General features: G+C 47.5%; 7 protein-coding genes across 11 annotated transcripts; 3 read left to right on the top strand and 4 right to left on the bottom strand.

Moving 5' to 3' along the window:
• Nucleotides 1-39822: 39822 nt before the first annotated feature.
• On the bottom strand, nt 39823-257603 carry LOC133349518 (sarcolemmal membrane-associated protein-like). The gene is given in 23 exon segments (XM_061563044.1): nt 39823-50538; nt 78855-78983; nt 81997-82303; nt 82877-82994; nt 90275-90386; nt 92037-92206; nt 105007-105081; nt 112305-112538; nt 149676-149735; nt 152588-152647; nt 194511-194600; nt 196692-196851; nt 197273-197410; nt 197673-197795; nt 197797-197817; nt 199496-199567; nt 201134-201229; nt 201411-201473; nt 202847-202868; nt 204141-204213; nt 213897-214044; nt 249287-251342; nt 257500-257603. Coding segments are annotated over 22 exon segments (2547 nt in total). The 5' UTR covers nt 249479-251342; nt 257500-257603; the 3' UTR covers nt 39823-50454.
• Nucleotides 257604-261765: 4162 nt separating this feature from the next.
• Nucleotides 261766-306429, top strand: LOC133349510 (protein DENND6B-like). 2 transcript variants are annotated; one of them, XM_061563034.1, is made up of 20 exons: nt 261766-263463; nt 265115-265153; nt 265269-265311; nt 267340-267455; nt 270949-271029; nt 272575-272680; nt 275566-275645; nt 277065-277127; nt 280161-280216; nt 281295-281417; nt 284244-284339; nt 285991-286085; nt 287055-287120; nt 291200-291264; nt 292735-292824; nt 295004-295057; nt 298350-298459; nt 299282-299384; nt 300874-300948; nt 302489-306429. In XM_061563034.1, the coding sequence occupies exons 1-20, from the start codon at nt 263230-263232 to the stop codon at nt 302609-302611; spliced, it is 1818 nt and encodes a 605-aa protein (XP_061419018.1). In that variant the 5' UTR covers nt 261766-263229; the 3' UTR covers nt 302612-306429. The 2 variants fall into 2 exon arrangements, with proteins under 2 accessions (XP_061419018.1, XP_061419017.1); XM_061563033.1 differs by having other exon boundaries at nt 287052-287120.
• A 264-nt stretch (nt 306430-306693) lies between these two features.
• Nucleotides 306694-328554, bottom strand: GCC1 (GRIP and coiled-coil domain containing 1). Its single transcript, XM_061563032.1, is given in 14 exon segments — nt 306694-313190; nt 313548-313650; nt 314914-315036; nt 315961-316223; nt 318107-318519; nt 319076-319418; nt 320915-320941; nt 320943-321116; nt 321999-322109; nt 322996-323124; nt 323769-323887; nt 325082-325312; nt 326435-326756; nt 328097-328554. Coding segments are annotated over 13 exon segments (2505 nt in total). The 5' UTR covers nt 326697-326756; nt 328097-328554; the 3' UTR covers nt 306694-312983.
• Nucleotides 328555-330426: 1872 nt separating this feature from the next.
• Nucleotides 330427-345203, top strand: LOC133349508 (ADP-ribosylation factor 4-like). The gene is made up of 6 exons (XM_061563031.1): nt 330427-330737; nt 334383-334463; nt 335239-335348; nt 339620-339691; nt 341931-342056; nt 342777-345203. The coding sequence occupies exons 1-6, from the start codon at nt 330671-330673 to the stop codon at nt 342858-342860; spliced, it is 540 nt and encodes a 179-aa protein (XP_061419015.1). The 5' UTR covers nt 330427-330670; the 3' UTR covers nt 342861-345203.
• A 5826-nt stretch (nt 345204-351029) lies between these two features.
• GTF3C6 (general transcription factor IIIC subunit 6) lies at nt 351030-363213 on the top strand. 2 transcript variants are annotated; one of them, XM_061563037.1, is made up of 6 exons: nt 351030-351118; nt 354513-354593; nt 357355-357418; nt 357730-357774; nt 359919-360032; nt 362115-363213. In XM_061563037.1, the coding sequence occupies exons 1-6, from the start codon at nt 351041-351043 to the stop codon at nt 362414-362416; spliced, it is 684 nt and encodes a 227-aa protein (XP_061419021.1). In that variant the 5' UTR covers nt 351030-351040; the 3' UTR covers nt 362417-363213. The 2 variants fall into 2 exon arrangements, with proteins under 2 accessions (XP_061419021.1, XP_061419022.1); XM_061563038.1 differs by lacking the exon at nt 351030-351118 and adding an exon at nt 352494-352514.
• Nucleotides 363214-366790: 3577 nt separating this feature from the next.
• On the bottom strand, nt 366791-420612 carry LOC133349594 (mucin-19-like). The gene is made up of 6 exons (XM_061563161.1): nt 420478-420612; nt 419188-419351; nt 418903-418982; nt 390729-393028; nt 367042-368877; nt 366791-366807 (listed from the first exon to the last, which is right to left on the bottom strand). The coding sequence occupies exons 4-6, from the start codon at nt 392920-392922 to the stop codon at nt 366791-366793; spliced, it is 4047 nt and encodes a 1348-aa protein (XP_061419145.1). The 5' UTR covers nt 392923-393028; nt 418903-418982; nt 419188-419351; nt 420478-420612.
• Nucleotides 420613-432641: 12029 nt separating this feature from the next.
• Nucleotides 432642-471614, bottom strand: LOC133349506 (monoglyceride lipase-like). Of its 3 annotated transcripts, none has more exons than XM_061563029.1 (8): nt 471482-471614; nt 455048-455252; nt 451712-451818; nt 442385-442521; nt 440729-440839; nt 437807-437896; nt 436667-436882; nt 432642-434879 (listed from the first exon to the last, which is right to left on the bottom strand). In XM_061563029.1, exons 2-8 carry the CDS (start codon nt 455182-455184, stop codon nt 434775-434777), a joined length of 903 nt encoding a protein of 300 aa, XP_061419013.1. In that variant the 5' UTR covers nt 455185-455252; nt 471482-471614; the 3' UTR covers nt 432642-434774. The 3 variants fall into 3 exon arrangements, with proteins under 3 accessions (XP_061419013.1, XP_061419012.1, XP_061419014.1); XM_061563028.1 differs by lacking the exon at nt 471482-471614 and adding an exon at nt 457847-458039; XM_061563030.1 differs by lacking the exon at nt 471482-471614 and adding an exon at nt 457534-457767.
• Nucleotides 471615-473894: the final 2280 nt, after the last annotated feature.

Genomic DNA, 473894 nt, shown 5'->3' with positions numbered 1-473894 from the left:
GACATTTAATTATAGGCTTGTACATGTATTTATTCCATAAATGTTATCGTAGGTAAAGAACATAGGTAAAGGTGCAGCACTGCAATTGCTTGCTCACACCACTGCATGTGGAAGGGCCTCCACTAAATTAATCATAGCCAGCCCCTCTGAGGTGTTTGGCCTACTCTTCCACGCTGGCCGGATGTCTAGGAAGAGATGGGAGTACTCACACTTTACCCTACCACATCCCATCATGCTGATTTACTAACTGTGGTGGACACATTTATACTACCAGGTGCACAGAGGCGGGAGGGATTCTAGTAAATTTTCCACTGTTTCAAATATTAGAATCGGAATATTTATTCATCCTGAAAGAATCCGATGAGCTTCAAAGCTCTTTTTCACAGATGTCCAGTGATGATTGGAGCTTTTAAAACGCCCCAGTGTGCACCTGCGGTTGTGCGCACGTGTTAACCGTGGGGATAGACTGGCTCCGCCATACGACTGTGGACTTTCCAGCCGTGCCTTAGGGGCCGTCGACAGGCACGAGAGCTCATCCAGGGCGACAGACTTTCTCACGTCGGCTGCGATTGACGACCAGGCCGTCCGGCGCTACGTTGCACCCGTCGTTTTAACAACAAAAAAACCAAAGACTCCGAGAAGAAAATAATTGCGGAGCAATGCAACCTTATCCGCAACTAACCCCACGTCGTCACCACTTATCAAATCCGTCACCACATAAACGCATGACGACTGTCGGGCGAGACTCGGTGTGGGGGGAGGAGGAGGAGGTGGTGGTGGGGGTCACACGGCGTCTTTTGCAAAGAGAAATTCTTTCGGAGCCGAGCTCGTGTTGTTTTGAGGCTCACAGCGGTGAGTCGCGCACGTTACGCACGAGTCCACAGACATAGTCACAGACTTCGCAGCCCGCTTTACATCAAATGTTGCCCTTAACAGCCTGTTAACACTTGACCAAGCAATCGGACTTGCTGCTTGGTCGAGGATAGTGCCGGATGAAGCTAGTGCGGGGCCTGTAGCATATTTTATAAAGGGGCCCTAAATAAAATAAAAACACGTAAATATTAAAACACTTAATTTTTGTTACTTGAATATTAAAGTAATTGTATTTTTTCATTTGCTACTACAGCCAGATGATACGATAAATCGCTAACCTTAAACACCCAGTCGTTCTTAAAAGTTGAAAGCAGTCCAGTACTATAGTAATAGAGCAAGTGCAGAATCACTGAACCGGAATTGATAGCCTGAAAGCATTTAGCGCGGGGCCCTTGAAAGTGCGGCGCCCGTAGCTACTACATATTTAGCTACTTGTGCTACTGGGATAATCCGGCACTGGTCGAGGAACATCCCGATCAGAGCCCCAGGCTTGTCCAATTGCGTTCAGAACACGCTGCAAAGCGGCCTAGAGAACCACGTACACCGCAGTGGAATCGTCCCGAGGCGCAGCGAATAGAATATTGAGCAACAACAAAAAAATATTTTTTACAAACCCATTTTTAACAGTTTTTTTGTATATATATAACGCCACAACAACGCGCATGCCGCGCAACACATCAGTCTCGTGGCACCGAATTCCATAAATTCGTCTCGCTCCAGGGCTGCATTTTTAGCAGCGACAGCAGCAGCAGACTCGAGCTGATCATTCGGTGTCAGGGCCGGCAGAGTCGGAGCGGCGGTGATGTGGCAGCAGAGCGGCGTGCACGCGAAACGCAACACACTGGACGGTTTCCAAGCCTCATGCCTCCCCAAATCCCCTGATGAGCACTGCCCTGCCTGCTCCTCCCTCATCGCCGTTCCAGATGATGGACGCGTCGCAATACATACGCACATAGACAATCAATACAAAAACAATCGATCTGTATCTTTTTGGTTCTTTCGCTAAAGTCACGTAGAATGGAAATAATAAACTAATACAAATAAAACATAATTAAATAATTCTCACGACGTTTCGGCCACAACACAAGCAGCCGTCCTCAGGTGAAGAACAGGTCTGTCGAGAAGACAAAGTCTGTTCTCCACCTGAGGACGGCTGTTTGCGTTGTGGCCGAAAAGTCGTGAGAATTATTTAATTATGTTTTATTTGTATTATTTTATTATTTCCCTTCTACGTGACTTTACCGAAAGAACCAAGAAGATGAATCCCTGCAGTCACGAAAGCTTTAAATCGAAATCGATCTTTATTTTACGTGCCACCAATCGCCCTGGATCGAGTAGGCACCGGTGCACGTGACAGCAGAACGGGAACGGCACCAGGAGCATGCAAAGACAAAGATCCCCCGAGAAACCTGCTGTGTGGTCAGCACCACCCCCGGCCGCCTTTGTCTCCCCACTGCTCATGTTTACACACTGCACCGAGTGCTCATTTAAGGCTACGTCGACCTAGGAGGGACCCAGGACCGGTTCGGACATTCGCCACTGATATTGATCGTGAGCTGGAGCGAAATTTCGGCCGCTGGGTTCGCAGCGAAGTTGCGTTAACCACTAGACCCCTGCTCCCCACGTGAGAATGCGCACACACACACACGCGTTGTATAAACACGTGAAGTGTTTTTTTAAGTTGGGAAGCTCCTCCATGCTCGCGTGTCTAAACATACATGCCCGCGTGAGCACATTGAAAGCCCTACTTATGTTCACACACACACACATTCATAATTACATGAGTATATGATGAAACGATAATCGGTTAATAATGAATTGTATTACGTGTGTGACTAAGCATACGTGAATGTGTTCAGAGTATGTTCTAATACGATTTGACAATATATCATATGCATACATGTACATACTGTTTAAAAGTAGTCTAAGTATATATGCACGCGTGCGATACAACACTTACACATATCCCTGCCAAAATATAATTGTTTCTAGATATATAAATGGTTAAACGTGGAATTGAATACCCATACGTGCTAATATAGAACGCATGTGTGTGTCTATGCGCATGTGCACATACGCTTAACCCATTCTGTAGCCATACCTGTGAAGTGGATGTGACCACGATACTTTACATTGTAATGAATAAGCACAGATAAGGCACACATTCATGCATCCAACTCCATTCATCAACCTACACGGATGACCGGCGTGGTGTCAAGAATGGTCAAACAAACTCCTTATGACTGACATTATCATGGAGATCAATGCGTTCATCCAGCAGTGAATTGACAGAAGGCTGCACACTATATTTTGTTACAACACACACAAGTTAATCACACACACACACACTTACTCTGTTGTATGTATGCATGTACCACACTACTGTTTACATACTCAAAATCAGTGGAGCACACACACACGTGCATAGTTAGCAAGAAGTTGATCTGTTACAGAGCCAGTGGCTTACGAAGCCGATGACAGCAGACGCAAGCACGCAAACTTACAGGGCGCGTTTCTCCCGCTGGAAGGGTGGGATGGCTCTTGGGTTAGGACCGCTATCTCACACGCGTGCAATGTAGTGAACGCCAGCGTGCGTCTGCAAGTGCCGGCAAGGAGAGAGAGAGAGTGGAAGGCGTGGGGATAGGATGGGAAGGGGAGGGTGGGTGGGTGGGTGGAGAGGCAGAGGGATGGGGTGGGTGGGTGCTTCGGGGCTGGAGGGACTGTGGGACCCGCCCGATAGAAACTTGGCTCTTGTTTAATGAGAAGAATAGGGAGCCCTGGGGCTGATGCTCACCCGTTTAGCCCCTCCCCACGCGCAGCCAGACATCGGGCCAGGAATTTTCATTCCCAAACATTTGTGTTCTTGTGTGTGTGAGTGAGTGCGCGCGCGCGTGCACGTGTCTCTGTGTGTGTGTGTGCGTCAAAGCGTTGCAGAGTGGCTTTTTGCGCACTGCGCTACGAAGTTTAATTCCTTGCCAAGTCCTCCTCTAGGTAGACTCAGCCCTAAAAGTATTCGCTGGTGCGGTGTGGAAACGCCGGCGCTTACTGGGCAGACAAAGGCGGCCGGGTGTGACTTCTTTTTGTTGTTGTTCTGGCCACGCTAGCGCCTCGTCAGCTGTCAGTCTGATCGGGTGCTCGCCAACAGCACTTTCCCCATTAGTCTGCGGAAAAGGCCTTACGGGGGATCTTTGTCGTAGCTGCGCGCGCTCTGTTACGATCCCTACACGGCCACGGTTACCCGGCCAGCGATGACCATCGGCCACATCTTGTACCTGAATTTATTCTGCCCCATGCCCGAGGGTAACGTGGACATCACTTGGGAGAGATCACCGCGTCTGAGCACAACCACCCTTTGTGTGTTGCGCCAAACTGAATCGGCGCTCGTGAACTCATCTTGGCCCAACTGACTGTGAAGTCTTTTTAAGGAGCCTGTCTTAGGGTTTAACTGCTAAGCACGTTGGCATGGCCGAGTGAGAAGATCAAGCGTGTATTTTCTCTATCTTTGAGGGGGTTAAAACTGAAATAAATAATCCCATCTTCTTGGTTCTTTCGGTAAAGTCACGTATGACGCTGTCGCCTCGACAGACCTGGTTTTCACCTGAGGACGGCTGCTTGCGTTGTGGCCGAAACGTCGTGAGAATTATTTTATTATGTTTTATTTTTATAATTGTATTACTTCCCTTCTACGTTACTTTACCGAAAGAATCAAGAAGATTAATCCCTGCAGTCACGAAAGCTTTAAATCGAAAAATAAAAAATCCCATTTAAGCAATTCTGTATTAATAATGCGTTTTTATTATCCAAGTCTCAAGCCTCTTCGTCAGTGGGACCCTTAATTGGGATGTTTCGCCAATTCCGTTATTAAATGCTTTGCGTGTGGAAGGAAACTGGAATTACCCAGGGAGAAAACTTTCCTTGCGTATGAGTAGTCAATGCTCAGAGTTGTGCAGATATTAGATGGATTGATGAATGAATTCCCCTCCTGCTGTCTTTTCGCCACTGTGCAACCCTTTAAAGCGCATTCGTATCATTCTGAAGGAATATCTCTATGTTACTGTAAACATTATTTTCTCTTTTGATTTAAAGCTTTCGTGACTGCAGGGATTCATATTCTTGGTTCTTTCGGTAAAGTCACGTAGAAGGGAAATAAAAAAAAACAATAAAAATTATCACGACGTTTCGACTGCAACACAGGCAATCATCATCAGGCGTGAAATCCACAGCAATAATTTTTTGTATTTTCTTGCTGTGGATTTCACACCTGATGATGATTGCTTGTGCTGCAGTCGAAACGTCGTGAGAATTTGTATTGTTTTATATTTATATTATTTTATTATTTCCCTTCTACGTGACTTTACCGAAAGAACCAAGACTATTATTCTCTCTGTCACTGCAACGATCACGTTGAAGCCAGGTCACAGACAAAAATACCCCGAATGTGCCACCTCACAACGGTGGCCAGGAAACGAACATTGTTAAGTACAATGATGTCCTTTATTTGTTCAGGTGAAATTCCACCGATTTGATCTCCTTTGCAAGGGTGGCTGCGTGTGATCGTAGATATGCGGTGACTGGGAAATGAGTTGTGTTTATTTAATTCTCTCAGGCATCGTGTCCACCGTGGTGGACCGCAATTATTTGCATTGTCACAGTACTCGGACATTATATTTAACTTTCAACCAACTCATTGGAGGGGGTTCCTCTTGAATCCTAAAGTCAGGTGAAAGCAAGATTTCAAACGTTAATTTCTGTTTGTTTATTTTAACAATTCAGCACGAGAGAGTTACAGACCGGACATAGAGTGTACACACATCACTCTACACGTGATGAGTGTACACACACACATCACGTGATGAGTATCACTCGACACGTGATGAGTCTACACGTCACTCTACACGTGATGAGTCTATACGTCACTCTACACGTGATGAGTGTCACTCTACACGTGATGAGTGTATACGTCACTCTACACGTGATGAGTGTACACGTCACTCTACACGTGATGAGTCTATACGTCACTCTACACGTGATGAGTGTATACGTCACTCTACACGTGATGAGTGTACACGTCACTCTACACGTGATATCACTCTACACGTGATATCACTCTACACGTGATGAGTGTACACGTCACTCTATACGTGATGAGTCTACACGTCACTCTACACGTGATGAGTGTACACGTCACTCTACACGTGATGAGTCTACACGTCCCTCTACACGTGATGAGTGTACACGTCACTCTACACGTGATGAGTCTACACGTCACTCTACACGTGATATCACTCTACACGTGATGAGTGTACACGTCACTCTACACGTGATGAGTCTACACGTCACTCTACACGTGATATCACTCTACACGTGATATCACTCGACACGTGATGAGTGTACACGTCACTCTACACGTGATGAGTCTACACGTCACTCTACACGTGATGAGTCTACACGTCACTCTACACGTGATATCACTCGACACGTGATATCACTCGACACGTGATGAGTGTACACACATCACTCTACACGTGATGAGTGTTACTCTACACGTGATGAGTCTATATGTCACTCTACACGTGATGAGTCTACACGTCACTCTACACGTGATATCACTCGACACGTGATATCACTCGACACGTGATATCACTCGACACGTGATATCATTCGACACGTGAGATGACTCACGGTCGAAAGTGTTTGCATTGAGGCTCAGAGACCAAGCAGCATGCCACGAATTCCTCTTGCGAGTGATGTCACCGCAGCGTTTGCTCACCGGCGTTAATGACGAACCTTGAACAGAACGACTCCAGTATACGCTAACATTATTACACGCAATTAGCATAATGGCACGGGTTACTCGCCTAATTATGGGCACGCGTGACCTACGCACCAGCGACTCTGTTGCGAGGTTGTTTAAAAATAGCGCTGAGTCCACATAGCCCAATTTGCTGTCATCTTCCACGCTCTGTCCACCGCTGGATGATTGTCTCCCAATGGCGTTCCTCCTGCTGCCCTTTTCTGACCATCACGTCACCCTCGTTCGTACCTTCATCCCGTTCAAGCGGTTCTTACGCGCAAACCACAATCCAGCGGCGCCTAACCCGCGGTTTGGCGAATCACGCAGAGGGGCAACGATTTTAGTACCGCGCAATAAGAATAAACGGAGCACTTTTTAAAAAAAATATATGACATCAATATAATTGCGGCACGTGTGAGTCCGCTGCTAGATGAAGGCCTCCCCGTGCCGTGTTGGTCCTGGGGCCGGTCAGGGGTCGTCGGCGGGGCGAGGTGTTGACCATACCTCGCCGTGCTGGGCACTTGGAGTTGGTGAAACAAGTGGACCAGGAACGGTTGGGACATCACGCGCAAATTGATGTTCGCCGCGGTGGCCAGGAGTTGAACTCGGGACGCCTGTGTTCGTATGGCAAGTGCATAAAACCAACAAAAACACTTCGCTACTTGCCACCTGACTTCCCCCAAAGTGAATAAAGTATAAACTGAAGTGCTGGACTGATTGATTCATTGACAATTTTACGTAAAAACATATTTTTTTCAGTTGCTAAAGATAATTCCCCAACATTTCATGCTATTTCTACCGCATATTACCAGTGCCGGGTTATCATAGTAGCAAAAGTAGCTACATATGCATACTCTTTGGTTCTTTCGGTAAAGTCACGTAGGTAAAGAAATGTTTTTAAATAAAATAAATAAATAAAATCACGACGTTTCTATTGCAACACAAGCAATCATCATCAGGTGTGACAACCACAGCAATATTTTTTAAAATTTATTTCCTTGCAGTCACGAAAACTTCAAATCTAGAATAGCTACATATGCTACGGGTCCCACACTTTAAAGGGCCCCGCGCTAAATGCTTTCAATCTATGAATTCCGGTTCAGTGATTCTGCACTTGCTCTATTACTATAGTACTGTACTGCCTTCAACTTTTATGAACGACTGGGTCTTTAACGTTTGCGATTTGTCGTATTATCTGGCTGTATAGCAAATGAAACAATACAATTACTTTAATATGCAAGTAAAAAAATAGTGTTTTAATATTTACATTTATTTTTATTTAGGGCCCCTTTATATCATATGCTACAGGCCCCGCACTAGCTTAATCCGGCACTGCATTCTGATCAAACAAACCCCCTTGACGTTGCTAAATTTTTGAGAGCAGGGCACAGAATATGGCCTCACGCGGGCACAAACCCGCTTAAAGAACACAGCCATTAGCATCCTAATTAGGAATTAAATTGAGCCTTCTCCAAAAAAGAGTTTAACGAAACGAAGTTGAAACCCACAGGCAGCTAAATTAATCTTCTTGATCAAAGGCGAAACAGGGCTCTTATTTTAATTATTGGGGGAATTTTTTGTTTGCATAAACGTTCCTAATTATGAGCTGTATAAAGCGAACCGCGGGTTAACAAGTCTGCGAAATGTTTTAATCGGCGCTAATGCGGTGCATCATTGCAATTCCGTCATCCGTTGATTGCGTCGACACTTACATTGCAATCACATTGACGCTTGCTTGCTTGCTTGCCATGATGAGCCTTGTGTGTCCGTTTGTGTCATGCACACAGTTGCTTGGTACGAGGGAGTGGTCGTGTGTTAATGTGGTGAAAAAAGCGCAAACGTGCATGCTTTCAGGATTCGATCTGAAAAGCTGGGAATCCCTAGCACAGGACCGACCTGCCTGGAGAAGAAAAGTACAGGACGGTGCAGTCCTCTGTGAGAGTAGGAGACGCTCCTGTGCTATCTTGAAGAGGCAGCGGCGCAAATCTACCAAGGAAGGACGTGTGGCTGCACCTCAGAGCTCTACATCCTCCCTGACCTGTCCAGTGTGCCACAGGGAATTCCGGGCTCGGATTGGCCTCTTCAGCCATCTGCGCACTCAGTCAAAACCCAACAAAATGACAACGCGTGCCATGGTCATCATCAACTTTGATGGACGAACAAGAAGAAGAAGCAGAGGAAGATGCGTTCCTCTGCGGCATGCGATTATTGTTGTACTTCATTTCCCATTGTTGACCAAGTGCGTAAACTAATCATTGGCATCATACAAACCCACAGTACGCCATGGAGGGTAATCCATTTGCAGATACGCCATTGATTTAAAATGACGCTAGCTGATTGAATATTGTGAACGCGATGGCTTTATATCTTACAGAGGAGCGAGTCAAATACGTGATGAACTATGTATATTGGAGGCAAACATGCCGAGGAGGCACTGTCGAGGAGCGTGTTGGCGGATCACACGAAAAAATGTTGTAAAACTCCCCGACTGTGACAGTCGAGAAAAAGCCGTGGTACCCTGCCTCGCCATGAGAAAGCGGTGCAGCAAATTGAAGGACTCCATCTGCTCCTTCTGTATGGGATAGAGCGTTGCCCCTCGCACTGCGTAGGGTTTTATCCGCACACTCCGGTTTTCTCCCGCATGTAAACACTCATTAATTGCTCGATACCACCCCCTACTATAGAGAACCGCAGAGCTTGGGCAATTTACTGGCTACGGATTAGCGTGTGGGTGCTGTCTTCCCGCTTGTCTGTGGGCCGTTCTCTGGCGTCTGGCTCGTTCTCTCTCTCTCTTACCGAGAGTGAGCGGAAGCCGTGCGCGCTAGCGAGTTACAAAGTTGAAATATTATTACTTCGCCGAGGTATACAGTGTCTGTAAATGGATAACCCTGTTATTGTTGTTACAAAATGGCAAACAAAAGGAGTGAAAAGCGAGTGCTACCACATTTGCAACAGCAGGCACACGTTGAGTCATGCAAAAACGAAAGTGGTCAAATCATTAAGCGCATATAATCACCGAGTTATAAAATATGCAGCGGCTCTTTAAATATTAAGCAATGCTTCCCTACTCTGAAAACAAACTACCCGGCCAGTAATATTCCGGCGTACGGACATGCACACCGTGCGATGTTTCTTGTAAATGAGATGCATGTAAAATGTACTGTCACAGGAAGTGTAATGCGGGTCGATCAATCACTCGGAATGGGTAGATCCCTGCCTTTTCTCGGAAGCGTCGCGTGATCGATCCAGCGTATTACATAAATAGACTGACACCATGCTACCATGTCTTCACCAACCCACACTATCCAGTGCAATGAAGTGCCTGTACATATCGTCAAAGCGACCACCGCCACGACCCGCACAGCATGGGGGAAAGGACATTCATCCAGCAGTGGATTGACAAACAAGGGCTGCACGTGGAAATCACGGAAGGCCAGCGCCGTCAAGGGGCGGGGCGGGTGGGTCCGGCTGACGAACTGTTGCTGGACACGAAGCGAGCTGCGGTGGCTGACGGTGACTCTCAATCAGATCGGTGGCTTCTGGTGGCTCTCGCTCAGATCGGTGGCTTCTGGTGGCTCTCGCTCAGATCGGTGGCTTCTGGTGGCTCTCGCTCAGATCGGTGGCTTCTGGTGGCTCTCGCTCAGATCGGTGGCTGCCGGTGGCTCTCGCTCAGATCGGTGGCTGCCGGTGGCTCTCGCTCAGATCGGTGGCTGCCGGTGGCTCTCGCTCAGATCGGTGGCTTCTGGTGACTCTCGCTCAGATCGGTGGCTTCTGGTGACTCTCGCTCAGATCGGTGGCTGCCGGTGGCTCTCGCTCAGATCGGTGGCTTCTGGTGGCTCTCGCTCAGATCGGTGGCTGCCGGTGACTCTCGCTCAGATCATTGGCTTCTGGTGGCTCTCGCCCAGATCGGTGGCTTCTGGTGGCTCTCGCTCAGATCGGTGGCTTCTGGTGGCTCTCGCTCAGATCGGTGGCTGCCGGTGGCTCTCGCTCAGATCGGTGGCTGCCGGTGGCTCTCGCTCAGATCGGTGGCTTCTGGTGGCTCTCGCTCAGATCGGTGGCTTCTGGTGGCTCTCGCTCAGATCGGTGGCTGCCGGTGGCTCTCGCTCAGATCGGTGGCTGCCGGTGGCTCTCGCTCAGATCGGTGGCTGCCGGTGGCTCTCGCTCAGATCGGTGGCTTCTGGTGACTCTCGCTCAGATCGGTGGCTTCTGGTGACTCTCGCTCAGATCGGTGGCTGCCGGTGGCTCTCGCTCAGATCGGTGGCTTCTGGTGGCTCTCGCTCAGATCGGTGGCTGCCGGTGACTCTCGCTCAGATCATTGGCTTCTGGTGGCTCTCGCCCAGATCGGTGGCTTCTGGTGGCTCTCGCTCAGATCGGTGGCTTCTGGTGGCTCTCGCTCAGATCGGTGGCTGCCGGTGGCTCTCGCTCAGATCGGTGGCTGCCGGTGGCTCTCGCTCAGATCGGTGGCTTCTGGTGGCTCTCGCTCAGATCGGTGGCTTCTGGTGGCTCTCGCTCAGATCGGTGGCTGCCGGTGGCTCTCGCTCAGAATGTTTTGTTGTGGCGGTGACGGCGCCGCAGTCGCGGTGGTGGGGGTGGAGGGGCGGGGGCCTGGGGTGGGGCAGGAGGGGGGCACCCTGCCCAAGGGGGGGGGGTAGAGGGGGGCACCGAGTCCCACGCCGTGCCGGCCTTCAAGGAGCGGTGGGCGATGGAGGAGGCCGTGTGCTCGGTGGCAGATGACGGGGAGCTCTGCATGCAGATATGAGCTACCTGTCGGAGGCCGTCGGACTGCGAGAAGGGCTGCGTGCAGAACGAGAGAGAGCGAGAGAGTGAGCGAGAGGTGGGGGTTTTACATAAAGCTAAGTTTTAAAAAAAATTAACGAAATGATGAACGAAGCAAAGTGCCGAATACACCGAGCATCTTCTCGTTTCCACTGATCGTAAAAAAAACGGGGGGCACCCTGCCCCAGGGAGAAGGAGACCTGGGGTGGGGCAGGAGGATACCCATCCTACCCCGGGAGCCAAATATTCTCGCTACGTCTCCCCACAACAACACAGCTTGTTTTTCTTGGTTCTTTCGGTAAAGTCACGTAGAAGGGAAATAATAAAATAATAAAAATAAAACATTATAAAAAATTCTTATTATTTTATTAGTGCCCTTCTACGTGACTTTACCGAAAGAACCAAGTCAAGAAAGCTTTAAATCGAAACACAACTTGTGCTGCAGCACCACCATCGCTGAGTTGATTCGGCTCAGCGCATGCACTCATTTGGATCAGATCCATGTTTAAATGAAGGACGTTTTTTTTGTCCCCCCCCCCTCCCACCGTTACCTTCTGGAGGGAGGATCAACGTCGAAGAGGCTGCAATCTCGTCTCGCGAGGTGTAATCCCACGCAGAAACAAAGAGCTACACGTCCCCCACCCTTCGCACGGCTGCCAAGCTTTGCCCGTCTTCCCCACGTCACCGCCTCCCTCCAAAGCCAACGCGGCAAGTGATGTGTGAGCGGCCGTACAGACCGGGCCTGTGACTTTCCATTGCGATCGGTGAACGTTCAAAAAACATTTCACAGCCCGTAACGCAGTGCCGTATGCAGCTAGCGCGGGGCCTGTAGCATATGTTATAAAGGGGCCCTAAATAAAATAAAAACACTTAAATATTAAAACGCTTACATTTTTTACTTGCATAGTAAAGTAATTGTATTTTTTCATTTGCTATACAGCCAGATAATACGACAAATCGCTAACCTTAAACACCCAGTCGTTCGTAAAAGTTGAAGGCAGTATAGTACTATAGTAATAGAGCAAGTGCAGAATCACTGAACTGGAATTGATAGCTTGAAAGCTTTTAGCGCGGGGCCCTTGAAAGTGCGGGACCCGTAGCTACTACATATGTAATAGTAGTAGCTGCTACTTATGTAGTTGTCCGATCTCGTCGGGCCTTGGAAGCTAAGCAGAGTTGAGCCTGGATAAGTGCTTGGATGCGTGCAGGCCGGATGTTATCGGCTGCGGGGTGAGATGGTGGGTAGCAAGAGGACAGTGGAGCAAAGTGCATTGCTCCACTGTAAATCTACGCACCCATATCTACGCTTCCTGCCTTTACCATCCCATGGTGACCAGCGTGGTGAAGTATTGTCAAATAACCACCGTGATCTACATGGGATGGGGGCAGTCGTTCATCCAGCAGTGGTTTGACAAAGGGCTGCAAATGTATAATCGCACATGTACATATATATTGCAGCACATCAAAATCCAAGCTCATAATTATAGGATTCCTGAGTGTTTGCAGAAAAGAGCCCAGGATTATTAACAAATCAATCTCAAAAGTCCCCTTATGCCCACGAAACTGGCAAAAAGCACCGCACTGGCTTTCGTCCGTTTTTATTCGATGTGAACCTTACAATGTTGCTCATTCCTCGCCGTGGATGGAATACATTAGCACGAAACAGTAGTGTGGTGTGTGTGTGTGCGCGTGTGTACTGTATGTACAAACATTCTTGAGATGAATATTTAAAATCTCACAATACCAGCTTTTAATACAAACAACATGGCTTATGAAGCCTGATGAAATCCACATTTTCCGTGTTGAAGTGAACTTTTGAACTCGTGCCATGACATACAAAATCCCATGTGTATTCTGTAAGATGTGCTGTAAATACTGAACATGCATCCATAGAGATTAGGCCAGCACATGCGCATGCACATGGGCACATTTACTGCTTTTGCCATTAAGTAGCAGCAGAAATAATGTTACTTACTTGATCCTAAATATCCCCCTATTTATGATAATAATTATTATTATTTCAACTTGTAACGCACCGCGCAGCATTTGCTCACTTATCAAAGAGAGAGAACGACTCTGAGGGACGAGGAGGAATCAAAGACAAGTGGGGAAGGCATCCAAATCCAATGCCAAATTTCCCCAAAGGTCTGCAGTCCTCGATATATTAAGATGTTAGCGGACAATTCATTACTGGTGCTTACATGTGGGAGCAAACCGGAGTACTCGAACAAAGCGCACGCGTGAGAAGGGGAAACACTCTATCCCATACGGACGGAACAGATGGATTCCACATTTTGCCGGACCTACCGCCTTCTCCTGGCGAGCCAGGGTACAGCTCCTCCTCGACGCCCACGGGAGAGGATTTCACAACATCTCTGTGTGATCCACCAGCCCTGGCCGCCACCACAGTGCCGGATGAAGAGGCGTGCGTAGCCACCGCCGCTATCAGTCGCTTTCAGTTGATCCGATTAGCATTTTCCTTAACGAAACGCGTGAAATATCCTTCAATTCATGCATCGTTTTACAGCAGAATTGTGATTGGATACAATGCGTTAAGTGGCGTATTTTGACGTTCAGCATATTTTCTGCACTCTGCATTTCTTTATTCATGTAATTTATTCAGGTAGAATGCTGCTTTTTGGCAGCAGAAACATTTTTTGCATCCTGTTGATTTTTCACCTTTTGTTAAAATAAATGGCGCCTACTTTAATAAAAGTCAAAACGTATCATCAAAATAGTTAATTACCTGCATGCGTCACACATACATGCGACCGAGGAGCTGAGTTCTTGGAGCACATTGCCTGTAATTGGGAGCTCGTGAGTTCAAATCTCAGCCATGTGTCAACTCAGCCCTTCAAACCCTCTGGAGTCAATAATTCGAACGCCACTTTGTAAAACAAACCCACCAGTCGTTGTCCTTTGGGTATCCTCATCTCTACGACAGGAATGTGGAATTGCCACCGCTGCACTGGCTTAGGGCTGTAACGAGCAAACGAACATTAACCAACATGTGCAGAGTTATCACTTAAAAAAAAAGTCTACAACAGTAGTCGTTCAAAGTTGCTCTTCATTCGCCACGTGTGTAAGCATTGTATCAGTGTCGAGCGAACATCCACTGTCGATATTGGTAGCCAAGAAATACAGGGCTATCCAGTGGCGATTCCTCACACCATTATCTCCCATAACCCGGCCTCTCACAGAAACCCAGTGTGAGCAGCGTGGCAGAGTGTGACGTTGTACGAGGGGAATGTTAAGCTGGTGCTCTTGGTAAAGACCCCATGGCACAATTTGCGAGGAAAAGCACAAGTGTTCCCAACCAAGGCCAGATTTACACTCAAGCGCGGCGAGAAGTAATCACCTCCTCGTTTGCTTACACTGGATAATATAAGTCTCACTGAGAACCTCTACACAAAGAGCTGTATTTGCATGGCTTTATTCAATTCATAGTTGATAAACAAAATCCTCTTCTATGGGACCTTTTTGCTAGTATCCAAAATGATGAAAATAAGAACACCAAATAGATACATTTTTGTGCAGACTTTATGCTTTGCAAAATGTGTCTATTTGGTGGTTGAACATCTGAACACCTGTTTCATTGCCAGAAAGGGTAAAACCCTCTTCTTAAAAGCCTCGTCGTTACGTAATGTTTCACTCACGCCATCGTTTGAACTGTCATATTTTGACAGCCTTCGTGTTAGCAGGGCGAGTATATTCAATAGCACTCTTGACGCTTCAAACTCTGATTCTAAGCGAAACTAAGAATACACGAATAATCACACTCCTCTATATTTATAGTCAACTCTTGCTTTATGAGGAAATAACCCCGAGTGAGAATCGGTTGAAGTGCTTTTGGAATACTGCAATTTTATCATGAAAAGCAGAAGTTTTCAATCATTACGCATCATCTGCTATGACATATGGATCGGTGACATGGATAATGAAAAATACCTTGGAACAAAAGCTAGAAGGCGATCAAAGAAGCATAGGGAGATGCATGCTGGGAATTACATTGAAAGATGTAAAGGTTAACATGGATCAGAAATTAAATGTAAATTGAAGGGATCGTATTGACTGATCCATCATTGGGTTTTTGGGTTAGGTTGTGTAAAAGTTGAGTCGTAAAGCCTCCTCCACCCGACACAGCCAATTAATAAAAGTGTCACGTGAATAATCAAAAGTGCCGAATGGGTAGGACGTTTTGCTAGAAATTACATCCGGCATCATCAGGTTAACAGCTCATATTATAACACATTCCTTACGCGACCTCACCCAAAACCCCAATTATTCATCATAATATTGGTCATGAAAGCCTACATGCAAAATCATATTGACAATTACTGAAAGTGTGTGACGCAGATATGTTGAACTTCTTTCGCACCGTACGTAATCGGAGGTGCGGGATTATAATCGCACTGTGATTATATTGGCATCACAGTATAAGTCAAGTAGTCTTTGGGTATCACGACATCCGTATCAGGGAAGTAGATGTCCCATTGGTCGAGGCTCGAGTAGGAGCCAAAGGAAAGGAGGGAACAGGCCCGAGAGAATTACCATCGCAGAGGGAGAGTGATGACACCATTTCATGTGCAGGAGCGAGATGACTCATGGCATAGCACGACCTCGAGGACGATTTAAGGAAGCCTTGAAACCAGTCGCGGGTGTATTAACGACAATGTTTGTATGTATGTTGAACTTCTTTTGCACTATACGTAGCCAACCGTGCTGATCGGAGGTGCAGGGAAATAGTAATGAAAACGATGGTGATGATGAAAATGCCTTTTATAACTATGTAGATGCATTGAAAGAGGGACAACACAGAATGTATGAAAGAGTAACAATGTTTCCAAGTTTAAATGGTTGTGAGGCAGCGGAAATGTTCTTTTATATCTCCTGAGCCAGTAATGTAAATTCCACATTGCCATGGCTGGGACGAGTTACTTGACTGATGGGATAATGGGCCAATAAATGGCACGGCTCATGGGTATTATGGGTCATTAATTTCAGGGAACGATGCCAATAGGAATTTGCCACCATACGGCCAAAACCCAAGGGCTCACGTTGCACAGGAGTGTGTGGTTAAAGTTATACGACAAGAGATACGGTTTCCAGAGGTTCGCGTGCAAAAATGCAGATGTTGGTTTAGCGCGTTCCCAGTACACTCGTCATATATTTCAAACGACAATCGAGCGTTTAATTCATGATTAGTGGAATATATATATTTTAAAGATGTTTACGATTCAGTAGTGGCCAAACTGTAAATGCACCCTGCTGGTTCGGTACAACGAGCATGAACGTGTAGTACATTTGATACCATTACAGAGGTTTTCAAGAATTCCCGAGAAAATAGGAATCTAGCCTTCACATAAATATAAAGTTCCAAATGGAGAATAAAAACATAATGTGGTATTAACATTTCTAATAAAGTCGCGTCCCCTATAACTTCAAGTGCTGTTTAAAGCCAGCACACACGAACGTGTAATAGAGTCCGTATGCTAACCGTTCTCTCAAGCAATGTTTATGGAAGCAAAGGAGCTGCGTCGGTGAGGTAGGGGGCTCATAATGGTCATGTTGAAGAACCGATGCAATGCTTGCGGAGAGCAGCCCAAGTTCCAATCCAGGCAGCACTTCGAGTTGCTCAAGTCGAGCGAGTTCATGGGGGTCAGCTCTGCCACAAATGACTGCACGCAAAAATGTACATTTTGAGTATTTATACGATTGAGATTAGGTCAATTCTAAGGACTAAAATACAATAATGATTATAATACTCTTTGGTTCTTTCGGTAAAGTCACGTAGGTGAACTAATAAAAATAAGAATAAAAAAAATAGAAATAACGAAAAAAATATGTTTTCACCTACGTGACTTTACCGAAAGAATCAAAGAGTATGGATCGTTGGAGTCACGAAAACTTAAAATCTAGAATAATTATAATGGCTAAAAGTGCATGCCTGCAACAGGTGGCTTATGCCACTGCTGGTGCAAGGGCCTCCACTAGAAGATATAGAGATGTAGTATGGGGCCTACACTTCAACACTGGCCAGACATCTTCGAAGAGTTGAGAATACTTACACTTCACCCTATCACACAGACGCTGCCGATCAACTAACTGTGGTGTACCCATTTATATCATTGAGTGGACAGAGGCGGAAGAGTGGGGTGGGGGGGGGGAGAATTGAGAAACTTGCTAAATATTTCAACTATTGTGCTGGGAGTTGGAACCCCACGACCTCTAGATTGCAAGTCCAGTGTGCTAGCCATTACGATGTTGGATAAATGACGTCGTGGACTGCTCGTTACACAGTGACAGAACGTGTCTGAGAGGATGACCAAATGAGATACGCTCATGAGATCAAAGTCTATCTAGTGAAGGCCTGCTGATGTGACTTCAAAAGTGGTTCTGTGGTATCATCTTCCAAGGGCCATCCCCCGATGGCACGTGAAGCTCTGTTGGTAGCAGAAGTCTTTGCCTTTAGTTTACTCAACTAATACCCTGACTCCTGCAGCAACACATTTGGACAAATTTGGTGATAAAAGATGACACCCCCCCCCCCCCCCCCACAGAGGAAATACAATTCCTCACACGGGGGCACTGCGGATGTATCAAACGAGAGTGTGGCTGTACATCAAGGCACCTCTCACAAAGTCTGAAGGCTCCGTCTGGCAAGGAGCGTTTGGAATGAGCCGGCGTTAAGCTAAGGCAGGCTGCCATCCAGAGCCAGAAAAAAAAACATCTTGGAAATAACGCGACTCGTGCAACGCAAGCACCAGCAGCGTCGTTTCGTGATCCATCATGCGGTTTTTTTTCCCTTCAAATTCCTCCAAGCAGGTCTGATGCTTGGTGCATAAAACACAAGGGCTCGGCCATTAACGCTATCAGCTGCACTTGGCATCTGATATGTGGAAAAACACGTGGCCCACGCTTAAAGTCTCATTAAAACAAAACTAAAAACTGGCAGGATTCTTTTGAATTTAATTTAAAACACCTTTTTAACCTCGCTCGCCCCCCCCCCTAACCCCTGCACCCTGCAAGTTCCACCACAATGGTCACGATTGAATGTTTCACAACTTGCAGCATATTTAGTTTTAGCCACTGTATTCCACATGCTGGCCTGGCAAAATCATCGCAACCGAACACAGCCACAAAGACATCAAGTCGTCAAACGTGTGTACACAGTTTGAATATTCAATTTCAATTACTGACACGAGGGTACATTGCGATAGACAGACGGATAAGGAACAATGTGGCAGAAGACATTCAGGCATACTGACATGAAGGGCCATGGCAGATGACTGCTTGACACAACGCGGAGACATATCCAGTGTAGATAACTGTGCCGATTGATAAATGGCCGAGAGATGAAGCGCCTTCGCTTTGAAGCTGCCCCTGGTTTCACCATGGATGCCAGATGGTGGCATCAGCCACGGTGACCCCCCCATCTCTCAGTCCAGTTTCGCAGAGACGAAGACGAGTGAAAGGAGGCTTGGCTCTGCGGTCCAGCCAGACCGAAGCATCTCAAGCCAAAGCAATGGAGTTGTTTTTAAATTTATTGTTATCGAAGTGAACTTTGGGAAACCTCCTGGTCTTTACTTAACACCAATTACTCGTAAAATAAACGCAATCGGTCACACGCATCTCGGGCAAGAGGGCTCGGTACCCGCCTGCGGGCAACATCTCTCCCCTCTCTCTCTCCCACCTGCTCCTCGTGGGCTCGCTGGAAGCTGCGGCTCGCGAACGCCAAACGCGCTCAGCACGGGGCTGGATGGGGAGGATATTGACCGGCACGAGCGTTAGGCGACTCGCGCGGGGGTGGAGGGGTGGGGAGGGTGTGTCCTTCACTCTCGCGGGGCCCTCCCCGGGTTGTTACCCGGGGCCACTCCGTGTCCCGTGCCGACGACGTTTCACCTCGCCAGCGCGAGGCTGAGCCAGGCGCGAGGCTGAGCCAGGCGGTGCCTCTCGCCGTGGTGTCAAGTGACGGCTCCGTGTGTCGGCGCCAGACGCACAGGCCTCCTCGTGAATCACAACTCCCGCTGCGCGCGTGCGTGTGTATGGGGGTGTACGCGCGTGTGTGTGTGTACGTGTGTGTGTGTGTGAGTGTGTACGTGTGTATGGGGGTGTGTGTGTGCATGGGGGTGTACGTGCGTGTGTGTGCATGGGTGTGGTACACGTGTGTGTGTGTGCATGGGTGTGTACGCGTGTGTGTGTATGGGTGTGTACACGTGTGTGTGTGTAGGGGTGTGTACGCGTGTGTGTGTATGAGTGTGTGGGGAGCGGTGGTCTACCGGTTAGCGCGCTGCGCTACGAACCCAGCGAGTCGAGTCCGATTCCCGCTCACGGCCAACACCGGGGACGATCATCTGAACCGGTCCTGGGCCTCACCTAGGTCGACTCGGCCTCAAATGAGTACCTGGTGCGGTGTGTAAACATCCCCAATGGGGAGACAAAGGCGGTCGGGCGTGGTGCCTGCCACTCACCTTCTCGTCTGCTGTGCCCGCCTTCATCAGTGCTCGCTTACAGCACTTGCCCTAGCAGCCTGTTAAGGCTATATGGGGAATCTGTGTCTTTGTAGGTGCACGCGTGGGAGAGGTGGCGTAGTGGTTAGCGCACTGCGCTGCGAACCCGGTGACATCAGTGGCGAATATCTTAACGGATCGTGGGCAGACCCTAGGTCGACTCAGCCTTAAGTGCTGTGATGTGAGTACCCGGTGCGGAGTTCAAAGTCAAATTTTAAAAAGAACCCCGCAGGACTGGTCACGCGGTTTTAGACGATTTTTGACCCCCCCCCCCACCTCGTCACACGGCGTCACAAAAAGTCAGACCCCCCCCCCTTAAATATGACGTCACAAAGCTCTGCCCCCCCCCCCAAAAAAAAAACATACTTCAAATCGCTTTAAACTATTGTCATTTAATGTGGCGCTGCACTCTGATGTTGTAGGAGAAAACATTTAGCAAAAAGTATATTTAATGAAGTAGAACGTGTTGTCTATATTAAGTTAAAATTGCGCATTTTGATGTGACGTCACATTTCTCAATACCCCCCCCCCTCGTCACACATCGTCACAAACGTCTGACTCCCCCCCCCCCATAGGTGCGTGACGTCATTTATGGACGGCCCCGATGTACACGTCGCTAGGCTGGCTGCGAACGAGCCGAGCGCTAACGTCGCCGCAATGTATTTTTGGTTTGGGTGCTGAATCTATCAAACGCGATGCAATTGTGGAGTTATTATTTTTTTTCTCGGACGCGGAAAGCGGTATATTTTTCACGCGCTCATCCCACTCCGACCGCTTAAGTGTGAAGGGAGGATCAGAGGCGCTGGCTCCCTGCTCCGACACGGTTCATTAGACCTCTGAGATGCCCTGCCTTTTCCAGGGACACACATTTGTCGGGTTGAATAGAAAACGAAGGGTGTGTTTTTTTTCATGTTTCCAAAGCCGCCAGCAGTTGCGTTTAGACATCGGCTACAAGTTTATATCGGCGCTGGGAGACGCGTCCTTATTGGGAGCACGAAGTCAGGAATGGAAACGTATACACTCGCGTACTCAAACACGTAGTACAGTCTTTGATCGCCACTCACCCTCCGTCCCGACACGTTTCCATTCATTGTGTTGAGCACTGCGTGCAGTCTTTGATCGCCGCTCCTCCTCCCTCCCGATACGTTTCCATTCATTGTGTTGAGCACTGCGTTGCAGTCTTTGATCACCGCTCCTCCTCCCTCCCGATACGTTTCCATTCATTGGCTACCACAGTCTGATAAGCTCTCCCCCCCTCTCCACCTCCCTTCAACTTGCTTATAAGGGATTACATCTTGAATCATTGCTTCACTTGATGCAGCTAATTCGGCTGTGACGGTCCCACCTGATGACGGAGACTTGTGTTGCCTCCGAAACGTCGTGATTTTTATTTTTATTTTATTTTTATTTTGATGTTTTACTTACGTGACTTAACCGAAAAAAAAAACCTAAGAATACGTAGTACACACACACACCGATGTCAATTACAATAAAAAATATTGTTGTCAAATTACTCAATTGGAATATACACAGCAATTATCTCTCACTCAACCAAAATAAAACCTTGGCAGGACAAAAAGAGTCAAGAGACTCAGTGAAACGTCCCTAGGTAAACAAGCATATAGTATACCTAACACAAATTAGAAAAAAAAATATGCGCATACCTAAGAAACAAAAAAGATAATAAACAATAAGACTAATAGCAGTGCAATTTATTTACCCAGAAGAGCCTCGATAAGCTCCAAGACTCCTCTTCTTGGTTCTTTCGGTAAAGTCACGTAGAAGGGAAGTAATAAAATAATAAAAATAAAACATAATAGAATAATTCTCACGACGTTTCGGCCACAACGCAAGCAGCCGTTCTCAGGTGAAAACAGGTCTGTCGGGGAGACAGCACCTGAGGACGGCTGCTTGCGTTGTGGCCTAAACGTCGTGAGAATTATTTTATTATGTTTTATTTTTATTATTTTATTACTTCCCTTCTACGTGACTTTACCGAAAGAACGTAGAAGATGAATCCCTGCAGTCACGAAAGCTTTAAATCGAAAAATTCCAAGACTCCTTTTAAAGAGGGCCCCCTCCGTTGGAATGTTTGGCCAATCCCATGGATTAAACGTGTGGCCACGTCCGAAGAAGTCATCCGAGTGCGTGGAGTGAAACCAGCAGGAGCAACGGGTCCACATGCAATTCTCCACACAGATAGACTCAAGAATCCGCGACTGCCATCTCCTGCTCAACTCCCAGGTTAGCAATGTACCTATTTGGGGCTGGAATGGCAAACAATGGATGTCTTGATAATTGTTTTTTTACCCTTCCATCTGGCAACAAAACTAGCACCTTTTTTACAAGGAGTCATGTTTGCATAGACCACAATACCTGCAGTCATAATGCAAACAAAAAACATAACTCTGATAATGTGCACTGTCCTTGAAGTTGATTGGTCCACACCCGAGACAGCTTTCCTTAGAGCCTAGTCTCACATGGGTTGGACCAGATGACGCCAAAAGGCATGCATTATGACTGCAGGTATTGCGGTCTATGCAAACATGACTCCTTGTTAAAAAAAAAAGGTGTCAGTTTTGTTGCCAGATGGAAGGGTAAAAAACCAATTATATTTTTTACTGGCAAATGAGGTTCCAATGGTGTAAATGTGGATCTTGTTGCCAGCGTCGTAACCACGCTGCCTTTGTATCCCTCGTGTTTATTCACAGCGTGTTGGCGAGCACCTACTGTGTTCATAGGCCATCACACACACAAATAACACAACCTAAGCGATTCAGGGTGCTTTAATATAATATTTAATATTACAAATAATGTATGCATATTACAAAACTCACTTCGCACCAATCTAACAATGTGCCAAATATATACTTTGATTTAAATTATTTCTGGGGGCGTGGTGTGGGTAACACATTTTATTGGAGTGTGGTTCAGATGAGTCTCACGTTCTCTATTAGTCTGCAGCTAAATGAATAAGGAGTAATACGCCACGGTCAAATGGGCGATTTAAATTAAAACCGTGTGCTTAAATTGTGAGCACATTGTGCGGGTGTTAGTCTACGCCAGCGAGTTTCCACTGCGTTCGCTTCAGCGATGGGGGGGAGAACAATGCAGCGAGCCTGCAAGACATTGCCATACACGATCACAGATCCCCAGTCGAGCTTCTTAGACTGTTGGGGCTAGTGCGAGTGAGCGCTTCTTAAGGCTGGCATGGCACATCGGGGGGTGGTGGGGCCTAAACCACACCTGCCTCTCTGCCCACTGAAGATGTTTTCACACCGCACTAGGTACTCACTTGAAGGATGATTTCACCTCGGGGAGCCCCAGAACTGGTCCAAATATCACTCGCCACTGATGTTAGTCTTGGCCAGGAATCAAACTCAAATCATTCTTGCCCGATGAAGCTGATTGTAATTATCAGCGAAACGTCGTACTCAAATTTAAAATGCTGTTGATTCTCTCTTCTGGGCTAAAGAAGTGAATAATTTTGTCGTTTTGAAAAACGTGACACATTTTTTACTGTTTGGCCGTGTCGGGTGGTGGAGGGTTACGACACATTTATAAATAACGCGATCTGACCCAAAAACCTATGATCAAATCACTGGGTTGATAGCAGCACGATAACCACTGCACCACGCCTCTCCACATACGCGCAAAAATATACCGAGTAAATGTAAAATCAGATCCTGGTGTCATCAGCAATGTGCAGCTGTCTCCACAAAAGTTACATTGACACGTGCGCATTGCGAGTTGTATTCACCCATGCGGTGGGCGCCCCAGGTTTTGCATGGGAAATAAAACACCAGATGCAGTCCGTATGACACGACACGATTGCTCACGCGCGCAAACACACGCATATCCCACGTTTGGTTGAATAGGCTCACAGGAAGAGAACTGAGGAGTTGGTGAGCACCTATTTAGGCCCGAAAGGCACACGGTGGGGTGGGTGTCGCCAGGGCCATACCCAGCCACCTTTGTCTTCCAAGTGCCGATGTTTACACACCACACCAGCTACTCATTTAAGGCTGCGTCGACCTAGGGGGGGCTGACAATAGGTTCAGATACCACTTTCCATCAATGTTATCCATTGCCAGGAATCGAACCTGGGTTAGTAGGCGTGAGCTTTCCACTGCACCACCACTCACCACAGTGATCCCCCCCCCCCCCCCCCACCGAGCTTTAACGCACTGTTAGGGCAAGTGCTGTTAGCAAGCTCATATTAAACCTGGCATTGTGCACGAAGAGCAGGGTGTGGCCAGCACAACTCCCAGCTGCCTTTGTCTCCCCAATGGCGATGTTCACACACAACAGCAGATACCGATGTAACGCAGAGACAACCTAGAGAAGATCCAGCATTGGCTCAGATAACATTCGCCGCTGATGTTCGTGATGGCTCATAGCCGAGTGAGCAAACCACTGTGCCACTGTTCTCCAAACAGAAGACAAAACTCACCCCCCCCCCCCCCCATACAGCCTTTAACAGATTGTTGGGGCGAAGGCTGTTAGCAAGCACCTATGAAGGCCAATACAACATACGAGGAGGGGTGTGGACAGTACCATGCCCGGTCGCCTTTGTTGCCCCAAAGCTGATCTTTACACACAGCACCTGCTATTAATTTAAGGCTGTGTCGACCTAGGGGACGCCCAGAACCGGTTTAAATATTATCCACTGTTGGCCATGAGCGGTAATTGAACTCGGATCGACAGGTTTGTAGTGCAGTGCGATGACCACTACATTACCGCTCACAAAGACAAAGATCCCCCATGTAGCCTTTAACAGACCGTTAGGGCAAGTACTGCTAGCCAGCACCTATATGAGGCCAGCATGGTACATGAGTGGGTTGCCAGCACCACTTTCAACCACCTTTGTCTCCCCAGTGGCGATGCTGACACACCACGCCAGGTACTCATTTGAGGCTGAGTTGACCTCCGCACACACAGACACGCATACAGAATCCATGCATACATGCACACGATCATTTGAGCACACTTGGCACATGCACCCATGCACACAATGAGCGTTTTGGCTTGCACGTAATTGTGAACATAACGCAATTAGCACAAAGGACCCTTAGGTATTCCTCGTGGCAGAGGAACACTGCTAATGAATGACAATTAAACATTTTAAACAAAAACATTCCATAAAACAGCAAACGCAATTAATCATTTTCGTCGACAACTACCATTATTATGCCACTGCTGGTTGATAGGCTCAGATTGGTGTTTGCCAAAACCCCTGGTCCTAATAATTAGTTATAGTTGAGTCTGACTGATCCTTGGCGATCGGACGGGGTCTTCGAGTGAACCAACTTAAACATTGAAGGATGCTCAAGATCTCAATGTGACCTCCTGGCCAGAAATCTAAGAGAAATCAACATGGACGCGTCACCTTAAAGAAGACACATGCTGAGGACAGCACGCGGATGGCAAGTTAGAGAACAATGTTCTTATTGCTGCCATCTACCACCCTAAACACGGCCACCTCGCCACCTTTAGGCAAGGCCTAAATGAGAACTCGACTCTCAAGTCCACAACAAGTGATGGCACATCGACAATAACCGTCACAGTTGGTCACGTGACGGTCATCAATGTACACAAGCCCTCGAATAAGAATCGGCCATCACCACCTCTGCCAGCAGTCACTCGCCCGGCTATAGACGTGGGGTGACTTCAATCGCCCCACACCACACAATGGGACCATCTTCTTGTTTCTTTCGGTAAAGTCACGTAGAAGGGAAGTAATAAAATAATAAAAATAAAACATAATAAAACAATTCTCACGACGTTTCGGCTACAACGCAAGCAGCCGTCTTCAGGTGAAGAATGAGACACTACCAAACTAGGAGCTTATATATAAGCTGCATTGGGGGTTGAAGAGCGCCTTAACAAAAAGAATGTGCATGTGAAGAGGAATTTAGCATATTCATGGAAAATGCGTAGGCGTTGGGCGGGGGGGTGTCAAAGTCATATTATGCCCATGCATTATGCAGGATCAGCAGCAACCAAGGGGGGTGCAGGGATTAGCAGTAACAAAGGAAAGGAATGTTAATGATATGTAGCTGCAGTTACTCAACAACCACGTAGAAAACTAAAGTATAAACTACAGACAATGACGATGGCTGGAGAGAAACTCGGGGAATGGTCGTTGGCACAAGACACCTTGCTTATGTACTAGGACCCTGAACAGTCGGGCGACATTTCACTCTGCCTGATGGAAAAAACAACTATAACCCAGACTTATGCTTCGTCTCAAAGGACAATAATGGGAAGCCACTAATTGATTTGAGCACAAAGAGCCAACACAGACCAGCAATCACGCACATTGGTAAACTGATACCCGTTGTAATGTCAAAACCACGGCCACGTTGCAACATTTAGAGGCCAACTGGCCCGGCCATGGAAAATAAACCACAGCTGAATCGAAGGACCTGGAGCCAAAGCCCTGATAACAATAACAAATTCATAAAAATGTTGACATCTGCCACAAGTTATACGCCATGGTGTCACCATGCTGGATTCTCACCAATATCGGGAAGTGCACTGGCAAATGGAGTGGGACAACGAGGGCGTTCAGGAAAGACACCTCATTCGAGCACCCAAACATCGCACCTTCTGGCTTTGACATTCATCCTCAAAGACACTGGTGGAAAATTAGAATAGGTTTTACCATTTCTGGCAAAATAAAATAGGCGCTGCGATGTTCAAATACCAAATCGATACCTTTTGGAAGGAATCAAGTGATGGTTCCACCGGTGGAACCCCCTCTATTATGGATAGCAGTGCCTGTTGTTGTCTGCGTACAGGTAATCCCCATTGATGCATGGTGACCTGTATAGGCATGCATTTAAACATTGTATCATTTGATGATTCGCTTCCACGCAGCACTAAGCCTATAGCTATCCGAACGGTTAAAATAATAATTATTCATCTCAATTTCGATAGATTATCATATTGGTATTGGCCAGTAGTAACTATCTTCTTGGTTCTTTCGGTAAAGTCACGTAGAAGGGAAATAATAAAATAATTAAAATAAAACATGATAAAATAATTCTCACGACGTTTCGGCCACAACGCAAGCAGCCGTCCTCAGGTGAAGAACAGGGCTGTCTGAAAGACAGCATCCGAATGAACACCACCAAGCTTGGCAGCGTATATTTAAGTAGTAACTAGTTTTGCACAGAACTTCAACATTATTTAAAAAAATTGAGTGTCCCTGTTTACAATTGTATTTTGAAGTATTTAATATTTCTTTGCTGTTATTTTAGTCTCGTGCTGATCATTCGTCCTGTCTGCCCATAGTATAATTATCCAGATATGCAATTAATCCGGTACACACCTTCTATTAATAGCTTCGGTAATACATCTTTAGTACCAGATAACACATTCCTGCGGAGGGAGCTGGTAGGAACGTTGGGTTGCTCGATCAATGGCCAGGGTCAACGGCGGTGTGGTTTATTCCGCAAATATGGCCGACTGTGAGGGCGGGCACAAGCCGGCGTGAGTAGGTTAAACGTTGAGTTTTATAAGGGCACCACGGGGTGACCAGCCCCTCCCCACCCAGCCAAACCCCTCCCACCCCCCACCCAGCCCCACCCTCCCCACCCAGCCCCTCCCCAGCCCCACCCAGCCCCTCCCCACCCTCCCCTCCCCACCCAGCCCCTCTATCCTCACCCAGCCCCTCCCTGCATGACGGACACAATAATCCCCTGTGGGCTGGTGTAATCAGGAGGTTCCTACCAGTATTAGTTTATGTATTTTATTTACTGTGCCAAATCTGACTCGGATATTTAGTTTTTTTCTAAAAGTAACTGATAAACATGCCAGATTTAGCCAGTGTTAAGTCCGTGGTGGAAATTCCAGTTCATGAATATCTGAGATGATTAATAGCAATGGGAAGGGGAGTATAATCATGGAAACAATTTCCTGTATCATATATAAAAGGGAAGATAGAAGATAATTGAATGGAAAATAGGAGGAACATGATGGAAATGGAATGGAGAAACGGGAGCACGGCGTCAGAGGAGAATCAGAATCTCTATTTATCTTGGAGAAATCCGATCAGCTGTGAAGCTCTTTGTTTTCACAGGTGCCCAGTAGGGGCGGGTCAGAAAGCCACAACAACAAACGGTACAAAACAAAGAAGGATCGCAGTGAGAAGTATAGGGGAGAGCGTGCAAGCTTTGGGAGAGACTGCATGAGAGTCTCTACGCTGCTGCACGGAGCGGAGTTTTTGATTTCACGGTGGACGGAGGGGAGGGATTCAAAGCGACGTGATTTATGGGAGGCTGGAGTTGGTGTAGAAATAAAAAATATCGCGATTTCCCGTACCCAGTTTAACAAAAAAATGTTTATAATGTTACCGTCGATAACGTTGGTTAGAGTCTGCCTCCTCTCAACTCCCCCCTTCTCGTGCGTGCTTCTGTTAGGATCCATATTTTTAGGGGTTTTCGGTAAAGTTACGTAGGTAATAAAAATAATAAAAGTAAAATAAAAATAAAATAAAATAATTATATTTTTTATAATTAATAAAAGTAAAATAAAATAAAGTTTATATATTATTTTATTATATTTTATTTTTATTTTACTTTTATTGATTATCATTTTTTGCCTACGTGACTTTACCGAAAAAAACCTAAGAATATGAATCCTTGCAGTCACGAAAGCTTCAAATCTGTTAGGATCGTTCCCATGCTCATTACGCTGCTCCTACTCGCACGCGGCACTCTGCTGTACACAGTCAAGATTGGTCCGCTTCACCTGCCCAACAAATACTTAATTGTACAATTTATTTAAATGCTTTATACTCAACAACACGAACGTAAAATGTAATTGATGCATCGGGAAAGAAATTCGTTATTTCGTAAGAAGAAGAAGAAGCAAAAATGCCTCCAATAACAACATCTAGCAACGTTTCTCTAACGTCCACTGATAACAGAACGAATGCCAGCCTGTGTATCCATGCGCGGAAATAATCTGTGCCCTCTCTGCTCCGGGCGTGCCATATTTGCGGCCTGGCGTTCACAACTGCTGGCCCACATGCTTTGGAATGGGATGTTTAAAAAAAATAATCATCATCAATTTGAATGCCTCTTTGATATGGGGAGCGGTCGTCATGGCAAAATCGTACACATTGAAAGTAGACTTTGGCATTATGAAATGTGATGGAAACTCAAGGAAGAATGTAGTTTCCTGACATTGAATGTAACATGGATTTGTCTGCACGGTGCTTCATTACACGCCAGGATTGCGAGAGGTGGATGTCGCTTTGGGGAGGCCTTCATCCAGCAGTGGATTGACCACTGAACCGTTGGCCGATGACGACGATGTTACATTTACCATCGATGCGACTGCTTTGCAGAAGAAAAATACATCGTCCAAATTGAGACCAGGCCACTGTGGTTCGCACGAACGCGGCTCTCATCCAGCAAATCCACTTGTCGGTGGGCAATGTTGCGCCTGAGACGCTCACCCTCACGGTGTTGAGCCACCACAGCAAGTAACTATCCATGCACAGCTTGACTTTTATCCCCCACACATACAATGGGTGTTCTCCTAGCCACTCCAGAGTCCTCTGAAACAAAACTTCATACTCAGCAATGCTTTTTATATTTTAATATGGCTTCAGGAATAATATAGTTGACCAATCAACTATAATCAACTATATGGTTATTATTATTGCTTTGGAGCAGTTTGGCCCACATACGCATTTTTAACTCTGTATAAAAAGCAGATAGATATTGGACGTCTGTGAAAAGGAACTGTGAAAAATGGTGTGCGAAAAATCGCTCGTCAGATTCCTCCTGTATAAATACATATTCTGATTGTGACAATTCCCCCTCGTAAGTGTACCACTGTGCTGAAGGTACAAGCACAGCAAATTAATTTCCTCACAGTGCTGCATTGACACATTTTCTTGCATTTCATTTTCACATTTCGGTTCACTCCGGTTTTTGATGCACTCAGAATAGTGCATTACGATGCAGTCAACACCTTCAAACAAGAACGCCAGAATTTTCAATATCAATCCTTCAATAAGATATCGATTGCAGAGGAATCAATGCAGAGTTTCCAGCTCGAAATATGGATCTGGAAGTTAAGCAATTCGTGAATAATAAATGCCGTTTACAAACATCTTCCCGTTCTTAAGCAGAGAACGAGTACACGGTGTATGTGCATGCATTACCGCATCCGAAGCCTATTAAAGGCTTCAATGTGGATTTTGAAAGACTTACAAACCACACTCTGCACCTCTCCTATCTCCACTCAGGCCCCAGTGGTGATACAGAGACGAGATCGGTTTAACCAGCGAGACACCTTGCCCGCACCATCACATTTAACGTCGGGTGTTTTTCTTTCCTCAATACCGTTGTTACAGGGAGGGAGCTGGTAGGAACGTTGGGTTGCTCGGTCAATGGCCAGGGTCAACGGCGGCGTGGTGTATTCCGCAAATATGGCCGACTGTGAGGGCGGGCACAAGCCGGCATGAGTAGGTTAAACGTTGAGTTTTATAAGGGCACCACGGGGTGACCAGCCCCACCCTCCCCACCCAGCCCCTCCCCACCCTCCCCTCCCCACCCAGCCCCTCCCTCCCCACCCAGCCCCTCTCACCCTCCCCACCCAGCCCCTCCCCACCCAGCCCCTCCCTGCACGACGGACACAATAATCCCCTGTGGGCTGGTGTAACCAGGGGGTTCCTACCAGTATAACGTTTTTGCTACATAAGCAACAACACACTTGTTAAACGTTTCAACAGCAACAACGAATAAAACTGATTCTCAGCGAACATGGCCAAAGGAGAGAACACGCGCAAAGGGCCCATCCACCGTGGAGATGGAATGATGAGATCCGGTCATGCGAAGCACGAGATACGGTGTCGTCATGGGGAAGTCTTCATCTCGTCAAGGAGCACAACCCATCATGCAATCTACCAGTCATTCTCGCATCGAACAATGACGGTCACCGCACCGCGCGCTTTCAGATGCGCTTCTGCGGCCGTCTGGAACGCTCTTCCTTCCGATATTAGGAAGCCACTGGAGCGATGCACTTTGAAATCTAGACTAAAAATGTATTTCTTTCGAACTGCTTTCGCTGTTTAGTTTTCTGTTATTCCTCGCACCTCTGACCAGCACGGTCGGCTACGTATGGAGCGAAAGAAGTTCGACATACATACATAAACCATGGGTGGTGATGCTGTTGTTGAAAAATGTATTTAACTGCTCCACTAATGTTATTCCAGCATCTGCTCATTCTTCATTATCATGTTCAGCTGCTCTATCCGGTGCAGTTGTTTTCCATTTTTCCACACTGCTGCTGCTGATGAACTGATCCATAAATAAGCACTCTATTAATATTCATTGTTCGTGTGACAGGATGAAATTAGATCATTGGAGATGTATTTTTGCAAAAAAAAAAATTTGATAATGGGACTTATTTTCCACAAATCATGAATATGGTTATGGAAATATACATTGCCATTCATTTAACGAAACATGTACTTATATAATAAGGAGGACGCTCTTGTAGCAGTGCTCGTAACGAATGCGATAATCACATTTTACTTATGAGGATACAAAGTGTGGCCTGTAACCGTGCATGTTTGGCGTCTTTAACTCCCCACTACTGACGGCTCTGGCCGCGCTGAACCACGTTTTTATTTTAGGCCGAATGAACGTGGGGGGAGCCCGGCCTGGATTCATGCACCACTTGTCCCTGGTGGTGCACGCGGCCTGGAAGTGAAACCGGCTTGCCACGAGGCCTATCGCTGCCCACGTTTGAGTGCAGGAGAACTCCCTCGTAATGCGCCAGCCTATTCAGTTTCCATCTATTTGGTGACGCGGGTGATTAACATTCAGCCCGTATGCTTCTGTGGAAAAGAGACCCACGGAGTACCTGATAGGAGATATGACATCGTCAGCAAACAGAACGACAAATAATGTAAAATACAGGACAACAATAAATTTCGATTTAAAGCTTTCGTGACTGCAGGGATTCATCTTCTTGGTTCTTTAAATAGACACTCCAAGCCTGGGGCGTGTCATTCAGACGCTGTCTTCTCGACAGACCTGTTTCTTCACCTGAGGACGGCTGCTTGCGTTGTGGCCGAAACGTCGTGAGAATTATTTTATTATGTTTTATTTTTATCATTTTATTACTTTCCTTCTACGTGACTTTACCGAAAGAACCAAGAAGAGGACAACAATGATTCGAACAAAAGAATCAGCACGAGGTAGACGCTTCGACATGCGAAGGTAGACAATCAAGGGCAACACTTTACAGGACACGAGGAACAACAACACAAATAAATCATACAAAAAAATGCCGAGCTAGGCAGAGCATGCTTCAACACACGTGCGAGTCAATGGGTATTTAAAATCAAGAAAGGTTGGTGAGGGGAGCGAATTTATCTAAAAATACGAAGCGAGCTCGTTCGGCACATTGATTCCTTTCATTCACAAGAGCCATTGGGTGCAAGGAAACTCCTGTTATAAGCGGCAAATTTAACATATTATCCTGGATTATCCTTCTTTTTTTTTAAAGGAGATACGCGGAGTAATTCCCACGTCACGGATAAGAGGAGTTGCCATGTCATGGTGGCGAGATGTTAACTCCCTCGCCTGGTATGCAGGATGTCGTGGATTCGATCCCAACTCTGGCCCTGACGGCTGTATATTTGGAGCTGGCATGTCCTCTCTCCCTGCGGTCGCGTGGACTTTTCTCCACGTCCTCCGGGTTTTCCCACCACACTTATAAACATTCGTTTAGGAGTATTTGGCTGCTATAAATGTCCACATGATATAAGCCACTTTCGTTGAGCTCTAATTTGTGATAGCCCGGTCGTTTCTAAAAGAGCAATGGAGCTTAGTGGGGCTTTAGCTGGTAAAATATAAAGCTGTTTCGTTTTTTTCTGGTTTAATTACCAATAAACACACTGGTAAACATTTCAGTGGCATTCTAGATTTGAAGCTTTCGTGACTGCAAGGATTCATAATCTTAGTTTTTTCGGTAAAGCCACGTAGGTAAAAAATGAAATTAAAATTAATAAAAACAATAAAATCACGACGTTTCGGAGGCAACACAAGCTTCCGTCTTCAGGTGAAACTGTCACAGCAAAAAATCTGTATCAAGTGGAGAGAAGTCCTAAGAGGTACGACCTTATATACTGGTTATGTGGGAGGAGCCAGGAAGGCTTGATCCTAGCTGGAGTATGTACATATGCCATCTACATTAAAAAGGCTCAGTTCCAGCAGCAGTACTGACCATCTCACAACTCCTCCTCTCCCGCGGCCCTTCCTGGCTCCTCCCCCCTTAACCAGTATATAAGGTCGTACCTCTTAGGACTTCTCTCCACTTGATACAGATTTTTTGCTGTGACAGTTTCACCTGAAGACGGAAGCTTGTTTTGCCTCCGAAACGTCGTGATTTTATTGTTTTTATTTTTTATTAATTTTAATTTCATTTTTTACCTACGTAACTTTACCGAAAGAACTAAGAGTATATTTCAGTGGCGTCTCAGATCGCAACCTCCAATCGCTGACACGGACAGCAACTTCTGATCGCTGCGTTCATGGGCACACTCGAGCCTCAGAGGCCTTGCGTGATGCAGCGAGATGAATGAGACTCGTCACATGTTTAGAATCCCTGCTGGCCCCGGGCGCACGGACACAGATGCACGGTCCTCTTCGACGCGTGGAGGTGAACCTTAACGCCTCTTCCGTGCTGCGCCCGCAGGCAAGTGAATTCTCCACCAGCAACATCATCATCATCATCAGCGTGTCCAGGGGCTTGCTGAGAATAATAATAATAATCATTATTACATTTATAGGATGATTAAATGCGTTGGCGACATGACATCTCACCTCAAACATTCAAAGGGACCCCCCCCCCCAGTGGCAGCTGTCCCGGTGCGGCACAAATTGACTCAACACCGGGCCTGCAATCATCTGCCAGTAGGGGCCAATGTTTAATAATAATAATAGTTCAATTTGTAACGCGCGCAAATTTGCAGACGTAGTGGCCGCAACTCAGAGGCGCGGAGCCAAGCTCAGAGTCGCTCAAAAGCACGTGGTTGTAGAGGTGAGTTTTTAAGTGTCTCTTGAAGGAGGCGATTGAGGTGATGCTGCGAATGTGCAGAGGGATAGCGTTCCAAACTGTTGGGGCTGCCACCGAGAAGCGGCGCATAGACACGGTGACCATCCTGGATCTTGGTATCAAGAGGAGGTCGTGAGTCGCGCTGCGCAGGCATCTGCCGTGTGCTGAGCTGCAAGTTGTCAATAATGAAGAAAGATACGGCGGGCAGGCGGATATGAAGGCATTGTGATTTGTGTTTCCCCAAATGAGTAGTTTGCGGTGTAATATTTAAGGCTGGACTGGAGTAGGTGCAACTTGACTATTAGACACAGCTATAGGAATATGTATACTGGATGTGGTGGTGTGCCAGGTGCAGAAATATGTTGTGGTTCGCGTAACCGGACAGACGCAGCTGAAATTGGGCCATGAGTGCATCAATAAAACATCCGTGGATGATAACGCAGAATAGAGCAGCGGTAATCACAACACTCCACTGTAAGAATACATGCACTTGGTATGCAATACACATGTATTAATTTCACACATACACACATTGTAAAGTCGTGTAATTTAAACGGATGGAATGAGCATGAGATGGCCTTTAATTTTATTTACGAGTGTTTTGAGAAAGCTGATTATTCATAATGTTGTATGGTGGTGGTGGTCTTCACCTACCTTGTTTAACATTACGAGACTTCGAACAAGAGGACAATGATTCCATTTCATACGAGTGAAACCAATCAACATCTGGACCGTCACTGTTTAACATTTTGGTTTTGAGGGTTTTGGTTATTTCCAAACATCAAAATGAATATAATTTGTGCCAAATTCCATCTTTCTCTCCCTTCTCGAACATCACGAGAATGCACATCAGTCATTCTGTCAAGTTTGTCCACATGTATTAAATTAGAAACACATTTAAGCCTCCGGACAGAATAAATCCAGAAAATACACATTTTTGCCATTTAAAATTGGGCAACAAAGCAGTAAATAAAATACTAAATGTGCTCTACAGATGGGATATGGTTTGATGTGCAGTGTCTGCATTCTATATGGTCAAAGCTACCATCTCAATGGTGAATTCATCATTGCACAGAATAAGACGCAACGTGTTAGCGATCGCCTATTAAGGTAAGCGTCGCTCACAAGGGGTGGGTGTGGCAAGCACCATGCTTGGTTGCCTTTGTATCCCAAGTGTGAATATTGACGCACTCTTGCGAATACTCATTTGAGGCCGAGTTAACCTTTCGCAAGGCCCATGTTTCACGAAACAATTGCCACAAACACACGTGCCAAATTACACGCGTAATTTCCTGTAACGTGTACAATGACACGTTTCATTCCAGTGGACTAAACGTTCAATGCTTTATTGTTAAAGCGGAACTCTGGTGTCATAAAATTTCCATGAAACGAGAGAAACTCCAACCAAATGGGAAGCCCATTCTCTTTGTATAATAGTGTTGCTCTGATAATTCTAGATTTTAAGTTTTCGTGACTGCAAGGATTGATACTTTGTTTTTTTCGGTAAAGTCGCGTAGGTAAAAATTTTTAATAAATAAAATCACGACGTTTCGGGCGCAACACAAGCGTCCTTCTTCAGGACGCGGTGTGCTTTCGCTAAGTTGTCCCCACCTGAAGAAGGACGCTTGTGTTGCGCCCCAAAACGTCGTGATTTAATTTATTTGAATTTTTTACCGACGTGACTTTACCGAAAAAAACCAAAGAAGTAGCGTTGCTCTGCTTCTACCAGAGCAGCTGCAGCGCACCCTGAAGATCCATGAGATTGGCCGACTTATTGCTCCGACGAAATTGGTTATTACAAAAGTTGGACCGCATGTGTGCCTGCTTGCAAACTACGCATTAATGTTTTCCTTGCGCTGACATTTCAAAACTTCAGGGCCACCCACCGAACGGAGAGGCGGTCATTTTGAGATGAAAGTCGCTGTGAATTATTGAGCTCATCAGATATCACGTGTTTGGAGGACACATTAAATTCTGTTCACTTTTCCAAGTTTTCCCTCCCCCCTCTCTCCGTCATTCCACTCTTCTCTCGTCCTCTTTTCTGCAAGCTCAGCTCTCCTTGTGCTTGCTCGCCGCATCACTTATTCATTCTCCCTATTGTATACTCGAGGCACCTATTAGGCCACAAAGCACCTCTGTCTGTGCTGTGTTCTCCCGAAGATCGGCGCTTGTTTTAATCCACGTGTCCTCAAAGCGCACCTACCCTGCCAGGGGACGCGGCTGCGACATCACCGACGTTTCGTGCCCAACGGCCGCAGCTGTATCAAGTAGCAAATGACTACCGGATAAATAATGAACGGGTCACCCTGGACAGAGGTGAGTATACTGGACAGTGTAATTGTATTCGCAAATCGGCAGATTGTGTGCGATGGGCTTAAAGTGCGGGCACTACCACAACTTCCAAGGACGTGGGAAGAATTGGCCAAGTGCCATCTCGAAAGGGCTGCGGTGTGGAGCTCCCTCAAGTCGAGGCCCTGTCGCCAACATCGGAGTGCGCCAGCAATCGGCGGGGTCGCGCCTTTGCCATACAGCTCACGACGTGCGAGGAGCGAGCAGCCGAAATCTTTAGCGACGTCACGACGATGAATGAATTCCTCGCTTCGATGACGACGCGTTGAGCTGTCGCCTCAATCCACTTGTTTTTTTTTAAACAAATGACCCAAAAAAAAAAGAATTTAAAAAGTCGGAAAAGCGCACACACGCACGTGCCGATGGCAAATGTTGCCTTAAGCAAAGTCGTTCGCCTGAACTGTTTCACCCCTGTGCGTCTTCCTCCCGGTTTTGTTTCCATCACTTGAAAAATCCCGCTTGTATTTGTGTCAACCACAAGAGAACGAACGGGGGGGGGGGGGGGGGGGGGGCTGTTGGCATGTGTCCCGTGAACCTCCGCAGCGCCACAAGGCATCCATCACCCAAGGAGCCGGACGCGACTTGTAAACCCAATTGACTAAAATCGCCACGAAATTACAGCCCTTGACGCGCCCACTTTTAACTCTGCACAGAGACGGCGGGCACGGTTGCTTGCAAAAAAGTGAACCCGCAATTTTTCGATTTAAAGCTTTCGTGACTGCAGGGATACATCTTCTTGGTTCTTTCGGTAAAGTCACGTAGAAGGGAAGTAATAAAATAATAAAAATAAAACATTATAAAATAATTCTCACGACGTTTCGGCCACAACGAAAGCAGCCGTCCTCAGGTGAAGACCAGGTCTGTCGGGGAAACAGCGTTTGAATGAAACACCACCACGCTTGGAGCGTATATTTTATTACTTCCCTTCTACGTGACTTTACCGAAAGAACCAAGAAGATGAACCCACAATCTTTAGCCCCCTTCTGCCATAAGCGAAATCACGCAATCTCGTCCCGACGAGCATTTGAGAGCTATTCATGCCGCAGCCAATTGGCCAAATAGTTTGTGTGAAGTCGAACATTGTTTGAAACCCAAGCAACCTGTATATATTCATAAGGCTTCACAGTTGTTTGGCTTTAAACATTACCCTGGATACATCCCTCCTTAATTCGGATTTATTTCATTTGTTTTTATGAGCACATACCATATATACAGCGAAGGCGAGCAGCCGAGACCCGCAGCCATGAAGCGGATTGTGTATTTATTGCGATATTTCGACCTGGTGCCTTTATATATACACACATAGAAAAAAAAAACTAACTTGGAATGAAGGGCCCGGAATGGCATCGATTAAGCGAAGGTTTGCGAATTCTCGTGAATTTTTTTTTAACGCAACCCCTTGCACATTGGAGCCTCCGTAACCGCGTGGCTTCATCTCGGAGTCTTCGTGCGCGTCTGACACCGTTCCCACCGCCTCTTGATGTGGAGGAGTGGGGGAAACAGCAACCGACAACCGGACATTGACGCCCAGACTTGGTAATCAGGCATGATCGATCCACTGCTCGATGAGTCACCAGACATGATCGATCCGCTGCTCGATGGGTCACCAGACGTGATCGATCCACTGCTGGATGAGTCACCAGACATGATCGATTCCTCATCCTGGTCCTGCAATGCCACTCTACCCAGCGTCAGCACAGAGCTGATCTCATCGCTCCATCTCCGCGGCGGAGGTTCTCTTGTGCGGTTTCCTCCTCTGGATGTTTGGTTCAATTGTAACCGCGTCCTGCTCAAAGCCCACACACAGAACAATACAAACCCTGAACTAATCCTCTACATTGTTTCTGTGCCCTTAAAAAGAGAAACATCGTCTGCGTGCCACGCATTGTTTGGTGACTATGTTACCCCCTCGTCTTCCTTAGCAGTTTAATGTATCCATTGGGAGCATTTGAAAGTGAAAACTATTCTTTATCTTCTTGGTTCTTTCGGTAAAGTCACGTAGAAGGGAAATACAGCGTCTGACGCTGTCCTTCCGACAGACCTGTTCTTCACCTGAGGACGGCTGTTTGCGTTGTGGCCGAAACGTCGTGAGAATTGTATTTTATTATGTTTTATTATTTTATTATTTCCATTCTACGTGACTTTACCGAAAGAACCAAGAAGATGAATCCCTGCAGTCACGAAAGCTTTAAATCGAAATTTAACTATTCTTTAACCTCCAATTGGCGTGTAAAACCACCATGCTCTGACACCTGTCAATCGCGGCTGTGAAATACGCGACGTCTGCACTCGGCTGACAGCAATTGCAGAAGTCCGTGGCAAGTTAAGCGCTGCAGGTGCCATTAGGCAAAGAGATTGCGCGCTGGGTTGGACTTTTACGCACGATGGAGAAAGTCCAGCTACTGAGACACACACGGTCTGGTGCGGTCTCCACGAGTCCAGTCGACCCAAGCGGAAGACCTCAGAGCAGAAGCCTGGGACACTGCTCGGGCCGATCGTGGAGTTCATGGGTTCTTACTCCAACGGCATCAATCGCAGGATCTGGCACACGGGCAGAAAGCGTTGGCGAGGTGTGGTGCCACCGACAGACAGTTCCGGCCACGATGACCTCCTTCTCCTCGACTCTGCTGCATGTGGCTGGCGGCTGCCACAGCGAAGCCATCTGCCCTTGCTGCCGCCTTTCCGAACGTCGAGAAAGAAGCTCGCAAGGGGGAAGCCGAGTTATTTTCGCAGTCACCGTAGCCAATTTTTGTGTTGTTGTCTTTGTATATGTGCATGGAAGCACGTTGAATTATACGCCGCGTAACTGATCAGCACTGTGAAGTTGGGCCAAATAACCTCCATTAGTGAAATGGTATGGGGGAGGGGGGCTTCATCCAGCTGTGAATTGACAAAAGGGGACATACATTGACACGAGCATTCTATTGCATTAATTGTAGACACACCACACACGATATAGTTACACACAGGTGCCAAGCTCTTGAAGGTAGAGATTTACATGTTCTACACCCTGCTAGCATGAGCGAATTCTTTAGAACTGCACGTGATGCCCAAAATAGGTGGGCTCAGTATAGTGATAAGTCATTACACGGATAAGCCTTGACAAGTCTCAAGACCCACATTCGGGTGGGTGCGACATCGTCAGGGACGCCACGGTGGTGTAACGTCATCTTCCTCGCCTGGTGTGCAGGAGGTCGAGGTTTCGATCCCGACCCTGACGCCTGCTGCTGCTGTATATTCGGAGTGTGCGTGTCTCTCTCCCCGTGGTTGCGTGGATATTTCTCCAGGTCCTCCGGTGTCTTCCCTCCTCCACATTTCGAAACACGCGACGCTTCCCTGAGTAAGCAAGCGGAGTAGTAGTAGTAATAATACCACAGGAATGAACTCTGACGTACACGATCTGCCATAGGGACTGACACTGAAAAGACGAAGTGGTTTATGCCGTTGTCACGAATGATAACAATAACCAATGGGTTTATTTTGACATTGATTCGCACGATACATACATGGGCATCAACGACAGGCCAAACGGACAATAATCAAGGATTGGCAAATTATGCCGGAGTTTTGATGCATCTCAACGAAGCCCCGAGGGTGATTGCGCTTACAATCCCAGGATTATCGCCGCGGACATTCAAACGCCGTCAAACAAGAAGCGTTGCACACAGACCGACCCATAAGGCAACACGCGTTTTCAGCCTGCCAGACTGCAAAAGCCATATTCTTAGGTTTTTTCGGTAAAGTCACGTAGGTAAAAAAATTACAATTAATAAAAGTAAAATAAAATAAAATCACGACGTTTCGGAGGCAACACAAGCTTCCGTCTTCAGGTGGAACAGGCACAGCACGATAGCTGTATCAAGTGAGAGAAATTCAAAGAAAACCGTATTTGTTTATATACTGGTTGAGGGTGGGAGGAGCCAAAGTAGGCCCTGGATATTATTTTTGTGAGGTTCGGTGCGGCTGATGTAAAGGTGCATGTAAAAGCCACTTTGATAATATGTCCGTTCCCTACACGTCAGCAACCGCACACCACCACTCATTTCATGCATCGGCCGTTTTCCAATGCACGCCCGTGCTCAGATCTGTAAATCATTTCACACGCCGAAATGTCTAGCGGTGCACACGTATAGAGATATCCTGACATCTGTGTAGAGTGCTCAGCATTGATCACAAGCAGCGAGAGACTACTCTTTGAAATCAAAGAGATGGGGTTATGTCCACACTTTAACCCACCACCAGTGATCCACCACAACCAGTTACCAACCACGTGACTTCGCTGTGGGCAGATATTTATTCCAAAATAACACTGCCTACTTGTTTGGTGTCCCTCGAAAAAATATATTTTCAAATTCGGCACACAGTCTGGTATTATCAAACTTCAGTCCCCACTCTTCGTGGCTCAATGTTTCCACGTCCTCTGGTATCATTCAATATGAATAGGGAGTAATGATGCGTATAGTCCAAAGAAAGTTTGATTTTTGAGATTGGAAAAAATGGGCTGCAATGGGTGGTGTAGCCTGAAATTTGAGAACCTTTGCAATATGCTGCTATTCTACAGAGGAAGAGCCAGCTTGTGTTTTTTTTTATTGTACCAATATGATAATAAGAGACAGACTTCAGAACTACATGCTTAACAATGCGATCTTTCATAAAATATAAAAGACAGTGAAAATGTCAGAGTCAAAGGGTTATTAGTGTCTCACAAAACTCCAGAGCTTCCCCAGTTCAAAAGTAGAAACCTTTATGGAAATGAACAACACATGCAACGGCATGAGTTTCGCATATCTTCCATGCTTGGTTTGATTTCAAAACAAAACAATGCTGTTGGACCTTGAGACACAATATGATACGAATAATGATCAAACATCGGGCAGTCCCACCCTGTCTGCTGATGAGACACTGAATATCAAAACCAGTCCAGAGTTTTCTTGTTTTAAACAAATGGTGCAGAAAGTGTAAATTCACTCCCAGAAGACTGTGGCCGATGGTATGTGTAAAAGTACTTGTGTATGTTTTTTTGTGTGGCGGGGCAGATATGGAAGGTGATTACTCGAAGAATCTGAAGTTTATTATGCGAGCAAATAACCAATTGAGCGACACAGCTCTGTTACAAGTGTGACTCAAAGGTGTATTCTCTGCTTATTTATTGACTTATATTCTCCACAAATGTGTAATTAATGTATGCACGTTGTAATATATATGTAGTATATGTTCATTGATACATGTTGCAAAGTACAATTCAGTCACGGCTCCAAACTGTATTGATAAGACTGATGATTGATGTGTCGTCACTGGATTCACAACGTCACGGACTGGATGGGCTATATCCAGCTGATCTCCGAGGGCGAGGAGGGAGAGAGAGCAAACGCGTAACCGTGGGGGATGGATGGATACAGCTGTCACTGTATTTCCATGATGATGAGGATGTCGGACAAATGACATGGTATTGTAAACAATAGGCAAAAGTAAAGCAAACACTTTGCAAACGCCCCCCCAAAGTTCCTTATGTAACGTTTCCATTTTCATAACAAACTAAAGAACTCCCCGTAGAATTGGTCAAAATAATGGCCCGGTCTGACATTTACAACAGTCATTACACACACACACATTGAACAAAGCTATTAAAAAAAATATGTATCCTCATTATGTTTCTATGGGAATATTCTGACATGCCTCAGGGGAACCTATGAAGCTGTGTTAAATATAATTAGTACGTTTATAGCAGTTGGGAAATGTTTGTGTGTGGGCACAAAATCCCTGCGAGCTGCCTCCCAGAACTGGAATAATTTGGCATCACCGTAAGCCACCTACAAAATGAGATTTAATGATAAATTTCAAATGTGCCCTTGCGGTTATTACACTTGTGGCACCGTGATGAATGATAAAGAACACAGGCTGCACACTTCAAAACACGTTAATGACATGATTACTTATTTATTTTCGGTGTCTTTGAAGTGTGACATCCTAGGGTTTTTGTTGTTGCCTTTTGCCGAAATGTATTATTGATGTTCAGATGCTGGTCAGGGCCAACGCACCTATGGAAGTGCTTTGTGGCAGTCATTTCTATGCTCGTGGCAGTGAGTTATGTTATGTTATGGTTAAAGTTACATTCACATTATTATGTATTCATTACTTTTTCAACAAACACATCTTTGGAAATGCCCGTCGTACATTCTGGTTTCCAAATAGATTATTTATATCTTGATCTGGTCAGCAGTTCCACTGCTAGATTATATATTATTTTCCACCTGACGACGACCGCTTGTGTTGCGATCGAAACGTCGTGATTTCTTTTATTTTATACCTACGTGACTTTACCGAAATAACCAAAGAGTATAGATTTATAATCTATTTAAAATACTCAGCACGACCACGTCCTAAAAAAACGTACGTGGTACATTTTGACACTAATGCACAGCATGACTTAATTGTGGAGTTCAGGTCTCTATATATTACAATATAAATGAGAGGCTAATAAATGTTGATTCTTTTACAAAATGCTGAAAGTACCCTCCGGCTCAAATTGCATTCAAAATATATATTTCATGTAGTAATTTCTATGTAAAGCGCGGCAAGTTCTGCAGATATAATTACCGTGACAGAAGATGCCACTCGTACTTTTTGAGACGCCCACAGAGGAATTGAGCACGTATTTTGTTTCTACCTTAATATAGCAGTAATTGTGAGCTCCGTGGATCTCTATCTTGTTATTATAAAGGCCCGATGCACATCTGTCAAAATGATCACTCCATCAACTTAGCGCTGCGAATCCTCAGCCATTCGGTTACCTCCATCACCGTTCCTGAGCAGCCACTGATTCCCATTGTTTATGTCGAGTACTTGTGTACCTATGATTGAATCACCCAGAATGCACCCGATCTTGTTGGACCTTAGAAGCAAAGCAGAGATTTAGCCTGGACATTGCATGCATGGGTGACCACCACGCACGACGGGTTGTTATAGGCCGCTGTGCGCAGCATAGGGCAGTGCTGCAACATTCATTGTTGTACTGTGCTCCCACCGTCTATGCTCCCCGCCTTGAGACCAGCATGGTGAAGTATGGTCAAATCCGGGGCAGGGTGCGATATTGATGGATGGGCTGTACGTGTGCCATTAAGAGTTACGTCACCAACTCATAAGGCGTCTCTTCTGGAAATCCAACAAAACACCAAACCTCGTCACATGAATATCAGAGGGCTCCTTCAGAAGACGCCCCTATGGGTTTCTCGACACCATGGCCCGTAGATTTATTTGCCGAATGCCATTCATTTGATATTGTTTAACCGCCTCTCTTATATACATTACACATATACAATTACAATACTGAAGCTGTGTGCCAGTCTGCATTTTATACAGTATATACATGCTGTATTTATAGTATGCACAAGCGATGTATATGCTAATATGTACCGCACACAAATGCACACGCACGCGCGCACACACACACACACACAGAAATACATTACGTTGTATATTTCAGAAAACAGTACAACATTGTCCGGTACGTTAATCCCAGTACCATGCACGACCAGATCTGTGGCATACCTGCAAAGCGATGCTCCGTCGCTCTTAAATGCGACGCGAACGCCAATTCCGTTCTCCCGCACCGCGGGGAACAGGGCGAATTCCTGCACATCACCAACTTCTTTCGCAGCAACCCACCCGCCAATTACGCCCCACCGCTAAGCCCTGCAAACACAGTGATCGCGACGCGGCACCTGCGCGTGGGTGCCTTCTGCGGAGTTCGCGGAATGCGAGATGCTGGCGCGTTGTCCCCGAAGCGGAGAACGGCGCCGTCGTGCCGAAATTTTGCCACTGCACGACCAAGGGCAGAGCGGTCGAGGTGCCTCGTATTACGGATCACCCCCATTTCCTGCCATCATCTGAAATCATGTGTGTTCATATAAAGTGTGGGGCTCGGTTATATCCAAAACTATTTGTTCGCAATGAGGTCCTGTTAAATATAACGTTAAATATTACCCTCCATTGATTGCCCGGATCTGAAATCTATTGCAGACTCCGAATAAATTTGTTTGTTAATGAACACGTTTGTTCTTGACTTGAACCTCAGTTTTGAGACTGTGTGTAACTTCTTCTTGGTTCTTTCGGTAAAGTCACGTCATTCAGACTCTGTCTTCTCGACAGACCTGTTCTCCACCTGAGGACGGCTGCTTGCGTTTGTGGCCGAAACGTTGTGAGAATTATTTTATTATGTTTTATTTTTATTATTTTATTATTTCCATTCTACGTGACTTTACCAAAAGAACCAAGAAGATGAATACCTGCAGTCACGAAAGCTTTAAATCGAAATTGTGCGTAACTTGCTGTGGTAAGGCACCAGAGCGAGCCGCCCCTACAGATCACGCGACACACACACACCAATGTCCACCACCAAACCCGGCTCAATGCCAGTGGTGACAACCACAAGGTCACCACCCTCCCCTACATTACTCTTTGTTGAAGTACAGATGAAGTATGGCTCTCAGCGCAAAGACAAAGATCCCCCGTATAGCCTGAACAGACCATTGAAGGAAGTGCTGTTACCGAGCCGGCACGGCACACGAGGGGGTGGGTGGCCAACACCACGCCCGGCCGCATTTTGTCTCCAGAGTAGCTATGTTTACACATCGCAACAGGAACTCATTTAAGGCTGAGTGGACCTAGGGAAGGCCCGGGACTGGTTCAGATGATCACCGGTGGTGGCCACGAGCGGGAATCGAACTCGGGTCGTCGGGTTCGTAGCGCAGCGCGCTAACCGTGCCAACACTACCGCTCTCAACACAGAACAGTGTTTGACAAACAGTGCTTGAAGATTATATTTTTCTGTTTCACAGGACTGGGTGAACAAAGTGAGATTTAATGCATTTCAGTCCATCTCTTAGAATGGCACAGCTTGTCCTCGTGACGTGCATCAGAGTGAAAAGTAGGCTCCAAGGTCATATTGTATTTCCAGAAACCATTGACACTCGCTCCCCGGCAGCTTCATAACCACTTTCAGCGCGTCAAATGTACGACTTTCCCTGCCAGTGGGGGTGTGAGTACAAACGCCAGGCTAGAAATGACTTTGAAACACGTTAACCTGTACTGAAGCACCTTGCGGTGGATTTATGAGAACACTATGGCCCAGTTAAGAGTGTGGGTCCAGAGGAAATATGGGTCAGAAACAAAAGGGGTTAGCCAGAAAGAGGATAAAAAAAAAACTCACAAGTGTCACAGTAACTCTACAGGCACCTCCGATTAGCATGGTTGGCTACGTACGGTGCGAAAGGTCAACATACAGGGCTATGCCTTTCAACATCCTTCTTTGTAATTCTTACATTCCCCCCCCCCCACCTTACCAGCTCCAACGACATTGTTCATTAATTCAATATCAGTTGCACGTGAATGCCATCTTGAGGTCAAGGGTGAACGCAATCTGGGAGTTGAAGTTAAAAGACCGGCTGGCAATGAGGTTTATGGGAAGGTAAATTGACGAAAAGCACATTTCTTTTCTCCTTCAATGTTTCTGCATACGAAAGGCCGATGCACAAATGTAGAAGGACAGGGCAACTGCCGTTTGAATTTTCACACACTTGATTTTGTGACCGATTTTCAACGTCACGTGTCTTTGATGACTCCACTTTTGGAACACGTCTATGATCAAATGCGTGTAAAAGGTAAAAGTGCAGCCCTGGAAATATCTTGCTCATGCCACCGCTAAGCGGAAGGGCCTCTACTAGAGGGAGTTCTTGAGGAGCCCCTCTGGAGGATATATTAGCTTACTATTCTCTGCTGGCCAGTACCTACACTTTACCCCACCAAACGCGACATTGTCGAGCAACTCACTGTGGTGTACCCATTAATGCTGACGGATGAATAGAGATGCGGGCATGCAGGGGAATGAAGAAACCTGCCCATTGTTTCAACTGCCACGCTCGGAGATTGAATCGGTGACCTCTGGATTGCAAAATCCAGTGTGCAAACCACTGCATTACGACAGCGTCCCCGACAATTGTGTAACCTTGAGAAACGTCTGCATTCGAACAGCCGCAGTGTAACACCTGCGACACCCACAGGAAAATCACGATGAAGGTACAAATGGAGGAACCATTGAGCCGTTTCTCACAGGTTTCCTCAACCACACGCAACCAGAACGGATCTCAAGTGCAGCCCAATGAATGGCTTAGAAAGCCCGTGTAATCAAGCACGTTCTCATGTCAAACTTTACATGCCTCGTTCATTGAGTCATAGGGGCTTGATTCCCAGGACTTTTTTCACCTGATTTTGGGACAAAAAGTGCCACTTTTCCCTTAGAAAAGGGGCCGCTTTTTTGCCCACTATTTGACAAAAAAAAAAGGCGGTCTTTCACCAACATGGAAATCGAGCCCCACATACTGTAGCCTGCATTTAAGTTCAACAGAATGTGGTCACTGAAAGGCGGTCGTTTTAATTAAAAAAGAGGCTTAGATCCACCCGCTTTAGCAAAACACTCGAGGCCCTTTCTATTGAATCACAAATAGCCGTCCCTTACAAAGGCTGACAATACCCAGAATGCTCCTCTTTTAAGTGATGACCTATGGTAAATTCAGTTGCTCCCGCATATCGATTCCACATTTTAGATGCAATATCAAAGCGGCTATTCCATTTGGCGTCCTTAAAAAAATATTGACCAAATTATGCACACCTACCCCCCCCCCCCCCCCGCCGCCAAGCAAGACTATCAAATCCATGAGCACATCCAAGAGAGAAGGCAGCGGGGCTTTGTAGAATTCGTACAATCGCTTAGTATATGTAATGATATGCAGCAAAAATACCCTCCAATGGCCACATTGGATGGATAAAAACATGCTAACCACAACGCTTTGTGCAGTCTATATTTGATGCAAATGAAAGCAACCTTAGAAAATTCATCAAGAGAAACATTAACAGAATATAGGCCACATTTAAATATGCTAGTTTATTTTTCCAATGCCCCTTATCTGTATATGATTTTATATGCACAAATAAATGTTTTCGTGAATCTTGTGTAACATACATAGATATAATAAGTGTATGGTTTATTGTGTTTTTAAATAACTAATTCACAGTAGTTTTTACCAGTGGATTGAATTTAAATGATCATTCGTATCACTGTATTCATATCAAATAATATATCCTTTGCAACATGGTTGGTCAGTTGCTCGGCAAAAAAATAAAATGGCAACCAGTATGTGAATGCACTTCCCTGACCTCAATAAGAATTCACTTCAAACTGCGCCTTAAGGGTGCTAGAGAACAAATCATGACTGCTTTTTCATCACAGGGCAATAACTTTATTTCCTTGGGCTGCAAAATTTACCTCTATTGTTCAATAATTCCTCCCACCCTCTGATTAAGACATCACATCACAAACTCGGTAAGCGTTCTTAAGGCCGGAGGAAAAACTTTGCTACTATACCCCATCAAAAGCAATTGCTATGTAACACATCAACGGTAGTTTGAGGAGCTAAGCATGAAAATCAGGCCTGGTAAAGGGGGCAGAACGTTGAGAACAACTCTTCGTTGTGTTTTCGGGTTGTGCACCGCGCGTTGTTCGGCATGGTGCCCGACGTTTTTCTCTGGGTGGTACGACCCAAAAACACAGCGGAGAGTTCTAGCGCACAAACCGTGAAAACCTCCGCCGTGGAAGCGAGCACGACAGGCTTTGCGCCACGCTCCTCTCCCTTACGGACTGCGCCTCAGCACTGTGCGTGGGGTATTTTTTTTATTTTGTGAACCACGAGTGAAACTTTGCGACAAGGTCAACAAAACCAAATGTACGGATAAACCAGTAAATAAATCCTTCGCTGAGAACGGGGTTTCATGAATCCCTGCAGTCACGAAAGCTTTAAATCGAAATTTAACCGCCTCTACGGGGAGGGATTCCACATAACTTTGAGATCCTTCAACAATAACCAACGTCTTGAGAATTATTTTATCATGTTTTATTTTTATTATTTTATTACTTCCCTTCTACGTGACTTTACCGAAAGAACCAAGAAGAGGGGTTTCATGAACTCGATTTCTCTAAATCCACCATGGGGCGTCTTTCCAACTTTACCAACCCAGTAATCATTGCGCCTTTTGGCGTCATCTGGTCCAACCCATGTGAGACTAGGCTCTAAGGAACGCTGTCTCGGGTGTGGACCAATCAACTTCAAGGACAGTGCATACATTATCAAATTTGTGTTTTGTGTTTGCATTATGACTGCAGGTATTGTGGTCTATGCAAACATGACTCCTTGTAAAAAAGGTGTCAGTTTTGTTGCCAGATAGAAGGGTAAAAAACCAATTATCATTGGGCCTTTGTTGGCCCAACGATTCCAACCGCATGCCAACATTTGCCCAAATTTCATGTTTACTGGGAATCTACCTCCATTCAGAGAGACAGCTATCGTTTCAACGTGCACATGTCTGATGCTTGCTATACATGTCCTGCTGCGTGCTGTACAGCATTGATCCAAACTAAGTTGAAGATATTGTTTACATGTGTGTGTGTGTGTGTGACCCATATGATGTACGCAGCACCGATTGAAATTAATCAGTGCTCTCCATAACCATGAGCGACAAGTTCAGCAATCATCTGGTGCAGGCACCATGCAATGACTTCATTTGTATTCGATGGAGGTAAAGTGGTAAATTTGCAGACATATTTTGTGGCGAGTCGGGAGAAATGGTATATGGGAAATCCTACAATGGGGATTTAAATAATTACTCTCGCAGGAGACTAATCAACAGTGGGCCAAAGCCATTTAAAACATTCGATATGCATGCGCCATACGACACCATCTCAGCTTCTCTCCAACCCCCGGCAAACTTGCAATCCGAATACAATTCAATGCATTTCAGCTTCAACAACGTGTGGCGTATCTGACAGAGGAGCTAGGGTCACCGGGTAACGGTGAGAGACATTTGCAGAGAAGGGCTCTGCTGTACAAAGCTGCCCTCACAATGCCATTATTTGAACTGTCTTTCCAGCAATTTACCATTCACCACTGCTGCCTTGAGCACGAGATTTCCCAATGCAAAGCCATTGCTTATATATAATATTCATGCGTACAAATGCCCATTAGCCTTAAATGTTATAAAAGTGTATATTTTTATTCATTTTACTTAAATAGCATTCAGAAAATGTGAATAATTCCACCGACGTATTGTACGATGCAACGAAACTCGGTGAATGATGAATAACAAATCGGTAAAGTTTGTACAAAATAGTTTGTGCTTTTGCCGTACAAGTTGACCTTCGATGCCAGCAAGCTGGAGGGTTTCAGAACGTCAGAGCCCTCGATGCCAATGTCGATGCTTCCCCCCCCCTCCCCGTTACCGTCTGTAGTGCTCCATTAGAACCCTCATGTGATCAGTTGTAACATTAAGTGCAGCAGGGCTAACCAAAGCTCACCTGGGACATCATCCCGGTGCCCGAAATCTGCAGCGACACTGCAGCACACGGGTAACTTGAATGAGTTCGACATACACACATACACGTACACCTGCACCACGTATTGGCACTGCGGGGCAAGCAACGCAATTTGTGTTGCCCTCTGCGACTCGCAACACATCCCATCGTCCTTAGCATATGTACATCTGTTCACCAATGGCACTAGGTCAGTCCAATAAACACACGTACACACACACACTCACGCACAAGTGTAACAATGCAGCCATCAAAGCCACACATATAATGGCATAAATATGACGGGGCTGTGAAGGAAGCACATCTTCTGATATGACCGTCAGTGATGCTCTTCCAGAGGCCCAGTGTTCAGGATGATTGCCCAGAGCTTTTCTATTGACATCCACAGGTTGTCCCCTCCATCACTATCGTACACTCATCCCTATCTCCGATCCCACGAACCTCAATCCACAAAGGCTACAAAAGGCGACTCGCCGCCACCTCCTGCTCGACCACCACCAGCTCCCACATGATCCTCCAGGTATCGGCGTGCGATCCGTAGAAAGATCCTCGCGAGGGAAGTGGCGACAATGGGGCAAACCGTGCAGATCAGCCCAAGCGCCTGGGAGGCTCTTTGTGCGAGCGAGGGGAGGAAGCCCCGAACACCGTCACTCCATGGTTGGGTAGAGGACGGACACCGCAATGCCAACCACCATGGCCATCAGAGGCAACCAACCGGCCCAAGCCTTCTGCTGCAAAACAGAGAGAGAGGGGGGGAGGGGTCGAGGTTGACAAAGAGACACCGCTAAGCATAGGCATGGCACTGACGTTTAACATTGATTTCAAGTGCTTGCATTTTTACAGCAAAAAAAAAGTGCCTTTAAAAAAGGGCAAAATTTACGAGGGAGTCGAGGTCTTTTTAATTGTAAACGGGTCCTATTTCATGTGTAAACTTTTTCCAAAATATAAGATGAATTTAAGTTTAAATGAGACTTGGGCAAATGTTGGCTGCTCCGGGGCTTAAGTCTCCGGAGTAGTTTCACTACTTACCATCATCTCAAAGTTGCGTGGGTCAGTTAAAACTTTGACCTTGTATAATATAAATACTAAATGTGATAAGACATCCAATAAACAAAAAACTATTCTGAAACAAAAAGCAAAGTAATTACGCGTGCGATGTTTAAATCGCGCGAACAAAAACTAAATCCGATTTGTATATGCGTTCATATTTATTTTGAATGAGAGCTCACGACTGAACGGAAAGGCAACTTAAAATCAAGAAACAAAACGCCGAAACAATGAATTCACGTGGGTGTCGACCACCTTCGGATATCGGTTCAATCCATTTTAGTTAAGTCCTGAGATTGCAGGTCACCGTCGAAAGGACGGCAATGTTGACTTGAAATGACACGTGCAAGTCAGCGGACACCACATTTGATTTTCGTGATGTAAAAACAAGAAGAACTTGCAAGAAAACATGTAACAAAAAAAAAATAGTACATTATAACGACGCGGTAAAAAGTAATTTACAGCCGTTTCTCAACCCATTGTTGGATGCGCGTGCCCCCGTACTGTGCCGCTGATGGGAGTTGTTTGACCATACTTCACCACGCCGGTCAGTGTGGGTTTGTGCAGTGAGGGCCAAAGGCAGATTCGGACACCAGTCACCACCAATGTGAGGCACGGCCAGGGATCGTACTCAGGTAGCCGGGTTTCGTAGCGTAGTGCGCTAACCACCGTGCACTCTTTTGGCGTGGAGCAGTGGCGTAGCATATGTAAGTTCAACTTATTTCCCACCGCGCGCAGCCAACCGTGATAATCGGAGGTGCAAAATCGCACCTCGCGCAGTGGTTAGCGGAGGGTGTTTCTATAGAGTGCACCACTTTATATAACAAACAGAATTACACACAGTCATCTATAACACTGCGGCCGTGTAAGAATACATTAATAAGAGATGACGTTTTGGGCAATGGCTCTACTTCATTGAACATAAACATTGTTTAAAATGTGTGGATATACAGGACTAGCCCCGGGATATCTTTACAAAAGATCACGCCATTTAGTTCACATTGTAAAAGAAGATAACTTTATACAGGTGATCTTTAGAAGCCATTGTTAGAGGCAGCCATGAAATAACCAGTAACCGCTCGGCCAGGCGCTGCTTTTTATAGTTTGCACGACATTCGCTTTGAATTAAAATCTCATTCCCACGTTTCATTCCACTCGTCCGTCCGTCGCTCGGCGGGTCTGGGTTCCTGAGTACGGCTCCTCCCTGCTGTTGACTCAGCTTTGGAAAAGCAAGGCCCCCCGTGACCTCCTCCTCCTCCTCGTGGGAGGAGGAGCAGCCAAGACGTTGCTTTCAGCAGCCCTCGCCACAAGTGGCGAGACTTTGAAGAAGGTTCAGGACATTTATTTATTTTGTTGCACTCTCTTCCGTGCCACATGCAAGGCCGGTAAAGTTCGCGATCTATAACACGATGGAGAGTTGAGCGAGCGTTGCGAACGCCCACATGGCACCGTTCATTGTACGAGCATGCACTTTGTGATCCAGGGACAAGGAGGTGAGGTTGGCGGATCATGAGAACGTCATTGATGGCAGTACAGCAAGTAGGTCGTCAATCTGTGCGAATCTGAGAGTGGTCTTCCCTTGTAAGCGTGGCACTTTGGTTTCCTCTGGCATTCAAAAATACTCGATGAGGAATGACACACACATCACTAGCCGGACAGGTTTTAAAAAACAAAAATTATTTAAGCCTTAGTGAGTCGAGTCTGTGTTAAAATATTTACATTTAATTAACTTTTCTACTATTTACTCAGCGCCACATGTAGATTACCAAAAAAATAATGGAAAAACGTGCACGCACACACGTTTACACACACGAAGAATATATATATAATCCCACAGGGGCTTTTGAGGCAAGTGCTGTTAGCAAGCAGCTATTAAGGCCAGCACGACATACGAGGGGGGTGGCCAGCACACTGCACTAGGTACTCATTTGACACAGAGGCGACCTAGGGGAGGCCCAGGGCTGGTCCAGATATTCGTCACTGGTGTTGGCCGTGAGCGGGAACCCAGGTACATAGTGCATCGCACTAAACTCCCATTCCACACACGCACGTTCACACGCACACAGACGAGTAAGGCACAGATACACACACACACGTTCACACGCACACAGACGCGTGCGCACATATACACACACACACACGTTCACACGCACACAGACGAGTACGCACAGATACACACACACACGCTCACACGCACACAGACGCATGCGCACAGATACACACACGCCGTTCACACGCACACAGACGCGTGCGCACAGATACACACACGCCGTTCACACGCACACAGACGCATGCGCACAGATACACACACGCCGTTCACACGCACACAGACGCGTGCGCACAGATACACACACACACGTTCACACACACATAGACGAGTACGCACAGACACACACGCCGTTCACACGCACACAGACGCGTGCGCACAGATACACACACACACACGTTCACACGCACATAGACGAGTACGCACAGACACACACGCCGTTCACACGCACACAGACGCGTACGCACAGATACACACACGCCGTTCACACGCACACAGACGCATGCGCACAGATACACACACGCCGTTCACACGCACACAGACGCGTGCGCACAGATACACACACACACACGCTCACACGCACACAGACGCATGCGCACAGATACACACACACACACGTTCACACGCACACAGACGCGTACGCACAGATACACACACGCGCGCATAAGCAGCCCCCCCCCATTCTGGCCGTTTTTTATGATGAACATGAACAGCGTGGCATCGATTCCAAGCGCTCCGATAAAGGCAGCATGGCATAGCGACTGGTTCACCCGATAACTTACAGCGACTGTGGCCCGAGAGGCAGCGTGCCGCTTCAGGAATTGATACGCAGCGTACGGTGTTTGTCTAACCTTCGCGCGGCGGTTAACGGCGCTGTTTCGGCCGTGCCACAGATAACATCCGAGACCCAACCACAGTGTCCTGGTGCACGTGGCTCCGAATGTTCGCTGTTCATCATTAGGTTGGCACCAACACAGTTCTGAAAATAAATAATTAGCGGTGCCAAGCTCCGTGCGGTGAAAATCCCCTCGTTCATAATCTAGGCTGTAAAAGTGCATCATCGCCTAACGCGACAATCGTCCTGTACATTTCAATGCCCCTTCCGGACAGTGTTCATAAAGCATCTCATTTGGTGTTTCACCACATGCAGCATTTCATTTTAACTGCGCCGCCACGAACAAAACTAAAAATTAACGGTTGCGTCACGTAGAAATTAACTTTTATTGCGCACGAGCAGTCGAACCCGTTCTTCGCACGGAAATTCATAGTTTAGTCCGAGCTTTAAGTTTATTCAATGCACGAATATAGATGATGACGTTGCATGGTCCTTTGCGTTACCCGAAAAACAACGCGTGGAGGTGACCACGGAGCTAAGCGCCACCTAAAATCTCCCGGCACGCTGTTAACCAGCTGTCGGACTACGGCGCGCGAAGAGCCGCTTAACTGAGGTGTGCTGCATGGTCATCCCCTCCCAAAATACCAAAAGTATTCCCCGATATTTCACTGAAAACCCTAGAAAAAAACGTGATGCTTGCGAGAAAGAAAAAAGCCGAAACAAATCAATTTAACTAAATGGGATGTTTTTCACTCAAGGAAATGCAACCTTTAACCCCACTTATACGTAAGGTCGATTGTGGCAACTCGGGAAGGGAATGACGTGGCGAGCTGATAAATAGTTGCAAAGAGCAGAAGCTGTGCAAATGTCATGACGTCAGAGCTCAGCGTTGGAGAGTTTTTGCTTCGGGTTGACGCCACACACTTCATGGTCATTCCCTCCCCCCCCCAAGAATACAAAAGTCTATTTTTATACTTTTTACATTGTGGACAATATGGGAGCTACCCACACGCCAAATTTCAAGTTTGTGGCATGTTGGCAAGTATGCTAAATCTTTCGGTAAAGTCACGTAGAAGGGAAATAAAACACAATAAAATAATTCTCACGACGCTTCGGCAACAACGCAAGCAGCCGTCCTCAAGTGAAGACCAGGTCTGTCGGGGAGACAGCGTCCCTTCTACGTCACTTTACCGAAAGAACCAAGAAGATGAATCCCTGCAGTCACGAAAGCTTTACATCGAAATTTAAGTACGCTAAACATCTCGTATAGACACGCATATCCCCAAATTTCCCTTTAATTATTGCGCGTATAAGCCGAGCATAACGTGTTGTACGCACATGCATGTTGAACTTCTATCGCACCGCACATGCATGTTTACGGCAGTGAGAGAATGATTCCATAAATAATCGCTGGCTATTGTAACATCGTCCCTGTTGTGCGTTTTACCCGAGCGATGATTCAAGAACCCCAAATCGCCAGCCGGACTATTCTGCCAGCGATGCCAAACGGACGTCTTCTTCCTGCTGCGTCTGCTTGTGCACAGCTGCGAGCGGCAAACCTCGCTTGCGCGTGCGACCTCATTTCATCACTCAACGTCTCCCATGGTGGTCATCCCCCCCCCCCGCCGCCTCCAGAGACAGCAGAGAGGAGCTCATTAATACAAGCGTTGGAATGGGCATCTTTTAAGAAAATGTGTTTTTATCGGTACAGTAAATGCACCGTTGGTATTTTGCACATCGTGGTTGCTCATAAAGTAAAGGCATTTCAAAGCCGGTAGGGAAACGAGTAAATTAATTCTAGATTTGAAGCTTTAGTGACTGCAAGGATTCATATTCTAAGGTTTTCGGTAAAGTCACGTAGGTAAAAAATTTAAATTTAAATTAATAAAAATAAAATAAAATAGTTTTTCTCTTACTTGATACAGCTATCGTGCTGTGACGGTTCCACCTGAAGACGGAAGCTTGTGTTGCCTCCGAAACGTCGTGATTTTTATTTTATTTTACTTTTAGTAATTTTTATTTTTATTTTTTACCTACGTGACTTTACCGAAAACCTTAGAATATGAGTAAATGAATGCTCACAGGCAATGAAAAAACAATAATAAACGAAGTTTTTTCGTAGCCGATACAATGATATACATTTTAGCTGTGCCATCCGAGTTCATTACCCGACGACGCTCAAAGCAAATTAAGCGAACCATCGGACGTTTTATGTTAAACTCAGTCGTGAAAAGTCTTAAGCCACCGGTGAGGAACCTTTATTGGTTAGACTGTTATCAATATAAGGTGACGCGGATGAATACCACCTTTGGTTAAAGGGGACCATTTTGGTATAAAACTCACGTGGCCTAACCCAAAAAAAATATACATGATGGGAATAACTAATGTAAGTTGTTATCTTATCTTTAACATGAAAGCCAAGCCCCATGCACCCTTTTCAGAATGAAGGCCCTTCCACGACCAACAGTGACTCTTCCCTGCAGCAGCTGCGATGCAATCAATCAATGTTCTTTGTTTAAGTAGGTGATAGCCCACTCACCCTCATTATCAATCAATCCACCAATGAATCAATCAAGCCGGCGCCTTGTGCAAGCAAATCACTTATTTCAAGGGGTACTATGCAAGCCAAATGGTGAGCATAAGAGAGTGTGTGGAGGCTTCGAGCAAACATTCTCTGCTTAGTTTATAGACTTTGTTGAGCTCGAGTTCGACTTCAGGACAATGGGGGTGAAGCTTTTGAACAACACTGGGGTATAGTGTACACTCCATTCTCGCAGGGAAGTCCGAGCGAGTCTCAAGACTAACATCCACGAGGGTATTGCTTGCCATGTTTGAACACTTCCTTTTGTTGAGAATTTTGAGATGTCGGCATATACCACTGTACCATATATATATATGAAATCCACTATCCGTGTCCACACGGATAGGATTACAACCTACTTTATGTACTGCATACTCAGGCACATTGCTGTCACGCATCAACATCATTGCGCACAATCCACGAACTCTGCCTCTACGTCGCTGGATTAGAGGCGCCCATGTCCCCATAGTTAGTTGCTAAACCCTCTTCATCCACGATGTGACACAAGGCCCGCAACGAGTTCTCTCCACCTCTTCCTGTCTTTGGCAACGTGTTGAGCCTCGCCCCAAGAGAGGTTTGATCGCTGCTGCCGGGTCGACCGTCACGGTCTTGTTCCACGTGGTCTTCCATCTCCCAGGTTTCCTTTTTGCCCTGGTGGTGTCCACCTTGGGACAATTTTTGGTCGACGGTCCCTGGTCCATCCTGAGTACATGTCGGAGCCATCCGAGTAGTCGTCTCTTGACGTCTTGTTTGATATCAGGACAACCGGTCTTCTTGCACAGTTCGGTGTTGTGGATTTTGGTTGGCCATGAGATGCAGCAGATGCAGCAGATTATCCCGTGGCATCTCTCATGTCCCCATACCCAGTGACTAACAACAACACCAACAATGAAAATAATAATAAAGTATAGAGAAGGGAAAACCAACTAATATTCATCTTCCTCATATAAGCAAACACATCTCTGGCAAATACACAAGGCAAACCCAATTAGTAAATGCACTGAAAAAAGTGCTCTGCGTAGGATTGGATATCGATCAGGAGGGGAGACCTCTAGCTGAGAAACCAGAGCGGAATGTAAAATATACGAGCCCAAGGAAATGGATCGAAACAGCAGCACCTCTACCACCCGGCGACCGAGGAACTCGCGATTGGACAGGAGGCTGTTTAAACCCTCAACGCCGCCTCTGCGAACAATCATCACTCCCAATCCAATATCGTCACACGGGCGCCCACCGTACCGATTCCTCATCGGAAAGGCGACTGCCCCTCCCTGTTGCGGCCGTTGTCACGTTCGCAAAATTCCCGCTGCCAGCTTCGAGAGCCGGTTGCGAGAAGGCCCTGCGTGGTCGGTGAAAGCCAAGTGGCGGGTTACTAACCCACTGGGGACCCGGCGCAGGAATCATTTTTGGTGGGTCGCCCTTTCGGTTTGCTAAGTGGTGAGATGACAAAAGAGATAGAGGCAAGCGATGGAGATCTCGCGAATTGGGAGAAATACAAAGATAGAGCGGCAGGGGAGATCAGAGAATTGTATTCTGCTCTTGCGTATGATGGCAATATGTTTAGGAGCTAAATGCCAACGTTGGCATCTGCTCGCCACGAGGGGACTTCAGGAGAGATTGTGTAGTTTTGATACTCCTCTGTTGAAGGGGCACAAACTCCAGTGGTTTATGACGTAGTCCCATAGCTTGGGTTGTATGGCCAATCACACTGTGGCTTGTCTTTCATGTTTCATTCATGAACGAGATGTGCACGTGAGTCTGTTGGTGTATCTTAAGGTATGTGAAAAACTGGAGATGCGATGTCAAAGCCAGGAGATGGGATGTTTGGGTCTCGAATGGGGTGTTTATTCTGGCCTTCCGCAGTGTTTCACTCTGTTTGCCAGCGTTCTTCCGGATCTGGGCGAGATTCTACGATTGTGGCAGCAGCGTGATCCCAGAAGGGGAAGCGGAACTTGAGTCGGCAGCGAGGAACATTGCTGAGGTCCTGGTTGATGATGGGTAGGTGGCTGTCGTTGGCACGAAAACATGTAAACTCCCTTGCAGTTTGCACGTCTCTGCGCATATTTGGTGGCAGAATGTTCAGCAGAACAGGGCGCCAGGGGATTGGTATCGGTTTTAGTGTTCTGGGTTATGATGCACGTTGCGTTATAAATCTACCAGTTTTGTGTACGAGATCCCGGGTGAGGCTGGAGCACAATGACTCTCTCTGCCACTGAGTAGATCAGTGAGAGGGCGGAAGTTCGCAGCACATCAGCTGAGGTGCACCGGGGCATTCCTGCAAGTTACTGTAGCAGGGCCATTATTATGTATTTGGTCTTTTCACAAATGTTTTACGCGAGGCTTGAAAGTCAGGCTTCTATCCATGATAACCCCGAGACATCTTGCAGTGGGGTCATAGTGCACTGTGCTACCACAGAAGGACACATCTAGGGTGGCATCTGCTGCATGATTATTCAATCTTGATTTGAAGCTTTCGTGACTGCAGGAATCCATTCTCTTTGGTTTTTTCGGTAAAGTCACGTGGGTATAAAATAAAATAAATCACGACGTTTAGGGCGCAACACAAGCGTCCGTCATGGTTTCCCACCTGATGATGGATGCTTGTGTTGCATCCGAAACGTCGTGATTTATTTTATTTTATACCTACGTGACTTTACCGAAAGAACCAAACAAGTGGGAAGCACTTGTGGTGATTTTGGAAAGATTTGGTCGGAGTCTCCGTTGACAGAAATATGCTTCCAATAAAGCTAGATCCGCAGAGTATTTACAATGTTACAGTTAGATCAGCAGAGTATTGGCAATGTTCTCAAGGTTTGTGCCCTGGGCTAAATGGACATTAATACGAAAGCCAGATGAGAAAAGAGGGACACAGACGAGAGTGGAGTAGTGAAATGTGAGAGATGTAGACGGGAGAAAATGATGAGAGAAGAGTGATACGGACAAGATACGGATAAGAGAGAGAGATTAATTCGCGTTTTAATGTTGATTATAATTTCAATTTACGTTGATATTTGGTGCACCCCACCCCCCCCCCCCTTTTTTGATATAAATCGAGGGCCCCTTGATTTGTCTGGAGTCCGAAGAGCTTGCGTCGTTTGTTGATGCCCAGTGCCACCACTGGCAAGGGCATCCAACAATGGGGCCCATGTGGAAGCAGGCACGAAGAATAACTCGACATCAGCGGACGCTGAGGAGCATCACTGAGGAATGCAGAGCTGGTGGGGGAAGAGAGCGAGAGAGCGAGCGAGAGAGAGAGAGCTCAGAGCACGAAGAGTCAGTAGAGTCAGACGGAGCCGAGCAGAGCAAGCCTCCAGTGCCAGGAACACAAGCGGAAAGGCTGTGTAATTAATGGGTGGAAAAACGATGAGGGCACCCGCATGATGAATGGAAACTTGTCTAAGTGAGTGAGAGAGGAAAAAAAGAGAAGCTTGTCGGGGAGAAGCTGCACGACAACGTGTCCGGGACGCCAAGCAGAGAAAGTGCAGGGATGCACACGCTGACCTCCCGCGCTCTTTACGGGCAGCTCGCGAATCAGGCTCCTCGTAAATCACCGCGATGGCCATTCCCTGTTCGCGGCCGGGCAAAGGTCCGCCCGTCTTAGCATGGTGGCATAATAAGGAATGCATTGCACTATTGTGGTGGTGGTGCTGGTGATGACAACATCTTCTTCGTTCTTTCGGTAAAGTCACGTAGAAAGGAAATAATAATAATAAATATAAATAAAACATAATAATTTATTATAATAAATTATTATAATAAATTATTAAAGGTAAAGTCACGTAGAATGGAAATAATAAAATAATAATAAAAATAACACATCGTGAATTATTATGTTTTATTTTTATTATTTTATTATTTCCATTCTACGTGACTTTACCGAAAGAACCAAAGAAGATGAATCCTTGCAGTCACGAAAGCTTTAAATGATGACAACAATTTAATTGAAGGCCGAAGGTTTCAAGATGACTCCCTAAATCGTAACGTGTTTATTTAAGTACAGCGACAAAGGCTTCGCAGAGTGGCCCACTGGAGGGGCTCTCTTTCCACCAGCAGTGGCAAAGAACAAGTAATTGCAGGGGCTGCACCTTTATCAGCCACACAGTGATCGCTGCAAACAATATCCACACTCAAGAGCAGCCCAAGCGTAATTAAGACATTAGACAAGCTATTGACACTGGAAACCCCGTGACCCATGAACTATTAGTAAGACACAACTTAAAACAAACCGTTTCTAAAAAACACGTTTCTTTTTCTTCAAACGTATGTTGATTTAGACAATGACTTAGGCTCGGCGGTGCAATGGCTTAATAAATATAATCACAACAGTCCACAAGTTAACTTGTTTTAAGTATATTTACGTTATCGTCTTGATTACAACATAAACGTTCCTAGTGTTCAATTATATTGTAATAGGGTTCATTTCTTTATTTATGTTTGAAACTAAACGTTTTGCATTTTTGTAGATCCTAAGTGTTATCCATTCATGTAAATGCATTTTCACGTTTATTGATTCCAAAAGTTGCAAGATAAAGATGCAAAATCAATAAGCAGACAGTGTCTCCTTCCCATATACGTTTGCCAACGTAAAAAACACAATAATAATATCAGTATGTATTACACAACAACCCATCAGACCGCACCAGTGCAGCAGCATTGTTGCGAGGCAAGAAAACTCCGAGCCAGTTTCTATATCGACAGTCTCATCAGCAACCAGGCTTGCTTGAATCATTCACTACTGGTAAAGTGCCCATCTTATAGGCAAGGACCACACTTTACGATATGGGATCTTAATTCAACGTTAAATTGCATAATGATGCAAAAATTATATTGAGTTGTGTGCTACATAAAGGTCAAGTCACGTATTATTTTTCTATCTCCGTGACTTTACCGAAAGACCCAAAGAGTATGAATTCCTGCAGTCACGAAAGCTTTACGTCAAGATTATATGATGGTGTTTGGTGACGGTGACCAATATTATTGTAGTGGATTCAACTGAGTCGCAGACGTACTCTTTGGAGGCAACACATTTACTGATACCAACACAAAGCAGTAACTGCCCCTTAACCAGATAACAACCTGTGGTGGTGGACCAGCAGAGTAACTACACTAGTTACACCATAACTAGCTACGTAACCACCAGGCTAACTGCACTAGTTACAACATAACTAGCTACGTAACCACCAGGCTAACTACACTAGTTACAACATAACTAGCTACGTAACCACCAGGCTAGCTACACTAGTTACAACATAACTAGCTACGTAACCACCAGGCTAGCTACACTAGTTACAACATAACTAGCTACGTAACCACCAGGCTAGCTATACTAGTTACAACATAACTAGCTACGTAACCACCAGGCTAACTACACTAGTTACAACATAACTAGCTAGGTGACCACCAGACTAACTACACTAGTTGCACTGGGAGTAGCTACAACGGACCGGACCCCGGCTTGGATCCAGGTCCACGTGTTGGCAACTCTGTAGGACCTAGAACGTAGATCTTCAGGATAACAACAGCAACGCTGAACCCCGGTCCCTCTGGGGGACCCGGCTTATATCCTCACTGGTCGTGGCTGGCTCCACCCTTGGCCACGACCACCTTCTCGAATCTTCTAGCAGGATCTCGCCCCGACACGTGACCACCCATAGCCCCCGTGTAGACTTTACCCGTCACGTGCCTTCTAGGGTCAACCAGAGTGCCATGGCCTACATTAGCCCCCATTCATGGCCGACACTCTCACACCCCATCCTGTAGGGGTCGGCACTGCACGCCAAGCGTGGTGCCGCTCAGCGCTCACCGAGCCTCTCTAGGGCCGGCATTACACAGCGACACCCCCGATGCCACTACATCATTAACAATAAACTACCCCGAACATAAATAGAGTTACTTATTGGTTGCAATGTGTTTATTGAAAAACATTTGTTCTGGGCTGTTTCTGTGCCAAACGCAGACATCTCCCTCACATAAGCGAAACAATCACTTCAGTTCTGCGGTTACTCGTCCAGTTCACTGCAGGCATTTTTACAAGCAGCTGAGAAAGATCGAAGACTTGGAGCAATAAATGAGCTGATTCTACGGATTTTTTTTTGCCTGCTTCTCAAAACCTCCTTTTTCATATCCTCAACGATGCTCAACATGCCCGTGTGACCCCCCTCCCACACACAGCACACAGCCCCCCCCAGCTCCCCGCCCCCCCCCCCCCTATCGACGATACACGGGCCCCCACCGTGCAAGCCAGGCAAGCCTGGACGTGAAGCTTCGTGCACAAGCCCACCGCTCCGTGTGGAATGAGGTTTCACATTGCACCGAGGTGGCACTGGGGGCAGGGGGAGGCTGAGTCCTGTGTCGGAAGACCACTCGGTCGGCACCGCTGAGATCCTCAGCCCCCCTTGATTAAACGGAACTTCCGAGCGTAGCGCCAGGTATGTTTGTACGACAAACTTCTTGCTCACCGTACGTAGCCAACCGCGCCAAACGAGGTGCGGTGATGCTTTCAACGTTACCACCAATTAGGGGGGACAAGGTAAAGGTGCAGCCCTGCAAGTGCTTGCTCAAACCATGGCTGGCAAATGGCCTCCACCGGGGTATTTTGGTCTACTCCTTCACGCCGGCTGGACGTCTTCAAAGGGTTGCGAGCATCCACACGCGACCCTGCCGCACACGACCTGCTTGATGAACCGACTGAAGCGCACCCATTAAACGGAGCTTCATAAATATCTCCCACCGTTGTGTCTGCCGTGCCAGGAGATTGCACCAGTGACAGCTGTATTGCAAGTCCAGAAAGCTAACCGTCACACTTAAGCATTGTCCGTGATCACGCGGAATCAGTCGGTAATTCAGCCGATCCACGAATGTCCGCCAGCAAGTCAATTTGAACCGAAGTCAGCAAACTGCATTGCACCGCCACGCATCGACATAAAGTTTTTCAGAAAACAAGGATTGAGAGGGAAATACTCGGTCAGTTGGTCAATGTCCTGAATGACCCACGACCTCACGAAAAGAAAATGTTCAACAGCCTTATACTTTACGCTCTCATGTGCACAATTACACGAGACCGTCGACAAGTAATGGGAAACACCACTGATAAATCGAAATAAAAATGAAGGCCATAGAACCAGAAACAGATTAGCGCTTTGCAGCGTAATGCTTGTAAATTACACTGAGATTATGATGGAGATGAAGCTAATTTGACCCAAGATGAGATTTAAACTCACAATCAAAACGATTGTGAGCATCACTGTTCTATTGAATTTTATCTCAGACAGACAGAACATAAACAAGGCTAAACCAGAGGATACCATTGGCTGAATGTTATAATGACCCGAAACATGACCTATGTCTTCTTAAACGGGCGTTTATAGGAATATACAACAGAAACCAAAATAAATAGCTACTTTTTTGTATACCTGGGTCGTGTGCAATGCAATGTCTGCTATGAATGTGAAACTTCGTTTTGGGACTCGAATAAATTGCCGTGCCATAATGTTATTTGAGCGAGGTATGGTGGCACATCCATACTCTTTTCTCATGAACGAAGCTTCAAACGTACATGTCAGATGGCCCAGGACACACAAGCATTGGTACTTGTCTACAAGAGAGGAGCTATTTTATTTTTGTTGGATTGTACCTCCCTTAAATCTACTGGTCATGAACAATCGGCCTGGCCATTCCCAGCAGTTATTTTTAATGAACCTCTGTTGTGACCAAGATAGAGACCCCTATGAACTAAACCGAGCAATGGATGATGCCGTCAGAGGAAGCTGCTCTGCTAAGGCTATAACATTTTCTAGTTTACCCTGGGATTCACCAAGCCCCACAGTGCGAAATGTGAGCAGATGCGAGAAGGTTGTGTTGAGAGAATTTACTGTGTGGCAAAGAAATTAGCCCGATGTCTCGGTGTAACCTAAACCAGACGCACAGTGGCGACGTCTTCGTAGTAAAAAATCCGTGTTATGACTTTGTACTTGTCAGCGGCCACGGTAAATGCTGCGCTTTGCAAAAGGTTCCTGGTTTCTGTGGAATTAAATTGCTTCTGAAGAACGAAATCTTCATGCATGATATTCTATATGCTGATCATATTTCCATCTGGCTGCTCCCCCGTTTCTTCTTGTACCTAAAGCAAACTACCTGTACACGCCGTGATTGAGCTTTCCAGGAAACTTCACATCGATTGCAAAACTGAAAAAAAATAGAACCCAAAAATAAATATCTTACTGTATAGACATAGAGCCAAGCTGTGTGTCATGAGCTGCCTGACATCAGTTTGACACTTTGCTAATGAGCTATAAAGACTTTTTAATCGGAGTCAAGCGTGCCCTAGCAAAGTGACTGTAACATCATTCCCATTAACGTTTAAATGACATAAGTGCAGCTATGTCACTAAAGCTAGCCTGGTTCTTTAAAAAAAAAATCCTATTCATAAAGGTCCATAGCCACGTCAGACAACCCACAACATTTAGCTGAGGTTTCTGCAAGCTAAGGGATGTTTCCTTTAGTTGGGCTGCATCTTCCTTTAAACATGTCCACCAGTTGCGGCTTTCCCAGTCTAACAATCTCCTCCATGCGCGTGCGGCTATTGGCGTATGCAGCCGAGCGGCGTAGCGATCTGCACATTCACCGCGGGGCCAGGTGGCATGAACGCCACGGTTTAATTCCCGTGAGCGGCCGGGGTAATTCCCGTCGCGATTGAATCAAGCCCACTGTTTGATGCAACGTCATCGTTACAAACCCCGGCGATGCAAATTTGCAAGAGCAGGCAAAAGTGTGAGCCAATGCCATAACAAACTAAATAAAAGAGTCAGCGCTCCTGTTAAATTAATGTGGCAAATCACTCATTGTTGTATTCCCTCTTTGTTACCATGTAAGAGCCGCAGCTGTTCTCGTTTGCAATGTACCGTACATGTTTTGAGGTAATTGTTTTTTTACCCTTCTATCTGGCAACAAAACTGACATCTTTTTACAAGGAGTCATGTTTGCATAGACCGCAATACCTGCAGTCATAATACAAACTAAAGACATAACTCTGATAATGTGCACTGTCCTTGAAGTTGATTGGTCCACACCCGAGACAGCTTTCCTTAGAGCCTAGTCTCACATGGCGTCATCTGGTCCAACCCATGTGAGACTAGGCTCTAAGGAAAGCTGTCTCAGGTGTGGACCAATCAACTTCAAGGACAGTGCACATTATCAGAGTTATGTTTTTTTGTTTGTATTATGACTGCAGGTATTGTGGTCTATGCAAACATGACTCCTTGTAAAAATGTGTCAGTTTTGTTGCCAGATAGAAGGCTAAAAAACCAATTATCATATTTTTACTGGCAAATGAGGTTCCCATAATGTTGAGGTAGCTGTGGCACTGTGGCCTTATGGCCACGAGTTTCCCCGTGCAACAGAGAGAATGACTCTCAATGGGCTCCCAGCCGATTCAAGCAGAAGGTTCATGACAATAAACCACAGTATTAGCCTCCAGATTTTATTCAACATTCTCTTTGGTTCTTTTGGTAAAGTCACGAAGGTGACCAATAGTATGGAGATTCCTGCAGTCACGAAAGCTTAAAATCAGGATTTATTAACCATTTATTGGCACGGTTGACTACATAATGGAGCGAAAGAAGTTCAACATATAAACAACATATTACCCACCGCACCTGCAATTAATAATACATCTGATCGATAGCAATCTACAGCCTTATAACATGAAATACCGATACAACAAAGCATTGCACTGCTGTCTCAGACCCATGATTAAGCATAGATTCTGTTGCATTTGGCTCCGGTGTGCTTTATCTCTGTCTACGGTAATACAATCCTGCCATATTTGTCCTTCTCCAATCCCACCAGGGTGAGGACCTACCACACACCATCGCTACGACACTACAACACAGCAGGACATAACACCACCTGTACAAGACGCAGCACACCACCACCTACCTAAACTAAACTATTCACAGGTAAGGCTCACTGAGCTGTACAGCTCTTTTTCAAAAGCGACCAGGCCACAAATTATAGCTCAACAAAGTGGCGTATCACGTGGACATTTATAGCAAGAGTCAAATACTCGAAATGCGTGTGTCTAAATGTGGAGGGAAAAACCGGAGGACCCAGAGAAAAATGTACGCGACCACGGGGAGAACATGCAAACTCCAAATATACAGGCATCAGGGTCTGGATCCGACCCACGACCTCCTGTATACCAGAACCCCTACTATACACTACACACTGCCGGACAATATAAACACACATTACCACCACTGCAACACACCGACATACACTGCCAACACACAAAGACTACAACCTAATACACCACCATGAACAACACTACTGCCACCACACCCCCTCGTAAATACCAAGGACTCTCATGACCACAACACCAGATTCTAAGGCACACCAGCAGTATCGATGACTAAATCACAGTGAATGTGTCCAACCTTGTCAGCCTTGAGAAGTTGGGCGTGGGGCAGCGAGGTGTCACCCCCTTGGGGGCACTGGTTTTCTCCGGGTTCTCCAGTTTCCCTCCACATACCACAACACTCACTCATGGCAATGGCCGAACATCCCAATAATAATAATAATCACTCTGCCAGATTACACCGAACACCACCACCACCACCAAATGCCACGGGAGATGCGAGCTCCAGCAATCGGCACGTGGCACCACGTAGCAGCTCCGCACTACGGCCACATCGACACCTCCGACCAGACAAGAACCCTTGAATTATCGCCGGGCCTGCTCGCCACCCCCTGCCACACGTTACCCTGACAACCGGAAAACAAGACAGCGGCCACCATGTCTTCCAGCACGCTCAAGGAAACAAATGTGCTCACGGCCCTTTGCTCGTTGTCCCATCGGTACGGACACAATTCTCAGAACTGTCATAAAAAATACAAATCGTCCGGTGAAGTTAATCTGGTTTGTTCTCTCCCCTTCGGCATGTGTTAAATTTATACAAACTTAAATCAAAAGAATAAATACAACTGCACGGCTGAAATTCAGCAAGTACACAATTAGAGCGATTCTGTCCGAATTGATTGGAGATTATGGTTGGGAAAGTCACATGTTTGCTGTAATTTACACGTCAGTTTCATCGGAGAATTTCAAGCTTTTGTGGTGTTCAGAATTTATTAATAATTCTTTAGCAGAAAAAAAATGTTCCTGAAAATTCACGCAGTCAGCCCAGTGTGGTTATATTTAGCTTAAAGTGTCACCGTTAAAATGATTGGGGGCAAGGAAGGCAAGAACACATTCACTTCAGGTGACATTCCTGCAGCAACAAGAAAGCTTTGACGTTCTCAATAATTTAGACTCAACGCCACGCAATCTAATTTAACTGACACTGTCAAAATGCTTCAATTATTAACCGTAACATGATATATACAAAGCCATGAAATGCATACATGTCCACTGCTAGCCCTGTTAAAGTGTCGGCATAAAATAATGTTTTGCAAGGCTGATATGATATTGATTGGTGCGGCTACCACCAGAAGTTTCAAACAACGCGCAGAAACCTGCACAAAGAGTACTCGGCGCAATGCATTACACAAAAATCATCAACAGTTCCTGAAAGACTGCACTCCGGTCAACAGAAAATAAATTTTCGCAAATGTGACGGAATGACAGGCAGCAGCGAGGCAGTGAGAACTGTAGACATTCAAATTAAAAGTTTTTGGGTTAGATCGCGTTATTTATAAATGTGTCGTAACCCTCCACCACCTGACACGGCCAATCAGCAAAAAAGTGTCAAGTTGACAAAAGACAAATAGTTTACTACTTTAGCCCACCGGTGTGTTGAAGAGTGAAACCACAACATTTACAATTTTTGAGTACATGTAAATCTTGTCGGGTGGTGGAGGGTTACGACACATTTATAAATAACGCGATCTAACCCAAAAAACTTTATTATGAATAATATTGGTCGCGAAAGCCTACGTGTTAAACAGAACTGTAGACATGTTTTTACTTTTATTGCGACTCATCAAGTCCAGTGGAGCCACCTGGGTGTGTGTGGCTGGCTTTCACCAGTGCTGATATCTCCCTTACCGCAGAGCCACTGCGTGCAGTGCTATGGCAGCTATGAATGTTAATTGCCATCTGTGAAGCGAGGGATCAAATTGTGGTGGCTGGGAGCACATCGCAGTGGGATTACTCGCAAACCGCAGCTGTGAAAAATAAACTACAAATCCAACACACACTCACGAAAGAACACATCCCCACTCTCAATTCAAGTCAAACAAACTGACATTGATTGATACAATGATAAATGGGTTTTGTTTTTGCACGCCGAAGACAAGTGACATTGTATTATCTTTTGCAAGCGTACTTGTACGTTCAAGACGACAGTTAATATTAAATTATAGCGACTGTTAAGAAACGCCAGGTGGTTCAGCGGCAGAGTGAGCAGCTCACAACCGGAAGATTGCGAGTTTAAATCCCGGTTGGGGGTTGACTCAGCCCATAACCCCTCTGGGTTGAATAAAATTAGTACCACTCTGTGGGGAAGTCAACAGCAGTTGTCCTATAGATAGACACCTCTCGCAATAGGATGTGAACTTTCCACCACTGACTGCCTGGGGGAGGGGGGGGTGGCTGCGAACAGGAAATGACCACTGCCTCCAATGCTCAGTTGAGCAGGAAATCACTTTGTGTGACTTGTTAAGAAATGTGAGCTTGGGGCAGGGCACACGGCAAGAAAGGACGATTCTCGGCGGACGAGCCTCGTGACGGAAATGGAGTTAGTGGAGAGACACTACGCCCGCAGGGACACCCACCCCGGAGATGGAGCGACGGGAACAGTTTAAGCGCAGAATGGAGGTGGATTTTCGCATCACGGGGGCTTTGAGGCGTGGCGATGATACAGGGATGCCTTAATCCGACAATGGATGGAAAACGGATGAGAACAATAATGACAAATATTTTTGCAAATATCGCCCGAGGCGATTGGGATGTTTCTCCGCTCTGAATGGCCATACAGCTCTGTGCGGCAAGACGGCGCTCGGTTGTGAGCTCATTTAAAAGTCTTACATCAAACGGATGGGTGTTTCTTCTTCCAGAGCACACTGCAGTGCATTCACCCCGACATTTATCACAGCGCACAAAACTCACGGCCCACCCATGTTCGGGCGGCCTTTTCATTGTGAGACGATGACATCATTGGAAGGTCCAAAGCGGATAGGACGTGGAAGGGGGGGGGGGAGACGGAGCTGTGAAATCAGATTCGCAAGGAATCCAGCGCCTTAGCGATTAACACGGGGGAGGACATGGGGGTGTTCACGTTGGTTGCCGAGATGAGATACATGCCGCAAATAATTTCCTCCTTCGGCCTTCGCCTGCCCAACAGTGTCTGTGATTAACATCACCCATGGTCCTGCCGCGCGCCTGCCCGAGCTGACGCGTGATGCGATACTACCCTGGGATTGCCGGCCTGTTCCGCGCCACACGAAACGCGTCCCGATTGATTGCCCGTCGTTAGAACCGTCTGGGACTATTAATCCCCAACTGCGCCGTCGGTAATCACGCTCGCAGCGACACATTCTACATTTCCGCCGTCAACACTGACGATGGCACGGCCGCACACGTCAACGCTGCGAAATGGCCCACATGCATCCTCCGAAAGGCCCATCTTACGCAACGAGAACACTATGGTGGCCCGAGCCGTGCGGGTTAGACCGCAGCGACAATGCAACCCGCATCAAAGCTGGAAGTGTCCTGGCAAATGTACGTGCAGCCATTGGTGACTGGCACAATTGCGAGATGCGAGAAGCCAGTTGAATAGGGTGCAGCAGCGGCCACGGGATTCGAATCCAGGTTTCCAGTGAAGCTGGGCTCTGTGCCCCAACAGGCATGGGCCACTTGGGTGGCTTAGAACACAACTGAATGCAGGGAACAAGTGCACTTTTATCAGCGGGCATCAACAGGTGAGCGAATGATGACTCACAGTAGATAGCGGAAGATAAAATAAATATCACCGCACAATAGGCACCACCACCCTCACCTTTGCAGAGTGGCTCAGCGCGCAGACAGCTTTGGGAGCGAGTGGTGGTGCCATGGTTGGCTCACTGCACTTCGAACCTTGGCCACCTGAGTTTCAGTCCCAGCAATGGTCAACACTGGTGGTGGCAAGCGATGCCTTAACCGATCCAGCGCCCCTCCTGATACTGAGCCAGTGTGGTGAAGTATGGTGAAATAGCATCCAATGACCAAACATGGTGTGAGGGAGGCCTTTATTCAGCTGCACCTTGTTATTAACGATTAAAGATGACACTCAATTGAATTACTCTGTGCACACTCAACATTGCAGTGCACAGGTATGCAAAGTCATTCCAAGGGCATGAGCTGTGGAGTTTGCGAACGTTATCTGCGCTGCGGATAGAGCCCTCCGTAGTATGCACCCCCTATCTCTGCTGGCTGTAGTTCTCCTTTAAAAGTACATGATTAATGAAAGATGATACTTTCGGTATTTTCTGTTGCAGTTTCAATAGACTGGGTTCGGGGCGGTATAAATCATCTCCTGGGAGTTTGTAACCTGGGGAGAGTCTGCATAGCCAGACAATCATTTACAAACCCCAGCGCTCCACCCCCCCAGCGCTCCATCCCCCACCACTCCACCCTCCACCACTCCACTCCACCCCCCACCACTCCACCCCCCACCACTCCATCCCCCACCAGCCCTTCCCTGCTACCTCTCCCCACCGCCGCCACCCCCACGCACCCTGTGGCTGTACAGGGGAGCAACGTGGTCTATCTCGTCGTAATAACAAAGATCCCCCATATAGCCTTAACAGACTGTAGGGGCAAGTGCTGTTAGCGGGCAGGTGCTGTTAGCGAGCACCTATGAAGGCCAGAACGGCACACGAGGGGGTGGGTGGCCAGCACCACTACCGACCGCCTTTGCCTCCCCAGTGGCGATGTTTACACACTGCACCAGGTACTCATTTTGAGGCCGAGTCGACCTAGGGGAGGCCCGGGACCGGTTCAGATAATCGTCACTGGTGTTGGCCGTGAGCGGGAATCGAACCCGTGTCGCCGGGTTCATAGCTCAGCGTAGCGCTAACCGCTACACCACCGCTCCCCACCTCGTAGCGCACACACACACACACTGTGACACACACACAGTGACCCGCTACACTACCGCTCCCCACCTAGTCGTAATGACGACAATAACACGCAGGCTCCCATTAAGTGGCGCGGTAGTCAGAAACCACCAGAGCGCGGTGCTTCAACTTCCCGCGGAGATCCGAGGCTCGCAGTAAATTCGAAATGATCACAGGCAGCGCCGCATTCCTGGGCTCGTTCTCAATCGAGACGTGACTCTTCGTCAAAGGTATGTTCTGATTGTAATCACTCGCAGGTATGAAGCGGAATAATTTAATTTTGCGTTCGAAGGAAATGTGTGAAAGAAGAACGAGGACTCGGGACTTACACCAATTCCTTGCCTCTGTTCACCGCCAGTTTCAATTAGACACGACGGTTCTTGAAATTAGAATCCTCGTGCAAGTTCAAATTGCTTCGCTTCAACCCACGCAAATTCCAATGCTAGACCATGTTCAAAAGTTTAGATGCAGACTAATGTTTTCAGATTTAAATCTTCCCAGCATCGGGATAGGGAAGAACAGCATCATGCCAATATCATCACGGGGCTCATATTTGTTGCAGGGACGGTGGTCATTTGCTGACAGCATCGTCTGTTAAAATGAACTTTCCACTACGTGTTGTATTCCCTCCATCAGTATGAAGTACAATTGCACGCGCATAAAATGCCATCACAGTACCTATTTAAATTAAAGTTAAATCTAATAACCTAGTTTTGTAAAAAAACAGTACTAAGGACATAGAGCCGTGTTTTTTTTGTTTGCTGGGCATTTGGTTCACAAACCATTTATGGCCACGTCAGAATAAAGAATAAACTCGCTCTGAGCCGCCCATTCCCCTCGGACAAAAAAAATTGAAACAAATGAACCGAACGTGGCCTGGCAATCCACCAGAAAACAGGCGATCGCCCCGCTCGAGACTACCGGCAAAACACCGTCAAAGAAAAACAACCAAAAGCACAAGAACTCAATTTGTAACATTTTCCAGGGCAAAGTGCTTCGGCAACAGCAACGCCGACGACAAAAAGAAGCAAATCAAATGAAGCGGTGCCAGAGATCGATAGCGTGCCCAGCGAGCGAGGACGGTGGCCGAGGAAACCCTCCCACCCACCAACCCCCCCACCCACCAACCCACCAACCCCCCCACCCACCAACCCACCAACCCCCCCACCCACCAACCCACCAACCCCCCCACCCACAAACCCCCCCCACCCATCAACTCCTCACACCCCCCCACCCACCAACCCACCCACCAACCCACCCATCAACCCCTCCCACCCACCAACCCCCCCCCCACCCACCCATCAACCCACCAATCCACCCCACCCACCAACCCCCCCACCCACCCACCCACCAACCCCCCCCACCCACCAACCCCCCCCACCCACCAACCCTCCCCCCACCCACCCACCAACCTCCCCAACCCCCCCCACCCCCCCAACCACCAACCCCCCCACCCACCAACCCCCCCACCCACCAACCCCCCCCCCCCACCAACCCCCCCACCCACCCACCAAACCACCCACCCACCAACCCCATCCCACCCACCAACCCCATCCCACCCACCACCCCCCCCCCCCACCAATCCACCCACCCACCAATCCCCCACCCACCAATCCACCCACCAATCCCCACCCACCAATCCACACACCCACAAACCCCCCCAGCACGGCCTTTTTGTTCGGGGGGCTTCCTATGACTCCGGGTGGCCCAGACATGGGCCGCAACAAACGCGTGACGACACCACGGTTGTGCCGGCAACCGTGGGGACGGACGGTGAGCTTGTTTGGCGAACCGACGGGGTCGCGGTGGTGTTGGTGGTCTGGTGTGGTGGTGGTCTGGCGTGGTGCTAGTGGTCTGGTGTGGTGGTGGTGGGGGGCGATTCCAGCGCGCGTTTATGAAGCGACGGTGGCGCGCGCTTTTGTGTCAAAAAGATCCGTGGTGGCGGTGGCGGTGCAGGCCCCCTTCAGGGCTCTGCTCCGGCTTCTCCGCAAACCCAGAGGGGGCCCACAGCAGCGTTCAATGATCAAGTGTCAATGGGTACTCGAATGATCCTTGACACCGCGTGTCCCTCAGGAAGCAAGTCAAATTGTTCCTGACGTGAGTGTTTTTTTTTACTTAGGTAAATGTATAAAAATTAAAAAAAGGCAGTCAATCTTGAGTCTCGCTGCCACCAGTTTATATTTTTTGGGTGAAATAACCGCAGCATCCTCTTCTGCTGTATAGTGCAATGTATAGAACGTCATGTGCACGAGCAGACTATGGGATCCCAGTGTTATGAAATATTTTAAAATAAACAAAGTTACTCGCGCCCATATTGCACTGTTTATATAAAGCGTGTGAACATTATCTTGGCTAGGACAGTATCAGATAATGCATTTCAATGAATTCACCTTAAAAAAAACAGGAAGGCTGACCGAGAGAATGCAGGATTTTTCCAGAGCTAGCTGACGAATATTTTCACCCTCCCATTCTGTCTGCTCCAACTACTGCACCTGTATTTACGTCGTATGTATGTAGAACTTCTTTCGTAGCGTACATAGCCAACCGTGCTAATTGAAGGTGCTGGTGAAGGACAACAAACTAATCACAAAAAGCAGTTCGAAAAGAACTGAGTTTTCAATCTAGATGATTTAAAAGTGCGTAGCTCCAGTGTCTTCCTATTAAAGGAAGGGAGAGCGCGTTCCAGATGGCCGCAGAAGCGAATCTGAAAACGTGCCACGTGGTGATCGTCTCTGTTCGATGGCTAGCCGAAAACTACTGCGAGGATGCCCGGAGTTTGCATGATGGTGTATGCTCCCTGACGAGATCAGCATGGTTCATTTGTGGCAAGTCCTTTGTGTGTAACGAGTGCGACCTCGTCGTTCGGCAACTGGAAGCCAATGCAGCTCAACGACCACTGAACATCGACTCAATCCCAAGGCAGCGGCCCACCTCCCCTGGCGCGCTTACCATGCCCATGATCCAAAGAGCACACGGGCAGGAATACCGCAATCATTAGCTAATCCCCAGGTGCCTCGCGACACACACGCGCGCCCTCTCGCCAAAGCGCACGTCACCATCCGCCTCAATCGACCACACGTCTCTCAAGCCCCGACAACTGCGTTGTCATTCTCAATTTAAGGCTTAAAAATGAACACCCGCTCAGCCACCAAATCGCCGGGCAGCTGAAAGTGTTTCGCAAGCCTCCCGCGAGTGGTGTTAAGTGACCCGTCAAGGTCACCCGACGCTCACCTTTCGCGCGCTTTGTGTCGGATAAGTGTGCGTTCGCCGGGGGTGTGGTGGCGGCGGCGATGGATGGCTGGCTGTAACGCAGCCACCGAGGCAGGAGCTGGTGATTAGCGTGGCGATGGAGCTATTGACGGTGTGAGACACTCATCTTGGGGAAACAAACGAGGTGCCTGGAGAGGAACTGGGATTGTGACCTGATCTGTCATCGGAGTGTTCTCCCCATCACTGTGTGTGGGCCTTCTCCGGGAACTCTGTCGACACTCTCAAATATTTGTCAAGAAAGGAACGCGTTCAACTGCACACGCAGGTCCCTTTTTCTGGATACCGCAATCATTCATCAGCACCACGACTCAATGAACTGTAACGATTCGGGGGGGGGGGGCGGTCACGATTCAATTCAAGAATCGCTCACTTCTTGTGTCTAATTTTTACAATGTCATTTGCGTGTACGATTCTGTTCACTTCATTATCTTTCGTGTAACATGGCCATCTCATTCTAGATTTGAAGCTTTCGTGACTGCAAGGATTCATACTCTTAGGTTTTTTCGGTAAAGTCACGTGACTTTACCGAAAAAACCTAAGAATATGGCCATCTCATTTAGATATAAATCGCGTGAATGGTAAACGATTCTCGTACACACGGCGCGATTTGTGTGGCACAGGTGTTTGTGAAACTAATTTAAACAATGCATTGGTACGGGTTTAGAGTATTTGGCTGCAATACATTTGCACGTGATGAGCCACTTCGTTGAGCTATCATTCGTGATAGCCAGGACGCTTCTGAATAAGAGCTACATAGCTCAGTGGAGGCCATACCTGGTCAAATAAAAAATACAAAAATGTTGTTTTTATGTCTAATGTATGTATAACATACATTAATACCTTCAAGATTTTAATTAAATTGAACGTAATTTGAAAAGCCAAAAAAACCCATCTTCATTCGGAGACCAATAATGAGCCTGCAACTTCTGCGTGAAACGAGGCCTCCCTGTTTGACCAACTATTGCTTCACACCTGCACGAGGGCAAACGCAATCAGGCACAATGGCGTAAACACACCGCACATTAAAGCCTCATTACGCCCAACGCGGCCACCCACCAGTCGCCTGTTGTGCAGACGTGCGTTCTCGTGAAATTCAAAGGAATAATCTCTCCCCACCCCATCACGTGTGAGATCCAATGTCAGCAATTTTTTTTTTTTTATAAAAAAAAATTCAAAATTCATCACCGGAATTTATACCCGCAGACAAGACAATGTGTTCCCCTGTACATCGGCCGAGATTGGCGGTCGCTCCCTTCACAAACTTTGCCACGTACGTACGATCGTTTGGAAACTCGAAAGACCTGAAAATCCCTCTGTTTCTAAAGGCAGCGCTTATAGTCGCTGCTTCTCTGTCCTTGCGTTCTTAACCGCCACACGCCCTCCTCCAGAAAGCCGGTTCGAGTAGACAATAAATAATCGCCCAGTCTCCCACCACATCCCCTCCCCCCCCCCCCCCCGTTGATCAAATTCTGCCTGCACACATTATGTACAAGATATGAGCACTTACATGCAGCGATGCTGAATACTATTGCATCTGTAATAATATAATTACCATCCGTTTAGCAGTCATTACATTTGTCTAAATTATATATATATACTTACCCAGGAAAGGCTCAGTGTCTATCAAGGTGAATTTGGATAGTTTTACGGGAAGTTATCTTAACACGCGGGAGGAAAAACCCACGCCCAAAGTGGAATGCTACACAAGCGCCAGAGAGAAAAGTCAGCGGCCACCCTTGCTGTATCTTCTTGGTTCTTTCGGTAAAGTCACGTAGAAGGGAAATAATAAAATAATAAAAATAAAACATAATAAAATAATTCTCACGACGTTTCGGCCACAACGCAATTAGCCGTCCTCAGGTGAAGAACAGGGCTGTCGGAAAGACAGCGTCTGAATGAACACCACCAGGCTTGGCAGCATATATTTAAGCTGGGTTGGAGGGGGAAGAGCGCCTTGACAAAGGAGTTTGCATATCAATAGGAATTTAGAATATTTATGGGAAATGCAGATATGGGATTAGTCACTACTTGTGGAATGCGTAGGAGGTGGGCGGGGGGTTTCAAAGTCATATTATGCCCGTGCATTATGCAGGATTAGCAGCATCAAAGGGAGGGAGTAGGGCTAGCATTAATAAAGGGAAGGAATGTTAATAGTATGGAGCTGCAGCTGTACTCAAAGACACACTCTCCCATCTCTTTGCATGCCACCATCCTCCCCACAGGTGGAACTCGCCCCCACACACACACACACACGGCCGCGAAGACCGCAGGACGCATAGACGATTACTTTATAGCATCACGGGGCAGCTCTGTCGGGAATCGAACCTGTGGCACCGTGCACACCGTCTCGGTGGCGAGCAGTTGACTGCAAGACTGCTTGGCCTCAGCAGCGCAATCTTTCAGCAAGGCGTTCACTTGCGGGGGACGAGTGCTTCTTTCAGCCCCGCCATCGACACCGCCGTCGGGCGCCGTCAACGTCGCACGATACTTTCCATCGAGTGTTGCCGCTGCCAGTGATAACAGACCTCCTTTACGTGGCGTTCCTCAGCGCCATAATTTGACATGCGAGATGACAACAGGCCGCCCAAAAAAATAAAACACTATCGGGGACCGCGCTATTTATTTATTTCGTCTCGAGCTGGCTTCGCGACGGTGATGTCATGTTATATGTACCATTCCGGCGTCTTGTTTACGTTGACAGAGCCTTTGATGAAACCGATATGTACACAGTTGCCCGCTTTTGCCAACAACACCTGAGCTGAAATTTTATCTCTCAGACACCTCCGCTGTTATCGCCTGCACGGCTTCGGATGAGCAAACGAGCGAGCGCAGGGTCCGTGTCGCATTTTTCACGCAACTGCCAAATCCACGACATCGGAATTGACGGAGCGTGAGACAATCCAGTCCAGATTGCTTCGTGCGCTTTCGCATTTTGTGGCGCACGAATGAATTCGAACGGTCGTGCGATTGTCGGCCACGTTTTGTCAAACGCGCAATATATCTGTGTGTGATTGTTACACGGACTTATGTTTCCAACAGTGGCATTGGAAACTTGGAGTCGGCACACGTGGGTTAGTTTTCTCATTGCATCCACTGACCCAATTTCAAGGTTGCCATATTAAAGGCTTGCGTTCGTGCAACCATGCCTCAAGAGGTCCTGAGATATACGGCACAGGCTTTGATGGAGAACAAGCGACGCTGTGCACGGTATGGGAACTTGCTCATCGTATGGCGGAATAAAATAATAATAGTCTGGGAGGATGGAATAAAATAAATTCAATATGGGCCCGGTACAGAAGCACAAACCGTGACATGGGGAGGTCACACAGAAACTCCACAAGTCCCGAACTCTGTGCTACTGGGTTTAGAGGGCGGGGAGAAATTGGGCTCACCGCCCCACGTAGATAGGGACAGCGAGTGGGAGCACGCACTTTTATGTGGGATGGGGAAGGCAGGGGAGAAACAACTTAAAATCGGGAGTAGAGGGGATGGGGAAAAGGAGGCGGGGGGGGGGAGGGTGAAAGGATGTATTTATATTAATGTTTTCATTTGGATAGAGGTAAGACATGGAAGTCGATTGCTTGGAAGTTTTTTTTGTTGCGGCGGAAAGAAGACTGAAATAAAAAACTTGTGAAAATGAAAACATTGGATAGAGATAAAAGGGTAAAAAAACAATTATCATATTTTTTACTGGCAAATGAGGTTCCAATGGTGTAAATGCTTACCCCGAGCTCTCATACTCTGATGGTGCATTGTATTTGACTTTTGGCGTCATCTGGTCCAACCCATGTGAGACTAGGCTCTAAAGAAAGCTGTCTCGGGTGTGGACCAATCAACTTCAAGGACAGTGCACATTATCAGAGTTATGTTTTTTGTTTGCATTATGACTGCAGGTATTGTGGTCTATGCAAACATGACTCCTTGTAAAAAAAAAAAGGGTCAGTTTTGTTATCAGATAGAAGGGTAAAAAACCAATTATCATATTTTTTACTGGCAAATGAAGTTCCAATGGTAGAGAGAGACACTCAGGTTTGGACTTGGGACAGGATAAACAACTAAACATGAAGAGTGAGGACGGTGAAGGGAGAGAGCTTTCCAGACAAGGGGGGGGGGGGGGCACGAGCTGATTACGAAGCGACCGCCCACCGAGTGCGGGGCGGCTGATGGGCCTCACCTTGACCTTGCGGTATCTCTCGAGCTTCTCGCGACAGAGCTCCAGCTCCTCGTGCAGGCTGCGCGTCTCCTGCTCGGTGGCCTGGTGTCGCTCCTGCAGTGCCTCCAGCTCCAGCTGCGCCTCCGTGCACTGGGGGACAAGCACAGCGGACAAGGAGCCGTGTAAGCCTCAACACACTGTTGGGGTCGAGTGCTGTTAAGCGAGCACCTATGCAGGTCGGCACGACGACGTGGTACGGCAAGAACCGCACCCGGCCATCTTTGTCTTCCCAGCGCTGATGTTTACATACCGAATAAGGTAATCATCAGGTATTTACCACTGATGTTAGCCGTGAGCAGGAATTGAATGCAGGCCGCCAGGTTTGTGGCGCAGTGCGGTAACCACTACACTACCGCTCCCCGCACACGCACGGACACGCACACACAAAGTGTCATCGGTGACCCTCCATAGCGATCAGGCTCCCAACGAGTTCCACTGGATGAGTACGACACAGAAGAGGGGCTTCGTCATTTTACACGACGGAGGTCTGTAACGTGAGTGCTTTTGGCACCAGCAAAGACAAAGGGCCACCGTTTGAGTCGTTTCGACCAACGTGCTAAGTGCTATTAGCGAGCACCTCTTAAAGTTTAATTATGAGCAGCAGCTGCCTGGATTCCAACCCATGATCCCAGATATGCTGGTTAAGAGCTTTGACTCGCAGCTACCATTTGAATCCAGTTAACATTTGTAAACATGCTCTGCACATTCATCAACTCGGACGTTTAAGCGTTAAGTCAAGAACAATATTCCTACCAATCTATCTGTGTATTCATAATTACAAAGACAATAAACTTAATTGATTTACTGAAAAAAGCTTCACTAAGCCTCAACACTTCTTTTTCACGATGAGCCGCATTGGGATGTGTGGTCAATTTGATGAACGAGTGCCTGGCTTCACATGGGAGGAAACCGGAGGGCCCAGAGAATACCCTCACACGAAGGAGTAGCACTCAAAACTGTGCACAGACAAATTCAAGAATCCACCGCTGTTCTGCCATCTGCTGACCACCGCACGGCACAGGCCTATAACACCTGGGACAGCCTTCCATCCACGCACTAACCAGGCTGAACCCCCTGCTTGTGCTTCGGAGATTGAATGCATCTTGGGTGATTTGGTCATTGGCAAAGCATTCATTTGTATGCCAATGCTCAATATGACCTTGGCACAAGATTCCAAAATCCTTACGGGAAGACGTGTTTGACATTCTGGACACTGTTTATCGCCCTGATGCGACACATCCACCATGACCATCAGGTGCAGGATTAGGAACAGACGCAAACACGGGAAAATAAAAAAAAAACCTCAAGGATGTTTGCAACAAACAGCCTCGGTGTGGCCATGTGGGAATTGGCACGCAGGTTCGGAGAGCCTTTTGAAGGCGGCAGGACATCTGTGCAGAGAAAAGTGCTCAGACTTTTATTTGATGCCACAGTGGGTAGGAAACATCTGTGGTTTATTTGACAGGTACAAATACCATGGTGGTTGTTCTTCTCTGGGTTTTATTTTTTCTAAACATCCCTCTTCCCTACTTTGTGGTTGGGTCAACTTGAGCTCGATCTTCAATCCCGGACAAATGTTGTGAATTCCAGAATATAAACAACATCTTGCATTGCGAATCATCAAGAGTTTGCATACCTGTTCAATTAATTGTCAAGTCAGGTGGGCAGGCAAGGGATTCATCTAACAGGAACTCGTTTCACTGCAAATGTTATTCGGGTAATCGTTTTAGGAACCCTTAAGCCACAAAGGCCCCTTGCAAAACCAGATAGACTGCTCTTAGCGAGCACCTATTAAGGCTGGCAAGGTGCACAAAAAGCTGGTGTGGTCAAGAACCACGCCTGGCCGCATTTACCTCTACGGTGCTGATGTTTACACACTGCGCCAGGTACTCATTTCAGGCGAAGGACGACCTAGTGAAAGCCCAGGACCGGTTCAGATAAAATTGTCACCGGTGTTGGCCCTGAGCGGGAATGGAACCCTCGTCGCCAAGTATGCAGTGCAGTGCGCTGACCACGACACTGTCGCTCCCATCAATTACCGCTAACCACACACACACACCAACCTTCTACAAAGTGCATACAAAACGTAAATGAGCAAAACAGTCCCGCTGTGCATGTGGCAAATGAAACAATAACGATCGTGCATGACGCTTCACTGCTGAAATATACACATGGCGCAACAGTGAGCGTCATCAGCGCGCCCGTTTCACAGTTTAATTGACGACACCAATTCTCCAATTCATCTGCAGCTCACGCGCAGGTTTCCTGCAATTGCTGACCGACCTTTCCCCTCGTCCTTCCCCCGCTGTGCTCGCTTTGCCCTTCTCATTTTCTGTACGTGGCAACGATCCGCATCCTTGTCTCCGTGGGTGCGGAACGGCGTGGGTACATTTGCTGACCTCTTCAGCAATAACAAGGGTGGGGTGGGGGGGGGGGGCAACGGCTCTAACCTCGCGTTGCGGGGGCCAAGTGATCCATCACGGAGATAAATAATATTTATCGCAGCCACAGACACCTGCATTGCAAACACTGCACCTTTGTGCGCTTGTGTCGTGTGGCTGCACCTCACCGAACTCGAGGTGTTCATATGCAGGACGTAAGTTTTGCATTTCCCTTTGAGGTTCTATATATATATGCCTGTATAAAAACAGAGGCATAAAATTGCATTTGAATTCGATTGAAAAGCTACCGCGTATAACAAGATTAACAAAAATAAAAAGGCGCATTTCAATCTTCAGATTTTCAAATGTAATTTCTTCTCCCACACTCTCCAGAGCTGGGCTGAATATCCACGCGACATACTCCAGTGTCACTGTGCTGAGAGAGTGCACGTTTCACGAGGAGAAGGGTACAAACGTTAAAATCCCAGTTTGGGCTCAACCCAGCCCATCATCCTTCCACGGTTAAGAACGTGGGCATCAATTGCGGCCCATCAACACTGGTCGCTCCGTGGACAGAATGATCCCCCGACCACTAGAACATGCAATTTCCACCGCTGGCTCAAGGCTGGTAAAACTAACGTAAGCGCCGCTCCGTCGCTGACTTTGCAGGACAACACCGCGCTGGGGCATGTACACCGGTCCGTCCGCACGCGCCGCTCTACCTTTTTCTGCAGAGACTCGGCCACGCTCTCCGCCTGCCGCAGCTGCAGCTCGATTTCCCCGCCACCGGCCTCCGAGCCGTCCGCGGGCGCCGCTTCCGTACGTGCGGCCTCCCCCGGGGCTCGCCGCGGCCCCTCGGCACCGTCGCCGAGCGAACTCCCCTTCTCGTCGCGTGCGCCGTCAGGGGTGGCGTCCCTGACGGCGGCGGCGGCGGCGGCCGGGCCTGCGCTCCGTCGCGACGCCAGAGAGTCTCGCGAGGCTTGCAGGCCGCTCACCACCTCCTGCAGCTCCTGCTCCTCCACGCGGGCACTGCACAGGGGTTGCGGGAGGCGTCGTCGTCATCATCAGCATCGATGTCATCGTCATCGACATTAATGGGTGGGTAGATGGGAAACTGAGTGAGCGAGTTAGCAAGTGAGTGTATAATTGAGTGAGCTAATAGGTGAGTGTTTGGATAATTGAATGAGTGATTTAACAAGCGAATTAACATGTGGCTGGATACTTGGAGCAATGTGTGAATGACTTAACGAATGGTGAGGAATAGAGTAGCGGTTAGCGCGCTGCACTACGAACCCCACAACCTGAATTCAATTCTCGCTCATGGCCAACACCGGTGATGATTATCTGAACCGGTCCTGGGCCTCCCCGAGGTCAACTCATCCTCCAATGAGTACCTGGTGCAGTGTATAAACGTCACCACTGGGAAGACAAAGGTGGTCGGGCGTGGTGCTGACTGGCCACCTACCCCCTCGCGTAACGTACCGGCTTTCGTAGGTGCTCAGTGACAACACTTGCTCAGGCTCTAATGGGGCAACTTTGTCCTGAATGAGCGAGTGGCCGAGTGGTGAGTTCATAGGCGGGCATACAAGTGAGCGACGCCACCTCTGTATCTCCTTGTGCAGGCCGTGTAGCTGCTCCCTCAGGGAATCGCGCTCTCGCTGCAGCTCCTCGCACTCTGCCCTCAGTCCGTGGCACTCTCCCTCCAGCCTCTCCACGTGGCCTACGGAGATCCATGGACCACACACAGCACCTATTAAGGCTGGCACAAGGAAGTAGAATTGCCAGCGACACGTTCAGCTGCAGCTGTCTCCCCGGTGCCGGTATTGACATACCACGCCGGGTACTCGTTTGAGGCCGACTCACCAGAGCAATCGCCCATCCTGAAAGTTCAAACATGTCAGCTGTGGCCACGAGCCACACACGCGCACACACAATCTAAGTGCTGTGGTTTATTCTTCACGCACGTTAGAGCAGACAGGCACCCTGATTCAACATCAAGATGTCATGCTGGGCCGAATCCTCCGTCCATATTCATTGTACTTTTGTGTCAAGGCCTGAGGAACTTGACATTTTTCAAGTTGTTTTTCTTTTGCCATTTTGGTGACCCAATTCGCTCTTCCAATTGAGACTCTAATCCTGGCCTCTTGAGTTCTGATCTGGTTAAACAAAATAAAGAGAACGAAATATGCACGGCTTGAGACTTAGTGAGGCTTTACTGGGTAAGCAAGCATAACTATAATGATGATGATGATGATAATAATGGTCCACTCTCGGCTAAACGGGTCAGTGTCCAGCATGCTCCCCCTCCCGCTTTCTGAAAGACGAACGGGACACGCGCATTTCGCTATGCACCTAACGCCCCCTCGAAACTCATCCTGGGCAACGCGCAAACGGAGATGAAAGAGCGCACTCACGCTCCCCTGGAAAAACGCTCGCACTTTCAACTTGCCGGTGTGAAAGCACGTATACAGGTCCCCAAAGTGAGCAAATAAGGAGCCTTGTGAAAACACGCAAGCACGTGGAAGAACCCGACATCAAACGGCAAGGAATAACAGCACCCACGTGCGTGCGTGTACGTGTGTGTGCGCGCGTGCGCACGTACACGCGAGGTGATTTGAAACCACACACAAGGAGGATTATGAGACCACTAACTCACAGTCGGACAGGGCTGAGGCCAGGTTAAAAAAAAAAATATAATAACGTTCGTGTATTTCTGTAGGGCTTTGTTTCACGTGACGCACGCGCACACACACGTACGCACACGGCAATGCTCAATCAAATGCAGTGTATTATATACACAACTTCATAATAATAATGATGATTTACATGCACAATGATAATAACAGTAATGTATATTCCTCTATCAACCTACATGATATCGTCAGCCATGATGAGGGTTTCTAACCATACTTCACCACGTTGGTAAGTGCAGGCTGGTGTATCAACGACTCCCAGACTCTATCAGATATCAGAGAGCGATGTTATCGATGGCCGGGGTTTGAACTCGGGTGTCTGGATGCATAGCACAATGTGCTGACCACTGTACCACTGATCCATGCCACAGATCTCAAGACAGCCACAGGCACATTGATTAACTTGCGCTTATTTGCACACACACACACACACACATGGTGCTGCTCATTCGACCTTGGAGAATGTTGGGACAAATGCTGTTTGTGAGCACCTATTAAAGTCAACGCAAAACATGTGAGTAGGTTACGTGGCCAATATGCACGTACTCAACAATCTTTGTCACCCCACTGCTGATGAATATCTGTAAGAGGAACTCATTAAATTCAGGTTGAGTTGACCTCGAGAAGGTCACCCCATGTTCTGATACTAATTGCAACCAGCATTGCGCATGGCAAGGAACGGAGCCAAGGTCACTCGCATTATTGCAGTGCATTGCCGACCAACACTCGCCACAACACGCACATTGCATACCCATACAAAGACCCCCCAAGTAGCCTTTAACAGATTGTTGGGGCGAGTGCTCTGAGCGAGTACCTATGAAGGCCTATACAGACATGCGAGTGGCCAACACCACGTCCGACCGCCTTTGTCTCCCCAATGCCGACGTTGACACACCGCACCAGGTACTTATTTAAGGCTGAGTCGATCTAGGCGAGGCCCAGGACCTATTCAGATACATCGTCACCGATGCTGGCTGTAAGCAGAGCTCGAACTCAGGTGGCTGGATTCGTAGCGCAGTGAAGCTCGCTAACCACCACGCTACGTTTCCACCCACACACACCTATGCGCGCGCACACAAACAAACACGCACGCTTCACGTACGGTACATACATGCGTTCTGCCATATGCGTTGCATATGGGTGCGATAGGGATCCGTCTATTATTCTTTCCCTGCCGAAATATGATCTGTTTTTCCTCGCCCCAGACGGTGCACGCTGGAAAGGCCGTGGCGGCGCATCTGTGTTGGGAGTCTGTGCTCGAGACCCCAGGGTTTGGAATTTTCGCTCCGCGCAAGCGAAGACGGTCAAACTAACGGGGAAGAAGGCAGGGCTCCCGAGGGCTGAATGAAGAGGTGGTGGTTGTGGGGGCGGGGAGCGTTGGCGCGGCAGTTAGCGCGCTGCTCTACGAATCCAAACCCCGTGACCTGAGTTTGATTTTTTCCCGCTCACGGCTTACATCGGTAACGATTAATGATCTATCTGAACCGATCCTGGCCCGAGGTTGACTCAGCCTCAAATGAGTACGTAGTGTGGCAAGTAAAAATCACCACTGGGGAGACAAAGGCGGGCGGGCGGGCGTGTACAGTACTGGCCAGCCATAGGTGCTCGCTATCGCCACTAACAATCTGTTAACGGCTACATGGGGAATCTTTGTCTTTGGTGGGGCCGGAGGGGGGCGAGCTCAAGGAAAGGGTTGAGGGTAATGGCCTCCCTCCTCGTGCGTGCGAGCCAGAGGCCCATCGCTGCCGAGGCGGAAGGAGGCACGAGCGTTTGGTTTTGTGGACGACGCACAGAAGCCGACGGTCGCTTGAGCGTTGAGCACGGACCGCCTGCGGGGTTTGGCTGCGGTCCACACATCGAGGAGCTCTGCTGCCAGGCCCGGCACGGTTTCTGGCGTGCACTGGGCACAATGCGAGAGCTGGACTGGGATGTCGCCAGCGCTCGGGGGGGTGGGGGGGGGGGTCACCGAGCGACGAGGTGTAAAAACCCAGCAATTTGCTCATTTATAACTCGCGTTTCGCGTTTTCTCCATCATCGGTCACGCTGCTCTTTGTGTGCTAATTGTATTGGGGCGCCGCGGTGGCGAGGTGTTAACCACCTCACCCTGGTGTACTGGAGGTCGTGGGTTCAATCCTGACCGTGACGCCTGCATGTCTCTCCCCGTAGCCGCGCAGATTTTTCTCCGGGTCCTCCAGTTTTTCCCTCTGCATTTAGAAACTTGAGTTTACAGTATTTGTCTGCTATACATTCCACGTGATAAGCCACTTTGTTGAGCCATCATTTGTGGCAAGGTCGCTTCTGAAAAAGAGCTAGAGACCTGAGTGGGCCTTACCTGGTAAAACATTTTTTTTTTAATAATGCTGTTACTGGCGATAAATGAAATTGCCGATGATGGTGCTAAAAATCACCAACATGTTCGCTGAGATTCATGTCATGTTTTGCTTTTTCTGCGTGAAAGTGTTTTTGTGTGAAGTACGCCATCGCTTGTTTCTGGACCCGCACGCATTGTTTGGCTGCTGAATCGCTTCTTCAGAGTGTGAGCAGGAAGAAGTAGGTGGCTTGATGCCATTGAGCCTGCGGAGAACGTCTCCACAGCGCAGGGAGAGAGCAGCTCAACGCAAGCTTCGCGGCCACAAGTGGCACTGGTGTGCAACGACGGCTAGTCTGTACCGATGAGTCCTAATCGGAGGCGATACATTTCGCAAACCCCGGCTCTCTCGAGTTGCTGGCCATCACCAGGCTGCGGCAGAGACAAAGCGCAAGAATGCAACCTCGCGGGTCCGCCAACCGTGCCAACCGCACCTCTGATTAGCACGGTTGGCTGCGTATGGTGCAAAAGAAGTTCAACACGTGCTACGTCCGAGTGGTCCCCCCTAGCCAAGCCCCGTGTCGTCTCTGGAACCAGACGAAGCGAACATCGCTTCTCCGCTCGTCTGGAAATCACTCCCTCCTCCTCCTCCTTAGTCACTCACTCACTGTGACACGCAGCAGCGGCGGGCGGCCTTCTGTGGGAATCCTCAAGACCTCTTTCTCTCTCTCTCCAAGTGAATCTCCCACGCCTTTGAGCGTCCCATTTCTATTCACTTTGTGCGCGTTATCAGTTCGCGTGTTCTCCCCTTGGCCACGTGGTATCGTTGTTTTCTCCGGGTCCTCCGGTTTCTATCTCCACATTCAGAATCAACATGCGTTTAAGATTACTCGGCTGATATAAATGTCACGTGACAAGCCACTTTGTTGAGCTATCATTTGTGATAGTCAGGTCGCTTCTGAAAAATACCTGATAGCTCAGTGGGACTTTCCTGGTAAAGTAAAAAAAAAATTGTAGTTTATGTATTTATATTTAGTAATTTGCTTGGCTTTCCCATCCTTTGCACTCATGTGTTTTTTATTTGTTGTTGAAACATTTATGACCTGCCCCTACTGGACATCTGTTAAAAAGAGCTTCATAGCTCATCAGATTTCTCCAGGATAAATAACGATTCTGATTCCTGTAATAATGAAGGAATTCATCTTAACGTGCAAAACATGCTGGGATTTCTCCTGATACTTTCTGCCATAATGTTCTGCCTGCATGTTATCATTGACGAAGACAGTTCAAGGCAAAGTTACTCCCTCAATCACCTCTGTACCCGACACGTTTTGCCACTGTAGATTTAACAACACACAGACATGTGCAATCCATGTACACCAGCTACTTCCTGCCAATCACCATACAATCCTAATATCCTTGCAATCTTCACTGCGTTATCCCTCCCCTAGTCTACTCCGGGGTACGGGAGCAGACAACGACAGTGAGTCACGAGCAGCAAATTACAGCAAAAACCAAAGCTCGCATTTCAGCAGCATGAGCAAGCTAACCACCCACATGTACACACACACACACGAGCACGCGTGTGCATGTACACAGCGCTCTGGAAAAAAATCCGTATGGTGCGCATCTGGAGCGGGGCGGGCGGCCGAGAGATGGGCGCGACGTGGATGATTTTCAAGGCATGAGCCCAAATTAGAAACGGGCTCCTTGTCACACGAGGGCTGGATCCCCCTCCGGGCGGATTGATGAAATAAGAGCCACATTAAAATTCCCCCGACGAAAACCCGAGGCTGAAGTGGGCTCCTGGTTGAGGGCGTGGGGGTGGGGGGGGTGTGGAGGGGGGGACTAGAGGGGGCTACAGCGAGGAAGGAAAAGGCCCCCCCTCACCCCCTCCCGTGTTGTGGAATTTCGCGAACACACCCCAAATTAACAAACAGCCTCATTGTGCGTGGAGGCTGCCTGTTGCTCGCGGGTTGCCCCGGAGACCACGCAAACAACCTCTCCCAGGGTCAAGGAAAGTGCAGGAGCTACCAAAGAGGCGCTGGGGCAGGAAGCTGTGCGTGTGTGTGCGCGCGAGTACTCATGTGTGCCTGACTGCGCGTATACATGTGTCTCTGTCTGTGTGTATATGTGTACGTGTGCATCTGACGGTCATCTCAGGTAGTCAACCCAGGGTCGACGTACCTGAGATGACCGGCAGATGTTCCGTGACCTCCTGCCAGCGAGCGTTCGACACTTCACGTGGCCTTAGAGCGCACATACCTTGGCACAAGCGCCGTGGTGACGTCACCGCCACTGAGTTGGCTAATGGCGGTTGTTGTATTTGTACGTGTATGTCGGTGGATATCTGTCGGTCATGTCAGGCAGTTAACCTGCAACGCGTGGGCCTGTCCGATGACCTCCTGTCACAGAGCCTTCGACACTTCGAGTGGCCTCAAAGTGCGCCTAGCCTAGCACAAGTGCTGTGGTGGCGTCACCGCCACTTAGTGGCAAACGGCGGCTGTTGTCGCTGTTATTGTGTCTGTGCGTGGTGTTGACCGCACCTCCTCATGCGGTGTGCCGGCTGTCATAGGTAATATGGCTACGTGAACACCAACAGCACTTGAACATCAACACATGTATAAATGTACATGTGTGTGTTTGTATACACGTGGTGTTTGTCTGTTTATCCATGCTCTGTGTATACCCTGCTCTCCCACACAAATATCAATGCCCTCTATGACCTCCTGACCTCTGCTGCCAGGTGCTCGCTAAAGTGGCCCCTCGGGATAGAGTCATCTTAATGGGTGACTTTAATTCCTGAGTGGGTCATCATGCTGATGCTTGGTTAGATTAGAATGCATTGGCCAGATAGGTTCACGAATAATGATAGGAGGCTGCTTCATATATGCAACCACCACCATGCTGTTCCATCAACGGCAAATCCACACAACATATTGAGTGCAGGGCGGGTCCAAGCAGGGACATCTGTCGGACCACGGAATGGCGGAACTGTGAATGCAACAACCTTGACACCAGGGCCTACCGTGGAGTTGATCTACCCACTCACAATCAACTTGTCATCTGTAACATGTGCCTGCCGGTCTTCCTCTGTGGGAGTAGACACTATCTAGGGACGGCAAATTAAATCACAATAACCTGGTCTCAGTTGGCTGTTGAAAGATGTAAGCAAGAATGTGATCATTGCTTGCAGCTGGAGTTGGCAGCCCCCCCCCCCCCCTCCAATTTTTGTTCAGGGGAATGAATGCCGATCATGCAGCTGCTAAGGATGCACTAGGTATCCAGTCCAGACCTCCCTGGAAACCCTGGCTGATGGCGGTGTTCTGGCCAGCTGAAAGAACGCAACGGATCATCTGTGCTGGCTTGAAATTTCAGGCTGGCCTACCTATAATCCAGACTGTGTCAGAAATTCACGGATCCCTGAGAGATCTGGACACATTAATGAGCTCATTTGGCAGGCGAGGTTGCAGTAGCTGGGTAATGTAACCTGTAGCTCCAGCCACCGCGTGCCAAAGCAGCTTTTAATTGGCTAGAAGGGGCTAAATGAGTTAAGCTCGGTCTAAATAATGGATGAGCTGATGTGAAACAGAATTCGGAGCCGATGAAACTCACCAATTACTGGTATCAGTGGCATCAAAAGCAGCCTCTATGGAGGAAGTTCAGGTCGGATGTTTTTGGGCAGTTGGAGGCAGTCGCCCTTCAGCAACAGCGGAGGGTGGAACAATGATGCTCACAGCAACGAGCAGAGCGCCAGGCGGCTAAAACGCAGCAAGTTGGCACAGTATGGAGTGCAGTGATTGCATCTGCCAGTCATCACACTCAGTCAACCGAGAACACCCGGGTCCGTCCTGTGACCTCCCGCCAGTGAGCATAGGAGTACACCAAGCCTGGAAAAAATAGCTGTGGGGACATCATCACTGTCACACAGTAACGAGTGTTGGTTGTTGCTGTTATTGTTGCTGATGTTGTTGTTGATGTTGTTGCGTGCCCCCTCACCCCGGAGGCGCGTGGAGTCCGTGAAGCCGTGCTCAGCGCTGCGCGGCCGCTCTGAATCCGACTTCTCCTGCTGCTGGCGGAACAGCTCCGCACGCAGGCGGCCCAGCTCCTCCTGCCAGGCGACACACAAAGGCAAAGATCCCCCCCCCCCCGGATAGCTTTCACAGACTGTCGGGGCAAGTGCTGTTAGCGAGCACTTGTGAAGGCCGGCGCGGCGCACGACGGCGTGGCGTTGCCACTGCCACGTCCGGCCGCCTTCGTCTCCCCAGTGCCGATAAGTTTGCACATCGCGCACCACCAGGTATTGATTTTAGGCCAAGTTGACTTCGGGGAGGCTCAAGCCCTATTCAGATATCCGCCACCGATGTTGGCTGTGAACGGAATGAGAACGGAGGTTATCGGGTTTCGCAGCGCAGCAAGCTAACCACTCTGCCACCACTCCCGCACGTACACACCAAAGACACAAACTGCCACAGAGACGACATGACATCGCACCCTGCAGGAGAGCAGGCCCCTGCAGTTGGGAGTTTCACACATGCTTACTCTGGGATTGATCCACCAACCCTACCTCCAGGTAGGCCACTGGATAACAGGTGTGCGTGTCGTGACGTGCGAAACTGCCAATGAATTCCCTCGATGCCTTGTGGCCTAAGCATCGGCAAAATCTTATCAATGCATCAATTGAAATTTTTGTGCAAGGCTGCAAGGCATTGTTTCATCAGCACATGGGGATTACGACTGAAAGTAAAACAGATGGAGCGGAGTTGTGGTGGTTAGCGCACTGCGACCATGAGCTGAGCAAGCCGAGCTCCATTACCGGCCAAGGCCAACAGCGGTGGCAAATGATATCCGAATAATTCCTAGGCTACAACCCTGACTGACCAGCATGATGAAGTATGGTCAAACAGCACTCATGACCGACACCTCTTGGGAAATCCTTCACCCAGGAGCAGACTGATAACACGCTGGAAGATTGTTTTTATACTTTACACAAGAGGTTAACAAGCACAATAGAAACAGGTGAACAATGTTTATAAACATTTTAAAAATACACCAAATCTGAGCGTGTTGTGTAAACTGCGATGTGCATGAACACTAATTCAAGGGCATTAATTATCTTAATCCAGACACGTTACATAAACAAATATTACTGCACATACACAGCGCAATTGTGTAACTTGTTGAATTTTATACGTGAATAATAACAGCCAATTTTTAAAATATATATAAATAGAAGCAGCCTGAAAACTTGCTTACCACTAACAAGTAGGATAACTGATGCGGCTCATTAAAATCAAAACGCATTCGCCTAAGCTGATTCATTTCAATTCCAGGGAGATGGAGCGATGAAATCAGCGGAGACGGAGCGAGGAAATCAGCTCAAGAGCTTGGCGCAAAGTCGAACCGTGGCCAACGGCGACGGCTTGGCGAGGCCTTCCCCCGGCATTGTATCGATAATGGCCGTCAAAGCTAATGCCGACAGCGTTTCAACGACAGCGTTTCAACGGAACTAACGGCACCTGTCTTCTTGGTTCTTTCGGTAAAGTCACGTAGACTTTACCGAAAGAACCAAGAAGACAGGTGCCGTTAGTTCCGTTGAAATCCCTGCAGTCACGAAAGCTTTAAATCGAAATTTAACGGCACCTGCTCGAACGCAAACGAGCGAACTGGAGAGCGAGCGAGCGAGTGCTCGGCGAGTGGGCAAGCGGGAGCCCCGCGTGCGCGCGGGGGGTGGGCGGGGGCTGGTGGCGGGGCGCCGCACCTGCAGCATGGCGATGTCGTTCTCGCGCTCGGTGGCCGTGTCTTCGAGCACGCGGCGCAGCGTGCGCGCCTGCTCCAGCACCTGCGTGAGCTCACGCCGCGCCTCCTGCAGCTCGCTCTCCTTCTCGCGCCGCAGCGACTCCAGCTCCTCGCGCAGGGACACCAGCTGGGCTGCACAAAGGCAAAAGATCCCCACCCCCCCCCCAGTGTGGCCTTAACAGACTGTTTGGGCAAGTGGTGCGAGTGAGCAGCACCTATGAAGGCCCGGCACGGCACACGAAGGGGGGTAAAAGGTGGCCAGCACCACGCCCGGCCGCCTTTGTCTGCCTAGTGACAATGTTTGCACACCGACCCCAGGTGCTCATTTGAAGCTGAGTCGACCTAGGGGAGGCCAAGGACCGGTTAAAACAATCGTCACTGGTGGCGGCCGTGAGTGGGAATCGAACCCGGTTCGCCGGGTTCACAGTGCAGCGCGCGAACCACTACACTACCACTCCCTTGGGCTGCACGCACGCACGCACACACAGGAAAAGATCCAACACCGCGCCGTATAGCTTTAACAGACCGTTGGGGCAAGTGCTATCGGGCGAGCACCTTACACGGTGGAGCGGCGGTGTGGTGATCGCTCTGCCAGGCGGCCATTGTTTCCCCAGTTCTGATGTTACACACACCGCACGAGGAATAAAAGACCGACTAAGGGAAGACTCACAACTAGTTCCGATATTTATTTGTCACGAGTGATGTTAGCTGAGGCGGAGATCAAACTCAGATTGTTGTGTCGGTAGTGAAGTGGTGAAGTACGCTAACCACTGCGCCATAATAAACGAGGTTATTGGTTTGAACAATTAGAATTTGTTGCGAGAAAGTCTTGTTTATTACAATAGATGGTTTGGAATATCAATCGTATTGGACATTTTTTTGATTCCTTAAAAAATATACCAACTCAAAATGAGGCCATTAATTTACACGTAATTATTTTCTGTTCTAAATGAATTATAAGGCAGCGAATGAGAAATATTGTATTCATGCAGGTGGGGGTCATTTCTCCAACCCTCTAAAAAGAAACCCAGTTTCTGACAGACCTTTTAATTTACGTGTCTTTATGTAATACCTTGACCCAGGAGTAGAATACATTTTAAACGCATCACCTTATGCATGCACGTGATAGCTGAACAGGGGGATGTAATTGGGAACAACTTGTTTTTGGGGAAAAAATTATTCAAAATTACAACTGGTTTCTCCCATTACCATCACCTACGATAAATCATCATCAAAACCAAGCCCGGCTCACCCACCCACCAGACCTGAGAGCGGCTCGGCGTGCCCACTCCGTAGTGGCGCAGGTCTGGGGCAGCTGCCAAGCGCCAATTACGCACGGCACCTGCGCAAACACCGCGGGGGGCTCCCGGCCCTTCGCCCCAGCTCTTGGTGCGCGCAGGAGAAACGGGCAGCCGCCGCCAAGCCCAGCCAGACAACATTTCCTCCCGTCATCATTCGAGGCCAAAGTAACTCTGGGTCTGAGCGGCACACGCCTTTAATCAGGCCACATAGAAAAAGTGTCCCCCCCCCCCCACTGTCAATGCTCGTCTGCGTTGGCAGCACCGAGCCAGTGGTGGAAGTTACGCATTCCTGTGGTTGGCTTCTGCAATAGAACAACCGCTGCAGCCTTCAACGAAAAGGTGGCGCTTATTGCATCGACCCCAGAGGTACGGTGGGGCTGAGCCGACTCCGAATCGGGATTTGAGTTTGTAACATTCAGATTGAGGAGGCGGCCACATGGTTGAGTGATGGCACCGTGGGAATGCTGCGTTTGAATTCAGGCAGTCGCCTGTGATTAAGACGGGTTCTCAAGTGTAGAGAGTTGATGGCCTCAGCCAGGTTGACAAGAGACCGCAAAAAAACCCGTCACCTTGAATTTGGTTCTGCGCCTAAGTTGGTTAAATTCAATCGATGATAATAAAATATAGTGGCTTGATCCAGCGACAAACATGACTCTCTGTGGCATGGTGGGTGGGAAAGTCACTTCAAGGGGCCTTATAAGTAGTCTGATGGGATCCACTTTTGTCCACTATTCTATAACATTCAGGGTTGCACTGCTCTGTTGGAGACCCGAATGGACATTTCACGTGATTACACCGAAAGCGCAATCACGATAAAATTGCAGGAAAATAAAAAAAAAACGTAAAAGTGTTAATTTTCAGATGTCGAGTTGAACTTCCGAAGCGCACCCCTGCCTGGCGACACGATGAAGCATCAATGGAAATAAATACGTTCTCATCTTGTTCCCATTTACCTAGACATCAGCAAGAATCAGCTGTGGGAAGAACACAACGCTCCAAAATGAAATGAATTTGCTTATCGCAGCAGCAGCAGCAGCATGCAAGTGGCTCACCGACATTCACGCCCTGATTGTCAATGAGACCACGCATGACCCATTTACAGGGGCTATGATTACTTACCTAAGATCCATTGGCAAACTCTCTGAGATGCACACACGTGTGCAATACATCTAAGCCTGCTCACGATTTACATTGCATTGCGAATCAAAATGTATGCACCGTAACGTTCGCTCGACGATGCATGCACAAAATTCGCGATGCCACACTTAAACTAGCATTGGCCAGTGCTCATCACCAATGGCGAGTCCCAGGAAAAGCGGTACAAATTTCACATTCCTATCACAGGGATTATTTCTTCATTAACTTAGTCACCGCTGACTTCCCACCAAGGCAATAAGCCTCGCCAGTTGGTACGCATTTGACCGACCCAGAGAGGTAATGATAATGATTGGCTAGCAGGACTGAACCGACATTTTTTAAGTTGAGACTTAGAATGAGAACAGAGCTCCAATAAGCACTCTGCCCACCTGCATATAAAATGTGCATCACTGGCTCAGGACCAGTTGTAAATGGATAATGATTCTACATTAATCACCTGACTTTTTGAATCATGACGCCCCTGTTTCATTTTTAATGCTAAAGGAATATTCCCAATAGTAGACCAGTCTGCCTATAAAAACCCAAAAAAACCTTTTAAGAAAAAATCTGACTTTTGTAAAAGTGACATGTCATTTCCATTAATGTTTTTTTATGACTGCTGAGAGCGTGCAGAAATGCAATACATTCAATAAAAAGCTTATAAAGTTAAAGAGAAAAAGAAATGAGAAATCAATGAATAAATTCACTACCTATTAGAACGAACCAGAGAAGAGGCCAAGAAACACAAGCGTTAACCATGGGCCACAATTAAAATGTCTCAACTCCAACATGTTGGCTGGTGGCCTGACTGGCACTTCGTAGCACTCGGCACAAAAAAACACATGGCCTCACTACGCTGGCATGCATTGCCTTGACTTTAGAGGCTTCTCTGTAGAGTTCGGCACGAGTACTTTGTATATACTGTGCATCAATGGGTCAGTGTTAATGTGTCATTTTATTCAGGAACTATGTGTTATCTTGGTGTGGTCTGGGACTGCTTTGTTGTTGTTGTTGCCGATGCCTTGCCCGAACTTGATCAATAGGAATGATATAATTAACGCATTGATTATTTATTTGTATTTAGTGACTTGCTTACCATTTTATGTATTTTGTACTCCCTATCGTTTTTATGTATCGTTTGCTGCTGTGACTTGCTGACCGGCCCATAGTGGACATCCGTGGAAAAAAGCTTCATAGCTCATCGGATTCCTACAGTCTAAATAAAAATTCTGATCCTAATTCTTTGGGCCACACGTTGGACACCGCAACTGAAGATAGAATAATATCACCAACATTATCTAGCAATCACCCTTCATCGGTAATGTAGATCAGTCGCTCTGTGGATGAAGGCGCTTGACTTGCAATTGGAAAGTGCTGGGCATTTTGCTGCTATAAATGTCTAAACGATAAGCCACTGAGCAATCATTTGTGGCCAGGTCGCTTTTTAAAAAAATAAGTTAATATCTCAGTGGGCTTTGTCTGGTAGGATAGGGATGGTTTCATTTTATTTGTATGTTTTAGATTGTTTATTTACCTTTATTGTACTTTGCACTCCTATCGTGTTTTTGTAGCGTTTGTTGTTGTAACGTTTTTACCCCGTGCTCTTACTGGACATCAGATTTTTTTCTCCAGGACAAATAAAGATTCTGATTGTGAAAGTACGAGCATAAATCGTGGTTTTGGATCAGTTCGACGTGAGAATCACTTTGTGCGAAAGTGAACAGTGGTCATCCCATGGTAGAACTGGCCTCAATCAAGTCAATGTGGAATTGATGTCACCGGCTCATGGTCACTCGTGTTTTGCACACTTAAAAGGCCCCACACAACGCCCCGTCCATTCCCGAATCATCCCACAAAACGCCATCTCCGAAAAAACGTTCCCAGAAAACTTTGCAATCGCGAAGCTCATTCCTGACTACTTCCTTTCCGCCTCTAACCTCACCGCCTCCGTGCCTCAGCTGACCATGACCCACAGATGTGGAATTCAAGTAATGGAGACGGTGTGGACGGTTGTGGGGGGTTGGGGGGCGTCACGTGACCCCTAGCGTTCTCAGCATCTCTGCCCTGCTTACAGATCAACGGAGACAGCGCGGACCCTCATTCGACGCACGGCACGCCCCGGCCCTCAAGTGCACCCCAGCCCAGCTGCCTGCGAGGACCGGCCGAGGCGGCCCACGGTTTCCAAGAAGTGTCAGAGCGGTTTTCGGTGATTTTTTAATTAAAATCAGCGCAGTTTGCGAACAATTTGAAATTCCTGAAAACTTGAAGAAAAAAATTGACTCCCCTGATGAAACCTGAAAACCTTTGGGGATGAAATCCAAGAAGCGTGCAAATGAAACATAGAGAGAGAGGGCGAAAAAAAAACCCTGCGTTTTCATGTTACGAGACGTTAGGACCAGTAAAATGTTTTCGGTATGTTCTTTTAAAATGCCAGTAAATCACAGAGGCTGGAGTGACCAACACAGCGACACTAGAGAAATGTATACATTTGCCAGACTGCTACGGCTTGTCTAAGTTGAGGCCAAGTTTGGCTCTAATGAAAAGCATGAGCATACGCGAAAACAACACCAAGGTGAACTGTAATGGTGGGTTGTTTTTTTATTCAGCACTGCTAAAGAAACACGGCACTAATGCAAGAGCGCATGCAGGTCTGACGGTCACGACTCGCATCGCGGCAAACTGGGTCGAACTAGGAATGCGATTTGTGGCATCGCAGACCAAAAAAATTAAAATCGCTTTCGTAAATTTGGGTGAAATTGAGAAAGCGATATTCATCATTATAAATCCCCCGTAGTTTTCCCTAACATCGAGCTGTGAGTCCACAATTATTGTCAAGCCAACCTTTTTAGGAAGAAACCAAACACCAACATCCGACGAGACATCACAGCACCAAGTGACTGCATTATTGGCTTCTAGAGGCTAAATATTAGCATTGTGGGAGAGGTTAAGGCACAGAACTCCATGTATGACGTATCTCTCATTGATAACATGCATTCCCAACAAAGCTTACCAAACAGTAACCCTGCCACATGCAATTCCCCTTTCACTGAAAATCTGGCAGGTCAACTGGAAGGTTGAAATTTTGCCGATCATAGACCAATACCGACGCCAATTATTTACCCAAGAAAGTCTAAAAACTATTTTTCACCAATGTCCTACATTGGGGTGGTTGGCCAATTACCATTGGCAAGTGTTTGACTTCAAACGGGAGGAAACCAAAGTGCCAGGAGAAAACACGCATACACAGGGCGTGACGCTCACCTCTCCCATTCCCTGGCCACCTCACAATGCCATGCCTACAGTACCCACAGCCTCCTGGCGTTCACCCATCCAAGCACATACCAGGCTCACACCCGCTGAGCCTCTGAGATATGACACGATCAGACACATTAAGGGGGGTTTGGTTGCACGCAATCAGCAGGTGAGGTTTGCTAATTCTGAATCCTAACTTCTACCCCAGGGAGAGTGGAAGAGTCAGCTGATACAACATTAGGGAGTCACAGCATCTGAGATGTAGCTCTGCAATATCCGCTTCGGTTTTGTGGGCCTTTCTCAAACGGGAACGGTTGTGACCACTTGGCAAACGTTCCGAACTGATCATTCGTCTCATGACATGTTGCCAGGAGCACAAATCGGCACAAGATTAGTGGAAAATGACCAATCAAATGCAAAAAGGAAATGGCGCATTTGTTCGAGGTGGCACTCGTTATAAATATAGAGCTGCACTGTTGGTGGGCGACCAGGATGACAGCTGCATTTGTTACGCGCAACGTTGCAGCAAGTGTCAAGCGTTGCGAAGCGAACGGTTGATTAAGAGCAGCAGAGATCTACTGCAAGGAAAAGGTTGCTCGCCTTTATACAAAAGTAAAACGCCACCTCTGTTTAAAAACTGCCCCTGTGTTTTGCTCACAACGAATAGTGCTGACGGAGCAAAGAACAGTGCCCCACAAAGGACTATCCCTGGACCCGCCGCTTCCACCGTCCAGAGGAGAGGAGCTCATTATTCACACTGTGACGGACCGGTGGCATCCCGAGAGGCAAAGTTTTTTTAATAAACAACCAAACAAGAAAAGGGTCAGCATCGTCACAGGGAGTCGAGAGTGAGAGAGAGAGACGGGCGAGGTGGGAGTGGGCGAGGGAGAGCAGAGGCTGAAGGGGTTCGGGGAGTAAGCGAAGTGGTGCCTTCGGAACATGCGGCTTTAATTAGCAAGAAAAATTATTCTGGCTTCCAAAAAAACTCACCCATCATCACTTATTCTGTGCTGTAATATAAACAATGGATGTCACATATATGCTCAACTACATAACAACAAAAGCATCCTTAAATTTTCTTAAGAAAACAGCAGACACGTTTCTATTTGGATGCCAAACAAAGATGATTATCAAAATGATGCTACCAACTGTGTAAATATGTTTATATACGTATGTTGTTGAACTTCTTTCGCACCGTACGCGGCCGACTGTGCTAATCAGAGATGCGGATGTGCGAGTATTCTGTGGACGTGTGTACACAGTGGCGGCGGAGTGTTTAGCAAACTGTCCTGCAATCCCAGAAGCTTGGGCTTGACTCCACGTCACGCATTATAAAACCAGTGGCAATTGGTGTCTAACCTGTCCCTGGGTTTACACTGCTATACTTGGCCTAGAATATAAAAAATAACCATCAGGAGTAACAAAATAAAGGTGGCTGGGAATTGTGCTGGCCACATCATCCATCCACTCATCCATATGCTTCATAGAGGCAACGAAGATAAAAATAGAATTGATCAAGCTTTCAGCCACATTCATCAGGAATCAAACTAAGTGCCCATACTCTTAGGTTTTGTCGGTAAAGTCACGTAGGTAAAAAAATATAATTAAAAGTTAATAAAAGTAATCATGGAAATAAAATATTATTAATAAATGTAATAATGGAAATAAAATAAAATAATTATTTTATTTTATTTCCATTATTACTTTTATTAACTTTCTATTTTATTTTTTTACCTACGTGACTTTACCGAAAAAACCTAAGAGTATGATGTATTCAACCATTGACCTTGATTACAATCAATACCGAATTAAAAACACCAAGTGAAACCGTTATCCTCTAACTAGGTGCCTTCTGAGCAAATTCATCTCCAAACTAAACTCCACCCCATCCTGTCCATCATATTTAACACTCCGCCAGCATGACCTGCGATGCATCCAAGCGAATGATAATCGACTGCAATGTCAAACGCTTGCTTTTTGTTCTCAGTGACAGTAAAAACTAAAAGCTGCTTTGTAATTCTGATCGTAGTGTTTTATGCAGCATTCAAAATGTACAAAACGGGAGACAAGCCAAGCAAACACAAGTAAGACGTGCCGTCTTCAATCGAGCACGCTGCGTGCTACTGCCAGGGTTAAATTCACCGGGTTCTGTACACGAGACTAATAAAAATTCGCACAAGTGACTTAGCACCCTCAAGCATGTACTTAAATCACAGGACACTCTGACCTATGAGACCGCGATGACACATACACAATAGTCTCCCAGCCACCCTGGCACAGTCAGCGATCATGCAGAGGCAACGCCAATTTAACAACTTTACAACTTTACAACTTAGCCCGGAGGTCAACGTGACAATTCTGTCTGATCAAGATTTAGCAAACGATACTCAGCATCCCTGCACTTCTTCGACGGTTTGGCTAATCATTGTGCATTAATTATGTGCCTCTTAAATACATTACGATACAAATAAATAGCATAGAAAGTATTGTGTATATAAAACATAAACATAACTATTATATTCTTGGTTCTTTCGGTAAAGACACGTAGAAGGGAAATAATAAAATAATACAAATATAAAACAAAAATTTTGTTATATATTTATATTCTTTTATTATTTCCCTTAAAATAATATTAATATACAACACATTTTGCTGTTGTTTTATATTTATATTATTTTATTATTTCCCTTAAAATAATATTAATATAAAACAATAATTTTTGTTGTTTTATATTTAGATTATTTTATTATTTCCCTTCTACGTGACTTTACCGAAAGAACCAAGAATATGAATCCCTGCAGTCACGAAAGCTTTAGATCAAAATATAAACGAAACTGTGCAGTGCCAAGCCTTGAAGGCACCACTAGGATAGCAGCCAGGGCCTTCTCCATTCCTTTTGCCTCCCTTGGGGCCCGCCCTCTAACCCCGAGCTTGACGTTTGACCTGCTGCTGTTATTAATCCGGATTACTGCCAGTGGCACGGATCAAGCCCTAACTAAAATCTCTCATCTAGTGTGGATTTGAATCGATTCCCATCGATGGTGACATTTTAATTAAGTGGAGATATATTTTCTAGGGTGAGATACGCCATCAATTCCGGATAGGTTCAAACTCCGAATCCGTTCCACATAAACCTCAACTAAACTATTTGTATTCTTAGGGGTTTTTTTTCGGTAAAGTCACGTAGGTAAAAAATTAAAATTAATAAAAGTAAAATAAAGATAAAATAAAAAATCACGACGTTTCGGAGGCAACACAAGCCTCCGTCTTCAGGTGGAACCGTCACAGCACGATAGCTGTATCAAGTGAGAGAAATTCCAAGAAAACCGTATTTGTATATATACTGGTTGAGGGTGGGAGGAGCCAAGGTAGGCCCTGGATATTAATATTTTGAGGTTCGGTGCGGCTGAAGCACGCTGTTAGGAATGAGCCTTTGTTGTGTAGACTGGTTGAAAAGAGTTAAGGTGAGGCTGAAGTAAAGGGACGTGTATTGTAGCAAGTAAGGCCCACCGAGCTATATAGCTCTTTTTTCAGAATCCACCTGGCCACAAATGATAGCCCAACGAAGTGGCTTATCCCGTTGAAACGAAGAGCAGCCAAATAATCTAAACGCATGCTCATGTTTCTAAATTGTAGAGGGGAAAATCGGAGGACCCCGAGAAAAATCCACGCGACCACAGGGAGAACATTCAAACTCAAAATATACCGGCGTCAGGGTTGGGGTCGAACCCACGACCTCCTGTATACCAGGCGAGGTAGTCAACATCTTACCACCACGGTGTCCATATTGATACCAGAAATCACGACTAGAGTTGTGATTCCGATTTCGAGGGCAATCGCGGCGTGGGAAGCCCCCCCCCCCCCGCGCCCTGTCCCGTGCACCCTTCCCCTCCACACAACACAGTAGCTACGAGGCCACAACGGGAGCGCACGCGCGAGCTGATCCGCCAGGGCCCTACACCCCACTCCGCCTTGCCCCTGCCTGACTGGCAACACACAGGGGCGTCACGGGTCAGACGGCAAAAGGCTTCATTACGGTAATTTAAAACCACCTACGCGCAACACAACTAGCAATGCCCAGCACTAAGTAGCCAACGCCAACAGACGGAAGCTCACGGCAACATTGCCTCTCGCTCACCAACCAAACCGCTCGACACGACCAAAAGTAATCCGACGGGGTTCCTCACCGGTCACACGAACCGACAATCACTAATTCTAGATTTGAAGCTTTCGTGACTGCAAGGATTCATATTCTCAGGTTTTTTCGGTAAAGTCACGTAGATAGAAAATTAAATTAATAAAAGTAAAATAAAAATAAAATAAAAATCACGACGTTTCAGAGGCAACACAAGCTTCCGAAGACGGAAGACGAAAACTTGTGTTGCCTCCGAAACGTCGTGATTTTTATTTTATTTTAATTTTACTTTTATTAATTTAAATTTTTTACCTACGTGACTTTACCGAAAAAACCTAAGAATACGACAATCACTAACCCAACGCTGACTATCTTCTTGGTTCATTCGGTAAAGCCACGTAGAATGGAAATAATAAAATAATAAAAATTAAACATAATAAAATAATTCTCACGACGTTCCGGCCACAACGCAAGCAGCCGTCCTCAGGTGGAGAACAGGTCTGTCTTCGGCCGAAACGTCGTGAAAATTATTTTATAATGTTTTATTTTTATTATTTTATTATTTCCATTCTACGTCACTTTACCGAAAGAACCAAGAAGATGAATCCCTGCAGTCACGAAAGCTTTAAATCGAAATCCAACGCTGACTAGTTCACCTCGCCCAAACCGACCTCGCAGGCGGTTAGCACGACTCCTCCACCCGACAACCCCTCCCCCCCCTTGATGCCCGTCCACCCCCAACCCATCCGTGTCCCTTGCCAGGCCCTGCCCCCCTCCTACACCCCCCCCTGCCCCTGTGGGGTCTTGGTGTGGGGGGCCGTTTGGGTCGTGGCATCACAAACGTGAATATAATTCCCCTACTTCAGCAAAGAGTCGTTACGAAAAAATAAATAGGCAACGAGGTGCTTGTTAATCAGCGAGGGGCAGTCGTGTTTTTTTCTAGAATTGTGCTGTGCGCTGCTCAAACTACATTAATAAGCTCCAGGTTTGTTTGTTTGTTTGGTGGCTGCTGCTGCTGTCTGGGACTTCATGTCGCTCTGTGACATCGCTTTAACAGGCCACACACCGTGCTGATCACAATCATCATGATCATAATTAACAGCCATGAACAAACCACCGCTGGATGAATGCCTCCCCGGTGCCATTGCCATCCCTCAAAGTCGTGCGATTACATGAACCCCTCTTGCTGCTCACAAACACACGAGCCGATCTCTCATCGTCGCATCTTGACCGCGATTTGTTACTGACGTTCGGAGTGAGGCCCAGGTGCGTGATTCCGGCGAGTTGCCCTGTAAGGTGAGTACCTTCGCCAACCCACACTGACCGGCGTTGAGAAGTATGGTCAAAACAACACCGCTCCATAATAAACTAAGCCAAAGGCACGGCCCTCAATTCCCCAGCAACCTGGTTCCACGAGCCTTGGCATTGGCGAGATAGGTGGCGGAGCAACTCTTAAGGACAACCGATATGCAAGCACCGCGTATAAACAGGATAGGCCTTCTGGAAGAGATTCAGCGAGGTTGAAACGATTCCAAAGATGCTTTGTTTGGAAAACATTCATCTCTACAGAAGCCTATAGGACAACACAGGAAGCGTTATTTCATTCAGTGACGAACCAAACAACTACCCTGCCCTTTAATTCTAACAGCATATGCCACAAGTATGAACGCCACTGTGCTGCGTGTCAGAACGGCTTGACAGCGGCGGCCTGTGGACACTCATCTCACAGCTTGGCTGTCACGTCCATGAAAACTTGGACGCTTTTTTTTACATTTCAAGGAAAACACATGCCACGTGCGAGCTCGCGCCCTCGGGGACCCGGTGGTTTGCCTAAGACGCAGACGGCGACGTTAAAGCGGGTGCCAGGTTTGGTGAAAATGTTGGGCTGTTCTGCAATCCCCTAACAGGATTTACATTGGTGGTCGTTCCTCTCATGTGAGAACATTGCTGCTAATGTTGTTACAGGCTTGCCTCTGGGTGGTCGCAGCACGAGGCACTGAGCTAGTGTACGACGATTCCCAATTCAGCTTCATCTTTGTTGAGGAACTGAAAACAAGACAATGTGTCAGTGCAGGGTGACTGTCTGTGTGTCAGTGACTGTGTCCGTGTCGTGGTGACGTCACCGCCACTTAGTGGCGAATGGCGGTTGTTGTTGTTGTTGTGTCCGTGTGTTATAGTGCCTATATGTGTACTATATTCTTAGGTTTTTTTTCGGTAAAGTCACGTAGGTAACTTTACCGAAAAAACCTAAGAATATGAATCCTTGCAGTCACGAAAGCTTCAAATCTAGAATATATATGTACTCTTTGGTTCTCTCGGTAAAGTCACGTAGGTATAAAATAAAATAAATCACGACGTTTCGATCGCAACACAAGCGGTCGTCCTCAGGCGGGAAAAATATAATCCAGCAGTGGAACTGCTGAACCAGCGAGAGAGCAGTTACAACAAGAGGTTATATATGTGGCGATGGGCAAGCAAGCAAGCAGGGTCTGAGCTGGAAAGGAATTCCACCCCCGGACGCAAGCACCTCAGTTGTGTTAATGGGGGAGATTAGGGAGAGAGGGATTGGGGAGGGAGATTAGCATGAATGAGCTTCCGTCGCCGCATAAGCGTATCATGCCCGCATATGCGCACAACAGCAGCGGGAATGAGAGAATAGCACCATGAAAGTGCAATCCAAAGAGTATGGATTCCTGCAGTCACGAAAGCTTCAAATCAAGCCTATATGTGTGTTAGGAGGACAATGTATGTGTGTGTGTTAGGGTGACTGTCTGTGTATTACGGTGATCATATGTCTGTGTGTGTCACGGTGACTGTGTCTGTGTATTATGGCAATTGTGTGTCTGTGTGCCAGGGTATTAGTGTTTGTGCGTGCCAGGGTGACAGTGTGTCTGTGTCTCGCTCACTGTGTCCGTGTATCAGGGTGACTGTGTGTCTGCAATTGCTGGGTGTCTATATGCCAGTGCAGGTATGCGACTGTGTAAGGGGCGATTGTCTGCGTGGCAGGGTGACGAGAGGTCTGTGTGTTTAGGCGACTGTCCATGTATGTGTGGGTAATTACTGTACGTGTCTGTGTGTCCGTGCAGCAGTGCATCTGTGCGTCTCACCCTGCAGGTTCTGGATGGACTTTGACGAGACATCTGCTTGCCGCGTGCTCGCCTCCCGCTCCTCCTCCAGCATTGCTGCATACGCGGTTATAGCACAAAAAGACAAAGATCCCCCTGTAAGCCTCAACATAATTTCGGGGCAAGTGCTGTTAGCGAATGACACCTATGAAGGCCAGCATTACGCACGGCCGTCTTTTGTCTCCCTAGTGCCGATGTTTACATATCACACCAGAGACATTTTTAGGCCGAGTCGACCTAGTGGGAGGCGCAGGACCAGGTCAGATCATCGCCACCGGTGCTGGCCGTGGGCAGGAATCATACTCGGGTCACTGGGTTCGTAGTGCAGCGTGCTAACCGAGATACTAACGCTCCCCACACACACACGAATGCAGTCCAGCACACATGCAGAAAGATAAAAAATACATGTCCCCTATTTATGCGGGTCCCAAATTGCCAGTTTTTTTTCCATTTAATGTGATGTAATTTCAATTGAACACCTTTTTTATTGTCACGATACAAAAGAGTTTGAAGAAAAATCTCAATCCTTTTGTCCAAAAGCATGGGGAGGACAAAATAATTGTAAATTAAGGTTTTGGATACGTATACATGTTTTTTTTTGTAATAAGCAGAAATAATCATAACTACAGTTGTTTACATCCCTCTGCCAATCCACTGCTGCATGAAGGCCCCCTGGTGTCATGTCAGTCACGAGGGATGTTTGATCAAGTTTTGCCACGCTGGTCAGTGGGGGTGGACGGTCGTGGTTGAGACATCGCACTCCACCGGTGCTAGCCACGGCCGGAAAACAAAACACAGGTTACTGGGGTTCACAACGCAGCGCATTAACCACTATATCACTACTACACCCATATTTATTTATTTATAAATATGCAGTGACATAGAATGGGTCTCTCGGGTGCGTAGCGCTGGTTACTGGTAAACAGCGGGATTGTGGGTGTAGTAGCCCGGTCTACCAGCAGGGCACGTGATAAGCCGGGGTAAGGGATGTAGGGTAAAGGTGACAGAGGGGACACGTGGGGCGAAGGCCCAGAACCTTCTGGTAGGTTCCAGAAGGGGGCGTGGCCGAGGGCGGAGCCAGGCCACGCTGGGGAGGATAAAAGGGAGGCCCCGACGCTGGGTCGGGGCTGTCGTTTGGAATGGAACCAGTCGTCTACGCAAGTCTTCGTCGCCGTCTTCACCTCCTCGGCGTTGTGGGTCAGGCCGTGTGCCGGCTGTCCTGACCCGTGTGTAGTTCTCCCCTGTACTGTGGAAGTGTAGAATAAACGTGTGTGCCTCCTACTATTAGTGTCTCCGAAGTGACTCACTACACATATGTACACAACTATTTCAGTCCTCTATCCCCTTCTGGAAGATGATTAGAGTTTACATCAATTACTCAGTCATTATGAGCTAAAATACACATGTATATCCGCTGTGGACAAGCAAGTGCACATTCTTGCAGAATGTCATGATGCACATATAAATGCAGACTTCTAGATAATCATAATGGAAAAGATCCTCCATTCATGACCAGACTGTCAAAGCAGGTGGTTTAAGCAAGCACCTATTAAGGTTAGCACAGGAATATGCATGCCCAACCGCATTTGCCTCCACAGCACCAATGCTGACCACAGCACCATGTCATCTTTGTGGAAAGCATTTGTATTGTGGTTAGTGCATTGAACCACATTCCAGTGGCCTGGGATAGATTCCTGACCAGGAACCTCATTGGTACTAAGCATGCAAACCTTGTCCCGGCATTGGCTGGCTTCATTCGGTCATATCAATATGCACCTTTGGTATACGGTTGACCCCACATTGCAGCTATTAGCCTAAAAAAAACCCCTGGAAAAATGAAGTTGTAAACTGACATTAATACAGAATGTGTAACACGCACATGTGGAAACACTGTAGCGTCCGGTGCAATGTGTTCAAGGTGACTCATTTGAAGAGCATATCGGATCCAAGTCTTCCCCGCCGTCCTTTGAAAAAGCTAAGTATGCTGCCCGAGCATTTATTCTGCTTCCCCGGCTCCCTCAATCTCCTCCTAAATCTTTTATCAAAGTGATCTGGCACAGGGCATTGCTTATTTTTCCCTGTCCTCCCCCCCCCCCCACTAAAAGAGAAGGTTTCGGGCGTCCAGGAGCCAAAAAACATCAGTGTTTGTGGACAATCACTCATCCACTCATGGGTTGGGAGTGCACATAGCGAAACGAGCAAAAAGTATACAGACGTGGGGCTGGCTGTTAAAAGGCCTTCCGCCCAACGAAATGTTTGACAGCACAGAAAGCAAGTGTAAAGTAATAAATACGGGAACATTTCAGAGGTTTTTTTCTTTACACGATTTACATTTCGCTGTACCTTTAAAAAAACAAAAAACACAAAGAGAACTTGAGACCCATTCGAAACTCGAGTAACCCGATTTGGCACGAATGTGCAAAGGCCAGATGTTGATTTCTCATAAAGCTGTATTATTTAGCTGTTTCCTTAGACTCTAATTTTGCGGTTTATTTTCTTCATATTTTGGCAAAGCTGGAGATTAAAATAACCCTACGAAATTGTGCTGGTGTTATAATTAAAGGCCAACCCAATAAATAATCAGGTATCAGCTGGAATATCCACAAAATCTCTTTAAACACGTTTGCTGCTACTATTTTAAGTAAATTACTCAAGAGCTCCTTTAATGATCGCAAGTAAATTAAGTGAACACATAAATCATTCTAAACAGCCCCTGAAAGCATACATTTCTTAAAAGCCGGTGAGGTCATTGATCGTCTGCAATGATCACTCGACTTCTACTTTTAATCTTGCTTGAAAAGAAAAAGGCTAAGGTGCAGCCCTTCAATTTTTTTCTCACGTCACTGCTAACAGAACAACCTCCAACATGTGACCTTTCTTGCCAGTCTCAAAGTATAGACGAGGTTTTAACCTTTTCTGGCAATAATACAGGACGCGTTAAGATGTTCAAACACCGAACAGAAACCTTTTGCAAGGAATCATGTCTGCATTAACCACACGTAATTGTGGTGAACGTGCAAACAAAAAAACATGCTCCGGTAATACATTTGCATTGTCTTTGAAACGGATTGGTCTACACCAGAGACAGCCTTCTTTAGAGACAGAACGGACTCCACTAAAAATTAATAATTGTAAAGACCTTCTGGAGGGTATTCGGCGTCCTCTTACACGCTGGCAAGACGTCTTGGAAGAGGTGGGACTGCCAACCGTTTACTCCACCACACGCGACCATAACTCCTGGGTAGACAGGAGGCGGGGGATTTTAAGAAACTTCATTATTTAATATAGCATGCAACACCTCATATCACAATATATAGGTCATTTATAAAATATATATATACCACTGAGGTTAAATTTCGCCTTGAAATGCCCTGGTGTAAAGGGCACTGCATATTTGAGAAAATGAAATCTAAATTATTATTAGAAACGTTATATTTTCAAAAGTTTATGGTATAATTGAAATCCTGAACATATAAATGTATGGTATGCCACTCCATATATTTTCCTTGGGAAGATTGAAAGCATACTTGAATCCACTAACGGCAGTGCTAGTTTTGTTTGCTTTGGATAACCCCCAAAAATTAGTAATTTTATTTTGCTTTCTTTCTATTTGCAATGGCATTTAAGAATTCCAACGAATGCCAAAGTTGGAAGCGGTTCGTGTTCAGCAACAAGTAACTAACAGCCAAATATGAAGGCCACACACTTAATTTTTATTTGTAAAAAAAAAAAATGTTTTCCGGCCAACACGGTGATTTATAGTATTTCTGCCACCACTCAGGTGGAAACGTCACCACCACAAAATACCCCACAAAGCATCCTCACAAACCACCTCCACCTCACAAATTGTCCAGCCCCTGGGCTGTGAATGAGCCTCTGTGCAATGTGTTTCCTTTGGAGTTATTCGTTTAATTGAGGTTACCGGAGAGAGATTGAAACCAAAGCACCCCAATGCCACTTTACCCCGAGATTGTGTTCCCAACGCCTGGGTACGCCGACACGGCCAATGACGCTATCGACTTTGAGCGTTCGCACATCTGTGACAAATATTAACTTGAATTCCTGCCGAGTAAAATGCCACAATTAGATAAATAAATATCGTACACTCGGTGAAAAGTAGTCGAGGGGCAGCTCTTGAAATGTTCTTGCTCAAGGCCACTGCTAGCTGCAGAAAGCTCCCCCCCCCCTCTCCCACCCCATAGTGGTTGCTTGGCCTACTTCTTACATGCCGGCCAGATGTTTGAGAAGAGCTGGGAGGACCCACACCTTATCCCCACTGCAAGCGACTTGCCGATCAACTAACTTTTGTGTATCCATTTATACTGCTGGCTGGACAGAGGCGGGAGGGGGTTTTTTAAGGAACACATCAAATCGGTGACCTCTGGATTGCAAGTGCAGCATGTTGGGTAAGCAATCCAGGTCAAGGCTACATCCAACCTAAAGTAACTACAAAAACAAAGAATCACATGTAATTTGTTTACATTAATTCTATAACAAACAAAACGTGTGTTTCTGAAGCTAAACTCAACAAGCGGACAAAAAAAATTGGACGTGTATTTTTAGAAGATCCAGAAATTTGGCTTCTGCAGCTTTGCACCCAGCGAGAATGCTCGGAATGCATTGTTACTGTGCTTGCTTGCAGTCCCACCAAAGGTGATTAACTTGTGGGAAATTATATCTTGAACAGGTGTTAGTCAAAATCCCTCAAGTGTTGGATAAGGTTACTCCTTTCCTTCGGGTTTGTCTACAGAATGAAAATCCCCTTGAAATCACTTTTAATAGAGCCACTTTTAATAGAGTAATTCGTGTGTGTTTTGGCACAACGTGGGGAGGGGTGGCATCGTAGTTCGCTCACTGCGCTACGGCCCGATGACTCGAGTTATATCCCAGACCACGGCTAACATCAGTGGTGACTGATATTCGTATTGGGCTTCTCCTAGGTAGACTCAGACGTAAACTAGTACCTTACGCAGTGTGTAAAAATCAGCACTGGTGAGACAAAGGTGGCTGGGTGTGGTAACGGTCACACCAGGCCCTCGTGTGCCATTCAATGGCTGAATTGGTTCTTGCGAACAGCACATGCCCCCCGCAGCCCATGCAGATGATACAAGAGATGTGTACGTGTTTATTGGTGCGACATAGCACGCAGGTGGTGTATTTGCCAATCACTGAAGTCTTTTGACCCATAACGCCTGCATATTTCTTATGGCACACCATCAAATATGTCTGCACCACCCACATGTCCCTACAGTACACCTAGTCTTCCACAAGTGTTGTGCTAAATTACAGCTGCTGACTATTGCTGCGTGTTTGGGGGGGGGGGGTTAAATTTGGCTTAATTTTGGCCAACCCCATATGTATCCAAATTAACTTGGGTCTCTCTTGTGACCTATGGTCAGACACATCATTTTCAAATCCACCAGGCCGTGCTCTGCACCTAGCCTGGTACAGGCACTGCAGTGATAGTAAAAGGTACCTGCGCATGACGGCTGCATTGTACGTTGACTGTGAATGCTGTGTAACAGTAATCGGCGTAGAGTTTGGTCAGCGCCTAATTAAACACAACTGCGACGACTAGGGCGCCAATGTCAGGAGCGCCTGGTATCTGGTTCCTCACCCACATCAACCTGGCTCAAAATGTAAAGCATGAAAATTACATGATTACTTTAAACTTTAATAGAACACGAAACGTCAGCGCGCACTTGTTCTATTAATATCCGAGCGGCAATTAGAATGGGGCTTCGACAAAAGCACAACGCTGGCATGTCCTCTGGTCTAACACCGTTTGAGACTAGGCTCCAAAGAAAGCTGTATCTGGTGTGGACCAATTAGTTTTAAGGACAATGCATATATTATCAGTGTTTTTTGTTTGCATTCTGACCACAAGCATTGTGGTTAATGCAGACACGATTCCTTGCAAAAGGTTTCAGTTTGGTGTTTGAACATCTTAACACCTGTTTTGTTGCCAGAAAAAAGTGGAAAAACCTATTATCAGGTTTACAGTCCCTTTCTAAAAAAGATGTTATGAGTCACTACAGCCCTCTGCTCGTGCACATCATGAGCCATTAGTTGGTGCGTTGAACAGTGTGAATGTGAGGTTTTGGTGAGACAAAAAATTTACCCCACCAATGTCATCTTTCGTATGAAACTTTGATCGGTGATCAAATATATTTTGGTCACTGAATTTGAAATTCCGAATGAAACCACTTAACTATTTAAGACAGCCCGTGAAAAATTGTGCCTCCAATTAGTGACTTGGCACTAATTGGTCACATGCACAAATTGGTCACATGCACAAATTGGGCACTAAACCCGGCACTTAATTTGCACAAGCACTTTCCAAACGCAAGCACCGAACGTGGACATGTAATCCTAATAGCGCTTTACTGCTCTAATTAACACTATTTTAAAAAAAAACACGTAAAACGGACGCATTTGAGCAATATTTACGCGCAAACATTACCATAAAACTAGCCGGGAGCGAGCTGCGCCAGGCCGGGGAGGAGAGGCGGAGGCCGGGAGCCTCGGCAGGTTTGTAATGTCTGCGTCAGAGCCACTGGGCCAGAGCTGCCAACACCCTGGGGTTGAATCTATGCAGGCACTTGTGATTAAAAACTAGATTATCGGCCCAATAACTTAATTAAAAAACTTTCAGATTAAATTGGTGTAGGCTGCATGTGGCCTTTTCCAGTGGTAAAGGTAAAGCTATCGAGCGACATTGCTGAAGAAGCCGACTCCTTAAACGATGTGGTGGAGACAATCATGAAAATGCTGATGTGTGTATGTAGGAACTTGTTTCGCACTGTACATAGCCAACAGTGCTAATTGGAGGTGTGGGGGAAGGAAAAAACAAACTAAACACATAAAGCAGTTCTAAAGAAATGAGTTTTCAATCTAAATTATTTAAAAGTGCATAGCTCCAGTGACTGATAACGACAAAAGTGAGAATGATGATAACGATGATTGTGCTGGTCATCACAATGGATGTCGATGACGAAAGCAATTCCTCTGCTCGTGCCGATTTACGTTCATAACGACGACGAGTGGCAACGACGATGGCAGCGAGGGTGCCGATAAGGACGCCGACCGCTCGACGAGAGAGAGACATGGTCACTGGTGACAATGACAATAAACGATCTATCTATCTATCTAAGACGGCGTCGCACCGACGACGAACAAGAGCCGGTGCTCGGTCCCCGAGCGGGGCCAAGCACCGGGCGACTATCCCCCCCCCGCCCTCCCACCCAGAGCGAGCCGCGTTGCTCGGCGCCTCGTCTCACCCTCCAGCTCGCCGCATCTCGCCGTGAAGATTCGTCCGATCTCTTGCGTGTCCGCCAGGCGGGCCCGCATCACCGCGGGTTCCCCGGGGCCCTCGCCCTCCTCGCCCGGCCCCGGCCGCAGCCACGGGGGGCCCAAGGTCGCGCCATCGCCGCCGCCCGCATCCGCGTCGCCGTCATCGCACTGCTGGGCGGACAGCAGCTCCAGGAGGACCTCACGCGCCGAGAAGGAGACCACTGCATGGACACGGAGACAACGCGAGGACACGCGCGCGTGAGAGTTTGATTGTAATTTGCGTGGTGGTTCAGGGTTAACCCGCACTTATTGCTTTGGACGATGGTAAGAGATCGACAAAAGGGTGGAAGCTTGTGAAGTGGTCGTGGCAACACCACTGCATGGACGCGGAAACGAGGCGAGGACACACGCGCGCATGTCCGCGCGCGTGTGTACGTGTTTGTTTATAATCTGCTTGGTGGTTCAACGTTAACCCGCACTTATTGCTTTGAATGGTGGTAGTAGATCAACAAAAGGTTGGAAGCCTGTGAAGTGGTAGTGGCAACACTACCACAAGTGCTGTTCATGATGGCCAGCAGCAAAACATTGCAAAATGTGCCATAATTTCCAACAGCAGGCAACCATGAGCAATAACACAAACAAAACATTTTCTGAAACAGTGCATGCCTCCATTCAAGATGTATACCATTAGAATGCATTCAAAGGGTCCCATTTGGAAACGTTGTCCACCAAATAAATGTAGTTGTAATGCACTTTTTTGCAGTAAATAGATTATTCGACCAGCACAATATTTTGAAAAACTGTCTAAGAATGACCGACGATGGAAAGTTTATTGACTGCTAATGGCAACATCAAACATCTCTGTGTGCGGGGTGACAGCACAGCTGAGCACAGCTGTATTTCAGTTCATAGTGCACCACGGGAGAGCCCTCTACGCCATGACATTTCTTGCGATGGTAAATATCAAACCAGCCGAGATATACAGGAAGTGTTATCTACACAGTTCAGTGAAAGGCGTCACTCATGCACAAGTCTGGGGGGAGGGGGGGGGGGGTGCAAAGGGTGAGATGAGAGTCAGCAAAAGGTTATGAGAACGAGAGAGCAGATGATGTGCTGACCATGGCTTCACACCCGTTCACGAGGAACGTTTTGGCGTGACAACACCGATGTGACCGAGGTCCACACGTGGCAGGGGACCTCCTTGAAAAACCGGGATTCATTTGTTTCCGCTTTACTCTCAAATCGTCTCGTGGCATGTGCCCAGCGGCGGGGAGCGCATATCAGAGGTCGCAACCGGGTACCCGATACCCGTACCCTAGCCGATTCCCAGCTACCTGTACCCGGCCGGGTACGGGTACGGATAGCCGTTTGCGACCCTGGTGCGGCCGGGTACGGGTAGGCCGTGAGTCACTGGTGAGTAACCGTTTGTCACTCATTTCGGGTAGGGTACGGGTACAGGTAGGGAACGAGTACCCATTTGCGACCCTGGTGCGGCCGGGTACGGGTAAGGAATCAAAACCCGTTTGCGACCTCTGGAGCATATGCCACCTGTTGCAGGGATTCGCAGTTAGAAACCCCGGAGAGGTCACCTTTGGTTGCTGCTACTGCTGGTGAATCAACCATGCCGATAAGCGTCGTCCGCCGCGCAGTGGACGGTACGGATTCGGTCAGGACTCGTGAAAAAAAAAGGAGCCATCGTGTGCCAGGGTCATGGTCTAAAATTGCTAAAGATTTTAATTACCTGCAAATTACTCAATTGGAATTACGCATCGTAACGCAGAGCACAATCACTCCTTACTAATAAACTACTACAGACTGTTTACGAAAACATAGCCATATGCCTCGTGCTATACGGATGGCGCTAATACGAAATAAACTAAATTATTTACTCTGCCTATGGATAATGCAGATTAACGCCGAATCACAATCAAACGCGAGTAAGTTACATGTCAGCAGAAAGACAAGGGCACGCAGTACTTTACGACGTCAAAACGCACGAATGCCGATGCCTAAAGGCTCAAAGCCAAACTGAAGTATTTTTAGGATTCTTATGGTTCATTTCAATGCCTGAGGCCTAGACAGACTAAAGCTCTAGATTTGAAGCTTTCGTGACTGCAAGAATTATTAGGTTTCAATGTAAATGCATGGAGCTCAGACAGCCAAGGTAAGATGTCTTTCAATATTCCCAGGGCTCGGTGCTGGGTACGAAGCTCACTGAGGAGTATTGAAGCCACAATTCCCATGAGGACCCACCGAATCGTGCAGGGATTTATTTGAGTATATTTTTTCTCGCAAAAAAGTCATCCCGAGACTCAACACTGAGAAGGATCCTGTCCAGGACACAGTATCTGATGGTCTCCTTTTAAATTCTGACTTAAAACTTTCGTGACTGCAGGAATTCATATTCTTTGGTTCTTTCGGTAAAGTCACGTAGATAGAAAAAATAATAATAAAAGTAAATAAAATAAAAACTACGACGTTTTGATCACAACGATCGAAACGCCGTAGTTTTTGTTGTGATCAAAACGTCGTAATTTAGATTTTATTTACATTTATCATCATTATTTTTTCTATCTACGTGACTTTACCGAAAGAACCAAATGTCTCCTTTTAAATTAGATTTATTTCTGTGGAAGAAAACGGGAGTGTCAAAAAGAAAATTAAAAACCCATGCCCCTTGGAAACCTACTGCATCCTACAGGCACCTCAATGCCCTCCTGCAGGCGAGCGTCTCGGATACATGAACGTTCCATCGTTTGCGTCTTCCACCAACCCTACGTCCAAATCGTTTCACCACAGGCAAGCGATTCCACGCCCGGCTAAAGTCTTTCAGAGTCGTACACAGATTAAGACGTAACCATTTCCCATAACCGCTCTCACACATACACTGCCATTTTAAATGAATGCCATCAAAACACATTGCGAGGGACCCACTATTCTGCTCTTTTGCCGGTAAGATTATTAAAACCTCCTGTGTGACATACATAGGAAAGGAGACTCAAATAATCCCCAGTCTGTTGTGAAAGTATTCCTCCTTGTATATTCCCTCTGTAGCCTTCCCTTTACATTTTACAGCCACATCCTCAAGCAGGGCCGGATATGATAAACGAGAATAATTCCCAATCAGCAACGCCATTAAATCACTTCACAACTATAATGGGCCCTACAACATCCCCCCGTTAGTCGTACTTGCGGTCAAGAAAACAATTTCTGTTGCATTAATCTTTCCTTGGGGCTCTTTAACCTCAATTCAGGAATTGTTTCCATCATTCTCCTCCACTCGCTACACACGCACGCACAAAAAACCCATGTCATCTTTATATTATTTTTTTTACTCTGATTTATACTACCCATGAACCATGTTGCTTTGTATTTTCTCCATATAATAAAACCCCAGGTCTCCGTTGGGCTCACCACCTGCCTAAATAGAGGATATGCCTGGCGAACAAAAGATTCCAATTAATGTGTGGCGAGCAAGACTTAGAACTGAAATTAAAAAAATAAACATTAACGTTGAAAAAAACATTTTATTTACCTTGCTGAAACCAAATAGCCAGACTCACTAGCAGTTGGCCTCAGCTGGCCTCACACTAAAACGCTCGGGGGATCTTGAATGTTAAAAACTCTTATTTTAAACTCCTATTAACATGCACATGAGCCTTGGTGATGCTTCATTAACGACAGTTAGTTGGTATAAAAACAGTTCACTTGTTCCTTAAAAATTGGACAGATGCTAATTGCCCATGACCGAGCACTTTTTTTCCTTTACCAAGAAGGCACGTGAGATGTATGTGAGAAGGTTAAAGTAAAAAGTAAATATATTTTATAACAACGGTTGTTTTATTTCACTGTTCCTCTGTTGAGTGTATTTTGGACACATTTCATAACTGTGGACAAATGCCCAAATTTACCGCACTCAGTGTTCTTGATCCTTAATGTAATGACTTCATGGTACGGTTTTGTGGCATTGCAATTTAAGCAAGGCCGACTTGAACTTGAGTCAAGTGACAGGTTCGTTTTTTTCCATTGCTGTCACTTGTTAAATCCATCCAGCGAAGCCTTCACACAAAACATATTTCGTACTTAAATTGCTGCCGTCGGAAAAAATTAAGAGTTAAGTGACTGATTGACCTCGGTGACTGCTTGGATTTTCTCTCCTTCATGCCACCAAAAAATAAAGTCTCACATGATACAGCTCCTCATTGCAATGCAAAGTGCAATGGATTTCACAAACCACCATTTGCGAAAATTTGCCATGCACGCAGTGGCAGAGGTTGACAATCAAAGTCAAAGTGATTTCAATTTAAAAGTGAAGTGAATTTCTACTCAAATGAGCACTGGTGCAGTGCCCTGTGCCAGTGGTGGAATTTCCATATTCCTATGGCGGGGGTGAGTCTATCCATAGGACAACCACTGTTGACTGGCTCCACAAAGTGGTAAACATTTCATCAACCCTGAACGGATGGGCTGAGTCAACCCCCCAACCTGGATTTTTAAATCCTTTATATTAAGTTCACTTGCTTGCTTGCTTGCGCGCTTACGACCGTGCAAATCTTTCGGTCGTTTTTTAACCCACTTCCCGTGATCCAATCGAGCTGACATTTTGCACACAGACTCGTTGAGCGTGACAATTTATTTTCGTGAAAAAAATCCAAAATTTTACACTTTTTAGGAAAAAATAAATTACATTTAATTACCAATTGCTTAATGGTGGCAGACAATCATCTGACCCATAGGTGGCAGCAATCTCAAGCCAGAGGACGAGAGGACTCTAGCCGCCACGCATATAAAGGATTTATAGTGAAAAACTTTGTTTTTACGTGTTAATTTTTTTTTCGTAACCTTGTGCTTTGTGAGCCACCTGCTCTACCGCTGAGCCACCTGGTTGCTGAGATCCCAGTAGTTGCAATCGGTTCATCGCAATGAAGAGTAAGCAGTCGAATTCACTGTCATTGGTGAGTAGAATATTCTGATGGCTGGCAAAAGCATTTAGTTTCATTCCTTAATAAGAAATCACCTCCGATTTGCACGGTTGGCTGTGTATGGTGCGAAAGAAGTTCAACATACATACATTAATTCCAATGTAATTGAGTGCCTTATGCCTCGTCAAGAAGCAACTTAATCAAACAATCAAGCACCTTTACCCACTGAACTTAACTTAGCCACATCCGAGTCATCTTCTGCAAAACCAGCTTTTTATTCCGTGAAATCAAATCGACAATGCCCCATATTAAACTGAATATACCGTACACGGCCAGCCATAAATCTCCATCAATTCTCCATGCACCGCATTCATTATTACCCTCCAAAGCACGGAGGCAATATATAACTCTTCATGTGTGGACCTCGATGCTTGAAAGGGAAGGCAGGAAGAGACGTGAGCAAGGCCTTGTCCGTGAATACGACCTGGGCTGCAGGGGGAAACTTCCATTACACGGCTGGGTGCCACTGCGAGGAAGTGGTCGTGGCCACCCGTGTATGCAGCTGCTGCGCCGGACACCAAGATGCGCCGAGACCCTGGGGCGCCCTAAGCTGTGTCAGCATCTGAGATTTAAGACCTATTTAATTGTCATTTGGCAGGATCGGCTAAAGAGGGAAGAAGAGGACACGGTAAAACAAAGCACTGCCACCGGTCGTAACGGAAGCAAGGAATATGACAAGGCGATACGTTGAATCAATACGTGATCACTTACTGCCCTTTGTTAATCCACTGCTCGATGAAGGCCTCCCCACTTTGTTTTTTTTTTTATCAGAGGGGTCGATAGACCATGCCGGCTAGTACAGGTTAATGAATGGAGAGGGCTTGGTGATTAGCCAAGGCCATGACTCGAAGTCGGATGGCCAAGGTTCAGAACTCAGTGTGCACCACCACTACTCCCCAGAGATGTAAACAGTGATGTTAAGCTTCCATATAGTCAATATCACCATAAAAAAAAAAAAGAGTCATTGGCCAGTGCTCATCTTCTTTACAGATCATGCATGCCTGCAGTGGTGGAAATTCCACAATCCTGGACAAGCGCTGTTTGTTGACAGTCTTAGCAGGTGGTGCTCATTGTGCCGACGCTGGAGGAATGATTATATTATTGGCTGAGAGCCGAGTCGTCCCTGGACGGGAAGTCAACAGGGGATTCAACTCGCAGTCACATGACCGGGGAGCACCGCTGTTCCACCAACTGGGCCATGGCTTCACTACCCACATGCAAACATTCTTATTGAAGGACGCTCAATACCCATGACTTGTGACATTCCGCCCTCCCATAATACGATGGGCCCCTTACAATACAGCGGTACGCAATATATCGCTTTGCGCCGTGAGCTTTGTTGGAATAAAGACGCCCGGGTCGTGGCCGAGCAATCATGGCTTCTGGATTTATAAATCACGCGTGAGAAGAAGTCCCGTGTCTCTTTCACAGCAGAGGCCAAGGCTGCTCAGTTCGAGATGTTTTAGAACGCAACGGTAACCTTGATCCATGCAAACGTGATTATCTGCACACATCCCTTTGCCCTGCAGCTCACTAGACCCAAAGTCACCTGCCAGTATAACCGGCACTATGCCAGAACATGCATGCACTCTGGGCCCCAATGCTGATGCTTAATATAATAGCACCCTCATAGAATTCCCTTGACATGCAATCTTAGGTCCACAGACCATGCAAGCATTTATTTTCATCAGGTCTTGGCAGACAGGGCTCACGAACACAAACACCTGGTGGCTCTGGGCTTGTTGGGGCAGGCGGTGGAATCACCGGGATGGTGGTCTGGCTCCGGGATTCTTATTACAGGCAGTAAACTCACTGGGATCTTAGCTGGTCTCTGGGCTTCTTGCAACAGGCAGTTAAACATTATGCCCTGGTGAGCACTGTATGGTGAATGTTCCCTTGCCACAGTATGAATGACATAAGGGATAATCCAGGCTTCTCAGTAAGCGACACTTCCCGTAGAAATTCCGTAAAAAAAAAAAACCCCAAAAAATCCCCCGGAATGCCAATGGGGCCGAGAGGGCCATTCTCAATCGTGATCGGGCGTCACCGCAAAGCGCTGCGGGCGCGGCCTGTCCCGCTCCCGGGGACGATGAGTCGCGCCTCCGAGCGAGAGGCACCGGGAGCCAGGCGAGCTCGCAGCTTCGTCTCAGCCGAACCCGGCCAGACGTGCGGCGCGCTAAACCGCTGCCGCACGACAGTGCCACACCTCAAGTCGCTTACATAGAGAGACTTTTTTTTACTAAGGACGTTGTGTTTAAAAAGAAGTCTAATTGTAAATAATACAGCACAAGAGTTCATAGGTCAATAGCTTAGCCACCTTAGGCATGGCACTCTAGGTACTTATGTTGCTTGTCTTAGAGGGCATTTGGTAACAGGGTAACAACAATTCACCACCGCCGTGGGTGATTCAATGATTCGTCGTGCTTAAGGGTCCAGATTCAAACCCTTTGTTTCACATTACGTTGAATGTAGCGGCCCCCAGTGGCTGCAGGGTTCACGCGAACCCATGGCGGATAACACACGCGCACCTAAACATGCCGCACTTGGAATGGGAAGCTTAAGAATCAATATCAACATAAGCGAATTGAAGCGTCGTTGCGTCAAGCAGAGCCAGGGATGACTGCACACGCTCGTAATCTCGAACTAGACGCGGCCATGGTCAGCCGTAACGACACTAAAATTCACGGCACGCACCGCCCAGCAATACAACCACTTGCTGCTTGCGATGGCCACGCGGGGAAAGGGGGGGGGTCTATTGATTGCGTGACCAGGGGAAGACCCTCGCTGAGTCTCTGGAGGTGATCTCTTTGCTACTCGTTACGGTTCGAATTACGTGAAGCAAGACAGCGTCTGGCCATACGCAAAGTTCAATGCATTGACTGAAGTTAGAGCAACCAATGTGAGAATTGGTCCCGAACAGACGGGGCAGACTTGCACGTGTCCACTCATTTATTCACACGGCGAGCTGCCTCGCAAAACGATCGGCGAGCTCCGACTCACGCCTCCACCATTTAAAGGATGCCGCAGTCGTGCATCAGCATCGATAAAAACGGGGCTGTGAAACATCAATTCCAGTCAGGCCGGTGGTGGGTTTTTTGGGGGGGCAGCCATCACTTGCAAACTTCAAAATGTTTTGACCGTGTGTGTCATTCCAAGAGGAGAAAAGTACCGTAACAGGAATTTTTATTTTATTTCTCCATTCACGGGGGGGGGGAGGCGGGGGGGGGGGGGTTAATGTATTTTTCTAAGAGTTTATAATTTTTGTTAGAAAAATTATTTACTTATTTTCTTTTACGTTTTCTCTCATTATTCATTTCATGGGCTGGTGGCCGACTGCGCACCACCCCCTCGCACCCCCCCCCCCAAGGCAAACACGCGCTCTCATCGAGGGCACGTCGTGCATGCTCGCAACCCGCCCTAGGGTAATTCATCGCACGCTATATTACTACGGGAGTCTTGGGAAGTGTGGAAATTCGAGCACCTGGCAGGAAGTCCCTCGGGGAAGCTCTGGGGGAACTGACAAATGTGGCAAGCGAGGGGGACGGGGAATTTCGGTTTGGTGGGAAAGCCTGGAAAGGCCGCTAGCAGAGCTACTCTGAGTCACCTGCAGTTGTGCGAACGCGCGTGTGTGGAATATTCATTAGCGTCTCAAGAAAACAAACACTTGTACGTATGAGGGATGTGTTCTGGACTTTCAGATTAATCCACAGAATCTGAAAATTAGACGTAAGAAACTTTGGATGATTTAGAAACAAAAAAACGTGTTTTCGTATTATCTGAAAATTTCGCGTCGCAGGTTTCTCCTATATAAAAGTGGTGTCGCGTGACATCCCTTTTGTTAGCGAAGACACATGAGATTATCACAAAATGTGGACAATTCAAAATTCTGAAGGCGAAAAAAAAGATGCAAAATTTACCGTCAAAATCCGGAAATAATTTATTTGCTTAATCCAAAACTAATCTCTCGTGCGCACGTATGTATTGTAGGTGGGCAGCGGTGACTTGCTGGTTGAGCACACTGTGCTATTATCTCAAAGGCGTCGGTTTAGGACGACATCAGTGGAGATGTTGTCTGACCATGATTGGGGTCCCTCTCATTCGGTTTGCGAAGCCCCAAATGAGTCATTGGTGCGATGCGATGTGCCGATGTGAGCAAGAGCGACAAAGGAGACAGGAGCTGACCCTCCCATCCTTATAGACCACACTATCCTTATATAGGTGCTTGCTAACATCACTTGCAACAAGAGAAAAAAATTATATTTCAAAATGATATATTTGTTGCTATTATCCTGCTATGGCTACATGGAAACGTTGCCACTGGCTTACATTTGCCAATAGAAATGATGTAGCCAGTAGATGGCTTCAGAATAAATGAACACCTACAAGTGGAATTTCCCAAAACATTCCAATTCAGGACTGTCCTGAAAGAGTCGCGCGAGTCAGCGAGGCTTCTCTGGATAAATAAATGGCGATATTATTACGTGAAGTGAATGAAAACACTTTGACTTCTGAGTACAAACAATGTCACTTTGCATCAGCAAGAGTTACCGTCAGGAGGCAGTCATGGTCTATTTATTGACTGATTTGGTTATACCAATCACTTCTAAGGGTCACAAGGACAAAGGTCAACGTTCAGGCAGTGCAATAAGAAAGCTCGCCCAAGATTCCGGAACCCAACAGCAGACTTCTTGCCTTAATTTCGAAAAGAAAACAGCACATTTATGATCCCTCTTCGCTTAACAATGTCGCACTTTCTCTTCTGTCTCTCTATCCCTCGTAATAAAAATAAACGTAACCGAGGCTGTTCTTATCAACATTTTTACACATTCGCTTGTTTTTCAAAGGAAAAAGGTGGGGGGGGGGGGGAGTTCTCAGAACAACGGCACTGTAGAATTTCGTGGAAACAAGAGTGTAAGGTTTAAACGAGAGAAAGAAAAAAAGATCTCCCTACGCAGAATTCAACAAAGAAAGCTGGTGCCGTGTGCTCCCTATGCGGGCAGCAAGGCATGCTGGGATACGTCAGTGCAGAGGCGTACAGCTGCTGCAGACACTGAACAGGAAGGCTCGCGGTGGAGGGCGAGGGAGCGATCGACTGCACTGCTGCACCCACACACAGGGATTCACCTTTTACATCGAGGTTACTGTTTTTTTTTTACACGAGCGCATGGCGGAGGCCGCCACGTGAAGTCTTTCGCGTGGAACGCGGAGAAATGGAAAACACGAGGTGTCAAGATGTTCATACACCAAGTGGACACCCATTATCACATGGCATTAAAAGTCTGTCTTACCCACAACATGTTTGTGGTAAAACATGCAAACAAAGGTGCTTTGGCAATGTATGCATTAAATTTCGATTTAAAGCTTTCGTGACCGCAGGGATTCATCTTCTTGGTTCTTTCGGTAAAGTCACGTAGAAGGATAAGAATTTTTTATTATTTTATTATTTTCCTTCTACGTGACTTTACCGAAAGAACCAAGAAAATGTATGCATTGTTCTTGAAACCGATTGGCCTACACCAGAGACAGCCACCTTAATGGCCTTGTCTCAACACTGTTAAGGGGCAAAGAATGCCAAAAGGCGACAAGCACAAAGAAAATGTGAATAACAAAACATGAATCGCTCGGGTCAAGCAGATATTAGCGGACAGCGTTCGTGCGAAATTTGCGGCGTCGGGGAACAACACAAAGTGCACACCTCTCTGTGGGCAAGTTATCGTTAGCCCATAGACCATTTGCAAAGAAAATAGAAGAACTTCAGGAGGCCGATTGACACAAACTACGTGTAGTTACTAATAGGGGTTTCCCCCTTTTTTCTGGCAACAAAACTGACACCTTTTGCAAGGAATCATATTTACATTAACCACAAAACCTCTTTTTTTTGCATTTGCATTTGACTGCAAGTATTGTGGTTAATGTAAACATGATTCCTTGCAAAAGGTTTCAGTTTTGTTGCCAGAAAAAAAGGGGAAAACCCCTATTAGTATATTTGGGTACTGGCAAAAGAGGTCCCATGATGTAGCTGCTCACCCCGAGCTCTCATTACTCTGGTAGTGCGTTGTCTTGGAACTGTGCGCCTTTTAGCGTCATCTGGTCGAACACCATATGAGACGAGGCTCCAAAGAAAGCTGTCTCTGGTGTGGACCAGTTTCAAAGACAATGCATACATTACCAGAGTATTGTTTTTTGTTTGCATTTGACTGCAAGTATTGTGGTTAATGTAAACATGATTCCTTGCAAAAGGTGTCAAGTTTTAGGTGCCAGAAAAAGGGGAAAAACCCTATTAGTATATTTTGGCACTGGCAAAAGAGGTCCCATGATCTGCGTGTAGTGGTGTACACGCAGACATAGGAGGGGCCCGGATGACTCAGGAGTCAGAGCGCTGCTCCAGCAATGCCGAGACCCGGAGTTTGAACCCAGAAGGCCACCACCTTGGGTTCTTCTCAAGCGTGGCAAGTTGATTGCCTCGGCCCAGTCACCAATGAGTACACACAAAGAAACCGCTATGCGTTACATTTAGTTTTTAACTTAATTTGGCTTGCTCCAGCTCTAAAACAGAAACGTTTCAGTTTGACTGACGCGAAAAGAAAACCCTATTTGCGGGGCATTAAACGGCGTGCCGCTCCTCGTGTACAGAGAGAGGGGTCTACTTGAAGCGACGCAAGCAGTCTGGCGTGACGTCACCTTACGGCACCGTTCTTCAACGCAGGGCGATGCGCTGTTCGCTGCGGAGTGCAAAACTGAGATTTCTTCACCTCGCGAAATCACGCTGATGGCGCGAGTGTACGATCCAGTGGAACCTCTCTTAATGACGACCCCTGTTAACGATTGAACGCTTAACGACGGGTCTCCAATGTGTAGTGTATAGTGTAGTGTATCGTGTAGTGTATCGTGTAGTGTATAGTGTAGTGTATAGTAATGTACATTAGTTTATAGTGTAATGTATAGTAGTGGTGTAGTGTATAGTAGTGTAGTATATAGTAGTGTAGCATATAGTAGTGTAGCGTATAGTAGTGTAGCGTATAGTAGTGTAGTGCCTCCATAGAGCCCAATGTGTTCACTTACTGACCATTCCCCTGTTGTAGGTACAGTAAATTTTAATTAATGCATTGATTAACCATGCTATCTTTACTATAAAGTACGTTTTCTGGGTGAAAAAGGGTAACTTTCGATGCTAAGAGGGATTCTACTGTAATTGCACTATATTTTTGAGAGGAATACATACGTTGAAAACAATAACACAAACAAAATCTTACCTTTTTTTACCTAAAAATCAATAATACACACGTGCACAGAAGTCAACTGCGCAAAATATAGTTTTAAATATTCAAGTTGATTCACAAGCGTGCCCACACACACGCATAAAATATATAGTTTCATTAATAACGTTAATGACAGCAACTTATGCCGAGATTATTTTTGGAATGAACATTGAATAGAGCCATAAGGTGAATCAGTGTTAAAAGGTCATGCAATAGCATGCGTCACTATGGCACGTGGTGACACGGCCCAGATTAATTAACTTAGCAAGCGTAACATTATTTAAACGGCTTACATGGAACCAGATTTAAATTAGTACCTCCACGGTTTACCCAGATTGTAAATTCTTTGCATTAACACACTTAACTGCACGAACCCAGCCAGGCAGTGGCCGACCATCACCCATTCACCTCAGTCTGGCCAAACGTCTAAATAGGAAGTCGCCACTTGAGCCAGAGCCAACGCAGAAATTAAAAGGAACTACAATTAAAATAAAATCTCCTCAAAGGAAACCACATCCGCATATGGCTAAACGTTCAACAGCTGGAGTTGGCTGGCCGCGTTTTTTTCCCCTCTACTACCAATTTCCTCGAGGGCTCGGAAGACAATTCTGGAATTTTGCACAGCCGAGGGACTCTCAATCTCCGCGTAACGCAGCCAAATGGAGGCCCTCAGGCGAGCGTGGCCGCTCGTTGTGCACGGTTGGCTCTGCGCGGTGCAAAAGGAGTTCAACAACGCATGCCGCACGTGCAAGGTGAGCTGCGCTGCACCCAGCAGCTTCCCTTCACCGAGATCACCGAAACAATCTCATCCAGGCACCACAGGCTTCAACCAGACCACCCACAGAAGCGATGGTGAACGGTGCACTCTGCACAATTGGCAGATCGAGGTATTCAGCAGTGTCAAATAAACCAATCCGTTTGTGTGCAGGTACTAGGTAGATAAATACCACTGCAGGAACATTGAAAATTGGCAAAGGACAGGAAAGGTCTTCGTTTAGCAGTGGACTGAGCATAGCCGATGGTCAAATAAACCACGCAGAGTTTCCGCAGTTTCTCCGACGTGTTTTCGGGTTGTACCGCGTTATGCCGAACAGGCGGAACAACCCGAAAACCCATCGGAGAGGATGGAACCAGTCTGGATAATGCAATGGCTTAAGAAGAGTGACAGCTTCTCGAGGTGTGACCGCTTGCATCATGAGTGTAGTGAATGAAGTCACCACACCTGGCAAGACTCTTGCAACACGGAGTACGATGTGCTTTTTTCTTTTAAAACAAAAAAAAACGCTTCCTTCTCTTGCCCTCTCGTGACATCATTAACAGATGCTCGTTTTCACTTTGAAGCAAACTTTCACGCGTTTGCTACGCATGGCGAATTCATCCAGGGGTGAGAGACGCATGGCGTCATTGCTGGGCTCCGGCCAGATAAAACTGCAGTCTGAAGCAACCACCGGCATCATGTGTCCATCAATTATAATCACTTTCGACCGCAATTCACATTGTTTATAATCCGCTTCCGCGGGTATCCTGTAGGCAATTAAAGCTATTTCAATGACCAAAGGAACACATTTGCACGGTAACCTGGCCGCGGGATACGTGCGTAAAAGGCAGTGGCGGCGGTTGCCTGCAAAGCAGCGAGACAAGCCTCAAGCTTTGGTGTCTGCAAGGCAGGGCCGGCAGGCAGACGCGAGCTATGTTTGGACGCGGTCCAAGAGGCCCGTGACAGCAGACATGCATCTATACGATTTTAATTCAAGGCCGGACGTGAACTCCAGGATCCCCAGATATTAGGGGAGGGACCCGGCTCTCGGAGGTCACGCGGCCGAACACGCCAGGGTACCCCCCCCCCCCAACTCTCAAGTCAAAATTGTCATGCGTAACGCAAACAAGTGCACAGCTGTTTGTCTAAGCGTGCTCTTGCACGGCTTCTCGTAAGAACGCGACTTTCTTACTGCAGTGATTCCCTGTGGAAAAGGGGGCCATTATCGGCGACTGTGAGGCAAGACTTTTACGAAAGTTTTGCTCGCTGTCACGGTGAGAAAATACGCCCTCAAAAGGAGTTTGATAAAAAAAAATTGTCCGCGCATTTTGACAGCACAGCAGGACCATCGCCACAGATTAGAAAGTGGCGTAAGAACGATGGAAGATTTGCGTATTTATATACATGTTTTCTCAAAACGAGCTGGTGAAAATAAATCAGTGACAGCTGGTGCATCAACGTGCTTTGACTATTTTTAGCAGTGGTTAGCATTTCTGTTGAGTGTTCCTTCAAAACAATTTTGAAAAGTTACGGGAAATAATACGCTGACAATATTAAACCACAATCATAATTTTAAACTTTCATCCACGAAACTTCAGTTTCTAAACGAAAATCATAGAGGATTCTTTATGGAGATGTTTGGGCAGGTAATGTTTTAAGTATTTTTGCATGCGAGAAAAAAATTGCAGCACTCAGAAAACAACACATATAAAAGAACGCTAAAATTATCCCCAGACAGAACATCCAACGCCGATTTGCTGTTACTCCCACCTATTCTAGCCTAATTTCCCAGTGCTTGGGTGTCTCAAACATTCCTAAGCCTTGCTAAAACCAGAAATTCAGAATTTACACCGTTGCATAAGCCATTAGAGTTTCTAGACGACATACAAACCATGATAAATCGGAGTGGTTGAACAGTGGTTTGGGCATTGCGCAATGAACCTGGCTACCCGAGTTCGTTTCCCGGTGCCGAGTGATATCTGGACCGGTCCCTCGGCTGCTATTTCGCCAACCTGGTGAAGTATGGTCAATCAACCTCTGTGGCCGACGCAACGCGAGGAGGCCTTCATCCGGCGGTGGATTGACAGAGCTGTAAATTGTTATCACACCTTCAGCAAGATTGTGTCCTTATTTTGATGTGACTTTCTCACAAGTAATGCAAGCAGGTCTCAAGCCAGGCCTGACACTGGACAGGGTCTTTGAGCAATTGCGACATTAAAGTTGTGGAGCTGACAAGTCCCTGTAATCCACGGCAAAAAACTGCATAACCAGCCCAAAAGCTAATTTATCACCGCCTATTCCATATTTCACACACCGTTTACACGTGTGAAATGTCCATGGATTGAGTAGATATAGATGCGCGATTCGTTTTCTTTATAACACTCGATCAAAATTTCAATCTCACCCAAATTGAAAAAGGGTTCTGTTTTTTTATTTTACAAAACTGTAAACCTTGGCCTTGTCAGCCAAACGTGCTTCCCGCTCAGGGCTCACTGTGAAGGCTTGAACCTTGATGTCACATTTACACTGGGAACCTTTCAAGGATGTTAAGACTTTGGGCTCCTGATTCTTTGGAACAATTAGTTGCAAGGAAGGCTGAGCATGATCAATTTAAATTTTAACTTTTTCATTGCAAATTATAATAATTATGAATTCACTTTCATCATCTGTTTGCACTCTCGCAGATGGAATTCTTAACAATTATTTTTATTACAGTCTCTGCAAAATATCGTTAGTACAATATGTACATTTATTTTACGATGTTTCTCCCAGTATTGCCACATTTCTGTCAAATGTGACGTGTTTCAGCAAACAGCGAATGTCTATAATGACAAATCAGCACTTATTATTTTCCGCCTACCAAAAGAAAAACCACACGGGCAATACAATTATAAGCCATCACACAGTCAGATTGCAGGCATCACTTTTCTTATTGTATTTAGCTTTTGTATTTTTTTTCTTCATATAAAAGCATGGAGAAGAATTGGCAAGGACAGCTTCATAGCTACTCTTAGGTTTGTCACGTAGGTGAAAATAAATAATAAAATAATATAAATAATAATATAAATAAAATAATAAATCACGACGTTTCGGAGGCAACACAAGTCTCCGTCATCAGGTGGGACCGTCACAGATAAATGTACTGTATCAAGCTTCATAGCTCATCGAGTTCTTCCAGCTTCTGTCAAATGTCTACGCCTATAATATGACGATGTCAGCCATACACTTGCTTCTATAATCTCAAATAAATGAAGCGAGTAAAAATACTACAACACTGGTTCAGGTGGCATGATACCACAACTATATAGTCCTTCAGCACCTGTGATCTCGATTATAAGATGAATTAAAGCACACCCACACGACATGTGGTAGACATCACCGGACACAGACTGAGAAGAAAGGAATGATTAGGTTTCCAAACAAAATGGAACCAATGTGGGTCTATACGTGACCTCTGCCGTACAAACCTCCCCCTGCCTCCTCGTGCCCTCGTTACTCCTAACCAGATGATCCCTGAACCTTACGGCTGGTCCGTCACCCATGTAATTGCCCTGCAGCCACCGTTACGACACGAGAGGTAGAGTGCATTTAAATAAAAGGTTAAAACAACATTTTGCTGTCTCACTTGAAAAAGACAAAGTTATTCTCAATGGGCTCCGAGTTAAACTGCCCTCTATCAACCCACTGCTGCATGAATCCCTACCCATGATTCTTTGTGCTTGGTGAGTGAAGAAGGGGAGTTTGGGGGGGGTCCCCAGACCATTTTGGATATCACTTGTCACTGATGTTAGCCGTGGCGGGGTATCGAACACAGGTCACCGGATTCATACTGCAGTGAGCTCACCATTGTGTCACCGTTCCACTCACAATAACCAAGCAATCACCTGGTGCTAAAATAAATACAAAAAGGATTGATGGAATTTGATCTTCTTAATAGAACAATTCCATTAATTCTAGATTTGAAGTTTTCGTGGCTGCAAGGGTCCATACTCTTTGGTTTTTTCGGTAAAGTCACGTAGGTAAAAAAGAAAATAAAAATAAATTAAATCACGACATTTCGGAGGCAACAAAGGCTTCCGTCTTCAGGTGGCACCGTCACAGCAAAATTACTGTATCAAGTGGCAAATCACGTCCTGGATCTAGTGCTACCAATCCTGTTTTCAAATTCCCCAGCAAGCGCCAAGCTCTACTGATTCAACGTGTGCCAGCTCTCAGCATGCACTGCGCAGTGTCACGTGGTCTTGTTAAATATTACAGAGGCTCACACACCTCAGTGGCATCACGATGGAGGTGGGTCAGACTGTGATTTTGAATTCCTTTTGCTCATGCATGAAGCTTCAAAGATCATGCCTGACAGCTTGGGACTCACAGCCTCTGTGTATAAAATAAGAGCGAGTGTTTTTGTTTACTTTTGTCTTGTCCCACTAAATATTCAACTGTTATTTAATTTTCATACAACGATTGGTTTGCACACTTCACAAACTCACAACCTTTGGAACTGCATTAAATTACGCATTTTTTAAAATCGTTTTTGCCGCGCTAAAACCGTACCATTTCGTCAATCTCGCTTTGTTTTTGCTTGGCCAATTTTGTTTCCGCACTCAAATGTGCATCCTGGAAATGACAATCGACCCCAATATTCGCTTACCTGCAAATAAAGGCCATTGAAACACACCCAGACTGTGCACATTTTTTTACACAGGGCTCTCACAAGGTTGAGTAAAACAAACGGTTGAAAGGTTTATAGTTTAGCTTACATGAAAAGTTCTCACACTTGAGAAGTGAAATGTAAAATAACACATTTAAAGGACGACCCGATATCTCTATCCGATTGTGTGTAAAGGGATTCACACATGATCTCCTGGCTGCAATAAAATTGTTCATCCTCTGAGCCACTTCCTAGACAATAATCCTGTCGTCTCTGACAAATCTCCTCTGATGGCATAGCCTGCACGCACGCCCGCACATTCTATACTGCTGGGGCAAGATTCATTTATTTCCCCACGAATTAAACAAAGAGCTCTTTGTGCAAAATTAGACTAATTGTGGGAGCTGCTCTCTTTTTTTACGACGGACATATTTCTCCATTTTCAAAGAACACTTGGAGACTTTTGCTTTTCTTGCATTCTCACACTGTTACTGTGCTAGGCTACTGTATAATTGTTTACCCATTCATCTGCTGCAAACCTACTGAAGCCCATACCTATGAGCAAGGGGAAACGAGGCTTAGAGGGAACATTGCTGTAATGAAATGTTGTTTTTCGCCACATGTAGCCCGAGTAGCCGACTTACTTAGGGCCTAGCATTGGCCTAAAACACAATGCCCTGGCTACCATCCCCACACCAAAAACAACGTCCAGCACTTGATACACTTTGCAGATTTAGACTTCTGGATTGTCATCATCAACTATAGCCCAAAGGCGCCATCCGTGAAATGACGAGACGTCCTTCTGGCAGTCTCTCAGTCAGAAACATATGTTGTCAGGAGAAAAAAAAATGCACGGCAGAACCCTTGCTGGTACCACATCAAAAAGAGCCTCTCTTCACCGACACTCAACACCGCTCATTCACGCAATGTAAAGAACGTCTGGCGCACATCGATAATCCAATATAGAAAGATGCAACATTTTGCTCCCAGAGCTGACAGCGGTCAACATTTAAAGTGTGGTCGCCGGCGAGCGGGCGGACATCGTCAACTCGATACACATTAAGCGACCAATTTTGTGCGACCAAACGGCCCCGTGCATGTCATCACAGGCTCGCAGGGGGTCACCTATGAAGGCCGGAACGGTACACGAGGGGGTGGGTGGCCAGCACCACACCCGACCGCCTTTGTCTCCCCAGTGGCGATGTTTATACACCGCACCAGGTACTCATTTGAGACCGAGTCGACCGATGGGAGGCCCAGGACCGGTTCAGATAATCGTCACCGGTGTTGGCCATGAGCAGGAATCGAACCCGGGTCGCCGGGTTCATAGCGAAGCGCGCTAACCGCTACACTACCGCTTCCCACACACGTACACACGCGCAAGAAACCTTTCTTCCGTTTAGGCCGAACAGTCTCACTCCTCTGCCAGGGAAATAAAGCAGTTGAATGCTTTCCAAAGTTTGTGTCCATTAAAATAACTCGGCTAAACGGTAATGCAATTCAAACAACGCTGCTGGCCGACGTCCACGCTGCGTCGTACAGGCCGCCAACTTTTTTCGACGAGAAATGTCCTCCCCCTTGGCAACGGCATGGGCTAAGTGGGATGGAAGCAGGGTCTATGGTTGGAGGGAGAGAGGGAACTCTGGAGAGGAAAGGTAAGGAAACCCTCGAGGTGCCCGGTTAAGGGCTGCAGAGGGACGTAGGTCGAACTCATGTACGTATGTTGAACGTCTTCCCCACCCCTTTGGTTCTTTCGGTAAAGTGACGTATAAAGATAAAATAATAAATTAAATACTAGCATACGACGTTTCGATTGCAACACAAGCAATCATCATCAGGTATAAAGGAAGTAGAAACACAAATCTAGTATACTTAGAAATGTAATGTAATACAACAGAGAGAGTCGGATAACATAACAGTCAACACCCTACCTGGTTGATTACGTTCTTCCTGAGAATGCTAAATTTGAGAGAGAGATAAAACACAGAACCAGAGACATATAGACAGACATATGTCTCTACGAATATGTATGCTAGTATTTAATTTATTATTTTCTCTTCATACGTGACTTTACCGAAAGAACCGAAGAGTAATTCCTGCAGTCACGAAAGCTCCAAATTAAGTTTGTCTTCCCCAGCGAACGTAGCCAACCGTACTAATCAGAGGTAAAGGCTAAACACGAGATCATTTGCGATGAAACTGGGCAGGTTTCAAATGTTCTTACGAACCCACCTACTGCCCAGCTCCCCATGGCTAAAGTCAAGATACATGTGAAACCCGGGCATTGTATCATCGTCCTAGAGCAGTCCTCTCTCCACAGGAACGGCGGCATGAGTTCCTCTGCCAGCCTTGCCGCTGAATGGCCGTCCATTCGCTTCAATTCATGCATCTGTCCAGAATATTGATGAATACCATCTTATTCATTCATTATAATAATTGCAAATTATGTATAACCCATTTTAAAACCACCAATGGAGGAAGGCATCAAACCATGACGTGTCAGCCAAGGGAGTTGTTCGACCATACTTCATCACGCTGGTCAGTTTGGGTTGGTGAAGGGGAGGGGGTGCCTAGGACCAGTGGGGAGCGGTGGTGCAGCGGTTAGCACGCTGCGCTATGAACCTGGCGACCCGGGTTCAATTCCCGCTCACGGCCAACACCAGCGACGATTATCTGAACCGGTCCTGGGGGGCCTCACCTAGTTCGACTCAGCCTCAAATGAGTACCTGGTGTGGTGTGTAAACATCGCCACTGGGGAGACAAAGGTGGTCGGGCGTGGTGCTGGCCACTCACCCCCTCGTGTGCTGTGCTGGCCTTCATAGCTGCTCGCTAACAGCACTTGCCCCAACACTCTGTTGAGGCTATGTGGGGGATCTTAGTATTTGTCTTTTTGCCTAGGACCAGTTGAGATAATATCACTCGCTACTGACAGTGTTGGTTGGTGAAATGCGGAGGGGAGGGAGGGTATAAACGGCAGAATTGCTTCAGGTATCGTTCATCGCTGATGGTAGCCGTGGCTGGGAATGGAACTCGGACTGCTCAAGTTAACGGGTTTACAGAGCAGAGTGCGGACCACTGCACACACACACACAACGCACCCCTACCCTCACATTAAAACAATCATACCACAATCATACAATCGAAACACGATCACGTTCTGATTATCACAATCATGTTGTCGCGAGTGATATTCCAATTGTCCTCACATTATCCAGGTAGAGCGGAAAGCAATTCCTTCAAAAAACTTAAGACACATAAGAAGTGGTTGATGACCCAGCCACATAAAAGGCATGAAATACTGGAAGTGCTATATATCTATATACACACAAGCAGTGGCGAAAAGACATTCACGACAAAACAATGGATTTTGGGTTGTGTTGAATACTGTACCAACACTCTGGGCTCGGATGACACAGCGGCGATTGTTCCCGTGTTTCGATTTTTCACAGAAACCCACGGACTCCTCCATCAACCACGACGCAGCGACTTGCCAAGGCAACGAGTTTCAGCCGCTTCGTGAACGCGCGAGATGGTGGCAGAGGTAAAGGTGCAAGCCCGGCAATGCCTTGCTCACTTCACCTGCTGCTGCCGAAATGACCCCCCACTGGAGCAAGGCCATACACAGCCATATTCTTAGGTTTTTTCGGTAAAGTCACGTAGGTAAAAAAATTTAATTAATAAAAGTAAAATAAAACAAATTACAAAAATCACGACGTTTTTGTGTTGCTTCCGAAACGTCGTAAATTTTTTAATTTGTTTTATTTTACATTTATTAATTTAATTTTTTTACCTACGTGACTTTACCGAAAAAACCTAAGAATATGAATCCTTGCAGTCACGAAGGGGTTTTTTTTAAATCCTTTATATTAAGTTTGCTTGCTTGCTTGCGTGCTTGCGTGCTTGCTTGCTTACGACCGTGCAAATCTTTCGGTCGTTTTTTAACCCACTTCCCGTGATCCAATCGAGCTGACATTTTCCACACAGACTCGTTGTGCGTGACAATTAATTTTCGTGAAAAATGTTTTCCTAAATTTTACACTGTTTAGGGAATTTTTTTTTTAAATTACCAATTGCTTAATGCTGGCAGACAATCATCTGACCCATAGGTGGCAGCCATCTCAAGCCAGAGGACGAGAGGACTCTAGCCGCCACGCATATTAAGGATTTAGAGTGAAAAACTTTGTTTTTAGGGGTTCATTTTTTTTTTGGCCTACTCTTCCAGGCAGGCCAGACGACACCACGGAAGAGGTTACCCACACTTTTAACCCCCCCTCTCCGACATGCGACCTGCCGATTGACTAGCCGTGGTGTGCCCATTCATACGGCTCGGTGAAAAAATGGGGCCGGGGGGGGGGTGGTTTATGATACGTCCCCATTGCTTCAACTGTCACTCGGGGAGATCGAAAACGACCACACCTGCACTACAAAACAAAGCAGTGTGCCAACCATTACAGCACATCAGCACCGCCACCACCCCCCGCAACTTGCTAACGTGGCCCACAACGCATCTGTTATTGCCGCCATTGTTGCGCAGTGCTCAAGTTGATATTAACCAAGAAGTGGTCGTGTGCAGTGTGCCAGGTTTTTAACCCTGGCCAAAAAGCACGGGATTAATTTCGGTCACATTTGGTTGACACGGACTTATCAGATGGGGCTTTCAGATCCGATAAGGGGAAGGAACATCCGTGCTGAAACACGACTATGAAATGGAATGCGGCACGTTTAAAAGCACCGTCTTGTAGATAAAAGCACCGCAATTCTGTCGCGTCTGATTGGATCGGCTGATGCAGAAAGCGTTGTAATCCATCAAAACTTGCTCCGAAGGATCGTCGGAGATCCTAGTCCACAAGCGTGGAATTAATTCAATGGTCTCCTTGAGCTGCAATAAAATCAGATTAAAATGCACCGCAGACATGACAAAGACCCCCCGGATAGCCTTAGCAGACTTTTCGGGCAAGTGCTGTTATAGCGAGCGCCTATGAAGGCCGGCACGGCACACGAGCGGGTGGGTGGCCAGCACCATTCCTGACCGCTTTTGTCTCCCTCGTGGTGATGATTACCGACCGCACCAAGTACTCATTTTTAAACACACGACTAGAATGTTACACATTTCCTTCTGGGTTAAAGTAGCAAGCCATTGCACCATTATTCACACTACAAACTGCCGTTCTGCGTTAAACATAAAACAAATAAACAACCGGGCTTCATTTAATATCTGTACATATTTTCAATAATTCAAAACGATGAGTCAAATTTTACACGGCACGGTCTCAGTGTTTAGTCTGAGCTGTCACTGCCATTCGGATTTGAGTGATGATTGATTATTTTCCGAACGAGGTCTTCTCAATCTCATTGTGGATGGAGAACAAATGTTGACATTACACTGGTACAGAAACAGGGTCAAGCAAACAAACACAAATTGGAGACACCATGTGACTGCCAAATAATCGGAGGCAAATTTGCCAGAAGGAACGTTGGCCGATGAACATAGACCGGTGACTGCCTGGCAGCGTGTGATATGGCAGCCACGGGGACACCCACTTTGGAGATTGAGCGATTGACATGGACTGTGGCATCGCAGGGCCGTGAGGGATGAAAGCTTGTGAAGGCCTTCTCATACCTCAGTGGATACTGGACATCTGTGAAAAAGAGCTTTAACAACTCATTGGATTCCGCCAGCTGAGAAATTATTCTCTCATTTGCCCAGCAAAGCTGCGATATGTCTCAATACTCCTTTTCAAGTGGCTCATTGTGGCGATGTCTGGCCAGTTTTGTTTTGAGCATTTGTACGTGCAGTATGAAACCAGAGTGCGCGGAGAAAACTCAAAACTCCACACAGCTGGCATGCCCGAATCCTCCTTGCTATTCTGCAACTAAAAACATTGTTCCGCAGATCTTATGCAATGAATAGCTCCCATCTTCGCATGACCCACCAACCTTGCCTCCAAGTCAGTGGATGACAAACTTGTGCCACCATGCTTGGTGGTTGACAATGGCGAGGAGTAGGAATCTAACCATCCACCCCTCTGGCCATTTGGTACATTTTAAAGATTTGGGGTCAGATTTCTGTAACAATAATATTTCGCATTGCACCGTTTCCTTTGCACTGCACGTCTTGCTTGTTCCATCTCATTTTTTCCATCCTATTTGTTCCGTTAGCCTAAACATACACGAGGATAACATTTGAAAAAGCCAAAACGTATCATTTCGCATCGTGTGTAAAGCTTAAAAATCACTTTTAACCGACGAATCAATGAATCGTTACACATGCCTCATCGCGCTCGTATCCCCCCCACCTCCCTTGTGTCAGAGCAAGAGAGCTTAGACCGTGCCGAATCGGATGGCATTTCATACTCTTACTGAAACTAAAGATCTACACATGCACAAACAATCCCTCTTAATAAATGCAATGAAACCAAGTGTTGCATGGGATGAGCTATCGATCGGGAAGGAGGAGGAGAGCGGAGGCGAGGGCCTCGAATCGAGAAACAAGTACAGACTCTAACAAGTAAACCCGTAAAAGTTTAATAGTAGGTTTTTACCCTTTTAACTGGTACAAAACTGACACCTTTATTCAAGGCATCATGTTTGCAATGACCACAACACAAGTAGTCAAAAAAGCAAACAAAAAGAAGCAACTCTGATAAGGATGATAATATGCACTGTCCTTGAAGTTGATTGGCCCACACCCGAGACGGCTTTCTTTAGAGCCTAGTCCCCATTGGTGTAGGGCCAGATGACACCAGAAGGCGTACAACTCAAACACAGTGCAATATCAGAGTATTGAGAGCTCGGGGTAAGCATTTACACTATGAGATCTCTTTTACCAGTGGCAAAATATAATAGTAGGTTTTTACCCTTTTAACTGGTACAAAACTGACACCTTTATTCAAGGCATCATGTTTGCAATGACCACAACACAAGTAGTCAAAAAAGCAAACAAAAAGAAGCAACTCTGATAAGGATGATAATATGCACTGTCCTTGAAGTTGATTGGCCCACACCCGAGACGGCTTTCTTTAGAGCCTAGTCCCCATTGGTGTAGGGCCAGATGACACCAGAAGGCGTACAACTCAAACACAGTGCAATATCAGAGTATTGAGAGCTCGGGGTAAGCATTTACACTATGAGATCTCTTTTACCAGTGGCAAAATATAATAGTAGGTTTTTACCCTTTTAACTGGTACAAAACTGACACCTTTATTCAAGGCATCATGTTTGCAATGACCACAACACAAGTAGTCAAAAAAGCAAACAAAAAGAAGCAACTCTGATAAGGATGATAATATGCACTGTCCTTGAAGTTGATTGGCCCACACCCGAGACGGCTTTCTTTAGAGCCTAGTCCCCATTGGTGTAGGGCCAGATGACACCAGAAGGCGTACAACTCAAACACAGTGCAATATCAGAGTATTGAGAGCTCGGGGTAAGCATTTACACTATGAGATCTCTTTTACCAGTGGCAAAATATAATAGTAGGTTTTTACCCTTTTAACTGGTACAAAACTGACACCTTTATTCAAGGCATCATGTTTGCAATGACCACAACACAAGTAGTCAAAAAAGCAAACAAAAAGAAGCAACTCTGATAAGGATGATAATATGCACTGTCCTTGAAGTTGATTGGCCCACACCCGAGACGGCTTTCTTTAGAGCCTAGTCCCCATTGGTGTAGGGCCAGATGACACCAGAAGGCGTACAACTCAAACACAGTGCAATATCAGAGTATTGAGAGCTCGGGGTAAGCATTTACACTATGAGATCTCTTTTACCAGTGGCAAAATATAATAGTAGGTTTTTACCCTTTTAACTGGTACAAAACTGACACCTTTATTCAAGGCATCATGTTTGCAATGACCACAACACAAGTAGTCAAAAAAGCAAACAAAAAGAAGCAACTCTGATAAGGATGATAATATGCACTGTCCTTGAAGTTGATTGGCCCACACCCGAGACGGCTTTCTTTAGAGCCTAGTCCCCATTGGTGTAGGGCCAGATGACACCAGAAGGCGTACAACTCAAACACAGTGCAATATCAGAGTATTGAGAGCTCGGGGTAAGCATTTACACTATGAGATCTCTTTTACCAGTGGCAAAATATAATAGTAGGTTTTTACCCTTTTAACTGGTACAAAACTGACACCTTTATTCAAGGCATCATGTTTGCAATGACCACAACACAAGTAGTCAAAAAAGCAAACAAAAAGAAGCAACTCTGATAAGGATGATAATATGCACTGTCCTTGAAGTTGATTGGCCCACACCCGAGACGGCTTTCTTTAGAGCCTAGTCCCCATTGGTGTAGGGCCAGATGACACCAGAAGGCGTACAACTCAAACACAGTGCAATATCAGAGTATTGAGAGCTCGGGGTAAGCATTTACACTATGAGATCTCTTTTACCAGTGGCAAAATATAATAGTAGGTTTTTACCCTTTTAACTGGTACAAAACTGACACCTTTATTCAAGGCATCATGTTTGCAATGACCACAACACAAGTAGTCAAAAAAGCAAACAAAAAGAAGCAACTCTGATAAGGATGATAATATGCACTGTCCTTGAAGTTGATTGGCCCACACCCGAGACGGCTTTCTTTAGAGCCTAGTCCCCATTGGTGTAGGGCCAGATGACACCAGAAGGCGTACAACTCAAACACAGTGCAATATCAGAGTATTGAGAGCTCGGGGTAAGCATTTACACTATGAGATCTCTTTTACCAGTGGCAAAATATAATAGTAGGTTTTTACCCTTTTAACTGGTACAAAACTGACACCTTTATTCAAGGCATCATGTTTGCAATGACCACAACACAAGTAGTCAAAAAAGCAAACAAAAAGAAGCAACTCTGATAAGGATGATAATATGCACTGTCCTTGAAGTTGATTGGCCCACACCCGAGACAGCTTTCTTTAGAGCCTAGTCCCCATTGGTGTAGGGCCAGATGACACCAGAAGGCGTACAACTCAAACACAGTGCAATATCAGAGTATTGAGAGCTCGGGGTAAGCATTTACACTATGAGATCTCTTTTACCAGTGGCAAAATATAATAGTAGGTTTTTACCCTTTTAACTGGTACAAAACTGACACCTTTATTCAAGGCATCATGTTTGCAATGACCACAACACAAGTAGTCAAAAAAGCAAACAAAAAGAAGCAACTCTGATAAGGATGATAATATGCACTGTCCTTGAAGTTGATTGGCCCACACCCGAGACGGCTTTCTTTAGAGCCTAGTCCCCATTGGTGTAGGGCCAGATGACACCAGAAGGCGTACAACTCAAACACAGTGCAATATCAGAGTATTGAGAGCTCGGGGTAAGCATTTACACTATGAGATCTCTTTTACCAGTGGCAAAATATAATAGTAGGTTTTTACCCTTTTAACTGGTACAAAACTGACACCTTTATTCAAGGCATCATGTTTGCAATGACCACAACACAAGTAGTCAAAAAAGCAAACAAAAAGAAGCAACTCTGATAAGGATGATAATATGCACTGTCCTTGAAGTTGATTGGCCCACACCCGAGACGGCTTTCTTTAGAGCCTAGTCCCCATTGGTGTAGGGCCAGATGACACCAGAAGGCGTACAACTCAAACACAGTGCAATATCAGAGTATTGAGAGCTCGGGGTAAGCATTTACACTATGAGATCTCTTTTACCAGTGGCAAAATATAATAGTAGGTTTTTACCCTTTTAACTGGTACAAAACTGACACCTTTATTCAAGGCATCATGTTTGCAATGACCACAACACAAGTAGTCAAAAAAGCAAACAAAAAGAAGCAACTCTGATAAGGATGATAATATGCACTGTCCTTGAAGTTGATTGGCCCACACCCGAGACGGCTTTCTTTAGAGCCTAGTCCCCATTGGTGTAGGGCCAGATGACACCAGAAGGCGTACAACTCAAACACAGTGCAATATCAGAGTATTGAGAGCTCGGGGTAAGCATTTACACTATGAGATCTCTTTTACCAGTGGCAAAATATAATAGTAGGTTTTTACCCTTTTAACTGGTACAAAACTGACACCTTTATTCAAGGCATCATGTTTGCAATGACCACAACACAAGTAGTCAAAAAAGCAAACAAAAAGAAGCAACTCTGATAAGGATGATAATATGCACTGTCCTTGAAGTTGATTGGCCCACACCCGAGACGGCTTTCTTTAGAGCCTAGTCCCCATTGGTGTAGGGCCAGATGACACCAGAAGGCGTACAACTCAAACACAGTGCAATATCAGAGTATTGAGAGCTCGGGGTAAGCATTTACACTATGAGATCTCTTTTACCAGTGGCAAAATATAATAGTAGGTTTTTACCCTTTTAACTGGTACAAAACTGACACCTTTATTCAAGGCATCATGTTTGCAATGACCACAACACAAGTAGTCAAAAAAGCAAACAAAAAGAAGCAACTCTGATAAGGATGATAATATGCACTGTCCTTGAAGTTGATTGGCCCACACCCGAGACGGCTTTCTTTAGAGCCTAGTCCCCATTGGTGTAGGGCCAGATGACACCAGAAGGCGTACAACTCAAACACAGTGCATGATGCCTTGAATAAAGGTGTCAGTTTTGTACCAGTTAAAAGGGTAAAAACCTACTATTATATTTTGCCACTGGTAAAAGAGATCTCATAGTGTAAATGCTTACCCCGAGCTCTCAATACTCTGATATTGCACTGTGTTTGAGTTGTACGCCTTCTGGTGTCATCTGGCCCTACACCAATGGGGACTAGGCTCTAAAGAAAGCCGTCTCGGGTGTGGGCCAATCAACTTCAAGGACAGTGCATATTATCATCCTTATCAGAGTTGCTTCTTTTTGTTTGCTTTTTTGACTACTTGTGTTGTGGTCATTGCAAACATGATGCCTTGAATAAAGGTGTCAGTTTTGTACCAGTTAAAAGGGTAAAAACCTACTATTATATTTTGCCACTGGTAAAAGAGATCTCATAGTGTAAATGCTTACCCCGAGCTCTCAATACTCTGATATTGCACTGTGTTTGAGTTGTACGCCTTCTGGTGTCATCTGGCCCTACACCAATGGGGACTAGGCTCTAAAGAAAGCCGTCTCGGGTGTGGGCCAATCAACTTCAAGGACAGTGCATATTATCATCCTTATCAGAGTTGCTTCTTTTTGTTTGCTTTTTTGACTACTTGTGTTGTGGTCATTGCAAACATGATGCCTTGAATAAAGGTGTCAGTTTTGTACCAGTTAAAAGGGTAAAAACCTACTATTATATTTTGCCACTGGTAAAAGAGATCTCATAGTGTAAATGCTTACCCCGAGCTCTCAATACTCTGATATTGCACTGTGTTTGAGTTGTACGCCTTCTGGTGTCATCTGGCCCTACACCAATGGGGACTAGGCTCTAAAGAAAGCCGTCTCGGGTGTGGGCCAATCAACTTCAAGGACAGTGCATATTATCATCCTTATCAGAGTTGCTTCTTTTTGTTTGCTTTTTTGACTACTTGTGTTGTGGTCATTGCAAACATGATGCCTTGAATAAAGGTGTCAGTTTTGTACCAGTTAAAAGGGTAAAAACCTACTATTATATTTTGCCACTGGTAAAAGAGATCTCATAGTGTAAATGCTTACCCCGAGCTCTCAATACTCTGATATTGCACTGTGTTTGAGTTGTACGCCTTCTGGTGTCATCTGGCCCTACACCAATGGGGACTAGGCTCTAAAGAAAGCCGTCTCGGGTGTGGGCCAATCAACTTCAAGGACAGTGCATATTATCATCCTTATCAGAGTTGCTTCTTTTTGTTTGCTTTTTTGACTACTTGTGTTGTGGTCATTGCAAACATGATGCCTTGAATAAAGGTGTCAGTTTTGTACCAGTTAAAAGGGTAAAAACCTACTATTATATTTTGCCACTGGTAAAAGAGATCTCATAGTGTAAATGCTTACCCCGAGCTCTCAATACTCTGATATTGCACTGTGTTTGAGTTGTACGCCTTCTGGTGTCATCTGGCCCTACACCAATGGGGACTAGGCTCTAAAGAAAGCCGTCTCGGGTGTGGGCCAATCAACTTCAAGGACAGTGCATATTATCATCCTTATCAGAGTTGCTTCTTTTTGTTTGCTTTTTTGACTACTTGTGTTGTGGTCATTGCAAACATGATGCCTTGAATAAAGGTGTCAGTTTTGTACCAGTTAAAAGGGTAAAAACCTACTATTATATTTTGCCACTGGTAAAAGAGATCTCATAGTGTAAATGCTTACCCCGAGCTCTCAATACTCTGATATTGCACTGTGTTTGAGTTGTACGCCTTCTGGTGTCATCTGGCCCTACACCAATGGGGACTAGGCTCTAAAGAAAGCCGTCTCGGGTGTGGGCCAATCAACTTCAAGGACAGTGCATATTATCATCCTTATCAGAGTTGCTTCTTTTTGTTTGCTTTTTTGACTACTTGTGTTGTGGTCATTGCAAACATGATGCCTTGAATAAAGGTGTCAGTTTTGTACCAGTTAAAAGGGTAAAAACCTACTATTATATTTTGCCACTGGTAAAAGACATCTCATAGTGTAAATGCTTACCCCGAGCTCTCAATACTCTGATATTGCACTGTGTTTGAGTTGTACGCCTTCTGGTGTCATCTGGCCCTACACCAATGGGGACTAGGCTCTAAAGAAAGCCGTCTCGGGTGTGGGCCAATCAACTTCAAGGACAGTGCATATTATCATCCTTATCAGAGTTGCTTCTTTTTGTTTGCTTTTTTGACTACTTGTGTTGTGGTCATTGCAAACATGATGCCTTGAATAAAGGTGTCAGTTTTGTACCAGTTAAAAGGGTAAAAACCTACTATTATATTTTGCCACTGGTAAAAGAGATCTCATACCGTAAAAGTTTTTCACTATAAATCCTTTATATGCGTGGCGGCTCGAGTCCTCTCGTCCTCTGGCTTGAGGTGGCTGCCACCTATGGGTCAGATGATTGCTTGCCACCATTAAGCAATTGGTAATTACACATAATAATTTTTTCCCTAAAAAGTGTAAAATTTTGGAAAAAAATTTTTCACGAACATTAATTGTCACACACAACGAGTCTGTGTGCAAAATGTCAGCTCGATTGGATAACGGGAAGTGGGTTAAAAAACGACCGAAAGATTTGCACGGTCGTAAGCAAGCAAGCGAACTTAATATAAAGGATTTAAAAATACGAGCCAACGGCAAGAGGCAAAACGAGCGGCAGGGAACTCAGCTGCAGGGCCCCGAGTGGCGCTCGGCACTGGGCTGCAGGCGGCTTTATCCTCACGGCCCCCCACCACAGCTGCTGCCACTGCGGCAATCATTGCGGTCTAAAAACTGCGACTGCAGCAGCGAGCGCCCGCACCACTTGCCGCCGTCTACCGAAGCAAGTGCCGGCGACGCTGTGGCTTGCTCGTTTATTTTCAACCGAAATTTAGGACAAACCCGGTAACCGCGAACGAACGGTTTGCAGAACGTCCACAGGTTTCGCGTGGATTGTAAAAGTTATTACCAAGGCAAAAAGCGAGCATTTTCTTTTTTTACTTAGCGACCACTAAAACTATAAAAATACGATTTCATGCACTTTCAGTTACATTTGCATTTAAAACGTAGACTTACACGGTGCCTTAAAAGGGGAACCAAAATAATATCTTCACTCACAAATTGGCTAAAAACTGCACTGAAACATTCAAAATGACATTAAGTTAGGCAGTGTTCTCGTTATAAAAAAAACACATAAACCTACAATACATTCATGTTAACGCTGGCACAAAAACATTTTTTTATTCTTTTAGTTAATATTGCATCTATGGTTATAATTAATATATTTTTCTTCTTCTTCTTGAATGAATTGAGACAAAAGAAAATTGATTTATGCTCAAAGATTACACACCTGTAATCTTAAAAAATAAATCCTACACTCATTTCAAAGATAATTCATGCAGGCGTTAATTTTAATGGAAATCAATTTGAACACTTGTTAAAATAAATGAAACACAGGCAATCCCCCGCTTCTGTGACACCAAGCATTCCTGGAAACCCACAGATAACTGTAGTAACATCACGAGCTGGTGTGTTTCTCCTTTTACCAGCCATATTTAAGAGGTCAAAATCCACACAAAAAAAATCGAGAATAACAAAAGCTCCACGCCAAGTCACATCAGAAACCAAGACCGGATTCGTTCAAATGTGTTCGGAGCCGTGTCGGAAGATGCATCGTAAATCAAGTTTACGCGGCGTAATTCAATCCGTGGTGGCATTATATAAACGTCGTAAATGTGGATCTCCGTACAATCGGACCGTCGTAAACCGGAAAGACCGCCTGTAACCCTGTGTGTCCGGACTTTTGGACCACCATGAATATGCCCACATCCCTCGCCGTCACACGAACAGACGGGCCAGCACTGCACATGTCGTCAAGTCAGAATGGGATTTGCGCTGTGCAAACGACGTACAGACACGCGTGACCCATTTGATTAAGAAGAAAGCCCTTTGCTCCGCTTTTTTTCCCCCCGCAGATTACAAAAATCTGTCACAATTACATACAGACGTGGGACCACAGAACCGGCGTAAATCAGAAACAGAAGGGGAAAACTGCCACGTGCCTGGCGATTCGAGTCGGGTTCGATGAGGAAGACCTGGACAGAAATTACAGGCTGAAGTCATTGGTCTTCTCTCGCGTTTTTTTCCCCATGCAGAGAATGTGCTCGTTGACTTGCTGCAGCATGACAGCTATGCAAGGCAGCATTCCCTGTTGGGTAATTGCCCGGAAATGTGTATTGTGCATGTGCTCGGGCTTAGGGCATTAGACAAGTCGGATTTTATGGCCCATCCCAGGACAATGAGGACCCCCAATCCCTATTAATCAAAAATACGGACCAAATAAACGAATGCGGTGAGCGAACGCAAAAGTGCACAACGAAATTGCCGACCAACAATGCCAGAAACTCAAGCAACAAAACAATGTGATTGGGGAAGAGTGTATGTGTGTGTTGCGTGATGAGACCTTAGAAAGGGTCATACATGACTGGAGGACCAAGCATCTGGCAGGGCCTCAAAATACCCAGTCGTGCGCAACTTGGCCCCACCAGACTCGCGTCCATAGCAACATCAAACGTCGACAGGGCACCCACGCATCCAAACGCTTGGCCAGGAATCTCAAGGTTAATCTTAAGGGTGTGGTTCTGTGTGTCCAGCAAGGGCAGGCATCCTGGGGGCAAGCCGAACTTCCACTGGGGAGAATGTTCTCCACTTCCCAAGGAGCGCATGCTGGAATACTCATGCGCAATTTACTTTACGCTCATGCTACAACCATAACAGCTGTGGTGAAAGAGTTAGCATGCGACTACGCGGAGGTGCATCGCTCATAGCAGAATACAATGTTCATGTTTCATGGCTTTCGTAAGTTGCACGTAGTCGCTTCTGTAAAAGCCTCGAGTTACCAGAGATGCTGCATATGTGCCATTGTGCCAAATTGGAATCGACTGCTGAATGAAACCGCGACCCCCCCCCCCCCCCCCCCCGAATCGTGACAATCAAATGGTAAGATGGGATAATCACTGGGCGCCTATTGAGCAGTAAACTATAATCCTACACTCCCTGCGTGGTCTTACAAGTGACACTGTATAATAATTGATTCATGTATGTCTGTTGAACGCCTTTTGCACCGCATGTAGCCAACCACACTAATCGGAGGTGCTTTTATTCACCCAGGCCAGTCTCACTAAGGATGAAGACTGTTTTTTAAAAAGAGATTATTGCTTTGCTTGAGAACAAAATGAACAAAATAGTGAAGAGGGACAACATTGAAACGCACAGCAGCAGTATGTGTACGCCTGTAGAGGCGGCAAGTGACGGCAGGATGGAGTCATTTGACAACGAAAAGCAAAGTAACAATGTGGGTGAATGGAAATGCGTTTCAATTAGTGCACGTTGCTTGCGAATGGTATGTGCTTCAGGAAAAGCACTGAAAACGGCAAACAGAAAAAGCATGGAGTGGTGCACGCTTGGAACCGCACTGCGAGACAGACACAGAAACACGTGGATCAGGCAACAAACACACGCCGGAGACATCATCTTGTCTGCTACGGAGAGTGGGCTTTGGCGAAACACCTCACAAGGAGGGATAATCGCTCACGGATGGAGACTGGTGATGCTATGGCAAGACAAATACCAGCCATATAGTACCATTGAAATACTTTCTGGGGCAAGTGCTGTTAAGCGAACGGTGCCTATGAAGGTCGGCACAGCATACGAAGGGGTTAGGTGATCGGCATCACGCCCGGCCGCCTTTGTCTACCCAGTGGCAATGTTTACACATCGCACTTGAGGCTGAGTCGACCTAGGGAAGGCTAAGAACCAGTTTAGATAATCATCACCGGTGTTGGTGGCCATGAGCGGGGATCGAACTCGGGGCGCTAGATTCGTAGCGCAGCGTAGCGCTGACCACTGTGCCACCGCTCCCACACTACAAAGCAGGGAGCGCACACTCGCGCAAGAGTTCCACCGCCGTGGAGATGGAGCGGTGAGACAAACTCGTGCACGAGCGAGATGGATCACCGCATCACGATTCGACGTGGGGAGGACTTCATCCAGCAATGGATCGAATGTGGCTGATGACGACGATTTCTTTGGGATGCTAGGCCAGAACCCTTCTTTGATTCATTATACTCGGTGTGGGTATTCCTGCAATGCAGCCACCATGAAGACGGAATAGTGAATCACAATCACATAATGTACGAGAGATGACCACTTACAGGGCAACAAAGTGCCTGTAGGAAGCAGTAGAGCAGGTGCATTGCCTCTACATCTGTGCAGAGCCTTGCCGGTTATCGTCTCATATGCACGGGTTTCCTCTGGGTACTCCAATATCATCACGTCACATTACGAGCAGGAACTGCTCAAAGAGGCCTTGAGATCCAGCAAGGCTTTTCTAGGTCAACGAAGCATGATGATTATTGACTTTTTTCTAATCATTCTCATGAAAAGTAGACCCTGCTAATGGAATGTATAATGTAGAATGCCCATCAATGGGCTAGAAGCTGCCAAAAAAAATTAGTGGTACCATCCCATGGGGTTTTCCGTTCGATCAGACTGGCTGGCAAACTCACGGGGCGCTGAACATAGAGCTTACCTTAACCCTTTCCCAATCCGATGACGTACTTGTACGCCATCAGATGTTCTTCCAATTCTGTTCCGATGACGTGCTTGTATGTGATCGGAATGGAATTGTGGGGAAAAAACTCAAATAACTAAAATAACTTTATCAGTTCCGAGGCTCCCACAAGGCCATGTGGGAGGGCGTGTGGCACAGTTTGGCACCAGCGATCATAGAATGTGGTCGTGTCGCTACAGTTCTCTGTGGTGAGCACAATGTCTTTAAAAACACGGCGCTACGCTAACCGCTTGTGTGTCCCGAGATTCAGCGGTGAACGGGACCCACCCTGCAACTTGCAGACATCTCACAACGGGAAAGGGTTCATGTCACATATGGCGCTTACAGCTTCTGCAGATTTCTAGCCAGCCCGCTTCATCGGGGGCTCAAGCGAGACTGGTTATTAAGCTCAAAGGCTGTGACCAGCGCGAGCCCTAAATCCGCCCTCCCCGACATCCCGCTCACCTCCGCTCTGCAGGTCACCACATCGGCAAGACATCAGAATTCCACGGAGCCGAACGCATAAAGCCCCAAGGCAATCCCACTGAGCCCATGCGAGCGAGCAGGTCGGCATAGCCACACCACAGTGGCCACAGCACGCAGCCTTCTCACATGACAACAACAATAACAACCTCGGACGGGCAAAAAAAAATCTAAATTTGGCGACGTCGTTCAGCCACATACCATCCCTCTCTTGCCTTGCCCTCCGCCACCAAAAACAGGTGACACAGGGACGGACACTCGGTGCCCGTCGCAAATGCCGCCTGTGCACAGGGCTCCCGTGGACCCAGAGGGAATTGCGAATGTTTAAGAGGACGAAGAGTCCTGCGGGTGGCGACACCGATCTATGACCGACACTCAAGTGGCAGGAACGCACGACGACAAAAGCGTGAGAGTAGGTAGGCATCCGATGCTTCTCAAGGCTGAACAGTAATCCCAGTCCACTTGGGAAGTGGTCAAATAAGCGACAGGTCAGTTCGGTGCTCGGGAGGAGATCTGAAGAAAGATGTTCGAATGTGTAATCAGAGAAGATCGTTTATTCGGGCGTGGTGGCACACGCCTGTAAATCCAGTGATCAGGAGGTGCAGTTGGTGGTTCAGAGATCACGGAGAGCTTGAGGGGTTCCTCATCTCCAAGGCTATGAAGTGGCCACCATGTGGCAGTGTAGTGACGAGGTTCATGACCGGTATGTGTGGATTTACGAGCGTTATCGGTGGACACTCCAGTGTCCTCCCACGAGAAAAAACACTCAAAGAAGAAACGGACCAAACATTCCAAGCAAGACCCTCCATAAAAATTACTTTACACTCGTGGACATTGCTAACAATATAACTCACCTGAGCAATACAGTGTAGCATTATGGGAAATAAAATAAATATGCCATGCTCAGTGGCAACACTAAGCAGGTCGATTAATGTATCTACTCGTTGACTTATCCATGGCACGAATCGAAATAACGAACGGATATCCTGAGTTCGGTAGGGAATTTTTAAAAAATGTATTCAGTTTTATCTCGCACAGGCAGTAATTACACATTTCTCACCTGTGGTGTACCGTGCCATTAGTGCCACGAATGCGGGTGTTAAGTGGTCTAAAAATAAGCTTGTTAACTGGAATAGATAACAAGAGCTAAATCAGGCAGTGAATGCACAAGGAACAGAAAAAACTAAACCCCACTATGTATGAATGCAATCACCTAATTATAGCGTGTTGACCCAAGCATTAATCTGCAAGTGGGAACAACTGAAAATAAGTGTTTAACAGCAGGAACGAGATGTGCTTCCATTGTAAATTATTTGCACTCATTATATGCGACTTACTTGTTTTCTCAGACCTCCTGCAAGGCATTACAACATGTGCTGCTCAATTAGCCACTTCTTATCTGGGCTGGAGTCACTGCTTGGTTTTGAGAAGCGTTGTAAGCTCATGCAAAAAGACAAAAACCCCCCGTATAGCCCGAACAGACTGTTGGGGAAAATGCTGTTAGCGAGTAGCACCTATGAAGGCTGGCACGTCACACGTGGGGGTAGGTGGCCAGCACCACGCCAGGTCGCCTTTGTCTTCCCAGTGGCGATGTTTTACGCAGAATATCTTAATGTAAGCTGTCAATTTGTAATATTTGTAAAGGCCGTATCAGCGACACGTAAACTAATCTAGACTCAAAGCCCCCCCCCCCCTTGCCATGGCACTTTCCACTCACCGACGCCCCGCCACCCTGGACGCAAAGCAGGCAAGTTGTGGGAGCGGCACATCCGCAGAGGTTTGCAGGTTCGAGCTCAGCGGCCGCCCCGATTAATACTGCGGCTCATTAACCCAACAATGCGTGCCGTCTGCATTACAGTGAACGTCAAAAGATCACGTGATGCTATGAGAAAAAAGAGTAGGCCCACCACGTGTGCCGACGTCATGGTCCAGAAAATAAAATGTACCCGCAAAGTAAAACCACGTGGTGACATCGCCCCCAACTGGCAGACTATATTCGTCTGTGAAACACAGCGCCTTCATGCTCACCTTGCGATGTAAGCACGGTGTGGATGTCACGTGTCGTTTATTATTAGTCTTCGGTGTAAAATGCCTTTACCTGAGCTGTCTTCCTGAGCTTGGCTGCGAGCAGTCCCAGCCTCTCCATCCTGCGAGTAGCCTGCCCGGGGTCATCCCGCGGAGGAGCGGTGGCATTTGCGAGCAGCAGCAAACAGCAGTGGCAGCGGCAGCGGCAGGGACGGTGGGGGGAGGGTGAAAGGAGAGCCATGTGCCGTGGTCAGAACGGGTCAAGCGATGTATGTACCGTGTGTATGTTGAACTTCTTTCGCGCCGTACATAGCCAACCGTGCTAATCGAAGGTGCGTTGGGGGCGGGGGGGGGGGGTTAACAAACTAAACACATGAAGCAGTTCTAAAGAAAAGAGTTGTCAATCTAGATGATTTAGTAGTGCATAGCTCCAGCGGCTTCCGAATATCGGAAGAAAGAGCGTTCCAGACGGCCGCAAGGGGCGATGGCGTCCCGGCCCGTGGTGCTGGGCGGTTTGGCGACCTCCCTTCACTGCGATGCCCGTCACGCTCTCGCCGCTCTACCGGTGACCCAAGCCGAGCCGGACTTGACGTATCCCAGATGTAATCCGTTCAATAAAACCAATTGTACTCCATTAAGGGAGATAGCCCCTCGCTCTCATCCTCTCCTGTGAGCAACCCCTTGACGAGCCTTGAAAAAAATCACGAGGCTATTAAAACAGACGATATTGAGCCCACGGTCCTATATATAACTCTGAAGGCAGGAAATTGCTCAAAACATTGGTACACTTTCCTAAAGAATACTGGCAGCTAAACTAACGTGGGGCATTGGGTTATAATTGTTATTCTGTAAAAACGTATAAATAAATTTGTAACTTTAATTATGTTTTTTTTTATATTGTTATTTCAGCACTACAAAGGATAACATAGAGAGGGACAGGGTGATCATTTTCTGTGAATTTTCTTGTGGATTCATACTGTAATCGTCGCTCTCGTTGTCGGGATTTCTTGTACCATGGACTGGATTCTCACATTAAAGATGGACGTGTGACCCGGGCCAGATGAGCACACGGAGAGCACATTCATGAATAGATACAATTCTCAGCAGACAGCTTTGCCGAGCCGTCTAAGTTTTAGGAGGACAGATGAGGTCCCGCATGCCCAGAATCAAATCTAAACGCTCATTGATCTTCACAGCTGATAAGTAATTTATTCAGGTCTGGCAGGTCATTAAAAAATGCTTTCATCCATACTGCATAGCTCCTCACACATGCAGAGTTACTCATCACAAATATCACTTTAGTTCTCAGAATTCCAAATTAAACTTGCCAATATGCTGCTATTTTAAAAAAGAAAACGTTTTGTCAACCAGCTGGAGTCCCCTTGATTTTCTCTCCACTGCTATAAGAACATTATTACTCAGAGGCATTTATGAAGACAACGGACTGATAGGCCAGTCCTCTCCTTGGCAACATCACCTTCCAATATCAAAGCATGACCACTTTAGCATTTATCGCCAGGGCACTGGAGTACATAAAGGATCCCATGCCGCCTTTTGGCAAGGGAGAAGCATTAAGGTGGCATGGGCTCACAAACTTGCCGGTAATTCTTTACGTTTCCCCCAGGCCATGTAGAAAATGGGCTTGGCTACGGCAAGCCACGGCTCAGCATGAACGTTTAAAATAAAAATTGAAATAACAATGAAGTAGAATGTGCATAAATGTAGTCGTAGTCCTCCAGAAATCCTAAAAAAATTGGGTGTGCGCCCGCTTGCATGTCTACAACAGGGTTCTCATGACCCGTCACATGAAATGTGCTGAGTCTACTCTCAACATCAGGTCACCGGGAGACATTGCTAGTTCTATCGATTAACGTGCCATAGGGTGGGGCAGGGGAAGAGTGGTTAACACTTCGCAATAGCCCATGTTTGAAAATGATTTGCAATATTATTATTCGTGATAATGTATGATTGTCCACTAAGACATCCATCGTGAAGGAAGCAGCAATTCCCAAATGGGGATTTGGCCGTGTTGATTTCCAATGGAGGCAAAGTGCTGTAAACTCCACATTGAGATGGTATGACCCAATCCATCTGCACTGGTGACTTACAACAAAGTGGTATCCATTTTATCAATCCTGTACAAATGGCAGGCCAAGTAAAACTTCAGTGCGAGAGTTGGCGATGATATCAATTATAGAACATCATATTCCGATGTTCAAATGGATTGGACAGGAACTGCCAAGCTCATTTCCATGCGGACAAAACATTGATTAGAACCACTTTGTTCAAAACCATGTAAACCATCAAAAAGGCAATTAAGCAATTAATTGAGTTCATGACATCACCCCGCTGTGATGCCACGAATTTAAAGTGGGAAAGGTTCACGGCAACAAGGCAACAGAGGCATTGCGCAAGGCTTTGGGTGCGCGGCTATCTAATAGGGGTAGAGTGCTGATGTATGGCACGCCTCATGACAACACATTACAATCGCCTTTCCCTAATAAAGGAAAGCCCTTGGCTCGAGCTGCGGGTCGGTGGCTAGAAGGGGAGAAGCGGCGGATGCACTGAACAAGCCGATTAGTGGGAACAATGTGGGGCGTTTTCTTACATCACACAGTTTGAGCCGAGGCCCAAAAAGGTCCAAAGCAATCGAGAGGCCGGAAACAAACAGTGCCGATACATCACGTTGTGACGCACGTAAACACACCGTGGTATTTTTATTAACTTTATTTTGATTATTAGTTTTTCTCGCTACGTGACTTTACCGAAAGAACCATGGAATATGAATTCCTGCAGTCACGAAAGTTTTAAGCCAAAATGTAAACACACCGTCAACATAAGCAAAAAGGGTTATGAAAAGCAGGGGATAGAAAGATGGGGAATGGGCTCGCTTGCCCCATTTGAGCAAGGTTTTCAGAGCTTGGGCAAACAGCGGATCGGGAGGTAACTCTAAAGTCGGGCATTGCGAGCGTGTTCTGTGCTCACCTCGTAGGTCTTCTGGCTCTTCCAGGATGGTAGAAAGGCATTCCTCTTTATCTCTTCTGTCTGCAGGCACACAGACAGACATCCCCCGCCGTTTAGTCTTCACGGACTGCCTGCTGTTAGAGAAATGACCATTAATGCTGCTGTGATACGCCAGGACGTGGCGAGGCCCGCTAGCATAAGTGCAGTCTTCATTTTTTTTCTGTTGAACCAATTTCATTCCGATTGTGTTATCGGTGAGCAGGCTGTGAGACTTGAGAACGCAATTTTAATCACAGGTGGCCAAGACCTCAATTTAAATCCAGGACTTTAGTGGTGCCATGCTCAGCCCCCTGACCTCTGAGCCACCTGGCAATCGCAGCAGTCACTTTGTCAATGTACTATTTGTTAAAATTATTTCAGCAAAAAAAACCCGGAAACATTTGTAATAAAAAACAATTCAGAAAAAAAAACTCTTTGAAAAACGACTAAGTACAATTAAGAATCGATATTAAACAATGAACCTTATTATTAAATATATGTATTGCAGTAAATCTGAAACTTGCAAGCGAAGAACAGACCGCGACGTGATATTCATTGCATTAATTCGTGTGCAGTTTGTAAGGGTGCGGTGACACACACCCATTTCATTTTAAAGTGATAATCCCTTGTCCATCACGACGTCCTTTTTACTTTGATGTCTCAACAGCGTTACGGAGATCGCGTGACGTGAGGGTTCTGCCTTTGTAGTGAGGGTTGTGAGATTGACACCGAGGAGGGGGGAGGAGGCACCTCGGCCCCCCCATGTGGAGTGACGTCACCCACTAATTATTATTAATGGGGGGGGTGTCCATTTTGAGGACGTCACCTTATAATGATTATTAATGAGGGGGGCTGGTCGACGTGGAGTGACGTCACGAGCATTGCACACAGACATTCTTGGCTCATTATAGTAGGTAGTAGTAATGGGGGGGGGGTGTCCATTTGGGGGATGTCACCTGCTCATGATTATTAAAAAGGGGGGCTGTTCGATGTGGAGTGACGTCACTTGCGCATGATTATTACTCTATATTGAGTGACGTCACCCACCACTCATGATTATTAATAGGGAGGGGTGGGGGGGGGTGTCCATTTGGAGGACGTCATCTGGTCATGAATATTAATGAGGGGGGCCGGTCGATGTGGAGTGACGTCACGAGCGTTAAGGACAGACATTCCTGGTTGATTATAGTCGGTATATAGCGCTACACACACACACAAATATAATTGTCTGTCCAGTGTAGATGTTGACCACTTGGTACTAACCGAAGAGGATGCACTGGCCAAAGGTTACGTTAAAATAATAGTTATCACCGTTACATAAGCAAGCTACAGAGCCACAACATTTTAAACCGGTAAGTAAAATGTAGAACAAGTGTTTTTTTTTTATTTTCATTCTCGTGAGCCCTTGACTGCTCGCGAAGTGACTTTCTGAAGACAACGACGGAACACAGGGCAGCAGTCTTAAACACATTCCTGCGGAGGGAGCTGGTAGGCACGTTGGGTTGCTCGGTCAATGGCCAGGGTCAACGGCGGCGTGGTGTATTCCGCAAATATGCCCGACTGTGAGGGTGGGCACAAGCCGGCGTGAGTAGGTTAAACGTTGAGTTTTATAAGGACACCACGGGGTGACCAGCCCCTCCCCACCCAGCCCCACCCCCCCAGCCCCACCCAGCCCCTCCCCAACCCTCCCCACCCAGCCTCTCCCCACCCTCGCCTCCCCACCCAGCCACACCCACCCTCCCCACCCAGCCCCTACCCACCCTCCTCACCCAGCCCCTACCCACCCAGCCCCTCCCCAACCCTCCCCACCCAGCCCCTCCCCACCCTCGCCTCCCCACCCAGCCCCACCCACCCTCCCCACCCAGCCCCTACCCACCCAGCCCCTCCCTCCCCACCCAGCCCCTCCCTGCACGACGGACGGACACAATAATCCTCTGTTGGCTGGTGTAACCAGGAGGTTCCTATCAGTATGAGACAGATGTCCAAAAAAAAAACCCATTCACAGGACGAAGACCAGCGGATTAATTATCACACAGGCTGGAAGACCTCGTTATTATCATTTTAGAGAAACTGCCTTCGACAACCTGGGAAAATTAAGCAAAATGATTGAGTTCATGACACGTCCGGCAGCGAGCATGCACGATAGAGCTGGGAGAGAAAATAAAATGTCAAGAAACAGTTGGACGATTTCAAAATGTCTTTCAATATCACCCTCAACATGACCGATGCCTTCATGTCAATTTATTACAGCTCAAAAAGAATGCAGCACAATTGCACCTGCATTCCTACGCAGAATTTGATTGTCGCATGGGCATGTGACACACATAAAACGAAGTACTTCATATGCACTTGTGCTGAATTTAAAAGTAACCGGCCAGGTCAATTAGCGGCAGAGTGAGTGGCTTGCAAGCAGAAGGCTGCGAGTTCAAATCCTTGGGTGGTGGGTTAACTGAGCCCATCAGTCTTCTGGGGGCCAATAAAATGAGTAGCACTGTCTGGGGACGTTATGAATGTGGAATTCATACCACTGGCTCAGGGCTGTAATCAGCAGGAGATGAGTATCACCCAAATGCTGATTTGAACATATAATTACTTAAAATGTGAAGTTTTCGTGACTGCAGGGATCAATACTCTTTGGTTCTTTCGGTAAAGTCACGTAGGTAGAAAATATAAAATAAAATAAATCAGGACGTATCGATTGCAACACAAGCAATCATCATCAGGTGTGAAAACTACAGCAAGAAATGTTATACCTATGTGAATTTACCGAAAGAACCAAGGAGTATGTGACTTTGTTGTTAATGTCACATTACTTTGTAACGCCGATGGGAACTATGCATACTCTGTGGGCTCTTTTGTGAAAGTCAGCGGGTTAACGGAGCAGACATAACTAACCGGTGCTGTGTCCTTTCTCTCAAAGCACACGGTACCCCCCGCGCGATCCTTCATCGAGAGTGACGTTGCCCAGCCACGTTAAATATTTGATCACTTTCCCCTTTCATTCCACATGCTATGCAGCTCTGTGGCAATTTCCTTCGAGGACAGCTTCCAGTTCTTCAATTATATGGGCTCATATAAAACATTTAGGACCCGACACACGATGTATTGTGCATATTCTACTAATGCATACGTTTTTAAACAAATACACATTTGAGCATGTGTTGTATGTGTGCGTGTGTGTAACCCTTATTTAATCAGAAGATGAAATAAACCCATTGAGACACTTGGGAACAGCATTGCCTCTTGTAAAAAAGGAACCTGGGTTACATCAATAACAAATAATTGCATTTAATCATCTTGGATAATTAAGCTCCGTTTATATTCACATTGTGAACATAAATTGGATTGTCATTTCGATTTAAAGCTTTCGTGACTGCTGGGATTCATCTTCTTGGTTCTTTCGGTAAAGTCACGCAGAAGGGTAATAATAAAATAATATAATGAAACATAATAAAATAATTCTCACGACGTTGCGGCCACAACGCAAGCAGCCGTCCTCAGGTGAAGAACAGGTCTGTCGGAAAGACAGCGTCAGACCTGTTCTTCACCTGAGGACGGCTGCTTGCGTTGTGGCCGAAACGTCGTGAGAATTATTTTATTATGTTTTATTTGTATTATTTTATTATTTCCCTTCTACGTGACTTTACCGAAAGAACCAAGAAGATGGATTGTCATTGACTAGAGAAAATGTGAGTTGCAATGGTGGACATAGATGTATAGCTTTAGGGACATTTGGTTTATGTTAAAGGGGAGAAGCGGAACGCAGTGGTTGGCACACCACACTATGAACCTGGTGACCCGTGTTCTACTTCCAGTCACAGCTCACATCAGTGGCGTCCTAAGCCATCATGGGCGAACCCTTCACCAATCCGCACTGACCGGCGTGGTGAAGTATGGCCCGCACCTCCGATTATTACGGTTGGCTACGTACGGTGCGAAAGAAGTTCAACATACATACAAAACCCCCATGACTGAAAGTGTGGATAGATAAAGGACTCCACAACTCTGTTCTATTGGTCTTTTGCGTGCTCTCAAATCGAAGTCAATTGAGTTCATTGGCTTTTGTTTTGTACAATGCCAGCTTAAAACTGCGTGTGAAAGTTTGATTCAACTCTGTAAAACTTGCCCAATAAGGCAGCACCCCTATTGGCACAACTGTTGAGTGTGTGTGAATCAGTGGCCTCTCACATGTATGGTATTCATACAGTGGGCCTATCCAACATAATACTTGTTTAAAGGTCTTAAAACGAAGCCAGTTGGGCCGCAACAAACAACACAGACAGCGTAAAACAGTTGTAGTCACCGTTCAAGTAATTAATCTCGACCAACTAACACATTCTAACTAATATTGCACCACGGTGGTGAGATGTTAACTCCCTCGCCTAGTATACAGGTCGTCGTGGGTTTGATCCCGACCCTGACGCCTGCTGTATATTTTGAGTTTGCATGTTCTCCTCTTTGCAGATGCCTTGTCACCTGCTAGGCAACAAGGCATCTGCAAATAGTACAGAAAGTAGGTTAACAAAGGCCACCAGTAGAGTCTGCGTGTTCTTTAAATGGTGTGTGTGTGGAATTTCTGTAGATGCTGCACTTAAATGAACTCCCAGTTGCAATAAAAACTGAGAAGAGGCCCTACCAAGAAATAATCTTGAAGCTCACAGACACTTAACTGGATAGATGATTAATGAAATACACATTATGCTCATTAAAGCCAAGATTATTAAACTAAAAAGTTTTAGATAAAAACGATGACACATTAAATGTTGTATTGATAATAATTAAATTCATCTGTTTTAAGATTAAACTTTACACATTAACAACATTTTAATTGATTTAAGTTCAAAATCATCGTGGTCAATGAGGCCAAAATTTGAAGGATAAAGATAAAAAACTTTAAATGGCGATATATTTAATAACTAAAAATCCAACAGAAGTGAAATTTCCATCGACGCATCCAAAGATCCTGAGACCAAATTTGATAAATGTTTTAAATAAAAATTTCACTCATCCCACGGACTCATTAATGACAACCAGTCATCACTGTATCGTATTCATGTAGTCACAGATAATATTGTTGCATGGGATTTCTTTCTTTAAATAAAAGACAGACAGACAGACAGACAGACGGACGGAGAGAGCCAGTCGATCCAGGGAAGCAGAATAAGCGATGCTGGGCAGGGCGGTGCGAGACATCACGATGCCTTTCACACGGTCGCCACGCCTCATCGGGACGGGGCGCATAAAGGGTCAACTTCATTCTGCGTCCATCACTCCAAATTCGGCACCGCCGTGACACTGCACATCCCGTGCATCTGGAGCTGTCCGCATCCTCCCCCTCTCGTATCGCCGTCGCTTTCTCCCTCCCAGGTGCTGCCGCCCGCATGAATGCCGCCGTTCATGGTCATTTATTCACGACTCGGTGAGACGATTGCAATATCAATTCAATAATTTTGTTCTTCATACCAAGTGAGAGAAGGCCATATAGGCTGATCTTTTGAAGGGTGAGAACAAGGCTAATTAAACGTTGTATGTCGGTTTGTTGAACGTGTGTGTGCACAGGTATTAACTTGTTCGGTAAAGTTAATGTATTACCGGGCAAGGAGCTAGTGGCGAGACATGGTCCTATTGCAAATAAGATGTGAAAAAAATGCAGTATACTGGATTTCTTTGTGCTAAACACTTAGTGATAATTTACAGCCCTTTGTTAATCCACTGCTGGACGAAGGCCTCCTGACACGGTGCCTGGCAGGCGCGTGCATCTGTGTGAACATAATTGACCACGCTGGGTCAGTGTGGTTGGTGAAAGGGCGCCCAGAATCGCTTGAAATATCACCGGGTTCATAGTTCAGTATGCTCACCATGGCGACACCACTTCCCACGTATTTTCTACGACGACGACTAAATGTGCACCAAATGTCATAGACACCGAATTGATGACGTAAATACGTTGAGTTTTCCCGTTGCCGGGAATTATCAACATCATTCTGCGGTGCCTAATTTCACGGGTAACGATGATGCTCCATCACGACCATCGCCATCCCTCATTTCACACTGGATGATGACAATGAAATAATGATGATCACGATGATGCCGATGCAGACAGTGAAGACGGGCGCGTTGCCAAGGCTTCTGCAATGTTGTGTTGGGGTATTTACAGCTCGTCAACAAACAATGCGGCTCAAGACAAAGTGCGAGGCGCACAAGACCGACCGATGGATGGATGAACAACCCAGGCCCTGCTGCTACTGCCACTGTGCACACAAGGCGAGGGCTCTGGTGGGACAAACAAAGCACTCGGCCAGTGGAAAATCCCCACCCTGCGGGCATGCGCCTCGAGATTGAACGCGTGCTTCAAACGAAATCGATGCAATTTCACGACGCATTTCCAGCGCCCGTTTTCTCCACTCCACATTCCGTGCTCGCGTCCATTCGCGGCCGATCAAAGCCACCGGCGGCGAGGACGCCTCCCCGACTCGTGAAAGTCTCCGCCTGTTATTGGCACGGACTCGGACGCACCCCGGGCTCGCTAGCGCTGAAAAAGCGCGCCACGGGGGGGGGGGGGGGGGGGGGGGGGGCGTGGGGGGGGGGGGGGGGGGCGTGGGGGGGCGGTAGATGGTGGAGGAATCGACGGCTCCAGGGCTGTGCGTCGGACCACGACGGGACGAAGAGCGAGCCGGCGCTTTCATTAAAAGGCAACAAAACGTTAAGACGACGACTCGCCCCACAGGGAGTCGCTCATGGAGACAGAGCACAGAGCGCCGGGCAAACAGTGTGAGTTGTATAGAACGGCGAAATAACCGATTGAAAGAAGATGCGCCTCTGCGTGCAACGGAGACCCGGGAGAATACGGCGATATAATTTGCCGTACTTTTCCATAACGTGCATCGGATTCTACGTGGATGGATGGGCGGCGCACTGCTTAGCGAGCTGCGCGAAGAACCCGGTGAACAAAGATTGATTCCCGGACACGGATCAAACATCAGTGGCAAGCTATATCACAACCGATTCTGCACTGACCATCGTGGTGAAGTAAAAAAATACCCATGGTGACCGACATGGTGTGAAGAGGCCTTCATCCATTGGCGGATTAAGATTGTATTTATTTATTTAAATCAGCTGTGATATATATTCTTGGTTCTTTCGGTAAAGTCACGTAGAAGGGACTTTACCGAAAGAACCAAGAATATGAATCCCTGCAGTCACGAAAGCTTTAAATCAAAAAGCTGTGATATACTTTATTTGTTATTCATATTCCTATCCAGAAAATTCCGCAGGAGGGTCACGCTTGGGATGGTCGTCCAATTTCTTCTTTTAAGACAGGTTGAAATCACCACCACCATCAGTAGCAAACACTACTTAGTTTGTGAAATACACATCCTGCATTTCGTGTGTATGCATGCTACCGTCACTTAATGGCGAATGACGGGTGGTATTGGGTATTGGTATATGAACCTTATGGCGGGACCCCGGGGTCCCGAATAAACGGAAGTCAAAAAGCTTTATTTATTTATTTATTGCTACTCCGTCCCACCGCGCACAAACGCCGCGACCTGCCTGGTGCGGATCATTCTGTTGTCGTGTCCAAGCGCAGCAGCGAGGACGAATGCGCAGAAGAAACAAAACTTTGAAACTTTGATTAGCGCATTGTGTACAGCTCGTCGAGAGGAACTAATTGCCGTATCGTTCGCCTTCAACAGCAATAAAATGACGTTGCAATGCAGTTTATGCGAGAGTCGGGGGCTTATGGGACCGAGGTCCTCCCATAAGGTTCAAGTAACGAGCAGCTTTGGGCAGTGACCTTATATCAGACCAGAGAAAGATGAAAGGCAGTTCACAATCCATAAGTAAAATCTTCAGTCTTGCTTTGATTAGCGCTGAATTATGGCAATTAGCTTGAAACCCTATGTTTTTTGTCATAGGACAGTCTTTTTTAAAATGTGGAAGTTAAGCATGGACAACCTTGTCCTCTGAGCATCTGGATAAATTGTGCTTCCTTCCCACATTTGTCTCGTCGCATAAACCCATCAGGTGCATGGCCTTCTGGGAGGTCACCCGAGCAGCAGCATTGGTTGAATAAAAGCACACCCTGGACTGGTGTCCACATTCAGCGTCTCATCAGCAGCGTCGGGTTTGCTTGAACCAATGCTGGCAAACTGCCCGATGTTTGCCGGGCAAGGACCCTTTCTGTGAAAAATGGGTCAGCGTTTGACGCGACACTATAATATGCAACACAAAATAATTATTTAAGCATCATTTGGTGAGAAAGCCAACGACAAAATGATTAACGCCCACTTGTCATATTTGTTGCTCCGCATTAACAAAAAATTCAAGTATTTTTTTACAATACTCATCAGCCGCACGGCCTTTTGGAAGTCCATCTCATCAACATCTCGTGGTCAGCAACCAAGGGGAAGACCTTCATTCAGGTGGTTACTACGCTAGGGTGATAAAGAACGTCGTTCTTCGGCTGTCAAGAACAACATTTCAAGCCGTAGTCAGGTTACTGGGTTGTATAATGGCATCGCTGTAATTGGCGTTATAACCACGCGATCTAACGAAACACTCATTCAGGAAGCTAATGATGACGAGACTAACAGCTGACCTTGGAGGTCAGGTGTCTCCTGTACTGCAGGTTGAGGGGCCAAGCGGTGGCTCTGTGCGGTGGCAAAGACAACGGCTCTCCAATGACCTCTTGTTTTTGACAAATACAGCATCCATGTATGTTTATACATTGGTGTTAAAGTCAAGCTATATCTATGTAATTTGTTCGTGTTTCTGTAGCTTAGTTTCGTCATGTGTGCTTTGATCAACCTGGAGATAATCTTCCGGAGCCGATTTGCGCTGCAGGGAATTGTTGGTCAGATATTTCCGATTCCTCGTGTGATACAGTATATTTGTTTTTGTTCCGATTGCTTTCTTTTGTAGAGGTGATACGCGCTGGGATTAGGGATCGTATGCCAGCGCGTAATGATTGGCTGTGTAGGTGGTGACGCGCGCTGACGGTGGAGGATCAGGGGTCAGCGCGGGGTCGTGGTTTACGGGGTACTGATTGGCTGTGGGCCCGTGACGCGCTGAGAGGGAGTGATCGGGTGGCAGCGCGGTGTGATTGGTAGAGGAGTGTTAACACGCGCTGGGAAAACGGATCGTAGAGAGAGTGCGTCGTGATTGGTTCACTAGGGAACGATGGCTCACGTCGACGTCCGAATCAGCTCCGTCTCTCGTGAGCAGGGGCTATAAAAGGGGATGCACACAGGCGTAAGGGCAGTAGGTAACCAGCGAAGAATGAAGACGGGGATGAAGACCTAGGGCCCTGCGGTACCTAGTCCCGCTGTCCTAACGGGACCGGGACTCTGTGTAACCCAGAGGCGAGTGTAGTGTGTGTAGCCATAGGCATAGAGTCTACACGAGCCGAATGTATTGTGTGTAGCCAGAGGCATAGGGTCTACACGAGTCAAGTGTATTGTGTGTAGCCAGAGGCATAGGGTCTACACGAGTCAAGTGTATTGTGTGTAGCCAGAGGCATAGGGTCTACACGAGTCAAGTGTATTGGGTGTAGTCAGAACCAGAGTCTACACGAGTTAAGTGGAGTGTGTAGTCGGAAGAAAGGAGACCACACGTTGTATTGTGAACGTAAAGATTTAATAAAAGTGTGTTACCCGTCAAGAAGTTCCTGCCGTCAATTCCAATACTTCACTTTCATCGCTCTATTTTGTTAAGTTTGCCCTGCTTTTGTCATTCTGGTGCGCGACGTGACGCTTGGAAATGAGAGTCCTGCCCTTTTGCGTTCTATTAAAATGTATATTATGTTATCTTGCCAGGTATGGCTCACTGAGCTATGTAGCTCTTTTTCAGAAGCGACCTGGCCACAAATGATAACTCAACCAAGCAGTTCATTGTGCGAAAATTTCTAGCAGTCAAACACTCTAAACGGATGTTTCTAAATGTGGAGGGAAAGACCGGAGGACCCGGAGAAAAACCCACACGACCACGGGGAGAACACGCAAACTCCAAAAATACAGGCGTCAGGGTCAGCATCAAACCCACGACCTCCTGTGTACCAGGTGAAGTAGTTAACACCTGAACCTCGTGTAGAGGAGTAGAGGAGAGTGGTGGCGTTGTGTGCGCTGTCCGGTGCGATGACATCACGGGACGTGGGGTCGCACGTGCTGGGCAGTGCACGTGACGTCACGCCTCCTAGGGTATTTAAGGGATACCCTGTGACGTAAGCGGGGTCACTGTAGGAACGGGGATAGTAAACAGGGTGAAGAGGGAACCAGGGATAGTGAGAGGGATCGAATAGGGAGTCTGGGGAGAAGCCGGTGGTAGCCGTAGAGGTGCTTCTCTCTCCGCTCGGTGGAGTCGGCAGAGTCCACGATCCGACACGAGAGAGAGAGAGACCGGAGCTAGCCGGCAGGGACCCGCACTCAGAGTAGGACCCCTAGCCCCTGGGAGTTGTGCACCCTGCTGTGTAGTATTGATAAGTGTTAATAAACCCTGGCGGAAGCCCCTAACTTACCTCCGTCTACGAGTACGTCCGTCGGAACTACTCAACACTTGTACACTGCTGCCCACGTCGGCAGCAGTCCACTCCAAACGCTCGTCGGGCCAATGAAACGGCTGCGTTAAACCAGCGTGCGCGCAGTACGCATTCATGGGCTGGAGTGTGCCACTCTGCGTGCCCCATCCGCTATCGCTCCGCGTGCAGCTTAACGGCCACGTGAACTAAATGCAGGCGATTTCGAACGCTACCAATTGAAGACGCTATCACTCACACGCCCGTTACATGTTCACCAGCCTGGTGTTGCGTGGAGATTCGTGGCAGACTTTGATTTTTAAAATGCCTCTAAATGACTGTGTTGTTGTGGGTAATTGCCTTTGAAGCCTTGCCGTGTGGAATTATTTCCTAATGAGCTAAGACAGCTGGGCACTTAGACAATTGCAGGATGTGAGTTTTGCAATGATTGTGCACACTTTGAATGCAATGTGTTTACTATTATTCAGTTCAATGACCCTTTATTTAAGCATGCGAGAGCTCATTGCCGATTCATTATCCATTATAAGGAAAGCCAGGGAAATGTTAATGAAATAGTAAATGTCTATTCAAGTAGCTAACAGGTTGCTTGAAAACTAACATATACTAAGCCTATACTCAGTCATTGCAAAGGTGATGAAAAAAATGACAATGATATCCAGCATATGCTGATCTGTGCAATCAATATAATGATAATGAATACAAGCGATGATGATGATGATGAATAAAAGCAACGAGTGATGATGATAAGAACCACACCGGGACACTCACATTAGAATGCTCGACAGTATTTCACAAGATCAGCCATGAGGCACTGTGATATCAACCACCCCAGCATTAAATGCCCTCACAGTCTGACTCTCCTCATTGTCAAACAATTCCGCAAATATTAGCACTCACCTTTTATTCAAAGCAGTGAAACGGCTGCAATTTTGACACTCGGGACCCGCACCTTTGCACAGCCTCACCCCAGCGTGGAGCCGAGCGAGCCCACACGGGGTTAAAGCAGACAGCCGGTGGCAGGTCAGCCGTACCGGCTCTGTGGTGAATTTTAATGAGAACCTATTATTCAGTGAAGCGCATAGGACACGGCAGACGCGAGCGCTCCCAATGACCCGGGACGGCTCATCGCTCGCCCGCATTGTGGGAGCTTCCATCGAGAAGTCCACGAGCGTTTGACTACCGTGATCAGGACCCATGGGTGGAACGGCAGCAGGAGACCCCAGGATTCAAACCCAGGACCGCAGCTCGGTGCAATGGCGTGGGCATTGCCATGCTTAAACACACACAAAGCTCCAAAGGCTTGACGGATCTCAGTGACGCTGGCTCAGAGCTCCCGCGTGAGCTTAACATGAGGGCCCCGAGAGATTCCCAGCCATCAGGGGCTTAAACCCAACATCTCAGCGATGTTGGGTTTGTGCTCTGGCATGGGCATCAAGTGCGACCTGGCAAAGCCTGGGAAACCCACGCGAACACACACACACACACAGCCCCAGGGCATGAACCCCACAATCTACACAGTGCTGTGCAAACCGCCACTACGACGACGTATTGTAAACCTTTCTTCTGATCAATGCGCGATCACTACTTGAGCTAATTAAACCATGCATTACCTGCACCGTGTGTAAATGGCCAGATAGCACTGGAGAATGGGAACAGGTGGCACCCACTCGTTTGGATAAGTGATCGCACCTCATTGTAATTATTCAAGTGGGTAATATGCCCACCGTTTGGGCAGACGTGCTCAAAGGAATATGCAACCGTAAACAACAATTAATTTCATCTTGGAGATACTTAAAGAGGCTGGCCCAAGTATAAAACTGTGTTATTGAATCAGGCACGTCATACCATTATCGTGATGGCACCGCATTGAAATGGCGTCAAGATCACGAGAGTGTCATAATGACACACATGAAAAAAGATCTAAATCGTGTAGGACAGCCAATGTCAGCCACACAGCTTGCGGACATTATTGAGATGATAATGAGATATTTCACTTTTGATATGAGCAATTCCTTCCACTCGGGTTGTAGGCTGCCACAATTGGGACACAACACACAACACAACCAAACAGAACTCGGCGATAATTACACACGAAACTGGGGCGAGGGTCAGAGATACAAAATCGCATTTTCAAAAAATCCGGAGGAGGATTTGGTTTTGCCATGAGCTGCTATCGAAATTAATGTTCAGGTCCCGTAGAAATCTCGCAAGCAGTCAGCCCGCGCTAATCCCCAGGTGTCAGGATCCAAATTAAGCCCCTGGATTAGCGTGTGTCGTGCATTTGGGACATGTCAGTGATCACAATGAGAGCACTAGGCGGTATTGGAGTGCAGGAGCAGTGGAGCAGTTCGAACATTTCTTAAACTATTTGTAATTATTTTTTACTAGCCTTTTTGCCCGTCCAAGGACATGTGTATATTTCAGTAAATCTGAAATATTCAATAGAAAATTTATTCATATTCTTGGTTGTCGGTAAAGTAACGTAGATAGAAAAAAGAAAAAATAGTAAATTGAAAAAAGATTAATTTTATTTATTATATTTATTATTTTCAATTAATGTTTAATTTTATTTCATTTAACCAATTTATTTATTTAATATCTACGTGGCTTTACCGAAAGAACCAAAAATATGAATTCCTGCAGTCACGAAAGTTAAGTCAAAAATTGCTCAGCTTATGATTATTAATGAGGGGGGTGTTTCCCCATGTGGAGTGACGTCACCCGCTAATGGTTATTGGAGAGGGGTGCGGCATGTGGAGTGACGTCACCCGCTAATGGTTATTGGGGAGGGGTGCGGCATGTTGAGTGTGCGACCTTCTTGTGCGTTAAGTGTAAATTTCCACGCGGGCTTGAATATTAATAAAGGGGGGGGGGGGCTCTTTGCAGTGACGTCACGCACGGATGTAGCACTGTGCTGCATATATTTCTTTTTTACCGTCACTTTCTGTAAAGAAACGTCACATTTGAAGCGACTTTGCGTAATAAATTATTTAATTCAGCTCGACCTTCCTCTGCGTTCGTGTAAAAATCCACCCACTCATGAATATTAACGAGGGGGGTGGGCCTCATGTGGAGTGACGTCACGCAGGGGGGTAGGCCTCATGTGGGGTGACGTCACGCGCGAGACACACATACATTCTTGGCTTATTATCGTAGTACTGTAATATTTTTCGATTTAAAGCTTTCGTGACTGCAGGGATTCCTATTATTGGTTCTTTCGGAAAAGTCACGTAGAAGGGACTTTAGCGAAAGAACCAAGAATATAGTAATATTGTGTTCTCACGTATAGAACAAAGGTAATGGCGTAGCCCTGCAAATTGCTTGCTCGTGCCACTGCTGGCAGACAGGACCCCCACAGGGACCATCTAGAGGCAATGTTGCCCTCCTCTTCCAACAATGGCCAGTTGTCTTGGAAGAGGTTTGAGTCCCCACACTGTTCCTCACCGCACACGACCTGCCAATATACAAACCGCGGTGCACCCATTCATACTGCAGAGTGAACAGAGGTGCGGGGAGAAAGGTGGATACTGAAAATTGCTCCATTACTTCAACTTCCGCGCCAGGAGATGGAGTCGAACCAGCGGCATCTGGACTGCAAGTCCAGTGCGCTAACCACTACACCGTGGCAGCATCTTACGTACATAGAAACAGTGGATAATTAATCATGGACACAGCCATTTGTCATCCACTAATGGCTGAATGCCTCCCTATACCATAAAGGTCATGGGGGTTATTTGACCATACTTCACCACGCTGCTCAGTGTGGGTTGGTGAAGGGGCGGGTACGTAGGACCAGTTGAGATAGTATCATTGGCCACTGATGGATAGCCGTGGATGGGACTCAAAACTCAGGTCACCAGGTTCATAATGCGGTGCACTAACCACCGCATCACCGTTTCAACTCATGCACGTATTTATATTTTTTTCATGAAATCTTAATTTGTAAAAAATATATACTTTTGTTAAACAATTTAGTAAATTTGGCAAATTATTTTTAATATTCCCAAATTAAATGTTATCCTGCACGTAATAATATACAAGTATCGATATTCCCTTTAGCCGTTATAGAACAATTCATTCAATAATATTCATTCTCATAAATTCATTTTCTACCCGAGGCCGGAGCTTATGAAGTTATGAGCTGTCCTCGGAACCGACGTCAGAAGTTACTTTTCAAAAAAATGCGCCGCAAGTCGAAACGACGCATGTCGAGACGGATTTTCCCAGAGAAACAATGATATAATAGGGGTCACGTTCCTGACCGAGCATCTGATAAGCAACTTCTTTATAGATGTCAATACAATAAGTGTTTAGAAGCTTCTTAACTCGATTATTCGTAATACCTAGCTTATTTGGACGGAATACGGTAAATGGCCTTTCTGCTACGTTTCTTTTGAACACCATCACTGGAGCACTCGCCTTTCATCTTCTTGGTTCTTTCGGTAAAGTCATGTAGAAGGGAAATAATAAAATAATAAAAATAAAACATAATAAAATACAATTCTCACGACGTTTCGGCCACAACGCAAGCAGCCGTCCTCAGGTGAAGAACAGGTCTGTCGGAAAGACAGCGTCTGAATGAACACCACCAAGCTTGGCAGCGTATATTTAAGCTGGGTTAGGGGAGGAAGGGCGACTTGACAAAGGAATTTACATATCAACAGAGGAATTTTGCATATTTATGGGAAATGCAGATATGGGATTAGTCACTACTTGTGGAATGCATAGGAGGTGGGGGGGGGTCTCAAAGTCATATTATGCCCGTGCATTATGTAGGATTAGCAGCAACAAAGGGAGGAGGTAGGGTTAGCATTAATAAAGGGAAGGAATTTTAATAGTAAGGAGCTGCAGCAGTCAAACCACCACGTAAAAAAAAACTAAAATATAAACTACATCAATATCATCAATATACTAAATATACTCTCCAATAAGCCGAGCTACTAACAGTAAGTCATACATTACAATTCTACGTCGCAAAAAATATAATATGCCTCCAGCTAAACTTTTTCCTTACATGGCCTTTCCTTTAAATCAGACATTTGTAAGGATTAAACGAGCTTATAAAATGCTTTTAAAAAATCACGAAGGATGCACCACAGGCTTAGCACCAGCGCGCGATGTCCAGGAGGCAGACTGAGTGGGCACCGCATCGTACGTTTATTTTGTTTGTGCGCAGAACTGGCACCCGAGTCGACGTCGTGCCGTTCAGTGCGGGTCCGATCGCTGTGAGTAACAACTCGGGGGTTGGGGGGGGGCGATTGGCGATGTGCCGTGAGTGCGGATCGACGTAAGGCGGCGGTCCCCCCTAGAGTCAAGTTCAAGTTCATTTATTTGGTATAACCCTGTGAGCCATTCGGCTCTTGAATCGGGTGCAACAGCAACAAACAAAAAACATGAACAAAAAGCATCTTAAAGTGAATATGTGACTAAGTGCAAACAGAAATCCAAGAAAAGACAGCAAAACATTGCAGAAAAAAATCACCGTACACCAACGCCTTGCATGAAGAACCATTCTCGTGAATGACTTGGAAGCATTTAACACCCCACGCCGGAGAACTCTGCACACTTAGTTATAAACGTTCGTCATAAGTGATTCCTATGATTAATTCCTTGCAGAAGTTACTCAACAATTGCAGGGACTGCACCGTTGCCTCCGTGCAAACCGGCTGAGCGGACAGTGCCGATTAGCATGGTCGGCTACGTACGGTGCGAAATAAGTTCAACAAGCACACGTACACGGTTTATGCACGACACACAGCCGATGGGCCAAACTCGCATCTGGATGAAACGTGCGGCACACAACAAATTGGCAAAGAACCCCATTGTTGGCAGTAACAAGGACACTTTTTAATTGGAATAAAAAAAATCTATATGAATAAATAAAACACAAATTTCTCTCCAAACTCGTTTCCAAATTGAGCCGCGGGCATGGCGAGGTGCGGGATGTTCGTTCCACATGCCGGGAGGATCTTGAGTTCGCGAAGTAACTTCAGAGCCTGAAGATGCTCCCGGACGGAACGCCGAGCAAGATGTCGGGCAACGTGCCGAACAACGCGCTGTACAACCCGGCAAACACATCAGACAGGTGCCCAGAACAACCACCAACAATCTACGCAGTGATAAAAAAAACGCACACATGTTGACTGATGTGTGCAGAATAGCACGTTCTTTGCATAATAAAATAAAGTTGCCCTCATTTATTTGTCCTTTTGCCTGTACCTCTCTGACGCATTCTATTCCGTTGTTGCCTGTTCCTCTGTGTGCAGCACCTTCACGTCGGTACTCTTAGTTCTGTGCCGATGCACCACAGACCCTTGCAAAGTCGCTGGGTAACCAGCCAAATGGGACTTTTCGTGTAAAAAAAAACATTGATTGATCGACATTGCTCCTGGGACAACTCCGGCACCAACTCTAAACGTCAGCGGCATCCAGCAATACCTCCACTGCCTCCCCCCCTACTGCCCCTAGCCACCAGACCCTTGACGAACACAACTCCACATCCGCAGGGCCACGCGGTTAAGCGTCAAATAAAGGTGCGCGCTCGTGCACAAGCACCATCAGCGGCGGCGGCGGCCGTAAAACATTCATTGCGCACGCTACCCACGCACGTGCGACATTCCGCGCGGTCGGAATCACGTGAGCGCCTTGCTCGCTTGCCGCGCGCTGCTTTGGCCCGACAAGGGGATCCCCGGGCGTAATTACACACGACCAGCTGTCGCCACCGTGGATGCAGCAGCAGCAGCAGCCACCGTGGATGCAGCAGCGTTCCTGCACCCCCCACATCCACCACCGCCCCCTTCACGCTTCCCGCCACGCCGTTGTCAACTTGGCAAAATGAACACGCGTTGCACCTGGTGCGCAACAGCCAGGCCACGATGTTCCCCTGGAATTATTATTATTATTCAGGAACGACCCATGAGAGCGAGACGAGCTCGAGCGTATTTTCAAACGACACGGGGGGGGGGGGGGGGGGGGATTTGCCGAGCGGCGAAACGCGAGCGGTTACTGACGGTCCCGAGCGCTCACGCGGGGGGAGGAGAATCCACGATTGAGAACAACGGAGCGGGATTCTAATTGAAGCTCGCGTGAGTCGGAAGACAGAGGGCTCCTCCCGTTTGCCGAATGTCCTCGGCAGGGAATTAGCGGCGGGGCCGAGGGTGGATATGAACGAGAGAATCCCGACACCTTGAAATGAGCACCCAGCCTCCTTGCACACACTTAGATTAGATACTATGCAAATGTTGTTACTTAATGAGATTACAGTCCAATCATAAAACATTCATATTGTTGCCTACCAGGGCGACTTCAAAAAGACAGATTCGTTATTGCCACGATTGTTATTATTATTTACATCATATTCGACAAGACAACGGGCAGTCAAATGGACAACATACAATGAGGGGAGACCATATGAATGGGAAGCCATACAGAGACACCGACAATTTGGATGCCTGCACACACAGAGAATACAGCCAAGCACGCGGACGCACGGAGCCAGAAGCTTCAGACATGCGGCTGTCGCATTGTGCCTACAGACAAGACAAAGATCCCCCATGTAACCTTCAGAGACTGTTGGGACAAGTGCTGTTAACGAGCATCTATGAAGGCCAGCACAGCACACGAGGGGGTGGGTGGCCAACACCACGCCCGGCCGCCTTCGTCTTCATCGTGGCGATGTTTACACACCGCACCATCGGAGGCCGAGTTTGACGTAAGAGAAGCCCAGGACCGGTTCAAATAATCGCCGCCGGTGTTGGCCGCGAGCAGGAGTCGAACTCAGGTCGCCCAGCCTCGTAGTGCAGCACAACCAACGCTGCGTGACTGGTCCCCACCAGGCAGACGCGTGAACCCCAGACACAACAGCGGTCCCAGTGGGGCCCTCCTTCCGAAAAAATTCGCAGACCGTTTCACCAACGGCCGCAGAGAGAAAGCTTTTTCCCCCGCTCCACCAGCGTGGGGCGACGTGGATGGACATTGCCCGGCAGTGAGGTTAACCAAACGCCTCCTCGAACGGCCCACCCAAATTGGGTTTAAGTAATCTCCGTGACTTACTGTGGATTTACATCGAGATGGGAATGGCTGCACTGTTCGACGCGTATCGATCTCGGCCAGTTGAGAAATTGTTTGCTCACGGATGGTTGAAAGGCCTCTACGAGAGGGAGGGTATTTGGCCTACTCTTCCACACTGGCCAGAGGGGGGGGGGGGGGGTATAACCCACACTATACCCCATCGCACAAGACCTGCCAATCGACTAACTGTGGTGTACCTTACCCCCATCATTCAACTGCCACGCCAGGAGGTGCAATGAAATCAGCACCAGCGTCTGGATTGACCTCTGTGCTCAGCGTCACACCACGGGCGATAGCTAGTATAAAATCTCGACCGTGGCTCGAAAGCGAACGACGATAGCACCACGTGACACAAACAGGGCGGCGAGGTGTTGTCGCCATCGCACTGGAAGACGGACGCTCCCGAGGCGAAGACGCGAGGGGGCCTTCCACTGCTGCACCGGGCCGGCAGCGCGCCGACGCGCATGCACAAGTGGGGGGCGGGCACTGCGCACCGGAGACACTTCACATGGAAGGGGGCTCCGGCGGGTGCAGAGTGCAACCCACGGAGTGCCGGGTGTGCATGGGGCACCAGGTGGATTAAATTAAACACGAAATTCATCGTTTTCGGTACGTAACTCGTGACATCGTGGAAATCAACTCTTGTGGCATGTACGAGGTGTCGTCGGAGAAGCGATGCTTCAGGATTGATGACAAATGCTGTATAACCTGAAACATTTTATAGATGCGTCACCTCTCTTACAAGTAATGTTGATTAAAACTATTCCCATTTTGTAATGAATCAGTTGGTTTTCCATGAAATAGTTGTATTGGCATTCATGCGAGTCTTGTTTTCGTGTGGTTTTGTTATAATATAATTCTACTTACAAAGTTAGACGTGTTAGGCAAATTGTGCATGCATATATATACAAATAGACACAAAGGCAAATATCCGCCGTGTAGCCATAACAGACTGTTGAGGCAAGTGCTGTTCGCGAGCATCTATAAAGGCCGGCACGGCACACGATCGGGTGGGTGGCCAGCACCATGCCCGGCCGCCTTTGTCTCCCCAGTGGCAATGTTTACGCACCATACCAGGTACTCATTTGAGGCTGGGTCGCCCTAGAGGAGGCCCAGGACCGGTTCAGATAATCATCACTGGTGTTGGCTAAGAGTGGGAATCGAACTCCAGTCGCCCGGGCATGTAGTGCAGCGCGCTAACTGCTACACTACCGCTACAACAACAGCGACCTCCATTCACCACTAAGTGGTGGTGACGTCACCACGGCGCTTGTGCCAGGCTATGTGCACGTTGAGGCCACGTGAAGTGTCGAACGCCCGCTGGCAGGTCACGGGGCAGACCCAGGTGCCACGGGTCGACTGACTGAGATGCCTCCTTGACCCAGCCAACGCAGCCTTGCCTGCCAAAGCATCTCACCGATGGGACTTTGCCCAGATCTTTCAAGGATTTGTGAGCTCCTCACACAATCCAGCCTGTTTAAACCCAGGATGGATCGTAGGCAGGCCAGCCTAAATGTTTCTAACCGGTGAAGATGTTCCATTAGGGGGGTCCACTACCGCTACCCACACACACACACGGCACATCGCACTGTGACTCATGCAACACAGTTTACATTGCCTTTCCATCGCAAAGCCAGCGCAGGAACATCCCTGGCTCTTGAAAATTAAGGAGCTTAGCTTCATCTAAAATCAGTATGCAACCACCGAGTGGATCGTGCAGGCAAAATGACCACAGCTACCCGAGGCACTCTGTCAAACTTACAGGGTGGGGGGGGGGGCTTCATTTTGGCACCCACTGCTCACTGCTACAGCCGCAATGATGCGATATAAAATTAGCGAGAGCACACCGTGCATGGTGCACTGGGGATATAGTCTGTGTACATTATTGTGCAAAAAATAACCATCATCAGCAGGCCCTAAAGAAGTGTGATATGGTCCTCTTGCCTAAACTCACCATCGGAATGAATTTGAGAAAATTGCGACCGACTGACAGACAACAGTAATGCAAAGATCGTTTTTGTGTGTTTGCTCAAAATTTGTGGTTTTCCAGACAGCACTATTTTTCTTGTTGCGATGCATCATAGCTCATCATTGAGAGATTCGATGGCGCTGGGGACTGCACCTCACACAACACGCCCGGGAACCACGACGTAAGCGCGCGCGAGATTGACACACACACCACGCACGAACGTGCGCAGTCCAAGCCACCGCGGGAGCGGCCGCATAAGCGAGCACGGCGGAGGAAATGGCACGCGGACCGCGCCGAGATTCATCTCCGTTAATGAAATACCAATGCCGACGCAGAGCGGGAATGTTCAATGCTGGCACGCGCACTCACTTGTTCATAAGTGCGCGTCCACGCGTGCACGCGGATACCGTGTGCACGAATACCCGAGTATTGGTGCACGTGGGGTCGCATCGGTGATACACACGTGACCCGTGCACAAAGGTGAAATAACAACACAGGTCCGGAAAATTATCCGGCGAACACCGTGAACAGCCCCAGCATGTAAACAACTCGAACCACGAGCCATCACAGTAGCAGCGTCTCTTCACATTTCCAAAAATAGCGCACACCTTGGGCAAAAAAGTGAGTTACGGAGTCTCCATTCCGCCGGGCGTTTCTGAGTCGAAGATAAAAAATTCGGTTTTCCTCCTCCGCTCCCTGAAAGCGTGCGGCACAACGGCGGTGGACGGCCGTGTACCACGCAGATCCCTCGCCGAGCGGGCACGCGCGCGTGCCTCCCAGATGTGGCGACATCGTGCCATTTATATATAAAAAAACACATTAGACGAACCCACCCACCTTTGAGTCTGGGCGAGTTCTTCATTGCGCTGGTCATCACACACGGACGTCGGGCTGAGCCCAACGACGACGACTCCCGGCGCGGACACTGCGATCTATATTTGATGTTAAACCACGAGCCACCTAGAGATGGGCGGCCATCGTGTGCTGGAGGTGCGGATTAGCGGCAGCTGTTCTCTGCGACTCTGCGATCGATCGAGCGATCGAGCGAGCGGGCGGGGGCGACTCTCCCGCATGCGTGCACTCGTTCACCCAGCCACTCCGCGTCTCCCACGCGCTCTGCTAATCCCGAGCCTGGCTGGCTGGCTCCCTCGCTCGAGCACGCATCCCGCTGGGTTAACCCCTTTGAAGCGCAGCAGCGGATGGGCTCTCTCACGCCGGGAAATATTAAGGGGGGTTCCGTGTTGCCGCTCGCTCGTTTTATTTGACCGGTCCTCATCTCCGTCGTCATGATCATCATCATCATCTTTGCTGTCAATCGTTTAATTTGCTTCGACATACGATCCACACAACACAATCGCCCAAAATAGAGGCGGCTTGCAGAAAATTTAATTCGTGTGAACATTACGGCAAGAGGTGCAAATAAATTTTGCATGGGGACGTCTGTATTGTTCATTTGTCTCGATTTTTGTGTTTAGCAGGCCCGTTGCCAATCCACTGCCGTATGAATGGTCTCCCCATACCTTTCCATCGTGGGATTTCCTTGATCATGCTTCACCATGCTGTTTGTGATGGGGTGGCCAAGGGCTAATTCGAGCATCAAAGCGCATGTCGCCAGGTGCGTAGCAGCGCACCAACCACTGCGCCCATCATTTTTTCGTTCAATAGTTCACGCGCCAACACGCGAGTGGAGTTCAAATTAAATATCTAATGGTCATCGCCATAGTAATCCACAACAAGTACAGCACCGATGATGGTGGGCACGCGCATGAGCAGTGGACAGCTCGACTTGTTCAATGTAGCCAACCTACTGCAGACTCCACAGCCAGGGTCGATCACTTGCTCTATTTAAAGCGTAATCCCCACACCCCCCCCCCCCCCCTTAAATACAGGATCAAAACCTATTTAGGTTGCACAGCCTACAATTTTCAGCTCTTGGTTTTCATAATCGCATACTGCAAGACTCAGGGCGGTCGTAAGCTCAGGTGGCCAAGTGAAGGAAGAATAATCTAAATTCAACTGGCGCGTGTAAAAAATAAAAACATTAACTATATTAGCAGCTCCAGTTAAACGCAGGGGAGCTGGGTTCATTTTGGGCAGTTCTAATACAACAAGACCACAAGAGAATGGCGGCTAATTACAAGTCTGCTATTATCTGCATTTCTCGATTCTCAGGCACACACCGATTCATTAAAAAAGACACCGTTACCGAACACTGGTAATTCAAATGGGTCTCTGCCAAGTTTACAGCTCATATCACTACTTAAGCCCAGCCTTAAAGTAGTTTATCACTGCTGGCTGCCAAATGAGTCAGAATTTAATTATCCAACAACTGCCAATGCTAAACACAATCTCCCCTGCTGGCTGAGAGTGCAAACGCTTCGTGCGTGGTGGAAGTTCCGAGCCACCACACTGGTAAACGGTGCAACGGCGACAGGTGAGATTTCCAGCGCTCGCATCTGCCACGATGCGATGACACGCGTGTCCGCCAGCGTGCGTGGGCGGAGTGGTAATTGTGCTACATACACACGTCAGTCGGTGTCTACATGCAGTGCTGTGGTCTGCAGGGTATAGTCCAATTTCCTGCAAGTCCCATGCCAAGTTGTGTCAGAACGTAAGCAGATATTATGAATATGTGGGTGAGCCAGTGGATGGAGGTTACAGGCTATACCGGGGATCTTAATTTGGAGCTTTCGTGACTGCAGGAATTACTCTTTGGTTCTTTCGGTAAAGTCACGTATACAGATAAAATAATAGTATTTAATTTATTATTTTATCTTTATACGTGACTTTACCGAAAGAACCAAATAGTATACGAGGGATATTTGCCTTTGTTTGGATGTGTGGTAATGGTTCCCGTTCTAGAATTATAAATAGGAACTATTTAACTGGTCCTGGGCCTTTCCTAGATTGACTCCGCATTAAATAAGTACCTGGTGTGGTGAGTAAACATCAGTACATGAGAGACAAAGGCAGCCAGGGATAGTGTTGGCCACCCACCCCTCATGTGCAGACTTTCATAGGTTCTCGCTAAGAACACTTTCCCCAACAGTCTCTTAAAGGCTATACAGGAGATTTTTTTTGTTTGGAATTGTGGGTTGGTGAGTGGGTAAAATGCGTGGGTGACTGAGTGAGAATGTGGTTGGGCAGTCCCATCAGTGAGCTCCTCTAGCAGGCAAGGCTGCATTGGCTAGGGCATGTAGCCCACATGCCCAGCCACAGCATGCCCAAGCAGCGTCTGTCTGGCTCGATAGAGGGGGCTAAATAGGCACGGTACAGTCTAGAGAAGAGATGGGCTGATGTTGTATCGGAGGATATGGAGCCGAGTGGACTAGCCGAAGACTCGTACCAGCGTCGAGATCAGTCTGTGGTAGAAGCTCGTGAAGGATGCTACTGGGCTGTTGGAGGAAGTCGCCCTCCAACAACAGCGAAGGGCAGAGGAGCTAAATCGCAGCAATTTGGCACAGTAGGGAGCACAGGTGGTGCATTTGCCAGTCATCTAAGTCAGTCAACCCATGGCACCTGGGTCTGTCCCGTGACCTCATGTAAGAGAGCCTTCGATACTTCACGTGGCCTCAAAGTGTGCCGAGCCTGGCACAGGCGCTTTTGTGGCGAATGGCAGCTTTTGTTGGCAAGTGGTTGGATGCGTGCGTGGGTGTATGGATGAATGTGTGGGCAAATGAGTGAGTCAATGTGGGCAAATGAGTGAACGAATAGATAGATAGATGGATGTTGTGTGTGAATGATTTAGCCAAATACTCTAAACTGCATGTTTTTAAATATGGAGGGAAAAACCGGAGGACCTGGAGAAAAATCCACTCGACCACAGGGAGAGAGACATGCAAACTCCAAATATACAGTCGTCAGGGATCAGGATTGAACCCACAACCTCCTGCATACCAGGGGAGGGAGTTAACGTCTCACTACTTCAGTGATGAGCAACATGTAAACTGGTCCTGGTTACCCCACTTCACCAAGCCACACTTCACCGACCAGCATGGTGAAGTATGGTCAAAGTTCCCCGAGACCAAATAGGTGTAGGGAAGACTTCGTCAGCATTGGATTGACAAAGGGCAGTAACATTATTATATTATAAATGCATATATATGCATATATAATAATAAACATATACGAGTTGCACGTGTTACACGAATACGCATAAATAATGTGCACAACAAACTTTTGCTTTTTTGGGAGTGTGAGCCCATTGTGAATAGCACACACGTGGGGGGTAACTGAGTTGAGGGTAAATAAACTACAGCTCGCGTTTAGTAATGTTCTGCAAGGCGGTAGTCGAACACTGCGATTTGGAACGTATTTGTCAAATCACCCATGATGCGAGACACATTGGCACAAAGCCACGGGACAAAAAAGGCCTACTTGCAACTGTCAGCTTTACTGACAGCCGACGAGATAATACAACAGGAGCAGCAACGAGCAGGAGGAGGAGATGTGCACAGGCCCACCCATTTAGGACGTGCTCCCTTTCAAGTGCTTCAAATTACCGCAGAAAATAATGACCACGTGTGCAATAGGTCAAAGTGGGGCGAATACAAAAAATAAAGGAGACCTCCATTGGACTCTATGCGTAAAAATATAAACGGACTTTGCCCATCAGCTTATTTCCTGGCCCAAAACGTACTGCTACAGCGCATTCATGAGCTTTCATGCAACATTGGGTTGAGGCTGCCAGCAGTGTGAACATTTATTTGTGAGGCTTCTACTGACTACCGTAACAAGCCAACAGTGTCTAAGTTAGTCAAAGCTCTACGAGTTGAAGTAGGGTACCGTAAGAATACCAGATTGTCGAGTTGTCAACCTTCTATGGGCCAAACGAAGGCAAGGTAATAAGACAATGGGTCTCAAAGTCAAATATGTTGCCAAAATAAGACACCGAAATGAGACAATAGTTTTGAGTAGGTAAGAATTTAAAAAACTATATTTTTTCAGACGAAACCTTTCCAATGATATGACAGTGCCATGAGTGAGCACCTATTAAGATGAGCACATGCACACGTGAGTGCCACTTTAAATAGAGTCTGCTATAAATACCATACTACACTAGGGCCATTATTGATTTTCCAGTGGCCGACCTCAAAGTGATTTAAACGCATCACCCCAAGAAGCATTGCCAAAAGTTGTATTATAAAAATACAACCATTCCAGGAGGGAGAGGGTTAATCTTCTCAGTGGTCAAAGAGACACGTGGATTATCTGTGGTCAATTACTGTGGATGAATATGACGAGGCAGCCAAATCAGAGGCAGGTTAAGCCACATATTGCCCGTCAATCTTTGCTAAAATTTAGGGAAAAAAAACTACGTCTCTATGTTGTTGCTTTTATTAACGTGACAATTATTTTAACGGCTACCCATTATTTGCGTGTTCTGGAATTTCACCGCTGATTACATCCCAGCCCTGTTTTAAAATTGGGAGTCAGGCGAGGTTCAAAATTATAATAATAACAATAAATGACACCGTAACATGGCACACGCCACTGAAGAAACGTTCTTGTGGGAATCCTCAGCCAACAGAACATCAGGCCACGTTGGAAAGGCCCTGGATGATGACTCCACAGAACCACTTCTGCAGACGCTACACAGAGCTTCTCTTGGCGGCGACAACACGCGAATGATGATTTGTTTCTGATGGAGCAGCCTCTACGCCATGGTGCCCTGGAGTGCTTTACACGCAATAAGCCGCTTGCCTCTCACCCCAACACAAAGGGCACCCACAGTGGCAGATGTCCCTGTGGGGCACAAGGAGACTCAGCACCTGGCCTGCGATCAGGTATTAGCCTGCCAGTGCGGGCGGGGGGGGGCGATAGTCACCATGTGTACTAAACCACATTGGCACGGTTAGCTACGTAACGGTGTGAAAGAAATTCAATACACATACATACATACAAATTTCGGGGTCATTCTTCCATCGTGGCAAATTTGGGCCATGGCTCCAGCGCACAAAGACCCACTGTTATAGAAAGACGGTACGGGGTCTTTAATGTCCACCGTGCAGCAGACGACGCGTAGTTTTTATTTTTTACGGTAAATTAGCGCCGCAGTACTGACCAAAGCCGCCTGCTGGGGTCGAACCGCGAACCCCTGCAACAGTTTCAGTTTCATTTTTTTCAGTTTCATTTATTTGGTATAGCCCTGTGAGCCAACAAGCGGTGAACTCGCTGCCGCTGGGCCACGTCACCGGCCCTGTACATTAGCCATGCAACGACAACATCGGCTCATCAATTAACGTGGATTCTTAAGCTCCCAATACGTGCACTGCATCATAGGTGGAAGAATCGATTATTGATGATTTTTGTAAATAAGATGATCAAGTCACATTTAAGCAAATGGGCCAGGAACTGCTGTACAAATAAGCCAGGAAAACGAGAGGAAAACATAAATAGATTTTCGAATTGAACAATGACCCTGAATCATGACAATTGGATCACGACTGCACGGGTGAATATTTATATTCCAGCAAGGCATCAGTCATTCATGCTCTGTAAAGTAAAGTCGGCATAACTAAATGACCTTCTATTTAAATTGTATCACTAAAAAGTTATGCTTGACTGAGTATAGTAAAAAAACACATTTGTAAGATGGATTATTCGTGCAATCAGTGGCGAATTAACAGAGTTCATCAAACCTGCCACACCTGAGTACCTAGTTTAACCATAGCCCACGTGGAATGTTCAAAATATTCCGTTAATTCCTTTAGAACATTTGCGACACTCAAACGCTTCGCAGACAAACCAGCAACCTACTCGCCTTGAAAAGGTGTCAGTTTTGTTGCCAGACAAAAGCGTAAAAAAACAATTATCATATTTTTTCTTCTGACAAATGAGGTTCCAATGGTGTAAATGCTTATCCCCGAGCTCTCATACTCTGATGGTGCATTGTCTTTGAGTTGTGCGCCTTTTGGCGTCATCTGGTCCAACACCATGTGAGACTAGGCTCTAAGGAAAGCTGTCTCGGGTGTAGACCAATCAACTTCAAGGACAGTGCATATATTATCAGAGTTATGTTTTTTGTTTGCATTATGACTGCAGGTATTGTGGTCTATGCAAACATGACTCCTTGTAAAAAGGTGTCAGTTGTGTTGCCAGATAGAAGGGTAAAAAAACAATTATCATCTACTCGCCTTGCTTCTATCAACAGCCACCGCAATGCCCAGAGACAACCAACTCGACCTCCCAAAATAAAATGACAACAATAAACAATGTAACGAAATTCCAGCCATTAACATTCCATCAATGGACGAATGTCTCCCCCACACACTGCATCACTTGTGAGGGGCTACTGGTTATACTTCACCAAAGGTTGGTGAGGGGGAGGAGGTGTGTAGGACCGCATTTGATGACACCACTTTCCACCGATGTTAGCCGTGGCCGGGAATCAAATTCCGGTCGCGGGTTAAAACCGCGCTGCGCCATCCACTACCGCACCACCGATCTACCCCGGGGACAAATAATAATGCTGCATAACAATCATCAAAACCGTCAGTGGATTCTAAAGAAAAACAAGGGCAGCCAGAGAGGGCATCGCAGCAGGGATACCGAGGCGCGGCGTTATTTGTCGGTTCTAGATTTGAAGTTTTCGTGACTGCAAGGATTCATATTCTTAGGTCACGTAGGTAAAACATTTATTTTAATTTTTTATCTGTCGGTGTTTGCGAGCAGCAAGCCCCGGTTAGAGAACGTGAGGCACGTGCGCCGCTCGTCGCGCCGTAACGTAGCGACACGTGCGGGACGGCTCGCGCGCCTCTTGGGCTCGGCCTCCCGCCGGCTTCACAGAACCGCGACGGCACGTTTCAGTCGCTCGATCCGAGACCGCTGCGGTCGCGTTCCGCCCAAACAGCAGCTGCCACTGGGGGATGTGCAGGCAAAATGCGCTCATTAATACTAACAACTTGTTTGCAGCATTCGCCTTCCCGGCCGCCACTTGGTTTGGAAATTGTTGTGATTTCACTATTATTTTTTTGCGGCTCGGAATTCACGTGGGAAATTAGCACGATGTAATGTCTTTTCATTGCCACAAGCAAATACATTTGGCATTTTGATATCGGAGATTGTTTTTTTCATTTTCAGCCGAGCGCCACAAGGGTTTGGAAAGCTCGCACGAAATTTACCACCGAGTTTCCAATGAGACAATCCAACCTTGGCTTTCAGTGTGCCGCACAATTAGGGTGACAGAGCTGAATCACCAATGTTATCGACTAAAACGCGGCTATCAGGCTGAGCAATGGTTGCGGCCGAATAATAAAAATGCATTCACCTGGTGGTTCATTCCAGCCGATGATATAAAACGCCTTGCGGTGGCAAGCTCAGCACGTCTTCAATAAACCGCACAACTTGAATGGTTAGTTCAACCATCAGAAGCCAACAATTGTGCACACATTTCCCAAATGAACGGCGTACGCCGTTCGTCAAAATCGGCAAATCGAGCTGGTAGGCTTGATTTGTAGTTGTGGCGTCAATCTACGCTAAGAGCGCCCCCAATAGATGCCCTTAAAAGTTTGCGAATCTTTCGCTCGGGCAGTTTGAGCAGAAAGTTCGCGGTCGTGGCAACATTTCTTAATTATCTCTCCCCTGTTCAAAGCAATGCGGGGACGGTTCACTGAAGTGGATTGCTGCTTGGTTTATGGATTCGCTTGAGAATCACTTTGGAGTCATAAAAAAAACGGCATTACGCTTCGTGAGACAATACTTTTAATGAGGCTTCGGTTTTCAGTTATTTATTTATCCCACCCCCGCCTCCCCCACACAAGCACATTCGCTATATCATTAATTGGGTGGCACGTTCATTCCGCACTTGTCCAACCACTCCCTGAAGAGATTGCATTTATCTTCTTGGTTCTTTCGGTAAAGTCACGTAGAAGGGAAATAATAAAATAAAATAAATTAAACATCATAAAATAAAAATTCTCACGACGTTTCGGCCACAACACAAGCAGCCGTCCTCAGGTGACGAAACAGCTGTCGGAAAGACAGCGTCCATGATTGAGACGCTGTCTTTCCGACAGCTCTGTTTCCAAGAAGATGAATCCCTGCAGTCACGAAAGCTTTAAATCGAGATTGCGTTTAGTGTTTTGTCCAAGTACGGGTCTGCCGTGCCGTGTCCCGCAAGTCCGGTTTGAGATGAGGAACGTATCACAGCAGCCATGTGCACATTCTGAGGCAGCCATGCCTCGAGCAAGATGCCATGCCCCGGGGGGGCGGGGGGGGAGGTGTCATTCGCATATGCTAATCTGGCGCTCGGAACAAGGACGGCATTTGAGATTTTGGACTTTGGTGAGCAAAGACCGTCAGACTGTCCATAAATTCATTGACAAGTTGAGGTTTTTTTTTGTCCACACGTTCATGTTATCAGGGTTTGTCCAAGTCTCCCTTACAATGGCTTGTTTTGACATGCATTGGAGACGAGTAATAATGCATGTGACCGATCAACTCTCTTGACTCATAACAGCCTCAAGGGAGTGGCGAAGCCTTTGTGAAGAAGATCTCCCCTCCTCGGGCTGCTTGGTAAATGCCTGAAGCAGTATTTTTACGTGTAGGTACAAGTCAAAGTGCCTGGAAAAACCACACGCATAAAAAGAGATAATACAGCCTAGCACTACACTACCTTGCACAGGTAGACGAAACATATAACAAAGGATGTCAGCAATGTAACCATTATAATTTGGATTAACAGAGCATTTAAATACAAGTACATTACCACGAACTATCCTCACATCGACATTTTTTTTGTTTGCCCGAGGTGGCTGCACCAACACAAAGTGAGGGTCTTAAATTTGGAGCTTTCGTGACTGCAGGAATTACTCTTTGGTTCTTTCGGTAAAGTCACGTATAAAGATAAAATAAATTAAAATGTAAGGCCTCGCCACAGAGACGATCTCCCTCTCTGTGCCCATGTGTTACACTCTCTCTATGTATCTTGGTGATATCTGTCTGCTTATATGTCTGTCTATAGTTTTCTGGTTAGATTTTTGTTGCTATTTCATTTATACCTGATGATGATTGCTTGTGTCGCAATCGAAACGTCGTATGCTATTATTTAATTTATTATTTTATCTTTATACGTGACTTTACCGAAAGAACCAAAGAGGAACAAAGTGAGGGATTGTGGGTAGAGGATGGAGTAAGTCAGGTTGCAATGGGCCCGGGGTACCGGGCGCCCGCCTCAAAAGTCTTCACCGCACACTGTCCTGCGCACGGCTGTGTTGACGTAGAGAAGACATGTACAATAGATGTGTGTTGTAAATTCCTGAGAACACAGGCAGACATAGCTGGAAGCCAGGGAGGGTCTCGAGCCTGAACTTGAACAGGGTGGTCAACAACAAGGATCGCTGCAGGGAGAACGTTTCTTATCGTGGGGCAGCTGAAGAGAAGGAGTGACCCTTCTCCGTTCACGTTCAGAACTGTTACAATACAGTGGAGACGTCATTCTTTAGGTCAGTGTATGAATGCGATTCACAAGATGACGACGATGTTGACGGCGACGACAATGATGACGTTTGCTTGAATGCTGAAAAAAATAACGTGCCGATTTCACGTGTTTCCGAATGTTTATTTTCAGTCAAATGTTTGGCAAAAACGTGGAAGCTGTTGTCTACCTCACTAACAACGGGGAGGCGGAGGAGGGGGGGAAATCGCCAAAGCGCTGCGTTTTGACCAATTGGCCGTGCAGTTCTGGCCAAATGCAATTGTTTTTGGGGGGGGGAGGAAGGCAAGTGATCTCCTCTGGACTGGGAGCTCGCGCCTTGTCATCGCCGCCATCGCTGCTGTTCGAGGACGAGGAGGAGGTAGTGGAATCTCGTGCTAATGAGCGGCAGACGGGGGCCGAGCGCCTACGAAGCAAACTCCGCAATGCCCCCCCCCACCCACCCTCTCCTACCAGCGCCCTATAAATTATTCTCTCAGCATAACCATCTGCGGGCCATCGCTACAGCAACCCCAATGCCTCATCTCCACGGCAACCGTCCCCAACTTTTAACCCCTTAGCGTTGGCGCGTGTCGCCGATGCAATGGGGGGAGGCGTTGCGCCGGCGCTTGGCATCGTGCTCAACGCCGACGACTTTTATTCGGAGAGTTTCAGAACCAACCACTGAGCGGTCATGAATAGGTGTCGGTCTTAAAATAAATGGCGGTGCGATTTCACTCGAATCAGGTTACATTTTTAGACGGATCTTCCCACGAGATGTTTACCCAATCTACGAGTGCAGTTACCAGCGCGCGTGCGTGCGTGTGTGTGTGCGCGTCTCTTTAGCGCTATTGTGATTCTCTTGAGTGGAACAAACATTCACTCTGGTATAATTTTAAAAAAGCTACGTTCTCAGAAATTTAATTGGGTGATCTATTCTTTAGCTCGGCGATTGTCCACAGAGATTCATTACCCGTCGTGTATTGGAGACCTGGGCTATTAATTACATACAACCGATATTCATTTTTACAATTTATCCCAGGGTTATTTGGTCGTTATTTTCATTACACTCATCTGCTGGACAAACGATGGCCTACACCGATTCATCATGACCACGCAGGGCTTTTAATGTCTCCACAGCAGGCGGGCCACTTTAGTAATTACCGGAACTGCATAATGGGAAGGAAGGATTCAAATCACCTAAATCCATGTTCATGGTCCATGCGGCACAACCACTCACATTATCGCTAATTAAAATGACCTCAGCATTTCCTTAAGGTAGCCTATGTGTGTGTGGCCAATAACACCAGAGCTACTCATACTCATGCCCCCCCCCCCCCCCCCCCCCAATTGTATTCCCATCGTGGCATTGGAACCGTGTCATGCGGGAAGGGAATTTACATTTGGAACTCTGCAGCTAGCAGTGCATCACACCGGTGTCGGGTAACACCCGGAAAAGTTACGTCCCAGAACTAGTCACTGCAATATGCCCCTTTTGGCCACTTTACATATCATGGCTTAAAATGCAGGCCAATTAAGTGACAAGTCAAATTGAATAGAAATGGCGGTTTGAGCGGACTGAAACCATCAATTCACTACAGTAGAGAACCCAGTTTAATCACGAGTGGCTCAGATCAATTCAGTATCTCATCGCTACCAGCTCAGTATTCGGACCCCTGAGCCAGCCAGCCACCCCGCCACCTCAACATGAATATTATAATAATAATTAGAGTTATTCTTCGTCTGGTGCTAATCTGGCCAGGTTGCACTGTGCCAGAGCACACAACTCAACCAGAAGGTCGCGGAGTTCAAATCCTGAAAAGGGGGAGTGTGTGACCCATTTAAACTAGCATGCACGTACGTACGTATGTAGAACTTCTTTCGCACCGTACGTAGCCCACCGTGCTAATCGGCGGTGCGGGAGAAAGACACAGGCTGGCGCCCACCACCGGAACGTTGAGTATCCATCATCATGGGAAATAAAATGACAATATGAAAGTGATCTCGCTTCTGCATTGGAACACTACTGTGACTTCGCTTTTCATTGCACAGTGAAATGCATCCCTGAGCTTTGTCCTGAAAGTGGTGGTGGGGGGGGGGGGGAATTGCGGCAACAGAAGAGTCGTCCGGTCGGCAGGAGGCCACAGCAAGGGAGCGAGGGGGAGTGCTCCCCTGCGTGTGTCGGTAATCGCGTTCTTATCAGAGCTGCCTTCAAGCACGGCAGGACGCATCCCCGGACAAACAATTGGCGTTCAAGCCCCCCACCACGGGGGAGCGGCGGAAGAAGGCCGGGGTGGGAGGGGGGGTGCTGGAAGTTCACCGACGGCCCCATGGGAGAGACGACATTTGATTGTGAAATCGAGTCACGTCGGTGCTGGTAATGCATTCGCTCTGTCACATGACTGACCCAGGGAGCAGATCTATCACGCAGACAAACACACCCCCACGTTGAGCCAAATGCATTATTAATAAAAAATTACATTTTATATATTTTTCAGGGGCGCTACGCCCGAGTCTCAAGGCTCATTCTCAGGAGGGTCTTGCTTTTGGATGATTGGCCCAATCCCTAACAGGCATTTTTGTACAGAGGAGAGGACTGCAGAGCTCTGTGGTAAGCGTGGCAAGCGCTTTAAGCGAGCACCTATTTCATAGCAACACATGGGGTTCAGTGCTGATGTTTAAATACCACTACCGGCACACTACCGTCAAGTTGAGTTGACCTAGAGCAGGCATGTCCAAAGTCCGGCCCGCGGGCAGATTTAATACGGCCCGCAGCTTCGGTCTTATAACGTGTTAGTTATGGCTCGCCAGCTCTGTCAGAATAAATACATCATAAAACTCATGGAAATTTAGGATATTCTATACAGTTTGTTCAATGTTATCTGACTGAATGAAAGGCAGAATTGCGTTTTTAGAGTTGTTCCCGTCCACCTGAGTGGCTTATATTTGGTTACATTGTCATTTGAAAAATAAAGGTAATTGTGATAATGAAAATTGTTTTATAACAGTGTGTATTTCCACGTAACTTTTGTGGTTAAAACAATGTCAGAAGGAACTATTGGCCCCCCCGGGCATCTTCACTTCATCAAATGTGGCCCTCTTTGCAAAAAGTTTGGACACCCCTGACCTAGAGGATGCACAGGTTTAGGTTCAGATCCCACTGGTGTTGTTCTTTGCTGAGAAAGGACCTCCCATGACTAGTATCGTTGTGCTAAGCACTAACAAACATCACTCCCATTCCCGATCCTTTACAAAATCCATTCCATGCACTAAATAAGAAATTAATTACCAAACATACACAAAACCACAACAGCAAAGTGGCCGATGATCGAATAAATCGAAATGTATCCGATCTCCTCGTCAGATCTCGAAAGGGTCAAGTCTGCATACTCCCTCCAATCAGCATGGGTTGGCTACGTACGATTCAACATACATCCATACAGATATTTATACTGGTAGGAACCTTCTGGTTACACTAGCCCAAAGGGGATTATTGTGTCCGTCGTGCAGGGAGGGACTGGGTGGGGAGGGTGGGGCTGGGTGGGGGCTGGGATGGGGTGGGCCTGGGTGGGGAGGGGTTGGTCACCCCGTGGTGCCCTTATAAAACTCAACGTTTAACCTACTCACGCCGGCTTGTGCCTGCCCTCACAGTCGGCCATATTTGCGGAATACACCACGCCGCCGTTGACCCTGGCCATTGACCGAGCAACCCAACGTTCCTACCAGCTCCCTCCGCAGGAATGTGTTAGGTTGCAGTGCTACGTTGTTGGCAACAGAGGGCAGTGTCGCGAAATCGAATGCCGTACAGCACTTCTACGCTCCACGTCTATGCTCCCCGTCTTCACCAACACACCGATCGGCGTCACGAAAAATAACAAGTATAACCCGTAAAAACAACGTTTTTCACTATAAATACTTTATATGCGTGGCGGCTAGAGTCCTCTCGTCCTCTGGCTTGAGATGGCTGCCACCTATGGGTCAGATGATTGCATGGCAACATTAAGCAATTGGTAATTAAATATAATATTTTGTCCTAAAAAGTGTCACGCACAACGAGTCTGTGTGGAAAATGTCAGCTCGATTGGATCACGGGAAGTGGGTTAAAAAACGACCGAAAGATTTGCACGGTCCTAAGCAAGCAAGCGAACTTAATATAAAGGATTTTTAAAAAAGAACCTGCACGGCCCGCACTGCATTAAGGAGGCCCGTATCCAGCAGTGGATTGACAAAAGCATGGGACATTCACAACAAGGTCATAGTCAATAGGCAATTGGTTACAATAGAAATTTAAATTCATGACAGGGTCTCAGTGCGACAATGGCATATGTAAGCATACTTATTAACCTTTTTCCATTACGATGATGTACGTCATCGGAATACAATCGGTAGAAAAGCTTAAATAAATAAGTTTATCGGTACCGAGGCTCCCACAAGGCCATGCGGGAGGGCGTGTGGCACGGTTTGGCGCCAACTATCAAAGTGCGGTCGTGTCACTACAGTTCTCTGCGGTGAGTACAATGTCTTTAAAAACAATGGCGATTAGTCTTTCTAGATAAAATCTATGCTGAACCACTTGTGTGTTCTGAAATTCAATGGTAAACGAGACACCCACCCTGCAACTTGCAGATGTCTCGGTGCAGTAAAGAGTTAAAGGAATGTCGGGCTGTTAACGTGTTAAAGGTTTGGTAGAATTGTCTGATAAGTCACCCTAACGAGATGTGGGTTCTGTATTGGCCACGTTGATGCATCTATCGCTAGTGGTGTAAATTGCATTCCGAGCTGCAGAAAACTGTGCACCCTGGCAATGCAATTAATTATAATCATTGAAGGCCATAATTCAGCTTAAAAATCGATTATTTTTTCGTCTCAACTTTACCATCTCATTTGTATATTATTGTTTGTGTTGTTTCTAACGGTTTGAGTGTCCATATACTTTTCTTAGAACAAACATTATATCCTATGGGAACCTCATTTGCCAGTAAAAATATGATGATTGGTTTTTTACCCTTCTATCTGGCAACAAAACTGACACCTTTTTTACAAGGAGTCATGTTTGCATAGACCGCAATACCTGCAGTCATAAATACAAACAAAAGACATAACTCTGAAAATGTGCACTGTCCTTGAAGTTGATTGGTCCATACTCTGATGGTGTATTGTCTTTGAGTTGTGCGCCTTTTGGCGTCATCTGGTCCAACCCATGTGAGACTAGGCTCTAAGGAAAGCTGTCTCGGGTGTGGACCAATCAACTTCAAGGACAGTGCACATTATCAGAGTTATGTCTTTTGTTTGTATTTATGACTGCAGGTATTGCGGTCTATGCAAACATGACTCCTTGTAAAAAAGGTGTCAGTTTTGTTGCCAGATAGAAGGGTAAAAAACCAATCATCATATTTTTACTGGCAAATGAGGTTTCCATAGTGTAGATGCTTGCCGCGAGCTCTCATACTCTGATGGTGCATTGTCTTTGAGTTGTGCGCCTTTTGGCGTCATCTGGTCCAACCCATGTGAGACTAGGCTCTAAGGAAAGCTGTCTCGGGTGTGGACCAATCAACTTCAAGGACAGTGCACATTATCAGAGTTATGTCTTTTGTTTGTATTTATGACTGCAGGTATTGCGGTCTATGCAAACATGACTCCTTGTAAAAAAGGTGTCAGTTTTGTTGCCAGATAGAAGGGTAAAAAACCAATCATCATATTTTTACTGGCAAATGAGGTTCCCATAGTGTAGATGCTTGCCGCGAGCTCTCATACTCTGATGGTGCATTGTCTTTGAGTTGTGCGCCTTTTGGCGTCATCTGGTCCAACCCATGTGAGACTAGGCTCTAAGGAAAGCTGTCTCGGGTGTGGACCAATCAACTTCAAGGACAGTGCACATTATCAGAGTTATGTCTTTTGTTTGTATTTATGACTGCAGGTATTGCGGTCTATGCAAACATGACTCCTTGTAAAAAAGGTGTCAGTTTTGTTGCCAGATAGAAGGGTAAAAAACCAATCATCAAACATTATATCATCTTACAAACAAAATGACTCGTACGTAGTAGCCAACAGTGCAAAATCGGACTCATGAGTGCCATTGGCCAAACACCCCAATATCGGACCAGAGCGCTTGGGAGAGATCGTTGGCACCGGTTTGGGCTATTTTCCCCCACGTGCATGTCTATGGCTTCCCGTACCTCCGTGCGAAAACTGTGCGCGTTTCTAACTCGACGGCGTTTTCAGATGCCATGTGCATGAATTTTGCAATCTAAAAAATTAACCCGTAAAAACTAAGTTTTTCACTATAAATCCTTTATATGCGTGGCATCGGTTTTATTTTATTATTCATTTCTGTTTTTCTTGAGTAAGAGTTTCATTTTTATCACATTGGTATTTTAAATTAAATATGAATTTTTTTTTTCCTAAAAAGTGGAAAATTTTGGGAAAAAAATTTCACGAAAATACATTGTCACGCACAACGAGTCTGTGTGCAAAATGTCAGCTCGATTGGATCACGGGAAGTGGGTTAAAACACGACCGAAAGATTTGCACGGTCGTAAGCGCGCAAGCAAGCAAGCAAGTGAACTTAACATAAAGGATTTAAAAATTGCGTGCACTGGCCGCGCGTTTGCGTGGGATTCACGTCTGGGGTGGCGCGCGGGGTGGGAGGGCTGTGACGTCAAGGCGACGCACGAACCTGGGCTCAACGCTGTGGGATGCGGGGTGACGTCATCGCGCAGACGTGCGCCGTGACGTCACCCGTGTGGCAGCCGGCCAGCCAGGCAGGCAGTAAAACTTTTTTTCCCAGCAACAATATATGATACGATTGTTACTTATTTAACGTTATAAATAAAATCATCTTTCATTCATTAAACTCTTGACTGTAAACATTTTTCAATCAAGCTTGCCTTGCAATTATAAGACAACAAAAAACAGTGACTCAACAACAAAATCCAATCGCAATGGGATCTGTCACTCTGCGAGTCTGCAGGACCAATGCTGCTTTCCAGCAGCATTTGTTCAAGCAGACAAACCTTGGACTGGCTTCAACTTTCTCAGTCTTATCCTCAGGGTGTAGACTTCATATAAACATACGGGTCACAATCGTACAGGTTTGTGACAAGTGCCGTGTATACAATTATACATTCACATTTAAACAGATTACAGAAACTATGAATACACCGGCAAGCTAAGTGGCGAGTTAGCCAAATAACACCGCTCACATTGCTTCATCATTGTTGCCGTGAATGGTGCGTATTGCCCTGCAGCAGTCTGGCCGAGAAGCAATCAACACAGTTGACAACGGAGTCCGGTAACTGCGGGGATCCTTGCACCGAATGAGCTGACACAACACACAATGTCCTATCGCGGACAAACAATGTCACGGAACATTATACGTGCGCACAAATTAGCCGGACAGCGGGCTTAGTTTTGCCGCCTATGGATCTTATCCGCCTCCCCCATGGAAGGCAGGAATGATTTTGACCTTAGTATCAGCTGTATCTCGTTACTGCACAGTCAGTTCCTGTAGGCCTGTGGGTCTATCGGAATTCGCACCGTGACAGCACAACTTTTCCACTTCCCTCCCCAACTTTCCATTTTCATTTCCAAAACGTGATTGTAACGGGAGCCAGCAAACCAAAAAATTTCGAAGCGACTTCCAGCTTAAGACGAGCAAAGGGGCAGCACTTGGCAAATGCTCGAAAACTTCACATTCCTACGACAGGTAGAGTCTACCGATGGGACACAACAACCGCCGACTACTCACAAAGTGGCACTCATTCTATTGAGCCCAAAATGATGAGAAGCAGAGTCGACCACTGACCAGGATTTGCGATCGCAATCTTCCAATCTTGAGCCGTGTGCTCGAGCCACGCTTCCATTGTGATACAAAATGGCCAAATCATGTGAAATGAACCACGATGACCGGCACAGGATTACAAGACAATGAAATCAGGCAGGTGTCCTCAGAGAACTGAGGATTAATAATTAATTAATCAGAATCCATGCTATTTAACTATCATTACAGATTACAACAAATTCCTACAGAAGCTAGTATCACAATTTTAACACAATGAGCGGATTAAACATACTTATGTATCAGTTTCCTTGGAGACCACTTCCTCCATCCTGACATCCTTTGTCATTGTGGGTGCTAATCAAGTAAAATATTCACATTTCCATGTAATATCAATGCTAAGGAACATCCTCGCCGACTTAACAAGACGTAATTTTTCAACAGGGTTTGGTTCAGCATAGTTTAATGACCAAATGCCTTTTTTCAATTAAACAAGATCATCGCTGTAGCTCTCTGGTGGGATTTTCTTCGGCAAAACGTCAGGCAAACGGCGCACGGTATGACCCAACCACCCCTCATCGCAGCGCTATACAGCCCAAACTGCTAAAAAACCTACGCAGCAGTAGAAGATTTTCTGGAGGTTTCATCTGCCACAGGGGCATACACCAATATGCTGCTGGCAATTATTACTTAGCACTGAAATCTCACTGATTTGAAACACAAAGAAAATCATGACAAATTGAAGCCAACGGCTGGGCTATCCATCTATGGAAAGCAAATCCATCGAAAAAACACCGCTCCACCAGCCAGCCATGGCACGTGACGCATCTGAAGCTAAAACAACTGCGTCTCCACAGCGCGGCTCATAGCGGCACCTAGAGGTGATGAATCACGCTCGGTTAAAAAGACACATCGTGTCCCACTAAAGGGCTACAGAAGAATAAAAACCATAAAACGTCATAAGATATCACACAATTTTCAGCTATAAAAAAGCAATTCTATAAATTCTCTATAAATCATCCAAACAAGGCTTGTAAAGTCATATCTCTGCTCGTGGCTTAATTTATGAGATACAGAATCAGAATCTTTATATATCATGGAGAAATCTCATGAGCTGTGAAGCTTTTTCACAGATGACCAATAGTTTTCACAGACGCAATTACGAGATACAAATGTATACGAGATGCAATTAGATGTCTGCTAAATCAGAGACGTAAACTGTTAACAAAGAATACGTTTTATTTAAATAAAAACAGACCGATTTCCACCGGCCTCTCCTTTCACACCTCTTTGTACTCCACCCCCCTCCCTCCCTCCCTTCGGTGGCCTCCGCTGGAGCACAGGGAGCTTTCGGTCAAAAACCCTCGGTCAACCTCTCGCTCAATGGGAGGTCACTCCTTCTCCGAGGCTGCCGAAAACCATCGGAAACGCCCTCAGCACTGGTCCTCCCCAACCGCCTCATACGCCACCCCCCTGTTAAAGCCCAGCTTTAGGACTCGCATCTTGTCCACTGCCGAGGACTGTTTCCAAATATCCTAATATCTTTTATGACGTCTCCTACCCACCCATAAGCCGGAGGGGTGGCCGGGCGGCTCAAGAGTTCAGAGCGCTCAGCTGGTACCAGGTGAGATCCTGGGTTCAAATCTCGATTTCAATCACCCACAATTAATAGCAGGGTCTCAATTGGAACAAGTTGATGGTTTCCACCTGGTTACTAATGACTGCACAATATTTAAGAAAGGCAGGGTGGCGAGACGTTCACTACCTCGTCTTGTATACAGGAGGACGTGGCTTCGATCTCAACCCTGGTGCCAGTATATTTTAAGTTTTCATGTTCTCCCCATTGTCGTGTGGATTTTTCACCGGGTTCTCCGGTTTGGCCCTTCACATTTAGAAACATGCGTCTCGAGCAGGGGTCCCCAACCCCCGGGCCGCGGACTGGTGCCGGCCCGTGGCCTGTTAGGAACCGGGCCGCACAGCAGCAGGAGGTGAGCGGTGAGTCCGCGCGTGGCCCTGCCCCCATTAGTTTATTTATCACCACTTCCGTACGTGCCTCTTTCCCGCACCGCGCACTTGTCTCAGTCACAGTTTTGGTAAGCCCACAAGCTTGCTAACCCCTAGTAGCCACAATGAGTAAAAAACAAACGTCGCTGGAGAGCTTCTTTGAAAAGGGGGAAAGACCCAATGATGACTCCCCCCCCCCCCCCTCCTCCGGTCAGTGAAAAAATTGTCTTCTACCAAACCGGTTCCTGGTGCTAAAAAGGTTGCGGACCGCTGGTCTAGAGTATTTGGCTGCGATGCATTTCCACATGATAAGCCACTTCGTTGAGCTAACATTTGTGGCCAAGGCGCTTCTGAAAAATAACTATACAGCTCAGTGGGCCTTACTTGGGGAAATAGTTTAGGTTGAGTTTTATTTTGTCTCATCAAAGTCAAACCAATATTCAAACAACCTCATAGTAGAGTACAATTCCTACTCTGTGCAAAGATAACGAACGGGTTAGCTTACCGCTCTACAGGGTTTCCAAAATAACCCTTTGTCTCGCGACGGAATGTCGAGAGCACAATGGGAATAACTTAGGAAAAGATCCAAAAAAACATGTGGTCGCATTTAAGCCGCATTATACAGTCATACGGTTTCGTGCTGTAGTGTAAAGGACACGGACACAAATTTGAGCTTATTCCTTTAGGAAATAATTTCATGGGAAACAAATGGAAACAATTAATGGTTCACATAAGTGAACACATACCAGTTGAGAAGACAAAATTATTGCATAGAGTTAATTATAATGAGCCCGAGCAGAAAATATCTGCAGCGATTTTTTTTTCTGTTTGCAGACAGGGAAGTGAAAAATTATCTGCAAGTCCAAAAAGTAAATAATTTACAACCATGCAAAATTAGATGTGAAAAAACACACATTTCTATTTGAGTGTTTAAATACATGTGCATAACATAACAAGTGTTTTCAGTTTCATTTTACCCAAGCACGAGAAACTCCTAGATTAGGAAACAAAAGATTGTGTGCGCGTGCGTGGAACGCGTGAAGCGGCGGCATGCTGGTGAGCGCACTGCGCGACAAAACCCGGCGATCAGAGTTCGATGCCCGGTCACACGCGATCGTTCACGCCAACAAGACTTGCCTGGCGAGGGCTCCGTATCGCCTTCCGTCTCGGTCTCTTCTCCGTCGACGTCCCCGTCCCGTGGATACCTTCCGCCGTTCTTCAGCAGCTCTGCGATGACGAAACGACATGGGGCTTCACACACACGTTCTAGAATGCTGCTACACTCATTGACAGAAACGATCATTCATACACACACGTGCTTATAGAATGCTGCGACACTCCTTGATAGGCACGACGATTCACACGCGCACACGTTCTAGACCGCCGTGGCTCACAGGCACGATAGTTTACACGCACACACACACACACATTCTAGAACACTGCGATATTAACGGACAGACACGATAATTCACAGGCACAAACATGTTATACAATGCTGCCACACTCTTTAATAGACACCATAATTCACACACATATGCTGTAGAACACTGCGAGACTCATCAGACATGATTAATCGCATGAGCGCACACACACACTACACGATCATCCCCAGGCATGCACGTTCTAGAATGACACAATGCTCTTGAACAGACACACGATCATTCACACGTGCGCAAATACACTTTCATAGTGTGTGGTAACGCACCCACAGCATTGTGAGATGCAATTAGTATGATTAGCACTATATAGGACTGAAATTATTATTAACATGTGATTTGCTGGCAAGAGTTGGGAGAACACCCAGATTACGTGAAACTCCTCACCACCGCGAGGCGGCTGCCAAATGGCGGTACAGCAAGTCAGATTGTGAGCCTTTGCAGAAGCGCGAGTGTTTTTCCAGGTATTCCAGTTTCCTCGCACACTCCCTTTATGGAACTGGCCACGTTACACCTTGCGGTACATAGACACACGTGCACATTGCGACAATTACTCTCCGGTATGCAGACACAAAAATCCCCCGTATAGCCCGAATAGACTGTTGGGGCCAGATCTGTTAGCGAGCACCTATGAAGGCCAGTACGGCACACTGTGGGGGTGGATGGCCAGCACCACGCCCCGCCGCCTTTGCTTCCCGAGTGGCGATGTTTACACACCGCACCAGGTACTTATTTAAGGCCGAGTCGACCTAGGGGAGGCCCAGGACCGGTTCAGTTAATCGGCACTAGTGTTCGCCATGAGTGGGAATCGGAATCGGGTCGCCGGGTTCGTAGCGCAGCGTGTAAACTGCTACACTACCGCTCCCCACTGTGCAGACACACACACACGGCTATAAATGTTTGGCATGCAGGAGAACACCAGCATGGCTAAGCTGTCATCTCCCAGCCAAACATAGCAGCCCAAGCCAACAACACCTAATATACCCAGGCAGTCCCTCAATCGGGCGCTAACCAGGTTCAGGCCTGCTTAGCTTCTGGGACCTAACGCAATTCGGGTACATTCAGGGTGACTCGGGTATGTGTACGGAATACCACACTTTCTCGAAACCGATCGCTGTGGTCCAATCATTTAAACTGGGTCCCACCACGGGAAGATGGAATTTTAACCACTGGATCAGAGCCATCAAAGCACACAGAGTTATGCCCCATTGTTCACTGTTGAGGCGGGAGACACTTGACTGAGCTGACTTGCCACCAAAGTTGGGAGCCATGAGCCGCCGCTGCTCCCATCGCAGTGTGGTATATGTGGCGGTGTGGGTGGCGGTGCAGGTGGGTGGCGGTGCAGGTGGGTGGCGGTGCATCTGGCGGTGTGGGTGGGAGGCGGTGCGAATGGGTGGCGTTGCGGGAGGCGTTGCGGGTGGCATTGCAGGTGGCATTGCAGGTGGCGGTGCGGGTGGCGTTGCGGGTGGCGTTGCGGGTGGCGTTGCGGGTGGCATTGCAGGTGGCATTGCAGGTGGCGGTGCGGGTGGCGTTGCGGGTGGCGTTGCGGGTGGCGTTGCGGGTGGCGTTGCGGGTGGCATTGCGGGTGGCGGTGCGGGTGGCATTGCGGGTGGCGGTGCGGGTGGCATTGCGGGTGGCGTTGCGGGTGGCGTTGCGGGTGGCGTTGCGGGTGGTGTTGCGGGTGGCATTGCGGGTGGCGGTGCGGGTGGCATTGCGGGTGGCATTGCGGGTGGCATTGCGGGTGGCGTTGCGGGTGGCGGTGCAGGTGGGTGGTGGTGCAGGTGGGTGGCGGTGTGGGTGAGAGGCGGTGCGGACGGGTGGCATTGTGGGTGGCGTTGCGGGTGGCGGTGTGGGTGCTGCATCCGTAGGTCCCCGGCCGTACCGTGCGCCTGAGCGAGCAGGTCGCGCGTGCGGTCGTTCTCCGTCGTCAGCTGCTCGATTCGGGTGAGGAGGGCGCTCTCGTGTGTCTCCATGGCGGCCAGACGTCGCTCCAGCTCCTCCTGCGACGACTCGTCCTTCAGCGCGGACTCGCACAGAGCGGCCTGCAGCACGAGGGAGGAAGTCGTCGTAGGGCAACAGAGACAATTCTACAGGCACAGTGGCGCAAGCCTCTGTCGTGCAGCTCCTGGGGGGCTCACGCATATTTGTGAAACTCCCAAAAAAGCTGCGCTGCGAGGTACTTGCTGACCCGTCCCTACTGGACATCTGTGAAAAAGAGCTTCATAGCTCATCGGATTCCTCCTGCAGTCTAAATACACATTCTGATAACATGAGGGGGGCAAGCATCAAGTGGGTTCGTGAACCCGTTCGTGTAGACCTTTGAGTAGTTACTCCCTCGTATTCTGGACGAGTCTTTTTTTTGCTCCATCTTCTCTGGTTTCCTCCCTCACGTAAAACACTCCTTAAAAATGCATTGGTCAAACAATACGCGTGCGCGAGAGCGTGCGCGAGAGCGTGCGTCACCTGCAACTGCTCCTCCAGCTGCGCGACACGCTGTGCCGCCCGCTCTCTCTGCAGCGCGAGCTCCTTGATCTCGGCCTGCGACGCCTCCTGCACGGCCTGGAGGTGCACCAGCTCCTCATCCGAGCAGCGCAACGCACACTGCAACAAAGACAAAAGATCCCACGTGAAGCCTTAAATGGGCCGCTGGGGCAAGTGCCGTTGGCGTGTCGCAACATGGCGCACGACGGGGGTGGCGTGGCCAGGACCGCGCCCAGCTGCCTGCGTCTCCTCAGCGGTGATGTCCATACACCGCACAAAATACTCATTTAAGCCCGAGTCGACCTAGGCAGAGGCCTCGGGGCAGTTCAGAGGTTCAGCGTAGGGGCGTGTGCGGTGGGAGCGCCAGCGAGCGCGATTGCACCTGCGCGCTGGCCAGCTTCTCGTGGGCCTCCACTTTGTCCTGCAGCGCCCGCCGCAGCGCCTCCTTGGCGGCCGTCTCGTACTGCCCCTTGTCGCACTGCAGCAGCTCCAGCTCCTTGCGGAGGACACTCGTCCGACAGAGTCTGCTGCGCACGCACAACAGGGGACGCGCGAGAGCGAGCGAGCGAGTGACGCCGGTGGTGCATGGGATAACCCCCCCCCCACCACACAACCACCACCCACCACCCATATAATAGCTGCGCTAGAGAGGTACACAGGAGTGAGCAGTATAGAGAGTGGGTTGGTGAACCCGTTTGTGTAGATCAGGGGTGTCCAAACTTTTTGCAAAGAGGGCCCACCATTTGATAAAGTGAAGATGCCCGGGGGGGCCAATAGTTCCTTTTGACATTGTTTTAACCACAAAAGTTACTTGGAAATACACACTGTTATAAAACAATTTTCATTGTCACAATTACCTCTATTTTTCAAATGACAATGTAACCAAATATAAGCCACTCAGGCAGACGGGAACAACTCTAAAAACGCAATTCTGCCTTTCATTCAGTCAGATAATATTGAACAAACTGTATAGAATACCTTAAATTTCCATCAGTTTTATGATGTATTTATTCTGACAGAGCTGGCGAGCCATAACTAACATGTTATAAGACCGAAGCTGTGGGCCGTATGAAATCTGCCCACGGGCCGTGATTGGCCCGCGGGCCGGACTTTGGACATGCCTGGTGTAGACCTTTGGGGTTGTTAACCCCTCGTATCCTTGACAAGTTTAGTTTTTTCTCCAGGTACTCCGGTTTCCTCCCGTATGCAAAGCACTCCTTAAAAAATTGATTGGATTAAACACCGCAATGCAGGAGGACCCCTGGGTTTGTGCGTATGCCACCTGCAGCTGCTCCTCCTTTAGCGTGAACAGAACGACGCGGCAAGAGTTGTTAGCGAGCACGTCGCTACTGGGCTGTAGGAGTGTAGGAATTCAGGGCCATGTTTGAAAAATTTGACGATCCACAATCGCTACGTCTTCTAGAAAGAAGGCTTCAGTTAAGAATAGTTGGATTTACCGGATGAAACAAGTTAATTATCAAATTCACTGTGCGACCAACTGTGGAGAGAAACTTTTATAAAAAGAAAAAAATTGTATTGGCAAGACCAATAACGGCCTCATATTGCAATTGTTGCTATTCTTTACGTCAACTGGATGTGCACCCAGGTCACGGGGCATTCTAATTTTGCATGTCGCCCCTCTCAACACTACGATGCCAACACACACTCGCATAGGCACATGGACAACGGGTTACCAATAAACACATCGTAGGAAGTAACTCGGCTTCTCAACATACACATGTATACAAGTCGAGTCCTTATTATTCTCCAATATGGAACCATTTTAACGGCCACTGCACTGAATCATGCCCTCTTTTTACAGTAGCACTCTGACTAAAACTGCCTGCAGATGTAGAAACCATCTGCAGGCAGCTTATTTGTCAAATAAATGCATCCAAATGCATTTATTTGACTAAGTGGTAGAGAGCCTTGATTGTGCCCGCAGTCAACCTTCCCTCGGTGGGAGGCCGATAATTCACCTCGGCTACCTCCAAGTCTGGGGCTCCCTTCCCCCAGCCACCCATGCTGTCGACTACCTGGCTGTATTCAAGTCCAGGGTTGAAAGGCCCTCCTTTTCTATCCCCCATCTCTCTCTACAAAGACAGATATGCCCCCCTGCCCTGTTTCTTGAGAAACGGCATCTTGAAATAACTGCATAACAGCACAGGCTTAATGTGAAAAGAGACAGGCGACAATAAGACTCACCTTGGAATAGGCCATGAGTCTGTTCTCCAGTGTCTCCAGACGGGATAGCAGCTTATCCTCAATGATGAGAGCCTGACACACAGAGGCAGATACGACGCTGCTACATTTAAAAATATCACTGCTAATGACAGCTTTACACACGGTGTTTCTTACATTTTAAGAGCACCAAGAATTGGTTACATTTGCAGCGACTGAATCGGAGACGCTAAGAGTTGGAGGCACTCTGTTTATGAACGCGCACCAACGGGGTAACACTCACAAATAATCCGTCTATAGTAGACGACGATTCCCAGTCAGGACAGCTGTTAGACCGCCTGACTGGCGACGCCGAGATGGTGAAGACGGAGACGACGGTGAAGACTCCAGCAGCAGCGCGACCGGGATCCCCCCCCACTCCACACGACAACAGCCCCGAGGTCCCCTCCAGGGACCCCTCTTATACTCTCAGCGTGGCCTGGCTCCGCCCCCGGACACACCCCCTTTCTAGAACCTACCGGCGGGTTCTTGTCGTGCCCCTTCCGTGACCTTTCCCCCCATAGATCCCCCTCTGGTGTGTCACGTGGCCTGCTGACGTCAGGGCTGCTGTAAGCTGCAGATCCCCTTCCCTTTCTAGAACCTACCAGCGAGTTCTTGGCGTGCCCCTTCCGTGACCTTTCCCCTTCGATCCCCCTCTGGTGTATCACGTGGCCTGCTGACGTCAGGGCTGCTGTAAGCCGCAGATCCCCTTCCCTGCCAGCAGCCAGCGCTATGCTGCCACATAGCTAATTCTATGTCACTACACATTTTTTGTTACGCAATAGATTTCACGAACTTATCCCTGCATTAATCTATGACCCATCATAATCGACCACGACAGTGCATAATGAGTTTTAACTATAATGTTATTGTGTTCATTGTTTATTTAAGCTTGCGAACGCAGGAAAGCCTCACCGAGTCTCAAGACTCTTTTTCAGGAGGTTCCTTTGTGTCTATGTATGTTGAACTAATCTGAGCTGCAGGGGAAGAACAACTAACCACAAGAAGCAGTTCTAAAGAAATTAGTTTTCATCTGACTGATTTAAAAGTGCATAGCCCCAGTGGCTTCCTAATATCGGAAGGAAGAGCATTCCAGACGGCCGCAGAAGTGCATCTGAAAGCATGCGATGCAGCGAAGTTTTCATGAAGGAGGGCGATATTGTTCGGTGCAATCCCAATCGAGTAGATCTACAGGTAAGCTATTACCATTGAGATGTCTTACCAACACCACTTACATTGCTTGTGTTTTTGTGGTAGTGTAGCGGTTAGCACGCTGCACTATGAACCTGGCGACCTGGGTTCGATTCCCGCTCACGGCTAACACCAGTGACGATTATCTGAACCGGTCATGGGCCTCCCCTAGGTCGACTCACCCTCAAATGAGTACCTGGTGCGGTGTGTAAACATCGCCACTGGGAAGACAAAGGCGGTAGGGCGTGGTGTTGGCCACCTACCCCCTCGTGTACCGTTGCGGCCTTCATAGGTGCTCGCTAACAGCACTTGCCCTTACAGTCTGTTAGGGCTATACGGGGGATCTTTGTTATCTTTGTTGTGTTTTCATTGCGAGGCCCAGTGAGGTCACGACACCACCGTGTCTCGCTGGGGTCAGGGCAACGTCGTTACCTGCCAGCCATCGTCGGACGCGCGCCGCGCACTCTGCAGCAGGGTCTGCAGCGCCGACAGCTTCTTGTGCAGGAGCTGCTCGCGATAGAGGGCCTCCTGCACACGCAGCGCCAACAGGATCGCAACAACTCCCAGTTGGACATTTACGGGTCGACCACAACCGTAACCACACACGGACCGAATGAGCACCGCTGTGAAGTTGATTTAAGAGCACGTGCGCAAATACAGAAGAAGAAAAATGTTACATTTCAGCCTCAAGTTGCGGGGCGCTACGGACCTGTAGGTAGTGGGACAGTTGGTGAAGGTCCTGCAGTTTGAATGTGGTGGAGTTTGCCTCCGGCTGTGAACACACACGGGAGGGGAGTATCACGCACGGTCAGCGCAAAATCAGGCAGCGCTCGCCAGTCAACACAAACCAGTCCGTGTCATCTCAGCCCCTGAAATGCATCGTCATATTCATCGTAATTGCAGTTGTCGTCATCATCATATTAGGTTTGTGGTTCAGGTGACCAAGTATGGTGGCAATAATGCACACCTGTAATACATCACCGTCGTATAATTCCCAATTCACAACAATGGGTTGTCAATCTGATTGGGATGAGTCACCAGTTCTATAAAGAGCCATAACATGAAAGAGAACACACACACTGAGGAATGACGTGGTGTCCCATAGGGAGCAGCACAGCCGATAAGTTTCTAACGCACCTCCGATTAGCACGGTTGGCTACGTACGGCGCGAAAGAAGTTCAACGTACATGACGGGCTACCTACAGAGTAGTGTTCCTTAGTTCTGTTCCCGTGGCTTCATTTGCATAAGAAGAGAAACGTATTCTTAGGTTTTTTCGGTAAAGTCACGTAGGTAAAAAAATGTATTTAATAAAAGTAAAATAAAACAAAATAAAAAATCACGACGTTTCGGAAGCAACACAAGCCTCCGTCTTCAGGTGGAACCGTCACAGCCACGACAGCTGTATCAAGTTAATGAGAGATCACAAGAAATACCACCCCGTATATATAATGGTTGAGGGGGGAAAGGCCAGGAACGGCACACTTTTTTATTAATATGGTAAGGTGAGGCTCAAGACTAAGAATAGACTGCATAACAAAGGACTGAGCCTTTGTTATGGAGAGGTGCGGTTTGTTACCTACGTGACTTTACCGAAAAAACCTAAGAATATCAATCCTTGCAGTCACGAAAGCTTCAAATCTAGAAAGAAGAGAAACGATTGGTAATCAGAAAAAGGTGGACTGTGGGGGGGGGAGGGCGTCTTGTGGACTGGAGTGCAGACAGACTGCTATTAAATAAGATACGCCGACTTCAATGCCTGCTTCATAGCCGTCTCTACACAATCGATTGGGGTGCACGTCCTTCTGCGAGTGCATAATTTAGGCAGCACTGATTCGGTACAAAAAAAAGTTTTGACATAATTCTATATTTGAAGCTTTCGTGACTGCAAGGATTCATACTCTTAGTTCTTTCGGTAAAGTCACGTACAGCGTCAAATCAGCAAATCAAACTATTACAACAAGATTGGTCTCTTTTTTGTGTTCGAGTTACATTTCAGTTTCTTCCCACATGTGTAAAAAAAACTCTAAGGAACAGGCCTCTGACATCCCAAACAGGACACCCTCCTCAAAATGAGCACTCAATGAGCAGCGAGCCTCTGCTGGGTAGAGGTGTGACACTTGTACACGATTCCAGGAGGTGCTTACCTTGACAGACACGCTGTCCACCCTGCGCACACAAAGAGAGAAAAAAACACAGAAACGATCAAAATATATCTCCATGAGAACTTTCTTGTCAGCTTCATCTCATGCAATTCAAAAACACTTACAAATGGCATTGTATTTGTAAACCTGCTGTGTTTATTGCATCAGTGTATCAAACATATGCACATAAATGAAAAAATCTAGCCACATGTAATGTACGTGTGGACTGCATGTGTTTGTGCACGAATGTGTGCGTGGTGTTTTGCACATCAAACTACAAACCCGGTGGCCTGGCTTTAATTCTAAACCATGAATAACATTGGTGACAATAGTGTTGAATTCTCTCCTCGCTCGCTCTGTGTGGAAGCTGGCTGACCTATCGCTTCACACGAAGCTCTGGGTGGGTGTCCTTGGCCACAACCATGAAAGCCAAAGGTGGATTTCTTTACAGGAACACCTGTGCCAGCTATAAACATTCATGCTGGCCACCCTAAGACCAATCCTGGATTAATTCTAGATTTTAAGCTTTCGTGACTGCAAGGATTCATATTCTTAGGTTTTTTCGGTAAAGTCACGTAGGTAAAAAAGAAAAATTAATAAAAGTAAAATAAAAATAAAATAAAATAAAAATCACGACGTTTCGAAGGCAACACAAGCTTCCGTCTTCAGGTGGAACCATCACAGCATGATAGCTGTATAACTGAAAAAACCTAAGAATATGAATCCTGGATTAAGCCAGGCTTTATCACGTGAGGGGCTCATATTCACTTGAAATATATGGGCACAATCCTGATAGGCAGCGTCTTCTGCGTAGATTGAGTTTGTTGGGTCAAGTAGCACACAAGCCCGTCCACTGCATGCCCAAGCAGCTTCTGTCTCGCTAGACCGAGGGAGTTAGTGTGGTACAATAGGACTAAGCCGAGGGGACGTGTCAACACACCGTAGAGGTGGTGTCAGAATTGGCCTCTGCGGAGTAAGGCTCATGTAGTACGCTACGGAGCAGTTATAGACAGCTGCCCTCGGCAACAACGGGGGGCAGTGGAACGACACTCCCAACAATGGGCAAGTAAACAGAACCGGGTGTCACAGTGGAAAGCACAGTTTGCCCCCATCTGCGAGTCATCACAGTCGGGTAACGCACAACACCTGGACCCGTCCTGCGAACCTCGCATAAGCGAGCCATCGACACGGCACGTGGCCACAAAGTGCACCGAGCCTCGTGCAAGTTGTGTGGTGACATCAGCGCGACTTGGTGTCGAAAAGTGGGGCTGTTGTTGTTGCAGTGGTATACGCTTACTCAGGCCTGTGTTTGTACTCCGTCCCATCTGGTAGTAGGAGCTTCACCATGGTGATAATGCAGCCGTGAGTGACTGCTCAGGAAGGGGTGGGGTGGGAGGCAAGGTCCCAAATGTGAGACAAACATCAAAGACAAAGATCCCCCGCATCGCCTTAACAGACTGTTACGGCAAGTGCTGTTACAAATCACTTATAAAGGCCGGCACGGCACACGAGGGAGTGGGTGGCCAACACCACACCCGGCCGCCTTTGGCGATGTTCACACATCGCACCAGGTACTCATTTGAAGCTGAGTCGACCTTAGAAAGCCCCAGGACCAGTTCATATTAATGGATTACATGCGATTCCTATACCCAGGAAATATGCATGTGACAATTAATTTCTTGTGATTTTGGCAAATTATGAGAAAATATCATTATTGTTATCCAGCTTGGTGGTGCAGCGACATTGAGCATGGCCTGCAGTCGGAAGGATGAGTTCAAATCCCGTTTGGGGATCGACTCAGCTTATCATCTATCCAGGGGTGATAAAATAAGTACCACTTTGTGGAGAGGTCAACAGTGGTCATCTTACGAAAACACCAATCCCCACCATAGACACGTGGAATTTCCACCACTAGCTCACAGCCCTAAATGGGAGATGGGTGAATCCCCATGCTCAACTGGACAGGAAACCACTGTTTTGACGTACAAATTATACACCTTAACAAAATGCTCCACATTTCGATTTAAAGCTTTCGTGACTGAAGGGATTCATCTTCTTGGTTCTTTCGGTAAAGTCACGTAGAAGGGAAATAATTAAATAACAACAACAAAAAGCATAAAATAACGCAAGCAGCTTGCAAGCAGCTTGCGTTGTGGCCGAAACGTCGTGAGAATTATTTTGTTATGTTTTATTTTTATTATTTTATTATTTCCCTTCTACGTGACTTTACGGAAAGAACCAAGAAGAAAAATGCTCCACACTAATCATAATAAACCAACCAACATTGCAGTCGGGCAGGTTCAAGGGCCATCTGGACCAACGTTCTATTGGACGCATTTGTTTAAGCAGCAAATCCCCCGAGCTGTTAAAACGTTGGAAGATATTACTGGCGAACACGCGTAACAAAAGCTATTAAATGCAAACGTTGCCTTTCAACCTGCGGGACAAATGAGACTGAGAAAACCATAGCGTAGAAAACAAGTCAAAGGAGACCAAAAAAAATACATTTACACTCAAACCAACGCATGCCAATTCATCGAATTGCTATTGGAGCAAATCATCACATGCCAGTGAATGGGGCCGTCAATAAATGACATCACACGATGATTTTTGACCCCCCCCCTCGTCACACAGCGTCACAAAAAGTCAGACCACCCCCTCAAATATGACGTCACAAAGCTCTGCCCCCCCCCCCCAAACCATATTTCCATTTTGAAAATAAAACATGCTTCAAATTGCTTTAAACTATTGTCATTGTAGTGTGTATTTAATGTTGCGCTGCACTCTGATGTTGTTGGAGAAAACATGTATTAAAAAGTCTATTTAATTAAGTAGAACGTGTTGTCTATATGTATTTAAAGTTGCGCATTTCTCAAACCCCCCCTCTCACACATCGTCCCAAATGTCTGACCCCCACCCCCAGGTGCGTGACGTCATTTATGGACGGCCCCTATGTGGATGCTTATTGCCAACGGCTTCAAGTGTTGGCCAAGCGCGATGCTGTTCCAGTTATTTGCAGGAGCCTTGTGCCACCTGGTGGACATTGCACACTCGTGAGGCTGATGACGAGTTCTTGGCTTCAGAGTCAATTGAAATAAGCCCGCCGAGACCAGATGTCTCTCTTTGCCACGGAGAACAGAGTAAAAATAAATGAATCACGCGGAAAACAGGTCCCAGAGTGCACGTAATTAAAAGCGAACTCATTAAAGGAAATGATGTAAAAACAACAACATCAAAGAGAATACAACGAATACAAAATAGCAATCAGGCGTAAACAAAATACACGTAACAATTTTAAAATATGTTTTAAAAGTATATATTTAAATGACATGCAAAGAAACATTTAAAAACGAATATAATATTTGAAAGAAATATTTCCATGTACTTCATGACATGCGGTCGCACTAAGATTAACCGCTTCTTTTGCGTGGGAAACTAAAAAATAATAATTAAGTTTCAACGTTTTTAGCATTCATTATTTAATAATAATACAATTTATAACGCGTGAAAATTTGCGGACGTAACAGCCGCAACTCAGAGGCGCCATGATTTTAGTTTTTTAAATGGTGTACTGGGAAATAACACAGGCGTACAATGAACTACTCTTGCAAAATAACATCCAGCATCTTTAATACCCACTCTCCAACACACACACACCACACCAGGAATAAAAACATTTATTGCGCTTGTTGACCCAGGAACATATCACCGAGTCTCAAGACGATTTCTCAAGAGGATCCTGCCAAGTTTTCATAGTCGGGGATGATGTTGCTGTGTGCAATGCCAATTGGGTAACTTGCAGACTATTTTTCATCATTGGGATGTTTGGTTCAACACTGTGTAATAAAGGACTCGACCACGATGTCTGGCTTGGTGTCCTTTATTCGGTTCTTCTCTCTTAACCCGCACGGCTGTCCTTCTATAAGACTCTATACTGACACTGATACTGCTCTCCTGCAGTTTCTCCCCTCGTCGTTCTCTCAGCCTCTCTCTCCTCTCGTCGCTCTCGTAGCCTCTCCCTCACACACAGCCTCGCCGGCTGTGTTCCCCGCAGCTCCTCGTCCGCCTTCTCTCCAGCCGCCCCACCGCTGTCTTCTCTCGCAGCTCCGCTGGCTGCTCCCTTAGCTGGCCACCGCTGGCCGCCGCTGCCACCCCTTGGCTTTGCCCACGTGGCCTTCCTCTGGTCCAGTCCCACTCGTTCTGCCTTCCTCTTCCGGTCTCCTCCCTTAAGAACCTTAACCTTTCCTCCCACGTCACCTAACTCCACCTCTCCGTGACGTCACATCCGGGAGGTCGCCCGCGCCCGCATTACACCACCCTCCCCCGTGGAGAAAAACCCAGCCGACCTCGGCTGAACAACACCAACAGTAATGCGGGCGAACCCGAGCGTAACACACCAAAGGACACCAAGCATGCAATATAACAGTAAGAACAATCAACACAACTCAACAATCAATAACGTAGCAGAAGCAGGCAATAAATACACAGTAAGAACAATACAACATAACAATCAACGAAACACAAGGGATTTAGAGCGTGTGCGGGTCGCCGGCCCGTCCTGGACGGTCGGCGGCCCATCCGCGGAACGGGAACGTGATTGAGTTTGAGGAGCGACAGGGTGAAATCCCCCTGTCGCTGTTGGAAGTCCACCAACGTCCCGTGTCCTTGAAGGATCAGTCTTGGGCTTGTCCCGCGGATGCGTCTGCAGCGGGGTCGGAAGGGCTGCAGGGCTCGAAGGACCCGCAGATCTGGCAGGCACCCTCCGAGCAGAGCGCCTCGTCCCCTCCGGTGTCAAGGCCGGCCTGCCTGGAACAGGTACGACAGGCGCTCTAGCAAGATCAATGGACGCAGGCGGGGGAGAGTCGGCAGCAACAGACCCCGGCAAGGCAACATTGGGAGATGATGCATCATGTAGGGGAGCAACATACGGTTTCAAGCGCGACGTGTGAACAAACCAGCGGCGAGAACCAATTTGAACACGCGCCGACTGAGGATTAGGAACCTCAATGAGGCGGACAGGCCCTCGCCAAGGTTTGTGAAATTTGGGAGAGGTACCCGGCCGCACCTGCGGGCAATGGAGCCAGGCCAGGTCCCCAACCTTCCAGGGGCACTCCCCTTTGGAACGCCGTGCGTACCTCTCATTTCGGGCCTGAGCTTTGGCCGTAGCCACACGGGCACTCTCCCGCGCCTCCGAGACCCGGCGAACAGTGTCCCGAATGTAGTCAGGAAGCGGTTTACAAGGTCCCCTCACACCGGTTCCCATCTGCACATCCATTGGCGGCACGTTTTCCCGACCATACATAAGGTAAAATGGCGAATAACCCGTAGCCGCATGAGGAGTCATCCTGTACGCCGAAAGCACCCCCGGGATGTGCAGGTCCCAATCCGATTGTTGCTCACTCACCGTGTGGCACAGCATGGCAGACAATGTCCGGTTTAGCCGCTCAACCATACCATCCGTTTGCGGATGGTATGGGGATGTCCGGACCTTCTTAGTCCCTAGGCCCGCGCATACTTCCGCCAATAATTTCGAAGAAAAATTTCGGCCCTGATCCGTAAGGAGTCTCTCCGGCGCACCCTTGTCCATAACATATCCGAACAAAAAGGCGTCGGAAATGGCCGCGGCCGATTGATCGGGCAACGGCCAGGCCATCGGCCAACGGGAGAGGTACTCAACCCCGACCAGCAAATATTTATTACCCCTCGCCGAAGGTGGGAAAGGTCCCAAAATGTCCAGTGCCACCAATTCATTGACCCGAGACACCCGAATTGACTGTAAGGGTGGCACATAAGGATGTTTAGGAGGCTTACGCCGGGCACAGTCAGGGCACGCGCGGACGTGCCCCACGACATCCGTCGACATGCCGTGCCAAAAATAATGACGTTGCAACGTCAACAAGGTCTTCTGCACACCCAGATGTAATAGCGTGTCACAATGGAGAGTTCTAATCAACTCGTATCGGAGGGACGCAGGCACCACTAGACGCCAGTGTTCCTGGAGACTTTCCCTCCACATAAGCAGACCATCTCGGACCGCGGTTTCCGGCGCACCCTCCGTAACCGGACCCCCAACCTCCACTTTGGATCGCTTCCGCAAGGACACTAACGACTCATCCATCATTTGCTCCCTTATCCAAACAGACCGTGGCAGATTCAAAACCCCATCAGTCGGCCCCGGTTCCACAGTAGCATCCGACTTCTCCACAGCCAATACCACCGGCTGAGGGGGGGGTAGGCTGGGCGCACATCTCTGCGTCCCCGACGCACATTTGCAAGGGGAGCGCTGCGGCAACCTAGAAAGTGCGTCTGCGTTCGCATGGCGCACCCCTTTACGATGGTGAATTTGAAATGAAAATTCTTGCAGCGTGTCCAACCAACGCGACAGCTGGCCGGAAGGTTGATCCATTTTAAGGGCATATTGCAAGGCCGCATGATCCGTACGTACGATAAAGGAACGGCCGTACAGGTACGGTCGAAACTGACGTAGGAAAAAAACAACGGCTAAGAGTTCCCTGCGAGTGACACAGTAGCGTGTTTCCGCGGGCGACAGGACCCGGCTACCATACGCAACGACGCGCTCTACGCCCCCTTTAGACTGAGACAACACCGCGCCAATACCTGTGTCGCTCGCATCCGTATCAAGAATGAACGGTTGATTGAAATCCGGAAAATCCAATGTTGGGGCGGTAGCCAACAGATTACGCAGACTCTGAAAGGCCGCCTCTTCCGGCGGTCCCCACGCAAACTTACGTCCCTTACCCGTAAGGAGGTGCAAGGGCCTCGCGATGGTCGCAAAATTCGGTACAAATCTTCGATAATACGAGGCAAATCCCAGAAAGCGACGTACATCCCCCACGGTGACCGGAGTCGGCCAATCTCGGACGCACGCCGTTTTTTCCGGGTCCGTAGACACCCCCTCAGCACTCACGATGTGCCCCAAATAACGGACGGACCGTTGCAGTAGGTGACATTTCTTTGGTTTAAATTTCAAGTTCGCGGAGCGCATCCTCGCGAACACCGTCTCCAGCCGCCTTAAATGTTCATCAAATGTGCGGCTGAAGACGATGATATCGTCCAAATATATGAGACATGTCTCCCACTGCAACCCCGTCAAAACGAGTTCCATGAGCCTTTGAAATGTGGCAGGGGCCGCATTCAGCCCCATCGGAAGGCAGTTAAATTGAAACAACCCCTGCGGCGTACGGAATGCGGTCTTCTCCCGTGAGGGCTCGTCAAGGGGAAGCTGCCAAAATCCCGAAGAGAGGTCCAGTGTAGAGAAATACTTAGCCCCCGACAATGCGTCGAGGGAGTCGTCCATACGCGGCAGGGGATACGCATCTGCCACCGATATCTTATTCAATTTTCGAAAGTCAACACAGAATCGCAATTTGCCATCCTTTTTCTTAACCAAAACCACAGGCGCGCCCCATGGGCTGTTCGACGGCGATATAATATCCGCAGCCAACATATCCTCCACTGCCCCCCGAACGTGTTCTCGCTCGGCCGGACTCATTCGGTGCGAATTCAACCGAATAGGGGCAGCGTCGCCTGTAGCAATGTGATGGTGAAGCAATGAGGTGCGTCCCAAATCCAAATCATTGGAGCTGAACACATCGGAATACGTCAATAACAATTTATGAAGCGCACCCCGTTGATCCACAGACAGGGAAGAATTTCCGTCACATAAGCTAGCAATCCAGCGGTCATCCGAAGCCACAGGCTCGGAAACACCAGCAACCACTCCCTGGCTATGCGAACAATCGTGAGCCGTAAATGCCGTGGTGGCATGTGCCACAACCGTGCCGGCTGGGACACAGACATTTTCCGTACCCGCATTGAGCACCTGCAAAAACGGTAATTGATCTGGCCGGACGATGGTCTGCGCTCCGACCAGCGCCGATCCGGCCGTTATCGAGGCTGAAGGTGACAACAAGATCCCAACCGCTCCCAGCCGACCAGGCAGGGGCTTCCGATACCGCAGGGGAATAAGCATCTGTGAACCAGGTGGAATATCAACAGATGCCACGGATAGCGCCTGCACTTGTACGGCCGAAGCAGGTCGCCCCCAGGGCGACGGCAGAAACGAAATTTGACGGCCACCCGGCAGTTCAATACAATTCTCATTAATTTTGATCAAAATAGGCATCTTAGCCAGAAAATCAGTGCCCAATAAACAGGGAACTGCCAAGGATCTTGAAATCAACACAACGCCCGAGGCCGACACATCCCCAATAGATATTTTAGCGTCCACCTGGCCCACGATGCCCATACTACCCCCGTTCGCAGCGACGCACGACCCGTAAACCGGACGCACGGCCCCGGGTGGGATGCCTAACAGATGAAAAATGACATCCGAAATAATAGTCGCGGACGCCCCGGAATCGACCAAAATGCGCACGTCCACCCCTTGTATAGACCCCGGCACGGTGGACGAACCCGTAGCGGCCGCAACAACCCTCCGTGCCAATTTGCGCCACTGCGTCACAGAGCGACAAGGCCCCGTCGAAGGTCCCTCTTTAACAACAACACTATGACCGCACAACGAAGGTGATGGGTGAGGTGTAAAGCCTTGCCGGGTGTCTGGTGCGTGCCGACTTGCCTGTTTCGGTGGATCCTTGGGCGGCTTGGCCGGTAATGAGGCCTCCTGTTGTGGCGGACCCGGGATGCGGGCCCAGCAGTCCTTCGCGTAGTGGCCCTTCCGTCCGCAGCGGAAGCAATCGGCGTCGTTGCGCCGAAGCGCAGGCCTTGCATCGCGCCGCCCGCGTATCGGCGGTGCAGCACGAGAGGCCGGTCCACCGCGGCCTGACCATGGCACCGAGGCGGCCGTCAGCTCCTGAGGGCCCCGCTCATCCGGCACGTATACCGACTTCGTAGGGTCCCAACCCAGAGCGCCACCCTCCGCGACGGGCCCCCCTGTCCACGCCGTGACCTGTTTCCATCGTCGTAGGTTGAATTGTGCATCCAGACATTTCGCCGCCGCCCGGGAGGTGAGCTTCTCATGCCCGCACACCGGCATGGGAATCCCAAGATCCCGCGACAGCTCGAGCATCTTGCCCAAGATGAGAGGCTCGAGCAGGTCAGGTGTTGTATCTGGATACGCGGCCATAGCCAAATCAAGCACTGCACCCCTGTACGCCACAGGCGACTCCTCGGGCGCTCGTTGTCGTTGAGCGAATCGCCGATGCGCGTCGTCAGGTGGCTCGTAGGCGTCGGCCATTTCTTGAAAAACTCCATATAATGTCCTCTTCTTCTCGGCCTTAATGGAGCGAAAAAAACGAACAGATTCGTCGTCCAGAAGAGTCGGCAACACTTCCAAGGCCTCAGCATCGGTCCATCTCGCAGAACGGACCGCCGCTAAAAATCTGCAGGCGAAAGCGCTCCAGTCGCCCCCAATGGCGAATTCCTTGACCGTGGTGAGATGGCGACTCCGACTCCGCTTCACTCCGCCCTCCGCCGATGGTTCCTCCGGAGGCAAATTCAAAATGGCGTCGAATCGCGGCGTGGTCAAGATGGCGGATTCCCGCCGCGGCACGCGCAAGATGGCGGCCTCCTGCCGCGTGGCCCATGGCGCCGGGAGTGAAGAACCCGTGGCGGCCTGTGGAGCACTCTCCGCTCTCTCCGTCGCCGTGCTTGGGGTGACGAGATGACACAATTGGCCCAGGGCGTCCTTGAGAGTCTCCAGTTGCTCAGCCACCTGCAGCCATCGCCGATCAGCGTCTGATGGTGTCGGCGGCCCTGACACTGTGGCTACATCTTCCACTCCCGTCCTCGCACTCGTTTCAGCAGGGCTCTCCTCCACCACCCTGGCAGGATCCATGTTTGGAGGGAAGTCTTCGTCTTCGGACGAAGAAGCCGATGCCGGCGCTGGAACATTTTTCTTTCTCACTTGTTTCGACATGCCGTTGCACTTCCGACACCAATGTAATAAAGGACTCGACCACGATGTCTGGCTTGGTGTCCTTTATTCGGTTCTTCTCTCTTAACCCGCACGGCTGTCCTTCTATAAGACTCTATACTGACACTGATACTGCTCTCCTGCAGTTTCTCCCCTCGTCGTTCTCTCAGCCTCTCTCTCCTCTCGTCGCTCTCGTAGCCTCTCCCTCACACACAGCCTCGCCGGCTGTGTTCCCCGCAGCTCCTCGTCCGCCTTCTCTCCAGCCGCCCCACCGCTGTCTTCTCTCGCAGCTCCGCTGGCTGCTCCCTTAGCTGGCCACCGCTGGCCGCCGCTGCCACCCCTTGGCTTTGCCCACGTGGCCTTCCTCTGGTCCAGTCCCACTCGTTCTGCCTTCCTCTTCCGGTCTCCTCCCTTAAGAACCTTAACCTTTCCTCCCACGTCACCTAACTCCACCTCTCCGTGACGTCACATCCGGGAGGTCGCCCGCGCCCGCATTACAACTGTACCAATTAAATTTTGATTTAAAGCTTTCGTGACTGCAGGGATTCATCTTCTTGGTTCTTTCGGTAAAGTCACGTAGAAGGGAAATAATAAAATAATAAAAATAAAACATAATAAAATACAATTCTCACGACGTTTCGGCCACAACGCAAGCAGCCGTCCTCAGGTGAAGAACAGGGCTGTCTGAAAGACAGCGTCCGAATGACAGCCCTGTTCTTCCCCTGAGGACGGCTGCTTGCGTTGTGGCCGAAACGTCGTGAGAATTTTTTATTATGTTTTATTTTTATTATTTTATTATTTCCCTTCTGCGTGACTTTACCGAAAGAACCAAGAAGACTGTACCAATTCCAACGTATGCTTTTTTTAGGGTTGGAAGGAAAACAGAGAAACCCAGATACAAGCCATGCAAAACAGGGAGAGAACGCAGAAAACCACCCAAATCGGGAACCAAACCCAAACCCTTCTCACTGTGTGACCCACGACACATCACCCTCCCCTACCATCCACACTCATATACACTTAACCAGCAGGCATTGGAAACATGGACTCTGACCAAAAGGTCACACTGGCGGCGAGCCTTGCGACCGGTACGGTCCCCACTCCCACGCACCCCACCTCTCCTCCCCCACCGTCTCTCAGCGGTCGACGCCAACTCACCCTTGCGAGCGTTCTCCGTGACGTCGACGCCAAACTGCAGCACGTCCCCCGAGTAGAGCTGGTAGGGGGCGCTCTCCTCGCCGCTCTTGCCCAGCCGCTGCCCGTTCACGAACGTGCCGTTGCTGCTGCGCGTGTCCTGCAGCAGGAACTGGTGCGAGAGCGAGGGGTGGGAGGGAGAGTGGGATGAGAGCAGAGGTCGCAAACGGGTTTTGATTCCTTACCCGTACCCAGCCGCACCAGGGTCGCAAACGGGTACCCGTACCCTTACCCGGCCGGGTACGGGAAGCCAGGTATCGGGTAGGGTACGGGTATTGGGTACCCGGTTGCGACCTCTGGATGAGAGTTGAGAAGATGTTGCCGCCGTGTGGGGGTTTTCGCCGGCGTTGTTGTTCGGCACGACGTCCGACGTTTCGCCCCACGTGCTAGAAGCTTCTTTTCTGTTCAGTTGCCAAAGAAGCTTCTGGCACGTGGAGTGAAACGTCGGACAACGCGTGGTACGGCCCCCCAAGGCAAGTTGGAGACGTTGAGACGTATTCTTTCATTTATTTTCTATCTACAGCTCAAGGCAAACGTTTCCATTTGCCATTGCTTATCAATGTTACTATACCAGTTGTACACTGGATAATGTTAACATTGATGAATAATAAGCATGTAATGAAGAATACATTTACATCAATTCACGTAAAATTTTACCTTGCGATACCTACATCGATCCATGAGTGTGAACAGTGGCGATATAAACATTAATGCAACTGATATCTGGATCATGCGGCATTTGGACTATTTGGACACTTGAGACTAATGGCGTGAACACGACTGTACAATCGAGACGACAACAACGAGGAACTATACCAAAGAGATGGAAGAAGAGAGACTAAGGGAGTGGGGAGTTTTGAAGTGGATGTGTGGCTCAAGGGTGAGAGCACGGAGAAACCTGGGTGTGAATGTGGATTCCAGGCGCCCGTGATTAATATGGGTCCTCCAGTGTAACAAACACAAGGAGTTTCACCATTTTGTTTATCACTTCATTTGGCTACATTGAAGGCTCTAAGAATGAAAAACAAGTGCCTGACTGATACGCGATGATCATTCATCCTGAGCATGGCGTTTGAGAATATTCGCTCCGTATTGTGTGGCTGGAGAAAAAGCTCTCAGGAATAGTAACGTGATATCTTGTTCCATAGGCTGCTCTCTAATGCATGCAAGCCTTTGGGTGGAGTTCCGCATATATAATTCTTCCCCTAATGAAGATGCGAAATCAGACTTTTTTTTAATTCCAGTTTTATTTCAATTTGCGCTATCGGGATAATGTCTTCATCCCGTGACACGATGCTGATAGCACGATTGAAATAAAACTTGAATTGAGACAATTCATCAACTCGCCCGGGAGGGAAACCTGTTACGTGTCAAATTGTTCCTCGATAAATCCAGCCACATGGTTTTGTGACAAGAGCACTTGGACACACAATCGAAAGGTTAAGAGTTCAAATCCCCATTAAGCGCCGACTCGTCATCTCTCCACACTCAATGAAATAAGTCCAACTTCATAGGAAAGTCACAAGCGGTCATTATATGAAGACTCTGGCTACTGCCATGGGAATGTGGAATTTCCACCACTGGCTCTGGGCTGCCAACAGAAATTAGTGCCGCCTTTTACAGATACGGCACTCAATAACACTGCACAATGGTGCCACTGCACAATTACCCCTCATTGCACACAGCCCACCACAGGCCATGGCACATGCTATGAAATTCAATGATGTCGTGGAGCAATCGTTGGCACGCGGCACTTGCGACCACAGAGTGGCAGTTGAAACAATGGTGCCAGTTTCTTAAATATCAGCCCCGCCTGTGTCCACCCAACAGTATAATTGGATGCGCCAGTCTACCGGCAGGTTGCGTGTGGCGGGGTAAGGTATAGTTACTCCCCGACCTATTACAAGAGGTCTTACCAGCATGGAAGAGGAAGTCAAAAAACTCTTTAGAGGGGCTCCCGAGGAGCTCTGTCAATGGGAGGCTCTTGTGCCAGTGGTGGCATGAGCAAGGCAATTCAGGGTTGTCCCTTTATACTTTGGCAAGTACACAAGACAGTGTCGAGAAATGCATTTTCTTTAGGATATTCTAATGATGAATATCAAGTACGATAAACTCGTGCCACCCATATAATCATGTCGGTGGCACCTTCACTTATTAATAAATGAGGTAGAAATTTGGACTATCATCACTGGCAGCACTTTAAGCATCAGCCAAGGTTAAAGGGCATCAAGACCCACATGACCATGGTGGCAACGGTGTGAACAGTAACATCATGGACGTGCAGCACGATGGGTTTGCGGAAGTAAAACAAAATGCGCGTGATTGCGTGGCTGCCTTATGGGGAGCGGTAGTGTGGCGGTTAGCGCGCTGCGCTATGAACCTGGCGACCCGGGTTCAATTCCCGCTCACGGCTAACACCAGTGACGATTATCTGAACCGGTCCTGGGCCTCCCCTAGGTCGACTCAGCCTTAAATGAGTACCTGGTGCGGTGTGTAAACATCGCCACTGGGGAGACAAAGGCGGTCGGGCGTGGTGTTGGCCACCTACCCCCTCGTGTGCCGTGCCGGCCTTCATAGGTGCTCGCTAACAGCACTTGCCCCTACAGTCTGTTAAGGCTATACGGGAGATCTTTGTCTTTGCCTTACTTAAAGCTCTCTTTTAATCGGCACGCTGTGTACAATGCTCGTAATTCCTATTAGCAGGCTACTGAAGAAACACGACGATCAGAATTGTACTGTTTAGAATCACCGAGTCGTTTAAATGTATTCCTTGAAACTCCAGTTTGGCAAAATGATGCCAATCGGCTGAGGGACGGTGGAGAAACCATCAGACAAATGATGAATAAATTAAAAATTGCACTTAAATTGCTCGCTCCAAGTGCTTTGAATTTGGGGTTAACTTTCGTGTGGTGAGCTTTGTGGGCCACAACAATCCTCAAGGCATCAACTTGGAAGCCGAAATTTAGTCAGGACGTGGAAGCAAGACAAATAGGTTGCTGATCAATCTCTGCGCATTTGTGATCATGATGTGCGTGTTAGCATGTAAACAGTCGTTCGCTTTCAGCACGCACATATATCCAGTCCCAGCAGTCACAAATATTTTGACTCTCGCAAATACTACAAAAAAATGACACAACAACAACAAAATCCAGCTTCGAATAGAATCGAAATGTGACCACGTCTGAAGAGGCAAGTGCGTCGAGGGGGGACTTGGAAGAAAGGGGAGATTGATTATTTCTGGACGTGGCTGGGGAATGCACGGTGAACTCCTCCGTGAATTCCTAGGCTTTTTCTTTAGCTCAGGTTTATTTTGTTTAACCAGGTGAGAATTCAAGAGTCCAGGAAAGTCTCATTTGTAAGTTGTGAACCGGAGCATTAGTCTGCCAGGAGGGTGCGATGTTTGATATGTAGATTCCTAATTGAGTCATTTGCCGGTAATTTTCGACTATGGCTAAGTTGGACCCTGACGATTCCACATGACAGCCTACTCTTGCGAATGACATCAGGGGATCTATTTTACTGGTAGGAACCTCCTGGTTACACCAGCCCACAGGGGATTGGTGTGTCCGTCGTGCAGGGAGGGGCTGGGTGGGGAGGGGAGGGGCTGGGTGGTGTCGGTGGGGCTGGGTGGGGAGGGGAGAGTGGGGAGGGGCTGTGTGGGGAGGGTGGGGCTGGGTGGGGGATGGGAGGGGTGGGGCTGGGTGGGGAGGGCCTGGTCACCCCGTGGTGCCCATATAAAACTCAATGTTTAACCTACTCACGCTGGCTTGTGCCCGCCCTCAGTCGGGCATATTTGCGGAATACACCACGCCGCCGTTGACCCTGGCCATTGACCGAGCAACCCAACGTTCCTACCAGCTCCCTCCGCAGGAATGTGTAACCTCCACTGCGAAGCAGACGGCATGTCGTAGTAGTAGTATGGCAATTCCACGTGCAGTAACAACCAGGGCGGCTGCTGGAGTCCTCCCATAAACCTCTGCAACAAGCGGTGAATGTGCCACAGCTGGGCTGTGTCACCACCCCAAGGTAACGTGCATCAATTCATCTCGAGATGTTGACCTTCATAAGCTCATAGCACACACCATCAAATTGCATGTGTAAGATTCAATCTTTTTTTGAAATTGGGTACGTTGCGAGCCCTGCAGCCACTAGAGGTGCTAACATCCAGTGACGTAAAACAAACATTCTCGAATTGAATTGTGATCTTGAATCGCAACATTTCACCGGGGAGGTGTAAAGAGTACATATTCCAAACACGCCAAGTAGGGCCCTCTGTACAAAGCAAGTTTTTCGACTCTGATTTTTCTAGACATAGAACCGTTGGCTAGTAACCAGTAGACTAGTGTAACTATTAACCTGGGAGAAGCAGTGGTAGCTCACCGCACGATGCACCCAGTCAGTCTGCCCCCCCCCCACCCCGTGCCTTTGGCAGACACTAATTAATTCGGAATCAATAAAAACCACAGCACTTGCAATAATTACTGTGGCACTTAACATTGCAACGGTGGACTCGTAATAGGCTCTGCTCGTCCGCAGTGAGCACTCTGAAAAATACTTTCTAGAGGTGACTGCGTGGACGAGGGGTCGGAGCACCGAGCCAGCATTGCTGAGATATTGGCTTTGGAACCGGGCAGCCACCGGTGATAAAACTGGGTTCTCGATTGTTGCAGACTTGATGGTGGTCTCAGCCCAGTCACCAATTAGTGCATACAAAAAAACAAATTATTTACGTATTACCTATATCTATTACGTATGAATTCATGCAACTTTCAAGGATATTCATACAAGACGTATATTTGATGGTACACCACTGTCTAAATATTCGGTCTGTTACGATTCACCTCTCCGATGGGTCGTTGCAAATCTAGGTCTCGGATGAATTCAAGAATTGATTCTCTCCTCTTACATTTCTGTGAACGTGGCAGCCTCTGGCTGCTGCAGGGGTGACTCTCTACTCTGCCCATACAGCATAGAGGCGCATCACAGCGCATCGATTCGCCACACACAATTTCTTACACGTGACCCAAGCGTCGTACACCTCCTGGCTTGACACATTCTTCCTCAAAAGAAACTGGTGGAACCATCAGAACACCAAAAGACTGCTGCGCCTCATCTCTTTCATGAATGGAAAATGAACGACAAGCCACAGTAGTGCCACTGTGGCCACGCAACTCAAACAATAGACTGTATAATACACCACTGTAATCCGTGTTCCTTCAAGAGGAATAGCAAAACTCCACGAACTCTCCTGCAGCCCTCTTGCGGCTTGCAGACCTCTCTCCATTGGCATTTAGCTCCTGAGCAAGTTGCCGTATGCAAAACTAGAATTTTCCGTGGCTCAAGAATCACAATTAACCGGTCAATCGTGGATCGTTACCACCCCTACTAAAGCTGTAAGCCTCGTGCTGACAGGCACGTGACTTGCCACTCAGCAGTTACACTAATCAAATGTTATTTTGGTGCAAGCCGTGTCATGAAACCCAAGGTCCAAATGGCAAAAGTGGCTTTGTGCCTTCGTAAATCTGGAAGTGGCGATCGTTACGCAAAGGGAGCAGGTCAAATGCTGAAGTCTCGTGCCGAAACAACGCTCGTAAAAAGTCTGATTTATTTGGTTCTGCCACACTGGGACAGGAGGGCATGAGTGGGCATCTCATTGCCCACCAGTTACAAGGCGTTAATTACGTGTTGAATGAAAACGTACAATAATAGGCTCTACTTAAAATAACGTCCCTTTTGGACTGCGCAAAAACGTGTGCCCCTGCGAGACGATAGAGCGCCCATTGGTGTAACTGCTTTCTGGGGATACATGTTATTCCTTATCATCATCATCATCGTTTGCCATGACCTGTCCACTACTGGATGGAGGTCTGTTGCAATTATTTGAATGGGGACAAATCCATCACCATATTCTTTGATACATCCTGATGACGATTGCTTGTGTTGCGATCGAAACGTCGTGATATTGTTATTATTATTTCTATCTACGTGGCTTTACTGAAAGAAAAAAAGAATTTGAATTGCTGCAGTCACGAAAGCTTTAAGTAAAGCCATCACCAATCCACTGCTGGTTTGAGGCCTCCACAAGCCATCATGGAATTTAGAGTGCGGTACAATTTGGAGTTATGTAGCATCTACTGCATATGCAACCGTATCTCAAGAAGCTGTACCAAACAATGATACTTTACTGTACTTTTTGTTTTAAACAGCAGAGACAGTCGGTCACAAAAGAAAAGAGGAAGCTCAAGAGCCAGGACTTGAACAGAAGTAGTCAAGCGCACAGATGGCTGGGGGAAGGGAATTTCAGACTCAGGAGCAGCAGAAGAGAAGGAGCAATCTCCCATGAAGCAAATATGGCGAGTGGGATTCATGTAGTTGACCCGGGACTGGATTGGGAAGCAGTTGAGGAATCTGAGGATTGTGGCGGATGTGGCCACGTGTATACATTCAGGTCAGGAATGTGCCAACATGGGTGTATAATAACTAATTAAATATCACCACTGTCATCATTAACACTATCCTAGAAGAGAAACACATGGGCTATGGACTCCGGAGAAAGACCATTCTCAAGACAATATTCAATGACATATCCTTCGACTGCAAGGCGGTGTCAACGATTGAGGCGGTGAGCTGTTTTCGCGCCTGTGATTGCAGTGACATTTTCTGACACCCGGCACTTGTTGACTTTACTCGCATTTCACTCGTTGCCTTTACTCGTGTTTCAGAGCGCGCACGCGACTGATGCTTACAGTGCGAACGGACCAGTCGTTTATTATTATGGCCGTCGCCGTTCGCCAACGCTCCACTGCTTACAGTGAGAGCGCGCTGCTAAATCTGGCGTGTGCTTCTTATAAGGGGGCAATCGCAGGCCGGGAACTCTCGCGACCAGCTTTTTATAGCCACCACCACCTCCTGGTTTACCTCCCTCGGGGTGGCAGCCTCGCTGCTGCACCCACCCAGGCAGGCCAGGAAGGCAGCCGGCACCGCGCAGAGTTCGTCTCGTCGGCGTCACGAGCGCTGGCCGCGAATGAATCTCTATGACACACACAGCCGTGGGCACCCACACGTTCATCATTGACCACTGCCGTGACAATTAATTTCCACGGGACCGCAGGATCGGCTTTTCAGGCTGCGCATGTGGATTTGGCGGTGTGGGAAACGCTTCGTTTGCTCTGCCCTTCGTGACGTCACGACGAGACTTTCAGAATTTGGGCTAAATAATTACGGGTTCAAACCACGCGCCTTTGTCGAAGGGGCTCCATTGTGATGCGGTCTCGCGAATGTGTTGGTTGCCCAGAAAAGCGCCACGCCGAGTCTCCAAGATGGGCTCTACATGGAGGGTCCTCGCTCTGGGATTTTTCGGGCTTTTCATTTTTCAGTAAAGTTTTGCGACAAGCAAGAAATCCGAATGCCTGGAGAACACCCGCATGTACGAGTCAAAACTGTACACCTGCTTGCTGTACTGCCTCCAATTAGGCACCATCTACTCTGCAGCAGCTCCGAATGGTAACTTTGTCTCGTGACAGGACTGCTGATAGCACAAATTGGGATAACATTGTGGGGAAAATGACAATTATTTTTTGACACGTGAAAATGCATCGATTTCTTAGGTGTATTTTTGTTTTTAAAATGAAATGTGTAAAGGCAGCGGAGAGCCGAGGCATGTCACTTGTTAGGAGCGGCTCGATAATAGGACCATAGGCCCGTCTAACTGCGCCCACGCCAATTGTCCAAACCTCCAGGTGCAGGAGAAGAGCAAACTTCCTCACGGACCAAAGCTTGACTGGGGCTTTGACATTAAGCCTCGTGCAATGAATACTGGAAAAAATTTTAGAGATAATTCTTCAGGAGGATCCTGCATTTAAATGTTTGGCCACTTACACTTTAAATACGCGTACCGCACACTGGAGCAAACAAAAATAATCCAGAGAAAACCCACACGTATACAGGGATAACCCTAAAGACAAACAGGCTCACCAATCGGCTTGCTGTACCACCACTTCCTGGCCACCTTGCAGCAAAGATGTTTGGGAAGCCTCACTAATATGCACGATCCACCGACTCTTGCATCCAAAGCGTTGTACCAGAGTCGTGCGTCACCACGCTGAGCATTAGACCTGCTCCCCTGCAGCCGAGTTCAAGTCGGAGGGGTGTTATAACGTGTGCGGTGACGTTAAAACACCATCGCGCCCTTTCACTTTCCAGCGGGGGGGGGATAAAGGCGATAATGGGCTTCGTGGAATGGGCGTGTGAGAATGGGATTGCTGCTGGGGTAGGGGTGAGAAGTGCGAATACTTAGCTTGACGGAGCAGACGGCAAAATCTTGCAGGCGCCTACTGAACCTACTGAACCTACCGAACCTACTGCTACGTTTTCGCAAAGCGTTGCGCCACAGAGTTCTCATAAAAACTTAATTTAGAAGCAGGTGGCCGTCACGTGTCTTTTTTTTCCCAGGGCCTAGACACTCCGTTCTTCTGCGCAGAATGACGAGGATTTGTTTACAAGCTTCTTGCACTTTATCGACACACTCGCTGGATGAAGGCTTGCCCTCCGATGGCCAGTGTCGGTCTAATTGGGTTGTTTGACCATCGTTTGCCTCTATGGCCAGTGCGGATTTGGCAAAGGTGGAGGCCCAACAGTCGCCAACTGACATTCTTAACGAAACAAAATTTTTATTTAAAGCTTTCGTGACTGCAGGGATTCATATTCTTGGTTCTTTCGGTAAGTCAGGTTTTACATTATTATATATTTTTATTATTTTTTTATTTTCCTTCTACGTGACTTTACCGAAAGAACTAAGAATATAAACTAAACTATTTTTTGTTTTACCTGCTAAGACCCACCGAACTATGTAGCTCTTTTTCTGGCCACAATTGATAGCTCAGCGAAGTGGCTCATCACGTGGAAATTCAAAGCAGCCAAATACTCTTAAACACATGCTTCTAAATGTGGAGGGAAACCCCGGAGGACCCAAAGAAGAGCCCACGTGACCACAGGGAGAGAGATATGCAAACTCCAAATATACAGGCGTCAGTGTTGGGATCGAACCCACAACCTCATGTATACCGGGCAAGGTAGTGAACATCTCGCTAAGGCCAAGCATCAAACTCAACTCATGGGATTTAGACCCCGCTTCCTCTTGCATTGTAAACAAACAAATCAACATTCCCCCGTTGTCTCCACTGTGGGCTTCTCTGTTCATGTAAACATGTTTGCTTGTGTGCACAACTGGATGCGATTAAAATTGGAGCTCTCGATCGAGCCAGTCAGGCGTCTGCAAATCCCTAGTTGACATTGAGCAGAGCAAGTTCCTGTCTATGAGGGTGGTGCAAAAAAGATCTCAGCCAAATATAGAAGGAAATTCCACAGAGCATTGAAGTTGCAGCTACATATAGTCCACGTTGAGTTGACTCAAACAGCCAGGGCACACTATTCTTGATCACTTTGGTGATTGTTTATGTTTCGTCCATTGTAGGTACAGCAGATGATGGGGGCTGAAATAAAAAAAAATCAAGCGTTGTGCCATCAGTGAGTGGGCAGCCGTGTGGAGCAGCAAGAGGGGTCTAGTTGACATTCCCAATTCGGGTGCCTTCATGTGATGGGGAGTTTTATGTTCACCCCCGGGTGTTTTGCATGGGATTGTTCTCGGTTCTATGGTTTCCTCCAATAAATAAAAAAACACACAAGTACAATGTAACTGGTATTGGGCCAAGGTCAAAACAAATTACTGCAAATTACTAAAATGACTGCAGATTACACACAGCAGCAACATCGCCGCCTCGTGCGCACAAACACCAGGCAGGAACCCTCCTGCAAACGATTCTTGAGACTCTGTGAGACTTTCCTGGATAAACAAAACGTGAATAGAATGTAACAAAAAAAATTACGTTGGAGAACACTGAAGCAAAGCAAAATGACGACTGCTTGTCGAAAAGTGTGACAATACAAACGCACCGGCAAGTGCAACAGGGAAAGTTGGACTGCAGAATTTCAATTTGGCAGAGGAGACTCGTTAAGGTGACCCCAGGGTCAAGGGCAAGCCTGGGACTGCGGTGAATGAGGAAAACATCAAAAGGCTCTACAAGAAACCATCGATGGTGCTCGAAGAATGCGGCGCTGCTGCTGCTGCTGCGGCGCAGTTCGCCCACACCGCTGGGGGGCATTAGCGTGTGATGAGTGGGGAAAATCTCGCACGATCATTTGGGACTGGAACGTGGCGCCTGCACGCCGGGTCTCCAGGACGCCGACACATTCGACATCAAAAGGGAGCGTCCGATAACCTCCAAATCACTATCTTGACCAGACGAAGAGACCGGGACAATTTTGAGAGGAGATGTATTACTGGAGACCTGGATTTACCATTACAACCCAGAGAACACACAGCGGCTCACATGCAGTGGGAAACGTGCAACCTCTCCAACACCCAATACATTCAAGGCGGAGCGGCTCTGCAGTCAAGACCACGTGCACCATCCTTTCACGCCGAAGGTGTGGCGTGTATCGATCGACGTTATGCCACACAAAGCAGACGATAGGAGGTCGATATTATGCGGACTTGCCCCGACCACTGCATGGGTCAAAGAAAAACACTGTTTGGTTTTTTTCGGAAAAGTCACGTAGGTAAAAAAATCAATAAAATAAAATAATAGATAACAATTAAATTAAATCACGACGTTTCGGAGGCAACGCAAGCTTCCTTCATCAGGTGTAAAAAAGCACAGCAAAATAACTGTTGCAGTCACGAAAGCTTCAAATCTAGAATCAAAGAAAAACGTTAACTTTCTTCAGCGTGACAATGTCTCAGCACAGACTGCCAGGGTCGAAAATGTCACGGCCAAAGAATGCCACTTCTTCTCTCGACCTGGCTCCCCAGTGGCTTTCACCTATTTCCCAAATTGAAAGAGCATCTGTGTAGAGCGAATGTTTACGGCGGTGCTGATGATGGTGATGACAGTGAACTTAAGCAGGCTGCATAGGGTAACTTGAATGGGTTAGGGGAAAAAAAGTTATGCACGGAGGTAAAATTTCAGGAACAATGTGAAAAATGTAACATTAAAGAGGGTGGCTACTTTGACCAAAAAATGCACTTTCATTCGTGTATGTACTCTGCATTTATATATTCTGGCTCGGAACATGTTGTACCGCCCTCGTATCGACCGGCAGTCACTCGAACGGCCCCGAGGCGATCCCTCCAGGGTTGCCGCAGTGTCAACATTGGCTGCACTCCACGTTACAACCCGTAGACCGTCATCCAGGAGGCACAGCCCTTCAAGTCATCGGGCTATCGCACACAGCAGCCCGCAGGCCAACTCGGCACAAATAATGAGAAGCACACAACTGCAACAGATTCCTGCTTAATGCTGCGCGCAGCCCAAGCACAAGCCTGCTTGTTCGACAGCAGTCCTTTATTTAACCGCTGCCTCTCAGAAGTTCAATGCTTCAACATACCACCGTAGGTGCAAAACAGCAGCTGCTGATGTGAGTGGGCGCAATGCGTAAACGCTCATGCTTGCCCATCAGCAGCACGCACACTCGCCTAATAATAATGCCCTCACATATGCCAGCCTTGCCACGCAGAATGCGTTTTGGATCTAGGTCCGGTCGCCGGAAATGCTCACGGTCACTATCGCCGGAATGCCGCAGCGTCGCGAGCCCCCGCACAACCGACGACACGTCAACGCAAAGATCCGACGACAAAGGCTGGTTAAATTGTCAGGGGCAGGTGCTTTCAGCGAGTGCCAACAAGGTGGGAATGGCACACCGCAGGACGTCCACATGCCTACGTCCGCACCCAGTGCTGATACTGGCACATGCATTTTATGCCGAGTTGAGCTAAGGGAGGCCAACAGGAGTGACGGTCACCAATTTTTCCATTGCCGTTCACTGCCAAGAATCTGTCTGCGAGAAAACATCTAATTCCTGAGTGGGGAATTATTGAACCAGATGGACATCCCAGAAATAACATTTTTTTTAAAGAGTATAGGCCGTTGTGTTTTAGTAGTCAGAAGCTAAGGTGTGAATTATAAAATTACTCGAAATTTGCATTTTTTAAGTATAGCTCTACGTGCAACTATGGTATTGAGTGTGGTAATGCATCTAAATGTATTCTGACATGGTTAAGTAATGGAAAATAAATTCCATGGAATAAGATGACAATCACGGTATCATTGTGCATTGATTTGTACGTGTAAATGTCAAAATAATAATTGAAGCAATATTACCGTTACAGCCACACGACCACAAGTAGATGCGCACTGGCTCGTATATCACCAGACTGCACCGACCGAAATCAATGAAAACAATTTGGAACATCGCGTCAAATTAAAATATCCAAATCCCGACATCGCAAATTGTTATTTGCCGCACTGTCACCACGGGCCGTGTAACGTTTTGACGAGCGTCACGGCAGAAACGGTGAACTGTGTGCGGCGAGCGCGACGGAGAGAGTGCGGCGAGAGAGCGCAAACGGAGAGCACGCGACGGAGAACGCAACGCCTCCCGGGACGGCGAGGACACGTCGACACCGCTTCATGACGAGGCCGAGCGTCGTTCCGGTGCGGCAGCTGCATCGGCAATGCGCCACGGGGGGTGGGGGCGCGTGATAAACTTAGCAGTGCAGTCATCATCATCATCGTCGTCGTCGTCGTCCTCGCCACCACCCGCACGCGAGTGGGGGGGCCCCACACCGACACGACTCCCTTGCTAAAAATAGATCGCATCGTGATGCTCGCTCGTGCACCACGTCACGTCACGTCTCGCGCCATGCCAATTCACCTCGGGCACCCTCCTCCTTCTCATTCCCCCCCTCTGCCCCGTGAGCCACGACCAGCCACCTGCTCTCGCCGTCAACGCGCTCCGAGAGCCCACACGGATGAGGCAGGCACGGACGATCAGGACGCCAGGCACGCGATGAAGCGGCCTTGTACCGCAGCCCGTGCAACGCAGCAAAAAACACACCACGCATGACAGAAACAACACAGGTGTGTGTGTACATGCACTCTCCTTTGGTCGAGGTCACTGCTGGACAAGGGCCTTCCTCGCTAATCCGTGCGGGTCGTGAGACTATTTGACCATACTTCACCACGCTGGTGGGTGCGGGTTGGCGAGGGTGGGGCGTTTATACACGTGGGAGCAGAGTCAAGCACTACAATGGACTTTCAATTTTTTTGGTTCTTTCGGTAAAGTCACGTAGGTAGAAAAACTAATAGATCACGACGTTTCAATCAGCCACGCAAGCAATCGTCCTCAATCCCACCTGAGGACGATTGCTTGTGTGGCGATGTCGTGATCGATTATTTTTTCTACCTACGTGACTTTACCGAATGAACCAAAGAGTATGGATTCCTGTAGTCACGAAAGCTTCAAATCAAGAATGGACTTTCCTGCACGACCTTCTCTTGCCCAATGCTTGCTTATAAATTGATTAATCGTGGATGATGGATCGGCGGTAGGATGTGAACAACGGTGACGATTGGTAATGGACGGCTACATTGATGGTGAGGTGGGTGGCGATGGAAATTGAGGTGATGATTGAACGGAACTGATACCGTTAAGTTCCTGGGTACAAATCTGGGTTTGCGCATCCTGTGATCAAACCAATACCTCAAGCGTAATGAGTCCGATGCCATCAACCCAGTTATCGATGGCTGCGCTACAAGTCATATAAATGTCAATTTTTAATTTCATTTGACTAAGCCTAGCCCTAGCAAACCAACACGAGGCAAACGTTTCCTTGTTAACGACAAAGCAGCACCGGCTATCGTGTCTCCAAGAGGTTTATTGAAATGGCTCGGCGAGCGACAACTGTGGCGCCAACCAACAAGCCAGCCGAATGTCTAACTGTGCTCTATCGGCAACACGGCGGTGTTCATAACAATGACGGTGAGTTCTTTTTAGAGTACAATAACTGCCAGTGCATCGTCTTATAATGTGTTTTATTGCGTCGACTTAATTTCGCACCTAATTTGTCCTTTCCAAGATCAGAGAGCTTGTCCGTTATAGTCTGCAGCAATCGAGACAACAGAGAAAGGGCATGCCCTAAAAGTCAAAGGATTAGGCCATTAAAGGATCCAAGTTAGAACCTACAATCAACCGTCGTAATTGTAGCGAGACAAAGTGACATTTAGGGACAATTTCCATTGCCGCAGGTAGCTGTGGACGAAGGATTCAATTCCAAATTCTTTGGGGCACCAAGGTTGAACGGAGAGGATAGCGTAATGCTATCTATAAATAAAAACACAACGCCATCACCATGCCTGCAACACACCGTCATCGCTTTGCCGCACCGCGACGGCTACTGCCAGGCGCTGTCACCTGCCGCACGCAGTTTGTTTCGAGCCCCTGCGTTCGGTTTCCTCCGCATTGCCAAGGGATGTGCCCAAAGCCCTGCATTATTAATAAAGAGAACAATCACGTGGTGCATTATATACGTTCCTACAGGTTTTACAATCTGGCCATTCGTGCCAAGAGCTACTTGCATTGCCTAATTTGCTCCACCTGTTTCACACACGGGGCTAGAGCGGCATCACGGTGGTTTCTGCGCGCCGAACTCTGAACCTGGCGGCCCCCCCTCCCCCTCCCCCGAGTTTAATTCTCGGCCACGGTCAACATCGGTGGCGAGTGATACCCCCCCACCCAACCCAGGGGAGGGGGGTCGGCACCCAAAATAACAAGAAGATCGGTGTGTTTTTTCGAATTCGGTAAACCGAAACAAAAACTCAACATTTCAAGAGACGCAATGTATGTGGATGCCAGACGGTCCGTTATAAATGAAGTCCCAAAGCCAACGCCTGCCCATGGTGAACTGGACTCCCATGGTGAACTGGACTACCACAGTAAACTAGACTCCCATGGTGAACTGGACTCCCGTGGTGAATTGGACTCCCGTGGTGAACTGGACTCCCGTGGTGAACTGAACTCCCATGGTAAACTGGACTTCCATGGTGGACTGGACTCCCATGGTGAACTGAACTCCCATGGTGGACTGGACTCCCATGGTGAACTGAACTCCCATGGTAAACTAGACTCCCATGGTGAACTGGACTCGCATGGTGAACTGAACTCCCATGGTGGACTGGACTCCCATGGTGAACTGAACTCCCATGGTAAACTAGACTCCCATGGTGAACTGGACTCGCATGGTGAACTGGACTCCCATGGTGAACTGGACTCCCATGGTGAACTGGCCTCCCGTGGTGAACTGGACACCCATGGTGAACTGGACTCCCATGGTGAACTGGCCTCCCACGGAGAACTGGACTCCCATGGTGAACTGGACTCCCATGGTGAACTGGACTTCCATGGTGAACTGGACTCCCATGGTGAACTGGACTCCCATGGTGAACTGGCCTCCCATGGTGAACTGGACTCCCGTGGTAAACTGGACTCCCAAGGTGAACTGGACTCCCATGGTGAACTGGACTCCCATGGTGAACTGGACTCCCATGGTGAACTGGCCTCCCATGGTGAACTGGACTCCCATGGTGAATTGAACTCCCATGGTGAACTGGACTCCCATGGTGAACTGGACTCCCATGGTGAACTGGACTTCCATGGTGAACTGGACTCCCATGGTGAACTGGACTCCCATGGTGAACTGGACTCCCATGGTGAACTGGACTTCCATGGTGAACTGGACTCCCATGGTGAACTGGACTCCCATGGTAAACTGGACTCCCATGGTGAACTGGACTCCCATGGTGAACTGGACTCCCATGGTGAACTGGAGAAGAGGTGTGGGGCGTGGGGCTCGACAGACGCATCCTCACACCGGAAGCCATGACAGCTGTCGCCGTGGCAACGCGGATGCTGCCATCCATCCCCATGGCAACAAGACCCTCCCGCCCACACAGCGGCGCCGAGACAACGTCGATGATGACGATGATGACGATGATGTTGATGATGATGATGTTGATGACGATGATGATGTTGATGATGCTGCGTCGTCCCAGCATAACGTCCCCTCTCGCGTGATGCGCTGCGCACCGGGAGGGGACACGCTGCCGCACGACGCGGCAGTCTCGTGTCACAGCTCGCATCACACAGCGCAGCGCACCGCGTGTGTGACACATCAGGGCACCGCGTGTGTGACACAGCAGGGCACCGCGTGTGTGACACAGCAGGGCGCACCGCGTGTGTGACACAGCGCACTGCATGTGTGACACAGCAGAGTACCGCGTGTGTGACACAGCAGAGCACCGCGTGTGACACAGCAGCACACCGCGTGTGTAACACAGCGCACTGCGTGTGTGACACAGCAGGGCACCGCGTGTGTGACACAGCGCACCGCGTGTGTGACACAGCAGGGCGCACTGCGTGTGTGACACAGCGCACTGCATGTGTGACACAGCAGAGTACCGCGTGTGTGACACAGCAGAGCACCGTGTGTGACACAGCAGCACACCGCGTGTGTAACACAGCGCACTGCGTGTGTGACACAGCACACCGCGTGTGTAACACAGCGCACTGCGTGTGTGACACAGCAGGGCACCGCGTGTGTGACACAGCAGGGCGCACCGCGTGTGTGACACAGCAGAGCGCACCGCGTGTGACACAGCAGGGCGCACTGCGTGTGTGACACAGCGCACTGCGTGTGTGACACAGCAGGGCGCACCGCGTGTGTGACAGCGCACTGCGTGTGTGACACAGCAGGGCGCACAGCGTGTGACACAACGCACTGCGTGTGTGACACAACAGGGCGCACTGCGTGTGTGACACAGCGCACTGCGTGTGTGACACAGCAGGGCGCACTGCGTGTGTGACACAGCGCACTGCGTGTGTGACACAGCAGGGCGCACTGCGTGTGTGACACAGCGCACTGCGTGTGTGACATAGCAAGGCGCACCGCGTGTGTGACACAGCGCACTGCGCACAGCGTGTGTGACACAGCGCACTGCGTGTGTGACATAGTAGGGCGCACCGCGTGAGAACACTGCTGAGCACGCCGCGTGTGTAACACAACAGAGCTCACCGCGTGAGAACACGCCATGTCTATAACACTGCGTCAGAGCTGGCCCAGGTGTAATCTGCAGATTCCCTGAAAAGATTGGATCGCTAAGGTCAGGACACAATCCTGCGAGCCCAGCGAATCTGAACCAAGTTCAGCATCTCACTGGCATGTTAAACCTGCATCGTGGTGGTGCAGCAACGAGTGTCATTGCTTCGCACCACAACGAGCACCGCCGAGAGAAAGTGGCTTGGTGCGGTGCTGGCCGCATCACAACATCGTGTCAGTCTTTGTAGGTGCTCGTTATCAACGCTCTCTACGAGCACAGTGACCCAGGGGGAAGACCGAAACACAAATTGTAGGACAGCGCCAAGGGGAGATCTTAGAGGTGGCGTGTCTCCCGCGCAGCAGCTGCGGAAACTGGCAGAGGATACGAAAGCGTTGGCCGGGTACGGTGGCACCGACGGCCTTGGCCACGATGACATCTTGATCTTGAACAGCACTTGCGCGAGCATTCCACGGGGCTACCTCTGACCCTCTCGCTCTCTCTCTCTCCATGAACTGCCTTCAGACACATCTTTACCCCACTGTCTGCTTTCCTTCCATAGCCATGAATCTTCCACGTCTGATCATCTTCATTTCCCTCCCCAAAACCAACAAGGAAAAAAATCCCATGAAATTCTCTCAATGTGCATGACCCCCACGTGTGCAGCATTTCAAGATGCATCTGCACTGCAGCGGTTTTAAAAATCCAAATTGTGTTGTACTGAATCGTCGTGCATGTGTGCATGTGTGCGTGAATGCGTGTGTGCGCGTGTGCGTGAATGCGTGCGTGTGTGCGTGTGTGCGTGTGTGCATGAATGCGTGTGTGAGCGTGTGCGAAGCCTGCAACACGATGGTAAGGCGGAGCGAAATCTCTTCCCGGAGCAGACACCATGAGTAACGGGGGCCTCCCCTCCCCTACCCACGCGATGCAACACTGCTCTGGGCAGCAAAGCAGAGCGGACAGCCTCCTCCATCGCAGTTGCTATGGGCACTCGTGGTCGTCCATGATCATCGTCACCACATGCATGAACGCGGGCGGGAATAATCCCGCTGCAGCCACACGCTCCAAAAAGCTGGCGTGGAGTAGAGTCGTCCAGTGTGCGTGCGTGTGTGCGTGCGCACATCTCATTCCGAGCTTGGCTTCTCTCAAAATAAAAAATCGAATCAGTCGGCTGCACGGGGCTTTACGCACAAATGCCGCAGTCGTGCGACTTAAATAGGGAGCAACAGGTAAAAGGCTTCACAGTTAGTTTTTTTGCGAAAAGCTTCAGAGTTCTCCATTAACGCTCAGCCACCGACGTTCGCTGCAGCTGCCACTACCAAAATACAAATCGTTGGCTCGAATAACACGCTTCACGTGAAGGGATCCCTTAATACATTCATCGCATGCTCACCGCGGCTCTGAACGCGATGGCGATGCATTATGGGAGCGCGGTGTAATTTGCAAAAGGAAAATAAATAAAGAACATGGGGGCGGTGGGGGGGGCTTGTTTTTAACCTTTACTGACAGCGCACTGTCGGCAAGCGTGCTGGCGTGCGTGCGGAGCGTCACAATAATGCACTGTGCGCCAGCACCGCGCTACCACCGCGTCCATCCACCGCTCGCTCGCTCCGCGAGGAACGCCGAGTGTGTCCGTCCGAGTAGCAGCTCGTGCGAGCTCCCGACAATCCCTCACTTTGACCCACTTGCACGGCCGCTTAAGAGACAGATCCCGTCGACTCCGCACCATAATCCCACGCAATTTCCCGTTTAATTAAAACATCTGTAAGGATGTGTTCATGTATGTATGTATGTTGAACTTCTTTCGCACCGTACGTAGCCAACCGGAGGTGTGGAGGAAGGACAACAAACTAAACACAAAAAGCAATTCTCAATTAATGAGTTCTCAATCTAGATTTTAATGTGCATAGCTCCAGTGTCTTCCTAACATCGGAGGGATGGGCAATTGCTGATGCTAACAATGGGTCGTAAGGATGCAACTGTCGACTATTGAAAGTTATTAATATATATTATTGATCCTATTGTTCAATTTGCATTTAATTTAAATGCAAAGATAAACAATTTCGACGAACAAGGCTCCGAATGTGCTCAAAGTAGAGGGTTCAATGACACTGGCGCCACGGACATCACGGGCAGTCGCCGCATCACGCTGGGGGGCATACGCTTTGGCGAGCTTCCCGCATATGATTATGTTAACGAAAATCGATTACTTTGTCATCAAATATAAAATTACTCGGCTCAGCACGAATGGGCTGCGAGTGGCAACGTCTGAAATAAAAACGCCACAATACCTTCCATAAAAGCTACCGTGAGTAATGACACCACCCTGCCAAATCAGACTTTCAGAAAGACTTTTAAGGGCATCTAGAAAACATTAAAGGTGTCAGAACATAGAAGCCGATTTCGGAACGGTCCCAAGATTGTTACCAGATTACCGTGATGTAAGATATTCACATCCATTGAGCAGCTTGATCCAGTCGGTGTCCAGTTGCATAAATCACTCTAAGCGGAGCTTTACACTTAAGTGCAACAGCACGGTACGAAATGTGCATTAAGGGGATAACAAAAAAACACTTTAAGAAAACACCCTGCCAGAGGTCTTAGCGTGCTCCAGTCAACTGAGCTAAGGGGGGGGGAGGGAATCACAAGACCAGACACAGATGGCAGCACCATGAACACTGGTCAACACAATTTTTCTGGAATAAGGTATTCCAACGGTTTCAAGGTAATTTTGGGGTGCTGATTCAAATATTGCATTTTCAATAAAAAAACTGCAGAAGAAAAATATTAAATAAATGTGGATATCTACATAAAATGATATTATAAACACACTATCCTAAAAATACAGCACCATATTTTAACACTAAAGCAGTCACTGACTCGCAACAACTTGCAATCATAAGTGACAGAGTTAATTTCGGGTAAAATCTATAAAATGGGGTATGCCGATAGCATCAAAATGAGATGCGATAGAGCAAATCTGAGATCAGATTTGGAATCAGCACCCTGAAATTAGTTTAGAACAGCTGCAAAAGTCCAGGCCAGAAAAAAATGTTTTTTTTTTGTTGACCAGTGTAATCTGTGAGACGAGTACGTTTTTAAAAGCAGTTGTGGAGAAATTGTAATGTCAACGATAACACCGGCACACGATTGAACGCCGTTACAATTGATGCCACAGGGTCTTTAAGGTCCACTTGTAGCCTACAGCCTTTGTTCCTAATTACCCGTTTAATTATCGCTCCGTAATTGTGGGGATCTGTGCCACCGACTAAATGTTCGTAGGTCCAGTGGCGAGTACCCCACCGACTAGGTTATTTTACAGAACTGGAAGGTTGAAACCAGTCCAGAGTTTGCTTGCTTAAACAAATGTTGCTGAATGATCTTGGTCCGGAGAGACAACGGGCCAATGGATTAAAATGTATTAGATTTTTATGCGGCCACAAAAAAAGAGATCTGTTTATACGCGGTGCTTCAAAAAAATATTTTTACCACTTCTGAGAATTTGCAACAATACCACGATAAGTATGCTGCCTCCAGGCTCTGGAGACCACCTGGAGAAGATTCTAGGCACGCGTTGACAATGATGGCGAACAAGTGGAGACTATTTGACTTTTTGAAGCAATTAACATACATTTGTTATCATGTTACAGTGTATTATCCGTTCTTTTACCATTAAAAACGATAGTCCCATATAAGTGTTAACATTTTTTTTAAGCACCCTGTATACGCTTTCACGAAGGATGCTCCAAACATCGTATAATGATATTATTGGACGCACCAATTCACTTGACATACTCTCTACATGTCCGATGGGCTAAGCAAGAATCGGAGAGATTCAAGCTTTGTCAAGATGGTGAAAATGGTGGAAAGCCAAGGCAAGCGAGGGCAAGGCTGTACAAATCCATACATCCGAGGGCTGCTGTTAAACGATACAACCTGTTGACTGTTAAAGCCAAACGAAAGCTCACTGGAACATTGCTAGCTTCCAAGCTTTGACGTATCCAGGCCGAGTCTTTGCAGACATGCCGAGGCCCACACACCAGCTTGGCACTGTCCTCAGCCTGGGTCAATCATCACCAGCCATGGTCCATCCACTGCTGGATGAATGGTCCATCCACTGCTGGATGAAGGGTCCAGCTTCCAAGCTTTGACGTATCCAGGCCGAGCCTTTGCAGACATGCCGAGGCCCACACACCAGCTTGGCACTGTCCTCAGCCTGGGTCAATCATCACCAGCCATGGTCCATCCACTGCTGGATGAATGGTCCATCCACTGCTGGATGAAGGGTCCACAAGCTACCGCCCATCTCAATATCCTGCCGAGCTTCTGCACACGAGCCGATTTCACTGCTCTATCTCCATGGTGGACGTCATCTAAAAGACGCAATTAATTCCTCGTCTGCCACTCCACGACTATGTATGCGTGATGAACTATTTTCGCACCGCACGTAGCCAGCCGTGCTAATCGGAGGTGCGGGATGCTGTACCATCATCCACCATCCCCCTTCCGGCGACTTGTCCAGCCCAAGCCCGTTTCCTTTTCTGAGCAATTTGCAAACACGTAAACCCCCGAAGGGTTCAAATCAGCTGGAGCCCTGCTTAAAAACCCTTCGGTGGAACCCAAGACACATAGGCAAAAAAAAAAACCCAATCAACTGACAGATAAATCGATAAAACTGAGCCACGTAAGCAATTACCTGGTACGCAGTTAATTTAAAAGAGAGGGTGCGGTTACTAAATTAATTTGCGTGGCAGCAATGTACACCCCACTTAGTGAACACCCCCATAACAAACTAAATAATCACCTTAGTTGCGATTAGTTTCCTGCGCTTTACTAATTGCAAGGCTATAGAGTAAAGACAACCGCTGCTGATGGTACACATCAGACCCGAACCATCAGCCTGCTGGATGGAGGTGGCACTGCAACAAATAGGGCCGAGTTTATAATTCCATTCGTATTGTGGGAGTCTCAAGGGTAATCCTAGAGACTATGTGTTTATGGATTTCAATAACGGTACATCTCTAACCTGCGCATTTTGGTGATGCACATTGCATGCAAAACATAGAAATAGAACACACATGGGTGGTGTAAAAGTTGAGTAGTCACAGGGCTTTACTCTGGTCCGGACCACAGACCCAGAGTAAAGCTCCTTCGATTAGCAAGCTTGGCGACGTAATGTGCAAAAGAAGCTCAACATACATCCATACACACATACACACACCAACAACCGCCATTCGCCACAAAATGGCGGTGACGTCTCTACGACGCTTGTGCCAGGCTATGTGCACCTTGAGGCCACGTGAAGTGTCGAATGCCCGCTGGCAGGAGGTCACGAGACACGACCCAAGTGCCACGGGTCGACTGATTGAGATGACTGGCTGATGCACCACCTGTGCTCCCTACTGTGCCAACTAATTACCACTAAACCACGAATGAAAAAAAATGTAATCAACACATACACACATACATATACACATACATACAGGCCAGTAAATTCTGCAGGGGGAGATTACTTTCAGTGTTATGATCACCACAATATTTAAAATGTAAAATGTACATCAGAGTGAATTCAGGACTTCACTAGGTGGTTGGAAAGTGTCTCGGCATAGAATACAATGCGTAATGATACTACATAGTGTAGAGAAGTTCCGACGGACGCACTCGAAGACGGAGGGAAGTTAAGGGCTTCCGCCAGGGTTTATTAAAGCTTAACAATATTACACAGCAGGGTACACAACTCCCAGGGGCTAGGGGTCCTACTCTGAGTCCGGGTCCCTGCCGGCTAGCTCCGGTCTCTCTCTCTCGTGTCGGATCGTGGAGTCTGCCGACTCCACCGAGCGGAGAGAGAAGCACCTCTACGGCTACTACCACCGGCTTCTCCCCAGACTCACCACTCGATCCCTCTCTCTACCCCTGGTTCCCTCTTCACCCTGCTTACTCTACCCGTTCCCACGGTGACCCCGCTTACGTCACGGGGTATCCCTTAAGTAACCCTTAGGAGACGTGACGTCATCGCACTGAACGGCACACCTGACGTCACGTCCCCATTTTACTCCTCTACATTAGTAACAATACAATACAGAGAAGTGCTGCAATATACCCCCCCCCCCAACCTTTGCACTCAAAATAAGTTCCTTCATGCTATCAAGTTTCTTCTTGTGCCGAGTCTTTATAAATTGACACTGAATCGTATTAGGGTCCGTCCATAAATGACGTCACGCACCTGGGGGGGGGGGGTCAGACATTTGTAACGATGTGTGACAAAGGGGGGGGGGGTTGAGAAATGTGACGTCACATAAAAGTTCGCAACTTTAAATTAAATACGCACTACAATGACAATAGTTTAAACCGATTTGAAGCGTGTTTTATTTTTTTTTGGGGGGGGGGCAGAGCTTTGTGACGTCATATTTGAAGAGGGTCTGACTTTTTGTGACAAGGGGAGTGGGGGGTCGAAAATCGTCCAAAATCGCGTGACGTCATTTATGGACGGCCCCTAAGTACGTTACAAATATAATTGCACGGAAACTTTTGCAATCGCAGGGCAGTACTGTACAGACATAAACACTACGCATAAGGTAATGAGAAGTGCTTGACTCGAATTCAACTAAAATGAGGAATGGAAATTAAACGACCAATGTGTACACGAGGCATACGATCTCATCATACCTTGGAAGCAACAGCAAATTTGAGCCTGGACAGCGCTTGAATGGGTAACTACTCGCTGTGCGTGACAGGTTGTTAACTGGCAGGGCTACGTTGTCTACAGCAGAGGGCAGTGCAGTAGAATATCCAACGTAGCTGTGTAAAGTACTTCTAGGATCCCCAATTTCTGCTCCCTGCCTTCACCAACCCACAGTGACCAGCGTGGTGAAGTATAGTCACACAACTCGCACAGCGCCAGCAGTCACCCGGCGGTTGAGTGGCCAGGCGCTGTACGTGTCCGATAATGCCACCACCACCACTGCTCCCGTGAACACGTTGCCACCAATAACCATCAACTTCAGCAAATAAGGTGGATCACTATGGGGACCTCATTTGCCAGTAAAAATATGATAATTGGTTCTTTACCCTTCTATCTGGCAACAAAACTGACACCTTTTTGCAAGGAGTCATGTTTGCATAGACCGCAATACCTGCAGTCATAATACAAACAAAAGAACATAACTCTGATAATGTGCACTGTCCTTGAAGTTGATTGGTCCACACCCGAGACAGCTTTCCTTCGAGCCTAGTCTCATATGGGTTGGACCAGATGACGCCAAAAGGCGCCTTTTGGCGTCATCTGGTCCAACCCATATGAGACTAGGCTCGAAGGAAAGCTGTCTCGGGTGTGGACCAATCAACTTCAAGGACAGTGCACATTATCAGAGTTATGTTCTTTTGTTTGTATTATGACTGCAGGTATTGCGGTCTATGCAAACATGACTCCTTGCAAAAAGGTGTCAGTTTTGTTGCCAGATAGAAGGGTAAAGAACCAATTATCAAGGTGGATCACGGCGAGATGGAGCCATGAATGTATGCATGAGACACCCACCTGATGGACATGGAGGGGGTCTCGTAGCTGGCAGTACAGCAGCTAGGATGTTGACACATCAGTGTCTAGATTGAGCGTACTCGTCAGAAACATGCAGTTTCCTGCCACGGGCAACGATAAAACATTAAAATTGGTAATAAAAAAAGACTCTTCTTCACACAGAGGCTTCCCTGGGTGAACGGACAGATATTACGGTTATGACCATCATCAATGGTAATGAAAATTTGGCTTCCGATGAAACAAAGTCACTGTTACGTTCGCTCACGGCTAAACTCTCCTCTATTTACTGCATTTATTTTTTGGTTGCTGTTGAGCGCGATTCTTACGCCGATAGCGAGTGAATGAAGCAAGCCGCATTGGCAAACGCACCGATTGGTATCTCTCACTGACCGCCACGTGCGCGAGTGCCCTGCGTACGCTCGAATAGAAGCAGAATATACTATACTCTTAGCTTTTTCGGTAAAGTCACGTAGGTAAAAAATTACATTAAAATTAATACAAAGAAAATAATAAAAGAATAATTTTCTTAATTTTTCTTTCATTTTTTTAATAATAATTTTATTAATTTTAATTTCATTTTTTACCTACGTGACTTTACCGAAAAAACTAAGAGTATGGATCCTTGCAGTCACGAAAGCTTCAAATCTAGAATAGAATATACTACTTCATTATAAACGTTTTCTTTTGGGTCAGACCGCGCGCCGTTTACGTGGCGAACCTTACTGGCTGTGTCGGGTGGTGGAGGGATGACGACACATTCATACTTACGCGATCTAACCCAAAAAAAAAACTTTATTATAAATAATATTGGTCGCGAAAGCCTACGTGTGAAACTGAGAATAATACTGCACTGCCCTTTCACACTCCACTGCTGAATGAAGGCCTCCCCAAAGCTACTGCAATCTCACACGAGCCGATTTCACTGCTCTATCTCCACGGTGGACGTGCTTTACAGACATGATCCATTGCTGGCCTGCCACTCCACAGGTTGGTGAATGGGGGTGTGCTCAGGATCGATTCCAGTTGAAAAAAATACGCTGTATGTATGCTGAACTTATTTCACGCTGTACGTAGCCAACCGTGGTGATCGGAGGTGCGGGAGCTGTACATAGCTAGTGCTATAAATAGCTAGTGTATTTAACTCGTGTATAAAACACAAACATGTTCACTACTGCTTTTAATATTTTCTACAGCCTTGGCCCATGCCTTCCTGGTCTAACCTCACCTCACCCCATTCTCCACAACGTGCTCTGCACACCCCAGCAACAACGGCCCTCTCTCTCCCTCCCACACAGCCCATTGACCTCCACTCCACAAGAGGTCATCCCCTTCTTTTCTGGATCTCTCGCTGTCCCCAAACCCTCACCTCCTTAACAATCCACACCGCCGACTCCATAACCCCGTTCGAGTCCATCCTCGTTATCTCGCTCCGATCCCTCTGCCCACGATTCATCTCCGCGTTTTGCTGCCGAGCATCGCCACGACCGCTGTGTATACAATAATTCCCATGCGTATCCTTGTTTATCACTGGAGATAATTATCCTTACCCGACGCCACTGCTATCCTCCGTGAGCCACCCCCCCCCCCCCCCCCGCATAACCTCCATTTCCCATACATCCTTCTCACTGTACACAATCTTGTCAACACTTTTACGAAACAAAATTTGATTTTTCTCTTTTAAAAACGGAAGGACCGTAACGACGCACCAATTCCTCGATTACATTAGACCACTACACGCTTGCAATACGTGAATGAAACACCTGGTACAAATGAAACAGGGGAGAGAGCAAACGCAGCGGACAGCAGAGAAGAAACTGCGAAAACAAGACACATTTAGAGAATGAGGCAGGCAGTACAAACCCGACGGGCAATACAAAGGAGATGCACATTCCATCCAAAGGTGTACGGAAGAAATGAGACAAAATGCAAACGAGACCAAAATCTAAAATCGATTCCCGAATTCAATTGCCGAATATTCGGTACTCAATACACGGCCAGTAAAAAAAACGTGGCAGACGACAATCCCAGGCTCAACTGACGACGACACAAAAAGAACCGTTCCGTGAAACTGGCCATTGCGTGACATGTGAGCCACAGAGGGATAACGGTAGAAGTATTGATTGTCCGACTGTACCTATATGGTCCCACGTCTGTGTATACAGGAGGTCGTGGGTTCGATCCCGACCCTGACGCCTGTGTATTTGGAGTTTGCATGTTCTCCCCGTGCTCGCTTTTAGAGTATTTGGCTGCTATAAATGTTCACATAAGCCACTTCATTGGGCTATCATTAGCTTCTGAAGGGCTATTATAGCTGTGGGCCTTACCTGGTAAAATACAAAAAAATGTTCAGGTTTCAGTTAAGTTTAGAAATAACCACAACTATTGGCACGGCGCGGGGAAGGCAATCATCCAGCAGTGGATTGACAATGGGCCACAGGTGTATGCCCACACACGTGGCAAATTAGGCCACGCAATTTAAATGAGATACCAACCATTGCAATTTTGGCAATAAAGTGCCACCGCCCCAGTCGTGGACGAGTGGCGCTTCTGCTTCTCATGATGCTGGGCCGTGCCCGCCGCTCCACACTGGCGATGCCCACTGCTCCACTCGCGATGCCCACTACCCCTCACTCACGATGCCCACTGCCCCACACTCACGCTTTATTCAGAAGAGGGGGGCAGCCCAATTCCCGCAATTTCACTGCAACTGTGTTCCTTGACATTTTAAGTCACGCTTGCCCTTCCAGTCAAATTCAGTGCATAGACAACAAGAGTAAAAGATAGCTGGAATGACGTTTCCCTTGGTAAATACAGTACAACAACGTACATTTTTTAATGTCTAATAGGGGAATGCAAATCCATCATTTTGCTGGCAATCTGTTGCCACGACTTACGTTCTGTATAGGACGATCATCTGGGGACAGACTGCACCCCACACTTTCATTAGTTAATTGTGCCCACAGGGCGTTTACCCAGGGCTGGCGTGCCTATTATTTTCCATGGAGCGAAACCAATAACTCATCGCCGGTTATTCCGTCATTCACTTTACTTTATTGTTCCACAACCGAACATGACGGGGAGCTGTAAATATACTTAAGCGGCTCATTGTTTTGGCCAAACAGAAGCCTCGTTCCAATGCGACAACAAAGTTATTGTAAATTGTGTCCGTGTGTAATATCCATGAGTGAGTCGATAGCTGCAATATACACAATTTTACTTAAAATAACATCCCTTCTCTACTCCCAAGATGTAATTTATTCATGTACTGCATCTTGAGATATAGTGTAACTTTAAATTTTTTTTTTCTAAATACAAATTTAAATTGTGTTGTGCCAAACCAACACAATCATAGCATTGACACCTTTCTAAGATTCCTACGCTATTAATACTATAGGACAAATTATTACATATGTGGCTTCTCTACGAGTATGTTTGCTTGCCTATTAGCTCTCTGTGTGTATGTTGAACTTCTTTCGCACCGCACGTAGCTAATCGGATCTGCTTGTATCCATTCACCTACACTCAAAGTGCACTTGCGCGTGTCCAGTCGTAACACTTTGAAAGCGCATCTAAAAATCAGCCATGATCAATCCACTGCTGGACAGAGGCTTCCCCCAGGTGGCCGCCATCCCTCACCGTCAAGCCATGCACCAATCCCTGCCACTCCCGCGCACGAGTGGACCACGTAGACTCCAGCACCACGCTTGGGCACCATCTCTCGGGCCCGTTTCACGCCTTCGGCTGTCATTTTCATCATCAGCCTCGCCCAATGGCCATCGTCCTAGCAACATTTCCTGCCTGCACAAGACCACTTTCATCACAGCAAACGACGGATTCGAAAATTGCGTTTCTCCTCCCATCCACGAGTTCCTTCTGTCAGTACAATTCCAAGCGTGCTCCGTTCCAGGCTTTTTTTTGTAACACTTATCAAGCTTTTTCTTCAATTTTCATTTTGTTAGTGCCCTTGTCTCAGAGGCAATCATCCATATAAAGAGCTGTACGAAGGATTTTGTTCACCCAAGAAAGCCTCGCTCTGAGCTTCAGACACTCATTTCCAACAATAAATTTTGGGAATGAACAAAATCCCCTCTTGAGGTTGTTTTGTGTGTGGGCAGAAACCAGAGTGCCACACATACCAGGATACAACACTCAAACTCCATAAAGGCAGTCCAACATAATCAACTTGCTGTACTGCCATCAACAGCCATCTAGTGGGTAACCCAAGCACATGACGGATCCATTTATGTAGAATCCACCAACTCCACCGAAATTTTTATGGATTAAAAGAGCGCACCAGCATACCCATCTATTGATCACATTATATTTTTTTACGTGTGGCATTCATATTTCCCATTTTCTCTTGCTACTGCTGCTGCCGCAGAAGTTGAGACGTTAACTCGTGGATGCTCCATTCAGTGCATGACAGCAGAGCTTATGACCCTGCAGGCCAGCGATGCACTCCATCCAACCCACTTCACCTAGAATGTGTGCTCATGCATGCTTGGAGCACGTTCCCCCAAGGCCCCATGTCACAGCACTACTACTGCCACCAGGGGAAGTGGCTTTTCTTAGTTGCCACTTCCGGGAGATAACACATTCGGCTCGCTTATCAGTTAACAGCAGCCCTGATGACGATGCACACACGCACACGCGTGTGCGCGCACACACACACACAAACACGTGCAAGCAGTACAAAGACTACCCTACAGCCTCTATATGCTAGTTGTGACAAGTGCTGTTAGCGAGCACCTATGTGTACGCTCGCGTGTGCAGGCACACACATACCGCACAGACAATAATGGTCCCCCATATTGCCTTATACAAGTAGGGGCAAGTGCTGTTAGCGAGCACTGATTAAGGCCGGCATGACACACGAGGAGGTGGGTGGCCAGCACCACGCCCTGGCCGCCTTTGTCTCTCCAGTGCTGATGTTTACTACACACCTGCATCAAGTCGACCTAGAACTGGCTGAGACATTCGTCACTGTTATTTGGTCGTCGTGGCCGGGAATCGAACTCTGGTGGCTGGGATCGTAGCACAGTGCGTTAACCACTACACTACCACATACCTCAAGAGCGGCCACACACACACACGCTTACATACGAAACCAAACACACACGGTCGCACGCGTGTACACACCAACACACCATACAAGCCTAAACACATGTGCTCACGCCCATTAAGACAAAGCTCCCCCGTGTAACCTACACAAGCTGTTGGCAAAAGTACCAGCGCATGGCGGAGATTCACTCACCCTCTCTCTGTGAATACGAATGTGCTTTCCCTTAATGCGTGCGATTTCCAATTACCGCAGTTTTAATTGATTAACAATCTTCATTTTACCAGATCAGAGCCTATTTCGATGTTTTGCCTTGTTTGGTTAGCACGTTACTGACGTAAAATAAAATGCGAACAATTTTCACAATTAAAATTGGGGATTTGAGCTATCATAACGGTTTACAGCCGCACGCTCTTTTGAATGATACCACAGGGTTATTGTTGTTGTTGTTTTTTCTAATAGTTTCTAACAGTTTATTTAGAATTGCCCTGTGAGCTAAGAAGCTCATGAATCGGGTTTCATCAACAAAACAAAAAAAGTGTAAAAAAAAATAAAACACGTTTGCAACAGGTCGCATATAAATTCTAAATACAATATAAATACAGCAGTGAAAAAAGTCACAATTTTTTTAAAATGTACAATATATTACTTCATTATGAATGAAATCTTCAACTGAAGTGAACATTTTAAAACATCCATTTCACATCCACTTTGTTGAATACGGAAAGTCCCAAACGGCTGTGGCTCAGAGGTCGCAATCGGGTACGGGTACCCGTTTGCGACCCTGGTGCGGCCGGGTACGGGTAGGCCGTGAGTCACTGGTGAGTCACCGTTTGTCATCTCATTTCCCAACGTCTTGTCTCTTCTCACAATTCAAGTTCCTAGAATCAACCCACCCTCGCCTGCAACATGGCTTCATCCCAGAGGTCGCAATAGGGTACCCGATACCCGGCCGGATACGGGTATTGGGTAGGGTACGGGTACCCATTTGCGACCCTGGTGCGGCCAGATACGGGTACGGGTAAGGAATCAAAACCCGTTTGCGACCTCTGCTGTTGCTCCATTGGGCCACGTCAAACAAACTCCTCAACGGCCTGCCAGGGCCCCTGGTGACAAATCCACCAAGGAGCGTCGACCACCACCATCACACGCAAACTCTGGTGGTCATCCTCGAAGCAGCAGCAGCGGATTTTGTCTGCCAGCCATTCTGCGGCCGTCCGGAACTCTCTTTCTTCCGATATATTAGGAAGCCCATTGGAGCTTAATTTGTTTTACTATTAATGTATTAAAAGTACTTTCGAACGAGCCGGCATTACATTACAGGACGTTCTGTTTGATTTTTTGTATTGCTATGCAATGTGTCCAGCATTTGTTATTTCTTCTGTAGCGCGGTTGCTGTGCTCCGATTTTGTTTTATTTACATCGATTTATTTTGCTTTTTAGTCCTCTTTGTCATTCGGATGACTCCGGCTACTCTTCCAAATGAGTTTATCGAGTCCTCACCTGGTTAAACAAATTTAATTAAAAAATAAATTAATTAACAGTTTCCTCTGAGAGTATTTGGCTGCTATGAATTTTCAAGTGATAATAAGCCACTTCATTGAGCTAAGATTTGAGGCCAGGTTGCTTCTGAAAAATAGCTCAGTGAGCCTTACCTGGTAAAATAAAAAAATGTTTTCATAGTTTAGTAGTTTCGTTTGGCTGCATAGACTTTGTCACAGCCAAAGCTGTTTGTGAGCACCGATTAAGGCCAGCACAACATCACACGATGTGCCTGGGCTGCCTTTGTCTCCCCAATGTTGAAGTTAACCACACCACGTCGGCCTGACTCGGATGCAAATTGTCCTGGAAAAACATGAGCCGCGTTTGTATTCAGCACTCGTACTCATTTGATTGAAACACTTTGCAGTCTGATTCACTGTATGATCTCCACACAGATGGGACGCACAATGAACTTAACGATTCACTTACTTCCTCCACTCCAATTCCACCGATGCTGAACAAAAACCCACTTTCTGCACCACGAGCTTTAGCCGGTTATCATGATTTTTTCAGAACATCCCTCAACTGTTGCTGGAATTTTGCATGGCTAGGAACTAAACGGATACACACACACACACATAAAGATACGTGAATAGAAATGTGCAGATATAGGGGCGCGTACACACGTGGTTGGATCCTGCCATAGAAATGTGGAACTGCTGCCAACGAGCAAGGAATTGGCGCTTACTCGGCTGGAATGCGGCCCGTCTCGTCGGATCTCGGAAGCTAAGCGGGCTTGAGCCTGGAAAGTGCTCGAATTAGGTGACCACCATCCATGCCAGGTTGCCATAGTCGGCAGCAGAACGGTGCTACTTGGTCTGTAGCAGAGGCTGACAACCCAGCACGAACTGGCATGGTGAAGTTGTGGTCAAATGACCCCTCAAAGACCATAACAGCCCTCATCCAGCCGTGGATTGAAAATGCACTTGTATTGACCTGTGGTTGCCATGGTCGACAAGCAGTGGTCAGCGGTTAGTCTACTTTGTCATCCGAATTGTTCCTCAAACTACACACCTTCAAAATGAACACACACGAATCCCTGCATTCACAAAATCTCCGTATATAGCGGTGCCAGCGTAGGTTTCTTACCACTTTTCCTTTAAAACAGTAGTTTACTCCCTGTTTTGCCCTCTAGCCCCCCCCGCCCCCCCATCTAATCTGTTGCTCATCCCCACTACCTTTGCTCTTAAGATAATCGCCCGAGTTGACGATGTTTGTTCTCTGTTAGCAGTGCAATGGGTGGTCGCATTAATTTTCAAATTGCTCTTAGTCTCGTGTTTGTGTCCCGTCGTGAATAATCGTGGGACCTTGGGAAATCTACCAAATCCCGTTAAGTTTATTTACAAAAATACATCAAGGAAGATGCGATCGATTAACACATTGTGATTGCAGGTTAAGAGTCACGTTTGTTGCGGCTTTTATGTCTAGAATTATATTACACAAGTCCATCATTAAAAATATTTAATCGTAGGGGGCACCGGTGCCGCAGCTGTTCGTGTCCTGCGCTGCATACCTCGGTGACATCGATGACGGCAAACATCACTCATTGCTGAGAATGTTTTCATTTTACGTCGAGCATTAACGTGATGGCAACTTGAGCGGCAGATTTGTGACCGAAAGGTGCCACGTGTTTAAACAAAAATAAAATGTATATTCTTTGGTTCTTTCGGTAAAGTCACGTAATAGAACGACGATTTAAAAACACCGCGTAGGTGCTTATATCTACGCGGCTTTACCGAAATAACCAAATAATATGAATTCCTGCAGTCACGAAAGTTTTAAGTCAAAAAATAAAATGTACTTGCCTTGACATTGACCAGCGCAGGCAAAGTATGACCAATCAACCCCCACGAACAACACGGCGCAGGGAGGAATTCAACCGGCAGTAGACTAACAAAGGGCTAGTAAATTATTGTTTCAAATTGTAACTCTGCGACGTATGTTTTGGGTCGCACCGCGTGTTGTTCAGAACGAGCGAAACGTCGGTCGTCGCGATAAACACCACCAGTGACATCCCAAACTCTCGTCCTCTCCATATTCTGCCACAGTCCACCCGCCGCCCCATGCTTTCACACTGGAATAATTCAGCAGCACCAAGGCACCATATGGATACTCATAGTCCTGGGGGTACAACCCCCGAGTTTTAAACACCTCCACAAGCAAAGCGCGCGGCGGTCGGTCATGGGGGGGGAAAAGAGAATCTGTTAGGAGGATGACTCATCGGAGATGATAACACCTCCAACAACCCAGCTTGCCCGCTGCTAAAAATAGATAAGTAGCCGTGTAATAAGCGCATAAATGCAATACATGCGGAATCTCATTATTCTCGCGTTATGGCGGGGACGGCGAATGGCAATCCTAAGGACACCCAAGGCTAATAAATGCCAGATGACATTCTGAATGTCGTAACTAGAAGAATGATTATGCTACTACTGGTGTCAGCAGGGCATTTGTGACAATGAATGAAATGGACATTCAAACCCACGCAGATCTAGTGTACCCACCATACAGCGGCTTTGTTACGGTACCGAGTCGGTCGTACGAGGCTTCAGTGCCTGCAAACACGCTCTCCACTTGGCTTGCACGATAACAAAGGTGTATTATTTACTGCGTCCATGCACCGATACAATATGATGAATGTTAAAAGTGTCATCTATTGCATGATATGTTTCTAGGGTTTGATATTTTTTATATATACGTTTGATTTTTGACAAATTATTTCGTCAACTAATTTAGTATATCCTCAGTCATTGGTGTATTTCATATGTTATCAATAACTGGGGATACGTATATTGAAAAAGTGTGTAATAAACAATCAAACACGAACATCAAATGTCAAAACAATATCACTGACCCCACACACTGCTTTACAAGACAACCTTGTTGGGACGTTTGTCCTTTTCCATCTTGAGATATTTTTCTGCAGGAGGAAAACAAGTCTCCGGAATGGACCTACATGTGGAACATTGAAAACTCATTTCTTTAGAACTGCTTTTAGTGTTAGTTTGTTGTACTTCCCCCGCACCTCCGATTAGCATAGTTGGCTAAGTACAGTGCGAAGACAAGTTATTCATACATACAGACATTTAAGGAGATGATACCGAAACACTGCTATACTGGATATCCAAGCAATACACAGGGAGTGTCCTCTTATCCACTGTTCACGAGCCCCACGTCAAAGCCATTAGAGGCATGCACCGCCAACACACACCGCCAACACACGTGTGAAAAACGTCACTGGTGGCATCTCCAGAATGTGCGGCTGTGCGCGTGTCTGTGCGTCGTTGTGCGTGGAGGGGTAGCGTGGTGTTTAGTGCACGGACCTAACCACACAATTCTGGTGACCAGGGTTCAATTTCCTGCCATAGGCAATACAGTTGATAATATTATTTGTATCTGGAACGGTACTGGGTCTTCCCTAGGTCAACTCAGCCTTAAAACAAGCACCTGGTGCAGTGTGTAAACGTCTTCACTGGAGAGACAAATGCAGCCAGGTGCAGTGCTGGCCACAGCACCGCCTCCTGTACCATACTTGCTGTGTACGTGTCACTTGACACACTGAACGCCCTGGCAAATGAGAAGTTCCTTCTAATGGGATTATCCAGGAATAATATTTTAAGAAATAATTAAAAACAGTAGATGCTCGATAACAGCATTGGCCATTCCAGTGGGCAGAACAGGAGGTGCTTGTTGAATTAATGTTATCCCGATCGTACAATCATTGACATGCCGTGTGTAAAGCTACCAATTGAGATTTCTCACAGAGAAATGCGACAATGTCCCACAGAAGCGGATGACACAGAACTACCTCTGAAATTCTTCAAGTAGCCTTGGGTCCACACAGCAGGGGAAATCACTCTCCCACCACTCGCTCTGCCACTGAGCGCAATGTTAACTGCATGATAATCACACTGTTACTTTAATTCTCAGAGTTGGAATTTAGCCAAAGCAAGTGCAGAACCGAATGGAATGCGACTTTTCTTAGTGCAGTCATTGGGTGCCCGTGATGACAGGAGGATTAACAATACGCATTTGCATGTATAGGGCACTTTCTTAACAGCCTCAGCATCTTAAAACATCGCATCTCATCCCAACCGTTCTAGTGCCCCTGCTGCAGTCTTAGCTGCCCCTATATGGCACGAGGTGACACGGTACCGGACTGCACGTAGGCACTGATCTGCCAGCCAGCTGGAGGCAATGCAGGATTCGTCTGGGATTGTGTGCAGCTCACCTTGCCGTCGCTGTACCACAGGCGTGCGTGGTGGCGGGACAGCACCTTGCAGTCAAAGGTCGCGTTGTTGGTGGCCGCGCGACACCGCGCCACCGAGCGTCCGACCCTCACGGCCTCCGCCAGGCACAGGCGCCGCTCCTGGAAGGCGTGGGAGTCCGGCCGCGACGACAGCACGGCTTGAGGCCACGGCATGACTCCCTCCTCCTCCGCGCGTGCACCCGCCCGGCCGCCCGCCAGTTCCACCCCGCCAACGCCCGTCGTCCCTGACGCTAACCGCCGAGCCGTCGGGGGAAGCACGGTGCTCAAAGTTAGGGCCGTTCCGGTCCGTCAGGCTGAAGAGAGCTGGGCCGGCTGATAAGGCAAGAAGGCACTTGGTGGGTGCAGTTCGGCCGGTGCGCTCAAGATAAAAGACAAAACGCTCAGCTTCAAAAGGTTCGTCGCGTGGGCGTTTTGTCGATTCGGCAGCAATTCTTGCACGGGGGTAGAGGCCACGATCACACAAAGCTTTGCGATGCCGCTGGGACGTCGTGCAAGATGAAAGTCAGGTCCGTCCGTCGGCCTCTACAATACAAAGGATTCTCTACGAGAGGCGTTGATAAATCCTACGCGATTGCCTCTCGCGTTGATCTTGGCACAGTGGGTACTCATGTGAGTAGTGTGTTGGTATTGTCAGCACATGCTCATCCCAGCCAGATGGAGCTGATAAAATCCATAACCACGTGATCAACGTTACTGTAGCAAAGGCTCCAAACAGGCACTTGAAGCTGCAGGACGTTTTTTCTCTTGGGTGTTGTTTTGTTATATCACAGTGATCGTTGATTTTTTTTATAAGGTTGTTTTGATCGATAGAACTTTAAACTTGTCTTGCGATGGTATGATCTTTCTTGTTAAATGGAGCTACAGAAGCGATTCCCACAATTGATCACTTTACCCAGGAGCCTCAGGCTTGCGTTTTTGTTTATATTAAATAAAACGGGGCTCTTTTTTCCCCCCTCTCAACACTGATATGCAGGCAGTATTTTGTTGTAAGTACTGCACGAGTATGTGTATTGACGGATGCGGCGCGACTGTTCAAAAATTGGCGGTTTCAGGATTAACCCAAGACTTTCTATGTAACCACCTGCGGAGCTAGCACTCGCTCGCTGTGGGCGACGGCTCACTTAGGCACTTGGGGAAGAGAAAAACAAAAACGAACACGAACAGACTGTTGGCGCCCAAAGCTCGCGCGTTCGCAAAGTTCCTCCACGCGCGGACGGAGAGCGCCCGCGATGCAGCAGGCAGTGCAAATAACGGGAAGCACCAAGTTCCGACCGGAGACCAGAAACCATCCGTCCACGGGAGCATCCACAGGGCTGGGTCCGCACCAGGCACCACGAGGTTGGAGGTAGAATCCGCGCATTCAGCGCGATAATTCCAGCGCGAGAAGATCTCGCTCGGCGAACTCCCTCGTGCGCATCCGGATATGCTCCGGCACGCGCTGCTCTCTCAATGTCATGTCGCCACCTTGGTACGCCGCTGCATCAGGAACACGATGTGCGGAAGCCAAGTGCGCTGCGACTGCATTGCCTTGGAACCCTGACGAAAGGCGTTGTTCGCACGCGTTTATTTTTTATCGATGTGACCAAAAGCGCAATCGCGTTTTCGCTACGACGATGGGGCACCTGTGCAATACGGTGCCGAACGTCCATACGTTAAAGAAAACGGAGATAAGTTGTTATTATGTTTGAGAAATGTATTACTATTTCCAAATGGGCTGGCAACCTCCCCATGCTAAAAATAAATTCTGCAGACTACGACCTACACCGTCAGTGCGTTGTGTTGCAGTCCAGCAATGCCCGTTCCACCCTGCTCAGTTCAGAATTTCCTTGGCAGAACAAGCATATGCGGGCAACTGCAGGGTACCAGCTGGAATGTAGCTTTCTGTAGCAGAGCCCGGCATTTGCATTTGCGGGTCGGGCGGGCGGTCAGTTGGTCGGCTTGCGCCCGGTTGGCAGATCACGAGCTCCGCACGCCCCTCGTTGCTGCACAGAGCTCAGGTTTCAACCGGAACAGAGGGCTGTACCACACACGCACAGACACACACACACGGGCGCAAACACAATTGCAAAAGTACCATTTTTCCAGAAAGATTGTCAGAACAGGTACTGTTAAGCATTCGTTTCTTAAAGCTGGCACGGCACTTCAGTGATGTGTGGGCAGCAGAACGCTAGATTGTGGAGGCGACCAGGATTAAACTCACATGTGTGTGTGCTTGTGCATTATCCATCACTTCACAGACACACGAGATTCCAAACACACAACTGTAGCCTTAAAAGCCACAACACAAAGCCTTAATGCTCTGTTATATATGAGCACCGCCATCGGCATTTCTAAACACTATGAACAGCAGCTTGCTCATTCAGGTGGGACAGCGGTCAACTGGTGCAAGTGTTGAGTAATGGGAGCTGCCTTGGTTGATCTGCACTTTGCTGCGGTGCCCATAAAATCTGACGCCGAGACCGTGTGGCAAGAAGATAGATGCGTTTCCATCCTAATGATGCAATAAGTATGCACAACCTGCCCAGCAGCATTGCGGGTCGATTGGCTCACAAGACAATTTCCCGGAGAGTTCAGTGGAATAGCAAACGACTTCCAAACACCTGAGCCATTGACTAAATTAATTGGGCAGCCGTTGCAAAAGGAAAGTAGAAACTAATCATAAATCAAAAGGCAACGGGGAATTACAATTTTTTTTTAATAATCCTGCTGCCTGTCGCAGGGAAAACTCTGATACCGAATCTGATTTATTATTAATGTGATGTTTTGAAATGATAATTTAATGTTGCAGATTAAAATTAACCTCTTGAACTGTGTTTGGTAGTGATGACTGCAGGTACAGAATATTAAGAGAGGTTACATTCTGGGATTAAATACTCCAGGCTATTATTAGATGGCCGAATCACCTGGAATGTGCTAAATCTCGTCAGATGTCAGAAGCTAAGCAATGCTGGGCCTGGATAGTGCTTGGTTGAGCCACCACCCATGCAGAATCAGATTATTTATTTATACTGGAAGAATCCGATGGGCTATACGGCAATTTTTTCACAGATGGGGCAGGTCAGAACGTGGCAACAACAAACAATAAAAAACACAATAAGAGTAAACAAGTCGCTTGATAAAATATACAAATAATTTTTTTTTATCTTACCAGGTAAACCCCTCTGAGGAATTATCTTATATTTCAGAAGCGACCTGGCCACAAATAATAGCTCAACGAAGTTGCTTATCATGTGGAAATGATAGCAGCAAAATTCTTTAAATAATCTAACTGCATGTTTCTACACGTGGAAGGAAAAACTGGAGGATCCGGAGAAAAAATCCACGCGACCACGGGGAGAACATGCAAACTCCAAAAATATAGGCGTCAGGGTCTGGATCGAACTCCCGACCTCCTGCATACCTGGCGAAGGAGATAACATCTCACGCTGACAGCAGACTATCAGCATGGCGTGGGGGCTACATGGTGAGCACAGAGAAGGTAGCGCATAAAAACCCACTGTTACACCGTACTCGATGCTACCGCAGCACCAACCCGCACTGACCAGCATGAAGAAGTGTGGTCAAATAACCCCCAAGAAACGCACAGCGAGGAGAGGCCCTCATCCAGCAGCGGATTATCAAAGGGCCGTACACGTGCCCATGACGCGTGGCAAGCGTAACGCCAGCTCTGATACGACTGCACTGGGTGCATCGTGCATGGGTGAACGACAACTCTGGATCAGGCACAGTCCATCTTCCCACGTTAACCAATCGAGAAATGGATGTGTAATCCAGTTAACCGGGGAAATTGGGAATAATGGTTGACACTGAACGGTATAATTGTTCACGTGACTATGGTTACGGTAGTTATTCAGGCGGGCCTTTGAGCATCATACATCTCCACTGCAAACTGAATAACTATTATACTTTATATCATTTGACAAGAAGCTATCCGTAAAAATGTAATTATGAAAAGAGTTGGCAGAGACATAGAAACCACAAACTTGACATGGAGGCACATTTGTGTAATGATTGAGAGGATACTGCGACTTTGCCACGAGTTAATTATTTCAGCTACATTAACTCTCTCGGCCATAGCTCGGGAGGAACACGTTGGCTCGTGCTACTTTGGTATTTGCACCACAGCGTACTGGCAGCAATGTTCGCGGGGTGCAGGTGCGTGACCGATAGTGGTGCTACAGTGCGAACTGCTGCTTGGAATTGTAGGTCACGAGGTGAACCGCGTGGGCCCGTGTTCAAGCGCTCGTGTCGGCAAGTGCCTGACTACTACTACATAAGTTTCCTTCGATTACACTGGTCAACAAAAAAAATCTGGCCTGGACTTTTGCAGCTGTTTCAGACTAATTTCAGGGTGCCGATTCCAAATCTGATCTCAGATTTGCTCTATCACATCTTATTTCGATGCTATCGGCATACCCCATTTTCATTGATTTTACCCGAAATTAACTCTGTCACTTATGATTGCAAGTTGTTGCGAGTCGGTGACTGCTTTAGTGTTAAAATATGGTGCTGTATTTTTAGGATAGTGTGTTTACAATATCATTTTATGTAGATATCCACATTTATTTAATATTTTTCTTCTGCAGTTTTTATTGAAAATGCAATATTTGATATCTCAAAAAACCTGATGTGATAGACAAAAACTGATGCCAGATTTGTAATCAGCACCCCAAAATTACATTTAAGACCGTTGGAATACCTTATTCCAGAAAAAGTGTGTTGACCAGTGTAAGAGGTCAGTGCGAACCAGCAAACCGAACACTTGCAGAACATGCAGCAGGCTCGAGGCTGGGCGCCCTGGCAGGATTACACTTCGCGTTGAAGCATCTTGACTGTGATAGAAGGCGAACGGCATCGTACGTGTTCGTCGTATTAAGAGACCAACGACATAAAAACAAAACTCCACACGATCGTCAACAACACATGCCCGGGGCCTTAAAACGAATAAAATAAGTAATATTTAAAAAAAACTTTTTTTTAAACAGGCTTGAATGAAATATACCCTACTAGTAATGGAAGAACTCCACGACTCCAGGAAATGTCCCCGATGCTTGCCATAACGTAAGCGGCCGTGGTCATTTACAGCCAACGTGAGTTGAGCGTGGACAATTAGACCCAAGCCGAAACATGACATATAAAAAAAATGTACAATTTTTTTTTTACTTTAATGATAGAATATAGTATTGTCATCAGTATGACATAAATATACCAAGTTTGCAGTGGATACCACATTGGGAAGTTGGTAAAAATTGAGTTGCAAGATTTGAGGATACAACAACAGACAGAGTGAGTTAATAGAAAGCGTGTAATAAAAATTACCTATAGCAGGTGACATTTTGGCCAATAACCCTTCTGTATTAAGAAGAGCAAAGGGGCACACAATTTCCTTTCTTCTTCGCACGCAATTGCACTTCTTCATGAAGGGTCATTGCCCGAAACGTCTAGAATTATCCAATTGTATATATTTTTTTCATTTTCTGTTAAGGCAATTTTGTTGCCAATGCAGCGTCACAATATGATAATGTATTATCGAGGAAACCACTACACACTTTAAGTCTCAAAAGACATCATGGACATTGTCCAGAGAGTAAAAACGCATTATGTGAATCTCTCCATTCAATTCACAGCAGAACGTGAAGTGTTCTCGCAGCATTCAAGCCCTGTAATAATTCTGCCCTCTCTATATCCGGGAAAGCTCCAGTCTCAACACTCTTTCCGGAGGAACAGACTGCCGAATACTTTTTCTATTTCTAAGATTAAGTACCCTTATAATAATGCAGGATACAAATTGATAATTTGAACTCTCATGTAATACGCAACCCCATTTTAAAACGTTCCATTCTGCCGACATTGTATAAGTGTGTATTAATAATTAGTTCAAACACACACGCCTGATAATGTCTTTGCAAAAATGCCAATGTTCCAGTGAATGTATAATAATCAACATGTAGTGGAGACACCCAATTCACTCCGAGTAGCCCTAAATATTCGGCACGTGCAGGGTGCCCCACGAATAGACACACCACTGATTTCTGAACGTCTCCCATTCAACAGGCGACTGAAATTGTGAAGGCGATGGCTTACATCATATTAACGAGTGGAATGAGATTGGTGGAAGACACGTTGAGGCTTGGAAAGTGCCGTTTTGTCTGTAATGTATCCCTGTTATTATAGTGGGAGTATCTATACACGGATCACCCTGTATGTATAGAACTCCACTGCATGCAATGTACATACATCATAATAATTCCATGCATATATCGCTTTTCATCAAGGATCTCAAAGCGCTGCACAGGACACAGCAGCAGCAGCAGACACTCAGTATAAAAATAATATTATAAATACGTGTAAAAAAATAATTAACTAAATGAACTAAAAATGTAATAAGCGGAAGCATGATGCAGTACATGAGACTGGGTGATTGAACTTTCGACTCACAATCCAAATCCTCAGTAAAAAAAATTCTGGTCAATGGTGGCATCACCACCAGAGGTCGCAAACGGGTTTTGATTCCTGACCCGTACCCGGCCGCACCAGGGTCGCAAACCGGTACCCGTACCCGGCCGTACCCGTACCCTACCCGTTCCCGACCGGGTATCGGGTACCTGATTGCGACCTCTGGGATGAAGCCATGTTGCAGGCGCGGGTGGGTTGATTCTAGGAACTTGAATTGTGAGAAGAGACAAGACGTTGGGAAATGAGTGACAAACGGTTACTCACCAGTGACTCACGGTCTACCCGTACCCGGCCGCACCAGGGTCGCAAACGGGTACCCGTACCCGACCGGGTACGGGTAGCTGGGTATCGGGTAGGGTACGGGTATCGGGTACCCGGTTGCGACCTCTGATCACCACTAAGATCTGCGCATGCACGTCATGAAACCAGCCAGGCAGCCAGGCAACCAGGCAGCCAGGAATCCAGCCAGGCAGCCAGGAATCCAGCCAGGCAGCCAGGAATCCAGCCAGCAAAACTCCCCCTCACCACCCAACCAATAAACCAATATAGAGTCGTGTGGTAACGCTCCGTTCCTTAGTTTGAATCGGTCTCCTTGAGCTATAAAATTGTTCCAATGCAGCAAATTCGCCTCTGATGTGAGTAATAAAGTGTCCAACACTGGCGGGCAAGCGCTGTACTTCGTGTACTTATTAAAGGAGTAATCTCCTACGAGTGCACACTCGTGCAATTGCCGATATGTCACGTAAGAGATGACAATTACATTAGTAGCCAAATGTTACGCATTTGCATGTATATATTGTGGTGAACACAGGTACACTGATAGCAATTCCCACACTTTAAACATACTCGGCGCGAAACGGGAGGTTATACATTCCGAATAGGTGATTAAAACATAACACAACTCGTGTTTAGACTAATGTTGAATTAAAGTGTGGAGTCCTGTACGTGTATAATAACTGTGTCCGAGTAAGATGTATGTATTACACTGTTATGCACTACGTTTGTTGACATATGTGCGTTTAAAGTATGTGCTACTGTGTTCGTGTAAATTTTGCGCAGGACTGTAAATCGATGAACGTGCAAGATATTTATCTAAAATACCGTAACTCACTCGTATACACCACAGCATCCACTACGCAGTTAACATTTACTTTTGATTTAAAGTATTGTTTTATATTTTTTTTATTTTATTATTTCCCTTCTACGTGACTTTACCGAAAGAACCAATCAAATTAACATGTACCGTTACGTCTAGCAGACACACGCGCGCGTACAAATACACCTAGGAAGGTGTAATAACTGATGTAAACTTGCGTGTTGACACACAATGCAGACAAAGTGCTTCTGCAGATCTTACTCTTGCTGCTGTCAACGAAACACCGCGCTCGCAGTCACCGCCTGCAGCTAGAGACGTCAGCCACTGCTACACCAGCTGCTGCTCTTGCTACTACTACTGATGATGATGCTTTCTCTACTGCTGTGATCACCGTCAACATCGCTGCTGTCACTGACACCGCCGCTGCTGCTGCCACTGCTTCAGCACCCCCAGCTCTCCCCTCCCACACACAGCCCCCCTGCAAGTGACCGCTTCGCGTGGCGAGTGAATGAATGAATGAGCGTAGGCGCGCACTGCCACTGCTGCTGCTGCCACCTTCTCTATTGCTGCTGCTGCTGTTGCTACCGAAGCAACTGCGGCTACCACTAACGATAGCCCCTACCTGCTGCACCACGATGCCGGGTTGCTGTTGCTGCTGTGCGCATTGACGAACCTCGGCACGAACCTCGGCACGTGTCTCCCACGTGACCTTCTCCTCCTCCTCCGCCGCCTTCTGTGCGTGACGCACCCGCGGCTGCCGCTTTATATAGACTCCGAGCCGCGCTCCCATTGGCCCGCGCGCGGAGCCAACTCCCATTGGCTCACGCGCGTCTAGGGGGCGGGGTCTATGCTTCGCCTCTCCTCGGCTCCCTCGCGCGTGTCTCGTGGTGGGGCGTGGTGCAGCTGAACGCTGATTGGCTCCGGTGTGTGTGTCGTGGATGTCGACCAGCTGATCGATAAATACATTTTTTTTTCATTTCATTTATTTGGTAATAGCCCTGTGAGCCATTGGGCTTTTGAATCGGGTGCAACCGCAAAAAATAAAAAATAAAAACATGAACAAGAAAACATCTTAAAGTGACTATGCGTAAACAGAAAAATCCAGGAAAAAACTCCAAAGTCTTCCAGAAAAAAAGCACCATACACCAACGCTGTGCAAAAATACCAGTGGGATGCAAGTCAAACAACAACCACAAGACAACTTAGATTAAAGCCACCATTCTAATCTCCGTAATACAACAAACAAACATGGCCAAACCAAAAAACGTTTTCGAAATCACCAAAATAAAGCCATACGCAATGTAACAGTGATCATAGGAACTGTGACCGAAATTTCACAATAAACGACAAAAAACAACATGTACCACCAAACTCCGCAGCCATAGCTGGCTGCATGAGTCACTCCACAACAGCAGGAGCATCAGTAGGAGTATCAACAAATTTCAAATGCACCTTTAAAGATCAGCACACTATTGTGTGTAGTGAGCGTGGTTCAGCTGATCGCTCATTGGCTCCTTGTGTGTCGTGGATGTATGTCAGTTGATCGCTCATTGGCTCCCGTGTGTGCAGGGGGCATGGTACATCTGTTTTTCATTGGCTCCTTGTGTATAATGCATATAGACCAGCTGATCGCTCATTGGCTCGTTGTGTGTAGTGGATGGAGACCAGCTGATCGCTCATTGGCTCCTTGTGTGTAGTGTATATAGACCAGCCGATCGCTCATTGGCTCGTTGTGTGTAGTGCATATAGACCAGCTGATCGCTCATTGGCTCCTTGTGTGTAGTGTATATAGACCAGCTAATCGCTAATTGGCTCGTTTTGTGTAGTGGATAGAGACCAGTTGATCGCTCATTGGCTCCCGTGTGTGCAGGGGGCATGGTACATCTGTTTCTCATTGGCTCCTTGTGTGTAATGCATATAGACCAGCTAATCGCTAATTGGCTCGTTTTGTGTAGTGGATAGAGACCAGTTGATCGCTCATTGGCTCCCGTGTGTGCAGGGGGCATGGTACATCTGTTTCTCATTGGCTCCTTGTGTGTAATGCATATAGACCAGCTGATCGCTCATTGGCTCGTTGTGTGTAGTGCATATAGACCAGCTGATCGCTCATTTGCTCGTTGTGTGTAGTGGATGGAGACCAGCTGATCGCTCATTGGCTCCAGTGTGTGTAGTGAGCGTCGTGCAGCTTATCACTCATTGGCCCCTTGTGTAGTGGATGTAGACCAGCTGATGTCTTATTGGCTCCTTGTGTGTAGTGGATGTAAACCAGCTGGTCGCTCATTGGCTCCTTCTGTGTAGTGGGCATGACCCAGCTGATCGCTCATTGGCTTCCGTGTGTGCAGTAAGCATGGTCCATCTGATCTCTCATTCGCGCCTTGTTTGTAGTGGATGTGGACCAGCTGATCACTCATTGGCTCCTTATATGGAGTAAGCAGGGACGAGCTGAACTATCATTGGCTCCTTGTGTGTAATGAGGATAGTCAGCTAATCACTCATTGGCTACCTGTGTATAGTGAAAGTGGACCCACTGAAGTCTCATTGGCTCCTTGTGTGCAGTGAGCGTGATCAGCTAATCACTCATTGGCTCCCTGTGTATAGTGAAAGTGGACCCACTGAAGTCTCATTGGCTCCTTGTGTGTAGTGAACGTGATCAGCTAATCGCTCATTGGCTCCCGTCTGTGTAGTGGGCGTGGTTAGCTGACCTTTCATTGGCCCATGTGTGTGTGGTGGGTGTGGCCTGGTCTACTATTGGTTCTTGTTTCTAGTGGGTGTCGTCCAGCCGAACTCTCATTGGCTCATTGTGTGTAAGCGCATGGCCCAGTTGCTCTGATTGGCTCCTGAGGACGGCTGCTTGTGTTGCGGCCAAAACGTCGTGAGAATTATTTTATTATGTTTTATTTTTTATTATTTTATTATTTACATTCTACGTGACTTTACCGAAAGAACCAAGAAGGTGGTGTATACTCTTAGGTTTTATCGGTAAAGTCACGTAGGTAAGAATAAATAATAAACATGAATAATTAAAGGATCGAAATAATAGAAATAAAATAATAAATCAAGAAACAAAATTGTTTCTTGATGTGGTTGTCCCACCTGAAGACGGACACTTGTGTTACGCCCGAAACGTCGTGATTTATTATTTTATTTCTATTATTTCGATCCTTTAATTGTTCATTTTTTATTTTTTATTTTTACCTACGTGACTTTTACCGAAAAAACTAAGAGTGTGAATCCTTGCAGTCACGAAAGCTTCAAATCTAGATATTGTGGTGTAGCCAAGCAGATCTCTGTTGGCTTCTTTTGTGTTCGGTATAACCTGGTTGTGCTCTCATTGGCTACTGTGTGTAGTGGACGTGGATTAGCTGACATCTCATTGACTCCTTGTGTGTGTGTGTGTGAGAGAATCAGAATCTGTATTTAGACGGATTCCTCCAGTCTAAATTTCACCTTAAAATGAAGGTTAAATAAAGTTTTCACCTTGAAGCAAAGGTGAAATTTCCTCCAGTCTAAATTTCACCTTAAAATAAAGGTGAAAAAAGTGTTCACCTTGAAGCAAAGGTGAAATTTCCTCCAGTCTAAATTTCACCTTAAAATAAAGGTGACATTTTTTTTTTACCTTGAAGCAAAGGTGAAATTTCCTCCAGTCTAAATTTCACCTTAAAATAAAGGTGAAAAAAGTTTTCACCTTGAAGCAAAGGTGAAATTTCCTCCAGTCTAAATTTCACCTTAAAATAAAGGTGAAAATTTTTTTTTACCTTGAAGCAAAGGTGAAATTTCCTCCAGTCTAAATTTCACCTTAAAATAAAGGTTAAAAAAGGTTTTCACCATAAAACAAACGTGAAATTTAGACTGGAGGAATCCGATGAGCTATGAAGCTCTTTCTCACACATGTGGAGTTTGGGCGGGTTAGTCGTGGACATGGCCCAGCTGCTCTCTTATTTGCTCTTGTGTGTCGTGAGCGTGGCACAGATGAACAACGTCTGTCGATGGCTGATCGCTTGAGTCTCGTGCCGTCTCTCTCAGTGTAAACATCGCATCGTCACTTGCCCCAAGCTCTTTAAGAAGACGAGTTTACTTTATTCAAACTTTCAAAGTGCTCTTTGTTTGCTTTGTCGTCTGACGGTTTGGACCTATGCTCCGCAATTGTGTTAAGAAAAAAAACACGTGTGCGTGTAGTGTCATAATTATCTGTATCCACATTATAGTACATCAGAATAGAGTATTTATACTGGAGGAAACCAATGAGCTAATAATCTCTTTATCACAGATGTCTCCAGTTGGGGCGAGTGCATTACATGCAGTGTAATTGTGTAGATTTGTGCATTCACAGTGCACGCATATAACTTGCATGCAATGCAATTGGGCGAATTGTATTAATATGCAAGCAATATGCATTACGTTGTGCATAGCTAGATTCTATGCAAATGTCTTATGTCGTGTCATTGGGATATGCATTGCATGCAGTGCATTCGTGTATAGCTGTGCATGCGTGTGCATGCAGTTTAATATGTAATTATAATCGGTGACGTTTCGGGTAATGACCCTTCTCCCTAACAGCGTCGTTGAGTGAAACGTTGCCTATTTTACTCTTAAGGCCACAATGTTATTGTCGAACGTGTTGAAGGTTTTTGTTGTTGTTGCTGCTGCATTATCTGTATTTTTGCACCACTGCCAACGCATCCTCACCGACGCGTGTGTTGTTTGTATGACAGTTGCAGCGCAGGACAGGGACATTTCGCCCTGATTAAAATAAAATTAAAGTGCGTCTTGTTGCACGGTGGTGCGGCACTCACTCTCACCACCGTTGCGTGGCGCTGTGTGCCCTCGTCTCAGCCACTCACGAGCCTCTCGTCTCGCACACCCTGCTGCTCCCCCCCTCCCACTTGCCCGGGCCACTGCAGCGACAACATCACAGATCATCTCATCCTCATCTCGCCCGTTAAGCCTCCATCCCTCCTCCTCCTCGCTCCTCGTCCCTAGCTCGCTCGCTAGCTCGCCACCGTTTAACATCGTCTTACCAGCAACGCGTCGTCGTTGTAAGCCAGTATTATTTTCTTGCCTTCACCATTGCTCTTGTTAACATCGTTCAGAAGGAATGTCGCTTCGGCTATGGGCTAGAACGAATAACAGCAAAGCGCGTTCTATTTTTAGCGGCTATTTATAGCGTTGTCGTTTTAAAACATTGCTTTATTATTATGATGATTAACGTTACGACAACGAGTGGTGTGGAGTGTTGTAGTACCTATAGTCTGCGTGCGCCTATTTAAACGAATGCGACAAGCGAGGCTTCAATCTGCGATGGCAGGCGACAGCGTTGAAGCCCGTGTTGTTTAGGTGGGGCGTAGTGACGCCACATCGCCGTGTTCGTAGCAAGCGGTGAGCTGATAAGTCATCGTAATTGTATCGTAGCAGCAGTGATCGTGACAGCGTCGTTATCCTCATTATTTGAATAGGCGTCAGCGTAAAGTCATTACATACAGTAGCCGCGGTCATATTACAATACTTATTGTATTGCAATATTCATTATCGGATTGTGCCACTATCGATAACAATAATCAGATTAGTATAGTTACAGTGATCAGCTGATAATAATTTATAATATTAATTGTGACAATGCATATTTGATAATGTCATATCGCCTATAAATTAGCTTCATTATTCATCGTCTTCGTTATCATCAATAATATTATTACAGTAGTCATTAGTCACCGATATAGCATAATCATTATTATTATTATTTACATGCATCTATAGCAAGATCACTGGGGTAGTTGTTGCAGAGGCAGTTATTAGTGAGCCTTCAGTCTATCATTATTGTAGTACTACCAGTGCTGGAGTAGTAGCGGTGTAGTTGTCGAGAGTGAGTAGGCTGTCATTACTCTAGCACTACCAGTGCTGTAGTAGTAGCGGTGTAGTTGTAGAGTGAGTAGGCTGTCATTACTCTAGCACTACCAGTACTGTAGTAGTATCTGTGTAGTTGTAGAGTGAGTAGGCTGTCATTACTCTAGCACTACCAGTGCTGTAGTAGTATCTGTGTAGTTGTAGAGTGAGTAGGCTGTCATTACTCTAGCACTACCAGTGCTGTAGTAGTATCTGTGTAGTTGTAGAGTGAGTAGGCTGTCATTACTCTAGCACTACCAGTGCTGGAGTAGTAGTGGTGTAGTTGTAAAGTGAGTAGACTGTCATTCTCTAGCACTACCAGTACTGTAGTAGTAGCGGTGTAGTTGTAGAGAGTGAGTAGGCTGTCATTACTCTAGCACTACCAGTGCTGTAGTAGTAGCGGTGTAGTTGTAGAGTGAGTAGGCTGTCATTACTCTAGCACTACCAGTGCTTGTAGGCGAGCGTGTGCACCATGGCGCGCCTGAGTAACTTCAGCACCTGGGAGCTGTCCAGTGAGGGGGCAGGGCGCGCCGGGAGCCCTCAGGGCGCCTGCGAGACACGCTTCTCAGTGCCCGGGGGGCGCCCGTGTAGCCCCGAGGGCATCGAGGGCTCGCAGCCCAGCCCCTGGCCGTGGGAGAGATTCACGTCGTGGTTGCACAGCATCTGCGTGGTGACGTTTGACCTGGAGCTCGGGCAAGCCATAGAGGTGAGGGTGCATCGCCTGCATCGTGATCATTACACTGGGCAACACACTTCTTTCTGGCATAAGGTATTCCAACGGTTTTAAGGTAATTTTGGGGTGCTGGTTCCAAATCTAGCATCAGTTTTTGTCTATCACATCAGGTTTTTGAGATATCCAAATCAGACTTTCAGAGAGACTTTTGAGGGTATCTAGAAAACATTAAAGGACGTCAGAACATAGAAGCCGATTTCGGAACGGTCCCAAGATTGTTACCAAATTACCGTGATGTAAGATATTCACATCCATTGAGCAGCTTGTTCCAGTCGGTGTCCAGTTGCATAAATCACTCTAAGCGGAGCTTTACACTTAAGTGCAACAGCACGGTACGAAATGTGCATTAAGGGGATAACAAAAAAACACTTTAAGAAAACACCCTGCCAGAGGTCTTAGCGTGCTCCAGTCAACTGAGTTAAGGGGGGGGGATCACAAGACCAGATACAGATGGCAGCACCAATAACACTGGTCAACACACTTTTTCTGGCATAAGGTATTCCAACGGTTGCAAGGTAATTTCTGGGTGCTGATTCAAATATTGTAATTTCAATTAAAAACTGCAGGAGAAAAATATTAAATAAATGTGCATATCTACATAAAATGATATTATAAACACACTATCCTAAAAATACAGCACCATATTTTAACACTAAAGCAGTCACTGACTCGAAATAACTTGCAATCATAAGTGACAGAGTTAATTTCAGGTAAAATCAATGAAAATGGGGTATGCCGATAGCATAAAAATGAGATGTGATAAAGCAAATCTGAGATAAGATTTGGAATCAGCACCCTGAAATTAGTCTAAAACAGCTGCAAAAGTCCAGGCCAGAAAAAAAATGTTTGTTGTTGACCAGTGTTATTAGTGATTCGCTGTCGCCACCACCACCGTCATGGACACACACTATTCCTCTCATAATCATTATCGTTGGTGTACCATCATCACATTCATCATTGAAACAATTACTACGAGCCTACTTCCTTTGCTTAGAACGGGTTTGTTTTCTTTCCCCCGCACCTCCGAAAGAAGTTCAACATGCATACTTTCACCATCATCATTATTGGTACAACATCACCACGGAAATGACTGATACACCGTCACCACTATCTTCATCATCATTACTAACTAAACCATCACCAGTCATCGTTAATACATCATCATAGTTGATACATAACGACTGTGTCACCACTGTTATCTTCACTTTTGCAAAAATCATCTCTGTTATCATCTTTACTTTCACATTGACAGTTGCAGCTCTCACCTGTGTTGTCAGTGTTGCCTGTACCATGAACATGATGAATGACACTCACATCGCACACGCTCACACAGTGATTACAACATCCGGCATCACCTTAATCACCACTCATCAATGAAACTCTCAAGGGAGGGGTGTCCAGAGGTTCCTTGTTAGCTTGGTAGTTGTCATGCTTTCTTCCGAATACATGTTTTAGTGTAACTTAAGTATGTTGTTTTAAATGTGATGTGTGCAAACAGCATCAATTGTGTTACATATCAAGGGGTTTCCAATGATTATACGGTGATTCTGTTTAGGCTCTGTAGATATTTAAACGAAACCTTTTCGTAAGCTTTACTACCTTAATTACATTTTCCTCTTTTCAGCTCATCTATCCACCACATGCCAAACTCACCGAAAAAGAGGTGGGTGCATTTGTTATAAGCGTACACAATTGGTTTTTATATTTATAACACTATTGTCCATGCCGCAGCACAGTATTTTTAAAGAACACGTGCGATTACCTTGTATCTGATGCAGAAAATGAACGTCTGCTACCTGGCCTTCCCGGACTCCAACTCAGGTAGAATTCACAAGTGATGAGAACCACACACGTGCAGTAGGGTGCCTTAGTTAGTAAAACACTGCCCGACTCCTCAACCAGGCAACTACGTACAGACATCAGAGAAGTGGGATCCGCCTGTTGGCACAAGATTAGGGGACCTTTTTCCACGAAATATTTGCATAGAAATCAAGTGTCTTCACTTTTTCTTTTATTTTAAAGAGGAGACAAAACTAACTTTCAAATGCAAGTTGGTGATGTTACTTTGACTGTGGTGCACACGCACAACCAAGGAATCTAACATTCATCAACGACACTGCCTTTAAATAAAAACATATAGAATCGGCGACGTTTCAGGCAATGGCCCTTCTGTATAGCACATAAGAGAGCGATGAAGAAGGAACATTTGCCGAAACGTCACCGGCTATATATTTTATATTTTAAGGCCGCGTTGTTGTTAAATATTGCATTGAGTTATTGTGTCTTTTAAAATTACAGTCACAGCCAATAATCATGCACAGTTAACCATGGATTAATTCAAGTACTAGTACAGGAGATTGAACGTTCTGTTACCTCTGAGGGACTCCTTTTGTACAGGTACAAACATCTTATCCTATATAGATTAATATCGCGCCTTATTCCAAGGTGCTTTACAGCAATTCTAGAATTGTACGTAAGATGATAGAGGTTGAGATACAGAGTGGGGTTAAGAAAAGTGGTGGTGTAGTTATGGTGACAGGAGAACAGGCGGGAGCAGTCAGGGAGGGGTTGTGGTCCGGCTGGTCGTAGCTGCAGTCACGGGGAGGGAGGATGGGCTTTTAGGCAGGTGAGTGAAGATGATGTCAGGTGCAGTGGGAGTTTGTTCCAGTGAACGGCAGCAAGAAGGGGAAAGAAACGAAAGCGTGACTGGGATAATGGGATATTATGCTGATTGATTGGGTAAAGTCACGTAGGTAAAAACATAATAATATAATAATAATAATAATAAATGAAAATAACTAACTTAAATCACGACGTTTCGGAAGCAACACAAGCCTCCGTCATCAGGTGTAACTGCTCCAGTAAAATTACTTCACACGCTGCAGTAATTTTACTGGAGCAGTTACACCTGATGACGGGGGCTTGTGTTGCTTCCGAAACGTCGTGGTTTAATTGAGTTATTTTCATTCATTATTATTTTATTTTATTTGCATTATCTATTTTTACCTACGTGACTTTACCGAAAAAAACCTAAGAGTGTGAATCCTTGCAGTCACGAAAGCTTCAAATCTAGAATGATCGATTGGGGGTGCGGATAGTGGAAGTATCAGATTCTTCACGGCTTCGGACGAGAGGAGTTTCACAGCGGTAACAACAGGCAATGTGTTTTTCGATTTAAAGCTTTCGTGACTGCAGAGATTCATCTTCTTGGTTCTTTCGGTAAAGTCACGTAGAATGGAAATAACAAAATAATATTTATTATGTTTTATTTTTATTATTTGGTTATTTCCATTCTACGTGACTTTACCGAAAGAACCAAGAAGATGAATTTATGTTTTATTTTTATTATTTTGTTATTTCCATTCTACGTGACTTTACCGAAAGAACCAAGAAGATGAATTTATGTTTTATTTTTATTATTTGGTCATTTCCATTCTACGTGACTTTACCGAAAGAACCAAGAAGATGAATTTATGTTTTATTTTTATTATTTGGTCATTTCCATTCTACGTGACTTTACCAAAAGAACCAAGAAGATGAATTTATGTTTTATTTTTATTATTTGGTTATTTCCATTCTACGTGACTTTACCGAAAGAACCAAGAAGATGAATTTATGTTTTATTTTTATATTTGGTCATTTCCATTCTACGTGACTTTATCGAAAGAACTAAGAAGATGAATTTATGTTTTATTTTTATTATTTGGTCATTTCCATTCTACGTGACTTTACCAAAAGAACCAAGAAGATGAATTTATATTTTATTTTTATTATTTGGTTATTTCCATTCTACGTGACTTTATCGAAAGAACCAAGAAGATGAACAGGCATTGTGTGTTTCTAACACAGGTTGCCACGGCGACACGCAATTCAGCTTCCGATTTCGGCGGTCGGCTTGCTGGAAGGCGTCGCCACGCAACGCACACGGGCGGCCAGACGAGCAGCACCTGCCTACGCTGCTCCAGGTACGAAGATCCTCAACTCTGCGACGTTTTATCGTCGGTCTTCACACACCGACGATGAACGCGATCACCCATTGACTTGCACCCACTCATCTCATCGAGCTCATTCATCCCGGGCAGGTGAGAAGGAGTTGACGCCGAGCTAAGGCGTGAGCATGGACTTCATCACATCTTTTTTCGATTTAAAGCTTTCGTGACTGCAGGGATTGTTGTGGCCGAAACGTCGTGAGAATTATTATATTATGTTTTATTTTTATTATTTTATTACTTCCCTTCTACGTGACTTTACCGAAAGAACCAAGAAGATTCATCACATCTTCAACACTCCAGGGAATTACTCCGTTCAGACGCTGCCCCGATCCCCTTCTGTCCGCTCCTTTGATCCTCTTTTCCGTTCTCGAACTTTCCCGACTCTCCACCAATCCCCCCCCCCTTTTTGTTTCTCCAAACGGTCCCCCAAAAAACCCCTCAGTTTGTATTGAGTTGTTTCAAATTGACCGTGACGACCCAACAGATTTTGAATGTTTCGATTTAAAGCTTTCGTGACTGTAGGGATTCATCATCTTGGTTCTTTCGGTAAAGTCACGTAGAAGGGAAATAATAAAAAATAAAACCTGAAGACGGCTGCTTGCGTTGTGGCCGAAACGTCGTGAGAATTGTATTTTATTATGTTTTATTTTAATTATTTTATTATTTCCCTTCTACGTGACTTTACCGAAAGAACCAAGAAGAAGATTTTTAATGTTTCTCCACCTTCCCATCAGATTGATTGTGCACCCTACGTTGGCACCTTCTGTGATAGCTCCTTGCCAATGAGAGTCGAGCGCGCTATTTGAACTCACAAGCCGGTAGACGCGGTGATGATTATTTAGTAATTCATTGAAAGGGTTCACCTCTCGGCGTCCCTTAACACTGGTACTGGACCACAGTCTCCACGAAGCTCACTCGGCACTCCTTGCCACTCTATACACTCATTCTCTGATGCGATCATTCACGGCCTTGCACTGGCCTATCTCGTGGAAATCGTACTTCATACAGCTCATCTCGGGAGCTACGATCACCCGACTCCCATCATCAAACCCTTCCGGCTTCTATTGGTTGCAGGGTTCGGCATTATATTGGCTCTGAACAATGTATTCGAGATTTGAAGCTTTCGTGACTGCAAGGATTCATACTCTTAGGTTTTTTCAGTAAAGTCACGTAGGTAAAAAATATAATTAAAATTAATAAAAGTAATAATAGAAATAAAATAAAATAAAAAATCACTTACTTTTATTAATAAAAAAATAAAATTAATAAAAGTATTAATAGAAATAAAATAAAAAATCACTTACTTTTATTAATAAAAAAATAAAATTAATAAAATTAATAATAGAAATAAAATAAAATAATAAATCACTTACTTTTATTAATAAAAAAATTAATTTACAATTAATAAAAGTAATAATAGAAATAAAATAAAATAATAAATCACTTACTTTTATTAATTTTATTTTTTACCTACGTGACATTACTGAAAAAACCTAAGAGTCTGAACAATGTAGTCATGCCCTCCTTCGTTTGGCGTTAAGTTAGGCCTCAAATATGGCTTCTTCGGGAAGAATTCTTATTCAGCACGGACTTACGAGCTTTGTGGATAATTGGCACATGCTCTGCGATAATGTGTGAGGAACGGGGTCCCACTATAAGTTACCTTGGAGTGGCTTTTTGACTCAAGACATGAGGGACAACATTGGAATTGTTTGACAAGCACACATAACAAAAACCACTTTCCATGTTCGTCATTAACACTGCCTTGTTAAAGGTACCACGATCTCCATAAAGCCTTATTCTGAGACCGAACCTAACTCGCTCTGTCGCGTTAAGGCAGTGTCAATGACGACAGAGCGATTGACTGATGACAGTCAGAGACTACACGTTATGGCGTGGCACTTTAAAGACCTGAAGAGAGCTGACATGCAACATTGAAAGATGAACACTTTTCCACGTCAGCAGTTTTGGTTTTTAAGTTCAGCATTCACGCCAGCTCTTTTTGTTGCTTGCGATGTGATTTCTGCACCGTTGACAAAGTCACCCGAAATGCACAGAGCTCAAAAGCCGAGGAGGGTTGAAGCATGGATTGTGCTCGCATGAGCGCCCGCTACGCACTACAAGGCATTACAGGGTGCGGTGAAGCAGCTGCCGGCTCGTTCAGTGCCGGATTCTCCTAGTAGCAAAAGTAGCTACTACAGATGTAGTAGCTACAGATGTAGTATATACTGTACATAAGTAGCTACTATATCTGTAGCTGACACTTTCAAGGGCTCTGCGCTAAATGCTTTCAAGCTATCAATTCCAGTTTAGTGATTCTGCACTTGTTCTATTACTATAGTACTATACTGCCTTCAACTTTTACGAACGACTGGGTGTTTAAGGTTAGATATTTGTCATATTACCTGGCTGTATAGCAAATTAAAAAATACAATTACTTTACTATGCAAGTAAAACATTTGTATTTTAATATTTACGTGGTTTTTATTTAATTTAGGGCCCCTTTATAACATATGCTACAGGCCTCGCACTATTCTTTGGGTCTTTCGGTAAAGTCACGTAGATAGGTTAAAAGAAAATGACAAAAAAAAACTACGACGTTTCGATCGCAACACAAGCGGTCGTCATCGGGAAGAGGGGGGTCACCTTCTAAGGACAACTGTTTATAAAGGTTTAAAATGGGCGTAGCCCAAATGTCAGCAGCCAATGCTAATGTAATTGGTGGGCAGCGACTGCGACGGTGGTGGGTTTTCCACCAATCAAAGGGCTGCCAGGTAAACATTTGCATGTTAATGTAGTGTGAGAAAATTAACCTGTTAATGTAAAATCAGAGAGACGAAAATAACAACTAACATCGGAAGGTGGTAGGATGGGAACATCACAGCCAGTTATGACCTAAACTGGTTAATAACGTCCTTCCAATGATTCCTCAGTTTGTACCCATCTTCTCGGTGGAAATTGTGTCTGTGTCAGTATATGTGGATGGCTTCATGAACGAATCTTTGTTGATAGCCAGTGGGTTTGCAAAGTACCCTCATCTTAGAGAAATGAATTTCGTTGCAAAGAATATGAATTCCTGCAGTCACGAAAGCTTTAAGTCTAGAAGGCCCAGCACTAGCTTAATCCGGCACTGGGCTCGTTTCATCAAGCAGAGGGCAGTGCATAAACATCCATTGTCGATTCGTACGGTGCTCCAACGGACCGCACTCGCCGCCGGCCTTCACACCAACCCGCACTGACCGGCGTGGTGAAGTATGGTCAAATAACTCTCACGTGGGGAGGCCCTCGCTCAGCGGTGGAATTTTTTCTTTTTTACAAATGACCTCTGCGCGGCACATATTTTAAACGATCATGCACAGCGTTGAGAGCTTTGGAGTTGATGGCAAAAGCGTGGAGTCAAGTGGGCTTGAGCCACGGTGCTGGGGGTCACTCTCCCCCACCCCCTCTCCCACCCGTGCGTGCGTAGAGCGACCCTCACTTTCTCTACGGCTACGTCTACTTTCGTCAAGTGAGAGACAAGAGCCTGCGCCGGGGCTACTTCCAGAAGGTGCGTTCAGCAGTGCGTCTAGACGCGAGGCGTCGGAGCCCAAGTTCAGCGTGCCTCTAGACGCGAGGTGTTCGGAGCCCAGGTTCAGCGTGCGTCTAGACGCGAGGCGTCGGAGCCCAAGTTCAGCGTGCCTCTAGACGCGAGGTGTTCGGAGTCCAGGTTCAGCGTGCGTCTAGACGCGAGGCGTCGGAGCCCAAGTTCAGCGTGCGTCTAGACGCGAGGTGTTCGGAGTCCAAGTTCAGCGTGCGTCTAGACGCGAGGCGTTCGGAGCCCAGGTTCAGCGTGCCTCTAGATGCGAGGCGTTCGGAGCCCAGGTTCAGCGTGCCTCTAGATGCGAGGCGTCGGAGCCCAAGTTCAGCGTGCGTCTAGACGCGAGGCGTTCAGGAGCCCAAGTTCAGCGTGCGTCTAGACGCGAGGAGTTCGAAGCCCAGGTTCAGCGTGCCTCTAGACGCGAGGCGTCGGAGCCCAAGTTCAGCGTGCCTCTAGACGCGAGGTGTTCGGAGCCCAGGTTCAGCGTGCGTCTAGACGCGAGGCGTTCGGAGCCCAAGTTCAGCGCCCGTAAAGTCTTCTGCCGGGCAAGCTGTGACCAAGAGGACCCGATTTGTGTGCAGCTGCCCCAGTGAACTCAAGGAATGTATCGGATCTTAATCATCTTGAACAGGACTGGTTATTTGCTGGCCGCTTTTTTGCCCTTTCCTTTAGCCTTTTTGACCTGTGCTCAGCTTCTGCCATTTGAAATAACCAAAAAAAGGCACTGAAGGTGTATTTGTTTAACACGTAGCCTTTCGCAATCTAACCCAAAAAACCTCAATTATGGATGAAGGCGTATTGTTAAACTCGCCGTCAGCCATTGTCTATCCGACTGCCGGATGGATGCCTCCACAATCTCGTCGCCGTCTCTCAAGCCCAGCGCTGCTTACATTCCTCTCGCTCCTCCTGCACGTGGACATCCTTTTCAATCAACCTCGTAATGAACCAAGTGGACGGTTGCATGACACATAGCCGTGGCAGAGAGGCAGCATCTGTGCAGCACTGCCGGGTGTCTCGTGAATTGTAAGTTTGCTTGCAAAATTAACCTGGTTCTACCCGCAAGTCCAGCTCGTTGATTCGGGTTTTTAAGGATTCGCCTCCCGCAGGAATTCCATGAATTGTTGGGATTCTGGGCCCCGATTCACCTCATGAATCCTGGGTTTTATTTCGTCTCGTTGCTATTGTTTCCGTTGTATAATTTCTAATGATTTGGTTCTTTCGGTAAAGTCACGTAGATAGAAAAAATAATAAAAATAAAATTTAAAAAATCACGACGTTTCGATCGCAACACAAACGGTCGTCATCAGGAGAAGGGGGGGGGGGGGTGACGACCACTTGTGTTGCTATCGAAACCATCGTGGTTTTTCATATTTTATTTTTATTATTATTTTCTATCTACGTGACTTTACCGAAAGAATATGAATTCTTGCAGTCACGAAAGTTTTAAGTCAAAATGTAATTTCTAATTGTGCATTACCCCCCTGCCCCCACACACACACAAACGCATGCCCTCAGTCAGTGGTGCTCCTGACCCGCCTGCCCTACCTGTGCCTCTACTCCGCCGTGGTCCGCCTCATCGCCCCCGAGTACTTTGACAAGTTGGAGCCCTGCATGGAGGCTGGTGGGTGTCCCGTTCCCCACCCCCGTCTCTCCCCGCCTGGAGCTGTTGCCCACACCCGCGTGCTCCCGTGTGACCGCATCCTCCGTATTATGAGACTCTCCGCAAAATAAGACGCGTCCCAGAAGAACTTGTGCTCCGGTGTCTTTTAACGTAATTCGAGTCTGGTTACCCACACGCACACCGCACGCTCACCGCACACTGAAATATAAGACGCGCCCTCGGCTTTTGCTTTCAATTGCAGCGATTAGAATTGGGCCCGGTATTCTGGACAATACGGTATACGTGGCAGCTGTATCGTCTTACAACACGTGGCAGCAAGGAGTGCTGAACTGATTGCAGTTTAAAAAAAATCAGTGATCACGTTACACGAGCCATCATCTTCTGCACTATTGCGGCCAAAAACTCTAAACGCATGTTGATTCTAAATGTGGAGGGAAAACCCGGAGGACCCGGAGAAAAAAAATCCACACGACCACGGGAAGACCATGCAAACTCCAAATACACAGGCGTCGGGATCGAACCCACAACCTCCTGCATGCCAGGCAAGGGAGTTAACATTTCGCCATCACAGCAAGATGGCAGCCCTCTTGCTGCGTTAACGAGATATTGCAGGGCTGCCCCCTTTACCACCTCTCACGATACACACAGAGTCCTGTATGTGAAGTCTTAATGCATGAACATTCACCACTGCCTTGTGATTGGGTTAGGGATGCTCTTCAGTGTCCTGTGAGTGCTCTAATCGTTCTGATACGCCTGTCCGTGCCCTTCCGCTGAAGTGAATAGAGCCAGGCGACATCGAGCAACATATACTCAGCCGCACAAAATCATAAATGTCTAAATGCTGCATTACTAATGCATGCATACGCACATGAATATATAGTGAGTACTACCAAATGTAGTTTTAATATGTTTTAATATTTATAAAGTCAAACATTGAGCAATACTTTAGAGATAAATAGTGTCCATTAAAATGTTTTAATATTAAACTCACACAGGATAAGCCCAGAAGCAGCCAGTTGAAAGAGACTGACGTTCGTTTTTGTTTATTTACTTCACTTTTACCTGATGGCTGCTGCACTACAAAGTGAAAAATTAGCTGCCTGTGATTTGTCGTTTTATTTATTCTTTGAAGCAAATAACGCGAGAGTATGCGTAGGTACGGAACAAAAGTGTCGGTATTACCGCTAAACCCTAAAACCCCGAGAAGGCGAGCAAGGATTGACGAATGGGGGGGCTAGGAGATGTTAACTACCTCGCCTGGTACACAGGAGGTCGTGGGTTCGATCCCGATCCTGACACGCCTGCTGCTGTATATTTGGATTGTGAGTGTCTCTCTCTCCCCGTGGTCGCGTGGATTTTTCTTCGGGTCCTCCGGTCTTTACCTCCAACATTTAGAATCAACATCACACGTTTAGAGTATTTGGCTGCTAGAATTGTTCACGCGATAAGCCACTTCGTTGAGCCATCATTTGTGGTCAAGTCTCTTCTGATAAACAGCTATATAGCTCAGTGGGCCTTACCTGGTAAATAAAATAGTTCAAATTTAGATTTAAAGCTTTCGTGACTGCAGGGATTCATATTCTTGGTTATTTCGGTAAAGTCACGTAGAAGGGAAATAATAAAATAATATAAATATAAAACAATAAAAATTCTCACGACGTTTCGACTGCAACACAAGCAATCATCAACAGGTGTGAAATCCACGGAAAGAATGTTTTTATTGTTTTATATTTATATTATTTTATTATTTCCCTTCTACGTGACTTTACTAAAATAGTTTCGTTTACAAAATTTTTTTTAAGTATCATCATCGTCAGTTACTGGATATCGCAACCTCACAACAGTATACAACAAATTTTGGTCCAACCCCGGAATAAACGTGTCGTGGGGAGACCTTCACCCAGCAGCCGAGATTCTGTGGTGTTCTATTGGTGGGAGTCGTGGCCAGATTTACGTCATTCCACTCATTCCTCTTCACGTGGAGCACGGCCAAACATAAATAAGTAGTAAATAAACAACCAAACCACAACGTCCCTTGCCCAGCAAGACGCCTCTTAGGAGGGCGCTGCAATCACATAATTGACCAATTCCTCACTGAGTGCCCTTCATGTAAGAGGAAATCGGAGGACTGCGCATGCAAAATGCCCGCGCGTACAAGAAGATAACGTTGCAAAGTCTGCACCGATTGGTCAGGGAACCTTCTTCCTGTACTGCACATCTCCTGGTTACCTCGCAGCCCAGTGGGTCAGGAGTCTCACAGCACAGAATCAGATCGGCCCGGTTTCATCGCGTCCGCGTAAGCGACGAAGCTAAGAAATCACATCGGCCGGCCTACGTAAAACCACAGCACCGACCGGCAGCTCTGGATGATCAAGAGATAGCGTGAGCTGCTCCCAGCATGCGGAGCGAAACGTCGGACATCGTCGTGCCTAACAACGCGGGGTGCGACTCGAAAACAAATCGGAGAGCTCCACCGAGCACCCTGCTTCTAAGCGCCGGGTTGCGGACAGGCAAATTCGCCAACTGTGCCCGGCAGGAAAACAAAAAATTCAGGTCACAGAGCATCCACCCAACGCTGGGCTAAATCCCACAATTCGCCAGCTGTTGTTGGTGAGCGTGTGAGTGTGCGTGTGGGGAGCAGTGGCGTAGTAGTTAGCACGCTGCACCACGAACCTGGCGACCCGAGTTCGATTGCCGCTCGTGGGCAATACCAGTGACGGTTATCTGAACCGCTTCTGGGCCTTCCCCATGTCGACTCACACCTTAAATGAGTGCCCGCTGCGGTGTGTAAACAGCACTGGCGAGACAAAGGTGGCCGGGCGTGGTGCCGGCCACCCATCCCCACGTGTGCCACGCGTGTGTTTGTTGCGTGAGTGTGTGAGCAGCTTGCAATGACATTGAGCGCTGGCCGCCACTCGTGGCAGGGAAGACGCTCAGCCTGCCGATCATGGGGGTCGTCATCCAGGTGAGGCATCTCATTTTTCTCCACCAATTTCCCACAAAAGCCTGACTAGGCCGGCAATGCGGGCCAAGCCGCAGCGGTTCGCGGTTCGAATCCAGCGGCCGCCCTGATTAATACTGCGGTGGTGTGTAACAACCGTAAGACTGCACGCCGTCTGCTTCGCAATGCTGCTTGCCTGAAGAAGAGAGTTTTCAGTCGGTACATATTGCCAGCCGCACCTCCGATTAGCACGGTTGGCTACGTGTGATGCGAAAGGAGTTCGACACGCGTACATGCAGCTGTCATGTATGGATCAGGACTTTGAAAATTGACGTGAAAAATAAATTCTAGATTTGAAGCTTTCGTGACTGCAAGGATTGATACTCTTAGGTTTTTTCGGTAAAGTCACGTAGGTAAAAAATAATAAAAATAAAATAATAAATGAAAATAAATCAATTAAATCACGACGTTTCGGAGGCAACACAAGCTTCCTTCATCAGGTGTAAAAGGGCACAGCAAAATAACTGTACTACAGTTATTTACACCTGATGAAGGAAGCTTGTGTTGCCTCCGAAACGTCGTGATTTAATTGATTTATTTTCATTTATTATTATTTTATTTTTATTATTTTTTACCTACGTGACTTTACCGACAAAACCTAAGAGTATGAAAAATCAAACAACCCTCGAACAAATTACACCGAAAGACGTAAAGAGGGGGCACATGTATCGGAGAACGATCATCGTGGCTGTTCAAGAAATAAAACTGGGGGCGAGAACGATCGCCAGGCGAGATGATGGTTGATGGACGAGACCGGTGATGGAATGGCGACAAAGGAGAAGAAGACGGCTGAGAGGATGACCGTCTAGAACAGGGGCGGGGAACCTTTATTCTGCCAAGGGCCATTTGGATATTTATGACATCATTCGCGGGCCACACAAAATTATCAACTTAAAAATTAGCCCGTTATATTTGGTCAAACATTTAATTAACGCACCCCTAATGTGATGGCTGGTATTGATGATGTTGCTACTCGCAACTGCTTTTCCAGGTTTGCTCCTAGATTTATTAAATTTCGAGTTCCGCCTGTGGTTGCCTTGGCAGGGCCACACCAAATGATTTCGCGGGCTTTACACGGCCCGCGGGCCGGATGTTCCCCACCCCTGATCTAGAATATGGAGAAATGAGATCAGTGCGGTGAGAATGCAATGGTTTAATAGCATTGCAGCACCACTGGAGACAGAATTGGCATGGGGAGGCCTTCATCCAGCAGTGTATAGACCATGGCTGCTGATGAAATTTCACACGTGATGTTTTGCCCATACCATTAGCATGTTGTGGTCCTCTCGTGCGAATTAACGTCACGGGGGTATTTTATGTCCACTTTGTGACAATGGTGGTTTGTTTGCCATGTGCTCCTTTACGAACCGGCCGGACGTTTAGGTGAGGATCCCGACTCGCAACGAGAAGTTGGGAGCAGCTCCGCTCAAGCAAACCCCAACGGAGGTACGTATCAGGGTCGCCCCTCTCCGTCAACCGTTGTGTCGGGACACCCGTGAAAGGAGACTGATGTTCAGCATGTGCGTTGAACTTCGTTCGCACCGTGCGTAGCCAACCGCGCTGATCCGTAGGTGTGGGGCAAGGACAGCAGAAAGCCGTTCTCAAGAAATGGGTTTTCAATCTAGAATTTGATAATTGTTTTTTTACCCTTCTATCTGGCAACATAACTGACACCTTTTTTCCAAGGAGTTATGTTTGCATAGACCATGTCTATGCAAACACCTTTTTTACAAGGAGTCATGTCTATGCAAACATGACTCCTTGTAAAAAAAGGTGTCAGTTTTGTTGCCAGATAGAAGGGTAAAAAAACAATTATAATATTTTTTACTGGTAAATGAGGTTCCAATAATCTAGAATTTTTAAATGTCTAATTGTCACTCTCGGCAAAGAAGGAGTGAGCCGGCTCTCATGCCCATTGGGGCTCTCGAGCCGGCGGTGGAAATTTCACGTTTCTATGGCAGGTGCTCTTCTCCTCCATAATATAGTTTTTTTTGTGTACCCAAAAAAAAACCCCAAAATCCCCCCAAAAAAACCCCAAAAACCTGTAATATGAATGCTATTGGCCGCGAAAGCTTACGTGTTAAACTGGCCATCTCCTGTTTATGGTTCTGAGTCGTTGGTCAGCGGCGAAAATTCCGTACCCGAATGGCGAGGGTTGAGTGTTAATTGGATGACCGCTGTTGACTTCCCACGAAGCAATACTCGTGATATATACCCTGGACAAATGACCGGTTGAGTTGACCCCTGACCTGGACTTGAAACTTTCAATGCTTTAGCTTATGAGTCAAGTCCTCGAGCCACAACAACGCCAGGTAGGATTCAATATTCAGTGGCTTCATCAAGCGAGCACTCGGACATTGTTCACATCCCCACGGTGGAGACCTTTCCTTCCAAAGGACGACCAGAGTCAGATTCATTTTGATGGAGACCATGAGTTAATAAACTCTAGGGGGTTATCTTCATATATATAATTAATTTCCCTTTAATTTTTGTACCACCAGCCATGTCTATTGCCAAACGCAGTTTCGTTATTCACCTGAGTCATTTTCAGTTCTCGTTTTTTTGTGTGCTATTTTGCTTTTGGCACATACCCGGTAGTAATACGCACGGTGATGCTGAAGCTTCTATTACCAAATTACGCCGCATGATTTATGATAGTGCCACAGTATTGAATTTCAATCTAATCTAATTACATTTCATATTTATAGAGCACCCTTCACTCAAGGCGCTTGACGTAGTTTAAGCAACGGTGACAGACTATAATTCTTTATATATAGCAAGGGGCATACAAGGATTGAAGAATGAGGGGCGCCACGGTGGCCAGGAGATGTTAACTACCTCGCCTGGTATACAGGAGGTCGTGGGTTCGATCCCAACCCTGACACGCCTGCTGTATATTTGGAGTTTGTCTCTCTCTCCGTGGTCGCGTGGATTTGTCTTCGGGTCCTCTGGTCTTTGCCTCCACATTGAGAATCAACGTCACCACGCGTTTAGAGTATTTTGATGCTGTAAATGTCCACGTGATAAGCCACTTCGTTGAGCTATCATTTGTGGCCAGGTCGCTTCTGAAAAAATAGCTGTAGATCTCAGAGGGCCTTATACCTGGTAAAAATAAGTCGTCTCTCTCTGCTTCTGTGTCTGTTTGTGTGTACCTGAAGACGATTGCTTGTGAGCAATTGAAACGTCGTATTCTATTATTTAATTTATTTTCTTTCTACATGACTTTTCCGAAAGAACCAAAGAGTAATTTAATACATTTAATTTAATACATTTAATCAATACAATTTACATACAGGGGTGGACTAGAGCAGCGTTGGTTGGGGCGCTTTGCAAAACTACAGGGTGCTTCAAAAAAATGTAATACTTACATGAAAAAATCTTTTTAATGGAAAAAGAACGGATAATACACTGTAACATGATAACAAATGTAACGTTAATAGCTTCCAAAAGTCAGAGTCTCCACTTGCTCGCCATCATTGCCAACGCGTGCCTGGAATCTTCTCCAGGTGGTCTCCAGACGCCGGGAGCCAGCACATTTCTTGTGGCGTTGTTGCAAATTCTCAGAAGCGTTGACATTTTTTTTAAAGCACCCTGTACCTTTGACCATGAAAAGCGACGCACCAAGTGCGTCCGAAGGAAGGGAGATGTCATTCAGCGCCCATTGCCCGCTCCGCAATACGGATCAAAACCACGGACACTGACTACGCGTGGAACAAAAGCGGAGAGGCTTCAAGTTTCATTTATTAGGTATAGCCCTGTGAGCCATTCGGCTCTTGAATCGGGTGCAACTGCTTGAACGGGCGCAGCCTTGTAAGTTAACACCGACAGGCCAGGACAACACTGGGTCAGAGAATAACAACACGAATGAACCGCTTCAGGTCCTACCCACTCACCGACCGGCGCTGCTCACCACGGTGAGGTTATGGTTCAGGTGACCCCCGCGAGCCACGAGGTCACGGGGACGCCTTCATCTGCGCACGAGATGCACCGTCCTGTTCTTGGCGTACAGAGAGATATCTCAGTCGCCCTCCTGCTATCAAATCCTTTATATTAAGTTCGCTTGCTTGCTTGCTTGCGTGCTTGCGTGCTTGCTTGCTTGCTTACGATCGTGCAAATCTTTCGGTCGTTTTTTAACCCACTTCCCGTGATCCAATCGAGCTGGCATTTTCCACACAGACTCGTTGTGCGTGACAATTAATTTTCGTGAAAAAAAAATTCCTAAATTTTACACTGTTTATGAAAAAAAAACATATTTAATTACCAATTGCTTAATGCTGCCAGACAATCATCTGACCCATAGGTGGCAGCCATCTCAAGCCAGAGGACGAGAGGACTCTAGCCGCCACGCATATAAAGGATTTATAGTGAAAAAGTTTGTTTTTACGGGTTAATTTTTTTTACTATTTTAAATGCCTGAACCTGCGCGTGTATTTCTCACTTGGCCGACCGCTGACGTTTTCTGACGGACTGTGCCCGCAGAATCTTCTTCCGGCTCCGCTGGTGCTCCCAACCGTCCACGAACCCGACCTCTTCAGGTACCCCATCGTCTCAGCGGCGTGGTCTGCGCACTTGAACTTACGCGCGTTTGCATTTTGCTATTCAGCCTGTGCATGATATCTAAAATTAAATTATTTGCTCAATATTTATTTTATATATTTTTTCATGTACTGCTGTACTTACCTTTCTCGTGCTGGCCGTTGCGCACGGTTGCACTTGAACTTTACGCACAGTTTGCAGTTTGATTTGCTCAGTCGGTGATAGCCGCTGAGGGCGTCACGGTGTCTCTCTGCCACTCCGATCGCTCCGTGCCCCCCTAAATCGTTTCCCGTTCGGTTTTCCTGCCTCTCGGTGTAATTGGCACCGATGCCGACTTTATTTGGTGGGTGGCAGGGGGGGCAGCGATATTGGCACGTAAAATAAAGACCGATTGATTCCACCCCACATCGCTTTCAGAACAACTGAGACAGGGAAGCCTTCACGGACGACGATGATGATGATGATGACAATAATAATTAATATTCTTGGTTCTTTCGGTAAAGTCACGTAGAAGGGAAATAATAAAATAATAAAACCAAAACATTATAAAATTCTCACGACATTTCGGCCACAACGCAAGCAGCCGTCCTCAAGTGAGAATTTAATTATGTTTTATTATTTTATTATTTCCCTTCTACGTGACTTTACCGTAAAATAAGTATAACCGGTAAAAACTAAGTTTTTCACTATAAATCCTTTATATGCGTGGCGGCTAGAGTCCTCTCGTCCTCTGGCTTGAGATGGCTGCCACCTATGGGTCAGATGATTGTCTGCCAGTATTAAGCAATTGGTAATTAAATATTTAATTTGTTTTCCCTAAACAGTGTAAAATTTTGGAAAAAAAATTTCACGAACATTAATTGTCTCGCACAACGAGTCTGTGTGCAAAATGTCAGCTCGATTGGTTCACGGGAAGTGGGTTAAAAAACGACCGAAAGATTTGCACGGTCCTAAGCAAGCAAGCACGCGAACTTAATATAAAGGATTTAAAAGCAAGAATATGAATCCCTGCAGTCACGAAAGCTTTAAATCGAAAAATAAAAATGTATTTTAATTTGTGCCCCCCCCCCCCCCAAGGGCATTGTCCCCAGTGCTGCCGCACGTGCAGCTGCTCTGGGAGTTGGTGCTGCTCGGTGAGCCGCTCGTCGTCATGGCGACGTCGCCGAGCGTCACGTCCGACAGCGTGCTGGCGTTAGTCAGGTGACCTACGACCTCCCAACTCGACCCACACACCTGTCAAGCCCATTGACTTACTTGCTTATTCTTCGTTTTGATTTAAAGCTTTCGTGACTGCAGGGATTCATCTTCTTGGTTCTTTCGGTAAAGTCACGTAGAAGGGAAGTAATAAAATAATAAAAATAAAACATAATAAAACAATTCTCACGACGTTTCAGCCACAACGCAATCAGCCGTCCTTAGGTGAAAACCAGGTCTGTCGAGGCGACAGCGTCTGAATGAAACAGCACACGTGCTTGGAGCATATATATAAGCTGGGTTGGAAGGGGGGAAAAGGGCGCCTTGACAAAAGAATATGCATATCAAGAGGAATTTAGTCGTGAGAATTATTTTATTATGTTTTATTCTTATTTTATTACTTCCCTTCTACGTGACTTTACCGAAAGAACCAAGAAGATTATTCTTCGTTGTCAATAAGAATGCGAGTCATTGTTTCAACGACGCTTTTGGATGCGGATTTTTACCACCACCTTGCAAAAGAAACATGTTTCGAGTGATCGGTCTTCTTGAGAGCATAGAGAGGGCATAAAGCCGGGCTGACATATAAAGTAAATCATTCTGCCCACCCCGTCTGTTCTGAATAAGGATCATTGCCTGAAACGTTAGCCTGCTGTATATATATGTTTCTGCTATCGAAGTGAAAATGACGAAAGTGGTGAGGTTTTGTTTTTTTCTCGTGCACTGCTGCTGAAACTAAACATCCCAACTTGTATTTAAAGGCTTGCATCTTGAATCCTTGCCTCACTTGATGCAGCAAATCTGGCTGTGACGGTCCCACCTGATGACGGAGACTTGTGTTGCCTCCGAAACGTCGTGATTTTATTGTTTTATTTTTATTAATTTTAATTTCATTTTTTTACCTACGTGACTTTACCGAAAGAACTAAGAGTAAGAAATTAAAGATGTCTTTACAAATGTATACGTTATTTTAATTTGTATTAAATTGCAATACTATAGTGCTATATTTACAGTCGTGCAACTCAGCATGAGTCTTTACATTTTAATAATTTTCTCTATAATTGCCTTGAGGATGTTTTCTTTCTCGCAGATGATAGTTACAAATCAAGAGTTGCACTAAATTCAATCGACATTAACTATTAAAAGAACATCATTCATATCATTGCTTCTGTAATTATCTCTCTTCTGCGGGTGAAGAGCTTGTAGAGATTTTAACGACGGGAGACATTTCTAAGCGCGACCCAGCCAAAATTCTGACATCGGAATTTGCGGGGAATAATGTTTTTTTAACGGGAAACCTGCGACAGGGCTGAAATTATTTGATACTTATAAAGCAGTGGAGAAGAGACGACGGGAAGAGCTTCGTTCATTAGAAGGCACACAGCCGAGTGACAGAGGCAGACTGCCCATGGTGTGGGGTCCATTGACGTTGAGCGCTACGTGTGTAGTAGGTTCGAATAAGGTGCACACACATGCAGCTTGGAGGCAACACTATTTATTAAACGGTAAGTAATATAACACTGTACATGAGGTGGTGACCACCTTCCTCAACTCACTAACACTCTGGAACACGACACAGACTGGACCAGGCAGGCAACTGCCTGCCTGGTCCAGGACGACGACCCGGGACTTGAGAACCGATGATGTCTTCACTTTGGAGTACAGTACAACAGCCTCGCTCTGCGTTCACACCACGCTTATATCTGCCCTGGCGTGGCCGGCTCCGCCCAGGCCACGCCTCCCTTCCTAGGCCACGCCTCCCTTCCCCCACCTCTGGGAAGGTCCGGGTCCCTCCACCACGTGACCCCCCAGACACCCCCTTGGGGCCCCCAGCCCTCGTACGGGCCGACACAGTAGTGACCGTTCTATGTCACTACACGTGCAGTGGTTTGTGCACAGCGCACCCCATCCTGTGAGCGCCGTGCGTGGAGCTCTTCCGCTCGCCACGACAAGAGCGCTTCAGGGGAGAGAGTTCGCGTAGTTTTGCCACTCGTCCGTTGAAGGAGTGCAGACGACGGTGATTTACTGTAAGATCCACAGGTTGGGTCGAATGGCCGCAATCGGTAATTATTCGGACTCACGTCCAGAAGGCGTGCAGCCGGTGCCCTTGTTCTGAAAGTGTGCACCGTGTAAAGCTCTCGCCTGGATCGACTCGGCATGAAACGGGTACCGCATTGAGCAAAGTCAGTCGGGCTCGTGGTGAATGGTCGTGCCACAATTTTTCGATTTAAAGCTTTCGTGACTGCAGGGATTCATCTTCTTGGTTCTTTCGGTAAAGTCACGTAGAAGGGAAATAATAAAATAATAAAAATCAAACATAATCAAATAATTCTCACGACGTTTCGGCCACAACGCAAGCAGCCGTCCTCAGGTGAAGAACAGGTCTGTCGGAAAGACAGCGTCTGAATGTCAACAGGTCTGTCGGAAAGACAGCCTCTGAATGTCGGAAAGACGCTGTCCCATCGCAGCTGTCTTTCCGACAGACCTGTTCCCCAGACTGAAGCGTCAGTGCAGTGTGTTCCCATCTCATTTGGAAAAAGTCTGCGCACGTGCATTGCTTTCGTGCTTTCGCGCGTTGGCTTTTTCCCTACATAGGTGATTGTACCGTGATGGAAATATCAGCACTGGGTGACATTTTTCTTTGACGCCCCAATCCACTTTTTATCCACGATACTGAGCCAAGCACATGTGTCTCCGCCATTTTATGCCGCAGCATCTGTCTGCGGTCACTGGCCGTCTTCGTAAGAGTCGGGCTACTTTGTTCTTATTACCTCGTCCGAATCGTAACTCCGGCTGCGTTTGCTCGTTGTGTTTGGTCTGTCCCGCCCGCAGCTGCATCGCACCGCTGAGATTCTGCAGCGACTTCCGGCCATACTTCACCATCCACGACCCCGAATTCCGGGAGATAACCACGCGCACGCAGGCGCCGTGAGCAGCAGCCGTGCGGCCATTGCCCGCTCAACCAAACCACGCAGCCACCATCAACACCACCACCTCTACCACCACCTCCACCACCACCTCTACCACCACCTCCACCACCACCACCTCCACCAACACCACCACCTCCACCAACACCAACACCACCACCTCCACCAACACCACCACCACTACCTCCACCACCACCACCTCCATCACCACCACCTCTACCACCACCACCTCCACCACCACCTCCACCACCACCACCTCTACCACCTCCACCAACACCACCACCACTACCTCCACCACCACCACCACCTCCATCACCACCACCTCTACCACCACCACCACCTCTACCACCACCTCTACCACCACCACCTCCACCACCACCACCTCTACCACCACCACCTCTACCACCACCTCCACCACCACCTCCACCACCACCACCTCCACCACCACGAACACCACCACCACCTCTACCACCACCACAAACACCACCACCAGTATCGCCACCACCTCCACCACCACCTCCACCACCTCCTCTACCACCTCTACCACCACCTCAACCAACACCACCACCACCTCCACCACCACCACTACCACCACCACGACCGCCTGTGTTGCAATCGCAACTTCGGAATTTTTTGTTATTTTCTTTGAACCTATCTACGTGACTTTACCGAAAGACCCAAAGAATTTGAATTCCTGTAGTCAGAAAAGCTTTAAGTGAAGATCATGGATTCTTAATTGTATTTTTTGTTGATATAACTTCTTGATTCGACCCTACTGGACATCTTTCAAAAAGAGCTTCATAGCTCATCGGATTCCTCCAGGACACGTAAAGATTCTGAATCTGATACTTCAGAAAGTAGTTCAGTGATGCTGTCCTGCCGGCATGTTCTCTGACACCAGGCGATGCACTGCTCACTCCCAGAGCTCCGAATGGAAATGTACTCTCGTCTTCTGAAATTATGCTCAATTGATGGTGGGTGTGGGCCAGAGTGAGAAAATAAACGAGCGATTGTAAAACATAACCCAGCTACGAAGGTCCTTACGCTCGTGCCATCAAGCTACTCCCATTAGCACAGTAGGCTACGTACGGGGTGAAAGAAGATCAACATATATCCGTACAAGCGAGTTGTCCACCAGTCAACAGACATTGTCTCGACTGCTGCTGCTGTATTTGCCTCTGCTACAGCTGCTGCTGCTGCTGTTAATTTGGCCTCTGCTACGGCTGCTGCTGCAGCTACTGTGGCCTCTGCTACAGCTGCTGCTGCTGCAGTTAATTTGACCTCTGCTACAGCTGCTGCTGCAGTTAATTTGGCCTCTGCTACAGCTGCGGCTGCTACTGCTACTTTGGCCTCTGCTACAGCTGCTGCTGCTGCAGCTACTTTGACCTCTGCTACAGCTGCTGCTGCTGCAGCTAATTTGACCTCTGCTACAGCTGCTGCTGCTGCAGTTAATTTGACCTCTGCTACAGCTGCGGCTGCAGTTAATTTGACCTCTGCTACAGCTGCTGCTGCAGCTACTTTGACCTCTACTACAGCTGCTGCTGCTACTTTGACCTCTGCTACAGCTGCTGCTAATGCAGCTACTTTGACCTCTGATACAGCTGTTGCTGCTGCTGCTGCAGTGAATTTGGCCTCTGCTGTTTTGTGCTCAGCCCATCGGTGATTCTCGGCGTGACGAACCCATTCTTCGCCAAGACTCTGCAGCACTGGCCTCACATCCTTCGCATCGGGGAGACGCGGCCCTCGGGTGAGTCTGGGCGCACCTCTTGTCTCCCAACAAGTGCAGGGGGGTTACATCCTTAATCCCGGAACTTTGGAGACAAGGAGCGGTGGGTTGTCGTGAGGTCGGGTTCGGTGTTTGTTGGTGGGTCGTCGCCAGCTACAGCAACGTCAGCGTTATTTTTGTCTTCGACAACATGATCGTCATGTTACCATATGACGATGCTATTTTTGTTTCCGCACCTCTGATTAGCACGGTGTGAAAGAAGTTCAACATACATATATCATAATCGACATAATCACCATCGTTGCATACTTCATAATCAATTACATTTTTCATCGTGATGATCAACATCACTGTTATCACGATCGTCGTCGCCGTCTTCATCATTATCAAGCGCATGCAGGTGGCCGGGTGGGCCAAAGGTCAAAGCGCTGAGCAAGCACCGCTCAGATGCTGGCTTCAAATCTGAAGCAGCCACCCGTGATTAATCATAGTGTGGTGAGTTGATGGTCTCATGCGAGTCACCAATGATTCGGTCAAAAAAGCAATTGGCACTTAACTTAAAAATGAATTTTAAAAAAATTACATTTATTTTGGCTCTGCGCTTAATCGGTTCCAAATTCCAGCTCTGACAATGAAAATCGTGGTTTGACTGCCGTCGATTGACATTACCGTCAAGATGTAGAGCGGGTGGGAAAGTGATGCCCTCTTCTCTTGGGTTCTTTCGGTAAAGTCACGTAGGCATAAAATAAACGTGACTTTTCCCGAAAGAACCAAAGAGTATGGATCCCTGCAGTCACGCAAACTTCAAATATAGATTGATGCCCTCTTACTCTGGGCTGTTCTCCAACGTGAAAGGGGCGGCGGGGAGGGGGAGTTGCTGCACTCCACTGACGGCACGATCCGGCTAAAGTTGTGCGGAAAATCGAAGTGAAAACTGGCGCCCGTCCGAATAAGTCTTGACGAGGTGGCGTGCCTCGCTGTGTGCAGCAGGTGACCAGCCGCGGCAGGTGAAGCTACGCAAGGCAAGCAAGCTCAAGGCACTGGACGCTAAACCAGGTATGGGGCTCGAGCCGAAAGGCAACACAGACGTTCAACCCCGACAGGGTAGACGTGTCTGGAAGATTCATATCATGCATGACGCAATACCAGGCTCAGATTGCATCATTCATTGTTTTGGTCAAAAAGCAAGTACTGTCCAAACCCAGTCGTAGGTTTATTCATAGATCCAGTCAAAGATGTATTTTAGTCATTTCTGGTTTAAATTGAGATCCCTTCCCTTCATAACTCACTTATCCTCTGCCATTCCCAAGTCAAGGGTCATAGACACTGACCCAGTAGCATATATTGGAAACTAGAACAAATCAATAATTTTAGGCATAATTTTCATTCTCAGTGACCCAGAATGAGCAAAGTTGGACGACATTTATTTCGGGAGCATTTTGGCTGTAGACCAGTGTCATCGATCATGCCATGAGAACTTGGTGACCTGCTCGTAAGGCATGGAGTCGTTAACCGTCCCTTTACGAGATTCCTTGATCCGGGTGACAATTAAAATTCGAGAGTCGAGTCTTAATGATCTCGTTAGGATCGTCTCACTTGTATTGTCTCGTATGTTGTGCCCTGCGTCTGACGTCTTGTTCGGTGAAATGCGGTGAATTGTCACGATTTGGGGCCACAATCGGATTCAAGAATATTGATTATTGTTTGTCGCGTTTGCATCGTCTCAATTGTATTGCGTGTCTCGTAAGTGGTGTCCTGCGTGTTGCCTTGTTCTCTTAGGCCGAATGTTGTGGAATGTATAATTCACATACATCGTAAACTTATTGTTTCCTGCAAACACAATCTGATTCATGTTTCGTGAGTGAAAGCGTCAGGTTTATTTGATAAATCAGTACCTGCCCGCCAGTGAGTTACCCAGGTGTGTCAACCATCAACATACACGCCGTCTGCTTCACAGTGCACGTTCATGAGCAGCTGAAACATTTGCCACAAACCGTTCAGTTTGGATTACACATAGCAACATCACCCGCCCCCTACTGTGAAACTACTGCAGACTGTGTCTGTGAAACTTTGCACCTTTGTGATAGCCGTGCACTATAAGAATGGTGTACATACAAAATGCACTACGTTATGTTTTATACATCTAAAACTACTCTTAACTATACCATTTTAACCTTTTTACTGGCAAATGAGGTTCCAATGGTGTAAATGCTTACCCCGAGATCTCATACTCTGATGGTGCATTGTCTTTGAGTTGTGCGCCTTTTGGCGTCATCTGGTCCAACCCATGTGAGACTAGGCTCTAAGGAAAGCTGTCTCGGGTGTGGAACAATTAAGTTCAAGGACAGTGCATACATTATCAGAGTTGTTTTTTTTTTCATTATGACTGCAGGTATTGTGGTCTATGCAAACATGACTCCTTGTAAAAGGTGTCAGTTTTGTTGCCAGATAGAAGGGTAAAAAACAATTATCATTACTTTTAACTAATTCTCATTTAGCCAGTTAAAACCCACTGAGCTGTGAGCTCGTTTTCACGGGCGACCTGGCCGCACATCGCTAGCTCATGGAAGTGGCTTATATGATCATCATCATCAGACGTGATCATCATCATTATAAGATGATCATCATCAGACGTGGGAATTTATAGTAGGAGCCAAATATTCAAAACGGATGTTTCTAAAATGCGGTGGGGGGAAAAACGGAGGACCTGTAATAAGTATAACCCGTAAAAACAAAGTTTTTCACTATAAATCCTTTATATGCGTGGCGACTAGAGTCCTCTCGTCATCTGGCTTGAGATGGCTGCCACCTATGGGTCAGATGATTGCATTGCACTATTAAGCAATTGGTAATTAAATATAATATTTGTGTCCTAAAAAGTGTAAAATTTTGGAAATAAATTTTCACGAACATTGTCACGCACAACGAGTCTGTGTAGAAAATGTCAGCTCGATTGGATCACGGGAAGTGGGTTAAAAAACGACCGAAAGATTTGCACGGTCCTAAGCAAGCAAGCAAACTTAATATAAAGGATTTAAAAAAAAAGCCACATGACCACCACGGAGAGAGAGAACACCTGATCTCCAAATTTACAACGGGCAACGTCAGGGTGGGGATCGAACCCCCGACTTCCTGCGTCGCAGGCGAGGGAGTTAACATCTCCTTGCTACCCAGCTTCAGTTGACACGTGGTAGACTGCTTCATTGCCCCCACTCACTTTTTGGAATCTGCTAAATAATTGGTGCCAAAAGACAACCAAAACAAGAGCTGCGGGTAGGCTTGTTACTAACTTCATAACGACTATAATTGGTGGAGAGGAGTAGTGTGGCATCAAATTAATTGGGCTAATTAGAGTTTGTTTTGACCCCATCTGCGAGATGTCATTAGCGTTTTAATTACGATGCTGCAGCTTGGCGGGCAATATGTGATGGTACAATCGCATGGAATAAATTAGGGGCAATACATTTCTAAAATCATGTCACAATAAGTGATGAGTTATTCAACCTAATTGTACAGTTATTTTGAGTGCGTGTTCGCCGTCATTTAACAATAGTTTACCAACAATGTAAGTTCGAGGTATCAGTGCTGTTAGAAAATGCTGTGTACATTTTCGCTTTGATTATTTGACCATAACATTTTAATGCACTTTGTTCCATGAAACCTGCATGCATTTGGTTTAGGATGAGGCAGCCGCTTGTATTGTTAGGATCAATAATCCCATAAATGTAGACAGTCTTAGCTTCTGTAAGCTACACACTGTGTGCCCATAGGCGGTGGGTGAAAAAAAAATCCATGGTGAGTCTGTTTATAAATGAAACAAATTAATACGTAAGGAATGCCTGAATGTAATAAAGCACGTTTTAGTTTTTAATTCCACCGGCAGGGCGTGTGGTAGACCTTACGGCATCATGTGCCACCAGCAACATAAACTAAACTAAGTTTATTTTACCAGGTAAGCCCCACCTAGCTATATAGCTCTTTTTCAGAAGCGACCTAGCCACAAATGATAGCCCAACGAAGTGGCTTATCACATGGAAATTCCTAGCAGCCAAACACTCTAAATGTTTGTTTATAAATGTGGAGTGAAAACCCGGAGGACCCAGAGAAAAAATCCACGCGACCACGGAGAGAGAGACAAACTCCCAATATACAGGTGTCAGGATTGGGATTTGAGAAATGGGACGTCACATCAAAATGCGCAACTGTAAATAAATATAGACAACACGTTCTATCTTCTTAGTTATTTCGGTATAAAGTCACGTAGAAGGGAAATAAGAAAATAATAAAAATAAAACATAATAAAATACAATTCTCACAGTGAAAATTTTATTTTATTATGTTTTTTCTTATTATTTAGATGAATCCCTGCAGTCACGAAAGCTTTAAATCGAAATACAACACGTTCTACTTAATTAAATAGACTTTTTAATAATGTTTTCTCCGACCACATCAGAGTGCAGCGCCACATTAAATACGCACTACAATGACAATAGTTTAAAGCGATTTGAAGCATGTTTTATTTTTTGGGGGGGGGGGGGGGTGGGCAGAGCTTTGTGACGTCATTTGAGGGGGGGGGGTCTGACTTTTTGTGACGCCGTGTGACGAGGGGGGGGGGGTCAAAAATCGTCCAAAATCGCGTGACGTCATTTATGGACGGCCCCCAAGCCACTTCGTCGAGTTATCATTTGTGGCCAGGGGCAGCTTCTGTAAAAGAGCTCCACAGCTCGATGGGTCTTACCTGGTAGAATACAAATGAATAGTTGCGTTGTACTATGAGACCTCCTTTACCAGTGGCAAAATATAGTAATATGTTTTTACCCTTTCAAGTGGTACAAAAACTCATCTGGTCCAACACCAATGGAGACTAGGCTATAAGAAAAGCTGTCTCGGGTGTGGACCAATCAACTTCAAGGACAGTGCATATTATTATCATCATCATCAGAGTTGTTTCTTTTTGTTTGCATTTTGGCTGCTTGTGTTGTGGTTATTGCAAACATGATGCCTTGTATAAAGGTATCAGTTTTTGTACCAGTTGAAAGGGTAAAAACCTATTACTATAAGTTGCGTTGTAGTTTACGACAAGTGGGGCTGTTGCTTGTGCTGATGCCTGTCCCCTTCGGTTCTCTGCGGCGCAGGAGTCTACACGGCACACAAGCCCTTTCTGGTACGAGACCGGGCGATCGTCAAACGACTGCTCAAGGTGAGCATCGCGTGGAAGGCGCATCCAAGTGGAGCTGGGAAATCCGACTGTCGGAGGAATGTTTTTTTTATTCTTACTCTATAACTGATTCACACGTTCGATTGCTCGATTCATCGGATAACACGAAAGTATCGATTTAAAGCTTTCGTGACTGCAGGGATTCATCTTCTTGGTTCTTTCGGTAAAGTCACGTAGAAGAATAAAATAATAAAAATAAAACATTAAATACATTTCTTTTTACTTCCCTTCTACGTGACTTTACCGAAATAACCAAGAAAATGAAACACTAAAGTAGTAAAAAAAAAAGGTTTCGTGCCGCTGGACGGGAGGTGATGGTCGGGGCTTGATGACGTCGTCAGTATTAGCGGCCGTGTCACGCTGGTGTGGGGGGGGGGTGTCAAGGTAGCCACCATTTATGTAGGGGCGTAAGTGATCAGTCACAAACGAAGTCGTTGATGATACTTTTTATTTGATTTACTTACTCATCTAACCGTGTCTGCTTTAACTATAAGTGTTGTCCTTGCCCCGCCACCTCCGATGATAATCACTGCTGGCTAGGTATGGTGCGAAAGAAGTTGAACATCCATACGCATATAAGTGCACTCTGTGATGGCCTTATCTCTCGAGCTCTCTCTCATTTCGGAGACCCAACTCACTTGATGGCGAGCGTCCCTTTCCCTACATGCCGCACTGATCAGGGTCATGTATTAATCCATTCCACTCTCTCGCCCCCCCCACCCTCCGCCACCATGCCCCCCCCACCGTGCCCCCCCTACCTCCCCCACCGTGCCCCCCCCCACCATGCCCCCCCACCCTCCGCCACCATCCCCCCCCACCGTGCCCCCCCTACCTCCCCCACCGTGCCCCCCCCTGCCTCCCCCACCGTGCCCCCCCCCCACCATGCCCCCCCACCCTCCCCCACCGTGCCCCCCCCACCGTGCCCCCCTACCTCCCCCACCGTGCCCCCCCCTGCCTCCCCCACCGTGCCCCCCCCCACCATGCCCCCCCACCCTCCCCCACCGTGCCCCCCCACCGTGCCCCCCCTACCTCCCCCACCGTGCCCCCCCCTGCCTCCCCCACCGTGCCCCCCCCACCCTCCCCCGCCGTGCACCCCCCACCGTGCCCCCCCTACCTCCCCCACCGTGCCCCCCCCACCCTCCCCCACCGTGCCCCCCCCTGCCTCCACCACCGTGCCCCCCCCCTGCCTCCCCCACCGTGCCCCCCCCACCGTGCCCCCCCTACCTCCCCCACCGTGCCCCCCCCACCCTCCCCCACCGTGCCCCCCCACCGTGCCCCCCCTACCTCTCCCACCGTGCCCCCCCCCACCCTCCCCCGCCGTGCACCCCCCCGCCTCCACCACCGTGCCCCCCCCTGCCTCCCCCACCGTGCCCCCCCCACCTCCCCCACCGTGCCCCCCCCACCTCCCCCACCGTGCCCCCCCCCCCACCTCCCTCCCCCCGGGTCCCCCAGGGCGTCCAGAGGAAGCGCCCCGTGGAGGTGCAGAGCGCCATTCTGCGCAGGTACCTGCTGGAGCTCACGCAGAGCTTCATCATCCCGCTGGTGGGTGCTGGTGGTGGTGGTGGTGGGTGGTGGTGGTGGGTGGTGGTGATGGTGGGTGGTGGTGCTGGGTGGTGGTGGTGGGTGGTGGTGATGGTGGTGGTGGGTGGTGCTGATGGGTGGTGGTGGTGGTGGTGGGTGGTGGTGGTGGTGGGTGGTGGTGGTGGTGGGTGGTGGTGGTGGGTGGTGGTGCTGATGGGTGGTGGTGGTGGTGGGTGGTGGTGGTGGGTGGTGGTGGTGGTGGGTGGTGGGTGGTGGTGGTGGTGGGTGGTCGTGGTGGTGCTGGGTGGTGGTGGTGGTGGGTGGTGGTGGTGGTGGGTGGTGGTGGTGGGTGGTGGTGGTGGGTGGTGGTGGTGGTGGTGGTGGGTGGTGGTGGGTGGTGGGTGTTGGTGGGTGGTGGGTGGTGGTGGGTGGTGGTGGTGGTGGTAGTGGGTGGTTGTGGTGGTGGGTGGTGGTGGTGGTGGGTGGTGGTGGTGCCACACGAACAGCTGATCCCACATCTGTTGCCCGCGGTACACAACAGTCGATGGAATGGCGGTGGAGCAAGTGGGTTTCGTGAATCCACGTGTGCGCAACCTTTTGAGCGGTTATCCCCACTGGTGTGCGGCTTTCCTCCTGGGTAGATTGGATTTTAGCTCACAATTAAATGAATTAAATAAACGTTCGACAAATTGCAATTGGCTAAACGTCCCAATGCAGCGGGTCCTTCCCGAGAAAGTGCCTTGCCAGCTCAGCGAAGCTTTCCTAGACGCAAATGACGTGATTTAGTAAGCTGCAGTCATGCCCCGATTGTGCACGTATTCCACGGAGGTGTCAGCTGATCGGGTCCCGCGGTTGTGGCTCACGATGATGCGGCTCTGCCAACGCGCCTCAAGAATACAGCTTGGCGGCTTGGAGATGCGTCTCAAAGAACGTGGACTCTGGCGAAAGAGAATTGAGCAAACATCTGAAAAGGGCACAGAGAAGTGGAGATGTGCATCCTTGAAATCACCGCGAGAGATAGCGATGGTTTTGGGTAACCCTCCATCCACTGAGTGAATACATTATGGCCGGTGATGATGATGATGTGACGACGGTTGCTCTTAACGTTCCTCCAGGTTAACATGCCAACGTTGGGACAACGTTGGGACAACGTTGGGACAACGTTGGCATGCGGTGGAAACCGCTGGCCCAACTTTGGCCCGACGTTCCACCTTTACTGGGCTCTGGCTCTCGTTCGCGAAATCCGCTCAAGTGCCCCTCTCCCGCCACGAACCTTGACATCTGCCTATCTCCCCTCCCTACGTGTTGCCGTCGCAGGAAAATGTTTTACCACAAGCACACTGCGTGGTTCATGCAGACGTGATGCCTTGTAATAGGTCTCTATTTGGTTTTTGAACGTCTTAACGCCTCCGGTATTATTGTCGAAGAGAGTAAAGCCTATTATTTTTTCATCATTTTTTTCATCAAAAACGGTTACTTAGATATAACTGCTCAAACTGAGCTAGTAATGTTTGGGTATTGGCATTGCCTGTGTGCTGTTCGCATTTTCATGGTCTCTGGCATAACACTGGTTGTGAGACGAGACCGTGAAGGAGGCTGTCTCTGCTGTAGGCCAATTAGTTTCAAGGACATTGCATACATTACCAAGCATGTTTTGTTTGCATGTTTTACCACAAGCATGATGTGTGGCGAGTGCACACTTGATGCCTTGCGATAATGGGTGTCCATTTGGTGTGTGATCATGTTAACACCTCCTGTATTCCATTGGAACCTCATTTGCCAGTAAAAAATTATGATAATAGTTTTTTTACCCTTCTATCTGGCAACAAAACTGACACCATTTTTTACTGGCAAATGAGGTTCCAATGGTGTAAATGTTTACCCCGAGCTCTCATACTCTGATGGTTCATTGTCTTTGAGTTGTGCGCCTTTTGGCGTCATCTGGTTCAACCCATGTGAGACTAGGCTCTAAAGAAAGCTGTCTCGGGTGTGGACCAATCAACTTCAAGGACAGTGCACATTATGAGAGTTATGTTTTTTGTTTCCATTATGACTGCAGGTATTGTGGTCTATGCAAACATGACTCCTTGTAAAAAAAGGTGTCAGTTTTGTTGCCAGATAGAAGGGTAAAAAACCAATTATCACCTCCTGTATTATTGCCGGAGAGGGTAAACTCTATTCTTTATTTTTATGTTATCAGGAGCGCTACGTGGCCAGCCTCATGCCCTTGCAGAAGAGCGTCGCGCCCTTCAAGGTGAACCCTCAGCTCCCCGCTCCGCATTCACGCGCCGATTCACGCGTGATTTCTTGGGGGGGATTGCGTAATTCTTGTGAGCTCTCTTTGAAGAGGTAAAAAAATTAACCCGTAAAAACAAAGTTTTTCACTATAAATCCTTTATATGCGTGGCATCGGTTTTATTTTATTTTTCCTTTCTGTTTTTCTTGAGTAAGAGTTTCATTTTTATCACATTGGTATTTAAATTAAATATGAAAAAAAAATTCCTAAAAAGTGGAAAATTTTGGAACAAAAATTTTCAGGAAAATAAATTGTCACGCACAACGAGTCTGTGTGAAAAATGTCAGCTCGATTGGATCACGGGAAGTGGGTTAAAAAACGACCGAAATATTTGCACGGTCGTAAGCGCGCAAGCAAGCAAGCAAGTGAACTTGATATAAAGGATTTAAAAAGAAGCTAACATCCAGCGAAGCGCGGCAGGGCATTTACTCACGCAGTCGAGCGTCTTACTTGCATACCTGTTATCAGTGCCTACCCTATTACAGACCAATTCAGACATTACTGCTCATCCCGTGCCCCTTATCAATCTCAACGTTCATCCGACAAAGTCCCCATCACAAGGGAGAAACACAACACAAATAGACATTTTTTTTGTTGCCCCGACTGAAACGTCTGTACGCCGTATGGACCTGAAAACTCAATTGCCCTGTTCAACAATACGGGGTGACCCGTGTGGGTTTGACAGCTTTGCATTTGTTACGCGCCTCCGATGGGCACGGTTGGCGACGTATGGTGCAGAAAAAGTCACCCCAGAGTGCTCACCCTTTTTGGCGGTGTGCGGTATTGACCTTCCACGCGCCCCCCCAAATCCCGCTGTCTCCCGCCAGCCTCGTTGCGATTCACATTTTATTTTACTTTTATTAATTTTAATGTTTTACCTACGTGACTTTACCGAAAAAACCTAAGAATATGAATCCTTGCAGTCACGAAAGCTTCAAATCTAGAATTAACACATTCTGGCTCATGAGCCACGACACTCGTTCCTTGGATTTATCAGTCTTCCTCGTGATCTCTGTGCGGGTGTAACGTCCTGTTATGTTATAGACCTTTTTTTTTCTTTCTCTCCAAACACTTATATGGGTCTATCGTTTTTAATGGAAAAAGAACTATAACATGATAAAAATAAACTATTTATGTTGATAAATAAAAAAGTCAAAGATTCCCCACCGTTGTCAACATATGCATGGAATCTTCTCCAGGTGGTGTCCAGAGCCCGGAGGTTTTTTTTCTGGAAATTAGCCTCATTTGTGCTCACGTGAGCTGGGCGTGGTACCATCAGTGTCTGTAATGCAGCACTTGGGAGGCGAGGTCCGGTGCACCCCCTCTAGAGAAGGATTTCCCAAACTCCTTTTCTCAAGACCCACACCACAGGTTTCGCCAAGTTGACCAATATCGCTCCTTTAAAAAATAAAGTTAAATCGTTACACGCCACGCATCATCCGGTAATTGCTCAACAGCTAGGCACGTCCCAGGTAGTGTAGAGTGATCCGATTAAATTCGATCAAAGCTTTCTCGTTCGTGGATAGATCATGGCTGACGCTGATGGTGATTCTAGATTTGAAGTTTTCGTGACTGCAAGGATTCATACTCTGTGGTTTTTTCGGTAAAGTCACGTAGGTAAAAAATAAATAAATGAAAAATTTTGCTGATGGTGATGATGATGAACTCGTAGGACGTGATATTCAAACCGATCATTTGGGATTTTTGCCGTGGCCGAAAATTCTGCGTCGTTACTGTCCTGTTGTCTCCGTAGTCCAAACACTGCATGTGTGTCTGTGTGTCTGTGTGGTGCAGGTTGTGAGCTAAGTTTATTTTGTTTAACCAGTTGTCAACTCAAGGGACTAGGAAAGTCCCATTTGTTAGCATGACCTGGGACAATATTATACCAGTTGGGGTGGGGAGGGGCGATGATTGCTATATATATATAATCCCAATTTAATAATCAGTGGTTCATCGAATATGGCACACAATGACCTACCCTTGTAAATTACGTCACTTCGCGGGATCTTGAACATCCACTGCGAAGCAGACCGCGCGCAGCATCACCACCACCATCGTTAAAACAAACCCGCAGTAATAACCAGGGCGGCCGCTGGATTCAAACCGTGAACCCTTGCCACAAGCGGCGAGTGCGCGCTGCCACCGCTAGGCGCTCCCTGCTGTGCAGAGCGGTTAAATAGCAAAGCCAATCTATTATCGCCATCGCGCGAGCACGCTAACGTCACACGGGGAAAAGTGAAATATTAATCGGCGACGAACCAGCGGATCTAAATCTGCTCCGTGGTTATTGTACAGCCTCATTGCAGCATCAGGGATCGTGGCAATGGTTGTGCAGTGATGACTGCGGCACACGACTGGATGATTTGGTGCACCGATTTTATATTCACGTTCCGGACTGATCAATACGCAGTTCAATGGACCAACTCCTGCCAGCTCAAAGATATTCTCGCAATGTGTGTGGCTATAAGAGGCAGTACAGCGGGTAGGGTTTGTGACCCAATTGTACGCGTATTATTTGGGTCTTTCGGTAAAGTCACGTAGATAGGTTAAAAAAGAACAAAAAATTACGACGTTTCGATCACAACACAAGCGATCGTCATCAGGAAGAAACCCGAGGGGAAAGCTGCTGAGGCAGACTGTGTTTAAAGGTTTAAAATGGGTGTAGCTCAAGGGTCATAAACGAAGTGGGCTGGGTTAGTGATTCATATTCTTGGTTCTTTCGGTAAAGTCACGTAGAAGGGAAATAATAAAATAATATAAATATAAAAAAATATTTTTCTTATTATATAAAAAATATATTTATATTATTTTATTATTTCCTTTCTACATGACTTTACCGAAAGAACCAAGAAGATGACTCCCTGCAGTCACGAAAGCTTTAAATCAAAATTTGGGCTAGTGATGTTAATGTGAGAAATTAGCATGTTTAAGTCAAGATGTGTGCGTATATTGAGTGCTTTCTCAAATGTATGTGTGTGTGGGAGGGCTCTTCTGTGGATCGTCGCTTCTTTACCGAAACCAAACATGCCCACAGACATCAAAACCCAGTTCCCTTGTGACTCGGCGAGGATTACCTGCACCAACAAGTGACTCCGATTGTCTCACGTATGCACGCGCTTGCGTGCGCGCGTATTCCAACACCACCCATTCGTGCGCCGTGCCGGCCTTAATAGGCGCTCGCCGACCATCGCTCGAGTCTGCGGGGCTAAACGGTGGCGGGGGGCGCCGTGTTCTCTCCGCGCACGTTCAGAGCCCCCCGCAGGTCCGTCCCTTCGTGGTGGACGAGTTCGTGGCGACGCTGCAGCACGCCGGCCCGCAGCTCACGTCGCCTCTCCGTGGAGACTGGCAGGGCCTGTACCGGTGCGTGTGTGTGTGTGCGTGTGTGTGTGTGCGTGCGTGTTTGTGTGTGGTGTCCGTGCGAGCGTGTGCGTGTGTGGTGTCCGTGCGAGCGTGTGTGTGTGTGGTGTCCGTGCGAGCGTGTGTGTGTGTGGTGTCCGTGCGAGCGTGTGTGTGTGCGTGCGTGCGTGTGGTGTCCGTGCGAGCGTGTGTGTGTGTGTTGTCCGTGCGAGCGTGCTCAGTGTAAGAGCGGTAGTGCAGCGGTTAGCACGCCGTGCTACGAACACGGTGGCCAGAGTTCGATTCCCGTTCACGGCCACCAACACCAGTGACAATTATCTGGGCCTCCCCTAGGTCAACTGAGCCTAATATGAGTATCTGGTGCGATGTGTAAACATTGCCACGAGGAAGACACTGGAGGCTGGGCATAATGTCGGTCACCTACTACATGTGCTGTGCCGGCCTTCACAGGTGCTCAGGAACAGCACTTGCCCCAAAACAGTCAGTTAAGGCTATACGGGGGGTGTTTGTGTTAGTACGCACTCCAGAATTGTTTATGTACATAGTATAGGGTGCTTAAAATGTTTTTAACACTTCTGAGAATTTGCAACAGTACCACAAGAAATGTGCCTCCGGGCTCTGGACACCACCTGGAGAAGATTCCGTACATGTGTTGACAATGATGGGGACTCTGACTTTTTAAATCTATTAACATAATACAATTTTTTTTATCATGTTACAGTGTATTATCCGTTCTTTTTCAATTAAAAACGATAGTCCCATGTAAGTGTTAACATTTTTTTGAAGCACCCTGTGTACGCGCGTGCTTTGTGCGCTGACATGCAGTCGCTTCCTCCGGTCTCAAAACTTCGAGGGCTGGCTGTCGGCTCGACGACGCGACATGAACCACAAGCTTGAGCTCCTGCACATGGAAGCCCTCCTCAACGCAGTTGAGACACGCAAGCACACGCGCACACACACGCGCACACGTGTGCACACACGCACACACCGAGGGCCCTGTTCTTAGTCGCAGCTCGGCTCAGGCTTGAACCGCTCAGCTGCTTTCAAAGATGCATGAGCAGCTCAGCCATAGCTTGGGCTCAGGCTCAGGCTCATGGAAAAACCTGAGCGCAGCTGGGATCGTGCACAGAGCCGGCTCAAGCTAAGCGTGGCTTTTGCGACGGCTCGCTTGTGCCAGAGTCAAGTCTGAGCCGGGCCGTAAGAACAGGGGTCTTACACACCCCGTACACACACGACGACAACGGTGGGCATTCGCCACTAAGTGACAGTGATATCACCTCAATGTTTGTACGATGTGAAGTGTGGCAAGCTCGCTGGCAGGAAGTCGTAAGATAGACCCAGGTGTCATGGGTTGATTGATTGAAATGACTGGTGCATGCACCACCTGGCCTCCTCACTGTTACACACAAATACAAAGCTACAGATCCACCGTATAGCCTTAACAGATTGTTGGGGCAAGTGCAGTTAGTGAGCACCTATGAAGGCCGGTACAGCACACGAGGTGGTGGGTGGCCAGCACCACGCCCAGTTGCCTTTGTTTCCCAAGTAGCACATGTTTATACACCACACCAGGTTCTCATTTGAGGCTGAGTCGACCTGGGGGAGACACAGAACTGGTTCAGATAATAAGCTACTGGTGTTGGCCGTGAGCGGGTATCGAACTTGGATGGCCGGGTTCGAAGCACAGCGCTCTAACCGCCACACTACCGCTCCCTACAACTTTACCACACACGCACTCACGTACACGCATGGACACGCACACATGCACACGCACACGTACCCTGGGTCACCGACGTTTGAAATGGGAAACTCGAAGTAAGGGACCGTCAATAAATGACGTCACGCACCTGGGGGGGGGGGGGGTGGTCAGACATTTGTGACGATGTGTGACGGGGGGGGGGGTTTGAGAAATGTGACGTCACATCAAAATGCGCAACTTTAAATCAATATAGACAACACGTTCTACTTAATTAAATATACTTTTTAATACATGTTTTCTCCTACAACATCAGAGTGCAGCGCCACATTAAATACGCACTACAACGACAATAGTTTAAAGCGATTTGAAGCATGTTTTATTTTGGGGGGGGGGGCAGAGGTTTGTGACGTCATATTTAAGGGGGGGGGTCTGACTTTTTGCGACGTCGTGTGACGAAGGGGGAGGGGGGGTCAAAAATCGTCCAAAATCGCGTGACGTCATTTATGGACGGCCCCAAATGCATCTACGTAAAAAAATGAAAACCTGTAGCCGTAGGACATGTGCACACTCACGTTCACATGCAGACTCACGTTCACATGCGCACTCACGTTCACATGCGCACTCACGTTCACATGCACACTCACGTTCACATGCGCACTCACGTTCACATGCGCACCTGTAGAGACGCGGTCACAGTGCGTCTCTGTTGTTGCTGCAGGACGTGGGAGGCTGGGTGTCGGGGCGCAGTGAAGTGGAGGCCGTGGATCTGGTCTTGCAGCTGCAAGACAAACTTGTGAGTTGTGCACACACCGGCACCAGCACTGTTACAGATGCTGCTGCTGCTGCTACTGGACAGAGCCTGCTGTTTGCGTAAATAATAATACTTTCGTTTCATATCACGTCATTTATGCAAACAGCATCCCACAACCTGTCCTGTACATGAATCATATATAAGGACCAAATCTTATATACGCGGTTGGCTATGCACGTTGCGAAAGAAGCCCAACACACACACACATACCGAGCAAATGAAAGCCCTCCAACCAAGCAAAATAAAACATTTATAAACAAATTAAGAAATTGCACCAAAACAAAAAAAGCACAAACAACAAAAAAAAGAAAATGAAAATAAATGAAAACAAAAAAGTGTTCAAAACAAAGAACTGAGTCGATTCGACCTCACATCCCAGACCACAATCACAACTTACCAACCATGCCAGGAACACTTTCGCAGTTACAAATCCTCGCCAGAAAAAAAACTTCACAGCTTTCGCAAGTTTCCTTCACAGGTTTCCTGGTGAAGATTTTTAAGGCACACAGGTTGTGTTCATTCTCAGAGAGAGAGAGGGACGACGATTCAGGGGCACGGGAAACCACAGACAAGCGACCGAGCGGCTAGAACCGGCGCCAACAAATGCCCGAGTTCTATGGTCCTACACTGGGAAGTTTGTCCAACTCAATCCATGAGCGTTTAAACCATGTGGGAGGAAACCAGAGTACCCATAAAAAAATCCATGCATGTGAGGGTAGGTGGGAGGGGGGGGGGTAACACTCAAACCCCGCACAGATGGAATACAGATGGGAATTAATCCACTTGCTTGACTGCCACCATACCCTGTCAAGCCAGGAAAGGAGATGGCGACCTCGACGCCCACGTGACGAAATTTGTGCGGTGATCCACCGACCCTCGCTGCCTCCACAGTGCCGGATTAGAGGCCACGTGCATAGACACCACCGCCCGGATGAAGAAGTCTTAGTTTGGCTCCCTGAGCCTCAGGCATGCCTGGGGCTTCCTCGAGACCACGACAGTGTGCGTATGGGCGGGGTGGGTTTGTGACTCGGGGAGCGTTGAGTCGATACCCGCAGAGTAGGCCAGGAGAGGGGATTCAAATCAATTCCTTTTTGTCGGTTCTAACGCTCATGCGGCAACCTCGATCGTTCGTACGACAACGTACGATGCGTGAAAATGACGTGATAAAATGCAACGTTTTAGACGGGACAACCGAGACGGAACAAGGGAAAACAATACAACGAGATGATGGTAATGGATGGCACAAACAAATCATCTACTTCGACTCTGTGACCACTGCATTGCAAGTGCGGTGTGCGAACCATCACACCGCGGGGCAGCGTCCCTCGAGCGACGTGCGTTGCCATATGCTACCGACCGTACATTTGTAAATATTTTAATATCGCCGCATCACACGAGATCACAATTACGAATGCCCTAATCGCTGGGCAGAACCCTCGTGCGCTTCCTGTTTACGCCGTCGCGGTTCAAGCGGCCCCGGCAGTGCGAACATATTCCGTGCTGTCTCCTGTCTCCCTGCCAGCTGCTGGCGGAGCGTGCGGGGCTGTCGCTGCCTGAAGACACTGAGGCCAAGCTGCAAGCGTGCATGCACACAGCCTTGGGGGCCTTGCCCAAGGACCTGCAAGCGGTTCTGAGCCGTATGTAACTCCACAGGGATTTGCCACCTTTGAGATAAAAAAAAATGCGAGACAAATTCTGGAACGCGTGTCACGGGAAGGAGAATATCCCGCAGGACAGGAAGAAGGGAGAAGCGCATCTCCACGGAGGGGCTTGAGCACTGCGTTATTACCCCACTGACAAAAAATCAGGGCTTGCTTCTCATGTCCCCGGGACGATTTACAGATTTGCCAGGGCAGCGACCTCACCAAGAGGGCGATCGTGGGAAAGCCAGGTCAGGTGGTAACGCTAAAGGATCACAATTATGTAGTTGACCACACTGGGGAATCAATTTGCCCCAAAACCAGGGGTCGACAACCTGCGGATCTGGAGCCGCATTGCAGATATTTAAACGTTGTTATTTTTTTGTTACCAAATTCGCAAAAAAAGTCTCTTTTTATTCTGGTCGGCGACTCCTAGCCCCGTACCAAGTAGCTGCAAGACTGTTTGTGCATTCTTTATTTTAAATGTGCGCACTGTTGCCAAGCTCGATTTGTATAGCACAGGTTCGGCATTGTACCCGTTACTAAATCGTAGGCGTGGAACGGTACGTCGATGAATCGATTTAAATCGGTCCTTATGGTCACGAAACATAGATTCAAACCGTGCATGTGAGAGAATCGATCACTTTTGATTTATATGCAAATCACACGCACATTATGTACTCTTACTAATGTAGTAGCAGCAGAAAAAAAAGACACAATAAAAATAATTAGGCAAATCACCGAGCGGGTGATGCACATGCTCACCGGTGAGGGATAGCGGTGCGGATTTCATGAACTGTCCATGCAGTGAGTTTATTAAGGGCGCTGCGATGCCGAGATGTTAACTCCCTCGCCTGGTATACAGGAGGTCGTGGGTTCGATACTGACCCTGATGCCGGTCTATTTGGAATTTGCGAGTCTTTTTCTTCCCGTGGTCGCGTGGATTTTTCTCCGGCCCATCCGGTTTTTCCCTCCACATTTGGAATCAACGTCACCCGTTTAGAGTATTTGGTTGCTATACATTTCTTCATGATGATAAGCCACTTCGTTGAACTATCATTTGTGGCCAGGTTGCTTCTGAAAAAGAGCTATATAACCCAGTGGGCCTTACCTGCTAAAATAAAATAAAGTTTATTTTTAGTTTAATTAAAAAATATTTTTTAGTGTTTCGTTTATTTTCGAAGGGGGGCCACTTTAAGATGATACCGCTGGGTGGCGCTGTGGGGGGGGGGGGGGAGCACGTGGCTCGCAGTCAGAAGGTTGAGTTCACAATCCCCGGGGGGGTCGATAAATCGTGTACCAGTTTGTGGGATGCCGACAGTTGGTTGTCTTATAGAGACACTGGCCTCCCGCCATATGAATGTGGAATTAACTTCAGCGGCTAAAAGCTGGATAGATGAGGACTGCACCGTGCTCGTTTACAGGGGGACAGTGACTGTTTTAAACAATTCATTTAAATGTTTTGTGTATATCTGTTAAGGTTAATTGATGCACTGCTACTTTCACAATAACCACCGGTTATCATTAATGTTTTAGTGAAACCGATAGGAAGTAAGAACATTTGATACTGCACAGTCCAGTCCACCACGAATGTGCATTGGTCACACGTCCAAGTCGGCTCTCTGAAACAACAACAACAAGATCGTTTTAAGTCTGCTGCGGAACTATCTGAGACTCAAGGATGGATCCCGAACATGAGCGAGGCAGCGTGTTCCAGCTCGTTGCGCCGGAGACCCCGAAGCTGCGCTGGCCGCGGTCACGCGCGAGGTTCACACGCGGCGGCTACAGCGGCAGGTCACCGCGAGCCGCGGATCGTCATGGCTTGGCTTCGCGGACGAAGATCTAGGAAGGACATCCACGTCTTCTGCAGCAGGCACGCTGGTGGCTGACGAGGCCTATGCGGGACAAGCAGGTCCTGCCACAACGGCTGCAAGTATAGGTCTGATCTGGGATGGGTGCCGAGGGATCACGGTTCTTCCTCCTTCTCCTTTTGTCCTCCATACGGGCCCTGCGGGTATCTTCGAAGAAGCAGGTGGCCTGGTGGACTGTGTGCCGCCAGGAGTTGCGATCAGCTGCTCGTGTTGCCCACTGATGGTGATCGATAGCCGCGGATCGTAGTCGGAGTCGATTTGGGTCTGTTGAAGCTGATACCCACCGATCGGCGAGATAGGACGGAGCGGATTGATGGAGACCCTTGAAGATGAGTAGGCGTCATTTATACGCGATCCTGGTTCCTATCAGACGATCTGCAGCATCTCACACCGACTGGAGTGGGCGCAGGCGAACAGAGCTGGCACAGCCGAAGACGCTGTTGCAGTAGTCCACGCGGCCAGAGCCGGCCAAGCCACCAGGCGACCCTTGCAATTGCAAAGGGCCCCGTGGCCAGCAGAGGGCCCCCTAGAGTCACTGCTAGCTAGTGGGTGAAAAATTTAAACATAATTTAATAGACTAAAAAATAAAAAATAAACATAGTAGATATAATATGCACAGTATAGTTATAAGGTAGTCATTGCTTTTCTTTAGGCCTTACTTAAAACGGTCAAAGGGGCCTCCAACCAAATTTTGCTTAGGGTCCCCAAAGGTCTAGGGCCGGCTCTGCACGCGGCTGATCATGAAGCGCGTGGACGAGTATCCTCGCAGTCTCCACAGCGAGAGCACGACGGCCTGTGCGCAGTTGTCGAAGCGGGGCAGAAGCACTGTCTAGTCAGGCGCCTCATGCGAGCCTGGTTCACCCAAACTCCGGGTTTCCATCTGCAGCAATCCCGTGCAGGCAATGCGTGGTTGGTGATGCGGGCCAGCGGTGGCGAGACCGCCGCTTGTTGCAGAGCTTCTGCAGAGGTCTTGCAACAATTAACCACGGCCGGGCCACCCTGGTTAATACTGCGGGTGTATTAACAATAAGCCACACCTCCGGTTAACACGGCTGGCTATGTACGGTGCGAAAGAAGTTCAGCGTACGTACATAGAACATGTGTGCCGTCCGCTTCACAGTGGACGTTAGAGCCACGGTCCATGTCAGGGTCCATGTTTGTCAAGTTTTGAAAAAGTACACGTGAATTACTCAATTGGGGTTACACATAGCAATCATCGACCCCTACTGGCAGACTGATTCACACTTACAAGCCCAGTGCTGAATCGTTGGCCTGCAGGTTGGCATTAGGTACCTTTTCAAAGCCACCTTGTACCACATAGGGACAGCTGCTACTGGGGGTTCCCCTTCGAATAGCTGACATGAGAGCCGATCTAAGGCAACTTGAGATACGGAGATGTTTAAGCGTCATAAAAACGCACTGATTGAGATATTCACTATTTTTCGTGAAAAGTTGACCGTAAATATTGGCACGCATGTAAAGACATAGCTGATTGAGGTCACTGAGACTGGAGTTTGGGAAGCCCTGAGTTAGGCGTTTGCATGACGGTTTTATTTTAAGAAAACTGCACAGGTCACCAGCCTAACATATAACTTGCACTTAATACACTCTATTGCCTCTTTATTCAAACTAATAGAGTACGTGTCGAGTACCAAGATGCCAGGCGTGCCGACACATACGACACATACCTGTAATCACGTGACTTCGAGATGGGGTTAGTGGATTGTGTAAAGGCGGAACAATCACATTGTCGAGGCACCATCCGGCAAAGCAGAGATGTACTTTGGAGACAGTACAGCAAGTGGGTGTTTGCCTTTTGTCAGTTTTGTCAAATCGTACTTGCCGAGCATGGGCCCGAATGCCTATGATGCAAATCAACAAGAACCTAGGAGCACTGCGGACAGCAGAGCAGATAAGGGGCCGTCCATAAATGACGTCACGCACCTGGGGGGGTGGTCAGACATTTGTGACGATGTGTGACGAGGGGGGGGGTGAGAAATGTGACGTCACATCAAAATTCGCAACTTTAAATAAAAATAGACAACACGTTCTACTTAATTAAATAGACGTTTTAATAAATGTTTTCTCCTACAACATCAGAGTGCAGCGCCACATTAAATGGGCACGACAATGACAATCGTTTAAAGCGATTAAAGCATGTTTTATTTTCAAAATGGAAATGTTTGGGGGGGGGGGGGGGGGCAGAGCTTTGTGACGTCATATTTGAGGGGGAGTCTGACTTTTTGTGACGCCGTGTAACGGGGGGGGGGGGGGGTAAAAAAAATCGTCCAAAATCGCGTGACGTCATTTATGGACGGCCCCTTAGTGTGGTAGACGGTGAGAATGAGTTGCAAAGTCATTGCGGTAAGAGGAAGGGATTAAGAGACGCGTCGCGCCCTGCACGCCGGTAGTTGGAAGACTTCATGGATGAGTGGCAATAGTCGATCTCGTGAAATGGGTCCCTCACGTTGGCAGCGGTTCGAAGTAGAGTTGAGATATCCAATTATTTAAGACGCCCCCATTACTTGACCAATCGGATGTCACGAAAATAGTTTGGAGAAAACGAGCGTCACGTCTGTTGCCACGTGTGCCGCTGGACGGCAGGCGATGGGCAGGGTGACGTTATTGGCATCGTCAGCCGCCGTCACGCTGGGCGTGGCTTGTAGGGGGTTTCCTGCCTTCAGGGGATGGGATGTCAGGGTAGACGCCAATGTTAAATGGGCCCGAGTAATCGGTCACAAAAAAGCAATCTATCAGTTTTTCGCAAATGTATCGACTAAACGTCCCAGCGCTAGTATCGAGGCGTGCACGCTCGTGAGAACGTCGGGCAGCTTGAGTATTTGTCAAATGTGGATGTTCTGGGCCCTTTGTTTCCTCCAAAGTCAAACAACCCAAGCAGCATCCTCCTGACAAAGTCTCGAGACTCCAGTTTTCTTGTGTAAACAAGTAATAATGATCTTCTTGGTTCTTTCGGTAAAGTCACGTAGAAGGGAAATAATAAAAATAACACAATCAAATAAAACATAATAAAATAATAAAAATAGAACATCATAAAATAATTATTTGGTTCTTTCGGTAAAATCACGTATAAAGATAAAATAATAAATTAAATAATAGCATACGACGTTTCATAAAATAAAACGTTAAATTTTATTGTTTTATTTTTAAACGTAAAATTGTATTTAATGTTTTATTTTAATTATTTTATTATTTCCTTTCTACGTGACTTTACCGAAAGAGCCAAGGTGAATCCCTGCAGTCACGAAAGCTTTAAATCGAAAAATAATAATGATCATTATTATCGCTATATAACTCTACATAGAATATGGAGCCATCGTATTTCCCCCCCACAAGACGTTTCGTTAAATTTGCCACGAGAAGTGCGACTGTTTTCCTTCACGACGAATGTTGGTTCGAGCAGCTGTAGATAAAGTCGCGACGATGGTAGAATACGGCCAAGCGGGCAGCGTGCGCGAATTGAGAACTTGTGCTCGAGATTGAGCAAAACCCACGTTCCGATCCAGCCTCTTGTTGTTACTGCCGAGATTCACCTGGCAGGCTGTAGGTCCGCTTGGCCCCGAAACGAAATACTCCACCGCTACTCGGCGAAGGAGTTGAAGCGGCCGGGTGCGGTGCTGGTCACCCGTCACTTTGTGCCGAGGCGAGAAGCGAATTCCATTAGCGGTCCGTGCCCAAGCGGTGGTTGCCGTTGTTGACGTGACATTGCTAAATTAAAGGCACGTTAACAACACGTCGCTGCACAATTTGACCGCTACGCAAGGCTTAAAGCATATACGCCTGTGATAAACATTGCAATATCGTTAAGTCCCTTAACGCCACTGTGTGTCGAGACAGTGGTACAGGCGATTATGGTGGGGTAATAATAATCATCATCATGAAAAGTAAAATCGCTTTACAAAAAGGCAATTCAGACTAGTGTTTCTTCTATCGTGCAATTGTGTAAAGTAGTAATGACAGGTTTCACCAAACACACCTGTTGTGTATTTCCAGTCTAACAAAATCGGTCTTAAGCCACCAACTACCTAACACTCGCACTCTATATGTGTGTATGTATACATGTACTTGTGCGTCACATGTTAGTTTGTGAAGTACGTAATGTCTACACGCTGTTGGCAATTGCTGCTGTGGAAAGCCTGGTTATATTCACAAAGCATCGAATTGTTTATCTTGACCGCTTAAGTCCACAAGCAGCGCATTCATAACACATACCACTTTGTCGAGTTTTATTATAGATAAAAAAAACCGGTGATATATCCTCGTACGAAAACATCGTTACATACTTGTGAAATTAACATAAAGACGCAGTTTCATTATTCCACTTTTAATCATATAAGCCACTGCATGTATCAACATAATTCCATGACTGTTCTGAGTACAGATTCAGAGGCTCAAGACGGATGCATTTACAACAATGCACTTGAAGATTGGCTGTTTGTATTTTACCGAAGGCTGTGAATAGAAGGTGGCAGTGCGCTTAAGAGGTACGAATGTGCTTCTTAATGACTTCGAATGGAACATCACTGTCACAGCTAATACTTGGGACAATGTATGAATCAAGCGGAGCCGGTGAACACATCCACAGATGAGGCAAAGTTCCCTTTAAGAGAACGAGTGTCGGAAGGCAATTGTGAAAACTCGCCGATGGACATGCGTACGGGTTTATCAGAAGAAACTCTTGACATGTCTAGAGTAATTAAATGATGGAGATTTTTTTTTGCGTCGACAAAGTCGGTTCTGTGGCTGTTAACTAGCCACTGATAAAGCCAGGCAATGGTTACTCTTTGAGCGCTGTGCAGTGGAGCTTTAATAACGGTAGAAGCAAATGTTGCGCCGAGTCTGGACACAAATAAAGCACGTGCTGTACATTTACCGAGTCGTGCCTAATGTGTGGTGTGTGGCGAAGGCGATGTGGTGCCGAGATGTTAACTCCCTCGCCTGGTACACAGTAGGTCGTGGGTTCGATCCTGACTCTGATGCCGGTATATATTAGGAGTTTGCATGTTCTCCACGTGGTTGTGTGGAATTTCTCAGGGTCCTTTGGTTTTTCCCTCCACATTTAGAAACATGCGTTTAGAAGATTTGGCTACCATAAGTGTGCACGTGATAAGCCACTTCACCGAGCTTTCATTTATGGTCAGGTCGCTTCTGAAAAAGAGCTACAGAGCTCAATGGGTCGAAGTTATGCCTCTTGAAGAGTTAATTACAGAATGTTGGATCTGGTCCCTTAACCTTGGAGTAAAAAAAAAAGTCTCTGGTCATTGACGAACACAAAGCATGGTCTGACACTCATGAAAAACACACGTGTGTGGATTCTTGAGTGCTCCCCTTTGGTGGATATAGCATTCCTCCAACGTACATTAAAACATACTCGAAGGAATCCGCCTAACATCTCAATCAAGGTCCTCCTGAAAGTTCTGAAGACTCATCGAGGCTTTTCTGATTTTTTTATTCAACTATTTCAAGAAACCTAAAGTTTATTTTATGAATCAACTAATCAAGATTTGTTGATTCTGAAAATATGGTCAGCATGTGCCAACTGTTGGCCTAAAACTACCAATCGCTGACCCGACCGTAGTTCAGCGTCAAATAGGGAGAACGTTGTAAAGCTAAGGTTTTGAAATGCAAGGTTCATACACACACACGTGCATGACATTAACGGTCAAAACCTCTTGTGTTTTACAACAATGCAGCAGTTTGAGCACTGTGCTCCAATCATGACAACCTGGGTCCAATTCCTGGCCACACACGGCCCTGGTGACAATTTATATCAAACCCTGGCCTCTCGGCTTCCTCTTGGCCAACTTGATCTAAAATAAGTTATCTCGACAAGTGTGGACATCATGGGACCTCCTTTGCCAGTACCAAAATATACTAATAGGGGTTTTCCCCTTTTTTCTGGCAACAAAACTGACACCTTTTGCAAGGAATCATGCTTACATTAACCACAATACTGGCAGTCAAATGCAAACAAAAAACAATACTCTGATAATTTATGCATTGTCTTTGAAACTGATTGGTCCACACCAGAGACAGCTTTCTTTGGAGCCTCGTCTCATATGGTGTTCGACCAGATGACGCCATTGTGGTTAATGTAAGCATGATTCCTTGCAAAAGGTGTCAGTTTTGTTGCCAGAAAAAAGGGGAAAACCCCTATAAGTGTGGACGTCAGAACGTGTGGTTCTGGCTCCAACGCCAGAGCGACCCTCAACAGATGCCGGCTAACGTTTGCCTGTCAGCGTTGTGCGTGTGTACAACGCATGCAGTTTCAAGATTAGTTTGCAGTTTTATACGCGAGGTGTTAACCCCGATGTAATAACATGGGGTGTGAAACTCTAATACATTACAACTGAACAGATTATTATTTCCAATGATACATTTACAAAGTGTAAACTTGGGTCACGTAAAAACATTTCTATGCTGGCATGAAAATGTGCTAAACATTTTTTCTCCACACCGTTGCTCTTGTCTGTCTGGAATATATTACGACTATTCTCTGTGGCATCAGCTGCGTGTATCAACTATCGTGAGATTTGGTTGAGTACGTGTAACATGAATGTGTGCGAGTGTAAACTGGCCTTGTATTCTTGTGTGCGTGCATCCACGTGTGCATATGCATGTGTTGATGTGCGTGCCTTTTGGGCAGCAGTGGTACAGGGATGTGAGCAATGAGATATTAACCAGACGATCTGCATGCCATTCCCAGCCGGGGATAACATCACTGGCAAATGGTGTCTGGGCCTCCCCGAAATTGAATCGATACTAAATGAGTATATGATGCAATGTACATACACAGCACCAGGATGACAAAGTTGGCAAATATGTTATGCTAGAGGCACATCTGCTTCTTGCACTATGGGTACTCATAACAGCACTTACCCCAACAGTGTAGTTATAAAAGTGGATATTTGTGTGTCTGAGAGCGATTGCGTGCATGTGTGTCTATGCTTGCAAAACGTGGAGCTATTTATAGCAACATCTATGACTGTTTGGAACATTCAGGCTGGCCTGCCTACGATCCATCCTGGGTTTAACCACACTGCATTGTACGAGGAGCTCAAAGATCTAGACACAGTCCCATCAGTGAGTTCCTCCGGCAAGCGAGGATGCATTAGCTGGGTCATGTTGCCTGCATGCCCAGCCACTGAATGCCCAAGCAGCTTCTGTTTGGCCAGATAGATTGGGCTACATGGGCGTGGCACGGGCTACTGAAGAGATAGCCTGATGTGGTACAGAAGGATATGGAGGTGATTGGACTTGCTGATGACTGATACCAGCGGTGTCAAGATCGGCCTGTGAGCGGCACTCACAATGGGCAGATCCCCGGGAAATTAAAACACACTAAGTTGGCACAGTCGGGAGCACAGGTGGTACCATCTGCCAGTCATCTTAGTCAGTCTATCCATGGCACCAGGGTCTGTTCTGTGAATTCCTGTCGGTGAGCCTTCGACACTACAGATGGCCTCACGGTGCACCTAGCCTGGCACAAGTTGCCGTGGTGACATCACCGCCACTTAGTGGCCACCCACCCCTTTGTGTGCCGTACCGGCCTTCATAGGTGCTCGCTAACATTACTTGTCCCAACAGTCTGTTAAGGCTATACGGGGGATCTTCATCTTTGTTTGTGTGCATGCATAACACGTGTCTGTCCTGTGACCTTTTGACAGTGAGCCATCGACACTTCACGTGATGGGCTCACAATGCACCGCATGCACCTAGCACAAGAGCTGTGGTCAGATCACCGTCACTTAGTGGTGAATAGCGCTCATTTGTTTAGCACGTTGGTTTCCGTAGACACTCGAGCATAGTCTTCCGGGTTAGGCCATGAGTTAGAAAATGTTCTCATGCTTTTTCCATGCACGATTATGGGCATCTTCAACTCCTAAAGAGAGACTCCTGAAGTTGCCCGCAGGAGGGCGGGACGAAAGCTTGAGAGAAGAAACGGTGGAGGTGCTCGTAGCGGTGCGTGGCAAAACCTTGAGAGCATTTCTGAAAGATGCCCGCGGTAGAGTGCGGCATGTACTTACACATCTTCAGCTCCTGAAGAGAGCCGCAGTAGTGTGTGGCGCAAGCTTGCGAGAAGAATTTCCCAAGGTACCCAGAGCAGTGTGCGACATGTACTTGCACATCTTCAACTCCTGAAGACGTCGACTGTAGGGCCTGGCGAAATCTTGAGAGAAGAAATGCTCAAATGTTCAACACGTGGCCCGAATCACAACACCACACTTGGTTTGTTGTTGTAGTTGATCTGTGAACACGTGTGCATTCACACGCGGAAGACCATACTCGATTTGCTGTTGTTGCTGCTACTATGTGAACACGTGTATTCACCCACTCTTGGTTTGTTGTCGTCGTTGTTGCTGCTGCTGCAATGTGAACGCGCAAGCAGTCACGTGCGGAAGACCACACTTTGTTTGTTGTTGTTGCTATGTAAAAGCGTGAGCAGTCACGCGCGCACGTGGAGATGCAACGCGAGCGCTTACGAGCGCTACGAGTGCTTGAGCGCGACCGCCTGCCGCTCCACGGGGCTGAAGTGCAGCACAGCGGCGATGGCGTTGAGCGCATGCTGCCTCCCGCGCGCGTCGCCCAGCGTCAGGTAGCGGTAGACCACGTTCTTCAGGTACTCGAGGCTAGCACCATCGCGGCCACGCTCGCGCGCCCGCTCGTCCAGCATGGCGCGCAGGCTCTGCACCTCCTGAAGGGCGATGGGAGTAGGGGGGGGGTAATGCGCATGCACGTGTGAGAATACGATACCCAGTGTGTGCGTCTTGTGCGTTCATGGGGAGCGGTAGTGTAGCGGTTAGCGTGCTGCGCTACGAACCCGGCGACCCGAGTTCGATTCCCGCTCATGGCCAATACCAGTGACGATTATCTGAACTGGTCCTGGGCCTCCTCTAGGTTAGCTCGGCCTCAAATGAGTACTTGGTGCGATGTGTAAACATAGCCACCTCCTCTCGTGTGCCATGCAGGCATGGATAGGTGCTCGCTAACAGCACTTGCCCCAAAAGTCTGCTAGGGCTAATATTCGTGGGATCTTTGTGTGAGCATTTACCTGTTGGTGCTTCTCTTCAGCCGTAGCTATCTCCTCCTTGAGAGCCCTCACACTCCTTTCCAGGTCTCTCTTCTCTCGACGCAGTGCGGCCATCTCCACCTCCCTAAAGTGCATGCACAACAAGAGTTGCTTTGCGTGGTTGCCGATGTAGTCTCGCGTTGTTGAGGGTCAAGGCTTCGGCTGCTGTGGTTGCATGTGCATCACTATATGGATGCACATTTGGTTACGTGCAGAGCTACATTATGGGCAGCGGAGGGCGGTGTAGCAAATGCATTGAACTGTTCTAGGCTCCCACATCAATGCTCCTTGGCCTTCACCAACCCGAACTAACCCGTGCTACCCACACGGCATAGGGAGGGCTCTCCTGTAGCAGTGGGGTTGACAGAGGGCTGTACATGTGTGTTGTGTATGTTAACATGATTGTATTGCATGCTGCCTGCTACTGGATATCAGAGCAGTGTTGATATACATGAGCTACGTGAGTGCTCGAGTTGTACGATTGCACGATGCTATGTTAGTACATGTACACATGAAGCAAGTGCGTGTGATGTACAGGATGTGAATGATATAGTTATGTCTGTATATATAGGTTGTAATGTGGTTTAGTAGTAAATCATTGAAGGTGGAGTCTCGTGAAGGATGCTACTGGGCAGTTGGAGACAGTCGCTATCCAGCAACAAGAGAGGGCAGACGAGTGAATAGAGAGCACACGTGGTCATTGGCAAGTCATCTCAGTCAATCAACCCATGGCACCTGGGTCTGTCCCGTGGCCTCCTGCAAGCGGGCGCTCGACACTTCACGTGGCCTCAACGTGCACATAGCCTGGCACAACCACCGTGGTGACGTCACTGCCACTTAGTGGCGAATGGCGGTTGTTGTTGTTACAGGTTGTAATTTGTAGCAATATCACCATGTGCTGTGCATGGTTTGTATGTGTGCTGTATGCTTCGTCAATGTTCTCAGTATATGTGGCCATGTTTCTATACGAGCTGTAAGCTAACCATGGTTGCTTACGCACAATGCATGTTCGTTGTGTATTGAACTGCAACCCCTGTCCTGTTTCTGTCGGTGCTGTGTTCATGCCGTGTCTGTGTGTGCTGCATCCTTGCTGCGTCTGTATCTGCTGTGTCCATTCTGTGTGTGTGGTGCCTCTACTGTGGCTGTGGGTGCTGCATCCACGATGCGACAGTGGGTGCTGTGTCCATGCTGCGACTGCGTGCTGTGTTCATGCCGTGTCTGTGTGTGCTGCATCCTTGCTGTGTCTGTATCTGCTGTGTCCATGTTGTGTCTGTGTGTGTGGTGCCTCTACTGTGGCTGTGGGTGCTGCATCCACGATGCGACAGTGGGTGCTGTGCTGAGCTCTCACCGCCGGGACAGCTGCTCTACGTAGTGCAGCAGCATGGCCTGGCTGTGGGCCGGTAGCTCCAATGCTTCGTGCGAGAACCCTGCTGCAGACACCTCCTGCCCGTCAACACCGCCCTCCGCCGGCCTGCAGCCCAGACAATGGCCATTGAACAGCATTCACTGCTTAAAACACATCACACTTGGACAAGGTGATCATTCCTGCTGCATTGACCTATGAGATAATTTCTCCCATAAAGGAAGATATTTTATTTTTCATTTCAATTTCGTAGCACTGCCATTATATAAGATGTCCGACTCTTGCGAATAATATCAGAGTGTTATTTAAAAAGATTGTCTTTATCGTAGATTGTGTGCTTTGGTAATCCATTAACAGGCATTTACCGGACTCAGTGACAATTTGTAAGAAAACAGACCTGCCTACTCTCATGACGGGCTTTTGCACGCCTGTTATCCAACCATCTGGAGAGGCAAGATCGAGGTATGAACATGGCCAAAGCCACTGATGGCAACACAAACTCGCCAATGCTTTATAGCTTTGGCCAGATCCCTCAGCTGCTGTGCAGTAGACACGCGACCTCCAATGTCGGCCCTAACAGTGTCCCGGCATCTGCTCCGAGGTCTTCGCCTAAGTCGCCGGACTTGTGGCGACCACTCCGATTGGAGGTAACGACTGGTGAATCAAGAAAATGAGTGAAACGCTCAGCTATGAAACTCTCCACTACAGCTGGAACCAGGTGAGATGTTAGGGACGCCATGGTGGCGTGATGGTAAACAGAAGGTCCTTGGGTTCAATACCAACCATGACACCTGTATATCTGGAGTTTGCATGTTCTCTCAGTGGGCGTGTGGATTCTTCTCTGGGTCCTCCGATTTTTCCCTCTACATTTAGAGTGGCTGCTATAAATTTCCAAATGATGATAAGCCGCTTCGTTGAGCTATCATATGTGGCCAGGTCGCTTCTGAAAAAGATCCATATAGCTCAGTGACCTTACCTGGTAAAAAAATATATATTTAGTAAATAGGTGCCACTGAGCCCGCGGGGCCTCACCCGTGGTTTGACGCCGTCACGTGGGGTTCGGCACGGCCCCCCGCGGCTTGCGCCGCGGCCCGGAGCGCGTGGATCTCGTGCTCGCGCTCCGCCAGCAGGGCGAGCGAGCGGTCACGCTGCCGGTGCATCTCGCTCTCCAGCGCCAGCACTCGGTCGCGGAACGCCGCCTCGGCGAGGTCGCGCTCGCGCTGCCCGCGCTGGCGCTCGCGAGCGCCGTCCGCGCGCAGCTCCTCCACCTCCCGCCGATGCCGCCCCACCAGCTCCTGTGGAGGCACGGGGAGGTGAGCATCACGGTGTGTTTACGTGTGTGTGTACGTGTGTGTGTGTAGGGGAGCGGTAGTGTAGCGGTTAGCGTGCTGCACTACGAACCTGGCGACCCGGGTTCGATTCCCGCTCACGGCAAACACCAGTGACGATTATCTGAACCGGTCCTGGGCCTCCCCTAGGTCGACTCAGCCTCAAATGAGTACCTGGTGCGGTGCGTAAACATCGCCGCTAGGGAGACAAAGGCGGTCGGGCGTGGCGCTGGCCACCCACCCCCTCGTGTACCGTTCCGGCCTTCATAGGTGCTCACTAACAGCACTTGCCCCTACAGTCTGTTAAGGCTATACGGGGGATCTTTGTTGATCTTTGTGTGCATGAGAATGTGGGGAGTGGTAGCGTAGCGGTTGGCGCGCTGCGCTATTAACCTGGCGACACAAGTCCGATTCCTGCTCACGGCCAACACCAGTGACGATTATCTGAACCAGGTCTAAGGCCTCACTTAGGTCGGTTTGCATAGATGCTTGAAAACAGAACTTGCCCCAAGAGTATGTCGAGTCTGTATGGGGAATCTTTGTCTTTGGTGTGGGAGTGGTGATACAATGGGTCATACAGAGCACTGTGAACCTGGCGACTAGAGTAGGATTCCTGGCCAGGGCTAACATCAATGACAAGTGGTATCAGAAGTTAACCATAGCTTCCCATAGGTCAGCCAGTGGAATTTCCATATATTATTTACTTCTGAAAAGCACGTTACCATTATCTTTATTTTTATGGTATGAACAAAACACCCACAACAACCGCCATTCGCCACTATGGAGCGGTGACGTCACCACGGCACTTGTGCCAGGCTATGTGAAGTGTCGAATGCCCGCTGGAAGGAGGTCACGGGGCAGACCCAAGTGTCATGGGTCGAGTGACTGAGATGCTTGCCGATGTACCATCTGTGCCCCCTACTTTGCCAACTTGCTGTGTTTTAGCCACCCGGCGCTCCGCTTGTTGTTGTGAGTGTCGTTCCTCTGCCCAGTAGCGTCCATCACGAGCCTCCTCCACAGAGGCCGATCTTGACACCGCTGGTACAAGTACACTCAGCTCCACATCCTCTTGTACCACATCACTCCATCTCTTCTCTCGCCTTAGCCCCCTCTATCCGGCAGAACAAAAGCTGTTTAGGCACGAGATAGCGGGGCATGCGGGCTACATGACCCAGCCAACGCAGCCTTGCCTGCCAGAGGAGCTCACCGATGGGGACTAATCCAGCCTGGTTAATCCCAGGATGGATCGTAGGCAGGCCAGCCTAAGTTTCTAACCGGCAAAGATGTTCCATTAGGGGGGTCCACGTTTCGCAAGCGTAGAGAAGGGAGGACATAACTGTGGCTGAGAAGACCTGAAGCTTCATGTGGAGCGTTACGCAACCGATGAAAAGACAACGCCGCTCGACTGATTCGGAGTGAGACCTCTGCTGTCAAACCGGAGCCAGTCATGAGCACACTGCCCAGGTATGGGAAACTCTCCACTCTCTCCACAACTGCCCCATCACCAATTTGGAGTTGTGGGGGTGGACTGTCTGATGGTACAAAATACCCAGACAGGTGCTTAGTTTTGGTGGGGCTGATGGTAAGGCCCCACCTCTTAGTGGTACGCTCCAGGTTCAGCTGCAGCGCCTCCAACTCCTCCTCTGAGTGAGCAGCAATGACCAGATCATCGGCATACGTAACATTAGCTGACCAGTAGGGAGCCATCCCTTGACTGCACCACGCAGCCCAATACAAACAAGACGGACAAATAAAAGACGTTTCAGCATCGATTCATAGATCGGATCATGACCCCCCCTGATTAGATGTTTGACGTGGGGAAGTCGGCGCTTGCACCCACCCGCCCCTACCTGGCAGTGAGAGCGCAGGGCGGCGTACCGCTCGCTCAGCTCCGCCAGCTGCCGCCCCAGCTCGGCGACCTCGCTCTTGTCACCGAGAGAGCGGCCCCAGCCGCGCGTCGAGGTGCCGCGCAGCCTACGCGCCGCCTCCTGGAGGCCCAGGACAGACGCCTTCTCGCAGTCGGTGAGCGGGTGCTGCATGGCGTCGTCGGCGTCGTTGTTGGCGTCCTCGTCGTCAGCGCCGCCGCCGCCGCCGCCATCACCGTCGACGTCGACGCTTTTCATGCCGGTGTTGGCGGCGCGGTCGTGGCCGCGTGCCGACGCGAGGAGGGCCTGCACCCTGGCGAGCTCCTGCTCCAGCGAGGCGACGTCTGGATGCCGCGCGGATTGTGCCCCTCCGTGGCCAACAGCTTTCAACGCCCGCCCTGCAGCGGGGCAACAGCCCCTTTGAGCCGTCGTTGTCGCGTTCACAATTCAGAAGTCAAGTTGAGATGCGGAATTGAGGGGGCCGTTTGGCTCGGATAACAAGAGCACCGAGCTGGCACCACTGAGATGCTGGGTTCAAAGCTAGGCAGCCACCCATAATTAAACCAGATTCTCAACTGTAAAAAGTTGATGGTCTTAGCCTAATCAGCAACAAGTACGCAAAAAAATACATTTTGGGTTTTGACATAGATTTATAAAGTTCCAGCTCTGAGAATTGACAATATTGGTTTGACTGTCATGTGACAAATATCTATAACAGAAGGCACACAGAAACGTGCAACCACGGGGAGAACATGCAAACTCCAAATAGACAGGCGTCAGGGTTGGGATCGAACCCACGACCTCCAGTATACCAGGCGAGGTAATTAATACCTCGCCACCATGGCTCCCACTTTCAAGATCTCATTAAGTCAGGTGCATTCACGATCATTTGGTTATAGCCCTGGCAGCATAATTAGATCATAAACAATACCACAGTAAACAATTCACCCGAACCTGAACCAAGCAACGATCCATCGGCATCAGTCGACGAAATGTCCGCAAAACCTCCAGTGGACGACGCTGCAGGCTCCTCCGCCTTCCCTCCACACGCGGGCTCGGCATCACGGAGCGACGTGCTGCCGCTAGTGCTGGCGAGGGCAGCAGCGAGGGCAGCGTTCTGCTGCGCCAGGCGGGCGACGGAGTCGCGCAGGCGGGCGGCCGTCTCCTGGTCGCGCTGGCGCTCGCGCGCCGTCGCGCCCAGCGCCGCCGAGATCTCGCCGATCCGCTCCTCCAGCCCCGCGGCGCGCTCCTCGCTGCACCCGGCACGCGCCCGCAGCGCGGCCTCGGCCTCCAGCGCCTGCAGCAGAGGTCGCAAACGGGTTTTGATTCCTTACCCGTACCCGGCCGCACCAGGGTCGCAAACGGGTACCCGTACCCTACCCAATACCCAGCTACCCGTACCCGGCTGGGTATCGGGTAGGGTACGGGTACCCGATTGCGACCTTTGGGATGAAGCCATGTTGCAGGCGTGGGTGGGTTGATTCTAGGAACTTGAATTGTGAGAAGAGACAAGACGTTGGGAAATGAGTGACAAACGGTTACTCACCAGTGACTCACGGCCTACCCGTACCCGTACCCGGCCGCACCAGATTCGCAAACGGGTACCCGTACCCGGCCGGGTACGGGTAGGGTACGGGTATCGGGTACCCGATTGCGACCTCTGGCCTGCAGCCACCACCAGGGGAATACGAGCGCATGAGAGCACCAAATAGAAGCGTTTGTTTTTAAGAACAAAAATGCAATGCAAAACAAAAGATTTTACTGTATGTATGTATATCGAATTTATTTTGTACCGTACCGTGCTAATCGGTTTAGGATGGAGACAATTTTATTATTCAAGCGTCGAAATGTGACCTACAAGTAGAAATGGCAAAACCGCAGGTCATGCGTAGAGGGATAAAGTGTGGGTATTCCCACTTCTTCCAAAATGTCTAGCCAGGGTGGAAGAGTAGGCCAAAAATACCCTGTAGAGGAGCTCTCTGTGGCTCCCTGTGTCGTGAGCAAGACATTTCAAGGCTGCAAACTTAACAATACGCGACTGCATCTCATAACTTTCGTTGCCCAGTGGACGTGTTTGTGGATGTCCCCTTCAAGTTTCAAGTTTGTTTAGTTTAACCAGTTGAGAACTCAGGAGAACAGGATAGTCTCATTTGCAAGAGTGACATGGGGCATGAAGACTACTAGTACGAGGCATTGATTGCTACGTAGAATCCCAATTATCCAGTAATTTCTGCATAATTTTCCTAATTTGGCAAAGTTGGACCCTGACACTGGCACACAATGACCTACTCTTGTCAGGGGATCTTTCATGTCCAGTGTGAAGTGGATGGTGATTATTATTATTATTACGGTTCCTACAACCGCAGTAAAAATCAGAGCGGCCTGCTGGATTTGAACCTCGACTACAAGCGGCCAATCAACTACCACGGGGCCATGTCATCGCTCATTCGTCGACTAGTTATTGTGCAGGATATGACAAAAGTTTGTATTTTACAGGCCACACATCCTCGGTAACGTGTCCTGTGGTGTACATTATGAGTTACAAGCTTCATTAATTATAAATAAGACCAGGCATGACTCCATGCTCTGACGTGACATTAACCCTCTGAGCCACCCAGCTACTCTGTAGATTCCGGTTTTAGCCGACATACAAAAAAATACTTAACATGCAATTCATCAACCATCCTAAGCAGGACCCTCCTGAGAGAGTCTTGAGACTGATGAGGCTCTCGTGGACCAATGAATGAAGCGCTACTGTGGTTCGCGTTTGTTCCACGTGCGGCCGGCTGGTACCTGAGTCGCTTGCAGTTGCAGCTGCGCTGCCGAAACGGGCGGCCTCCTCTCCCGCCTGTTTGCGCGCCCGCTCCTCGGCGGACACGGCGCGTCTCAGCTGCTCCTCGGACTGCGTGAGCTGCGCCCGCGTGGCCTCCAGCTCCCGCTCGAGCCGTGAGAGAGTGGCTCGGTGTGACGCCACCTCCTCTGAGCCCACGCTCGCCTGCGTAGCAGGCGCACATCCGGATCAACGCCCAGGAATTTGTTCGAGCAATAACTACGACGGTTACGGTTGACCGACAGAGGGTCGTAACGCAGAGAGGTTCGCGTCCATCTCGATCTGGCACAGCCAGGGGTGATTGAAGCCTGCTAGCTGGACACGCTTCAAATCGCCACTTGGCATCACTCCGCACCTTGACGTGACACCTAGCCGTAGGGGGGGAGGACATGGATTGGAATGTCAAACGGCATTGGCAAACACACGGCCACTTACCAAGTAGAGTGACACGTGCCTTTAACCCAGCACTTCGGTGACATAGGTTGATGGAAATGTAGATTTGCAGCCAACAGTGCTGGGCTACAAGGTGGTCAGGAGACCTCAGTACAGCAAATGAGTTTGTGAATCCATCTGTGTGGACCCTCGAGTGTTGTCCATCCATATGCATGGTGGTCTTTCTCCAAATACTCAAATCAGCATAAGGCAGTGCTCATCTCCAGTGATTAAACTGATCCAAAATTCAGTCGCAGATTAAATTAACATACGCGTTTTAGCCAAATACTCCGATACAGGATGGCCTATTCTTGCAAATGAAATGACAGGGTTTTTAATTGACACTTTTGAGCATAAAATATGCTTCGTTAAATTCCCTTTACAGCTAAAAGCAAAAGTGACTCCCTGCTCAGTCACGCAATCTGGCGGTGCGCATCTCCACTGGCTGTCCTGATACAGCAATGGGAATTCCACGTAACTACCAGGGCCAGACACATGACAGTAAAACCACCATTGAGTGTTACTCACGCTATCGACTCCCGGAGGGATGGCGAGTCAAGTCAGGGACCGCTACCCAGAACGGGCAGCACGGGGAATCGAACCGTCGGTTCGCACCTGTGCGGACTTGGCCTCTTCAAGGGCGGCCTCCGTGTTGTTGGAGCGGGCACGCTCCTCCGCCAGAAGCCTCTGCAGCTCACGTAGCATGGCGCCATGGTCAGCCTGCTCCTGAAGACCGCACGCAGCAAACAGCACAGCACACAGCGACGTCAGCATAGCACTGGGGTAGCGGCGCCGCCACACTTAAGAATTGTTCCCAGCAGTTACTGGTTAGATAACAGGAAGAATGCGTGAACTTCACCCCACACTTCATCACGCATACCAGTTCTGCTACACTATAGTTGTATTACCATCTACGCAATTGCAGGCTACTGATTCAGTACGAAGCGTACTATACTCTTAGGTTTTTTCGGTAAAGTCACGTAGGTAAAAATTTTAATTAATAAAAGTAAAGTAAATAAAAAATTCCTAGCAGCAGCCTCAGCCGCACCAACCTCACAATAATAATACAAAACTCCGATCCAGGTGCCTACCTTGGCTCCTCCCCCCCTTAACCAGTATATATACAAGGACGGGTCTCTTAGAATTTCTCTTACTTGATACAGCAATCCTGCTGTGATGGGTCCACCTGAAGACGGAAGTTTGTGCTGCCTCCGAAACGTCGTGATTTTTATCTTACTTTTATTAATTTTAATTTTTACCTACGTGACTTTACCGAAAAAACCTAAGAGTATGAATCCTTGCAGTCATGAAAGTTTCAAATCTAGAACGAAGCGCACTGTTCGAGCGCTACTGTCTACTCAAAAGTTCTATCAGGACAATCAGCAGTTACGTCACCTTGCTGAAAGGAGTTCAATGGGGGCTCAAAAATACCGTGAAGCTTTTGTGAGCGTCTCTTCGCCATATCTAAACACTACTGGGGGTGTTTGGACATCCCCTACTGCCGCACAGGCGGCTGTGCCCCTGACGCTGGCGGGCAAGAGGCATCTCGCACAGCGCCCTTCACAAATCGCTCGCACCCGAAACGAGTGCGACAGCCGTCCCTGGCACGAACCTGCTCCCTCTCCCGCTGCTGAGCCAGCACGCGGGCGCGAGCCTCGGCAAGCTGCTCGGCGAGCCTCCGCGCCTCGTTCGCCTGCCGCGCGCGCTCCTCCTCCGCCCGCCCGCTCGCATCTTCCATCTCCTGCACACGCAGAGGCGCAGCCGACAGAGAAAGTCAAAGTGGTTCCCACGTCAAGCTAAACAACGTGGAAGGGTCCGTTTCAAAGCCTACAGGGTTCTAACTGCAGTCAAGTGCCAGCACGAATTGTCATACAGCAAAAGTCAACCGATTTCAGGGGAAAGTTCGTACCTAACTCCCCAACTAGGGCATGGAAGAATTTGTCTCCTCGGATTGGAATGAAGATGGGGTGATGTTATGCACTCCTACATGCACTGTGAATTAGAAATTGTATGTTCCTATGATGATGGTGAGGCTGTTCGTGGGACAACCACTTTTCGCTCACTAAAATGTGGTGCCCAATGATATCGTGAGATTAATGGATTTTCAAATCTCCAACTGGGATTTTCTAACGTGAACCGTGAATGTGAATGGCGGTGCAACTATGACGTTACACAGCCAGATAATTGTTAAACGATGCGAAATTCTCAAATAAAGTCTTAACTAGAATGATGTATCATAATATGTGACCAACTGCTTTACAAAATTACATGCGAATGGATGCGATAACAAGGGTGAAGGAGTTAGAATGAAATGAAGATTGCTGTCGTTAATCTACCCACGCGAGGTCACATTGACATCATGTCCTTTCGGCTTCCATCTCTGACCTGGCGCAAGCGTCTCTTCTCAGCCTGGTAGGCGGCCTCCATGCGAGACTTCTCCTGTGTGACCGTGGCCAGTGCGGATGTCAGAGTGGTCAGATGCGACTGCTCTAACTCGCCAGCGCCTACGATTGCACACAGACATACGAAACAGACCAATAATAGTGACGGAATAGTTTGAATTCTCCGATGCGTTTTTGGGTTGTACCGCGTGTTGTTCGGCATGACATCCGACATTTCGCTCCACCTACTGGGAGCTTCTAAATATGCAGTTACTGGAGAAGCTTCCAGCGCTCTAGCGAAACATCATGAAGTTTAAAATATCTACACTTAATCAAAGGTGGTTGCCTGGATACAATACCAGAATATCAATGGTGCCAAACCAGTGGAGGTGGTTTGCACAGCCCGGATTCTAATCTGGGTTGCTCGGCTCATAGTGCAGTGCATCAATCATGACATAACCACCCACACATACAGACGAAGATCTCCTATACAGCCACGCAGAAAGTTTAGAGCAAGCGCTGTTAACGAGCACTTCAGGCCAACATAGCACATGATGTGCCGGTGGTGGCCAGCTTTTTTGTGATGTTCACACACCATGAACGGAGGTGTACGTGCCCCCAAGGGGCCGTCCATAAATGACGTCACGCGATTTTGGACGATTTTTGACCCCCCACCCTCATCACGCGGCGTCACAAATAGTCAGACTCCCCCTCAAATATGACGTCACAAAGCTCTGCCCCCCCCCCCCCCCCCAAAAAAAATTAAACATGCTTCAAATCGCTTTAAACTATTGTCATTGTAGTGCGTATTAATGTGGCGCTGCACTCTAATGTTGTAGAAGAAAACATTTATTAAAAAGTATATTTCATTAAGTACAACGTGTTGTCTATATTTATTTAAAGTTGCGCATTTTGATGTGACGTCACATTTCTCAACCCCCCCCCCCTCGTCACACATCGTCACAAATGTCTGACCACCCCCCCCCCCCCCAAGTGCGTGACGTCATTTATGGACGGCCCCTAACATCTCCAGATACCAGTTGCACTGGTGGTATGCATGGCCAGAAATCTGACCGGTGTCAACAAGCTAATGTTCTTCTTGGTTCTTTCGGTAAAGTCACGTAGAAGGGAAGTAATAAAATAATATAATAGTATTACTTCCCTTCTACGTGACTTTACCGAAAGAACCAAGAAGATGAATCCCTGCAGTCACGAAAGCTTTAAATCGAAATTTAAGCTCAATGTTCACCGTAAAAAGCCACTACCCAACCACAAACGCGCGCACACACACACACCAATATGCAAATTCCCACTCACGAGTATCATCATTTTCTTCATTCCCAGAGCCCACGGACTCTTCCTTTCCATTGGTCCTTTCGCCACCTCTGTCCACGGACGTGCTCGATTCCGAAGCTCCACCCACACAGGAGGCTTCTCCCAGACCCGTGGCGCTGCCGTCCGTGCCGCAGCTCGCCCCCGTCTCCCCACTGTCACCCGTCTCGGTGCTCCCGTCGCTTCGCACCGACAGCCCGTCCTCGCTGCCCACGTCTGTTGGTCAGGAAGGCAACTTTAACGTCTGTGATTTGACCCCCCCCCCCCACCGCCCCCCGAGAGCCAAGACTTATGACGGAGTGGCAGCCAAAGAATAGAACGTATCTCAGAGAATGTCGACCATAAATATAGAGCAATGGTGTGAGGTGATTACACTGTAGGCTTGTGAGAGATGGCAATGGTTTGGGAAGGTTTTCATCCAGTAGTGGATTGATCATGGCAGACGGTGATGATTATTTGACCACTAAGAGTCTGTCTTTTGAAAAGGAGACTTCAAGTAATTACAATTTGCATAAAGACGGATTATTATAGTGTGATACAATTTTGTCTGTTTATATGAAGTATGAGATTTAGCCAGGACACTGGGCTACATGATGTTACTGGGATTATTGTTCTTTTGTTTCCACCACCCTATTATATTCCAATTGTGCAAATGGGGTATTGTCACCAGAAGAAGGAATTCCAGTTGGACCACTGACAATGAGCACAGAAACACCATGTAATGTGATTTAATGGCCCCAGAAGATTGTCACGGAATTATTTCTGAAGTCACTTCATCCACACTCGGGGTACACTCTAATTTGTCGCATGCCAGTCAAACTGAGATTGTGAGTCCTCAGTGCTATAGTACACCAAAGGGAAAACTAAATTTAGCATGAAGCTTTCTTGTATTGTCATGCATGAATGGGAAGCATTGACTCACTACACTTGATAAGCTGAATTTATCTAAGATGACTGAAATTGAGATTCGTATCTCAGCAATCCTGGTGTGGTGTTCTGACATGGGATTAGCAATCTAAGTCACAAGGCTCCTTCAACATTACAGGCCCTTGTATGCAAATATTCTTCTGTAATGATTCTTGGTAAAATGTCCAGATGGCTATAGAAACCACGCCATCAACTCCATACAGACTGGCTCTATGATGAGTATCCTAACCACTAAACCACAGATTTTATTGGAAGGATTTAAATATGAATCTCGGCACTGTGGTGATGAGCACTGAATCTCGCCGCTTTAATGTTCTGACGGCATAGCAAGCAAACCCTGCATCCGTCTGCATATGCAGACCACATGCAACCTAACGTTTGGACTTACGTAAGGGAAACGGACGTACTTACTGAAGGGAGCCGAGGGCGCTTGGGAGCGCTGGCGAGCGCGCTGGGAAGCGCTGAGCGCTGTGAGCGATGCCTCCAGCGCCTCCTTCTCCTTCGCCAGGCCACGGTAGGCACGCACAACATCGCGCAACCGTGTCTGGTAGCGCTCCAGCTGCCCCCGTTGGTTGTCGACCAGCTCCTGCAGCTGGCGCCGGTTCATCGGAGCTGCACCACTTCCCGTGCCGCCCCCAGAACCCCCGACCAGGCTGGCCGCCAGCTTTTCCATCCTGACCCGCTGGCGCCTGGCAGCCAAGCTGACGGAACCAGGCACTCTTCACTGCTTTATCTGCGAGACGAAAAAGGGTTCGCTTGTGACCTGAGATGCTGAAACAAAATTGGTGACGCTGCCTCAATAGCCGGTTGGCTGAGCTGTGCCACACAAAGCCTTGCTCCGACACTCTGCCAGTTTACAGCATTCTGTGTTAAATTCCACAGTATAATATTTGTAAATATGAAACACAGCATTAACTCTCACCCTCACGTGCCATCCAGTGTCAACTGCCATCCACGAACCAATCGCCAACTTCTTTACCTTACAGGATAATGTGGTGACATTCTCAAACGAACCCATACGTCATTTCCGCCTAAACTGCACAGGGTTTGGTCGGCATTGCTCTCTTCACAGTTAGAGAACCAAGAACAAGATCTTGCCACTACTGCCACTGCGATACTTGCACCCGTGTTACCAGTCTCGTCTTGGTGTACGTGACCAAGGGAACATTTTCACGCGAGACGTGACTCTACATGTTGACCACAACCAACGTGCTACACTGCATCTCCTGCCAGAAAATATCCTGTTCACGGATGCAGGTGAAACACAAGAGAATTCTGGCAGACTCTTCATTGACAACCTCACTAAACCAGTCAGTAGAACGTTTTATATGCACAGGACGTGATCTGATCATGTCCAACGATATTATCTCACAATCACAGACGAGCCCTGTCTTGAGGCTCAAAACCAACATACATCATAGTGTTCAAGCAAGACTTAACCTCTGCTAACCTGTACAGTCCCACCTCTCACATTACCAACCACCTAACCCTACCTACTACCAGTAAGGCCCTTACTCTTTAGACCTTAACACGGTCTAAACGTGCAAATATACCTTTTCGCTCAGTAACAATACAAAATGTTATTACATGCTTAAATCCGTTGTGTATAGTGTATAAATACAAATTCGCATTACAGTATATGGTTTGCATATTACATGTTGCACTTTCATACACACGATTATTTACATAGCATTGACAATCTGTTGCGTACAGGTACACGGCATCATTATGAACATCGCGCTAACCACTGCACCACCGCTCCCCACTCACGCACAGCGCGCTAACCGCTGCACCACCGCTCCCCACACTCACGCACAGCGCGCTAACCGCTGCACCACCCCTCCCCACACGCACGCACACAACCACAGACTACTGTGCATGGGTTACAACTAACACTTATAGTGAACACACATACACATTCACATGAATACTGTACTACAATACAGTACAGTATATGCATATCCCCATATATCGGACGTTACAGGCTGTGGGGGCTACAATGTGGTCAGTGCAGTAAAACCCCACTGTTGGTGTGTACTCCTAGGCTCCCGCGTCGACGTTGCCCGCACTGACCAGCGTGGTTGAGGTACGGCGGTCAGGAAGGGCACCGCGTGTGTGAAGGCCCTCATCCAGCAGTGGAGAATATCAAAGGCTGCTGCTGCTGCTGCTACTACTAACGCGGTCATCGATTGCTGTGATTTCTAGACACGCCGCATAGCACCGCCGTGCCAGTACCAAGCATGCAGAGCGCGGGGCCGAGTGGCAAATGACGGCGATTCTACATTCCCGTGCCGGGGCCAAGTCCACTCCCAACACCGTCCGGCAGCCGATTTTTGACGATAACGGCGAACTTTAATGAGTCACCAGTTGACGGAAACCACGGGCATGATACACACCTGCTGAACGGCGATTGTGCGCTACGTTTAACGTTGTTTTTGTTGTTGTTATTATGATGAAAACCTCTAAACAATCGAGACATTTAAAGCGGATAACGAAGCGGCGTTACCTTGAGCCGTGATAGAGGCCGCCGATCGGCGTTACATTCCCTAGAGCGCATAAGGCGAGCTCGCCTTCTGATTGGTCGGAGAGGCGCGTGTCCGGCTCGGGCGTGTTACATCCGATTGGACAAGACCGAGAGACGTGACGCCTGAGTAGCCAATCAGAGCAAGGGGATCGATGATCCAGCGCGCGTGTGCACTGAGAAAAACAATAGAGGGATTGTGGGGGGGGGGCGTGGGGGGTGGTTGGGGGTGCTGGGGAGGTGGGAGTAGTGGGGGGGTGGTGGGTGGAGGTGGGAGTGGTGGGGGGGACGTGGTGGGTGGAGGTGGGAGTGGTGGGGGGGGACGTGGTGGGGGTGGTGGGGGGGGGGGACGTGGTGGAGGGGTGGAGGTGGGGGGATGTGGGGGGTGGTTGGGGGTGCTGGGGAGGTGGGGGGGACGTGGTGGGGGGGACGTGGTGGGGGGGGGACGTGGGACTGCTGGGGGGTGCTGGGGAGGTGGGGGTGGTGCTGGGGAGGTGGGGGGGGGACGTGGAGGGTGGTGGGGGATGGAGGTGGTGGGGGGGACGTGGTGGGTGGAGGTGGGGTGGTGGGGGGGGCGAGGTGGGGTGGTGGGGGGGCGTGGTGGGGAGGTGGGGGGGACGTGGTGGGACGAGGGGGAGCAGCGAGATGCAGTGGGAGCACGTGGCACTTAAACTCCAACTGGAGACCGCACGTGTCACTTATTACTCACTTCACATTTTTCAAGTTTCACGAGTCACAAACGTTGCAGTGTATATATTCCGACTGTAACTATTGTCTTATGCCATAACGCAGGGCGTCAAGTTACACATGGTTAAGAATAATGACGGGAGTGGCGGCGAATTAAAGAGACTCTCGCGAGAGAAATCGTCGACCGGGGATGATGATAGAGCGATTGAATCTCGTGTGCAGCTGCCATGTGACTAAACAACTCAGGATCGCGAGAGATGGCTGCAGTTGTGGCGGAGGCCTTCATCCAGCAGTGGATTGACCATGGGTGATGGGGATGACATTGTTTTGCTTTGTGTTATATACAGTAGACCGTACATTGCATTATACAACTGGAACGGTGCTATAATACATATTTAACGCTGTGTGGCCTGAAATAAAAACAAATGTGCAGGCGAGGTTTCGGGCAATGGCCCTTCATAGCAACGTGGAACGACTTACACAAATGGGGCCTTGTGAGTTACATTTAAAAACACGTTTTGTGATGACCAGTTTTTAAATTGGCATGTGAATAAATGTAACATAGGCTTTTGCGACAAATTGTTCACCAATGATGCTTGGGTTAGATCGCGATAGAAAAATGTGTGTCAATTCATAAAGTTGTGAACAAACGTGGCAATTTATTTCCAGAAATAATTTACGGCACCTGCCTGATGATTCCGGTCGCAACAACAAAGCGAAAACGTCGTACCAAATTTGTTAAAATGTTGCCCTCCAAAGCAATAATACATTTTACCTGTCGATTATGTTCTGATATAATAACAATTATCATATGAAATAATATGCTAATAGCATTTCACTACGCGGCACCAACACACATACACGTTACTCGTTACACGTGTACAGCGGTGACGGGTTTGGGCCACGTGGTGGCAGATGGGTGGGGGGTGGGGGGGGTGTTTGAGGGAGGGGGGAAGGGAGTTGAGGAGGGGGAGGGGCCTCTTCCGGTCGAGGGCTCAGATGACGTCACGCGCGGTGACGTGTCCGCCGGGGCTGCAGGGGGGGAACTGTAAACCGCCGGTGACGTCACGCGCTTTGACGTGCCGCCGGGGCTGCAGGGGGGAGAACTGTAAACCGCCGGTGACGTCACGCGCGGTGACGTGTCCGCCGGGGCTGCAGGGGGAGAGCTGTAAACCGCCGGTGACGTCACGCGCGGTGACGTCATTTTCTCCGCGTGGCGGCCGCCCCGGGTTTAGTTCCACGTCGTCCCGGCACCGCCTCACACCCGACCGAGGGCTACTCAAGTAGCAGCAGCAGCGACTCGCGTTGTTTTCTTCTCTCACACACACCACCCCCCTCTCCATCGTCGGCGTCCGTCTCCTGCTGCTAGCGCCGCCGCCGTCTTCTTCGTCGTCTTCGCACGGAGCTGTCGTGAGCGCACGAGAGCCGCGCCACCCACCATGGGCCTCGCCATCTCGCGCGTTCTCGCCGCGCTGCTCGGCACCAAGGCGATGCGCATCCTCATGGGTCCGTATTCTCTCTCTCTCTCTGTGTGTGTGTCTTCTTCTACTTCTCTCTCCCGTGTCTCTCTTCTCTCGCTTCACCATCTGTCTTGTCACTCCACACACATCACAACCTCTCAGCACCACACCTCCATCACCCCACACTCACATCACATCCTCATGGGTCCGTATTCTCTCTCTCTCTGTGTGTGTGTCTTCTTCTACTTCTCTCTCCCGTGTCTCTCTTCTCCCGCTTCACCGTCTGTCTCGTCACCCCACACACACTCTCATCACAACCTCTCAACACCCCACACTCACCCCACACCCTCGTCACCCCCACGCCCTCATCACCCCACACAACTCATCACACCCACACTCACCCCACACACTCACCCCACACCCTCATCACCCCACACACTCATCACACCCTCGTCACCCCCACGCCCTCATCACCCCACACAACTCATCACCCCACACAACTCATCACCACACTCTCACCACAACCTCTCATCACCTCGCACTCACCCCACACTCTCATCACCCCGCACTCACCACAACCTCTCAACACCCTCACACCCTCATCAACTTCTCTATCAATTCACCCCCCTCCACCTGTCGTCACCCTCTCTCTCGTCCCGATAGTCGCTCACTCATTCGTCGCCCGCACAGTCAAAAGACAGACAAATAGACATTGTATTCCTAAACAAGCATTCGGGCGGTGCTCATCTCTTATTTTAAACGTTGATATGAGCCAGTCGTGGACATTCCACATTGCTATGGCGCGGGAGAGTGTTTTTGTTTAGTTAATATCGGACAACCACTGACTTCCTGACAAAGTGGTACCCCGTTTTATCGGCACCAGGGTGAATGATGGGCTGAGTCAACCCACCAAGCAGGATTGGAACTCGCAACCTTTCCACGTGTGTGTGGTGTGCGAAGCGCTGTTGATGGCCAACACCAGTGACGATTATCTGAACCGGTCCTGGGCCTCCCCTAGGTCGACTCAACCTCAAATGAGTACCTGGTGCGGTGTGTAGTAAACATCGCCACTGGGGAGACAAAGGCGGTCGGGCGTGGTGCTGGCCACCCACCCCCTCGTGTACCGTTCCGGCCATCATAGGTGCTCGCTAACAGCACTTGCCCCTACAGTCTATCAAGGCTATATGGGGGATCTTTGTCTTTTTTGTTGGCCGCTGATGGAGGAGCGGTGGTGCAGTGGTTAGCGCTACGCTGCGCTACGAACCCGGCGACCCGGGTTCGATTCCCGCTCACGGCCAACACCACCGGGTGGCGATTATCTGAACCGGTCCTGGGCCTCCCCTAGGTCGACTCAGCATCAAATGGTTCGGTGTGTAGTACACATCGCCACTGGGGAGACAAAGGCGGTCGGGCGTGGTGCTGGCCACCCACCCCCTTGGCGACCTTCATAGACGCTCGCTAACACACACACACACACTTGCCCCGAACAGTGTTACAGGCTATACCGGGGATCTTTACCTTTGTTGCTGGCCGCTCGAGGTGTAATCGGGTCGGGCTAAATCGATACTTTTTATTTCGTTGGAACGATCCCAACACGGTGTGAAAGCGTCGCCTGCAGAAATCGGGATATGATCGTCACAGCGCTGTCGCTCTAGGACTCGAGTGGTGGTGGGGCTTGCACATCGCTAATCATCTGGCGTGGCAATGTAATTACAGAGAGGGATGTTGAAATACATAGCCCTTGTATGTATGTTGAACTTCTTTCGCACCGTACTACGTAGCCAACAGCGTGATGGTTAGGTGAATGAGGACACGGGTTTTGTTGGTAGGTTTTTTTTGTAACACTACGTAGAGTTTTAACCTTGACATTGTATCCGTAATGTTGTGTACGTGCCTTGGTTGTGTACGCATTTGAAGCTTCGTTAATGATAAAATATATATAGATGGTCACTGCATCGCACGGCACTTTCAGATGCGCCTCTACGGCCGTCTGGAACGCTCTTCCGACATTAGGAAGCCACTGGATGAGCTTACGCAGCGTCTCGATTGAAAACTAATTTATTTGGAATTGCTTTTTGTGTTTAGTTTGTTCTCCTTCACCTCCGATGAGCACGGTCGGCTACGTACGGTGCGATAGAACTTCAAATATAATTCATGCTCTTGGTTATTTCGGTAAAGTCACGTAGAAGGGAAATAATAAAATAATATAAATATTAAACAAGAAAACATTCTCACGACGTTTCGACTGCAACACAAGCAATCATGATCAGGTGTGAAATCCACATTTTATTGCTGTGGATTTTGAAATGTAAAATTTTTTTGCTGTGGATTTCACACATGATGATGATTGCTTGTGTTGCAGTCGAAACATCGTGAGTATTTTTATTGTTTTATATTTATATTATTTTATTATTTCCATTCTACGTGACTTTACCGAAAGAACCAAGAATATGAATCCCTGCAGTTAAATAAAAAAATATAATTCATGCTGTTCAACAAAAATATATTTCAAAGTGACGGTCGGCCTCCCAAAGAACGTCGCCGCTATTGGCTGCGTGTCCACCACCACCACACGCGTGACATCTCGGTGATGTGACACAATGACGCTCTTGGCCATACTTTTAATGAACATTGTTATGATTAATTATTCATGGCACTTCACACGCGTGTCTTGCACGTTAAGAGTTATTTCATGGGGGCGTGGGGGTGGGTTTCTGACCGAGCCGTTCATTGTGCGATGAAATGTTTTAATGGTGAACGTTGTGTTATTATTTAGTCATCGCAGGCCCACGTGGCGCAAGGGTATGTGGTAGGGGCTCTCTTGTCATTCGTAAAACAAGGCGAGAGTTAAATTCTTGGTAGGGTGTAAACTTGGCCATTCATTACCATCGCCTGTTTGGAGACAATAAAGATCCACGTTTGTAGGATGTTAACAATGGGTGTGTTGTGGAGAGACCACTGGCTCCCTCTCATGGCAATGTGGTAATTCGCAATCCAGGGGCAGTAGGTGCTGTCCAAAAACCCCTTTGTGAGAACGGGAGATTTTTTTTTTACGTGACCATAGACAACGCAAGTGAATCTGTGTGGTAAATTGATTCCGCATAATTTCCTGTGTGTGCTGTTAACATATATGCTGTTCTGTAATCTGGCTTCATATACAGTATAGCATTCTCCAAAGCAGTTGCTAAGAGCTGTATGAGGCTGGTTACTGTGGTGTTGGTGTAACTAAGCATACATTAAAAGAAGAGATCGTTGGTCGTTCGTTTTAACCTCAAATCAACACACAATTCAAACCAAACTACCATAAACTAGTAAAATATTACTCATGCGTAGGGAGGTTCGTGCATATACAGCAGGCATAAACAAGATGCTTCATCTCATGGAATTTTGCCAGCTAAAATATTTCGATGTAATGAATGCATGGCTGTGCTCAGCAGTTTTCGCCGTTCATGGAAATAATAGCCGTTCCTAAGGACGTGCTATGGAATGTGTGGTGTGTGTGGGGAGGGTGACGTGTGTGTGTACAGCTGTGAAACCCGTGAATGGAGAGCGAGTGGGTGAAGCTGGCTTTTGAGTTATGTGTGGGACTTGTTTGAACGCCTGACTACGGCACTACAATGAATGCGGGCCTGCGGGCGGGCGAGCGGGCCTGGTGCAGTGATAATGCTGATGCTGTGACTGTGGAACGCAGTTGGATTGGACGCTGCCGGCAAGACGACCATCCTGTACAAGCTCAAGCTGGGCGAGATTGTGACCACCATTCCCACCATAGGTAAGGCCCACCGAGATGTATGGCTCTTTTTCAGAAGTGACCTGGCCACAAAGGCTTTTTAAGTGCATTCACTTGAGGGAACTTGATAGCTGGCTAAATCCTGTTGTTTGTGTATCTTGCCAACTGCAAATAAAACCGATTGTTTTGATGACTACGGCCCTTTTAAGCATACTATGGTAGTGGCTTTTTGCAAAAGACTTTAGATTTATAATTTTAATCTACTGGATGTTGGTTCTTGTGCACGGACAATGGAGTGAGTGAGAGCCTATCCCTTCCCGCATGCCAATTTTCCGCCATTAGATGAATGCAGGCTGATTCTGGCGCGCCATTGTGGTTCAGTAGAGTCTTTCCTCGCTTAACGCGGCAATTTTCAGGAACGCAGCTGCCGCATCAAACGAGGAATGACTATAATTGCTAAGAAAAAGTGCATTCTCTTCTAAGTTAAATAATTGTGCCTTAAGTGGCTTATTATGAATCGGTAATCCACGGTATCATCTTTCTATCACATCATCAGAAGAAGAGGGATCATTATGGCTGTAAAACTTGCCATAAACCAGTGTTCTTCATTGCAAGGCTTGCGGGCGGCCCTTCGTGGCCTTTAGTGCGGCCCCTGACAATTCTGCCCCCCGACAATCACAAATGTAAAAACGCCCCATCATGCTGTCAAACCTCACTGATGTCTTATCGGCGAAAGTGGCCCCCCCCCCTCCGAAAATTATCGAAGAACACTGCCACAGACGGTTCAGTTTACTATTGTGAATGTGGTTCGTGTCAGGCTTCAATGTGGAGACTGTGGAGTACAAGAACATCTCCTTCACCGTGTGGGATGTGGGTGGCCAGGACAAGATCCGTCCTCTGTGGAGGCATTACTTCCAGAACACTCAGGTACTCCTCGCCGCCTCCCGTGACAATATGAATCTTGTACTTTTGGTATTCGCGCCTTTCTCAGGACGCAATGCAATCGTCACAAAGGGCAGCCGCTTTTTTCGCAGACAGTCTGCAGTAGTTTTACAGTCGGTGGGGGCAATTTTGCTATGTGTAATCGCATTTGTGTAATGTAATCCCGTACAAACCGAGTGCTACGTGAATTGCATAGATATCAATGCACTTGATTTACCAAGGAAAAGCCTCATTGGGTCTCTCAAGACCCTTTTCGCAGGAGGGTCCTGCATTATATTTTTGGCCAATTCATTAATTAGGGGTTGTCGGCTTGGAGGAAACAGGGCTACGTGGAGAAACCCAATGCATAAAGGGGGGATGATAACACTCTAGTTTTCCACAGATATATTCAATTATCCATTTTTGCACTGCCATCTCCTGGCCGCTGAGCAGCCCACGTCTGTAAAACCTGGTATTTACCATTTCATATCCAACTATTGTTATCTAAGCTTGACCCTGTTTAGCTTCAAAGTTTGATAGGATCAGTCCCCCATTCAGGATGTTTTGTTCATAGGCAGTGCTGGTTAATTTAGGAATACCTATTCCATCCATGTTTATTCCACACAGGTTCTTTGTGTCCGAATTGGAATATAATGGAATACAATGGGCACAACTAGTCTAGCGATAGTCCCAAATGGTACGGAATTAGCCTGTTCAGAAAGAATGGCAATCATTATAATGGGCTGGACAGTGAAACGTGCTTGCCTTGGCGTACTCTGTGTAAATCCACACATATTTTAGTGTGTGCTGGTTGCGTGTGATGCAGCACATGCTGTACCGTTAAGCTGTAGTGTAAACAATGCGTGGTAATTCCCAAGCTGTGCTGCTCCCCAGATTAAAATCTTTTGAAAGTTGGCTTTGAGCAGTGATGCCCAGTCTGTGTGTGTGTGGCATGGCATACATTTTAACTCCTGAGGGCAGGGTGCTGGGTAGGTACTGTATAGCCCACAACAGGGACATTATTTGTGTTATAAACATACAGTGCAACATCATATCCAAACCGTCATTTATCTTCCCCAGACCAATTACCGCCCAAACCCAGAGCAGTATTTGAGGAGTGGACCGCCGCTGATTTTCCGAGCTTGTAAAAAAAAGGGTATTTATTTTCTGGAATCGCGTCACGTGAAAATGTTTACCCAAATTACGAATCGTTTAAGGAGGGAGGGCGGCAGGGTTGCTTGTGCAATAGGGCACTTGCCAGTCCGTTAGCTGGCATCATGCAAACACTCGTGCGCTGGCTCGGCCTACCAAGGTGCAGGAAATAATTGAATGAGCAATGTGCAAAGCATGACTTCCCTTGCACTTGGGCAGGAATGCTGCACACGTGTAAAGTCGGCGTACACTGCCGCCATGGCTTTGACAACCGTTCATGGACCTACATTTGCTTTTATAAACTGAATAAGTCAGAATATTGTATTTAACAAAAAATACAGTAGAATATTGTTTGTGAGTTTTTTTCGTGTGGTCTGTGTGAACTGTGGTTTATTGAGTTTAAAAAGTTTTGCTAAATATTGCTTTGCGATGTCTTTAGCTGTAGAAAAGAGTTCCGGTAGTTAATATGTTTAAAACTGTAACATTCACAAATCCGCAGTGATATCTAGGATGCAGTAAGTTGACCTTTAAGTGAGGTATGGATGGAATCCAAGGAAGACGATGAGAAAAACCACACGTGTGTGTATCTGGATAGACAAGGCCTCAGATTCTCGATTTTTGACATTTTTACTTAGTAGTTTTAGATCACATCTTTTATGTATGTATGTTGAAGTTATTTCGCACCGTACATAGCCAACTGTGCTAATCGGAGGTGCGGGGGAAGGACAATACACTCAACACAAAAAGCGCTTCTAAAGAAATGATTTTAAATCTTCGTCATTAAATGTTGGAAACATTTGTTGTGAATCTTATTTTATGTTATTCCTTCCCATTGAAACGTAAATATGTTTTCTTAATCTAGCACACGTAGGATTTTGTTTAATTTAACCATTGTGCTATTATGCCTGCTCAGTGGGTGTTGCTAACTGGAATTGCATAAATGTCCCACCATTACGTTATTTGGATTGTACGTTTTTAAAACACACCTTTTACTTATAACTTGTAATAATTCCAGACCTTGATGACTGCAGCAGTGCTAATGCTTTAAACTAATTGCGGTGTAATTCAACACTTAAAAAAAAAATCTGAAAACACAGGCACACTGTGCCATTGAGTACGCAGCAGGGGTGAGCCCATTTAGCTGTGGGCCACGTTATGTATTAATTTTAATCGGCTTTAGTATGTTTAAGGTGCTGTTATGCTTGTTAATGGACTAGTCTGTATTGTACAAACACATTTTTTCTCATAGATCAGATTAATTTATATTCTTTGGGTCTTTCCTTCAAGCCACGTAGATAGAAAATATATATATATATATTTGTATTATTTTTTTCTATCTACGTGGTTTTACGGAATATTAATTCCTGCAGCCACGAAAGCTTTAAGTCAAGATTCAGATGAATTTACTTGTTTCGCAAGACTATTCGGTAATCCGGGATGATGCCAAGGTGCAGTGGTTAGCCCACTGGCCTTGAGACAACCGCGTGGCACTTGAAACAATGTTCAAGTGTTTTTTTATAACCTCTAACTCTCTCCACCCAGCAGCATAAATGGGTACACCACAGTCGATTGACAGATCGTAGTTGGTGTTAAGTGTGGGTACACACCTCGTCCAAGACGCCTGGCTCATGTGCAAGAGTAGGACATCAATGCCATCAAGAGGGGCTCACAAGCTAATTCTCGTGGAGGCCATAGTGGAGTAGTGGTATGGTGAGCAAGCAATTGCATGGCTGCACCTTTACTTACAATCCATTTTCGAACGTTTTCTTTGGCATTCGCCAAAAGTGCGACCTTTCAGATCCGATGCGCAAGGTGGAGGGAGGGGGGGGGGGGGGGGTCCTTGCCACGTTCCTAGAATGTAGTTGTGCATTACAAGTGTAGTGACAGAACGGTCACTACTGTGTTGGCCCGTACGAGGGCTGGGGGCCCCAAGGGGGTGCCTGGGGAGTCACGTGCTGGAGGGATCCGGACCTTCCCAGAGGTGGGGGAAGTGAGGCGTGGCCTGGGAAGTGAGGCGTGGCCTGGGAAGGGAGGCGTGGCCTGGGCGGAGCCGGCCACGCCAGAGAGACGAGATATAAGCGGGGTGTGAAGGCAGAGCAGGGCTGTTCCTGAGAAGAATGAAGACACCTCGTGAAGATGCCAGAAGAGAAGACCTAGAGTGAGCGGACTGCCAGCAGCCACCTGGCTGGGTCACGCTGGAGCGGCTAAAATACAATGGTGTGTTAGCTAGTGTAGGTCGGTGGTCACCACCCTATGTGTAGAGTAAGAGTAACTGTTGGGTAAACGTTGTGTTAATTAATAAATGAGTGTTGCCTCCCAAGAAGTGTGTGCGCCTAAATTGAACCCATTACACAAGCATGGGACTTGGCAGACCATGAAGAGCCGGACTTCAAATTTGCCTAATTACCGTACTTAAATGCATAATTTGTGAGTAAACAAAGAAAAATAAACACGACATGCAGTTACTTTCTTCCAACTTTAATACCAACGCTGTACGCCACTTAGCTTAGTGGAGCTTATCACCACTCCATGGCCTATCTAACAAGTGCCCCCCTCCAGTTATTGTTACTTGTAAGAGTGTGCCGCTTATTTTAATTGCTCTACGAGTTTGTTTTGGTCACTTGACTCCAACGCCTGTGGCGCTCAGTACTCGGCTGCACATTCACTTGATTTTAGTTCGGCCAGATACTGCAACACGGCTTGTGTTCGACCGAATTTTAAGGCGAAGGAACCTCTATCTTTCCACATTTTACTGTATGTGCTAAATTCTCATGCACTTTGTGTGATAAGCTTTACATTTATGAATTGCACTTAAGTGGGTAATAATTTAGTGAAGCACACACATTTTTACAGGGAAAGGTTTAAGGTTCCTGTTTATGAACTTTTTAATTAAATTGCTACTGTCCATACACATTAGCTGGTACTGTGACATTAGAAAGGTGTGCTACCAGTGACAGCACACTGCTGAGACATAATCAAATCGGCACATTGACCTTTGAAAATAACACCGGGTCCTCTATTTTAGGATGTGAAGGCATGCCACTGCCCACTGTGAACAAATGCTCGGCACACATTGCAAATGCGTTGTCGTTTCAATTGCTGTCATCTGCCTCGTTGTCATGCAGGGACTCATCTTTGTGGTGGACAGCAATGACCGTGAGCGCGTACAGGAGGCAGCTGAAGAACTGCAGAAGATGGTAGGTCCATCGCTTGGAGCTTCTTGCACAGTCCACGGGATTCCTGTACAAAGCAAACCGTCATGTGTACACGTTATGCATATATAAGCAGAACTGTCTTCCGTGTCTCCACATATAAATACAATTCTGTTTTTCTCCCTGGCCTATTGGCTCTCCAGACCAGTATTATGCCAGTAGCATCTCTGTACATAAAACTCTGGAATTGTTTGGACCTCATGGGTCTCAAAATTATATTGGTCTAAAGCCAATAAGCTGATGGACTAAATAATAATGTGTTGGCGCAACAGAATTCAGATTTTATGCTATATATGCTTTAATCCATAATGCTCCAACAATCAAATTATTTGTATTCAATCATGTGTCTGCTACTGAATGTAAATCCATTATCGGTATGCACGTTACACACAGGCATAGCCATTTTACTCCATACAAATGATTGTGGATTCAAAGGGCACCTGCCACTTAATTTATTTCCTAGATTCTAACACGGCAATTGCACGCATAAAGACCGAAACGACAGACCGCTTACCTAACATGGTGCGCGTGCAAACACGGACAGTCAGGGAGTGAATCGAGGCCTCTGATTGGTGCGGGGAAGCCTGACAGAGGATTGGCTGGAAGCAGAGAATTGAAGTGATTTGGAGGAGAAATACAAACGTAAAAGGTGGGAAGCGAGGGTCGACTGACAACCATCGGAGGAGGAGGACGGGGATTGGCTGAGGGAGGTAGGGTGAAGGGATCCTTCGAGAAAGGGTGCTCGAAGGATATAAGAAAGGGATAGCACAAGGGGAAGGGACGGTTGGAATTAAGACAAAGTTCACGCATGAAGAAGTGTTTGTGTCCACAATTAAAGGCTCTTAGTAAAGTGAAGAACATGTGTCGGTCGTCGTTACACATGTAATCCTTGCTAGGGCGCCATACATCGAGACCGGCATGTTAATGGTCCCACTCTCCTCAGCCTCATTTGTGACTCATAGTACCCCACTGGGAGTCTTGTCTTGGTAACAATGCAGCTTACACATTGTGGAGTGAAAAGTTTTGAACAGTGGTGGCCCTTCTAACCCAATACCTGTAATTTTACATGGTGATTACATATGTAGTCTGTTAAAATGTATGTATATACCCTTGATGTGTGCGGGTTTAAACAACATTGATGTGTTGCATTGTTTAATAAGGCACTGCCATAATTCACAGCGTTGGGAAGCGTGATTGAAAGAAAGTGTCGAAGAAATATAATTGCCAATACAAGTTTAATCTGTGAACTGTCACTTTGGGGTACGCTGAATCTTTGCTATGCTTTGTGATTTATCCAAATGCGGCTGTGTTTTAATGTTTGTGTTGGACAAATTGTAGCAAAAACAAATATGCGATGCCGACCATAGTCACATGAACACTGTGGCCTGGTAATGAAGAGAGACCGAGACAAAGAGAAAGCAGAAGATAACCCCAAATAGAGATAGCGGGAGTTCAAGAAAGGCAGAATAAACAGAAAGAGGGAGGATAACGAGATGGCCACTTTATTGAATAAATACGTTAAGAAAAGGTCTATTTTTGGATCAGAATTCAGCGCAACCCTGACACCTGAATATTTGGAGTTTCTGTGTTCTCCCCGTGGTCGCGTGCATTTTTTTCTGGGTCCTCCGGATTTTTCCTCCACATTTCGAAAACATACGTTTAGAGCATTTGGCTGTAATACATTTTCACATTATAAGCCACTTCATAGAGCTATCATTTGTGGCTAGGTCGCTTCTGAAAAACAGTTATATATCCTGGTGGGCCTTAACTGATAAAATTTAAATAGTTTAGTTTAATACCCTCGGATGTAAAATTTCGAATTAAAGCTTTCGTGACTGCAGAGATTCATCTTCTTGGTTCTTACGGTAAAGTCACGTAGAAGGGAAATAATAAAATAATAAAAATAAAACATAAAATACAATTCTCACGACGTTTCGGCCACAACGCAAGCAGCCGTCCTCAGGTGAAGAACAGGTCTGTCGGAAAGACAGCGTCTGAATGAGCACCACCAAGCTTGGCAGCGTATATTTAAGCTGGGTTAGAGGGGGAAGGGCGCCTTGACAAAGGAATTTGCATATCAAGAGGAATTTTGCATATTTATGGAAAATGCAGATATGGGATTAGTCACGACTTGACGGCCGTGGCCTGTGCATCTCCTGGATTGCCGCTTCTCGTGGCGTTTGACCGTGACGTCGTGCGTGTGTGCGCGCGCGTTCCGCTCCAGATGCAAGAGGACGACCTGAAGGACGCCGCGCTGCTGGTGTTGGCGAATAAACAGGACCTGCCCAACGCCATGGCCATCGGCGAGCTCACGGAGAAGCTGGGTCTGCACGGACTGCGCAACCGTGCTGTGAGTTCTCTCACCCCCTCCCTCCTCCAGCCCCCTCCTTTCTGCCTCCTGCACGCGGCCCAGAAATGGGTTGGTTCAACTTTTGACACAAGCCTGTAAAAGAATACATTTTGGTGGGTTTTGCCGCCTTCCTTATTTTGACACCACAATCTAAATGCTAATGTTTTAATTCAAATTGTTAATCCTCCAATCTTCCTTTCAAGGGAGGTATTTAATCCTTTTATATGCCTTCAACCCGTCATTTACAGTTGTCTTTTTTTCAAAAGTGATGCAAACTCTGTTGGGTCGGCATGAAAAATTTTGTCACAGCATTCTTATATATAAAAAGCCAGAACCCTGATGTCACGCGAACTCCGTAATGCCATCATTAATAATCAGGGGCGGGTGACGTCACTCCACATGGAGCATCCCCCCCCCCCCCCCTCAATAATCATATGAGTGGAATTTTATTTTCCGATTGAATATTTCAGACTTTTACTGCAATACACCTGTCCTTAGATGGGCTGTGTAGGCTATTTGTAAGAATATGTCAACATGTGCCAGTGTCACACCTCAATCCACAATTGTTAATGTACCTTTGTATTGTTAATAGCGTGATAGATTGTTAATATGCTATTGAGTGTAAGTGGACTCTCACCTGGACGTTGTGCCATGTCAGTAAGGACTAGTTTGGTATACATCTGTTTTTTTGTGCGTGTGTGCATCTGTTTGTCCCAACAGTGGTTTGTGCAAGCGACATGCGCCCCCCAGGGAACAGGGCTGTGCGAGGGGCTGGACTGGTTATCCAATAAGCTCGCCAAGTAATAATGCAGGCGGAAGCATGGGAACTACCACCAGAGTGAATGATACCACACAGCATGCACACACTGACAGTGGGAAGGAGATATAGGATGTATGGACATTAAATACCAATATGGAATTGGCCTCTGGAGCAGTTATCATTACATTTTATTTCCACGTCATAACATATGCGTTATGTTGTGTGTGCTGGCATCAACACTTTTGTGAAGTTATTTAAACTGAAGTCCCTTCCTCTACTATTCCCTTTGCAGTCATTTGACCGCACGCCTCGCATGCACAAGCCGACTTAACACGTAATACTCTTTTAAGTTGCACTACCTCCAGTGAACTATTGGCACGGCGTTTTGCTCTTATTGACATAACTTACAATTGAATCGTACGAAGATGAAGCGTTATTAAACAATTCATTCGTCATGCAATTTTACAGACGACAGAACTTCATTTATTTTGGAATGGCTGCTATGTCAAGAGATTTACCAACATTTTGCATTTGATGTAAGGATGATATTGACTTGACATGTGCACAGTTTCAACATTTGTGCAATCAAGGAAAGGTTATTGACAGTTACGGCATTTCGTTTATACTTCGATTTCTATTTATTTCTCCATCATTGAGCTGTCCACTCATCTTCTGTTCAAATACAATTATTGTGCCATCGAGTTTGGTAATTATTTCATGCATTCGTGGTGAACGCCGAGGTAAAATAATGGGAATTAGAGTTTGGGAGTTAATGTGTAAATTAGAACACGTCAAGGAATTAGTTCTTCTTGTCAGTGGAAAGGGGAGCAAGGTGGCTTTATTTTTTATTTTGTTTTGTTTTTGAGATGGGTATGTTTCCATAATGTGATTTTCATTTACAATGTAAATCATAAATCGCTTGCAACAATTTCAGTTGCTCGGCCCATATAATGATGTTTAGGAACATTAAACATTAAATGTTTGCTTTCACTCTTTTAAGTTCGACATCTTTGCATCCATATCAACAAATATACTTTAATTTTCCATTTTGTTTAAAGTTGTTTCTTTTTTAAGTCTAACTTAGCTGTGTTTTCCAACACTTCAGCCACGTATGATAGAATATTTTTCTTAAAGTATTGGCTTTTTTAATTTACGTTGCAAGATACTAAACTAGTACATAAGTATATATTTTTAACATTACTGCATGCCAATATAAAATGCAAGACACGGTAATATATTGCAGCATACAATATCGCTGTTTTTTCTTCTCAAACTATTTGATCAGTAGATATTTAAATACAAGAGCTTAGCTTTGTGTACATCATAATGTGTGTTATGATTCAACGTTATAGTAACATTCCATATGGCTTCTGTACTCATTTTGGACTTTACATAGCAATCATTGGCAGATCTCTGCCCCAGGTCACTCTTGCAAATGAGACTATCCTGGTCTCTTCGAGTTCTCACCTCGTTAAACAAAATACACTTGAAACGCGAGGCGATGCCTTTGACTTGAACATTGTGCTTGCAATTGCAACTCCCACGATGAAAGAGCTTGACTAACACAAATGCGCATTTATTAACATTGTTAGCAAAACACGATCAAGGAAAATTATATCAGGCCTAGCATTTCTCAAATCATACGTGTAGTGTGTGGATCTTTTGGCATATACATGCCCCTTAATGGTAAGGGGCACTTAAAAAACGTGAGTTGCCCCTGGCCGATCACGGTGGTGCGGAGAGGAATTAGACCGGTGTTGTGTGCTGGTAGAGAATTGAGCAACACCCATCATTTATGGCCATATACATCCCAGGATAAATGCTGTTTATGAGAAGCCTTAGACGTGTGATTTGACTGGGCTTGTGCGGCATACACTTGTTTAGGCCCGGTAGCCTGTAACATGATTCGCCTTTGCCTTAATCGAAGTGTTTACTGAGTGACACTAATTGTGTGTGTGTGCGCGCGCCATTGGTTTTTAGATGTGGCATTTTTTTGTGTGCGATTCCCAGTACTTTGTGATTAAGTGTATAATGTCGAAAATGCACAATTTATTTGTGAATGTTAGTGCTGTTTGACATGACACTTTTGGTGTTTATAAAACGTGCACCCCCTATTCACGTATCATATTTCCACGTCTACTTTAAAAATATGGGTTCTTGTTTTAGTCGGTGTGGGTTTACTCTTGAAATCTGTTAACACAAAAATTGAGCTTGTTTCGATAAATGGTCAAAACCTCATTGTCTGCAATGTGTTATATCACTGCGGGACACTTAAGACTTGAGTGCATTTAATATGGGACTGCAGGAGACCAAAATATTAAATTGTGTAAAAACAACGCCATTCTGTATGCTGTAGCTCTTAATAAACTCACGTTTGTACAACAGAATGGTTTGAGATGGTTATTGCTTGACAATCTGTAATCAACACTGCGTGAGGGTGGGTGGATTGCACAAACGTCATGAAACACCCTTCCCATGGGCGTCGTGATCCCCCATACCTTGGCTTCCCAGGAGATGGCAGTACAGCAAGTGGATAAACGTCCACCTGTTGCCGCACTTGCGTTGCGTGAGTTTTCTCCGGGTCCTCCGGTTTCCTCCCACCTGTATAAAATAGTCGCTCATTATTCGGAATTGGCCAAACATCTCGGTGAACGTCGATGCAGGTCGGACAATATTGCTGGGGCAAAGGTTCACACGTACAAGTTAAATTTATTTTTTAAAAGTTTTCGTGACTGCAGTGATTCATATTGTTGGTTCTTTCGGTAAAGGCACGTAGAAGGGAAACAAAATAATAAAAATATAAAACAAAATTATCACGACGTTTTGACTGCAACACAAGCAATCATCAGGTGTGAAGCACACCTGATGATGAGAATTGTATTTTTTATATTTTTTACTAGCTGTACTACCCGGCTTCGCCCGGGACTTGTATCCACCACGGCCGGCCGCCTTTGTCTCCCCAGTGGCGATGTTAATACGCTACAGCAGTTACTCGTTTGAGGCAGAGTCGACCTAGGGGAGGTTCAAATAATCGTCACCGGTGGTGGCCGTGAGCGGGAATGGAACTGGGTTCGCCGGGTTGGTAGCGCAGCGTAGCGTTAAGCACTACACCCACCGCTCCTCACACACCACACACGCACAAACACACACAGACACACACACAGACACACGCAGACACACACAGACAGAGACACACACACACACAGACAGCACGCTAACCACTACACTACCGCTCCCCACACACCACACACGCACACACACAGACACACACACAGACACACACACACAGACACAGGCAGCACGCTAAGCACTACACTACCGTTCCCCCTACACAACACACGCGCGCGCGTCCATAGGTACACATACACGCGCTTGCTGCAGACACACACGACTGTCAGGGTGCGTACGGCAGTAAACGACTGAAATAATAAAGCGGCAATGCTGCGCGAGGAACGCCTTAGACCTGCAACACATTTGTGTAATGCGAGCGTAAACACACAAACACATACAAACACATACACAATACACACACACATACATGCAGACACACAGACAGACACATAACACACATACATACACACACATACATACACAGAAACACATACACACACATACATAGACACACACATACATACACACAAGCACATGCACACACGTACACGCATACATACAGACACGCAGACATACACATAAAGACAGAAAAAAACCCACATACATACACACACACAAACACATACACACACATACATACACACATACATACAGACACACAGACATACACATAAACACATACACACATACACATGACCCGGCTTCGCCCGGGACTTGGATCCACCACGCCCGGCCGCCTTTGTCTCCCCAGTGACGATGTTCACACACGACACCAGTTACTCGTTTGAGGCTGAGTGGACCTATGGGAGGGCCAGGTCCGTTTCAAATAATCGTCAGCGGTGGTGGGCGTGAGTTGGAATCGAACTGGGGTCGCTCAACCAGCTTAATGACTATTTGTACAAAGAACATATAAAGAATCGATTATAATAACCAGGCTACAGTCCACATTATAGACTGCCAGTACACGCAGTCAGCTACATAAGCAGGCTAGAGTGTACATGATAGACTGGCAGTACGCTGACCCAGCTTAGTGACTATTTGTACAGTGAACATTTAAGTAATCGATTGTTGGCGCGTTGGGTTTAAAAGTAATATTAATTGCACACATTGTGGTGGGGGTGGAGTTAAGAGTAGGAAAAACTTAGATGAATTTACCTCAGAGTGGCGTGGTGGGTGTCGAGGCCTAGTAGCGTGCAGAGCCTGCGGCCTCGCCAAAATTGTCCAGCCGGCAGAGGCAGGGTACGGGTGGCGTGCCTTCCCCCCCCCCCCCCCCCCTAGCGCTCGAACAATACTGTGTAATGGCTATTATTTAATTATTTACGGAGCCTATGAAAGTAGCGAAGGCGTGGCTAGCCGTTGGCAGGGGCAACCGCCGTCCAATGAAACTGCAGCCCTTGGCGAAAGCGTCGCTAGCCGTTGCCAGGTCCAATGAAAGCGGCGAAGGCGTCGCTAGCCGTTGCCAGGGGCAACCGCCGTCCAATGAAAGTGCGTATGGTCCGAACTCCACACACACACACACAGACGGACAGACAGACATTCACGATTTTATATATATAGATTTTATTGTTTCCCTTCTATGTGACTTTACCGAAAGAACCAAGAATAGGTTACATGTATGTGACGAGGCTCCTTTCATTTGCCCTGCTTGCATGTTGCTATCTGGATAAGTGTATCGGACCAACCACTTGCAATGGATACATAACCGCTGCCGAGTTGAACACCAGCCCTGGTCGGTTCGCTTGCTACGGTGGCAGGGTCACGTTGTGGGCAGCAGATGGCAGTGCAGGGAAAACCAATTGTTCTCACAGTCTTCAAGCGGCACTGACCGGCCCGGTGAAGTGTGGATTTAAATCACTTCCACTGCCCCTCGTAAAGCAGTGGAGGATTGAAATAAGGGGCCGTCCATAAATGACGTCACGCACCTAGGAGGGGGGGGGGGGGTCAGACATTTGTGACGAGGGTTGAGAAATGTGACGTTACATCCAAATGCGCAACTTTATAAATAAATATAGACACACGTTCTACTTGATTAAATAGACTTTAATAAATGTTTTCTCCTACAACATCAGAGTGCAGCGCCACATTAAATACGCACTACAATGACAATAGTTTAGAGCGATTTGAAGCATGTTTTATTTGGGGGGCGGGGGCAGAGCTTTGTGACGTCATTTGAGGGGGGATCTGACTTTGTGTGACGAGGGGGGGGGGGGGTCAAAAATCGTCCAAAATCGCGTGACGTCATTTATGGACGGCCCCTAAGGGCTGAGCATCGACAAATGGTCGGAGCAGTGCCCTCGTGTGCGACTTGCCTTGACCTTCTGTCAATGTTGATGAGGGTCGCAAGTTCACCTTGCCAGTAAAACACGCCGGGGAAACGAGATGGTAACTTAACAAATGCTGCGAGTTTGTTCCCATGGCAAATATTCGTGGTCTTAGGTTTTTTCGGTAAAGTCACGTAGGTAAAAATAAGTAATAATAAAAATAAATAATAGTACAAATAAAATAATATTTCTATTATTATTTATATTATTTATTTGTAATAATACAAATAATTATAGAAATATTATTTCTTTTTATTTATTTGTAAATATAGAAATAATTATAGAAATAAAATAATATTTATATTATTTATTATTTATTTTTACCTACGTGACTTTACCGAAAAAAACCTAAGAGTGTGAATCCTTGCAGTCACGAAAGCTTCAAATCTAGAAATATTCGTGGCTTGTTCGCATTTTTGGTGTCCTCTCGTCTAACGCTGCAGTTAGTTAGACTCGGCCCTAAAGAAGGCTGTCTCTGGTGTAGACAAATCCGTTTCAAAGACAATACAAATAAATTACCAGAGCATGTTTTTGTTTGCATGTTCACCGCAAGTACGTGTTGTTAATGCAGACATGGTTCTTTGCAAAAGGTTTCTGTTTGGTGTATTAACATGTTGACGGCTGTCTTATTGCGATAAAGGGTAAAACATGCTTATACCAAGGCCGTAGCCATGGAGTCAACATGGGGGGGGGGGATCAAATCTTCCAGGGTGTCTGGGCCCCCCCCCCCCCCCCCCCAGAAAAAATATATAAATTTGAAAACTAATTTCCTGCCTAAAATAAAAAAAACAATTCACTAACACATGGGATGGATTTTTTTTACCATAATGTTTAATAGTGTATTGTATTACATTGCTGTTTTTTTACCTTTTTTTGTTTCATGGCATGTCATGGCAGAGATTAGGGATTCATAAAGTACAACCACAATCATATAAACATAAATCTATGCATTGTTATATGAAGACAAGTCCAGATATTGTGGCCACGGTTTAGCAAATTCTTGTTTTTATTTACATAGCATCGCAATTATTTATTTTAAAACATTTTCATAGCAATATAATGGGGGGAGGGACATTTTGAGCATATTTGAATATATTATAATTATAATTACGGCCTTGGCTTATACTATTCGTGGCGTGTCAGTATAATACAGTAAAATGTAATAACTTGAGCCACATTGATCCATTGATTTATTTTTAAACACATCTCAGTATTTTTAAATCCTTTATATTAAGTTTGCTTGCTTGCGTGCTTGCTTGCTTACGACCGTGCAAATCTTTCGGTCGTTTTTTAACCCACTTCCCGTGATCCAATCGAGCTGACATTTTGCACACAGACTCGTTGTGCGTGACAATTTATTTTCGTGAAATTTTTTTTCCAAAATTTTACACTGTTTAGGGAATTTTTTAAAAATATTTAATTACCAATTGCTTAATGCTGGCAGAAAATCATCTGACCCATAGGTGGCAGCCATCTCAAGCCAGAGGACGAGAGGACTAGCCGCCACGCATATAAAGGATTTAGAGTGAAAAAAATTGTTTTTACGGGTTAATTTATTACACATCCCATTAGATAAACGACTTTCTAGGCGTGCATGGTAGCAGCAACATTGGTGCAGCACAATCATTCTAAATCAGTCTTTACATTCAGTGCCTCATCACGAACATATAGCTTGCTTTGGTTGATTGAACACAAGCAAATATTGAAGCGGTTTTGCCTATCAGTGCCTCATGAGCAGCCAGGCTTGCTTGCATTGATTCAACAAGCGAATTCTGAACGGGTTTTGATATTCAGTGAATCGTCAGTAAATTATAGCTTACATTGATTCAACAAGCAACCGAACTGGTTTCGATTATCAGTGTCTCGTCAGGAGTCAGGCTGTCAATTAGTTCGATAAGAAAACTGAACCGGTATCGATGTTCAGTGTCTCATCAGCAGTCAAGTTCAAGTTAATGTATTAGGTATAGCCTTGTGAGCCATTCGGCTCTTGAATCGGGTGCAACCGCAACAAACAAAAAACAAAAACATGAACAAAAAACATCTTAAAGTGAATATGTGACTAAGTGCAAACAGAAAATCCAAGAAAAGACAGCAAAATATTGCAGAAAAAAACACGCTGTGTGCAAAAATCCCAGTGGGATGCAAGTCAAACAACCAACAACAAGACAACTTAGATTAAGGCCATCAGTCTAACTTTGTACTACAACAAACATTGGCAAACCAATACACTTTTCGAAATCACCAAAATAAAGCCATGAAAGCAATGAAAAAGCAATCATAGGAACTGTGACGGAATTTTCACAATAAATGGCATAAACAATATGTACAACTATCAAAACCCTGCAGACATAGCTGGCTGCTTGAGTCACTCCACAACAGCAGGAGCATCAGTAGGAGTATTATAATGTTTCAATGCACCTTTAAGATCAGCACACTAAATCAAAACACAGGTCATACTTTGTAGCCATCATCCGGAGCGAAACATTTTATTTTAGGCCACTGAATAGCACTGGCAAGCTCGGGGTGTACAACTCCTCTCGAGCAGTTTTGAGTGAAGATCTCGATTTTCCGTGTCTCATCAGCAGTCAGGCTGTCAATTAGTTCCATGAACAAACCGAACCGGTTTATAGGAACCGGTTTCGACAGAAGCCTAAGGATCCGACGCATGACGTCACATCTATCTCAAAACCATAGTGCGGATGAGCAAAGCCCACGCGCGTCCGATTGGCTGAGAGCCGCCACGATCCGCCGCGCGGACCAATGGGAAGCGAGGAGACGGCAGCCCCGTGCCGATGCGTTGTGGGGATTTGCGGCTCGCGATGGCGAGCGGCGATGAGTTGGGCGATGGCGACTGGGAGGAGGAGGTGGAGGTCAGTGGTGAGGGTCAGTGTGAGGGTCAGTGGTGAGGGTCAGTGGTGAGGGTCAGTGTGAGGGTCAGTGGTGAGGGTCAGTGTGAGGGTCAGTGGTGAGGGTCAGTGGTGAGGGTCAGTGGTGAGGGTCAGTGTGAGGGTCAGTGGTGAGGGTCAGAGTCTTAGAGTGGTGGTGGTGAGGGTCAGAGTCTTAGAGTGGTGGTGAGGGTCAGTGGTGAGGGTCAGAGTCTTAGAGTGGTGGTGGTGAGGGTCAGAGTCTTAGAGTGGTGGTGAGGGTCAGTGGTGAGGGTCAGTGGTGAGGGTCAGTGTGAGGGTCAGAGTCTTAGAGTGGTGGTGGTGAGGGTCAGTGTGAGAGTGTGAGGGTCAGAGTCTTATAGTGGGGGTGAGGGTCAGTGGTGAGAGTCAGAGTCTTAGACTGGGGGTGGTGAGGGTCAGAGTCTTAGAGTGGTGGTGGTGAGGGTCAGAGTTTTAGAGTGGGGGTGGTGAGGGTCAGTGGTGAGGGTCAGTGGTGAGGGTCAGAGTCTTAGAGTGGGGGTGGTGAGGATCAGTGGTGAGGATCAGTGGTGAGGGTCAGTGGTGAGGGTCAGTGGTGAGGGTCAGTGGTGAGGATCAGTGGTGAGGGTCAGAGTCTTAGAGTGGGGGTGGTGAGGGTCAGTGGTGAGGATCAGTGGTGAGGGTCAGAGTCTTAGAGTGGGGGTGGTGAGGGTCAGTGGTGGGGGTCAGTGGTGAGGGTCAGTGGTGAGGGTCAGTGGTGAGGGTCAGAGTCTTAGAGTGGGGGTGGTGAGGGTCAGTGGTGAGGATCAGTGGTGAGGGTCAGAGTCTTAGAGTGGGGGTGGTGAGGGTCAGTGGTGAGGATCAGTGGTGAGGGTCAGAGTCTTAGAGTGGGGGTGGTGAGGGTCAGTGGTGGGGGTCAGAGTCTTAGTCTGGTGGTGGTGAGGGTCAGAGTCTTAGAGTGGGGGTGCTGAGGGTCAGTGGTGAGGGTCAGAGTCTTAGACTGCAGGTGGTGAGGGTCAGTGGTGAGGGTCAGAGTCTTAGACTGGCGGTGGTGAGGGTCAGTGGTGAGGGTCAGAGTCTTAGACTGCAGGTGGTGAGGGTCAGTGGTGAGGGTCAGAGTCTCAGACTGCAGGTGGTGGGGTCAGAGTCTTAGACAGGGGGTGGTGAGGGTCAGTGGTGAGGGTCAGAGTCTCAGACTGCACGTGGTGGGGGTCAGAGTCTTAGCCTGCAGGTGGTGAGGGTCAGTTGTGAGGGTCAGTGGTGAGGGTCAGAGTCTCAGACTGGAGGTGGTGAGGGTCAGTGGTGAGGGTCAGAGTCTCAGACTGCAAGTGGTAAGGGTCAGAGTCTTAGCCTGCAGGTGGCGAGGGTCAGTTGTGAGGGTCAGAGTCTTAGACTGATGGAGGTGAGATGCTGGACCCGTGGCATCACTCGTTCACTGCTCTCGTGTTTTTGTCGTCTTAAGTTTTGTTGTTTGTGGAGGAGACTTCTGAAGGACGCTGCTACTCGGGAGTTAAAGGGCAGTCGCCCTCCAGCAACAACGGAGCGCAGAGGAGCGACGCTCACAACAATGAGCGGAGCGTCGGGCGACTAAAACTCAGCAAGTTGGCGCAGTAGGGGGGGGGCATCTGCCAGCCGTCTCAGTCAGCCGACCCACGGCAATTGGCGCTGGATGATTCAAGCTCCTGACTCGTAGTTAACGCGATAGACACAGTCAAGTTGAATAAAAACTTTAAAAGTTCATTATCGCGCTCTCATAACGTCACGACAACGTTGACTGTGGAACGCGTGGGTCAACCACATCCCATAGTTGGGCCAACCAAATGCCAAACGTGAAACCAACGTTTGGCCAATGACATGCCAACTTTGGGCCAACTTTGCTTGTCTTCTGGGTATTTATTGCATTGCAACGCCTTACCGCAGCTTTCAAGGTTGTTTTTTTCTGTTCTCGTTACCGAAGCATATACGTGTTTATATTGGTAGGAACCTCCTGGTTACACCAGCCCACAAGGGATTATTGTGTCTGTCCGTCGTGCAGGGAGAGGCTGGGTGGGGAGGGGTTGGGTGGGGAGGGTGGGGCTGGGTGGGGGGTGGCAGGGGAGGGGCTGGGGGGGAGGGTGGGGTGGGGCTGGGTGGGGAGGGGCTGGTCACCCCGTGGTGCCCTTATAAAACTCAACGTTTAACCTACTCACGCCGGCTTGTGCCCACCCTCACGGTCGGGCATATTTGCGAAATACACCACGCCGCCGTTGACCCTGGCCATTGACCGAGCAACCCAACGTTCCTACCAGCTCCCTCCGCAGGAATGTATTTTTCTTGAGTCCGCCTTTAAAGAGCACCTCCTCGTGAGATGAGAAGCGTGAAACGTGAAACGGAGTAACGAGTGTTCGGGCAGCCACGGCTCAATCACCCGGCGAAAGCGACCAGACAGCCTCCAACAACGCATCCCACGTCCTTGCGTCAACCGCGTAATGTAGAATCAGAACGTGTCGTTATGCATTCCAGTTCAGACTAATACGAGGAATTGACGGGCTACAGCGGGGATGAAACGCCGTGCGTGGGTGTTACGTGGGGTGTGGATCAGCGGACGGACATGAGGCTGCCGGTTAACAGAGTTAAGGCGGTGGTGATTTGAGCAGATACACAAAGGGGTGGAGTGGCAGCTGGAGTTGAGTTAAGCCTGGAGAGGAAGAGAGAGAGAGAGCGGCTGGGTTGTGAGAGCCCTACATGAAGTGGTGAGATGTTAACTACCTCGCCTGGTATGCAGGAGGTGGTAGGTTCGATCCTAACCCCTGTATATTTGCAGTTTGCACGTGGTCGTGGGGATTTTGCTCCGGGTTATCCCTCCACATTTAAAAAACATGCGTTTGGAATATGTGGCTGCTTTACATTTCCACACGATGAACAACTTCGTTGAGCTATCATCTGTGGCCAGGTCGCTTCTGAAAAAGAGCTGTATCGCTCAGTGGGCCTTACCTGGTAAAATAAAAATTGAATAATACAAGTATGAGAGTGAAGGTAGATACGCTTTCGATTGTTGCAATTGTGGAGCAGTATATTTTACTAAATCGTGTTACCCATTTGGGTTCAAATGTACACGATTGTCGGAGTCTTCTCTTGAATGTATGAAGCTAATGTTACTGGTTAGATGTAGTACAATTTAGGCGACGTTACAACAGTATTACAAATTCTCTGCTCACGCTGCTGCTGCTGGGTTGGCAGTGCTGCGCAAGCACGAATACACAAACAAAACTCAACACATTTATCAAGGACACCGTGGCCCTAAAATGAAAACTATTTAATCGGCGTCGTGGGTTTTAATTGGGCAATATTTCATTCCACCAATAGGTGTCAACATGATCACTGCTCACGCTCGTTTTGTTTGCTTTTCATCTTGTTCCAGGAGCAATACGTGGTGGTTGAGCTGTCTGGCATCATAGACTCGGATTTCCTGGCCAAGTGCAACAACAGCTTTAAAATACTGGTCAGTGGAGGCTATGTGAGTTTGCGCTTACCCAATGTTTTAGCTCTGCTTGATATATTGCGGGCCATTTTTTGGGAATGTCAAGTTATGGTAACATTGTACTGAAATGAGTGATGGGTGGACAAAATAATAATGATGATGCATCATTCATGCAATTTGCATATCGTAATGCTGCACAATCTTCCAACACGGAGGTGCATATATAACGATTTTTCAGCCGATTAATGAGTGTATATGTGTGGGAGGAAACCAAAGCACTCGGAGAAAACCCACACTTGCGAGGAGGCAATACTCTTATCCTACACAGATGTAGTAGGTGATGTTAGTTCTTGCTTTAGTATACACTGTCTTCTATTGGCAAACCAGAGTAAGGCTCGATTCCCATAAGAAGGATATTGCGTAAAATGTATGCAATCCACCAACCCTCGGTTCCAACATCGTGGATTACAGGCGTGCGCCACCGCCACCCATCGGCGTTCACGTGTCTTTCGCCAGTGTAGGCAATTCCACATTGTTGTTGTGGTAATTAGTTTATCCGCATGACAACCGCAAATTCAACTCCCGCAAATTTAATTTCGATTGCATCAACCGCAAAGAGATGGTGAGCTTTCAAACCATGGCTGGCCTTAAACTCTCAAACCGATTTAATCGAATTGTCTTTAAGATGAACTGGAATGTTTTGTTGTGTCATGATAAAAATATGTTCTGCTGCAGTGTTATTGTCCCAACAAGAGCCAAACTGTTGAACAGGATTAAAAAAATACCTCGGCACGTTAAAACAATTCCCAGAGCAATGCTCTACGTCTGTAAAGGTTCCAAGCTGAATGTGTGTATAAAGTGAGTGCCTGGAATTCCATTGCATGCTGTGATGCTCAGCAGAGCATTGCATTTTTTTGCTCTCTGCTAGGTTGTAATATTTCATTTTAATTTTTCCACTTGACCCGTGGATGTGCTATGTGATACAAGCTGTGTATTGCCAGCCAAAGCTGATTTGTGGTTTAGTTTGACATCGATCCAACACATTTGATTTGCAACCAAGGGATTAACGCCTGCACGCACGCCAAACACTTCTATTGTAACATCTAATTTCTCCTTTGCGTGTAATTAGCTGTATACATTCCCCAAGTTGATGAATGAAAGTTCACGTGCAATATTTAACAAAAAGTAAGCTGGTGTGAATGAGGTCCCCTCACGCTCTCATCCATCTCTTCCTTCATTCCCGATGTTGTCTCACGATACAACTCAATTATCCACACATCATGTATAATGTGTGCAATAATATCACCATAATACAGGTGTTTTGGGTTAGATGCGTAAATATAAATGTGTCGTTAAACCCGCCACCACCCGACACAGCCAATTAGTAAGCTTTGTCACGTAAACAGAACACGCCAAATCGTTACTAGTACAGCACACCTGTGTGTTGGAGAGCAAATCCACAACATTTACAATCTGAGTATGACGTTTTGCCAATAATTACAACTAGCATCGTCAGGTGGACAGCCACGTTTGTGGATAAATCCTGTTTCGTTCCTTAAATAGAGGAATAATATCTCCCTGTAAGGGCAACGATGGCACAGTGGTTACAGCACATTGCGCTATGAAGCCAGCCATGGCTAATGTCAGTGGCCAGTGATATATGAACTGGTTCTGGCCCCCCTTCACCAACACACATTGTGAGGTTTGAGCCAGCAACCCATCATGACCAACACAGCATGGCGAGCCCTTCATGTAGCAGTGGACTTGCAAATAGCCCTACATTATTGATGTTGCTTTCCCCTATTTAGATCTCAGAAGAAAGCAGCTTTATAGTTGGTGATCATAACTGGCTTTAATGTGTTGTGGTTACAATGATGACGATGCACTTCACCAAGGAAAGCCTTACTGAGTCTTCAAATCTCTTTCAGGAGGGTTCTGCATTGCAATGCTGATAAAATTTCATTAGGCAGGGTTTGACAATTGGAAGTGTTCCTGGAGGAAATCCATGCATGTCATGAGCTAACACTTAAAGCTCTACTGAGATTGATAGCTGTGCTGTCATCAAGCAGTATTGCATTCCTAGCCTACAATACCTCGTATACTCAGGTCGTCTCCCAGGCTCAGCCCTGCTTATCTTATATTTTCTGATGAGATTATGCCCATTCATGATCATTTAGTCACTGAAAATGAACCTGTTCCAAAGTTGCTTATTAGTGGTCCAGATCTCAAATTTGACCAACCATCGGTTGCCATGCAATCTTTACTCTCATTTGAATGGAGAAGGCTGGTGAACATGGAAGTTGGACCATAGTCAATTGCAAGAGGTGGAAGTCTTGACAAGCTCTGCCCCAGAGGTCGCAATCGGGTACCCGATACCCTACCCGATACCCGTACCCTACCCGTACCCGGCCGGGTACAGGTACCCGTTTGCGACCCTGGTGCGGCCGGGTACGGGTACTGGTAGGCCGTGAGTCACTGGTGAGTAACCGTTTGTCACTCATTTCCCAACGTCTTGTCTCTTCTCACAATTCAAGTTCCTAGAATCAACCCACCCGCGCCTGCAACATGGCTTCATCCCAGAGGTCGCAATCGGGTACCCGTACCCTACCCGATACCCGGCCGGGTACGGGTAGCCTGGTATCGGGTAGGGTACGGGTACCCGTTTGCGACCCTGGTGCGGCCGGGTACGGGTACGGGTAAGGAATCAAAACCCGTTTACGACCTCTGCTCTACCCTAACCCAGCTTTACTGTTGTCCATTCTCATGTCCACACTGCCTGCAGGGGGTGGACACGGATGAACCCATCATGCAAGTGGGTGGCTGTGTCTTTGCTGGTCGATACGAAGGTAATGAACAACATTCCTGGATGTGTGGTTTCCTTGGGAGTTATCCGTGCTGTCGACTCCATGACTTAGTTCAAGTGCATGCTGAACAACCGCCTTTGTTCCTCTGCCTGTGACTGGTTTCCGCTCTATTAAAGGGAATGCCAACTGTTTGTGTGCAGCGTCTTCAGATGCGGTTGCATTTAAATGCTATGTACACGTCAAAATTGTGTGATATTTGTTGCATGTTCAAATGTGAGTCTGGCTTGCGCTTGTTTTTTTTCATGGAAACACATTTGTAATTTTGCGTCCTGTACTTTTGCACTTGCTTACAGATGCACTCGGGACGTGCGTGTTATTCAAAGAAAACTCCACTTCAGGTTAGTGTTGCAAAACGGATTGACTGATTGGCATTTCTGTATTAACATTGCGTAAAGTAGCATCGTTTGCTCTAAGGTCCTGGTATGGTCAGTCATAATATCGCTGTTGTACTCAAGCATTGGCTGGTGTTCTTTTCAGTTGATGGTCCTCGGCTATTAGTGACAATTCCCACATTTCTTTGACCGAGGTCAGTCTATTCCACCCAAGGACGACCACTTGACTTCCAACAAACGAGGTTGACCCGCACCTCCGATGAGCACGGTTGGCTACGTACGGTGCTAATAGGTTCAACGTACATACATACGACCTTGACCAGGATTTAAATTCATAGACTCATGACTTAATGTCTTGCTGTTATATCAACTCAGCCATTTCCTAGCCTCTGTGATAGTAATACATCTCATGCTGCTATAGGAATAAATAACTTGATATTAGTGCTGAGAAATACTTGAGGCATCGTGATTTTGTGTATGATACTGAAGGTAAAATCTCCCTTTACTTGAATGGGATTCTAACGGTATCAATATTTTTTATGGGGATGTTGGCATTTACATCAAAAGAACGGGGATTCTTTGACAGTTTAGCAGTCATGCTTATAGTTCTCATGCCTTTCAATGGAAACTCCTGAGTCTCTTTTGAATTGAATTGGAATCTTGGTGAAAATTTCAAGGATAACCTCTTAGGTGGTACACTTTGGCAATGCCCCATAGAAAATATCGATTATCCAGGAGTCTTTAACGATCCCTCATTCTTCTTGGAAATTGTATTCCATTTCAATAGTTGGATCGCGATTCTGGGTTAGCAATTATAGTAATCGCCCAGCACGAATATCTACACATGTATTTATATGCAGGTAGAGCAGCAGATATAATAAACATTAAAAAAATAGGAAGTTGTGGAATGACCTGAGGATCACTGATTAATTTAGCTTTTTATGATCACGATACATGCATCAAATTGCGTGTTTGAGAATGTGTTTGATCTTCTTGGTTCTTTCGGTAAAGTCACGTAGAAGGGAAATAATAAAATAATAAAAATAAAACATTATAAAATACAATTCTCACGACGTTTCGGCCACAACGCAAGCAGCCGTCCTCAGGTAGAGAACAGGGCTGTCTTTCCGTCTTTCCGACAGCCCTGTTCTTCACCTGAGGACGGCTGCTTGCGTTGTGGCCGAAACGTCGTGAGAATTGTATTTTATTATGTTTTATTTTTATTACTTTATTATTTCCCTTCTACGTGACTTTACCGAAAGAACCAAGAAGATGAATCTCTGCAGTCGCGAAAGCTTTAAATCTAAATGTGTTTTGATTCGTATGTTGGGTGTACGTGACCCCTGTAGCCACCAGTGGCCACTGCTTCACCCCTCCGTTTAACAAAAATAATACATTTGTGGAAGCAAATTGGGACCCCTGACTCGCGACAATTCATGGAATTGTAGGAGGAGTTGGGTTTGTTTAACTCCTTAATAATTACCAGCATGGCCAATGATTCGCCTCGTGACAAGTTGTGGGAAAACCAATTTATTGGGCATTCCTTACCATTTCTCAAGTTTCATTCCACAGGCAATCATTCATTGGCAGTCACGAATGTAAATGTTTTGGAAATTCACAAAGCCATTTCCCGGCAAATACCACATATGTCATCATCTTTGACTTATTCTTGATGGTGCCCAGGTAGCTTGGCTTGGCCGAATATTTTTATGTAAGAATTTTGAACATTTTGCGTTTATTTCTGTTGAATGTATAATCTTAATCAAGTTGTTTTAACACTCCTTGCACATATTGTGTACAAAGCATTTTTCTTAAAATGCACATTGCAAAGACATGTTTTTTCCACATTTATTGATTTAAGTTCAGTTACTATACACTTTGGTTCTTTCCGTAAAGTCACGTAGGTATAAAATAAAAATAGTTACTACTTTTGTATGTGTTGAGATATATTGTGCCATACTTGTCTCAATGGATTCTCACCTGCTTACAAACAAAGTTTACGCATCCGTTACCTCAATTAGACTATGGGTGATTTCATCCTCACGTGACGTCTGGGTATTACGCAAAGCCTGGTACAAAGGAGCGTTGAAGCTGTCACGATACGCGTCGCTGAGCCGTGAACGATGACGGCTGCTTCTCTTGTTTTACAGGTCCTGGGGACGCGTCGGAGGGCACGGCCTTGAGCTACCAATGTCACACAGCCAAGAAGCTGCTCATGCATCGAACGTTCCTATCCGAAAGGCAATCATCTGAGCCCGTCTCTGGTGAGATAAAGGGGGCGGCAGTGAGTGAGGGAGGGCAGGCACGACTATCCCTTGACTCACCGGTGCCTGAAACGTGACAGTCAAGGTCATAGCACCGAATTAGACAATTTGGATTTATCCGGTAACGTCACGTGTTCGCAAAGGAACAAGGTAGTTGTGTGTTGTACTTTCAGCCTCCTTTGCCTCCCCACTCTGACATGAAACAGACCTGGGACAGAAGGAAGGTTATGTATACCTGCACCAATTGTTGAAAAGGTAGATCAGAATAGAATGCTTTAGGAAAACTGAGTTTGTGAGTAGAATGTTTTCAATCATTACATATTACCTCATGAAATGCGATTGAAAACTGGACCACATTTTAATGATAGCGCAGTGGGTAGCGCACTGCATTATGACCCCGGTGGCCACAAATTTGATTCCCGGCCACTGCTAATATCAGTGACGAGTGATATCTGAGCTAATTCTGAGCTCTTCGGCTCCACCAACCTAATTTGATCAGCATGATGAAGTATATTTTTCGATTTAAAGCTTTCGTGACTGCAGGGATTCATCTTCTTGGTTCTTTCGGTAAAGTCACGTAGAATGGAAGTAATACAATAATAAAAATAAAACATAATAAAATAATTCTCACGACGTTTCGGCTACAACGCAAGCAGCCGTCTTCAGGTGAAGAATGAGACACTACCAAGCTAGGAGCTTATATATACGCTGGGTTGGAGGTGCAAGAAGAGCGCCTTAACAAAAAGAATCTGCATATGAAGAGGAATTTAGCATATTCATGGGAAATGCGTAGGAGGTGGGCGGGGGGGTTTCAAAGTCATATTATGCCCATGCATTATGCAGGATCAGCAGCACCAAGGGAGGGTGTACGGAGTAGCATTAACAAAGGAAAGGAATGTTATTAGTATGTAGCTGCAGTTACTAAACAACCACGTAGAAAACTAAAGTATAAACTACATAAACTACATATACTTTAGTTTACTTTAGTTTTTTATGTAGTTTATACTTTAGTTTTCTACGTGGTTGTTTAGTAACTGCAGCTACATACTATTAACATTCCTTTCCTTTGTTAATGCTACTCCGTACACCCTCCCTTGGTGCTGCTGATCCTGCATAATGCATGGGCATAATATGACTTTGAAACCCCCCCGCCCACCTCCTACGCATTTCCCATGAATATGCTAAATTCCTCTTCATATGCACATTCTTTTCGTTAAGGCGCTCTTCTTGCACCTCCAACCCAGCGTATATATAAGCTCCTAGCTTGGTAGTGTCTCATTCTTCACCTGAAGACGGCTGCTTGCGTTGTAGCCGAAACATCGTGAGAATTATTTTATTATGTTTTATTTTTATCATTTTATTACTTCCCTTCTACGTGACTTTACCGAAAGAACCAAGAAGATGATGAAGTATGTCAAACAACCACCATGACCAACACAACATGAGGGGAGGCCTTCAACCAGTGGTGGATTAAAGAACTCTGACAATGTATTTTTTAATCCACACATGTCTGGATAACAAGTCATCCAGCAGTGGTTTCCCAGAAGCGCTATATTTATCCGATCCATGTTTTACCCAGGAAGAGAGCAGTCACCGAGAACTGGCAGCAAATTCATTCCGTTTGCTTTTATCCACGGTTAACCACGTTGAATTATGGGGTAATTTTCACAGATAGTTGTAGATAACGGTGTCTGCCAATAGCACCCCCAATATCAATGCAGAAAAGGGGAGTTTTACTGTACTGGAGGCAGTCGCAAGTACCATTACAGCGGTGTTCTTCATTGCAAGGCCCGTGGGCCACTGGCGGCCCCTGGTGGCCTTTAGTGCGGCCCCTGGTGGCCTGTAGTGCGGCCCCTGGTGGCCTTTAGTGCGGCTCCGGTGGCCTTTAGTGCGGCCCCTGACGTGCAGCCCCCGACAATACACAACATTGGAAAACACCCCTTGCAGGCGGTGTGGCGGCTCTCGCACCGATGCCTTATCGGCGAAAGTGGCCCCCCTCTGAAAATTAGTGAAGAACACTGGATTACAGCACGAGTGACCCTGACCCAATCGCACCACCCTCACCCACCCTCCCACCCGCAGGCATCGAGGCGATGCAGTTAGACTCGCTGGAAGGATACCGCCACTCGTCGGGATACCACTGGCAGCCGCCCAAGGAGGAGATGAGCACAGACGTCACAGGAGGTGACGAAGAGGATGAGGACGACGATGACGACGACGGCAAAGATGACAATGGGGACAACGACGGCGACGATGATAACAATCACGATCGACGGCCAATGGAGGCTGCGGTGCCCAGCCCAGGAACAGCGAACGAGGGCAGCAAGGAAGCAGTACCCGAACCATCTCTCGGCACGAAGGCTGAAGCCTCAATTGTGCCGTGATGGCCGATCAATCTCCAGCGGTTTTTTTGTCGGGCTGACTTTTTCACTGGCTTGCGCAGAGTGGGCCGTGTAACATGCCCACTAACGTTAACTCAATTGTTTCTTTGCTCAAAGGAGTAACAGCAGAGTGGGCCACATCCTGCTAAAGGCCTGAACCAGGGGAGAAAATTCCACGTTTCCCATCGTGGGAGCCATTCCCTCCACAGGTTGACAACTACTGACTTGCTGCAAAGTGGTTATGTATTTTATTTACCTCCAGAAGGATTATGTGGGCTGAGTTGACATCCGCCTTCTGGTAAGAGTTACACTCCCTAACCACACCACCACATTCTGCAATGTAATTACTACGAGACATAATAAACCGGTATTGAGCTGCATACGGCTAATGTTTAAGTCAGCTCTGTGCCATCTCTAATAGGCTGAGCCTATGTAATTGACACTGATGATGTATCCTGTGCAGGTTGTTTGGTAATGAAGTCACAGCACACTGGCATCGGTGTTGCCACGTTGAATCTACGTAGTGGGAGGAGGTGGCTTATGATGCTTGCAATGTCCTCAATGTCCCTTGAGGTTTGTATTGGTCTTTATGTCATTGGTCGAGGGAAACTTCCATTCACTCGGACTGTGTGTATGCAATGTAGATACATGACCCTCATGGAGTTGAACACGGACGTGTGGAGTGTTTGGGTACATTTTGTATGTTGACAATACCGCATAAACTCGGCTCTATTATAAGTCGGTAACATCAGTCCCGTTTACAAGGCTGTGCATTAAATAAAATCATTGTTTGGTTTGCATTTATTTACAGCATTTATTTTCCACACATAACACAAAGTACACTCAGATACAAACTCAATTATCACAAACATCCAATACTGTCCACAACACACCGACATCAAACACTCAGTATTAAGAAAAACACTCAACTGGCTACAGCATCCAGTATTATCCTCAACATTAAAAAAGCGAAATGCACAAGACGATTATTGTGGGCCGTGTCCGTTGTTTTCCCCTGTGCCATGTTAAGAAAAAAGCAGAAATTAGTCAAAATGCTGAGCATATGTATTTAAATAACTTTACATTGTTCACTGCAGCCAAGAGGCAAGGAAGCATTTGTTATTGGCAATTTAAAAGTCTAAGTTGCTCACAAAGCAAGGCATCGATGAGGTATGAGTTGGCATGTAATGACGCATCAATTCAAATCTATTGTGCGTGTTAGATACATTTTTATTCGTATATGTTGTGATTAGTTTTAGGTAAATTCTGCAGCCACTAGATTCTATTATGATCCAGAATTAGAATTCAGCGAATCACAAGGGAGCAAATAAAAACATTAGGTTTGAGCGTATGTATGTTGAACTTCTTTCGCACCGTACGTAGCCAACCATGCTAATCCGTTACCCACTCAAAGCTATAGTCATGGATTTTCCTTCAAATGGCTAATAATGGCCAAATGATAGACTCCTTAGCTTAGGTCTCTGTGCTAAGTTGTGTATTAGAGTTTAGATGTCGCTTCCATATACTGTGTTTTCTGTCCTTTCAAAAAGTATAAAAGGTGCCTCTCAGCATGTTAAACTGTTAATTCCTCGTGAAACAGCATTCAGGTGCTGCTTGTGGTTTCGTGAATAGCAGTGACACCAATGTTTACATTTCAGTGGTGCAATTTTATTGATGAGCACACTGATGAATTGATGGGCACACATATTGTGTATTGATGCTCTTCAGCCCTAATTGGGCAGCTAGTGCAAGTTTTGACTCGTTCACATGAGTTGCCGTTATGTGCCCCATAGGCTCGGATTATAAAGGAGGTGTGGGTTAGGCACCGGGGTCTAATCTCCAAATTGTCTGCTGTAACAAGCGCTTGGGTGCTTCTCAGTTGGCAGCCTTGAGCCAATGGTGGGGATATCCACATTCCTGTGAGAGAACAAATCACTGTGGACTTCCAGTACTTGTTTTATTGACTCCAGACGGATGGTGGGATTTGAATGAACAATTTCTACAATTGTGAAAAAAATTCAGTAATTTTAAAACGTTTACTCAATAACCGCCACCCCCCCCCCCCCCCACTGCCCCTCAATTGTATGCCGATTGTGATACCGGTGTCATGAGATGAAATGTCTTTTCAGAACTCTCGCAGGGGAAGTACATCTCCCCTTGTTAGAGAACGGCCCGCAGAAGAGGCTATTACAGAACCAATACTGAGAACACGTCAGGCGACCTTTGGTCCACACAGTAGGGGCAGCACTTTCCCACCCACCCTTAATATTTGTCACGTGACAATCATGCAACAGTAAAACTGTCGCTTGGCAAAGTGCGGAACCATATTTGTTGGGGGGTTTTGCAGTCATTTGGTGACTGGGTTCAGACCATCAACTCGCTACATTCGGTGGTGATAGCTCGCAGCTACGAGCTGCCCAGTCACCTCGCACTGCAGCACCACCTGGCAGTGGTTCACTCGCTGCACTATGAACCCAGCCACCTGGGTTCACTTACCAGCCATCGACAACATCAGCGGCATATGGAATCTATACCAGCCCTGGACCTTCCTTCGGTCAACTCGGCCCTAAAATGTAGCTGTGTGGTGTGCAGTGAATGCTGCAATATTGAGGTAGTGCAAAATGGCACCGTGTCTTCAAGGCCTCGGCAGTAGAGGAATACAAATAATGCTTTGGCTCTTTTTGATCCGCCGGGATGTTGTCACAAACCAACATAACAGCAGAAGACGTCCCCTATTCAGGGAGGTAATGGTGGCATCAGGCTCACATCTGAAATCAGCACAAGCAATGGGACGGGGTCGTAAAGACGAGGACTAACGGTTAAGTCTTCATCCGTTCAGAGCAGAGGTCATGGCAGACAACGCTCGCACGCAACTTGTAAGAAGTTTAGCGTCGACAGACGGCAGTGTATCATGTCGACAAAAATCGGGGGGGTGGGGGGGGGTTTAACAATGTCTATGTTCAACGTACACGTTTAAACAATCACATCATCTCTTGACACAAATTATGTGGAGAGGGGGGGGGGGAAACGCCCCACATAGTATGGCAGTCAATATGCGTGTTTGTGTAATCCATAAATAGTGGGAAGCTTTCTCATAAATCTCCAACATTTGGAGATATGCGCAGTCTGCGGCAGTGTTTCAGTCGACGAGATCCATGGGTCGGGGGAGTTGATTTCTATAAATAACAAGCACCGATAATATTAATTCTCGGAATATTTCTCGTTGCACAGCGCAAATTCCCCTTCAGTCGGTCTTGACAAGACCCATTTTTTTCAGATATAACAGAGATGAGAATCGTATTCCACTGGTCAGCCAACCGATAGAATATCTGCATACACGATCTTTCATCACAAAAACAGGAAATGAAGTGAAATCCGCCAGTCCGGCTGGCCAATTTGAGTTCAACAGGAACGAGAGCTTTACAGTTTCTCCAAGAATTGTGTTCGAGAATACAGATTGTAATTGAATAAAGAAGAGTCACTGCTGTGCCTTGCTGAGAAATATGTAATATCGTTATAATAGACAATTGTCTCAATATGAAAATGAGAGACTTTGTTCCAAATGACAAAATCCGTACAGATTTTTCAGCATCCCAGAAATTGGTAATTTTTTGCATCATGTGTCCATGGACTTAATTTTCAACGTAAGTTACCTCTAAAATTAGGCAAAAAATATCCGCGTTTCATCTGGTTCATGCAGAGGCGAGCTGTCCCTGGTTGTTTCTGCTTCACCGCTGTCCTGTTGGGTGGCCTGGCTTTCTTCAAAATGACCTCAATGACCGAGGGCCTCCTTTTGCCCCCCCCCCCCAACCCTCTTCGTAGAGCGACGATTCCTGCGTTTGATTTATAACGTTCAAAAGGATATTGACGGAGCCCAGTCCTCGACGATGTTTTATTTTTATAGCTGTTGGAATTCCCTGTCTAAGACTCAGTGGGGGCGAAACATCAACAAACAACTATGTCTTTAAGTCTTGCCGAAATGCTCATGTCTGTACGTTTGTGGGGCGAGCAGGTGGTATGAAAGCGGCTCGGGCAGGTGGGGCATGTCGGGAAAAAAGCAGCATAACAAATTTACGTTGTGCCGCTGGATAATCTATTTAAATAAGTAGACAAATAAGATCGTGTGTAAGTGCTTGCTGAAATATTACGTTGCAGGATCATGAGAAATGGCATTTGCTTGGGGAGGCCTTCATCCAGCAGAAGATTATGGCTGGTGATTAAATGGTAAGCAGCCAAAGCCCCTTTTAAAAGTAGTGAATAACCTAACATTCACTCTCGTCGATGGTTGTCTGTTACACACCGGATAAAACCATGTGCACAATATTCAGGTCACGACCCTATAAGCTTCGACTCTCGTTTAACAGCCGAGAGGAGCCGTCACATGGGGATGCTGTCTGAGAGTCGGTCAATATCCCGGCACACTTGGAGAAACTCATCCTGAATTTCCGGATCAGCATCGGCCCATCGGAAGCCGCCCATGGATCTCGCCGAAACCTCGCTGTCATATTGCGGAGCCGACCAGGCTGGTGAATAGTGGCCTTGCTGCTGTTGTTGTTGCTGCCGTTGCTGCTGCTGTTGTTGTTGCTGCTGCTGATGCTGCTGCTGATGTTGCTGCTGCTCGTAGCTACTGCCCTGCCGCTTCCTCTCGCTGCTCGAGTCCGGGCTACTGGATCCCAGCAGCATGAGCGACGAGTCGTCGCTGCTGCAAGCGCCGGGCAGATACGACGCCTCGGCCTGCCTGAGCCGCGAGCAGCTGGGCAGCGTCTCGCTCCACGACAGGTGCATGGGGAAGTCGGGGTCGTCTCCCGCGCACGACTCCCCGTCGCGTTGCACCTCCCGCCTCCGCACCTCCGCCTTGCCGCCCGTCTTTCCCCGCCCGCCGTGCCCGTTGCCCACCACCCCCACGTGGGCAGGGTGCCTGCTGTTGACCGACCGCTGTCTGCCACCCCCGGCGCCGCTCTGCTCATCGCCAACGCCGTCGCCGCCGCCTTCTGAAATCCGCACGCAGATGAAGGACTCGGACACCGACGCGTTGTCCTGGAGGCAGCCGCCGCCATTGTCTCTGCGCTCCATCGAGCGGCAGCTGCTGGAGATGCTGCCCTTGAGGTCGATCATGTCCAGCAGCTCCGGGTGGACCTGGAGGAGGCCGCCGTTGCCGACGACGCCGCCGTTGCGAGACGCCTCGTGTTGCTGGTGCCGCGGCGCCGAGGGAGGCAAGCGAACGCCGCTGTCCAAGAAGCGACGCGGGGCCACGTCGCGCCAGCGCACGTGCAGCAGGCGGAGGTAGAGCGCCAGTCCGCTAGCGGCAAGGCAGAGCGCGAGCTCGCCCAGCCGCAGGCAAATGAGGAGAGCGTTACGCCGCGCCATCGCCAAACCCTCGTCGCCCTCCTCCTCGTCGTCGCCGGCCCAGCGAGCGAGCCCCTGTGAGCTGATGGCGGCGTAGAAGCAGAGGCAGAAGTAGGGCGCGGCCACCGCGGCCACGAGCAGCACCACGGCGCCGGACGCCTGCAGGCCACCGCCCGCGGGGCCGCCGTGGAGCGCCAGGCCGTACAGCTTGGTCTTGCACAGGCTGGCGGCCCGCAGCTCCTTGCGCCGGCAGCGCATGGCACGCCGGAGGCCGGGGAAGGCTGCGACGTACGCGAGCGACAGCGCCAGGCCCCACGCGGCCGAGAGCGCCCGGCTGACCATGAGCAGGGACGGCCCGAGGCCGCCGCCGATCTCCGCCGACGGCGCGGGCGGCTCGCCGCGCCTCTCGAAGCGCGGCGGCGGCGTCGCCGCCGCGGTCGGCCCCGCCGCCGTCGCCGCATCCGTGAGCCCCGTGGCGGCGGCGGCGGCGGCCAGCGAGAGGGCGAAGTGAGCGAGCACCGCGACGAGCAGCGCCAGGGGCCCGGGCGTCCCGCGCAGCAGGGGCACTCGCGTGCGGGATGCCACCAGCGTCGCCAGGAAGAGCGCGGCGAGCGCCGAGCCGGGGCACGGCAGCGCCGCGTCGTGCAGCAGCAGCAGCGGGAGCAGCGGCGGCGGCGACGACGACGGCGGCGGCGACGACGACGACGGCGACGGCGATCGCTCGCTCTGAAGCCAGAGTAGCGACGCGGCCCTGAGCGAGGACAGCAGCAGGGCCGCGCCGCTCGACACGGCGAAGTGGACGCGCGCCGCCGGGAAGTGTCGGGCGCCCGGGGAGAGGGCGAGCGCCGCCAGGGAGAGCAGCGCGAGCAGCGCGAAGCAGGCGCCCAGGCCGTACGCCAGGCTGGAGCCGACGCCGGCGGGGCCTCCGCACGCCCACGCCGAACCGGCCGCTCCCGGCACGGGGAAGAGCGGGGCCACCCGCGGGCGGAGATGCCACGGCGGCCGTCCCCTTGTGGTGGCGGCGGTGGTGGTGGGGTCGGAGGTCGCGCTCGCGTTGCCCGTGGGAGGGAGCGTCCGTGCGTCCGTCGTGTGGGATGGGGGCGATGATATCAGCTCACCTGCGCACGATCAATACAAAAATGAAATGGTTTAAGTTCGATGTTAAGACGTCGTGACTGTGACCGCTAGAATAGCACCGCACTTCACATCTTCCTTTGCTCTGGTAGAACGCGCAGTCGACACTCGCCCTCAACGGTCGGCTTTTCACTTCCTCATTACAAAAATAAAGAAGAGTCCTGAAAATGATGTTACAGCCGCAAATTAAATCACTATATTAGGCCTCATTGTTCACACCAGAGGAACGCCTTTCAGTGCCCTGCAACGAAAATGTTTGTCATACGACAATGGGACCAAGATCATAAATTCTCAAAGTTGGAATGTGTCAGTGAAACAGCAGATATGTCTGTTTTGCGTGCAGTCTTTTGTTTACTGGGCTGACACAACCAACTCACTACACATGAGACCGCTTAATGAATGGTGGCTAAAATCCGGATTGAAACTCAGGATATCGGTGTTGCCAGGCCCTGACACTGTACCAACCTGCTCAGCGACCCCAGTCACCTCCAATAGAGGACATCATTTCACTGTCGCCTTGCCCAGCGACGGCATTTCACGGATTGGCGATCGAGACCCTGTTCCGATTTGTTGACCTAAAGCAGCCACCCCAATAATGTCGCTCGCAGACGACCTCGAGCGAGGGACAGGGTGCCTGTCCCTCGCAGCAGCTCAGGGGCCGTCCATAAATGACGTCACGCGACTTTGGACGATTTTTAACCCCCCCCCCTCGTCACACGGCGTCACAAAAAGTCAGACCCCCCCCCCCCTCAAATATGACGTCACAAAGCTTTGCCCCCCCCCCCCCCCGAAACCATATTTCCATTTTGAAAATAAAACATGCTTCAAATCGCTTTAAACTATTCTCATTGTAGTGCGTATTTAATGTGGCGCTGCACTCTGATGTTGTAGGAGTGTTGTTATAACAATTAGTGTTATAACAATTAGTGTTATAACAATTAGTGTTATAACAATGAGTGTTGTTAGAACAATTCTACCACCACCGCTCCCGCACACCACCACAACCACCACCCCACAAGGCAGCCCTGTGCGTTCCGCGCAGTGTGTTTTGGGGCGGCGCGGAAATGAGGCACTGACGACGTGCCCTGGTTTGTTGTTGTTGTGCCCTGGTTTGTTGTTGTTGTGCCCTGGTTTGTTGTTGTCGTAGGCCCGGAGGTGGCAACCCTGGCGGTGTGCCTCATCAGCTGAGCGTTAAACAACACTCAGCCCTGCCACCGCCTGGAGCTGGCGAAGCCTGCGGGCTCCCCCCCCCCCATCTCTCTCTCTCTCTGATCGTTTCCCTTCGTCTCTGTTTACTTTAGGCCACAGGCCGATCTGCCTTAAAAGGATCGTGTCTCTCTTTGCCGGAGATTATGTCAAGGTGACAGAACGCAGTCGCGACTTCAACACTCAGAGATTGGCTTTCCTTTCGCACAGGCTGAAGAATTAAACTTTGGCGTTTCATGCAAAAGTGAGATTCCGTGAAAATGAAATCTCGTTTAGGAAAACGTTTTTAATTAAACTGCATATAATTGTGCAAATGTCACATTGTTCTCTCCTTTTAATTAAGACGTATTATTATTTTTACATCGCACTAAAGTTCGGATTCATGTAACGTCGAAATGCGATTGCATCTGAAGACGCTGAACGGGGAACGTTGGGGGCATGAACACCCTGGGAAGGGGATGTATCTTTATTAATACTCTGGTTCTTTCGGGAAAGTCACGACGTTTCGATCGCTTGTGTTGCGATCGAAACCTCGTGATTTATGTGTCTTTACCGAAAGAACCAAAGAGTATGGATTCCTGCAGTCACGAAAGCTTCAAATCAAGATCTTTATTCATGTTAAGGAGAGAAATACCGCCACAGCCAGAGGTAATGAAGGGAGGAGGCCTTGAGCCTGGACTAGAAAACGGTGGCAGGGATTCCACAGCGAGGATGGTTTGTGGGAAGGGAGTTCCAGACGACTGGAGGAGCAGAGGAGTTAAAGCATTATCCCGCTGAGCAGAGGTCAACTGGACTGTCGCCTGATGAAGCTAGTTGTAATTGCTGGCGAAACGTCGTACTCAGATTGTAAATGTTGTGGCTTGGCTCTCCAACACGCCGGTGGTGCTGTACTAGTACACTACACTATACACTACACTACTATACACTACACTACTACACACTACACTACTACACACTACACTATACACTACACTACACACTAGTTCTGTACTAGTGACGAATTGGCACGTTCTGTTTACGTGACAACCCTTACTAGTTGGCTGTGTCGGGTGGTGGTGGGCTTAACGACACATATATTTACGCAATATAACACAAAAACCTCTATTATGGATGATATTGGTCGCGACAGCCTGCCACGTGTTAAACCAACTGGGGGGCTTTGACGAAATGCCTTGCTGGTGCATAGAGTTCACAGGGGGCAGGGGGGGGGAGTAGAGTGAGAGGCAATGACGAGTCCACGGAATGACCGTGAAGACGGCAAGTGTGATCCTTGACATGGATCCAGGATTGTATTGGGAGCCAGTGGAGCGATCGGGGTGATGTGGTCTCATTTACGGGTGCGGGTGAGCTGTCTGCCAGCCGCATTTTGGATCATCTGGAGTTTGATGATGGGGAGATTCGTGGATGCCGTGAAGGAGGAGGGAGTTGCGTTAGTCTAGCCGGAGATGCGATGAAGGATTGGATTAGAGTCTCGGTGGCAGCTGGGGTAAGGAAAATAATGGATGTGAAAAGTGAACATTCCATTTATTCTAACATAACACAGGCCGCAGAAAGTTAAGATACGACTGCAAACAGACCTGGATTTTTTTTCTTCATAAAAGCCTACAATGAGTCACATCTACTGTGGATGTCTCTGTGGAATAAATGAAACACATTTTCAAGTCTTTCATGAATTCTTTTTTTTCCCACAGACAGGGTCTTTTACTTCACTAAACCCACGCAAAATTCTCCACAGTCGCGCTGTCTCCTTCCTTCAGGCTCGAGTGATCCAAACTGGGTGCCCAATTATTGTCCTCATCAACAACAAAAAGCCACCTCCAGCAAGTTCCTTGCACACATCACGGGTCCGTCCGTGGCTGCGTGTGTGCACGAACGGTACACAAAGACAAAGATCCCCCGTGTAGCCTGTAACAGACTGCAGGGGTAAGTGCTGTTAGCGAGTAGCACCTATGAAGGCCGGCACGGCACACGAGGGGGTGGGTGGCCAACACTACGCCCGGCCGCCTTTGTCTCCCTAGTGGCGATGTTTGCACACTGCACCAGGTACTAATTTGAGGCTGAGTCGACCTAGGGGACACCCAGGACCCGTTCAGATAACCGTCGCTGGTGTTGACCGTGAGCGGGAATCGAATTCGAGTCGCCGGGTTTGTAGCGCAGCGTAGCGCTAACCGCTACACTACCGCACATTAGCAGAGTAATGATGCATCGATTAGTTGATGAATGTACATTTTAAAAATCTTATCATCAGCCATAATCGACCCACTGCAATCCACAGCGGGATTAAGGTCTCCGCCAGTCCGTAGCCATCTCTCGTGGTCTTGCCATACAACAATCCATCGGGCACACGATCTGTCTCTGCGGTGGCTGCTTCTCTCGGAGAGCGTTCCCTACTTTCGTCTTGCTGTCACTCGTTGGGTCTCGACCACCCAGCCGCCGTCACTATCCGGTGACCTGTTCTGCCCAGGCCCAGTTGCATTTCTCTGAAAAGAATTGTAATAATACAAATCTACGTCTGTACGGTGTGCATTTCATCCGTAGATCCCGATGCGCCGTGTGTGGTAAGCAGGAAATAAACAGAACCAGGGTACACGGCCAGAACTAGGGGATGAATACCAAATTTAAAGAGGTGAGTTTTCAACAGCAATTCTTGACTGCCTTATTACCAAAGGCATAGCGTTCCACAGTCTGGGAGCGGCGTTGGCAGTCACCACGATGTCTGTAACCCTCCTGATCCACGTGTTCCTCCTGTCCCCAGATAAATTCCAACTCTCCATGCCTTGTTGCTCAGACATCGAACCGCGCGTGTAAGAATCCACGTGGTTTTTTTTCATTTACGTTTTTGTTGCCTGCGATATGTTCACATGGCCCATGCTGCTACTCGAGGCCACGACAACTACCACAATGATAGGATAATAAAAAAATATTTTTTAATAGGCTCATTTGTGTTGTTTCCCATTCTTTTTTGTAATTTCAACAGTTTTGTTCATTCCGTTAGCTTTAAAAAAACGATTCTTACACGCACAATTTGATACATTCATTGGGATATTTTAAAGTGTAGACATTAGTCTATCAACCGATCCGTAATCACAACCCAGATTCTCAAAGACGCTTCCTTAAATTTTGACTTAAAACTTTCGTGACTGCAGGAATTCATATTCTTGGTTCTTTCTGCAAAGTCGCGTAGATTGAAAATAAAATTAAAATAACAAATAAAAATTTTGAAATAAAATTCAAATAAAAAATAATACAATTTATTTTCTATCTACGTAACTTTACCGAAAGAACCAAGAATACGACGCTTCCGAAGTTTGCCTTCAGTTTTACAAAGTCGATACTGACGCTCAGATGAGACTCTAGACAATGATTCCAACTGCACTGTTAGACGCACCCGATGCCTGCCAGCCCTGATGCGTGTGACGACACCACCGCCACAATTTTAAATGTTCATCGGGCAACTCGTGAAGCCATCCACCGGCTCGCCAACATCAGCGTGGACACGTCTACAGTGTAAACAACGTTGTTGAGCAACAATACGAAGCGAATGGCAGGAGCAGCAGTTGCGTGAGAGAGAGAGATAGAGCCGAGCCGTGATAATTATCATCGCTGGCAGTGGCCGAGGCCAGCTGCACGACCCATTCCAGATAATGTAATCTCATGATTAACACTGGTCAACACACTTTTTCTGGCATAAGGTATTCCAACGGTTTGAAGGTAATTTTGGGATGCTGATTCCAAATCTGGCATCAGTTTTTGTCTATCACATCAGGTTTTTGAGATATCAAATATTGCATTTTCAATAAAAACTGCAGAAGAAAAATATTAAATAAATGTGGATATCTACATAACATTATATTATAGACACACTATCCTAAAAATACAGCACCATATTTTAACACTAAGGCAGTCACTGACTCGCAACAACTTGCAATCATAAGTGACAGAGTTAATTTCGGGTAAAATCAATGAAAATGGGGTATGCCGATAGCATAAAAATGAGATGTGATAGACCAAATCTGAGATTAGATTTGCAATCAGCACCCTGAAATTAGTCTAAAACAGCTGCAAAAGTCCAGGTCAGAATTTTTTTTGTTGACCAGTGTAATTAAAGAAATAAAAACCCTTCACGTAAATTAGGGCATGAACGTGCCCGAGGCGGTCACTGTGTGCACTGGCAAATGGGATTTGCGGAGAGCAGAGATGGAGTGTTACAGAACGAGGAGATCGCACGCGCAGATCGCAGGGGGCGGCTTCCCGTGAGGGCGGTGCCGCGACTTGGCGTTGCATGAACACCGCGTCCACTTCAAGCGGCTGTGCGTACACGCGTGTGTGTGTCACGTGTGTGTGTGTCACGTGTGTGTGAGTGTCATGTGTGTGTCACGCGTGTGAGTGTGTGTATGTGTGTGAGTGGGGAGCGGTAGTGTAGCGGTTAGCGCGCTGCGCTATGAACCTGGCGACCCGGGTTCGATTCCCGCTCACGGCTAACACCAGTGACGATTATCTGAACCGGTCCTGGGCCTCCCCTAGGTCGACTCAGCCTTAAATGAGTACCTGGTGCGGTGTGTAAACATCGCCACTAGGGAGACAAAGGCAGTCGGGCGTGGTGCTGGCCACCCACCCCCTCGTGTACCGTTCCGGCCTTCATAGGTGCTCGCTAACAGCACTTGCCACTACAGTCTGTTCAGGCTATACGGGAGATCTATGTGTGTGTGTGTATGTGTGTGTGTGGAGAAAGACGACGTTTTGGTTAACGCACGTATTTGTTGAGTTAAATTCCCGGCCATGGCCAACACGACTGGTGACTGACTTCGTGACCAATTCCTCAGCCTCCCCGAGGTCTGCTCGCCTCGTGAGCGACTCCCTGCAGTGCTTAATAAACATCAGCACTGGGGAGACAAAGACGGCCTGGTCTGGTGGTGGCCACACCCCCCTTCGTGCACCGTGCCGGTGTGCAGTGGCGCGTGTCAACTACACTTGCCCCAGCACCCTATGGGGCCGTCCATAAATGACGTCACGCGATTTTGGACGATTTTTGACCCCCCCTCTCTCTTCGTCACACGACGTCACAAAAAGTCAGACCCCCCCCCTCCCTCAAATATGACGTCACAAAGCTCTGCCCCCCCCCCCAAAAAAAAAAACATGCTTCAAATCGCTTTAAACTATTGTCATTGTAGTGCGTATTTAATGTGGCGCTACACTCTGATGTTGTAGAACGTGTTGTATATATTTATTTAAAGTTGCGCATTTTCATGTGCCGTTACATTTGTCAACCCCCCCCCCCCCTCGTCACACATCGTCACAAATGCCTAATCCCCCCCCTCTAGGTGCGTGACGTCATTTATGAACAGCCCCAATGTAGGCTACATGGGGGATATTTGTCTTTGTGGTGTGCAAAGCCAAAACATCTTGTCACGTTCCATGCCCCTTACACTCAGACGCCTTCCCCTCTGACGAACGTCTCACTGCCCCAGCTACGGCTCCTTTCTCTGTCTTTCACTCACCCGCTCACTCACCCTCTCACTCACTCTCTCACTCACCCTCTCACTCACCCTCTCACCCACTCACTCACCCTCTCACTCATCCTCTCACTCACCCTCTCACTCACCCTCCCACTCACCCTCTCACTCACCCTCTCACTCACCCTCTCACTCATCCTCTCACTCACCCGCTCACTCACCCTCGTTCCCACCTTCACCTCTCTACCTTCTCCTCTCACCCGCTCACCCTCTCACTCACCCGCTCACTCACCCTCTCACTCATCCTCTCACTCACCCTCTCACTCACCCTCCCACTCACCCTCTCACTCACCCTCTCACTCACCCTCTCACTCATCCTCTCACTCACCCGCTCACTCACCCTCGTTCCCACCTTCACCTCTCTACCTTCTCCTCTCACCCGCTCACCCTCTCACTCACCCGCTCACTCACCCTCTCACTCATCCTCTCACTCACCCTCTCACTCACCCTCGCTCTCACCTTCACCTCTCTGCCGTCTCCTCTCACCCTCTCACTCACCCTCTCACTCACCCGCTCACTCACCCTCTCACTCACCCTCTCACTCATCCTCTCACTCACCCTCTCACTCATCCTCTCACTCACCCGCTCACTCACCCTCTCACCGTAATCTCTCCCCAACCCTCCTCGTTCCTCCCTCCCCCTCTCTCTCTCCGCTCACAAACTTCCCCTTCTCACAGGTACACGTGCGTCTCGCTTCGTGCCACTGGCTTCGGCCCAAAGCGAATTTAGTGGAGGAACGGCGCCTGGTAATTTACGTTCCCGTCCTCTGCGCGGAATGCCCACGAGAGAGGGTTGGGGGTGGGGTGGGTGGTGGTGGTGGTGGTGATGATGACTCCCGTTGGTCATTAAAATCGGCAGATGGTCTCCTGCCAGATGTGCCTCCCTCGACAAGATTTGGGTGCCCGAGGGCCTATGAATCCCTTCAGAGGATTTTGCTACTTTGCATGCAGTAATTGCTTTTCTTTTACTATTACGAGAGGCACCGTTTACGGAAATAAATGCAGTTTTGGATTATTTTAGTTTTTTAAACATTACGCCGTACTCTGTGGTGCTTGACCGGTTATTGAAAGCGTCGCGTGAGATCACGCGAACGTCTGCTGTCATCCCCCCCCCTCCTCTCCCTTTGCTGGAGAGTTCATGTGTAGACGTGAGCTGTTGGCTATGACGGCGGCACACAGTGGACGACTGCTCTGGGTCGACGACTCCGAGACGCAGTAGCGCGGCTCGTTGCTAATTCCCTGCGGGTGGCTACAGCAATTAAAGTGGCTCAGTGTCAACGGCAATAATCGCCGAACTCTCCAATGCGGTGGATATGCATTTATAAACATCGCCTCCAGCATACAGATAATGGTGACTGACAGCTCGATATTTGACTGATGTTCGAGATGAGCTAGAAGCAGTCGTGCAGTGGCATATACAAAAGCGGTGAGTAAAATAGGCCATGTCCCAGCGAGAGGTGGGTAAACTTACATCACTCGCGGTCGCCCTCGACTGCACCACTGACGAGTCAGCTGAAAAGTTGTACAAATATAGTTGAGTCCGTGCTTATGGCTACAAAAATAAATGGTCTTACACTTTGGGCCAGAAAGATGATGAGGCCCAGAATGGCATTGGCTTTACTCACAGCGCAAGGTCTGCCTGAAGTCTCGTGCTAAACACTCACAAATGTAGAAACCCCATCACCGGTGAACCAAGTCATTTGCTTCCCGTGGAGCGTGACACCAGCGCTGATATAAAGCGGTCAACGCATGCCGACAGTGACTCGCTCGGTACAGATTCAGAGATTTCTGGGGTCAGTGCTGTAAGCAGTCTTCAGTTAAAGCCCTGCACTGCTAAACCACGTATTTGATGATAATTGGTTCTTTACCCTTCTATCTGGCAACAAAACTGACACCTTTTTGCAAGGAGTCATGTTTGCATAGACCGCAATACCTGCAGTCATAATACAAACAAAAGAACATAACTCTGATAATGTGCACTGTCCTTGAAGTTGATTGGTCCACACATTATCAGAGTTATGTTCTTTTGTTTGTATTATGACTGCAGGTATTGCGGTCTATGCAAACATGACTCCTTGCAAAAAGGTGTCAGTTTTGTTGCCAGATAGAAGGGTAAAGAACCAATTATCATATTTTTACTGGCAAATGAGGTCCCCATAGTGTACACGTATTTGATGTTGAGTCAACCCAAGGGTGGCCCGGGCCTCGATAAACCTTTCACAAGTGCTGTTTGTGCATCGTAGTCTGAAATAGAAGATGGGTCACCAGGCCCATAGTGCAGTGCGCTCCCCACTATGCCACCACTCCCTTTGCGAGCGTACACTGAAGCGCACACACTGTGCGCAAAAAATAATTCGTATTTATTTATCCAGCCCAACGTGAATTTCTTAATGTTAATTTGCCAAAAACAACGAGCGCCCTTCTTTGCAACGGGAACGTTATCCGTGCCGTGACATCACCACCGCGGAGTGAGGTGACGCGTTGCGTAACTTGGCGACGTTCGCTTCACGGACCCCATTCATCCCCTCGGCCGATCTGTGGCTCCAGAAGGGGATGGTGGGTTGAGTGGAGGAGCGGGCGGCCAGGCTGGCAGGCTCGCGGGCTGGCAGGCTGGCAAAAAAAGGAACCCAGGGTGACGGCAAGTACGTGCGCTGCAGCCACTGCCCCGACCGCCTTGCCCAACCCGCAACAACAACGCCGCCTTTATATTTCACGCGGTGGACCGATGAAAGCCACCTGTGTCGGAGGTGACCCCGGAGGCTCGGGGGGCTCACGATGGTCGTGTCGGAGCAGTGAGCTCGCGGGGCCGATGTGCGGGCTGATGCTTTTTGGGGTTGGTGTCTGTCTTGTATCTCTCGGGAGGCTAATAACGGCCCTGTCGGTGGTTTTGAGCCAGCAACATTGGGATGCTGGTTTCAATCTCTTCAGCTTGGCACTTCTTTCTTTTTGTATTCTTGGGTTCTTTTGGTAAAGTCACGTGGATAGAAAAAAATAAAAGTAAATAAAATAAAAATTACGACGTTTCGATCACAACACAAGGGATCGTCTTCAGGAGGAAAAAGGGGCAAGGTCACTGAAGGCAACCGTTTTTAAAGATTCAAAAAATGGGCGTGGCACGAGCGTCCTGGTGTCAGAACGTAGTGGGCGGGGCATATGTGCCCTGGGCAGAGGTCGCAACCGGGTACCCGATACCCGTACCCTACCCGATACCCGGCTACCCGTACCCGGCCGGGTACGGGTACCCGTTTGCGACCCTGGTGCGGCCGGGTACGGGTAGGCCGTGAGTCACTGGTGAGTCACCGTTTGTCACTCATTTCCCAACGTCTTGTCTCTTCTTACAATTCAAGTTCCTAGAATCAACCCACCCGCGCCTGCAACATGGCTTCATCCCAGAGGTCGCAATCAGGTACCCGATACCCGTACCCTACCCGTACCCGGCCGGGTACAGGTAGGGTACGGGTACGGGTACCCGTTTTCGAGCCTGGTGCGGCCGGGTACGGGTACGGGTAAGGAATCAAAACCCTATGGGGACCTCATTTGCCAGTAAAAATATGATAATTGGTTCTTTACCCTTCTATCTGGCAACAAAACTGACACCTTTTTGCAAGGAGTCATGTTTGCATAGACCGCAATACCTGCAGTCATAATACAAACAAAAGAACATAACTCTGATAATGTGCACTGTCCCCGAAGTTGATTGGTCCACACCCGAGACAGCTTTCCTTCGAGCCTAGTCTCACATGGGTTGGACCAGATGGCGTCATCAATCAACTTCGGGGACAGTGCATACATTATCAGAGTTATGTTCTTTTGTTTGTATTATGACTGCAGGTATTGCGGTCTATGCAAACATGACTCCTTGCAAAAAGGTGTCAGTTTTGTTGCCAGATAGAAGGGTAAAGAACCAATTATCGAATCAAAACCCGTTTGCGACCTCTGGCCCTGGGGTCAGAGAGCACCAAGTTGAAGCACGGAAGGTAACAAGAAAGGAACGGACGGTGACAAGAGGACATGCAGCTTATACTTTAGTTTTCTACGTGGTTGTTGAGTAACTGCAGCTACATATCATTAACATTCCTTTCCTTTGTTACTGCTAATCCCTGCACCCCCCTTGGTTGCTGCTGATCCTGCATAATGCATGGGCATAATATGACTTTGACACCCCCCCGCCCAACGCCTACGCATTTTCCATGAATATGCTAAATTCCTCTTCACATGCACATTCTTTTTGTTAAGGCGCTCTTCAACCCCCAATGCAGCTTATATATAAGCTCCTAGTTTGGTAGTGTCTCATTCTTCACCTGAAGACGGCTGCTTGCGTTGTAGCCGAAACGTCGTGAGAATTGTTTTATTATGTTTTATTTTTATTATTTTATTACTTCCCTTCTACGTGACTTTACCGAAAGAAACAACAAGATGCAGCTTCTTCCTTTCTCTCTCAAGAACACTGAGCCAGTGCAATCGTAATTCAGCATGGGTTCCAGCCACCAGCGATCAAACGTGGTTCTCGAGTGTGACATTTGCAGATGGGTCAACAGTGGCTGCACAAGATAAACCATTACGTAGCTCATTTAGTCTTTCAGTTAATTTAGTCTTGCAAGCAATGAGGGCTACTATTTAAACAATTCAGTGGACCGATTTGTAGTGAACCACCCTTTAAAGAGCGTAATTGTTCTCTGTTCGCTGTTGGGGTTAGAGAGGTCTGATTAACTAAAAGTCAATTTCAATTCTAAATCACTCCTGCTGAAGTATACATTGCTGATTCTGATCAGCTGGTGGAAATTCCACATTCCTGTGGTGGTCGACTCACAAACTCCTTCTCGTCTTCCCGCCGACTGGTGCAGCCTCATCAGGTGGTGTTTATGTTATACACCCTCGAGGGATGATGATGATGATGGTGTGGTGATAATGATGATTATGATAATGGTAGTGGTAATAAGAGTGAAGATAATATAATCTTGACCGGGATTTCCACTCATCACATCCTTACAGATTGGAGCCCTTTCTCCGCTGGCAACCTAAAGAAACTTCAAAGACTACAAAACAACCTAGCACGCGTCGTCATTGCCCACACTCATCCCCGTCTCGACTCACTAGCTTGTCTCCGTGCTCTCAACTGGCTACCCATTGCCAGTAGGGTCATATACAAGATCGCCTGCCTCTGCAACCAAGCCTTCACATCTGCCTGCCCGCCGTACCTTTCTTCATTATTGACAACTTGCAGCTCAGCACACGGTAGATGCCTGCGCAGCGCGACTCACGACCTCCTCTTGATACCAAGATCCAGGATGGTCATGTCTATGCGCCGCTTCTCGGTGGCAGCCCCAACAGTCTGGAACGATATCCCTCTGCACATTCGCAGCATCACCTCAATCGCCTCCTTCAAGAGAGACTTAAAAACTCACCTCTACAACCACGTGCTTTCGAGCGACTCTGAGCTTGGCTCCGCGCCTCTGGGTTGCGGCCACTACGTCTGCAAATTTGCGCGGGTTATAAATTGAACTATTATTATTATTTATCAAGTTAAATTCTGGTCATAAATGGCAATTAGAATATATAAAGATATCGCATAGAGCCTGCTGACAGAAGTCCTGCTAGAGAACAATCACGAAGGCTGGAACGGCACACGAGGGGGTGCTGTGGCCAACACCACGCCTGGCGTGTTCCCAATGCTGATGTTGACACAATGCACCAGGTACTACTCATTTAAGGTCGAGTCAGCCTAGGGGAGGTCCAGGACCGGTTCAAATATTATCCGCTGCTATTGGGCGTGATGAACTCGGGTCGCCGGGTTATTAGTGTCTATATATAGGCCCAGATACACAAACAAAAGACTGATCTACTAAACAGATGGTGCGTTAAATGCCTGTACTTAGCAACGAAAACCTAATTACCGTAAATAGTGCTTGCTGACGTCACGGAGCGATCTGTAAATATGGTTTTAATGTTCTTGAATAAAATACCAAACGCCGCCCACTACGTTTTGGGCAGCTGCCCTTTAGTGGTTAGATAAACGGGGAGGAAAAGTTTTCCCATCATTTTAAACAGGGCTCGCTCGCAGCAAGCGGCGATCGGCTTGGGATTCCATAAAAAAAGCCTCGGTAGGAGTTAAACGCCGGTGCCCGAGGCTCTCGCAGTGAAGAACAAGTGAGAATAACAAGTCCGAATAACACATTGTCGGGGGGCCTTCATAAATCATGAGAATAAAGGGCAGGCTGAAAGCGGTGGAAAAAGGACGTTTAAAAAATGTTCAAAAAGCTCGGTTGGATTTATTTGTTCTTTTTGCGCGGCGTTTGGTTCACCGAATAATTTCAGTTGGAGAAACGTTTATTTTTTTTAAAGAGGTACGCAATCCGCGAACTTTGGCTTTACAATCATTAAATGTTTCCACTCCATTTTTCTGAGGTCTTACTTGCGAAAGCGACTTTTTGTCAAAATTGGATCGTGTGTAATGATAATGGTTTGATGGCGATGATAAATAACGTAACTTACAAAGTTCTCTTCATAATTACAAACTGCCACACACACGGCGCTGATATTGAAACTCATGCCACAAGTCAGAACATTATCAAGATTCTGTGTAATTATTACATTCACAAATCAATCATTTTGGATGCTATCGGGGTGCATGTACAATCGTAGAGGCTGTGAGGTTTCAATGAAGTTCCTGTGAAAAATCTCTTCCACGGCTGACCTCTGACTCACGAGGAAGCCGCACTATGAGATTTCCAGATGGGTTCTTTGTCTTCAGACGTGTATGGATGTATGTATGTTGAACTTTTTGGGCACCGCACGAAGCCAGCCGTGATAATTGGAGTTGCAGGGGAAGGACAATCAACTAAACACAAAAAAGCAGTTCTAAAGAAATAAACTTTCAATTTAAAAGAAGAAACCGCTATGTATTTAACACAATAGCACGAGGCCAATAGCACAATTTCAATAACAATTTAGGTCGGAGAAAGGCCCAAAATATATATTTAAATAAATCCCAGTGATCCAATGAGGGAATTGAACCCATGCCCTCAACGGTACCGGCTTGGTAACCTGACTCAGGCTCTGGCCCCATGAGCCCACCCAACCTTCAGACCTCTTCCACCCAGCCCCCTCCTCTCTCTCTCTAACAGTCAATCACTCAAAGCCTAATTAACCTGCTCAGAGGGCAGCCACGGAGTCAGGGAGCAGCATAGCAAGCATTCAAAATGTGTTCCGAACCAAAGTTTTAAGATGTGTTCAGCAGCCAATTGCATGGGGGCTGTTCATCATGATCCACTCTGGGCGAAGCCCAACGCTGCAGCGATCTGAGCTCTGGCCGTTTAATGGCACCCGACATCTAACTGGGACTGAAATGCCACAGGGAGTTTTGCCAATTCAAAAACATTGCTTTCAAGAGGCGTTTCATCAAACGCGTGACCATTAAGATTGTGAAAGAGCCAGAAAATGGCTTAGACGTTTACTTACGACTTTAGCCGAGGCCTGTGGTGTTTCAACAGAGAGCTTAGAGCTGTCTTATTTGTTTACGGATGGCCATGGCTGGCAAAACTATGTGACAAGATTGCCATAAAATTAACCCACTACGATGTTAAATTATAATATAAATAGGCCTTTGTCAATCCACTGCATCTCAATGCCATGTCGGTCTAGGGGTATTGTTTGACCATACTTCACAATACTCTTATTTTTTTTCGGTAAAGTCACGTAGGTAAAAAATGAAATTTAAATTAATAAAAATAAAAGAATAAAAAAGAATAAAAATCTCGACGTTTCGGAGGCAACACAAGCTTCCGTCTTCAGACGTCTTCAGACGGAAGCTTGTGTTGCCTCCGAAACGTCGAGATTTTTTTTCTTTTTTATTCTTTTATTTTTATTAATTTAAATTTCATTTTTTACCTACGTGACATTACCGAAAAAAAAACTAAGAGTATGAATCCTTGCAGTCACGAAAGCTTCAAATCTAGAATCATACTTCACCATACTGTTCAGTGCGAGGGTTGGTCAGGGGAGGGGGGGGCAGAACTAGGTCAGATATCACGAATCACGGATGTTTGCCGTGGCCAGGCATCAAACTCAGATTACTGGTATCACGGTGTCGGAGTGTGCAAACCACTGCGCCACCACTCCACCCCTGGGTATAACAGGTAGTACCCCTCGATTTGCGAAAGTTTGGTGTCACGAAATTGCGCGTGCACGCAATTGATGAACTATGGACACCCTTCGACTAACGAAATCGAAACGAAATGTCTCACGGCACGCGCCACGAGATCATGAAACAAGAAGCACCCAGGAGGAGGCTGCGTTATCCGTCCGCGTCAGCGTCACCGTATCCCTGCAGTACAACAGCAACGGCCTCCACATCACCGTCCCTGTCTTTTCCAACATGCAGATCTTTTGGTGAGTTCCTTGAAAATATAAAACTAAAATTATTTACTTTTAGTTATAATTCAATCGTTTTAATGTGTGTGTTCTTCATTATTATTTTTGTTTTGTCTAAAGCGATATAGGTGAATATTTAGGAGCAGAGTTGGAATGGCTGTGCAAAACATATCCCTAAATTGTTGGTATTTACATTAATGGAAAAAGTCGATTCCGATTCAGGAAATTTTGTTTAACGTGTGTTTTTTAACGAACGCATCCCTTTCGTAAATCTAGTGATACCTGTCCATCTACAGCGGTGTATTTGGTGAGATATCACTCATCACGGATGTTAGCTGTGGCCGGGAGTGGAGCTGATGTAGCCAGGTTCAGGCTATAGTGCGCACCACAGCTCCACCAACTTGAATTGTAAAGCAGATAAGTTATATTCACACATGCTTAGCATTTTGGGCTTGGGTAATTTTTGCCCAAATATATGGCTTATCTTTTTGTACCTTTCTTGGTGGCAAATGCGAAACTCGTTTTTCGTGAAATTTTTATCTCTAGATAAAATATGTTACCGAACATAAATTCAATGATAAATTTATATGATAGCAAGGTCACTGTTGTAGATTGTATCAGGGTAATTTCAGGCAATATCACTTTTGAAGGGATTATAACACTATGATAATCAAAGATGTACGGCATCTGAGGATAAGTGTGCAGTGTGTATAGAAAACAGACAGTGCACAGTGCCCCCATGATGCATGCGCGTGGCATGTTCCACTGCAGGTGGTATTGACCAACCCCCTGGGCTCACGGCCTGAATAGGGCCGGCAGATGAAGATGATGATGGGGTGGGTGGATCAGAAGTGGGGGAAGCATTTATAAAACGGGGAATGAAGATACATTTGGACAAAAATACATTTGCTCGGGGTCAAGGCAGTTCAAATTTAATCTTACCGATTGCAACGCTCATTTGCATTCATGAATGCAAATGTTTTTAGCAGCTGATAACACACGGTGGCTATTCAAGAACGTTTTAATTTAAATATCATTATCACGACTCCGGGGTGGAGTGGTGGTGCAGTGGTCGGCGCTGGCCACAGCGGGAGTCAGTGCCGAGTGACATCTGAACCTGTCCCCGGCCCCCTCTCAAAGCCCAGCACTGGGACGGCGTTTGGTGATGTGTGGACAGACAACGTCCGTGACTGAAACGAGTCAGCACAATTCTATCTAGCAGTAGATTTCGGAAGGATTGTACATTACAACAATTTCTTTCAATTATTTCTTATGTTTAAACCATGTGTAAGTGTTATTTCTTATGTTTAAACCATGTATAAGTGTTTATTGATTTCTATAGTGCTAGCATTTTCAATATGCAGTGAACATATCTATTAATTTTTTTTAGTTTTATATCACGTATGAAAGTTTCGTATTGATTAATGTTCATTGAGTTTTCTTCCCCCTCTAAATAATTGTAGGTTATTCCTGGGGGGGGGGGGGCTATCGCGTCAGTAGAGGTGCGGTGTAGCAAAATGCAACGTTGTACCGTACTATGCCCCGATATCTTTAACAACCCCACCTTCACCAACCCGCGCTGACTGGCGTGTTGAAGCTATGGTCAAATAACCCACACGTGGACTCCCAAAAGGGCTGTGCACGTACGCGTGTACACACGTGCACACGTATACGTGTGTGCACGTGCGCGCGTGTACACACGTGCACGCGTACTTGCTCGTCTAGGTCTCTTGCAAACATCACCGATGGCCTCATTCATTCGCCGGTGGACGGGCAATTTCACATTTTTGGCCAAACACTGGTGATGACTGCCTCCGAGTCACCGCACGACTTGGGCCGTTTCCATCGATGTTCCCCCGCCTCGTTGAACAACGGTTGCTGATCTGACGAGCGCTGAGCCGTTCGCTCTGACTGTCTGAGTGAGGCGCGGGGAGCCAGATGAGTCGGACGGAAGAGGCGGGAGGCGAGTGGGGCGAGCGACCGACCGACCCTGAGTCCACACGGAGGAGTGACCCGCCACTCGGGACCATTTTCCTTGCTGGATTTCCCTTCCTGCCGCTCGGCCCACAGCCACCCGTTTGTCGTGTTGCTCTTATTATTAGTACAGGTCAGTTCCATATTTATTGAACCTTACCCCCCCCCCCCCACCCCCCACAATCTAGCCTTCTTCAATGCCCCGTTTTGTTTCATTCCATTTTTTATTGTACAATTTATTTACTGCCCTTATTTATTTCCTTCGTTGTGCTATTACTAAAGTTACAGCTTTTTTTCCTCCTGCTTTCAAATTACTTGCAGGACCAATGCCGCGAAGTGCACGTAACGCAACACACGCACACACACGCGCACACACACGCACACGCACGCACACACGCACACACACACACACGCGCGCACACGCACACACGCACACACACGCACACACGCGCGCACACGCACACACACAAACGCACACACACACGCGCACACGCACACACACACGCACACGCGCACACACACACACGCACACACGTGCACACCCACACACGCGCACACACACGCACACACGCACACACACACGCGCACACACACGCACACACGCACACACACACGCGCACACACACGCACACACGCGCACACACGCACCCACACACGCACGCACACACACACGCACACACACACGCGCACACACACACGCACACACACGCATACGCACACACGCACGCACACACGCACACACGCACACGCACACACACGCACACACACACGCGCACACACACACACGCACACACGCGCACACACACACGTGCACACGCACACACACACGCACACACACGCGCACACACACACGCACACACACACGCGCACACACACACGCACACACACACGCACGCACACACACACACACGCACACAAGCACACACACGCACACACACGCGCACACACGCACACACACACACGCGCGTGCGCGGTTTTTAATGGCTGCATTCGCCTCTATTGCTCGTGGGGAAATGCCACACTTCAAGAAGGATGGCGATGGTAAAGGCGCGACCCTGCACGTGCATGCTGACGCCACCGATGGTGGAAGGGCTTCCACCCATGGCAGCCCTAAAGAGCCCCTCCAGATGGTACCCTGTACTTGGCCTGCTTTTCCACGCCGGCTAGACATCTGGGAAGAGGTGCGAGAATGCCCGCACTTTATCCCGCGACAGGCAACCTGCAGATCGACTAACTGTGAACTACCCATGTATACATACTACTCGGAGGACACACTTTAGACATCTGCATTGCAAGCCCAGCGTGCTAACCGTTGACGCCGCGGCAGCATCCCCGTATGGATGTTGAACTCCTTCATCACCGTACGTAGCCAACCGCGCTAATCGGAGGCGCGGTGGAAGGACAACAAACTGAACACAAACAAAGCAGTTCTACAGAAATGAACTTTCGATCTCAAAAGAAGAGACCGCTCTGTATTTAACGCAACGATCACCGTCGACTTCCCACCACGTGCCTCAGCCTCACCAGGTGAGTCTCATTTTGCTCACCACAAAGAGATGATGATGATTATTGTTGGATAGTGACAAACGGGGCGATGGTGGGGGGGGAGGGGGTAACCCTGCTCAGAATGGTTCCTGTGGCGATCTCACAACAAATTAGGGAGCCCGGCTGCCACTCAACCAAACCACAACAGAAACATTATACACTATTAAATAAATGTGGATATCTACATAAAATGATATTATCAACACACTATCCTAAAAATACAGCACCATATTTTAACACTAAAGCAGTCACTGACTCGCAAAAACTTGCAATCATAAGTGACAAAGTTAATTTCGGGTAAAATCAATGAAAATGGGGTATGCCGAAAGCATAAAAAAGAGATGTGACAGAGCAAATCTGAGATCAGATTTGGAATCAGCACCCTGAAATTAATCTAAAACAACTGCAAAAGTCCAGGCCAGAATTTTTTTTTGTGGACCAGTGTTATTCGGTAACATTCAATCACAGCGGCGATATGAATACCATCGGAGCCGTTGCCAGAATGCCAGTGCCAATTTGTGTCTCCGTTTCGCATTTAGAAAGTACACCGCTATAAGAGAGTGTTCATGCCTAAGCCACCGGTGTCATCCGTCAAAAAAAAAAGAAAATCTACGTGATTTCTCGAGGCTCACAGAGTCCATCCGAAGGCGCCTTCGCGATTCTTTGCGACTCAACATCAGCACCCGCAACTCGGAGCCGCGGGCGTGCGCCTAATTAGAACCCACCAGCAACAACAGCAATCATCTGTTAGTCGCAAACCGTCAGGTGCAACAGTAAAAAAATCTGGCGTCGGTTTTCGAAACTCTTAAAACCGCTTAATTGGTGGAAGTCCGCAACTCCACGAGGAGAGAGCCGGGGCCCCGCGTTTGTGCTCCATTCCTTTGTGCGCCTTCCGCCGCGGCCGACACAGGCGAGGCTTTTGTCACCGCCGCTCGGCCCAAACGTTGCCCTCGTCGTTGCCCAATTACTCCCGGCGAGGGTCAATGCGCCTTTTGTGCCGCCGAGTTTCCTCGCCGCAGGTGACCGAGCCCACCGCCCGCCCTGCCGCTCCGTCTCATCCAACGCCACTTCTCGTTCGGTGGGGCGGGGTGGGGGGGGCCCTTTCTCAGAGCTTGTTAAGGTTTTTTTTTTTGGGCCAGGGCTTCCTTTGTGTAATATTTTCGTTTTTATACACACGAATAAAATTCTGAATGAATGTCGCGCAGGGAAAAGGCGGTGTTGGATGACCGGTAGGAATTGTGTTACCTCCGTCCGGAGCCGATGGCTGCAAATGAAATGTTACGCGTCGATGTACGGTCCTCATTCTTAGGATGCGATGTGTTTGCGTCGATACGTACGAGTGTACGGTATTTGACTTGCAAGTTCGAGCACGTGTACACGTACGGGCCTTTTTGTCCATCCACGTGCTGTGCGAATAGTGCGAGTTGGTGGGGAGGGGTTGCTCGGCACCGGTTCAGATCTCGCTCGCCGCTGACACCCGTGGCGATGCAACAGCGGCTCAAACAAACGAATCCTAACGCATTGCCATTGCAGTCCCGGTGTCTCGTCTCGAGCGGAGCAAGATGCAGCTGCTCAGCCTTGTGAGAGGCTGTAAAAACTAAAAGTATTTACACTATTTTTAATTTTAGCAGGTAAAGCCCACTGAGCTATGAAGCTGATTTTCAGAAGCGACCTGGTCACAAATGATAGCTCAACCAAGTGGCTTATCGCGTGGAAATCTATCACAAAGACTCTAAACGCACGTTTCTAAATGTGGAGGGAAATACTGGAGGACCCGGAGAAAAATCCACACTGCCACGGGTACAACATGCAATCTCCAAATATATAGGCATCAGGGTTGCGATCGAACCCACGACCTCCTGTATACCATGCGAGGAAGTCAACGTTTTGCCGCTGAGACACCCACATATGCAAGGGTTAGAGGTTGCAAGCCCCCTGCCCTTACCCGATGACTGTGTAGCGACAGCTCCATCGGTCGGGACGAGGTTCACAAAGCCAAAGCGGGCACTCCAGCAACAATTAAGTAACAATTTACCACCTTCGCACCGTAAATCATCGGGCCTGGGACCCGAGCGTTACGAAGCAATGCCCGTTTGTTTAATGGCGTGCGACGGCCCAGTCGGAATTAAGGCGATAAAGGAAGTGCGTCCTTGCCCAAATTAGTTTTTACTCATGCCCCATCGATCAGACCGGCCTCGATTCAGCGCAGGGTTTTGTTCGCGTCGCTTTCTGTCAAATGCAACACAGCCCAGGCGCTCTCCAGCGTCACCAGAGCGGTGGCTGCGGTCTGGGGGTGGCAGATTTGAGCGTTTACCGGCAAACGCGGCTCACCACTCTTTGAAGTCAGCCAATCGGCAGCCTGCAGCATGAAGTTTGAGATCCAGTCTGGCTCCGAAAGCTGCCACTCGCGAAGCCACGGACTTTACGATTGGAATGTGAATGGCGAGGAAGAGGTGGATCAGGGGCTCTGCCCATAACGGCTGTGTTTGATCAATGAGCCACTGAGCCCCTGAAAGGCACGCCTATTTTTTCCTTCACAATTTGCTTTACGACGTGACATAGATTCGTGAATTATCATGCCATTAGCAACATTTTACAAATGCCAGAATTGATTCGATGTTTTTTTTATTTATTGAGGTTGGTGTCTTTTGCTTAAAACCTCTGCCTCCCCTTGTCTTTACAATATTTTCAAACTGGAATTCCCACGTCCTCACTGCAGCCTGGCATCGCACATTACAATTCAACATAGGGCTCAATCACACATTGCGTGAGTCTTTGGCAATGATGGAAATTCCACATTGCTATGACTGGGAATTTCAAATGCGTGTTGCTCATTTTCACGCCAGTCAAGGAATGGTGCACATCCAATCGGCAGTTCGCGTGCAGGGCAGTAAAGTGTGGGCACTCCAACCTCGTCCTAGACATCTGGTCAGCGTGGAAGAGTAGGCCAAATACCCTCTCTCTAGAGCAGCTCACGAGGGCTACCCTTCTGTCCGTAGTGGCACATGCAAGAAATTGTAGGGCTGGTAGGGCAATGATGGCAATGATGACGACTGCAGTGAAAAATCAAGTCCGGGGCCAAGAGCTCAACTCTCAAACCTCACAACTGGAAGCGCTGCAGTTCTACCAACCGAGATCAGTTGTGACCACTCAAAGAAAAACTGCGCGCACCGCACGTCGCCCATTGACTCAACGGTTCTCGCTTCTCGCCGCGGGCGAAGCACCCACCTGGGTCATGCCGGGTGTGCTGGGTCCAGCCCCACGTGTCCCTCTCGGCCGCCCGCTGCTCCCCGCCCACACCAGCATCCACCATGACCTCCCGACCCCAAGCCGACCACGGCGTGGCCTCCGCACCCTCTCCGCCGCCTCCGCCTGCCCCGTTAGTGCCACCGCTGCCAACGGACATCCCCGGCATCGCCGTGGCGACGGCGGCAGGAGCGGCCGTGGAGGCGGCGGCGGTGGAGCGAGGGCTCTCGGTGCTGCCGAGGAGAGATTCACGCTCACCGTGGCCCTGCGGCCAGGCGACGGCCGTGGTGATGGAGGGCGAGTTTAAACGTCCATCGTCATCATCGTCGCCGCCGCCGCCATCGTGTCGGTCGCTCCAAATGATGCTGCCCGCCGACGTCCGAGCGACGGAGCGAGAGGAGGTCCCGGACCCCCCGGGGAAATCAGGAGACGTGGCGGCGGCGGGCGACGACGACGACGACGATGCCATCTGCCACGGCGGCCGCCCTCGTCCCCCGGGGGCCTCCGTGCTGCCGCCGCCAAGTAGCGCGAAGCCGGAGGACGCTTGGGCGGGCGAGCTGCTGGGCACGCGCCTCGCCCAGCTGTCCGTCCCCGGGGAGATCGCCGGAGCGGGGGACGCTGACGCACGTGGAATTTCCGAGCGGCCCGGTGAATTTGCCGCCGCCGCTGCCGCCGCCGTCGAGGTGAAGGCGGAGTCGCCGCCACCGCCGCCGCGGGATGGGCCCGTCGGGGCCGTCGTCTGAGACGAATCGCTCGGAGGTGGCTCGATGCTGGTGAGCAACACCTCGCTGCCGACGCTGCTCCTCTCAAAGTCGTCTCCGTCTTGCACCGCACCCTGCGCCGCCGTCGCGTGCGATGTCGGCGGAAAGTCCCACAATCTGGTGGCGCTCGTCTTTGCGGTGGGGTTCGTGAACTGTGTTGAGGTCGGAGCTGCTGCTGCTGCTGTTGTTGTCGTTGTTGTCACGATGCCTGCGCTGCTGCTGAGGGTGATTCCGCGCGCACCGACAGAACGGGTCGTCGGCGTTCGACTCGTGCCAAACGCATCGCCTTCTTCTCGCGCCGCGGTCGGCACGGCGGCCGCGCGTGTCGGGGTCTCCTCGCTCGGGGTCTCTCTCGCCACGTTGGAGCCCCGCGTAGCGGAGGAGGCCCAGCTGGCCGATGTGAAAGTCCACCCTCCTCCCTGCCATCGTTTCGTTGCGTGACTGGTCGAGGAGGACCACCCCGCAGCCGGAGATTCCTCCCATCGGCCCCGCGGCGAAACAGACGGCTCCTCTCCACCCTCGCTCACGGACGCCGAGGCTGGCGCGATGCCGTCAAACGTGGCCGGCAGCAAACCCTCGTCCACCAGCGACGCCACGAACGATGACTTGTCCTCATCCTCCTCCGACCTCTCCTCCGACCTCTCCTCCGACCTCTCCTCCGACCTCTCCTCCGACCTCTCGTCCCCGTGCGTCACGATCGACGTCGGACCCTCGGCATCGCCGGGCAAGGCCAGGTCGACGTCTCGCTCCGTCTGCATGGAGGCGAGCGCAGCATCCTCCTTGCTCGCGTCCAGGGGGCCCCAGCTGATCGCCGGACCTCCGGAAGCGAGCGTTCCGTTGCGAGCGGGGTGCCGATGAGATATCAACGACCGCAACATGGACAATGCCATGGCCGCCGCCGCTGTTGACCTCGACGTCGGAGCCGGTGATTCATCGGCGCCGTCTGGCAGCGGTCCGTCCCCGGAGGAAGAAACGGCCGCGCGGCCGTGAGCCCGAAACATGGCCAGCAGCAGCATCCGGGCGGCAGTTGAGCCCAAGCTCACGGGATGCCAGGCGTGGGACGCGGCGTCGGTGGGAGCCAGTGCCGTGGTGGTCCCTGGGCTCGCGTCTCCTGGACTCGCGTCCCCGACACTCGTGTGCCGAGAACTCGCGGACCCTAAGTTCGCATCTCCCGGGCTCGTCGTGTCTCCGGGGCTCGCGTATCTGCGGCTTGAGTATCTGCGGCTTGCGTATCCTAAGCTCAAGTCTCTTGGACCCGTGTCTCCTGGGCCCGTGTCTCTGGGGCCCGGGCCTCCAGGGCTCACGTGTCTGGGGCTCGTGTCTCCTGCACCGGGCAGCAGAGCGGCCGCGAGGCCAAGGCACGTGGCCAGAAGCAGCGGCAGCAGCAGCAGGAGGAGGCTGCCAGGCTGGGCCATGGTCCCGCCGCGTGGTCGCGGCGGCGAGCAGTCGCCGGTTTTGTGAAGTGCGTTGAGCGCGTTTGCGCGACCGCAGGGAAAACGGCAGGTTACCAGCGAGCGTCGTCTGTGAAGAGAGAGAGAGAGAGGGAGGCAGAGAGAGATGGTGGAATACACAAGAAGCAAAAGTGTTATTAGTTTTTAAAATAAATTAATAAACAGAGCAGGACCGTGGCTGACATCAGTGTCGAGTGACATTTGAGCCAGTCGTTGCCTTTTGTAGAGGTTGGCGGTTCGAACTCGACGACCGCCCTGGGTAATACCAGGGGTGTATCAACCATAAATACACGCCGTTCACTTCGTGTCCTTGGAAAAAGAGACAGAGGCCATGTGTGCCGGTGTCACGGTCTCAACTTGCAACGTTTTAAAATGCTCGCAAATCTCCCGAAATTTTATCAAACCGCATAGCAACAGCGGGTTATTACTGTGGATCTACTTCAGACTATACTCGGATATCAAGCGTATAGTACCTTCACGGTGGCTCTGCGCTATAGGAATGGAGCAATTCGCAAGTGCACAAATTATCTCTTGAATTGACTCACAACAGTGGCATAAAGTTGACCAAATTCCTCCTCATATAGCTAAACGGTTGCTCAGGTATTTATCACAACATCAGCAACAACAAAAACCATCATAAATCTTACAAGGTGAAGGCCTACGTTGGTCGAAGGACTTTGAGCTTTTTTGTTGCAGTGACTTTGCTTCGATTCAAGTATCTGCACCTGGTGATGGGCCGCCAGTAGGTCAGCTCAGCCTCAACAAGTTTCAGCCGGTCGATGTTTTTAATGCGTGAAGCAGAAAGGTTTTTTTCTGCTGCTGCTGCTGCACCTAACAGACCTCTCGTCTGCTCAAACCCAGAGGAAACCCCCCACATGAAAGCGATGGGCGGAGTTTGCGGGGGTCGTGGGGGGGGGGGCAACACCCCCCTCCCAAACTGGTCACCTTTATTAATTTAGCTTCAGTAGTTTACAATTATTTATATATATATTTGCACTCGCGATTCGTAATGTGAGGGACAAAGCGAACCCCTGCCCACCGCACCCTCCCCCCCCCCCAATACAGAAGTCAAATGATGAAAGCATACCATCGTCGGCAGAATGCGAATTTTATATTTTAAATTATCACGAAATATTTAATATAATTGATGCGGCTTAAATGAAGGCACCAAGCGGGTAATTTGAGTGTCCTGAGATCAAAGCCGTAAGCTGGCCTCGTTAGATGTTCGGATGAAAGCGGGCGACACAGAAATGTAGGCGACACAAGTTTCTACTTCCCGGTGCCAACTGCTGTGCAGCACGTGTTGTGGCAGAGCCCCAGGGGCAGGTGAACGCCCTGAGGGCCCAACAGAGGCAATCGCCTCTCTGTGCAACAGCTGTGGGATCTGGCAGGAGGAAGGGAGCGATGGCGTGGTGTGGTGACCATTAACAGCACAGGCTGTGATGACCTCTTGACCTTGACTTGTAAGATCATTTAACTTACTTGGTGTTTTTGTTGTTGTGTTATGGTTGCTGAGCACAGTTCCAAAAGCCCCAAAACTCCATCGGTCAGCAGCAAACATCACTCTTAAAGTCGCAACCGCATAAGAGGTAACGCGACTTTGAATCGAGCCAGGCTAGAATTGTTGGGCAAAAGGGAGTATATGAGAGGGAGTTCCAAAGTGGAGCGGGGTGGGGAGAGACGCGGAGAGAGGAGAGTTTAGACCCGCAGTGTGGTGGCCGAACACAGTGTGGGTCGGGGCACCACAGCCAGTCTGCAAATAAGGGGCTCTAATAATTCAAATCACCAAGCACCTCCGATTTGCACGGTTGGCTACGTACGGCGCAAAAGAAGGTCAACACGTACATCCCTATGTCAGAAATGCAGCAGGATTATTACCCTGGAAAGTTCCTGTAATATTTACTCATTGCAATTGTGGGTTTCCCAAAGTCACTCCAGTTCCATTGTACAGAAACAATCCCGCTAAATAATTGGGCCAACATCCCAAGCATGACCACTGTCGCAGCATGAGCCGAGAGACTCGCAAACAACCCAGAAGCCCGAGTTCAATTCCCCGCCAGGGCTAACGTCAGTGTCGAGTGACATCGGAACCGGTCCTGGGGCCGCCCCGCTCCGCGAAAATTGACGTGGTGAAGTATGGACAGACAATCGACATGGCGCAGGAAAGTCTTCATCCAGCAGTAGAGAGACAAAAGGGCTGAACATTACCGAATGTTATTTTTTCACGTTATTCTAAGTCATTGTTACGCAGTGGATTGTCTGCACGGGAATGAATCATCAATCGCGGCGCTAATGCATTTCCAATGGCAAAAGGCCACGGCTAAAAATCTGCCAACAGCCTTTGACTTTCAGCCAAATGCAGCAAATCGGTTTAATTGTTGTGAAACAAAAGGTGTGCAAATGCCGCAAGCCGGCTTACACCGCAGATAAAAATTAAAACAATCCAACAAAATCATTTAGGAAACTGGCCACGAGGAGTGGCTCCTGTGAATAACGTCTCGGGGGGTGCCGACATCCGTGCCCCCCCCCACCCCCCTTGATTCATCTCGCGGAGTCGCGTCGAGTCTCGCTGCGGCGCGATTGCGAACGTTTCTTTGTCTCTGCTCGCAACACGCAACGGAATAAACGGCACGCGACAGCAAAAAAAACAAGGAACCTTAAGTCAGTTTAACACGTAGGCTTTCGCGACCAATATTATTCATAATCAACGTTTTTGGGTTTAGATCGCGTTATTTATAAATGTGTCGTAACTCTCCACCACCCGACACGGCCAATCAGTAAAAAAGTTTTCACGTTGATAAAAGACAAATAGTTCACTGCTTTAGCCCACCGGTGTGTTGAAACGAATTGTCCGATGATGTTGGATGCAATTACCAGCGAAACGTCGTACAACTCAAAAATTGTAAATGTTGTGGTTTCACGCTTCAACACACCGGTGGGCTAAAGCAGTGAACTATTTGTCTTTTGTCAACGTGACACTTTTTTACTGATTGGCCGTGTCGGGTGGTGGAGGGTTACGACACATTTATAAATAACGCGATCTAACCCCTCCAAAAACGTTGATTATGAAGGAACCTTCAACAAAAAATCGGGAATCACAGCGAAACAGCTCAACGCGACGCGGGAGCCGCGCGACATTGAGACTCGCCGGCGAGTTTCCCGGTTGCAGCCGCGAGCCGCTCGGTACGACGGGCGACGCGCCGTCTCCACGCGCCGGCGAGCTTCTTGGGCAAAATTTCAGCGAAACGTCGGACACCGCGCCGAACAACACGCGGCGCGAGCCCAAAATATCTTCTTGGTTCTTTCGGTAAAGTCACGTAGAATGGAAGTAATAAAATAAAAAAAATAAAACATAATAAAATAATTCTCACGACGTTTCGGCCACAACGCAAGCAGCCGTCCTCAGGTGAAGAACAGGTCTGTCGATAAGACAAAGTCTGAGTCTGTCTTATCGACAGACCTGTTCTTCACCTGAGGACGGCTGCTTGCGTTGTGGCCGAAACGTCGTGAGAATTATTTTATTATGTTTTATTTTTATTATGTTTAATTTGTATTATTATTTTATTTTATTATTTCCGTTCTACGTGACTTTACCGAAAGAACCAAGAAGATGAATCCCTGCAGTCACGAAAGCTTTAAATCGAAATTGAGCCGAAAATACTTTGCAGAGCTGCACAGAAAAGTAAAGACGCCATGAAATCACCCACGCGGTCTTGTGGGGTGAAAAGTTAATTCCACAACCTCCACCCCCATTGCAGTGGCTCCAGTTAGCTATTTGAGAGGTTATATATATAATCCTGTGGTTGCACTGGGACTTTCGACTGCGGATTGAGTATGTGTGACATCCTAAACACGTCTAGTTGGTAAGACAAGGAGTGGTGACAAGGCACAGCTGTGAATACAGCAACTTTGAAGGAGAGGATCAGTGAACCACTGAGACACGGAGGCAATATGTGCGTGAGACATGCACCCGTTGGAAACAACGTGCTACTTTCAGGAGGTAGCACACAGCAAGTCGGCTGCGGTTCGAACTGTGAAGATTGAATCGCCGTCTGGAACGCTCTTCCCTCCGATATGAGGAAGCCACTGGAGCTATGCACTTTTACATCATCATCTAGATTGAAAATTAATTTCTTTAGAAGTGCTTTTAGTGTTTAGTTTGTTGTCCTTCCCCCGCAATTCCGATTAGCGTGCTCGGCTATGTATGGTGAGAAAGAAGTCCAACATACATACATATAAAATAGTAATATTGAGCTCCAAAAAGCCATTCCACTACGTGTATTTTATCTTCAAAAGCAGTGCTGATGAAGGTGTTCATTTCTTGTATTGTTTGTGCTGTGCTATGTTAGATGTGTGTGTTATAACATATATACAATATCTTCAATAAGGCATTGGCCAAATATACCAAGCAGGACCCAACGTGAAAAAATAGTCTTGAGACTTCTCCAGTATTTCTTGGGTAAAATTCGGACTGAAGTAGAAAGTGCGTGGTATATTTCTGTGTCGAGTTTAACCTGCCCTTGTTTAATGTGGCAATGTTTCCAGTTGGCTTGTGAAATCTGGCATTCCGCCTTGTGCGGGAGTCAGCGATGTGTAAAGTGAACGCGCTCTGGGCGTGTGACAACAGCATTTGGCTGCTGCTGCACATCTCCACGCGACGATGAATCGCCGCTACGTTGAGCGATCATTTGTGGTCACGTCGCTTCTGTAAAAGAGAGCTATCTAGCTCAGTGGGCCTTACCTGGGAAAAACAATTGTTTTGTTTAAATGAACGTCACCTGTGAGACTCGCCAATATTTGAATGCAGCTGCTTCGATCAGGATCGACAAAATGACCTTGAGAACGTATATCGTTGTATAACACTGAATCTACCACATGAAAGCTCGGTTGGGCCTTACCTGCTAAGATACAAATAGTAAATAGTTTAAATATATATTTTATACGTAAAACATCGGCAGGACTGGCGATGCCGTTTCTTTTTCTTCACTCCACAAATTAATAACTACACGAACTTCCTTGCATTGAAAAGTAAAGCTGGGATTTTTTTAGAAAGATCTAAATATCCACCGAGAAATATATATATATATATATTTGGTTTCAAGAGAGCAATCACATTTCAAATCTTTTTTTTTGGTCGAAGTGACAAAACAATAGCATCTCCTCACCCCGTGAAAACAATAGCGTTTCATTTTTAGAAGCGCGTTCTGGCACGCCCCGCCGTCCACAGCAGAAATTCGCGGAAGCTTCTCGTGACCGCCGTGGCACGCCTCGAATCCAGCGGCAGGCAGGAAAAAGGGTTCGTGCAACCAGGCGCGCAACGATGGGGGGAGGGGGGTGGTGGGGGGGATATACAGCACCGTTATGCGACGCATAGGGGACTAGTCTGCCACACGATAGGGCCCTGGATTAACAGATAAACGTGGGGAAAAAACACGTGAAGAAAGAATCTTCAAACAAAAAAGTTTTCATTAAAGTTTTTACCTGTGGTCTACCATGGACCGAGACCGATTGACGCGTCTGGCTCTGGCATCAAGAGCAGCAAACAGTTGCGCGATGCACACCCCCTTTGGGGAAATCCTAGAGCGATTGGGGCCGGCATGAAAGCAAGACGCACGAACACATTCCTGCGGAGGGAGCTGGTAGGAACGTTGGGTTGCTCGGTCAATGGCCAGGGTCAACGGCGGCGTGGTGTATTCCGCAAATATGCCCGACTGTGAGGGCGGGCACAAGCTGGCGTGAGTAGGTTAAACGTTGAGTTTTATAAGGGCACCACGGGGTGAGCAGCCCCTCCCCACCCAGCCCCACACCCACCCACCCTACCCCTCCAATTTTTGGATGCACGACGGACGGACGGACACAATAATCCCCTGTGGGCTGGTGTAACCAGGAGGTTCCTACCAGTATAACTTGATTTGTGAGTATTGCACCTTTAAATGTGTTGTGTTCATACGTTCATTGCGAGACTGTCTTCCTCTAAACCCAATGCACGGTGCAACTAAATTTTGTTTAACAAAATTGTTTTCGCCTGCATATGATTGTGTGCGGACTTAAAGACATCCGTTGAAATAGGCAGTGAAACGAAGAGACAAGCGCGAGACACCCGCCTGGCAGGCGTGTGTAGGGGGCAGTGAAGCAAGTAGGTTCATGGCATGAAATGCCGAGGGAGTCAAGCCATACTGGAGCATAGAGGAGCAGCGTCGGATAAGTAGCGACCTCCAGTCGCGCTCTGACAGAGACAGGGAGAAAAGTCATTGCAGGAGAGAGACTTTGACTTTTAAACAACTTTTATTGCCGCCAGCAGCAACAGCACTGGAGGCGATTTCGATATGAAATACACAAAGTCACTAGCAACACAGATTAAATGAAACGCTACAAATCTACGCGCTGTGGCGCTAAAAGCACCGCGCACAGCACGAAATAAAAGCCACGTGGTGGTTGTGGTCATCGCGCACGCCACGGTGAGGAGCGAGCGCTTCAGAAGGTACAGAGACAGAGAAAGAGACACAGAGAGAGACACACAGAGAGACAGAGAGAAACACACAGAGACAGAGAGAGAGAGATACATATATAGAGAGATAGACGGGGAGAGACACACAAAGAGAGAGAGAGAGCAGAATTGTGGGAACACATCACAGAGGCAACCAGGGGCATGACCGTGGCGGAGATTTAAGCGAATAATCTGGAGTATAATAAGGTTGTCAGTGGCCAGGCTGAGACCATCAAACTCAATAAACGAGAGGAAAAGCTTAATCTCTTGGGTCGCCGACAATTCGAACCCATGATCTCAGCGGTAGTAGCTTAGTGCTCAACAATGACATTATGAGCCCCCTCCCCTTCACCCCCCCCCCCGAGATGGAGATACACACACAAAGGCAAATGTCCACCGTCTAGCCTTAACAGACTGTTGGGGCAAGTGCTGTTAGCGAGCACCTATGAAGGCCGCCACGGCACACGAGAAGGGTGGGTGGCAAACGCCACGCCCGGCCGCCTTTGTCTCCCCAGTGGCGATGTTTACTACACACCGCACCAGGTACTCATTTGAGGCTGAGTCGACCCAGGGAAGGCCCACAACCGGTTTATATAATCGCATAAAGTGTCAACCCATACGGCTTATCCGTATTGTTCAGGGCCACACGGCATAAAGCCGTTTCAATGCGGGCAAAACATGTGTGTCTATGTGTGTTGTGTTTCTCCCTTGTGATGGGACTTTGTCGGATGAACGTTGAGATTTATAAGGGACACGGGGTGACCAATGAGGTCTGAATTAATCTGTAATAAGGTCGGACACTGGTAAAGGCTTGACAGGTTTGTAATGATAATATTTTTTTTACCCTTCTATCTGTCAACAAAACTGACACCTTTTTTTATCATATCATATTTTTTCACTGGCAAATGAGGTTCCAATGGTGAGGTTTGTAATGGTCACATACACACACAGACCCAGCCACAACGCTCACGATTTAGTCGTCGTTCGCCAAAGACGTAAACACACGACGCACACACGAGGCACACGCGATGCACACACGAGGCACACACGATGCACACACGACGCACACACAACGCACGCACGACGTTGCCTGCCACGTGGTCCCGTCGCAGGTTTGGGGAGAGTTGTGGCAGGGTGGTGGGGGGAGTGACCACGACGGGCGAGCGAGCGAGACGCCCGCTATTGTCTCCCTCGCCGACAGAACCCCTCGACCCCCCCCCTCCCAGGACATCTGACGCCGTGTCTGCTGCCCCCCTCCACCACCAGCACCACCCTCCCCATTGTCCCGGCTCTCGTGCAGACGGAGAGCGGCGGCGCTCGTTCGAGAAATGAGCGCGACCCCCACGACCCCCGCCCGCATCCCTCCACCTCCTCCACGCTCTGGCGACCCCGATCACTCGCAGGGGGCCCTGCCCGGCCTGACATCGGTGACCTCAGATGAACCCGGCCACGGCCGGGGACGTTTTCATTCGCTTTCGTTCATTCGGAAAATGTTTTGCCGCCGTGTTTCCCTTTTTTTCATGTACGGCCGGGTGAGTGAGTGAGAGAGTCAGCGAGCACTTGCAGCCGGGACGGTCCGGAAAGCCGTTTCGGGAATGATGTAGACGCACGAAGTCTGTGTCGTGTTGTTGAGTCTTCGGGATACTGCGCTGGTGTGCATGGTGGTGGTGTGTGGTGGGGTGTGTGGTGGTGTGTCGTGGTGTGTGTGTGGTGGTGTGGTTGTGTATGTGGTGGTGTGTGGTGGTGTGTGTGGTGGGTTGTGTGGTGGAGTGTGGTGGTGTGTGGGAGTGTGCGTGGTGGGGTGTGTGTGGTGGTGTGTGTGGTGGTGTGTGTGGTGGTGTGTGGTGGTGTGTGTGGTTGTGTATGTGGTGGTGTGTGGTGGTGTGTGTGGTGGTGTGTGTGGTGTGTGTGGTGGTTTGTGTGCATGGTGGTGTGTCTGGTGGTGTGTCTGGTGGTGTGTGTGGTGGTGTTGTGGTTAGTAGGGTGTGTGGCGATGTGTGGTGGTGTGCAAAGTTGTGTGCAAAGCAATGCACATGAATAGTGCTTCGGGTTACCAGATGTCATTTAGGAAAGTACTCGGATTATTATGGATATCCGCACCTGAAACTCTAGTGGTAGTGCCTTATGCCAGTAATCCCTATTCCGAGCCAAGCCTCGCAGTGTTCTCGAATGTGAAAGTAACCCCTGCACATCATTGTCTGTTCAGCCCTGGAGAGAGTCCACTGAGACCAGGAGTCCGATTTGCGAGGGATAGCCTTGGATCAAAATAGAGGGGGAATAGTTACAAGAGCGAGGAAATCGGTTGTACAATTTGAGCAAACTAACAATAAGCAATCAACAATAGTGCGGTTATATATAGGGGTTAAGAATACCAGCGATTTAAATAGACCATTGCAGTAGAATGGACAAAAATAGCATACAAAGGAACTCTGAAAAAACGTACGACAAAAAATATATAAAAATATTAATATATAAATCGTTAAGTGATAAATGTAACACGTGTAACATTGTGGTGAATGTGCTGTGACCGATATGGCAAGTATAATTGGAATAAATGTTGTAGCTGCCTGAATCATCAGCTTCAGCAAACATTAACATTCATGAGATGCTAATGATTGATTCAGCTGGCAAAACAAGATACGACAGGCCTGCTGAGATGATAACGGTCGTGCAGATGCATTACCATTACCATTTTAGCTGAAGCTTCATTTTTGTATGCACTTTGACAAAATAAATGTTATTAACTTCAGGGATTCAGTAGAAAGAATGTGAGACATCCAAGATTGTCGGGATTTTTCCTATTGAACCGTGCGACGTTGTTGACTGGCGCGGCAAATCAAATATCCAGTGCATTTAGTGCATTTGGTATTCACGCCATAATCATAGCTCAAGGTATGAATGACGAAGGTGCTGTCTCAAACATGGGTAGAGTCACTGAGCTGATGAGCTAACTTGGCAAAGTCGGCCCCCGGTACATATTCCTGGCTGTGTTTCGAATAACGTCACGGGCACCTTCACTAACCGCCGCCGTCAAACACACGGCGCGAAATGCTGTAATGTTTGTAATTAAATACTTGCTGCTATAGCTTATGAATGCAAATAACATATTCATGGATCTTAGCGAAGGCCTACCACTGCATACCTACAATAAACATCAGCAGTAGTTCATTAAGCCCAGAGCTTTGTTTCAAGGTGATTGCAAGCAGTCTTTCAGCTCCTAAATTGCCACATTTCCAAACGAGGTGGTTGTGCGTTCTTGTAGTTTGTAGTTTCCATGAACACGCCCGCCTGCGCTAATCAGGGCGGCAGCTGGGCTACAACCCGTGAAACTCGGCAATGCGCCACCGCCGCAACTTTATATGATTACTGCACGCTTTCATTTAACTCTGTTGTTCTTCTTGGTTCTTTCGGTAAAGTCACGTAGAAGGGAGATAATAGAATAATAAAAATAAAACATAATAAAATAATACAATTCTGTTTTATTTTTATTATTTTATTATCTCCCTTCTACGTGACTTTACCGAAAGAACCAAGAAGATGAATACCTGCAGTCACGAAAGCTTCAAATCGAAACTCTGTTGTTGTTGTATCCTCAAATTTTAATTTTAACCCACTTCCCAATGCGGTATCGACTGCAAACTTGGTATACTTATGTTATACTGATGACAATACTATATTCTATCATTGAAAATAAAAATAAATATACTTTTAAACAATGTTTTTTATATGGTATGTTTCGGCTTTAGTCTAATTGTCCATGCTCATCTGACGTTGGCTGTAATTGCCCACGCTCCCTTACGTTATGGCAAGCCTCGGGGCCACTTCCTGGAGTCGTGGAGTTCTTCCATTGCGAGTATATTTCATAAAAGCGTGTTTTAAAAACAGTTTTTAAAAAAACATTACTTATTATTTATTCGCTTCTCGACCCGCGTACGCGCGGGTCCGGAACGAGCCCGTGACTGCGTAAGAGGGAGGACGCCAGGGGGGTGGGGTGGAGGCAGCGCATCATGGGTGGAGGGCACGCACGCACGCGGCATCTGCTGCAAGCACGCCAGCACTCCCTCGCATCGCGCTGTTGAAGGAGGAGGAGAAGAGGCGTTCGTGAAATGCGCTCAGCCGCCCTGTCCATAAATGGGGCGCTGTTCCATAGCGACGCTCGGGACTCAGGGGCGCTGACTGCGAGCCCGTGGCTCTCGTAGAGGCGTCGTTTGGGAGCGACAGCTGGTTTTGCTGAGCGGCCAATCGGGGTGCGTGCGTTTGGGATTCATAAAAAGGAACGGAGGTCGCGAAATAAAAGTCCCCCCCCCTCCACCCCCGTTGATATGAGGTCGCGAGAGCCCTGATGTTAAACAACACGCGCGAAGAAAAAACAAAATCGACGCATTCATCATTGACGCCGCTGCGTAACAACAAAAACATCGAATAGGTTGACGTTTCGGGCAATGGCCCTTCTTCAGAGCAGAGCAAACTCTTTGCCCGAAACGTAAGCCTGTGGTATATTGTTCTATTACATTGTTGAAGACGGTGGGTGTTTTGTTCACGTGTGCTTGTGCGCCTCTGCCAACGGGGTCGCTAAACCTTTGAGGTTGCGCACCGAAACCTGTAGCGCGTTTAGAGAATTGAGTGAAGATGATGTGTAGCGGCGGGCGCCCTGCAGCTATGAATCCAGAGACCTGGATTCAATTTGTGAACGCGGCTGCGACCAGTGACGGCGGCGAGCGCTAATCTAAAGCGGTCCCGGAGCCTCCCCTTCCACGAAGCTGCATTGACCGGCGTGGTGAAGTATGGTCAAAACAAACCCCCCACCCCCCCCCCCACCCCCACGATCGACGCAGGATGGAGAGGACTTCTACCAGCAGTGGATGGGACAAAGATTCGCAAATAAAATTTGCTCGCAACGAGATTTCATGTTTTCAAAACAAGCGATATTCATTTTGTGAGAGGAATTCAGTTGCTCCCGTTCTCCTCTGTTTCAGCATCTCGAGAAGTGAAGTGATTGCCCTAAAATGACCCTTGTCAACAACTCCGCCAGCTCAACGCACACACGCGCGCGCACACGCACGCGCGCGGAGCACGCAGATGTGACATCTGAGAGAGAAAGAAAAAAAACCGATATCATATTTCATCAAGACAAGTGGGGCTTTCTTATGAAGTTTCCAAAGCTATGCTTAATGTTATTAATAATAATGGCATCTTAGCACCATCATCCACATGGGAGTCACGTGTCTTTAGCTCAACACGTGGACATATTTCTTCGGGCCAGCTTTCAGCGAGTGGCAATCTGGAATGTTTCCAATTTAAAAATGTCGAACGATCCACTCTGCTTAAACTAGCATCGGGGTGACGCTCATACTCACTGGCAGCCATTAGCCAGTGGTGGAAATTCCACATTCCTATGCTGGAATGCCAGTCTATCAATTGTCTTACCAATACTGACTTCACACAAAGTGGTGCTCGTTACGACTACTTAGGAGGCATGCTGGATTGTGTTCCTTCCCAGCAGGGATTCCAACTCGCGGCCTTGTAAGTCCAATGCTCCTTCGTAATGATGATGAATAAACTTCGTCGATGGAGGAGCGGCCTTGGCGTGGCAAAGGAGGCGTTAGTGCCGCGCAGATACGCGTCAGGTACTCGGCAAGAGGCGAGACAAAACGTGGGCCCTACCAACGACCCGCACTGACCAACATGGTGAAGTATGGTTAACCCGCCACCACCACCATGAACCATGCGCCTAAGAAGCTTTGCATCCACCAGTCGTCTCGTCGGTTAGGAGGATGCAGTAGTTGGGGACTACTAATAAACTCTCGGCACGAGCAATAATCACGGCCTTTTATGTTGAACTTCGTTCGCACCGTACGTAGCTAAACCGTGCTAATCAGATATGAGGGTGCGGGCAATAAACTAAACACCAAAAGCAATGGATTGATCACGGCTGACGACGATGATGATGATCCCCCGTGCCATCAATGGGGGTTTTATTTTGGTTGCGAGCGGAACGCAAACACCAACGACTCGCTCGCCACACGACGCGCCCCCCCACGCTGACACGGGCATAAGCAACAACACATGGGGGCCCCCCACCCCACCCCACAGCACCCCCCCCCCACCCCCCCTCACAAACACTTTGCCAGCCTGCACACTCACGCCGCACACACAAGCCTGCCTTTGTCCAGCTCTGACCAGCTGTGCCCAGAGACACCCGCTCTGCAATGTAAGCCTTTGCAAGCTGCCACCACTAACCGCCCCACCACCACCACCACCCCCCACTCCTTCCCTGTCACGGCGAGAGCTGTCGGCCCTCATTATAATGCGGCACGCGTCAGCGCAACCGCCCTGTGGGATTCGTTTGAGGCCCTCACGCAGCAGCGGCCACGGCGTCACGCGGTGAGTTGTGGGTTCGCATCGGGAGCGCTTCATGCTGGACCTAAACTAAAGCTAAACTAGAGACGATGTTTTTTTTATTTTACTAGGTCAGGCCAGAGGTCGCAACTGGGTACCTGATACCCGGTACCCGTTTGCGACCCTGGTGCGGCCGGGTACATGTACGGGTAGGCCGTGAGTCACCGGTGAGTAACCGTTTGTCACTCATTTCGGGTAGGTACGGGTACGGGTAGCGACCCTGGTGCGGCCGGGTACGGGTAAGGAATCAAAACCCGTTTGCGACCTCTGGGTCAGGCCCACTGAACTATGCGTAGATCTTTTTCAGAAGCGACCTGGCCACGAAGGACAGCTCAACGGAGTTGGCTTATCGTGTGGAAATTGACAGCGGACAAATATTCTTGAATGCAAGTTGATTCTGAATGTGGAGGGGGGGGGGAAACCCTGAGGACCCGGAGAAAAAAAAATCCATGCCACCACCACGGGGAGAGAGAAACGCGCACACTCCAAATATACAGCAGGCGTCAGGGTCGGGATCGAACCCACGATCTCCTGCATACTAGGTGAGGAAGTTAACATCTCGCCATCGTTCGGGCCGTGACTTGGCCCGGCGGTGTAGAGCGTTCTCGCAGAGGTTCACGGCTCGAATCGAGCGGCCGCCCCGATTAATACAGCGGGCGTTTTTAACGCTGAAAATACCTCGCCGTACGCTTGACAGTGAACGTCATAGATCCCGTGACCTCATTCGAAGGAGTTGGCCACTGTGCGCCGGCGTCGTGGCTCCCCATTTATTTAAATAAAAATGTAAAAAAAAACTCAAATTACTTAATTGGAATATACTGTACGTCGCAGTGATCATCCCCGACTGCAAAACAACATTTGCAGGACCCTTAGGACCCTCCAGAAAGAAGAGTCTTGAGGGTCAGTGAGGCTTCCCTGTGATGGACAAAGAACGTTGTTGCTCTTTGAGACATCGCATCGAGTCTCTGAAGACAACGTAAGTGGGCCCGGCCAGTGCACGTCATGATGAGGAGTGATGGACAATGGACAAGACTGGTGATGAAATATCTCTGAGAGGATGACCACCACGATGGAGTGTCAAGATCAATTTACGTGCAGGAGTGAAATATATTTTGCCAAAGCAGGAACGTACGTATGTATGTATGTTGAACTTCTTTCGCACGGCACGTAGCCAACCGTGCTAATCGGAGGTGCAGGGAATGGCGTGGGGAGGCCTTCATCCAGCAGCGGATAGGCCATGGCTGATAAGTAAAAAGGATTACATTTATTGCAGGTCTCGTACACATGTCACGGAGGTCATTCTACAGCCTAATGGGCAGCTCGGTCACCACAGAGCTGCCCACTTGACGACGATTACATTTCCACGGCCGCTCAGCAATTTCCAAAGCGTGCAGTCTTCTCTTAAACGGACATTAAATACATAGCGGTGACATCATTCACGAGTGTCAAAGGGTGGGGGGGGGAGAAAAAAAACATCCTGAAAATGTAAAAAAGAAATAGAGAGCGATCGTAAATATCGGCTCACCCAGCGTACTTGGGAGTTACTCATGCCGTGCCTTGCGAATGGAAACGATGAATCTCGGCGGGCTTTCACCTGCCTCGATATAGGACGTCAATCAATTAGATATCTGCGCGAGCAATTGCAGAGACCTCCTGATCCAGACACACTCCATCTCCGCGCATCAATCAGCCTCCTCGCCCATTCACTTGTAAATTGGATTTCAAAGGCGCTTCCCAACATCTGCTCACCCAAACCACGCGCCCCTCACCCACACGATTCCTAGGTGCCCACTCGTACCAGGAGGGAGGTGGGGGTGGAGTTGGAGGGGGATGAGCGCACCCCTGATGAAGACTCAGCCTCCCCACCCCCCATTTATACATTCTCACAGTCAAGTTAGAAAAATAAATATCGGAACACATACAACGTGAACACAATTCTGGGATAAGCGTCACACACACACACGGGGGTGAAGGCCACAGAAGAATGCACGATAGACACAAACAGATCGGGTTGTTACTCATTCTGTATAACATCTAAGATATTTCTTAAACGTAAACCGAGCCGTGCCCGCCCTTCTCATCGCGGCCACGCTAACAGGGCCGTCTCGGCACTTCGCTGTGTGCGCCGTCATCCCCCAGGGACGTTCAGCTCGCGCTCGGCAGAGGAGGTTGAGCTGGTGGGGGGGGGGGGGTGCGAGGGAGATGAGCTGCTGAGAGGGCCATGTGACAGAGGTCGCAAACGGGTTTTGATTCTTTACCCGTACCCATACCCGGCCGCACCAGGGTCGCAAACGGGTACCCGTACCCTACCCGATACCCGGCTACCCGTACCCGGCCGGGTATCGGGTAGGGTACGGGTACCCGATTGCGACCTCTGGGATGAAGCCATGTTGCAGGCGCGGGTGGGTTGATTCTAGGAACTTGAATTGTGAGAAGAGACAAGACGTTGGGAAATGAGTCCCAAACGGTTACTCACCAGTGACTCACGGCCTACCCGTACCCGTACCCGGCCGCACCAGGGTCACAAACGGGTAGGGTACGGGTATCGGGTAGGGTACGGGTACGGGTATCGGGTACCCGGTTGCGACCTCTGCCGTGTGGGTCGTCGCGGTTTGGCCGGCACCAATGCCTGCCGCGGCACGGCACGGCAACCCCCAAAAGGGCTCTCTCCGTAGCGACGGCGAAGCGATGCGAATTACACCGCGAAAATTACCGGGGGGGGGGGGGGGGGGACAAGGCATCGTTTTGCCAGCGTCACGGTACGACTTGTGGGCAATTGCGAAGAAGAGATCTTCCCTGAAACGCGCCGGGGAGTTCTCGTAATCGCAGTGAGCGGTGGACTGCGAGGGATCAGGGAACCCCAAGGGCCCTCTGAGTCATCGCGATGTTGACAAGGCCAACGTTTTCTCTATTCAACCCCAACACGGCCCCTACACTCTGCCTTTCCCTTGCTCGCGCAGTTAAAACTACAGTATTATTTTAGTATTTGACCAGATAGGGCCCACAGAGCGATGGAGCTCTTTTTCAGAAGCGACCTGGCCACAAATGATAGCTCAACGAAGTGGCTCGTCACGTGGACATTTATAGCAGCCAAATACGTTTCTTAATGTGGAGGGAATTTGAATAGGAAATGTGAATTGTAATATGATATGAACCCTTTGATGCATTAATTATTCAAAGAAAAACACGAAAATAAATGTTGCTTTAATATGGTTTTAGGAGTCAGGGAAGCACCCAGAGTATGTTAAAAATGCTTTGTACACTTTAGAAGTCCACCAAAAGTCGACATGAGAGGGTTAAAAACTCCTGGAATATAACATAGCAATAGACCAATGTATGCCACTGTCATAGCCCAGATGCCAAACTTTGATACCAACAAAGAAAATTCACGAGAAATGTCTCTTTCTTTGGTGGCATTCTATTTCTTATCCATCTGGGTGGGGCAGCAGACCGAGGATGTGCCTCGCAATTTGAAAGTCCAAGTTGAATTCGTGCTCGAGATTTGATTCACAGCCACATCATCCTGGAGTTCCGTTTTACGAGAAGTTGGGTGTCCTGTGGATATACTCTTCTCTGCCACATGAATGTGTAATTTCCACCGCTGGCTCAGGGAAGTCATCAGCAGATGAGACAACATGACTCAGTTGAACACGAAGGCTTTCGCGACCAATATCATCCATGATATAGGTTGTTTGGGTTAGATCGCGTAAATATGAGTCGTTAAACCCGCCACCACCCGACACAACCAATTAGTAAGGTTTGTTATGTTAACAAAGCATGACAATGCATTACTAGTTCAGCACACCGGTGTGTTGGAGAGTAAACCCACAACATTTACAATTTCTCTCCAACACATTGGTGTGCTAAACTAGTATCGAATTGGCATGTTTTGTTTACGTGACAAACCTTACTAATTAGCTGTGTTCGATTGGTGGCCGGTTTAAAGACAAATCCATATTTATGGGACCTAACCCCCAAAAAACCTTTATTATGCCGACTATAATCACCCAGGAATGTCTGTGCTTAACGCTCGTGACGTCACTCCACATCGACCAGCCCCCCTCATTAATATTCATGAGTAGGTGACGTCCTCCAAATGGACACCCCCCCCCCATCATTAATAATAATTAGCGGCTGACGTCACTCCACATGGAGGGGCGAGGCGCCTCCTCCCCCCTCCTCGGCGTCAACTCACAACCCTCACTACAAAGGCAGAACCCTCACGTCACGTGATCTCCGTAACGCTGTTGAGACATCGAAGTAAAAAGGACGTCATGATGAACAAGGGATTATCACTTTAAAATTAAATAGGTCTGTGTCACCGCGCCCTTACAAATTGCACACGCATTAATGCAGTGGATATCACGTCGCGGTCTGCTTTTTGTTTGCAAGTTTCAGATTTACTGCAATACACACGTCCTAGGACGGGCAAAAGGCTAGTGGATAATACATTGAGACCTCCTTTGGTGTTGGACCAGATGACGCCTTTTTGCGTCATCTGGTCCAACACCAATGGAGACTAGGCTCTATGAAAAGCTGTCTCGGGTGTGGACCAATCAACTTCAAGGACAGTGCATAGCATTATCATTATCAGAATTGTTTCTTTTTGTTTGCATTTTGACTGCTTGTGTTGTGGTTATTGCAAACATGATCCCTTGCATAAAGGTGTCAGTTTTGTGACAGTTGAAAGGGTAAAAACCTATTACTATGCTAGTGGATAATATTGGTCATAAAAGACTACATGTTAAAGTGTTATTGACAAGTGACTGAAATTCCATTTGTAAATGTAGCAAAACAGTGTGACCTCATGTGTCCAAAAATGACTGCTCAAGAGAGTGGCTTTTTAAATTCTTCATTGCACAGCGTGGGGTGTACGATCCCACGCCACTCTACTATGAGACTGGTGTTCGTCCCATCGCAGCCGGACCGATAATTAAATTATTGCGCTTTGGAATTCAGCCAAATGAAATGAAAAGCCAAAGAACAGGATGATGTGGGGTTTTTTTTGTGTGTGTGCGCATTCATTGATGACTGGGCTGAGCCCATCAACTCATTACACTTGAGAAACGGCACTAATCATGAGCAGATGTCTGGCTTCAAACCCAAGGATCTCAGCAGTTGCAAGCTCAGTGCTCTGACCTCTTGAGTCACGCATTTTTCATTATCAAAACTAAAACTAAACTATAGATTATAATTTGTATTTTAGAAGGTAAGGCCCCACTGAGCTATGTAGCTCTTTTTCAGAAGCGACCTGGCCATAAATGATAGCTCAACGTAGTGGCTCATCATGTAGACATTCTTTCAGCCAAATGCTCTAAAAGCATATTTCTAAATGTGCAGGGAAAAACCAGAGGACTCGGAGATAAATCACGTGACTAGGGGGAGCACATGCAAACTCAAAATATCTAGGCGTCTGGGTCGGGATCGAACCCACGACTTCCTGCATACCAGGCGAGAGAGTTAACATCTCACAACCGCAGTACCCCATGACGGTATTGAGAAGACATCCTCTCTCTCCCGGTGGCGGGAGTAGAAACAATGAACAGGTTCCTTAACCTCCCTCCCATTCCATCTCCACGCCTGTGTCCACCCAGTATGTAAAAGGGTAAACTACGGTCAGTCGACCGGCAGGCCACGTGTGGCTGGGTAAAGTGCCATGTACACCCATCATCGCCTCCTAATATTCCACTGTAAACGAGAACCGGATGTTGACTTTCTGTAAACGTGACCGGTTAGCGTCGGAACTCCCACCTCTTCCAGGACATTTGGCCAGAATAAACGGGTAGGCCAAATACGCTCGAGACGGACTCTCCGGAGCTCCCTTTAGTGAAGCCCTTCCGCCAGCAGCGGCGTGAGCGAGTAATTGCAGGGCTGCACCTTTACCTTTTCTCTTCAATTTCGATTTAAAGCTTTCGTGACTGCAGGGATTCATATTCTTGGTTCTTTCGGTAAAGTCACGTAGAAGGGAAATAATAAAATAATGAAAATAAAACATAATAAAATAATTCTCACGACGTTTCGGCCACAACGCATTCAGACTCTGTCTTCTCGACAGACCTGTTCTTCACCTGAGGACGGCTGCTTGCGTTGTGGCCGAAACATCGTGAGAAATATTTTATTACGTTTTATTTTCATTATTTTATTATTTCCATTCTACGTGACTTTACCGAAAGAACCAAGAAGACTTTTCTCTTCACCTAAAGAACTGAGAACTCGGACGTGGCATTCACTACAATGTCAAAGAAAACACGCCGATGTTAACGGTAATATAGTGAATTATTAACACTGTCCAAGTGGGAGCCATATAAATGCCAAAAACTGACCAGCGTACAACCATCCTCCCAGCATTAATCTAAGAAAAACCGGAACGAACAACAAACGTCTTTCTTTTCTTCCCACTCCGTCCGCAGCCCCGGCTTAGTTCCCACGTTCTCTCACGGGAGCGTAGGGGGCCTGGGTCAGGGTGAGGGTTATGGGACGGGAGTGGGTGGTGGCTCCTCGGTTTGGCCTGCAGGGAATTTGTCTCGTGCAGCAGAGCCTCCAGATGTGTGGAGTCTTAAGCATTCATTCATTCAGTCGTTCATTGAACAGCTCGTAACTGAATGGGATAGCATTCCCCTTTGAGATGACACCCCTATAGGTACACGTGCAGCTCTGTTGTAAATCCACTGCTGGATGAGTGCCTCCACGCACTCTGCTGGGTCGTGGGAGTTATTTGATCATATTTCACTGCACTGGTCAGTGCTGGTTGGTCATGGCGGGGAGCATCGATGGAGTTTGGAACAAGACAGCATGGACATTCTTTGGTTCTTTCGGTAAAGTCACGTAGATAGTGAAATAATAATAAAGTGAATACAAATGAAAATAATACAAATTGTATTGTTTTTTTATTTTCTTTTTTATTCTCTTCATTATTATTATATCTACGTGACTTTACCGAAAGAACCAAAGAATATGAATTCCTGCACTCACGAAAGTTTAAAGTCAAAATTTAAGACAGCATGGAATAGTGCTGCACTCTCCTCTGTTGACAACACAGCCCGGCAGGAGCCTACACCACTTGTTTTCTATACGATGGACACCCATCCAAACATAATCGAGGCTTAAATCTGCTTAGCTTCTGTGATCTGATGAGATCGGGTGCATTCTGGCTGGTCATAGGTTATGATCAAAACGACAGGAATACCGATGACAAAGGTGAACAACCGTACATGCTGTATGTACGCTTTCCTGATGATCACTAAGAAGATGAAACCAGTTTAACATGCCTCTTAGACCAACCTTACGGCCATATAAATGCACGGTCAAAATCACAGCTGTAAAACGCATTTTGACTGAGAGCAGGCAAGAGAAACAGGTGAGATTACAAAATAGAACATGTCGGTGGCCACTACTGGACAGCAATAACTAAGGAAAGGCGGGCAGAATGGTGAAAAACACCTTGATATGTCGAGGACTGCAAAGTTTGAATATTGTTGGTAGCGACTGCTAACCGCCTGTTTGACTTCCAGCTTGTCTGAGGTTCCTCAGCCATTGCGAGATGTCATGTGCATGAACGATGATGCTTGTGAAAAATAAACATTATGATTAACATGAGGGAGGTTTTTGTCGAGCACGTGGGAAGTCACAGGCTGATAACAGCAGCATTGAAATGAAATGTTTTTTTTCTTATCGTTCCATTCAAACATATACGGTATTTCCACACTCTGGATCGTTGTGGAAACAAGATGATATAAAGTGTGTATTTAAAAAACAAATCCAGTCTACAGTTAATATTAAATCATTTAATTAAATTCCAGCAAGTCTTGAAGCAGAGCAAACGCGCAGGTGCGACCAGCCCGCCTGCTAACCGGCCAAATCGTTTTCATTATCTACGAAAACAAAACACGACGAGGTGGAAACAAAATAAACCCTTTCAAGGGGCCCTCCCGGTTGCTGCAAGTGCCGCCCCACAAATCACCGAGCGACGTGCAGAGAGCCAGGACCCCACGTTGTTTACAAATGAACTGAAACACTAACAGTGCGTAAATCCTGTCCATTTGCCCAAATATGTTTATTGTTGGTTTTGTTTTTTCCCTTTTCCCTCTCTCCCTCCTTGGGTTTCCCATCTGCATGCTCGAACGACGCAGAACTATTCTTTACTTAATGTGTGTCTCCTTTGCGTCGTCTTACATATTTCCCCCAATAGACTCTACACAGCAGCGGTTCCCGACCCCTCGCTTGCACCACCCTGGTGGCCAGGGCACGGAAGCCTTTCGGGGTGCGGAGGGTGGGTGCAGGGCTGCGGCACGGATACCGTGCAGGAGAAAATTTGGGATTTGCGCGGTGGACACGTCAGCGCCGTGTTGCAACGACAACACTTTCCGAGGCGGTCCTACAACGTGAAAAACAGGCGCTTGACCAGCACCGCGTCGACCCGTGGCGTAGACATGCGCTCGCTAAGTTTACTGTGGCGTTAGTAACTTGGGGGGGGGGGGGGGGGCGCAATGGTCTTGATTGAAGGGGCCGTCATTCCAAAACGCTTGAGAACCACTGCACTAAACAATTCCCATCAGCGCTTTGCCCGGGATGCTTAGTTTTTTTTATATATAAATAAATATATACAATCTCTCTCTGTACACTCATTTGTATTGCCTGTACGGAGGACAAATGCCAAGCTCCCAGGCGGGCCTGCTCGGGAGGTAATTCGGAGCGTGACGTGTCCTCGATTCCAGGGCCCTCCTCCTACGCCAAAGCAGAGGTCGCAAACGGGTTTTGATTCCTTACCCATACCCGGCCGCACCAGGGTCGCAAATGGGTACCCGTACCCGTTCCCTACCTGTACCCTACCCGAAATGAGTGACAAACGGTTACTCACCAGTGACTCACGGCCTACCAGTACCCGTACCCGGCCGCACCAGCGTCGCAAACGGCTACCCGTACCCGTACCCGGCCGGGTACGGGTAGCCGGGTATCGGGTAGGGTACGGGTATCGGGTACCCGGTTGCGACCTCTGCGCCAAAGCCTTTCCCAGCCCGTGCGAGGGTCTCTGTCGAGAACACCCGGCCACTGTGAACTCGGGGGCACACTCTCTCGTGATTTAGATCGCTGGAACGGACCTCGGTTATTTTTACGTGGAGTTCGCTAATTACGAGATGCGTGTATTGTACAGGGCGTGGCAGGGTGCGCGCCTGTAATCAGGAGGTTTGCTGGATCGTGTACATGTGGCAATCCAGCAAGTAGGTTACTGAGCTCTCTCTCTCTGTGCAGATCTTTACATATTAGCCGCTCGTTATGAATGTGTTTTGTGAATGTTGTCAGGGTCCAAAATTTCCGCAGTCAAAAATGACACCGCAAATTACTCAATTGAGATTACGCACAGCAAATCACCCCCCCGCCCCTACTGCTGACAGACCGTTTGCAGGCCAGGTGCAGTCACCTTGTGCCCCTTTCTAATGTGTTGAGACGAGATGGGATAAAAAAATAACTTTGAGACCCATTGGCGTACAGGGCACTACATCACACAGACTAGTCATTGTCATTATTTTCCTCCACATACTGCAGTTTTGACCAATAAACCTAACGTGTAAAACACGACCCTCCTGAGGTGTCTTGAACATTGGCACAACAGACTACAATCACAATCCATGATCGAGTTTTTTTTAGGTTAAATCGCGTAAATATATAAATTTGTTGTTAAACCCGCCACCACCCAACACAGCCAACTAGTAAGGGTTGTCACGTAAACAGAACGTGCCAATTCGTCACGATTACGGCACTAGTGTGTAGTAGTGTAGTGTATAGTAGTGTAGTGTATAGTGTAGTGTACTAGTACAGGAGAGCCAAGCCACAACATTTACAATCTGAGTACGACGTTTCGCCAGTAATTACAACCAGCTTCATCAGGCGACAGACAGTTTTTTGGAGAAGTCCACCTGTTTCGTTCCTTATTACAGTAGCATCCAGCAGTGGATTGGAGAAAAAATATATATCTACGTGTACATGTAAGTTCCAGATCACGAAACATGAATGGTAAGTTTGCAGTGGTGAGAACATTTCAACGGGTTACTACTACGTGACACATTGTTCGGCACAGGGCTTAATTTAATTTGGAATTGTCTTGAGGTCGGGAAAATATTTCCCCACCCCCGTCCCCTATCCCCACTATTGGGCAGGAGTCCTGGGTGGGGGTGGTGGGGGGGGGGGTTAGGGTTTTGGGAGTGCCTGGAAAATATTCAATTGGAAATGTAGCCCTGGTTCTGGAGTTCTTAAAGAAGGCATCTTTTTTATTCTTAGGTTTTTTTCGGTAAAGTCACGTAGGTAAAAATTTAAATTAATAAAAGTAAAATAAAAATAAAATAAAAAATCACGACGTTTCGGAGGCAACACAAGCTTCCGTCTTCAGGTGGAACCGTCACAGCACGATAGCTGTATCAAGTTATCGTGCTGTGACGGTTCCACCTGAAGACGGAAGCTTGTGTTGTTTCCGAAACGTCGTGATTTTTATTTTATTTTACTTTTATAAATTTTATTTTTTACCTACGTGACTTTACCGAAAAAACCTAAGAACATGAATCCTTGCAGTCACGAAAGCTTAAAATCTAAAGGCATATTTTATCACGAGAGGTATTGCCCTGCCTAGGATCATTTACTGGGTAGGTTGGGCAAGGGGGGGGGGACGCAACTGCCCCGGGCAAGCTCTGCCGCTATTGCCTGCGGCTGGCGTGGTGCCCTGCGCAGCGCGAGGATAAACCACGCACTCAGCACAAAGCATCACAACGGAACAGCTGAGAGTGGCGCTTTGCGGGCATCTGGGGAGCGTGGGAGGACAGCGAGAGGCAGGGATGCAGGAAAGGATGAGTGGCACTTTGTGGTGATGTTTTTTTTATTAGATTTGTAATAAACGTGGCGCGCTGTTTTAGAAAAACAGTGGACTTTTCAACATAACAGGAGAGTCGGATATGTACGCATACCTTATATAAGCTAAATTCTGCTATAAGCAGCACGTGCTGAGATTTCACTGGTGGCAGGAAGGCGAAGGGCAACTTCTGATACAAGCACGCTCTTTTGGTTATAAGCACACCTGGTCATGCTCCCAAGGGGTGTGCTTACGTCCAGCTTATACTGCCCTGCGTGTCTGTAAAAACACGGAACCACCAAGGGGCCTAAAGAGACGCTCACAAAAGTGGCTTCACCCAATGCCACGTAACACCACTTTTGGTGGGGGAAAAAAACTCACAGAACTTATGTAATATAGGTGTCATCATTTGCTGTGATCTCATAATTTTGGGATCAATCCGAAACAAAATGTACAAATCATTCGAAATGGTGTGTCATATCTAGTGGAAAAGAATCTGTATTGACGCTGAAGCCTAAGCTGAATCAAACACAATTCTACGATTTCGTTGGAAATGTTAATATGCGTGCCGATAGGTACAAATACATTACTTTAGAAGGGATATGTTCTCAATCTTGATTTGAACCTACGTGACTTTACCGAAAGAACCAAAGAGTATGGATACTTTCTCATATTGAAAGAATGACTGACTTGACTGGTATAGTTTGTCTTGAAAACGTTTCATAAGTTGTGCAGGGAGATGCTCAGGTCGACCAAATGTTAATGTATGTTTCGTTAAAGCATACTTTGTTTTCACGAGCTTTGACTATAATACGTGTTTAACATCACAACGTCAGCACATCAGAAAGGTCACGAAGCAGTGGGGGCGATTCGATCCATCTCGCTCGTGAGACCAGGAAACCACAGACAAGCCGGGAAGCCACCAGGGACCAGCCCCAACGACGGCCCCAGCTCTGTGGTCTGTCAGTGGGTGGCGGGGGCGGACCCGGGGTTTACTTGTTATGCATGATTACAATTGAGAAGTGTAAGGGTAATTCTCAAATTTGGTCAATTTGGACCCGTGACGCCAACACAGGATGGCCTTACTCTTGCGAGACAGAAATAAGTAATATTTTAAAAAACGTGTTTAAAAACACGCTTTTATGAAGTGTACGAGTAATGGCAGAACTCCACGACTCCAGGAAGTGGCCCCGAAGCTTGCCACAGCGTAAGGGGCCGTGGCCAATTACAGCCAACGTCAGTTGAGTAGTGGACAATTAGACCCAAGCCTAAACATAACATATAAAATAATGTTTCAAGATACTTTATTTAGATTTTTATGATAGAATATAGTATTGTCATCGGTATGACATAAGTATACCAAGTTTGCAGTCGATACCACATTGGGGAGTGGGTTAAAATCGAGTTACAAGATTTGAGGATAATGACAACGACAACAACAACGACAACAACAACAGACAGAATGAGTTAATAAAAAGCGTGTAAAAGGAAACACATCACGGGATCATTGACGTCCACCGCGAAGCAAACGAGGCATACACTGCTATGGTCAATACACCCGCAGTATTAACCAGGGCGGCCGCTATGCCTCGAACCGTGAACCCGCACAACAGGCGGCGAACGCGCTGTCGCTAAGGGCCCACACGTTGCCACCACGATTCGTCTGCCCTCCCCTCCTGTTGTTGCCTCCTCACTCGCTGTTTGAGCCCGCGATGGGAGTGGGGGGGGGCACCGGATTGTTTAGAGCCGCGCGGTTCATAGCGCGTCCCCGTCTCAAGGGGGGGGGGGGGGCACGGTGTGGAACACGGGGGGGGGCGGGGGGGAGAGGAACTGCAGACTCGGCACATTCACGCACGTCAACGAAAACTCCCTTCTCTTTGGTTCTGTCGGTAAAGTCACGTGGGGATAAAATAAAATCAAATAAATCGCGACGTTTCGGGCGCAGCACAAGCTTTCCATACCTGATGACGGACGCTTGTGTTGCGCCCGAAACGTCGTGATTTATTTACCGACAGAACCAAAGAGTATGGGTTCCTGCGCTCACGAAAGCTTCAAATCAAGATAGAAAACTCCGTTCTCTGCCTGCGCTTCGCTGAGCCGTCATTCGTGATGGTCAGGTCGCTTCGAGAAGCTAATAGCCCAAGTGGCCTTTATCTGATAAGGTACAAACAAAACCGATACTTTATGTTTATTAGTATACATGTGTAAGTGATTTGCTTACCTTACTCTTTACTTTGCACTTCTATTGTGTTGTCGCATCGTTTGTTGTTGTAACGCTCGGAGCTGCCCCGAACCGAACACCTGCGAAAAAAGCTTCATAGCTCATCGGATTCCTCCTCCAGTCTAATTAGATCGTCTCATTCTGAGATACGGTGAATACAGCGATGTACATCATCAAGGTCACTTGCCAAGCAACTGCGTTCACGTCTCTGCGTGTCTCGCAGGTGAACACTCAGCCCGGCGTTCACTGCTTCGACGCCGTCGGGCGCATCAGTCGCTCACTCACCCGTGCGGCAGCTGCCTCGCGTCTGTCCCATCGCACGCGGGTGAAGCCTCCGCAGGCGCGCACGGTCACTCCATCCCCGGCCACACCATCACCGTCACACCATCACCGTCACACCATCACCGGTCACTCCATAACCGGTCACTCCATCACCGGCATCACCATCACTGTCACACCATCACCGTCACACCATCACCGGTCACTCCATAACCGGTCACTCCATCACCGGCATCACCATCACTGTCACACCATCACCGGTCACTCCATCACCGGTCACTCCATCACCGGCATCACCATCACTGTCACACCATCACCGGTCACTCCATCACCGGTCACTCCATCACCAGCATCACCATCACTGTCACACCATCACCGGTCACTCCATCACCGGTCACTCCATCACCGGCATCACCATCACTGTCACACCACCACCGGCCACACCATCACCGGTCACTCCATCACCGGTCACTCCATCACCGTCACTCCATCACCGTCACACTATCACCGTCACTCCATCGCCGGCCACCCCATCACCGGCCACACCATCACCGTCACACCATCACCGTCACACCATCACCGTCACACCATCACCGGCCACATCATCACCGGCATCACCATCACTGTCACACCATCACTGGCCACACCATCACCGGTCACTCCATCACCGTCACACCATCATCGGTCACTCCATCACCGGTCACTCCATCACTGTCACACCATCACCAGCCACATCATCACCATCACACCATCACCGTCACTCCATCACCGGCCACACCATCATCGGCTACACCATCACCGGTCACTCTATCACCGTCACACCATCACTAGCCACATCATAACCATCACACCATTAGCGGCCACACCATCACCGTCACACCATCACCGGTCACTCCATCACCGTCACACCATCACCGTCACACCATCACCAGCCACACCATCACCATCACACCATCACCGTCACTCCATCATCAGCCAAACCATCACCATCATACCATCACCGTCACTCCATCAACGGCCACACCATCACCGGCCACACCATCATCGGCCACATCATCACTAGCCACACCATCACCGTCACTCCATCACCGTCACACCATCACCGGTCACTCCATCACCGTCACACCATCACCGGTCACTCCATCACAGCCCAGCACCGCTGTCTGTGTGCTCCGCTAATAAACTCAGCGAGCAGAAGAGCGAACTCGCAGACGCATGCAACATGACCACAGGAAGACTAATTATACTCATACTACGAATGATTAATCCGTAATCATGCACGGAACGTACACATACCGAGCAATGTCAGTCTACTGCTGTATCACTGGGTTTACTCCTTCTAACACACCGAAGCGTTGAACCGTCCCAGCGTTGCGCGCGCGGCCACGCGTGAGGCTGCCTGCAGGGTCACTGAGCCACAGGCGGACGGCATCTGTGAGCTGGGGGCTGTGGAGCAGGCGACAGACTCCACCCCGTAGACGCAGCATCAGCAGCCTAAGCAGCACCTCCCCAAACAGCTCTTACCCCCCAACACGCACGCAGCACTCCTGTTGTGTGCGTGTTGGGGGGTGGGTGGGGGCGGTTTATCCCGTGGGGAGCGGTGGGTGGTAGCGGTTAGCGCGGTCCTGGGCCTTCCCTAGGTCGACTCAGCCTCAAATGAGAAGCTGGTGCCGTGTGTAAACATCGTCACTGGGGAGACAAAGGCGCGCGGGCGTGGTGTTGGCCACCCCACCCCCTCGTGTGCCGTTCCGGCCTTCATAGGTGCTCGCTAACAGTACTTGCCCCAACAGTCTGTTAAGGCTATAGGGGGATCTTTGTCTTTGGTGGGGCAGTCTATCCTGTGGGGAGCGGTGGTGTAGCAGTTAGCGCTGCGCTGCGCTACGAACCCGGCCACCCGAGTTCGATTCTTGCTCATGGCCACCAACACCGGTGACGATTTATCTGAACCGGTCCTGGGCCTTCCCTAGGTCGACTCAGCCTCAAATGAGTACCTGGTGCCGTGTGTAAACATCGTCACTGGGGAGACAAAGGCGGCCGGACGTGGTGTTGGCCACCCACCACCTCGTCTGCCGTGCCGGCCTTCATAGGTGTTCACTAACAGAACTTGCCCCAACAGTCTGTGAAGGCTACCCGGGAGATCTTTGTTTTGGTATCCATCCGGGCGTGGTGCTGGCCACCCCCTCGTGTGCCGTGCCGGCCTTCATAGGTGATCGCAAACAGCACTTGCCCCAACAGTCTGTGAAGGCTACACGGGGGATCTTTGTTTTGGTATCCATCCGGGCGTGGTGCTGGCCACCCACCCCCTCGTGTGCCGTGTTGACCTTCATAGGTGCTGCTCGCAAACAGCACTTGCCCCAACAGTCTATCAAGGCTATACGAGGGATCTTTTTCTTTGGTATCCATGCCTACTTGCTTCCACAAGCACACCCCCTCCTTCCCACTCACCCGTTGACATGAGACATTCGCCCTTTTCCATTGGCAGTGGCGTCGAGAGAGAGTGGCAAAGGCCCAGAATGCGTTCACACATTCGTCACTAACACATTTAGTTCCGTGACTTACGACGTTTCAGCGATTCCCTTCCCTGAGAGCAGAGGCAGAGAGGGGATATAATTGCGGGGTTTCGATTTAAAGCTTTCGTAACTGCAGGGATTCATCTTCTTGGTTCTTTCGGTAAAGTCACGTAGAAGGGAAGTAATAAAATAATAAAAATAAAACACAATAAAATTTCGATTTAAAGCTTTCGTGACTGCAGGGATTCATCTTTTTGGTTCTTTTGGTAAAGTCACGTAGAAGGGAAGTAATAAAATAATAAAAATAAAACATAATAAAATTTCGATTTAAAGCTTTCGTGACTGCAGGGATTCATCTTCTTGGTTCTTTCGGTAAAGTCACGTAGAAGGGAAGTAATAAAATAATAAAAATAAAACATAATAAAATTTCGATTTAAAGCTTTCGTGACTGCAGGGATTCATCTTCTTGGTTCTTTCTGTAAAGTCACGTAGAAGGGAAAGAATAAAATAATAAAATAAAATTATTATGTTTTATTAAAAAAAAAACCCGCAATTCATCTTCTTGGTCCTTTCGGTAAAGTCACGTAGAAGGGAAATAATAAAATAATGAAGATGAATTGCGGGTTTTTTTTTTTAGCTCTGACTCCAAATCCGATGTCTGAATTATTGGGATCAGATTTTGGTACAAATTATTTGGCGATGCTACTGCTGCCAGTGGTACACGGACATCATTAACAATACCAACTCAAAGCATTCGCCAATAAGGCAATGCCTCTTCATCGTAGCACGTAGGCAGTCTCCCACCGTTGTTACATCTATCTCTCTGTCATCTTTATTTACGTGCTATGAAGAAGGGCCATTGCGCGAAACGTCGCCGTCAAAATCTTTTTTAGTATAAGGCCACTGCTTTATTGACAAACGTGCCGAGATTTGATACGCGTGTGGCTTGTGAGCTTTGCATGGCATTTTGTTCTAATTATACAGCATTGTTTAGAAGCTGTGTGAACCCAATTCGTGTTGCACGTGCTGTTTATTCCGTGTACATGTTAGTATACGTGCATGTATTGTCTATCTCAGTAATAATCAACATGTTTAGTGGATATAATTGCTGCTTGAAGTACATTTAAAATTCAGAAACAAAATAATTATTCAGTAAATAACCGTGATTAAAACGTCACGGTTATTTGATTAACATCACGGTTATTTGATTAAAACATCACGGGTTATTTTAGATATATACCATTGCGCCTGCTCTTTTTAAATTATATCTGTGCGCGTTATTGTTTTACCCCGAGCACTAAAGTCAAGTGGGGTTGATGTCGTGGCGTAACGCACACTCAGCAGCAAACCCCAGAGATCTCCGGCTCAGTCTCCCCACGCGGAAGTGGAGACAGCGAGAGGATTCCCAAATCCCCTTCGTTGCCTCTGTCCCAGAGGTCGCAACCGGGTACCCGATACCCGTACCCTACCCGATACCCGGCTACCCGTACCCGGCCGGGTACAGGTACCCGTTTGCGACCCTGGTGCGGCCGGGTACGGGTAGGCCGTGAGTCACTGGTCAGTAACTGTTTGTCACTCATTTCCCAACGTCTTGTTTCTTCTCACAATTCAAGTTCCTAGAATCAACCCACCCGCGCCTGCAACATGGCTTCATCCCAGAGGTCGCAATCAGGTACCCGATACCCGTACCCTACCCGTAGCAGGGTATCGGGTAGGGTACGGGTATCCCCGGCCGTGGTACGGGTAGGGTACGGGTACGGCCGGGTACGGGTACCCGTTTGCGACCCTGGTGCGGCCGGGTATCGGTACGGGTAAGGAATCAAAACCCGTTTGCGACCTCTGCTGCCGTGTGCTGTAAATCGTCAGCAGAGGGCAATGCGGCAAAACCCATCGCTGCAGCCGTGTGCATGGGTCAACGGCCTCAGTCGATCGGCAGGTTGGATCTAGTGAACCGAGGTGGTACAACGGCTGTTATAGCCGTGGCTGCGAATCAAACTCTCAGGTCGTGTAGAGCGCGAACTACTGCGCCACCATGCCCACCCCGTTTATCGTGAAAGCAAATTCTGCAATTTTAGATTTGAAGCTTTTGGGACAGCAAAGATTCATACTCTTAGGTTTTTTTTCGGTAAAGTCACGTAGGTAAAAGATAAAATAATAGAAATAATATATAATTTACTATTATTTCTATTACTTTTTATTATTTATTTTTATTTTTACCTACGTGACTTTTCCGAAAAAACCTAAGAGTATAAATTCTGCAATGTTGTACAGCGTGGTCCAGATGTCTTGTGACCCCCCCCCTCGCCCATTAAATTTTCTACAAATTAATTGACAGTAAGGTGTATTTATAACAGAAATGAATAAGCAAAAAAAGTAATCGAGTAGAGTCGAGTTAAATGAGCACTGGAGTGGTGCTCACATTCATTGGTTGTTCCTGAGTCAGAAGTGAACATTACATATTCCCATGGCAAGGGCCATCCTCTTGGTTCTTTCGGTAAAGTCACGTAGAAGGGAAGTAATAAAATAATACAAATAAACATAATAAAATAATTCTCACGACGTTTCGGCCACAACGCAAGCAGCCGTCCTCAGGTGAAGAATGAAACACCACCAAGGACAGCTGCTTGCGTTGTGGCCGAAACGTCATGAGAATTATTTTATGTTTTATTTTTATTATTTTATTATTTTCCTTCTACGTGACTTTACCGAAAGAACCAAGAAGATGAATCCCTGCAGTCACGAAAGCTTTAAATCGAAATTTAAGGGCCATCCTCTCCAGAGGACGATCAACTTTTGATTTTCCAAGTTTTATGAACTCAACATGAACGATGAGCTCACGTAACTTGCAACCATTCACACGTAGTCCAAGCCCTATAACCACATTGAAACGCGAATGGTAAAGTATACGAAAGAGTCCTTTGTTCGTTGTTTCTCATCCGTATGACAAGGCAGGCAATATGCACCGAACTAAAACATTCCTGTCTGTGTACTTTGGGGCGATGCTTTTCATAATGAAATTGGGTTTTGCAAAGGAACCCCCCACTGCTCGCCATCGCCGAGTTATGTATCCACTTTCGTCCTGGTCCATCTTCAATAAGTGTCCCACACACACACACAAACACTCCAGAACACATTCCTCCTGCGGAGGGAGCTGGTAGGAACGTTGGGTTGCTCGGTCAATGGCCAGGGTCAACGGCGGCGTGGTGTATTCCGCAAATATGCCCGACTGTGAGGGCGGGCACAAGCCGGCGTGAGTAGGTTAAACGTTGAGTTTTATAAGGGCACCACGGGGTGACCAGCCCTTCCCCACCCAGCCCCACCCCTCCCACCCCCAACCCAGCCCCACCCCTCCCACCCCCCACACAGCCCCACCCTCCCCACCCAGCCCCTCCCCACCCTCCCCTCCCCACCCAGCTCCTCCCCACCCTCCCCTCCCCACCTAGCCCCTCCCTCCCCACCCAGCCTCTCCCTGCACGACGGACGGACGGACACAATAATCCCCTGTGGGCTGGTGGAACCAGTGGGTTCCTACCAGTAAAACATTTTCCTTTGCTCGGCGAACTCGTACGGCGATGTCTCTGCTGCCCGTGTTAAAAAATGTTTTTATCTAAAACTCACAATTGCCGCCCTCTTTGTTGCGTTCTGCAATCATTTCCTCCGGGTTATTTCCCCGCGCTCGCTATGGTGACTACTGTGCAACAAATGACAATGAATGTTCTAACGAAAGGGTGAAAAGTCCGCAAAATAAGCACGAGACGCAGGCTCGGAAAGAGACCCAAGGTCACGAGCGAGAGATATCTTATTGACGGGTTGATAAAGTGGACTCGCATAGGACATGAATGATGACGGATGGAGAAGACGAGCGACGGAATGGAAGACGACCGCGTGCAGATGGAGCGGAGAGATCAGCTGGCGTGCACGAGCAAGACGCAGTGTGCCACTGTGGACACGCGCGCGATGGCGGCGTCATGGGGAGACCGTAATCTCGCGAGGAGTAGAGGTCACGGCTGACGATGATGCCATTATAGCACTACGATATACACATATATCTTCTTGGTTCTTTCGGTAAAGTCACGTAGAATGGAAATAACAAAATAATAAAAATAAAACATAATAAAATAATTCTCACGACGTTTCGGCCACAACGCAAGCAGCCGTCCTCAGGTGAAGAATGAAACACCACCAAGGACAGCTGCTTGCGTTGTGGCCGAAACGTCATGAGAATTATTTTATGTTTTATTTTTATTATTTTATTATTTTCCTTCTACGTGACTTTACCGAAAGAACCAAGAAGATGAATCCCTGCAGTCACGAAAGCTTTAAATCGATATCTAAATATATATTTCCATGCATTTCTAATATCAAATGTTCCAGGATTTCATATCTAATGAGACATTTGTTTTATGAGCTCAGCCTTGGACAGTTCTAGTTGCAAGCTCTGGTATGGTAATTGGTGCTCATGAAGAAGAAAAAAAACCCATCAACCACACTCGGGATGTCCGGCCAGAAAATATGACAGCAATGGGCACACGCGTTAGCTAAGAACGCTGGGCCAGTGACCGGTGAAATTGTGTCCAAGGGCGTGAACACAATTTACACAGGAAGCACAAGCAATTTCTCTCTGCCCCTTCCACACACCTCTACCCAACAACAACACAGACAAAGATCCCCCGTATAGCATTCACAGACTGTTGGGGCAAGTGTCGTTAGCGAGCACATAGCGAGCACGGTACACGAGGGGGTGGGTGGTCAGCACCACGCCTCTGTCTCCCTCGTGGCGATGTTTCCACACTGCACCAGGTACTCGTGTGAGGCTGAGTCGACCTAGGGGATACCCAGTACCGGTTATAATAATAGTCACTGGTGTTGGCCGTGAGCCGGGTTCCTATGATCACTGTTTCATTGCTTTTATGGCTTTATTTTGGTGATTTTCGAAAAGTTTTTTGGTTTGGCCATGTTTGTTTGTTGTAGTACAGAGTTAGACTGATGGCCTTAATCTAAGTTGTCTTGTGGTTGTTGTTGTTTGACTTGCATCCCACTGGGATCTTTGCACACAGTGTTGGTGTACGGTGCTTTTTCTGCAATATTTTCTTGTCTTTTCTTGGATTTTCTGTTTGCACATAGTCACATAGTCACTTTAAGATGTTTTCTTGTTCATGTTTTTGTTTTCTGTTTGTTGCGGTTGCACCCGATTCAAGAGCCGAATGGCTCACAGGGCTATATCCGCAGCGCGCTAACCGCTGTGCCACCGCTCCCCTCTTCCCAATGGGCAGTCATTCACACCGAGGCGAGCCCGTGTTTGCACGACGAAGCGATGCACACGCGTTAATGGGAATCATAAAGCGTCACCCCTGCAGAGAGGAGGCGTGTGGTGGATCCACCGTAGAGATGTCGGCACGTTTGAGGATTAAGAGGCTGGGGAAATTGGGAGGTCTTGCAGATTATTATCATTATACAAATTGTTTCATGATGTTCGTAGACGTACAGCCCTTTTGTCTGGATGAGGGTCTGCCCATCCCGTGACCATACTTCCCCACACTAGTCAGTGTGGGTTGGTGAATGACCTGAGAGCATAGTACATCATGGGAACTGCTTCGCCAGTACCAACATATGAGAATAGGTTCCCCCCTTTCGTCTCGCAACAAAACAGCTGTGTTAAGATGTTAAAACACCAAACTGAAACCTTTTACGAGGAATCATGTGTGCATTAACCACAATACTTGTGGTCAGAATGCAAACAAAAAACGCACTCTGATAATATATATGCATTGTCTTTGAAACATGATACAGTATTATTACGAATGTGCTTGTTTTCCCAGGAAAACCTAATCGAGTCTCATGGCTAAGTATTTTTGAAATATTCACACTAGGTGAGGCTGGGGCGATGATTGCTATTGTCTGCACCAAGAGACCGACACACAGTGGCTTACTTACCCTTGCCAATGACTTCGCCGGATCTTGAGTAACGACCAGGAGCGGACGTTTGATTCTGACCGTGCAAACTGCTCCAATGGGCGGCGAAAGCGTTGCCGCAATGCCCCCTCTCACCGGCCCCGATTGCCGTCTGCAGCGATGGGTTTTGCCGCACTGCCCTCTGCTGACGATTTACAGCCCACGGCAGCAGAGGTCGCAAACGGGTTTTGATTCCTTACCCGTACCCGGCCGCACCAGGGTCGCAAACGGGTATCGGGTGACTGATTGCGACCTCTGGGATGAAGCCATGTTGCAGGCGCGGGTGGGTTGATTCTAGGAACTTGAATTGTGAGAAGAGACAAGACGTTGGGAAATGAGTGTCAAACGGTGACTCACCAGTGAATCACGGCCTACCCGTACCCGGCCGCACCAGGGTATCGGGTAGGGTACTGGTATCGGGTACCCGATTGCGACCTCTGCACGGCAGCCAGCGGCGCCACGGGCTGGGCACGGCGGTCACCCAGTCCGGGCGCGACCGGCCAGGGGTCGTCAATCTTGCGGGCCAGGAGTCGCATGCGGCTCTTTAAGCACCGCTGCTTCGTGACGTTGTTTGTTTTTGTATTACTATTATTAAGGACAACCGTCTCGTATTTACCACGTGAATTGCGGCTCTTGAAATTTTAAGTTTTTTAGCCGAATTTGAAAGAAGAAAAAAATGACCTTGGCTGTTTTGGTTGTCGATCCCTCCGCTATCCAGGCACTATTCAGACACAAATCTGCTTAGCTTCCAAAATCTGACGTGAGCGGTTGCATTTCGGGTTGACAGCAACAGTGTATACTGCATAAATATTTATAATGCTGCGTTCTATAATTGCTCCGGTTTTCCTCCCATGTATATAAACGCTGATTCATTGGCTGATAACACCACAATATACAGAGGATCGCAGAGCTTGGGCAATTACTGGTGCTGGCTCACCGCGAAGTTGCCTTTCCCGCTTGTCTGCGGCTCCTCGAGAGTGAGCGAATGCTGTGTGCGTAACAAGCTGAAATCATTGTGCAGGTTAGGGAACCCGTTGTTCTGCAAACAAAAAATATTAACTGTCATTTTCAGACTCTTCTCATTATCCTATACTCGGAGCACTACAGGTTATTCGGATTCTTTTTCAATATACTACCATAACATGAATTGTGGTTTTGCAGAACAACGGGTTCCCTAACTTTTTTCAGGTATATATTCTCGAGAATTTAAAGAATATCTTGTGGCAAATAATGACTTGAATAGGAGCACACATTGCAGAGTTAGTGCAATTTTAAATGGTGTGTGCAAGTATTCTGTACCCGTTACTGCCATTCTTTGATTTTAGACATTCTATTTAATTTGTTGAATATATTAAATAGCGTATAAATCGTGCATGTATTGGCAAGATAGAGTAATTGAGAAGTTTGACAATCTAATACACTTTAAGTCAAGAGTTACTCAACATCTTTCATTATCAGATAAAAGTAAATGTGTATGCTGCATTGACATTTCTATTTTCCATTGCTTGTACCAATTGAATCGTCAATATATAAAATAAACTGCTGTATGTACTGCATCTGTTAGATATGGCATGGGATGCCAAGTCAGTGGGGGTGGGGGGTGGACTGCAGTCAACCAAGCAGGCCACTCCAATTCCGGGTACATTTTCAGGAAAATGGGCAGTAGAAATGGGCCTAAATTACCCCGCCAGCATTACATATACAATGAAGCAACCAAGAAGCCAACAACTCTAATCATGTTTTATTTGTTTTACCAATAACACGGCCGAAAGCGTGTTCTTTTAAGGCTTCCGTTACCCACACACACCCCGTGTCGCTACTAAGACGGCGTCCGGGTTTGTCGACAGGGGGTGACTTGCTACAGGAGCCCAGCCAGCAGGCAGCCAGGAAACTCGGGAGCATAGATTATTATTTTTTTAAGAGCGATGTGATGTGTGCTTTGAGAGGTTGCAATGCAGGTGTGGAAGTGCTACACAGGTAACAAAGCAAAGCAATCGACTTGAACACCCGATCACTGCGATGTGGCAGCAACGCCAACCAACAGAACAAAAACCCTTAATCTTCTTGGTTCTTTTGGTAAAGTCACGTAGAAGGGAAATAATGAAATAATAAAACATAATAAAATAATTCTCACGACGTTTCGGCCACACAACACAAGCAGCCGTCCTCAGGTGAAGAACAGGGCACTGTCTTTCCGACAGCCTGTTCTTCACCTGAGAACTTATTCTTCACCTGAGGACGGCTGCTTGCGTTGTGGCCGAAACGTCGTGATAATTATTTTATTATGTTTTATTTTTATTATTTTATTATTTCCCTTCTACGTGACTTTACCGAAAGAACCAAGAAGATGAATCCCTGCAGTCACGAAAGCTTTAAATCGAAAAACACCCTTCGATATTGGATGATCATTAAGTAGAGGACCCACACGAAACCACTGGCGGCGTGTAGGCAACTCCAGTCCATCGAGTCCAACGTCGTCACATTTATTCAGCAGCATCTTTGCGATGACTTCAGGGTCCTAACTTGAATGACACCAGTGGTTAAAACAAGTGCGCAGCTAAAAACGTGACTACATATCATGAATCACGGTACAGTATTTACAAAAACTTCACACATCTGGTTAACATATCTGGTTTAGTATTCACATTAAATCCGGTTAAAGCCGCTAAATCTCCTGCATGGCCAACGTCTCTCTATGCAGCTCCGTTTAAAAAGCTAAAAACAAACACCTCTATGAGTATCTCAATAACGTTGGTAAAACCAAAACATCTCGGCGATTTGAGACATTGTATCTGGGGTGTGCACGTTGTGAGTGGGGTGAATGTTGTGTGGGGCACGCATTGTCACGCTCGCGAATGTGATCATTAGTCACGCCACACAGCAGTCTTGAGACAGAAAAATAACCTCGATGTTTGCCAGCCAAAAGGTTCTGTATCTTCACAGTGCCTGATATAATCAGTCGTAAAAATCTGAATTTGCGTTTTTTGTATGACACTGAAACTACATTTCAAACTATAAAACTCTCCCTGGTTAAGGATCATCAGCACAGCCTAATCATCAATGATATCTTGTTGCAAACATCATTGTCGGTGGTTGCCAAAGAATTACCGAAACAAACATCGTCTCGATTTAAAGCTTTCGTGACTGCAGGGATTCATCTTCTTGGTTCTTTCGGTAAAGTCACATGTCTCCTCGGCAGACCTGTTCTCCACCTGAGGACGGCTACTTGCGTTGTTGCCGAAACGTCGTGAGAATTATTTTATTGGTTTATTTTTATTATTTTATTATTTCAGTTCTACGTGACTTTACCGAAAGAACCAAGAAGAAACATCGTCTCGTATCGCGCACTCGCCGTAAAATGACGACACTGATGGGGCATCCCTCGACTCACAAACCCTGCCTCTCCGTCCCCTCGACCTCAAGCCCTTCGAAACGAGGATTCGCACGTGCGCTCCGAAATGCGGCGGGTTCCTTAGGCTGTCCGACCCATTTCCTTCCTAACTTCTGCTGGTGCTGAGCCTACTCACCGGACGTCCAGTTGATGTCCGCTTATCATTTAGGGGCCGTCCATAAATGACGTCACGCGATTTTGGACGATTTTTGACCTCCCCCCCCGCTTCGTCACACGGCGTCACAAAAAGTCAAGACCCCCCCTCAAATATGACGTCACAAAGCTCTGCCCCCCCCCTCCCCAAAATAAAACATGCTTCAAATCGCTTTAAACTGCGTATTTAATGTGGCGCTGCACTGATGTTGTAGAAAACATGTATTAAAAAGTCTATGTAATTAAGTAGAACGTGTTGTCTATATTTATTTATTAAAGTTGCGCATTTTTACGTGACGTCACATTTCTCACCCCCCCCCCCCCCCTCGTCACACATCGTCACAAATGTCTGACCCCCCTCCCCCCCCAGGTGCGTGACGTCATTTATGGACGTCCCCTTACGTTGCTCCCATTTACGTTGCTTCACTGCAACGTCGCCGACGAATTCGGGGACGTAATTTGATGGGCAACGCATCGATTCAACCGCTACGTTGTTGGTGAAGATGTTTAACGAATGAACGCGCAGCCGTTTTGGCGGTGTACGTGACGGACGCACCACGGCTCCCATGGTGGGCGATGAATCATCGGTGTCTACGACGACATCGTCATGCCGTAACTCGACCAACACCAGGCTCTTAAATGCAATCTCTGCCACCCATCTGTGGCGAGCTACTGATTTACTTATTTAAACGTATTCTTGGTTCTTTCGGTAAAGTCACGTAGAAGGGAAATAATATAAATATAAAATAAAATTATCACGACGTTTCGACTGCAACACAAGCAATCATCCTCAGGTGTGAAATCCACAGCAGTCGAAACGTCGTGAGAATTGTTATTGTTTTATATTTTATTATTTATTATTTCCCTTCTACGTGACTTTACCGAAAAGAACCAAGAATATGAATCCCTGCAGTCACGAAAGCTTTAAATCCAAAAATGTATTCAAACGTGTTACACTTAATATCTTTTCTGAGTCGCATTGGCAGCGATGGAGCAGCTTAGCTGCAAGCCGAAGGGAAGATACAAGGGGGCATGGGAGGCGATGTGCACCCCATTTCTTGAGAAACCCCACAAAACACGAAGCACCTGCACGGAATGAGAAGATAAAATGATCGGTGAGCCGAGGGCTCGAGAGGAGGACCGGGCCATAGACACCAGAGGACTCTATTCTCAGTTGACTTCCTCCCAGAAAGGGGAAAAGGAAGAACCGGGCATCCTGGCAGTTATTTTTAGTCTCCTAATTCTTTATTTGGTTATCCCCCACCGCGTCCTCTTTCTCTCTCTCCCTCCTCGAATCCCCTCTCCCGACCTTTGACCCGACTGTTTGTAGGGAAGAGAAACGCTATGAACCCTAACCGGCTCCCACTAAGGGGATACTAATCATCCAGAGGGCTCGTCTTCCATCCACACGTTCACCCACTGTCGTGTTTGTGTTGCAGGGTTCAATAAAAAAACATTGTGAAAGTTTTTTTTAATTGTCAAAGACCCAACGCAGAATATCCCTGGGTTTGATCTTCCACGAAGCTCATGGTCTACCCGAAATCTCATCCACTGCACAAACCATGGCAGATGCAGACACCTGATGCACAAATAGAAAATGTAAAAGTCTCTAGTGGTGTGCGACTGTGGTCATCCAGAACGCACCCTACAACGAATAACGACGCAATGGCCCGATCCACAAATCCGGAGGAGCCATCACGGCGATGATGATACACTCCGCTGCTCCTGACTTGGTTATCTGCTTTGACCACCTGAATGTGTAATTGTCGTTGTTGGTCTGCATCTACATCAGCAGCCATACGAAAGAAAAATTGTAAAATACACATTTTACAAACATCTTTCTTCAGAGTCTTGTTATCTTTTCTGATACTTATTTAATATTTGTTTCTGCCAATGCCGACTAAAAAATGTAACCCCAGGAACGTATCCTAAAAGTATATAATTAAGTCAAGGTTAAATAGGTTTTGATACACGTTGTTTCGCCTCGTGTCGCGTTTTCCAGGGATGAGTCCCCAACGTAAATAGAGGACTTCAACGTATTTGAAATGTCTTGCTTATTAAATGCAAGGATGGCGTGCCCCAACTTGGCTATGAGTAACAGGTGAACGAAGATGAATGGAGCTCATCAGTGACTGTGCATCGCCAATTACTGAGAAAGTACATCACAAACGGAACTTCAAAGCGACCGAATCGACAAATAACACCAACATACCGTGCCATTTAGCTCTACAAAAAATATAAAATCTCGTGGTTGCTGTAAATTTAAACCCTATAACTTTCAGATAGTGTTGCGTTCCTATTGAGTCGTGACATAATGCTGCTGTATCATGGGTAAAACCCTAAATTGCTTCACCAACAGCAACATTGAGCTTACTTACACGGATCTGGTTTTGAATGAAATGCAGAGACCAAAGTTACATGGATTAAAATGCAATGGAAATTATGAATGATAAAATATGATTGTTAATAAAGTTAATTGCTTGTTCAATCAACTACACACACCCAGGTCAAAAAAGCAGTGCCTTTCTATCCTGGTAAGCTAAAGAATATTATTTGCAAGCATCGATTAAAGCCAGAAAAACCATCACCGGGAGATTGAGAGTGATCATTAAACTCAGCTGCTGTGTGTGTACCGGAGGTGGTGATGCCAAGACCTGGAAAAGTGGCTCAAGATGCCATGCCTGTCTGTAAGAAGTAATGCACTAAACCTCTGCTCTGTACAAAATGTAGAATTGCATATTTCACAATCTGGTCCTTTCATGAATATTTCCCACTATGTGAATGTTTACACGAGCACATCCAAAGTAATCGGGGGAAATCTCAATAAATGTTGAATTGATGACGCTTTCGGAAATCCTTGTACGTGCTGTGATAATAATGCAATTGCAGAAGTTAACACAGTTACATTCCACGAAGTATTGCCCAAGCTATTTTTTCTCGTGCCCTGTGACTACGTCCACTGGCACTGCTTCTACGCTGCTTGGACACGAAACTGCCAAGTTCAACACTGGCAGGAGTGTGTGGCACTTGTGTGTTTATTCATTTTTTTTATATGCTGACCAATGACACCCGAGACCCGTTACCCACTGAGTGCGAATTCTGCGCAAGGCTTTACTAACTGGAAGGAAACTCAAACGAGTATTCTCTCCAAACGTGACTGTCACTGTCAACGCCGACAATGAAAAGGGCATCAAAGGTGAAGATGTCATCCTTGGCAATATGGGGACAGGCACTCTATTCAAAGATATTTGACACGAGCCGAACACAATCGGACACAACCCCTTAACCACATGACCTGATCAATGGGAAAGCATCCGATATCGTCATATCCCAAAGGCTAAGTAGGCTGGAGCCTGGATAGTGCTTGGATAGATGGCCTTCATGCAGAATAGGTTACTGGAGACTCTGGGACTACATGGCGGTAAGCAGAAGGCATTCTACAAACATCCATGGTTGGATCAGATCCTAACATTACTCTAACCACCAGTCCTACCCCTAGCACTATCCCGAAACGCAATCCAAATCCTGGTGCTTCGCTCCATCCGTTCTCTCCTCTCGGCGTTGTGTTGTTCCCGCTGAGCGCGAGGCTAAGCGGGCGTCCGTGCCACGATCCAAGCCTCAATCTCCTCCAAGACGGTGGCGGCGCACTCCGGGATCTCCTTGTGCAGCGCGTGGTACGCGCCCTCGTAGATCTGCAACAACCCCACCCACACCGCACAGACGCAGCAGACGCGAGCTAGGTTACTCTTCTCCCGTGAACTTCACTCGTTCATTCCTCCCACCGTGGTTGCGGACCCGGTCCACCGGTCTGCTTTGTCTCGTTCATACTGTATCCTGTCACCACACAGCAGGCCACAACACGGATTCTCTTTACTCCTCTTTCCCTCGCACTGCACGGCTTTGGAATGCCCCTCTCCCATCGTCTCTTTTCTCCAAATTCGTATAGCCGTGGATCAATTGAAGAAATGTGTTAACTGTCATCGATTACAACTGCAATCAGTGCTGCTTGTTGCTGGCCGCTTGGCATTTTGGGCCTGTGCCCAGAAACCTGCGATAACAACAACAGCACCCAGGAGGGCTGGCGGCGTTTGCGCGATCTCGCACCCAAACTCACCGTCAAGACACAAACTCAATTCTTTGATTCACCACTTTCATTGATGATGGAATATTCTCCCATAAAGGATGGTGCCCAATTGACCGATTTGCGTTACAAAGATGCTTCGGCGTGGCTGGAAAGCTGAAATCTGGCGCAAACGTAAATCGAGTCGATGCCTAGAACTCGATATTTTAATTTGGCCCTCCCCCAAACATTACGGCGCAACAGTTGATTGGTGTAATTCATGGGGCAGACTTAACCTGAAGTCTCATGCTAAACACTAAACCATTATACAATCACTGTTAACGGTGAATTAAGTCAATTTGTCTCTCACGTAATGTGACACTAAAAACTATATAGTGAGCCCACCGCCGCTTCCTGGTGCTGTATCACAATGAACCCATCGAGAGCCTACTCAGATTGGTGAATTATAATCATGCACGATTTACCCAGGAATGTCTCGCCGAGGCTCATGACTCTCAGGATGGGTCGTGATTGGGATTGTTTTGGGAAAGTCCACATTGAACATGTTTACACGTGGGAGGAATCTGGCATGATAGTCGGGAACCCGAACCAGTGCGGAGCCCTCACGGAATGGATGCTTTTCCACTGGGTTTTTTTGCCAAGCAGAGCCAGAAAAAAATCCGAAATATGCTGGCGCAAAGGAGGGCCCAATCGTTGCACACAAAGTGCTCGTCACAAATGAACTCGTCAAGGAGCATAAACCATCACACGAACTCCGGTCATCCTCGCAACGGCGGCTTTTGGCTAGCCATCGAACAAAGGACAGGCACTGCATCGTGCGCTTTCAGATGCGCTTCTGCGGCCGTCTGGAACGCTCTTCCGATATTAAGAAGCCACTGGAGCTATGCACTTTTGAATCTAAATTGAAAACTCTTTTCTTTAGAACTGCTTTTCGTGTTTCGTTTTGTTGTCCTTCCCCCGCAACACCCGATCAGCGCGGTTGGCTACGTACGGCGAGGAAGAAGTTCAACACACGTAGAGGACTGATGATGCGTTCATTGCATGCGACGTCAATCAGTGCACTGTGAGCTCATGGCATCACTGCGTCATCTACATGCACCTCGACTCGTTAATTTTGTGCGAAGTTAGTGGCACGGCTCGACCTTTGCATATTAAAAGTAAACTAAACAATTTTTATCTGACCAGAAGCGACCTGGCCACAAATGACAGCTCAACAAAGTGGCTTATCGCGTGGGAATTTATAGCAGCCAAAAAATCGAAACAACAATCTGGCGCCTCCTGGGCTCGGCACGGCCCCGGGCATGGCTCGGTTGTGCAGTGGAAAAAAGACGCATTTGGAGGAGTCCCCGGGGTTTGTCTTCTCCACCGCGCGTGGGGGCCTCGAGGGCGCTAGCTCACGTGCAGCGTCTTGTCGGCGCTGCGAGCGCGCTCGTGAAAGGACCTGGAGCCGCCCACGAAGCACAGCTGGTCCTGGTCGCCGTGCACCAGCAGGAACGGCCACGTCACATCCGGTAGCAGCGCCTCGACGCGCGCCACCGCGTCCATGAGCGTGGAGAGGAAGCGCACGGACAGCCCGGCGTGGTACACCAGCGGGTCCGACTCGAAGAGCTCCACCTGCAGCACACGGCGACGCGTTCAGGTGCGCGTGCGGCTGTGTGTGCGGGTGTGTGTGTCGACTCGGCCTCAAATGAGTATCTGGTGCGGTGTGAAAACATCACCACTGGGTCTATAACGGTGAACTAGAGTTGTCGATTTTTTTAGGTGTTGCTGTGCGGTCGTGCGTTTCTATGGATGAACGAGAGTTGTGGTTGTTTTAGGCGATGCTGTGCGGTCGTGCGTCTGTACGGATGAACGAGAGTTGTGATTGTTTTAGGCGATGCTGTGATGTCGTGCGTCTGTACGGATGAACGAGAGTTGTGGTTGTTTTAGGCGATGTTGTGCGGTCATGGGTCTGTACGGATGAACGAGAGTTGTGATTGTTTTAGGCGATGTTGTGCGGTCATGGGTCTGTACGGATGAACGAGAGTTGTGGTTGTTTAGGCGATGCTGTGCGGTCGTGCGTCTGTACGGATGAACGAGAGTTGTGGTTGTTTTAGGCGATGCTGTGATGTCGTGCGTCTGTACGGATGAACGAGAGTTGTGGTTGTTTTAGGCGATGTTGTGCGGTCATGGGTCTGTATGGATGAACGAGAGTTGTGGTTGTTTTAGGCGATGTTGTGATGTCGTGCGTCTGTACGGATGAACGAGAGTTGTGGTTGTTTTAGGCGATGCTGTGATGTCGTGCGTCTGTACGGATGAACGAGAGTTGTGGTTGTTTTAGGCGATGCTGTGATGTCGTGCGTCTGTATGGATGAACGAGAGTTGTGGTTGTTTTAGGCGATGCTGTGATGTCGTGCTGTCTGTACGGATGAACGAGAGTTGTGGTTGTTTTAGGCGATGTTATGCGGTCATGGGTCTGTACGGATGAACGAGAGTTGTGGTTTTCTTGGGCTATGCTGTAAGGTGGTGCTTGTAGATGCTGATGCGAGTCGCTTCAACCTCCGCCTTGTTGCGCGTCACCGAGGCGGCTTCGATGGAGGCCAAAGTGAGGCTGGGCAGCAGGTACTTGAAGATCTTCATCAGAAAGATCTGGGGAGCAAGGGCAGGCATACGGACACATGGCTCAGAGAACAAATCACAGATATCACTGCTAAACCCAAAATTAAGCTTGGAGAGCTGAATGGGGTTAAAAAGAACTTACTGAATGACCCAATGCAAAATATCCCTGGGTTTGATCTTCCATGAAGCTCATGGTCCAGCCTAATTCGCATCCACACAAACCATAGCAGATGCGGATACCTGATGCACAAATGTAAAACTCTCCAGCGGTGTGCGACTGTGGTCATCCAGAACAGACCGTGCAGCGTGTGACGATGCAATGCCCCCATCCACAAAAACGAAGGAGACATCACGGCGATGATGCTCCACTGCCGCCGACGCGGTCATCTGGCTTGACCGCCTGCATGTGAAATCGCAGTCGTCGCTCTGCGTCTGCGTCAGCCGCACGCAAGAGGAAGACTGTGACTGTCGAGAAGAGTCAAGGGTGCTCGTGCGAAATACACCGCCGCTAGCCGCTGGAAGTGGTGACGGCCGACGGACGAGACTGGCGGCAGAGTGGCGGGCAACGTTGATGCACGACACTGGTGGTGGTGGTGGAGTGGCAGCCGGGGGGGGGGGTCATGCAGGAGAGGGCGCCCACCGCGGAGATGGAGCCATGAGCTCAGCCCATGTACAAAGTCTCACGCTGTCCGTCTTGCGCGCAGCAGCAGATCTCGTCATGTGACTGCCGAGCTGATATGTGATTCGCGTGCTGCCGATGATCGCCGGGCTTTTGTCGCAGCAGCAGCAGCAGCAGCAAATCTACTGGACGAATGGCGTGTGTTGTTTACAAGCTGCTACACTCCTGCGAGTCTGCCTCACAACAGCACAACATCACCGCCGAGCCGTTTTGCGACTTCTTTTCCCACAAAGGGTGACGCGTCCTGCGGGACAGCACGGCCGCGACTGGCTCATCAGTTGACGGCGCCTCTAACCCGACACTCCTCAAACAGCACCGACGCCGGGTACATTCGCACACCCACGTCCGCGGAAGGGGTCCGGAAGAACATCGACGGACTGCAGATGGCGGACCAATTCTCTGGATAGTTTTGTGACCGCGCTGCTGAAGGTCTGCGAAGAGGAAGTGTACATTACGCTTCCGCGCCCGGTCAAACGTATCTTTCAGCCCCAGCACTTTCCCGTCCATTTTGAAGAAGTGCCCGATCCCTCCGCTCCTTAAGACGTTGCAAATTATCGGCCTCCCTCCGATCTCTTCGCAAACTCAAAATGAATTGAGCGGGCTCGTGCTGGGACGGCTACGACCGCATGGAACCGGCCCGATAGCCTTCAGGCCTATCCAGGGAGCAAACCGAGCCCTCCACTCCACCGAGACCACAGGACGATTGTCAATCCCTCAATTGGCGGCAGCACTTTTCGGACTGGACATTTCGGCTGCTTTTGACACCGTCGGTCACCGTGTCCTTCCTGCACTGCCTGCAGACAAACCTTGGGATCGGTTGACGACGCCGTTCGCTGGATGGAATCTCACCTGACCGGCCGTTTTGGCTTCGTCAAACACAGATAAGGCACGACCAGCATCGTCCCGTCTCTGTCCTTGGCTCTATACAGAGTTTCGGTGAATCCGTACCGTCGATATGCTGATGACACCCAGCTCCACGTCCCTTTGGAAACGTCTGCTCCTGTTACAATAAACGTGCTCCCAGAATGCACATCGGCTCTCCAACACTGGCTGATGCTAAGCAACTCAAACCCTCAGAGTTCGAGGCCGTGATTCTTGCAACTCGTCAGAAGTTACGACATCTGAACGTGCCGGTTTCCATCGTCGTGGTGGGCAGTTCGATAAAACACTTAGCAAATCTGAAGTTACTGGGTATCAGACTCGACACACATTCCACCTTCGAATCACGCATCAGCGAGTTAATCTGGCCATGCACTTACCGCACCTGTCGCACATGCGCTCGCATGTAGTGCGGTTTCCGCGTGCGTCGACTAACGCAACTCTCTCGTGTACGGAGTAAACAATCGCCTTGGCGAACGTCTCCAGATTCTCCAAAACACCCTCCTCGCCAGAGTCGTTTGCCTGGCCCCTACCTCTTGTGAGATCTTCAATACTTGATCATTGATAATTGGTTTTTTACCCTTCTATCTGGCAACAAAACTGACACCTTTTTTACAAGGAGTCATGTTTGCATAGACCACAATACCTGCAGTCATAATGCAAACAAAAAACATAACTCTGATAATGTATGCACTGTCCTTGAAGTTGATTGGTCCACACCCGAGACAGCTTTCCTTAGAGCCTAGTCTCACATGGGTTGGACCAGATGACGTTTTTTGTTTGCATTATGACTGCAGGTATTGTGGTCTATGCAAACATGACTCCTTGTAAAAAAGGCATCAGTTTTGTTGCCAGATAGAAGGGTAAAAACACAATTATCATATTTTTTACTGGCAAATGAGGTTCCAATGGTCTTCAATACTTCTGCAGGAGCTGCACTGGTCTCCAGCGCATACGGGTGCTCGGTTCAACCAACCTACCCGAGCGAAGCCGTCCACCCGTACGTACCACCACGAAACCTACGGTCCTCTGGTATGGACCTGCTGCTTTGTGTGAAATCCACTTGGGTTCGGACAGCAGAACGGAGAGTTGTTTATCTGCAGCCCCAGTGGTCGGGAACGGTCTGCCGACTGAAGTCTGGTCAGCCGTGACAACCGGTGCTTTTGAGACGTAGACAAAAAGAAAACTTCTCTTCTGTTCAGTTTAATTTTAGTTTTATTTTCTCAGTGCCACTGGCACTTCCCTCGGAGGTGTTTGTGCCGCGTGCGGCGCGTTATAGATCTGGGGATTGATTGACGGCGCACCTTGAACGGGGAGACGACGTCCGGGTTGCCTTCGATGAGAGGGCCGATGAGCACCACCCCAGCCACCTTGTCCGACCTCTCGCTCGCCGCCAGGATAGAGATGGCACCACCCTGTACGGGCACGCACACACACACACAGGATTTTGTGTAGCGCTTTTGTTAAGGGGCCGTCCATAAATGACGTCACGCGATTTTGGACGATTTTTTGACTCCCCCCCCCCCCTCGTCACACGGCGTCACAACAAGTCAGACCCCCCCCCCCCCCCAAAAAAAAAATGCTTCAAATCGCTTTAAACTATTGTCATTGTAGTGCGTATTTAATGTGGCGCTGCACTCTGATGTTGTCGGAGAATACATTTATCAAAAAGTCTATTTAATTAAGTAGAACGTGTTGTCTATATTTATTTAAAGTTGCGCATTTTGATGCGACGTCACATTTATCAACCCCCCCCCCCCCTCGTCACACATCGTCACAAATGTCTGACCCCCCCCCTCCCCCAGGTGTGTGACGTAATTTATGGACGGCCCCTAACGCGCTTTACAAGCAGTATAAATTGTGCATTAGTGTTGGTTGATGGGGAAAAGGGATGGGGTTTGAGTGTTGTGGAGGGGAAGGGATGGCAAGGGAGTGTGATGACAGGGAAAGGGAGGGGCGAGGTTAGGAAGGAGCAGGATGGTTCAGTTTACGGACGCGGACAGGAAGTAGTAGAGAGATACAAATGCAATACAGACTGGATTTACGATGCAATGTGGAATTATGAAGCCTCAAAATGAAACTGGATCACAAGACGCTGTAGAGAAACAACGGGACGTCCATCACAAGAAAAGTATGCAGTTGTTTATGCATCGCATGAAGAATATATTGTCGTAGCACACACAAATGCACGCGGAATTGTCAATTCACTGCTTGATGAAATCCTTCGAATACCATACGGCTCACGGGTTTTACTCAACTAGACTTCACCACGCTGGTCAGTGTGAGTTGGTGAAGATGAGGAGCACAGACATTTGAGAGCATAGCACAGCACAACAATGGATTTTTCTGCAGAGCCATCTGCTGAAAGTATAAACCGCGGCAGCAGGCTGCACCACCTGTGTTATGAGCGGTATTATGAGCGGTGTTCTTCCGTGCAAGTTGTTATCCAGACTCAACCCGGCTTAGCTTTCAAAATCTGCCGAAATTGGGCGCATTCCGGGTGACGTGGTCATAGGTGTAACGTTTGCAGAAGGTGATATATAAAGTTCACGTCACAAAAGGTCTCATCTTCTTGGTTCTTTCGGTAAAGTCACGTAGAAGGGAAATAATAAAGTAATAAAAATAATACATTAATAAAATAATTTTTATTTTATTTTATTATTTCCCTTCTACGTGACTTCACCGAAAGAACCAAGAAGATGAATCCCTGCAGTCACGAAAGCTTTAAATCGAAAATGTCTCATGTGTAGCTATTCCACTCGAAAAATCACTCCGGCGATCCGTCCCAACAATTTCATTGGAGACGTGGCTATTTCATTTTGATAAAAACGCGGCCTCCCTCTGCAAAAGTCTCCCTCCTCTTGCTGCACTGCAGGGGAGCTGTGGACACGAATTGCCGTCGTACGACCGCCTGCTGCCCCGTTTGCAGCCCGGTGTGTTCCGAGGAAGCCCTCGCGCACCATGGAGTGTCCGAGCAGGAAGATGGGCACATCCGGGTAGCGCTTGCAGATCAGATCGAAATGCTGCAGGGTGTCTCGCACAAACACCTGGAAGTCGGACACCTGCATCCGCGGCCCCTCGCTCTGCCCGTGCCCCACTGGGGGAGGAGACAAGGTGGGGGGGGGGGAGAAGGGAAAAGGGCGCGTGAGGTTACACTCACTCCTACGCTCTTTCGTCACCGTGGCTTCAGGAGGAACGAAGCAGACGCAGAAAAACCGGAGTGCGCCGATGTGATCGCTAAAAGGATCACATGAGCAAGCAAGCACACAATTACATTAGTTTTTAAGAGGCCCAAGTGTGGTTTACAGTGTGAGAATTAATATGAATTTCCAATAAATATTCATGTTTTTGGGACCGTCACATTCAGGATGTTTCTCGTGACACGGGCACACATTTGTCGAACTCTTGAAAATTATATCACATAACTTTCGGGGTTTAAAAATTTGGTTTTGTGCTGACCACAACGTTGCCTGGGCAGTGGACACCCTTCTAGAAACGAAATAACAGAAAATCATGAACATTGCACTGTAATCTGCGTATAACAATGCTACTTGTCCGTTTTATGCCAATACATCATCACTGGCCAATCGCAGCATTCCCCACCGTGGTCTGTTATTTATGGAGGTCACCTGAGCTACAATGCATGCCCTTGATTGGCCAGATTCAAATTTCCCGCCAAACGCTAGACCAATCCGCGTGCTCAGTTCTGGCGCGTGGGGCTGGCAGCGAAAGGGGACTGCTATAAAGTGAGAAGCGTCAAGGGTTGGTGTGACATTGAGCGCGTAGTGAGTGTGAGTCCCTGGTGAGTGTCGGGTGAGTGGTGGGTGTTTGATGAGTTGATGGATGGTGTCAGGTGAGTGGTAAATGTATGACAAGGGTCAGAGGTGTCATGTGGCTGTCACGTCTGTAGAACAGGCTGCCCTCTATTCACAGTTTACATTGTCATCATTAAATATGTACACCATACACTTCTATAAATAAAAGGATAATTCTTCGAAATAACTATTAATCAAAGCAGCTCTAACATAGAATATCTGGCAAAATTAAGAATATGATGATAGGAGGATGTGGTGGCATCTACAGCAATGGCCATGAAAACGGACTTTGACAGATGACTCGTAATAACTTGTCTCGTAAACAAGAATTCAGATGTTATTGTCCACAGTAAGTGACCCTGAAGTCATCTGCATCAATCACACTCAGGGCTAAGATTTCACAAATGGTCAGAATGTCCCAGTAAGCATGGAACGTTGGGTCAACGTTTTTCCCAACAATTCAAAACGCATGTCAACGTTGATCCAACGTTGGCATGCTTTTTGCTGGTGCTGCGGATCATGCGAGCATGCCAAACCACGCTCGCGGTTTCAATTTGAGTCACGAGCCGTAATATATCAGAGTACTCTCCGGTTGCCCCAAGCACTTTCGCCGAATTACGTCCTGTGTGTTTGTAAATATGTAAATACCGTCCTGTCATGCAATGTGCAACGAGGCAGCTCATGTAGCCGTGACTGCGTATGTAACCTATGCTCTGCTTTGCAGCAATCTGAACGTAGATGTATGCGTGTGCTACGGGTGAAATGGATGTCCGTTATGTTTGTGAGTTCATTGGGGGGGTGGGGGGGGAGCAAATTCACAGACGGTGGCGACTAATTTAGGCGGCCCAGCAAGTAGGTCCAGGTGAGGCACCACCTACCGTGGAGATGAGTATTTAAAGCGGACATGGGACAGCGCTTAAAAGGGACGATGAAAACAGCCCACGTCAGCGTATGCGGTGGCGTCAAGGAGACAACAACGACACCGCAGCCAGGGCAGGGAGTTGAACCCAGCTTCCTCGAGGTCGGACGTGGCGAGGCGAATGTTGGGGCAAGGTAATTAGGCCGATCTGCGTAGTTTTATTTTGTTACCAGCGGTCGAGTCCGGGTGAGGCCTGCAGGCTAGAACTGGAGGAGCGTGGTGGGGGAGACGAGCCAGGGAGCTGAGAATTGAGGAAGAGTACGTAACCACTTCTGCTTCAAACTGCTGTGTGGTGGCGCTGTTAGTGCTGCTGTAGGGGAGTGCTGTTCACTAGGTGAGCGTGAAAAAGTGGTCGCTGTAGCATACTGGATTAAGGGGGGGGGGGGGTATGCTGTAGTGAATGGCTGGAGGGTGGCCACGAGTGTGTACCTGTGTGTGACCCTGACCAGAACCTGAAGGAACGAATTCTCTGGGTGCTCGTTTTCCTATGCTTGGTCAAGGGTACAGCGAAACTATTTCTGCGTGTGACGGTTTTGCGTAGGGACGCGCGCGGTGTGTTGGTGTGTTGGTGTGTAATAGTGCAAAGCACGATGCCTCCTTCTTGGGAGGATGTGGGCCGTGACCACTTGACCCCACCTCCCTTAAACCCGGTGAACCTAAATGTGTTTAGACCCTTTTGTACTGCCTCGGCCTTGGTCTGTGATTGCCCGCGAAGTACAGACGAGCATGTCATGCTCTACCGTGCCTTGGTGGACTCCTTTTGTGTAGTGACGCCTTTTAATTGATAACCCACCGTCACAGTATTTACGTTGAACATCTTTCACAAAACGTAAGCAACCCCGCTAATCGGCGGTATGGGGGAAGGACCACAAAACTGAACACAAGACCGTTCTAAAGAAAAATGAGTTTTCAATCTCGACTTGAAAGTGCACAGCTCCAGTGGATTCCAAAATATCGGAAGAGTGAATTATTAGACGGCCGCAGAAGCGAATATGAAAGCACGTGCGAAGCGGTGTGCCCAACTGCGGTCATACTAAGCATGCATGTGCAAGCGTGCGTTAACAAGTGCACTTTACACAAGTACACAAATACAAACAAAGACACCCATTTTTTCGATTTAAAGCTTTCGTGACTGCAGGGATTCATCTTCTTGGTTCTTTCGGTAAAGTCACGTAGAAGGGAAATAATAAAATAATAAAAATAAAACATTATAAAATAATTCTCACCACGTTTCGGCCACAACGCAAGCAGCCGTCATCAGGTGAAGAACAGGTCTGTCGGAAAGACAGCATTAAATGTTTCATGCTGTCTTTCCGACACACCTGTTCTTCACCTGAGGACGGCTGCTTGCGTTGTGGCCTAAACGTCGTGAAAATAATTGTATTATGTTTTATTTTTATTATTTTATTATTTCCCTTCTACGTGACTTTACCGAAAGAACCAAGAAGATGACACCCTTTTTAATACGTTCATAGCCTGTAGGGTTAAGTGCTATTAGTGGCCTAGCCCTTTTGTTGACCCATTGTTCATTATGCTTGTTGACCTGGGAAAGCGTTGCCGATGATCAAGGCTCTTCAGAAGGGGGCATGCTGCTGCGTGTAAATCCCAACTGGGTAACTTGCAGGCAAGTTTTCAGCATTGGTTGGCCAATATCAGTAATGTTACGAGTTTATTCAGCTTGTTGGCTTCAAGTGAGACTGCGTCGTGGATTTGCCACCCACAACTATCCAATACTCTCTCTCCTCGTTGTTGCTTTTCGTTGGAGATATAAATAAAATGTTATTCATAGACCCCCCTTTGAGGTACACAGCAGGAGGTGGTGTGACCAGCACCCCATCCGACTCCTCGTCTCTCTGCACCTTCTCACATTTTGCGAATTGCACCTGGTGCAGTGCTCATTTCAGGCTGAATCGACCTAGGAGTGGCCCATGATCAGTTAAGATATTGATGTTGGCCACGGGGGGCAAATTGATCTCGAGTTATCGCTTTGTAGCACAGAGCTCTTAACTGCAACAGCTCCTCACACACGCGCATATAGTTCAAGTTCATTTATTTGGTATAGCCCTGTGAGCCATTCGGCTCTTGAATCGGGTGCAACCGCAACAAACAAAAAACAAAAACATGAACAAGAAAACATCTTAAAGTGACTATGTGATTCAGTCAAGACAGAAAACCAAGAAAAGACAACAAAATATTGCAGAAAAAGCACCGTACACCAACGCTGTGTGAAAAAATCCCAGTGGGATGCAAGTCAAACAACAACAACCACAAGACAACTTAGATTAAGGCCATCAGTCTCACTCCGTACTACAACAAACAAACATGGCCAAACCGGTAAACTTTTCGAAATCACCAAAATAAAGCAATGAAACAGTGATCATAGTTAGACACAAGATGGCAAAATCAACCCATCGCAGAGACGTTTCCCCCTTTTTAGACCGGGCAATTTTGCTTTAAGCAAACGCCCTCTTATTAAATTACCGGGCACATGCCCAGATGGTCCAAGTCATCTGGCAACAGCGGTTTTAACTGTCGGACTCAAAAACATTGAGGTCGGGGCAATGCTGCCCCACAGCGCGACTTGGCTGGGTTTCCACAACATTTACGTGTTTGTTTAATCCACTGCTGAATGGAGGGCAAGCCTCCCTGAGCTGTTTTGAGTCGTGAGAATTTACTTTACCATCTTCTTGGCTCTTTCGGTAAAGTCATCACGTAGAAGGGAAATAATAAAAGAATAAAAATAAAACATAATTAAATACAATTCTCACGACGTTTCGGCCACAACGCAAGCAGCCGTCCTCAGGTGAAGAACAGGGCTGTCGGAAAGACAGCGTCTGAATGAACACCACCAAGCTTGGCAGCGTATATTTAAGCTGGGTTAGAGGGGGAAGGGCGCCTTGACAAATGAATTTGCATATCAACAGATGAATTTAGCATATTTGTGGAAAATGCAGATATGGGATTGGTCACTACTTGTGGAATGTGTAGGAGGTGGGGGGGGGGGTCTCAAAGTCATATTATGCCCGTGCATTATGTAGGATTAGCAGCAACAAAGGGAGGGAGTAGGGTTAGCAGTAATAAGGGGAAGGAATTTTAATAGTAAGGAGCTGCAGCAGCCAAACCACCACGTAAAAAACTAAAATATAAACTACATCAATATCATCAATATACTAAATATACTCTCCAATAAGCTGAGCTACTCCACGCAGGTCAGTGCAGTCTGCTAATAATGTCCACGTGGCATAGAAGCCAGGGCGTAGTTACAGTGCGATGGATTTTCCCAAATGTATTTTATTTGACCAGGTAAGGTATTTTCCAGAAGTGACTTACGTGGGAATTATCGCAGCCAAATACTCGAAACCCGTGTTTATAAATGGGGAGGGGGTGGGGGTAACAGCGGAGGACCTGGAGAGAAATCTACGTGATCACATGGAGAACATGCAAACTCCACCTCCTGTATACCAGGCAATGTTGACGTACTCTTTGGTTTTTTCGGTAAAGTCACGTAGGTAAAACAATAAATAAAATAGAAAATAAAAATAAAATAAAACTAAATAAATTTAGTTGAAAACAGCTAAATTTATTTAGTTGAAAACAACTAAATTAATTTAGTTTTCATTTTTTTTTCATAAAAATGAAAACAACTAAATTTATTTAGTTGAAAACATTTTTTTATTTTTTATTTTATTTTTTATTTATTGTTTTACCTACGTGACTTTACCGTAAAAGCCAAAGAGTATGAATCATTGCAGTCACGAAAGCTTCAAATCTAGAATTAATGTTGACATACTAAACTATCCCCTGCTGACAACACAGCTCCACGGACTATAACGCCCGTTTCATGCATGGCAGTCGCCCATCCAAGCAGTATCTAGGCTCAAACTCCGTTTTTAGTTTCTAAACAATTGATAAGATCGGGTGTCTGGGTCATAAGCCAAACGCAGCACAGAGCCAAATAATTACATTTTGTACATTCGCATTGACCGAAGCATAACTTCATTAACGAGTTGCCATGCCCTTCCTAGCGCTGGTGTAAATCAATGAAGGGAAGCGAGCCTAATGGATCTTTAGAAATGCACAACGCTCATAATTCAAGAGGAATATGCGTTCACAGGAAATTGGATGTCATCTGAAACATGTTTTCAAAATTGAGTTGAGAGTTTTTTTTAAAAAAGGGATCATGTTTTTTGATAACGAGAAATTATCTGTTTTGTAACAAATATATTTTATTTTGCCGCTCCCCCCCCCCCCAACAATTCGAACCCACGATCTCAGCGGCAGTAGCTTTGTGCTCAATTGCATTGAGCCACACCCGAGATAGAGACGCACAAAGACAAAGCTCCCCCGTATAGCCTGAACGGACGATCGGGTCCAGTGCTGTTAGCGAGCACCTAATGAAGGCCGGCACGACACGCAAGGGGTGAATGGCCAACACCACGCCCAGCCACCTTTGTCCCCAAAGCGGCGATGTTTACACACCGCACCAGGCACTCATCAGGTAATCTTCACCTGCTGTTGGGAATTGAACTCTGGGATGCCGGGTTCGTAGCGCAGCGTGCTAACCGTCTCACTTTTTTGTAACAAGACGCGCACACACCCGCGATTCGCCACTAAGTGGCGGCGACGTCACCACGGCGCCTGTGCCAGGCTAGGTGCACGTTAAGGCCACGTGAAGTGTCGAACGCCCGCTGGCGGGAGGTCATGGGACAGACCCAGGTGCCCACGTCATTGTAACGTGCGCGGAAAACAATCGATTGGCCACGCGCAAGAAGACGCGCACAACGCACTCGCAGGCCAACGCGAGCACGATTTCTGCGACGTGGACTTTGCATCGCACCGTAATTGCATAACGTTGAACTGTATTGTTGAAATCCCGTTACCGTTTCTACCCCGAGGGGACATTCGCTCAAAGCATTCACCTATTACACAGTACAAAATTGATTGAATTGACCGACATGGAGATGTAACTTCTTGGAGGCAATTCTTTAATTAAACACCGAGCACACTTTGTACACTTTATACAATACACCCTACACTGCTACACTCTCTGTCTCTCGCCTGTACGCAACTCTACACTGGTTGCTAGCCTACACACAACGCTAGCCGTCTGACACTGACGGAGCTGAACTAAGACAGGCAACTCCGTCTAGCAGCGCAGTTATCAAGTGGAGACGACAGCGACGATGGTGACGATCTTCAGCAGTGACGACGACGATGTGGATCCCACTCCAAACGACAGCCCCTTTCATTCTCCCAGCGTGGCCTCGCTCTGCCCTGGCCACGCCCCCTTTCTAGAACCTACCAGCGGGTTCCCAACGTGTCCCTTCCCTAACCTTTCCCCGAGATCCCTCTCGGGTCTATCACGTGGCCTGCTGACGTCAGGGCTGCTTCAAGCTGCAGATCCCCTTCCCTGCCAGCAGCCAGCGCTATGCTAAGTAGTGACCAATTCTATGTCACTATAATTGCAAAATAATTTATATTTATATACGGGACTTTAGTATGAAACGGTGTGCGGATTTACAGCTACGGAGAGTGCCAACTGGATCATAGATCACCTCGGCAGAAAACCAACTCGGATTCAGAGAGTTATGCCTGGTAAGCTTGACGGAGCCTACATGATCACCTGCTGTGGGAAGACTAGTGGAAATGTTTTTATTTAGCAAGGAGAGATTTATACTTCTATAAAAAAGTTGTTCAAATGTGTTGGCTAATATTGTACAGGACAGCCTGTCCTACAGACAGGGTGACATGATGCCCTCAACAGACACCTGACCCTCGCTGGATAAGATTCGCCAGACATCCACCACGCCTCGGATACCATTAAACCAGACGATCACACTCATCCACCAGTCACTCACTCACCAGAAAATAACACTTTACACCACTCGCCAGACACCCACCACACCAGACACAGCACTTTTACTCACTCGTCAGGACACTTAACAGACACACCTCCTGATCAATACCTGCAGACACACACTCACCACGAACACATAGCCATGGGGCAATAACCACTCGCACACCTGACCCTTGCATCAGACACATAGACACTACTCGCAGACACGCACCACTCTCACTGGGACACTTGTACAATAACGGAAGTTCCTGTTGATGTGCTACCCTCACCTGACATTTTTTTTATACTTGCACGAGGCAGACACAGCAGACGCTCCATCGCGTGACGCTACTTCCACTCACCAGATGCGTTTCATTGACACTCGCCACTCAGCCATGTGCTCTAGGGCTGGACAAGGAGGCATCAGAGGTGAAACTACACCGTCCTAAATCGGCAGCCAGTGCACCGCCGATTACGATTTTTGAGGCGGTCCTGGTCTTTTTTTTTTTGCCCATAGGTCAAGGTTGTAAACACAGCTCGTATTCAATCCCATAGTCTCCTGGAATGCTAATGGTCAGAACGAAGCCTGCATGGATGCTGCACGACAATAATAATTTGAGTAATTGCTGTGACCGACTGACATGCCTAATGGATAAAGAGTGCTTTCGTGCACAGTACAGTCTAGGTACACAATTTACAAAGGTGACGGCTGCTGGAACGTGCCGACTTTGTGAGACTCCCAAGCTCAACGCGCTTGAAAGGAGCCGAGAGGATCAATCCAGCCGGTGGCTCAGCGGTACAATGGGCCCTGGCTTGAGGTTGACTCAACCCATTCGACGAACTCCGAGTAGATAAAACGTGCAACGCTTTGTGCGGAAGACAACGGTGTTTGTCCCTGCGGATAGACTCGGCCCCAGCCCAGGGAAGATGGAACGTCTACCACTGGCCCATTTCAGGGCTGTAAACAGGGGACGAGTCCTACCTCAATGCTAATTTTGGCAAGAAATCCCTTTGAATGTAGCAGTATGCCAAGTGGGTTAATTCAACTGTTTCTGCACACAACGCATGTTTTTGCAATAACACGGTTCTTCCGAGGGAACGCTGTTTCACGCAGCGGGGAACGTGCAGCATTTTAACGCCGTTTCTTAACGGTCAACAACTAACTAACTACTTTGAGCTGAGCATTGTGGGAATTCTGGGTAGATTCGCGAAATGATACGGTACGCGGTGTACTTTCATCTCGATTCTTTATCCTGCCATGGGATGACTGCAGACCGATTATAATTACCGATCGTGCAAATGTGATTCGGTACCAGGAATTCGCCGGCTAACGTGGTTTTCCGCTCCTTGCAGCTCCTGTTCAGAAACGCATCGACCACGTCACCAATGAGGAACTACTGCACTTTCCTCCACTGCCCACGATGTAGCTGCTCTTAATGGGAAAGTAATGTCGTCAGCCATCAAAGCACTATGCAGGCTCACTCCTGCTTAGCGTTGGAGATCCGGTGCATTTACGGCTGATTTGGTCATACAAAGGCCTTCGGTGCAAGTATGAAATAATGATTACAAACAGGTGAATAACCAGTGTCTGGAGCTACTCGTGCAGGGACCACCTCATCGCCCTGCGGGTGCGAGTATCTCGCGCACAAAGGCTCCTTGTCTCCATGCCACGGGATCGCGGCGGCGGTGTGGCACGCGCCAAATCGCTCCCGCTCACCGTGGTCGTGGGCGAAGGCGAAATAGCCGAGCGCGGAGAGACGAGACGCGATCTCGTCGTAGCGGCGGCAGTGCTCGCCAGCTCCGTGAATCACGTGCACCAGCCCCCTGCAACAACACCACCGCCACCGTCACCGCCACGAACCGTCACCGCCACCAAAGTCCGCACCTCCGATTTTAGAACGGTGCCGAAGAGGTTCAATGTACATACAGAGTCACCGCCAATATCATTGCCACTGCTGCCAGAACATCACCACCACTGTCAGTACCACCACGACCCACTGTTACCACCACCAACCAGCCAATGTCAGCACCATCACAACAACATCTCCCTTATCTCCTTTGTCCTACGTGCTGTCGGTTTCTCTAACGTAAATCACTAAATATGCCTCCTTGCTCCAGAAAACACATGGGCTTCCCACTGGATTGTACAGGGGTTTATATTTTTAGGTTTTTTCGGTAAAGTCACGTAGGTAAAAATTTTAAATTAATAAAAGTAAAATAAAAATAAATAAAAAATCACGACGTTTCGGAGGCAACACAAGCTTCCGTTTTCAGGTGGAACTGTCACAGCACGATAGCTGTATCAAGTAAGAGATACAGTAAGAGATAGAGCAATCGTGCTGTGACGGTTACACCTGAAGACAGAAGCTTGTGTTGCCTCCGAAACGTCGTGATTTTTTTTATTTTTATTTTATTCATTTAAATTTTTTACCTACGTGACTTTACCGAAAAAACCTAAGAATATGAATCCTTGCAGTCACGAAAGCTTCAAATCTAGAATTGTATACAGGGGTCTCGGATGCGGTTGAATGCAGATGCTATACAAGTGTAAACTGTGTCGTGCTGTGGAGGTACAATACGAGCCAGCGCACTTTGTCTGGGCGATCTGCCACACCGCTGGTATCAGGCATTAGGCAGGCTGCTGAATTCTCACTATTTGCCGTCTTGGTGACGCTTTTAGCCAAAGTATTTCGAAAATATTTTCGGTAAACAATCGCCAAAACGTGACTCGGGTCATATGAGCCACCGATCACCAGCGCAGGAATGTACGTACGTAAGTCAAACGTCTTTTGCACCGTACGTAGCCAAACGCGTTAAATTCGAAGATGAACGCCTTCTCCCACCTCACCCCTCTGCCTGGCCGGGTGAAGAGTGACGGCGCTCGCAGGGATGCCACCGGGGCATCAACAGCCGAAGGCGTCAGCGACGATCGCCTGATCGAACGTGGCCATTCGACCAGGCAGGCGACGCCGTAGGTGGAGTCAAATGTGTCATTCACGTCTCCCTCTTGGTTGTCCCTTCGAGGTGCGTGGTTTTTCGTGGTTTGGATTTCCCATTCTTACACTCGGGCTCTCCTGTCCTGTGTGTTTGTATTGTGACGTGCTGACCCACCCCTGCTGGGCATCGATGAAAAGGAGCGTTGTCGTTCATCGGATTCGTCCAGCGTAAATCAATGCTGCCTTTTGTTCTTCTAAACCAGGCGTCGGCAACCTACGGCTCCGGAGCCGCATGCGGCTCTTTACGGGCTGCTTCTTGACGATATGTACGTATGTACAGTATGTACTCAGATGCATTGCGGCTCTTGAAATACTGAATTTTGTACCGAATTGGAAAGAAATGGCTCTTTTTGTTATTTTGGTTGCCGACCCCTGTTCTATACAATGCACCAAATGCGTTCTTACTCGGTGCAACTGGGTTGCAATCTCAACGAGCAGGATGGAATTAGCCCAAAAGACCCCAATGAAATGTCAAATGTGAACCGATGCAAAAAACGGATTCGGGCTCTTAGGTTATTTCGGTAAAGTCACGTAGGTAAAATAATAATAAAATAAAATAAGAATAAAACAATAATGATATAAAATAATAATATTATTATTTTACCTACGTGACTTTACCGAAAGAACCTAAGAGTATGAATCGTTGCAGTCACGAAAGCTTCAAATCTAGTATAAACGAATTCGGGCCTGCTAACAGAGATGTGGCACCTTCCCCGCGCTCATTCAAGCAGGAAGCCCCCTGAACTCGTGACTCGCATTCGTCTGCATCACAGCACGCCTCCCACGCAGCACATCTGACCCCTTCGCAAACCGCTCGGCACGCGAGAGACACTCGCCACTGATTAATGAATTGGTTGAGTAAAGGCCTAACCATGTTTGTCATTGACTCAAGGTCTAGGTCGCTGTGACGTCACCCCGCCTTTTGGGTGGTGTTCACTCACCAATGGAATGACATTCCCGTGAAGGTTGTCCCCAAATTCCGATTTCCTGTACAGTATAACTATTGTTCTCAATGTCCTTATCTTAATGAACAGACGCTCACCGAGATTCACGAGCGTATGTAGGAGAGGCCTTGATCAATGTGCCCGTAGTTATTTTAAAATCTGACATTTTAGACACCTTCATATTACTCTTGAATATCAGGTGACTTGGGGTTTAATGTCTGTAGCAGACAACGAGGGTTTGATAACTTCCTGAATGCATTACAAAGTGGCAGCTGGATTTGAGTTATCATGTCAAGACAAATTGGCTCTAGTAGGCAGTTTATACACTTGCTGGGTGACTTCACACACACACACTATAGTGACTATGGTATTACACGTATACGCACACTGTGCCTTGATTTTAAATCTGTCAGCAAATGTGCCGAGCTCATTAGATCTTGGGGAAAAAAGGAAGGCTGAGCCTGGAGAGTGCTTGTATAGTTTGACCACATTGCACAGAAGGTGTTAATAACCAGCACGTGGGATTAGGTAGGGCGTGGGCATAAGAGGGCAGTACAAAATCAGTGTTGTACTCTACTTCTATGCCTCCACACCTGTGGCCCCTTCAGCTACACGTGTTAACGAGGGTGAAGTATGGTCAAATAACCCCCATGATGGGGACTGTGGGTGGGTGGGGACAACTCACTCAGCAGTGGATCAACAAAGGGCACTCCGTAGACCGGGAGGCCCCTAAGCCCGACGGCTAGAATGCTGTCAAGAGTGACCCTCAAGAGGTTGCGTGTCAACTTTGCGACAATCATGAAATCTGGCAGAAGGAAGGAAGCGATGGTGAGGTGTGGGGCCGCAAACGCCACTGGCTATACGTACACGATGACCTTTTGACCTTAAAGGGAATGTTGTTTTGTTAAACTTCTCAGTGTAACTGATAGGAGGGTATTATCCCGATGTACAAAACAGTTTTCCGGCCGCTGTGAAGTTTCAGAATGACACTGCGCAGACAAAACAGAGCAACACCCAATAGGTTCCTCCTTGCCAAGGCAGCCGCGTGCCCTTTTTTTTGGCCTCAGCGGCGAACGGGAGCAGAGGCGCAGATCACCATTCCCCCGCGCTCACCTGGGCTTGCCTTGGGTTGGCCTCCAGTAGCGGCAGTAGATGGAAAGGCCATCGGCGTTCGTGATGTGGTCCGTCTCTCCGTCGGGTAAATTCTCATCTCCTGCGGGCGAGGCCTGGCTATGGCCACCCTTGCTCATACTTAACGGCGACGAGCGGAGTCAATGGGAAATCCACACGGGGCAACAGCAGCAGCAGATGGCTAGAACTGGAACACAGAGTTAAGAAACACTTTAGCGTACTATATTTAACTTTGATAGTAACAAAAAAAATCCACTGTTCGACTGTGCTGCAATGTCTTCAAGTCGCACTGCGACCTGCACGGGAAGGTCATCGTGCAGCAGTGGATTGACAAAAAAAACAATCTGCATGTACAAGTATTTGTGTTCGACATCGTTTCACAGTTGTACTCTTGCCACGAGGACAAGGGAAGTGGCGGTTGCAAGACATATTGAGAAATAACGGAGCATCGTGCCTTGTTGAGAAGCTGCCATGAAAGATTTACAGTACCACGCATCAATTACATTTCAGGAAGCACTTTTTGTGGTTTAAAGCACACGCTAAACATATTCCACAACGCTGCCCTGCGAACAAAACACTGAAATACTGAGAAATGAAAGAACGTATTGCTATCTACTCTTGGCGATTCATGAAATGGACCTTCTGACATCACAGTTGCAGACATTGCGTTAGTATTTACTGAAAAAATGCAAGCGTGACCCAGGACCCAGGTCACGCTTGCAAAATGAGACTCATCCTGCGATAAAGTGCTCGCCCGGTTCGACGCAATAAACCTTAAACTCTTCGACTTTCTCCACAACCGTTTTTTTCAGCTAACCAGAGATGCAATTGATTCCGTCTATAACCCAATACGCACAACAACTGGAATGTATTAGATCGTTGTCCTGTCTCATATCCGACTCGCCGGGCACTGAGGCATCGGCAGATATGTGCAAAGGTCGGTTATCTGCTAGAAGGTTCCAGTTATCCGACGCACGTATTATAAATAGTACAGTGAGTGCAGGCCTCTCTCTCTCTCTATGCCGTGTCGGTCATGAGGATTGTCTGACCTAAACTTCCCCCCGCACCTCCGAGTAGCGCTGTTGGCTACGTACGGTGCGAAAGAAGCTCAACATACAGAACGTCAGGTTGGTAAAAAATTAACCCGTGAAAACAAAGTTTTCACTATAAATCCTTTATATGCGTGGCATCGGTTTTATTTTATTATTCATTTCGGTTTTTCTTGAGAAAGAGTTTCATTTTTATCACATTGGTATTTTAAATTAAATATGAAATTTTTTTTTCCTAAAAAGTGGAAAATTTAGAAAAAAAATTTTCACGAAAATAAATTGTCACGCACAACGAGTCTGTGTGCAAAATGTCAGCTCGATTGGATCACTAGAAGTGGGTTAAAAAACAACCGAAAGATTTGCACGGGCGTAAGCACGCAAGCAAGCAAGCAAGTGAACTTAATATAAAGGATTTAAAAAGGAAGTGCGCCTCCCAGGATTGGTTCAGCTATCAATTGCCGCTGACGCTGTCCATGGCTGGGAATTGAACTCAGGTCACCGGATTCATAGCAAATTGTGCTAACCACTGCATTGACGTAGCTATAACGCGACGGCGTATCATTGGTATTTGACACTAAACGGTCCTAATACCACACAGAGATGGGTTTAACTTAGCCGAGGCTCCCTGCATCTGCCAACAATGCACTCGCAAATAATAAGCAACACGCATGCAGGTCTACAGACCAATACACAGTACTGCATTACAAGTGATACTACACAATAACCCTATCACGAATACTGTTATGTTCATCTTTTTGCATCAGAGTTTAAATTCACAAACACTGTGTATCCATGGATGACTGGATATCGGGATGGTGTCACATTGTAATGGATAGCACACTGGACTTACGATCCAAATTTGTAAAATAATGGGCACTTTTCCCAAATCTGCCCGATCTATCCAGCAGCATGCATGGTGGGGTAAAGCGTGGGTTACTCTAAATTTCTTTCAATACGTCTGTCAGCGTGGAAGAGTAGGCCAACTGCCTTCTTCACGGACCCTTCTATAGCTCCCTCTAGTAGAGGGCCTTCTGCATGCAGTGGCACAAGCAAGCAATTGCAGAGCTGCGCTTCTATCCTGTTGTAACTGGATGCGAAACCACATCACCCGATGCTACAATGGTTATTTTGTCATGTCTAATACTTGATATGTTTGTTTGAACCCTTCGGCCAGCCGTGCTAATCGGCGGTGCGTACCAAGGCAAGATGTTAAATTAAGCACGCTGCAAGCTGTACAATAAAATACATTCCATAACGCAGCATACTCTATTTACCAGCATGACACACACACACACGTGCCAAATCCGACCAGGCTCCGAGTAAACATTTCCGACGTTGAGTCAACGTTGGCCTTTTAAACCTTGGCGGGTGTTCACTGGGGTGGCGGTGTGTTGAAGCCAGTTGATTTTAATCGCTTACCGATTTTTCGAAGGGGGAGGGGGGATGAAGTTGCTGACGTTTGTGTGTTTCTTTAAAAAACAAAAAAAAACCTCGTGCGAAGTGACCCGATTATTAATCTCTGAAAAAAAAAACCCCTCCCGGCAAACCACCACCTCGATCGGTACGGGTGACAAGGAGGTGCAGATGTCACGAAGTCCATCAGAGATGACATCGTACAACAACGCATCGCAAGCCAGGCGCAACGTTCACGCCATACAAACTACAAGACGGCAAACACAAACAGGCGGCAGTAGTATTGTCAGAGCACGCAAGTGTTGATGCTTCGACTTACGTTATCGCGGGGCTAAAGAGCGAGTCGCATGCGCAGACGAGAAAGCTCTTGGGTTGTTGACCTTGGTCAAGACTCGTGAAGATGAGAGAGACCACCGTGGGACAGACACACCCACGTTCGGCACAGCAGCACACTGAGTGAGCCGCCTCTTCTGAAAGCACTTTCAGTGGCCATCCATTACGTCACCAGCCCCACACCCACTCGACTCGCACACACTCGAGCCTTGTCTGACGACGCACGTGCAGCGCCATGCAAACAGCCAGACACCCACCCACCAACTCACCCACCCACCCACCAACACACACACCCCCGACCCACCAACACACTCACCCCCGACCCACCAACACACCACCCACCAACTCACCCCCGACCCACTAACTCACCCTCAACCCACCAACTCACCACCAACCAACTCACCACCCACCAACCAACTCACCCACCCACCAACTCACCCCTGCACCCACCAACACACCCCTCCACCCACCAACACCCCCCCACCCACCAACACATCCCCCACCAACTCACCCACCCACCAACACACCCCCCACCCACCAACACACACTCACCCAGCCACCCACCAACACACCCCCACCCACCAACACATCCCCCACTCACCAACACACACTCACCCACCCACAACACACACTCACCCAGCCACCCACCAATACACCCACCAACACATCTTTCACCCCCCCCCCCCACCAATACACGCACCAACTTACCCCGCCCCTCCACCAATACACGCCCTCTCATGCATTCGGCCAGAAAACCCAATTTATGCGGCACCGCTTATTTTCCACTTGTCAATCAAACCCGTGAATAGATTCAAGTTGAATGCGTGGGGAGGAGGGGAGGATGCCAGCACTGCGTGAATGCACAGCAGCCGATTACCAAAGTGTGTGCTGTGCAGAAGGCCCATTGTCCGAAACGTCACCGCTAATATTTATTTGAAGGCAGCGTTGTTGACGAACGAGTTTTTTTGAATCACCATCTTGTCTCTTTTCACCGCCAAAGTGTATCTTGGCATCAGACAGTGACACTGAAAGCGATCATTCTGGACAAAGGATTTTAATCTTATTGAAACATAAATTAGTCCCCCCCCCCCCGCCTTGAACCGCTGTGTTAACAGCGTCATTGATATATTTGTGACGTGTTCAGACGCACGTGCTATTGTTTTTATTGCAAGGCAACTTGTAAAGTGGTAGAAGCGCAACCCTGCAATTGCTCACTTACTCCACACTGCTTTGTAGAAGGCCCTCCACTCGGAGGAGCTCTATGAAACCACCCCAAATCGTATTTGGCCTACTCTCCCACGCTTGCCAGACGTCTTGAAAGAGTTGGGAGTCCCCAACACTTTTACCCCGCCACACAGGACCCTGCCTGTCGACTATGGTTTACCCGTGTCTTGCCGTGCTGGGGGATCGAACCTAGCAGACTCTGGATTGCAGGTCAAGTGAGCTAATAACCATTACACCACTCAACAGCAGCAACATCAAATAGCAGCAAACATTTGGACGATAGCTCACATTTAATTTGTACGCAGACCAACCCATTCAGTTGCGTTTAACCTGAAGCACACGTTGTGCTTAATACGTCTACCAGTTACATTCACGTGCAATTTTTTTAATGATAAAATATAGTATTGTCATCAGTACTATATACCAAGTATACCAAGTTTGCAGTCGATACCACATTAGGAAGTGGGTAAAAATTTAGTTTCAAGATTTGAGGATACAACAACAATAACGACAACAACGACAACAACAACAGACAGAGTGAGTTAAAAGAAAGCGTGTAAAATTCGAATAATCGAGAGTATTCTATATGAATAAAGCGCTCTACCTAGCATGTACCGTTATAAACCTTGTCCATGTGTAGTAGTTCCCTAGTAATTACCCTGTAATCGGGTGCTTTGTATGGGGTAAGGGTAAAGGTAGGGTAAAGGTAAGCTCGTTGCTCTTTACCTTTTACCTTACCTGCTAAAGGGTAAAAGGTAGGGTAGAGTGATTGTATTGTGGTAAGGTAAAAGGTAGGGTAAAGGTAGGCTCGTTGTTTTTACCTTTTAACTTACCTTGCCGAGGCATACTTAATACGTATAACAGTTACATTCACGTGCAATTCGCATGAAGGCACTCTACTCTTCGGCCTGCCATCATATTTGATGTGTATCTACTAATCACGTGAATGCCAGTGGGTTTGTGCTCGGAAGTTATTAATCCGCGGGTGCTCTGTCACATGGCAATATGTTTAATGTGTTCCATCTTATCAGGCTGAGTTTATCTTACACTCGGCCAGACGCACTTCCAATGATTCTTCTTACTATATGAAGGCTCTATGAAGAGTTACGACTGCATTCGCTCTGCCTGTCACAGCGCCGGCCTACAGCTGATGGTACAAGTCGCAGGGGAACACACGCAGGGGTGAATTAAAAAACAAGTATAACCCGTAAAAACTAAGTTTTCACTATAAATCCTTTATATGCGTGGCGGCTAGAGTCCTCTCGTCCTCTGGCTTGAGATGGCTGCCACCTATGGGTCAGATGATTGCATTGCACCATTAAGCAATTGGTAATTAAATATAATATTTTTGTCCTAAAAAGTGTAAAATTTTGGAATTTTTTTCACGAACATTAATTGTCACGCACAACGAGTCTGTGTGGAAAATGTCAGCTCGATTGGATCACGGGAAGTGGGTTAAAAAACGACCGAAAGATTTGCACGGTCCTAAGCAAGCAAGCGAACTTAATATAAATGATTTAAATAAACAAGTAGCGTCGCATCCCCCATACACCTGTCTCTCCACGTACAACGTTCAAAGTATTTCTTACGCGATCCATTGGCCGTACGGTCATCGGGCAGTGCATGTCCGAATCGCTTACTTCAGGACAAGCAGACTCATGGACTAGTTTCAACAGTGGTATCGTCAGTAAGGACCAGGCTTGCTTTCATCAGTGCATAATAAGTATGCATATTAAATCATCTGAATGAAATGTGGAGGAGGGATTGTGTCTGGTTCACGAGGCGTGGCATTGCAACTTTTTTTTAAGTTAAACGACATTCTCTTGGTTCTTTCGGTAAAGTCACGTAGAAGGGAAATAATACAAAAATAAAAATAGAACTTAATAAAATCATTCTCACGACGTTTCGGCCACAACGCAAGCAGCCGTCCTCAGGTGAAGAACAGGTCTGTCGGGAAGACAGCGTCTGAATGAAACACCCCAGGCTTGGAGCGTATATTTAAGCTGGGTTGGAGGAGGAAGAGCGCCTTGACAAAATAATTTGCATATCAAGAAGAATTTAGCATATTTATTGGAAATGCAGATATGGGATTACTCACTACTTGTGGAATGCGTAGGAGGTGGGTGGGGGGTTTCAAAGTCATAGTATGCCCGTGCATTATGCAGGATTAGCAGCATCAAAGGGAGGGGATAGGGGTAGCATTAATAAAGGGAAGGAATGCTAATAGTATGTAGCTGCAGTAATTAAACCACCACGTAGGCGCTCTTCCCCCTCCAAACATAATACAATAAAATTATTATGTATTTTTTTTATATTTTATTATTTCCCTTCTACGTGACTTTACCGAAAGAACCAAGAAGATGAATCCCTGCAGACACGAAAGCTTTGAATCGATATTTAAACGACTTTGGCGAGAAATGGAAAAGACAGCATGAAGGGGAAGGGTGTCACTTAGTCTCATGGCCATGAACGCATGGACGAATAGGTAGCGATCAGCTGGGACCTGTGCGTTCAAGGGCAAACTCTCAACACATTGCCCCACAGTGACCCTTGCTTATCGACCCGTACTGTACGTGCAGGGATAAAAGGGCCGTCCATAAATTACGTCACGCACCTAGGGGGGCGGGAGTCAGACATTTGTGTGACGATGTGTGACGAGGGGGGTGGGTGTTTGAGAAATGTGGCGTCACATCAAAATGCGATACTTTAAATCAATATAGACAACACGTTCTACTTAATTACATAGACTTTTTAATAAATGTTTTCTCCTACAACATCAGAGTGCAGCGCCACATTAAATACGCACTACAATGACAATAGTTTAAAGCGATTTGAAGCGTGTTTTATTTGGGGGGGGGCAGAGCTTTGTGACGTCATATTTGAGGGGTGGTCTGACTTTTTGTGACGTCGTGTGACGAAGGGGGGGGGGGTCAAAAATCGTCCAAAATCCCGTGACGTCATTTATGGACGGCTCCTTTAAACAACAAAAAAATCGGCATTGAATCTGAGCACTGCGCGAGCCTTAAACAGCCAGTTTCTTCACTCAGAACTCGTCTGAATTCGCTTGTACAGGACACCAAGCACTGCACACACACACACACGATCTGTTCACCGCATAGCCCAGTGCGCATGGAACACGTTGGAGCCAATGACGGGAAGGTCCAAAGATTCTAAAGCACGTGCCAACGAATGTTGGGGGCAACGTTGGCATGTTTACTGGGGCGCTGTGCATGGGGAAGTGAAACTGCACGCGGAAATGGAAACTCTCGTGAAGGTTGAACAAAAATAAACTCCTTTAAAAAATATTTTTTCTAAAACAACGGTTTTATTTTATACTCTTAGGTTTTGTCGGTAAAGTCACGTAGGTAAAAAATAAAATTAAAATTAATAAAAGTCATAATAGAAATAAAATAATATTATAATAATATAGTAATAATATAATAAATCACTTTATTTTTAAGTGCACTAAAGAGTAAATAAGTCGATTGGACAACGGGAAATGGTCGACCGCCTGCTGCTTGGGCGAGGCGATTGCAGAGTTTCGGGACCGCGGCGTTTTTGACCTACAAAAATAAATATTTAATTAATAAGCCGTCCATACAAATTGTTAATTGCTTTAAAAGAGCCAATTAATTAAATAGTTGATGCCGATTTTGATTCAGGCATGCAATGTCACCGGATCTGAGTACGTGTGCAAAATTCGGAATTGATTGGACAACGAGAAGTGAACTAAATTTTTATTACAAAAGTTGACCACGACAAACAGAGGAATCGAGTTAAATGAAATCGTTGAAAAAGAACAGATGCGATTCTAGATTTGAAGCTTTCGTAACTGCAAGGATTCATATTCTTAGGTTTTTTCGGTAAAGTCACGTAGGTAAAACATTAAAAATCACGACGTGGTGTAAGAGTTCATACACTGGACTTGCAATCCAGAATTCACCAGTTCAACTTCCCGGCATGGCAGTCAAAAGAATGGGCTAGTTGTTTCTGAAATTCCAACCACCCACCCACCCACCACGGTTCTGTCCATCCAGCAGTATAAATGGGTTCATCACAGTAATTCTAGATTTGAAGCTTTCGTGACTGCAATGATTCATATTCTTAGGTTTTTCGGTAAAGTCACGTAGGTAAAAAAATCTAAAGTAATAAAAGTAAAATAAAATAAAAATCACGACGTTTCGGAGGCAACACAAGCTTCCGTCTTCAGGTGACTTTACCGAAAAAACCCTAAGAACAGATGCGATTGCTGTGCTGTATCGTCCCGTCTCACCCACACACAGCGGCTACACGAAAACCACTGGTGGATGATCATGGATGCACCGTATGAACACGTGCCAACATACAGACGCGTGAACGCGTGCGTAGGTACAGACGCGTGAACACGTGCGTACGTACAGACGCGTGGCTGGAGTTCAAGTGAAGGTAGAATAACCATTTCCATTGACTCAAGCGAAAAGAATGTCCCGAGTGAGTTGCGTTATGAATCCCGGAAATTGCAGGATAACTCGGTCACAAACTCACGAGCGGCCTTTCATGCAGTGCATAGATGGTTTTCCACAGCAAGGCATACCGCATAGGATTGCTTAGCAACTAGAATCCACGTCACGTAGGCCTGTGCTAGGAATGCCATGGCCAATGCTCGCAGGAATGTGAACAGCTATGCTGAAAATACAGTTTACAATAATTACATCTATGGGGACCTCATTTGCCAGTAAAAATATGATAATTGGTTCTTTACCCTTCTATCTGGCAACAAAACTGACACCTTTTTGCAAGGAGTCATGTTTGCATAGACCGCAATACCTGCAGTCATAATACAAACAAAAGAACATAACTCTGATAATGTGCACTGTCCTTGAAGTTGATTGGTCCACACCCGAGACAGCTTTCCTTCGAGCCTAGTCTCATATGGGTTGGACCAGATGACGCCAAAAGGCGCACAACTCAAGGACAATGCACCATCAGAGTATGAGAGCTCGGGGCAAGCATCTACACTATGGGGACCTCATTTGCCAGTAAAATATGATAATTGGTTCTTTACCCTTCTATCTGGCAACAAAACTGACACCTTTTTGCAAGGAGTCATGTTTGCATAGACCGCAATACCTGCAGTCATAATACAAACAGAAGAACATAACTCTGATAATGTGCACTGTCCTTGAAGTTGATTGGTCCACACCCGAGACAGCTTTCCTTCGAGCCTAGTCTCATATGGGTTGGACCAGATGACGCCAAAAGGCGCACAACTCAAGGACAATGCACCATCAGAGTATGAGAGCTCGGGGCAAGCATCTACACTATGGGGACCTCATTTGCCAGTAAAATATGATAATTGGTTTTTTACCCTTCTATCTGGCAACAAAACTGACACCTTTTTGCAAGGAGTCATGTTTGCATAGACCGCAATACCTGCAGTCATAATACAAACAAAAGAACATAACTCTGATAATGTGCACTGTCCTTGAAGTTGATTGGTCCACACCCGAGACAGCTTTCCTTCGAGCCTAGTCTCATATGGGTTGGACCAGATGACGCCAAAAGGCGCACAACTCAAGGACAATGCACCATCAGAGTATGAGAGCTCGGGGCAAGCATCTACACTATGGGGACCTCATTTGCCAGTAAAATATGATAATTGGTTTTTTACCCTTCTATCTGGCAACAAAACTGACACCTTTTTGCAAGGAGTCATGTTTGCATAGACCGCAATACCTGCAGTCATAATACAAACAAAAGAACATAACTCTGATAATGTGCACTGTCCTTGAAGTTGATTGGTCCACACCCGAGACAGCTTTCCTTCGAGCCTAGTCTCATATGGGTTGGACCAGATGACGCCAAAAGGCGCGCCTTTTGGCGTCATGACTCCTTGCAAAAAGGTGTCAGTTTTGTTGCCAGATAGAAGGGTAAAGAACCAATTATAATAATTACATCATGGAATATATGTATTTGTAGATATATCCATGTGCACATACACACATCACCAGCCATGATCAATCCCATTGCTGGTTAAAGGCCTCCCCACATCGTTGCCATCCATCGCAGTATTGCTATAAAAACACCAATCCATCTCGCTCGTGTTCATGAGATAATCTCGTTTCGTAGTGGACGGAATCTTCCCGCTTTTGGCTGCCATTCCGTTCGCAGTCTCCGTCCGTCCGTCGGCCTTCGTCATCTCTCCCAGCGAGCAAAGTGTGTGTACTGCCCCCCAAAGCGGCATGCTGTTGTCGTCTGTCCACCGATCTGCCTCCCGAGTTCAATTCTCAAGCATGTGCCTCTCTGTGATTTGTTGAATCGTTGACATCCCGGTCCACTGTTCGTCAATTGCCCGAGGTACGGACACTCTTCCTGTGACTTCCAGTTGCGTCTCGACAATAATTGCCTCTTCTTCACTGCATGTACACACGCCTTTTCTTTGGACCATATGTATTTTGGCCAGACTCTGCAGCCTTTCTTTGTTAAGTTATTCCAACGTTTAGCGTAGCTTGTTTCCACCGGTTGTTATAATGATTGTCAGCAGACAAAATCTGGGATGGTTAATAGTGCCTCCTATTACGTATCTGCCTGTATTTCCCCGGTCCGATTTTCAGAAAAAGATTTCAACCGCCGTGAAAAACCTTGGTGGGATCTCCTCGACTCCTTCTGATTTATATTTATTGACTTACTACTTGCAAAATCTCAGTGCAACTGTCCCATTTCCATAAATGGTTGTTGATAATTATCGATTCTACGGGGCGGATCTGCGGCGCAACGGTTATCAACTCTGCGCTATCGTTGGGTGCATGAGTTCAGGCGAACTAATGTAAGTGGGACAAGTGATATCTGAACCTGTCCTGGGCCACTCCTTCAAATTGTTAAATAATCCCCCCCCCCCCATCGAGCAGAGGAGCTGTAGCGAAACAATTGCGACGAGTTACATTCAAATCTAGATTGAGTAACATAGACTCATCCATTCCACGCCTGCTTACTTGTGAATGGTAGCAATATACTCTGCCGATATCAGTTACTGAATCTCACCCACGCCCGGCCACGTTTTGTGCTGATCACGGCGTGTTAGTCATCGAGAGATGCCATGTGCGCGTTATGCAAATGAGAGGTAACTCGTCGTTTGAAGGGATAATGAGGTTAATTAGAGGGAGCCTTATATCAGTTGTGCCTGGTGATATCGAATTGATGTAACGTCACCATCATAACACTGTGTAACAATTTTTTTTGTTCCTGGGTAGTAAGTGTTATTTCCTAATTGCTTATGCCTCAAAAGCACAGAAAATGGCTATTATTCCCCAAAATATCACTGTCCTGGTCACAAAAGCAAAGTTTGTGGGTAATAATAGCCATTTCCTCTACTTTTTAGGCATGAGCAATTACGAAATAAGTCTGGATGACCGCATCGGTTCACTCGGTGGTCTCAATGGACCTGGCGATGGTTCCAGCGGTCACAGTGATGGGGTTTGAGATTACATTTAACCTGGTTAGTAGATCTGGTGGTGGTCCAAAGGCCCAGTACCTGTCCCAGTGGAGACTATGGTTGCCATGGGCCCAGTGTTCCTTGCGTGGTGGTCTTCGTGAATCTGATCGTTTATATGAGTTCACCGCAATCATGGGCAGCACAAACCTGGATATATAAGTTGTAGATTTATCCCGCTCTATTATCCACTACTCTTCAATGGGAAAAGAGCACAGGATAGCGGAGATAATATCTTCCAATATCGTTATATATGAGCACGGATAAGCGGAGTTTTAGTGTACATACACATACAGCCGTAGTGGTGGTGGTAGTGCCGCCTTTACAATGTCTGTGCCAGGATTGGTGGACTTTGAGTCTCGAGTGTTGAAAGGCTAAACCAACAACAGGTCAAGAAACAACGTTAAGTGTTGTTGCTTTACCGACCGTGACTGGAAATAAATTCAAAGTGGGCTGCTCCCACAGTGCCAACTGCAGTGCCGAGAAAACGTTTGTGAACCACCATAAAAATCATGGAAATTCCATCGTTTTACCATAATAGCCTTCTTGAATCGAAACCGGACTTTTCTTAAATATCCAATAGGGTTCATATTAACCAATTCCATGCTTTTGAAACAAAATTAAGGACGAATTAAACAGACAATCAGTATTAAGGTTCAGGGTATGTAAAAAATATATATGTGAAACCCTGTTTTAATTATCCCAATAAAGTGAAGAATTTTAATTAGTTGTTAAAATAATTAGGTAGATCTTGAGGGGTGAGTTTGGGAGGCGCCACCCTCTATAAAGATCAGAAACTTCGAGTTTGGTCTTCACCACACAGGTGTGTGGAAAAAAGTCATGCAACGATCACAATACACCTCTGAGGAATTCAGAAACAGAGTTATTGATCAGCTCATCAGTCCGGGAAGGGCTACGAAGCGATTTCTAAGGATATGGGGGTTCCACCAACCCACTATCAGACAGAGTCTACAAATGGAGAAAGTTCAAGACCAAAGTCACTCTACCCAGGGACGCAGTCGTCTTCCCAAACTCTCTCCAAGAACAAACCGGAAAATCATCAAGGAAGTCACAAAGAACCCCAGAGAAACATCCAAGGATCTGCAGGCCACTCTCGGCTTGGCTAACGTGAGTGTTCATGACTCAACTATCAGAAAAATACTGAACAAGAATGGTGTTCGAGGAAGGATAGCAAGGAGAAAACGACTGCTCTCCAAAAAGAACATCGGTGTCCATCTGAAGTTCGCACAAAGAGCACACAGATGATCCTAGATTTGAAGCTTTCGTGACTGCAAGGATTCATACTCTAAGGTTTTTTCGGTAAAGTCACGTAGGTAAAAATAAATTATAAAATAAAAATAATATAATAGAAATAAAATAATAAATCACGATGTTTCGGAGGCAACACAAGTCTCCGTCATTACGTGGGACCGTCACAGCTAGATTTACTGTATCAAGTGAGGCAAAATTCCAAGAGACAAGTTCTTAAACACAAGTTAAGGGGGGAGGAGGGGGGAGGGGCTTAACTGAATCTGGAACAATGTTCTCTGGACAGACGAGTCAAAGGTAGAACGTTTGGGCCTTAATGAAACACGTTACGTTTGGCGAAAACCAAAGACTGCTTTCGAACAGAAGAACCTCATCCCAACCGTCAAGCGTGGTGGTGGTGGTGGGAATGTGATGGGTTCGGGCTGCTTTGCTGCCTCAGGATCTGGACGGCTTGCCATCATTGACACAACCATGAAGTATGCATTGTATCAGAAGATTCTAGAGGAGAATGTCAGGCCATCTGTCCGTGAGCTGAAGCTGAACCGAAGGTGGATCTTGCAGCAAGACAATGATCCTAAACATACGAGCAGATCTGCAAATAATGGCTGCAGAAGAAAAAATTATGCGTTTTACAATGGCCGAGTCAAAGTCGGGAACTAAATCCCATCGAAATGTTGTGGCAGGACCTGAAGCGAGCTGTCCATGGAAGGACAACCCTCAAAAGTCACCGAGATGAAGGAGTTCTGTCAGGAGGAATGGCCCAAAAGTCCTCAAATCCAATGTGAGAGAGATTTACGAACGGTTCCTGGAAATGTTTAGTTGCAGTCATTGCTGCTCAAGGGGGTGTCACCAGTTACTGAATCTTAAGGTTCACAAACTTTTCCACACATGGTTATTGAATGTAGAATCATTTGAGGATGAATCAATGTTGAAAGAGTATCATGTTTTTGTGTCATTTGTTTAATCAGGTTATTTGATCTATTATTAGGACTTAGATTAGGATATGATAACATTTTAGGTTTGAAAGCTGTAAAACATTTGAAAATCCTAAGAACTTCACAAACTTTGTCTCAGCACTGTAGCTGTGGTTGATCTGCTCTGATTACAACTATATTTACAGTGGATACATTTACATGTATATTCCTGTCAATCCACTACTGGATGTGAGCCTCCTCACGCCGTGGGTATTATTTGAGCCGACCATGCACGGTAGAGCGGGTTGGTTAGGCAGAGAGCATCGAACCAGTTTAACGGATTTTGCTGCATCGCCTCTCAGCCCCATACAACATAGCTTCGATTGCATTGGTACAGTGGGTAATAAACAACTCTCTGTGTGTCTTCTTGGTTCTTTCGGTAAAGTCACGTAGAAGGGAAATAATAAAATAATAAAAATAAAACATAATAAAAAGAGAGATTGATTATATTATTTTACTATATTATAAAAGATTATTATTTCATTATTTATATATTTTATTTATTTTATTTTATTATTTCCCTTCTACGTGACTTTACCGAAAGAACCAAGAAGATGAATCCCTGCAGTCACGAAAGCTTTAAATCGAAACTCTCTGTGTGCTTCGTAATATTAACTGTGTTGACACGGAACTCCATCTCTGATACAAATGGAACTTACAACGCACACAGTAATTCACTCACTCTCGAAGAGAGCGGATTCGGATTGCGCGAGGAACAACAGACACGCAGGAAGGAAGTCACTCGCTAGCCGGCGCCAGCAATTGCCCAAGCTCTGCGGTCTTCTATATATTAACGTCCTCTTCTTGGTTCTTTCGGTAAAGTCACGTAGAATGGAAATAATAAAATAATAATAATAAAACATAATAAAATAATTCTCACGACGTTTCGGCCACAACGCAAGCAGCCGTCCTCAGGTGAAGAATAGGTCTGTCGAGAAGACAGAGTCGTGAGAATTATTTTATGATGTTTTATTTTTATTATTTTATTATTTCCATTCTACGTGACTTTACCGAAAGAACCAATAAGTTGAATCCCTGCAGTCACGAAAGCTTTACATCGAAATATTAACATCTTTTCGGCCAATTTAACGAGTGTTTATACGTGGGAGGAAACCGTCGCAGCCGGAGAAAACCAGGGTTGCGATTTCCGCACCAATTTCCGCAAACATGCTGTTTTCGACCGCATTTTGCGGTAGTTTCTGAGGCCCTCTTCCGCACAAATTTCCGCAATTTGCGGTGATTCCTGTGAAGACTTCCGCAAATCGTGACTTCGATTCCCGCCTTTCTCGGTGCCGTACTCGCGCAGTTGGCGCACATATCTTGCGTATGCCCATTTGGCTCTGCTGACTTCTGGAAAAAACGATATGTATATATGAACTATGGATTCCTGCATTCAGACAGCGTTGTTGGTGCGCACGAACTGTGAAAAAATCAATGAGAGCCGCGAGCTCTTGTGCGTCGAAGTACTTGTCGATGCCGTCGATGAAGCACACTTGCCACAAGTACACGACGCCACCGTTGACATGTTTGTCGCCGATAGGAATCCCTACGGTTGCATCTTTCCGGATCGACGCAACCCCCGGCGCTGTGCTCAGGCCCTTTTGCCCAGCCCCATGATGTCTCCTAGCGTCTGCCATTCGGAGCCCTCGCAGTACTCGTAGCGACAAAGGAAAAACAAAAAACTGTAGCATTTTCTTTATTCATATTCTGTCGATATGCAAAACTATTCATCGTCGCTCAGATTGCAGCGCGTTGGGAAATCCACTGGCAATTTTGGCCAAGCGCTCAGATACCCACGCTGTTTTCGATACGCTCAGATACACACGCGTTTCCGCTCAGGTAATATCCTCGTCCAGCGTACGCTCATTTGCCTCTGTCGTAGCTACTTTATACCTCCTGCGAATATATACACTTTACTGCTAACGATTAAAACTTTGGCGCACAGGTCGGTCGGCTGTGAGAGGGCTTTCTCTCTGCAAAACAACATCAAGCCCGAGGAGTGGTTGCTCCTCTCGTGCAAGCAGTTGAACGCGCTTATAGTTTGCGCCCGCGACAAGCCAAAACTCAGCATCTTTCACGCCGAAGACGACATGAAGCGCTGGAAGAATGCGAAGAAGTGAAAGTACATGTGCTCGTAATCACGGCTCCGCATTTGAATAACGTATGTGGTTCTTGTGCGGAAATGCGGAAATCATATATTCATTCCAATCAGTAACTCAAAGCCCTACGTGATGCTGGGCCTTGCATGTATCCTTTCCAATAGAACGCATTAACGTGTTGTTAAAAGCGCGCGGTCATAGGAGTAGTCTTTCCACCGTTTGCGGTTGACTTTAGCAAAAATGCGGGAAAATTTGAACCCTCCTTCCGCATTTTCCATGCGGAAATCGCAACCCTGGAGAAAACCCCACGCGTGCGAGGGGGAAACACTCTATCTCATGCATACGGAACAGAAGGAGTCCACATTTTTGCTGTACTGCATTATCCTGGCAAGCCAGGGGTATGGCAACCTTGACGTCTACATTCGTGCGATCCAACAATCCTCGCCTCCACCGCTCTGGATTTACAGGCGGCCAAATCAACCTGCATTAAACAGATTTGAAGGCGTCGGCCGCGTGAGTGATGTGAAGCAGGAGACACGCGGAGTGCAGGGGGAGATAGATGTGAAAAAATAACAGATTGGGCTCACCTTGTTCTTGTGGACTTAAGCGGATGATGAAAGGGCCCACAAAAGCATCCAAAGCCGCCACGAACTGCGCTGTGGCTCCCTCTTACAGTGGGGTTATGGCTCTCAAGGGCAGTCGACAGCACGCGGGGAACAGGGTCACCCAGGGCGTGCGGTGGGGAGTGTGGTGTGGACCGACAACACCAGGGCTCCTGCCTTGCTTCCATCACACCGTCTGCCAATGGCATGCTCGTCATGTCATCACAATGTCAGTGTTGCCAACCGAGAGATACGTCACTAATCCGAACGACTTTGGGGGTATTTCCCAAACAACTACATTTGTTAAATTTCGATTTAAAGCTTTCGTGACTGCAGGGATTCATCTTCTTGGTTCTTTCGGTAAAGTCACGTAGAAGGGAAGTAATAAAATAATAAAAATAAAACATGTTAAAATAATTCTCACGACGTTTTGGCCACAACGCAAGCAGCCGTCCTCAGGTGAAGAACAGGTCTGTCGAGAAGACAGAGTCTGAATGACAACCCCAGGCTTGTTAAGCTAGGTTGGAGGGGGGGAAGAGTGCCTTGACTAAATAATTTGCATATCAAGAGGAATTTAGCATATTTATAAGCTGGGTTGGAGGTGGAAGAAGAGCGCCTTGACAAAATAATTTGCATAATGAAGAGGAATTTAGCAAGAAAACGACATATGTTTGATAGCGACGAGCGGCAAAGCGAGCGACTTGCTGGGGACGATGGCATTATGGAGATTTAGGAGCCATTACAAGTTTGCGTTTAGGGTCGTGTTTACGTGTTATTGCATAAATATCTGGTGAACAGTCTAAGATACATGATTCCAGGTGGATATTAATGATCCTGTATTGGTTCATTGTGCGTAGTAGTTGGTAAATTGTCTACTGGCATCGACTCTGAATATTGATTGGAGGATTCTGTATCAATTTAATAGATCAATAAAAGCGACTTCACATCATATCTCATAAAAAACAATTTAAAGGGCACGGCCCGGTGGCAGCTGTCCCTACGGGCGCCACCAGGTGACTCGGCGTACACAGGGGCCGTCCATAAATGACATCACGCACCTAGGGGCGGGGGGGTCAGACATTTGCGACGATGTGTGACAAGGGGGGTGGGTCAAAAATCGTCCAAAATCGCGTAACGTCATTTATGGACGGCCCCATAGCCGAAAATTGGTCATTTGTTTGCCAGTAGGGGGCGATAATTACTGCCGCGTGTTTCCCGCACCTCCCGTTGGGGCGATTGGCTACGTACGGTGCGAAAGAAATTCAACGTACAGTACATACAAATGAGTCACTTGCGTTTCATTTTTTCGAATTTCGAGCGAGGGATATTTTATTGTTATTTTTAAAAATATTTGAAAGTTGCAGGTTTTCCCCACGCTCCAGTCATCGCGACCCATCACACGACGCCTCTCCGCGTTTACCAATCTACCAATTAACTCGTTCCACGCTGCATGGTTGTTCAACACGTCCCACGTGACTCACGGCGTCTACGTCACGTGGGACACGCGAAAGTATTCAAAGACAAAGATCCACCGTCTAGTGATCTAGTCGAAACAGACTGTCGGGGCAAGTGTTTGTTAGCGAGCACCTATTAAGGCCGGCACTGTGGCACACGAGGGGGTGGCTAGCCAGAACCATGCCCGGCCGCCTTTGTCTCCCCAGTTGCGATTTGAGGCTGAGTCGACCTAGGGGAGGCCCATAACCGGTTCAGATGATCGTCACCGGCGTTGGCCGTGAGCGGGAATCGAGCCCGGGTAGTAGCGCTAACCACTACAATACCGCTTCCCCACACACGTGTACACACACACACGCACACACGTGTACACGCACACACACGTGTACACGCACGCACACACATGAACATGCCGCCAGCAACTTGAAACGAGTTCATTTGTATCATGGGACCTCCTTTGCCAGTACCAAAATATGAGAAGAGGTTTTCCCCTTTTGTCTGGCAACAAAACAGGTGTTAAGATGTTAAAACACCAAACTGAAACCTTTTACAAGGAATCATGTCTGCATTAACCACAATTCTTGCGGTCAAAATGCAAACAAAAACACACTCTGATAATGCAGACATGAATTTTCTTCCTGTGGATTTTACACCTGATGATGATTGCTTGTGTTGCAGTCGAAACGGCGTGAGAATTTTATTGTTTCATATTTGTATTATTTTATTATTTCCCTTCTACGTGACTTTACCGAAAGAACCAAGAATATGAATCGCTGCAGTCACGAAAGCTTTAAATAAAAATTTACACTCTGGTAATATATGCATTGTCTTTGAAACTGATTGGTCCACACCAGAAGCAGCTTTCTTTTGAGCCTCGTCTCAAAACGGTGTTAGACCAGAGGACGCCACAAGGCGTACAGATTCATTCACGAGTTCATTTGTATTG

The sequence above is a fragment of the Lethenteron reissneri genome, chromosome 30 (genome assembly GCF_015708825.2).
Source record: "Lethenteron reissneri isolate LAM-NWPU_2019-01 chromosome 30, ASM1570882v1, whole genome shotgun sequence".
In the NCBI taxonomy this organism is placed as follows: domain Eukaryota; kingdom Metazoa; phylum Chordata; class Hyperoartia; order Petromyzontiformes; family Petromyzontidae; genus Lethenteron; species Lethenteron reissneri.
Note: the sequence above shows the minus strand (reverse complement) of the source record. Positions and strands in the feature narration are given on the sequence as shown.

What these genes read in the sequence shown, in the direction of transcription:
- LOC133349506 (XM_061563029.1), bottom strand. Translation starts at nt 455,184, where the DNA reads ATGAGCAAGGGTGGCCATAGCCAGGCCTCGCCCGCAGGAGATGAGAAT. An exon ending in CCAACCCAAGGCAAGCCCAG is followed by an intron (nt 451,819 to 455,047) that starts GTGAGCGCGGGG and finishes GTGTTGTTGCAG; the next exon opens with GGGGCTGGTGCACGTGATTC. An exon ending in CGCCTTCGCCCACGACCACG is followed by an intron (nt 442,522 to 451,711) that starts GTGAGCGGGAGC and finishes CTCCTCCCCCAG; the next exon opens with TGGGGCACGGGCAGAGCGAG.
- GTF3C6 (XM_061563037.1), top strand. Translation starts at nt 351,041, where the DNA reads ATGCGTTGTGGGGATTTGCGGCTCGCGATGGCGAGCGGCGATGAGTTG. An exon ending in ACAACAGCTTTAAAATACTG is followed by an intron (nt 354,594 to 357,354) that starts GTCAGTGGAGGC and finishes CACTGCCTGCAG; the next exon opens with GGGGTGGACACGGATGAACC. An exon ending in CTTTGCTGGTCGATACGAAG is followed by an intron (nt 357,419 to 357,729) that starts GTAATGAACAAC and finishes ACTTGCTTACAG; the next exon opens with ATGCACTCGGGACGTGCGTG.
- LOC133349510 (XM_061563033.1), top strand. Translation starts at nt 263,230, where the DNA reads ATGGCGCGCCTGAGTAACTTCAGCACCTGGGAGCTGTCCAGTGAGGGG. An exon ending in TCATGGGGGTCGTCATCCAG is followed by an intron (nt 275,646 to 277,064) that starts GTGAGGCATCTC and finishes CCGGACGTTTAG; the next exon opens with GTGAGGATCCCGACTCGCAA. An exon ending in TGGAAGCCCTCCTCAACGCA is followed by an intron (nt 299,385 to 300,873) that starts GTTGAGACACGC and finishes TTGTTGCTGCAG; the next exon opens with GACGTGGGAGGCTGGGTGTC.
- LOC133349508 (XM_061563031.1), top strand. Translation starts at nt 330,671, where the DNA reads ATGGGCCTCGCCATCTCGCGCGTTCTCGCCGCGCTGCTCGGCACCAAG. An exon ending in CTGAAGAACTGCAGAAGATG is followed by an intron (nt 339,692 to 341,930) that starts GTAGGTCCATCG and finishes GTTCCGCTCCAG; the next exon opens with ATGCAAGAGGACGACCTGAA. An exon ending in ACGGACTGCGCAACCGTGCT is followed by an intron (nt 342,057 to 342,776) that starts GTGAGTTCTCTC and finishes TTGTCCCAACAG; the next exon opens with TGGTTTGTGCAAGCGACATG.
- LOC133349594 (XM_061563161.1), bottom strand. Translation starts at nt 392,922, where the DNA reads ATGGCCCAGCCTGGCAGCCTCCTCCTGCTGCTGCTGCCGCTGCTTCTG. An exon ending in GCACACCCGGCATGACCCAG is followed by an intron (nt 368,878 to 390,728) that starts GTGGGTGCTTCG and finishes GATCGTGCGCAG; the next exon opens with GTGAGCTGATATCATCGCCC.